Below are 521274 nucleotides of genomic sequence, written 5' to 3'. Positions count from 1 at the left end.
GGAGACCTCACTCACAGTAATGGCAACAGGTGAAAGGCACGTCTCACTTTGGGGCAGATAAGAGAAGAGAATTGTGCAGGGAAACTCCCCTTTATAAAACCATCAGATCTCATGAGACTTATTCACTATCATGAGAACAGCACAGGAAAGACATGCCCCCATGATTCAATTACCACCCACTGGGTTACTCCAACAACACATGAGAATCATGGGAGCTACAAGATGAGATTTGAATGGAGGCACATAGCCAAACCATATCATTCTGCCCCTGGACCCTCCCAAATCTCATGTCTTCCCATTTCAAAACCAATCATGCCTTCCCAATAGTCCCCCAAAGTCTTAACTCATTTCAGCATTAACTCAAAGTCTACAGTCAAAAGTCTCATCTAAGACATGACAAGTCCCTTCTACCTATGAGCCTGTAAAATCCAAAGCAAGTTAATTACTTCCTAGATACAATGGGGGTACAGGAATTGGGTAAATACAGCCATCCTGAATGGGAGAAATTGGCCAAAGTGGAGGGGCCACAGGCTCCATGCAAGTGTAAAATCTAGCAGGTCAGTCAAATCTTAAAGCTCCAAAATGATCTCTTTTGAATCCATGTCTCATATGTGGGTCTCACTGATGCAAGAGGTGGGTTCCCATGGTCTTGGTCAGCTCCGCCCCTGTGGCTTTGCAGGGTACAGTCTCCTTCCCGGTGCTCTTATGGGCTGGTGTTTAGTGTCTGTGGCTTTTCCAGGCACAGGGTGCAAGCTGTCAGTGGATCTGTCATTCTGGGGCCAGGAGGACAGTGGCCCTCTTCTCACAGCTACACTAGGCAGTGCCCCAGTAGATACTCTGTGTGGGGACTTCCACCCCACATTTTCTTTCTGTACTGCCCTAGCAGAGGTTCTCCATGACGATCTCATCTCCATCTGAGACGACCTCAGCCTGGATTTCATTGTCCATATCATTATCAGCATTTTGTGCAAAGCCATTCAACCAGTCTCTAGGAAGTTCCAAACTTTCCCACATATTCCTGTCTTCTTCTGAGCCCTCCAAACTGTTCTAACCTCAGCCTGTTACCCAGTTCCAAAGTTGCTTTCACATTTTCAGGTATATTTTCAGCAGCACCCCACTCTACTGGTACCAATTTACAGTATTGGTACAGCAAACTTCTGCCTGGGCATCCAGGTGTTTCCATACATCTTCTGAAATCTGGGCAGAGGTTCCCAAATCTCGGTTCTTGATTTCTATGCACTTGCAGGCTTAACACGACCTGGAAGTTGCCAAGGCTTGAGGCTTGCAGCCTCTGAAAACACAGCCCGAGCTCTATTTTGGCCCCTTTCATTACAGCTGGAGCAGCTGGAATGTAGGGCACCAAGTCCCTAGGCTGCACACAGCAATGGGGACCATGGGCCTGGCACACAAAACCACTTTTTCCTCCTCAGCCTCTGGGTCTGTGATGGAAGGGGCTGCTACAACTGACATGCCCTGGAGACATTTTCCCTATTGTCTTGGTGATTAACATTCAGTTCTTCATTATTTATGCAAATTTCTGCAGCTGGGTTAAATTTCTCACTAAGGCACTAAGAATGATAAGAATGATAAGACATTAGTTTGATAACAGCTTCTATTAGAGCAATATGAATTCTGCTAAAATTGAAGCAAGAAGAAAACATTAAATTTATATTGAAACTTGGATGGAAGTTTATGGGTACAATGCCACAAATAAATAATCAGTTTACAAATTGATGATTCCTTTTAAGAAGGGACAACACAGTGTTGAAGGTGAAGCCCACAGCAGTAGGTCAACCATATCAATTTGCAAGGAAAAATTCATCTTATTCATGCCCTGATTGAAGAGGACCAACAATTAACAGCACAAACAGTAGCCAACATCATAGACATATAAATTGGTTCAGCTTACATGATTCTAACTAACACATTAAAGTTGAGCAAACATTCCACTAGGTGAGTGTCAAAACTCTTGCACCCAAGTCGGCAGCAGACAAAAGCAGAGTTTTCATTAGAAAATTTAAACAAGTGAGATAAATATCCTGAAGCATTTCTTTGAAGAATTGTAACAGAAGAAGAAACATGGATTTATCAGTATAATCCTGAAGACAAAGCACAATCAAAACAATGGCTACCAAGAGGTGAAAGTTGTTCAATCAAAGCAAAAGTGGGCCAGTCAAAAGCAAAGGCCATAGCAACAGTTTTTTGGGATGCTCAAGGCATTTTGCTTGTTGACTTTCTGAAGGGCTAAAGGACAACAATGTGTACATATTATGAGAAAACCAAAGCTTTAGAAGAAAACTGCCTAGAAAAGTTTTACCAGAGCGTCCTTCTCCATCATGACAGTGTTCCTGCTCATTCCTCTCATCAAACAAGGGCAATTTTATTGATTGTAAATCATTTGCATCCACCTTAAAGCTGTGATTTGGCTCCTTCTAGCTTCTTTTTGTTTCCTAATCTTAAAAAAATATTTAAAGGCACCCCTGTTTATTCAGTTAATAAGGTAAAAAAGATTGCCTTATCAAGGTTAAATTCCTAGAAAAAATTGCAGTTTTTTAAAGGATAGACTAACTGGCTGATATTATTTTTTACAAAAGTGTCTTGACCTTGATGGAGCATGTGTTGAGAAGTAAAGTTTATATTTTTAATTTTCATCTTTTAATTCCATTTTTTTTCACAAATTTTTGAAGTCCCCCTAGATATCCCCTTTTACTCACTTAGATAGTCTATGATTGGACTTATCTATGTATCAATTTATTTTGCATTGCTCTTGAACTTCTATCCTCATTAAGTTGCTCTTGAAAGTGGAATAAACATATATAAAAAATAGGTTACTCATGATAATCATATGTATTTACAAAACATTCCATTTAATTTTTCTCTTAAAAGCATTCTCAACACTTTCCACATATTTATCATTCTTAAAATTATAGTAATCAAGTGTTTGTTTATATATTTAATAACTGATACCAAAGCTTTTGTATTGACATTCTTAATTGAATTTTAGTCTAACAAATGAAGATCCCAAATGACACTATTAATAGAAATATGATTAGTCCTTGTATAAATTAGAGTATAGGCTAAGAAGCTGCTACCAAAAAAGCTACAAACACTGTAGCTTACATAAGAAAAAAGGCTATTTCTTTTCCATTTAACAGCTTTGGGTAGACAAATTCTGTTTTAGTTGACTGAGCTATCCAGGGACCCAAGCTTGAATGGAATGGAGGCTCTACCTTTTTTGCCATACACATGGCTTCCTACACAGTGAAAAAAGTAGCTGCTCCAGTTTCAGGCTTTGCATTGTTGAAGGAAGGACACCAGCACTATGACCACTTTCCAAAAGCAGATTGTAGTTTTATAGCCAGGTAGGCAAGCCATGATCATACTGCAGTATCAGTCTTCATAGCAGTCACTTGATTTTTGCCTGTATCCCCACCTGCATCCCCAGCTCATTTATGTAGCCTCCTCATTTGCCACTTCCTCACTAATATCACATTCTAGCTACGAGGAGCAAATTATAATTCACAAATGTGCCCTATAATGCCTGTAATTTTCCTGTTTTTCCATGATGTTTTATATACCTCTAATTTCCTTTATTAGCTTCATTAACTACTTCTTAGTCTGAAATATACACATCTCTGTGCCTTGTTCACAATATATTATATATCCCAATGATATTGTAAGCACCTCATAGGCAGCTACCATGAGTTACAGTCCCGGTTATGCTATTTCTGAGATGTGTGACAGCAAGCAAGCTATTTAAACTTTCCATGCCTCAGTTTCCTCATGTAAAAGTGACCTAATTTTTGCTTCCTCAAGGGGTTTAGCTAGAGACTGAAATAATCTAGGCAAAGCTCTTAGAATACTTTCAGAAATAACATAAATATTAACTATTAATTATTAACTAATGGTCAACAAATATTGACTATTAGTAATTCTTACTATGCCTTTATAAGCCCAAAATGTCTAGGTCCACCATATGATTGAAAAGCATTTGATTACATTTGAAAATCCCCAACCAATATAGAGGTGCTTTAGAAATTCACAAAGGACACAATGTTGGTAATGTGACTGATGCCATACTTGAAAGAACTAGAAAGCAAAGTGATTGTGATGGTCTGAAAGGAGGGGATAAACTAGGACAAGGACAATATATTATTATTATTTTTTAAATTTTTTAAACTTTTAAGTTCAGGCGTACATGTGCAGGTTTGTTATATAAGTAAACTTGTTTCATGGGGGGTTGTTACACAGATTATTTCATCACCCAAGTATTAAGTCTAGTACCTATGAGGTATTTTTCCTGATCCTCTCCCTCCTCCCACCCTGTACCCTATGATAAGTCCCAGTGTGTGTTATTCCCCTCCATGTATGCATGTGTTCTCATCATTTAGCTTCTACTTATAAGTGAGAATATGTAGTGCTTAGTTTTCTGTTACTGTGTTAATTTGCTAAGGATAATGTCCTCCAGCTCCATTCATGTCCCTGGAAAGGATGTGATCTCATTTTTATTTTTTATGGCTGCATAGTATTCCATGGTATATATATATATATATATATATATATATATATATATATATATATATATATATATATGGCATATTTTCTTTATCCAGTCAATTGATAGGCATTTGGGTTGATTCATGTCTTTGCTATTGTACATAATGCTGCAATGAACATACATGTGCATATGTCTTTATAATAGAGCAATTTATATTTTTTGTAATGTATACCCCCAGTAATGGCATTTCTGGGTCAAATGGTATTTCTGTTTATATGTCTCTGAGGAAATGCCACACTCTCTTCCACAATGGCTAAACTAATTTATACTCCCACCAACAGCGTATAAGTAAGTGTTCTTTTTCTCCATTACGTTATCAGCATCTGTTATTTTTTGACTTTTTAACAATAGCCATTCTGACTGCTATGAGATGATATCTCATTGTGGTTTTGATTAGCATTTCTCTACTGATTAGTGATATTGAGCTTTTTGCCATATGATGGTTGACCACATGTATTTCTTCTTTCGAAAACTGTCTGTTCATGTCCTTTGCAAATGTTTTAACGAAGTTACTTGTTTTTTTCTTGTTCATTTGTTTAAGTTATTTATAGATGCTGCATATTAGATCTTCATTAGATGCATAGTTCCCAAAACTGTCTCCCATTCTGTAGGTTGTCTGCTCACTCTGTTAATAGTTTCCTTTGTTGTGCAGAAGTGCTTTAGATCCCATTTGTCAAGTTTTGCTTTTGTTGCAACTGTTTTTGGTGTCTTTGTCATAAAATCTTTGCCCATTCCTGTGTCCTAAATGGTATTGCCTAGGTCGTCTTCCAGGGTTTTTATTGTTTGGGGTTTTACATTTAAGTCTTTAATCCATCTTGTGTTGGCTTTTGAATATGGTGTAAGGAAGAAGTCCAGTTTCAGTCTTCTGCATATGGCTAGCTAGTTATCCCAGCACCATTTATTGAATAGGGAATCCTTTCCCCATTGCTTGTTTTTGGCAGATTTGCTAAGTATCAGATAGTTGTAGATGTGTGGCCTTATTTCTGGGATCTTCTATTCCGTTCCGTTGGTCTATATGACTGCTTTTGTACCTGTACAATGCTGTTTTGGTTACTGTAGTCTTGTAGTATAGTTTGAAGTCAGATAGCGTGACACATCCAGCTTTGTTCTTTTTGCTTAGTATTGCCTTGGCTATTTGGGCTCTTTTTGGTTCCATATGAGTTTTAAAATAGTGTTTTTCTAGTTTTGTGAAGAAATTTAATAATAGTTTCATAGAAATAGCATTAAATCTATAAATTGCTTTGGGCAGTATGCCATTTTAATGGTATTAATTCTACCTATTCATGAGCGTAGAATGTTTTTTCCATTTGTTTGTGTCATCTCTGATTTCTTTGAGCAGTGTTTTGTGGTTCTCCTCATAGAGATCTTTCTCTCTAGTTAACTGTATTCCTAGGTATTTTATTCTTTTTGTGGCAGTTGTGAATAGGATTACATTTCTGATTTGGTTTCGGCTTGACTTTTGTTGATGTATAGAAATGCTAGTGATTTTTGCACACTGATTTTGTATCCTGAGACTTTGCTGAAGTTGTTTATCAGCTTAAGAAGCTTTGGGGCTGAAACTATGGATCAGATATGGACAGATATAGGATTATGTCATCTGTAAACAGGGATAGTTTTACTTCCTCTCTTCCTATTTGGATGCCCTTTCTTTCTTTCTCTTGCCAAATTGCTCTGGCCAGAACTTCCAAGAATAGGATTGGTGAGAGAAGGCATTCGTGTTTTGTGCTGATGTTCAAGGGGAATGCTTCCAGCTTCAGGACAATACATTTTAGCCCTTTTTATTCATCAAGAATGTTTTCATATCAAGTCCCAGGGATGCAACTTGTGGGCAAAAAAAGGAAAGAGAATATGTGGGGAAGAGGGAGAGAAAGAGAGAGGAAAGGAAAGAGAAAGAAAGGAAGGAAGGAGAAAGGAAGATAGGAAGGAAGGGAAAAAAGAGGAAGGGAAGCAGAGAAAGGAAGAAGGGAAGGAAGGAGGGAAAGAAAGGAGGGCAGAAAGCAAGGAAGGAGGGAAAGGAGGAGGGAAGAAACCAAGGATGGAGAGAAGGAGAAGGGGAGGGATGGAGGGAAGAAGAAAAGAAGGAAAGAAGAAAGGAAACAAAGAAGGAATTGGTTTATGGGACCATCCCCAGATTTCCAGCATGGCTAGATACAGGTTCTAATGGAACATTGCCTTTGCATCCATCACTTTACCTTGCTATGTACCTTCTGGGTCGAGTTTGTTCCTACAGTCTCATTTAAGCTTCAAACTTGTATGATTTTTACAATTACCAATGTCAGTGGAAAGAAAATGCTTCCTTTTGAGAGTTTCAACAGTATTTCTAGCTCTGGGTCTCTCTGTCATGGGCTTTCTTCATGAGCCCATCCCTGAATCAATTACTGTGTCTGAATCAATCCTTGTGAATTATCTCTGAATTAATCACTGAGTACAATAATTTGGCAAGGGCGGACATGCTGAATTAGAAATTGTACAACATAATTAAAACTCCATAACATAATTTTCAAAAGAAATAAGATCCAATTGCATGCATATATCGTATTTTTACTGTCATTACTATCATTACCCAGTTATGTTGTTTTAAATTTTCAGTTACGTTGTTAACAAAATTGCATAGGAAGCATTTTTTTTTAAATGGTGTAGCTTTTCACTTAAGCCTGTATCCCTAAAAGCTAGAATGTTAATCAAAGAATAGAAACACTTTTGTCGGTCTTAATATTTATGGTTTGTGACCTATTCCTTTGTTCATTTATTACCAGTAAAGTTTTTCTCACTTGTAATGTTCTTTTAAAAATGTTAAACATTGTTCTGCGATATGTGTTGCACCGTATTTTCTCTATTTTGTCATTTGCTTTTCAATTTTGCTTATGGTGGTTTTCTTGTAAAAAATGTTAAAAATTTTACATAGTCAAATTTATTAGTTTTTTTCTTTAGTACTTGCCTCTTGTATTATGCTTAGAAAGGCCATTTTCATGAAAAGATATTCACAATAATTGATCTGTGTTTTTTCCCAATATGTTTATGGCTTCATTTAGTGTTTGCCTTTTTGATAATCTGGGATTCTTGTGAGAGAAAAGAACAATTATGCCAGCATAATTATCGTCATTCTTTCTCCGTCAATTCAAAATGTCAGCTTTAGTGCTTGTATGCACACATATGCACATGCATATGTACACACATGCATGCATACACACACACGTACAGTGGCTTCCCCATTCTCCTACTGCTTCTGAGGTTATCTTTAATTAGACATAGTGATGCAGCTGAATATTATATCCTTCCCAAACCAATGAAGTATTTGAAGGAAATGTTTTGCTTTCTTTTCCTCTTATATTTGCAATCTCCACGTTAAATATTCTGTAACTTTTGTCCATAACATTTTTGTTACTCAGTAATTTAATCATACAAATTGCTGTTTTGATTCCATAAATCTCAAAAAGGAAATAAATCTTCAGCAAAGTCCTTATATTTGCCACAGCTTTATTTTCATACATTTTTCTGTGTTCTGCATCTGCACTGTGGACTGTGACTTTTAGAAATGTAAAAAGTCTTGTCACGTGTAATACTTATTTTTCTTACTGATAGAGTTACTTTGAGTTTTGCATGTTCACCATTCCTTCATGTTTAACTAATTTCTGCAGTTGACTTTACCTTTTTTTGTTTTAAAAGCTTCGTTGTGATATAATTAACAGGCATTAACTGTCACATATATAAAGGTGATAATTTTTTAAATCTTACCACATGTATACACTTATGAAACCATCAGCACAACCAAGATAAAGACCTTTTAATCACCCCTGCCAAATTTTAAATGTTTTGAAAACAACATGAATGAATATATATATGTGTATATATATGTGAATATATGTGTATATATATGTGAATATATATGTGTATATATATGTGAATATATATGTGTATATATATGTGAATATATATATGTATATTTTCTTCTCAGTCTGGAAGAGTTTTGGTTTCTGAGAGTCTTTGACACTTGTTAAAGAAGTTTAACCCATTCACTTTTTTCTCATAACAATATAACATATTTTACATTGCATTTCCATCTGTATGCTTTTATCTCCATTTTTAATTTTTGTAGGTACATGGTAGGTATATATATTTGTGAGGTATATGAAATATTTTGATATAGGCATACAGTATGTAATAATCATATCAGGGTAAATGGAATATCCATCACCTCAAACATTTATCCTTACTTTGTGTTACAAACAATCCAGTTAAACTTTTAGTTATTTTAAAATGTACAATAAATTATTGTTGACTGTCGTCATGCTGCTTTGCTATCAGATACTAGATTTTATTCATTCTATCATTATATTCCTGTACCAATTAATCATTCCAACTCCTCTCCCCACCATTACCCTTCCCAGCCTTTGGTAACCATCATTCTACTCTGTATCTCCATGAGTTCAGTTGTTTTAATTTTTGGCTTTCACAAATAAGTGAGAACATGCAAAATTTGTCTTTCTGTGCCTGGCTTATTTCACTTAGTAACTTACAGTTCCATCTATGTTGTAAATGACAGGATCTCATTCTTTTTAATGGCTGAATAGTACTCCATTGTATATATGTGCCATGTTTACTATGAAGCTGCTAAAGGAAAACATTAGGAAAACCCATAGGATGTTAGACTGCACAAAGATTTCTTGAGTGACACACCACAAGCACAGGTACATACCTACTAGAGGGATTGCTGGATAATATGGTAGTTCTATTTTTAAGTTTTGAGGAACTTCCAAACTGATCTCCATAGTGGTTGTACTGATTTACATTCCCATGAACATTGTACAAGAGTTCCCTTTTCTCCACATCCCACAAGCATTTGCTATTGGCTATCTTTTGGATAAAAACCATCTTAACTGGGGCAAGATGATATTTTATTGTAGTTTTGATTTGCATTTATCTGACAATCCATGATGTTAAGCACCTTTTCATATACCTGTTTGCAATTTGGATTTCTTCTTTTGATAAATGTCTGTTAAGATCTTTTGCCCATCTTTTAATCAGATTATTAGATTTTTTTTTTACAGAGTTATTTCAGCTCCTTCTATATTCTGGTTATTAATCCCTTGACAGAAGGATTGTTTGCAAATATGTTCTCCCATTCTGTGGGTCATCTCTTCACTTTGTTGATTGTTCCCTTTGCTGTACAGAAGCTTTTTAACTTAATGTGATCCCATTTGTCCATTTTTGCTTTGGTTTCCTGTGCTTATGGGGCATTACTTAAGAAATCTTTGCCCAGTCCAGTGTCCAAGGGAGTTTTCCCAAAGTTTTCCTTTAGTAGATTTATATTTTGAGATCTTAAAGGCTTTAATCTATTTTGATTTGATTTTTGTATATGGTGAGAGATAAAGATTTAGTTTTATTCTCTGGCATATTAATATCCAATTTTCCCAGCACCATTGACTAAAGAGACTGTCCTTTCCCCAATGTGTGTTTTGGCACCTTTGTCAAAAATGAATTCACCGTAGATGTATAGATTTATTTCTAGGTCCTGTATTCTGTTCCACTGATCTATGTTTCTGTTTTTATGCCAGTACCATGCTGTTTTGGTTAGTATAACTCTATAGTATAATTTGAAGTCAGGTAATATGATGCTTCCAGTTTTGTTCTTTTTGCTCAGGATAACTGTGACTATTCTGGATCTCTTATGGTTCCACATAAAATTTTAGGGTTGCCCTTTCTATTTCTTTGAAGAATGTCATTGATATTTTATTAGGAATTTCATTGAATCTGTAGATTGCTTTGGGAAGTATAGACATTTTAATAATATTGATTCACCTAAATTTTTAAAAATGTTAAAAAGAATAGACAGAAGTTTATCTTTAGGGTCCCTACTTTAGATTGTCAACTCCCTTAATATGATTCCAAATCTCCTTAATTGTAAAGATTTTTAATTAATAATTGGTCATATTGTTCTCAAGAACCGATTGAGGAACAGTGTAACATACTTTGCTTATGTTTGAATATATTATATATCCACCTTTCCTTAGTATGTAAGACTAAAAGGTTTCAAAAGGAAAATGATGGTAGTCTGGATATTATTGGTGAATTCATGCTGGTTTCTAGTGATCACATTTTTACTTACCTCCCAAACATCTCCTTAGAAATTAACTGTAGCTTTTGACCCTGATCGACATTAGGCTCACCCTTCTGGAGTGTTCACAATTAATTTATCTTCTTTTAGGAAAATATACCCAATTGCTTATATTAAATTTTACATGAAAAAAAGGAACTTTAATTATGATCTGTAAAATGTAAATAATATCAGCCTCATATATTTTAGATATTCTTTGAAAGCTGGATTTTGGAACATGAAAGCTGAAATACAATTATGTCTTCAGCACATATTGTATATTGTAGAAATATATCCAAGTTCAACAAAGATTTTAAGCTAAATCTACAATTTTTAATATTTTGTGGATGTAGACTTACTTCATTTTATCAGAATTTTGTGTTAGTAATTTTTGCTTTTTATAATCTAGAATTGCTTAATTTTAATGACAAAATTTGAAGTGTGATTAATAGCGCTCATGGAAAATTGTTTGAAGGATGTACTTTCTATTTTTTTTCAATTTTCAAATATATCTTTTTTAGTCTATGGCACCATTAGGATGCTATGTACTTGAAAATTATAGGCTTTCAATAGCGCTTACATTGCATTGTGCTCTTACATTATGGATATTATAAAGAAAAGACTTACATGATTGTTTATCACACTTATTGTTGCAATTTGGTAATAATATTGTCCCTTACCAATGCATTCTCCCTCAATTCACACCAACAGGAAAATATGAGCTTTGTTGGGAAATGTTTCTTTTGTAAAGTCTTACAAACACTGCAGAATCTTATAGCTAGTCTTGAATATTTATTAACAATATACATGGCTTTATGTCACAAACTTTGTGCGGAAAATGATGCTTTAATTGATCTAAATTGTTTATTTTCATTTTCTTTTTTTTTTTTTTTTGAGACAAAGTCTCACTCCATCGCCCAGGCTGGAGTGCAGTGGTGCAATCTCGGCTCACTGCAACCTCCGCCTCCCAGGTTCAAGCAATTCTCCTGCCTCAGCCTCCCGAGTAGCTGGGACTACAGACGCATGCCACCACGCTCAGCTAATATTCATATTTTTTAATAGAGACAGGGTTTCCTTATGTTGGCCAGGCTGGTCTCAAACTCCTGACCCTGTGATCCACCTGCCTTGGCCTCCCAAAGTGCAGGGTTTACAGGCGTGAGCCACCACACCCGGTTATTCTCATTTTTATTTTGACTCAATTTCTGTAATCATTCCTTTTTTAAATCCTATTTTACTTAGTCGATCTACCTCAAATTATTGAAGTAGAGAAGAAATGGATGGATAGATAAATAGATACATACATAGAATTATTTTTGTTAGCTTCTAAGACCACTTAGTAAAGTCTCCATGTATACAGAAAAAGCCAAGTGAAGATACAAGCACCTACATACAGGTCCATAGCTTGGAAAGGGGAAATAAAATGAAAGGACAAAGAAAGAAGCTCTAGGATTTAGGCATCAAGTTGAAGGTCTGTATAATGGGCATATCTTGAATAAAATGTAAAAACCAATTACCACAGCTTTGTAGCATATTCATGTATTGACATGGTGTCAGTACAAGAATTGTGAAATTGTATTTGATGTAGCCATTTATTTTATTTTATTTCCATAGGCATGCCACTCTCAAATAAGGAGATGACTAAGTGGAATTAATAGCAGGTAGAATTTCCAATACGCCTCAAATCTGATTCTTTAACACTTCTCTGTTTCTGTTTTAATAATGATAGCTATCAGACTGTTTTGTTACTCAAGAGCTTCCCGATTTGTTTGTTTGTTAACATTTCAAATGCCCTGCTCAAGGTAAACCTGCTAAATAAGCTAAACCTGAACACCATCTGGGTCTTAGATATGGATCCTCAATCAAATGACTGTCACTTAATTATTGTACTGCTTGAACAAATTAGTGTCTCGAAAGGAATATGTGAAAATGACACAGTTTCCTTTAACTGTTTTATTTTCTCTTTTCTGTTATTTCTCAGTTTTAATTGTTGGATGTTACAAAGATGCATTTTGACAGATTATACTCTCACTACATTAAGTTTATTGTATTTTTGTAAAGACACATTTGGAAATAATGGAACTAAGTCTCCTAATTATGGAAAAAAATAGATTTTTAAAATATCAATTAATTTTAACTATTTTTGTAAAGCTTCATATCATATTAGCTGCTTGGAAATAAAGATAGTGATCAGTTCTTTGGGCAGTTTGGTTTTACTGTAACAAGTCTTTCTCCCTCACATTGTGGAAGACACTAAACCCTCTAGTGTATGCTAACGTGTGTTTTGTTAGCCCTGGATGCCCGCAAGAGTCATTATATTCAGTAACTGAAGTCTCACACACCCTTGCTCCTATTTACCTCACATGTACCACAGATGGAGTAAATGGGCCTGCAATTCCTTGGGGTTTTAAAAAATTCACTGTTGTAGTTTAGAAATTGTGGCTGCACCATTGACTTTCTCCTATAACAGCCTGGTTCAGTGTGGCATCCTAGATGTAAAGCCTGAATAGATTAAACTCATAGCTTTGCTTAAAATCTCTTTATGGACTGTTAATCACCAAAGCAGAGAATATAATGGATTGCAAATATTTACTAGGCTTGCACTTCTATATACAGCTGTGCCTAGATAATTTAATCAAGGTTTGCAAGGCAATTTATCCCGAAGAGATTGGGAATTCTGAATTTAAATAAGGAAAAATAAAACAGAAAAGTATTTTGCATTACAGTGGTTTTGATTCTTGGCCATTAAATAAAAGGGTTTCCATTTATGACATAACAGGTGAAAACAATAAAAACAGACTTAATGTTATCCATTAACCACATACAATTGCATGCTTAGATTTAAAGAAAAAGTACATGTCTACATAAATGTGCATGGAAACTTTTTCCATGTGAAAGCAGAAAATTGACAATTCTATTCCGAGGAAAGAAAAGTAGAATAAAATGAATACAAATCTTATGGAAATTAATGTCATAGTTTCGTTGATGATATTTTACTTGGCTGATGAACGAAGTATTCATTTCAAATGCACATAACATGTACCATATTAAACTAATAAAAACTAGTCTCACAGATAAGCTCCTTCTTCCCAAATGTATATTGTTTTATTTAATATTTTTAAATGGCCTGATGAGAATCTTTATAAGAAGATATTTAGGCAACTGATATTGCGCTGATTTGTATTTTAACAAGTTTGCTTCTTTATTCAGTCATTATCTGTTTTGAAAACACATAGCCTCAAACACAAACTAGCTGTGAAAGTGAATCCTGCAGGAAAACCCTGATCAGGAAACAAAAGGCACTAACAATAAGTCACATGTAAAAACATTTACTGGTGGTGATGATTAAAATTAGTTCTGTAGGGAGAAGATTATTTTCATGAAAACTCATTAAGATAAAATCAGTGTTTGGAAAACAGTTGTTAGAATAAACTCTAATCCCTTTACAAAGGCAAAGAAACTTTGTACTTGGAAAGAAAAAAATCCATGTGACTTTTATGATGAAAAGCTAAATGGTTGGAAACTAGACAGTGTCAATGTAAGTTCAAATATTAAGGGAAAATAAATTTAAAAGCATACAAACTGCTATAGCAGCCTTATGAGACATAGGCTAAATATTTAATGACTATTTCTCTATCTGTAGAGGGACCTAGGCACCAAGTCAAAGGTCCATATAATGGGCATATCTTGAATAAAATGTAAAAACCAATTACCATGACTTTGTAGCACATACAGCAATAAATGTGCCAAATCGATAAGAAAAATTCAGGTTAATTTGAGCTAATTATCTGTTCTTACATTCTAGCCATTTATTTAAAGTATACTGCAGAGGAATAGAGGCATAATAGCTATTTTACAAAGGTTCTTCACATGGAAAGGAAAAAGAGACTGTGTAATTTTGGCCCAGGGACACTCTGTTAAGGCTGTAAGCAATGAGATAATCATGGGAGCAGTGAAGCTTTTATGTCACTTATTTCATGTGCCAGCGTGTGGTGTAGTAAACCCATGGGATCACTGGTGTTGCCTACAAAATGAAGCCCCCAGGACATTTTTGGGGACGGTTGGGAAACTATACGAGGGGCTATTGGATGCTTCGTTAATATTCCTATACATTCATACCAAGCTTAATTTTATCACCTATAAATTTACTTGCCCTACCTACCTACCTAAATTGCAGTAGTACATGCAAGTAAATTATATGCACTACTGTTTAGAATAAACATGGAATTAAAAAATAAATAGATATAAACTCAAAGCAGTTTAAAACCAGAATTTATTTTAAAGGTTAGTCTATGAAAAAAATGAGTAAAGCCTCAAAATGTGAACAAACAAATAAACACTTGGGGAAGGGTAGAATATTTTCAAATACTGTATGATGTGAGTGAAACCATTTTTAGATTGTATAAATTTATTTCCATGACCTTGTAAAGCAATCTTTATTCTAACATGATATTACTGTTTCAACCATGAATCCTAAATTCTTTTGGAGAATCACAATTGCACATATTATCTTGCATTTGTCTGTGTTTTCATTAGAGTCCTCAGATCGTGTGTCCAATTATTCAGCTGGGAATGTATGTTAGCATAGATATTGGTAAGGAAACTAAACTTATATTTTTGTTTGCCCTCTGATCATTGCTTTAATTCCAAAGTTTTAATGCCGATCTGACTTATCCATATATATTTAAATAGGGTAAAGACTATTTAAGATGGGTATTTGGAACATTGTAACTTTTTTGTTAGCAGTTTTAACTGCACTTAACATTGCCTCTGCTAAATTAATATTAAACTTTTTAAATAGGAATAAGTGGGAAAAACTACATTTTAACACCGAAATAATTAAGAACCGTGTCAAATCTTTCCTTCTTCTATTTAAGCTCATGAGAACTTTGTGTGTGTCTGTGTGAGTGTGTGTGTGTGTGTGTGTGTGTAGTCTATTGATTGCCTTTGAATTAAATCCTGTGTTAGTTTGTAATGCTGAGTAGACTGTTAAAAAAGGAACTAAAATAATCTTGACTAAGTATAGTCAGGGGTACAATCATTGGTATTCAGTTACACTGCATTTTTATTCTCAAGAATAAGAAAAAGGACAAAATCTTAAAGAGCATTAGATAATATGAACATTACCTTTCAACTATCAGTGACTGTAGGGAGTATTGCTAGATAGAATATAGATAAAAATACCACTGACTTGCATTCCTGTGAGCTTTTCTGAGGATTAATGGGAAGTCATATTGATGAGGCATTGGAAAATAAACATATCAAATAAAGACAATGAAAGACAGTTGGCTTTCTTGCTGGACTGCACAACTGGTAGCTAGGATTCTTTTTCAATGAGTAAATGAGAGAAAAAAAGAAAAATCTTTACCTATAAAAAAAAAGATGGCCAGCCACAGTGACTCATGCCTGTAATCCCAGCACTTTGGGAGGCCAAGGCCGGTAGATCACCTGAGGTCAGGAGTTTGAGACCAGCCTGGCCAACATAGGTGAAACCCCATCTCTACTAAAAATACAAAAATTAGCTGGGCATGGTGGCGGGCACCTGTAATCTCAGCTACTCAGGAGGCTGAGGCAGAAGAATTGTTGGAACCCGGGAGGCAGAGGTTGCAGTGAGCCGAGATTGCACCATTGCACTCCAGCCCCAGCAACAACAGTGAGACTTTGTACAAAAAAAAAAAAAAAAAAAAAAAAAAAAAGATATGTCAGGTTTGAAGGGAACCACCCTAAAAGGGTAGGATGGTTAGGATAATGTTCTAGAGGCTAAAGAGGAATGACTTTTTGTTGGATCCAGGCTCAACAAACAAAACCAAAACCACTGGAGTGTCTTTTCTGGTATAATTTATGATATTTGGGTATGGATTGGTGATATGGTTTGGCCATGTCCCCACACAAATCTTATCTTGAATTGTAGCTCCCATAAGCCGCACATTTTGTGGCAGGGACCTGATGGGAGGTAATTGAGTCATAAAGGCGGTTTTTCCCATGCTGTTCTAGTGATAGTGAATAAGTCTTACAAGATCTGGTGGTTTTATAAAGGGGAGTTCCCCTGCACACACTGTCTTGCGTGCCATCATGTAAGATGTCTTTTGCTCTTCCTTCACCTTCTGCCATGATTGCAAGGCCTTCCCAGCCATGCGGAAATGTGAGTCCATTAAACCTTTTTCCTCTACAAATTACCCAGTCTCAAGTATGCCTTTATTAGCAGCATGAAAATAAAGTAATACAATTGAGTAATTAGATTATATCAGAGAATTATTATTTCCTAAAATGTGAAATGTTATCCGTAGAAGAATATCTTTATTTGTGGGTGTTGAATGCTTTAAGTATTCAGGGATGAAGTGCCTGCACCTTACTGTAAAATAATCCAACAAGAATAAAAAAAACAAATATATATATTGAGAGAAATGAGCAGACATGGTAAAATGTTAAAAATTATTGAATTGATTCTAGGTGGTGATTATATAAATGATCATTGTAATTTGTTCAACTTTTCTGTGTAATTAAAGTTTTTATGATAAAAAATGGAATGAAATCTATAGACTTTGCAGAGGGGCACAGAAGCCAACTGAAAGTGGTCTCAATGGCCAAAGCTAGAAAAATTTGAGAAGCAAAATAAAGAAAGTAATATTGATTATAATCCAAAGTATAAAATAAATATCATGAAGTTATTTGTATTTACATTGATATAAATAAATGTTTGGATAATTGAATAACTAGGGGGGTACAAATAATCCATTCAGAAGAATTACAAATATTGTATGCAGATAGTCTGCCCCCAAGGAGGGAGGCATAACTCCCCACTTTTTAGGTAGGAGCCGTACATAGTGACCTCCTTCCAAAGGGTATAGTATGCAAGGGGGAAAAATAAAGAGCAAGTTTTCCAAGGAACCTGATAAACACTGCTTTAGACAGGTGACCAAGGTCAAATCAACAATTATAAATCATGTTGATGACATGTACCCTTGATATTATGTAGTAAAAATGGCCCTTGACCTCTGTGGTCTTCCTGCCAAGAAATCATAACCACACTGTTATCATGAGAGAAACATCAGACAAGTTCCTGTGGTGGGGCAGCCTAAAAAATACCTGAACAGCAATCCTCAAAACTGTGAAGACCATCAAAAACAAAAACTGAGAAACTGCCACAGCCAAGAGAAGTATAAGGAGATATGAACCCAAAATGTAAATGTGGTATGCCAAATAGAGAAAAACCACACTGGACCAGAAGAAGTACATTAGGGAAAAACTAAGGAAATCTGAAAAAATTAGGAACTTTCATTAATAATATATTAATATTGGTTCATTAATTATAACATATGTACCATACTGTATTAGTCTTTTCTCACACTACTATAAAGAACTACCTGAGACTGGGTAATTTAGGAAGAAAAGAGGTTTAACTGACTCACAGTTCTGCAGGCTTAAAAGGAAGCACGACTGGGAGGCCTCAGAAAACTGACAATCATAGTGAAAGCTGAAGGAGAAGCAAAGACCTTCTTCACATGGTGGTAGGAGAGAAAGAGAGCAAGGAAGAAGTGCCACACACTTCTAAACCATCAGCTCTCATGAGAACAGCATAGGGGAAATCAGTCCCATAATCCAGTCACCTCCCATGAGGCCTCTCCTTTAACACACGGGGATTACAATTCGACATGAGATTTGCCTGGGGCCACAAATCCAAATCATATCATTCTGCCCCTGACCCCTCCCAAATCTCACGTCCTTCTCACATTTTACAACACAATCATGCCTTCCTAGCAGTCCCTCAAAGTTTTAATTCATTCCAGCATTAACACAAATGTCCAAGCCCAAAGTCTCATCTGAGACAAGGCTATTCCCTTCCACCTATAAACCTGTGAAATCAAAAACAAGTTAGTTACTTCAAAGATGCAATGGGGGTACAGGCTTTGGTAAATACTCCCATTCCAAAAGGGAGAAATTGGCCAAAACAAATGGGCTACAGGTCCTATGGAAGTACAAAAGCCAGCAGGGAAGTCATTAAAACTTAAAGCTCAAAAATAACCTTCTTTAATTCCATGTGTCACATCCGGGGCTTGCTGATGCAAGGACTGGGCTTCCAGGGCCGTGGGCAGCTCTGCCTTTGTGACTCTCCAGGGTACAGCCCACACAGCTGGTTTTGTAAGTTGGCATTGAGTTCCTGTGGTTTCTCCAGATGCATAGTGCAAGCTGTCAAAGGATCTACCATTCTGGGGTCTGGAGGATGGTGGCCCTCTTCTCACAGTTCCACTAGGAAGTGCCCCAGTGGGGACTCTGTGTAGGGATCCAACCACACATTCCCTTTCTTACGGGCCTAGTTGATGTTCTCCCTGAGGGCTCTGGCCCTGCAGCAGACTTCTGCCTGGAAATCCAGGCATTTTCGTACGTCCTCTGAAATCTGGGCAGAAGTTATCAAACTTCAGCTATTGCCTTCTACACACAAGCAGACCCAACACCACATGGAAGCTGCCAAGGTAATATGGTTTGGCTCTGTGTCCTCACCCAAATCTCATCTTGAATTGTACTGCCATAATTCCCACAGGTTTTGGGAGGGACCCAGTGGGAGATAATTGAATCATGGAGGCTGGTCTTTCCTGAGCTGTTCTTGTGGTAGTGAATAAGTCTCAGGAGATCTGATGGTTCTACAAGGGGAAGTTTCCCTGCACAAACTCTCTTTTTGCCTGCCACCATCCTGGTAAAATGTGACTTGTTCCTCCTTGCCTCCTGACATGATTGTGAGGCCTCCCCAGCCACATGGAACTGTAGTCCATTAAACCTCTTTCTTTTGTAAATTGTCCAATGTAGGGTATGTCTTTTTCAGCAGCATGAAAATGGACAAATTCACAGGCTTGGGGATGCACCCCCTAAAGCAAAAACTGGAGCTGTACCTTGTTCTATCTTAGCCATGGCTGGAGCTGAGGCAGCTGGGATGCAAGGCACCATGTCCTGAGGCTGCACAGAGCAGCAGCCCCCTGGGCCTGGCCCAGGAAACCATTTTTCCCTGTTAGACCTCTGGGCTTGTGATGGGAGGGACTGCTGTGAATGTCTCTGAAATGCCCTGGAGACACTTTCCCCATTGCCTTGGCTGTTGACATTTGGCTCCTCTTTATTTACCCACATTTCTGCAGCAGGCTTGAATTTTTCCCCAGAAAACGGGTTCTTCTTTTCTACCAGATGACCAGACTACAAATTTTCCAAACTTTTATTCTCTGCTTTCCTTTTAAATATAAGTTCCAGTTTCAGACCACCTCTTTGTTTTTACATGTGAGCGTAAACTTTTAGAAACAGGTCACATCTTGAATGCTTTGCTGCTAAGAAATTTTTCCCACCAGATACCCTATATCATCTCTCTCAACTTCAAAGTTCCACAGATCCCTAGAGGGGGGAAATGCTGCCAGTTTCTTTGCTAAAAGCATAGCAAGAGTAACCTTTACTCCAGATCCTCATCTCTGAGACCACCTCAGCTTGGACTTCATTGTCTAGATCACTAATCAGCATTTTGGTCAAAGCCATTCAACAAGTCTCTAGGAAGTTCCAAACTTTCCCACATCTTTCTATCTTCTGGGCCCCCAAAATCTCTCAGAAGTTTCAAACTCTTCCACATTTTACTCTCTTCTTCTGAGTCCTCTGAACTCTTCCAGGCTCTGCTTATTACCCACTTTCAAGTAACTTCCACATTTTTGGGTATCTTTATAGCAGTACCCCACTTCTGGTACCAATTTTCTGTATTAGTCCATTCTCACACTGCTATAAAGAGCTACCTGGGACTAAATAATTTATGAAGGAAAGAATTTTAATGGACTCACAGTTCTGCTGGCTTAACAGGAAGCATGACTGGAAAGCCTCTGGAAAATTACAATCATGGCAGAAGGCAAAAGGGAAGAAAGGACCTTCTTCATATGGTGGCAGGAGAGAGAGACAGAGCAAGCAAGGAAGTGCCACATACTTTGAAACCATTAGGTCTCATGAGAACTCATTCACTACCATGAGGACAACATGGGGGAAATTTGCCCCCATGATTCAATCACCTCCCACCAGTCCCCTCCTTTAACATGTGGGTATTACAATTTCACATGAGATTTGGCTAGGACCACAAATCCAAACCATATCACATGCTAATGTAAGATGTTAATATTAGGGAAAAATGGGTGTGGAATATATAAGAATGCTCTGTATTTTCTACTCAGTTTTTCTGCAAATCTAAAAACTGTTCTAGAAAATATAGTCTAAAAATGTACAGACATTAAACCAGTGGTTCATTTGTAGGAATTTACCTTAAATTTACATGAATGTACATAGAAATGTTGATTTCAAAAGACTGGATACAAAATAAATAACTAAAATAAGATAGTAATTTAATAGATTATAGTGCAATTTTATTGTGCAGTAATCAAAAAGTAAGTTATAGGTTAATATTAAAACAAAATAGAAGTACATGAGCTATTGTAGTGGGGAAAAAGGATTACCACATTTGTATAGTATAATTCCAATTATCATACAAGATATCATTTTTTTAAATGATGGCTTGACAAAGAACACACTTTTTTTTTTTTTTTTTTTTTTGAAATGGAGTCTCACTCTGTCATCCAGGCTGGAGTAGAGTGGCATGACCTTGGCTCATTGCAACCTCTGCCTCCCGGGTTCAAGCAATTCTCATGCCTCAGCCTCCTGAGTAGCTGGGATTACAGGTGTGCACCACCACACCTGTCTAATTTTATTGTATTTTTAGTAGAGACAGGGTTTCACCATGTTGGCCAGGCTGGTCTTGAACTCCTGACATCAAGTGATCCACCTACCTTGGCCTCCCAATGTGCTGGGGATTACATACAGATGTGAGCCACTGTGCCTGGCCAGAAGTGATATTATTTTCTCCTGGTTTGTGCTCTCACATAATCTTGATCCTGGAGCATCAATTTGTATGTGGCTGGTATTACTTTTTTTTTTTTTTTTTTTAGATGGAGTCTCGCTTTGTTGCCAGGCTGGAGTGCTGTGGCATGATCTCAGCTCATTGCAAACTCCTCTTCCTGGGTTCAAGTGATTCTCCTGCCTCAGCCTCCCGAGTAGGTGGGACTACAGGCACCTGCCACCATGCCCAGCTAATTTTTGTATTTTTAGTAGAGACGGGGTTTCACCATGTTGGCCAGGATGTTCTCAATCTCTTGACCTCATGATCTGCCCACCTCAGCCTCCTAAAGTGCTGGGATTACAGACGTGAACCAGTGCGCCCGGCCTACATTTTCTTTATTTGATGTGGATGACTGGTGTATTAGTCCATTCTCATGCTGCTATGAAGAAATGTCTGAGACTTGGTAATTTATAAAGGAAATTGACTCACAGTTCTACATGGCTGGAGAGGCCTTGGGAAACTCACAATCATGGAGGAAGAGGACGCAGACATGTCCTTCTTCACATAGTGGTAGGAAAGAGAAGAAGTGCCAAGAAAAAGGTGGAAAAACTTCTTCCCAAACCATCAGATCTTGTGAGAACTCATTCACTATCATGAGAAAAGCATGAGGGTAACCACCCCATGATTCAATTACCTCCCACCGGGTCCCTCCCATGGCATGTGGGGATAATGAGAACTACTCTTTAAGATGAGATTTTGGTGGGTACACAGTCAAACCTTATCATTCTGCCCCTAGACCCTCCCACATCTCATGTCCTCACATTTCAAAACCAGCCATGCCCTTTCAGCAGTCCCCCAAAGTCTTAATTCATTCCAGTATTAACCCAGAAGTCTGAGTTCAAAGTCTTATCTGAGACAAACCAAGTCCTTTCTGCCTATGAACCTGTAATATCAAAAGCAAGTTAGTTACTTTCTACATACAATGGGGGTACAGGCATCAGGTAAATACACCTGTTCCAAATGGGAGAAATTGGCCAAAATAAAGGGACTACAGGCTCTATGCAAGTCTGAAATTTAATAGGATATTCACTAAACCTTACAATTTCAAAATGATCTCCTTTGACTCCATTTCTCATATCCAAGTCAAGCGGATGCAGGAGGTGGCCTCCCATGGCCTTGGAAAGCTCTGCCTCTGTGGCTTTGCAGGGTATAGCCCCCTGTCACCACTACTTTCATGGTTGGTGCTGGCATTGAGTGTCTGTGGCTTTTCCAGGTGCATGGTGCAAGCTGTTGGTGGATCTACCATTCTGTGGTCTGGAGGATGGTGGCCTTCTTCTCACAGCTCCACTAGGCAGTGCCCCAGTGGGGACTCTGTGTGGGGGCTCTGACCCTACGTTTTCCTTCTGCATTGCCCTAGCAGAGGCCATGAGGTCTCCACCCCTGCAACAAACATCTTCCCGGGCATTCAGGTGTTTCCATACATCTTCTGAATTCTAGGCAAACGTTCCCAACCCTCAATTCTTATCTTCTGTGTACCCATGCCAACACCACATGGAAGCTCCAAGGCTGGGGCTTGCACCTTCTGAAGCAACAGCCTGAGCTGTACCTTTGTGACATGACTCCTTTGTGACATGACTGGCATGGCTGGGACACAGTCTTGAGGCTGCACACAGCAGGGGTGTCTTGGACCACATCTAGGAAGTCATTTTTCCCTCCTAGGCCTCCGGGCCTGTGATGGGAGGAACTGCCTTGAAGGTCTCTGACACACCTTGGAGACATTTTCCCCATTGTCTTGGTGATAAACATTTTGCTACTTGTTATTTATGCAAATTTCTACAGCCAGCTTGAGTTTCTCCCCAGAAAATGGGATTTTCTTTTCTATCACATTGGTAGGCTACAAATCAAATTTTCCAAACTTTTATGCTCTGCTTCCTTTTGAACACTTTGCCACTTAGAAATTTCTTCTTCCAGGTACCCTAAATCATCTCTCTCAACTTCAAAGTTCCACAGATGTCTAGGGCAGGGGGAAAATGCTGCCAGTTTCTTTACTAAAGCATAGCAAGAGTGACCTTTACTCCAGTTCCTCATCTTTGTCTCAGACCGATTTGGCCTGGACTTTGTTGTTCATATCACTATTAGCATTTTCGTCAAAACCATTCAACAAGTCTTTAGGAAGTTCCAAAGTTTCCCACATCTTCCTGTATACTGAGCCCTCCAAATCTCTAGGAAATTCTAAACTTTCCCACATTTTCCTGTGTTCTTCTCAGTCCTCCAAAGTGTTCTATCCTCTGCCTGTTACCCAGTTCCAAAATCACTTCCACATTTTTGGGTATCCCTATAACAGTATCCCACTTGACCAGTATCAATTTATTGTGTTCTCACACTGCTATGAAGAAATACCTGAGACTGGGTAATTTATAAAGGAAAGAGGTTTAATTGACTCACAGTTCTGCAGGGCTAGGGAGGCCTCAGGAAACTTACAATCATGGTGGAAGGGGAAACAAACACATCCTTCTTCACATGGTGGCAGGAAGGAGAAGAAGTGCTGAGCAAAAGACAGAAAAGCCCTTAATAAAACCATCAGATCTGATGAGAACTCACTCACTATCATGCGAACAGCATGGAGGTAGCTGACCCCATGATTCAATGACTTCCCACTGGGTCCCTCCCACAATATTTGGGGATTATGGGGATTACAATTCAAGATGAGATTTGGATGGGGACACAGGCAAACCATATCAGCTGGCAAGAATGTTAACTTTTTTTGAAGTACATTGTTATATTTTGCAAAAATTTAAAAATAAATTTGGATTTTAATTGTGGTGTGTCATGATTTGTATTTCAAGTAATATTGTTTAAAATAATTGTGTTTCAATTTAATTTAAGCCACTTTTGATACACCAACAAGTACAATTCAGATTTCTATAATCAATCAACAATTCCAGATTTAGTAATTAGCATGTGTAGAGTCATTGAAAATCATTTTTGTTAATGATCTTCAAATTGCTGCTAAGTGTTCACTTTATTTGAAGGCTAACTCATCATTAAAGACCAATACAAATAAAATGTTTCTCTGTGCTGTCAGTAAAAATCCAAACTAATATTAAATATTTACAATAGTTTCTCTAATATTTTGAGTGTATTTTTAGATTATTTGAATCTAGAAAGATGTGTTTTCAGGTAATAGAGATAAATTATTTTGCTTTTCCTTAATTAATTTGTAACCAGAGGTATAAACTCTTTCAAATATATTTACACACACACGCACATAAAAATTAGCAATTACTCTCTACCTAAATGTCTAGTATAATAATGTTAAATTTTACCATATTTTTTAAAAACTTAAAAATATTCCACAGGTACACTTAAAAATGTTTATTTTCTAGCCCCCTGCATTCAGAAATATAAAAATAACTTGAGGTTGATGTGTATCATGCCTGCCCAATGTTTAATTATTTTTGTAAGTATGTATGTAACTTTACATACCATTAATCAAGTAAATACTTTTGTGGTTTTTTTATTTTTTATTTTTTTTTATTATTATTATACTTTAAGTTTTAGGGTACATGTGCACAATGTGCAGGTTAGTTACATATGTATACATGTGCCATGCTGGTGTGCTGCACCCATTAACTCGTCATTTAGCATTAGGTATATCTCCTAATGCTATCCCTCCCCCGTCCCCCCACCCCACAACAGTCCCCAGAGTGTGATGTTCCCCTTCCTGATGTAAGTTGAATAATTCTGTTTATTTGTGACTTCATCCGATATTATGTATTTGAGATGTAATCATGTTTGTCAACCTAGTTTAAATTAATTTAGGTATATTAATATGTAAATATAGCATCATATTTTTATCCCTACTCCTTTAGATGAACAGAAAATGCATGGTCTCATTTAATCTGGAAATATAATTAATACCGTTATTTTCTGAGGTAGTACTGAATGCATACTAGAGATAAGAAAACTGAGGCTTAAACCACTTAAGTAATTGGCCAACATTCCAGCTAGTGAGTGTTGAAGCGAAGATACTAACCATGTAGTGACACCAGATAACAAACACTTAATGACTAATTGCAATGTCTTTCTTTGCTGAGAGTTTAGTAAATGAGGTTTGATAATATTGAAGTAATGGGCATTGCTAGTTTATGGATTTCAGAGGAGTAAAGAGAGAGAGAATTGACAGATATAACAGAGCAGTATGAGGAAAGCAAAGTAGAAGGCAATCAAAAATAAATTACAAATGCCATAACAAACTGAATTCTTTTCCTTATCCACAGTGTTTATTTCCTGATTGTTGACTTGTCAGTTGAACACTCAACATGAATTTCTAAATTCAACTCACTTCAGCAAATACCCAGAGTACTTATTATGTGTCTCCTGGGAGCCGTGATACAGAATAATAAAAAGAACTCCCACTTTCTGAATTCACAGTTTAGCTGTGGAAACAGATAACTAAAATTAAACAGTTCAGAAGCTAGACAGAGCATGACCCATTTATATGGTGTTATGGGTCATATAACTCAGTCTAAAGATTAGGAAAGGACTCCGAAAGCTTCTAAAGAAGAAAAATTAATATGGATTGTATAGGATAAGTAGAGATAAGCTAGATTACAAAGGTGGTAAGGATGTTTCCAGAAAGAGAAGGTATCATCAGCAAAGACAAGCAGGTGGTCTGAGATTAAGCATAGCACTTGGAGGAACACAGTGTCTTAAGTGCAGGGTTATGAGTGAGTGGGAGAGGTGGGAAATGGTGCTCTTGCAGTCAATGAGGATAACATGTGGAAGGTTTTAGACACCCTATGAAAATGTTGAGATATTTTTCTGAACATAAAAGAGAACGATGAGACATGGTTTACCTGAGATCAGATGTTTGTCTTAAAAATATGGTTTTAGGCCGGGCGCGGTGGTTCACACCTGTAATCCCAGCACTTTGGGAGGCCAAGGCAAGCGGATCACGAAGTCAGGAAATCCAGACCATCCTGGCTAACAGGGTGAAACCCCGTCTCTACTAAAGATACAAAAAATTAGCCGGGCGTGGTGGCGGGTGCCTGTAGTCCCAGCTACTCAGGAGGCAGAGGCAGGAGAATGGCATGAACACGGGAGGCGGAGCTTCCAGTGAGCCGAGATCACAACACTGCACTCCAGCCTGGGCGACAGAGAGAGACTCCGTCTCAAAAAATAAATAAAATCAATCAATCAATGAATCAATAAAATGGATTTAATAGAAGCATGCACCACTATTGCAGAGAAGTGTTCTAAAGGCAAAAAGACCATTTCTGTGGTTAGTGGGCCCAAAGCCAAGTTAATGGAAGTTGACTTGGGTAAGAAAGGGCAAACGTTGAGAAATAGAGTATTGGGAGTTCCTATCCTAACTTACTGCACAGGGGAAATATAAACATAAACTTCTTGGAAATGCAATTGTTTCTAATTCCAGAGTCTTTCGTTTTAGTGTCTATACTGAGTACCAAAGATATATAGCCAGTTGCTCATTTATGTTATTCTCTCACATCTTATTTATACATGACCAAAATGGAATGTATATTCTTTCTCTCCAAACTGTTCTTTCTCCTGTATCACCTATCTTTGATGACATAGAGGGAAGTGAGTGTGATTGATATTCAGTAGTAGAAGTCATACCATTTTAAGAATAGATATCAAGTACCTGTAGTGTCTTATATACTGAATGAAACTTGGCTTTATTTAAATTGTTTTCATGTAGATATGATATTGACAGAAATATTAGTAGAAATGGAGATAAGAACGTTGAGGTGGGAGCAGATATACAATTTATTTCTCCTACCTAAAGGTTGGTATCTATAAATACTACAAACAATCATTAGTATAATGTAGACATTTACTGACTTGTCTTGATAATGACAAAAAGGTTTCTGTGAAAATGTGGCTTAGAGATAGATCTCAATGCAATAGTTTCTTTCTAAAATGATTTTTCAAAGCTCATTACCTAATTTAATAAAAGCTGTTCTGTAAAGATATATCAATAATTAAAAAACCTAGTTCTCATTTCAAACTTTAACTTTACATCGGACACATCAATAAAAATATATTTGACATGGACTAATGTGATTCTTTCTTTTCTTCCAAGGACTCTTTTTGTCTGTTCCTTATAAAATATATGTTACTAGTTAATTACTACTTAAGATTCTTTCTCTTTGGTGGGGAGAAAGCCTTTTATAATATATTCGTCTTTTGCTAATAAACCTATTTCATAGTTTAAAATATGAAAGTATACTTTAAAAGTGAAAGGGAACCATGGATAGGATAAATGGTGTGAGGGTTAAAATGGACGATGGAGGGATGTTTTTATTAGATTAGAAATATTATATCTTACAACTGAAAATGCAAATTATGCTGTGCCATAATGTTCCTTTCAAGCACATAAGATAAAATTTGCATATCTAAATTGGATCAGACTGAATAGGTTTCCCTGGTCTCTCTTCCCTGAACAGCAATCAGCCTCAAAAAGACTGTAGGCAATCCCAATAGTGAGTTTTTAAAGCCCATATTCAAGAATCTTCATGTATGTGTGAGTATATGTGTGTAGGTTTACATATATGCATGTATAGATACATAGGCATAAACTTACTTATATCTGATTTAATTCCTTAGAGACTGATAAAATTTTCTATGTTCTTTTCATAATTATTTTCCATACACGTTTTTCATTTTCCTAGATCTTTCAAAATATTCTTTCTATCTAGTGTCCACATTGCTGGTTGATTTTTCAGAGTGTCATAAACATTTGAAACTTTGAGTTTCAAATTATCTTTATGTATTAGTGAGATACGCTCTCTCTTTCATTCACCTTTAAGAAAATATCTGAAATATTTAATAAGGAAGAATAAATTATATTTTACTCAGATACCTGTTATTCAAAAGTATCCTACATATTATTTTTTAAGTTCAAATTTTTATTCAAAATATTTATAATTTTAGTCTCTTTATTCATGCAATTAAAATATGCAAATAATCCACAATGGAATGTACTTAAATTTTTACATATGTACTTAAAATTTACATATATAGTTGGTTTATTTAAATTATTTTCAATGAAATAAAAATTATAGTTTCAAGAACTTGAATCTTGTTATGATTGATTACCTTTAAATTTCTGAAAATTTAGATAAATGGATATAATATGGAAGGTTTTAGATGTATTGGATAATCACATTATTATCACATTATTATCTGCGCTTAAATAAGCGTTCCAAATCAAACCACCTGACTCTAGATGCTTTTAATAAAAATCAGCACTAGATAATTGTGAGAATAAAAATAAGTCCAAGGTTTTAATAAGCCAATAGTAGTCTCATGCCATTGAGTATTTTAAAAAAATGGAAATGTTTCTATTTTCTTATAAAAGATGTGCATCTATTATATTTATATACGGAAGACTATATGTTTCATTCAAATATCATAGAATTATTCCTATGATGTTCATGCCTGATTATTCATAGATAAAGCGTCCAGTTGGTAGAAAATCCATTTAGTAAATTTCTCATTTTTATTTCAATTTGTCTTTTGTCAAATTTATTATTTATAATTTTATTGGTATTTTTATTTAAAATATCACTGATTAAGAGTGGATAGGGTATAAATATATTTCATTTTAAATAGTCTTGTTTTAATATACAAAGGGTAAGTTAATAAAAATTATTCCTTAAAATAATGTTTTGGTTTCCAGTAAAGCAATAATTTTATAATTTTAAAAAATCTTTCAGAAAATAAAAACATGAAATGCAAGAATAGAGTAACAGAACTATTGTTCTTGTTTAGGACGTAATTGAAACTGGACAAAACTGAATATTTTATTTCTCAATTGCCCTCACCAATGTTTTTGTACCATAGCTTCTGTCATTTTTGGTTTTGCAGTAGTTCCCACTACTACCTATGTATCCTCAAGTCTCCTAGCTTTAGTTTCTACTTATACCTCTCTTCCATGTAATGAAAGGACTTTATAGGAGTCTTTGTATAAACAAATGGGTCAATACTTGAAGATATTAATCCTTTAAAAGGAAAATATTCTAGACAAATGGAACTTTAACATCATATTTTATAGTTTTATATTCCACCTAAGGGCAATAATAATCTTGGCCGGGACATATTTGTTGTATATTATTAATAACAAAGATATATAATTTATATAGATAGATTAGTTTTTAGATAGATACATATTCATATTTATATATTGCCTAATTATATAGCATATACTACTTAATTTTATATAAAATAAGCATATGTGATTTTAAAGATACATATGTATTTATATGTTTTCACATTTGTAAGTATATTGATATACATTAAGTTGTTTCAGATTATTTAATTCACATATTAACTTTTAACTGGACTGTAGCTTTTTGGGCACATGGAGTTCTCAAATTTTTCCACTTTCTTCAGCTCAGTTCTAAGTAATAAACGAATGGTCAATACTGCTGATTCATTGATTTTTTTGAAGAACTATGTAGGAACAAAATGAAATTGACAAAATTTAAAATCTTATGAAATCAACTCTTGCTGGAGTAAAATTTTGTAAATAATTTGGAAAATAATTTGGCAATATCTGATAAAGATGTGCATGCTCATGACTACCTAGTAGTACCATATAGAAGTATTTAATAGAGAGAAATTATTGCATGTGTGCACAGGAAGTGTTTACAAAGATGTTAAAGTCAGGGTTGTTTTTAATAGCAAAATACTGGAATGAATCCAAACGGCTTGCCAAAAAATGCGTTAAGTAACATGTGTCGTGTTTATTCAGTAGGTTTTAAAGTGAATAAACATTATTTGTTATCTATGTTAACACTGCCATGTCTTAAAATGTGACCTTGAGTGAAAAAGCAAGCTATCAAATTACGTATATACTCTGACATAATTTATATTAATTTGAAAACCCCGAAATACTTCATATCACTGAGAGGTACTCACGTCTGTATGTAAAAATATAACATATGGATTGGAAATTGTAGTACTTAGGGTGCAGAAGCGTACCCTTAGACAAGGCTTTAAGTGCAGGTGGTTTATTTAGGAGGTGGTTTTAAGAAACAACAGTAGGGGAATAGGGAAATAAAAAGAAAAAGGGAAAAAGCCAATAAAGCATGTGTTACCAAGTGTATCACAATGATGAGCAACTAGAATAAGTACTATGTTGCTGGAGAACTCTGGAAGACTGTGTGAAACACATGCTTTTGAGATCTCACTTAAGGGACCAGAGGCACTAGCTTTGATCGGTCACTAGTTAAGAGCTGCTGTGGGTGAGGGAGAGTGACTTATTGCTTGAGATTTTGGTGTTGCACATGGAGTTGGTGGACTGTAGTGGTTGAAGAGACCCAGGCAAAGAGACACGGGTGCTGGCAGCTGTGAGTCAGAGCTGTGGTCAGTGGGGATATGGGAAGACCATAATACCTACTAAATTAATGATTGCACTTGCTGCTAGGGGCTAGTAGATGGGAAAGGAATGAAACTAGGCAGGCCTGCAAAACAAATTCAAGTTATAGATTTTCTTTAATTTTTACTTAATAAAAATATTTGATGTAAATATGACAAAATCTTAATGATTTTCAATTCTTGTAGCAGGTGCATAGGTGTTTATGATGGCACTTAAAAAACACTTTACTGGCCAGGCACGGTGGCTCACGCCTGTAATCCCAGCTCTTTGGGAGGCCGAGGTGGGTGGATCACGAGGTCAGGAGACTGAGACTATCCTAGTTAACATGGTGAAACCCCGTCTCTACTAAAAATACAAAAAAATAGCTGGGCGTGGTGGTGCACGCCTGTAGTCCCAGCTACTCGGGAGGCTGAGGCAGGACGATCTCTTGAACCCAGGAGGCAGAGGTTGCAGTGAGCCCAGATCACGCCACTGGACTCCAGCCTGGGCGACACAGTGAGACTCCATCTCAAAAACAACAACAACAACAACAACAACAACAACAACAACAACAAACACTTTCCTAAATTTCAAAAAAAAATTTTTTTAGAAGTGGAATAAGCACTGGTCTGGCACTGCTGGGCTTTTTATTATTTGGCATGCACTGAAAGGCTGAGAGTCGAGATACAGATTTTGAGCTCCTGGAGATAAGATATCATGCCATTTTGTTTACTAGGAAACTTACAGAGAATTTTGGTGGAAGTTTATAAAATGAATGAATAAATTATGGATTCTAGTTGACAAGGCCATTTCTGGATAGATATTCTAGACCAGCTATGAGTCACACTTTTTGGCTTTAGCTACCATCAGTGTAATTGTGTCTAATTTCTCTAATGCACTTTGGTATTGACTGGGTGGGAAATTTACTGTTCATTCTTAATTGACCTTAATATCTAATACTGGCATTTAAAAAGGTAAGGTTTTGGATGATCACAGTCATCCTCCAGTACATGTGAATGACAAAGTTGCAGAAAATTTAGGAGGTCAGCTATTGAAGAGTCTTGATAGGTGTTGTGAAAGCTGATTATGCCAACTGGAGTCATTCATGTCATGCCCAGCTGAAATGGAGTCAGAAGGCAATGGTGAAGGGCAACCAGTTCCTATTCCAAGAACTCTTTTTGCAATTCAATTGAAAATCCTAACTACAACTTAAATGTTACATTTTACCTAGTAACTGCTGCCACTCACCAATCAAAATGGATCAGGTCCTGCATGACTCTGTAGGTGAAATTTTTCTGCTGAAACTTTTTTTCAAACAAATTGCATAACTTTCCTCTTTAACCCCATAAAGTCTCAGCCTTTCTCTTTGTTCTTTGGATACATGTAAGGGCTACCCTGACTTGTGTCCCCCGAATTGCAATTCTAATTCCCACATATTATTCCCAAAGAAACACTTTACTTGGAGGTTTGTCTTTGTTTTTATTTAAGGTTGACAGCGTTTAGAGAGAGAACAGTACATCTGTAAAGATAAGGTTTTCTTTCATTTATTACTCTGAGAAAATCATCTTAAATGTGATTGTAAAGACTATAATCTCAATACTTGTACAGAATTGCTAAACAACAATATGGATATGTGTCTTCATCACCTTTATTTTTACTATTACAAAGGTAACGGTGCTGCCACACATTCCCTCTGAATATTAGGAAACACACTGGGATATGTATGAGCCATTGGGCAAATGCATTCCGAAGCATAACCAGGAAATGTCCCAGCAAACTGTCAAACAACTTTAAAGTAACTCTTAGGCAAAATCCTGCTGCAGACAAACCAGTTCATGCTGTTTCATGTATCACGAACTGAATTTTATCAACCTTACAGATAGATAATCTTCCATTTACCAAAAACGAAAACAATATTTTGTGAGTAATAAAATATGGGGTTCCTTTGTTCTTTTGAAGGGAATAAGAGCCAATAACACCAAAGTGAAAAGATAGAAAATACTAATACTTAAAATTATGTAGATAACTATACTTCACAGAAAATACTGTTTGAACTAAAAACAAGAAATGTTGGTTAAATGTTGTTTTCTCTTCTTTATGTAATTATAATGTGAAGAATTGTAGCTATTCTTTTTTTAGAATAGAAATAGCTTTGTGATAACAGCAACAGGAGTAATTTTAGACTTGTAAAAATGTGCATTTCAAGATACTGTCCAAAAATTAAGTATGGCAAAATAAAATTTCAAAAATCTGCAGATCATATAGCACTTTTTGTCATATACAATTTGCAGGTCTAAAACTTCATTCGTTGATTTGTTTAGATCCTAGACAACAAGACACTCTTGCAAAAGTAAAGGACAAAATACCAACCCCAGTCTTACTACTCATCGACTTTTGTTTTAAGCGGCATGTAATGGCAGCGTGTTTAAGATTCTGCTTCTGAAATGTGATGTCTCAATATCAACATTCTCCAATTGCCTGTTGTGTGAGCTTTACCTGATTAATAACCGTGAGGAATTCTGAAGCAAACATCGCAGTGTTTATCATGTACTCCTTTGCCTCAGTCTTTTAGTGTGGAAATAATGATCAGGGATGATTTATGTTTGTCACCCGATAAGTGCTTACTTCATTTCTCCCCATTTTTGGTATATTTGCAGCACATGATTTAAAGCTATCAAAGCACTAGAAAGTATAAACAGAAAATCTCTACGATGTAGATACTCAGACTTCATAATTTTCTTGTGTGTACTTACATGGGTTATAAGTGGGAGTACCTATTATACAGTGTGGAGTATATCTCATACAGTTTTAGAGCCTAATAACACCCATTCCTCAAAGAAGAAATTTTGAAGAGAAGACAGTCTTGGCTGCTATGATTCAACAACAAACAACAGATAAAGAGTCACAGAATCTTGTCAAATGAAAAGCTAAATTGTTTTTTAGGAGTTTATTGAGAAGAAATTTTATGAACCCTCAGTAAAATTTTCCATCAAAAATGAGTTCAATATTCAAAACATTTATTATTTTCCTTTAAGAAGAAAACAATGTCTATCAAAATTGATGCCTGCCTGTGTTTTAAGTCTAATAATTTTTATTCTCTCTCTCTTTTTAGACATCTTCTTTTCATCAATTCTTTATCATTTTGAGAGCTTTTGAGGACTTTTGTACTTGATAAAACTGTTAACAGTTTCTTGGATTTAAAGGACTACTTAGTAAAGTGCCAATTAGAAATTACAGGTTTTGTTTTTGTTTTTGTGTATTTGTTTGTTTGTTTTTTAAGCTTCAGCTTACTTCTACTTTGGAGAAGTTTTCTTTTTTCTCAACTTTAATAAAACTCTTGTGTAATTTTTAATTTCAATTGCCAAACTCCTAAGTTTCGAGTGTTATTTCATGTGTTCTGATTCTTCGTTTTTATAGCATCCTTGTTTCTGTTTCCTGATTTCATTTTTTTCTGAGCATATTATTGATATTTTTTCTTTCATTATTTTATCTGATCCCTTCATTTTTTAAAAACATGTGTATGTATATGTCTTGGCATCTGTCTTTAGTTTTAGAGGCTTTTCAACGAATTATGTATTGAGATTTGAGAAGGAAGTACTAAAAATCAAATTGGATACTCAATAAGCATAGGTAAATGTTGTTCGTTGAAAATCTATCTGTTCTTTTCTTTGGGGCTGGTGGGATTCCTCAATCAAGTATTGTGGAGTTTTCCTCTTGAAAAATATATCCCCTGCTTCCAGCATTCTGAGAGCTATATGAAAGGAAAGAATAGAGGGTTTCTAATTCAGTATGCAACTATCCATTCTGTCTACCCATTTCAGAAGAGTTCCTCACCTCCACACTCAGCTTTGTGTGGTGTCTCCGTATCTCCCTGCCTTAACTTCTGAGAGTAACTTCAAGTTTCCTACAGAGGGGAGGAAGAGTAGTAGTAATCCGTTTCTGACTTTTTAAACTATAAAGAGAGTTCTGAAAATATGAAACATTTTCTATACATAGCATAGCAAGTTCAATGCATGTCTAACAAGTCAATATTCTAAATTACATTATTCGAATAAACATACAAGTAAACTTTAATTCAATGGTCAAAGACTGAGGGTATTGTTTTCCTTATCCCATGTTATGTTTATTATTTGTATGAGTGGACCTCATTTCACTAATTGTTTTGCAGAAATTATCACAAGACTTTTTAAAATGAAGACTCCTTTTCTAATTTGGGGAGTTTTTTTCTAACTTTTCTAAATGTGATTACTTCTTCTGCTCCAGTTATTTGTGTTTTCTCCTCTGGAATGCCGATTATACCTACTTTGGCTCCATACCATCTAGCTCCCATCTTTATCATCACTTTGGTCACTGAATTTCAGTTAGGACCTTTCTCATAGCATTTTCCATATGATTCTTTCATTTGTCCTCTGGACCACACATTTTGTTTGTGCATTGTTAATTCTACTTACTGTTCCAATATGAATTTTTAATTATGCTATTATTTAATTTTAGAGTTTTTTTCGTTTTTAAATAGCTTTATTTCCCCATCATACAAATGGTATTTGCCTATTTGAGGACAAAATTCAAATATCATTTCAGGACAAAAAATTAAAAAGAAATGTCTTTTATATCTTGCATATTAAATATTCAGGAGAAACCTCTGAAGGATTTGACAGAATTAAGGCTATATTGCCCTTTTAGTCTTGATGACAACTGTCAACCTGAAAAAAAGTTTCTACCTTGCTAGGATTTCATGTATAGAGTGTGAGATGCAGACTTCTCAATAGCATTGTGTATAGTAGCATGTGGCTACTCCTGAAACTGGGGGATAATAGCGGGGCTAACCATTTATGCAAGAGATGGAATAAGATAAGTTACTGTAGAATCTGAGAATGGTGCTTCTTCACCAGGAGGATTGCTGGACAGACAAACATGTAGGTACTCTGTTAGATATTATTCAACATATTAATTTGGGCTAATATAATACATTAAAAATTGGCTACTCATTACTATTTTAAATGTTATTTTTTAAAAGTTATGATTAAGATTAAACATTTTTTCATGTCTCTTGGCCAATCATATATCATTTTCAGTGAATTGCCTATCCATAAACTTTTACTTTCTAATAATATTTTTTAAATTTTTGTCTTAATATATTATAGGTTTTATATGTTAACAATTAAGGAAAGTATAGCAAAAGCATTTTCCAATTTTTTGTCATATGATATTATTTTTGGTGAGTTATCTTATTAACTATATGGGACAAATAATTATGAAGAAACCATCTGCCTTCTTCATGGCTTCTGAATATTTGACTTTCTTAGACAGGCTTTTTCACCCCAGATTTGTAAACATATTCTCCCACATTTTATTTTGATATTTTTACAATTTCATTTTTTTTCACAATTGTCTCTTTGATGCATCTGTAATTTTTATTAAATTGTGAGGAGAAATTCATTGTTCTTGTTTTGCAATGGATCACAATTTGTCCAAAACATTCCCTGTTTTCTTTATTTTTTCTTTACTAATTTGAAATGCCCCTATTTTCATGTTCTCAACTTTTCCATAAACTTTGGTTTGTTTCAAGACTTCTGTTCAATAACTTGTCTACAGCTCCACAGCTTTACATAGCTCCAGTTGTGCCATTATCATGTTGTAACTGAAATGGTGTTTACCAAGTAGATTTAGATTCCTTCTTTATCACATTGACTGTTTTCACAAGTCTATATTTCCATAGAAATGTTAGAGTCCATTTGTTTGGTTTAGAAATATCCTTCTGTGTATTTTACTACCACTTAATAACAAGGATTAATGTAAAAAAATTTATGTATATAAAATGGATTAATGAACATATGAAATAATTTAGAGAAAATGAGCTGTTTACATTTAAATAGGTAAATATTTTATTTAGTTATCTCCCTTTGGAGAATTCAAAAATTTTATATAGGTCTTATATACACTTATTAATTCCTAAGTATGTTTAGCCTGTCTCATTTATCAATTATAAATGGAAATTCTAACCTATTATTCTTAATTTTCAGAAAAGTGGTTGATTTCTGTTTTAAACATGATATTTTCTGAATTTTTAAATTTGCATACAATATTTTTCTATTGATATCTTTGAGTTTCATAGATATGTGATGTTGTAATTTTCAATTAGCAGTTATTTTTACTCCCTTTTCTAATATTTATCCATCTTATTTCTTTCTCTTGTCTAACTACATGTACTCGTACTAATAGAATAATGTTAAATTTCATGGCAATAGTGGCATTTCTGTCTTGTTCAATAATTTAGTAAGAATACATTTGAATGTTTTATATAAGAAAAATATAACTACTTTGACGTGATCATGATAGGAATCATGACTCTTATCATTTATAAAAATATTGATCTATTCTTATTTTAATTTTTTTCATAAGAAATGTTATCAAATTTATTTTTAGTGTGTTATGATAGTTACAAAGTATCTTCTTTTCCCGTGAATATGGGAAAATATATAGTATAAATCCTAATATCTAGCCATCCTTGCATTCTGGGCGTGATTCTAAATAATATTATTGTTTATTCTATTTCTCTATTATATATCTGAATTAGCCAATATTTTATGTCAAAATTTTGCATTAATATTTACTAGTGAAATTAACTTGCGATTTTATTTTGTGGTTATATTTCAGTTATTATTGTATATCTTAGTATTGTGCTAGCTTCAATGAGACAAGATAAACCGCTACAACTTCAAATCACATTTTAATAACTCTATATGTGAATTATTAAATTTTAAATAAACTTATCAAAGAAGAAAAATAATATGCATTATCTAAAGACTTCGAACAGAGTACAACATTAAAAAACAATTAAATAGCACAGTTCTTATAAAACTGAATAAAACATTCTCATTAAAAATGATGGCATTTGGGGACATGGCAGGCCAACACCATTTTTTCAGAGACCTTGTTGATGCCAGGCTTGGGAAAATTAAAGGCAAGATGACTTTGGCAAACATCGACATAGCTCTTTGCTATCCCCTCCCCCTCCTCATCCAGCATCACATCAGGATGTTCTCCTCAGTCAGGATGATTTGTCTGTATTGCTTTATTTAAAACAAATTTATTTCCATGAGTCAAGCATAATGTGTTGGGACAGTATGCTTCATAAAGTTGTATGTTGATTTGTTTAATTTCAAATAGTAGAGAGATAGGCTACTTCACTAATATATAAAAAATAATGAGTTTGGTGATATTTATTATTTTATAGAGGATAAAATGATACTTATATCTTGCTATGCTTTATCCTTTCACTGGTGCACAATGAGATTAATCTTCTGTCACTACATATAAAAAAAGGCAATTCCTCTTTTATTGTCACTTAACTGCTTCTGCACAAAAGCCATCATCCTTTTATAAGAAACCTCAATAATTTGTCACTGGTATCACCAATTCTAAGCTAGTTATTAAACTATTTCAATACCATGATATTCTTAGTAATTGCTGTCGTTTCCTAATTATATTCTCTTAAAAGGGTTTGATCCACTATGAACTTTTCAAATAAAAGTGTTGCTAAGGCAACTAAATGTGATTTGCAACAAAAATGAACTCTCACTGCAACAGGATATTTCAATGAACACTTCCTTTTTTTTAAACCTCCTTTGAATTCAAATTTGCTAAAGGAAATAAATACACCTTTGAACCTAATAGAACCAACACAGGCAGTAATGGGATTTCATTAAAAAGGAAAAAATCTACAATGTTAAAGTTGAATACTTGACAAACAAAAAGGAAAGAGGGTTTACTTGAAAGGTACTAGTAGGAGAAAATGAGTTCTATGTCTCTACCTCACTGTGAAATATCAATTAATATTTTAAATAGTACAAAGTATAACATCTTGAACCTAATCTAAGTTATTTACTGAGCAAAATAATTTAGACACCTCCCTGGATACTCAGGGGTGTAAAGAACACACATAATTAGATAAATACTTATTATAAAAAGTTGAGTAAAATTAAGCAATGTTCTTTGACAAACTATTTTACTCTTTGAATTTCATACTCTTTGAATTCAACTCTGTTTTTGTTAAGTTCTCTTTTATTGTTTTTTCAGTAATCTTCAGGTAATTTTCATTACTTTCATTACATTTGCTAACTGGGCTGGCATCTAGATTAACCAAGTGCAGCTTAGTAGAGCTCCTATTCTACAAGGTGAGTTTACATTTCAAAATTGTGCTCAGAGTTGACAATTCTGAAGATAAAACTCACATTCCAAAAAGTGCTAAACATCTTGATGACTTAAATAGTCTCCACGTGAGAATAATTTCTTAGGTCTTTAAAGCATTCCTCATGTCACAAGCAAATAATAGGATAACATAAATCTGTTAACATACAGGGTTAAAATTGGTGTTATAGAATGAAACAATTTGATGATTATGGTTCCATCATCTGTTTTCCAGTAATGCCGTAGATTTAAATACAGACTACAAGTTTAAACCTTTTAAACTTTGTGTTTACCTAATTATTCCAGAGACTTTATTTATTTATTTATTTATTTATTTATTTATTTATTTATGAGACTGAGTCTCACTCTGTTGCCCAGGCTGGAGTGCAGTGGTGCAATCTGGGCTCACTGCAAGCTCCGTCTCTCGGGTTCACACTTTTCTCCTGCCTCAGCCTCCTGAGTAGCTGGGACTACAGGCACCCGCCACCATGCCCGGCTAATTTTTTGTATTTTCAGTAGAGATGGGGTTTCACCGTGTCCAGAGACATTTTAGAGGAATAATTTATCTATAGCATCAGGGTCAAAGCAGTTGAGGGAATCCTGCAGGGAAGTAGATTTGTCAAACCACTGGTATCCGGAATGGTAAGAGGCTAAATGGGTCTGTGTAATTCAGCGAAGATGACAACTTAAGTTTCCTGCAGCCTTGTAGAGATATGAAAGTTAAGAGTCTAATTTCAGAGCAGTATGCACTCATGACCTTTTTGTTGCACAGTGAACTCTGATTAACGCTTTCACCCAAGGTACTAAAATAATCATTAACTCAATCAGAATCTTAACTAAAATATAGACAATTGAATGAACTTCTTAATGCAGATTTTCCTGGTGTTAAAGATCAGCCTCCTAATTGGAAGAAATTATAATAGTTTCTCTGTTGTTGCTATTACCAAATGACTTCAATACAATTTGATTTGTGGGATTTAATTACCATATTCGTATTATCTCACTAAAAGAAGTATAGAAAAATCTGCTAATTAGTTTTCTAATAAATGTTCTTCTATTAGACTAACAAAAGATCTTCAAAAGTTCAGGATGTTTTGGGCAGGAAGGATAGACCACTATCATTCTGGTAGCCAAAGCCAACAATTACATTATTTTGCCCAAATTATGATTAGAAACAAATATTTGATAAATTATCCACATAAATACATATTTTAATGGAAACCGACAAATTAAATTAATCAATTAAAATAAGTAAGTCTTCCATCCCTAGATTTCAAAAATAACATTCTTTGTGATAATCTCTGGGTCACTATCGTTATTAGAGAATTAAGATTACAAAAATGTTAATTAAACACAAAGTAACCACTATACCCGAAGACCTGAGATAACTTGGGTATTCTGTGATTATCTTTGTTGAAACACAGACTTGGTGTTTTGCAAAGAAATCATTTGTTCTGCCTTAGTGAAGCTAATTATTCTCAGCATGCAACCACTGTTTCAAATTGCAAAAGGCACATCAGCCTTTGCTGTATGTTGCAGGAATTAAAACCCAATCAAATGAGATAATGAAGTGCATACAAAGAATATGATCTCACTTTCGCAATGCAATAAAAGTGAAAGCGATTTAAATAAATGTTGCAAAAAATCATAATTTACACAGAGAAAACATGCTGTAAAGCAAATGTTTACTATTTAAGTACTTACTGCTTAGAGGTAAGCATTAGGTTTATTTATTATGTGGTTAAGATACTTCATTTTAATGACTGAAGAATATGGTGCTAACAGTCCAATATGAAGATTAATATAAAGCAGGTTTTTAAAAAAATTCATGGTAAACTAAGGAATTAGACTATATTATGTCAGGGATAAACATATACACTTAACAGGAATTTCGTGAGAATATATTAAGTAAATGGTTAAAATGAACCAGCATCGGTACTCTTCTGTACTTGTATAATCTAAAAGAATGAAATACATCAGTGCTCTTACTCATTACAAAAGTTCTTTGCTAATGTCTGCCACAACTTATCATCCATTTAAAAAATCTCTACTTACTTTTTTTTCTGTGAAACATGTTTTGTTTTACCTAAGGAGAAATAATCCATTAGTAGCCCCCATGATTGCATAAGCTGGTGAAATATAATTGGATCTGGTTCTATGTTCCATTTTACTGAAGATAAATTTCTTGTAATTTAAACCCATTGAGTTAATATTTTTTTATTGTTTGCTTTCGGTTTTTGTTTTCTTCCATACTAGCCATTATCAGTGATGCTTCCTATTATCTACACACCAATACCATCTTTCAAGTTACATGGGGTGAAATTAAGATGGATTATAGGTTTTGTCTTTTGCTTGTTATGGAAGAAACCGTAGCAAGCTTCCCTTTCAGCTGCCAAAAATATACAGTCATCTCAGCAGCCCAGAATGTGAAAACAGCAGGATTCAAACATCAGCAATGACAACACAGAGAGCATGAAGTTTCTGCTCATTACACACTGTGGGGGCTGCCTATCTGGAGGAGTTTACTCTGCAAAGTATTGATCGAGGATAATGCTCACTGTTAGTTTATTTACATATCAATGTGATATCCTGGGTATTAATACATTAGTGGGCTTTTCTCTTGATTCTGTCTTCTTTCTTCATATTACATTTTATCTTTGTTTACAAATGTCAGTCATATATATCGCATTGTCCTAGAGTGGAAGAATATGTTTGGCTAGCATGTAATGTTTTCAAGCTCAGTGTCATGCATTCATGAAGGCTCAGTGAATGATGCATGTTATATAAAAGTCCCTCTGTCTGCAGAATTTGACACAGTGTTTGGCACATAATAGATACTGTAAAAGTGTTTTCCATTGGTTGAATAAATGAGCACATTTTCACTGAAGGCTTGATAGGAGAGACATAATAAGGATCATATAAGAACTATGATAAAATAAATGGATATTATAAACTTTTCCACAACCATTGGGTCAGAACTCAGTAAACACTGGGAAGAGCTCAGATCTAGATTTTTAAAATGCACAATTTTGATGGTGTTACTCTTAAGTTAGTGTTAGATTCCTATTTTTAATTTGGACTAAAAATTTAACAATTTTAGAACATTCAGACAGTTGCAAGATGTGGTTTCTCTCACTTTTCCCTTAGAAACACACGTGTTTATAAGGAATTTTGACAGCAGTCTCAACTCATTTACATTGAGCACTCACAACGATTTGGAAGTGAAACACGTTATGGTTTAAATAGTACTGCCTGCCAACAGTTTTGAAGAACTGCTTTTATTCACATCCCTACTTAGCTGCTTATGTTCATCTCTTCTTAGTTGAGTCAAGTAAACTTAGATGGTGAGCTATTGTTCAGCCAACTTGGCGTCTTTTAACCCGACATTCAACTTAGAAAGAAAAGAGTTGTTTTAAATACCTTTTACCCCTTTTTTATCAACTTCTGAAATCTATTGCAACATGTTCTGTGCCTTATTAGCAAATGAAAGAAAAACTATTTTCTTTGTAAATTGCAAAACAGTATATTGTCATGTGCCAAGACAAGTTTGCATCTGTATCTCAAGGGGAAAAACTTTTGGAAGTGGCAGATCTACCAGCAGCAATTAATTAGAAAGCTTTTCATGTTATTTTCAGTAACAGTCATGTATTAGCAGCTTGAGAAAATTGCTAGCAATGGGTGCTGTCAACATAGGATTAGCACAATGGATGGAGTTAATTTACTAACATTTGCTTTTCTTCTCAAATTTTCATATCTTTATCTTATAATGAGGTTGGTTTTCATTGCCAAATGGTGAAGTCAGCGTAAATACAGATTTTTAATTGAATTATGAAGCATAGAGTGTGAGCTGTAAGCATATCTTAGTCCACAAGAGTGAATACATCTTATACTTGTAAATGATAAGATATAGTGCACAGCTGGTCTCTGTTCACCACCCCATATGCAGAAATATAAGGAAGGCCAGTCTCTTAAAAGGCAAAGAAGAATCAATTTAAAATATTAGTAGCAAGCCTGCCAAAATTATTTGTCAATTTTTCTAGAATAAATATAACTTTTATAAATTAAATTATATGCCAAAGGAAAGCTTTACTTTTTTAGTTCATTTATGGGTAATTATATATGCCAAGATGCATTACTCTCCTAGGAAATTGTTGTCCTTGAATTCATCATATTTATCATGTCTGGAATAATGGGGCACAGTTGTTTCTCTTCCTTTCTGATTAGTAAATAGAAAACCAGTTCTTTTAAAATTTTAGGCATGTGAATTGTTGATTCAAATTATTTTCCTCTTTTCACAAGTATTTGTCTTTTACCTATTGTGGACTTTGTACTCCTTTAAGCAAATTTAAATTCGGCAAATATTATGTTTATTATTTTTTTCAATAAAGACGTTATTTACAGAATCACTGATTTTCAGAAGCTGTCCCCAGTTAAGACAACTCTATGTACAGAGAACTCATGGTGTTCCACTACTTCCAAACTCATCATTAACTACATGGAAAAGTTGTTAAACTTGTGTATCTTAATTTTTTTCATTTGTCACATAATAGTATCATTCCCACTTATTTCATCTGATTATTATAGGTTTAACTGATACTTTATGTGTGAAAGTAATGAACACCAGTCAACTAAATGTTAAACATTTTGCTTTTATATTTGATTTTAAAAAATACAAGAAAATAGAAAATAAAACATAAACTCTCAATTAAGTAAGTTGAACATAAGAATTATCTCTGCTTTAGTTCGAAGCCCCAGCTAAACATCAACAGGGGAATTTAAAATGTATGAATGCATAAAGCCAAATAGAACAAGAGAGGCTCTAATACAATAAGTGGTATCAAAAAAGTTTATTTAAACAATTAAAAATCCAATCAAGAGAAAACTGTTTTAAATAACTCAGCAAAATGGAGGAAGTTGAGACCATAAATGCCTCAAAGAGTATAGCAAAAATATTCACCCAGAAGACCTAAATTCAGAGGCATTTTATACTCTGAAGGTGAGGTATAAAGCAAGGCTATCAAGCTGCACAATCCAAGGAAAGCTATTCATTTTGTGAATAATAGCTAAGGGCTTATGAAGTTAAGTGTGATAACCTTTTATTCAAACCTGAGTCTGAATATAGAGTTTTAAAAGGGTAATGCAACATGAAACTTCAGTTTACCTCTTTCATTAAGGGCACATATTTTCCCCTTTCTATGATCTGATTGCTCTAGCCTCCCTCCATTATGAATTTGCTTTCTTATTTGATTGGAGTTGAGCCCTAATAAAGGTCCATCATTATTGACTAAATTCCTGCTAGCTCTCTGGATAATTAAATCCAATTTTTATATTCAGTGATTTCTAATCCACTTTTGTCTACCTAAAGGCCTAACAATTTGACTTGAAAACATGACGAGGGTTAGGCCTGGCGTGGTGGCTCACGCCTGTAATCCCAGCACTTTGGGAGGCCGAGATGGGCAGAACAAAAGGTCAGGAGTTGGAGACCAGCCTGGCCAATATGGTGAAACCCTGTCTCTAGTAAAAATACAAAACTTAGCTGAGCGTGGTGGCGGGCGCCTATAGTCCCAGCTACTCGGGAGGCTGAGGCAGGAGAATTGCTTGAACCCAGGAGGCGGAGGTTGCAGTGAGCCAAGATTGCACCACTGCACTCCAGCCTGGGCAATGGAGCGAGACTCTGTGTCCAAAAAAAAAGAAAAAAAAAAAGATAAAACATGTGGGGGGTTGTGATATTATGATATTCAGGTAAGCAGACAAAAACAGACAAAACCCCAAAACCCCATAAGCCTCTTAGGTGACACAATTACCTGAATATAGAAATTTATGGAAGAGTTAATGCTAATGTTTTATCAAATCCATTTTATTTTCTTCATAATAGGTATATAAGGAGATAAGTTTACCAATTTCCTTTGTAATTAGATTGGGGCCATATAATATCATTTTGCCAAAGGTCTATATAGAAAGATAATATAAACATCTGATATAGCTCTCTTGCCCTATTCTTCTTTTCAGTGGCAACCACATAGACCACATTTTGAGATATGAAGCCAAAAGGTGAAAGTAGCCGTGACTCCTTGGAGGGTAGAACAGATGACTAAGTAAATTTGAACATATATCAATAGAAAATATTTAATCGGATGAATTTAGAGGAGAAAAAAGATAAAATGAGCCTCAATGATGTGTGAGTCAACATCAAGCATTTCAACAAGCAGGTCATGGAAGTCCCAAAAATAGAAAAGAGAGAAGGGGGCAGGAAAAAACATATTTTAACAAATAGTGTTCAAAAATCTCACAAATTTGATGAGAAATATGAATGTAATCACTTAAACATAAAAAAAACCCAGAGTAGAATAGATTCCCATCACCTAGAATAAGAAAATAGCATAAGGCATCAAGGGAAAAATGACTCATCAAGTGCAAGGCAACCACATTAATATAAATAGCTAACTTATGATCAGGAACAGTAGATGTCAGAAGACAGTGGAAGCTCATACTCAAAATACTTAAAGACAAAAAAGTTGTCAACCAAGAAATATTTATCTAACAAGACAATCCTTCAAAAATGACGAGGAAATAAAGAAATTGCCAGATAAGCAATGTCTGAGAAAATTCATTCCCAGCAGACCTACTTATATGAAATACTAAATGGAAACCTATAGGTCTGGAAGGAAGTGAAACCAGACAGTAACTCTACCCACAGAAATAAATATAGAGCATCAGAAATGGTATGTTTAGTACACATAAAATATTTTATAAATTTATATTTTCTCTTAACATCTCTAAAAGATATAAGATTTTATGCAGCAATATTTATAACACTTTTTTGTTAAGGTTATAACATACAGATCACATTACAGAGAGGAGGAAAAGGAGTGATAGTGGGCAATAATTCTCTATCTTATAGGAATAAGTTAATAATATTCTGAAATGGCTGTGAAAGGATGACGTAGATACTGTAGTCCATAGAGTAACCATTAAGAAGTTCATGGCTATTTAAATATAATTAAATTTTTTTATTTCCAAAGGGTAAAAATGGTATGCTAAAAAGTACAAAATAAGGTATAAAAGAGGAAAAGAGGAACAAAACAGTTAAGATATGTAAATAGATATTCATAGCAGCACTATTCATAATAACCAAACAGTAGAAACAACCCAAATGCACATCAACTGACAAATGGATAAAGAAAATTTGGTTTACCCATACAATAAAATATTAGTCAGCCTTAAAAAGCAATGCAGTGCTGATTTTTGTTACACTATTAATGAACCTTAAAAACTTACGCTACATGAAAGAAGCCATTCACAAAGGCCACATATTATATAATTCAATCTATATAAAATGTCCAGGTAAATCCGCAGAGATAGAAATTGGATTAACGATTGTTGCAGTCTGGGGCAAAGGGAGAATGGGAGTAACTGATAATAAGTTTGGAATTTCTTTTTGTTTCAATGGAAAAGTACTAAAATTATACGATGGTGATGATTATGCAACTCTGTGAATAAGACAGTAAATTGTATATCCTAAACAAAATTATATCTAAGTCAACCTGTTATTTAAAAATTATATAAAACAAATAGAGAGTAAAGAACAAAATGATAGATGTACGTCTAACCATATAAATAATCACATTAAATGTGAACGAACTATGGGGAAGGTGGGATCCTCCAACAATTGTGTTTCCACAAAAACATCAATTTGAAACACTATCCATAAATGAAAATACCTCCACAAGTGCAAAAAAATACAGGGGAAGGGTTACAACACCTGGATGAAGCATAGAAATAAGAAAAGACATATTGCAGAGGTTAGGAAGGATAGTTTTACATTACTTACAGTACCCCTTCACAACCCCAGGCAGCATTGTGTAGAGAGAAGCATTGTCCACTTTGGAGAGAGGAAAATGAGCCCAGGACTTTGCCTTGGACCACAATACCTGAGCCACCAGAATAAAGCTTAGCATTTGGCAGGCTCCCATGGTTCCAGACTCCAGGCCAATACCTGCAAACTGAGTTTCCACATCCACCCCAACACCAGATAAGACCCCACAGCCCCAGACTTCAGGCCTGCACAGAGAACTTTATCTCCAGTTTGCATCACTGCTGAACTGACTTCAGCTACCCCTGGTTTCACATGTCTCACAGTGTCAGAACTCCCCAGTGGCTCCAGGCTCTGGGCCTGCCTCAGCAACTTGCCAGTTCCAGTGGGCATGGGCTTCAGACCAATTCCAAGGGATAAAAGCTTAGGCCCACATGGATCCAGGCTCCAGATCTGCCTACCTGCTGGCCTAGGCACCAGTCCAGCTAGCCCTGACTCCAGCAAGAAGCCTTTTCATGGGCCACATCACACAATCTGACTAGACTCTATGAATGAGCTGTTGAAGGGCTTTTCTGGACAAAGCCAGTCTGCAAAAGCTGGAATATGTACCTACTTCTTCAAATGATCAGACACCAACAACTGACCACAAAGACCAAGAACAATCAGAGAAACATGACATCACCAAAGGGACAAACCAGTGGCTGACCTTAAGGAAATGGAGATCTATGAACTGCCTGACAGAAATTCAAAATAACTGTTTTAAGTAACCTCAGTGAAATTCAAGAGAATACAGAGAAACAATTCAATGAAATGAAAAATTAAATAAATGGCCAGAATGATAAATTCAGCAGAAAGATTGAAATAATAATTTTTAAAAATATAAATTCTGGCTAAAAATTATAATGAATAAAATTAAAAGTGCCATAGAAAGCATCAACAGCAAAACTGTTGAAACAGAAGAAAGAACCTATACACTGAAAGACAGTCTATTTGAAAATGTACAGTCAGAGGTGAAAAAAGAAAAAAGAAATGAAGAAAGCCTATGGGATTTTTGAGACAATATCAAATAATAACCTTATTAATCTGTGTTGTTCAAGAGAGAGAAGGTAAAAATCCAGGGGTAGAAAGCATATTTAAAGAAACAAAGGCAGAAAATCTTTAAACCTAGAGAAACTTACAAATATCCAGATACAAGAATGTGGTACAGGAAGGTCAAAGGTCTCCTATCAGGTTAAATATAAACAGGACGACTCCCAAAACATATTATAATCAAACTGTCAAAAATCAAAGATAAAGCATCCTGAAAGCTGCAAAAGAAAAGAAAAAAAAAACTTATATCAGAGTTTCAGTATAACTAGCAAGAGATTTATAAGCAGATAGCTTATAGGCCAGGAGGAAGTGGGATAATATATTGAAAGTATTAAGGAAAAAACTGCTAATCAAGAATACTGTGATTAGAAAATTTATCTTCAGATGTGAAGTATAGGTATATAATTCAACAGACAAACCAAAGCTGAGGGAGTTCATCACAGCCAGACTTGTCCTATAAGAAATGCCAAAGAGAGTTATATAAGTGAAAGAACAGAACACTAATGAGTAACATGAAAACATCTAAAAGTACAAAATTTTCTGGTAAAATACATAGTCAAATTCAGAATACTCTGATATTGTAACAGTTGTGTGTAAATCATTTATATCTTTAGTACGACAGTTAAAAGACAAAAGTATTAGAAAGTAGTAATAGTATCAATAAATTTTAGGACATATGCATTTTAAAAATACATAAATTATAGGTCGGGTGCGGTAGCTCACACCTGTAATCCCAGCACTTTGGGAGGCTGAAGCTGGCAGATCATGAAGTCAAGAGATGGAGACTATTCTGGCCAACATAGTGAAAACCTGTCTCTACTAAAAATACAAAAATTAGCTGGGCACGGTGACACTTGCCTGTAGACCCAACTACTTGGGAGGCTGAGGCAGGAGAATCGCTTGAACCCGGGAGGTGGAGGTTGCAGTGAGCTGAGATTGTGCCACTGCATTCCAGCCTGGTGACAGACCGAGACTCCGTCTCAAAAATAAATATATATATATATATATACACACACACACACACACACACACACGTATAAACATATGTATATACATAGAAAGCGTATATACATATATAAATTGTGACAGTTTTAAAAAATCAAAATTGGGGGTAGATTAAAAGTATACTTTTTTGTTTGGTTTGGTTTGGTTTGCAATCAAAGTTGTTCTCAGCTTGAAAAACTTTTTTGTAAGCCTGGTAGTTACCAGAAACCAACAATTTATAGTAGATGCACTAAAAATAAAAAGTAAGGCATCAAGGAATATCACTAATGAAAATAATTTAACCATAATGGGAGACAGCAAGAGATGAGGAAGGGAATTAATGATCTATGAAACACCTAGAAAACAATTTTGGCAGTAGTAAGTTCTTACCTATCAAAAATTACCTTGAATGTAAATCGATTAAACTTTCCAATCAAAGGGCATAGAATGTTTGAGTGCGTAATATAACAAATCCCAACTATATGCGTCTTAAGGATACACATATGTTGAGTAAAGAGATGGAAAAGATATTTCTTGCAAATAAAAACAAAAAAAGAGCAGGAGTAACTATACCTGTATCAGATAAAATAGATGTTAAGTCAAAACTGTAAAAAGAAACAAAGAGAAAATGAAGGTTATTATATAATGATAAAAACCTCAGTTCAGCAAGAGGATATAATAATTGTAAATATATATGCACTCAACATTGGAGCACCTAAATATGTAAATCAAATATTAATATAGCCGAGAGAGACTACAATAAAATTAAAGTAGGGGCCTTCAGCACCCCACTTTCAGCAATGGACACATTATCCAGACAGAAAATCAATAAGAAAACACTGGACTTAAACTATACTCTAGCCTGAATGGACCTAACAGACATAAACAAAACATTCCACCCAGTAGCTGTAGAATACATAGTCTTCTCAAGTGCACATGGAGTACTCTCCCAAGACAGATCATGTTATGCCAGAAAATGAGTCTTAACAAACTTAAGAAGATTTAAATAATATCAAGTGTCTTTTCTGACTACAATGGAATAAAGAGAAAACAATAATATAAAGAACGTTTAAAATTTTTAAATACATGGAAATTAAACAACACATTCCTGAACAATTGAGTCAATGAAGACATTAGAAGGGAAATTAAAGAAACTTGAGACAAATGAAAATGGAAATGGAACATACTAAATCTCATAGGATTTGGCAAAAGTAGTCCTAAGAGGGAAGTTTATAGTTGAGTATAATGTTAGCTATGGGTTTGTCATATATATAACATATATGTGTTTATTTCATTGAGATATGTTCCTTCTATACCTAATTTGTTGACAGTTTTTATCATGACAAGATGTTGATTTTATCAAATGCTGTTTTCTATATCTTTTTAGGTGATAATATATTTTTGACCTTCATCTTGTTGAGGTGATATATCGCTTTATTGATTTATACATATTGAGCCATCCTTTCATCTCTGAGATAAAACCCACTTGATTGTGGTATATTATTTTTGATATGTGGTTGGAATTAGCTTGCTATTATTTTGTCAAGAATATTTGAATCTCTGTTTATTAGCAATATTGGCCTGTAGTTTTCTTTCATTGTTGTGTCATTGTCTAGTTTGGGTATTAAGATAATGCTATACTCATAGAATGAGTTAGGAAGAATGTTTTCATCTTCAATTTTTTGAAAGAGTTTGGCAAGAATACCACTAGTAAAAAATGTTTAACAATATTTCTGCTACCTAGTGCCAGGGTCTTTTGATTCCTTACGTTCCATCTGGGATGAGGTTCTTCCTCATTGTAAGTCCTGCAGTGAGCAATCCATTCCCCAAACTCTGAAAGGTTCTGAAACAGAATACTGTATTTTTTCACCTGATGTTAAAATCAAGGGGTCCAATCATTTGCAGCAGATTTTATTTTCAAACAGGTTTTTTAATGAATAAAATGGAGAAACAATGAGATTAATTTTATGTAAAACAATCTGAAATTTAAAATCTGCTCGTCCCTCATACGTAAATTTACAAACCACCAAAACAACCAAACAACCAACAAACCAACAACAAAACAGTGTCTATTAAGAAAAAAAAAAAAAAGGAAAGAAATGGGAAAGAAAAGAGAGAAGAAATACTAAAGCCGGAATTTGAAAAAACAAAAAAGTAAAATATATAGCTACTTGTAAAGATAAAAGATGAAAATTTCTGTCTTTTAATAAAGGCATACCTCAGAGTTATAGAGAAATCGGTTTCAGACTATTGAAATAAAGCAAATACAATAAAGCAAGTTATGCTAATATTTTGGTTTCCGAAGGCATATAAAAGTTATTGTTAAACTATACTATAGTCTATTCAGTATGCAATAGCATTATGTCTAAAAATGTACATAATTTTAAAATACTTTATTGCTAAAAAATGCCTATGATCATCTGAGCCTTCAGCAAATTGTAGTCTTCTTGCTGGTAGCAGGTGTTGCCTTGATGTCAATGGCTGCTAACTAATCAGGGTGGTAGTTGCTGAAGGTTAAGGTGGTTATGGCAATTTCTTAAATAAGACAGCAATGAAGTTTGCTGCATTGATGGTCTCTTCCTTTCATGAAAGCTTTCTGTGTAATATGTGATGCTGTTTGATAGCATTTTAACCACAGTAGAACTGCTTTCAAAATTGGAGTCAATCATCTCAAATCCTGCCATTGCTTTATTAACTAAATTTATGTAACATTCTAAATCCTTTGTTGTCATTTCAACGCTCTTCATAGTATCTTCACCTGAAGTAAATTCCATTTCAAGAAACTACTTTATTTGCTCATTCCTAAGAAGCAACTCCTCATGTGTTCATATTTTATCGGGAGACTGAAACAATTGAATCACATCTTTAGACTCCACTTTCAATTCTAGTGTTCTTGCTTTTTTAACTGCATCTGTATTGACTTCCTCCAGAGAAGTCTTGAACCCCTAGAAGTCATTCATGAGGGTTGAAATCAACTTCTTTCAAACCTGTTAATATTTGTATTTTGACTTCTTCCCATAAAACATCAATGCTCTTAAAGGTATCTAGAATGGTGAACCCTTTCTAGAAAGTTTTCAAGTGAGTTTGCCCAGATCCATTAGACGAATTATAATGTAAGGAAGCTTAAACCTTACAAAATATATTCCTTAAATAATGACTTGAAAGTCAAAATTACTCCTTGAACCACGGGCTGCAGAGTTGATGTTGTATTATCAGGTATGAAAATATTAATATCCTGTATATCTCCATTAGAGATCTTATTTTCTGATCAGTAGATCTCAACAATGGGCTTAAAATATTCAGTAAACCATGCTCTAAAGAGATGGGCAGTTATTCACCTTTATTGTTACCTTTATAGAGCACAGGCAGAGTAGATTTAGTACATTCTGGAGGGCCCTAGGATTTTCAGAATGGTAAGTAAGCATTGGCTTCAACTTAAAATCACCAGCTGAATTAGACCCTAACAAGAGAGTCAACCTGTCCTTTGAAATTTTAAAGCCAAGCATTGACTTCTCCTCTCTAGCTATTAAAATTTTAGATGGCATATTCCTCTAATAGAAGGCTTTTTTCATTTATGTTGAAAATTGATTGTTTAATGTAGGTACTTTCATCTGTTTATGTTGAAAATTGTTTAATGTGGCTACTTTCATCAGTGATCTTAGCTACATCTTCTGAGTAGCTTGCTACAGCTGCTTCACCTTGCAATTTTGTTGTGAACATGGCTTCTTTCCTTAAACCTTATGAAACAGTCTCTGCCAGCTTCACACTTTTCTGCAGCTTCCTCATGTCATTTGGTCTTTACAGGTTTAAATAGAATTGGGGCCTTTCTCTGGATTAGGCTTTGGTTTAAAGGAATGTTGTGGCTGATTTGATCTTCTATCTAGATCACTAAAGCTTTCTCCATATCAGCAATAAGGCTGTTTTGCTTCCTTTCATATGTGTATTTGCTAAAGTAGTACTTTTAATTTTCTTCAAGAACTTTCCTTTGCATTCACAACTTGGCTAACTGGTGCAAGAGGCCTAGCTTTTGGCCTATCTTGGCTTTTGATATGCCTTCCCTAATAAGCTTAATAATTTTAGGCTTTTGATTGAAAATGAGAGACTTGTAATTCTTCTTTTCACTTGAACGCTTAAAAGCCATTGTAGGGTTATTAATTAGCCTAATTTCAATATTCATATGTCTCAGGGAAAAGGGAGGCCCAACGAGAGAGAGATAGGGAAACAGCCTGTTGGTGGAGAAGTCAGAATACACAACAACATTCATTAATTTAGTTTGCTATTTTATATGGGCACAGTATGTGGTGCCCCAAAATAATTACAACAGTAACATCAAAGATCACAGATCACAGATCACCATAACAGATAGAATAATAGTGACAACATTTGAAAAATTATGAAAATTACCAAAATGTGATAGAGACATGAAGTGAGCACTTCATGTGGGAAAAATTATGTTGATAGACTTGCTCAATGCCAAGTTGTCACAAGCCTTAAATTTGTTAAACAAACAAACAAACAAAAATATGTGTAAAGCACAGTAAAATGAGGTGTACCTATAAACTTGGTGGGTGGGTGTCAAGGGAAGGGGAGGATAGAAAGAAGCCCAAAATAAATTTTGTCTCATCCAAATCTTGGTCAAGTGTGACACCTAGAGGTTGCACAAATAGAATTCCTTTGGGTATTTTTTATTTTTTAGGATGCAAAATGCATTTATGTGGAGAATTATTTTTAAGTTTTTATTTCAAAATGGACATCTTTAGATATTTCCATATGTAATACTATCAATAAATAACTATATTTCTTCACTTTTTTATAATTATAAAACTGTTGATGTTAAAAGTTGTTTCCCTTTCCATCAAGGAACTGAATATTTCATAATTGTTTTAAAATATTGATACTAATGACTAAAAGTCATTGTCATGAGTCTCATGAGTTGTAATATATATTTATATGTTTATGTTCTAATAAAAGAGAAAACAGATGTGTATAGGTATGTTCACATCCTTACCTCTGGAGTTTAGAAATGATAGCAAAATTAATAGAGGCAGAATAAAGACACCTATCACATGAGAGGTGATAAGTTTAGAATTTTTTCATTTCTAAATATTAAAAAAATATGCTTTGCATTTGTCATTCATTGGTTTGGAGAACTTTTATCGCACTGGCTCATTAATATTTGAACAGTTCTCCATGAAAAATGACGAACGATTTACTTCATGGCAGGCTGTACAGATGGTCAATTTAATCTGCATCCTTGAGACTTCTCATGACTAAATTTTGACATCATGTCATTAAACATTTGTGTATTATTATTTATGTCATATTCTAGGAAACAAATATTGCTATGTCTTGCTATCTCTTGCCATCTATCAGTTTTATTGATAGGATTTATCTACCTAGACACTATACCTTTCACAAAGGAACACATATCAGGATATATACATCACTTTTGTCTCCTCAGAGACCCATACATTTTTGTCCTCAAGTGCAATAATGACATTGTTATGAACAAATGTGTGGCAGGTGTGGAGACAAATGTTTATATGACTTGGATTCTCTAACCTTGTTCAGAGATATCTTTGCTGATGATTGTGTGTGTTTGTGTATGTGCATGTGTGTGTGTGACTCCTAGGCCTTGTGTACGTTGAAATTGAAAGAAGGAAACCAAATGTTGGCTATTTTGAAACAGTACTGCAGAACATATCACCATAATTGTGTATTGTAAATGGCAGCAAATTGGAACCTAGAAATTGACCCCGTATAATGCTTGAATTTGTAGCTATGATGTTTACACTCTTGACAAGTTGAGTTATTATTATACCACCATGGGTAAATATAAAGGTCAGAATCTTAAAATTTCTTTTGACAATAAGCTATTAAGTATAGTGTCGGATGGCTTTTTGAAGGGCTAGGTAAATGACCTTGCACATTAACTTAATTCCTCAGACTCTCTGTCCTCTGTTATATAATGAATTCCCACTTGGTGAATTGATTGGCGCTTCCCACGAATGCGTAGAATGGCTGCTGTTAGCAGAGTATGTCCAGTTTGAAATACTTCCTGTGCCAGAGTTAGAGGATTTCAAGGTTTAGGGCACTAACAGTAGCTGAGAAATACAAGCAGAAAGGATGGGAAAATGATTCCTTGTGGAGTGGACATGGAAATTTTCCTGAAACGACAGAACCCAGGAAGCAATAGCAGGTCCCATTTCCTTCTGTGGTGTAACTGTCAAAAGAAGTGATCCTTCAGGGAACCATACATTAGTTAAGATCAGGCTTCCTTTTTATTCCTTATCAACCTATAATCTTTTGATTGTTGCCTGTTTTTCACGAGTGAAGAAATAGTAAGCCACACTAGCTTATCTCTCCTAATCACAGACTCACAGCGCTCGGGCTCTCTGAGCTTTTAATTCCTTCTTAGAGGCCTAACAGAGCGGAAAGTAAACAAAGACCAAATTTGCAACCTTCAACGTAGCTAATTTCCTCTGATGTCAGAATACTTAAACAGGCAGGACCTGGGAATTATTTGATCAAACCCGCTTTTAATCTAATGCATGCAGAGGGGCTGTGTCTGGAAGGCTTTGCAAAATGACAAGGGTCCCAAGGGAGCCTTATGGAAGGTTTCCTCTTTCAGAAAGAGTAGCTTCCTCATCTTAAACTCTAGGGTAGCTATGTTGGAGTAAATTCATAAAAAGTAGTTTTCCTGCTTTTAAAATTTTATTTTATTTGGCTGAAAATTGCTGATGGGATAGTAGTTTTCTTTGGCTTTCCGTTTGCTGAATTTTTAATGGTTAAATGCCTACTATTTTAGCTTTACTGTGAAATGAATTAATAATAAAATATATTATTATTAGCTAAAGGGAGAAGGAGAAAGGGGAAAGCATTATCCGACTTCACACACATTCTTCTATTACTACTGGTAGAAGAAAGTGAAAACACAAAGGACAAAAGATGCAAACACATGTGGTTCCTTATTTAGATTGCGACAGGCATTTTGCTACAGTAAGAGTTAAGAAAAATCGGTGTCAGGGAAATTTTAAATGAAGAATTTACTAATTCCAAGATATCCAGACAGCATTACTGACTCAGTTTGACTCACAACTATCTGAATACTTAGAAGTAGCATATTTTTGAGGGAAAGAAGTAGATGAAGGGACAGAACTCTATACCTGAAATATAATTTTAATTTTAAGGGTTTTTTTTTTGTACAATTGTATTTATGTAATTAGGTAGCATTGCAAATACTCATTAACACTAATTCAGTTTTAAAGGCTATTAAAAGACAATTTAATTTGTCACAGAGCATCAATATTGCTCATATTTTTATTGATAATAGATTAAGTTAAAAACAACATTTAAAGAAGGGTTTAAGTGCATTTTGACAAGTCAACATTTCTGCTCTCGTGTTTTCACACCTGATCTCAAATACTGCTCCCCACACAAAGTAATTCAGAAGCCATGGCTTAAAAATAGATAATAAACACTGATGCTTTGTGTAAATACGTACTAAGAATAGCATGCCACTAGATCTAGCATTTGACTCCTTGGATGACAGTGAATATCAATGCCTGTTATTTGTCATTCTGAAATCTGCCGGGTGATGATTCTTTTTATTGGTGCATCCTTCCAAACATATTTCATCGCACCATGTGCACCGGAGTTCTTTAGGCGGGTATGTCGGAGGTGGGTGTCGCCTGGCTGGCCCCTCTCCCCTTTGCTCGCCCCCTTTCTCGCCCTCGCGCTCTCGCCTCCCTCTGCCTCCAGCCCCCTCTGCTCCTTTGGGCTCACGCCCCCCTCCTCCCCCTCCAGCTGGCGGGGGCTGCGCTGCCTCCCAGACCTAGCAGACCTGCTCAGTCAGCTGGGGCCCCCTGAGGACAGTTGCCTCCGGAGCCGCCGGGACCTGCCATTCTGCGAGGAATGGCAGCGGCAGCAGCATCCCCGCCAGAGGCGGCGGCGGCGGCGGCAGCGGCCACGGCCACCACCGCGGACGCTATTGTTCCCTGGTGTTAGACGCGCTCTCCCTCCTTCTCATCTGAAGCGAACAATAGCAGGAAAGAGCTTTGCTTTCTGTACTCTTTGAAAAGACGTTCCAAGAGCGGAGAAAAATTCCCTGCCGAGCGTGCTACGGCTCTGGACCCTGGAGTGGCTGCAGGCGGCATGGGGCTGCAAGCCAGGCGCTGGGCGTCCGGGAGCCGGGGCGCTGCGGGGCCGCGCCGGGGCGTCCTGCAGCTGCTGCCGCTGCCGCTGCCGCTGCCGCTGCTCCTGCTGCTGCTGCTACGCCCGGGCGCCGGCAGGGCTGCGGCGCAGGGCGAGGCGGAGGCGCCCACCCTCTATCTGTGGAAGACTGGTAAGTGGGACGGAGTTACCCTTTCCCCATCTTCACATCTGGGGCCACATTAAGGAGCTGGTGGGCTTCTGTAGGGACCCCGGTGCTTTTGGATGGCTTGGTTATGCTGGTATCCTAAGGTAAAAAGTATGATTTCTTAGGAAGCAAATAGGTCATGTCCGATGCAATTAGGAAAGAAAAGCATAACAACTAAGAGGCAACAGTGAGTAGCTGGAATATTTCTCTCGCAGCTCTGTAATGAGGGCAACGCGCACTTCCATGATGAAGTGCATTATTTTTAACCCCTGGATTTTCATTCTACTAGGAGTTTCTCAAACAGATTTCTAGCAAAGAACAAGCAAAGAGTTTAGTCTCAGTCTTTATTCTTTAGGCAAAGCAATATGCTCACTGTCATGACATTTGTGGATATAGAGTTGAATTTGTTAACTTTAGCTTTGTGATATGTGGGACACCTCAGAAACAAGCCAAGTGAGGGCGGTTCCAACAATTAAAGGCAAATGGGGCTCCAGTGAGCCTTCAGGGAAAGACTGAAAACTCAATTATTAACTAGCGAGTCGGAGGATTTTTAAAGTGTACAACTTTTAGGATGTCTGGGTTCAAACTTTCTCTTCCTTCCTTGAGAATTGTTTTGCTTTGTTTTTCAACCACCCAACAAAAGCAGCTACTAACTGCCCATCATTACCCATTGGCAAAATGCTTGGAGTTTCTGGCGGGGGCCGTGACAGGCAGGAAAACAATACGGAGTGAGGAATTACCAACCCCTTTTCTGCGGGTTCGCTTTCTCTCTGCATTAAAAAAACATTGAGAATTCCTTAGGGGACCTGAAACTTCACATGTTCATAGGAATAAAATGGGAAAAGATTATTCCTGTTGCTTAGAGCTAGGGGGTAATTTAAGAATAACTTGGTCATGCCAAACATTAAGAGAATGTTGTAGTTGAAAGGGAAAGTATGTATTCGTCATGGGGTTGCAAACAGGTTTCAGGGAGTGAGTGTCTTTTCCTGCTTCAGCCCATCTCTGCACCACTACTGAAGAGACAGCTCAGTCTACTCTACAATTGCATCACTATCGATATCTGGAATTTTTAAAGAAGTTGCAGCTATCCAGAAATTTAGTGAGGAGATTAAACAGAAATTTATTTAAAGTCAAAGTACACAATTTGTCTTAGAAGATTACATGAAACATATACACATTTTAAAAAGCAAGATTATTCTTGCTAACACCTTAAGTTTGAAGATCAGTTGAGTAATGAATTCAAATGAAATAAAATTAATTTACTTCAATTTGAAACGAAGATTTGAAGATCTCTAATTTAGCGTAAGCTAGGGTTTTACTTGTTAAAAGCACATTCATAATGACAAACATTAATCAAATTATAATTTACCATTAAATGGTATCATATGGATGCTTGGGGAGAGCTTCTTAGGTAAGTCAGTGTAGGATGAAATAGTAGTTGCCTAGTTGAAATTTATACTAGCAAAGTAACAAGAGCCAAGCAATAATTCAGATGGAAAAGAGCCCAGCCAACATTCACTGTACAGCATCTGAGGTGTCAATATATGTCATCATAAATGTCATGGTAGGAACACAAGCCAATAAACAGTTTAAAATAGTGGGAAGCTCTCAGAAACAATGATATGGAGACCTTGATTCCAGTGCCAGTCCTAGCTCTTGCTAGCTGTAGGAATTTTGGCAGTTCACTTAAATTTTGACCCTTAGTTTTCTCAACTGCATGTAAATGTGATGACACCTTCTTCTGCCTATCTGCAGTGTGTGAAAATCACATGAGTTATGAGAAAGTGATTGGTAAACTTCAAAGCTGTATGCAAATGTAAGCTAGTGTGATGAGGATGTTAAAGATATTTCTTGACTGGTGATCCTTGGTTTGGTAAAAAAAAAAAATAGTTCATTCAATTGGAAAGCAAAATAATGACTTCTTTATTTTTTTTTTTTTACCAAAGGGAAAGGAGACTTTAATATATCTGTAAAGGAGTTGAACGTAGTTCTCAAAAGAACTAGAGAATATTTAAAGAAAAAAGATATACCATAAATGAAAATTTAGAAGTTACAGAATCACTATGTGTGTATCACTTGATGAAAATAAAGAGGCAAGAAGGGAATTGGAAGAGAAAAGAGGTGACATACTCCAAAATATCTGTTCCAATGGGGTAAGCTTGGTCTTGGTACAGAGGATTATAGAGAATCATATTAATGGTGAGATTATTGAATTAAAATGATGTAGTGAAAGTTGTTACACTGGATGAAGATCTGGGACAGGAACTCAAACTGTGTATGTTACTAACATGCTGTAGAACTTTGGTAAAGTCATTAATGACTTTGGTTCTTGGCTTCCTATTTTGTAATACTCATTAAATAGATAAAATGATATCTAAGGGCCTTTTTAACCCCTAAAGGGCTTCATATATATGAATGCATATGTCAGATACATATATTATAAATACACACATAAATACATATATACAACAAATAAGGGTATATAAAGTTGACCCTTGAACAATGCACAGATTAGGGGTCCTGACCTACATGCACAGTGGAAAATTTATGTATAACTTTTGACTTCCCCAAAACTTAACTACTAATAGCCAACTATTGATCAGAAGCCTTACAGATAACATGAACAGTCAATTAATACATATTTTATATATGTATTATATACTATATTGTTACAATAAAGTAAGCTAGAGACAAGGAAATGACATTTGGAAAATCACGAGGAAGAGACAATATATTTACTATTCATTAAATGGAACTGGATCATCATAAAGGTCTTTATCTTCATCGTCTTCACATTGAATAGGCTGAGGAGGAAGAGGAAGATAGATAAGGGGTTGGTTTTGTTGTTTGAGCAGTGGCAGAGGTGGAAGAAAATGCATGTAAGTTGAACTGCCCAAATCAAATCATGTTGTTCAAGAGCCAACTGTACACATGTGTGTATACATATAATATATACATGAATAATACTTATTACTTATACATTATATGTAATGTTAAATATCTATCTATCTATCTATCTATGTGCTTTATTAAGTCAACTCACAACAAAGAGTTTTTGAGGAGCTAAAATATGTAACCACTGTGGTAAAAGCTGAATGGGATACTGCCATCCCTGCCATTGAGAAGCTCACAATTAACTTTTTTAAAAAAATTCTTATTCAACTGATTACAGGCTTTAGGAGATACTCACAATTAAACAACACTATAAGTACACAATTACAACATGGCATACCATACACATGAACAGAACATTATAAGAACAAAGAAGTTATTTGGCTGATAAAGGAGGTGTGAAGGGTCGCAAAGATAATTTAATATATGATCTGGGTCTTGAAGGATGAGGTGGATTTTGACTGAGGAAGGAGTAGAAGGCCATTCTAAGCAGAGAGAAGGAAAAAAATAAAAGTGAAAAGGCACAGCAGCTTTCCTAGATCTTGAAAGTCCCAGTAGTACACAGCACCTCAAGCCCAGGATGTGGGATAGCAATGAAAAGATTTCATGCCAATCCAGTGAGTTAGGACCAGATTATCAATAAACTTTCAAACAATGGTAAGATATTGGACTTTAACTTATAAGTAGGTGGTAGCCACTGTAAACTTTGAGCAGAAGAGTGATATTTTGTTTGTCTAGAATGAAGAGAGATGAGTTTAGAAGCTGGAAGGCCAGTGACGTGAGTCGTTGACTGAGAGGCAAAGGGAAACAGAACTCCGACAATAGAAGTTATAGTGAAGAGTGAGTAGAAGAGGGCTTGAGGTCACACTGAAGCAATGTTAGCTTAGATTTAGGGTGCAGAAGACACAGTGCCTTCCAGGGAAAGTAGGAAAATGCCATCAAGGTTTTCATCATGCCTGTAGTCAGTAAAGGAGGTACAGGGTATGAAAAAAGGAAGAACAGATTGCTTAGTGTTGTGAAGAAGAATATCAATTTAATTCAGATATACTGAGCTTGAGGTAGCAATGACATATTTAGACCAATATATCTCATGGGAAAATTAGTGAATGGGTGACTCAGTTTAGGAGAAGGAGTTAGGCTGAAGATGTAAGCATGGAACTCAATAAATGTATATTTCAAGCCATGGGAGTGGGAGGGATCATTAAAGCAAAGAAAATATTGAAAAGAAGAGCCAGGATATTTCACAGAGAATATTGGGATATAAAGGGCCACAGTGGGAGAAGACCTAGAGAAACAGTCTAAGAAAGTATGGCCAGAAAAGGTACAAGGCAAATGACAAGATACACTAGATGAAGACGGTATTTTATAAAGGAGATTGTGGCAAAAAGTATTTTAAAAGTTTAGAAAGGCTAGGAAAGGAATTCTAAAATATTTTAGAAAATATCAAGTATGAGGACTTGGTAAGATAATTCACAGTGTTTTGGGAAACGACATTTTAGGTATAGAGGTAGAGATATAAACTTGATTGAATAAAAAACAACATGGTAGAAAAGATACAGTATCAATAAAGTTGAATAACTAAGTGGTATGTAAGTCTCTCTACTACAATGTTGTTGTTTTATGAGGAGGAAAAGCCCAGAATTTCAGATATTAAAAATTATTTATTAAAATATAAAAGTCTGTTGGGCATGGTGGCTCATACCTGTAATCCCACAGCTTTTTAGAGGTCAAGGTGGAAGGATTGCTTGAACCTAGGAGTTCAAGTTTACAGTCAACCATGACTACACCATTGTACTCCAGCCTGGGCGACAGAGCAAGATCCTGTCTCTAAAAATTAATTAAATAAATAAAATATAAAAGTTAAAATTTTCAGCACTTTTGTATCACAGTCATTTCAAAGTTAACTTATCTTTGTGTGAATAATTGGGAAGCATTTCATACACACAAGAGGCATAGCATTTATATTACTGAAAGATGAATAACTAATGTTACTAATAAGTGTTAATGGCATTTGCATTTTTTTTTTTTTTTTTTTTTGAGACAGAGGCTCACTCTTTTTGCCCAGGCTGGAGTACAGTGGCATGATCTTGGCTCACTGCAATCATTGCCTCCTGGATTCAAGCGATTCTCCTGCATCAGCCTCCTGAGTAGCTAGGGTTACAGGTGCCCGCCACCATACCCGGCTAATTTTTGTATTTTAAGCACAGACTGGGTTTCACCATGTTGGGCAGGCTGGTCTCAAACTCCTGACCTCAGGTGATCCACCCACCTTGGCCTCCCAAAGTTCTGGGATTACAGGGACATTTGCACTTTTTATTATTCTAGCATATGAGATTGTTTCTATAATAATTATTGTTAGTTATATTCACTTGGCAATTCCAAATTAAGAGTGTCAATGAATTGAGCAAAACGCGACTGACTTAGCATTAATCAGACAAAAAATGTTGAATACATAAACTTTTATCAACTTCTGTCATAGATATATTTTCAAAAATATCTTAATGAAGTAATTGAATTTATTTTTATAATGATGAAATTACACTGAATCCAAGAAACATGTACATAATAGCCATTATTTAGAATTGAGGTGATAGAGTATTTACAGGTATGCATTTTCTCTCAAGGAGAATACTCACATTAAACACTTTTGAACTGGATTCATCTAATGCAGGACATTACTATTACTGACAGTCAGTGTGTCCTTTACATAGTAATTGCATTAAAATTATGCCTTTGTTCTTCAACTTTAATAAAAACAATGTTATCTTTTTTTACTTTTGTGTACTTATGCTAATAGTACTTATTACTCTGCATATAAAATATTCTCCAATGTATATGCAAATATATCTATTTTAATTCTACCAATCTTTAAGTAACAAAGGAGAGAGGGATATCATTCCAGGTAGTCATAAAATGAGGTGGCATTATCCCAATACAAGTGTTTTAAACTTCAATTGTTCTTACAATTTACTTTTATTCAGAATGTCACACTGTTTTCTCACTTCAAGAATGAGAAGGATGGAATAGGGTAGACAGAGCATGAGCGTCAGCGTTAATCAATCTGGGGCATCATGGATGGAAAATACTCTATTCATGTTTCCTAAAAAGTTATTTTATCTCCCTGAATCTTTTTCTTTCATCTCCAATATGGATTAATGGGATGCATTCTATAGGGGTTTTCTGAGGTTTAAATGTGGTAATGCATGTAACGTACTAGGAGAGTGCCTGACACATATTAAAAGTTCAGTAAATGATAGTTTTTATTATTGCTATTGTTCTGTCAGATGGTACAAAAACTATTTAAGTTTATGACCTGGAGCAAGCCCAATAATGTGCATTAGCCTTCTCTTAAGCATCTTTTCTTTTCCAGTAAATGCACTAGAAAATACGAATTGATACAGTTAACCAGACTAGTAGATACTCCAAGTTATAAGGGAGACACCATTATAGAATGGAAAGAACACGGACTTTGAGATCAGACAAACCACTGTTTACATCTTACCTCTACCTGACTGGCTAAGTTAGATCAATTCTCTGGCTCTGTTTTTCACCTTAGAACAATGACAGAAGTTCTGATGTAAGAAGGCATTTATGAAGTTTTTCAACAGGTAATAAATAGAAAGTACGTACTACCGTGACCTAAATGCTGCAGACATTCAAAAACTGTTAGTTCTCTTACCATTCTTTACCAGTTATTCCCCTAAAAATGACATAAGTTGCAGAAATTTTACTGGTCTAACATACTTATTTGTTTTCTCCAACTAAAGGACAGCATGAAAGACAAAAAAAAATATATAGAAAAATTATTGTATTATAGACATATTTTTTATTAGTTTGGCACTTATGTGTAGACAGCACTTACCAAAGACTATAAAAATGTTTTGAGCACCAAATTTAGGGTTAATTATGTAAATAGAACTTTTTATACTTCATTTTATTATTGTATCTCAGGGTATTTCTCAAAAATTTGATATTTTACATTCTTGAAATTAACATTGTCACCTATCAATTCTCAATTAAATGCTGTCACTGGATAGTTGCTTGTATTTTATACATTGCTTTGTTTTTACTTGGTAAGTGATCATTTAAATACATTTTAAAAACCACTGCAGTTTGTGTCTTGTCTTTTTTTCTTTTGTAATTTATATAGCACCATCAGTGCTCAGAATTCATTAAAACTATATTGGTTGGTTGGATCAAAAAGTCAAATTCTCAGGGAATTGTATGAGGCTTTAACTGTTTCAGTGAAACTGGAGTAACTTAGGTCACTCCTTCTGAAAATTATACACAACTATCTGGTTTGTAAAATGATGGCAGCCCTCAATCATAGCTGAGATTAAGAGTACAATAGGATGGCACGTAATCTAGATTTTCTTCTGCCCATTATTACTGTATAGAGGACAGGCCTGATGGTGGGAGGAAGAGATTCTGAGTAGGTTATTGGTGAAGTGCGATTGTAGTTTGGGTCCTTTTAGGAGGAATACAAGTTTCTTGACCTCTGATATGAGTTAGAATGAGAATACTGGATAGTGGAGTTTCTTTGTGAAGAGAGTATTGGAAGTCCCTCAGTGTAGTGAATATATAGGACAGGATCCCTTAGAATTAATGTAAAGGCACATTAGACTGGCCCTTAATGAAGGAGGCACTGAGCATGTGGCACTTGAGAAAATATATCTTTCCTAATACAAGAGACAGTGCAGACTGTGAAGTAGAGGTGCCAGTGAGTCATAAGGTAGATATCTTTTCTAATTTTTTTCATCAGAACTTTACACTGATAGTTTAAAATGCATTCAAGTGATGACAGCATTAAATGTTGTCACAGTAGAATTGTTTCTGTTTTGTGCATTGTTCCATTTTTACTTCATAGGTGATCATTTGAATTATTTTTAAAAAACACTACTGTTTATATCTTGTCTGTCTTTCTTGGTGTACGTCGCACAGTTAGTTCTCAGAATTCATTTGTTACTTAGATCAAAAAATGAAATACCCAGGTGGTTTCCATGCATGTAGTTCCTATGTACCCAAACAGTAAAAAAGCTTATATTAATGGGAAGTGATAAAACAATTAAAAGCATTCATATATACCAATAATGATCTAGCTGAGAAAGAAATCAAGAAAATAATCCAATTTACAATAGCGGCAAAAATAAAATACTTATAAATGAATTTAACTAAAGACATGTATAATCTCTTCAAGGAAAACTACAAAACACTGATGAAAGAAATTGTCAATGACACAAACAAATGGAAAAACATCCCATGCTCATGAATGAGAAGAATTAATATTGTTACAATGACCGTTCTGCCCAAAGAAATCTACAGATTCAATGCAATCTCTATCAAAATACCAATGCCATGTTTCACAGAATTAGAAAAAAGAATCCTAAAATTCATATGGAGCCATAAAAAAGAACCCAAATAGCCAGAGCAATCCTAAGCAAAAAGAACAAACCTGGAGAGATCACATTACCCAATTTCAAATTATATTATGAGGCTATAGTAACCAAAACAGCATAGTACTAGTATAAAAATAGATGCATAGATCAATGGAATAGAATGGATTACCCAGAAATAAGGTCACATATTTTAAACCAACTGATCTTTGACAAAGCCAACAAGAACATATGTTGGAGAAAGAACTCTCCTTTCAATAAATGGTGCTGGGAAAATTGAACTTCCATATGCAGAAGAATGAAACTAGACCCCTATCTCTCATTACATACAAAAATCTACCCAAGAGGGATTAACATCTTAAGCATAAGACCCCTAACTATAAGAATACTAGAAGAAAACCTATGGAAAACTCTTCTGGACATTGGTCTGAGCAATCAGTTTATGACTGAGACCTCAAAGTCACAGGTAACAAAAACTAAAGTAGACAAATGAAACTTGATTAAACTGAAGACCTTCTGCACACCAAAAGAAATAATCAACAGAGTGAACAGACAACCTGCAGAATGGGAGAAAATATTTGCTAACTATTCATCCATCAGGAGACTAATATCTAGAGTATACTAGATATTGTAATATACTGTTTATGAGAATATATTGGAAGAACTTGAATAACTCAGTTTTTAAAAATCCCACTAAAAAGTGGGCAATGGACATGAATAGACATTTTTAAAAGAAGACATAGAAATGATTAACAGGTATATGGAAAAGTGCTCAATATCCACTACATGATTGGTGGGAATGTAAATTATTACAACCTCTATGGAAAACACTATGGAAATTTCTCAAAGAGCTAAAAATAGAACTGCCATTCAATCCATCAATCCAACTGCTGGGTATCTACCCAAAGGAAAAAAAAGTCAATATATCAAAAGACACCTATACTCATCTTAATCATAGTACTATTCACAATAGCAAAGATGTGGAATCAACCTAAGTGTCCATCAACAGAAGAATGGACAATGAAAATGTGTGGTGTATATGTATACAATATAATACTATTCAGCCATAAAAAGAATAAAATTATGTGTTTGGCAGCAATGTGGATAGAACTAGAGGTCTTTAACTTAAGTGAAACCAGCTAGGCACAGAAAGTCAAATATCACATATTCTGATTCATAAGTGGTGGTAAAAAATTTGTACACATAGATGTAGAGAATGGAATGATAGACAAAGGAGATTTGGGAAGGTTAGGAGGGGAGAGGAGGATGGATGATGAGAAATTACCTAATGGGTGCAATGTGCGTTAGTTGGATTTTGGATATCCTAGAAGTCCTAACTTGATCACTATGCAACCTATGCATGTAACAAAATTGCGCATGTACCCTATAAATTTGTACAAATAATAGCATATTGGGAAAGGGTGAGGGAAACTAGGTAATACTTGGAGCAATGATACCAAAAAGTAACCTATCTATTGTTTCTGATGCATAATTGGACCTAGCCAAAAAGATGCCATTGCATCCTCCAGAAAAGCTGTTGAGCTAGTTGTTATTTTACAGTTTAGTATGTGAAATCATAACCTTTGGGGTATTGTTTTCTATTATGCCCATATTATTATATCAAAGTTATGCTATGGGAAAAGAAATGAAATAAGGGCAGATGGAGAAAAAGCACAAATGTGTTCCCTTATATGAACAATAATTTTCAAATGTCACATGCAGTAGGGTAATTTTGTAGGAGGTTCCAAGTCACAGGGGACGTCAGAGAGAGATGGTCCACATAGAAGGAGTCACATTAGTAGATTCAGGAAAAGCTATGCAAGACTGATAAAACTTGGGGAAAAAGTGAGATATTTTAAGAGAGAAAAACAGCACAGAGAAAACAGAAATCAAGCAAATTATCTGCATTCTTTTAAAATTATTATTTTTTTTCTTTTGAGGTGAACACTTCAAAGTTTATTTACATGTTCTGTTTTCTCTTTTAAGAATCCAAGTTTCCCAAATTAAATGTTTCTAATATTACTATATATGCCTAAAAAAATAAAAGAAAAAAAAAGGGCTTTTAAAATCAGGGCAAGGGAGAAGAGATAAAAAGTCATCAAATTAGTCCTCTTAGCTCCAAATGAAATGAAATTAAGAACAAAACTGTTGGTTTCCAATAGGAGTTTCGTTCCATTTTCCAGCACATACAGTCAGCTCAGTCTCAGCGTAGACCCTCAGAACTGTTAGCCCAACATATAGTGACCATTGTTCACCATGTTAAAGAGCATCACTTTGGGTCCTCAGGAATGACATTACATAAACACTTTACTAAATACCTAAATAGAGGAACTGAGCAAGAGGCAGCCAAAAACAAGTTACAGGACAATAGACATTTCCCGCAGTACTTTCATAAAACATGGTTTGGCTCGTGATGAAATGAAAAGTCCCAGAAAACCTGGCTACAAGGCTGAGGGAAAATACAGAGATGATCCTGTTGATCTCCGCCTTGATATTGAACGTCATAAAAAACATAAGGAGAGAGATCTTCAGCGAGGTAAATCTAGAGAATCAGTGAATTCCCGAGACTCCAGCCACTCGAGGGAAAGGTCAGCTGAGAAAACAGAAAACTTATAAAGGATCAAAGAAGCAGAAGAAGCACCGGAGAGCGAGAGGCACGTCCAGATCCTCCTCCTCTTCCTCCCGGTCATCTCACTCCTACAAAGCAGAAGAGTACACTGAAGAGACAGAGAAAAGAGAGGAGAGCTCCACGGGCTTTGAGACATCGAGACTGGGGACTAAAGTCTTTGTGGGTCCAAGTGAAAGAGGAGGTGGCAGAGCGCTCGAGGAAACTTTCAATTTCAAGCCAGAGGAAGAGGCCAGGACAGAGGCAACTACTCTGGGAACAATAACAAGAGTAACAATGATTTTCAAAAAAGAAACCGGTAAGAGGAGTGGGACCTAGATTACACACCCAAAAGCAAGAAGTATTACTTGCATGATGACCTCCGGGTCAGGGCCGGTTCATGTTCTGGAAATCAAGCACCAGCCCCAAGTGGGCCCATGACAAGTTCAGTGGGGAGGAATGGGAGATTGAAGACGACAAGAGTGGGACAGAGAACAGAGAAGAGAAGGACAATTTACAGCCCACAACCGAGTAGGGTCCACTCTTTACGGAATTCCTTGCCCAGGGGAGAGAGGTGCTGGAAAGATGGCTGGCGAGGAGCTAAACAGAGGAACCTCAAGAAGATTCTGAAAAATCCTACCCCCACCCCTCACCAGCCATGCAGATTGTACTACCGCGGGAGGCATCCCTGGCGCTGCCTTCCACTGGACAGAGGAGGCTGGCGGTGGAGCCCGGGGGTCAGGCCCAGCTCTTGAGCGGAACACAACGCATTGGGCTTTAGCTGTTTTTCTCATCTGTTACTGGTGTGTGGGGTGGGGGCAGGGGTAGGGTGGGAGAGCGATGCTTGGATTAAAATGATTTTATTTTTAATAGACTTTTTGGTGCAGTGTTAGACTTACAGAAAGTTAAGCAGAAAGTACAGAGTTGCCTTATGTTCCCATTCTCCCACTATTTTCTTCTACTATCAGAATCTTGCGCTAGTGTGGTACATTTGTTACGATTGATGAACCAATATTACTACATTATTATTAACCAACGTCCATGGTTTACATTAGGATTCACTCTTTGGATTGCACATTCTAAGGATTTTTAACAGATATGTAGAGATATTTATCCACCATTACCATATTATATAGAATAGGTTTACTACCCGGAAAATTCCCTGTGCTCCTTCTATTTCTCCCTTCCTCCTCCCAAATCCCTAGCAAAGACATATCTTTTTACTGTCTCCATATTTGTGCTTTTTGGAGAACGTTATATAGTTGGAATCATACCGTATGTAGCCTTTTCAGTTGGGCATCTTTCACTAGCAGTAAGTGTTTAAGTTTTCTACATGCCTTTTCGTGGCTTGACAGCTCATTTCTTTTGAGCGCTGAACAATATTCCATCCTTTGGCTATACTACAGTTTGTTTATTCACTTACCTATTTAAAGGCATCTTGGTTGCTTCCAAGTTTGGGCAGTTATGAATATTCATGTGCATATTTTTGTGTGGATGTAAGTTTTTAGTTCATTTGCGTAAATACCAAGGAGCATGCTGCTGGATCATATGGCAAGAATATATTTAGCTTTATAAGAAACTGCCAAACTGCCTTCCAAAGTGGCTGTTCCATTTTGCATTTCCACCAGCAGTGAATGAGAGTTCCTATTTCTCCACTCCTCACCAACTTTTGGTGCTTTTAGTATTTTTTATTTTAGCCATTCTAATGGATGCATATCTTGTTTCAATTTGCAGTTCCCTACTAACATGATGTTTCATCTGCTTGTCATCTTTTCATTTGCTTGTCATCTGCAGATATTCTTTGGTGATAGATCTGCATTCTTTTAATTGTAGGAGTAATAGTAGCAAGAGTAGGTAGCCAACTCTTAGCTGGCGGAGTTCAAAGTCTCAGTCCAGAGTGTGCTGCACATATTCCACTTTTTATTGTTCTGGTAGAATGACACATACTGAAGATAATTGTTCAATAATGAAAAAAAACCACATGGGAATTAAGTAAGGAATAAATGTAGATGGTCCTACACTTTGTTCCCTCTTGAGAGGAGTATCCTGGGCGTGATGAATGATATCCCAAAGTAGAAGGAAATAGGCAAATATAATAAAGATTAAGTTAAGCCTGCAAGCTGGTGAGATTTTCAAGTGTAATACATACCTCCTGTATCCCTAGCGGACTCTGGTATGGTTAATAAATCATGTAGCTGCATATCTACTTTTCCTTGCTTTGCACTGAGGAAGCCATTGTCTGGGAAAAAGTGGGAGATGCAACATTTTTCTGAACTTCTGGGAAACAGTGAAGGTCCACTGTGCTGAAGCCCTAGTAAGTTGACCTGGAAACCAAGCTGTTAAGTCAGCCTGCTACTTAGGTTGCTCCCATGACCTTCCCGTTGACACACATTGTTGAGCGCCCTCAGGAAGGAGACAGGTAAACAATGACCCAGAAGTGGATAGTTGGTGTGCGTAAGAATAGAAATATAGTACACTATTAACAGCCTAACGTAGAACAATACTGCTTGATGGAAAATTAAATTTCCCAAGCAAATGTATTGGACACAGACATTGATTATGTAGCTAAAATAGTTTAACTTATGGTATGTGGCCAATACAGGGCTTTCTAATTGTTCTGTGTAGTCTGTAGAAAATGTTTTCCCTTGGGCTATTATAGCGCTAGCAAATAACAGGACATTCTGAGTATTGTAGATGGATGTGTTTGTAGGTATGTTCTCTATTGCACCAGAGAAGAAGTGGTATCAGAACACAAATGGTGACTATTTGATTTGCACTATTTAAAAGTCATTTTTATTTTCTCTACAAAAATCAGAGTGTGACTATAAACGTTACAGAGGTCCACTGTATTCAGGGATTTCCAGATTAGTTGCAAAGAATTGAATGCATAGCTTGGAATGAAAGAAGCACCTAATCAATAACTAGTTAAATAAATATATGTTTGTGTGCATTTGCCTGTGTGTGTGTGTAGTCAGTAAAAAGATGTTTAAGAACAGACTTCTGAGCCAGAAGTGCATGAATTTTGACCTAATTTTGTTATTTATTAGGAATATGATTTCTAATCTCTGTCTTTTATTTTGTAGCTATACCATGTGATATGATATTAGTAACTACCTCTACAGATTATTTAAAGATAGCTTGAGATAAATCTACAGTGTACTTAGATGGTGCCTGGCACAAGTAACTGCTCAGTAAATGTTATCCCTTACTTGGCTATAATCCTAGTGTGAACTGCTCACTGGTACAGAATTTGTCTCCTGAATCTATCTGTGTCCTTTCCTTTTTTACTTTGATTCCTCTTCCTCCTTGGATCTGCATATGAATGTCAAGCTTCTCTGCATCTGACATTGCTCTGTTCTCTACCTCTGGTCAGAGTCAACAGTGTAATTACAAAGCTCAGCCTTACTGTAAGGTTGTTCAAAGTATGGTTTTTAAATGCAGAGACATTCTGCCCCAGTGTTTTGTTTTTACTTGTGATTGTGCATATCTTAGCCATGCAGGCAATGCTGGAGGTTGGAGTCTCTAAGTGGGACTGTGGGTTCCAAAGTTCCTTTGCTTGTAAAACCCGAGATTATTCTTGGCAAGACTTTCCTGCTCGGTGATGCTGTGAATGAAAGGATGTTGGAAGTATACGATGAGTGATCAGACTTCCTTTCTTAAACTCCTCTCCTGAAATGCATTATGTGTGTGTGTGTGATATATGAATATCCTACTTTCACATGTCAATATACGTGGTTCAAAATCTTCTGAAGGAAATGAAAATGTTGTCTACCAGCTTGAAAGAGAGACAGCTATTCAACTATTTCATGTCCATTACAACCCATTTATTTGTACATTCTTTAAAATTTGTGTAGCACTTGTAAACTTCTGACAGAATCACAATAATAATTTGATGCACCATTATAAGCATAATCACACATGTATACATGTCTGCATATCTAGATGCATGCATATATATACAGGCACATGCAAATAATGCAATCATATATGGCTTAATTATCACACAGGACTTCATAATTTTACCTGATATTAAGAAAATTATACCTCCTAAAATATGGTTTTATGTGGTATTTATAGTAGTGACTTTTAAAAATGTGTGCAATTATACACTTTTTTCACTAAAATATTATACAAAATTTATATTAAGATTTTATTTTACAAAGTTTTGTGCCAAGCTTATGTTCCTCAATAACCCACTCATAAAAGCTATTATAAAAGTCCTTGCATTACTTTCCACTAAGTTATCGCTTTTTATTTTAAGACCCTTTTTATGTCTAACCATCTTCCTGTGTTTGCCACTCTGGTGCCTGTACAATGTTTTCAAACTGCAATGCTTGCACAAATTTCCAAGAAGTACTTTTCTAGTAGCATCTACCTGCCAGCATATCCATGAACACTATTTCTCTAAAACATTACTTGTGAATAGTTTCCATTGATTATGACATCATTGAGGCAGGAATGGTAACAGACCCAGATGGAATAATGTGGATTACATGTATCTGTATAAAAACATACATTGCATTGCATAACGATTTTAGGGGACTCCATTCACAGTCTGAATTAAGTGACCTTTTATTCCCCAGTTTGTGTTAATCAAATTCAACTGAGGAAAATTGGCAGGCACTTAGTACCTATTTTATGGCAAGGTCTGTGTGTCAGGTGCAGGGGAACAAACATGAATAGCATGGAGTTCTCTATCCTGTGTAAATAAACTATTTGAGGCTAGTGAACTTATTACAAAAATAGAAACATATATGGATGTAAAATGGAGGAGGGAGTAATTCTCTTGCAAAATGAGACAGGGAAGGAAAACTTTCATAAGACACAAGTTTGAAAGATAAGCAGTTTACACAATGGAGAAAGGCTATAGAGAGACAGAATTCCAGGCAGAGAAGGAACAGTTGTGAAGAAATTAAATGGCATGTTTCCAGGGATAGAAAGAAGTTTGGAGTAACAAAAAGTAGGAAATAATTTGGGGTGGGAAGAAGGGTGGGTATGAGTTTGGAGAAGAAGGGAATGGATGGATGACACAGTCTTTTCATAATAATAAGTTTATTTGCTGTTTTCTGATTCATAGAATCTAGGAGATCAAGTCATTTGGGTTTATAAAATATTGCCAGGAATGAAAGAATATATTTGTAAATGTTAAGTCAGATGTGAATATATGAGTTTTATATGATTGTTCATCTAAATGAACTATTATAATTCTCCTTGCAAACTTTCCAAGAGAAATGCTATCTTAGGTAGTGCTAATTAAATGCAGTAACTTCAATAGCGTAGCATCCTTTCAGGTTTATTAATAAGAATGATGTAATATTTTATTTTTTCCTCTGCAGTTTTGACTAAAGTAATATTAAAATAAGTAAAGCTTAAATATATGTACATATATTTATATGTACAGGTATAGAACTCATCCCTGATGAGTTCCGTGAAAGGGAATACAAATGAGGGGAGTAGATGAGGCATGATATAAAGGCTGGCTATACTGATCTCTTCTCTGCTGTGGACTACCTGGTTAAGAGAAGTAATACCACTCCCTTACCCTGCTGCAGGTCCATCACTTGCAATCAGAGACAAGGTTCAACTAAAAACAAAAAAATCTCATAAAGGACAATACCGTTGGCTGACTGCAACATCTAGTGGGCCAAAATTGGACTATGGGGCATTGATTGACAACCTTTGCCTTTGACAATCATATCAGGTCTTCAAAAATATGAAGCTTAAAAATGGAGGGTAGAAAAGATTTTTAAAAGATTCTTTTTTTTTTTGAGTTTTAGGGAATGGCTACATGAAAGTATATGTAACAACAAATTCAAATTAAAGTGTCTGAGCAACCATGTTTCCAGCCAACATCAACATTTCTCTATGCACTGTGCTTCATTTGTTCCCATTAGTTCATGGGCCCTGTGGAGAGAGGAGTAATCAGGATTAAGGCATCTGCTGCTCATGAGCTGGCACAGATAATCACAGAAATGCAGCAAAGATCAGAAGATCCAATCACTCTTATCAAACAGCTTCTTTTGAGAGTTTGCTGTGGTGACTACATACCTCTAATGGGAGAGTCATCAAAATGGATTTGGATTTATGAAATCAAATAATTCATAAGGAGAGCTTTGACTGCTGCTAAGATACATTTCTCTCCCTGTCTCTTACTGCAATATTTAATGTAATTTCTTTAGTTCTCTTGGCTCATTGTATAAGAGAACTGGTTTTGAACTGCTTCAGCTGTGCAAGTTCCACAAGAAGAGAATAAATACTATGAAGCAGACAAGGTGGTCCTTCAACCTTGGTTGATCAAGCACTGCAGAATCATGAAAGTCATGATTTCCCAAATCATGATGAAAGTTTTCAGAGCTTTCAAGATCATTCTTCTTGAGGTAATTTTCTACCCTGATAGCATCGTCTAAAAGCTAAATTATTTTGAGTATTTTATGAAAAATGTGGAAATTAGAGTGAAAATTACTTTTGTGCCATGTTATTATAAATGAGATGAATCTCCTTTGTTTGTCACGTGCTGAATACTTGGGATTGCCATCACAGAGCCATTCTTTTAACAGCTTTATTTGATAGAATGCACGTAGCATGCAATCACCCATTTAAAGCATACAATTCAATGGCTTTTAGCATATCCACAGACTTGTGCATCCATTACCACAATCAATTCAAGAACATTTTCATTACCCCAAGAAGAAATCCTGCATCCCTGAGCCATCAGCCCAGGTCCCGGGCAAATACCAATCTACTTTTTCTCTATTCGCCTAGTCTGGACCTTTCATATGAATGGCATCATAACTTGCGTGATCTTTTGTGACTAGCACCTTTTATTTCGCATCATGTTTTCAAAGTCCATCCATGTTTTACATGTATTAGAATTCCACTGGATAAATACACTGCCTTTGTTTATTCCTCAGCTGATAGACATTTGGGTTGTTCCTACCTTTTGGCTATTATGAATCATGCTACTATGAACATTGATGTACAAGTTTTAGTGTGGATATGTATTTTCATTTCTTGAATATATACTTAGGAGTTACATTGCTGGATCTTATGGTAACTGTATTTTTAATTGCTTGAGAAACTGCCAAACTGAGCCTTATTATTATTATTATTATTATTATTATTATTATTATTATTATTTTGAGATGGAGTCTTGCTCTGTCGCCCAGGCTAGAGTGCGGTGGTGCTATCTCGGCTCACTGCAACCTCTGCCTCCTGGGTTCAAGTGATTCCCCTGCCTCAGCTTCCCAAGTAGCTGGGACTACAGGCGTGTGCCACCATGCCCAGTTAATTTTTTGTAATTTTAGTAGAGACAGCGTTTCACCATGTTGGCCAGGATGGTCTGGATCTCCTGACCTCGTGATCCGCCTGCCTTGGCCTCAGAAAGTGCTGAGATTACAGGTGTGAGTCACCACTCCCAGTTGAGCCATGTTTTTTAAACCCAGCACAGCATAATACATACTATGTTTTTTGTGAATTTCGGTTATGATATAATTGTCATTTAAAAACATGTAATTAGAAGATAAGTAATTAAAAATATAGGAAAGTGTTTTAGGGGACCTAATTCATAAGAATAAAAGTGCATTTAGGAAGAAAATCTGCTGAAATAATCATGAACACACTTAGTAGGATGCCAACAAGTTTTTAATCTGATCGCATAGTGAAGTCTTCAATAAAGAAAAAAATAAAGTAGTTGGGATGGCAGAGCTCTCATGACTTATCACTTGTATTTTAAAGTTGCAGAGAAATCTAAATTATACCAATAAAAACTTTCAATGCTAACCTGTTTTGGAAGTTGCCTACATCGTTTTCACAGCTTAGTGGATGGAATAACAATACTTCCTTGTATTCTTATGGTACTCTATAATTCCCCAAGCACTCATGCATACATGTTCTTTTACTAAATTCTCACGATTTCTTCATTAATAATAAATTCTCCTTTCATGAAAGAATAAACTCAGGTACCTGAAGTTAAGTGATTTAACCCAAACCACACTCTTAGTTTAAAACCAGCAGCCAGGACATATATCGTGGTGTCTGTTGATGTTATGATATACCTAAAAATGAAATTTTCTATAAAGTCCTTTAAAGTATGCTTCAATATTTTGATTGAAGAAGCCAAGGTCAGGGAAAATACTCTCCAGTTATGTGAAGAATAAGTCTCCAAGACTTAAATTAGCATTATATGGTATAAATAATAGGTGATAACTGAAGTTTGCATTTAATATTTTCACACAAGCACAGGGAGATAGAGTAAATGATTACAGACGTGTTTTGAAAAATATTTTGTCTATGTGATATGTTGACTGATCACTTTACCATGTTCTTGAGATTTTACCATTTTCTCTTACAGTTTCCTTCACTTTTGTGACGTAAATGATAACGTATTTTATCTAAACAATCCGTTGCCCTATAATTAAATATAAGTATATTCCCATATTGTTTCATGATGCAATGTATCTTATTTAAAAGCATAAAGTGCTGCTTCAAGCTATAACTAAATATTCAGTTTCAGTATATTTACATTTTAAAATTCATTTTGTAAAGGGTTATATAGATTTTTACTGTGAATTTTCTTGAAAGTAAATAACGCAGGAGTTTAAATTGAACACCACACAACAAAACTTTCTAAATCTTCTTCATCTGTGTGTCTCCCAAAAAACCTGACAGGGGCACTCTCTCTCCCTCTCCCCATATCTCTCTCTCTGTCTCCCACACACACACACACACACACACACACACACACACAATTTTCTTTTCTTCTCCTTTATAGTCTCAGATTTCTCTCACTGTCTCTACAAATGTCTCTCATTATGCTCAGTGGTTCTTTTCTCTCCCACCTCCCTTGTCTGACCACCTGTGTTGTGTTTTGATACAATATTGCAGTATACTTTTAATTTCAGGAAAGCTTTTTCAAGTATATAAACTGATGTAATTTCATGAATAGGCATATTATCAACAATAGAAAATGCTGACTTTCACTGTGTCCTTTAAAGGGAGAATTGCATTCCAGCTGTAGTTTTCCTTTTCTTTTCTTCCCAGAAAGAATCCAAGTGAAAACCTGCAAGCATCATTATATTTGTCCACAGGCAGCTAAGCTGATATATTTAGTGTGCACTGCTGTATGGGATACAGCTGTGAAATGAGCTAAAATTTATTATTGCAGGTAAAAGAACTAGTATAAATATATTCAAATGAAATCCTTTGCAAGCATTACAGTAAATAGGCTTTGGAAACGTTCTCATTCTGTCTCGTGTACTTTAAAAATGACTTTTCTGAAGATACTACATATCTTAGGGCATATGATGAAGGAGATGAAAATTAGGACTGTCAGTATTCAGGGATTTATACAGTAGGTTTCTTTTACCACTAGTGCAATAGGATTTTTAACTTGAATTCATATATATGTTTGGTTCTTCCTAAATCTCGGGCCAATGTAAAAAAGTCTCTTGAGGAGGAAGAAAACTAGCTACTCCTAAATGCATCATGAGCACGCAAAGCATTTTACTCCTTAAGTATAAAAATAGCAATTTTAACCCAGAGGAAAACTTGAAATATTCTTTCTTTGTTGAAGGTCTTTACATAACTTGTGTACAGTGCATGGCATTGTTTCGTGTGTGTGTGTGTGCTTGATAATTCTGTCGGTTAATGTGCATAGGAAATTTGTTTTCTTAATCAAAGTCTGGTTAATGGACAAAAGAGACATTACACACAAATCACCAAGTTTTAAAATATTGTAAACTAATAAAATATCCTTAACATTAACATCATATGCCACATAATTTAATCTGCAGCTTATTGTGTTGCAGAAATGTCTTCAGAAGTTTGAAGTTCAGCATCTTCATTTTGAATAAAAATGTATTGCTGTAACAGAACAATGAGGAAATTCTGGGAAAAAATTTTAGTTGGCAGAAGGCTGAATTAAACCTGATTTGAGGAGTCTTTAGTCTTCCTAATTTAATTGTGTGCTTTTAAGGGATATTTAAATGTTTCAAAATTTTTCTGAATGGTTTTCTACATTTGAAAATGTATGGAGACTCTTACCATTCTACTCACATCCACATTTCTGAAAGTTGAAATTAAACCACCCTAGGGCTGAGCTAATATCATCAATAATTTTGCCTACATGTCCATGTGTATGGTGTTTCTCCTATTATTTGTTACATCATATTAAGGCATCTGGAATGGAAAGTTAAATCTGAGGTGAAGACAAAGTGTTGGCTATTTCTTCTTTCTAGCAAAGTTATTCTCCCCATTTCCACATTTTGATCTATTACAAATATAACAGTAACAGCAGCATTGGGGTGGTGCCCTCTAAGCCCCTTTATTTACTGCACAAACATTTTACTGAACTTTAGCTATGGGGAAGTATAGACATGTATGAGCTCATAATCTTTCAAGGAGATGTAGACATAGCAATTGTAATCAGTGTAATCGGGGCTATCAGTGAAGGGGAGTGACCAGCTTATCTGAGCTGGAGATGGGCAAGGAAGGGCCAAGAAAAGCCTGATATTTACATTTGTACTGGCCTCCAAAGGATGTGCAAAACTCTGAGAGGTGAGAGATGAAGGGACATCACATGGCGAAGGCACAGAGACAGCTATCTGAAAGGTTTACACTCTGAATAGCTCGCTCTCTACCCATGAAACCGTAGGACAGCTCCCTGCTGGTGCTCTCAACAACATCAGGGATTCTTATCAGTTTTACCTCTTGTTCTTTCTAAATCTGCCAGCTGTATGCTAAGAGCTAGTTTCTACCTGGTCTTGATTTCCTTGATCAGTCTCTTATAATGTCTCCATAGGATTGTCTGCTTGAGTTCCAAATGTTGATTTGTTCCTATCCCATACTTTTTCATGTCCCTCAGTTTCATGCCATTTGACCAAATGGTTAGTTTGTTTAACTTTCTTATACAGCCCATTGTTCTAGAACCACTACCTTCAACTTGAGCCCCAAAATATAGAATAAAATCAAATATTAGATACAATTCTCAGCTCTATTTATCTTGAGCCACGTATGACACCATTTATGCTTTGGTACATATAAGACTCAACTGTGGGCCTTAGCAGGAAAACCAATGAACATTTGTATGTAAGAAATATGTTGTTAGTATATACGTTAGGCCTAGAAATTAAGCAAGTAAGCTAGTTCCAAAATTACTTAAAATAATTCCTTTGAGTTTAGAAAGTGCTTTAGCTCTGGCTTGCCTAAGATACAATAATGCTTACTGAAATATTTACCATAGTTAATTCTTATTGCTCCTCTTCACAAAAAAAATAAAATTTCATACATTCCAAAGCCTGTGACCATAAGGCTATGAAAATCTTCCTGCAATAAGTGAACTATGCTTTTGTATACACTCATGGGAAACCACACAAAAAAAGAAAGGTCCTTGTGAGGAGTAAAATGTAATATCATCTTTGAAGTGCCTGATAGATAAGCAACAGACAGCCACAACTATAATAGTAGAAGATTACAGAATCCAAAAATTACTCTCCTGTCAAGAATCAGTTCAAATACCACTTGCTCTATGAAGCTCTTGTGATCCTCCTCCCTGACTTATGTCAGCACTTTAACAACAATACTCTATTTTCATTTTCACCTGTGCATTCAGTGTGTGCCTCCACCAAATTACTGGTAATGATTTTGGGTACTTTATTGTTTAAGTATCTCTCTTACCCTTATCATTTAAATGTGGACTTCTTGAGGCAAAAGCTGTCTTAGTCATCTTTGTTAACTCAACATGTATTATATACTAGGTATCAGTACATGGTTGATGAATGAATAAATTACTTAAACTTAATTTAGCTTAAATAATTTTATATCATGTTTTTCACTTCATAATACTCATGATGATTTTCTTATTTTACAAAATATTCCCAGAAATTTTGATATATTTTAATGGTATGTATTTCTACTATATGTATGGTTTAAGTATTTAATATTCATTTAATACTGGCTATTTAGGTCATTACCTTTTTTATTATGAAATTATACTGTAAATGATATTCTTGTAGGTATATATTTTTTGCCCATCTCTGAGTTATTCCTTATGGTGCATTCCTTAAAATTCAGTCCTTTAGTTAAAAGGATGAATGAATATTTTTAAGATTCTTGATACAGATTGTCAAATTATTATAGTTTATACATGTACTAGTAAAGAATAAAGACCCTAGTTTACATGACCAAACCGGGCATAACAGTTTTAAAACCTTTGCTAACACAACAAATCTCAAGCCATCTATCTCAGTATTATTAATTTTTAAAAAGTATCTTTTAAATATGATAGAAAACCTATATTTTTTCATTTTGGTATATAGTTGTGCCTTAATTCATTTTGTGCTGCTATAACAGAATACCCAATACTGGGTAATTTATAAAGAACAGACAATTTATTTCTCACAATTCTGGAGGCTGGGAAGTCAAAGACCAAGGTGTTGGCAGGTTCGTTTGTCTGGTGAGGGCTGCACTCTCTGAAGGTGAGGGATGCTGTGTCCTCACACGGTGGAAGGTGAAAGGACAAGAAAGAGCAGACCTCTCTGTGGACCTCTTTTATGAGGGCCTTAATCCCATTCACCAGGGAGAAGTCCTCATGAGCCTAATCACCTCTTAAAGGCCCCACATTTTAATATTGTCACATTGGCAACAACTTAATTTTGGAAGGGACACATTCAAACCATAGCAGTGTGTGTGTGTGTGTGTGGTCTCTTTCTAAACTGCCCTGCAGAAGTTGGCACCCTGGCGTAATCAGAACAGCTTAGGATGGAGGAGACTTTCACAGAGTTGTGTATGGAAAAATGTATAGATGGGTGGTGCAGTGAGAGGCCCTCTGGGGTACTTGGGACCAGGAAACAATGGGGAGCATAGAAGACAGGTACGGGAGTGAGTTTCAGTATTGCTCTGACAGTGTTTTGTTTGTTGGGTGTCATTTATTTTGGTATTACTTAATTTAGAATTATTGGTTCTTACTGAGGTCTGAGAAAATAGTCTTAGAAAGTTAGCTTTTCAGGAGACCAACATTTTTGGCAAAAACAAGTGAATTTAAGCTAATGTATTTTAGTTGTAGCAAAATATTATTGATTTAAAACTTAGGTCAGGTGATCTTTTACAGAGTATATGAGGCTAAGCTTTAGGTGTTATAAATCTTTTCATGAAAAATAAAAAGTATACTGCATTAATTTCAGCCATTAATTAGTGCTATTAATAATTCAAGTCACTTCTAAAATGATTTATTCAAAATAAGTTTGGGACTTGGGTAGACTAAAAATTACATTATTTAATGTTATTCTAATTTGGTTTACTGTTATGTAAATCTTCAAATGAAAAAGTTGATAAAATCAATAATTTGTTTTATAATTTTACTTTATTTTATATATTCTTTCCATATCATCTGTAAGAAAGCAGGGTTTTACTTGATTAATACTACAAAAATAATTATAGTCCCTCTTAATACCCCAAATAAGTAGTATATTTGGGAATACTTTCCTTTCTCAAACACTTACTTCAGGGTGTTATTGCTACCAGTAGCTAACAGCCAGTTTGAAATATTGACGCAAATAAATTTCCACCTTGATCATTTGCACACCCAGTCCCTCACAGGTTTTAGTACTAGGTTTGTATCATGTGATCCCTATGGCATCTACCCATATGGCTGCCCCCAATTACCACGTGCAGTGGAGAAGGGCTAAGGAATACACAGATTCTACACAACTTCCTTAGGAAATGCACTGTTTGTTTAAAACACTTCAGAGTAAAAAAGTACTTAGTAGTGATCACTTGGGTCCATGTCATAATGTCAACACCAAATATTAAATAAGACAAGTGAGAGAGAAAGAAGAAGAAAGAGATATATATATATATATTTAGAGAGAGAGAGATTGATTTCAGTCTACAAAAGTAAAAATGCTGCCTTCAGTATTTTGTGCAAATGAGAAATTATACTTGAGGTCTGAGGTTAGCAGTGGAGAGAAAGACCTAAAGATCTAAGATGAGGAACTTAGAAGGCCTAAAAGGCACACTTTAGCAGCAGAGGGGAATGCTTGGGGCTAGCACTTGCTTATTCTTAACTGTGTACTGGGCACCTTTCCTCCAGCTTTGGCTCACTACCCAGTGTCCATGAACCTTTTCTACCTGCTTTCCCTCAGGTTCTGAACAATGCTCTGTTTTTCTGAAATTACCAGTAACAAGTGGATCATCTAAGAACTGCTGGACAAAACATTGATCTATTTTAATAAAGGATATTTTTCATTCAAGTTTCATTTAGAAACATCCCTTAGCTCAGGCAGTGTAAATGTGTAGATGTCACCTGCAGCATTGCCTGAAATACTCCTGCCTTTTTATTTATCTAAAAATATATATTGTATCCCCACAACCACTTTTAAGCTCTGTAGACTAAAGCTGAAGTCCCTGCTTATAACCCTTAATGTATTTCCTTTTTACCATCTTTTTGGGAAGCTGAACTCTATAGTCCAAGGTCTAAAAGTTCTTTATTTTGTACATTGAAATCAATTTAGGGAGTTATCTTTATTTAAATATTTTTATTCTTCCTGAAAATAAAGAAAATGTGTATGTGGAATTTAATTGCATAAATTGAGGTTTGAGCACAATGAAAAATCAATGTTTTAAAAACATGGAGTGGAGCTGCAGTTCCTGACCTGCATGGTGCTTGTTAACCCTCAGAGGAAGACTTACGTGAATTATTCAGCTGATCATAGGGTGTTAAGTAGATTCTAATTTGTTTACAAAAATTAAATGTGCTTTAGCAACCAAAGAGAAAACCTGAAAAGATAAGCATTGTAGGTCAAAAAACTGTGACAATTAGAACTACTTTTGTTAATGAAGGTCAAAATAAAAATAAAGAATCTGTCACTGAATAGTTTTCCCTTTTGTACTTGCAAACATCTGAGATCCTTTAGTAAGGCAAGTATAATTTACAATATCCTTTTCTCAAAACAAGTTATCCATTAGTTACAGTCAAAACACGTGAAATATTGAGACATATATATGTATATAAAATAACTGAGCCATATTTTAAAAATATTTTGGCATTTTAAATGTTGAATGTAAGTAACTATAAAAACACTTCTGAATAGAAATGTTGTGGTTTTTGATGTTTAAAAAATGTTTAAAATTGCATGTATTTGTAAATTTGTCTTAAAGTTGAAATCACGTATTTCTTTTACATTAAAAGATACTAGTTGACATTTTAAAACCATATAATGATATGTGAATGAATAAAAATTATCAATAAATCCCTTCATCTGTGCAATATATAAGGAAATTATATTCTTTTAAGAAGCTTTAGAGAAGTGTGAAAGAATGTTACAGAAGAATTATTCTCTATTTTTCTCTGTTATTCTTTATTTTAAAGAGCAATTAGAATATTATTCATAATATAGAGACCACTAAAATCTGTGTAGATTTTTGTGTATATGAGTTTTTGTCTGAGAACATTACATTAACAAGATATAGAATTACAGCCACAACTAAAATATCAAGTAGATATACTTTTATTGGGTAAACAATAATTAATGTATAATGTTTCTATTAGTATTTTGACAGCCATGGGATTGGTCAGTAGGATACAGAAAAGAGATAGTCCCATTTCCTTCAACTCTCCTTTGGAATGAGAAGAAGTATAAATATATTATTGCAGTGGGAACATGAATGCTTCAAGAAGGCTTCAGTAGTAAACAAGAGGAGGAAGTTTGGATGTATGGACCAAAAGCTGGGTACTCAGGGACACAGTAGAGGCTCAGGCAGGTGGATATATGGTGACAACTCTAGACATAATGACTACAATATCGGCCCTAGATTAATTGTAAGCTTCCATAGGGCACCAATGCAAGGTTTCAGCTCTTTACCAAATTCTCAGAATTGGTAGAAAATATGAGGGTTCATGAATGATGAACGAGGAAAAATATCCATTACCAGGATGAATGCTGATGCTTTATAGAGATCCTCTATTACTTTTCCAACATACCAGTTAAATGGTCTTAGAACCAAGCGGGGCTAGGCCTGCACATGGGGACCGAGAGGCCGCAGATGTGAGGACTGAACAGTACCAAGCAACTCATTAAGCAAACAATGGAAGTGTTTAAAATTCAGTCACAATATTTAAAGCATTAAAGGTGGCATAAGCCTGGTTTACATTTCCTTTGAGGAAGAGAGAAATGTAATGCCTTAATCATTAGCTAGGAATAGAAAGTCACATGATTTCATAAGAATATGATTTATCAGCCATAAACAGGTTGGTCAATGTAACCCATGCAGATTGGAACACTGTATATAGCACTTTGTGTATCACTTTTAACAAATCTCCAAAAACATTTCAAGCAACTGAAATTTCAGTTATGTTGAATTGAAATTTAGGTTATTTTTTAACGTCTATTTGTATCAAGAAGTGTGTTCTTTTTGTTGTTGTTTATAGAAAACTGATAACTTCGAAACTCATCACAAATCTAGAAAATGCAAATCATGTGTTTTCTGGAAAATAGGAAATAAATTCACTATCTTTCTCTTAATACTTAGCATTACATATTTTAATCAGAGAACTCACAGTAAGAGAACTCTAATTACTAATGTAATGCTATGTCTAAAGATTTTACTTAAAAGGAAGGAATACATAAACATTTATTTTAAATCCTCATTTTATCAATTGGAATAAAAATGAGTGATAATGACAAAAAATTCTATTAATGATAGGTAGTCTTTAATGGCAAGGCAAAAGATATGTTGTAAAAATCACTAAATCTAAAATTCATTTAGATTTCTGAAATATAAAATATAAACCAAAATAATTTTAATAACATCCATTACTTCTAATTGCCTCCTGGACAACATAATTTAATTATCTTATGATAATTCAAAATACAAATACATACAAAACTGTATTTGTCATCTTTCAGTACATAACTAGATTAATTAATCTAATATATTGTAATGTATACTGTGTGATGTGTGATAGAGCACTGGTTTTTATCCTTGGCTACGCATTAGATTTACTGAGGAAGTTCTAGAAAGTACTGATATCCAGACCCCACCTCACCTAGAACAATTAGATTGTCTTGGAATGGACCTGACATTGATATATTTTTCTAAAAGCTCATCAGGTGATTCTACAATATAGCGGCAGTTGAGAAACAATACATAGAATTAAAGATTCCGCTGTTACCATAGTTTATGTTAACAGGGATTCTTATCTAGCATAGCCAAGTAGGAAATAAGGAGCCTCAATAGCATCTATTTATCCGTCACCATAAATGAGTATATCTGTGCCCAAAGCAAAATGCTGATATTTAAGCAGACATAATCTAGTATTTCTTTCTCCTTTTCTCCTCTCTCTCAATCTCATAGCTCTTACTCTTCCTTGATGTCTAACTCTCCTTCTACTAATTGTGGAGAGTCTTTTAGCTTCATTTCTACCCTAAAACCCATTTATGCCAAAATGGAGAAAATAAGCATAAATTTTGAAGCAGAACTTATGGGATTTCCACTTTTGGGTCTATTACTTGATACATCACATGTGACTTTGCTTACATTGTTAATTTTTCTAAGCCTCACTTTTCTCCACTATAAAATATTGATCAAAAGTCCTAATGTAAAATATAGAGACAATTAAAGATAAAATACTCAGCCTGTCTGGTCACCCAAACAAAACAGGCATTTATAGTAACCCCAAGGCCCATGAACATGCTGCTGCCTGTTGAAAAAGTCCCACCTTCACCCTCTTAACTCCTCTTCTTCCTTTAGATTTCTCAGGAAAACATTTACTGTCCTCTCCCTACCAAATTATCTTATTACATATGCCCTTGGCTCCATCCACCTCTCCTTTTCTAGATTTATCACAGATGTTATTTAATATATGTATGATCACAGATGTTATTTAATATATGTATGGTTATTTGACTAGTATCTATATTCTTTCCAAGAGTCTAAGATCTCTAAAGGAAGAAATGTTATGTCTAGATTTTCTCATTATTGTTTTTTGATAACATAGCACGGAACTTCACACATTTTAGGATGCAGATACTAGTTAAATCTGCATGGATGGATTGAAGGATGGAAGACTGAATATATATTAGTGGAAATATTTAACAAACATTTAGTAAGTGTTAATGTTATACATCAAGGAATTTAAAACATATAGACACAGAATTTTATAAATTAGTTACTTCCATATCCTCACTTTAATCATAAAAATGTTAACTAACTTGCTTAAAAACACACAGATTAGAAAGAGCAGAACCAGAATATATAACTTATTTTCTGGCCCACTCTTAACTCAACCTCTGTCTCTCTATCCTTCTCTGTTATTTATTCTGATTATTTTTAAATCTAAATGAGCTGATTCCCCAGGATCCAGAGACCTTTCTTACCATGTCCCTCCTTGGCTTCCCTACAGTTTAGTGATCACACATTCAAAATCTCAGGTCTGCAGTCTCAAGGCCTTCAACACACAGATGTTGTTTCTCAAACTTTTGTCTGCATCAGAATCACATGAGAAAATAATAAAAATGCATATCTCCTTTCCTTACACCAAAAGATTTTAATTAAATAGTATAGTAGGGTGGGCCAGGTATATGCATGTATATGAAATTCACAATGATAATGCAGGGGTCAAACCTACATCTATGCTGGAGGAATTTAAACCCTAGGAACCTTGATTTGGAAAGGAGATGGATTTTGAATGATTTCCTAAGTATGGAGCAAGGGAATAATTAAGTTGAAAATTTCTCATACTCTAAAACCAGGAAATTTCAGCCTTGAGAAAATTGTCAGCCTTGTGACGGAAGTTTTGTGGTTAGAAATTGTTACATCCTACACAATAGGCAGAAAAGCTGTCAATATAAATAACCTTTAACATCATATTGAAATACTTACTCTGAAATGAAATATATTCACATTGTAAAAAATAATAGTAAAATAATTTATGTCAACTGATTTAATGTTATTCCTGATAACTATGCAGTGTGAGAATATGCCTAAATGTTCTTAAATATGTGTTACTTTAATTTTGTGGTAAGCTTTGCCTGACTGGAACAGTACATAGAGTTTTAAAATGTATTACTCTTCAACAAATTAGAAAAACATGATTACGACATACAGATTTTTTGTCATTGTTTTTGTTGTTGTTTGGCTTTACTTTCAAGCTACTCATTTTCCACATCTAAACAAAATGTATTCTTTTTTTTCCAGTTCTTTTGGAAAACCTTTTATAAATTTGAAGTTATATGTGTTAATATTTTATATGCTAATTTAAAATTTTAACTTAATAATATAGACTACAGCACTATAGAATCCACGATATTTTGAGGGGTTCTGGAACTTTTGAACTCATATGCACCAGGGTTAAAATTTTGTTTCTGGCACTTTCTAACGTTGTTACCTTGGACAAGTTTCTTAGGCCCTCTATGCTTCAATTCACTTATCCATACTTCGCACATGCTTTGTCAGCATTAGATTAAGTAATGTATGTAAAAGACTTACTTTGGTCCTTAGAAAAGAGTAGTTCTCAGTTAACAAAAAAAGGAAGAAAGACAGAGAGAGAGAAAGACAGGAAGAAAGGAAGGAAGGAAGGAAATTATGAGGCAGTATAAACACCTAGTATTACATCCAGCAACATAACTTCTTTTTATTTTTTAGCTTTATTGTGTTATAACTAATATGCAAATGGCACACATTTAATACATACATCTTGTTTTCATTAAAAAAAAATTTTTTTTGAAATGGGGTCTCCTTGTTGCCGAGGCTGGTCTTGAATTCCTGGGCCCAAGAGATCCTCCCACCTCAGCCTCCCAAAGTGCTAGGATTACAGGCGTGAGCCATCACATCTGGCCAATACATATGTCTTAATGAGTTTGGACATATATGTTTACCCTTGATACCATCACTTTGACCAAGATGCAAAATATATTCAGCACCTCCAGAAATTTCTTTGTGTTCTTTGTGTGTGTGTGTATGTGTGTGTTGTAAGAACACTTAACATGAGATCTATCCTCTTTTATTAACGTGCACAACACTGCATTGTTAACTATAGGTACTATGTTGTAGAGAAGAGCTCTAGGACTTACTCATCTTGCATAATAGAAACTTTATACTCATCGAAAAACAATTCTCCATTTCCCTCTCCCCTCAGCCCCTGGCAACCAAAATTCTATTCTCTGCTTCTATGAATTTGACTACTTTAGATACCTTGTATAAATGGAATCATACAGTAAATGCCCTCTGAGGCTGGCTTATTTCACTTAGCATAATGTCCAATATGTACATCCATGTTATTACAAATACGATATTTTTTTTCTTTTTTGAGATGGGGTTTCGTTCTTGTTGCCCAGGCTAGAGTGCAACAGCACAATCCTGGCTGGCTGCAACCTCTGCCTCCCGAGTTCAACCGATTCTCCTGCCTCAGCCTCCCGAATAGCTGGGATTACAGGCGCCCATCACCACACCCGGCTAATTTTTGTATTTTTAGTGGAGACAGGGTTTCACCATGTTGGCCAGTCTGGTCTCAAACTCCTGACCTCAGGCGATCTTCTCACCTCGGCCTCCAAAAGTGCTGGGATTACAGGTGTGAGCCACCGCGCCTGGCTCAAATAGGATGTTTTTAAAGACTGAATAGTGTTTCGTTATGTTTCACAACCCAAATGTCCATGGACAGCAGCGTAACTTTTTGAACTGTTGTAGGACAAGGGGCTTCTCTAGACTCCTGCAGTCTTCCCTCTAGGCTGGTCTCAAGTGCTCGACTCCTCTCCTCCTGGATTTCTGCACCTTCTTCCTGTGATCTCAGTGCACATAGTGAAGCCAGCGCCTTACACTCTCCTGGTTCAGTTAACCACCTTTTAAGGGTTTTCCTATCTCAAAGAAAGAACAGAAGAGCCTTGTTCTATGTTATTTTTAAATGTGTGCGCTACAGTAGCAAAATCTACAATTTGGTTGCTAATTAATAGTGTAATCTTGAGCTTCAATAATCAAAACAAGTGAACTGGATTTTTCTGTCTAATCACATGCAGACCTAAACTCTCTCATTCTGTAATGTCTTCTCATATAACAAAATTCTTCCTATATTGTGCCAATTTGATCTAGCTTTGTGTAGCTTTGTGTATGATAATCATTAAGCAAAAAACAAATTGTGTCAATATGCATAGGAACTATTAGTATGAGAGAAAAAACCCAAAATATGCTTATTTCTTTTGCTGTCAATAAACAATACAGTTGACTGCTTTAGGATGACACTGAGGAATGTGATCTAAGGAATAAGTGAATTTATACCATAGGCATATTTATTTAAGAAGATTGATGAAAACTCTGAGAATAAAAAAATTACTTTCTAATAAGATACATTTTTATTCTTGTTATACATGATTTAATAGGTTTATTAAATGAGCATTAATATTTTACTAATGTGGTTTTGAAGTAATATGATTTAGAATGTGATGTAGTCTAAAAATCATTATAAATCAAAATCCTTATGATTTACATATTAAGTCATTACAAATAAAAAGAACATCAGTGCTAAAGAAGTTTCTCCACTGGAAGATAAAGCACTTATTTGTGCCAATCCGTATGCTTTTACTAAGTATTCTTGCAGCTAAAACAGTGATTCTTTCTTGGTGATTTTAATCATAAAAGTTGGTAAGGCCGGGCGCGGTGGCTCATGCCTCTAATCCCAGCACTTTGAGAGGCCAAGGCGGGTGGATCATGAGGTCAAGAGATCGAGACCATCCTGGCCAACATGGTGAAACCCCATCTCTACCAAAAATACAAAAATTATCTGGGTGTGGTGGTGTGAGCCTGTAGTCCCAGCTAATCAGGAGTCTGAAGCGGGAGAATCACTTGAACCCGGGAGGCAGAGGTTGTAGTGAGCCAAGATTGGGCCACTGAACTCCAGCCTGGTGACAGAGTGAGACTCTGTCTCAAAAAAAAAAAGAGTTGTTCAACTAAATTCTCAACTTTAAACCAAAATACATATACTAAATAGATAAATAGGCAGGAAAAAATGATTTTTAAATTACTTGCTAAAATGTTTAGTAGCCCACCTTTATAGAGTACTGTTTTCTAAAAAATATGAATGTATCTAATATATCTGCATGGTGTCATTTTTGATTTGCAAAAATAAATAATTTAAAAAGATCATCTGAATCATCAGTTAGATACCAACTTTACCAATTAACAGCATAAAAGTATGTTCACATTTTTCAGTTCTAATCTCATGTGTGTTAAAAGTATTTCATTAAAAAATGACAATATTGTTCAAATCACCTAAATAATAGTGACACAGGTGTCCTCAATTTGTGAGCATTCTTCAGACACATGTTTTGTACAATTTTTATTTGCATATTTCTTTCTCTTTTTTTTTTTGTTTTTTCTTTTTTTGTTTTGTTTTTTGGAGATAGCGTCTCACTCTGTCGCCCAGGCTAGAGTGCGATGATGTAATCTCAGCTCACTGCAACCTACGCTCCCCATGTTCAAGCAATTCTCCTGCCTCAGCCTCCCGAGTATCTAGGATTACAGACATGTACCACCATGCCTGGGTATTTTTTTGTATTTTTAGTGGAGATGGGGTTTCACCATGTTGGCCAGGCTGGTCTTGAACTCTTGACCTCAAGTGATCCTCCCACCTCGGCCTCCCAAATTGCGTATTTATTTCTATCAAAAGTTAATAAGTACCAGATAAATGTATGATAGTAGTAAGAAGATAAAATTAGTGCTAATAATCATGCTGTCTTCTGTCTTAATGGAACAAAGATGGTTAGGTGAATCCTATACAACTTGCAATCCTACTGTGCATTAATTCTGATCAGTGCCTTTGCCCTGCCTTGACTTTCTATCTTCATGTTGCTCACAATGTCTATATTTCAGATTTTTTAAAGTGAAATTCGAGATGGCTGAGAAATTTTCTCTGACAAGTTATTTAAAATATTATTAATCTCTTAAGCGATATCCTAAATTAAATGCAACTAGATGACTCTGTATTAATTAAGTCAAACATTAAATAAGACTAAAATAGTTATTTTCCAAGGCCATTAATGGGAGTGATGTCTGGCTGAGAATGATGTCAGATTTTTATTTAGAAATTAATTTAGCATGCTAATGAGTATGAAATTCCACAAGCATCTCTTATTAGAAAATGAAAATCAAGACTGGGCACAGTGGCACAAGCCTGTAATCCCAATACTTTAGGAGGCCGAGGTGGGAGGATTGCTTAAGGCCAGAAGTTTGAGACCATCCTGGACAACATAGTGAGGTTCTGTCTCTACAAGAATATTAAAAAAATTAGTCAGACATGGTGATGTGCATCTGTAGTCCCAGTTACTCAGGAGGCTGAGGTGGGAGGATTACTTAAACCTAGGAGGTCAAGGCTACAGTGAGCCAAGATTGTGCCACTGCACTCCAGCGTGGGTTACAGAACACGACCCTGTCTGAAAAAAAAAAAAAAAAAAAAAAGAGAGAGGCAGAAAGAAAGCAAAGAAGGCAGGAAGGAAAGAAGGAAAGAGGGAGGGAGGGAAGGAAAGAAAATTAAAATTAAGAAAGCAAAATGAGTAATGTGGAAATTAGATTGTCATAAATAACACATGGCTTAAATGTGTTATCCATAATTAACAACAGCATTATGAAATATGATACCAGATAAATTTGAAAGCAAACTTTTGTATTTCTGTTAGAGGACAGAAGGTAAGAAAATAAACATAAAATACATATTTGGGGGATATACACATATATATTTCACTAGTCAATGAATTGTTTTGATTGGCATAAAGTTTCAAATATGAGAATTCCCAGGATGTCTGGGGAGTTTAACCATAGTGTTTCCCCAAATAATGTTATCTATTAGTTGTCTGCTTTTAGGGATTTTTCAGACATTCAAGTCAAATCAGAAATGAAAAAAAATTACCTGCCACACATTAAAATTGTTATTCACATTTAAATACTTTAGCGGAAATTCCACAGTGCTATTTTAGTATACACTTTAAACCTTATTACAGATATAATGATTGTACAAGACCTAACATAGGATAGTAAATGACTAACATAGTATAGAAAAATGACTGTACAAAACCTAACATAGTATAAAAAACATTAACATTAATGAGAAAGTTTGATAAGTACCTGGGTGTAAGATAAATATACAAATTAATAGTTGTTATTTTGAAGTAACTGTGTAAACATAGAAAAGAAAAATTACTTTTCCCATTATCTATAAAATAACAATAGTAATAAACGTGAAATACTTAGAGATAATCTTACAAGAGAAAAGGAAGACCTAAATGAAAAAAAAACACACATTTTATTGAAAACATCAAACAAAGACTGCATAAAGTAAATAGCAAAATATGCTGTATTCTGGATGGAAATTTTAATATTAGAAAAATAAAAATTCTTTTCAAATTAATATGAAAGTGTGATGAAATTGCAATTACAATAGCAATGGATTTCTGTCGAGAGCTGTACAAAATTATTTTGAAGTTTATGTGCGGAGTACATACAAAAGAAATGCCAGTATCCTTTTTTTTTCAAAGTGGATGGACATTTCTTACCAGATATTAAAATTTAATGGATATGATTTTAGGTAAAACAGTAAATTTTGTCACAAGAATAGAAATATAGAAATATATATCAGTAGAAAGGGTCTAGAATTATATACAAATATATATTAAAGCAATATACACATGAAACTCATATGATTCAAAGCCTAGAACACACGAGACGATGAAGATTAATCAATGCTTCCTAAGTGTCTACATCGTTACACTTTTGTAGTATAGATCATTACTGATCCAAATATATATATATATATATATATATATATATATATATATATATATGGCTAATTTAATTTCAAAGAAGTACCAAAAATACATGTTTTAGCACAGTTACAGGAAACAGCTTAAGCATAATTGGGAGCATTACAATTTATAATGATTAAAACTTCATTTTAAAATAATTGATTTGTTGACTTTATATATAATATTGAAGTTGATGAATTTTTGCTTAGTTGTTTGCTGACTCCTCGCTTGGATCTTCCTTGATCCCATATTTTTGCTCCTGTCTTTTCCCAAATATCACATTTCCCAGGGCCTCTTCCTCCAGCAGCTCATTGAACACTCACCTCTTATTTTCAGTTTTTTTGCTTTCTATCATTTTCAGGAAGCAGAAGCGTAAGGGAGCAGAGAACCCTCTGACATATGTATATTTATTTGTAAATTTTATATGCAAGTTATTCTGTAATAGAATATATGTTTGAATTATAAGTAAATATCTTTATTTCAATCATACATTGTAAAACATAAAACTAGGGACTAATACAACATAATGAATGCGACCTACAAATTGTACTAGATTTTGAAGTTTGTTTTCGTCATGTCATTCCCGGGAAAGTGACTAAAGGCCATCTGTTATTTGTAAAACATCAATTTAATTGTGTGATTTCCTACAAATAGGATACCATCATCTTTTGACACTATCCTATCATAAATCATAAATGGCTTGCTGATACCAGTAGGGGTAGAGCTCGGGGTTATAAGAATATTACTGTAACTCTTTATATTTTAATATTATTTTTTCTCTCTAAAATGACAAGAATTATGTGCATGCTTGTGTGTGTATGTGTGCACACATGTTTGTATATGTGTACAAATGTATGTTTTTAATTTTGGGATGCTAATTTCACTTAGAATGCTGTAATTTTTTGAAACAGAAAGATCTCTCTCAAATCTTTTATAAAACTCGGTTAAAGACAAACAAAAACCCCTGTGACGTTCTGTTAAAATATAATATATTTAAAAAACAACTCACCTGTAAGTCCTCTAACTTTTAGATAGAATACCATGCAGCCTATGTTATGCATACTTCAAATTGTTCTAGAGGACAAAAACTCCAAAAGCCAATGATAGTATTTATAAAGTATATAATTTATTTCATTGTTCTGCATACTTAGAAAAATGAAATCCTGTTTCTATTCCATCTGTGTGTTTTTGTCCCTAAATATAGCTCAGTTGGAAAAAAGTGAACTTCTCATGCACAGTGCTCTGACATAAAGAATTTGCTTCTATTTCAAAGAAGGCAAACATGGCACATATGCTTTTGTAGGATAGTAGAGTGGGTGGGAGGGCTGCTGAAAAATGCCTCACTGGCAAAAAGACTTATTTTTCAAGTGACTTTATGAAGATGAGCCCCTCATTATTGATTCTTAGGTCTTAGGCGATGATATTAAAGCTTACTGGAAAATTAAGCAAGCTTAAATACTGGTACAGACCCCTTAGCAATACCGCTTTCTGCTTCACGCTGTGGATTAGTAAGAGATTGACCTGAATTAAATCCTTATATCATGTTGCCTGATACAAAAGAGGCAGGGGGGAGAGAAGGAAGTCGATGTGTAGAAAAGAAGAGATTTTTCATTTGCCTTTACATCTGGTCTGAAAGACATCACTAATGATCATTAATTCCTGAGCAGAAGTTAGATACGGATATAATTCTAGGCCAAGAGGATGCTATTCAGTTGGACTCAATATGAAATTCTCAATTAAATTATGCAAGGAAACACTGTCAGAGCTTTGAAGTGCTGACTCAAATTTTTCAGGTTCTGAGTAAAATTATTTTTTATGCAACTTTGTAGTATATCCTTTAGTGTTATATTGAAGACAAAAAGAGTGGTAGGAGGTATAACATGTATTTTCACCTCACAGACTTCTCTTATCTCCTGCCCTGTATGTTTACTTATTATAATGGAAATTACATATGTTAGAATATAATTAAGTAAAGGAATATAGAACTTAAGAAAATCTTTAATCATCTGAAAATTCCTGTTTCTTCCAATTATCTTTCACTTTTCCTCATTATTTCACATTCGTTTTTGAAAATGGGATCTAAAATTCATTTTTTCCCTAGTTTCCAAAACTTTAGATCATTTGACACTCAATTATTTGATTACCCGATTGAAAATACATATGTATATTGTTAGTTTTGATTTCTGTTTTTTACTTGTGTTTCCTTAAAAATTCAAAAAAAGAAAGAAATCAGAAATAAAACACCCACATTGGAAGTCCAAAGCAACATGCCAACATTAAGCATAAATCTTTTTGTTCTATTTCGTTTGGTAAATTTTTAAGTAGTTGAAATTTAACATACAAAATTTTTATATTTGGGGATTCTTAATTGAAAAATATAGTATACCATTTCCACATGACTTTTAAAAAGTATCTTCTTATTTCATGACTACATAATATTCCCTTTATAATTATTCTTGTACTTTTTGCCATATGTTTCTTCATTTTTTTCATTTTAAAACAATATATCTTCTTTGACTTTTTTCATTTTAACCTATTTTCTAAGATTGTATTTCTAAAACTAAAAACATTATAGTGCATTTTCTTCCCATGATTTTCAGATTCTTCAGTTTTTGCTTATTTATTTTTAAGGTCTAAATGTTATTTCTAAGAAAATTATTCTGATTTCTTTCTCAGAGGCAGAAATGTTTTCAAGTTCACTCTCTAGTTCCTGTATGTTGTAGCTTTCCTTTATATTTTTCTATTACCTACTAGAAGAATTATTTGCAGATTTTCTTCTGTGGCTGAAGATTCGGCCATTGTTATGTTTTGTTGTTTTGTTTAAAAAGTAGACAATAAGTCTATCATTAAAATTTCGGCATCTTGAAATACTTCTTACCCCATCTTTATTTTTTTACCCCTTTTAATTGTCTTTTCATCTCATTTTTTTCAGCTTAATTTCTCCTTCTAGTTGTCCCTTTCTGTTCATAGAGACCATCTAATTCCTATATTCATTTGAAAGATATCAAACAGTTTTATATAACTTTTTCTGTTTCCCATCATAACTTATTAAACATATAACAATATTTTAATTTATCCACAGGTATAATGCTTTGAAGTCATAATGCTATGGGATATTGCAAGAATTGTAAAGCTACAACTCACAGGGCAAACCTCACCCATCACCTGTTTGTGCAAATGAAATTTTACTGACACATAACTTCATCCATTTCTTTATGTATTATGTATGGCTCCTTCTGTGCTGCAATGGAAAGTTGAATAACTGAAACAGAGATTGTATGGATCAAAAAGCCTAAACTATTTACAGAAAATATTTAATGGCCTATGGTATAGTGGACATATATATATATTTAAATTTTTATTTGTTTCGTTTGCTTTGGATTGCCTATCCATTTTTTCTCTGTAAGAGCTTCCAGTACCCTTTACTGGAATTACATCTTCATCATTTGATTCAGTTAGAAGACATTACATTCACTCTGCAGGCTGAACAAATGATCAGAGCTAGGCTATTCAAATGTGCTCCTGGAATTTGTATTTGCGTAGATTGCCCTGTGTGGTGGAGCTGTGATTAGATTGTCCCCACTATAAGGCTTGGTGCAAGATATATTGGGGGAGGAAAGTTGGTAATAAACTCAGGAAGATAGAGCTTGGCGTTAGGAGTCAGATGATTAAGGACTCATGTACCATGAAAAGCAGTTTGCAACGGGCAGCCATCAAGGACTTTTCAGCAGGAAAATGACATTTAGATTTATGCTTTAGGCAGACAGATCACTTTGCTGACTGTGAAAAAGCTCTTTGTAGAATTGAAAAGCTCTTCTATTACCAGCAGACTGATCAGTTATGATTCAAAATAGTCAAGCCAGAAAGGGCAAGCGACCTCAGTAATGCAATAATGATGGAGAGATGAAAGAGTGATATTTAGAGAATAAATATAATGACGAGTAAGAGGAGAGCGTGAAATGGAGGGAGAGGAAGAGACAGTTCCAAGGATTCTGGTCTGGATGACTGCATTCATAGTGGGAAATATACAGAGAATAACTAGTAGAAAATCATAGTTCACAGTTTAGGCATATTGAATTGAAAGTGTCTTTAGCGCTTCTTGGTGAAATTATGGAATGAATAGATCACCAGAAAGCAAGAATCAAATTAGTAAAAAAGCCCCTGTGGATAGCCCCCAAAAATTTCTAAAGCAAATGGTAGGCAAGAAAGAGGCGGCAGCAAAAAAGAACAGGATGATGAATCCAAAGAAAGGAAATGGAGCAACGCACCGTTACTGTATACACACTCATTTCATGCAGTTCCTCTGTGACTTTAGCAGGTAGGAAATATTTTTTATTTTCTTCTATGAAAGAAGAAATGGCCGTTGGGACCAAAATTTAACATTTAAAGAACTACACTAGATAGGTTATGCTCTCTTTTCGTCTAAGGAAATTCTTACAAGGAAGTCCACAGAAAATACCAAGGTTGTTATAATTTATTAAGGAATTTCCTCTACAAAACTTTTCTTCCTATCAGCAAGATAAGGCCTCACCATGTAATACACTTTACAGAAAACTTCAAATATGATGATCAACTAAACTTTGGGAAACTACAACTTTCCTTCAACCCTCAACAAAGGATAAATATATTTGATCTTACTGCTTATGCTCCAGAAATTTTCCAGAAAAAGAAGGTAATGGGGTAGGGAGGATAACATTTATCAGTATGAGAGGAAAGCAGTCCAGTAAAATTTCCATACCCATAATAGGAGATAGCAAATGCCAATTGCCAAGTAAATTGGATGAAGGGCTTTTGGTAATAATCAGAGAACTCACTCAGAGCAAGCAGCTGAAATGTGTTGTCTTCAGGATTTTAGACTGTAATCTCAAATTACGTTTATGTATTGACTATCCTGTGTCCTAGCAGGCCAATTAAGTACATATTATTAAAGTTGTCAAATGTCTTCTCCACAGAAATTGAAGTTTTAAATGTAGTTTTCCTTTATACTTGCTCTTGTTAAGTTACAGTGGATAAGAACATTATACAAGGCTTGACTTCCAACCTTTCTCACTATGTTTTTTATTCTTCACAATACCATGAATATGATTGCAGATTACAGTAGAATATAGAGGGATCTCTATAACGGATTTTGTTCTTTAAAGAATAATGAAGGGACTTAGAGATGTAAGTAGTCAACCAAGTGAAAAAATGTTTATTTTAAATTTTATTTTTTGTATAAAAATTAGAGAATTAAGAAAAATAACCTGTTGCCTCACTATCTTATCAGAATTGTCTGCCAGTCTTTGTACATCTTTGATTTTTATAAACTTGTAATTATATTTATGTGTGGCATTTACATAGATGTACCTATATATGGATAACTGAGTCTAAAAATTTCTCAAATAAAATCATTTCATAAAAAACTTTTCTAGACTGCTAAACACATCATGTGTTTACCAATATTAGGCTGATGTTCTTCAGCAAAAAATTTAAGAAACATTTTTAAATAGAAAAACATCTCATCTTTTTAACGTAGTTTTCAATTTCTTCATGCAAAAATGCACTTTTATCTCTCATTAAGAAGATCTTACTTTATAGACATGAATCCTTCCTGTTGTGCTAAAACATTTAATGAACCAACATATAAAAATTTAAAGAGCTTGCATATGAAACCATTCTATTGTAAAGTAAGGAACTGGTTGCTTTTTTCTGAAGCCACAGCAAATCTCTCTACAATTGCTCATATTCATTTTGCACAAATGTTGCAAAATAGAGTATATTGGTTTACAACTCACTCTTTTAAATAGAGCATATATTTATTTTATTTTCTCTACCTTATTGGTAGAGAAATGTAGAAAGCTAAATATTCTCTACCTTATTTTCTGAACAATATAGCATTAGCTGAGCTACTTAATTTGATTTTCAACACTTTCAGCTTCAATAATGTGTGCTTTTAACTCTGATTTTTGAAATTAATACTTAATTTGTTCTTTTTTAACCTCAAAAAGTATGTCTTTTTATCTCCACAACATTTAATTTTCAAATAAATATTGAAATAAATATATCAATGCAGTGCAAATATTTTACTGTGAATTTTTATAACTTTTTGGTACCTGATTCTAAACAAGTACACAAAATTACTTTCTCCAGAAGACAGTTAGAACACAAAATTGGAGACACGGAAGTCCATATCATATAAATCCTGCCTACAAGGAGCTTACAGGATACTTAGGAAGAAGTGCACCCAAAGGAGTTATTATGCATCCAGTGCCAAAAGGAAAGTACAGATGCATGATGATTTAAAGGAGCATCAAGAGAGCCTCTAAAACAAAAAAGGTATTTTTTTGAGTTGGTTTGTAAAAGGCAATGAAGTTGTCCAATGGATGTAAAGTTTCAGTTATGCAAGATGAGTAAGTTCTATAGATCTGCTATATAACATGTCTATAGTTAACAATATAGTACTGTGTACTTAAAAATGTATTAAGACAGTAGATCTCATGTTGAGTGTTCTTACCAGAAAAGAAAAAAAAAAAGACAAATAAATGGGCAAAAACATATTCAACCTTATTCATAATCAAATAAGTGTACTTCTAAAGTAAAAAAGACATGTTGCCAGCTTATAAAAGAGGACGAGTGTCATTTTCTCTAGCCTGGCTGACTGCAGTGACCTCCTGGCTGGTTTTCCTTCTTCCATTCTTGCCCTCTGCACAGCAGTCAGTATGATCATGCCACGCCCTTTCTTAAAATATTCTGATGGCTTTCATTTCTCCTCAGAATAAAAGCATAATAAAAGCATAACAGTTACCAGCAACGGCCTACATGACAGGTTGATTGCCCATCTTTCTGATCTAATTTCTTGACTCTGTTCCCATTTCTCAGCAAAGTTCCAGGCACACTGGCCTTCATGTTGTTCAATGACACCACTTTGCAATTCCTTCTGCTTGGAAGACCATGACTTTGGATCTTTGGGGGACTGGGTATATTTGGTAATTTAGCTTAGTGTTCCAATGTTATCTGTTCAGAGATGTCTTCCCTGACCATCCAATCTAATTGCCTTCTTATCCAGAATTCCTGTCAATCACTTCACTTGGTTTAGTATTCCCTCATTACATTTGTTCCTGTTTGACACCCACTTGTTTATGTAACTGCTTGTTTCCTGTCTGATTTCCCTCACTAGAATATAATAATAATAACAGCTACATTTATTGATTACCTATTCCTTTCTGGTACTGAGTCTGTACTTAGTGCTGACTATAGCCATGTATTAATTCATTTAAACCTCAGAAAAACACTGAATGTTTGATTATATTATTGTCCCCATTTTACAGATAATAAAATCGAGTCACAGATTTAAAAACCCAAGTGAGTAGTAAAAATGAAATTTGAATAAAAGCAGTCTGATCCAGAGCCTGTGAGTTTATCCACAACTCTATGCTACACTCCGAAGCGTCTCTACATTGAATGACTTTGTTGATGTATAGAAAAGGGCATGTCTCACTGTCTGCATTTAAATAACTGTTTAAAATTTTAAAAGATACTCTCGGTCCTGAATAACATATATGGGCATAAGCAGTTTGTGTAGCAGCTGAAAGGAAGACATTTTCAAGATAGTGAATAATAACAAGAGGCTCTCAGGAAACAAAATGGGCATGAGGATTGGGGGGAAATGCTCAGAGAATACCTCAGAAATATAAACCTGGGAGGATATATTTGGGCAAGACTATAGAAGAACATATACGAGCTAAGATTAGACAGTGGCAAAACAGTCAAAGTATTAATATTTAAGTGGGAGAGTAACTATCAAATTTCTACTTTAAGAATAATGTGGCAGAAGCATCAAGAAAGAACTGTGGAAGGAAGATACTAAAAATGACTGCATCATTACTGCTGTGATACAGGCAAGAGATATTAATGACACAAATATGGTGGGTTCATAGAAATGGTTGGGAAGGATTAGATGCAAAAGATCAGTTACAGGGTGAATGGGTACTTGTAGGATGGTGGTGTCATTAAGAGGAAGAAGGAAAACACACAAAAAAGACCAACCTTGTAGCCAAGATGGTGAGTTGGGTTTTGGATATGTGAACTTTGCAGACTGTAGAACATTCAGTTGGAATTCCAGCAGGCATTGGTAACATGGAACTAATGCCTGAGAGTGGTCAGGTTTGGAGAAATTGGTGAGCCATTTCTAGGGCAGTGAGAATTGGAGTTAAGGGTATTAACTTTTAGTTAATTTAGTTTTGTAAGAAAGTGTCCATCTATCTTCCAGAGTGCCTGTACCGTATTGCATTCCCACCAGCAAAGGAAAATTCCCCTTGTTTTACGTCCTTACCAGCTTTAGATGTTGTCATGGTTTTGAATTCTAGTTATTCTAAACAGTGTCCAGTGGTATCTCATTGTTCTAATTTGCAGTTCCCTAGTGACATAGGATGTGAAACATCTTTCATATGCTTATTTGCCATCTGTATATTTTCTTTGGTGTAGCGGCTGTTTAGGTCTTTCGCCTATTTCTAATATTGTTGTTTGTTTTCTTATTGTTGAGCTTTAAGAGTTCTTTGTATATTTTGGATAACAGTCATTTATCAGTTGTATCTTTTGAAAATTTTCTCCCAATGCGTGGCTTGTCTTCTCATTCTTTTAGCAGTGTCTTCCCAGAGAATAAATTTTAATTTTAATGAAATCCAGTTTATCAATTATTTCTTTTTTGGATTGTGCCTTTGGTGTTACATCTAAAAAAAATTCTATATCCAAAGTCATTTAGATTTTCTCCCATGTTATTTTCTAGAGTTTTATAGTTTTGCATTTTATGCTTAGGTCTTGTGGTCCATTTTGAGTTAATTTTTGTGAAGAATGTCAGATCTGTGTCTAGATTATATATTTTTTTGCGGTGAAAGTCCAGTTGTTCCAACATGATTTGTTGAAATTGCCTTTTCTCTATTATATTGCTCACTTTGATTTCAAAAGGATCCATTAAACAATTCAATCTGAGTGTTGCTCTCAGGAAGTATAAGTCAGTTCAATGTTACCTTTTTATTTTTTTATGAAACTAGAAATCCAGAAAGCTAACATTTTCTTAATGCTTAAATGTTGGTAACTAATTTAAAATTTATATGAACTCTTTAGAGCCAAGCACTCATGTCACTAAAATGCCTAAGGGCCACCAGTTTGTGACTACTGCTCTGTGTGAATGGTTGGTGAAGAAATAGAGACAGCAAGCATGTATAATTTGTTTGATGTTTTAATTTTTGTCAGTTCGGTGTAGGGGAAGAGAGAGACCAAAGAAAAGACTTTACTAGCATTACATTGGTTTTTCTTTTTTTTTTTTTTTTTTTTTATTATTATACTCTAAGTTTTAGGGTACATGTGCACACATTGGTTTTTCAAGTAACAAAACCCATACTACAGTAGTTTTTGTTTGCTAGTTTTCAAATGGTTTGTTTTTAAATGGTGGTTTATTATTCCGTTAAGAAGTTAGAGCGAGGCATCTAGGAAGTTCTGTGGCTAAAATATATATATCAAAGTCTCAAGTGCTTTTTCTAATATCTTTTCTGTATATCAAAGTCTCTAATGCTTTCATACCTTTTGTAGCATTACACCTTTCTCTTAAGGTAACAACTTACTGTTGCAAGACAGTGCTGCTCCACCAGGCTTAACCACATTCCAGGCAGAAAATGTGGAAGTGGTGGAGACAAGTTATTTCTCCTGGCAAGCTCTCCTGTTTGTTTAATGACAGAATCTCTCCGCAGGGGTTTCTAGCAATGTTACAGTGGTCACAACCATGTAGGATGGCTATTTCTGACTCCAAGGGAGAATGTACAGTTGAGTTATTGGCTTGCTAGTCTTTATTGTGGAGGAAGGTAAGGAAGAAGGGGTTAGTGATGGTTTTCGTATAGTAGGTCCAGTGTCTGCCACAGTGCTGGGAGAGCAGTTACTATAAAGAATTAACCAAACTATTAGAGACTGGGATGAAGGATCTGTTGGAGAAAGAGCAATTGAAGATTTAAAATAAAAGGGAATGATTCATAAAACAAATTATTATTTTATAAGAGAAGGGAGGAAGAAATGGGTTAATTATGCAGAGATATTCCATAACGGATAAACCAGTTTAAAGAAAATCATTTCAGATTGAAATAGGAAATGAGATCTATAGGGGGAGCAAAGAAATATCTTAAAAATTTAGTGAAAGATGAATTAAAGATTACAAATTAACCCTAAGAGCACATTTGATGTTTTAAAGAATTAGCCTATTATTTTATTCTTTAAGTCTTAGCAAACTGATAGCAACAGCATGTGAAGCTCGATTGAGGGTAGGATATTTTCAATGTTTGTAACTGTAAAAGCAGATGTGGTATAAAAGTGAATACAATACATGTGAATGAATTCAGGGAGTTTATTAGAACATTATTTTAATACTCTATCATGGATTTCTTGAATATGGAGGAAAGAAAAGCATACAAGGGCACATAGTATACTAAGAGTACAGGAGATATTTAAGGGACAGGATTAACAATAAGGATTAACAGCAGGCAAAAAATGGGAAAAAGCAGATGAACTGAAATATTTCACACACTGTAAAACACCACATATTATGAGAAACCTCCCTTTACAAAATGGAAATGCTGAATACAAGGTAGTTCAACATGAAAAGTAGGATTGAGTTCACAAAAATGGAAAGGAAATTTGAAGGATCAACAGTAAAATAGGGCAGGGTTCATCTGAAGTCCAGTTACTCAGGAGGCTGAGGTGGGGGGTTCACTTGAGGCCAGGAGTCCCAGGCTGTAGTGTATAATGAATGCGCCTATGAATAATAGCACTGCACTCCAACTTGGGCAATATAGCAAAACCTCGTCTCTGAAAAAATGAGTTAATTAATTAATTAAATAACTAAATTAAAAAGACCTGAAAGTCAGTCATTTACTCTACAGTGAAGCTAAGACTGGCTGGGTGTGTTTAGAAATTTAGTAATCAGGGTCTTGAACTTTTGCAGGAATCCAAGGACAGGAAACAATGCTATGGGACTGGGAGAGGTAGGCAGCAGGAATTAAGACCTCCTGCATAAAGTTCAGACATTTGAAAGCTATGCCCTTGTGTAATGATGAGTAGTATAATCATAGGCCTCCATCTCAGATGCTTTAAGTGCAAGGTTTACTACCTATCTAAGGTGATAAATTAATTTACAGTTGTCCCACACTGGTAGATCCCTTAGGGTACTTGGCAAAAGCAAACACAAAACACACACCCGGAATTTATGGCATTTTGATAGTCTTAACATTTGCTCACTCTAAAATTGCAACAATATATATTCAAAAATTTCCCATGACTAAGATGCAAGTGGAACTACAACCAGCATTATTCGAGTTCCAGGACCTCTATGCATAAAATTATTGGCTCCAAGCTGTAGAATAAGTATATTTAAAATATTAAGAAATTAAATATGAGAACAGAAAACATACTACTCAAGAAGACCAAGTACATTTGAAAGGAAAATAAATAAACCTAGAAAAAATAGTAATAATTCAAATTATGAATCCAATGGGTAAATTAATAGCAGATGAAAGGTGAATGGAGAATTAGTTAACTGGAAGAAGACGAAGAAATTAAGTTTAATGCAGCAAAAAGAGACACTTGGAAATTATGAAAGAAGAGACATTGAGGATTAAAATGACAGACTAACGTATATCTAATTGGGATTTCAGATGGCAATATTTGAAAAAAAAATTAGTTGGGAATTTTCAAAAATGCAAAATTTTTCATCAGTTTCAAAAATTGATGAAAGACATGCATCCCAAAATTCAGGAAGCATAAAAAAATGCCAAGCAGAATAAAAAGGATGTATATATATATACACACACACACATACATATATATGTGTATATATATGTATACACACACGTATATATATGCATAAACATACATATATATGGTTTTCTGGAAGAAATCACAAGCAGTATTAATAGCTTATAGAGAAATTAAGGAGACACCCTAGTTTCAAAGGAGGATATGTTTACTTTTATTTTGTAACTTTCTGTGCGATGTGAACTTGCTAACTCTAATATTATAGTCAAAAGGAATTTTTAAAAACTTTTTACATTTAAAAAACTAATAAGTATAGTAAAAAATTAACAGGTAATAAGTGAGCCTATGTATTGGTAATTAATGAAGTGACAAAAGGGGATTTTCTTTTGTATTATTAATTTCATTTGTCTTCTTGTAAAAGACAATTTTGATATGGAGAGACAAATATTTCCTCTTTGCAACTAAAAAGAGTATATTAATTAAGAAGGCAGTATTTCCTTCCTATTTCTAGACTATTGTGTATTTTTGGACTATTTAGGGAGTATTGTTTCTATAAATTATAACGTAACAAATATTGTCAGTGCTTCATCTATATCCCCTCTAGCTCACTAACTAGTTGATTGCCAATTGCCCAAATCTATATTTACCTGAGTGCCTTTTCTGGCCACTGAAGAAGGTTTTGCCTGCCTATGCATGAGGCCAAAATTGTCATAGAATTAATGTTACTGCCAACAGTTGTTAAACAGTGGCCAGTGAAGTTTGATCTATAAAATTATACTTCAACTCCCTTGCTCCTTAATGGGATGACCAAATGGTATACATATGGTTCTGATTTACTGTGGTTAGACTTAAGATTTTTTGACTTTACAATGGTGAGAGAGTGATACACGTTCAGCAGGCACCATACTTTGAGTATCTACACAACCATTCTGTTTTTCACTTTCAGTAAATTATATGAGATATGCAACACTTTATTATAGAATAGGTTTCTGTTAGATGATTTTGCCCACCAGTAGGCTAATGTAAGTGTTCTGAGCATGTATAGGTTAGCTACGCTATGATTTTTGGCAGGTCAGGTGTATTAAATGCATTTTCCACTTGTGATATTTGTAACTTAAGATGGGTCTATTGAGACATAACCCCAGTGTAAGTAGAAGGGCATCTGTATTCCATAGTGGTTATCAATGTTATTGCTGATGGGATTAAGCTTCTATTGCTTTGAGTATGCCTCTCCTTCTGTGTCTTATTCCCCCACCTTTCTACCAATGTTTTCTTCACCAGAAAATATGGTTCGCACACTCAAATCATTGTAGCAGAGTCTGCTTCTTCAGGATTACTCACCAAAACAAACAAACAAAAAACACAGTTTGTATTTTCATAATTAAGATTCAAGTAAAACAGACAGTCAACAATGATTCAAGTAAAATAGAAAATGTATATACTTTCAGCAAATGCTATAACAAAGTATTCCAAAATAATTTGAAAAATTGCAAAGTCCCTAATGCTAAAAAAAAATTCATTTAACTTTCTATAGCCAACGGTGCCACAGTGAAATGCATTTCACAGCAAAATATCTTTAAGAAGTAGGAGAGAGTAACCAATGTAATTGGTTTTATTTTATAATTATATTCTGCTTTTAAGGTAATATTAAAACAGTTTCTGGCCTCAATTTATTTAAGACCTTTGGTTAATTTCGGTGATGATCACTGTTCACTGAACTTTGAAAGATACCATGAAACAGAGGCTTTGGATTACAATTTCTGTCATTCCTAGGGCTAAAAGATTACTTTTCTTCCTTCCTAAATAATTTGCAATTCATTTCGGTAAATACTAGAATTACTGAGAAAGAATGGCTGCTTTTTCTGTGTGTGTGTCATGTGTGTATGTGTATGTGTGTGTTAATTAAAAGCTTTCTTTATCTTTTGCAATAACGACATCATAGGCCCATCTCGAAAAATATTATTTCCCATTGATTCCTAACATTAGGCTGATCATTTGTGACAATCTGTCAGATTATTATAACTATGGCAGATGGCCTCAGACTTTTTAATCAGAAAATCCAAACTGAAGGTTCTGGATTTTCTTTATATTCCATTCTTAGGTATGAAGTGCTGCAGAACAGATGGGAACATACCTACTTGTTGAATAAATACGGTTTTAGTTTCTTTTTTAAAAAAATTACATTACAACTTTATACCCATAATAGTGGTTTTTAACCAAAGGTGACTGTATCTTCCCAGGGCACATTTGTTAATGTCTGCAAACATTTTCTATTATTATGACTTAGGGGGAGGGGTACAATTAGATCTGGAGAATAGAGGCTAAGGATGCTGCTAAGCATCCTACAACACAGAGGAAAGACTCCTGAAATAAAGAATTATCTGACTCAAAATGTATCGACTGTGGGTCAGGAAACCCTGGTCTACATATTAGAAAAAAAATGCACTTTTTTCTTTTAAAGTTATTAAAATATTCAGATATACTTTTTGCAGGAAACTTTTGAAGCCAGAAATCTTTAACAACTATTTTTCAAAATAGGAGAAATTAGGTCGTTATCAATATAAAGCCAAATACTAAATTATCTTTGTTTACTTTTAGTTCTCAAACAGATGTTCTACGAACATACAAGCAAGAAAGATATGTGACTTGGCAGATCTTTCTAATTTAGGACCAACCCAGGTTTTGATAATATCTACTTTATTTGTAGCAAACACATGAACCATGTATGAATAAAATAGACTTCTGGGGACAAGTTATTAAATAGGATTTTTACATCGAAGTAGGGGTTTCAGAATAACTTTTCCTTCCCTTTCTTTTCGTCTTCTTTTTTGTTTGCTTGTTTGTTTGTTTTTGAGACAGGGTCTTGTTCTGCCACCCAGGCAAGAGTACAGTGGTGCTATTTGCAGCCTGAAACTCCTGGGCTCAAGCCATCCTCTTGGCTCAGCCTCTCAGGTAACTGGGACTATGGGCACACGCCACCATGCCTGGCTAATTTTTGAAAAAAAAAAAAAATGTGCAGAGACAGGGTCTGACTTTGTTGCCCAGGTCTTGAACACCCGGCTTGTACACCCGGCTTCAAGCAATCCCACCCAGCCTTCCAAAGTGTTGAGATTACAGGCATGAGCCACTGCACCTGGCCTCCCTTTATCTCCTGACTTTGTGAAGTGTTTTGCACAGCATATACTTCTATTGGCTCATACCCAGCATGTAACTTTTGATCCTCTGTGATATTTCATTGCTTCATAATTCTCCCTATAAATTTTTTTTTTTTTTTTTTTTTTTTTTTTTTTTTTTTTTTTTGAGACGGAGTCTCGCTCTGTCGCCCAGGCCGGACTGCGGACTGCAGTGGCGCAATCTCGGCTCACTGCAAGCTCCGCTTCCCGGGTTCACGCCATTCTCCTGCCTCAGCCTCCCGAGTAGCTGGGACTACAGGCGCCCGCCACCGCGCCCGGCTAATTTTTTGTATTTTTAGTAGAGACGGGGTTTCACCTTGCTCCCTATAAAATTAAAGCTCTCATTGTATTGGTTATCCATTGCTGTCTAAAAAAACATACTCTAAACTCAGTGGCTTAAAACAATAAACATTTATTTTTTCACATTGTTTCTGTGGGTCAGGAATATGGGAAATGGTTTCCCTGGGTGATTCTGGCTCACAGTTTTTCACGAGGATGCAGTCAAGAGCCTAGATGGGGCTATAGTCATCTGAAGGATTGACTGGAGCTAGAGAATTCATTTCCATGTGGCTCACTCACATGCTTAGCATGTTAGAGCTGGCTGTCGGCTGAAGACCTTAATTTATTGTCACATGGATCTCTGTATAGGGCTGCTTGAGTAAACTCAAAATGTCACAGCTGGCGTCTACCACAGATAGTGATCAAAGAGAGAGAAAGGCAAAAGCAAGACTAGAGCTTATGATCTTGCCACGAAAGTCATGCATTTTCATTTCTGCAGTATTCTATTGGTTATATAGGTCAGCCTTATTCAGTGTGGGAAGAAACTATATGAAGACAGTGTTATAGACTAAATATACCATCATAATGTGATGGTATTAAAAGGTGGGCCCATTGGGAGGAAATCAGATCATGAGATGGAGCCCTCATGAATACGATTAGTTTTCTTACAAGAAGAGACATGGTAACTGGATTTCTGTCTCTGTTCTCTGCCATGTGAGGATACAATGAAAAGATATACATCTGTAAACCAGGAAGCAGGCCCTCACCAGACATCAGATCTGCAGTCTCCTTGATCTTGAACTTCCCCAGACCCAGACTATGAAAAACAAGTGTTGGCTGTTTAAGTCACTCAATCGATGGCAATTTGTTATAGCAGCCTTAATTTAGACAGACACAGAAACCCAAAGACGTGCATTGTTGAGGGCATTTGTGATTCTGGTTCCCACACTCATATTCTGATAGACTTGATGAAATATTTTACTACAATTAGCCAACATTTGTACTTCCTTCTATATATCACAGAATACATTCATAAATTATTTAGTTGTGTTTTGTAATACTTCTTCAACCCAATGACTGATGACTTGAAAAGGAAAGATACTAGAAGTAGAGAAATCAATGAGGAAATTAATACAATGATGCATTCAGAGGAGGATGAGGACTAGGCCTATGAAAACAAAAATAGACATTGAGTGGTGGGTGAAGAATAAGGAAACTTAACATTGAATAAATACACTTTGGATGTAAGTTAGAAATATTAACTGGAGGTGATTCCAAGGATTTTTGCCTCTGCTCAAAGAAAGAACATGCCCTTGAGTAAGACAGCAAAACATATGGGTGAAGAATATTTTTAAATAATGAATCTAGTTTTTATCCTATGACCTTGATATGTCAGACAAAGAGATTTGGATAAAAATATCCAGAAAGGAGTTGGAAACTTGGATGTGTAATAAGGGAAAGGGCACCTAATTAGAGACCTTGTTTGGGAATTAACTTCTAATACCGACCATTAAGGTGAATGAAAGGAAGAGTGAGGGAGAGAAATAGGAGAGAGAAAGATGAGATAATATTAACATTGAACAAAGTGGACTTTTCTGAAAGGTGGATGAACTACTTCCTGGTGGCACATTATAGAATTGATGAAGTAAATACTCTTTTCTAATTAAAAGAGCTTGATATATTGAAAATGACATTACATTAGGTGTCAAAGCTATCTCTGGTACTAGCTAGCAGACTGATCTTTGGCATATCATTTAATTTCACTTATTCTAATTTTTCAAACCCATTAGAGACTTAACCTAGGAAATCACCACAGAACTTCTAGGTGAAAAAGTTAATGATACCAATTATGTTTATATTTTTGTATGTGAATATTACTATTTTCATTCATAGGATTGATATAAGAATAAAATAAGATAAAGTATGTAAAAGTGCTTTATAAATTGCTCTTAATTTAGAGTCTGCACAGTGTTGAAAATTAATAAGGATGTTATACATTTATTTGTGCATAGATTTATAGAAACATTGGTATATTTCTCAGAATATATTGTCAATGTGACAATTTCTATTCACATGAGAATATGAACTTCATATTCATATGATTCAGTTAATATGAGAATAGTTTCTGAAAATTATAGTCTTCATTTATTTTCTTTTAATTGTCCTAAGTTGAACTGTGATCTCTGAATGTAAATATTAATCTTAATACTTCTAAAAGTGTTTTATTTGTTTATAAGAAATAATTATATTTCTAAGCTGACGAATTTCTAAAAGAAATTTATTCTTCTCTTCTTCCTCGACTCTGCCATCTACCATTCTTAGCTTCCATTTAGTTTGATTTCAAAAACTAGAGACTAAATACATAGAGCTTTATTTCTGTTGGCACTATTAACCCAGTACAATTCATTAAAAATATATATGAAAATATGGATAACCACTAAAGAAGCATAATGACTTGGTTAATCATAACTAAGCTTTATATGGCGAGAAACAATTAATGGCTTTGTTTTTGAAGAAAGTGTTAAATTGTGTGAGAAGGAAGTTTTTTATCATTTTTTTATCATTTAGAAATAGGAATCCACTTAGTGAAATATGTCTTCCAAAGCCCAACATAGAACCTGACACCCCAAATCTGTTCATGTTTCTAGTACATAGGAAAGGGCTTTCTTTTTTTTTTTTTTTTTTTTTTGAGACGGAGTCTCGCTCTGTCGCCCAGGCTGGAGTGCAGTGGCGGGATCTCGGCTCACTGCAAGCTCCGCCTCCCGGGTTCACGCCATTCTCCTGCCTCAGCCTCCCAAGTAGCTGGGACTACAGGCGCCCGCCACTACGCCCGGCTAATTTTTTTTTTTTTTGTATTTTTAGTAGAGACGGGGTTTCACCGTTTTAGCCGGGATGGTCTCGATCTCTTGACCTCGTGATCCGCCCGCCTCGGCCTCCCAAAGTGCTGGGATTACAGGCGTGAGCCACCGCTCCCGGCCAGGGCTTTCTTTCTGTAGAAGCAGGTACAGTTTTGCCTGCCTCCATGGTGTGATACATTCAGGGTTATAATTTAAACAATCATCAGGTTCAAAAGTGAGCCAAAGCATTTATTTCATCCCTGTTAAATATTAATTTAATATGGAGTTGCTGAATCTGATTTCTCCAACGCCTTCCTCTCATCCATTGCTATAAGTCATAGGGAATTCTAGAATTAGACTATCTTAGACAAACAATAGGAATTCAGAAGTCACAGAAATAGGTAAAATGTAGGAATAATCTCCTTTCCCTACTCTGGGACCCCAGTAAGGGAGATGATATGTCCACATGGGTAGAGACTCTGAATTATATTAAAATGCATTTGTTGTAGATGCTGGTCTATAATTGATTCAGGGCTGCCAGTTAAAGAGTGTGTGTGTGTGTGTGTGTGTGTGTGTGTGTGTGTGTGTGTGTGTACTTAATTTACATCTGAAACATAGTTTTTTTTACACTATTATGGCAAAATCATGGCCTTTCCTGTCAGTTTATTGGGTCTGTTGGCTCTAGCATTTTCTGTGTTGTTTAATATGTGAGCATTATCTCTTTATTGAATTTTGGTCTCCTTGTGAAAAAAGTAGTTAATCTCTTGAAAATGTTGTCAAATGGCACCAAATGTCCCCTTATGCCGGTGGAGACAAATATGAGTTCACATCCTGTAAAGGAAATGGGCTTTTTAGAAATTGAGCTGAGCAATTTATATACTTTTTGCATTTTTCGCTCGCACATTATCTCTGGTCATTTGCTGTCTTGCAAAATAAACATCACTTTGTTCTTGAAAATGATAAATTATATCTTTTAATGCTTTTATGACAACTGAGACTATACACAGAACAAACGAGTAAATGAACAAACGTACAATGGTTACAGTTGATGTTAAATCAACTGCAAAATCTACAGCAATGTTTCAAAAGCTAATAGCAGTTTCCACTGATGGCTGAAATGCCTTAAATTTATACTAGGCCTGACGAGAAAGAATCACTAATAACTAGTGTATCATAATTTTAATTACCTATAGAATGCCTTCAAACTCTTCAATGTTAGGTTTTTCATATAAAAACTATTTTACTAGTTGTCAAGATGCGTCTTTAGCTCCCAGAATACTTCCATGTTTTATCAGTTTATCCAGTAGATATGATGTCTATATTTTCAGAAGCTTAATTTTTGCAAATTTCATAATTCTGGTATAAAGAATTAATGACAAAATTCAAGTTTTATAAAACACAGCAAACATCAAAATAGAAGAATCCCCAAAGACAAACCTTATACAGTGCTTCAAGCACCATAATATGAATAAAGTCATAAAATAGAAAATGAAACCTTTATAATGGACCACCCTCTCTATTAGCAAATAAGGTTGTGAATAGAGACTAGATAATAAGGGTAGGGCTTTTTTTATTTGCTTTTTCTCTCTAGAGAATTCTGAGAAATTATAAAGCCTTCAACATTTTCCTTGCAGGCATTGTAGTCACAGCAGCTTTATGTGCTCCATTACTGGGACTGATTTCATATGCAGATGCAGTCTCTGGGGCAAAATTTCTTATGTGAGATAAGAATAGCTACTTCTACAAATTTGTTCACCGCCCTGCAGGAGAAAATGAAACATATGTCCTAACTTTCATGTTTCAGATCTTTGGTGATCTGGAAAGAGGCATTTCCCCTCCAAAAGGGGCTATCCAGGAAATCATTTTTAGTTTGCTTCATTGAAAGTGCATCTCCCTTGGGCCAATCAGGGCTTCAGAAACATCTGCTTCGACATCAGAAGAGGTCCACAAAGGAAACCTACTCTGCTATTAACTTACGTTTTAAAAGAATATCAAATCTCATTTATTTTACTTACAAAATGTATCTTTATAATTATAATAGTGAGGGCATTTTCATGAACATTTAGAAAATAGGTACTTCATTATTTAAATGTTCACAGTTAGTAATTAATTTATGGAATATTTAGTTTGATTTCTTTTTGAATTTTTAAAATTACAGTAAAATATTCATAACACTAAATGTACTACTTTAACCATTTTTTATTGTACAATTCTGTGGCATTAGGTACATTAACATTGTTGTGCAACACCATCCATCTTCAGAGATTTTCACCTTGCAAAACTGAAACTGTACCAGTTAAACAATAATTTCCCATCCCTTCATCACCTCAGTCCCTGGCAACCATCATTCTAGTTTTTGTCTCTAGTAATTTGACTATTCTAGGTACTTCATATAAGTGAAATCATGCAGTCAGCATTTATCCTTTTGGTGGATGATTTATTTCACTTAGCATAATGTCCATGTTGTAGCACGCATCACAATTTCCTTACTTTTAAGGCTGAATAATTTTTCATTGTATGTACATACCACGTTTTGTTTATCCATATTTATTCATCAATGAACACATGGGGTGCTTCCACTTTTGGACTATTGTGAATAATGTTGCTATGAACGCGGGTGTACAAATAGCTCAGACTGCCTTCAATTATTTTGGGTTTATACCCAAAGATGGAATTGCTGGGTAATATGGTAATTATATGTTTAATGGGTTTGAGGAAACACCATACTGTTGTTCATAGAGGCTGCTCCATTTTACCTTCCCACCAGTAAAGCACAAGGGTTCCAATTTCCTCACATCCTTATTAACACTTGTTATTTTCTGTGCCGTTTTTTAAAGCCATCAAACTGAGGGTGTTGATTTCTTTTTTCTTTTTACTACAAATTATAGTGCAGTAAATAATCTTTTACTTAAATTTTATCTCTTTAGGTTTTTGTTTTTTGTTTGTTTTGTTTTTTGTTTGCTTTTGAGACAAATCTCACTCTGTCACCCAGGCTGGAGTGCAATGGCTCACTGCAACCCCTGCCTCCTGGGTTCAAGAGATTATCGTGCCTCAGCCTCCCGAGTAGCTGGAATTACAGGCACATGCCACCACGCACAGCTAATTTTTGTATTTTCAGTAGAGACAAGGTTTCGCCATGTTGGCCAGGCTGGTCTCGAACTCCCGTCCTCAGGTGATTTGTCCACCTCGTCCTCCCAAAGTGCCGGGATTACAGGTGTGAGCCATAGCACCTGGCCTTATGTCTTTAGTTTCTTAGGCTACATATTCAGATAGAAATATACTAGCATAAAGGCAAAGCTAATTGTATGATTTTTATTTTTTAACAACTTTATTGAGTTATAATTGACATACAAAAACTGCACACGCATAATATATACAAATTGATAGTTTGAACATAGGCATACATGTGCTTGATTGTTATACCAAGACTACAATTAAGGTAATAAAAATATCCATTACCTCCAAAACTTTTCTTGTGTCAGAGTGTGTGTGTGTGTGTGTGTGTGTGTGTGTGTGTGTGTAAGAATGCTTAACATGAGACCTAACCCCTTAACATATTTTTAAGTGCACAATATCACATTGTTAACTATGGGCAGTATGTTGTACAGCACATCTCTAGAACTGATTTATCTTGCCTAACTTAAGCTTTATACCAGCTCCCCATTTATTCCTTCCCCCAGCTCCTGGCAACCATCATCCTATTGCCTGCTGCTATTAGTTTGACTATTGTTAATACCTTATATAAATGGAATCATACAGTTTTTGTCTTTCGGAAACTGGACTGTTTCATTTAGCCTAAGGTTTTCCAGGTTCATCTATGTTGTTACAAATGTTAGAATTTCCTTATTTTCTTAAGGCTGAATAATAAGTCTTGGCATATTATTTTACAAAGTTATCACTCTAATTTATACTCCTACTAGCATTGTGAAAAAGCCACTATCACCAAATGCTGCCAATATTGATTATTACTGTTTGGGTAATTCTACTGTTGAAGAACTATGCTATTTTAATTTCCCGATTATTATTAGGTAAACTTGGGTTATTTATAACTTCTGGCCATTTATCTGTGTCTGTGTGTGTATTTCTGTAAATTGTCTCTTCATGCCATTTGTTCATTGTTTTCTGTGGGTTAGATTGTTTTTTCTTATTGTTAATAACAGGCTTTTTATTAATCACCTTATGTGCAATTTTTTATTTTTAATTTTTAAAATGAGTTTACCATGTAGAAATTCCCAATTACCCTGATTTGACTAATCACTCTCCTAATCACTCTCCACATTGTAAGCTTGTATCAAAAAAAATGTACCCCACAAATATGTATTATTATGAATCCATAATAATTAAACATTTTTTAAAAAAGAAATTCAAAGTCTTATGTATTCAAATATGTTTGATGTTTTCCCTTTGGGTCATTTCTCACTGTCCACCATAATTATTAATGTTTGTCCTAATTGTATTATTCTTTTTTTCTTTTTTGAGATGGAGTCTCGCTCTTATTGCTCAGGCTGGAGTTTGCAATGGCTCGATTTCAGCTCACCCCAATCTCTGCCTCCCGGGTTCAAGCAATTCTCCTGCCTCAGCCTCCCGAGTAGCTGGGGTCACAGGCATGACCACCATGCCTGGCTAATTTCGTATTTTAGTAGAGACAGGGTTTCTCCATTTTGATCAGGCTGGTCACGAACTCCCGACCTAGATGATCTGCCCGCCTCGGCCTCCCAAAGTGCTGAGATTACAGGCGTGAGCCACTGTGCCCAGCCACTTCTGTTATTCTTTAGGTATTGACTTTACATTTAACTACTAAATTGATGTGTAAAATTCCATAAATATGCATTTTTTGTTAGCATAGTCTATAAGGAAGCATCTTTCAGTGTTAAAAATATTCATCCTTTCTTTGCAAGCAAACATATGATGGGGCCTTTATTATATACCAAATTCTTAGGTACACAGAGGTTTCTTAGGCTCTTCATTCTATTTCATTAATATTATTGTTGATTTCTGTATGACTATCAGTGTTAATCACTGTAGTTTCTTTTCTTCTAGTATTTTTTAAAAACACATTTTGTCACCATTGCTGCCCACGTTTGAAATTATCTTGACTGTTGTTGGATTTTATTTATCAAAATGAACTTTTTTTGTCATCTTTTATTTTAGATTGAGGGGTTGCATGTACAGGTTTGGTACATAGGTAAGTTGCATGTCACCGGAATTGGTTTAGAAATGATTTCATCACCCTGGTAGTGAGCAGAGTACACTATAGGTAATTTTTTGACTCACCCTCCTTCTACCCTCCCCCTGGCAAGTAGGCCCTAGTATCTATTATTCCCATGTTTGTGTCCATGTATACTCAACATTTAGCTCCCATTTTTAAGTAAGAATGCACAGAATGTGGTTTTCCATTTCTGCATTAATTGCTTAGGATAATGGCCTCCAGCTGCATCCATGTAAAGGACATGATTTCTTTTTTTATGGGTACATAGTATTTCATGGTGTATATGTACCACATTTTCTTTATCCAAGCCAGTGTTGATGGGCATCTAGATTGATTCCATGTCTTTGTTATTGTGAATAGTGCTGTGATGAACATATGGGTGCATGTGTCTTTTTAGAAGAATGATTTATATTCCTTTGCATATATACCCAGTAATGGGATTCTTGGGTCAAATGGTAGTTCTGTTTTAAGTTCTTTGAGAGATCTCCATGCTGCTTTCCACAGTGGCTGAACTAATTTACATTCTCACCACCAGCATTCCCTTTCCTCCAGATCCCCATTGCCAGCATCTGTTTTGTTTTGTTTTTTTTTGTTTTAACTTTTTAATAATAATAATTCTGACTGGTGTGAGATAGTATCTCATTGTGGTTTGAATTTGCATTTCTCTAACGATTAGAGTATTAGTCTGTTCTCACATTGCTTAAAGAAATACTGAAGACTGGGTAATTTATAAAGAAAAGAGGTTTAGTTGGCTCACAGTTCTGCAGGCTGTACAAGAAGCGTGAATGCTGGCACCTGCTTCACTTCTGAGAGGCCTCAGCAAACTTTCAACCATGGCGGAAGGTGAAAGGAGAGCACACACATCACACGGCCAGAGTAGGAGCAAGAGAGAGACAGAAAAGGTGCAACACACTTTTAAACAACCAGATCTGAGAATTCACTCACCGTCACAAGAACAGCAGCAAGGAGATGGTGCTAAACCATTCATGAAAGATCTACCGCCATGATCCAATCACCTCCCACTAGGCCCCAACTCCAGCATTGGAGATTCCAATTCCACGTGAGATTTGGGTGAGGAGATAGATCCAAACCTTATCAATTAGCGATGTTGAGTATTTTTTCGTATGCTTTTTGGCCACATGTATGACTTCTTTTGAGAAAGATGAACTTTACAATTACTATTTACTCCAGGAAAAAAAAAAACCTGGTATGTATATATTGAAATTGCATAAAGTAATTTAGCAATAGCTGATATCTTTCTTATATCAAACTTCCAAATCTCATAACTTAGAGATTGTTATCTGATGGTTACCACTTCATTTCTCAATGTTTTAAAATTACATATTTTGCATTGGCTTTATTTATTTTCTATTTATTTAATTATAAATGTATACCTAGTGTTCACATGTCAAACTTTTCTCTCTGTATTTATAACATCAATGGCTTCATATTCAACTGTTTTTATATTTTTCTAATAAGTGTTAAAGATTATTGATCGTTGTGATCACTTATTCATCTTTATTATTAGATGTGCCTACATGATAGTTAGTATTCAATATTTACCAAGTTAAAAAATTCCAATGTAAATTTTTTATAATTGAGGAGAAATTGTTATAAACATATCTATGGGATTCTTTATTATAAATCATAAACATATTTTATATTAATTATGATGAAAAATCTCTTAATAGTCAATGTTTCTATATATATTTTTCTAAGTTGAAAAATTGATCTATGAGAAAAAAATTTTTAAAGAAAGAATGTATGAGATACTTTTATGATGAAATTATCTTTTTCTAGTCTTCTATGTATCAAAAAATTCATGAATATTAAAATTTTATATATTTATTAGGCAAATTTATTGTATATTAATGGATTTCTTCATTTCACATATAACTATTATTTTTGATTTTTTAAAAAGTAAAATACATTGAAAAGATTTCTCTTTTTACTTACCATAAATACTTCTACGTAGCCAAAAAATCTTGATATATTTCAGTATAGTCAGTAGATTTGGAGTTAAAGAATGTGATTCCACAAATATTGACCTTACTTTAGCATTAATTTTTTTGCATAGTTTTCTCAAAGTAATGGAAGTTTAGAACAAATAATTTAAATCACACAATCTAGAATTGGTTGTGAATCCTACCGAAGATTCAATTTTCATGCTATGTGTAGTCCTTGAAGTAGAAGAGAGATTTCAAAGAAGTTGTGGGTAATGATAAAGCTCAAAAGTTAGACTGAAACAATCATTTGTCAGTTTCCAGTTGATAACATTAGCCCTTTGCCTCAGAAACACTGGTAAATGTGGCTTCACTGTCAGAATTAACCTTGCTCTTTAAACTATACTCTTGACTTTAGATAAACAGAAAATAAATTCTGTAATTTCATGTACTAAATGGTTTCATTAAGATCACATTTTGAGCAAACCTAGGATTAAACCAGATTATGGCAATTGCAATTAAAATATAATTCTTGAAATTTTATTATTTTCTATTAGCAAACTAAATATTTGGTTTGGCTTCTGAGTGCAACATTATTTAAACTCTACTTAAAATTATGATTTAACTATGATTCTTTTATTTATTAAATAGATCTTTAAATATAATAGAGGGTGATTCAACTAAGAATTGAAAACAAAATAGTTTTATTAAAAAATGTATGATGAAAAGTTGGTTATTTTTTCAAGTTTTTATGCTCTGGTTACATAAAGATCACAGAATTAAGTGTCAATGCAATAGGTAAAATAATGAACATGTGGAATAGTGGTATGAATCACCACTATTCAAAGCCAGCTTCTAACATTTGTCTTTGACAAATGCCATAGTGACAAGAAAGTGAAATTTAAGATTAGAATAATATAAATTATATGTCAGTTTTCAAAAATGTTGCTTATTTACGTTATTTAATTTTCAAGATACTTGAAATTAATCACTGCTATAGATATTGCAAGTAATCATACAGATACTTTTAGATTAAAGTTAAGAAGAGGACTCACTGAAATATTTCTTATTTAGAATTTAACTGCCACAAATAAAACTGAAAATGCAAACGTTTACTGAAAATAAACTGGATATAAATAAATAGAAGGAAAAGCTTCAGGTAGTACTTCTAGATAGTAGGAACTATTAGCCAACATTAATAAATCAGGTGAGACAAAATTACATGGGGAAAAGTGAATGTCTGGGTGTGAATACCAGAGATATTTCTAGATAAACATAATCAGAATTTTGCTTAGAAAAGTGTTTCCCTAAGGACCCTTTCTTGAGACACAGCTTCTTGAAAAAAAAGATAAATATCTAGTTAAACTCATTTATCATCACAAGTTATTATGAAATGGCAGCCCACTGGTGACCTTACAGACTCACTGCCTTAAGTCCCAGCCAAGGGATCAACACAATTGATGATTTAATAATTAACTATTCTTTGGTTACAAATATCTTTGCAATTAATTTTCCAGAGTAGGCTGCTCTACAGGTGATTGCTTTCAAATCCATTAAATGGGCCAGGCGCAGTGGCTCATGCCTGTAATCCCAGCACTTTGGGAGGCCGAGGCAGGCAGATCACCTGAGGTCAGGAGTTTGAGACCGGCCTGGCTAACATAGTGAAACCCCATCTCTACAAAAATACCAAAAAAAAAAAAAAATATATATATATATATATATATATATATATATTGCCAGGAATTATGGCAGGTGCCTGTAATCGCAGCTACTCAGGAGGCTGAGGCAGGAGAATCACTTGAATCCAGGAGGCAGAGGTTGCAGTGAGCCGAGATCGCACCATTGCACTCCAGCCTGGGCAACAGAATGAGAGTCCATCTCAAAAAAATCAAAACAAAAATAAAACAAAACAAAACAAAACCATTAAATGGATTATGATAGGCTATGTGTTTGAAAGCATAAAGGAGTGGCATGCTTGGGATGCTGAGGTTGATTATATTCTAGAAAATTTGTTTGTAAGTCAACTGATTGAAATAAAAGTACTTTTAAATTTAAATATCATATTCTTAGATAAGGCTTCAAAAACAATGCATTTTATATAACAAATTAACAACGTAGAATAAATTGTCCTTAATGATATCTTTTCTTATCAAACTAAGGTATAAAATATTACACATGGGAAGTCTGCCGACACCTTTTTAATGAAACTGTGAACTCACTGTCCTTAGTTCAAGAGGTCTATCCCTGAGTTCACAATCACATGGACTAGAGTTGGAGATCACTTTTGACCATACCCATCGCTAATTACCTAAATACGCCAGTAGTACTTAGAAAGGGGAAGGTGAAAAACCTGTAAAGAGGCTTTCAGTCTCATGACTTTCAACCTCAAGATTCCTATCTCTGTCGACTCCTAGACAGTCTAAATGACTCCATGTTGCCACAAAGATTGCATGCCAATTGTTATATATATCCTATGGTGTCAAGCCAGTTTGTGATTGCCTCTATGATGTTAGCTCTTGAAACACGGAGAACTTATTAGGTGGTTTTGCCTTATGACAAACATATGATTCCGTTTGCCAATATATCCTGATATATTGTTGGACAACTAGCATTTATAATGGCCCAAGGTCTTTTGCAAATGAGTTTAGAAGGAAAATAACAACCTCAATATTAACATAAGAACCATCATTTGATTAGGATACTGAATAGTCCTGCCAAGTATGGTCTTCTTATTTAAACTCAGGTTACATGTTTCTTGCACATTACTTATCAGATATTTCACACACATCTCACTGGTTTACATTTATTCTAAATCCTTTTATTGTAAATGATCACTCCTAGATTACAGGATATTTAAAGAATAGCTAATATATTTATTTTGATCCCTTTTCAGCTCCTCATTCATATTGTTAAAGTAAGAAAATGTCTATGATGTCTTAAAGTCATCTCTCCTTCTAAGTCCTTATTCCTTGAATGTTCTCCCTGACTGATACTCTTTTATGCTGAGCTGTTTCCTTGTTGGAGCTTCTGTTGTCCTCAACCCATTGTTTTCTACAACAAAACTGCACTCAGATCTTTCATTTTCTGGCTACAAGGAGAGGTGTTCTTTATTCATTCAACTTTCAACAAGAATTAATTAAGGACCAATTATATGCCAGCAACTCTTCTAGGTTTTTCTGTGAACAGAAAACCCAAAGATCTATTCCTGTTGGAACTTACTTTGGGGTGATACTGATAATAAAATGAAAATACTATATAATAAAATATACAATAATTTTGAAAGTTATATTAAAAATCATGTGGAAAGTTAACATGTGTTGTAGCAGGGTTACAGTTTTAAACAAGGTGGTTAAAGTAGATTTCGTTAATGTGTATTTAAGTAAAGAATTAATACATCTAGACTAATTAATGTTCCTGGCTAAGGGAACAGGCAGTGCAGACACATGCTTGGTATGTTTGAGAAACAGTAAAAAAGCTGATGTGACTGGAGGAAAGTAACCACAAGGGAAGAATTGCACACACAGTGGTTAGAGACGTTATGAAGAACCAGATAATGTAGGTCATCATAATGACTGGCTTTGGTTGCGAATAAAATGGGATTCTGGTACAAGGTTTGGGGCAGAGGAATAATATGTTCTGATATTTTTAAATTGAATTTTCTGAAACCCCAAAAAACAATGAATGTACAGTGTACCCCTGTTTACTTCTCCTTATGTTCATGAACTATTGATTTCTTCCCACAATTGCTGTTTATACACAGAAACATACATGCACATGCATGTACACACACCCACACACTTTCCCAAATCATTAAAAGAAGTTTTCTGTAAATATCATGGCACTCCTCCTTAACCATTTCAATTTGCATTTTCTAGAAACAAAGACCTTCTCTTACTCTGCCACATCATCATTACCATACCTAAGACAATAAACATTAATGCAGTGGCAGTTTTGAAATTTCCCCCATTTTCAAATTTCCCAGATTTTCTTCAAAATGTCCTTTTTAGCTTTGTGGTTGTTCTTTAATCCTGTGTAAACCAAACCCCACTCGTTGCATTGGCTAAACTGTTTCTCCCTGTTCTCCACCAATCTGAGTCCTCTGCCTGCCTCTGTTCTCAATGGCATTTAATCTTGAATTCAGGTCAATTGTACTGTAGATCACTCCTTATTCTGGATTTGAGTGATAGCCTCCTGATTATTATATTCAGTTCATAATATCAGAATATATTTTGCTTGTTTCATATATTTATTGCTTGGCTAGGCAGAAAAGTCAAACATATTTACCAAGTCCACATGACATTCACTTGTTTAATCTCTATAAGGATAAACGTTTGAACCAATAGAGTTATTTCTGAAAGTCATCTTTAGTTTAAGTGATAGATGAGAATATTGGTTCAATACCCTGTGAGTTTGTCGTGGAGAGTTGTGTCTTATTTACCTACTTCATTTATCCCATAGGGAAGGCAGTTGATTTCTACATTTTGCAAAATTCTAGTTAGATGTATTATTGATAAAATTGCTGTTCAGATCTGATGACAATTTAATATAGAACAAAACTAGATTGAGTGACCTTTGCTGCAACTGATGCTGGCCTTTCTTCTTGTTAAGTGACTGGTCAATTTATCTAACTTATAGGAAATATTGTGATTGCTAAATGGACTGTCATAGTTAAAGATATACACCATTCATCTTGAAAAGGTTCACCAGGCAATAATAATGAGAGAAGGTCAAGGGGCATGAGACTTCAAACAGCTTTTAAAATTCACTGCCCTTCCACACATATGTAGTTGTATTTTTTTCACTTTTAGCTATTTACTTAGAGTCCACTGTCACTGAATTGACACTGTGTACACTCAAAGGTGAGAATATGTTTTGCCAAATAATTATAAAGTCAAACTGTTTAGATTTGTGTACAGGATAAAAAATAATTTTTGTATATTCTTTGAGATGGGAATTCAGACTCAGATAATTATTTTTATGCTAAGTTGCTCAGGTTCTGACCTATTTTTAAGGAAAATTGGATTTATTTTCTGATAGTGCTGTACATGTTCAGGGTATGTACAGGCTGCAATGGACAGAACTAGAGGGCCATAACCAGTTTGGAAAGAAGATGGAATACCACTACTGTATACTTACATGAAACTACTCAAGGGAACCAGCTTGTTTCCCAGGAAATCCAAGCAGGGGAAATGCATAGTAATCTCACTTAGTGACAGAATGTGTGACTAAAATGAATGAAGAAAATGTAATTCAAAAATAAAATTTAAGTTGGCGATAGTCAAAGTTTTTTCTCTACAAATTATTATACAAACCATATATATTTTAACTATTCATATTTATTTGAACTAGTCTAAGCAACTTCCAAGGAAGGAAACATTTGTTGCTTTTGACCTGTACAATTTGTTATTCTTCATAGGCACCTGGTAACCTATCGTACTGGTAAGAAATGCTATTCAGCTGGATATCACCTAGTATATCTCATTAACACATGCCAAAGCTGGACAAGTCTTTTCTAGATTTTTGTAATTTTAAAGCATATTCATAATTCTATGAGAAAGTATCCTAAGATAGCAAACTTAAATATTCGCATCACAAGTTCATGTATGTATGAGCAACAGCATGATGAAATAAAGTTTATTTTTCTCCTTTATAGTGAACTTTTAAATAAGTCCCTGAACTACTTTCTGTGAATGAACCTATATTTTTCTATACCTTATTTACACATTTTCCAGTATCAGTTTCTCTCAAAAATGAATTTTCATTTTTGGTAGATTTTTTGAATTATCACTTTTAATAAAAAGATTTATACATTTCTTATGCCACATATTTTTAAGTATTTAATCAGTGTCTACTATATCTTCCTTATCTCTCAGGTTTGTCATTAAGAGTTTCTATACTGTTACAGATTTTAAACCATTTCTACTTACATTAGAGTTTGACAGATTAGCCTCTTAAAATCCATATCCTAATTTTTCATAGTTTTTCCTTATAATTTAATGAATTATAAAATTCACTTCAATTTTAAAATATTGTTTTATTCAAATTACTGTATTTTCCAAGGGCTGAAATTGAATAAATTGACTTATTGAAGTCTTCCAAGTAATATAATCCTAATATAATCCATTAGTTTACTAAATTGGCTCATTCCATAATTACTAAAAATTATGATAAAACCAGAATTTAGGTTTTAAAAATATTTTAAATTATTGATCTGATTATGCTTTCATGAGAAACTAAGGTAATTGTAGTTTCATTCTCATCCCTTTACTTTTTTTTTTTTTTTTTTTGAGACGGAGTCTCGTTCTTTCACCCAGGCCGGACTGCAGTGGCGCTATCTCGGCTCCGCCTCCTGGGTTCACATTATTCTCCTGCCTCAGCCTCCCGAGTAGCTGGGACAACAGGCGCCTGCCACCACGCCTGGCTAATTTTTTGTATTTTTGGTAGAGACGGGGTTTCACCGTGTTAGCCAGGATGGTCTCGATCTCCTGACCTCGTGATCCACCCGCCTCGGCCTCCCAAAGTGCTGGGATCACAGGCATGAGCCACCATGCCCGGTCTTTACTTTTAAATTTATCTATTTTTATACTATAGACTATTTGTAAATACCATTAATTTAATTTCAGTTGGTATTTTATGACAGCTGTGTTGTCAAGCACTGACCCTGTCAAGTTCGTACTCTTTCTACCTTAGTGTGAGTCATTTAATTTAAGGTAGGATTGAATAATTGGGCTATATAAAATTTGGTTTCTTAGAACAATACATTGGTAATTATGAAGATTTGCAGGATTTATTTACATTCTTTTTCTGATTTTTGATTGGAAGAAAGGAAAAACAGAGAAAGGATGATGCAACTTAATAATATAATGGATAGCTGATCAAACAGTTTGAGTTCTTTTAAGAGTTTTACAAAATATTACTTACTTATCCCCATTTAATACTAATCATAGTCTTACTTTAACTACTCCACAGAGGAATTTTAGATTATAGCTCCAACTAATATGTTTTTATATAACATATCACCTTTAAATCCTGAGGAAATGAGCAATAAATAAGAGCTTTGAGAAAAGCTAGAGCAGGAATCTAAATATCATTTTCCTAGAAAGGCAGGAACCGTATTTAATAACCAGCTACAAATATTGCTATAATCATTAAGGGAAATGACATTCAAAGAATGAGTTATTGTGATTAAAAAAACTAACCTAATTTCTTACTGTTTAAGTTATAAACACTAAGAAGTCTTATTAATTCATCTACTTCATTTTTTGAGTTGATTGTTTTAAGGCATTATGCTAAGATTTAGGTATATGTAAAATACATATACACAGATATATCTATATGTATTTATGTGTATGTGTATATAGATGTGTATATATGTGTACATGGATATATATGCATATACATTTAGATATACATGCACAGATAAAACAATGTAAAACTATTTTGATGTATGTAAACACAATGAAGAGAGCATCTAACTTAGTTCAGTCAAGATATGGACAGCAAAGTATTACCCTGAGAAGTGATATTTTAGCTAAGACCTGAAAATTGAAAAGAGTTGGTAAGGTAGATGAGGACAGAGATGACAGAAGGCATCCCAGGTGGAGGAAGCAGCATTTGAATATGTCAGGCTGCAGGATGATTTGGTTACCAGTGGGATGGAAGTACAGTTTATATTAAGGGAATACTTGGAAAAGAAGAAAGAAAAACAATTTGGAATGGCCTTTAGTGCTATGGCAAAGTGTGGGGGGTTGTTAGCTTTTGTCTTTTTCTGGTCAGTGATAGGGACCCAATAAAGAATTTTAAGCAATGAAATGACTTTTTAGTTTATACGTTAGAAATACAATTATGTTTGCTTAGGATTGTTTGGCTATTGGGGCTCTTTTATTGGTTCCATATGAATTTTACAATTTTTTTAATTCTGTGAAAAATGACATAGGTAACGTGAAAGTAACTGTGTTGAATCTGTAGATTTCTTTGGTCAATATGGTCATTATAATGATGTTGATTGTCTAATTCATGAGAATGGAATGTTTTTCCGTTTGTTTGTGTCATCTATAATTTTTTTCATGAATATTTTGTAGTTTGTAGAGATCTTTCACCTTCATATGGGACTTAAATAAATTAAAGAGTTTCTGCACAGCAAAAGAAACAATCAACAGAGTAAGCAGACAACTTCCAGAATGGGAGAAAATATTTGCAAACTATGTATCTAACAAAGGATTAATATCCAGAACTTATAAGGAACTTAAACAAATCAACAAGAATAAAACAAATAACCTGATTTATTGAAAAGTGGGCAAAGGACACGAACAGACATTTCTCAGAAGAAGACACCTGAGCGGCCAGCAAACATATAAAAATGCTCCATATCACTAATCAGCAGATAAATGCAAATTAAAGCCATAAGATACCATCTCATACCAGTCAGAATGGCTGTTACTAAAGTCAAAAATAATAAATCATAGCTAGGATGAATAAGAAAGGAACCGCCTAGACATTGCTGGTGGAAATGTAAATTAATTCAACACCTATGAAAATCAGTATGGGGGTGTCTCAAATAACTAACAATATCATTACCATTCAACCTAGCAATCCCACTAATGGATACCTGCCCAAAGAAACCATTTTATCAAAAAGACACATGTACTTGTATGTTTATCACAGCACTATTTACAATCCTAAGTTAGGGAACCTAAGTGTCTATGAACAGTAGCTTGGATAAAAAAATGTGGTAGGTATACACCATGGAATACTATGCAGCGATAAAAAGCATGGAATTATGGCCTTTGCAGCAACATGATTGAAACTGGAGGCCATCATCCAAAGTGAATTAATGCAGAAAAAGAAAATAAAATTCTACATGTTCTCAGTTATAAGTGGTATACAGTTGGTACAGATGAACATAAAGATGGAAATAATAGACAGTGAGTACTCCAAAAGGGGGGAAGGAGGGAGGCAGGCAAGTGTTGAAGAGACTACTTATTGGGTACTATGTCCACTATTTGGGTGATAGGTTCTCTAGGAGCCCAAACCCCAGCATCACCCAACATACTCATGTAACAAACCTGCACGTGTACCCCCAAATCTAAAATAAAACCTTAAAGAAAGAAAGAAAGGAATGCAATTCTGATATCAAAATAGCAGTTTAAAAGAGAGTTTGTGACAAGATTAAAGGGTTGTTAGAAATTGACATTTGCAAGTCACTTGGAAGGTATTTGCAACCATAGATGGTAAATGATAAGAAGTACTACAAACTGTCATTCACATGTTAACACAGCCTCCTCTTGAAAACACTATACATGTAGATATATACACACACAATGTATGCATTACATATATATACATTGTATGTATGTATAATATACACATATACATACATATAATGAAATGATGCCCTTTATGAAAAAAGATATGCATGATGAAAACATCTTTATGAAATAAAGCTCTAAGAAAGTATGTTACTGTATAAGTGATTCTATTTGCAAAGATGTTATATATTGACCAGAATTTTGGTGGTGGATGACATGATATGTATTTCAACCTTCAGTTAACAGATGTTGGATTTCCCTTTCCCACAGAAGAAGTATTGATTTTTATATCTGTTTAACCACTAATGAATATGTGTTAATGAAAACCCAGGGCAAATTCTGTATTTCAAAATGAATTTGCTTTTTTAAAAATTGAATATAAAGATCTAAAAAGATGTTTGATGTAATCAAAGTTGTCTTCAAGTTTTAGAAACAGCAGTTAATCTTCGGGCTGTTCTAAAAATTTTTTGTTTGTTTTACATATTTATACTTTTGGGTTTGACATATTTATAGCTTATCAGCATCTTAGCAATATGTTTGTATTCGATTTATAAAAATTATAATTATATATAAATATATAAATTATAATTTATAATTTATAAATATTATAGCCAGTAATTTTTATTTGTGTTTTAAAATATGTAACATTAGTAGATAATTATTATGCCCTGTGGTATGATAATGGATTTTTAAAATGTTCTTAAAAGCAAATTTTAAGATTTTATTTTTATTTTCTATCATAACAAATTTAAACCTCACAAATTATTTTCAGTTAAAAGTAATTATTTTGATTATATGGTTTTAAACTGGTTGTTTGCTGATATTATTAACATAGTATGTGCTAAAGCCTCTGGTACAACATGAAAGCTGTAATAAAATTTACTGTAAACCATCCATGAAGGGCACTTTTACAGATGTTGTGATTATGTGAGCCTAGAGGCTATATTGCTGTAATTGGCATCCTGTGAGGCTGGTGTTCTGCAATTGTTCCTGGAAGCTCAGCGAACAAGAAGATTGGATTTCACAACGTTTACATTTGTTGGCTGTTACTTTGCGTTCACATAATGAGGAACATTCACATAATGAGGAACATTCACATAATGAGGAACAGCCATTCTTACTTGCCATACTGTTCTTTATAATCAAATGCAAAAATACATCCTATTTCTTTTTTTTGCCCACTACAGATTTGTTTTCTTTAATATTTTTGAAGCACTATCTATTAAACGTTACTGAATGTTCTTTCTTACAACAAACATTATATTTATTCTTGCCTCAGTGCAAATGTACTTAACTTTACTTGTATCCATCTAAATCTCCCAAATATCATTCCATTAATTTTTGAATCTTCCAGTTTGGAAGTTCATTTTATTACAATTCTTTCAGTGGATACAATGGGCATTTTATTGGAAATATTTATCAGAACAAATCCTAAGGTGTCTATCATCATCTTTCTCTTCTTTCCCAATAAGTACCTTGAGATGCTTTAAATCTAACCACCCCTCCCAACTTGTGTAATATTGCTTCTCATATTTTGTTTGTGTATATTTGTATCACTTAATATTAGATATTCTTATCAATTCCTTATACAGTCAATGGTGACTTAGATCCACTCACATATATGTACTGTTTCTCCAAACTTCTTTAGGTCACTAACTTCTCTATGCAACATAGTCTTTAGGAGTTCTATTAATGAGAATATGCAGTTTGTAAACTATCTCAATTTGTTGATATTTGAAATGTCTTTAGTTCACTATTGTTATGAAAGACTGCTTTGCCCAGCATAAAATTCTAGGTTGACAGATATTTTTCTCATAGCATTTTGAGAAACTTTAATAAATTTCTTGTATCTGGCATTCTGCTCTCTAGGTGTGATTAGGTAATCGTGTGTGTGTATATGTGTATGTGTATACACCTCTCTAGAAATTCGCTTGGCTTTCTGAATATGAGAACTGATATCTTTCATGAATTCTGAAAAATTTAGTTATTATTTCTTCTATTGCCTTCCCTTATTCTTTCTATATTCTCTGCACAGAACACTGATTAGATATGTTAGATCTTCTCACTCTTTCTGTCCTTGTCACATATTCATATGTCTGTGTGCCACACTGTGAATGATTTCTACAGATTAATATCTTTCAACTTATTATCTCTTCTCCTGTATCTCATCTGCTGTTTAATATTCTCAATGAATTTCTAAACAACCATACCTTTTAGTTGTGATCATTTCATTGGTTCTTTTTCAAATTACATGGTCATTTTTGCCTCTTCCTTTAGCATACTTTCACTACATATTGATATTCTTTTAAACAAATAAATCTTCTTAGGCTATATTTATTGTTGTATAATTCTGCTGTTTTTGCCCGCTTCAACTGTAATGTGTTTTTTTTACTGACTTTCACTCATGGTTGCTCCTTTCCTGTTGAATTCGTGTTTCTTGGAACATTAGCTATTGGAATTCTTTGACGTCTTTTGGCTTATTTTCTCCAGAGATAATTTGTGTTTACTTTCTCCAGGTCCCTGGATCCTTACCAGAAGGGGCAATTTAAAGCTAATTTTTTTACTTAAGTTTTTTTTGACCAGGCTTAGCAAACTACAGCCTGCAGAACAATTTCAGCCTGCTGCCTGCTTTCATGAATAAAGTTTTACTGGCACACAGCTACATATATGTTTTGTCCTTGGCTGCTTTCCCATTACAATGGCAGAATTGAGTGGTTGCAACAGAGGCCATGTGGCTCACAGAGCCTAAAATATTTACTATCCGGTCATCTACAGAAAAACTTTGATAACCACTAGTTTAAGCCATATCATCCATTCCTTTAAAGATAGGATTGTGGCTTTGAACTCTCATAGGATACTTTTTGCTTATTCCCTTCCAAATAGAAACAATGATAAGACAGAAAATTATCTTTGCCCTCTGTCTGTAGTTACGGATACATTCACGTTGTGGGAGTCCTGGCATCCTATAGAAGTCCTTAATTTTACTCCCCATTTTGAGCTGCTTTGGGGTTTTGTCATATGTTCAGTACACTCGTAACTTTTACAGCCAAACCCTGCACCAGCCAAGATGAACAAAAATATACCTCTGGCAAATGCAGATTTCAGCATTTACTTTTCTCACTGCATTCATGCTTTCTTATTTTTTTCTGCATCTGAGTTCCTCTGATATCAGCTCGGCCATGCATTAAGAAAATAAACATGTTATATTTTATCTAGCATTTAAAGGTTTTCTACGCTAAGAGGATTTCTCTAGACATCAGTTCCACCATATTACCAAATATAGAGCATAACCTATTTTAGGGATTATCTCAAACTACACTTCTTCCCTCAAGATAGTGTAGTTTAAGTCTACTGGTTTTGAATTCAGCCTGCTGCAAACAGTTCAGTTTCCACCATTTTCTCTATATGTGACTTTTCGTTTTTACTCAATCACTATTAGGTTCCTATTTCCCCAATTAAAGATAATGCACTTATTTATTAGGGGCTTTGTGATGATTAAAGTGAAACATTATATATATATATATATATATATATATATGAATGCATATGTATATATAATGTTAGCACAGTGCTCAAAAACAGTAAGTGGTCAATAAAAAATTTTATAATCATTATTATTATTATTACTAAATTGGCCTATTCCATTTTTAATTAAGCCTATGTTCCAGTCATTTATTCTAGAATCTGAACATTAGTAATTAACACTTGACTAGCCTTTGAGGGTAAGAGAATAATTATCAAATATTCATGTATTACAGACACTTTATAAAAGCCCATTAAAGATATTTACTCTAAATCATAAGTCATGTTACAATGGACAAAGGGAATACAAATATAACATTCTGGAGAATCAAAAAACAGAACTTATAATCTGTCAGTTACTTTTCTTAAATACCTCTAATATCAATCAACTTACTCATTTTGGGGAGTTTTATATGGTAGTTATTTAGAGGATTAAATATGAGTTAGTATTACTTAAATAATGAGTAAGTATCCAGAAGATCTGAATTTAAGTCCCAGGATTTACAGGGCTAGATCTGTAACTTGGGTGAGGCAGTTCCTCACTGCTTCTCTTTTTTTCATTGATAAGATGAGATCAGTAATACTTCCTTTCTTATTGTGTTGTGAAAGTATACAAAGGTATTCTGAAAGTATGTAGCATTGCTAAATGCCTTAACATTTGTTGTTATTGGTGTTTTGGAAAAGCTGAGCGTCATGCATCCATATCATAGATCTCATTCTGGTTACAGTCATTAAATATGTGCCAACCAATATGGTTAAACATGAAAATAGATCTGATAAATACCAAGTTTTGTCTAAATAGTATTTCCAAACTCTAATTACAATGCTGTTCTACCATTGTGCTTTTAGTATCTTTTCAGTACTTTTGTGAAACAGTAACCTTCACGTTTGCAGTGGCTTTATATTTAAAAATACATATATAGAGATCAATAAATGTTTACTAAGCACACACTAGATGTAAAACATTATGCCAGAAGTTAAAAAGAATATCTATTTAATTAGACACACTATGGCCTTAAGAAACTTATGTGCTCTGCTTGCACACCAGAGATGAATAAAATCTAAACTCACTTGATGCCAGAATTCAGCATGCAATAACTAAAGAACATGTTATTTCCTTAAAAATAATCTCAAAACCCTAGAAACAACTTCAGGCTAAAAATGTCCTCTTTAAAACAAAATGCTGTTTTGATTTAATTTCTCACTTGCTGTTGCCTACTGTACTTCTTTGATTATTGCCTTTCCTTTCTGTATTTTCAACTCTGTAGTTCTGGAGGCTGCTTTTCTCCAGTATATAAATATTCTCAGCTTACTGCAGAGCTTAATAAACCGATAGAAACAAGCAAATCCATGCAACCTACTTGCCCTATCTAATCACATCTCTCTCCTTTTTCTTTATGATCAGGTTTACTAAATGAACATTTTTTTTTTCTTGTCCTGTGATTTGCTTTCTGTCCCCGTGATTTTACTAAAGCCTTTCTTGTTCAGGTCACTGAGGACCTGTTAATTACCAAACAAGTGCATTAGACACTTCTCAGAAAAAAGTGTATTAGACACTTCTCAGAGAATTTCTCTCCCCACTTCTCCAAGATATTTCAGTTACTCCCCAAGTATTTCCCACATTCTTTCTCTCCTCCTCTTCTCCACTCTCACCACCTTAGACTTGGACTACTGCTTATCACGCCTGACTTTTCTATACACATCCAGTCTTGACCCTAGAAGTCACCTTCCAAAATGTTTGGTCATCTTTGTATGCACAACATTTATTACCTCGTTGCTCTCCTCAAAATGTTTAAATTAATAGATTTATGAGTAATTAAGAAGATGGGATTTCCAGGCTTTTAGTAACATAATAGATGTGGAAGGGACAGAAAGAGAAAGTATAAAAGGACCCAGGATGAATAACCTGGTACATTCTGCAAATAAAGAAACTGGAATATAGTGACATTTAAAAGCAGATGCAATGATAATGTTGCTATGAGATAAGTGTCTTTTATTATCATTAAGTAGATTTTTAGCTGAAACTTAGAAATATAAGTGCACATGAAAATTGTGTTTTCAAAGTGGCAATCTTTTCAGAACTACTTTTAGAATGTATACGGCGTATTTTTCCTTGCCTTTCTCTAAAAGTTGTTATTGACACAAAATTACACATTAATTCCTTTTGGCTTTATTTTAAATTATTTAAGTGAATACATCTAGATCTGTTTCTAAGCAGTATTTCTTTGAAATTTAAACTTATCAAAAGTTATGTCTAACTTCATACTAAAACAAGCAAAATGAACAACCCTTCCCCTGGTCTGCTCTGAGCCAGTGACTGTGCACAGCAGGAACACTAGAGCCAAGACTTTCTGCTCAACATGAGGTACTTCCAGCTGGCATTTTTGGTCCAAAGACTTCCCATCATCTTGACAGAGACTTCCTCGACCTGTGCTGCCATCCGAGGCTCTTTCTACCCGATCTTTCCTTCCCTATCTCTATCATAGGTGACAGAGCTGCCTCAGGGTCTGAAGGCCTTCCCTGACTTTCCAAGCCTTCCCTTTTGGCTTTCATAAGCATTTCTCCCCATTTACTATCTTGTAGTGTCCAATCATGGAGGACTTTAACTAGGACAACTTCAGAATGGGGTTCTTGGATTTAGGATTTTTGCCTATGACCAAATAGTTTGCATATTCATGCTTTTAATTGGTATTGTAATAATATAGGTATTTGCTATTTTGAGAAATAATTTTGTCAGGATTTGTAGGAAATGTCTTCCTATCATATACCATGTCCCTAAATGAGGGTTTCTCAATTTTGGCACTGTTGAAATTTTTGACTAGATAATTCTTTGTTTTGGAGGGCCATCTTATGCACTGTGTGACTTTCAGAAGCAGCCCTCAATCCTCCGCCCCCTAGAGACCAGTAGCACTGCCCTCCTGTCTCCAGAAGTTGCCAAGTGGCTTCTCAGAGGCAAAGTGACCCCTGGTTAAGAACTACTGATCATGTATATAATTTGTGTTGTTAGTGTCTGCGTATTGTCAATATATAGTTCTATTATTATATTCTTACGCCTAAGGAATAAACTTTTTTTTACTCAACATAAACTATATAATACAGTTAGAGAACCACTGATCATGTATATAATTTGTGTTGTTGGTGTCAGTGTCTGCGTATTGTCAATATATAGTTCTATTATTATATTCTTATGCCTAAGGAATAAAACATTTTTTACTCAACATAAACTATATAATACATTTAGAAAACATCAAAGATGGCAAAAAAGGAACTACATTGTATGTTGAAATCAACCATGTCCTAGGAAATACATTATATGGCCATTACAATTGAAATAGAAAGTTTTTTAAAAGATTGCACTTGTACAGATTTTGAAGAATAACAAGAATTTGTTTAAATAGAAAAACTGTGAGGCAGGAATAATTGCATGACCTAAATCATAAAAGCAGAAATAAAAGTACATTAAGAAAAGCGCTTTCCAAGGGGACCATCTTGACAAGAAGCAGAAGAAAGATTCATGCTAAAAGTGGTCAGGTAGTAAACATGTAATTTCTTCAATTATAATATTTTCTAAGGCTTAAAAGGATGTATTTTCTCTGCTTCCTTCCCTTTAATCTACCAATTACTAAGTCCCATGTATGGCTCCACAATGTCACTTCAGTGAATTTTCCTCTCCATTGTGGTGCAGGCTGTTAAACCCAAGAACTTTGTACAATCATAACATCCTCTTACCTCGAGTTCTCACTTCCGTTACTCTCTATTTTTATCATTTCAGTCTCTTTATTGATATTCTCTATTTTTCAGAGACAACATTTTCATACTTTTACTTCTTTAGACATGGTTTCTTTGATTTCTTTGAATATATTTGTAATAGATTATTTAAAATATTTTTCTAGTAAATCTGAAATAGGGGCTTCCTGGGAGATGGTTTCTATTGAATGCTTTTTTCCTTATATTAAGGCCAAACTTTCTAGTTTCTTTATGTATCTTCTAAGTATTTTTGTTAAAAATAGACATTTAATATAAAGTGGCCGTTCTGGAAATTAGATTTTGTCCTTTCCATAGTGTGTCTGTTTGTTGTTGTTGCTGTTGTTTTTGTTGAGTTTCTATGCCTCTGTTTTGTGGTATTCATAAGTGAATTCTGTAAAATCTGGATCTAATTCTTTTTAAATTACTGACGATAATTCTTTTTCTTAATATTGGTAATTTATGTTTCTCTCTGTCTCTCTCTCTCTCTCTGTCTCTCTCTCTCTCTCCATTGCATTGTTTGTGCTAGGAATTTAGCAAGTGCATTAATCTTTTCCAAATAGCAACTTTCTTAAGTGTTTTTCATATGTATGGTCTCAGGTCTTAGGGCAGGCCAGCCAGACTGGGAACTGGGCCCAGATTAACAGTAGTGACAGTGACAGCTGTAGCAGAAACAATGGTAGGGGCAGTAGTTACAGCCACTGCAGAGAGAGAGAGAGAGAGAGAGAGAGAGAGAGAAAGGGCTGCATATATAAGCAGTGTTGGGACCCATAGTGGGAAGACAGTTTGACTTTCCACCCCCTAAGTTTAAGCTATAGCAAATTTTAACACTGTGGCCTGAGTGCTGGGAGAGGCTGTCAGGTAGCAAGCTTTGTTATAAGTTATTAAAAAATAATAGTGTACAAGTAGACATTGCAATAATGCATACCAGCGAGTTATTACAATTTGACTTCAGAATCTCTAGTTTTGAAAACTACAACACTGCAAAACATATATCTACAAGTTTAGAAATGCAAATTAATTTTAAAGATCATCACATTCAGTGGAAAACAATAATTTTCATATAAGCTTCAAACAAACAAATTGATTAAAGAGACAATTTTAAAATTAATTTTTTCTGTAATTGAAGATGCAGTGATATATAAATAGATATTTTGAATTATACACATGCTATAAAGCCATGTTTGGTTTCTTATATAACCTCCATAGTTACAGGAGCCTTCAGAGGAAACATTAAAATTTTATTTTATAAACTAACACTTTAATTAAATTCAGATTTACACAAAATTGAACTATGTAAAGAGTTAAATATTTTTAGAAATGATTGATTGATTGATTGATTGATTGATTGACTGAGACAGGGTCTCTCACTCTTGTTGGCCAGGCTGGAATGCAGTGGTGTGATCATGGATCACTGCAGCCTTGACCTCTCGGCCTCAAGCAATCCTCTCAACTCAGCCTCTTGAGTAGCTGGGACTACAGGCATATGCCACCACACCTGGCTAATAGAATTTTTTTAATTTATTTTTTGGAGAGCTGATGTATCATTATATTGCCCACTGTGGTCTTGAATTTGTGGGCTCAAGCAGTCCTCCCACCTTGGCCTCACAAAGTGTTGGGATTAAAGGTGTGAGCCACTGAGATGGGTCTTTAGAAACTTCTAAACGTTGAATCATTAGCCCTAGAGGTACTAAAATTTATGTTATAAAATAATCAAAATTGATCTTAATATCACACTCTATAAAATAATCTTATCTCTAGTAACAGTTGCATCAGTGGATTCTTCCCTAAATGAACAATTATCAAAAATTATGTACTAAAAATGATCTTGCATTGCCCAAAAAGGACTGATATTGCTTTCAGTTTAATTGGAATGAAGAAGTAGAAAAGTATAAATTGTAGAAAAATGAGAAGAAAAATGTGGGGGTGCACAGGAACATATTCAAGCTTATGTACAAGGCATTTGATGTCGAGGCATGGAAAAATACTGAGGCACTGTGTGCATGTTGTTTGTGCATGAGACTGAAACTCCTCGACCCTGAAAACAGGGCAAGGAACGGAATGTGTGATAAGGAGCCTTGAAAACAGCCTCCTGAGAATGTGGTCTGAGTGCTTTTATATGTAGTAAACAAGGCCATAGGTGCCTCATGATCTGACCAGAAATCGCCAGCTGGTGGATGTCTCTTGTTTGTCTGAATTGTAGTTTAAACAAGCTCTCTCAATAAATATTTGATGGACAGATCTTGGGGCAACACTCTCTCAGAGGAGCTGCTCCCCACCCTGCTCATCTGAAATTGTTTGAGTACTTCATTCTCAGCGTTCGCTGCAGCTATAAGCTGCAAGTGGTTACCCTGACATGATTGCCTTAAAATTATGTGTGGAGTAAGTAAACTCATCAGTCTTTGGGGAGTGTCAGTAAGGGACAGTCCCGACCCATTTCAGGAGGATGGGACCGATTCATATAATACCAGGGGTTGGGTTATCCTGGGTCAGAAATTGACCAAAGAGCAGAAAGTTTTTTTTTTTAAACGGTGCAACAATTACTTAAGGCTATCCAGTGTACCGTAAAGTCTAAAACTTTGCATAAGCTTACATTTTTAATTTGACAGGAATGCCCTTGTTTCTCTGATCAAGATTAGACTAGGAGTTATGGGATCAGGTGGGTCACTGCCTGCAAAGAAGATTTGAGCAGGGTCATTTTACTAATGTTACCATTTTGACCACCTGGACTCTGGTACACTCTGCGTTGTACTCTCTTTATATGCCAGATCATGGTGAGTCAGAGCGCCCATTTTCTTCACCTGAAGGTAATTCAGAAAATTTAAAGGGGAAGAGAATGCAGGAACCAGAACAACAGGGAGGGGCTCCTCCCCCCACTTCATTCCATTCAGTAGGGCATAAAGAAGACACTTTTTCTAGTGTTGATGAGGACAGAGTGCAGCCTTTTCCTCCCCTAATAGAAAAGCCATTGCCCTCTTTTCCTCCCCTAATAGAAAAGCCATTGCCCTCTTTTCCTCCACCCTTAAGAAGACCTGCATCTGTTGGACCAACAGACAACTATCCGGCTTACGGCCAGGGGAGCCCCTGCAGCTGCACAGAACCAGTTTCTTATGTATCTGGCGGTAATTGGGAAAGCTTCTGAGAAAGTAAGAAAGACATGGGTGTTGGGGTGGCTGGTATTTCTTGTTCTTTGCCAGGTGGACTCAGCTCAAGAACATGTTTATTGGAGTCATGTTCTGAATCCCCCTGTTTTTAATGTGATTATGTGGTGGGATGCAGACCCGCCTTTGTCATCTAATGATACTTCTTGGACAGGAGGTAGATGGATGCCCTTGTCTTACCCCTTAACTGAAATTTAGGATAGATTAAACTCAGTGACTCTTTGACTCTATTGTCTAGTAATCCCCTGACTTGTTTTTCCACAATTACTCACAATAAGTGTATTACTGTCATTCCTCAGGAGTATCTTTACTATCAGCCCAAAAGGGATGCTAAGCTTGCAAATTTGTCCTTTATTTCTGCCGTTAGACTAGTCTTACTGAGGTCTCTAATGAAGTTGTACAAGTGCCGGATCTTCCTATATGCTGTCTGAGTAGAGACTGGCCATATAAGTTTGAGGCCATCCAGTAGTCCCCGTGCAGACAACCTGCGCCACGTCAGGGGCCTCTGTTTGATAATGGCACCTTACTTGATTGGGGTCCCCATGGTAATCTCGTGTCTGCAAATCAGACTATTGGGTTTGGCAGTCCCTCCAATATTGCCATCACTTGGTCAGAATATGAGCTTTCAGGACCAATGTTACAATTAAAAAAGGGAACAAGCTTTAAGCCCTGCTCATACCTGAATTTGGAGACTAGGACTTCCTTTTTTCGAACGAATTCTTTCACATGATGATTACACTAATAGCAGTGACAACTATACCCTCTGCTTGCACAATAATGTTACTGATACCGTCCTGATTTGTACTACGCACCCCTATATACTTCTGTTTGGGCAAGGTGTTCCTAACATACAGCAGAATCAATCTTTTATAGTATTAATAATAATTAGTAATTAATAATCCTTTTATAGTCTCTTCCAGTCGTTGGTATGCTACATGCTTGTCTCATCGAAATATTATACAGTTAAATATAACCTATGTCATAATCTTAAAATGGCATACAGAATTGTGGCTCCCTGTAAATTTTACCAGGAACTGGGAAGGGATTCCACCCTGCAGTTATTTAGAAAAGCACTGTCTCATACTCAAAAAAAAAAAAAAAAATTCTGGCCACTTTAATTGCCTTTTTAGTCTCAGCTATTATTATATTAACAACTGCCACTACTACAGCTATCTGTTTGACAGAATCTGTTCATACAGCCTCAGTGGTGAACCACATGCTATGCAATGTAACCCATGAATTTCAAGAACAAGTAAACATTGATAAGAGTATTTTGTCTCACCTAGAGGCCCTTGAAGCGCCGTTGAATGGCTAGGAGATCAACCACAGGCATTCATTACTCATCAAAATTTACATTGTGATTGGCAATATAATTCTATCTGTGTTACACCTTTGCCATATGATAGCTCCCGGTATGCTTGGAAGAGAGTGAAAGCATACCTACAAGGGACTTATCACGACCACCTATCTTCTCAAGTTTCCACTCTTGAGTGCAAGTTAAAGAAACAACATGAAGAATGGTCACAGTAATTATAAACAAATACCCTTCAGCAATTACAAGAAGACTTTTAATTGTTAAACCCAAATACTTGGTTGTCTGAGTCAAACATACACATTTGGGTGATGGCCGCTATACTTATTCTTTTTTATATCTGTTTGCTAGACATCTACAAATAGCTCTGTGCTGCCACCCAACACATTTATGACTAGGGAAGAATGATAGAAGCTTACCTTGCATTAGATAACCAACATGCTCTAAGAATTAAGGGGGAGATATGTGGGGGGTGCACAGCAATATATTCAAGCTTATGTACAAGGCATTTGAGGTTGGGGCATGGAAAAATACTGAGGCACTGTGTGCATGTTGTTTGTACATAAGACTGAAACTCCTTGACCCTGAAAACAGGGCAAGGAGCAGAATGTGTGATAAGGAGCACTGAAAACAGCCTCAGGAGAATGTGATCTAAGTGCTTTTAGATTAATAAGCAAGGCCATATGGGCCATATGTGCCTCATGACCGGACCACAAATCGCCACCTGGTGGATGTCTCTTGTTTGTTTGAATTGTAGTTTAAACAAGCTCTCTCAATAATATTTGGTGGACGGATCTTGGGGTGACACTCTCTCAGAGGAGCTGCTCCCCTCCCCGCTCAGCTGGAATTGTCTGTATACTTCATTCCCGGTGTTCGCTGCAGCTATAAACTGCAAAAAATCTTATGATCAATAAATATATCACATTAACAAAGTATTATGATTTATTTTACTATAACAACGTGCGACTCCAAAGAGACTTTTTAAAATAATTTATAAGTTTGTATTGTTATTCGTATATCACTATTGCCCTATTTCATTTTATAAGAAAATATTTTTAAAAGTAAAAGATTTATATTTTAGTACCTTTAATAGCACGTCTTGGTTTCTGAAAAAGAAGTCCTGTGAATTATGAGGTTGACTCTGATGATAGTTTGTACATAGTTTGGAAGTTTATAGCTTTAATAATCTTGTACACCATTTATGTGACTTTTCATGATGTCTCTTGACTTTGTTCTGAGGGTATTTTAGGGGAAGGGTGAATAAGGTTTAAATTACCGAAATATTGAGAATATATACATGTATCTTTAAAATATTCCATTATTTAAATACTAACAATTTTTGTGACAAATACTTTTTAGACTGCTTTAATACTTTTCCCTAAGAAGAGTTTTCAAGAACAAACTTTGATAATCGGGGAATGGTTTTATCTCCAATCGCCTACTAATTATTTTCATGAGTAAGTTTGAGTCACCTTCTTTATTTACAACAAACCTCATCTCACTCTCCTGTTACCCAAGCTTTGCCCAAAGAGAAACCTGTTTGTTACTATTCAAATTTAATCATGTCAGTAACTCCATCATTTTTGCCTTCTGAAACAATTTTCCAAATGACCCACCCATCTCCATTCCTGTTGTGATACTCAGGCCCTCACACATTCTCTCCTGCAGTTGCATTGTATCTGGCCTCTTTGTCTTGACACTGTGCTGGGCTGCTCTTTAAAAATACAAGAAATATTATATAACTTCCCTATTTAGAATTCCTTAGTCTTTAGGTTAAAGTAGAAATTCATCAACGTGGCATAAACACTTTCTCTTCCTCACTGCTCTCTTCTCCTGCCTTCTTATCAGCAACCTGCATACACATTCTGTCATGCAAAAATTGTTTCCATTTCCCTGAAAGTGGCCTATTATGTTAATATCATTGTGCCTTTTTATACACTTTGATCTCTGCCAAGAATCTCTACTTGTCCATTGTCCTTTCGGTAAATGTACTCCTTAAGGCTCAAAGTAAATATTACTTCCTCTGAGACTTTATCCATGGCCTTCCAAAGAAATTAAACTCTCCAGGTTTTGAGCCACACAAACACCCCTTTTCCATCCCTACAGCAGCACATATGCACTGTCAATTTATTGTTGATTCAGCCATATGTCTTTCTATCCATGCTAGATAGTCATTTTTTTACAGGTAGAGACTGTCTTTTCTATATCCATTTATAAGCATCCAACACAGAGCTTGACGTGTACTGTACTAGACATAAAAGTTATGGTATAAAAGAATAAATGAATAAAACATTAGAAACTAAATTAAGAAAACTAAATTACATTCCAATAACAAGTATAATTAGTACCAACTTTAAAATTTGATTGAATTTTTCTGTATTTTGGTATTCTCAAATTCACTTTATTTTCAATTTAAACTCACTCAACGGAGAGGAATTTTAATTCGTAGAATTGTAAGTAAACTCACCTAGGCTTAGAGAAGCAGGCCAAGTGCACCTCTTTGTTCTCATCCATAGGGCTACTTCACAGGGCATCTTTGAAGGAAGAACCATGAATAAAAGTGATTGTAAGAAATGCTAAAGATACAAAGCATTATAAAAATATTTAACAGGTTTAATGTGACTTTCTCATTACAAATAATCATGTCTCCTAATAGTATTTAAATTCTCACTTTTAAGTGCAACCTCTTTTCATTAAAATATGAAAGCTAGTAATTTCCAAAGGTGAAAATACATGTCTTTTCTATTATAGAAAGCTAAAGAGGTCGGTAATTGATGAGACTATCAAAATAACTTTTATTCCATATTACTTTGTAATGTGGATATGCTCACATGTGAGTGAATGATATCCACTTCAGGGTAAAAGTCATGGGATAGTGGTTCTATTGTCAATATTATCTTTCAAAAAATGAGAGAAAGGACCAATCTTCCTTATAGAAGATTTAAAATAATCTTTTAGATACTCCTCCCCCTCCAGGAGGTACAGTTTAACGCACCCTCTAGAGTATAAACTGTATTTAATGACTCACTTCCAAATAAGGGAGTATGGAAAGAGGAAATAATAACTTTATAGTGGAATATCCTGGCAAATATTACCTCTACCAGATGATTAAGGTTAAGATCACTAGTAGTGTCATGTTAATCTAATATACTCTGTATATGGTGATGAGAAGACCACTCCATCTCTGGGGTACCTGTTCACAAAACCAGTAACCACAGGTTAATCATGAGAAAACATTAGACAAACCCAAATTGAGGAAAACTCTATGAAATATGTGACCAGTACTCCTCAAAACATGTCGAGGTCATGAAAAACAAGGAAAGTCTGAGAAACTGTCACAGTTTTTAGATTATCCTAAAGAAATATGACAACAAAATGCATTGGGGGATTCTGGATTAGATCCTGGAACAGAAAAAGGACATCAGTGGAAAAACTGGTGAAATCCAAATAAAATCTGGAATTCAGTTAATAGTAATATACCAGTGTTGGTTTCTTAGTTTTGCCAATTTCTTAGTTTTGCTAAAATGTTAACTTTAGGAAAAACGGTGTGAGGGCTATATGGGAACTCTGTATACAATCTTGGCAACTTTTCTGTAATTATTCCAAAATAAATGTTTAAATACAAAATATCAGGGCAAATGCAACAATTAAAAATTCCAAGAGAATATAGTCTTCAATTAATTAAAAGGTTGATTAAACCTGGTATCCAAACAAATGGAAGAACATTCCATGCTCATGGGTAGGAAGAATCAATATCATAAAAATGGCCATACTGCCCAAGGTAATTTATAGATTCAATGCCATCCCCATCAAGCTACCAATGACTTTCTTCACAGAATTGAAAAAAACTACTTTAAAGTTCATATGGAACCAAAAAAGAGCCTGCATTGCCAAGTCAATCCTAAGCCAAAAGAACAAAGCTGGAGGCATCATGCTGCCTGACTTCAAACTATACTAGAAGGCTACAGTAACCAAAACAGCATGGTACTGGTACCAAAACAGAGATATAGACCAATGGAACAGAACAGAGCCCTCAGAAATAATGCCACATATCTACAACTATCTGATCTTTGACAAACCTGAGAAAAACAAGCAATGGGGAAAGGATTCCCTATTTAATAAATGGTGCTGGGAAAACTGGCTGGCCATATGTAGAAAGCTGAAACTGGATCCCTTCCTTACACCTTGTACAAAAATTAATTCAAGATGGATTAAAGACTTAAATTTTAGACCTAAAACCATAAAAACCCTAGAAGAAAACCTAGGCAATACCATTCAGGAAATAGGCATGGGCAAGGACTTCATTTCTAAAACACAAAAAGCAAGGGCAACAAAAGCCAAAATTGACAAATGGGATATAAATAAACTAAAGAGCTTCTGCACAGCAAAAGAAAGTATCATCAGAGTGAACAAGCAACCTACAAAATGGGAAAAAAATTTTTGCAATCTACTCATCTGACTAAGGGCTAATATCCAGAATCCACAATGAACTCAAACAAATTTACAAGAAAAAAACAAACAACCCCATCAAAAAGTGGGCGAAGGACATGAACAGACATTTCTCAGAAGAAGACATTTATGCAGCCAAAAGACACATGAAAAAATGTTCATCATCACTGGCCATCAGAGAAATGCAAATCAAAACCACAATGAGATACCATCTCACACCAGTTAGAGTGGCGATTATTAAAAAGTCAGGAAACAACAGGTGCTGGAGAGGATGTGGAGAAATAGGAACACTTTTACACTGTTGGTGGGACTGTAAACTAGTTCAACCATTGTGGAAGTCAGTGTGGCGATTCCTCAGGGATCTAGAACTAGAAATACCATTTGACCCAGCCATCCCATTACTGGGTATATACCCAAAGGATTATAAAACATGCTGCTATAAAGACACATGCACATGTGTGCTTATTGTGGCACTACTCACAACAGCAAAGACTTGGAACCAAGCCAAATGTCCAAAAAATGATAGACTGGATTAAGAAAATGTGGCACATATACACCATGGAATACTATGCAGCCATAAAAAAGGATGAGTTCATGTCCTTTGTAGGGACATGGATGAAGCTGGAAACCATCATTCTCAGCAAACTATCACAAGGACCAAAACCAAACACCGCATGTTCTCACTCATAGGTGGGAATTGAACAATGAGAACACATGGACACAGGAATGGGAACATCACACACTGGGGCCTGTTGTGGGGTGGGGGGAGGGGGGAAGGATAGCATTAGGAGATATACCTAATGTTAAATGATGAGTTAATAGGTGCAGCACACCAACATGGCACATGTATACATATGTAACAAACCTGCACATTGTGCACATGTACCCTAAAACTTAACGTATAATAAAAAATAAAAAAATAAAAATAAAAAATAATAAAAAAACCTGGTATCATAAAAATTGATACAAGCACATGATAATCTACTTATTTTAAGTGAAAACAAATAAATCTGTTATTTCATCTTTTAATATAATGGTAAAGCTTTCTCTTGAAGTTTATTGCCACCACCCGATTTGGTACATCAGTCAGTATGTATCTCAGGAGAAATGTAGGGTTTGATTTTAATCCAACAAGTCAATGACATGAAGGTCAAAAAAGAGATCTCCTTCTAGACTGTCATTAGCAGAACAGTTTTGCATTGAAAACATTTACATGCAGGTATCCAACATGGTATGAAAAATCATAAAAGGCCTGTAGATTCATTTTGGGTTCCTTAAAAATCAGGGCATCTCTAGAAGGAAATAACATAAGAACCACGAAATTGCTATATGGCATCAGAAGACTGTCAGTCTAGTCTGTATTAAGTGTCTAACCACTGGTCTATATTTGAAGTGATGTTATTGGGAAGAACGTGGTAAGTGCTAATTAAAAGTTAGCAATATGCGCAAAGCCCACTTAATGTTCAAGTACATTGCTATGATTCATTACTTGGATCCAAAACTTTTTAAAAAGTCAAGACTCCTGTAATTCTTTATGAACAGCTGGAATATCACACAGAATAGGCAAAAGGGGCTTTCTTGATAATTTTCCTAAGTGCCTTTCAGACATTGATTTATCACCATAGCATAGAATTGGACAGACCTCTATTTACTAACACAACTTAGAGTATTGTCCTGGAGTTAATAAGTATGTGTTCACATCACTTTCCTCCACTCAGTCCCCATGTGACCTGGTGATAATTTGCCTCTAAAATGAAATGATAATATTTCCAAGAAGGATATATTAAAATGTACTAAGAAGGATATATTAAAATGAAGTAACTGAAAAGAAAATCTGAAACCAGAATGCGTAGTATTAGACTACAAAAAAGAGGGGAATATTTTTTCTTAATTATCAGATATTCTTCAAAGAAACATTGCTATCCATTGGCCTTATCCAAAAATTGATGGGATACCTAAGAAAAACATGTAAATTTGATGTCTCAGGTCAAGGTGAATATTCTCAGTGGACGATAAATTTATTTTCAATTGCTATACATTTCAGTTTTAAGACATAAGAAAACCCAGTACTGGTAAATGAGGTTTGATGTTACATTCTAAGGACCTCAACTATTTATTATTGAGCTGCCTTGTAAAGATAACAAAAGTCAATAACGCATTGCTAAGTATCTCATCTATTAGGGCCATAAAATAATTGTATGTGTTCGTAAATGTTAATGAGAAAGAATAGGTAAACAAATGTCACTGACTATAAATTAGAGTTTAGAAAGCCAATAATAAGTAGTATAGCATTTTAAATTATAAGATTCCTTAATCTTTATCCACTGAATGAACCTTGATGTAGTAGCAGATTTCTTCAATAAGGGAGAGGAGCCAGGGCTCTTGATGGCAGTGGTACACTTCTAACATTGATGGTAATATCATTGAATAATTATATTAGAAAGTAGCAGTTTGTATTGTAAACCTCAATGAACAGAACCATAATGCCACAAAAGACAGCCATTAATTAAGTATGAATTACTGTATTTTAAAGCACTGGCAGTGGAAAGGGAAATGCCACCTTTGAATGAATGGCTTCCTCTGTCTGATCTGACCTCCTCCCATTTAGAGATGTGAAGGTGATAAATCACTGAGTGCAGCAACAGCAGGGATCCTTATTAATAGCAACCTCCCAGTCTCTTGGCAATCACTGCAAGTGCAAGTGACATGCACAAAGGTTTTCCTTCTTAGCTGAAAGGACGTGAATTTTTTATGAGAATTTCTTAGAAATGGATATAGCATTTCTGAGTCATGCATCTGAGCACTTCATCAATTAGACAACATAAAGGTTCTTGGAACATGCTATTTCACCACATCCAGCTGTTATCATAATGATTTAGATTGAGGATTTTACATCTAGTAGCTATATTCTTAAAACAACAAAAAATCACTTTATTGTCAAGTTATTGTCCTCTAAATGGAAAGAAAATTGAGGCAATAGGCAAAGGGCGTATTTTTTGTTGTTGTTGTTTGTTTTTACTAATTGAATACTTGAAAGGGGAATTAAATTTTAAATGACTAGACAAAACCTGAATTTAATGATTTTCCTTTCTCTCACCCTAATTGTCACAATCAAAGACTGTTGAATATGATCATATATTTTTCCATTTATATCTGTTCTTATACTGCCTCTGAATATGACAACTTCCACTGAAAATCACAACCAGATGATAAGCAAGAAGTAGTAAGATTCAGCTTTGATTTTACAACACTTCTTTAGAATTCCTAAAATGAAAAGTTAAAGACTTTGCTTCAAGGAATAAAAGGAGTGTGAATTTAGGAAGCCTTTGTTTCAGTCCTAAATTAAGCCTTGTGTAACCTTGGACAAGTCAATTATCCTTGAGGATCAGTACCCACATCTATATAATAAAAGTGACCATGTCAGCACTACCTAATGTGAGGATGTTTTGTGAGGACCATATGAAACAGTGTATATACATGAGCTTTGGAAGCAGTTAAATGGTATACAAACTTAAGGTAGTTTTATAAATACTATTGCCTATGAAAGAGCAAAATTATGGATACAAATAGTTTGTGGATAATATGGGAATTTATTAACTATATTCTTTGTTTAGGTCATCAACATAGTTATTCAAAAATTGACTTATCTTACTTTATACTTTTCCCCTCCTAAAGTTTTAACCTTATAATTTAAAAATATTTATTACTTCTGATTTCTTTCAACCAAGGAGTGCTCACAGTTATAAATCTAATGAAAACAATGCTTAAGTTTCACTTGTCTAATATTCCCTGATATTTCATCTATTATAAAAATAATGCAACATTAGAGAATTTGACTAAAAAACCACTCGTGAGTTTATTTCCAACACTTATTTTTTCAGTGCATATATAGCATATATATTCCCACAAAATTAACCATAAATTATGTCTTAATACTTGACCAATGGAAGAAAGGGCAGAGTGCAGGAAGGATAATGAATAAATATGCACTTGGAATTTGGCATGGCATGAATCTTTTAGATTAAGAGAAATGTTTTCCCCTTTGGATCTCTTAAACGGAGTAAATTTCCTGCCAGAGGTTATTGAAAACAGTTTTTTCCTGAGTCAAAACCACAAAGCAAAGTACTCTAATATAGTGAAAACATTTTTTACCTTCGGGAGGAAAAGCTATGACATGTTTAAACACCTGGCAGAGTACCTAGGATACAATGTGTAATTATTAGTGTATTAGTGTAATTATTAAGAGTTCCCCCTTACACTTTTCCAGTTTGGACAATTAATTATATCATCGATTAACAGGTACCTAGCAAAATATTGGCATTCTCTTCAGTGTCTCAGTTTGAAAAATAATTTATATGATCACCATTTAATACATAAAAGACCTTTTCTTCTACCGAGGTGTATTTTTCACATAAACAGCGTTATGTAATTCACATGTTCAGTAATTCAGCAAATACTGCAAATATTTATGTAGTGCTTACTATGTTCCAGGACTAATATGCTATGGAACAAGACAAGTAAATTTCCAGAAGTGATGTAGTTTGTGTTCTAGGGAGAGAAGCAGATGCTGAAGGAAACAAATGCACACACAATATACTTTCTGGTACTGACATATTATAGCATAATCTAAAGACAGGTAATGGAAAATAAAATGTTTGGGAGAAGGTATATAAACACTGAACAGGGAGAGCATTTCTCAAAAGGTGACTTTTGAGAAAAGACCAGAATGACCCAAGGGAGGCATGCTAAGATTTAAGTATGTTAGGTCAGGCTATATCCAGGAAGGGGAACACCTGTGTCCAGCTGCTGAGGGGGAAAAGAAGCTCAGCATGTTTGGGAAACAGCAAAAAGACCACCACAGCTGGAGAATATTAAGCAAAAAGGAGATGTAGCTGAAGAATCTGGTGTCAAGGTAGAGATCCGAATTGTGTTACAGATGTAAGGGAGCTATTGGAGATTGACACAATCTTCATTTAGCTTCCACAATGATCACTGTGCAATGTAGATAGAGGAGTGCAGGGAGGTGTATACAATTTCTCTCATGTACCTCGTCAGATATGCTCAGCTGTCCCCGTCTCTGGGATCATTGACCACTCATTTTGTCCCGGCCATCATGGCTTCCAAATTAATGTGGGTATAGCCCAGCATTGCCTTCCTCTTGCCTGTGCCTTATGACTGTCCTAGGACTACCTTGAAGCCACTGAGGAGTGAGACGTGTGGGATCTTACTAGTGTCCCTGTAAGCATAATCTGGAGTTGTAGGAGAGTTATGTGTCCAAGTTGAATCTTTGATCATTAGAAGGGAGCCAGTGAATAAAAGTTTCTTCCTCCCTCATGACAGACTGTCAGGAGATGGTGGAGTTCTTGTGGTCTCTTAAAATGTCACCTTAGAAGAATAAGCAATCCATTGTTTTGATACCAAGCTAGCACGTTAACACACCCTCTTATTAGCTCTTCCACCTTCTCTGCCTCACCTACCTTTTCCCTTATTCCTGCATCCTTGGCATTGCACTTCTGATACAAGAGAAGCACATAAGCTTTGGTCCTACCTCTGCTTTCTGGGGAAAGCAGGGTACGACAGGTGTAAGAAGAAAAGTAGAAACACCAGTTAGGAAGTTGACCAGGCAAGAGATGATGATGAGGCTGGGTGCTGTGGTTCATGCCTATCTATAATCTCATCACTTTGGGGGCCAGGGTGAGAGGATTGCTTGAGACCAGGAGTTCAAGACAAGCCTGGGAACATAGTGAGACCCTCTTTCTATAAAAAAAAATACAAATTTAAAAAAAAATTTTAAAGAAAGAGATGATGATGTTTTAGAATGTAATGGCTGATAGTGAATGGTACTCATCTGGCTATCAATAATTAATTTAAATATATTCTTTCTCCATTTCCACTTTCTTCATCCCTATATTACATGCATATTTTAGCCTGTAAGACAGAAATGCTCTCATAAATAGTTTTCTTTATTTTAGTCTATTCCCACTTTTTAAAATACTTATAAGTGTTATTCCATGCATAGAAGTGTTTAAGGACCTTCAAGTTAACACTGTCTTAAATTTTAATTCCATTGTCTATATTTCAAGGCTCTTATTCACTGGCCTTATTAAAGCTATCTAAATTTATGTCATGTTTCTTAAAACATTATAATTTCCTTGCTTCTTAAAGTATGTTCTTATCCCTAGGATTTCACTTTTCCTTATGCTATTACTTTCTCCATAGTCAAATTATGTATGTCTTTCAAGGTTTGTTTTCTTCATGAAGAGTATAACATTTGTTACTTGGGCCACCGAATAAAAATAATTACACTAATGAGGCCAACACTGATCTACATGCTTCACATTTATGATTCCTCTAAACGTCACTATGATGCATCCATTAGTATTGTATTAGTTTCCCATGCTGCTGTAACAAATTAACATGAATTTAGTGGCTTAAAAGAACCCAAATGTGGTATCTTACAGCTTTGGAGGTCAGAAGTCTGAAGTGGGTCTCACTGTGTAACAATCAAGGTAATGGCAGGACTTTGGTTACTCTTAAAGCTCTGGAGGAAAAGACATTTTCTTACCTTTTCTAGCATCCAGAGGCCACCTACATACCTTGTTTAGTGGCCTTTTCTTCCATCTTCAAGGCCAGTGGCATAGCATCTTCAAATCTCCCTGTCTGACCTCTTCTGCCCCTTCCAGTTTAAATGAACTTTGTGATCACAGATCATAGGGATTGCGGGGAGGAGACATTATTCTGCCTACCACAAGTTTCACCAGTTTAGAGCGAGGACTCTGAGGCACAAAGAATTTAAGAAACTTAACTTTAAGCTAGTAAGTGGAGAATTCCAAAACTTAACATGGTTAACAACTACATCATACTGCCACTTCAAAAGAAGAGTAAAGTATTGCTAGCACTATCTTACCTATATTCTTTTGATTCATATTGGGTTAACCAGTGTTTGCTGAGATGCTATTGTGTTACATATATCGTAAAATAATACTCTAAGAACTATTATGAATAAAAGTTGAGCCTCCAAAATCAGAAAACACTGAAATCTGAAACGCTTGAAGAAACAAAACTTATTGAGCACCAACATTATGCTCAAAGGAAATACTGACTGGAGCATTTTAGATTTTGGATTTTCAGATTTGGGATGCTCAATCAATATAGTGCCAATATTCCAAAATCCAAAATCTGAAACACTTCTTATCCCAAGCATTTTGTATAAGGGATGCTCAGTCTGTGTAATGATTAAGTGAACATAGATCTAGCACTCAATAAACTTAGATTCCAACAGAAAAGATAAACCATATCAAATTAAACTATTAGATAGATAGATATAGATATATAAATACCATAAATGAAATACATTAAGTGATGTAAGCATCTAGAATAATGAGAGAGTCATGCAGTTTACCATTTTCCCAACTCCACTGAGGTTCCTTGATGAGTCATGGCTTATATTTATTTGTTCATTTATGACTAAATAGTGATACTCACTGATCATACTGGCTGCCCTAATTAGTACAATATTTTTGAAAATTATCATTTTCTACTCTATAGAACTTGAATTGTTTGGAGTCACCCTCTGCTCTTAGATCTGTGGGTATCTTTTGAAATATCTTTCATTTTTAAACTTGTTTTAATTTATACATAGAAAATGATGAAACTATAATATATAGCCCCAAAATTTCTAGAACTTGCTCATTGGAGAATATGACAAATATGACACAAAGTTATGGCCTATGAAAGTTTGGATCCCTGTCCTTAGTTTATGACTTGTTTGCTACTGTTTCAGGTTTCCCTGAGCACCTGAACATAAAATGGCACCTTTGCACAGAGTTTCTGTAAAATATCTACTGATTCCAGGAACTGCGTGAGTGTAGTAAATTTAGTTCTAGGACGGGGCACAGGCATGGCATCAGAATGGTCTTGCATAGTCCTCTGTCTTCTTCCTTACTCCATCCATTCTGCCTGGTGACCTTTCACACATCAAGCCTGGCTAAGAGCCTCACCGTGCCCTATGCTGATGTTAAGCCCAAAAGAAGTGTCACCAGTTTCATCCCTCACCACCACCACACATAAAACAGCTTCTGTCTTCAGAAGCAGCCAGTTCTCTCAGTCTGATCTGACCTTCCCAGTCCTCTTGTATTCAGGTGTATAAAATGTTCTCCTCCTTATGTCAGCAAAATGAAATAAATACTAAAGTGCTGTATTCATTTGTTCTCATGCTGCTAATAATGACATACCCAAGACTGAGTAATTTATAAGGGAAAGGAGTTTAATTGACTCACAGTTTCACATGGTTGGGGAGGCCTCAGGAAACTTACAATCATGGCAGAAGGGAAAGCAAACATGTCCTTCTTCACGTGGCAGCAGAAGAGAGAAGAATGAGAGCCCAGAGAAGGAGGAAGTCTTTTATAAAAAATCATATCTCGTGAGAATTTACTCATTTTCACAAGAATAGGATGGGGGAAACTGCCCCCATGATTCAATTATCTCCCACCAGATCCTTCCTATGACAGGTGGGGATTGTGGGAACTGCAATTTAAGATGAGATTTGGGTGGGGCCATGGTCAAACCATATCAAGTACTTTCAAAGAGTCAGTTTTTCACTTTCTTTGAAAGCCAGAATGTGTTTTTCTTCATCATTTGGGACTTCTAAGTTTTCCACTTATATACAGGAGGATACAAGGGTATGCTTAGCCCTTTATTTTACATTTCAACATAAATGATGGTTTTCCTTATGATTTGGGTACAGAAAAGATAAAAACATTATTCAGAACTTTCTTATTATAGCCTTACAATAGCTTTAAATAGTCCTATAAATAAAAGCCTAATTGAGTTCTATATTTAACATGTTTACCTGTCTTGAAAATATTATTTATTTTACACACACACACACACACACACACACACACAGAGTCTGCTGTGTCACCCAGGCTGGAGTGCAGTGGCACCACCATGGCTCACTGTAGCCTCAAACTCCTGATCTCAAGTGATCCACCTGCCTCAGCCTCCTGAGTAGCTGGGACTACCATGTGTGAGTCACCATGCCTGGCCATCAAATATATTAAATATTACTAAATAGAAAATATTTGCTCTTACTCCTATCATGTGGACCTAGTTTATTTTTATAGCTAATTATTATTTTTCGAAATATCATAGATACTTCTATAAATTTAGCCAAATAAGCTTTATTTTCTCTCTCTACATATGCATCTTTAGAAAAATATTCACTTAATATCTATAAACACTGTATTTTGTGGTTCTTTGCCTTGATATTAATATGAAAATCTAGTATACATTAGGAATATTAGAAATGCATTGTTGAACTTTTAGAACTATGTAAGTATTTAATATGTGGGTATCTAAAACAACATATTTAAATATGTTTAATATAACACTAGAAGTAAATACACTGCCATTTAAGTACAGTACATCCAGTAGTATTGATTTCATTTTTCTGGTCATATATTTTTCACATAATGAAGAATATTTTCATGTGTATGTCAATTTTCCATGTCTACTAAGTATGTCAATTTATATTATAATAAAGCATTCCTCATAATGTTTTCCCATAAATCAAACTTGCCATTATCTACCCAATTATGAATGCTAACAATTTTAGCATTATATTAGACTGTTTCAACTTTTGTTTCTTACACATTTAGATGAAACAGAAAGTAGTTTTGAGGCTCTAGTTCATAAAACTTGTGCTTGAGAGGATACCACAAGTTGTGTATATTTTATCCAAAATATTTATCACCAGAAATGTTTTGAATTTCAGATTTTTTCAGATTTTGAAATACATATACATAATGAGATTTCTTGGGGAATAGTATCAAGTCTAAACATAAAAATTATTTATGTTTCATATACACCTTACACACATAGCCTGAAGGTAATTTTATGCAAGATTTCAAATAATTTTGTGCATGAAGCAAAGTTTGTTTAAGTGCTTATGTATGGAATTTTCTACTTGTGGCATCATGTTGGCACTCAAAAAGTTTTCTATTTCGGAGCATTTCAGATTTTGGATTTTTTGTATTAGGGATGCTCAACCTGTAATTATATTGTTCCCTCCTCTCTTTAATATACGGGTAAAATGTTATATTACTATAACACCATAGAACACCAAAAATACCACCAACTAATATATTCTTAAGTGCCAAATAAGTGACAAAGTGTTGTGACTATAGAAGAGAAGAAAAATCCTGCCCAGGATGATTTGGTGACACTCCAAGAGTACTAAGAATTTGAGCTGGAACTATATGTGATATAATCAACTAGAAGTTAGAAGGCATTTCAGAAACGGAATTTGAACATGTAAGAAGACTTATTTGAAGAAGCAGAGGGTTCTTACAGAAAAATGTTACAACTTATATAGGTGGGCAAGTCCCATAAGTACAGTCTTCAGTAAAAATAATATAATCAAATCTGGTCCTCTAAGCAATAAATTCGTTGACCAAAATAAAATCCTAAAAAATGACTATAAAATCATCTGGAAAATGCATTGTTGAAAAAATGGGTTTATTCAATTACTTTCTCCCTTTTTCTGAGCTTTCATACTTTTCAGGAAATATGGTGAAGCACTGTGTTATGCCTTGTATGAAATGAAAAGTTGAAATCCCTGAATATGGGGAAAAAAATTTTCTTTAGGATGTTTACATTCTGAATAAGAAAATAATGTTTATACAAATAATAGTAGCAAAATAAGGTCATTAACAATGTTCTAAGACAGAAAACAAAAGAATACTACAGGTGTTTGAGAGAGCGAGATACGACATGTCAGGTTGGAAAATAGCAAAGAATTAATTATGGAGGTGCTAATTTTATTGGATAGTTAAAAATTATCAAGAAAACGTAAGGCAGATATTTTGGAGGAGTGATATGGAAAAAGATTGACCACGTATGTGAGACATTGGTTCTTATTTTTCTGGAGTGTAGAGGATGAAAAGCCTTTAAATTAAATAGTTTGAATTGAGGTTATGGACATATTTAATTTTGTACCAGTAATTTGCACTTTATTTTTAAGGTAATAGAGATCCAGGAAATTTTTGTTCCAATGATTAGAGGTTGTGCAACGGGAATAATTCACCTGCCTGTGGTGTGTGCATGGTTTGGGGCGAGGCAAAATTTTAAGTTAGAGGCCATTAAAAGAGAGCAACAATTAAGTAATGTTTTAACTACAGAAATAACACTAGAAAGAAAGCTATTTTCTCAAAACATTTTATAGTTGAATTTCCTTGGATTTGGGGGCTAATTGGACATGACATCTAATCAACAGGAAGGGGTTGAAGAGATGACTCAAGGGAGTCTCCAAGGGAGAGATCCTAGAAAGAGGTTAGAAGGGAAGACAAAGAATAGAGCCCCTAGAAATATGCCTTTAAGAAGGTGAAAAGGAAAAGGGTCTGTGAAGGGAAATATAACAAAAGAAGGAAGGTAATATAGTAGCCAGACATAGGAGTGTAGAGGGAGAGAAGGTTGCAATCCATAGTGTCATTAACAATGTATAAATTTTTTCTAAATATGAACTGAAAAATATCTTTGTATATCAACTAGATCATGAGCAGTGTTACTATGAGAAGAAACCACACTGCTTGAGATGTTTGTGACCTTAATTTCGGCCTTCTATGGAGCTATCTATTCTTAATTGTTCTTATTCAGATCCCACATTTTTGTCAACATTGTGGAGCTCTCAGCACTGATTTAGTAAAGGACCCAATGCTTCAGATCTTCACTTCCTGCCTTCTGTGTAGACGCTGCCTCTTGTCTACCACAGGGTGCATTTTTCTACACAGTCACAGTCATTATATCAGCCAGATCAATCCCATTGCCACTTTTCTCTACCTCAAAACACCTAAATGGAAGATATAAAGGATCAGATAAAGTTATCCAAAACTCTTGAAATTCCATTATTTTTGAACCCATATATCTTATCTTTTTTCACACACCTTATGCATAGATATTTTCTGGATTTTTAACATTAAATGTCATTTAAGAACCCCCAACATCAACATAATGATGTATTGACCACTGTATATAAATCAAGATGTAATTTCTATCAAATGAAAATTCATGGGGATAACAACAGGGCTGTTACTGACATAATATAAAGTGGAATAGCTTACACTTACAGTCCATGAGTATGTAAGACTCATTCCTGTCATTCAGTTGCTTCAATAGGAAACACCAATTCACTGATTGATTTTTATTACAGGACAGGACCCAGCAGAGGAAAGAAATCACTGTATTGTTGAAAACATGAGATGGGGTTGACTTGTTAGTTGGTGACTAAATAATAGAAATATCTCCAGAGGCTGTCAATATATTCTCATACTAGTATGTTAGTTACATTTCCTGGTAACATTACCAAATACTGCTTAGATATTTATGTTCCATAAACTATGTTTATGAAAAGTTTATTATGGTATATGGCAGTTCAATGCTAATAAGTGGTACAGGGTCATCCCAATGCACATATTTCTTTGAAATTGCATTGTTTGAAAGCATTTTTAAAAGAATCTGTATGAGGAATACAGGTTACAAACTTTGAAAATGAATCATCTAAAGAAATAAGCTTTCAGCCATGGTTCATATGCCCTAACCTCTATTTGATAATCTTACAAAGGCTGCTGCCACAACCCTTACATCTACTTTCAAAGCTGTAAAGATAATTAACTCTGGATAAGATAGAGTTGAAAACAAATTTGCTATTGTGGTGGTGGTGGTGGAAGTGGTGGTTTTATAAATAATTGAAAACTCTTCACTGTATATGTAAATGTTTTATTTTGTGTTTTATACATAAACTATATAATACCGGCACAGTGTAAAATACAATTCATTCTAAAACGTGCTGGAATATTTTGAAAGTAAAAGGACACTGATATACAAGCTTGGAAGAGTAATCCCTTTGGGGTTAAGCCTATGAATAAGAATTATTTTCATGTTTAACATGATTTCACTCACTTTGCACTATGCGTCCGGCAGTATGCCACATGGCTGACTGAACTTGGTTTTCATCATTGTATTTTACATTTCTGAATTGCAGTTCATCTATTTACATTTTAAGATTAGGCATTTTCATACTTGAAGTAATGCATGGTAAATTTTTCAAAATCTCACTCCAGTAGGATAACCAAAGGGTGTTGTGTGGATCTTCTATTAAAATAAAAATACGTGTTCATTTTTCAAAAGAACAAACATGTACTCATGCATCTGATGCTCAATAAACAGCATTATCTCTTTTTTCAGCTAATATTATATCTACACAGTAAGGAACTTTTTTAGAGAAACATTTTTTTAAATCCTTAAGTAATAAGTAGCATTGTTCTTAATATATACATAAATGTGTGAATATTCATTTATTAATTTTGCTAAAATGCCTGGAACACATAGCAACATGTCATAAACACTAGTGTACTAAGGATTCTGATGCTAAAATAAGCTGGACTTGGGGTTCTGTAATTTTGATAACAATTAAAATCAGCAGATATACAATGATTTTAAATAACGTTTCTAAAGCAGAGGGATGGAATGCCATGTCTCATAATTCTTCTTTTATCAACAAGATTTCTCTGTTCCCACAAACACAAATTAGATTCTTTTGCAAAGGCTGTGTGAGATTTAGTCTATACCTTGATTTCCTCCATCATTTCAACTACAGTATGTTTCTGATTTATAGGTGCATTGATTGCTGCCTGGCTTATTGCTTGCATTATTTATTTAGATCAGGCAATTAGAACCTATTCAAACTCCACACATGATATAAAATACACTGCAGGATAAAACAGTAAAAAATTGTCTTGAGATATTGGAAATAAGATCAATTTTTGAACTCAAGCAATTGACGTTAACAATCTACCATAAATATGTAACTTCTATTAGTAACTCTGAGACATTATGGAAGTAGTTAAAGCCCTTAATTTTATGACTTATAAATAAGCATATCTATTATATTTACTTGACAAATCTCTTCCAAGTTAATAAGACCTTATTAAGAAGAATCTATTTTCTGTCAACAGCATGGTAGGTACTTTTGGGAATGCACAATAATCAGGGGAGTTACCTACATTCAAGGAAGTTGAAACCTCATAGAGAAAAAGCTTATGATTATGAAAGTTAAGAAAATAAAGAGTAAAATAATCAATGTCTGTAATAGGGCAACAGTAAAATATGACACTATATAGCATAAGGAAATAAGGGATTTACTGTCAAATTATCAATATAGGGAATAAATACTATAGGATTTAAGGAAAGGAAATAAGTTCAGTATATTGAAAAGAGACAAAATTAAATATAAACTGTCTTAAAGGAAATAAACAATTTATATATGCAGAGAGGCCAAGAAAAAACATTTTTTAAGGATGAAATAGAGCAAACTGCAAAATAAGACTATGTATGGTATATGTTGAGGAAGCTGCAGTAGAGTAGCTAACTGAAATTGAAAGTTGTCATAGCGGACAGAAAGAGATATGAATAAAAAGGTCAACTGCCATCACCTTGTTGAGGACAAATTGGTGGGTTACAAGATAAATCTGAGGAACAATCAGTGGATTAAGTGAATCTCAGGAGACAGAAAAGAAAATATAAAGGGGATATTCAACAGAAAATAGTGCTCAAAAATGGGTGACTCCTAGAAGGCTGCCGGTGATGAATAGAGCATTGATTCAATGATAAAAGAACTGAACATGAGTTATGGCTGCCAATCAGTATACAGGTGGATAACTATTTACTTAGCTAAAATGTTTGGGTGAAGAGAGTAAGATGCAGAAGAAAACAGTTCGTATTCATATTTTCAACCAAAGATAAAGCAATGAGAAAATAAAAACATAATGATAGTCAAACACTAATTTTAGAATATTTGTATCACAATTAAATTTATTATAATACATTACGTAAATAACGCTTTAACTGTATTTTAAAACATGAACTTTTATAAGACAATAATATAAATATAAATTAAAAAGAAAAAAGGAAGATTGTGAAGTTCAGAGTGCATTCAGTATTCCCCAGGAACTCCATTTATTTTTCTTTGCTTTATAGAAGAGAAATACAAAAATGTAAATTACAAGAATATTACTCGATTTTGTTAATCATTAATTTAAATATCAATTATGATTTCTAAAAATATGCTTCATTTTTAAATTTTAATTCTGATTAAACATTTTGTAATACAATATTTCAAAGTTCTGGTTCTGAGTTCAGTTAAATTTTGGTGCAAGCTGTCTTGTGTGCAAAATAATTTCACAACAAAACAGGTAAATCTAAATGGAAAAAGTTTCTCATTCTCCATTCTTGTTAAATCGTTACAGTCATTTCAGATTCACTCACCAATTGTAGAAAGTGATGTTGTTGATGTTGAAAATTTCAGCATTTCCTAAGCTAGTTATGTTTTATCTTTGCTAAGGTCAATCAGTTATTTGGCAAAAGGACTGGAAGACTTTTTTTTCTGAACTTTAAGCAAATGCATCTAAAACCTACTAAACTTTATCTAAAATATTTTTAAACAAGTGAAAAAATTTTGTTTCCAAACATAAGTGTACATGGTATCCATGGGTACTTCAGTTGCTTAAAAATATTGCCTTGGAAAAACAGATTAACTGTGTTTCCAGTATTTCCGTATCACCTGCTAAGTAACATTCTATTAGAAGGCCATGAATGGATTTCTTTCCTTATAAAAGGCAACAGTTCAATCTTTAGATCTTTAAATCTGCTACCTTTAAATCTGCTTCTTTTAAGTTATTTACATGAGAAAACCAACAAAACAACCTGTAGTATAAATGATGCTTGTGTTCACTGCCACTATTATTACAGAGTATAATTAAGAATTTAGTATAGATCGTGTTTTTTGTTTGCTTGCTTGTTTATTTTTAAATATTTCTAAAATAGCCTGTAGCAGTTGGGGCCTTTCTTGCTTCAGTTTCTCTCCTGCATTTATTGTCCAGGAATACAATGAGTGAATGTTATTTGCGGTGCTGTGTATCGGTAACCTTACTCCAGAATCTACTTCATCAGTGGCTACACTAACAGTAATTTTTTCACCACAAAACACCACTTTTGTTAAGTGTCATACACGATTAAGGACATAACTTCCTCCACACATCTTTTTACTAGCTCAAATGATGTTTTTCATAAGCTAAAACAATATAAATGTTTGTTTTTGCATCCCACAATGAACAACCTTCCCAAATTATATAATTTGATATGCTGGTTCTTCTGTCTCTTCAGCAACGTTGTCTGTGTAACTTCCTCCACATAAAGTTTACTCACAAATCTATTTAAGTTTTTATGATAGTGTTGTCTAGATATCATTTCAGTCATTTTTTTTGACCAGGGCAGAAGAAATGTTTCTTTAATGATATGGTTTCATCTTTTATTTATTTCATTTTTAAGGTAGAAATTAGAAAATATACTTCAAAATATTATTTACTTTAGGAAATTTCTGTAAAGTGATAAGTGATGGTTTATTATGCTGTTTAATATTATTAGAAAAGTGGAAGCAATTGGTCTTTACTAATAAAATTTTTAGTTTTAAACTGTCTTGCTCACTGAGAAGCCTGAAACTATTAGAAAATAAACACATTACATGTTACTAATATTTAGTATACAAGTTGATACTGGCAGCCTCTCTCAGTCTACTTGGTATATATAATATTTTCAGGGAATATTAGGATTTGATCAATGCAAACCTCAAAGTACAAAATGCATTTATATAGTAATAGTTGATGCAAATCATAATTCAAATAATATTCTCTAATTTAATTTTTTATCAATTTCTCATTAGCTATGGCTAGATTGTCATTGTCTTCTACCCCATAATATGGCATAAAGAGAGTTTTTACCAGGAAAAAATGAATCAGCTTTGTCAGTTTCTTGTTCATTTGAGTTTGCACACTTTGTGCAGCCTTCAATTCATGTTTTCTATATACTTTTCAAGTCATATATTTGTTTGGGAAAAATTGGCTTGTGCCACTCTAGATTATATACTCCTGCCTTCTCTTTATCAATGTATAGGAAAACTCCAATACATTAAACTCCAGTATATGAAAAGGTTGAGCATGGCTTTGCATTGGTTAATCTTGACCTGCCTACAGAATAGTATATATACCAAATGAACTGAGTGAGATTTCCACTATCAATTGTTGCACTAAAAATTAATACTGCTTAATGTAGTTCTTATTTTCTAGATAAAAATATATGAGCAAAAATTGATGTGCACATGAAACAGCTGGAAAACATTTTGCAGATTCTGATGCAACAGGCCTAGGTTAAAACTTGAGAGCTTGCATTTTACAAGCTACCAGATGATTCTGAGACTGCTGGTCCCTTGACCATACTTGGAGTAACAAGTTCTTACAACACTTCAGAACTTCTTACAAACACCTTAGGAAGCTTGCTTTCAGTTTGAAGACAGCTGTAGACATGGAGTGTCATTTAAAAGTTTTCTAAAAGACAAAATAAACATCAAGTTTATTTTAAGGACCAAAGAATGAGATACCGATAACTAAGCTCTTACAGTAATGAGGTAAAGAGGGTTAGACTGTTAATGGAAATAAAAAGCAATGGGTGTATCCTCAGAGAAATATTAATCTTATTATGAATAAACAATTCGTATTGATACGGGAATACCTATAATTATTGTTTTGAGATGTTTCTCTGTCATTTATTTAAAATATTAGAAATATCAAATGTACTTTTAAGTATATTTTCTTGAACAATTTTATGTTTTTCACTTTCTTGAAACAGGAAACTCTTATATAGTATTTCACATCTACTCATTGTCCAAAGTTGGTAAGAGTTTTTATCAATTATTTTAACATTTTGGGCCCCAAATGAATTTTGAGAAAGAGTAGTAAATGAATGTCTATCTTATAATAAGTATTTCTATAGGTGATTTATTTATTAACTTATTCCCCACTGGATCATTGTTTTGAACTCTTCCTTCTCCTATTATGAGTGTTATCATTTTGTGATTTCAAACTCTTTGTAGGGTAAAAGGGATCAAGAAGGGGGATTGCTGTTATTAGAATGAAAAGTAAAATGGCCTAGAAAAGAACAAGAGAGCAAACAAGAGGAGGAAAGGCATAGAGATGCTGGGAAAGGAATGAATGAGAGGTTTAAGAGAGTCAAAATTGAATACCTGGTGATACTGGCAAGAATCTCAAAGGCCCAACATTTGCAAATATGTATGCCCTGCCTGCTTCATTCCTGGTAAAATAAGAATATTCTTCTCCGTGACAGCCTACATTTTCACTGGAAAGACAATACTTATAATGTAAAATAATATCAGCACCAGGGGTGTAAGATTAAATGCAAAAGTAATTTGGATGCCTGTGAAGTGAGCCTGGGAACTCTTGCTGCCTGTTCGTGGTGCATGTATCACGTCGCTCTTGTCAGAGCTCCAGCAGCCTTGCCTAGAGCTGTGTGCCAAACCTCTGGTTTTCATTACGAGAGAGACTGGGCCAGGACCTGAGGAATTATTCTTAGATGACTGAAAGGGTAATCTAGAAAACATGAGACCCACTAGGGATGCGGTATTTATGTTTTATGATTCCCAAGTCAGTGCTATTTTCTTCAGACTACTGAAGACGATGTAAGTGGGAAACAGTTAATTTCAGCACTACTCATACCCTGCTCAGGATTCACATGGTATTTGCAGATAAAACAGCCAATGTGGAAAAAATGTCGGCCCAAATTGCATTTCTCCTTGATTCAGGTATTCCACGGGGGAGTCACAATCCATTTAGAATATCAGCACAATCATTGTCCACCTCAATCAAGTTAATGCAAAAGGGGAAAGGGAACCATTAGGGTGCAAAAAAAATCAATTCTGGGCATCTGTCTGCATGCAGACCTCAGGCCAAAACAGACTGAGTACCAAAAAGTGGGCAAAAGGGAAATCCCGGATTTCATTGTGCAATTTTTTGATGGTGCTCATGTTAGCTGACTAATGAACCTTTCATTATGAATCAGTGTGTTTTACAGCTGCACCTAATCATTGTTTCTGCGACTTAAAATGATGATGTGTGGTAGAAGGTGTAGATGAGGTGAGGCGTGATGGATTGTCATTGTCAAATTATTAATAGAAAGGTTCATTTTCTATTAGAAATATAAAGTAAAATATTTTATTCAGAGCTCCCTTTTCAACTCTGGTTCCAGCTGCCAAAATCGACTGTATCATTCAGTGCTGCATAACTTTGCCAAAATGTGTAGGATATTTGGCAGTGCATACATCAAACTCCTTTTAAATTTAGCTTTTATGGAAACTATTTTACATCATCTTGTTTCTCTATAAAGCAAAAGTAAATTATTTTTTAAATAGTTAAAATGTGATAAAACTGTTTGATAACACAATGAAAGAACAATTCAAATTAGTGAGCTTTGTTTCTTGTAATATTAATTCATAAGATTCATTTTCCAAGTTATTTTCAATATATTTGTAATAGAGGCATACTGTAAAATTTTATGTTGCAACAATATTAGTTATTATTATCCCAATTTTATAGATTAAAAACAGATCCACTGAGAATAAATAATTCCCTTTAGGAGTCCCAGTAAAGAAACACTGAATCTACAGTTTGGTTCAGGGAAAGCTAGAGATCTGCACCCACATTTACACAACTGCGTATGTTTAAATCAATACAATATATACAAGCATCTCTATTTCATGGCCATGTATAAACATGGAAGATACCATTAACATCTTAACATATACCAATATAAGTCTATTTAAAATACATGACAGTTTATTTTAAAAACTAATTAACCAAATAAAGATCCATCATAAAAGTTGCAAATCATTTTCTGTTTTTATATGGTCCTATTGACATTTCGCTTTTTCATCTGGATCTACGTTAATGGCAAATTACTTTATAGCGTGAGAAAGCAGTGAATCTTAGCAGATTCACTACCATTCAAAGCCAAACAAGATAGGTATGTCTTTTATAACCCTAACAACAAAAAGATTCCAGAAAACTATTTCTGAAAATGTGTGGTACGGGTCTTCACCATAGGAACTGTGATCAAAGCATAAGCAAGCTCAGTCACAATGTAAGTTTCTACTAAAGACATCTCAAATCAGAGTATAAAAGTACATCCCATTTATCCTATTTCATTCCATGTTAAACAAATGGTATCAGGCATCCCTGAGAATTAAAGAGTAGGATTTACTTTTAATTAATTGTTTTGGTTGTTAAAACTTCAGCATTTTGTTATAAAAGAGCAGAGAAATGCTATTAAAACTCAAATGTAAATGTATATTATTTTTTGAATGAATCTTATTTAGCTGTGTTTGAGTAGGATTTTAACTTTTACAGACAAATGAAGAGTTACGTGGATCTTCTCTTCTATTTCTTTGCTCTTAATTTTGAGGCACTGCTTAAGTCTTGCATCAGAGTTATCCATAAGAATTAAAAAAACGAAGAAGAAGAAGAAGAAGAAGAAGAGATGAGGTTAGTTCCCTGGTTTGATTTGGGAGAAACTCCTCAGCAGCATTTACTTTTGATTACCACACTCAGCCTCCACAGCAGGCATTTCATCCATGGCTTTAAGCTGTTACATCTACTTATACATATGTTTCTCCTTGAATTTATGCACTGATTTGTGTATTCTGGTATATGTAATGGTGGTTTTCAAAGAAAATGGCAATTTTTCTTAAATCTAAAAATGACTTTTTCCATTTTAAAATGATTTTCTTAAATGTCTGCAATAAGTTCAAAACTGTTTTTTTGTCTTCCCAGTATCAAAGTATCAAAATTTAGATACTTCGATAATACATTGTTTAGGTAAAATACATTTTGTAGGTGTGGGGGTATGTGTGCGTGTATATACACACAGATATTCACATATTATTTTCTTTTCATTAAATTTTTGCCTAGGTCTTGATCCACAGTAACATTCTGTATGACTGATTATAAGCAATAAAATCAGTACAGAGCTCTCTGCTGTCAATACTGCAGAGTCAGAACAAAGGGGAATTACTTAGAAGTGTTTAATAAAGGGATATGTCTAACATTGATGCAACATATGCCAAAATGGAGCTACCCTGGCTTGGCTGCAGGAAGACTTTGCACTACATTGAATCCTATACTAGAAATTGATATAGTTTAGCTCCAGAACTATATTCAATCTAACTTTCTGACTCATGTCACATCTCATTAAGTAGCAGCTACATTCTTTTATGTACTTAGGCAAAAAATATTGATGACATTCTTGATCTCTCTTACTCCAATATCCCACATATATTCTTTTAACATATCATAAGAGCTCAATTTTTGAAATGTATCCCCAATCACACAACTAATCACCATCTTCACTCCTATTATTTTTATTTAAGTTCTTGCCTGCGTTGTTGCAATTGCCTTTTAACGGACTTCCTTGATTCCATCCTTACTGCTTTTGGGTCTATTCTCAATTCAGCATCTAGAGTGCATGAAACCATCCAGTAGCTTCCCACTTCATTCAGAGTAAGATCCAACATCCTTCCAATGTCTGTTAATGTCTATATGGTCTGGCCCAGTTACTTACTATCTGAATTTATTTTCTACCAATCTTCTTGCTCATTCTGCTTTGGCCCTACTGACCCTGTTATGATAGAAACACAATACTTACGGTTGTTTTTCAGAACCTTTGAACTTGCTATTTCCTCTATTGAAATGCTCTTCCCTGATGTAGATAAGTGGCTAGCCTCCTGATCTCCTAAATATATTCAAGCAAAGGAGAACCAACTGGACATAGCTCCAAGTAAAATTGCAAAAACAATCAACTAACCAACAAATACATAATATGAACATTTTGAATTTGCCTGGTATATCTGCTTGTTTTTCTTAGTACTTATTACTATTTAACATACTATTTAATTTATTTATGCATCCAGTTTATTTTTTTATTTTTTTTATTATACTTTAAGTTTTAGGGTACATGTGCACAGTGTGCAGGTTTGTTACATATGTATACATGTGCCATATTTGTGTGCTGCACTCATTAACTCGTCATTTAACATTAGGTATACCACCTAATGCTATCCCTCCCCCCTCCCCCTACCCCACAACAGGCCCCAGTGTGTGATGTTCCCCTTCCTGTGTCAATGTGTTCTCATTGTTCAATTCCCACCTATGATTGAGGACATGCGGTGTTTGGTTTTTGTCCTTGCGATAGTTTGCTGAGAATGATGGTTTCCAGCTTCATCCATGTCCCTACAAAGGGCATGAACTCATCATTTTTTATGGCTGCATAGTATTCCATGGTGTATATGTGCCACATTTCTTAATCCAGTCTGTCATTGTTGGACATTTGGATTGGTTCCATGTCTTTGCTACTGTGAATAGTGCCGCAATAAACATACGTGTGCATGTGTCTTTATAGCAGCATGATTTATAATCCTTTGGGTATATACCCAGTAATGGGATGGCTGGGTCAAATGGTATTTCTAGTTCTAGATCCCTGAGGAATCGCCACACTGACTTCCACAATGGTTGAATTAGTTTACAGTCCCACCAGCAGTGTAAAAGTGTTCCTATTTCTCCACATCCTCTCCAGCACGTGTTGTTTCCTGACTTTTTAATGATCGCCATTCTAACTGGTGTGAGATGGTATCTCATTGTGGTTTTGATTTGCATTTCTCTGATGGCCAGTGATGATGAGCATTTTTTCATGTGTCTTTTGGCTGCATAAATGTCTTCTCTTGAGAAGTTTCTGTTCATATCCTTCGCCCACTTGTTGAGCTTAGAGGCTAGGGTTTTTACAAATAATTTGGTGGGCAGGAGGCTAGGGAATGGATGCTGCTGATCAGTTGTGGATAAAATCACAGTGGTTTGGAAAATGGTCTTCATGTGCTAAGTCAGCCTCTGGGTGGGGGCCACAGGACCAGTTGAGTCATGAGTCATGTGTTCAGGCAGAGTCACTTGGTTGCCAGAATGCAAAAGTCTAAGAAACATCTCAAAAGACCAATTTTATGTTCCACAATACTGATGTTATCCATAGGAGCAATTGGAAAAGTAACAAATCGTGTGACATCTGGCACAGTAAATGATTATAGAAAGGCAAACTGCACCTACATCTTAGCAGTATTCACCCCCTTCCCATAATCCTAATCTTGTAGACTTTCATTAGTCTTACAAAGGGGACTTCAGTTCCTGAGCAAGGAGGGGCTTAATTTTAGAGAGGGACCGTTTTCATTCTTGCTTTAAAGTTAACCTATAAACTAAATTCCTCCTATGGTTAGCTAGGCCTATGCCCAGGTATTAACAAGGACAGCCAGACTGTGAGGCTAGAAACAACATGGTGTCAGCCATGCTAGAGTCCTCTTGTTATTATAATTTTGCAAAGGTGGTTTCACAATGAGTGAAAAGTTGAGTAGAAACTAACCAGACCAAGAGGATGAGAATGTTTTGAAGCAAGGGAAAGAGCGTATTAAAGGAATTGGGAAGGGGTGCATAAAATATAAGAAGAGTTCAATATATTTGGAACATAGAGAGCAAGAGGAAGATTCCAAATGAAGTTGTAGAGATATAAGTGGGGCTGGATTTTGGAAGGCCTGGAATACTATATGAATTTTAGATCTTACCTAAAATCATTGGGAAATCATTGCAGTGTTTAAAATACAAATGTAAAAATCAGTTTTCCAGTTTTGAAATATCACTATGGCAACAATTAAAGAGAGGCAAGGATGAATGAATTAAAGGGGAGAAATACTAGGTGTAAGAAAGAGTTAGCAGCTTCTATCAGTAGTAATCCAGATGAGAGGCATCAGTGGCTGCTTTAGGTTAGTGTATTAGTCCGTTCTCACATTGCTATAAAGAACTACCTGAGACTAGGTAACTTATGAAGAAAAGAGGTTTTATTGACTCACAGTTCCGTAGGCTGTATAGGAAACATGGTTGGGGAGGCCTCAGGAAACTTACAGTCATGGCAGAAGGCAAAGGGGCAGCAGGCATGTCTTACATGGCTAGAGAAGGAGGAAAGAGACCAAAAGTGGAGATGCTACACACCTTTAAACAGCTAGATTTCATGAGAACTCACTCACTGTCATAAGATTAGCAAGGGGAAAATATGTTCCCATGATCCAATCACCTTCCACCAGCCACCTCCTCCAACATTGGGGATTACAATTTGACAGGAAATTTGAGTGGAGACACAAATTAAAACCATATCAGGTAGTGTAGTGGGAATGCAGGGCCATGACCCAATTCAGGATTCCTTAGGACTAGATTACTAGGATAAAATAAGTTTAATTTTGTGCTTGTCAATTACAAGTAGAAAGTGGAGTTTTCTAACAGTTTAATATATTAATCAAATCAAATTAGAGATTAAATCAGAAACCTGAGAGGCATATGTGTAATTAATAAACAAATGCACCGTAATCAAAGGCACAAGATTATATGAAATCACTCAAGTGGAGAGTATACAGAGCAAAAATAGAAGAGGACTAAACAGAGCCCTAAAGAATACCATCAGTTAAGGGGTGGGTAGAGTAGAAGGAACCAGCAAAGGGCAGAGAGAAGGAGCAGTCCGAGTGGTAAAAGTCAAAACTATGAAAATCTGAAACACAAGGGAAAATGATGTTTAGAGGAGAGACAGTTGTGAAGATGTCTAACACTGCTGAACATTCAAGCAAATAAGGCCTGAGAAGGATCCACTTTGCTTATTAATGTAGATGTCTATAGTAGCCATGGTGCAAGCAGTTTCAGGAGAGTGATGGAGATAAGAACCAGTTGATGGTAGGTTCCTTATAGATAGAGGAAAAAGAAAATGAAAAAAGCAACTTTGGAAGAGTTAAACTGCAAGGAATCTGTTAGGGCAAAACTGAAACACAACATGCAATTAGGGAGAGTATTGCTTGTTTTGTTTTGCTTCATTAAGAGGAGAGAATCTTCAGTATATTTAAAGGCTGATGGAAAGGAGCCAGTAGAAAGAGATTAAGCATGGGGGAATGGTGATCATCAATAAATTCATATTCCTGAGAAAACAGAGATGGAATCCAGCATACTGGGGGCAAGTTCATTCCCATATGGAATGTACATTGTAGAAAGTAGGTGTGACAATGAAAAGTTGAGAGATTCCCATCTGATGGGTTCTATTTACTTTTTGTGTTGTGAGATGAAGCTAGATACTGAGGATAAAGTTCAGGAGGTGGAATGATTTGTGGAAATGGTTTGACAGTTTTCTGGTAGAGAATGGCTGTGTGAGCTGAGTAAGAAGACAAAATAGGATTTCTAGGGGCAGTGGTGAAAGATCTATGGACGTTCAAAATGTATTTATATCGTACCCCTGTCAATGTGTTGGAATGTGTTCTTAAACAGCACTAAGCCATGCTTATTTGCAGTCATGCCATGCAGGTGTGACAAAAGGAGGGCTGAGCAAGGAAGTTTAGTTCTGAGATAAACCAATACTTATCTTTGAGCATGAAATCTAATCTCATTCAGGACAGATAATACAGAGTTATAGTTAAGGAGAAAGTAGAACGGTTCATCCTTTCATTCAATAAATATTTATTGAGCAACTATTATTTTTTAGGTTTATGTATAGGGTTCAGGGCTATTTTAGTAGACTTAACAGATATGGCCTCTTCCCCATTGATCTATAAGGCCCTGTTAATATGGAAGAACTAGTGCATTGGAAATCACCGAGTGAGATTTCTAGAAGAATAGAGTTTTGAAGTTAAAGATTTTATTATGTGAAATGTGGAGTAGACCTGGTTTGTGGCCACAGTTCTAATGACTGGAGTGGAGTTGAGGAGGAGAAAAATAACTCATTGAGGGGATCACTGGGCATGATGCAGAAGCAAAAGGACCGAGCGATCCATGTGTTGCATGTGGACATGGAAGTACCTTAGATAATGACAGGATATCAGTGAAAAAAGTAAGTAAGTTTTGCAAATTGTCAATTAATGAGAGTGAGTATAATTATGAAATTGAAAAAATGATCACAAACAAAATCCAAATATAATGAGCTTCAAAGGAGTTTATGAAAGTGAGTAGAAAAGTAATGACCTACAGACAATATAGAAAATCTATCAGAACAATGAAGGCTGATGTCTCCAGATACTGAGTCTCATTTAGTATAGGAGAAAGAAGTCACCTGAGAGAACTCCAAGGGCGTAGGGTGGGAGGAAACAGAGACCATATGAGACAGTCTAGTTTTAGTTAAGGTGGGAAGATAGAAGGAACCCAGAGAAGAGAATAAAGAAGTAGAGAAATTTGCTAATCTATGTTTTAAATAGGTAATCAAAAGGCTTACCTTTTCTGGGGGATGAAAAATGAGACACTTGGCCTTCTGTGGACTTAAGAAAAACACACATGAGCGCATACACACACACACACGATATTGCTTATAGAGAAAATACATAGTCCTGCTCTTCTTTTTTCAATGGCAGCTATAAAATTTCTCAATTTGTATAAAGTAATAAATCTGTCTGATGCTTTTTTTTATTTCCTTTTTGTTTTTCATAATTGTCCCTATTTCAACAGTATCCATAATATGTTTAAAACATGTTGGGAAAGAAAAATACTGTAATAAAATTCAAAGTTCTGCATGCCCAAACTTTTTGTCTTATTTGGACAAAATCATGACCAAATGTGCCACTAGGACTATATTGTTTTGTTTTTTAAAAACATGTTTTAGAGCTCTATAAGTTCCACTTTAAAGGGACTGTGGATTTTATAATTATGTCTTATCAATTAATAATTTGGTCAGTTTCTTATACTAAAAAAATTGTGCTCAGTAGAGGAATTCTATATCAGGACCTATGGATTAAAGCAATTTAGTCAGAGATTGATGATTTAAAGGAAAATAATGTAGATAATTATGACAATTGTACACTGTTTAATGGTAGACACTAGCTTGAATGCACTACCTGCTAGTTCCATGGAATGCAACTTTTAAATGATTTGTAAAAACTATAGAATGTACCAGTATTCAAGCTGCAAATATTTTAATAGGGCAATAATGTGGCCTGTGACACATCTGATAATATGTGTCACATTATCAGATTTAACACAGAAATGAAATAACCATAGATCAAACTTTATGTATATGTATCTATGTAGACAGGTTAGGCAATTTGGGTGGGGGAACAAAATTTAAATGTACTCAAATTTGTTTAGAGCTTCCCTTTATTAAATAAATGTCCTCAGATCGCATACAAATTGTGCTGCAGAAACAAGAGGTTTTTAGTTCTTTCATAAATTTTGCATTTGCTATACTATATATCAAATAAAGTTAACTTGTTCTCAAGAGAGGATGCAGCATGCTCTCTACAAACTGGTGTTTAGGGTCTGGTCCAGAGAAATTACATTTCCTCTTATGCAAATTACTTCCATAATGATTGCATATATATTTGTGATAATCTTTGTGCATAGAGATTAGTTTTGAGAAGGGTCATTCACTTGAATTTCAGGGGATGAAATTTTGAATTTTGGAAATCGTAGACTAAACAAAGATCCTAGAATGGATTATCTAGAAGGTACTCTGAAAGCCCTTTACAAAAAATATCATAGAAACCATATCCCCATGAGATATATCTTGGATCATTGATATGAAAGTGTTAGTTAAAGACATGGAAGTTTAGAGCAGGGAAAGGACCAAAAAATAATACTTCATATCTACTTCTTAGTTTGGAACCAAGCAAGAGACAAGAATCAAACAGGTAGGTGTAGAAGCAGTTGTTTTATGGATGAAGGGTAGAACAGGCAAAATGGGCTCCCTCATACTTTGCTGTGGAATTAGACAGATATATTCTCCTAGTAGTGGATAGAAGTCTCCACAGAGGCAGGCCAGATGTCACAGGACAGATCAGAATCCTCCATCTTGCTGAAAGGTTGGTTCCAATAAAGAAAAAGAAAAAGGGCCTTTCTGGCACTGTGCCACTCCTTGTCTTAAATTTACTCCTTTCCCCATGGAAAGCAGAAAATGGAGGGTGAGGTGGTGGTAGGAGTGGTGAGGAGAGGTAGGAATGCACTTATAATGGAAGTCCCACCATGTAGAAATAGAAGGATAGAGAAACAAAATGTGCTGTAACAGGAGCAGAGGAAGTTCCTCAAGAAAAGGAAAAGCACAGATCACTTAAGGGAGAATCCCAGTGCATGTGGTTATTCAAAGGACGGGCTAGAGTCTAGCCTCTGCGAGGAGGCCGTCTTTCACACACCCACCTCTGCCTGAGACTATCACCTTTATTGCTTTCATAGCGTTCCTGCAATCAGACCTTTGAATCAGTCAAGTGTGGATCTCAGTACATAAAGTCAATTAGCACTATATTTGCAAACGATCAGTGTTAATAAAAAATGTTAGCTTTCTCTCTTATCACATTACTACGAAAAAGAATTAGCAAATGGAACTCTTGGGGAAGTGAGCTGTTTTCAGAAGGAAGAGATTTGAGGAGTTTATGATAGGAATAATAGAATGTAAGGTGAGAAAGGTGGTTCTATTTCATAAAGGGTATTCGTTACCACTCAGGGTATTTTTGTGCTTTTGTTTTCTGGGTTCTGTGTTTTTGTAATTGTCTTATGTTTGTATTACATACGCTTTTTCTGTTTTTCTTAGTAGTAGTAGTATAAAAGCAATGTAATAAGATTTTTTCTTCAGAAAGACAAATAGGACAGCCATATACATAAGGCATTGGAGTAAGGAAGAAATAGAGGAACAGGAACCAGTATAGAGAATGCCATAGGCAAGCAGTGGTGATATAGATGAATGGCAATAAGAAGAATTGAATAACATGAGGCATATAAAGATTTAAAAAAACCCCTACTGTATAGTCTATTGGATTGTCTGATTATTTCACTGAAGAATTTAGTGAGAAAAGTTTTCCAGGGTCAGAGCTGAGTTCCAAGTTACCAAAGCCTAGAACCAAGAACAATAAAGTAGGAACAATAAAGTAGGGAAGCAGGAATCTGTGGCTTAAAGGAATGTGGATGTCTGCCAGGACCACAGAGCAGGGTTGGGCAGGATGCCCATGACATTCTGTGTGTTCCCATCATTGTCCTTGAATCCCTACATTGTAATTTCCTGTTTACCTATTAATCTCTACTTCATTATTATCACCTGCTATGTGCTCACCAGATATGAATTAGACATGGCACCTGGGGACTAGAACAGTCACAGGGGCATTCAAGATGGGTGGAGAGAGTTGGAGGAAGAATATTCCAGGCAGAAGGAATGCCATGTGCAAATCCTTGTGTGTGGAAGCATGTGACATATTGTAAGACAGCAAGAATTTTAGGGAAAAAATGGAAAAGGCAGGAGGTATGGCTAGAAAGAAGGGTAAGTAGTATTGATGTTAACTTAGTGTTCTAATTGAGAGGTCTGTCAGGAATGTTCCTCTCTGCTCTCTCACTGACATCGTTATCAAGTCCTGATGGGTTCTCCTCTTTCTAGAATCTTAGTATTTCAATTTAGATCACTCTAAGGTATATGGGTTTCTCCCAGATTTTTATTTCGTACCTTAATGAAAATGTTGCTGTCTTTCTATGGTTGCAGAACAAAGAGAAATTTGATTTGCCTTTTGATATTTACAAACTGGCTTTCATGTAATAAAGCGTCCATCATTTACTGTTTTTCATCCCTCTGGAAAGTTCAGGGATGAGGATTAAGGAGGGAAAATAGACCCTTGTGGTTTTTTATTTCCAGTGAAATAAGGATGGGGGTCTGGGCTTCTGCAGAAATATTAAATCCAAATATCTCTAATTCAAATAACGCTGTAGCTTAGGTAAGCAGCAAAAGTTAGACATTTTTTAAGCAAAAATAGAATTCCATTTTAAACAAGAATCTATACAAAATATATAATTCTCAAATCAAAATTCTATTGCTTTGAGAGACAGAAAGAAGGAAAGAAAAAATCTTAACAGCAGGTTGTGTGTATATGAGTTATGTTTCATATATATCTATTTCTAACTAGTTTAAACACTTGTTAGCAGTTAATTAAGTTGAGTAAAACCATTTAGAAAGAGAGGCATTAAAATTATTTTTAGGCATTCTTCATTTTTTTCCTGCATATTTTAGAATTGCTATTGTACTATTTAATTTACAAATACTAAGTTTTGGAGTATCCTTGTAGAATAGTCTTCCATGTATAAACTTGGAATCTCCATTTCCAAGGAGATCTTTGAATCTTCATTCCCTCGCAAATGAAACTTCATTGTAATGTAATAATGTGTTTCTCAGCTTTCAGAGGAAAACAATATGATTTTTCTACATGGAATTTAATTGGTAAACTTCAGTATAATTATCCACTTCTTTCACACCTAGTTATTCTTTCTGTTTGTTTGTTTCTTGAACAATGAGTATGTTCAATTCCTGATCCAACTTTTACTGACCTGGAAGAGTTGTTATTCAACACAAATAACCCTTCGCTATAAAGAAGGAGAGAACCATGGAAGCCACTTCGCCAAATATGTACAGCCCAGTGTGAGAGAAAATAAATGTTTGTTCTCCTGTGCCTTCTTTTTTATTTGATTATTCCTGGATTTACTCAGCTAACCTTGACATGCCTTTTCCAATGGCCACACTGAACAATCTATTGTGGTTTGCAATCTTGGAATTCCTTAAATTTGGTAGAAAAGAGCTAAATGGGAAGAGAAACATCAATAGAGAGAATAAGGAGAAAGAGTATTTTGTGTATGCTGTGTTTTCTGGAAAATTTAGTCAAATGCTTCTATTAACTGAAAATATTCCCATAGTTTGACTATAATTTTGGAAAACTGCTTTTTTTCTTAGGGTACTTTTTAATTAAGAAGATGCTTTCTGTGTTTCCTTAAGAAAACAAGGGTGAGAAAGGTGGCTAATTCTAACACTACTAGCTGTGTTCTAATAGATGAAGAGTCAGAATCATTTATTCACTTATGAAATCATGCATTATTTTACACTAACTCAATCAAAATATTATTACAAGAGCTCCTGAGAAATGTCTCAGTAGCTCAATCTATACAAAATGGAAAGTAAAAATACGTGTGTCATAGGGTTAAGGTAAAGATTAATTGACAAAATACATATGATTCATAATGACTGTTGCCTGGCACAGAGCACACACTTTAAAATTTAAAACACAGAGCATAAAATTTAAAAATACACATGTCATAGGGTTAATGTGAGGACTGATTGATAAAATACATATAATTCACTATGAACATTGCCTAGCACATAGCACATACTTTTAAACACTTTTATAATTAATTTATTATACTATTATTTTATTAACACATTTAGAGGTTTAAATGCTGCAAGATTATTACATCACTTACTACAAGTGCCTTGAAAACATCGTTTTCCTGCAAACATTTTTTGACTGTGACCTTCATTAACAAATAGTTTTAAAATTGTGACCCAATGTACAGACACATATTTAACTTAAATTTTCAACAAATAAAAGCATTATTGTATATGACGCACTCTGATGTTTTTTCCTTTCTTTACCTTTCTATTCTAATATATTTGCTGTTATTTTTAAAGAACTGTCTTTGATTGACCTATTGCTTATTATCACCTATTGCTTATTATCACCAATTGAAAAAAGACTGTATTACCAGTATTCTATTTAATAAAATATAAGTCATTTTAAGACTTCAGCACCCACTGATAGGAATTGCAGTTTAAGTGACAAGAGAACATCTAGCTCTGTGTGCCTGTTTATTTACAGAAGTTTGCCAGAAGACTGAGACACAATGGGCTCTACAATCCAACTGTCATGATCATCTGGCTTCTTTAATAAAGATTGAGGTCCACTCCTTTCCTTAATCCTAAACAAAAGTTAGGATTCCACAGGCATCAGGTACATATACAATTGCTTCCTGATATACGCAATAAAGTTCGGACTTTTACTCTGAATAGGACATTTCCTTGTATTCTGTGTATACCTACTTATGCCTCCATGAGTAATCTGCTGAAAGGGCAAGACGACAGTAAATTTAGTTCTCATTCTCAGAGCATGCATGAGCAGGGAGTCTTATTTATGACAGACAGATTAGGAGTCAATTTATCTTTTTTAACTGATAGTTACTAATGTAACATGGCATATCCTAGCCAAGCTAAGAAAACCACTGGGAGAAGAAAAGATCATAAACATAAACCTTGTAAAGTGAAATTAGCTTTTATTTGTCTTTTTAACCTATTTATTCATTACTTCTAGTCCTTATCTTTTTTGAGGAATGGGAGGGAAACACAAAATGCCACAGAAGTTGAGCTTTGCATCTCTTTATCTGGCTGCTAACTGGTTTGGCAGCAATGTGCTATGCAGAACTGTGCTAATTAATGAGCCATGGCTTTGGAACTATAGATCAAGGCATCCTGTGTTTGGAAGAGTTGAGAAAATTATCTGTCCACTCAATCACTCTTTGCATATGCATGGTCACATGAAGATGCAAAATTCATCAGAGTCATGTAGAGATGTGGTACCATGGAAGTAAAAAAGACGGAGAAATTTGATGCTTATTCCTAGGCTTAGAATGTTTAATTGGAAGATACTTAAGTTCATCTAGAATCTAGTATTATTTTCTGCTCTGGGAATGAATTATACCCTTTTCTTTGACTTACATTTTAAGAAAACTTGTCAGAAAATTGATGATTTCTACATGGAGAACAGAACAGTTTCATTACTAAAATAACATATAATAGGCCACATATGTAATTTATCAACTGTTACTTGAAGGTGAGATTTGATGTTAGGATTAAGTAGAAAACACTTCTAAGTAAATAAATGTAGAATCTAAGGTTGAGGCAACAAATCTGAGATTCTGCTTACATCAAGTTCATTTGGGTCAAGCATACCTAAGATGGTCAATAGCTGGCCTCATGAGAAATGAAACTTATTACTGATATTATTGATATTTGGTGGAAAATATTTAAAGTCTAGTGCCAAGGTTAGTGACAGTGTTTGTCCTGTATCAAAATGTCGACCTTTTCCAGAGGTAAATGTTTTCAGTAAAGATTAGGTGACTTCTGTGTAATCTGTAAACTCCAAAGCAAAATGGCAGTTTCTGTGATAAGAGAGGAAAAGTTACATGTTCCTTTCCCTGCCATATGATTACATATTTATTCCTTCAAGCCTAAACTCAAACCAATGGTGAATAATCTCTACCTATAGTACTCGACTGTGGAATGTAATATGAGTGTTTATTACACAGGATCAGCCCATCACCCAGAAAAGTAGGGTATAGTCAGTGGACCTGTAATTTTGCATCATGCTGTCATCATTTTCTTTGGGTAAATTTATGGTTTGTACTAGCCCAAGTAATCAGCTGGAGGATAACTTGGAAACATATACCATAGACAGAAGTCTAGTTTTTTCCTATTCATATTTGCATAGTCTCTTTCCTGAGGGCTTCTTTTGAACATTTCTTTTCACTTGATGACTTCTTAGCTGGGAGGAAGGTTTCAGCTGAGTGTTTTTGTTTCTTTTTGTTCTGTACCACCTAGAGGACGATACCCATAGGCTATTTCTGGTGACAAAATGGAGAAATCCAAATAGGAGAAATCTGAATTAAATAAGTGATCCCCTAAAACATGCTTGTGAGGCTTTTATTTATATGGATGCAAAGATGGTAAGTAACCAGTCCTTATCTCAACTGTGATGTTTACAGACTAACTGGCCTTTGGCCATACTTCTCTTGTGCAGCATGGTTACCCATAGATGAAACTGAAGTACAACTGAGGTGTGTGTTTTCTATGAAGTTACATACTTCTGCCAGTTCTCACTGGGAAGTAACCAGTTGAAATTTTTCCCCTAGAGAAAACATTGCCATGCTTAGTACCTAAATTGTACCAAGTGTTATAGGTTCACCTTCATCATCTCATGTAATCCCTATAACAATTTTATCTGATAGCTGATGCCAGTTTCCTGATGAGGAAATTGAGGATGTTAAATACATAAAATTGCAAGTGTGGATTTATACATAAAGAAAAATAAATGTAGGAATAGAGAAATTTAATTCGTCAGCAGATCAATATCAGATTAAGGTTAAAACAGCATTTCAGAAACTTAACTTGGGGGATAGGAATGCCATGTTAACTTGGGGGCATTGACACAACAAATAATCGGCAGAGCCTAGATTTTAACTTGGGCCTCTGTGACCCCAAGAAAGGACATTTCCTGCTCTCCAACAAGCTCCTTCATTCCTAGCACATGGAATATATAATAAAGGACAAAACCTATGACTTGAAATGACTCTGGCACAAAAGTATCAGTTCCTTGCCTGTGTGTTTAACTAAATGTATAAAGCACATTTTCATTTCTGATTAATTTATATTACTTCAACTTTCCCAGTACTTTTTAGTGGTCCTTGGAAAATAAAAGAAGACACTATCAGGAATATCCCTAAGCTATATCTACAAAGGACATAATATGCATTTTCCTTCTTTGCTCACTCAAAACTATTTAATAGACACATTATTTAATAGATGCACCTTAAAATCATTTAATGCATATATTTTGTTGGCTCTCTTCAGACCTTTTATTGTATATATTATTTTATCAAATAGGGTAGCAAATACAATTATCATTTGAAAAGCAAGCAGGAGTAATTAGATCCTGGAACTTACTCAAATTCAACTCTATATTATCCTCTTCTTACATTTTGATGTAAGCTGCTGCTGATCTAAAGTACATGATAGTCTGTAAATAGGGGCATGTAACAAACAGAATGTTAAAAATTCAAAAATTTTTTTGGTTTCTTGGATAAAATAATAAAGAACTTCTCTTCCTCAGAGCATTTTGCAAACTTCAATCAATCATGCTTTCCCGAGAAGTAGGTCAGCATGCAGAGTCCCTCTGCATTAGAACTCAAGAAGTGCTTGTTAATTCTGCATGCAAGAATCCAGCAGGGGATATATACCCTGGCTTTTATGGCTACTCTCAAATAATTCTGGCCTCTACTTCCTTGGGACTTTCAGGTTACAAATTTTGCAGCATGTTTTTGCAAAGGAAGATTTATATTATCTCTTGCTACATTTTATTTCTGAGACTTAGCTTTGATGAGTGGATTGAACAAAATCAGAGTTATTGGGAATCTAACTCAGGTTGCCCAAGGGGTCTGAAACAAATGTGAGTTACAGGAAGTACATGTGTTTAGAGAAGTCACTGAGCAATAGCTCTAATTTTCTTTTCTTTTTTTTTTTCTTGTAAAGTGTGTTTAATTTATCCTTGATGCACTGATTCTCAACGCTTTTTCCCTGGCCCACAAGCACCAGTACCATTTAAGAACTTGTTAAAAATGCAGATTCTTAGGCTTCACCCTATACTTACTGAAACCACTGCTTTAATGCATATAACAGAATCCTCATTTTTTAAAAAAAAATAGCATTTATTCTATCATGTGTGTTTCCAATAAAATCAGATTGTAAAAATCAGTATTAAAAATTCACAAGATTCTTGAGATAATGACATTAAAGAAGTAGGTAGTAGCCATACATTTGATCCAACCTTTTAAGAGTTAGCAGTCAGCAAGTCTGCATACATGAAGTTGTGTGCAAGCAGGAATGCATGTTTGCACTGATCCCATTTGGAAGCCAGATTACTTTCTGCTTTTGTCTCAAATGGAAAGATAGCAGGCTTTAACTGGCAGGAATTTCTACATTTCTTGACAAACAAACTTGCTGTATTCTCTGTGGCTTCCTAGTCATGATTTACCTTCTAAATATAAGTATTTATTTTTCTGTTGATAAAGAGACCATTTTCTCTAATTAATTTTCAAGCACTGGCTTCTTCTAGGTGTTTCATATGCCATAATCAAAGTTAAGTTAAACGACTACATATGTGTCTGTTAAGGCCTTACTGTATTTTTTAAAATAGTGTATCAGGTATTGACTGAACTATACACCAAAAGAGACAGCAGTTGGAGATGGGTAGAGAAGGGATTCCTGGTTCCTTCCATTATCTCCATGAGTTATGGCCACAGAAGCAAACCTGATTCATAAGTGATTCAACTCACCATAACTCATTTACCAGGCCAAATTATGAGACTGGTAAGTTAGAAAGCATAGCAGCCCTGACACTCAGTGGTGTGTAAATCATGCCAGTAGATTTTTATTATCTCAGGCTGATCTGAGTATAGTAGGGTATTTCTTGGTATAAATTCATGTGCTTAAGAGAATTAATCACTTAAGGGATATCCATTGGGTACCTACTAGTTAGAAGGCACTATGGGGAATATCAAGATAAATGTTGTATTGAATGTATGCAGCATGAGCAGAGAGCTCACAACAAAGCCAGACCCTAAATATTCAGAAAAAACTGTTAAGAAACTCGATAGCCTTGTCTTGTTCATAGCTTAGCTCAGATTATACTAGTGATTTACATAAGAGCAGGATTATATTTTATTCACTTTTATTTTTTCAGTTTCCAGTGAGTCATGTTTCAAAATAAATCAAGGTTATTCAATGTCTTCCCTTTTCTAAATTTTCCTTATAATTATTTTCTAAACCACTCCTGTGGCATTGACCGTATAGTGCTATAATGTGTATTATATTTCCTATGTTGATATGCCTTATTTGCCCATGTACAGTGTCTAAACATTTGGTAGTCACATTAAATTTTACTCTTTACATCTAAATTCTTTAAGGACTTAATATTGGTCTATAATAACTATTTGATAATAATTGTGAAAATAGCATACTAGAATTTGGCATATTGGATCATAATACAAGAAATGAGACATAGCAGAGCATTATCAGCTGAATGGTCCAAAACTTTTGAATTAAGAGAAGGCAGACACCCTTGAGCTAGAGTGAGTGGAGAAAATAATGTCATAGCAATTCAGAGCTAGGATGGAATTTAAAGATAATCTACTCAAAAATTTACATGTTACAGCAGAGAAAACCTAATTCCTGAAAGATTAAGTGATTTATTTTCAAGGTCATACAATTTTATGTTGACTTGTACTTTGTTCTCTCAAGTTGCTAATTTTCTATTCATTTTATTAGAAGTTCTTTGTGCAGAGATGTTGTTCTTTTGGCAAATATATTAAAAAGCAAGCAATAAATAATTATGCTTTCTACTCATTGATGGTTATTTTGTTTTACAAACATATGGAAACTTTCTCAAACCTTTGAAAAGCATGAACAAAATCCATTTTATATTTTTTAAAAACTAATTATATTTTTAAATACCTATAATTATAAAGTTGTTACTGATTTATGACAAGTAATTCTACATGAATTAAAGGAATAATTATAAAAGTTTAACATTATTAAAATATAAACCTTCTCTCTACATTTTATCTGCAATACATAAAATATTTGCTTAGCTAGCTTTAACTCTAGGCTTTAAGCTGGGTATTTTGAAGATTAATAACGCATGAGTAGGGAGAGAAGCCAGGATGCTCTTCAGGTTAGAGAAGTTGAGTGCAAAAGACTATTAAGGGACAAAATTGCAAGGAATATTTGGTTTGACATGTTAGTGTTCCTCAGCTGACTCATTGGCATATTTTGTAAGGTTTAAGAAATGGACAGCAAAGAGATAAGAGATGCATATTCAAACTTTTGACAGTGTGTTAAACAATCAAAAAAAAAGAAAGTAGAAAAGATAGAGATCCTTGAATAAAATTGTTTGTTTGTATAAGCTTCTTTCACTTTCCAGAGTTATTTTGGCTCAAGCTGAATGAATTTCAAAGGAATATCACATAAGCATTGAAGGATGCAGATATGGAAACGAGAGTGTACTGCACACTGCTGAAGGCTTTAGAACACATTCCTTTGGGTCTTGAAGCTGCTGGTTTGGATGTGCATTTTATGTTAATTAAAAATAAAAATAAGTTTTCTCTCCTGTCTGGGGAGGATCTTAGACTCTCTGATGGTTTTGCCTGCCAGGCACACACATCCAAGGTTTTGCAGAGATTATAATGATAGAATGTATTGATTTTAGCTAACAAATGGCAAAACAAAAGTCAGCTGGGGCTCCCCTTAACAATAAATGCTCAGGGTTTTCCATGATTCCTAAATCCAACAGAGTTATATATACAGGTTCAGCAAGCAACCAACACACTTGGCATACTAGGCAGGATGCCATGGTAAACAGAAGATCTGTAAAAAATTAATAGCTCCATAACTGAGAGGCAGCAATCAAACCAGAAGGGCAAAAATATCTTGCAAAGACGAATACTATGATTACCTTCCCACTGTGACTGCTGTGATTTACAGCTACTTGGGATTAAATTTAAAGAAAAGCAATGGAAGGAATAAGAGATATCACTGGTATTATGGCTAAAGAAGAGAATTCAGAGGCCTACTTGAAAGTGGTTGCTTTGCACTCAGGGAGAGAAAGGAATATCTCATTTTCTAAATTCAATATGAGCCCTTAGTTTAATGGTGAAATCATTTTGGAAACTCATTCCTTTTTATATTTAAGCCAGTTGAATATTTTGTGGAAAAAGTTTTCTCTAGACTACTCCTTAGTTTACCTCTTCAGTTCATGTTTTTAAAAAGAAAGAAGGAAAAATTACATCAGTGATAATACAAATAACAAGCTGAAAAACCCTGAATCAGAGCTGAGTGGATTGTTTGGTATCTGCAGAGTTCAGATAATGACAAGAAGATGACTAATGACTCATTTGCCGATAAGTCATTCATTCTTTAGACTCTGATAAATGTACTTTAATGATTTTCTGTTAAGCATGGGCTTAACCTTTGAAAGTGATTAGAACACATTTCCTCTATTTTCTATTAGTTCAACTGGTTTGTGGATATACCATGATTTAAGAAGCAAATGTGTTCTTGCTAGGCAGTTGATAATTTCTAAAAAAAAAAAAAAAAAAAAAAAAAGCACCTTGTTAAAATTTTTAGTCAATTTTACAAACTAAGTGGTGGCAAATTATATAAAGAGTAATCTAGACTAACAGATTATAAGTATAGATGTTACTAAAGACCACAAACACACGTGTCTTGCCTTAATAGACTAGCCTTGTGAACAAAAGTAGATTGTGTAGCTGCCAAACCATAAATGATATTTTTGAAAATGAACACTTATTTTTCTTTACTTTCTGAGTTTCTTAAGACTCATCATGTTTTTTTGCCACTTGCAAATTCAATGTGTATTTCCTTGACATAGTCATTTGCATGTGAATGAAAATAGTACTTAGTTTTATAAATGTGTAGTGTGCACTCACAGACAAGACCACAGCACTTGGGTTGACATGGGACAATACACATGTGCTCTAGCTGTATCAATAAGAGATATGTGTACAAACTACAAAATGGTGCCTTTGTAGCAGCACATATTAATGTAAGTATGATGTCTGACATTACAACATTGAGATATTCTCTACATGGAATAGCAAACTTTCTGGAATAAATTTTCAAGTGTAAAATTATTGTAATTCTGAAACATTTTATAAGAACCAGACGAATGTGGCTTCACAGTATATTAGCAAAAGTATAATCCAAATCATTTGTGTAGCATAGAGACTATAACAGAAATGCTATTATTTATAATTATATGAATTTATTATTGTTATAACATATTATATGCTCACTGATTTTATTCAAACAACCTACATTAAGGGCTAACTGGAAGCCTTCTTTGTGATAGGTGTTGAGACACTGAATAACATCAATATTGGAACAATATGGAAAATAGAATTTTTGAAACATGAAAGATTTTGGCAATCTCTAATACACCTATGAGCTAATTTACCAACATTGATTTGCAATGGGTTGTGATACTCTAAAAACATTTTCCCCTGCTAAAGAATCGTTTGCCCACTAAACCAAGTTAGGTGAAGTATAGCTAAAATATAGTACAAATTTTATTGTAACACCTAAAAACTGCTCTTTGGTAAAAATAATCCTACTTCCCTCCACCTCCAACTTGAGAACTCCCCTGTCCTTTTGTGTGGCAGGTGTGAAATGTGGTATAGGCTGCAATAGGCTGACAGAAAGGAGAGTGAAGAGCAAATAGAAGACACAGAGAAATATGATTCCTAGAATCACTCTGACACCCAATGAAAGTGGCTATTACTGAGTCAACTTCCAGAAGTAGAAGATGCAACTAGGCCTTGCTTATTTAAATGGGATAATGCATTTACATCAAATTATTGCAATTTATAATAGGCATGTTTTGAGTTTTGTATATTATATTTCCTTACCTAGGTAACTTACTCTTGCTTTTAAGTTATTTAACTGTTTCTGGGACTCTCTTTAAGCAAATACAATTATAATGAGGCTTTTTATTAAATTTAGTGCATTACATCTTGAGGTTTAAAGGTCAAATTCCTGATATTTGAAACAATGTTCTCAAATTGTTAGTTTAACAATGACAGATACTTTCAATTATATGCCATAATCCAACAGCACTTTTATTCTTCCTCTCTCTATATAAGTAATTGATCACTTACTAATATCAGTGATAGTATTTGGAGTATATATTTTTAAAAGACACTTAGTTCTGACGTGTCAACTGATGATTATCATTTCAAATATGGTGCAGCCATTAAACATGGATTAGATGAAGCAACCACTGATGGTACACTTATTTTTGGAGACCTAGTTTAAATGATGTATGTTAAATTATTTGATTTTTTATGGTGCCACATCATACGATTCTCAAACCACCACACAACTTGGCAAATTATGCCCTAAAATGTCTCAGAAGCTAGAGAGGAATAGTTTCTTAACTTTTTCTTGTCACAATCCATAAATAGACTGTAAGCTATGGGCAGTTTTGGGGGAGAAGAAGTAAATCTATACATTCACATGGAATTCGTGGACCCCAGGTTAGCCTCAGGTTACGAACTTCACTCTAGTGAATAAGATGAATAAGATCAATAGAAATATTCTCCAAAGGTCCCTTGGCAAAAATGCTCCTTTATGAAACACTTCTATAGCTACTGCCCAGCACTGAACATATTCACACAGACTCCAAAGAGTCTCTGGCTCTTTCCTGCTTCTTCTCCTTGCCCACCAGAGGAATTCAATAGGAGAGATACTGTTTTAAGATGGTATTCCACCTGTATCCCTTTTCCCCATAGGGTTATGTCACTTAAATTATACCTTCTACATGACTCAGGAAGAAAACATTATAATTCCATCAAAGTAAGAAATATTTCAGTATATATACCAAAGTATATTATTATCTATTATGTTTTAATAGTATTTTAAATCTTTTTCATCTCCCTATTCAATATGAAAATGCTGATGATTTTGGATTTCAGGCAGCCTTGTAATAGGAGTAATGGTGTACTGTGATTCATTGCTTGTAGTTTTGCTTTAAAGTTTGATTGAAATTTCAAATAACTTGTTGTAGGTAGAAACTATCTTTTTCCCACTTGTATTAAAGAGCTCTAATGAGAACTTTCGATGCTTTGTTCCTTTCAATTAAATACTTACTCTGTGTATAGCATTAGTATAAAGATTGGTGTATGCTTCAAAGATACCACTAATTAAGTGATAATCTAATGTATTCTGAAACCTATTTTGTTTTCAACTCAAGTCTGTGTCTGTTGCCAATTATACCCCAATTAATTCCAGTTTCAGTGTGAGAAATTCTTTTTCCTTCTTCACTGTACTAGATAGAGGGGATGTCTTTAACTGAAGCTTCTCTGATCTTCTAGCTTTGCTCCTCTTTCAAAAATGATAAGCTATATGAAGCATGTTAATTTGCTCAGTGAATTTCAATAGGTTCTATTGTCCATCCAAGTCTATTTGATCAGCGCATTAGAAATATATAATGGGTTTATGTTAAATCAAAAGAAAAGAGAAGGTCAAAGTACAGTCAGACACCACATTGTACATTTTAATTTTAATATTCTCTCAACAAAAATGTATAAAATGCCAGCTACATTAAGATATTGTGCCAGGCATTACACTACTGTATAGCAGTAGATTTTGTAAAAGTTTAAGAAATGCAAATATCTTAAGATAAAGACAAATATTAATTCCAGAAGAATAGCAATTTCTGAATTGTGATTAATGAGAGAGGAAATACAATGACAAAGCTATGACATTGGATCTATACTGACTCAAGTTTGAATTCTGATGCTGCCACTTATTGGGTAGGATCTGAAATAAAATCTCTGATCCTCAGATTCCCAAACTGCAAAGAAGAAATAATAAATAACAAGCACAGTTTGTGTGTGTGTGTTCATTTTAGGCCATTTTTGATACTTTGCAGATGTGTTCCTACGTCTGTTATTAGGCAAATTAAGACAGTTTGGGAAAAAAAATATTTTCTAGCCTCTTCAACACCAGAGTTTGAACGCTGCCAGGAAGTTTGAATGGTTGTGTGCAACAACACACGTGCTGGCTCACTCGAGAAGGCTGAAACTGAAGCAAGAGCCATTTAGAGAACTTGACCTTGCCTAGAGAAAATGACTAGCTGAGTGTGTATTTTCTCAAAGAAGAGCCACTTAGCTTTGAGCATGTTGCCTCAGAGAGTTGTTTAAAAGAGTTTCTTCTTCAGAGAGTTTCCAGAAGACTGAGCAAAGACATGATTATAAGTTTCTGTCTTAGAAAGCTAAAATAATTATACCAAGCTAGTCTAGCACAAGAAGCAGGAAGAAGTCTGAGGAAGTAAGTGATGTCAGTAACCATAATATTACTACTAATAATCATAGTTAATATCTATTGAATACTTAGCAGGAGTCAGGTAGTGTTCTAAATACATACAATACTTTGATACTCACAAAGATAGGTACTCATATTATCCTCATTTAAGGATGAAAGAACTGACACACAAATAATTATTTAATTTGCTCAGGTAGAATTCTAAAATGACTCCCCAAGATTCCCAGCTCTCATTCAACCAAACAGTAATGTAGCTGCTGCTGTGAGCGGACTTTTGTAGAAACAATTAAAACTGCAATTCAATTGACCTAAGACCTTAAGATTATCCAGATCGGCCTGCCCAGAAACATCATATGAGCTCTTTAAAGCAAGAAACTTTTCTCAGGCTGGTGGCAGAAAAGGATATCAGAAATTTAAACCATGAGAAGGATTTCAGGTGTTATTCCTGGCTTGACATGGAGGAAATCACTGGAAAAGACCAGAGGGTTACCCCCTACTGACAAACAGCAAGAATACAGAAACCACAGTCATGCTGTAACAAGGACCTTGATGCTGTCGACAATTTGAATGAGCTTGGTCGTGGATTTTTCGCCAGACCTTTCAGACAACTACTCAATCCAACCAGTGCTTTGATTTCAACCCTGTGACACCCTGAGCAGAGAGAACCCAGCCACATCATACCAGACTCTGGTTTTAGAAGTATGAACTAATAAATGGGTGCTGTTTTAACCCTTTTTTCTGGTGATCTGTTAAACAGCAATAGAAAACTAAATACAGTCATACGCTTTCTGAGTGCACATGCTCCTAACTGCTAAGCTCTATGGAAGTAGAAGATAGACTAAGACACCGGAAACAGACCTCACACCCATGAAATACACTGGGACTGTGGTCAGAGTTGAGGCCTGGCAACAAGGTACACCCAATTGCTTGACATGAGACATCATCTACAGGGGAAAAAGTGTGCTCAGGCATATTCCTGTCCTAGGAAAGAGGGGAGGAAAGAGAGTTAGAGAGGTAGAGAGACTGATTGAGAAGCTGGATTTTGTGATAGCCCATTTTTCATCACATGAGGCAACTTTAGGGAAGGTTTACAGTCATTTGAGAAGTAGATTTAAAAATATATAAACATGTCAGCTAGGGCTTTGTAACTTAAAATGTGGCTCAAGGATCAACATCTACATCTCCTGGGCAGTTGTTAGAAATGCTAAATGTCAGTTTCTGTCCTAGACCTTATAAATTAGAATCTGCATTTTAACAAGACCCCAGGTTATTTATTTGAACACTAAATTTTGAAAAGCACTAAGCTAGAAAAAAAACACAGTTTTTGCATAACGATCAGTTTCCAAGCAGAATGTAGCTAAGGCAAAAAGATCTCAGAATTTTAAATATGTTTATTTATTTTCTATTTTTGAATATTCTTTTAATAAATTATAGTGAAGTATATGGCTTAGAAAAGGTACACAAAAATTCAAGGATGGCACAAGTGGATTGCAGAACTAAGAAGGAAAATCATATTTACAAAGAGCTTCAGTCTTCAAATGGTTTTCACATCGTTAAAGAAAGATCTACATATTGGAAATATGTGTGTTGTTTCAAATGAATTGTATATAAAATGAATTGTATATAAAAGCTCTGATAATGGATTTACTATATGCTGCATAGTCTGATCTGCCTTGGTGTGCAACATCCCTCATAAAACACACACACACACACTTGTGTTTTTTACTTGTTTGAATATTGTGCACATCTTGAAAGATGCATCTAGAGCTCTAAAAAAATTATATTACATGTTGAAATTTTAAAGCAAATCTCAGTATTTTAAATCATGAAAACTTATTTTTAAAAGTAGTCGGAATTACAAATAGCATTTTCTTTTAAACTAGTATACAAAGAAGGAGGATAGTTTTTGTTTTCTTGTAAAATAAAATTAATAAAATTAAATATCTCATTGCTTTAAAGAGGACTTCCCAAATTACCTATTCAAAGATATACATTTAAATACAGATAGTTCTTTAAAATTAACAATTTTTTTTGCCTTATGAAGCTGGAATTACATGGAGATGAAATTTATTATTTTTTATTGGGCTGTGGAGCGGTCATGAATACAGGAATAACTTATTAGATAGATAAGGCAATAAGAGCAAGAGCAATAAATTCCCGAACTCAACAATCCTGACATATGATTTTAATTAAGATCAAAACAAATTGTTACAATTTTTAGACATGATTGTGAGAGATGATTTAGTTCTTCATCTACTTTCAGAAGGGACTATATGTAAATGAACAAAACATGAAAACACTCCAACTACAATTTTATCCATAATTTTCAATGAAGATTTTACATGTAAAGATCCTGTCATTTTGTTATATATTAAGTATTTTTTTCACTGGAGTCAATATATTTATTAATTGTTCATATGAGTTAATAATTTTTGCATTAGACTTGAATATCTTTTTTCTTATTAAGTGGATATTTTTAGGAGGGAAAAATAGAATTACGTAAATGTCAACAACTTTTCAAAAGTTATAACCTTTCAAGTATCATATGGTGGGATGTATTTGAGATGAGTGCCCTTAACTACGTTATTGTACTATTATTGTAGAGTAAAAGTGTACATTATTTAGTTAATTTTCCTCCTTTTATCCCCTGAGTTGGAAGCCTGCTAGGAATTTATCTAACAAGAGGTATCTATTTAACCTGATCTTCAGCCATAAAAGTCCACCTGCAGATAAAGTCCCGTAGCTTTAGCATGTTGTATGCTTTGTCGTTTTTAGAGAGTAATTACTTTATGAAAATAGTAAATCTTTAATAATTACAAACAATGAAAATAAATATAACTGTATATACAATTTTAAACTAATACTATTACCAAATAACTTTAAGGATATTCTTCTTACACACTATTCTGATTCTGACTCTGCTTTTAAGTAAGTGAAAAGATTTCATTTTAGATTTCGTCCAGGGTAAGACAAGACGTACTGGGACAGAGAAACCATCTATGTGTACACTTTCAGTTCCTTGCCCTGACATTTCCATCCATGCAAATTATAGTCGCTTTATAGCACACTCTACTTACATGAGATTCAATAAGTCGGATATGTGATAGCTGTCACACTTCAGTTATGTAGGTGGAAAGCCGAAGATTTCACCCTGGAGAAGTGCTGCTATTAAATAGCAAAATTGGCATGTTCTATAATTGTGTGAGTTTGAAGACAACTTAAAAAATGTATATGCAACATTTATTTATTTATTTAGGACACATTTTCATCACCATAATTAACTTTCAGGGTAACTCGTGCTCAATTTTAAAGAATGATTTCTGCATTATGCTTGTTTTACTTATGATTTATGTTATATTTTGAGTGTATAGAACTAAGCATTTAGTTGTCATAAAATCAGAAAACCCCAAACAAACTGATAAGAAAATTAATAATCAATGCTAATAAATAGCTGGATACCCTGAAAGATACAAAGCTTAAATTAGTACTTTTTACTACAAAGGCATTTTCTAGTAAGATTTTCCTAGTTTTATGAAGGAGAAGAGATAAAAAGTGTCATATAAATTGGAGCAATTCTAGGACAATAGGGTCTTAAATTTTACTTTAAAATACATTTATATACTTCATTTTCTCTTCTTTGTGGCCCTGGGTCATAGTTTTTTTAAAAATGAAGAAAAGACACTGCTTTTCAAAGAATGAGTCTGTAGTATTTAAATTGAAGCTGAAATTCCGTGCCTCAAGGTCAACATCTAACTAAACTGAACATAGAAGTCACACTATCTTATTTGTATGAGGGTGGTTCATTTATTTCCTTACAAAAAAAGTGCTGTATTTGGACTATTCTGGCTCTTAATTAGTTATCGGCCTCTTGGCAATGTTAAAGTACCTTGGCATTGTGAATGCAAAAAAAAAAAAAAAAATCAGTGACATTTCAAGGCACCTACATGCAAATATGCTTATATTTTAAATCATTTTTATAAAGAATAAGAAATAAAGTTATGCTACACAGCTGATCCAAAACCTGATCTGATTCTCCACTTCTACGTAACTATTTAAAATGATGAGAACTGTTAGTTTCTATAATTAACATCGCTCTCCTTTCACATTACCATTTCTGAAATCAGCAAATTCCCTAATCTCTGTACTTCCTTTCAATGTTGGATGATTTCCAATTTGAAGTGTTGTTTTTAACCTAAGTAGAATCAGCCCAGAACAGCTCTGTGATACTTTGAGGAATAAAGGTGTCTTTGGAGAGAGAACTTCAAGTGCAAATTAACTTGAAATAATTTAACCTGAGTGTGGAATAATTTGCAGTCTTTCTTCTGTGCAGCTGTGGGAATTGCTTCTGTAGGCCCAGTTGGGGAAGTTGCCTGGCTACTTGCAATTTTGTCACATCTGTCAGCTGTAGCTAAATGGCAAATATAGTAAGAGGTAACATTACATAGATTTGGGACATTCCCTAGAGGGTCTTGTCTCCTTGCAGCAGTGAATAAATTATATGAAAGCTGAAATGAAATACCGTATTGTATTTGCCAACTCATGCAATTTGAAAGAATGAAAAAAAAAACTTCACTGCTTAGATTCACTATTTAAATTCTCCACAACCAACAAGCTCCTATCTACCACGATCATATTTTCTGATCCAAAAATCAGACCTGTGTTATCTGTGGCAGGTTGTATTCTTTTCTGATCTGTAAATTTTTATGAAACTATTTTACAAAGAAATAATCGTATCATATTTAGATACATACATACATTCAACAAATTGCCATTTTGGAAGTAATGAAATTGTACAGAATCAGACATGCCAGCAGATCCACAATATTAAGCGTCAGAGTCTATAGAAGGCTAATATAATGATTATAATTATACAGTAAAAACAGTCAACAGCTTCCAGATCAACTGGGGCATTCGTATGACTAACATATAGTTGAAGAACCAAGTATCAGTCACTTGAGCAGTTTATTAAAAGACGGCAATGTACAGTGCCTATTTAATTTAATTTGTATTTAATTGGTATTGTTTTTAATGGAGGAAATTTGTTCAGTTTCTAGGAAGGTGCCTAAGGATGGAAACTGCGTGACATTCAGTATGGACAGGTTCTTCTTATTGGACAGGTTCTTGCATTTTCTGCACGTAGATCTTTAACTAGGTAGGAGGTTAATAATAACACTTGCTTCTCTCATCATGAAGAGTTTTTCTGAGGATAAATGAGAAGACATTTGAAAACAATTTATAAACTATAAAATATCAATGATTATTATTATCTTTTGGAGTCTAATAAACAGCTCAAGAACAAGAATTCTAGATGCCTCCTGCTTGGGTCTTGATATAAAATGTTTATCAATATAATCTCTCATATTTGTCTTGATACTCATTCAAGAAATATTTACTCCATATTAAATATCATACAAAATACTATGTAGCACATAAAATTGTGTATGTAAGTCATCAGTAGCATGAGGAAGTTTTTAGTTGTAAAATATGAAACCACATAAAAGCATGAAAAATTATTACAGAGTTAAAAATAAATAAGAATTGTTTTGTGAAGACGTCTGGGCATGAGTTAAGCCTTACAGAGTTAATGGGTAGTTGACAGTCTGAGTAAAGTGGAGAGGTTATTCCAGGTATGGAAAATGTAATGCAATGAGGTTTTGGAGGATTTTAGGCCAAAGACAGGTTGGCCAATGGCAAATAATCAATTAAATTTAAACATGGGAAAACATTAAGTTATATATTAAAACAATGAGAATTATAATATTTACTTGGAGCTCATATGTTGAAAGAACCATAAATCTTACATTAGGGAAAGTCATCAAAATCGTTATTAAATTCAAGGAGATAGCAATCAATTTGGCCTGGCCAAATTCAAAGATATTGAATCCATTGCCACTATTTAAAGGTTTGATATTCTCCACAGAATTCCTATTTCCAGTCTTCTTGAGCTTCTAATTGAAACTATAATAGTGGATCCATATTCTCTCATGGCCATAATCAGTTAGAACTGAACTCATGTTTCATTATAGATATGTTCTTTCTATATTACATTACTACTTACTCTATTCAGTCATTTATGCTGCATGCCTATAAGTATACGGGTTTGAAAACCCTGCCCTGTAAGATACAGGAACACCCTGGTTTGACATCCATAAATTAAAAATTTACTTTCCCAGGTAGCCCCATCATGTTTTAAAACATGTTTTATGTCCCTTGTAAGTTGTATTTCTAGGTATTTTATTCTCTCTGTAGCAACTGTGAATGGGAGTTCACTCATGATTTGGCGGGGCCTGTCGGGGGGAGGGGGATAGGCGAGGGAGAGCATTATGACAAATACCTAATCCATGCAGGGCTTAAAACCTAGATGATGGGTTGAGAGGTGCAGCAAACCACCATGGCACATGTATACCTATGCAACAAACCTGCACTTTCTGCACATGTATCCCAGAACTTAAAGTAAAATAAAACAAACAAACAAAAATTTTAAGAGTTCTTTATAATGAATTAGAATTGACTTCCTTATATCTTCCAGCTATATTTTTGTCCTAAATATGCTTAATGAAGTCACACAAGAAGTGTGCTATTTTTTTCTATAGTAAACCTTTAAAACCACATATTATCCATTGGCAATTTTACTCTCATTTATGGGTTTAATTTCCAACCATGTTGCCAATCCATTATTTCCCATTGCCTGCAGAACATTCATAGAGCTTTGCCCTACACAGTAATCCCAATACAATGTGTCTATTTTGTGACTAGACTCAACATCCTCCTCACCAAACCAGGTTTTACTGTGTTTCTTAGCCTAGAATCTCACCTCAGCATTCCCCAAATAACTCAGTGTAGAAATCTAGAAGTCTTCCTAAACTCCTCATATTATATCACAATCTTTACACATTTAGCAAATACCAAAACTACACTTAAACTCATTTCAGTCCTTCATTATCATTTACCATGGGCCACTGCAATAGCCTCCTATCTCCCTAGGCCACCCTAAGTCACGTCCGCTTCAATCTTTTATTTATATTGCTTCCAGTGGTTTTCTCTAAAATGTGGATTTCTTCATGTTACCTCACCAAATTGAAAAATGTCATTGGTTTATCACCATATTCAAGATGAAGCCCAAACTATTTAGCTTGTCTTTCAGAATCTGTTTCCACCTACTTTTCAGTATCACTTACCACAATGTCCTAACCTACTATCTTTGGACCAATTACTCCGTTTAGTTTTCCATATTATCTGTCAATAAATTACTCTCCCTTCATCTTTTCTCATTTGACAGTTTAATTTCCTCAGGTCCTATAATATGAGTTCAGTTCATACTTCATTGGTCAGGCCATTCTGTTTCACCCCAATCAAGACAGATTAGATACTCAATTTTGTCTTTTCACAGCACCTTATTGCATAAAACTGACACTATATGGAAGTCAATATTTGCTTGTTTTTCTTTCTCAATACTAAGTAGGCTATTGAGGATCCAGATTATATCTTGATAATTTTTTGAAGCCTAGGATCTGGCATAGAGAGTGATGCATGTTTGGTGCTCATTAAATGAAAATTGGATAAATGAATCAATAACCAGTTTTAGGTTAAACACTCTCAGGTTTTAATACATTCTAGACTCTCGATATCCTAACTATTCTTGGTATACTATGTTTTTGCCAATACTGTCCTTTAGTTAAAGTGTATTATGGTCAGCAAGAGATGAACAGGAGACATAATTCTGTGATGAAAGATCTATGAAACTTAAAGTCAGATATAGCTGGTTTAATATCTCATTTCATTCAAATGTTACCTATGAGATTATGAGAAATTTACTCACTTTACTGGGTCTTGGTTTTCTCATTGTAAAACATGAAGAATAATATCTGGCTGCAGGATTATTGCTGAGATTAAATGAGACAGTCTAGGTAAGAATTCTGCCATGTAGCAAGTTAATATTCAATTCTTTACCTCAGGCTTCTATTCTAGACTCATCACATCATTACAATATGAAAGAGATATGCTACGTTTATGTGGAATTGTCTTCCAAATTATATTTTGAACTCCTGCTCTCTTGATAGACATATAAATGAATTTATATTTGTAGGAGATGGAGTATAATATGCTATTACATTTAGGTTAAAAATGTTGGAATAGGAAGCATATTGCATATTTTAATTCAAGTATCATGGCTATATTCAGAATTACATTGTTCATCCAAGAGGTGAACCAGAAACCCAGCTGTCTTTTCTGATTGCTATGAATTGTATTTAACAAACCTTGTGAGCAGTGTAATGAACAATCCTTCAAAATTATAAAGGCTTCACCACTACCTTATATTGATTTGGTGAGATCACAGTCAGCTACTCTCTCTGCAAGGTAGCATCACTTGTTTAAGCACTTTCATTGGTATTCTAACCTGTGTCTGAATAATCTTGGTCATCTGTTTAAGTTGGAAACTCTACAATGGAGATAGAATAGCACTTGGATTTTAGTGGCTGACATGTAACAGGAATAAAAATGAATGGTACTATATCTGAATCATGTTCATTTCCCATAGGAAGTGGTGGTCCCGCAGGCCCAACTGTGGCTTCTGGTGGCCTGGGAAAAACATACAGTTGGGCTACTTTTCACCCTTGCTTCTAATGTATGGAGGCAAACACCAATTATTTGAAATGACATTCCAAAGGAATAACATTGTAAAAAAGTCCAAAATGAAATCACTGATAAACTGGAGTCAAGCTTAGAAGATAGCCAAGAGATGCAACAAAATGAGACTCTGGGAAACAGAAGGTAATAGCAAGTAGTTAAGAGTGACCAAACTCCTTTACTACCTTCATTCATACTTTTATATAGCTGCACATTTTTAAATCTCAAACTGAAAACTTTTCTGACTACCGTTAGAAACCTAATTATTGAGTTGTTGGGAAAAATAGACCAGGAAACAAAATCATTCCTGTGAGTTTTATGAAATAAATTGCTACAAAAATATTTATTGAATTGTCATGGAATAAGTAAAATAGAGATATCCTAATTAGTTGTAAGTATCATATATTATAAAACCTTATTAAAATATTTATGTAATGATAATCATGCTCTAGATCATCGGAACAGCTACCATATGTCATGGTACATGCACCTGCTGCATGCCAGGTCCTGTGCACAAATATTTTCTCATTTGTTCCAGCAGTGACACTATGATTATTGCTAACCTTGATTTCTAGATGAGGAAAACAGAGACTAAAGCTAGTCAGTGGCAAAGGAAGAATCCTAACCTAGAATTATCTGACACGAAGCCCACTACTTTTCTATTATAGTAACAAAACATGATGGTGTCTACTTACGGTTAACCCTAACTTTACTATTCTGACTGGATACCTCAACAACTAACCTAAAACAAAGACTAGATGTTAATCTCACCTCTACCATTTTCTGGCTGATGAACTGAGTAAGTCAGTTAAACTTCCTGAGCTTTATTTTAAATTACAATTTGTAGACAGCGTATGTTATTACTAGTTTTACTACATTATAAGAATTAATCTAGTTACTAATAGATGTATTCTGTGAAGTATAAAATGATATACTTGGTTTTAGAGTACCTTAGATGTGTAAATTTACTAGATTATAATATTCACATATATTGAAGATGACAACATTTCACAGTAATGTGTATGTCCTTTGTTAGAAATGTTTCTTACATGGTAAATTTAAATATACATCTATATAATCAAAATGCAATTCTACTATTTTTTTCCTACTTTAAATTCTCTTTAAGGTGTTTCCTGAAAAGTTTAGGGACAAGTTTATATTCTTGAAAAGTTCATTCATTTCATTCATTTAAGTTTAAGCAGAGGTCAATAACTCTGAGGAATATATTTGTTATTTCAACAGTGTATTCTAAAACAAACAAACAAACAAAAAAACCTTATAGCATGAGATACCCTTTAGTTGCAAGATACAAGTTAGTATCCAGATAAGTGACTTAAATGAAGGCTTAAGGGCCATCTGTGAAGCCATAGACTTGATCATAGAATCTTCTCCTGAAGAATTTCAGCTATTTGGCTTAAATTATTGTTTAAATTATAATTATTATTTTTAGTAAGGTTTTAGACATCTCACAGGACCCTTTACACAGGTCAGTGTTTATATGTAGAATTTTATATTGAAAAATTAATTCCAGAGTTTATAGTTAGCATTAGGAAATCTTGTTGTCTTTTAAACTAATTCACAGCAATTATATTTAAACTAATTTGCAAAGACTACTTGAGGTTACTTGGTGGAAGATTTAGGAAGAAAATAACTGTGAAGGTACAAGCTGAACTCGAGTCCTAACTTCTTCACACCAGAGTAGCTTTGTTCTTATTTGTTGTGTACAATTTGTTGTGTACATTACGCATCTGCCTCATATTTTATTTTAGTTCTCTTTTATTTTTTAAAATTCGGTTGTTAAGACCAAAACAACAGTATTTTAAAATCACCAGCCTGAAATAAAGCTGTCCTATTTTTCAGTGGGAAATGATAGAGAATTGCTCTTGAAGTAATGCACCCTTCCTTTAACTGTAGAGACTGAGGTATCTATTTTATTTACATAAATGATTAGCTTCTTATTTAATGAATCAGAACACTGTAAATGCATGCTTCCATAGGAAGTACGTGAAGCCATTCTGTTAGGACTGTAATTATGCCCAATCCAAATACCTGAATGTTTTCAGGCTGCAAATTTTGTAGACAATATTTCTACTCCCACCTTCTGTATTACTCTCACAGATTTTGGTTGTCATTCTGGACCACTTGTATTGAGCTGGAACCTTTGGATCCATCTCACCCTACACAAGCAGCCTCTCTTACACTAACATGGTGTTTGGCTTGACACTTGTGGCTTTATAACTCACACAGTCTTTATGATTGGAGTTTGTTAATATAGAATTTCCTTTTGTATCTCTGCTTACTAACAGATAGGATGTGATTTTTAAATGTTATTTTTGAATTATTATTTGGTATCTGAATGTTATATATTATTTCCTGAGAATGGTATTTCCTATAATTTATGATATGCCTATCATATCTCCTATGATAGGAGAAACATAAATTTTTCTATTTCAATATCATTTTTATACCAAAAGTTTTACTCATATATGGAGTTTAATAGCTACTAAAGTTGTCTTAATAATTCAATGTAATTAAATAATATGACTGAATAAACATATTTACTCATCCAAAATACAGTACTAACTCTGAATTTTACATAGAATATTATAGATAGAAAATCATAACATTGTAGATGTTATTATGTATAGATATAGATGTTATGGATTATATATAGATATTATAAGATAGAGAATTATAATTTTTGTGTATGACTCTTGTAAAAGGAATTATAGAATATAAAATTTGGAAGAATTTCCAAGGCAAGTATTACCTGATTGGAAGGTAGCCCTCTTTTTTCCAAGTTAACCTCTACTCCCACTTTCTATTAGTTTATACTCTTATTTCATCAAGAAGTCTCCACTAACACCCTGAACCAGGTTAAATATCTCTATTGTACTCTGTTTTGATATCATATACTACTCTTTGATAATACCTATTACAATTGCAACTTGCATGGTAATACCTATTACCATGCACTTTCTTATGAACATTTGAATAATGTCCCTAGTTGACTGTGAGTTCTAGAATGACAAGAGAATCTTTTTGTTCATCATTGTATCCTTAGTATCCTAACACTAGACTTACCAAGTTCAAGAAATAAATGGTTAATAAATTTTAAAAATGCATGAATGTGAGTTATTTCCCTCATTTGGAGTTACCTTAAGACCATGTTTTAAAGGATACAAAAACCTAACATATTATGGACATTTTCATTCTTATGTAAATCATGTTCCTTACTATATTTCTTCCAAAAATATGATGAAAATGTCAGCTGCCTTTTTTAAAAACAGTGAGCAATTGCTTTAAAATTCTGTGACTATACCACCTCAACATTTTTCTTTGAATTTACCATTAACACCTATGTACTTTGGTGAACATTTTAACATTTAGAAAATATCACTTCGAAGAAAACTAAAAATTGTTGAAGGAAGCATGATCCAAATATCCTACCACTTGAACACAATCATATTATTAGCATAAATAAATGTTTAATTTTAGTCTATATAAAAAGATTCTTGTACAGAAATTGACTCAGTTTTCTCAAGGAGGAAATTCGAGAAAGTATGGGTTGTTTTGAGAGTGGCATAATTGCCTTTATGGTGCTAATCTCCCCGCCAAAGGGCTCAAGGTGAATTGAGATAGCTTCCCTGGAGCAAGAGTCCTCCACAAAGCAAGTCTGTCTCAAGCTTACACCTTCCAAAATACCGAGACAACTTTCTTCACTAGAAGAGCTGAGGAGGAAAACACACACAGCAGCCTCAGCACAGGTTTCAAGACAGGAGATAAAATACCAGAGAACCAGTGGAATAAATTGTCACTACCATTCAGACTTAGGTTTCAGGAAATAGAGCTTGAGAAAAAGAGAGATAACTGAGCAGACTTTGTCAAATTGAGAACCTACTTTATGCCTTAATCCTAATTTATACTTATATTAATGTTTGTGTTATACTTCCCCTGTAATATCAATCTACCATACAAATTTAATTTTGAGAAAAACACTTCGAAAATACATGACTACCTGACACCCTCTTGAACCAAGGTGAATATGTCCTTTGCTTCTGTATATTTACCAAGTCTGGTTACTTTTTGGATCCTGAAAAGTCAGGTAGAAAGATATATAGTAGTCTGTTACAATAGACAAACAATTTATCCTTTAAATCAATGGATAAAAATATACTTAGCAGAGGAATTTGAAGTGTTGTTTTCTCCATTCTAAGATTGTATGGTCATATTGAGTACTTAGGTTCACATTTGCTATTTAATATGAATTCTTTGTTGGAAGCTAAAGTTTCATAATATCCTCCTTGAAATAAAATGAAAATTATAATTTGGCAGCCTTGTAGTAACAACTAAAGATTTGAATTTAATGTGGGCAGATACAAATCTCTGGAGCCTGGCTTGGCAGAAATGCTTTGTGGTCTTTGTCCAAACTTGCCTTTTTTTTTTTTTTTTTAACTAATTCCAAATGGGTGAGAATTTTCTTAATTGGAGTAGGCACCATACATAAAAAGCTATATTCACCCCATTTACTATGGATAGCTAAAGATCTGAACTCTTATATTTTTTGAAATCATAGGTTAACTTTCTTGCCTGAAGGAGAATTGCACCTGGGAATGGCATTTCCATTTTCTAAAGAAATATGACCAAAGAAGTAGGACGAAAATGGCCCCTGACATTAACCTGTGGCTCTCAAGGGGATAACATCATTTACTTGGTTTGATAAAAGAAAAAAACGTGGGCTTCTTTTCAATTGACAAAAAAGGAAAAGTGAGGAGTATGGACTCTTTCTTTCAAACAGCTTCTCAAAACCTTTCCTCTGTAGAATATGACAAGGCCAAGGTCACAGAAGTGGTTTCTACTCTCTGTACTGTCAGTTGTTCAAAGTCAAAATTCTGTTCCAGTAAAAATTACTTCTCTATTTCAATCAAATTAGAGGAAATGACAGTTAAGAAAAAAGCATTTTATTGCACACTGTGATGTCTAAGGCAGTCAATGAACCGGCAAGTGCTTTGACCTTACATAATAGTTGCCATTTTAGCAGCTTTAACCAATTTGGTCATAATTGCTGGGCAGATGCTTTTTCAAATAAAGAATTCCGTGGCTCAGACTCTAAGACTTTTATGACTTAGGTCTATCCTGTCTAAAGCTTACATTGTCATTGTCAAATCTTAAATATTTTTTCTATATTGTACAGAAATTCTTATCCATATTTTAATCCTAAACAAAGGAAAACTTGCAAATGTTTTTTTCCCATTTGAGAAAACAAATAGGGAAGAGAAACAGAAACTTTTTTTTCTATTTTTCTTTGCATTCTATCTGTACGAATCCCAATGAAGTCTATTTTTATTATATACTTCTTTATAGCTTAAACTTTTAAATTTTACTTACTTTACTACAAATCCCAAATGGTTACTCTGTGAATTAACTGAGATAATGCAAGATGAGTGCAGAGTAGTGAACTTGATGAAATGCAGCCCAACAATTTCCTTGTTTCCTTCCTCCTCCATTACCTCTCATTTCGGATCTGCCTAACTACACCTCTTGTTACTCTCTCCTTGCTCCACGCACCTGTACACACACTTCCTTCTCCTATTCAGAACATTTGCTCATGTTACCTCTTTATCTGAAATCTTCTCTTCTTGTTCCCTACAAAGCTGCTGGCTGTTCATTTCAGTCTCTATTTAAATCTCTCTCTCAGAAAGGTCACTCTGTGTATTCTGTAAGGGAAGTCTCGCTTCTTTTCTAAGACAACATCCTTTTGTTCCCCCATGGCATCATCTCATTTTGAATGTGTGGATGAATGATTATATGCACTCTTGGTGTTCTCTCCATTAGGCTATAAGCGATTGAGTTTTAATCCAGGCTCCTCTTTACAATATCTGAGGAGCTTTAAAATAGTATTGATTGTTGGGCCCCATTAGCTAGAAATTCCCAGTAACTGGTCTTGGGTGACGCCCAGGCATTAGTACTGTTTAGAATGTGGCACATATATACACCATGGAATACTATGCAGCCATAAAAAATGATGAGTTGATGTCCTTTGTAGGGACGTGGTTGAAGCGGGAAACCGTCATTCTCAGCAAACTATCACAAGGACAAAAAACCACCGCATGTTCTCACTCATAGGTGGGAATTGAACAATGAGAACACATGGACACAGGAAGGGGAACATCACACACCGGGGGCCTGTTGTGGGGTGGGGGAGGGGGGAGGGATAGCATTTGGAGATATACCTAATGTTAAATGAGGAGTTACAGGGTGCAGCACACCAACATGGCACATGTATACATATGTAACTAACATGCACATTGTGCACATGTACCCTAAAACAAAGCATAATAAAATAAATAAATAAATAAAATTCGCCTTAAAAAAATAAAATTAAATTAAAAAAAAAAGAAACACCCCAGATGATTTTAACTGACAGCAGAGTTGAGAAGCTCTCCCGCTGAGCTACATAATGGTTCTAGTTGGCTTCATTAGCCACTGTGTGTAATCAGTGACTGGCACATAGCCTGGCCTGCATGACCAACTATAGGATATGAATATTTGACACTGGCATTCTAGTTTTCTTTGTTTGTCAAAATACTTCTTGGAGATGACAGAAGTATTCTCAAGTAACAACACTAAAAGTTGAAATGAAAAGAGTGCTTTCAAGCCTAATAACTCTTCTGAATTTAATAATAAAATATTATCCTGATTTCCCTTCCCAGTGATAAAAGCAAGATGTTTTTCTTCAGTCTTCTACTGAGAAGAATGTTTTGATATTTTAAGGTTGTCTGAGCTCATATTCACAGAAGCCGTGTGTGACAATAAGCCACGTGTGAGTGTGTGTGTGTGTCAGTTTCATTTTTCTTACCTATCAGGATCAACCCATAGATGACTAATGACATAAACCAGTATCTCTATCATAGGACAGTCATTCTGACTTGTTACAACTAAAATGAATGATTTTAAATTGAACATATAAATTTCTTCTTCTTAGTGATTAGCGAAATACATTTTATTTATTTACTATTTTATTTTAGTGCACATTTTTATTTCTCAAGACTGGTGATTCTGTCATATACAAGGGCCAGAACCAAGGTGAGGCAAGTAAGGCATTCATCTCAGTGCAAATGTAATTGGGGTCACCAAAAACTCAGTAGTCAAAGCTATAATGTTTGATGGAATATTTTTAGAAATCAAAATTAATGTAAAAAATTATGAATAAAATATCAAAATTTCTTTCTCCCACATATTATTTTTTTATTCATTGAGAGGTATTTGGGTTTGTTTATTTTCCCCAATTTTCATGTTAGATTCAGAGGGTACATGTGCAGGTTTGTTACCTGGATATATTGTATAATGCTGAAGTTTTGGTTATGAATGATGCTGTCACCAAGGTACTAAACGTGGTACCCAATTGTAACATTTCCAACCCTTTCCCCCATCTAGTGGTCTTCAGTTTTTATTGTTGCCATCTTTATGTCTATAAGTACCCAATGTTTAGCTCCCACTTATAAATGAGAACATGCAGTATTTTGTTTTCTGTTCCTGCACTGATTTGCTTAGGATTATGGCCTCCAGCTGCATTCATGTTGCTGCAAAGAAGATGATTCACTCTTTTTATGACTGTGTAGTATGCCACAGTGTGTATATACCAGATTTTCTTCATGCATTCCACCATTGGTGGACACCTAGGTTGATTTCATGTCTTTACTACTGTGAATTGTGCTGTTATTAACATGCAAGTGCACGTGTCTTAAAGACCATTGGCAGGTTGAGCCATATGAAAGTCTGAAGCAAAAAGTCAGATATGTACCCTATGTACATGTTGTTATGTATCTTTTCATGAGCAATCTTCTCCAGAACATTATAGTTGGTGAAAAGAATGCTAAATAGCATTATTTTATGTTAAAATTTTTAATAGCTCCTTTTATTAAAATTTTAGATTCGGGGTACATGTGTGGGTTTATTACAGGGGTATATTATGTGGTGCAGGAGGTTTGGGATTCTATTGATCTTATCACCCAAATAGTGAATATAGTACCTAACAGTTAGTTTTTCAGCCCTTAACCCTTACTCTTTCTCCCCACCTTTGGGAATCCCCAGTGTCTATTGTTCCCATCTTTATGTCTAAATGTACCCAATGTTTAGCTCCCACTTTTATAAATAAGAACATATGGTATTTGGGTTTCTGTTTCTGTGTTAGTTTGCTAACACTGAAAAGGACATGATTCCGCTTTTATGGTTGTATAGTATTCCATGGTGTATATGTACATTTTCTTTATCCAGTCCACCATTAATGGGCACCAAGTTTGGTTCCATGTATTTGCTATTGTGAATACTTATGTGATAAACTTGCAATAAACAAGTGTCTTTTTGGAAGAACAATTTATTTTCCTTTGTGTAATACTCAGTAATGGGACTGCTGGGTCAAATGGTAATTCTATTTTTAGTTCTTTGAGAAATCTTCAAATTGCTTTGCACAGGGGCTAATTTAATTTACATTACCACCCACAGTGTATGCATTCCCTTTTCTCTATAACCTCATCAACATCAGTTATTCTGACTTTCTAATAATAGCCATCCTGACTGGTATGAGATGGTATATCATTGTGGTTTTGATTTGCATCTCTCTGTTGATTAGTGATGATGAGCTCTTTTTCATATGTTTGTTGGCTGCTTGTGTATCTTCTTTTAGGAAGTGTCCATTTATGGCTTTTGCCTACTTTATAATAGAGTTATTTATTTCCTCTTGATTTGTTTAAGTTCCTTGCAGACTCTGGATATTAGGCCTTTGTCAGATGCATAGTTTGCAATTATTGTCACTCTTTCTGTATGTTGTCTGTTTTCTCTGTTGACAGTTTTTTTGCTGTGCAAAAGCTCCTTAGTTTAAGTAGGTCTCAATTGTAAATTTGTGTTTTTGCTGCATTTCCTTTTGAGGACTTAGTCATAAATTTTTTACCTAGGCCAAATTCCAGAAGAGTACTTCCTAGTTTTTTTTTGTAGGATTTTTATAGTTTGAGGTCTTACATTTGAGTCTTTAATCCATCTTAAATTAATTTTTGTATATGATGAGAGGTATAGGTCAAGTTTCATTCTGCTGCATATAGTTAGCCAGTTTTTCTAGCAACATTTATTAAATAGAGTGTTCTTTCCCCATTATTTACTTTTGCTGACTTTGTCAAGAATCTGTTAGTTGGAGGTGTGCAAATTTATTTCTGTGTCCTCTATTCTGTTCCAATGATCTATGTGTTTGCTTTTCTACCAGTACCATGCAGTTTTGGTTACTTATAGCCTTGCAGTGTAATTTGAAGTTAAGTAATGTTATGCCTCCAGCTTTGTTCATTTTCTTTAGGATTGCTTTGGTTGTTTTGGCTTTTTTATGGTTTCATAGGAATTTTAGAATAGCTTTTCTAAGTCTGGGAAGAATGGCATTGATAATTTGATAGGAATTGCTTAGAATCTGTAGATTGCTTTGAACAGTATAGATATTTTAACAATATTGATTCTTCCAATCCATGAGCATAGAATGTTTTTCCATTTATGTCATCTATTTGTTTCAGCCGTGTTTGGTAGTCCCCCTTGTAGAGATCTTTCACCTGCTTGGTTACATGTATTTTTAGATATTTTTTGTATGGACTAATGTAAATGGGATTGCATTCTTGATTTGGTTTCCAGCTTGAACATTATTGGTGTATAGAAATGTTACTAATTTTGTACATTGATTTTGTATCCTGAAACTTTACTGCAGCCATTTATCAAATCTAGGAGCCTTACAGTGGAATCTTTAGGGCTTTCTAATTATAGAATCATATTGTCTGCAAAGAGAGATGATTCTACTTCCTTTTTTTTTTTCTATTTCAATGTCTTTTTTTTTTTCATGCCTCATTGCTCTGGCTAGGATTTCTAGTACAACATTGAATAGCAGTCATGAGAACAAACATCCTTGTCTTGTTCGATTTCTTATGAGGAATGCTTCCAACTTTTGCCTGTTCAGTATGGTATTTGCTGTGAGTTTGTCACGGATGGGACTTATTATTTTGAGATATATTTCTTTGGTGCCTGGTTTGTTGAGGATTTTTAACATGAAGGGAGGTTGGGTTTTATTGAATTTATTTTCTGTGTCTTTTGAGATTATCATGGAGTTTTTTTGTTTTTAACTCTGTTTATGTAGTGAATCACATTTATCAATTTGTGTGTATTGGATCATCCTTGCATCCCAAGAATAAACCCACTTGATTGTGCTGGATATTTTTTGTTGTTGTGTTGCCAGATTCAGTTTGCTAATATTTTGTAGAGGATATTTGCATCTATGTTGATCAGGAATATTGGCCTGTAGTTTTTTGTTGTTGTTGTTGTTATTGTGTCTTTGCTAGATTTTATTATCAGGATGATATCGATTTGTACAATGAGTTACAGAGGAATTCCTCCTCCTCAATTTTTTGGAATCATTTCAGTAGGATTGATACTGGCTCTTGTTTGTACATCTGGTAGAATTTGCCTATGAATTCATCTGGTACAGGGCTTTTTTGGGTTGGTAGTTTTTTTATCACTCATTCAATTTCGTAACTCATTATTGGCCTACTCAGGGTTCCTATTTCTTCCTTGTTAAATTTTGGGAGGCTGTTTGTATCCAGGAATTTATTCATTTCTTCTAGATTTTCTAGCTTGTATGCATAGACATGTTCATAGTAGAATCTGAGGATCTTTTTTGTTTCTTTGGGATTGGTTGTAATGTCATTTTTGTCATTTCTGATTGTATTTATTTGTATCTTCTTTTTCTCTTTTGTTAATGTGTTAACATTCTATCGATCTTGTTTATCTTTTCAGAAAAATAACTTTTCGTTTCACTGATTTTTGTATAGATTTTTTGGTCTCAATGTTATTTAGTTCTGCTCTGATTGTAGTTATTTCTTTTCTGCTAGCTTTGGGTTTAGTTTGTTCTTGTTTTTTAGTTCCTTTAGGTATGACATTAGATTGTTAATTTGTGATTAATTATGTTTCATTGTTCACCTAAAAGTCATTTAGGAGCAAGTTGTTTCGTTTCCATGTATTTGTGTGGTTTTTAAGAGCTCCTGATGATATTGATTTCTATTCTTATTCCACTGTCTTCCAAGAATATGCTTGGCATGATTTTGATTTTTTTTTTTTTTTTTGAGATGGAGTCTCACTCTGTCACTCAGGCTGAAGTGCAGTAGCATGATCTCGGCTCACTGCAAATTCCGTCCCCTGGGTTCAAGTGATTCTCCTGCCTCAGCCTCCTAGTAGCTGGGATTATGGACACCTGCCACCGTGCCAACTAATATTTGTATTTTTAGTAGAGATGGGATTTCACTATCTTGGCCAGGCTGGCCTTCAACTCCTGACCTCATGATCCAGCAGCCTCGGTGATTTTTTTTTTATTTGTTGAGACTTGCTTTGTGACCAAACGTGATCAATCATAGAATATGTTCTATGTGCAGATGAGAAAAATGTATATTCTGTGGTTGTGAGTGGAGTATTCTGTAGATGTCTATTAGATCAAGTTGGTCAAGTGTCAAATTTAAGACCAGGATATCTTGGTTAGTTTTATACCTTGATGATATGTCTAATGCTGTCAATAGGATGTTGAAGTCCCCCAGTATTACTGTGTGAATGTCTATGTCTATTCTTAGGTTTAGTGGTAATCATTTTATAAAATTGAATGTGCTAATGTTGTGTTTCTATATACTTAAGATAATTAAATCCTTTTATCATTATGTAATGTCTTTCTTTGTTTTGTTATTATTGTTGTTTGTTTGCTTTTTATTGTTGCTGGTTTAAGACTGTTTTATCTGATACAGGAATAGTGACCTCTGCTCTTTTTTGTTTTCAGTTTCCGTGGTAGATCTTTCTCCATCCCTTTACTTTGAGCCTATGGGCATCATTACATTTGAGATAGATCTCTTAAAGATAGCAGAAGGTTAACTTTTTAAAAATACAATTTGCCATTCTACGTCTTCTAAGTAGAGCATTGAGGCTGTTTACATTCATGGTTAATATTGATATTAAAGGTGTTAGTTTTGTCGTGGTGTTATTAGCCAGTTTCTTTGTACTCTTGATTATGTAATTTCTTTATAGGATCTGTGGGATATGTACTTACATGTACTTTTGTGGCAGCAAGTATGATTCTTTTGTTTCCATGTTTAGAACTCCCTTAAGCATCTCTTATAGGGTTGGTCTGATGGTAACAAACTCCCTTAGTGATTGCTTATTGAGAAAAGACTTTATTTCTCCATATTTATGATGCTTACTTTGGTGGGTTATGAAATTCTTTGTTGGAATTTCTTTTTTTAAGACTGCTAAAAATAGGCCCTAGTTGCTTCTGGCTTGTAAGGTTTGTGCTGAGAAGTCTGCTGTTGTTCTGATGTGATGCCCTTTATAGGTAATATGAACCCTTTCTCTAGCTGCCTTTCAGGTTTTTTTTTTCATTTGAAATTGGAAATTCTGCTCACTATGTGTCTTGGAGATGGTTGTCTTGCTTAGTATCTCACAGGACTTTGGATTTCTTGTACTCGCATGTCAACATTTCTAGTGAGGTTGGGAAATTTTTCATGCATTATATCCTGAACGATGTTTCCTAAACTGTATACTTTCTCTTCTTCTCCCTTGGGAATGTCAGTGAGTCGTAGGTTTGTTCTCTTTGCATCATCCCATAGTTCTCAGAAAATTTTGTCTTCTTAAAAAAAAATTATTTTGTCTTCATTTTTCTCTGAATAGGATGATTCATAGGACTGATCTTCAGGCTCTGAAATTCTTTCTTCTACTTGGCTTAATTTATTATTGGGGCTTCCAGCTGTATTCTGAAAGCTCCACAGTAAATTTTTCACTTCCGTAAGTTCTGTTTGGTTCTTTCTTTTTTGTTCTTTTTTATTATACTTTAAGTTCTGGGATACATATGCAGAATGTGCAGGTTTGTTACGTAGGTATACATTGCCCATGCCTATGTCCTGAATGGTATTGCCTAGAATGTACATGGTGGTTTGCTGCACCCATCAACCCATCAGCTACATTAGGTATTTCTCCTAATGCTATCCCTCCACTTGCTCCCCACCCCCTGACTGACCCCAGTGTGTGATGTTCCCCTCCCAGTGCCCATATGTTCTCATTGTTCAACTCCCACTTATAAGTGAGAAGATGCAGCGTTTGGGTTTCTGTTCCCGTGTTAGTTTGCTGAGAATGATGGTTTCCAGCTTCATCCATGTCCCTGCAAAGGACATGAACTCATTCTTTTTTATGGCTGCATATTATTCTATGGTGTATATGTGCCACATTTTCTTTATGCAGTCTATCATTCATGGGCATTTGGGTTCGTTCCAAGTCTTTGTTGTTGTGAAAAGTGCTGCAATAAACATATGTGTGCATGTGTCTTTACAGTAGAATAATATATAATTCTTTAGGTATACACTCGGTGATGGGATTGCTGGGTCAAATGGTATTTCTGGTTCTAGATCCTTGAGGAATCGCCACACTGTCTTCCCCAATGGTTGAGCTAATTTACACACCCACTGACACTGTAAAAGCATTCTTATTTCTCCACATCCTCTCCAGCATCTGTTATTTCCTGAATTTTGAATGATCGCTATTCTAACTGCTGTGAGATGGTATCTCATTGTGATTTTGATTTGCATTTCTCTAATGACCAGTGATGATGAGCTTGTTGTCATATGTTTGTTGGCCACATAAATATCTTCTTTTGAGAAGTGTCTGTTCATATCATTTGCTCACTTTTTGATGGGGTTGTTTGTTTTTTCTTGTAAATTTGTTTAAGTTGCTTGTAGATTCTGGAAATTAGCCCTTTGTCAGATGGATACATTGCAAAAATTTTCTCCCATTCTGTAGGTTGCCTGTTCACTCTGATGATAGTTTCTTTTTCTGTGCAGAAGCTCTTTAGTTTAATTAGATCCCATTTGTCAATTTTGGCTTTTGTTGCCATTGCTTTTGGTGTTTTAGTCATGAAGTTTTTGCCCATGCCTATGTACTGAATGGTATTGCCTAGGTTTTCTTCTAGGGATTTTATGGTTTTAAGTCTTATGTTGAAGTCCTTAATCCATCTTGAGTTAATTTTTGTATAAGGTGTAAGGAAGGGGTCCACTTTCAGTTTTCTGCATATGGCTAGCCAGTTTTCCCAACACCATTTATTAAATAGGGAATCCTTTCCCCATTACTTTTTTTTTTTTTGTCAGTTTTGTCAAAGATCAGATGGTTGTAGATGTGTGATGTTATTTCTGAGGCCTCTGTTACGTTCCATTGGTCTATATATCTGTTTTGGTACCAGTACCATGCTGTTTTGGTTACTGTAGCCTTGTAGTATAGTTTGAAGTCAGGTAGTATGATCCCTCCAGCTTTCTTCTTTTTGCTTCTGATTGTCTTGGCTTTGCAAGCTCTTTTTTGGTTCCATATGAAATTTAAAGTAGTTTTTTCCAATTCTATGAAGAAAGGCAGTGGTAACTTGATCAGGATAGCATTAAATCTATAAATTCCTTTGGGCAGTATGGCCATTTTCACAATATTGATTCTTCCTATCCATGAGCATGGAATGCTTTTCCATTTGTTTGTGTCCTCTCTTATTTCCTTGACCAGTGCTTTGTAGTTCTCCTTGAAGAGGTCCTTCACATCCCTTGTAAGTTGTATTCCTAGGTATTTTATTCTCTTTGTAGCAATTGTGAATGGGAGTTTGCTTATGATTTGGCTCTCTGTCTATTATTAGTGTATAGGGCTGTTTGTGATTTATGCATATTGATTTTGTATCCTGAGACTTTGCTGAAGTTGCTTATCAGCTTAAAAAGATTTTAGGCTGAGACAATGGGGTTTTCTAAATATCCAATCAAGTCATCTGAAAACAGAGATAATTTGACTTCCGATTTTCCTATTTGAATGCTTTTTATTTCTTTCCCTTGCCTGGCTGCCCTGGCCAGAATTATCAATAATATGTTGAATAGGAGTGGTGAGTGAGGGCATCCTTGTCTTGTGCTGGTTTTCAAAGGGAATGCTTCTAGCTTTTGCTCATTCAGTATGATACTGGCTGTGGGTTTGTCATAAATAGCTCTTATTATTTTGAGATATGTTACATCAACACCTTGTTTATTGAGTGTTTTTAGCATGAAGCGGTGTTGAATTTTATCAAAGGCCTTTTCTGCATCTGTTAAGATAATCATGTGGTTTTTGTCATTGGTTCTGTTTATGTGATGGATTACATTTATTGATTTGCATATGTTGAACCAGCCTTGCATCCCAGGGATGAAGCTGACTTGAAAGTGGTGGATAAGCTTTTTAATGTGCTTCTGGATTTGGTTTGCCAGAATTTTATCGAGGAGTTTTGCACTGATGTTCATTAGGGATATTGGCCTGAAATTTTCTTTTCCTGTTATGACTCTGCCAGGTTTTGGTATCAGGATGATGCTGGCCTCATAAAATGAGTTAGTGGGGAGTCCCTCTTTTACTATTGTTTGGAATAGTTTCAGGAGGAATGGTACCAGCTCCTCTTTGTACCTCTGGTAGAATTCGGCTGTGAATCTGTCTTGTCCTAGGCATTTTTTTGGTTGGTAGGCTATTAATTACTACACCCATTTCAGAACTTGTTACTGGTCTATTCAAGGATTCAACTTCTTCCTGGTTTAGTCTTGGGAGGGTGTATGTGTCTAAGAATTTATCCATGTCTTCTAGATTTTCTAATTCATTTGCATAGAGGTGTTAATAGTATTCTCTGATGGTAGTTTGTATTTCTGTGGGATCAGTGGTGATATCCCCTTTATCATTTTTTATTGGGTCTATTTGATTCTTCTCTCTTTTCTTCTTTATTTCTCAGGCTAGCGGTCTATCTATTTTGTTAATCTTTTCAAAAAAACCAGCTCCTGTATTCACTGATTTTTTTGAAGGGTTTTTTGTGTCTCTATCTCCTTCAGTTCTGCTCTGATCTTAGTTATTTCTTGTCTTCTGCTACCTTTTGGATTTGTTTGCTCTTGATTCTCTAGTTCTTTTAATTGTGATGTTAGCGTGTCAATTTTACATCTTTCCTGCTTTCTCCTATGGGCATTTAGTGCTATAAATTTTCCTCTAGACACCGCTTTAGCTGTGTCCCAGATATTCTGGTATGTTATGCCCTTGTTCTCATTGGTTTCAAAGAACATATTTATTTCTGCCTTAATTTTGTTATTTACCCAGTAGTCATTCAGGAGCAGGTTGTTCAGTTTCCATGTAGTTTTGCGTTTTTGAGTGAGTTTCTTACCCTGAGTTCTAATTTGATTGCACTGTGGTCTGAGAGACTGTTTGTTATGATTTCCATTCTTTTGCATTTGCTGAGGAGTGTTTTACTTCCAATTATGTGGTTGATTTTAGAATAAGTGCTATGTGGTGCCAAGAAGAATGTATATTCTGTCAATTTGGGGTGGAGAGTTTTGTAGACGTCTATTAGGTCTGCTTGGTCCAGAGCTGAGTTCAACTCCTGGATATCCTTGTTAATTTTCTGTCCCGTTGATCTGTCTAATACTGACAGTGTGGTGTTAAAGTCTCCCACTATTATTGTGTGGCAGCCTAAGCCTTCTTGTTGCATTGATCCCTTTACCATTATGTAATGCCCTTTGTCTTTTTTGATCTTTGTTGGTTTAAAGTCTTTTTTATCAGAGACTAGGATTGCAACCCCTGCTTTTTTTTTTTTTTTTTTTTTTTTTTTTTGCTTTCCATTTGCTTGGTCAATCTTCTTCCATCCCTTTATTTTGAGCCTATGTGTGTCTTTGCATGTAAGATGGGTCTCCTGAATACAGCACACTGATGGGTCTTGACTCTTTACCCAATTTGCCTGTCATTTAGTCCATTTAGTCTGTTTACATTTAAGGTTAATATTGTTATGTGTGAATTTGATTCTGTCATTATGATGTTAGCTGGTTAGTTTGCCCATTAGTTGATGCAGTTTCTTCATAGTTTTGATGGTCTTTACATTTTTGTATGTTTTTGCAGTGGCTGGTACCAGTTTTTCCTTTCCATATTTCGTGTTTCCTTCAGGAGCCCTTGTAAGGCAGGCCTGGTCATGACAAAATCCCTCAGCATTTTCTTGTCTGTAATAGATTTTATTTCTCCTTCACTCATGAAGCTTAGTTTGGCTGGATATAAAATTCTGAGTTGAAAATTCTTTTCTTTAAAAATGTTGAATGTTAGCCTCCACTCTCTTCTAGCTTGTAGGATTTCTGCAGAGAGATCCAATGTTAGTCTGATGGGCTTCCTTTTGTGGGTAACCCAACGTTTTTCTCTCACTGCCCTTAACATTTTTTCTTTCATTTCAACCTTGGTGAATCTGACGATTATGTCTTGGGGTTGTTTTTCTCGAGGAGTATCTTTGTGGTGTTCTCTGTATTTCCTGAATTTGAATGTTGGCCTGTCTTGCTAGGTTGAAGAAATTCTCCTGTATAATACACTGCAGTGTGTTTTCCAACTTGGTTCCATTCTCCCCGTCACTTTCAAGTACACCAATCAAACTTAGGTTTGGTCTTTTCACATAGTCCAACATTTCTTGGAGGCTTTGTTTGTTCCTTTTCATTCTTTTCTCTCTAATCTTGTCTTCATGCTTTATTTCATTAAGTCCATCTTCTATCTCTGATATCCTTTCTTCCACTTGATTGAATCAGCTATTGATACTTCTGTGTGCTCCATGAAGTTCTCGTGCTATGTTTTTCATCTCTCTTAGGTCATTTATGTTCTTCTCTAAACTGGTTATTCCAGTTAGCGATTCCTCTCATCTTTTATCAAGGTTCTTAGCCTCCTTGCATTGGGGTTAGAAATTGCTCCTTTAGTTCAGAGGAGTTTGTTATAACACACCTTCTGAAGCCTAATTCTGTCTATTAGTCAAACTCATTTGCCATCCAGTTTTGTTCTCTTGCTGGTGAGGAATTGTGATCCTTTGGAGGAGAAGAGGCATTCTTGTTGTTGGCATTTTCAGCCTTTTTGTGCTGGTTTTTCCTCATCTTCATGGATTTATCTACCTTTGGTTTCTGCTGTTGGTGACCTTCAGATGGAGTTTTTGCTATGTTGTCCTTTTTTAGATGTTGATGCTATTGCTTTCTGTTTGTCAGTTTTCTTTCTAACAGTCAGGCCCCTCTTCTGCAGGTCTGCTGGAGTTTGCTGGAGGTCCACTCCAGACCCTGTTTTCCTGGTTATCACCAGCAGAGGCTACAGAACAGCAAAGATTGCTGCTTGCTCCTTCTTTTGGAAGCTTCGTCCTAGAGGGGCACCTGCCAGATTCCAGCCAGGGCTCTCTTGTATGAGGTGTCTGTCAACCCCTGTTGGGAGATGTCTCCCCATCAGGAGGCTCATGGGTCAGGAACCCACTTAAGGAGTTAGTCTATCCCTTAGCAGAGCTCCAGCGCTGTGCTGGGAGATCCATTTTCTCTTCAGAGCTGGCAGGCAGGAACGTTTAAGTCAGCTGAAGCTGCACCCACAGCCGCCCCTTACCTCAGTTGCTCTGTCCCAGGGAGATGGGAGTTTTATCTATAAGCCCCTTACTGGGGTTGCTGCCTTCCTTTCAGAGATGCCCTGCCCAGAGAGAAGGATTCTAGAGAGGCAGTCTGGCTACCATGGCTTTGCAGCGCTGAGGTGGGCTCTGCCCAGTGTGAACTTCCTGGCTGCTTTTTTTACACTGTGAGAGGAAAACTTTCTACTCAAGCTTCAGTAATGGTGGATGCCCCTTCCCCCACCAAGCTGGAGCATCCCAGGTCAGCTTCAGACTGCTGTGCTGGCAGCAATAATTTCAAGCCAGTGGATCTTAGCTTGCTGGGCTCCATGGCGGTGGGATCCACTAAGCAAGACTGCTTGGCTTCCTGGCTTCAGCCCTCTTTCCAGGGGAGTGAACCGTTCTGTCTCGCTAGCATTCCAGGTGCCACTGGGGTATGAAAAACTCCTGCAACTAGCTCAGTGTCTGCCCAAATGGCCCCCCAGTTTTGTGCTTGAAACCTAGGGCCCTTGTGGTATAGGCATCCAAGGGAAACCGCTGGTCTGTGGGTTGTGAAGACCATGGTAAAAGCATAGTATCTGTGCCGAATAGCACTGTCCCTCACAGCAGGGTCCCACATGGCTTCCCTTGGCTAGGGGAGGGAGTTCCCTGACCCCTTGCACTTCCTGGGTGAGGCAACACCCCACCTGCTTCTGCTTGCCCTCCATGGGCTGCACCCACTTTCTAACCAGTCCCAATAAAATGAATTGAGTGCCTTAGTTGGAAATGCAGAAATCACCCACCTTCCGTGTTGGTCTCTCTGGGAGCAGCAGACTGGAGCTGTTCCTATTCGGCCATCTTGTCTAGGAATCTGGTTCTTTCTTAACATAGCTATGTCATCTTTCAAATTGTGGATGGGTTTTATGGCTTCATTGGATTAGGTTTCAACTTTCTCTTGGATCTCACTGAGTTTCCTCGTTATTCATATTCTCAATTCTGTGTCTGTTATTTCAGACATTTCAATCTGGTTAGAATCCATTGCTAGGGTTCTAGTGCAATCCTTTGGAGGTGATTAAACACTCTGGATTTTTGTATAGCTGGATTTCTTGCACTGATTCCTTCTCACCTGAGAGAGCTAATGCTTCTTGCTTTTTGATTTTTTATTCTTGTCTCCCTTGTGAGTATGATTATGGCGTATGTTGTGTATAATCAATTGGCTTTGTGTCTTTGTGTCTTCAGAGGGCCAAGGCTCTGTACAGGTTCCTTTGTTGCAGATGGGCTCCTTTGGGGAGTTTCACAGTTCGTGCTTTTTGCAGCAATGTTTTTGTTATGTGGTGTAATTCAGGATGAATTCTACTAGGTGGCACTTAAAACTAAGAGCCAGCAGATAGACACTGCTGTGTTCACCCTCTGAGGCTACAGAGAAGGGTGAAAAGTGCCCTCCCCAAGCTTATGCTCATCTTCAGCCAGGGTGGAGTGTCTGGAGAACTGCGAGAAGTGGCCACTTCCACTGCAGCTTACTTACCCCAACTAGAAGAGCTGCTGCCTAACCATGACATTGCACTGGGTAGGGGAGGCAGGGCGTGAGAGATGACCCCCTTTCTAAATCCATTTCCAGGCTTTGGTGGTGCCTACTTCAGTGACTAGAGCTGTACCCAGGCTTCCTTTGTCCCAAGGGGGGATTTAGTGGGCCTTGCTCTACCCTACCTTAGGGCCTCACTCTCCCCTACCTCAGGGTTAGAACACCAGGGAACCTGCAACTCCTGAGTGACCTGCCAGTGTCTTGTGCTTGTAGAGTCGGTGTGTGTTGGGTATGTCTGCAGGTGGTCTGGTGATTCAGTGGCTCAGAGTTCGAAGATCCCTGGACAGGGCAGTGGCCACGTGTACGCAACCAGTATGACTTCTCCAGCCTGGGCTTTTCAGCCTAGCAGGTATCCATGGAGGCTGCTCAGCTCATGCTCCCCTGACCTGGTGCATCTCTTTCCAATATCCACCCTGCAGCAGGCCTGACTGGCTAGGCTTTTCCCAAGCCTGCACTCAGATTGCTGAGCTATTCCAGATGTTCCAAGGGTGGGACTCCTGGAGGAGAAGCCTTGACTATCAAGCCATGCCCTTCCCAGTCCAGTTTTGTGAAGGAAGGAGCATCCTGCTCCCATGCCAGCGTAAGAAACTGCACTGCACTGTGTTCTGTGTGGGGCAGTGGAGGCTGTGCTGTGGGCATCTTCTTGCAGGAGTGGCCAGGCAGGCAGTCTTAGGAGGGGCCATGAAGTAAGTGGGCATGTGGATCAGATGCACCTTGGTCCCATGGCAATGGTGATGGGGCCTTGGTGATGGGCACAAGAACATGTCCAGTCCCTGCAATTTCCAAGCCTGGCAGACAGCAGGTGCTGCAACCACTCTGTGCAAGATGGAGAGCCTTGGGAGATGGGTGCCTATGGGTTGTGTTTTGCTATAGTTGCACAGCACAGGGAAGTCTCTGGAGTCCATGAGGGTTCAAACTACACCTCTGCTTGTTCTCCAGTTGTCTCTCCCTGCCAATCTAAATGTCCATAGGGTGATGGGAACTCCTGTAGCTAGGATATCAGGTGTCCACAACAGCAATATGGTGTTCTGGAGTTCTTTTACTCACCTCTTCCTTACGTCCAATCTGGGTGCAGGGGCCAGTCCAGGTGCTCAGTGACTCCAGGCAGGCTGCCATGCTTCCTCCCTCTTCAAGCATAGTGTCTGTGTCACCTAACTATTAATCCTCTGTGTTTTCTCTCAAATGATCTGTTTGAATTGCAAAGGTTTTCTCAATATTTTGGTGCCTCTCTGTGGAAGAGGCATCCTCCAGCTGCTTCTAGTTGGCCATCTTGCCCCCAGAAACCTTATGTTAAATATTTAATTTGTCACAAAACAGAATTTAATCATAATTTTACTTCAGCTGAAACTAATTAAAATTATTTCAGACTGTCTCTTAATCAGGAGAAATTGTCAAACGTGTCTGTTTTCTCAATTCAAAATGAGAGAAGCATGGAAATAGATTTTGAAAAAAAGATTGATGAATTTGCTTCTGTAAAAGCTAGAGTTCACATATTTCCTTATGCCTCCAGTTCCAGCCTGGCTCCATAAAGCACCGTGAGGTATATAAGAACTTTTTTTATTAAATGATTCAAATGCTCCCAAAAAGTGAGTGTGTGATACTATGAAATCAAATTAAAATTCTAGGCAAAAGTTAAAAGTAACATCAAGATGATTGTATTATATTGATAATAAAGATGTGACATTTATGTGCTTTTAAATGTCACACAATATACTACCAACATAAATATGCAAAACATGTTTAAAATGAAAGAATAATAGAATGAGTAATAATTATAAGATTAACATCTTTATATTAGTGTATGATAGAACATAATCCACTGAGATAGTTTTAAATATAGAGTGAAAGGTATAATTTAATGGCTAGATATCAAATTAGACAATTTTTTAATGCAGTAAATTTTAAATAGCAGCAATTATACAAACTATTCTCTGATAGCAAATAATAAAAACAAATAATATATCAACCAAAAAGTAAAATGAGAAATTACATCCTGAGTCAGCAACAACAACAAAAAATCTTATAAGGAGGTTAATGCTTCTCTGTTAGAATATCTGAAAGAATGGAGTAAGAGTAGTAATTATCTAATTAGAAATGCCCACAGCCAGAAAATGAGCACAGCTTCAAAGTTGTGATGTCAACTATGCCAGAAGTTTTGGAATATTTTATCAACTATAACAAGAGTTAAGTTTATAAAAGTTAACATTTAAATTATCCCAAGTTGTACTGAATGCCATTCTCATAATAGTTAACAATGTTTTATTTTAAAAAGTGAGAGAAATGAAGAATGAAGCTAAGAGAACAAAAAGAGAAGGAAATAAATGTTCTTTCTTAATATTACTTATCAGAATATAAATGCATTATTTATTATAAACTCACCTATTCCCTTTGGAAATCTGCTAATTAGACAACCACAGAATGAAAAAATGTGAATTGCTGTGGAAAATTTTAAGCATCCTAGTTTGGATTACATGTTTCCATTTGTAAGAGGAAATGTATATATTGTGTTTCATTGCCCTAGAAAGATTTCATGATAACCAGAAATACATTCTTAATTGAAACTTCTGTATATGCTTTTAATACATTATATTTTATATTTTTTAGCTATCTACCTATAAATAAAGCTAACATCTCAAATTAGAAAACAAAAACAACAACAAAGATTATTTTATGTAACCGTCTTTTAAAGGGGTATAAAACTCTAAATGGACTTCACGACAATTCAGCAAACTGCAAATTACAATAAATAATAAATGAACACAAGGCCAGATGAACAGAATGTTTCTCAGCAAGAGGAATGTCTTACATATTTCAAAATACACATGCCTATAAAATCATTTAACTGCTATGCCTACCATTTAAATAATGAGGTGTTTGATTATTACTAATAAGCAGTTTATAGTTCTGAATTGTGCCTGGGACTGAAAAATAAACTGTTTTATCCCAGGAGTTGGTAATGTTTTAAAAAATAAAGCCACACAGAGCCAGAGGCACAACCAGAAGCTATCAAAGGAGCTGGCCATTAGGTTTCCATCTCACTTTGAAGATTGATTTCACTAGTGCTAGGAGCATCAGAAAAGCAGCTAAAAGCATTTTCTACTTTCCATTTCCACTGTTTACCCTTGAAGGTCTATTAATGTTCTCTTGTAGCCTTCAGGTATTCCATGGACATGGCAGCAGAGCTCTTCATTATCTACTATTAGCCTCCAGAACTGCTCACAATAAAACTTCTCATCAAACTTGGAAATATTACCAAACTTGTGAAATCTTATGGAAAATAGTATTCTTTAGAGAAGTCAAGGAGACTCACCATTTAAGACCAGTTGCTGTGCTGGTTGCTGATCTGTCAAGAAAATGTAAGCATTTAGCCAAAGGTGTTAGCTTAACATCGTATCAGTAAAGAGGCAGAAATATTTGGGGATAATTTCAGTATTGAACCCTGTTTTTTTATTAGATTAATTTACTCTGAAAGCATCCTCAAAAAAATGGGGTGAAAGATCTTTGAATAGATTTATAATAGAGACTTTGAAATATGTGCTTGTGCAGAATAAGTTAATACCATCTACAGTGCTGTGATCCTAATGGATCACTTTATTAAAGCATCAGAATTCTGGAAATGTGCTCATTAGCCATCATGTCTTTGGTAAAAGTCTGTTTGTTTCCAGCAGGGCTAAGTTAATACAGTAGCAGACAGAGTGAAATATCAACTTATTATTACTTGTCAACATTGGGTTGTATTCGTTTTTCAGATTATTTAGCTGGCTAGGTGAGCCCTAAGGCAAACTCTTGAATACAAATATTCTACTGCTTTATGTATATGAAAATTCAGAACTCGGGCTCCAACCAGATTGTGTGATGCCAAATGCCTGGATCATTCTTCCATTACACAGCCTCAGGCCCTTAAACCTTTGGCCTTTGCCTGGACATAGAAGATTCCTCTGTGGTAATGGATCTCCATTGACTACACCACAGAACCTAAAGGTTAAACTCCTTAGCCCAGCCTTCCAGGCTCTCCAGAATCTGGTGTAAAACTAGGTTTCCAATCTTATATCCCACTCTCCATACCCTCCATGATAGCCAAATTGAACTATTCAGCCATATGTTGACACAAAGATCTGCTTTTTGCCTGTCTTTGTGCTGTTTGCTTTGTTTAGGGTCCTTTCTTCTGAATTTTTTTGCACGCCTGTTAAATGTTACACATTGCAACTTATATTGTTTTTATTTGTAGCACACACATATTTACAAGCACAAGCTTGCACATAAACACACACACACACACACACATGAATGCAACAGTACTTAAACTTGAAAACTTTGGGAGAGTTGTTATTAGGGATGAAAATTGTTCACATGGCTTCAGTGAGGCAACAAAGCTCTGGAAGTCCAAGATGAAACTCCATCTCAAGAGTTTGTACTCTTAGATGAAGGATTATATATGTAGGCTGGGAGCATGTCTTTTTCCTAATTTCTGTGGAATTATATTGATAAGAAATAAATTTAGAAATATTGCATCTTTGAAGCAAGATCATTGGATTCTAGTTATGACTCATTTATGTAAATTATTAATTTATTAATAATTTATATTCATATAATCTCCAGATATAACTTTTTAAAGCAAAAATTTGATGTTTTTAAAAACCAGTAAAAAATTTTAAATTACAAGGAAACCATAACCAAAAAATAGAGTGGTCTGAATTTTCTCTAATTCCCCAAACAATGTTGGTCATTCCTTTATTGGAATTCTCTTCACACTTTATGCACTCTTAAATAACAGCAATCTTCACCCTGCAGAGTATCTGGAACAGCTCTTACACCCATCAGTTGGTGAATTACTTAAAAAAACAAGCCAAGCATCTTATTCTTTGTTTCTCTAGCACATGGTGTAATACAAGAAAGAAAAATATATATATTAAATTAATGATTTAAATATTGATGTCCGAAAAAAAGTATTTTTAAATACAGTATGTCTCTTTAACACTAAGAAACATTTCCTGTTGGGAGTGGCTAGAGATAAAGATCTTTTTCTCTCCTCTAGTGAGGTAAGTTTTCTGTGATATTACCTGCAGAAATAATGATTTCCATTATAAATGAATGAATTCATATTTTTATTCTGCTCTTTCACATTCCTTGTGGGGCATTTCTATAGCAGAGACCCTCTACATATATAATGGTATGTGGGTTAGGGAAATAGAAATACTAAGTAATAAATAGTTTGAACTGAGAAACTGACTCTGTAGGCAAAAATGCTGAGAGCCATACCATGTAATAGCCAACAGCACACTCGACTAGAAACACTATTCCAGTCTGCTGTTTTGAAACTGATAGTCTTGTGTTAATTAGGTACAGAATTCAGTAGAGTGTGGAAAGACTACATATCTACACCCTATATATAGTAACCAGTAGCGCCCAGCCTCATTCTTTGGCTTTAAAGGAATCAGTTGTTCTTAATGAAATAACTTCACAGCTTTCAGGACAGAAGGCTGGATTACATGAGATTTATTCTGTGCTCCCGCCGTTCCTTATTCATACTTCTGTTTTAGGACTTACATTTACTGTCACCAAAAAATTATGAGTCTCTCTAGGGCAGACCCATTTACCCCTAGTTGTGTCTTATACATGTTCACTCTTTGTTTGTTTGATTCATTTATTTTTGTTTAATTGTGCTGATTTATTGTGGAGCTTAAAAAAACATACTGCTTCCCTTTCTTTCTTCTCTTTCTTTCTTTCTGTCTTTCTTTTTTTCTTTCTTTCTCTCTCTCTCTCTCTTTCTTTCTGTCTTTCTTTTTTTCTTTCTTTCTCTCTCTCTCTCTTTCTTTCTTTTCTTTCTTTCTTTTTTTGAGATGGAGTTTCACTCTTGTTGCCCAGGGCAGAGTGCAATGGCACGATCTTGGCTCACTGCAACCTCCGCCTCCCGGTTTCCAGTGATTGTCCTGCCTCAGTCTCCCGAGAAGCTGGGATTACAGGCTTCTGCCACTAGACCAGGCTAATTTTTTGTATTTTTACTAGAGACAGGGTTTCATCACGTTGGCCAGGAAGGTCTCGGCCTCAGGTGATCCACCCTTGTAGGCCTCCCAATTACAGCTGTTAGCCACCATGCCCGGCCTTCCATTTCTTTTGAGGAAAAAAATAATAGATTTCACATCCAGAGTAAAAAGAGCACTCCACTAGGCTTAAAAGACAGGTACTTCCTGGCACAGTTTGTTATCAAGACTCATAGCCTAATCTTGGAAATACCACTTCAGCTTTCTGGTTCCTGTGTACACAAAATGATGCATTGAGTTCAATGGTCTCTAAAGCCTCTTCTTATTCTAAAAGAGTACACTTTGCTGTTACATTAACGTTAATATGCATGTTGTTTTATGCTAATACATATGCTTTCATGGCTTGAGAACTTTTTTCCAAATCCTTTGAATAAAGCAGATGAGCAATTCCTTTCAGATTTTTTTCAAGATTCCTTTATACAGCTTTGTTAAAAATAAATTTACAGGGGATTCTGAAAGAATCATGATAATCATACGTAACTCTCAATTTCATACATTTATATATAGATGCATTACTTATTTGTCTAGCCATTAACATGTATCGGCATTTTAACAGTGGGCCCAAAAAGAACCTCTCCTTCATCAGAAGTCTATTTTTGTAATGTGGTCATAGTCTATAAGCACTGCAATTGCTTTACAGAGCACAGATGTTTTTCTTCTTTCCACCTTGCCCTACTTTTTAATAGTAATTTAATATGTATTATAATCACCAGTATTTCAAGGCTAAATTTTTGCTAGAAAAGAGTATGTAATAAAAAATGACTATGAAATAAATGGGGAGTTTATAAAAGATAAAGTACAAACGCTCGTGTTGTAGGTTGAGGCAATACTGATTTCACAAGAAAATCTAAAAGAATTGTGAACAGACGAGAAGTGGTATGGTTGTAAACAATGGAATGGAAAACCAAATATCACATGTTCTCACTTATAAGTGGGAGCTAAGCTATGACGATACAAAGGCTTAAGGGTAAGGTAATGGACTTTGAGGACTCTGGGGGAAGCTTGGGTGAGGGGTGAGGGCTAAAAGACTATATATTGGGTATAGTGTACACTGCTCAGGTGAGGGGGGCATTAAATGTCAGAAATCATCACCACTAACGAACTTATCCATGTAATCAAAAACCACCTGTACCCCCAAAACTATTGAAATAAAAAAATTTGTGAACAAAGCTAAGGATGTTTTAAGTTCAGTGAATAAACCTAAACAAATTAATATCTGTTTTTTTAAAAAAACTAAAGAGTGCTATTCAGATTCCACTGGATAACTGTATACATTTTAGTTTTTTTGACTTATTTTAATATGCTTGCATTAAATCAGAAAAATATTTTTAAATGCAGCAATTGGTAATAAAATTTCAAATGCTTTAATGTCTCCTTTAGCTAAATTATGATCTGATTACTGCTCTAAAATGGAATATCAGCCTCCACGTTTAAAAAAGTCTTTATATGCTTTTAGATATGTTTTATAACATGTATAAATATATTTTAAATAAAATTTATACTATATATTAGCATAATTTCTTAAGGAATCAAAAAACAGTTTCATCATCACTGAAGCAGTATACTGTATATTATACAATCAAGATAATTATAATTTATTATTCTGATAAATTCACAGTACAATTTTATTAAATTAAATGTTGGTGGTCTCCAATACCCATCACTGTATTAGGCAGTAAAACAAAAATAAACAAGCATAAGTTAACAACAAGTTAAATTATAATACAGGTGGAGCATCCCTAATCCAAAATGCTCCAAAATCCAAAACATTTTGAGTGCTATAATGCCACAAGTGGAAAATTCCACATCTAACACCTTTGCTTTCTGATGGTTCAATGACCACAAATGTAATTTTATGCACAAAATTATTCAAAATGTTGTTTAAAATTACCTTCAGTCTATATGTATAAGGTGTATATGAAACATTAATGTATTTCATGTTTAGACATGGGTTCTACCACCAAGATATCTCACTATACATATGCAAATTTGCCAAAATCCAACAATATCTGAAGTTCAAAACACCTCCGGCTCCAAGCATTTTATATAAGGAATACTCAATCTCTAATATTAATATCTGACACTTGAACACCTACAGGCACTGCCCATGACAATTTATAAATATATTCTATTTTAATTTATTTCTTACAAAATTTTGAGATACAAACAATTAATTGGGAATCAGTGTAGTAAAATTACCTGTCACCGTTATCCAGCTAATTAGAGGAGAGTTTACCTTAAAGAGACTAAAGCCCCTCATTTCCACAGACACCTTCTAAAGCCCTGAGCAGGGGAGGACTCTGTAGTGCATACATTACTATATGTTGTCTTTTTAAAAACTTGTAATTTGTGTCTATTTTTTATCATTCTATATGCAAATTCATTCTTGTTCCATATTTTGTATTAGTAACTTTACGTTCTTTTTTCTGAGGGGGCCCCCAAATTGTACAAGCTTTTGGTCCCACACAACCTGGATCTGTTTTTGCAGCTAAAAGGTGACTGAGCCAGACTCCAATCTTTGTCCAAGACCGTGCTTTTATCCACTGTGCCTCACAGTTTTAGAGAGCTCACGCTAGTAAAGGGTATTTTATGTGTAAACAACTAAAGATTACAAAAGGAGATAAGTGTTCCAAACCCCTTATTTCACAATATTGTGGAAGGGTAGTAATTGTCACACTATAGAAACCTTCTTTGAAAATGGATGAGAACAGCTTTTGAGTGTGGAATGTATGTGGCAGGCAGATGGAGTGAGGTTCAATTAAGGACACAATAAAAACCCAAGTCACATTTGCCTTATTTTCCTCTGGGGTTTTAGGTCTCAACCTTACCACTTATTAGTTCTACTCGTACCATATTTATTGAATTTATATGCCTGAAAAGCTGTTCTACAGCTGGCAGGGTCTGAAAATTATTGGCAATTAACATTAATGGGCAGGAACATTTTCAGTGGAAATTAAAAAATCCTTTGGCGTCATAGCATAATAACTAGATCAGAGAGTTGGCTCTTCCAACATTCACATTTTCTCCTTGGAAATATGCTTTGTCCCATGATCTTATTTAAGTAGAAAGAACCGATAATTTTTTTCTTTCTTTATTTGGATGTAAACATGCCTATGCCATCAAGAAGCAGCCAAGTAAACCCTGCTTGACATCACAGACAAAGCCTTTGATGCTGTGTTACCTGTGGAATTGGTATCGATATCTCCTGTATTGTGAAATTCTATAACAAGTAACAGGCCAGTCAATTTAATACCTAAGCCACCCTTTCCCTTTTCTTTGATTTGCATCCATCTTATTAGAAAGCGACACCATCTTATTGATTCCATTCAACCTTTGAAAGAGAAGATAAGGAAAAACAAAAATGTGACAGAGATAAGAGGCTCTCAAGGTTATCCATGGATGGTGTTTAAAGGAAAGGATTGTCTGGGGTCTCAGTAAATGGTGTTAAGGGACAGCATTCAGAGGTTAGAAAAAGCATCTTAAGCTTACCATCATGTACTTGAGAATCTGTTCTGCTACTCTTTTCTTGGTAGTTATTTAAGTGCTTTGGAAAGTATGTATCTGTCATCTTTTATGTTCCTATGTGCAAAGCTGATTACAATGATATTATGGTTGATGGCCATATACAAGCTTGCATCAGTTTCAATGGCTATTTGCTGCTCTTTACTGACTGACTAAAATGTCAAGTGGGATTTCTTATCTCTAGAATTTTCTCTTTTAGTAATAATGTTACTAAGCATGTGATGTATTTATTCTAATACACACAACATCCCTATGAGGTATGTTCTCTTTTCTTCTTCATAAAAGTAAGGAAATTGGTGCTTATGGGAGATAAGTAAGCAAACCAAAGAAGTATAGTAAGTAAAACACAAACCCAAATCTATCTAGTACCAAGTCTACTCCCAGCCATCTGTTATTCGCACTGCTGTAGATTTTATTTTGCTGTAAGCAGGGACAACATACATATGTTTTGAGGTACTTCAAGAACTCTATTTATTCTTCTAACACATAATTTCTTGGTCTTCCTGAAATGTTTTCTATTAGAAAAACTTATTGAATCCTTCGTAAAAGGATGTGGGTGGCAGGGACTGAGGAATATCAATATAATAAAAAGAGTAGATAAAAAGGCAAAGAAGGGGAGATTCAGATTCTAGACTTAATGTTACTCAGAAGTAAAAGATCCCAGCAAGTTGGAGCACTTCTATTTTCACTCTAACATGCTATATCTTTTAAATAAATTTATCCTTATTTATTATTTTAAATTAAGGGAAAAATATCAAAATTGAAAATAAAATTAAAATCCAGTATCTTACAAGGCCAAAAAATTTACCATTAGCACTTTTCAAAATGTCATTCCAGTTATGTTTTTGACCAACAAAATTGAGATTCTTGTATATATAGTCTTATATCCTGTACTTTTACCCAACAATATATGTTGAGTAGTTCTTATTTTATTACATCAATTGACTTTTTAAACATTAAAACCAACCTTGCATTCTTTGAGAAAGCTCCGGTTGGTTGTGATATTTTATCCTTTTGATGTATTGTATTGGCTTTATGACTGCATTAAAAAAAATTTGCATCCATGTTTGTCAGAGAGACTGGCCTCTAATTTTCCTCTCCTTGTAATATGTCTTCTCAGATATTGGGACAAGGTTATTTCTGACTCTACAACATAAGCTCATAAAGATTCCCTTTTCCTCTATGTTCTGGAATATTTTTGAAGTTAAATTATCATGATGGGCTTCTTTTGTTTTTGTTTTTGTTTTCTGCTTTTTTCACCCTTTGGATGTTTGGATGAATTAACCAATTAAGTTATCAGGGCCAAACATTTTCCTTGCAGACATGTTTTCATTATAGATTGAATAGACGGAGGAACATTAAAGTTTTCTACATCTCCTAATGTCATTTTTGATAAGTCATATTTGTCTAGGAATTTATTTCATTTATTTTTCAAACTTATGTGGCATAAGATTTGTCATAATACCCTCTTATTTTTTTATGTCTGAAGAATAAATTAAAGAAGAATCTCCTTTTTTGTTTCTAATATTAGTCATTTATATTAGTAGTTATCAATTAGATTTATGAATATCAGTCTTTTAAAATAGTAACTTTGTTGTATATTTGATTTCCATTTCATTAATTAAGTTTTTACTCTTAGTATTTCTCTCTTTCTATTTTCTTTGGCTTCATTTTATTATTCTCTTCTAATTTCTTTATATGAATACTTAGATTGTAGTTTGTAGTTTTTACAGCCTTCTTTCTTACTTATAACTTAAGCATTTAAATGATAAGTTTTCTTATTCTAGCTTTATGTCACAAATTTTAATGTGGCACATTTTTATTTTCATATGCCATAAATATTTTTATATCAGTTGTGACTCCTTCTTTGATCCATGTGTGTTTAGATGTGTGCTGTTAATTTTAGTCACTCAAAACATTTCCACTTGTCTCTTTGTTATTGATTTATAGCTTGATTCCAATGTGGTCAGAGATTATACTCTTTCTAATTTCAATCCTTTGAGGTTTATTGAGATTTACTTTAAAGCCAGCAGATGACCAATCTTGGTCAATGTTTTATGCGCATTCAAAAGAAATGGTATTCGTTATGCAGTACTGAATGCAGTTTTGTATTTATATGTGTGTGTGTATGCCAATTATGTTATTTTGTTAATCATGTTGTTCTAATCTTCTAAATTGCTACTGATATTTCTTTACTTCTATTAGTTAATGAAAGAGGTCTTACAGTATCTTGTCATAATTACTGTATACCTCTCTGTATTTCTCCTAAATCTGTCCATTTTAAAATACGTTTGAGATCAGATGTTATTAGGCACATACAAATTTAGAAGTGATTCATCCTTCTGGTGAACTGATACTTTTATCAATTTTATTAAAACTTACCAATCTGTATTAAATGTCTGTCTTTAATGCTTTTTTCTTAAAATATACTTTGATATTAATATATCTGCACAAGCTTCTTTATTCTTATAAGCAATATATAGATTTAGGTTTTGGTTTTATATCCAGTCTGATCACCTTTATCTGACCACCTGGGATATTCATTCAACTTACATTTGATGTAAATTCATGTGTTTTGGTTTCAATATACATGTTATTATTTATTTTTTATTTTTTCCAACTCTTCTATGTATCTTTTTCTCTCCTTTCTTTCTCTGATTATTTTTATTAGCCACTATTTCTCATGTAATAGCTAATCCTTTGGTTATTCTTTCAATGATTTGTGTTTAGCTTTCCTTCTTACAGTCAACTCAAAATTAATAATTCTATCACATCCTAGAAAATGCAAGGACCTTAAAACTCTGCCTCTGTTTATCTTGTCTTCCATTGATAACACTCGTAGTGTTGTGTGTTTTAATTCTATACACATTTAAACCTCATGAGTCATACTATCATTGCTTTATGCATTCAATATTCACTGGGATTTACCTGTTCAGTTTTTATTTCTTTCTGAATACCATCTTCTTGGACATTTTTCTCTCTTTTTTCTTCTTAATTCAATTGTATCTTAAAGATTTTTACCATGTCCTATATGTTCTTTTTTTCAATCTTTGTATCATTCTGTATATTTTTGAATTGGATTTTCTCCTATTCCTCCAATTCTTTTGGTGCTTAACCTATTTGTTAAGTTTTTAATTCAGTTACAGTGTTTTACACTTTTTTTGCTTTTTTTTGCATAAAAACTGATTTTGCATTTTTCTATTTTTAAAATCAATTACTCTTCTCTGCTTAAATTCTCCATCATGTTTACCATTTTTCTGGAAAACAATAGTCACAGTTGTTTTAAAGTACAGATCTGATAGCTGCTGATATCTAGCTGTCCTATATCTTTGTATTCTTAGCAATTTTGCCTGAATTTGAGCCATTTTGATAAATAAAAGTGAGTTGTGTATAATTTATATAATCTTCCAGATAAAATTTATATTTGTGTTTGGTGTTTAGCTAGGTTAGAGAGAGATCACCTTAACCTAATCTGAAATTCAACTGATTATAAGCTGAATTTTAGTCTTTATTAAAGATGATTTCTTTATCCACAGGTATAGCCTTTTGAAACCTATAACTGATAGCCTGGGTTACTTACCATGGTTACTTCTTCCTGAAACAATTACATCATATTTCCTTTTAAGGTCCATTCTCCTGCTAAAAGTTTTGTTCACCTTCTTCACTTCTTGGCCATAGTTTAATAATTGGGAAATACCTCCAGGGTAAAAGTTGAGACAAATCACTATCCTGCACTTCATTTTTGTCCGAGATCTTGGCTCTTCGAGTCCTTGCTGCATTAATATGTCTCTGTTGTTTTAAAATAGATTTTTAAACATTTCTCCAGCTTTTCTAATTGTTCTCCTTGGGACGTTTGGTCTCATACAAGCTAGTATGCCACAGTTAGAAGTAAAAGACTTCTTTGTTTTAAAAACACATTTGCTCATATTCTAATGTCTTCTGGTTATGACAAGTTTGCATTTTTATATTTACCTACTTAATCCATATGTAATTTTTTGTGGTATATGGGACCAGGTAGAGACTTAACTTCTTTCAAACAAAAATTAATCAGGAATTTCAGTATTGTTATTTAATTTCTATTCAGTTTCATTTCATTGTTAATGTAATGTATCACTTTTATCATATATACATTTGTATGTGTTTCTGTATATTTTATTATGTTCTTCTCTTGAACTGTTTTTCTATTTTTTCTTGGGTGTTACACTTCTATTTCACATGACATCAAAATATGGCATAACATAAAATCATGTAAGGCCCTATATTATTACTTTGTTTGTAATGTTTATCTTAGATATTCCAGAATTGTTTTATAACATTTTTATTTAATTTATATCAACCTGAATTTTCTGCAAGTCTTTGCTTTGTTATTGCATAAGAACTTTTGTATTCCTTACTTAACCTAATTTTCCAAATAGGTGGAATGCTGCAAAAGGGCAGTAACCATATCTCTTTTGAACATCAGAGAATATCCAGTGCTTAGCACAGTACTTGACATAGTTGTTACTCTCTATCTGTTGAAAGCAGAAATGAGTTTGTAAATTTTTCTAGGAGAAATTGGCTTTCTTGCTATATTAATTCTTTACATCTAGAAGCATATGTGTTTCCATTCATCTTGACATAAATATCTTTTTTATAAATCTGTGTACATTAATTATCTGTGCTTCTTAAATTTTTAATACACATGTAAATTACCTTGGAGGTCTGTAAGAAATATAGATTCTTAATCATTAGGTCTGAGGTCAGGCCTGAGATTCTGCATTTTTAATACATTCCTGAGCATTGCCAATGTCCTGGTTACTGGATCATACTTTGAATAGAAGGGTCTAGATTCTTAGACAGAACATCTAGCAAAATTTGTATTATAATTGAATTAAGGTAGTGTGCTCATTGGAAGAGATTTCACCTCACTAATGTATTAACAGTGACACATTTTTCTAATTAAGCAGCTGGACATTTTATTCATTTAACTCATTCATTAACAGTATTTATGGAATACCAATTAATATGTGATCTGTACTATCCTAATCACTGGAAATAGAAAAATAACAAGAATGTACCCACCTTCAAGGCACTAGTAATCTAATTAATAAGAGACAGATAATTGCAACACACTAAGTGCTACAATAAAATAATATCTATTATTATAAATAATAATAGGGAAGAGATCTATCTGAGAGAAAATGGTATAGAAGGCAATTGTGCCAAAACACAATATCAAGAGAGAATGAAATACAATATAAGTTTACAGAGTGAAGTACAGGTCAGAACGTCGTAGAATTTATAGGTCATGCTAACAAGATTTCCTTAAACCTAAGAGCAATGAGAGGGCATCAGAGTTCTAAGCAAGAAAGTGACATGAACAAATTTGCATGTTGAAAAGATTTCTCTGACCGCTCGGTGCAGAGAACAGATGAGAAGTGGACAAAAGTGAATAGGTGATTTGCAATTTTAGAAGTCTAGATGTGAATATAGTTTGCTCCAGTGCCTTTTAGCACATTCATAAACTACTGTAACCAAATGTGTAACTGGGATCTAAGCCACTCATGGCCAAGCATTTACATAATAAGGAAATCAGTGACAAATGAGTAATAACTGGAAGAGTTGGAGATTAATTAAAGATAGGAGTGTCTGTGTGTGTGTTTAAGTGAGTTCAAAACCTAAAATGTGTCATGTATTTTTCTTTCAGAAATACCTCTAAAAGTGCAGTTTGAGTCAAAGAAATATACCCACAGTTGATAATTCCCTCCTTTCTTTTCACTCATCCTTTTAGGCATACACTATATTTATTCTGAGTTCTGCTCTGAATCTTAAGATACAGTACATCTTACATGTGCTCATTTTCTTTTCAAGAGAAACAAAACTTATATTCCAGAAGCTACAGATATGCCAGAGACAAAGGAATTCCCACACTAGTAGCCTCTGCTTTAGAATTCCTTATGTCATGAAAACCGCAAGAAATCGAATAACGTAAGACTGGAATTTTTAGGGTATAAAATCCTGAAACTCTGCTTATCTACAGTTAAATATTCAGCCTTTGGAAATATAAGTAAAGAGTCCCCTAGGAGACTGAGATTTCTTGCGATAGCTGTAAATTTCAAATCTTAGGGGCAGTGTTTATCACATGGAGAAAACAGGATGCTTTAGGAGGATAGAACCTATGAAAATGTAACACACCCTCAGAGAGACATTGTGACACTGAAGAAAATGCCATTGAAATAATAAGTCAACCATTAACACCATCTGAGTGAAAAAAAAGGCCTATCTGGAGGAAATAATTTGTATTCCATCACTTCTTGCAGTCATCTTTGCAAGTGTATTAGCAAGTGACAAACACATCTAAAATAAAATACACGTGATAGACACATCCTTCTGATGACAATGTCTGGAAAAAGAAAATAAACCAGTAGGAAAATCATGTTAAAGTTTGCTGTTATGTCTTCATTTTCAACAATAATAAGTGACTCTCTCTTAAAAAGAAATAGTCACACATTATATTTGAATTGCCTAATGCCTTTCAGCAGCTGCTTCAGTTTTGAATTAGTTTTCAGGCACAAATTTCTTTAACCTATGTGTTCATTTTTCTCACTAATTAGCCCGGTGATGGATGCATTTTTTATGTTCGCCTCACTGACTGCTGGTCCCTTGTTGAAGCTAGCAGGGTGGCATACCATCTAGTACTTGACTTTCATTGCTGTCACTTTCTGAGTGTTCTATAACCTTGACCTCCATAGCTCAGGTACTCTATTTCCTAGCCTCTTGATAACTCACACAGGAATGTAAAAATATTATTTTTAATTCAGAATCTTTTCCTTTGAGTACTTCTAGAAACAGCTACCTTCTGCTCATTCTTGCAGTTCACCAAGAATTTATTAAGGAGCAATACCAATTATATCTTAAATATGCTTTAAAAAGTGCTTTCATAACTATATTTACTGTCAGTCTAGCACTATAGTGGGAACTACAAAAGGAACGTGACAAAGTTCTTATCTGTGAATGGTTTAAACTCGTAGAGAAATAGATTTGCATATGTTAAATACTTGGTGAACAATAGAGGATACAATATAACTATGTGTCAAAACATTTGGGACAGATAATGTGAGAAATCCTCTTGAACCTACATAACTTAAGAGTGTAGGTGAGCACAATTAAAGCAGGTTATTGAAGGAGAGCAGGATATACCTATAGTTAGGCATTGAAGAGTATATTAGTCAAGGATTTACCCATAGTAATGGTTCCACACCTTCTACAACCTGATTCCAGGGTCCCTGTTTCTTTCCCATGTCTATGCTCCACTGCCTATTTACACAGCCCGTACTTGCTGTTTTTGTTTATATCCTTCCCTATTCCTGGAATTCTCTACCTTCACAATTGTACCTAAACAACCTCAAGTCCCATGATTTGCATTCCTACCTATCCAACTCAAATCTCATGATTTCCACCAACTTGTGAGTTCTACTAAGGATTTAATGTCTTCTTTATGTTCTCAGTGTACTTATTTTCCCCCATTCTGACTGGAATCACAAAGCTCACACTGCTATGTATACATATTCAATATTAATAGGATACATGGCAAAGAGCTATAATTTAAAGCACATTTTTAAGGCTACATTGCTAAGGCATACATCATATGTCTGCTTGTCCTCACTCTTCAAGATCATGACTGTAGGACACAATGTAAAATTTAATACATGGCAGTCTTAACAATTGAGTAACATGGAATTTACTTCAGAATTTGCTGTGAACAATCAAAGTTAATCTTTTTCTCTTCATCATACTTTTTAAAAAAGGAAAATAACAAATGTTTGTCCTTTGTTTTTCTATATTAAAAACAATTTGATTTTTCTTACAATAACATACATGAAAGAAAATTCCTCTACAAACCCACCTTCCGACTTCAGGTATTTCTCAACTCAGAAAGGTAATGAGTAAATGAAGAGAGAAGTAATTCTGACTGATTTGCTGGATGGGCAATGATATGTTGATGTTTAAAATTCTAGACACACATAATATTTTTTAAATCAAATGGAATGGAATGGTTAAGTTAACCAGATATTGTTATGAATGAGCCGTAGGTACTAATTCTTTTTATTTAAAGCCTGGTTTTTAAAAACACACATGATCTAAACTAATGCCTAGAGTCAAGGTGTATTTATCCAAAAGATAATCATTAAAAATAAATTCCGGTAGAGAACGAGATCTAGATAATCCAACTGCAAGCTTTCTCTATCCCTCTGGTGTGTCCTAGTTAGCCTGGAGACCATCTGTGAACTGTGAGCCCCTATGACCGTTGTACCTTAGCAGACAATGAGCATTTGGTAGTGAATGCCCACAACATTTTTAGCACTGGAACTGATTCCTGTAAAAATAATTTAATTTGTTGTGAGTGCAATTTTGATTTAAATAATTTTCATTTGTTTCCAAGAGAGTGCTGAATGATGCAGATCAATATGTAAAGCATTTGTCATGCATTCACTCTTAATTCCTTAATAACATTGCACACAACACCTTGTCTAAGCATAAAAACATATAATGGGCATTTATCTTCAAATGCAACCTAAATGCTGTCAATTTTGAACTGTAAAATGGAATATTATAGCCTCCTGAGGGGAAAACTTTGTGGGTGTGATAACTGAATACGTGACACCTCAAGAACCTGTATCAGTGAAGGCTGCTGATTAAGAAATCGGGAAGAATTCAGAGGTGAAATGAAGATCTAGTTCCTCAAGTCAGCCTCTGGATAGGATTTGTTGAAGGAATAAGTACTCAGGCACAGGGTTTTCAATATGTGATTTTGTCCTTAGGCAGCTGAGTTGCCCAAGCAATTATGCAAACAATGACCATGGCAAGTAAATTTACTACACAGCACAGTGTAAATCAAGGAATTGTGAACCTCAATAGAATGTGTGTGAGATGACTTAGCAGAGTATTTAGAGATATTTGGAGTGAGACTTACCATATTGAAATGGATATGAGGTCATTTGTCTTTTTTATTTCAAAAAGAATAAAAGATATATGGAGGTGGTCAGGTATTTTATGTATTTACTGTTTGTCTACTCTGTTTTATTTTCTTTACTAGTTTTCAAATTGTTCTATGACATTATTGTAAAATCTAGCAGTGCCCCAGAAAAGCTACATGTCTAATGTTAAGACAAGAGTCTTATTAGGAAGAAGGAACAAAAACAAGAGTATTTAGTTTGGAGGTTTTTAGGAGTTGAAAAGCTGTTAGGAATGGGGTTAGATTAGAATTCTTAGAGAAGAAGATTTTATAGGCATATGAGAAAGAAACCTCTAGTAGGTGTAGCTGTCCAACAACAGAGTCAGCAACTTTGCTAAACAATGAGCTCTGTCACCAGAAGTGTTCCAGCCTGAAAAAACATCTTTCAGTGATACACAGAAAGACTGTGTTACAGCATACTTGTGGATCCTAACAAATCACAGATTCTAAAATAAATAATATTTTTTATCATAATTTACTTAATTATTTATGGAACCCAGAAGCACTTTGATAATTTACAAAAACAGTTTAAGAAATACAATCCCACTGTGAGCTATTCATCTGAATTATAGGCTCCTAATGTTGAATGAGAGACTGCTAAGCTGAGAAGTCAGGACACCAGGGTTCTGACCCTGGCTTAGATAATGACTGTATTACCTGTATTTAACTTCTGATGGTTGGAAGATCTTGGCTATAAAACGTTGCACTATTCATCATCAAGACATCCTTCAGGTTTAAATTTTACAATTTCCTTCAATATGCAACTGTCAGCTTTCATATTCCTTATCGAACATTTGCCTTAGTTTATTCTCTATTATATTCTTGGAACCAACTACTCAGTAAACCATGTGTATTAATGCCAGAGTTCGATTTCAGTAGATATATGTTATATTTTAAAATGCATCCTTACTGTGATTTTTCAATCAAGCGAAAGACATGTATTATTCATCTGCATGTGTCTTCAAAAAGACTAATGATGTGTCTTGAAATACAGATTGGCCACATAAACCAATACTAATATATTTTTTAAGTTATGGCTATTTAATACTTGTGGAATTTGTCAGCTTACACATAGTTCCCACACATAGAAATTTAATATCGAAGGAGAAATTTATATCCATACACAAACAAGTATGTATAGAAACAAAACTAAGAAAATGGATGTTAATTACTGACTCCCTAATTTTGAATAAGATCTATTGCTTCAGGCTAAAAGAAGATTTTTCTAGTTAGAGATAAAATGTCGTGTCCACAGTTATTAAAGAACAACTAACACAATTATATGCATCTTCAACACTGCTTTATTGGGTGACATTCCTTTGAAGTTAAGACTGATTATCTGATTTTATTAATAGCACATCCTTTCATCAGAATTAGAAATACTCAACATTGATCAAATCTAGTTATGGCATTGTATTTTAAACTTAATGTAGGACTTTTAAAAATATTTGCCATAGTTTCTAAGCTAAAATTGTTGTGTGAAAAACACTGATCAAAGAATCTAATTCTTAAGAAACTTGGAAGTGTATAGATTATATTTAATTATCAAGGTCCCAGAAACTATACAATCCTCAACCCTAGAATTCAGATTATAAATTATCAGAGATTCTTCTTTTAGAAAAAAATATCTCTCAACTTTGAGTTCCTACACAGAATACTTGGATTGTGCTTCTTCTTCTCCTCAATGTTCAGTGATTTAGTAAGAACATAGAAGACAATCTAACTATAATATTATATATTTGTGAATATTTTTACTCAATAATAATCAATAAACTATTAATTCAAGTGAATGCAGAAAAGAAAATCAATTTCATTGTATTTTTATAGTAACATTATGAGAAGCAAACAGTAAGGTAAATGCATTGAGAATGTTTGATACTTATTTTAGTGCACATGACTACGATGGGTTTTCTTGGCAAAATACTGGTATAAACTAGACTTCAGCCAATTCCTGCTATTGTGCTTGTTGAAGAGGTTACTTTTCTCATTGTGTGTACAAAACTGATTGCTGGCTGGCCTACTCAAAAGCATAACTGAAGCTAGGTGCAATGACACATGCCTGTAGTTCCAGCTACTCAGGAGACTGAGGCAGGATTGATTGAGCTTAAGACATCCAGGATGTAACGTGCTATGATTGCACCTGTGAATACTCACTGCACTACAGCCTGGGCAACATAGCAAGACTCTGTCTCTGGGGAAAACACACACACACACACACACACACACACACACACACACACACACACACATATCTGGGAGTGGATCTCGGTGTTCCTCTCTGGGCTTGGAAGCTTTAGAAGAGTGTTTCTTAGAGGAAATGGTTATGAGCAAATTGGCTTGGGGACAAAACCCTGAAGTCAAACAACTTGAGCTAGAAAATCTCCCTCTACTGCTAAATAGTTGTGTGACATGGGTACTATTTATGTGTTCATAATAAGCAGGGCCTCTTAAATTCTCAAATTTTGAATCAGCAAAATAATAAAAAATAAAATAACTAAACAAAAATACAATAACTATAAAAATAGTCAGTAAAATAACTATTGAAATAATGGTAGTTAAAACCTGTATGGCAGGGTTGTTGAAAGATGCAGATGGTGAGAAATTTGCAAAAACAATACAGTGTCTTCTATAGAATAAGTAAACAATAAATGCCATATAAATCTCTTGCTTATAGTAAGTAAGTTGAGAAGATGTTACTAAAAAATTAAGCTATTCCTCAATTCGCTTTTTTTGGAAATTAAACATTTGCATTCAGATTGTTAACTGATCACCTACTGATTATTTTTCCTAGAATCCTATAGCTTTGAGTTCATGTTTAACCTAACAAAATTCAGTTGACTTTTATCAATTATAGGAATAATCAATCTAAGTTCTAATAAACATTTCCAAGTCAGTAATGATGCAAATTATTACCCTAAACCATAAATTCAGTTTCTTTAGACACATGGAGTTTGCCTCACCCTCAGATGATGCATTTTGGAAGCAAAACCATTTTTATTTTAAAAGTATATTTATAATTTCAACTTAATAAAAAGTTTTACATAATATGGTATATTTGTTATCATAAATGAACCAATTTTGATACATTAAAGAATAAATATGTAGAAGTATATTTACAGACATATACATACCAATTCGCATGTTGGAAATTTAGTTTCAGGTGCCTGAATTACTCTTCTAATCCTTTATAATGATGATGGCACTTAGTAGGACAGAAATTATTATGGAAATTACAATATACATGGCAATGCATAATTAATGCCATTGCATTAAGGCAGGCTTTACAGTGTCTACAGTGTCTTGTAAATAAGTCATGCGTTTTAGTGTTCTAAGTGTATCACAGTAGTCTTTTCAAAAACCAAATTTATTCTTATCCTAAATAATTATTTGTAGTAATGCCAGTCCTGCTCCCGTGCCAGAAAGGAAACAATTGACATTTTTTCCTCTCTTTTTTTTTCTTCAGCCTGATTAATTGCTGTACAACTTTAGGATAAAGATTTACTTTGGCCCTGGTTTACTGGTGTGGTTTATGATATGCATGGGGAATACTAAAATTTAATATGTATCTATAAATAATTTTGATAAAAAAGGAAACGTAACAGCCATGGACACATTTGTTAACCAGAGTATGGGCAAAAATGTCCTAAAGAATTAAGGAATAAAATATGCTTCTAGATGTGTAATAAAATCATTCTAGAAATCAACACATTAACTTCACTTCATTTTATGTTCCATTCTGAGAAGATGGTTTCTACAATTTATTATTTATTGGCTAAAACTATATTGCAGTTCTTGAGGTATACAATTGATAATATAATGTCATCAGATGATGAACTTAGAATATATTATTTCTAGTAACAACCACCAATTTAATATACTAGCCACTAAAACTAAGATGATAATGGGCATTTCTGAGCTATTATTTCCTTTTTTCAGTGTTTAATAAAACAAAGAAAAGCTACCAGATCTATAATTGGCCCTTTACTTTTTGCTTGACTGTCTCAAATAAATTGCCTTTAGGTCTAAGGGGTTTAAAAGTTCCCCAAGGCTTTGAACTTGGCATTAACTCCTTAGAACCTTGAGGTAATGTTGCTATATATAGAAGTATTCTCTAAGTTTCAGAATATTATATACATGACTAAAAAAGGGTGGGCTATAGTTCATTGTAGTGCTAGATAGATAGATAGATAGATAGATAGATAGATAGATAGTTGATAGATAGATAGATAATAGATGGATACAGTGGTAGAGAAAACATAAAATTTACTATTTTGACCATTTCTAAGTGAAAAATTCAGTGGCACTAAATGCATTCACATTGTTGTGCCACCATCACCACTATCCATTTCTAGAATTCTTTATTTTCTGAAACTGGAACTCTGCACTCATCAACCAATACTTTCCCATATCCTTCTTCACCTATCCCCTCATAACCACCACTCTATCTTCTGTCTCTATGAATTTGACCATTCTAGGTATTTCATATAAATGGGATCATACAGTATTTGTCCTTTTGTGTCTTGCTTACGTCACTTAGCATAATCTTTCCAGGCTCATCCGTGTTGTAGCATCAGAGTTTCGTTTTAAGGCTAAATAATATCCCATTGTATGTATATCACATTTTTGTCTATTATTATTAGACATTTGGATTGTTTCCACTTTTGGTAGTGTTTGCTTATCTTAACACATGTCAATTTTGCTTGCCTATCACAGCACCTAGCACATTGTAGGCCCTCACTATCTTTTGAGTAAGTTAATGTGATAAAAATGCAGACATCTTTAGCCTTTTGCAGTTTTGTCCCTAACATTTATTAGTTCATAGAAAAACAAATGCCTTTCAGAAGAAAGCATTTTTAGAAAAAAACAAAACAAAACAAAACAAAACAAAACAAATACATCTACCACAAGCTCATTGTGTGATGCTACTTCTGTGCTATTTTGCATCCTCTTGGCTCCACCTCTGCCTTCGCTCACTCTTGTGGCTTCCAGTTTTGCACAGGTTTCACCAGATTCACACAGATGCAAACTGACTGCCACTTACCACAGGCCGAGCAACCTACTTTTCCAGGGCTTCTCTGACATGGTAGTGCAAGACACCTGCAGAAACCCACTCAGCACTCACTTGTGCACAACTTGAAGTTGTGAGGGAATTAATGTTAATGATCCTGTGCTCGTTATGGATCAATGGGTAATAGAAGCAAGTGGATAGTGTTTTGCTCTCTCATCTGCTGGGTGGAAATATAGTAGCTTCCTGTTTATAGTTACTAAGACTCTCATTTTTTGGTATCTTGGGATGCATTGTAGATGGGGAATGAAACACATTGTATTGTGCTCTAGCATAACATCTTTGGAAGAATTCCAGAAATTATTGTTGCATCAAAGATTCAGAAGATGCAGGAGACGTTGTCCACATTATATTCCTGTTCAACCAACTTGTATTTTCCCTGAAAAAAAGTAGAACAAAACTGGATGAGTCATGGAAGATGACAGCAAGCTATTATAAACTTAACCATATGTTGGCCCCAATTGCAACTATTATGAATGAGTTGTATCTAAACTAGAAGAAATCAACACAGCCTTTGACACTTGATATGCAGATACTAATCTAGCAAATACGCTTTTTTCCTCAATTCTCATTGGTAAGAAATATCAAAAGCTGTTTGCTTTTAATAGCGAATATACAGCAGTACACATTTACTCCCTCACCCCAGGGCCAAATTAACACTTCTGCCGTTTGTCAAAATATAGTTGGCAGAGATCTTGATTGTCTTGACATTCCTCAGAACATGACCCTGGTCCACTATATGAATGATATATTATACTAGTTGGATTTGGTGACTAGAAAGTGGCAAGTATTAGAGATACCCTGATAAGAAAGGTGGCACCCTTAACAGTCTGTGTGGAAATCTTAGCTAGATCACCCAGTTAATTGGATATAATTTCGACTTCCACATTATTATAGGTGACAGTATTGCTCAACTTCCTGCTGTGTTATAACAAAAGTCCCCATTCCTCAAGTTTCCAATAACATCCTCCTCACTTATTTTAAGTCTTTACTGGCAGTCACTTTTAGGGCCTTCAGTCTGCTTCAAGCAGCCTCTCAAAGTACCTTTGGCTTTTACCAACACACTCATCATCGTCCTTCCAGCTGCTGGCCCCTGCACACTTTCAATATGCCATTCCCATGTTTTAGATTTTTGGGTATGGCAACATACCTATTCCAGCCACCATAATCTGTATCAGTTATCTATTGCTGCATAAAATATTACCTCAAAATTTAGCAGCTTATAACCAATAAATATTCATTATCCCATAGTTGCTTTGCATCAGAAATTCAGGTACAGTTTAGCCAGGTGGTTCTGACTCAGGGTCTATCATGAGTTTATGGTCAAAATATTGGCCAGACCTGCAGTCCTCTTAAGAATTAACTGGTGCCAAAAGATCTGCTTCCAAGAAGATCATGGGTCACTCACATGGTTGCTGGCAGGAGGTCTCATTTCCTTTTCAAAACACTGCTTGAGTATTTCCATGACATCATAGATGGCTTCCCCCAGACTGAATGAACCAAGAGAGGGCAAGTCAGAAGCCACATATCTTTCATAATCTAAACTTGTAAGTTATACACAAATATTTTGGCAATATCTCAGTGGTTACACAGGTCATCTCCATGCAATATCAGAGAGCACTATAAAAAGGCATGAACAGCAGAAAGCAGGGACCATTGGAATCATCTTGGAGACTGGCTACATACCACAGCCTCTCTGCATCCTGACAGCATCATACACGGCACTTGGAAATATTGCCACAGTCTATTTATTGGTTGAAGCAAGCTGCTCAGTCACTGAGATCATAGTGGCCCAGAAGATTTGATGTCATAAGATATATTTCAGATAGATAAAATGGCTATGAGGAGTCTCTGGCTACCCCTAATAGAAAAGTGGCAGCACAGACACTTAGGATTTGGGAGTAAGGCCATACTTTTTGCAAAAGAGAATTACTCACATCTAGGAGAAGAAAAGAAAAGCATGATACACACACACACACACACACACACACACACGCCACAAAATAGATCCTGACAAGCTATTGGGTCCTAGTAGATATTGCATGTTGGACACTAACTTTTTGGCTGGAGTTGTCTATTCTAAGCTAGATATAATGAAGCCCACCAAATAAAGTATTTGGTAAGACATAGCTAAAATCCAATGTACAACAGAAACGGAGCATTGGGGATCAGGCCCACACAGAACAACAACAAAAAAAGTAAATTACATAAACACATTGCCCAGACTCCCATGGCACCTACTTCTTTTACAGAGAGGACCTTCCCTTGACTCATGGCTCATAAGGGATTTCTTAATACCAGCTAAAAAAATAAAAACTTCAGGCTTAATAGGCTTAGCATAATATTTTGGCGCTACTTGCAAATGGACAGCTGCAACACAGCAGCCCCACTTGTTATGGCTCTAAAGGATAATGGTGGAGGGGAATCCTCCCACGGGACAGAGCTGTGAGCTTATATTTAGTTTTTCACTGTTTACCAAGGGACAAGTAGCCTAAAATACAGACTTACATGGACCTCTAAGCAATGGCAAATGGCTTATCTAGTTGATTAGAAATACAGAAGTCTAGATAAATTGCATATGAGTGTTCAATGAAAGTGGATCCAAAGGGCAGATCTTTGTGGACTGTGTTAATGCCCATCAGGCAGCATCTGCATTAGAGGCAGAATTGAGTATCTAGGTAGGGAAGAAATTTTGACCTGTGGATATCAGCTAACCTCTTGCTTCAGATTGGCCATTGTATCAGGGATGGGTGCTATGTATGGACGCAGTAGTTAGTATAAGCTTCTTCTCACCGAGGCTGGTCAAACTACTACAATTGCTAAGGACCAACCTGTAAGAAGCAGTCAGCCAATATCACACACTTCCTAACACAAATAGAACAGCAATTCATTCTTAGCAAAATTGACACTTACCTGCATATGCATTTGTCTTCTATGGCTACAGTGCCTTCTCCAGCATCATAATCAGAGGACTTGCAGATGCCTGGTTTCTTGGTCTTGTATTTTATGTATGAATAATATTGCTTTATTCAAAAGAATATATCTTATAGTAAAGGGACATGACAAGCAGCAATGACAATGAAATCCACTGGACTTTCTACATACTCATTACCCAAAAGCAGCTCTTCTAATTTGAGTAGTAGTATTGCCTATTAGAGGCTTAAGTCGAAAAATAACAGATTGCATGATTGGAGAAATGTTTTCCAGGATGAGCCAAGCCAGTAAGCAAAATATGGTGCTGTGCCATAAGAGCCAAGACATACGGGTTAAAACTCTCAGGCGAAGTAGGATTGGCCCTCTCTCCATCGTTCCCCTGAGTCACTTCAGGAATTTGTGCTGTCCATACCTACAATCTTAAACTCTGCTGAATTGGAGGATGTAGTTCTAGAGGGAAAAACCTATACTTGCAGACATTGAACTAGCCATAATATTGAGGGAGAGAGTCTGTGATTCATTGGATTTAATGGTAGAATGGTAGAATAAGAAAATCTTAGTGGTGCAAGGGATAAATTATATCAGGAACCGCCTATGTGCTACTTCAAGCAATTTTATGCAGTGAGGAACAGGAGTCAAAGAAGAAATGTTTAATCATTCTATTCTCTGGACTGACATTTCTGAGACGCATTTCATAAATCTCCTCAGAAGGTCCCACAAAGTCATAACCAGGCACCTATAGCAGTGGACAATTTTATTACATATGCTTGCACTGGCTTTCCCTTGATTTCTCCTTCTCTTATTCTTTTGTGCCTTAGCCCTGCTCCATGGAATTACTTCTAAAATAAACTATTGCATATAAACCTTTGTCTCAAGTTCTACTTTTGGGGTAATCCAGGACAACATAGCATGCTTTTAAATTTATTAAGATGTCACTTACTATTTTTTATCAAAGTTCCCTGAGATAGAGTGAAAATTGTGATAGGACTCCTTTACCTCCAATATCTTGTTTATTTGACTCCCTTAGCATCAAGTCGGACTGTTGAATATGTATTCTCCAAAGGTAGCTCACTTTTGGACAATTGTAATGGAAGATCGGTAGCCTGAAATGGGTAAAAAGTTTTGTCCATTTCACATTTTTGAGTGAAATGTTATGCAGTTCTTAGTGCTATTCTTTGACACCAATTTTAAGACAACCTATTTTAAACACTCACAAACATATGCATTTACTAGATTTGCTAGTTGCTACCTTCAATCCATTCTCTAAAGCAGCCTCTGAAGACTTGTCATGTCTTCAAATCCATTGAGATTATATGTTTGTTATGATCAACAATTTCTATTCTTATTTCATAAATACTCTGCTGCCAATCACATTTATACTGAAATCCTATATAACTCTCAAGTTTGCTTTCTGTTTTTTGGTTGTAGTAATTATTTGGGAAGTGGGGTAAGGAGGAAGTTTATGTTGTTTTGTAGATTGGCAGTGCAACTGTTCAAATAGATCTTTTTAAAATTTTAATAGATATTGAGGCTATTAGTACCACATTTTGTTATTTTGAAATCAAGATTCTAACACTCTCAAATTCTTCTGAGTTTATGAGCTTGAAAGGGAAACATTGATTTAGGAATCTGTTAACTTGAAGAAGAATTTTCTCTAAGAAATTGTTTTTGCATCCCCTTATTTGCATGAGACTTTACTCAAAAATTGGGAACTTTTCATTATAGCACCATAAACTCTCTAACTGAATTGCTCAAATACAGTTTATATAACTACTTTTTTGGGGGTGTTTAACTGCATCCAAAGAAACCACAGAAATATTTGAGTGGTTGATGGCTTTATATTTTCTTCAGATTTACAGAGATTGAACTACTGGACAGAGTAACAAAATTAATCTTGTTTATTTTTTATATCTACTGCTTGATGTAAAGATCAAATGAGATCATATAGGTGAAAACACACTGTACTATATAAATATGAAATAAAACATAGCAATAAAATACAATATAGCAATGTAATCTAGGGATGTGGTATTTAATACACCTCTTATTGACATGTTTTGAGGCTGTTTGAAAGGTACCTTTAAATCATAAGTATGTGCATTCCTGGTAAAATTGTCTAACTGTGTAGAAAAAATAGTCAGAAGTTTGCCTTATAACAAACTTGTAATAAACTTCTGATGCATTTAACGTATTTAAATAAAATAAATCTATAAGAAGATTAAACTTTTAATACATGTGTACTTATTAATCTCTGTATTTAAAAATATATTTCAGCCTTAAAACTCAATGAAAGAAATATACTATTGTGTTAGTGAAAGTCTGCATATCAAAAACAGAAAATATACACAAAATAACACAAAACACTGATGGGAAATACATTTTAATGGTCAGAGAAAATGTTAGTATCTCAAATAAATATATTGAGAAAAAACATCCATGAGAATGCTGGAAAATATAGAAACCAATTAAATAAATAATTTACAGGAGAGGAAATTATTATGTTAAAAGTCATATGAAATGAAGATTTAACTAAAATAACAGTGGATTTGGGCATATTCATCAAATTAACAAAAGAAAATATTATAATAACCAATGCTGATCAAGGTGTAGTGATAGAATGTAGATTTCTACATGTTTCTTTGAAAAATCAGTTGGGCAACATGTATTTTAAAACCTTAAAATTGTCAAATGCTTTGACTCAGGCTTTCACTTTAGTGGAATGTAACCTAAGGAAGTTGTCACTGATACATGAAGACTTTAAAATACTGTCACATGAAAATGTGAATCTTTTTGTGTAAAAGAAAGGCAATTCACAACTTTATCACAAACATTCCTCATACTATTGGTACTTAGCTTATGGGTCAGGTAGTGTTATGAGAGGATATCGTATTTTTAAAATGAGGAAACCAGAACGCAAAGAGGTTAAGTAATTCTAAAGGAATATTTAGTATAATAGATCCTAAAAATAGATTATTGTGTTTAGCATTGTAAAATCAGCTATACTAGTCACTGATTCCTCATTCATTTTCTCATCAGATTTAAACAGCCTGTTCTAATTTTGTACATGTAATTTGACATTCTTATATAATTTCTTATTAAAGTTTAATTACTCATTGAAGGTGAAAGCTCAGCTTGACATCTACAGTGATCTCTCCTTATCCACCAAACTGATTTGTCATTTGAGAGTTATGTTTTAAATTAAAATTAAATTAAAACTCAAGTCAAAGAAGCTACCAACTCTCCTCTTATTTTTCCTTTGAAAGAAATTTAAATCTAGTTTAGATGAAAAACATTCAAAATTTATTTTTGTATATTCAAAAATCTATACAAAGGGATCTACCAGGCAGAGCATATATTTATAATTAAATCAATTCAATTAGTATAATTTTGAATGGGACAGTATTCTAGGCATTCAGATACCAGTCTATGGGACTATTTTAAGACAGACATTTAAGATCACATGTTTGCTTCTACCTATGGCAATAAAATCCTTTGAAATGACCAAACGAGTATAAAATAAGCAAAAAGATGTTTCGATGCTGAAAAACAGGGAAGGATATTGTGAATTCTTCATAAGCTTTGATGTATTTCTGGAAACCACAATACACAAAAGAATGAAGGTAAAGGAATTAAGGTTTTTTTTTTTTTTTAGTCAAAGGATGAACCCTCCAAGAAAATAAGCACACAGGATTTCTCCAATAGGAGCTCAGACTTGGAGGAACAGCAATCTGCAAATATTAGAGGCTGAGAGAAATGTGCTCAGGAATTGCTGGTGGAAGGCCAAACTGGTACATTTTGGTGGGCACTTTTGCAATACTACATGTATCAAAAGCTTGAAAGTGTGCAAAAGCCTTTCACCAAATTATCTGACTGATGTATAGCAATGGAGGTTCATTATAGCATTCTTTATAATATTGGAAATAATCAGGAAAGACCTAAACATCCAGCGATAGAACATCAGTTAGAAAAATCATGGTGAATCGATAGAACAAAGCACTACGCAAACATAGTATAGATCTAAATGTGAAAATATGAAGAACAAAGGAGATTAAATAACAGTATAGAAGGTTCAATCTGTGTGTGTGTGTGTGTGTGCGCGCGTGCGTGTGGTGTATCTGTTGAAATGGAATTATAGCACATTATGAAGTAAAAAAGCAAATTATAGAACAATTAATTGGTAGCACAATCCAAAATTTCGTTTTAAATAAATTTATATTTTAATTGCCTAGTAGAAGGACAGCAAAATACGATGACTAGGATTAGTTATCTTTAGTTTATGGAATTTATAAGGAATTTTTCTTTCCTATTATTTGACAGTAATTTCTAATCTTTTTACAGAGATTTGGTTGGGTAAAAACAAATAGAAATTTTGTTTTAATTTTGTTAATTGAAAATTTTAAAATAAGATGTTCTGTAGCATTCAAGAGACAGAATTTAGTATATTACTAAGCTGTTTATGTACTCCTTGATCTTAGTAAAGTAGGACATGCTGTTCCATAACCAAATCCAGAAGGGGAAAACACACTATCTCATGTGAAGGATGCAAACATATTTAGTCAAACAAGAAACTGGCTCATTTGAGAGTTTTATAGCAAACAAGCACAAAAAGTAGTTCTCATAATTTCTCATGCTCCTTTTATGGTGTTTATCTTTTATAAGGCTCTTTGGAACAGTTGCTGGCCACCTGTCAATAATGTGGCCTTTTATAGACTCAACCTTTTATTGTTCTCATGCCCTTGACATATAAAAAGTAGTCTTAGAGAAGTCAATGTTGAATATGGTGGGGAAAGAGTAATTTTAAATTTAGACGGCTGTCTTTTGTAGACTGAAATAAAGAGACAGTTTTGAACGATATCAAGAGGATAGGCACATTATAAAATCCTCTTTAGCAGGAATAAAAATAAATTCATTATTTTATCAACATTTTGTTAAAGTTAGTGCAGAATTATACTTAAAGCACTAGCCTAAGGAAAACTAAGCCAAGTAGCATTCATTTAAAGTTTTTATTGCAATTTTGCATAATTTTACATTGATTCCAAGTGAAAATATTTGTATTGTGAGTCTATCAATTACACACAAGTTTTGGGCATATAAAACAGTTGCTTTAATTTCCTTTTAGTGAAATAAGACATCCAGTGTTTCTTTCTGGATTTACATAAAATCTGTCAAGCTAAGTGTTCTGCACATGTTTATTGACCCACATTGTAGAAGTGCTTTGTATGATACTGAGTAAACACCATCCTACAAATCTGTATGCAGGAATACATTTTCATTCACAGGGGGATATTATCCATAGCCTTAAATGGAAAGCTGCCTGTCCTTTATTTTGCTCAATCAGATTCCAAATTCCTTCTAAATAATAATGAACAAAACAATAAAAGAAGCAATTTTTGAACCAATGATAATTCTTACTGTTCTTTTCAAAAACCAAACACCACTCCACCAGATTTTCTGCTACCCCTACCTCCCACTCTTAGTAATGTAGGATGCAGAGCTGAATTTTAACATTTACACAGAAACATTTGCTGCACACTGTCACATTGTAATTGGTAGAGGATTTCATATTTTCCTTGATAGAGTTTGCATATTGTGTTTTCAAATTGTACTTTAAAACATTTGCACCCCTTGAAACATGGTAGTTAATTGGGTTAACAATTCTCAGTTTTCAAGAGGATTTTTAGATGTGGTCCCTTTTCTATTGAATGTGGTCCTTTTTCTATTCAATTTGGTCTCTTTTCAATGTGTACTTGTGTCAAGACTGCTTGGAGGGAAGAAGTAGACAGCCCTTCATCGTGTGTACTGTGGGGAAGATCTGATCTTTCAAAGGGTTGGTTAATTGGACACACATGCGATACCCAAGGTGCAATGAAAAGATAAGGGCAGTTAAAGCCTACAAGGTGGACGATGGGTTTATTTATTTTATTATATTATATTTTATTTTATTTTATTTTAGGTTCAATCATGACTATACTTCCACCTCTGCTTTCACTGGTGCCTTCATGCATTTTATTGTTTTCCTTTAGCCTCAGTAGATCTTTTTATATATCTCCATGAAGTTTTCTCAGGATATGTTATCTGCTGGTTCTCAATGTAAATATACTTGGAATAAGATAAATCCCACAATGTTATCTGTGAGTAGCTGGTTAATAAAAATCTGTGGGAATATTATTGAAATGGGAATTGGAATATATTTATATTTATAACATATGCTTTTCTTAGTTATCTAAGCAAACTTTAGAAACTCTTGTGCCTTATCTATATATAATAGTATTCTTGAATTCAATCTCTTTATTCCCGCTGGCACTGACATCAAAAATATAATGCCTGGGATATTAAGATCTATAAACTAACTTCTCTCCTTTCTAAACAAAATTATTGAAGCAATTTATCCAAAAGTAAGCCATTGAAATTAAAAGGCATGTTCAAACCATGGAATGTAACAGGTTATTCCATTAAATTAGCAGAACTGCAAAGCTTTTACAAATATAATTAGCTAATTAAGCATATGTAAAAGGTATACACACACACGTATGTGATGTTCCTGGTATTCAATGAGGAACATCAAAGTAAGAACTATCTTACTTATATAATGAATTCTGAATTTGAAATAACACTTGTCAATATTTCTATATGTCAAATGGTAATTTTAAATTAAGTGATCAAAAAACTATTTTCACTGACTAACCACCCTCTGTAGTGGGATCAACATTGTGAAAAATCAATAAAGAACTAGGTGATTAGAAATGTTCTTGGTTGAGAAAATTTAGTTTCTCAAAACTAAAGAATGAAGATATACTCCTCAACCCCTTTAGGGAGTGCATTTTTATTTTTTATAAAGTGGGAAAAGAACATTTGATTCATGGTGTTATAAATAAGATGCCAGTATTATTAAACTTTTATATGGGCTGTTTTCTTTTATTTCTTAAGGCATTTGTACATCTTGAGTAGAAATAAAATATTATATTTTTATATGTAGCTGAAAATCATTGCAGAAATATATGCTTTTAACTAGCTCTGAAGACAAGAGAATATTCTAGTAAGAAATACTATAGTTGACACCCGTGATCATCTGAAATCTGCCTCCAAGACAATGCTAATTTCAGAAAAACATCGTGCATATTTAGTTATCCAAAATATATGTAATATTACTACAACAGATAACATGGAGAAATTAGAGGTTCTCAAGGTTACACTGCGGTTCTGATTGTAATTAAATATAGATTTGTATTTTTAAGTTATGTCACTAGTATCTGCTTGTGTTTTCAATAACTAGATAAAAATCAAAAATCTCTAGATAATCAATGATATACTGCAATGGCTTAAAGGAAAAGCACATTTTGTCTTTATCCACAATTAATTATGCAAATGGCATCTGTTGAATCATAAATTGATTGGAAGTATTTTCTTGATTTGGTTTCTGATTTTATTCATTCATTCAATAAATATTACTGAACTTGTTCTATGTGTACTGTCTAAAACTGTTGCAGGCGGCAGACAAGGGCCTGTCCTCAAGGGGCTATAGAGTCAGTCTAATGTGATAAACAGATATTAAATATTTGAAAAAATTACTGATTCTACTAACCGAAAGTGTGACTAACATTTAAACATTACGTGAGAAACATATATGGTACTCTGGAAGTGTGTAAAAAGGGAGCTCTCCATAATTTGATGTCAGTAAATGATGAATCATTTTCAAAGCAACCATCTTCTACTTTTATTTTAGAATGAACTTAGAAGTAAGCCAAGATTTTTTGCTAAAATTTGGTTTGTAAGAGTTTGATATCTTCACCAGTCCTTATCTTGTCTAAGGTAATTTTCAGACTTAAGAGTTGACTAGTGTAGCATAGTTCTGTTTCATAGTTGTTTTAGGGAAAAAAAGTTATTTTCAGTATGCGTGTTTTCCTTAGCAATAACATATAGACTTGAAGTCAATTCACATTTTGTGTACTCAGATTTCTATAATAAAACATTAATTTGTGTTAATTAGTAAATCACATCTATTTTATTTTATTTATTATTATTATTTTTTTTGAGACGGAGTCTCAATCTGTTGCCCAGGCTGGAGTGCAGTGGTGCCATCTCGGCTCACTGCAACCTCCACCTCCTGGGTTCACACCATTCTCCTGCCTCAGCCTCCCGAGTAGCTAGGACTACAGCGCCCGCCACCACGCTTGGCTAATTTTTTGTATTTTTAGTACAGACAGGGTTTCACTGTGTTAGTCAGGATGGTCTCGATCTCCTGACCTTGTGATCCGCCCGCCTCGGCCTCCCAAAGTGCTGGGATTACAGGCATGAGCCACAGCGCCCGGCCCAATCACAACTATTAATAATAGTGCTGCCTACCTAAAAATGTACAGTTATGTTTTTTAAGTGACACCCTTATAAGTTTGCTATAAAAAATCATTTGTTTACACTCTGAGGATAAAAGACTAGTAGCCTCAATCTGATTAGTCAGTCTAATTTCATAATTAATTTTAAAAACTGGAAAAAAATAATATATCAGGAAGTTCAACTAAATTACATCTGGGATTTAGAGTCTGATTTAGTATAAGACACTTATATTTTCAAATTCAGACTTAATGGCATATAGTTTACTCTTAATTTGAGAGTCTGATATAAATATGTCTTTATATGTTGTGTTCAGATGGAAAATAAGGACCACTGTTTTGTTCAAGCACAGTGGGGATGGGGAATAAATGCCAAGGATGTGTGGAATTAATTAGAAAATTTTATACATATTACTGGGTTCTCATTTTGAGAAGTTTCCTAGGTTCTGTGGTTCCCAAAGTGAGTATTTAGAAAAATCTTTAAGAAAGTATCACCAGATTTGTGAATATATATTTTTTCTTTGGCAAGTTAAAAATAAGATTAAAATATTATTAGGTGGATTGCATTTTGACAGATGCAACAAACCCACTGGCTTTCTCCCATAAAGTTTCAACATTCATACTTCAAGGAGACTGTTTCCCAGTCTCCTTGAGTATTTTATATCCCTTATAAGAATGTTACATCACTAATAAGCATGAGCATTTTACATCCCTTATAATTTTGTACATGCAAACTTCATAAAGGAATGATACGGGTATGCCAACTATGCAATATTTACTTTCATGCAATAATGATTAGTTAGCACAATATTTACAGCAAGTCTCTATTCTATTTACAACTCCATAATGCCATTTGTAAGGAAATTCTCAACAAACTTTAAACATCTTTCTCATTAAGCAAAATTAAATGTTTAGATTAAATATGATAGGCACATTCTTTATATTTCTTTATTCATATACTAGCAATTGTTATGTACAGAAGAAACTAACTGAGGCTAAAGCTCTAATGTCCAAGAGAAATCATACAACTAAAAGTTGGAACTGGAATCTAAAATCCAGAATGGTTTTGTTATTCATTAAATATTTGAACTCAGCAAATCACTTTCCCTTCTTGTTTCCTGTTTTTCTCATCCGTAGAGCGAATCCATTGACCTACTTTAGCAGGTTTCAAATTTCCACAGTAGAAACCTCTTGCAGACATAATCTTATGCATAATCCCCATGTGAATAAAACTAATAATACAAATAGAGTTTTTCTTATAAAAGCATCAATCAGGGAGGACGACAGTAGTGTAAGGGTGTGAGGGGCACTAGAGCCCACCCCACATGTTGGCCCTCACCTTCCCACACAACAGATGGAAAATGGCTTTAAGGCACATCAAACAATTTCTCAAATTCATGGAATACTTTTTGAAAATCATGTACTTACATGAACTTTAAGTTTCTTTATGATTCCAAAATAATACAATTCTCAATTTCGTAAATTGGGATCTGTCTATTAAAGTACTGAAAATCATATCATCTACCTTAGAAAAAAATAATATATGTGAATATAAAGTTTATTCTAAGAAGGATTTCACAGAAAAAAACCCATATTTCATATTAAAGCCACTGATTTAAGTATCACATCAAACAGCTCTGTAATACCAAATAGTTCATGTTTAAGAAATGAATAAATAAATAAGACCCCAAATAACCTCTCAATGATTAGAAAATTGCAAAAGTCTTTTAGTTACATTTAAATTCCCTTACCCAGCTCTATACTTCACTTGGGAAATGGGGGGGAAATTTGGTAAATTTAAAGGCAGAATGTGTGTAAATGAAGATTTTTGCTTCTTAGTTTTGATAACCAGAGAGTGAACACTTTAAGCTCTAGTGGCACACATGATATACAACTATTAGACCCTTGCAGTCATAGTCTATGAAAATAAAATATGTTGAAGAAGAGAGCAAGTTCCACAAAATAGTTAACTGTCCAGGAAGAGAAATGCCTGCAGGAGAAGTTCTTCACACGGGGCCATTTTCTTTGCCAGTTACTGAAATGGATTTGATGATTGTGAGGCCGGAGTAATGAGTTTTCACTGTGACTAATTTCTGATGTCCTTTATCAGCAAGGATTTCTAACTACCTAAAACAAAGGAAATGAACAAAACCAAACTTTTCGTAATCCCTAAAGGACCCAAAGTGAAATTGTCCCAGAAGTTACCTTATATAGACTCTGTGACACAGTTCCCCTTTTGCAAAAATACTTAGCGAGGATCATTACTTTCCAACAGTCGTGTCCAGAGACCTACTTTGTAACACCGCAGGGAAGTTAATGTACTAGGTCTTGAAAGGTCTTTCTGGAATGTGCAGTAACTTGTAGTTTTCTTCTAGTAGCACTGCTAATTTTTGTGTTATAATTTTTGTAGGTCCATGGGGCCGATGTATGGGAGATGAATGTGGTCCCGGAGGCATCCAAACGAGGGCTGTGTGGTGTGCTCATGTGGAGGGATGGACTACACTGCATACTAACTGTAAGCAGGCCGAGAGACCCAATAACCAGCAGAATTGTTTCAAAGTTTGCGATTGGCACAAAGAGTTGTACGACTGGAGACTGGGACCTTGGAATCAGTGTCAGCCCGTGATTTCAAAAAGCCTAGAGAAACCTCTTGAGTGCATTAAGGGGGAAGAAGGTATTCAGGTGAGGGAGATAGCGTGCATCCAGAAAGACAAAGACATTCCTGCGGAGGATATCATCTGTGAGTACTTTGAGCCCAAGCCTCTCCTGGAGCAGGCTTGCCTCATTCCTTGCCAGCAAGATTGCATCGTGTCTGAATTTTCTGCCTGGTCCGAATGCTCCAAGACCTGCGGCAGCGGGCTCCAGCACCGGACGCGTCATGTGGTGGCGCCCCCGCAGTTCGGAGGCTCTGGCTGTCCAAACCTGACGGAGTTCCAGGTGTGCCAATCCAGTCCATGCGAGGCCGAGGAGCTCAGGTACAGCCTGCATGTGGGGCCCTGGAGCACCTGCTCAATGCCCCACTCCCGACAAGTAAGACAAGCAAGGAGACGCGGGAAGAATAAAGAACGGGAAAAGGACCGCAGCAAAGGAGTAAAGGATCCAGAAGCCCGCGAGCTTATTAAGAAAAAGAGAAACAGAAACAGGCAGAACAGACAAGAGAACAAATATTGGGACATCCAGATTGGATATCAGACCAGAGAGGTTATGTGCATTAACAAGACGGGGAAAGCTGCTGATTTAAGGTAACATTTTAATTACTGTTAACTACACAGGCTTGTCTGTCAAGAATCATGAGTACCTAAGATATCCGGTACTATCTAATAACTTCTGGATTACGTAGGGGCACAACCTAGGATGAGCTACCCCCAAATTTAAGGCTTCTGAGCTTGTGTGAGTTTCTCGGTGTTGTTTCTATTGTGTCCACATTTAGGCCCTGTATTACTTGAGTTATTTTGATTTTCCTTTCAAAGTCTGGAGCATGAGCAATTCTTCATGAAAAGATACTGCTTCTTCTCTATGTGTAGACAGTGTCGTTTCCCTATAATAGAAAAAAAAATTGCTTAGGGGCTGAAATATTGGGATTTTAAATTCAGATACTTATTTTAGTGAGCTAATAGAAAAAGGCATAGTTGTAATCTCTCCAAGACAGCATTTTCAGAATTACCCTATAAACAAAATCTGCTCTAAACAACAACCCAGGGAGCTATACCTAAGAATAATTTTCTTGCACATTGTATATAATGGAATAACTCCCTCCAGAGAAGGAAACAGCAACCAGCCAAAAATAAGGTAAGTAGAGGGTATTGAATCATGAGTAGCCTCATTCAGGAAACATGTAACTAATTAGCTTCATTTTCTAGACAGAAATTATTTAACAAATTATCTTTGGGTACATAATGACTATATTATGAAAAACTATCTCATGTATGATTTACTTATTGTGAAAATAATTTTCATTGAGGATTATCTGAAAGACATGATGTTCTCTGGGTATTTTGAATTTTGCTCTTGGATAAACCAGACCATCTGGGAGTGGCTTATCTGGATATTTGCATAATTGCTTTTTCAGAAATATTTATGCAGTTATGATTTGGATTGAACTGAAAAAAATATAGTAACATCAGTAAGAATTGTATATCAGATTTACTGTAGAAATGATATTGAAAGTGTCATCAACTCTATCACACAGTCTATTCTCTTGATTAAAAAACATATAAGACAAATTTCCCTGAAGTTTCGACCTCTGCGCTTCTGGTGAACAGCTGGATTGTTTTTCTTATGGCCTCTGGAAATCTTGTAACAGACCACATTTGCATGTTAACTTCTTCTGTTAAGAACCTAAATAGGACTGTGTGGCATGCATGTTGTTTATTAACATATCTTTAGCTTTATTTAGCTTTATTTTTTTTCTCACCTGATTTTTTTTTCAATCTATTCTTGTCTACTGATTTTGCTATGCATAGATTTTGAAATCTGGTTTAAAGTGTTTTTGGAAAAGGATATAGTTTAATTAGATAAACAAAAATTGATTGGTCTGTCTAAGACAATAACTTTCTCTCATCATAGAGTTCTGGTTACTGTTTTTTGGAATTTTTGCTACTCTCTCCCCTCTTTGTATTGACACGATTGCATTTTATTTCAGCTGTACGGTAATTTGCCCTTTTTCCATTCTAGTTCTGGTCCTGTGGCCTTGAATGAAGGCTGTTGTTCTGCCTTCATTCTCCAGGTTTCCTACAACTCCTTAAATGTGTGTGTGTGTATGTGTGTGTGTGTGTGTGTACCTCTGATTCTGTATCATGTATATTTTCAACTCAATTCCTATTTTGTTCTTTTCTGACTATCCTTATTCTGGTGATTTTCTTATCTCTTTTCCTGAAGTATATTACAGTTATATTAGTTACTTGGCTGACATCAAATAATTGAATGAGTCTCCAAGACAAGTTGAGTTGTTTCCTGCTATCACTGGGTTAGCATGCTGTAGACATTTAATTTAACGTTGACTACTCAATTAAAAGTGTAATTAGGTTAGTAGCTACCATTGCATAGAGCCTAATATTCTCATCCAGTTGTTTGAATTAAACAAACATATTTAAAACTGCAGAGTTTATTTGTCAGGAACTTGTATCCCATTAGAAATAGCATATATAACTTCCAATAAATTGATAGTTGCATATATTTTCTGACTTATTACAGTATAGGTTAAACTTTATGTTAAATATATTGGCTGTGAATATTTCTATTATATATGAATTATCATGTGTGATCAAGAAAGTCCTAGAGAAGAAGAGATAAAAATCAGATATTTTGACCTACGTTTTGCTCAGATATTATACCATGATATCAGTGAAGCCAATAAAGTGAAGAGTGAATCAATGACATCACCAAAGCACAGGGCCACAAATCAAGAACTTAGTGATCAAATTTAAAATGTTTTAGCTTCTATTAAATCCAGAAACAATTTTACCATGTAGGAGAATAAAAATAATTTAATATGGCTAAAAATTACATTATAGTAACTGCATAAGTTTAACTAAATAAAACCAAGAATCTGGGGAGGCAGATCATAGACAAAAATAATTTTAGAATTACTGCTCAAATGTTTAAGTTAACAATGATGGATCTGCCCTGCTTTCCACTTTCCAATAGACCAAAATCAATAAGAATGAAAAACACAAATGAAACTCTATTCTGACAGCAGGAAACGGTTACAGTCCCAAACCACAGTTGATACAGAAATTTGGCTAATGTGGTAAAATTAGACACAACTTAGGGAGGACACTTAGAAGGGCATTATGTGTTACAGCTTTCATGAACACTCAGAATCTCTAAGAGTAGCCTGAACTTTCTGAGGGGACAAGCCAATGACACTTCCTTAGCATGACATGGTCTGTGTCAATGAAAAGGGCTGCTGAAGCATACTTGAGTTCTGCTTGAAATCAGAATAGCATAATAGGCAGGAAGCCCACTATGCTATTATTGCCAACAAAAGACTATCAGTTTGACAGACTGAGGGATTAAAGTTTTGACAACTAGTGGAAGAGAATTCTAAATCACTACACATACACTAGGACACAGGAAGCTTCCCTGTAAACCAGTGACTTCCAGCCAGGCTGGGTGAAATCTTAGCAGGACCAAGAGATGGTATGAAAGTATACCAGGTGTTTCTCCAAGAAACCAAAGATGTTAAAGGAAATATGGTTTTCTGAATCCAAAACAGAAAGAATTTAAAAACAGAATGAGTTTAAAAGTGATCTGTTAGAGCTCAAAAAAGAAATGGAGGAGATTTATAAAATAAGAACAGAAATGCAATTCACATTAGAAGCAATAAAAAATGGAAAAATATTTGGTGGTGAAAAGAGTCAATGACATAGAGAACAGTTTGAGAACATCAAATAAACTAATTTTTAAAAGAGATAATGGATATGCAAACAAAGGACATTACTATATGAAACGCTGATGTTCCTGAAGATAGAACCAGAAAAATTAAAACAGAAAACACAACAAAATACAAGGATAAGACTTTCCTGAAATTAAAAGAAGACCTTGATTCACACATCGAAATTGTACAAGACTAATATTCTGCAAGAAGAAGTTGAAATAATGACCTAATGGGAGAACTAATATAGATCAACTTTTATGGAGAGAGATAGGTGAAGAGACATCAGACTGAAAGCTGGGACGGTGCTCAACTGTGAAACATTAGAAGCATTCTCTTTAAAGTAAAAAATAAGACAGGACAGCAGATTATCTGTAATGATAAGACCTTTTCATTCTAAGTACCAGTCAATGTACCTGAAAAGAGAAGGAAATGAAAATTAGAAAGCAAGTGGTAAAAATAAGACCTTTTCCCTCAGATGTTACGATAATTCTGGAATACTCCAGCTAATCAATTGAAAATATAAACAATAAAAAAATCAATAAGGTTGATGTACACAAATATAATATCCAAAAATCAATATATTCCCTAGATGCTTAAAAAATTAAATATTATAATGGGGAAAAAGATTAAAATATCTCATTTGCAAAAGGAAAACTTAAAACAAATATGTAAATATGCTTAACTATAAAAGTTCTGCACTTAACACTAGACTTGGAAAAATAGAAAAGGATGTAGTTGTGCTTGTCTAGAATATTTAGTAAATATACCAACTGTACATTGTTACTGTGAAATTTATAAGGGAAAAATAGATGTATTAGACAGGAAAATACTGAAAAATAAAGAGAGAGGAAAGGCTAACTTCACAAGATAATTAAGTGCATTATACTCTATGGTAATAACGATAACAAGTAATATAATAAATTATATTTATACAAACAGATTAGGCACAGCCACTCATCATTTACAGAAATTTTATATCAATGTAAGGAACTGTTTACCAATTAAGTTCCCAGATCCCAGCCAAGGGCAAACCCTCCAAGCAGGCCTTTTTAAGGATAGAAGTCTCAGCCTGCAGTACTAACTCTTATGAGTGTTAAATAAAATTTACAGGAGGCCATTGGTCAGGATTGAGCCTCCTCCTCCTGCACCAGGCCCAACAGACCAAACCAAAATGGTGTTGCTTATCTAAAAGTTCCAGTCACCAAACTGAAAATAAGTTCTTTATCTGCCTTCTGAGAAATCAGGGGAGAGAGAGGTAATAGCCAAATCCCCAAACAGGCCAATCCTAGCAGACACGATAAGGATTTTTTGTTTGTTTTTGTGTTTGTTTTTTTTTCTGCTGTAACCTTTACAGAAAAGTAACTTTGAAATGACCAATCCACGTTTTGTTTTCTGTTTTGCTTTCCTCAGCCCTTTACTATCTATAAAATCAACCTCCTCTGCTCAGCTCATGGGAATATTTATTCCAACTTGTGGAATGAAGTGTTGCCAAATTCCAGAATTGCAGATAAAACCTATTAACATATTTAAATTTGTTATGATTTTTTTCGTTTGACATAGACAAAATCATGCAGTTATTACCACATAAGGTATGTGATTTGGAATTAAACATGAGGAAGTAAAGGCAATTTTACTCCACTCCCCTGCCTTGAAATCACCCAGTAACCCCAATCAAGGAAATAATCTACAGTTTAAAAACAAAAAAAGGAAAATGGAAAACTGAAAAAACGAAGTGTCTATATGATAAATCTGTGCCTCAGAGACGGAGGAAGCTAGAACCTGAAGCATGAAAGAGACTCCTCTAAAGCACCCAGTGGCACAATCCATAAAGGTTTATCCAAGGCTCTTCTTATTGGATTATCCCAATCTGGTGGGGGGAAGGGCAAGACACAGGGAATCTGGGGAAGGTCCCTTAAGAGCCAGTTCCCCACCCCAGAATCACAGAAGTGTAGCTGTTGGGGAAATTAAGCAGAAATGTTATTTTCTGGTCTTCTGGCTGAGGTAAGCTGTCAAAGGTAGAATGGAGGAGGAGTAGGGAGAGGAGGCAGCCATCTCCAGACTGCAACAAGCATAGCCTGTGATTGCCATTGCATCCTCACCTCTGGAATGCTCTACCTGATGCAGCTCACCTTCTCCTCAAATGAAGAACCAAATCTGCGTATTGAAGAGCAAGGAACAAGGATGAAATCTGCTCTAAGTAATACTAGAAACATTTAATGGATGTAGTGCCTACTTTTGAAAATATCTTCCATTTGAACCTATCTCGTTTTGTCGAATTGTCTGACAAGGGCAATTAATGGTAATTATAATTCCAGGAGAAGCATTTCCAAAAAGTGTGGGAAATTCAGCCCAGTGAATTCCTGAGGGAATAAGACAGATTTAGGATTTTAAACAGATTTCTGTTGGCTAAGCCAAGAAAAGTAGAACTATCCAGCTTCTAGATAACTCCATAAAGCAGATACTTCAGGCACAAATACATGGGATAAACATAACTGGGTAAAACATGAAGGGGTGAATATTATAATAACCTCTAGAAATATTAACATCTTGGAGTATTTTTATCTCATTTCTGTTACCAAATTCATTTTTCATTTTAAGTCTTTATATAAATTCAGCCTTAGCATTTCAGAGAGTAATGAATAATACTTCTTAAAGTGGATTTCTGATTTTTGTTTTCCAGGCCCAGACTTTCTGGCATCCCCTCTCATCTTCAAATTTAAAACTGTTGAGCAGAAAATTGTATTTTTTCTCAACACAGCTTATCTCTTTTTGCCTGGTTCTTATTTTACCTTAGAATACTAGTTGTTAATTACTCCAAACTTCTGTTTTAGGATTGCTTTCCAGAATGGTGATATCAAACTTGAATATAAAGCATTTGCTTTATAACAGTTGTGAAGCTGGCTGAATCAACAAGAATGGAATTTCAGTAATGGATAATTGGGATAAATAAATAATAAATAAGAATAGTAAACCTATGCATTCATGGCTACAGAGTATTGAACAAGTCATTTACACTTTCTGGGACCCAGCTTTCTCATCTGTAAACCATACGTGTTCTGGGATAGGCAATGATGAGGTAGAGAGGGAGAGAGCCTAAAAATAAATCTCTAAAAGCCTTTCAACTTTTGTGATTCTAATGAACCCCAAACAAACACCATACCTAAAATTGCAGACATAAAATCCTATATATCTTTCTTGGCAGAGAGTTAATTAATTTTCAACATGGCCTACAGATCAGTTCATACTGAAACATCAGGGTGAATTTCTATGCAGTGCCTATAGACTAAGGCAGCTCTCCGCAGTCTTGGGAGTAACTGCAAGGTTATCACTCAGTTGATGAGCTATATGGTTCCTGAGGGCCCATCCCCACGCTACGACTTTGTGAATCAGTAAAATTGCAAATCTAATCCTAACCTTACCAAAGAGAAAGGAGAAAATTGCCCACTATTTAAAGTAACACTCCTTTTAGGTTGTTCAGAATCCATTTATAAAATTACTACTTCTAAATAGCAGGCTTTTAGATCTTAAAACTTTCTGTTATATCCAAAGCGTCGAGTTGCCCGCCAGATACTCATCATCACGTCTCGCAAGCTTGCCTCGGCTGCCTGTTGGCCACACCTGACTAAACAGAGTCAGTATGCCCATATTCTTTGGTAGATGGTAGATGGCTAAAAAGGACATTTTAGTTTTCTCAAAATGTCGAGCTGACCAGGCAGTATATTATGTTTGACCTTAGAGGTCCACTATCACCTCTTCCCCATCCTGCTCGTGTGTCTGGATGCTGACCTCTGAGCAGTGTATTCATAGGCTTCTGAGCCTTCTTTCTCATTGGATTCTACCAATGGGAGAAAGCAGCAGTATATCAGATGGTGGGAAGAGAGACTATTCCTGTCTGTTCCTGGCTGAATTTCTCTAGCAAAGGCTCCTGCCTGTATCCAGCAGTCCTCTCCCCAGCTCTAGGTCTACCTCAGATTCTAGTAAAATCCTTTCCCTTGATTCCTTTATCGCCATAGGGTAATAATCTTCCTATAGTTAATAGCTGCAAGATGCTATACCACTCCTCGATGCCTACAATTTTGTTAATAATCCTTTTACGAACTTTTCTGAATTAACCCCTGTGAGTTTACATTGTTTTCTGCTGGCCCTGATTGAGAAATAATAGCTATGTTAAAGTACGGTGTCAGAACCAGAGAACTGCTTCTATGTCATTGTTAGTTTACTCATTAACTAATTAATTCACTATGCATTTATTTACTTATTTACCTTTTCATTCAACAAAACTAAAGGCATCAAGACATTCTGGGCACTAGAATATTCAGACAAAAAGACAAAACAAAGATCATAATCTCAAGGATCTACATTTTATTATAGAAATAATGTCACAAAAGAAACAATAAAATATTAGAGGTGCTATGTTTTGTCTACAGAGAGAGAGAGAGAAAGTGCGTGCAGATAACAACAGAGATAATGAGTTCTTCCTGGAAGGAGGTTGGCAGGATCAAGAATGGCCTCCTAGAGAAAATGCTGCTAGCGTTAAGGATTAGAAGGCATGCACCAGGTCTAGGATGGAGATGGCCAAAGAATATGGGAACAAAAAGAGCAAAGGCACTGAGAATTGCAGCAGTAATTGTTCCGTGTGGAAAAATACTGTTTCTGTAGGTTGTTTCACCTCTGGAGGTTAGATTACAAAGGGAAGAGGAACTAGCCTAGAAGAGAAATGGAGAAAACCTATAAAGGTCTTGGAAACCTATAAAGATCTTGGAGGTCAAGTTTAAATGTTTAGACTTTATATCCTGCAGGTCTAAACATTTCCACATTTATTAGTAACAGGGTTTTTAACACGCCCCAATGTATGTTTATTTATTTATAAGTTATATACATTTGCTATTATAAAAGTATATTGCATACATTTTAAAATCACAATAATTAAAACTTTAACATAAATAAATAAGGAAATAATATTTTGCCAATCACTATGGCTTTATGTTATCTTTAGCTAGGATTGTAAGGCAAATTATTCATGAGGAGGTGCATTATTAATGATAGTGATTTTAGCTTATTTTATATACAGTATTTTATTTTTTATATAAAAAATAAACTATCTTTTTCCAATCAGTTAAAGGGGAGCGCATACATTTTCTTACTCCTACCAAAGGTATTTATATTTATTTCAAAATGATAGAGCAACTAGGCAGTCAGAACATATTCTTCACTAAACCAGCACTGAGACCCAAGACAGCTGGTCTGACCAAAATTATAATTCAAAAATAACTTGACTTCTATTTTGTTAAATTCCCATTGAACATCCCTCATTAACTATGACATCTTTATCTTCAAACTTATGCTTCAGTTTATGTACATCTCCCATTCTGATCTGTTCACCTGTTATTATCAAAATTTGTTTCTATTTACTTCTGCTCTTTTCCTCAACTTAATTTCATTCCTTAAAAAAGTACTTTGCATTTATATTATGTCAGGTCCAAGATTTCATGAAAAATTGTTAAATATTGAAGGTTTTCTCAGGAAATGTGTGTTATATTATGAAAGGCTATATACCAACACATATATATTTATATGTATACATTTTGTATGTATATATTTATATGTAGGTATATTATGTAAGGCTATATACCAACACATATATATTTATATGTATGAATTTATAATCTATGTAATAACAATAGGTGAATGACTAGACAAACTTTCTTTTTTTAAGTAAATATGATTTTTATTTAATTTTTTTTATTTTACTTTAAGTTCTGGGTTACATGTGCAGAGCATGCAGGTTTGTTACACAGGTTTACATGTGCCATGGTGGTTTGCTGCACCTATCAACCCATCTAAGAAAGATGCAACGTTAACCTTAATCGCTTACATTAGGCTAAGACAATGCCTAGAACATAATCAGCTCCCAGTAAATGTTTGTTACAGTATTAAAATTTAAGAAAATCTTTTAGTTTTAAAACCTGAGTCTTTTAGTAACTAACAGGAATTCAACTGAAGCCAATGAGAAAATGGAACCTTCTAAGGTCATGACAAAAAATAACCAGAACATGTAAAAGAATATCCTCAAAAGATATGTTTTATTCAATTAAGATAATATACATTTATACTGATTCCATTTAGGATACAACATTGAGAATATTATTTCAATATTATTGTTCCTGGTTAACACTAAATAATTGCTGTTGTTATATTTTCTTTATAAATGAGAAAATATACCATTATTAATATCATAAATGTATTCCAATAGTCTCTGAGAATTTTTAAATTTAGTGTCATCTTTTGTCCATTTATAAGTGTCCTTACTTATATCAGTCACTCCTGTTTTTATATCTTCAAGCCACAAAGCTCATCACTATCAATTAGTTGGTGTCAGTGATGGCAAATTAAGGGCTAAAATTGTCAATGTCTACCTGTAAACTTCTAACAAATTCAAAAATATTAAAGTGACCACCAGGGTCACTTCTTACATCCCAGCGTATGATTATCTCATCATGGACAGGATGTCTTCACCTCTCCTTTTACTTTTCAGGAGTATTTTTAAAATCACATTATTGGGGTATGCTTGATATATGAAAAGTTGTACATATTAAAGGCATACAACTCAAGGAATTTGGGAATATGACCTTGATGAAAATGATCAAGGTCATAAACATATTCATCACCTGCAAAGATTTCTTTCTGCTCCTTTTATTATTATTGCATAATTACTATTATTTTTATTATTTTGTGTTGTAAGAACACCTAACATAAGACCTACCGTCTTAGGAAAATTGAGGTAGACAATGCACTGTTGGTTATTTTTGTTTTAAGTGAGGAAAATTAAATAAAAAGAGGGTCCTAGGTAGTATTTTAAACCTTTGATGGATTTGGGGAAGGGACTAAACTTAAGTCAGATAATATATGTCACTGCCTAATCATCCTCCACATGAACTTGAAATAAGGTTTATATCACTTTCATCACTTTTCCTGGGAGTTTTAGTAATATCTCCCATTTAGTTGTTCTATTTAGCTCTCTTGCTTGAGACATTGTGAGAGCAAGTTTCCTATGGGAGCCTTGCTGCTGATCGGGGCAGTGACCTTGCATTTCCTTGGCAGCAACTGTGATCTTACCCATTGTTTTCATTTATTTGCTGGAATTCTACTGGCTTGATGTGGGTAGTATTGAGTTTCGCTCTGACTCAAACAAGAATAGTTTTAAATAGGAGGAAATACTTTCAAAAGAAAATACAAATTCCCATAAAAGAGGGAATTTAATAAATCATTAATGCATTGTTTGTTTGTATAACCTAATTAAGAATATGCTCACTCTTTTAGAGTCTGCTAACACATTATATTAGTAATTCCATGTGTTTTATCTTATTTTCTTCTTTTTAGGCCTCTACTCACACTTTCACCTTGCTATGTTCTTTATTTTTTTTAAAATCTCATATCATTGTATTATAAAGGGATTATCTAGCTTTTTCCCAAAAGTTTCATTGAGAGATGCTTTCTTCTCTACTTAGTACAAATATGTGGTCACTGATATTAGATAAAAGATGTGATGATGAAAAATTTGTTTGAGTAGTATTTACCAGTATAGTAATTGAATTGTAAGTGGACAAAATACTGCTGTGCTTAATACAAGAAGCCATTGTACAGTAAACATCTTGGAATATTGACACAAGCACTTACAATGTAACATACTGGAATAAATGAAGCAAGTTTTTGAAAAATAAAAATTAATTATGACTAAGGTTGAGACTATGCAACAATAACAACAACAAAATCATTTTAAGATTTCAAAAGACTACATATAACAGATCACAAACTAACCTACATAAATATGAATATACATATATTCCCATTAACAGATGGGTAAGAATGGAGACAGATACTGAAACAGAGATGTACATCCTAACTCTGGAATAATAAATATGAATTTCTCAGAAATTATTTTCAGTGGTATAAAATTGGAATACATTTGAATTTTATACAATATACGATATACTGATACATTTTGGTTTGTAAAATGGTGTTCAAATGCTTTTATCAAAAATATACTTCTCTGGCATTCTAATCTATCAAGGATCCCATATAATAAAATTAAATACAAAATAGGTGAAGGAGAACATAGTAGTCACTACCTAGTTCCAATTCTGTATAAAGCCTTATCCCTAACTTTGATGTCTTTAATTCTGTTTAGGAAAGACAAGAGAAAAACAAATAAATAAAATTACTTTAAATTACTGTAATTCTGGGTTGGCCCAGAGATTTTGTATCTTTTATGGGTTGCATAATGTAGAGTTCATACTTGGTAAAAAATAAATCATTGATGAAAGGATAAATCTTACATAAAAACAACTAAAGTTTTTGAGAGAAGGACTGTACCTATATTTATTAAGGTAATTTGATAAGGCAGTAGAATTTGACCAGTTCCTCCCCAGAAATGTATAGAACTTACCTAAGTAGGGTATGGTGGAAAGACTGAGCATTCCAAGTCAAACCTCATTTTTAAAAAATCTGAGAAGTCGAATGAGCAGGTTATCTGTAAGGGGCAGTCAAGATGCTGGTATGACTTGAATTAAAGGAGCAGGTGGCAAAAGAGCAGTAAATAACTTTTGAAAAGAAGCCTAATGACCTTGATGGTAAGGCAGAAAAATCTGGCCTTTTCTTCAGTAAACTGAGGCAAAATTATGTTCATAAACAGGAATGATATGCAGAATGGATTGGAGGGGTCAAATTCTAGAGTTTGGACAGCCACAAGTAAGGTCGTGGTTATAATCCAAGAATGGGGTGAGGAAGCCCTGGATCAAAGTAGCAGCAATGGAGGCATTGAGACCACATAGACAATACAGGATCAACTCAAGTGGAAATTCAATATTGGCAGTTTTCATTTAAAAGTTTGATTGTATCTTCTGATGTCTGCCTATAACCAGCCTCCAACCTTTGGAGTTCTGATAGATAAATAAATGGCAAAATGCTGGGATGATTTGGATAGTGCTGGCAAATACTAGAAACAGAAGGAAAAGAAGTTGCCTGCCCTATTTTGTTTCTATGTTATTTCATCTTTCTCAAATAATATGTATCAAATAATTGGTCATTTTATTTGGAGTCCCACGTCCTCAATAGACGAAAGTCAGGGAAACTCTGAGATGATTTCAGGTGGCCAGAACACTAAAGCTGATCCCAGGCTCTGTTTGTTCTAACCTTTCATGATACTAACAACTGAGGTTCTCTTCTATTCCTTGTTCAACCTAGACACATGTTTTCACTGTTTATCCTTGTATGTGCTAGCCAAACTCTACATGTTCTAGGTTTGACCCTGCCGAAGAGGGAGAGATGAGTGAGAAAGGATATTTTTAAATAATCACTTCGCTCTACTCACCCCCACCCCCACATTTACTTACTTTCTCTAATCCTGAACTGCAATAGAAGAGGAAGTCAGCCATGGGGTGTGGCATAGCATTCTTTTCTTTTATAATAGATGATGAATCAGGAAGTCTGCCCTGAGAGTGTGGCATGGCAATTTTTTCTTTTAGATGATGAATAAGGAAGGAGGACTTCTAATCAAGGAATAATATGGATTAGTGGGGGTGGGAACAGGGTAAGACGCAAGAGATGCTACTGAGACACAAAATTTAATGAGGCACTCACCCCCAGGGTCATGCAAGTGCGTTCTTAAATTTTGTTCCTAGGTACTTCCTTGCTTTTCCTAGTTCCGCCCTAAGTGGGAAGAGGAGTGAGCTGACTCATGGACTGAGGAATCTCATGTTCTCTCCCTGCAAAGACTTCCTCATCTGTTTCTGTATATTTATTCAGCAAATATTTAGTGATCATCTATCAGGTGCTTAATTTTTCTTTCCTGAGTCCTAATAGCACTGACCTGGATGATAGCTACCTTCTAATTTAGATAGTCCATGAATGTAGCAATATTTTAGGCAAGTATAAAGCACTGAAGGATAAATTTTGACCAGGTTACAAAATCATGAATTACTTTTTCTTTGAGTGTAAACATCTCCCCTTGTGGGAAAATATTTAAGCCTTCAACTCTCTGCCTTTATTTTCTCCCACAACTATGAAGATATCTCTAAAGCCTTTCTAAGGGATACCTATGTTATAACATTTTGGAGATTTTATTTAGCCAAAACTTAACTTGGCTCTTACTTTGTTCCTCTATGCTTACTGGTTATTTAAAAAAATAATTCATATAATCTATTCATGACATTAATACATGGCCCTTCACTATGTTATTTTAGAAATTAATATTGAGTGGGACAATTTTAGATATTCAGCCAGGTTGATAAGAGAGAATAAGGCAAGTGAAACCCTGGTGGTCCTGTTTAAGATAGAGCTTTTAGGTAGTCTGGAGAGGTAGTGTACCTATCTGCCGGGAGCTTAGAAACTAAGTCATATTTGACACTAGAAGAATCGTTTTACACAACTGATATGACATAACACCAGCATCAGATTCAGATGGCCTGGATTAAAGTCAGAACTTTACAACTTATTTCTTAATTTTAAAGTAGGTATAAAATCCCTGCTTTACCTATGTGTCAGGATTATTGTAAAGATACAAAAAAATCATGAATGTAAAATTGCCATGTAATTTGATAATGGCTGAGGAAAACATGAATTTTATTAATAATAATAAATAATGGCCTTAAAATAATTAGATGGTAAAGATAATTGAAAACAAAAGAGAAAACAAAGTTCTTACCTTCTTAAGTTTTTTAAATCTCTTTCAAAAAAGATGGGGTTATATTGAATAATGAGGAAAAATCTATATGTGATGTATGTACAATTTGGAAAATTAAAATAAACACCATTTTTAGGTATATGTACCTTTAAAATGTTAAGACAAGACCAATATTAAAAAGATAAATGTTTACTTTGTAAATATATACATTTTACTTTAATATGTCTTTCCATTAACATTACAAAATCTTTTCCTACTCACACTAGCCAGAAAAACTGCTTTAAATTCTGGAAGCATCCAAATATCACTAATATGACGTTATCTTTAATACATCCTACTAAGCACAAAATAAGACTGTCCTTATGTAGAAGCCATGTCATTATGACAAACATATTTGAAAATTAGTTTTGTATGATTTGTGACATTCAACAAATCTGATACAAATCTGCAACAGCCAGGCCATTGAGTATTTTGATCTTCAAATAAATCATGGAGCTTTCCTTGGAGAAAAAATTACTGCATCACTGGTTTCCATTACAAAACAATTTATGAATGCAGAATTTTATAATTATTTTTATCCTTAATTATTAATAATTTATATCCTAACTAGTAAGACACGGAATTCAAAATTACAGTAGATAGGAAGATTCTTTATGCTTTTCTTTCTTTAAGTGCCAAGGATTTATGTCTATTTGTGTCTACAGGAACTCTATGACAAAGACTAAACTCTGTGACTTAGTTCAGAATAATGTGAGGTTTTCTATATAATAAAAAAGATAAATCAGAGAAAAAAAGTAAGGTAAACCAAATCTGCAATTTAAAATAAAATATGAAAATGAGGATTGTGTTGGAAATTCTGGAGAAATAGTTATTAAAGGGATGTCATCGTAAACTCATATAAAGTTTATATCTTGCCAGAAAGAAAGCAAAAGGTAGAAAGTAACTGAAAGAAATTAAAATCAATAGAAACTAGTTTAAACTGATGATATGTCGTGACTGGGATACAGTGTCATGATTTGGAAACGCAGTATTGAGTGAAACGTATAATGGATTATGTCATGTAAGGTTAATTTTGACAACTGTAAATCAGACTAGGAAACACTGTGAAATCGTCATGAATGATGCATGTTCTCTGCTGTGTCATCTTAATTTTAGACTTGCAAATTTGATTTCTGAAACTGCATTTGAACAACCAAAGCAATGTGTTGTGAAACAGATCAATTTGAAAAGAAAACATTGCCTAATGTGAGTTGTGAGGTTTCTTGGTAAAAGTGCACTGGTGACATATCTATGCAAAGTTTCATTTTACCTCCCATTTCATTATGAGGCTGGTAGTCTAGAGCCGAGGGAGCCAGAGGAACACGTGAAGCTGAGAATAAATTGGGAGTGAGGGCAGTTGTCCTATATTGTTGCTATGGATAGAGCTGAATAGTCCATAGTGAGCTTTTATTGTCTATCGGGGACATTTACTGAGAGTGCCTGATGGAAAAGTACAGATTGAATGAAAACAGGCTAGTTCTACCCTGTTGGGGGCAAATGAAGTGCTTCGGTTGTGCTAGATTAATTTGATTGTGATAATAAGCATGTGTTTTTTCATATCATTCATGTGTAGGATTTTGTTAACTAGACCATGAACTACTTGAAAGTGTCTTTCTGATTCCCCTACCCTTTCCTCCTCTGTCTCTGTTGAGAGGACTGTGAGGAGCTGCTCAGCCATTGGAGGTTACCAAAGGATGAGAAGGGTGTTGTCATTCAATATCCAGAAAATACAGCCTGTGAAACCATACCCATTGTTCTGCATTGGTCTTCTCTATTATAAATGATCATGTTGATAATGTCTTTTTTTAAAGTTGGAATTTCAGTTATGTCTTTATACTTGTAATCCCCTCACAGGCTTTGTATTTATTATTTCATTAGTGAAAAATGAATGATACTTCTTCTACATGTAATTAAATTTATCTACAAAAGTAACTGCAATGCCACAGGTGTATCAGTAATTTTTAAAGTGTTTGTGAAATTTTTCTAGAAATGTTTTTAAATGCAAGATAGATTTAAAGAAAATACTTTAGACTTACAAAAAATGCTTTAAAAATATTAAGAGACAAATTTACTTCAATGAAAGAAAATAATTGTTGAACATTCAAGGAAATTACAATTTAGGGCATTTGTAGAGGAGGAAAGATGTGAAGTAAGAATAAAATTATTAATTACTTAACTAGTTTTATTGAGACAGTTCATCACATTATTGATCACGTTTGTCAACCCCATGGTTTATCATTGCCAACTTATTCTTTTTATCTGAGAGAAGTAGACTAGATGCTAAGGAAATTCTAGACCAAACTAGAGCCTTCTTCTATGTTAAAGATGAACAGCACCTTATAGAGACATGTTTTATCAGGAATTTTTAAGAAAGGACAATAAAATAATTATAAAATTGACATATTATTCTAGAGAGGCATCAGAGTTAAATACCAATTATAAAGATAAAATTATAAATATTTAAACTGATTTAGATAGCAGGAATACTTGATATTTATATTTCTTTCTACCTTTCTTCATATTGTCTATCATTTTAAAAGTATGTAAATTGGGCGGGTTGCAGTGGTTTATGCCTGTAATCCCAGCACTTTGGGAGGCTGAGGCAGTAGAATCGCTTGACACCAAGAGTTGAAGACGAGCCTGGACAAGATACTGAGGCCTCTATCTCTACAGAAAATAATAATAAAATTTAAAAAATTAGTTGGGCATAGGAGCACATGCCTGTAGTCCTAGCTACTCCAGAGGCTTTGGCAGGAGGATTTCTTGAGCCTGGGGTTTGGAGGCTGCAGTGAACTATGATTCCACCGCAGGAGTCCAGCCTGGGGAACAGAGCAGGATGCAGTCTCTTAAAGCAAAAAAAAAAAAAAAAAGTACAGTAAGAAAAGAAATTACTGTTTATTCATGTGGCTATTTTAATGTAAAAGTTTAGATAAAATACATAAATCATATCAAGATTTATCTTGGAAACCTAGTTGTTCATGCTTAGATAAAGACAAAGATCATAGTTAAATCACATCTGGGCATTTCTTGTAGTCATTGATATACAAAATCACATTAACATTTATATCTGAAAGCTTTGAAAATCCAGTGTATTTTAGTAACAAATGTAACCAGTTTCTTTATATTTCTTATTTGCTGATAATTCTTTATCTTTGTGTCCTCTAGGTTAGATATAAATATTGCCTAATATAATGATGTTTAAAAAAGTTTTTAAACATTGCGTACTCTTTATACACAATGGAAATAGACTTTTTTAATTATTTAAATTTTATGTATTACTATCTTTATTATCTTTGGATTGAGAACGATTCATTAAAATATAAAGAAAAAATAAAAGCCACCTAAAATCTTACCACTCTGAACCCTATTAACATTTAGGTGATTATGCATTACATTATATATCTAAATTCATATGTGTGCATAAATTGGATTGTATATTAATACTAAATTTATTCTTCTCCTTCTTTTTTTTTTTTCTTTTTGAGTCAGAGTCTCGCTCTGTCTCCCAGGCTCCTGTGCAGTGTTGGCGCGATCTCTGCTCACTGCAAGCTCCGCCTCCCGGGTTCACGCCATTCTGCTGCCTCAGCGTCCCAAGTAGCTGGGACTACAGGCGCCCGGCTAATTTTTTTGTATTTTTAGTAGAGACGGGGTTTCACCTGTGTTAGCCAGTGTCTTGGTCTCCTGACCTCGTGATCCGCCCGCCTCGGCCTCCCAAGATGCTGGGATTGCAGTCATGAGCCACCGCGCCCCGCCCTATTCTTCTCCTTCTTACATCATATTAAAACATCAAGCACATCCTCATTCCCCAATGGAGTGTAAGTTATGTTAATAAGGTGTATTCATATCAACCTACACATACTGATTTTACACATACACACAATTTATCTTGCTCATTTTTAGAAAATGATTTCTATTATATAAAATATACATCTTACGTGTATATACAATATGTGTGTATACAATATGCATGTGTATACAATATACATCTGCATCTTATTTTTGACTAAATAAAACCCTGTAGAAACCCCTCCAAGTTATACAGAATAGCTCTAATCCATTCTTCTTAAATTCTTTATTGTTGGACATTAATTTTATTTCTGTTTTATGATTACCATGATCAAGCCCACAATAAATAGCCACATATAAGTGTCCATATGAATTGGCATTTTAATTTCTGTAGGACATATTCCTAGGTGTGGGAATTACTGGGTCAAATTTATTTTTAAAAGATATTTCTAGATGCTTTCACAAAAGGTGGTAACACTTGACATTTTCTTTTTTTTATTGTTATACTTTAAGTTCTAGGGTACATGTGCAAAACGTGCAGGTTTGTTACATATGTATACATGTGCCATGTTGGTGTGCTGCACCCATTAACTTGTCATTTACATTAGGTATATATCCTAGTGCTATCCCTCCCTCCTCTCCCTACCCCACGACAGGCCCCAGTGTGTGTTGTTCCCCTTCCTGTGTCCAAGTGTTCTCATTGTTCAATTCCCGCCTATAGTCCTTGTGATAGATTGCTCAGAATGATGGTTTCCAGCTTCATCCATGTCCCTACAAAGACATTAACATCTAATATTAACATCTAATAAAAGGTAAATCTAACGTAACAACAAAGGAATAGATGATTGTTGATAACCTGTGTAAGTAGAATGCTAGAGTGTGAAGTATTAGTGTTATTTGCCAACAATAAAATATTAGAAATATATTTATCTATCCTAGGTCTCCGTTAGCATTCATGTAATATAGTTAAAATTTCTGTACTTCCAATAAGAATTTGTAGGTAATTTACAACAATAAAGCTGAATGAATGAAAGAGTGAATGAATGAATCATACATACATACATACAAATATACGTGCAATTAGTAAGATGAGAGGAAGGAAGATATATGAAGTTTTAGGAGCACTTTTGCAAGAGGGCTATAGTAATTGAAAACAAAAGTTAGATTGATATACCTGAGCAGCAAATAGAAAATATGAAAGATGATTTGTCTTTAAAATGTGTATGCATGTGTGTATGTTATGCATGTATTGTACTTTTCCTGTCAGTTTCTGATGAATGTTGAGAACATAAGCTTATATAATAGTTCCGGTAAAACAATTCAAGAGGGGCCAAAGTACTATGGACCAACCAAATAAAATGTTACTTTTGGTTTGAGGAAGTCTTAGTTCCTAGACTATTATGCTCAGATATATTTGTGTATACAACTTACAGCTATTTTGCAATGCACAAATATAGCATCACTGTGATATGTTTTTAAATATTGCTTATACTCTTTATTCACAAGTTTTCTTCTGTTTATCCTTGAATAATAAGATGATAATTACATTTTTAAAATAAAAACATTTAAATGAATGATTCTGTACACAATAAAATCAAAAACTTGTGAGGATTAACAGCCTCACAGTTACGATTTAGTAATTTTCCCTGCTCTTTTTGCTATTTATCACTTTTTTTCTGAGTAGAATAAGGGGAAAAGCTACAGGATGTGCCCTTTCAAGAAAAACAATTAAAGCAACAAAAGAGCTAGACTTCTCAAAAGTCACTGGGTTATGGTAAAAGAAGACACTGGGGAGAGCTAAGGAAGGGCTGGGCAACGTGAGAACAGGAGAACACAAGGAACCAAGAAGAAAGGGAACTACTTCCTGGCACTTAAGTGAGTAAGAGAAAACTAGCAATTTAGTCAGTGCTGCTAGGAAGCAGATTTTCAATTTTAGCTATGCTTTTATATATTAAATTATTCTTGGACTGTGTAAAGCAATACACTGCAAAAAATTTCTTTCTGCCACTCTAAATAGTTTTGGATCAAAATTGTCAGACCTTATTGCTGTTACAGGATATGTACTTTAATCTGTTATTGGTGTTCAAACCTGTGTCCTCTTAACTTGATTTTGTTGTATGTCCAACACAGGAAGAGGTCAAAGATGAAGTCAGCACCACAGTCTGAATGAAATTTTAGGTGCATTTTGTGATAATGGGTCTTCCTCCTGGAAGCAGAGAGATTGAGAACCATAACAACTTTATGAAGAAAGGAGTAGCAAATGAGTCAAATATCACAGAGACATTAATAATGTTGAAAATTTGCCTACACTGGTATAGAGGTGTATATAAAAATTAAGGGATTAGAAAATATTATCTATTTAAAACTTTAGTATATAACAAAGGAAATATCACAAACCAGTAAATAAAGGAAAAATTATTCAATAAATAGCACTATGACATTAGTAATATATAAAAATTTGGTGACATAATTGTTTTTAAAAATTACTTTAGAATCTTACTCTGTACACAGTAAAACAAAATGAATACCAGTGAGATATTTTTTAAATGTTACATAATGGAAGAAAATAGAAGACATAAATAAATATTATCTAAATCTGAGTGTGTTTCCTTCATTAAAACAAGACAATAGAGGAAATTAAAGAAGGCAAAATCATATAATGTCAGATAAAATACACAGTGTGAGACCAGGAAAATCTGGATTAAATCAATGTTCCTCCACTTATTTCAGACAGATGACATTGACTACAATTGCACATTGTCATTGGAAATTGGCAATTAAAAGAAAAGGTTGTGCTCTTGTACTATAGAAGGGATTGAGCAAAAAAGCTGACCACCACTTATAAATAATATAAAATGAGTACACTATATATCCAAATATATAGTGTAGAATTTAGCCAAAGCAGTAATTATAGACATAGGTGAATTCATTAGAAAACTAGTATATTGGTTAGTTTTCTTAGCTGCAAGCAATAGAATGCACAACAGCTAGTTTAAAGTAGGAAGGGGTTTATTACTGAGGATAGGCAGAGTGCAGAATTCCTGGGGGAGTCAAGGAAACAAGTGTGGATGCCACTTAGCCAGAAGAAATACAACTGGGATAATTGCCCAGCTCCACGAGGAGACAGCTCCAGCAGAGGTCATATGCCTCTGCTCACCACTGACTGTTCAATATCTTTAGAACCAGAAGCTGCACTCTATCTGGTGAAGAATAGCCATGTACCTCTGTGGCTGCTTGTCTTCAAGTCAGGGTGATCATGTCCCTTGGTTGCATACAGTTGTGTTTACATCCCTTCCAAGATGCACGCAGTTGCATACACCTTATGAAGCTTAGGCCACATGTGGAACTCAAGCTGCAAGGGAGCCAGAGATATGTAGTCTGCATCTTTCCAGCCTGTGATTCATAAGAAGACATGCTCCAAGGAGATTGAAATAGAATGGAATTAGACAGTCTATGAAATTTGCCATAATCAGTTCCCTCCTTTGGATATTCGATGTTTATAAAACATTGGTTCCAATCCAATATTTCAAATATCAATAACATCATCAACATATTATTGAAATTTCACTTTCTTTTTTACAAAGGAAAATATATTCACCTTCTCCCCAAAGTCTCATTAGTCACTGCACTTCATCTCTTCTTGATGTTTATTTTTTCTCTAACTTGGCTATAATCCAAAATTTATCTTAATGTGCATTATGTTATTCACCACCAACATACTCTATATAAATTATAATAGGAAATAGTGAGTAAAAAATAATGTAATTAATAAAAAAAAATACTAGAACAAGACAAGCTAGCACAGTCCCAATTTCTGTCATTGATAACAAGGCTATAGTTGTGATAAAACATAATTCTTTCTGTGTGTATTCAATTTTTCTTTAGCTTTCAGCTAGAATATCCAGCTATTCAGTATTCTTTATCTTGGGAAGTGACCCCAAACTTTAATGCTCTTGATTTGAGCTTGTAGATCCGCCTTCCTAACACCAGCTACAGCAGTACTGGGAGACACATACATTCTGGATCAGCCACTCAATTTGCCTGTGATGATCACCACCAATCACCACATCCAAATAAGTAATCACCACATCCAAATAAGTAAATCTCCCCTTTTTGTTGCCATTTGATGTAGAGGCACAAAGAACCACAGACAGCTTGTTGGCTGCCTCAGCTTTCAAGTTACGGGAAGTATTGTCTCCTAGTGGAAGCGCTCACCATTTATGAACTAAAATCTCTAAGGCAGGATGTCCAGAGTTATAGTTAAAGGGCAACCAAGAATTTTCCAGTGGATTATTAGGTGTAACTCCCTATCCTACCCTTTGATTCCTGGAAATATATCTTCTGGCTCTGAGAAGAATAATACCATATATTTGCTGATGGTTCAGTTAAAACATCCCAACTTCACTAATTATTTCCCAGTTGGCACCTTAACTGAAAATTCTTTTGACCATTTTATCTTTCCACAGGGTCAGTTACTCCTGGATGATGGGTTATGTGTTAAGACCAGAGAATTCCATTATGGTCATCGTATTGCTTTTGTTCATTTGCAAATAAGTTCTCTATTCAGAAGCAATAGGACATCATGACTGAGAAAAGGCCTTGAATAAGGGTGGCACTGACAGAAGCATGGGAGACATAATAGGCAAATCCATAAGCAAAATAATTGTTAATTCAGGGGAGATCAAACTACTACCCCTTCTAGGACAAAAGAGTTCAGTGCTCAATTTACTGCTGATCGTAGAATTGTTCACCCAGAGTGTGGCGCTGTGCCAGAGTTTAGGGTTATCCTTCACTGCTGATGGGAAAAACACTTGAAGTGATTGTATCCAGTTAACTTTGGTAAAAAGAAGTGTATATTTTGGGGCCCATACAAATCTTCATTCTTACTAGTCTGACTACTTTTTCCATGAACGAACACTGAAATGACTGTAGAAAGAAACTGACTGACGTTCATAGGAGTGAGAGGTATATTTCAGAAATAAAGGAAAGATATGACTCTGCACAACAACCTGAAAGCCCCATATGTTATTATCACATGACTATGAGTTCCACTGAGCCGTAACAGCCAGGTTCAGAGCTGCTGGTATTAAACCCTAAATGAGCTGAAACTACTTTGTATGTTTTGCTCTGAGATTCACCCAGGGCTGCCAATTAGTTTACTTTGTAAGTGGATCAAATCAAAACACTTAAATGTTGTGTATGCTTCTCTAAAATCCAGAGAGTTCCATCAAATGTTTTGTCTCTTTCTTAGTGTTAGGAAAAGCAAGGTATTGCAATTTGTCTTTTACTTTGAATGTAATAAGTCCAAGATTGTGGGATACCCAGAAACCTCAATGTGGTGGGAATCCCCTGAATTTTTATTATATCTATTTCCCACCTCTAACACTCAAATATTTTACCAAAGATTCTAGGGAACTTACTACTTTCTGGTTTTGAGATTTTATTGACATAATGACATCTATATAGATGTCCTATGGGATAATGACATAAACAAAATCCCTGTAGATGAAACTGTGACAAAGAGAGTTGATGTAGCCCAAAGGTAAGATAGTGAAACGGTCCTGCCCTCCTTACCACATGAAAGCAAAGAGGAAATACAAAAGGTCAACAGGTTTATAATAAGATATTCATCCTCACTAATAATCAGAGAAATGCAAAGTAAGGCAACTAAGAGTTAACCACTTATCATCCTTCCAGTTTTAAAAATATATCTATAAAAGTTTGATAGCATTAGGTTTTGGTTAGGATATGATGAAATGAGACTCATACACTGCTTATCAGAATATAAATTACGATTGTCATGTTGGAAGATGATCTGGTAATACTGTTAAAATATACTATATTAAAATGTCTGACTCAATAACATCGCTTCTGATACTTTCTCAGTAATTTGTATACATGAATTTAAACAAATATTAATGTCTAAGAATGTTTACTTTTGAAGATTTGCAATGTGTCTCAAGGAAACACATATATATTCACAAGTAAGTATCTGGTCACATGTGTGACAGATTTTGACTGTCATACCTACTTCAAGAATATAAAAAGGAGGCAAAACACTGAGAAAGGATGTGTGACATGACTTCTTTGACGAGAACTGTTTCTGCATTCTTTATTTGTACCTAATGAGGAGACTTTCCATGAGACCTCTTCATCTCCTGAGTTCTGGGAACCTAGAGAGTGAGAGCTGGGATGATTACTTTGGTGGTGGTGGTGTCAGTCGAGCTTGCTGTGCCCTGGGATGCCTGCAGCATGGGCCCTACACTGTCACGGTCAGTCATGACTGTCAGAATCAGTTAGGCCGTGCTATGGAGAGGGAGAACAGCATGGGGTCATCATGGGTGCGATTCAGTAGAACCTTTGGAGGGACACGGAATCCCAGAAGCCAGAATCTGGACTCTTTTCCTTATGTAATTCAGGATATAATAGTTTGGAGTTGGGGGCAATGTCATGAAGGGCTCAAGCCTTCTCAGAGAGCTCCATATGGCAGCAATTAGAAAGCTAGAGGGCCAGTAGCAGCAATTCTATGAGTTTGGACTATTACTTGATATTTCTGGGTCTCAGTTACCATATCTTTCAGGGGAGCAGGAAAGATAGACAGATAGATAGATAGATAGATAGATAGATAGATAGATAGATAGATAGACAGATGATAGTGTGTGTGTGTGTGTGTGTGTGTGTGTGTGTGTGTGTGTGTGTTTTATGGTACTTTATGGCTAGTTGTAGCAATGCATTCTGGATTAACCTACAACCTTCAAAACACTCCTGTGTTTTCATATATTACTTAGTTTTATAAAAAGTTTAAAGCCTAGTAAATTATAATATTATTAAATTTATAAATTTAAAATATGAATGCATGAGTATAAGTACAGTATTCATAGTAGCTTTTCTGGACAAATAATGATGTTTAATGCCTAACAAACCATTAAATCAATGATGATAGGTATTATTAATATTAACAAAATTGACCATTAATATTTATTACTTTGTAAACATTTAATATAATTATTTTCACAAGTAATATACTAGATCTCTTGCCTTAGTACACAATTATCCATTAATATTAGAATTAGTACACTCTGAAGAATAGCCTTATTAAGCAGTTATCATAAAATATGTAGCTGATTTAATAATGATTTAAAAATACATTGTAATAGATCTTCCCTTCCCAAAATGAAAATCCATATATGTAAAAGTGTCATCTGCATATACTTAATACATTGCTTCCCTCTTCTAAAATAATTGGATTCATTTATTTTATTGCACATTAAATATTGATTAAGTTAGATCTTCTCTAACACTTGAGATATATAAAAGAAAACTGTATTTTAACTTAAAAAAAATTTCCAGATTATCATAGTATTGACAAATATGTAAAATAGAGGTTGAAGCAAGGTCCCTTAACATCTGTGGTTATTTCCCATTTATACTTTAATTTATAACTTGAACTCATGCTTGTCTTATAGCGTGTCAAACAGGCATTTAAATAGAGAATCTGGCTGTTCTTTGTGTTAATATCCCTTCGGCATCCTCTTCCTTGTAAATTCAACAAAAGAGATTTCTACCATTAAAGAGAAATAGCTTTCAGTTTGTGAAGTACACATCTTGGAACATAGTGAAAAGTGTAATGAGATAAAAATATAGCCAACAATGGGCACTTTTCCATTAAGTTGAACAAATATTCTAGCAGAAATTCCATATAGTTGTAATGAGTTTTCATTTTTCCTATTTGTTGCAATTTATCTAAAGATGTTGGTTTTTTAAGACCTATTTCTGAGTTTCTTTGTTTCTTCCTTGAGCCTTTGAAGCCTTTGAGAATACATTATAGAATAGTAAATAGAATTATCTTCTTTTAAATGATTTAGCATTCCCATTTCTCTGAGTGCAGAAAGAACTGGGCAAATTGTGTTCATCCTACATTCTACATATTTCAAGCATTTATTAAGGAGTTATTGAGTAGTGGGTAGGATCTTTTAAAATACTAGTTCTCAGGAACTCTATCTCATCAACTGTAAGCTGCTTCTCTCGTTTTATTACACATAAAATACTCTTTACTAACTTTACCTACAACATTGGTATTTTCTTCCTGTTTGGTTATCTACATCATGCTTATCAAATGAATGTACATTGTATCTTTCTTGCCCAGTATTGAGGCAAAATAAACAAGTGAATAAGTAAGACAAAGCTCCAATTTGGGGGAGTGAAAGTCTGATAGGGGACTAAATAGCATTACACATGCAAAAATTACAGAGGAACAAGAGTCAGTATATAATCAAGTGTCGTTTTCTATGTCAGGGGAAATAACAGTTTTAGGTTCACAGTTTTAGGTGGCTTCCAGAGAGGAAAGTTACTACTAAAAAAGTTATTAATATCTTAAAATATTTATATTTTCTTATCTCAATCTTGCTATCATCTTCATATCAAACATTTGTAGGCATTAACCATTTTCGAGTTGTTTTTATGTTAGTTGTTTTATGTCACATAATTTTCACAACCATGTTATAAAATGGAAAATGGAAATGCTTCTCTCCCTAATTTAGAGATGTAGAGATGGTCAGTGATTTTCTCAAGATCATTTAACAAAGGACAGATATGCAGGTCTTTTTACTCTCTCCAGGCCAATTGTTTCTTTTTCTTCCAGTGATTAAAAAAAATGATTTTAGCAGCATAACATTTGATTCAATAAAACTGAATATTAATAACCCCACACACACCAATATGTTTTTAAACAGATTGAATAAGCTTCTCTGCATGATCTGTGATGAGTATCTAGGAGTACTGCTTACTAAAGTCCCTTCCACCTCCCTGCCTGTGGTCACAATACAGGATCCTAATGAATATTCACCTAAACCCTGCTTCAGTTCTTCCGTATCTCATTTCTTTTTAGGCAGCTCTTCTTATGTTGGGCAACAATAATATTTAGGAATTCTTTCATGTGAAGCAGAATTGCCCCCAGTTCTATCTGAAATAAACCAGTTCACTACTCTTTGTCAGCCTCAGTAATCCTCTGTTCCCATGGAACAGCTCTGCCTCTTGTCAAACAGATTACTGTTAAAGTGGGTCCTCCCAGTTCTGGGTGTCTCATTTGCTAATTCAAATTTAATGTTTTAGATTTTCTTTTATTACATTGTGTCCCATGAAGGTTTCATGGGCCGGGGCAGGCTTTTTAAAGATTTATATAGTGAAAGGGAAAGGGAGGGATCCAGGAGCTGTAAAGATAATGATGTTCTCAGCATGCCATGTTTTATTCTTTGTGAGAAGCTGGGGAAGCTGTAAAGAACCCTGAAATTCAGAAGGAAGGGCTCCCACTGGGTGAAGTTGACTCTGAGCCAGACAGTGTAGGTTCTTGAGCAGGATTAATATAAATTTGTCAGAAACTTCATTCTGGCAGAGCAATGTGAGATGGGATATTCAAGGGCAAATTAGAGAACAACGGCAGTTTATCCTCATAAACCTGTGATGACACATAGAATACTTGGTTTGGAGCTATAAAATTGGAAATGGAGATCACCAGATGATTTGAAAATGTTCTGTATAGGGATTTGTAAGAACTTGTTGCAAATTACATACAGGAGAATTGACAGTGAAGAATCGGGAGAAATAGGAAACATGTGCAGCAAGACATTTTGAGGGGAAGATGGCGAATTCTGTTTGGGAACCATTATATTGGATTTAAAATAAAAATAGGAATCACTTCTGTAGTTATTTTAGTGGAAGTCATGGTTGTGGATGTTCATCTAAGGGAATGAAAGTTTAGAAAAAAAGAGGAGACCAGAGAAATAGCCTGGAATTTGAATAACAGGAGCAGGAAAGAATGGCATTATTTTATGATAACTGCATTGCTTTTTCTTATATTTTTACGAATTATAAATTACATTTTATGATTAGGTTCTATATGAATTTTTACAGAGTAATCACTGGGACCTCCAGGTTGTCCAAGCAATGGGGAATGGTCAGGTCAGGTGAACGTTAATGTAACCCAATGTTCTAGTCAACAGGAGTGCTTGGCAAGAGGTTCTTGCCTTTAACCTCTATCCTTTAATTGCAGATATGTTAGTGTTAGTTTCTCTCTCCCTCTCATTTTTCACAGGAGTATGTAACAGTTAATCAATTTTTAAATTGGTACTTGGTAATTCTCCTTTTAAGTTATTGATATCTAAAACATCTTTTGGTTACCTTTCCTAATCTTCTTGTTTAAGTTTTAAAAACAGGCCTCTTAACAGGCAAAAATTCCATAATGCTAAAAAATAGCTTTGATGAAACAAATTAGGAAAATCAATCATGCCACTTAGCATCATTTTTGAAGTGTGGTAGGTAGTATTTACTCAGTCTCATAAACCCACCTAGAGTTTTCACTTGAGGTGGGCTTGGGTTTGTGTCCTGAATTTTCACCATGGTTCACTGCCTGGAACAGCATGGGTGATAAGTAAGCAGCTGCATGCAAGCATTCACTGTGTGAAAGGATAGAAAATCTATGTACTGGCTCTTTCAGGGAGGCCTCATTACCGTAGCAGTTTATCCCATTACTAAATATGTGCCATGCTGATATCCTCACATTCAGCTGCTGACCAGCAACATGGCCCTCAGCTTTCATAGGGAGCATATGATCACTCCAGCTGGCAGGTGACACCGTTTGGCAATGTTCCCCAGCAGCTCAACAAAAGATTTTCAAATATCAAAGCAAGGGAAAAGACCTCTGTTTTTACAAGGAAAATGGCTTTAACATGAGTGCATTTTGCCTCCAACAGAATTATTGCTTCTAACTTGCTGAATTCCATGAAGGAATGGGCACACTTAGAGAGTAAAATTCATTCAGGGAATTTGTAAAACACTCATTTGAATTGATAAATGAATAAATAAATAAATAATTATAAGAAATTTAATTTTGTATTCAAGAAAGAAGTGTGACTTGAACATAGTTAAAGGTGGAAAAGTCTTTTTTTTTTAAAGGTTCAATCTGAAAACACAAGACAATCAGAACTGAGGTTAAGTTATAAAAACTTAAAATGTTGAACAATTTTATTGAAGAAAGGGGCATTACTGATCTTTTAGTAAAATATCATTTCACCATATGGAAAAACTGTGGGACAGAATGATCACTATCTACTCAGGGTCATGTAATTCAAGGGCGGCAGTTTAGGAATATCTTAAATCTCTTGACTATGAGCACAGCAGTCATCGTCCTCTGTCTTGCTATAAGTAACGGTCTCAGAAACACTGAGAAATCCTCCTACCCCATTCATTAGTATTGAAAAAGCAAACAATAGATTTGTCGGAAAACATATATATTTCCTACTAGCGTTATATTCTAGTACTAAATCTGAGTATAATTTTAAATATAATCTTTTTACATGAAAGCATAAGAGTTGGGACTACAGACCTGTCAATCGGCTGATGGCTGTCTTAGCATATGTGAAAAATGCATCTACCTTGAAAAGCTTCTCATTTCCTTTTTCTTTTATATATATATTTTTTTATTATTATACTTTAAGTTCTAGGGTACATGTGCACAACATGCAGGTTTGTTACATATGTCAAAAGAGTTACAGTAACAGTTTGCATGTGGTTTAAGTCCCATTACTCTTATATTTTGAAGGCCAGTATTTGAACAGCCATTTTCATTCTTGGGACAAATTATCTAATTAAATAAATCTGTGGCCATGCTGTCATTACAAAGTATACAAGCCTACAAATATATTTTGCTTTACACAAAATGAATATTTTACTCTACTCTGAACACTAAATTGTTTGTTCACATTACAAATATTGGGGAAATTTGTTAATATTGTCAAGTGATGTCAGGTAATATCATTAATATAAAAAAGTATTATTAAATTTATTTGTATCTTTACAGGAAGAAAACATTTTTGTAACTCAATAAGAATATTATAAGTGCTTATTAGAGACATTCTACAGAGGCTAAAAATGAAATATTGCTATGGCTTTTGTTTACAGATAATATATTCTTAAGTGCTAAAATGCTTTATATTTATGAAAAGTCATACAAGCTTATCACAGTACAATAAGCCTCATAAAGGGGCTAGGAATTGAACTGGGTTTAGGAGGGTCCCATTCATAGGTTGCGCTCATCAATCATCCAACTCCACCAGTGCAGAGCTTCTGAAGCTATCTGGGGCAAAGGGTCACATTTTTGGTTGCTTGTTTTCATTTGATTTCCTACTCTTCCAGTGACATGGTCTTACTGTGCATGTCTATTATGTAGCTCATGCCACATGCCACTCAAAGTAGAATTCAACAGTAACAAAACTGGCCTATACCCTGTTCATCGAGTTGAGTCCACTGATCATGCACATGGATGCCACAGCAATTTCAAATTGCTGTAAAATTGCCTCAGTATTTATTCTGAATTCCTGTGCTTAGCTCATTGCACACCCCAACAAACAGTTGCCTTCATTCATGGATCACATTTTGACTAGCACTGCACTAGTGGGACTTCCTGAACTACAAAGGCAGGAAACTAAAATTGATATTTCCCAAAGTTGCTTGCAGCCAGGTGCCTGGATGTGATTTAGATTCCAACAATTACATGTTCTGGAGCTGGGCTTAGATTCTGAACTGAGGTCAGTAGGGAGAGGCAGAGTACCCATTTCATGGGGCAGTGTGTGCCAGCAGCAACATAGCTTCCTGTAGCCACAGAAAATAGCTTTATGAAAAAGCTTTAGAGAAACAGCAGTGCAATTCTGAGGGCTGGAAGTTGCTCTGGAAACTTGGCTTAGGGCTTTTTCCTCCAGCCTATCCAATTATTGGTAAACTGCCTAATATGTGGTAATAAATTCTATCTGTGTGATATACTGAATTTCTGTTGTCTGTTACAAGTAGGGCTACATTGATGAAGATTAAGTGTAAATGTTAGCTGGCTTATATTTTTTGAGTGCTTGAGTGTTTTTCAAACTTTATTGTGCATGTGGATCTTCTGGGAATGTTGTTAAAATCAGATTCTGATTTGTAGCATGGAGCGGGGGTCTGACAAGGTCCCAGTTAGTGCTGATGGTGTTGGTCCACAGCCCCAGCTCTGATTAGCAAAACTTTAGATTAGACTAAGCCAGTAGGAACAACTTCCACTCCAGTGCCCTAGACTGCAGATGTTAAACTTCAGCAAAATGATGAGAAATTATTGGGCTCATTTTCATGACTTTCCCTGGATTAGAAGCAGTGGACCTATGGTGACATCCAAAATGCAACCATCATTTGTTTTTTTCCATATTAGGAAGAAAAGTTTAAAAAATGTTTTTTCATATATCTGTGTCTATATCTATAGATAGATACATATATACATATATACATGTACATATAGAGAGAGGAGGGATAAAGGAGAGAGTTTAAATATGTCAATTCTAAGTAAAGCATTTTCAAACATGATTTACAGGTGACAGTTCAGGTTATGCCACTACAGTGAAGACATACAACCTACCCATTTTCAAAATGAAAGAAATGAACATTACAGTCCTCATGGTCCCACCGAGGTCCACTTTAAGGCCATGTGTGTATGATGCAGCAGTAACATGAGTCCCAGTGTGTGAGCGCTCATCTACTCCTGTGGCCTTGGCTTTGAACTCTGATATGCTTGTGATTTCTAAGAAGCATATATGCCATCCTGAGCTTTCAAATAAATTCCAGCCTTTACTTCTGCATCTGTCTGCTCAACATTTCTGCCTACTGGATATATGCTGGATATATCCACATCAAGTCAAGAAATTAATGTTAAACTCATTTATAAACTGCCAGAAATTTGCTTCTCATTCTGTGTTCTGCATTTCAGAGAACTGCATTGTCATTCGCAAGATTGCCAAAGTTAGAAACATCTGAATAGTTTGAATTCCAGGCCTGCTAATTTCTAGCTGTATGACTTGGAGAAAACATTTAAATTTCATTTCCTTGTCTGTAAAAATAAATCATATCTCATTAAATCTGGGAAAAAAAGAAACATTTTTTAAAAATTGTGATGTTAAAGAAAGCTTTAATTATTAAAAATATGTTTTTTTAAAGTGATGCATTTAGAGAATAGTTCCTGGCAGTAACTATTAAAAACAAATACATGGATAGATAGAGTGGACCTCTGCTTTACAAAGCAGTTTTGAGGATTATCTGAGATATTCTAGGTAAAACTCAACACGGTACCCGGTTCTTTGTAGACATTCAATGATGGATTGCCTGTATTCATCATAATACCTCACTCAGTTTGAGTGCTTCGTAAGCAAGACCTTGGGAAAACTCTTTAACCTCCTTGTACTCAGTTTCTTCATCAGTACTAAGTTGCAATAATAATAATACCTACTTCATGAAATTGTTCTGAAGTCTCAGATTAATAATTCAATACATTTTATATACATAAACATTAGAACAGTGTCTGGCACATAGTAAGCACTAATATATGTTTATTGTAAATACTAATGTTATCATCATCTTGAGAATCTTTTTTTTTTGGCATTTTTTTTTTATTATACTTTAAGTTTTAGGGTACATGTGCACATTGTGCAGATTAGTTACATATGTATACATGCGCCATGCTGGTGCACTGCACCCACTAACTCGTCATCTAGCATTAGGTATATCTCCCAATGCTATCCTTCCCCCCTCCCCCCACCCCACCACAGTCCCCAGAGTGTGATATTCCCCTTCCTGTGTCCATGTGATCTCGTTGTTCAATTCCCACCTATGAGTGAGAATATGCGGTGTTTGGTTTTTTGTTCTTGCGATAGTTTACTGAGAATGATGATTTCCAATTTCATCCATGTCCCTACAAAGGACATGAACTCATCCTTTTTTATGGCTGCATAGTATTCCATGGTGTATATGTGCCACATTTTCTTAATCCAGTCTATCATTGTTGGACATTTGGGTTGGTTCCAAGTCTTTGCTATCGTGAATAATGCCGCAATAAACATACGTGTGCATGTGTCTTTATAGCAGCAAGATTTATAGTCCTTTGGGTATATACCCAGTAATGGGATGGCTGGGTCAAATGGTATTTCCAGTTCTAGATCCCTGAGGAATCGCCACACTGACTTCCACAATGGTTGAACTAGTTTACAGTCCCACCAACAGTGTAAAAGTGTGCCTATTTCTCTACATCCTCTCCAGCACCTGTTGGTTCCTGACTTTTTAATGATTGCCATTCTAACTGGTGTGAGATGGTATCTCATTGTGGTTTTGATTTGCATTTCTCTGATGGCCAGTGATGATGAGCATTTTTTCATGTGTTTTTTGGCTGCATAAATGTCTTCTTTTGAGAAGTGTCTGTTCATGTCCTTCGCCCACTTTTTCATGAGGTTGTTTGTTTTTTTCTTGTAAATTTGTTTGAGTTCATTGTAGATTCTGGATATTAGCCCTTTGTCAGATGAGTAGGTTGCGAAAATTTTCTCCCATTTTGTAGGTTGCCTGTTCACTCTGATGGTAGTTTCTTTTGCTGTGCAGAAGCTCTTTAGTTTAATTAGATCCCATTTGTCAATTTTGTCTTTTGTTGCCATTGCTTTTGGTGTTTTAGACATGAAGTCCTTGCCCATGCCTATGTCCTGAATGGTGATGCCTAGGTTTTCTTCTAGAGTTTTTATGGTTTTAGGTCTAACGTTTAAGTCTTTAATCCATCAACGTTAGACCTAAAACCATAAAAACCTGAGAATCTTCTTATCTTCAATCTTGTATTGTAATAATTCATTTTCCCACCTCACCACCAGAATCTACGTAAAATACAAATATCATCTTCTTTTTGTGCCACATGTTTCAATGGCATTATCACCCACAGGAGGTCTTATTCTAGACTTACATAACAGCCTGGAATCAGACCGAGGCCTTCAATTTCCATTCTTATTTTCACTGCTCACCCAAAACTGTCTAAATTGAGACCAAGGAAAAATCCATTTTCTCCCATCCACCAATAAGCGAACAAAAAAAGGCTATTTATCTGATATTTCCATTAATTACCTTCATCTCAACATGACAAATTCTAATACGTAATTTGAAATTCACCATAGTAACCTACTACTTTATGTAACTTTCTGTACCTCCCCTAGCAAAATTACATGCTTCCAACTTAATTGCTGTAATCTTATCTTTGTACTTCTGAAGCCCAGTATTAAGTAGAGTTACTTAATACACATTTGTTGAAAGGTTTGGGGTATTGAAAAATTATAAAAAGATAAACTACATATATACACATACACACACACATATATGCACACACATACATGTATATTATATATGTAAACTATATAATCATATAATATCATATTTTTCTTTATGCAATTAATTTCTCATATTTAATACCTGTGTTGAAAATTGTTAACATTTATTAGAAAAATATATCTGGTTTGTCTTTTCCATAATTCCTAAGTTCTCCTTTGGGCAAGCAGCACATTTGCAAAGTGCATAGATAGTACAAATCCTGTGTCTTTGAGACAGTGATACCAGTTGATCACAATATATCAGTAACTTTGGCATTGGCTAAAAAAGCAGTTGCTCTAACAAACAGATTTATAGCCAGTTTAAACTGTGAGAAGTGAGGTTAAGAAAATGGGCCTTGCTTTTAGGAAATCCAAGTTTGAATTCCAGTCAACTGCTTACTCTGTGTGAACTTTGCCAAGTTTTCTAACCTCTTGAAGGCTGCTATTCTATGGAATGGGACTAATAGTGATCTCCAGATAAGAAGATTATTGAGAGTATTAAACAAGGTAATGTGAGTAGTTTTACATTTTGGGTTCTACCAAACATTCAAATTCTTAAGATTCAGACGTCTACCATAAGTCACACCGTCATCAGTCTGCTTAGAAGGACACAGAACAGGAACTGGAATTTGTCGTTATTGTAGTATCACACATTGCTCGTCTGGTTGAAATTCTCCTAGATGTCCATGCAGCACAGTTCAGATGCAAGATGAGTTGCATATCAGGTAGGTCCAGGAGCTCTCCTGGCTTAAAAGCTTTATTTCCCACAAGAGCTGCATCTCTTGAAGTGATCCTACAGTCATAGCCTCCAAGGTTGCCACAAGAGACAAGCTCTGTTCTAAGAGTTGCCACATGCAGAGAAGCCCAAAGCTGCGACTGCTTACCAGGTGTTCACAGTGTCCCCAGTGCAGGTGCAATTTATCTCAGGAGATATTTTATCATAAACAATATAATCTAGTAACAAGTTGTCATTCTTCTTTTATCAGGTTACCAGAGTAACTAACTAGAGGCAGTCAACCAATAGTCATAGTCTCTACAAAAAGCTGAGATTGTTAATCCTTTCTCTGCACATACAATATGAGCTTAATAAGTATGAAAAAGAGGATAATGTATACATATGAATACGAAAAAAATATTAGGAAGAATAAGAAATGTATCTAAAGGAAGTGAAATATGTAGAGTTTTGTAAGAGAGGAATTACAGAAGATGTCAGTCATTATTTTGCATGACTTTCATTGATAAACTCATAAGTATAAAAGTGAAATCTTCCTCATCAAAGAGAAAGTCTTGCTTCATGGTTAGCATCAATACATGACACTGAGTAGCAATGGGATTTTGGTCCTCTCTGTTGTAGGGAAAACAGAGCTGACTCACAGAGCCCTTTTACCACCACTCTCAGATGATCTTCTTCCCAGACCCCTCAACTCAGACAAATTGACTGTGATGCTTTGAGCTGTAATTGTCTCCTGGAAATGCAATTTTCATACATATGCCAGTAGGATTAAGAAGATTGAACATGAGTTGTTGCATTAAAATGGACCAGCATCTCTATGGTTGATTACCACAGTTAAATATAGCAACTGAATGATGAGGCAGAAGAATCAGTGCATTTTCCCATTGGACCAGATGGCTCTTCATGGCGAGAGCTCCCTGTGTCTTGTAAATATACACTATTGATTATTGAGAATGCGCAAGAGTTAAACTACAAATCAACACAAGTCCATCCAATTTCACGAAAACTCTTCAAAGTATATGTACCACCAATTGATGACGTCCATACCATCATCTTCATCTTCATATGTAGGCATTATAATTTAGAATCCACCATCCCTTTAATTAAAGTACAAGTAGATAGATAAAAGTTTGAACATAAATACTGATAAAATAAATATTAAAGGTATATTTAGTGGATATCTCTACAGTTTTTAGGTAAATAGATGTATATTATTAATACTTATGTTATATTTAATTAGGAAACCCACATGTATCCTACGTGTCAAAGTTTGAATAGAAAAGTGGATGTACTTGAATAAGCATACATTATAATTATAATTGCCTGTAAAGTTTCAAGTGATATTAAAAAGAATGTTTAGGCACATATTAATTTTTTTTCTATTCTAAACAATATGGTGTTAAGTTATTATATTAGTCAAGATTCTCTAGAGGGACAGAACTAATAGGCCATATATATGAGTTTATTATTAACTCACACAATCACAAGATCCCACAATAGGCCATCTGCAAGCTGAGGAGCTAGGAGAGCCAGTCCGAGTCCCAAAACTGAAAAACTTGGAGTCTGATGTTCGAGGGTAGGAAGCATCCATCACAGGAGAAAGATGTAGGCTGAGAGGTTAGGCCACTCTAGTCTTTTCATGTTTTTCTGACTGCTTTATATTCTAGACTCACTGGCAGCTGATTAGATGGTGCCCACCGAGATGAAAGGTGTTTCTGCCTTTCCCAGCCCATTGACTCAAATGTTAATCTCCTTTGGCAACACCCTCACAGACACACCCAGCATCAATACTTTGCATCCTTCCATCCAATCAAGTTGACACTCGGTATTAACCATCACAGATCCACCCCTTGTCAACTTGAACCCATACACATCTCCGGAGATGATACATAATCTTAAAATAAAGACAATAGTAAGGTCATAATTATGCCTAACATAATACAACTATCCTTCGTACAACCAGAAATGCACCAATCCCCAAACCAAATACTATTACATAAAGTTAACAATACTTAAATACTGATATGAAGTCAGTAAATCTTATGTCACATGATAAAGGGAAAAGGAAATAAAATGAAGACATTTTCTTAGTACAAGTGTATACATAAACAAACATGTTTTTAACAAAAGAAGGAGGAAATACTGATGACAATTACGGTCTTCTTTTCTGCAGCTGGCCACGTGGTCGTAGCTGGTATTGATGACTACCTTCTTCTGCTACTCATTCTGTATTCCCTTTGCCTTCAGCAAGCACCTCAGCAGTCTGTGGTATTTTTCCTGGTGGAGTGACCCAAACTTTCATTTCTGAAGAGTCTGGGCCAGTTGTAGTCCTGCCTGGATTTGGCTGTTGTAGTTTCCCATTGACCTTAATCACAGGGCATGGTAATACTAAGAGACGCCCTAATTGATCTCCTGTATTCCATGCATACTTTTCCTTATCCTATCCACTTTCCTTCCTATTGACCTTAATCACAGGGCGTGACAATACTAAGGGACGCCCTAATGGATCTCCTGTATTCCATGCATACTTTTCCTTACCTCTGTTATGGAGTAGTAAACTGATTTCATCTTGTTAGTCTGGGTCAATCACCCCAGCCAACACTGTAACTCCCTTCTTAGCCTGTTGAGTTAAAGGTAGAAGGAGCCCAAAGTGTCCAGGTAGCAACCTTAACTTCCAGTTTAATGGAATCATTGTTGTGTCTCCTGGTGGCAGCATTCCTGTCTCTGGAACTAAGACCTCTAGGTCAACAGAACGTAATGTTGCAGGAACAGGAAGCAAAAATTTTGCTAGTGGATCACTAGGGATGATGGTGAGTGGAGCCACTTCTACATCCAACCCTTGATGCCTGGACCCATGAATTCTGGCTATGGGAGAAAGAGTACCATATATTGCATGCTGATTCAGAGCATTCACGGCCGTCTGGAGAACTTTGCCCCAGCCCTGCAAACTATTGTTACCTTGTTTACGTTGTAATTGTGACTTCAAAAGGCCATTCCCCCATAAGTGCTGGCAAATTGGGCACTTAGCAGTGGCCATAGCCAGGTCAGCCTTGGTGAGTGGAAGTCCATGTTGCTGAGCCCATCCATAACCTCCATCTGTGCCACTATGGCCCCTTTGTTCGTGGGCCCACTGGGCGATGACAGGGGTGGCTGGGGAAAGAGGCTGAATGGTGTCCACAGAACAGGTCATCCTATCCACTTGATTATTAAAATCCTCCTCTGCTGAGGTCACCCATTGGTGAGCACTCACATGGAATACAAATATCTTCACAGTTGTTGACCACTCAGAGAGTTTCATCCATACACCTCTTCCCCAAATTTCTTTGTCACCAATTTTCCAGTCATGCTTCTTCCAAGTCCCTGACCATCCAGCCAAACCATTGGCTACAGCCAATGAATCAGTATGTAATCACACATCAGGCCATTTCTCCTCCCATGCAAAGTGCACCACTAGGTGCACTGCTCGAAGTTCTGCTCACTGGTAAGATTTCCCTTCACTGCTGTCCTTGAGGGGTGTCCTAGAAAGGGGCTTAGTGCTGCAGCTGTCCACGTTCAGGTGGCGCCTGCATACCGTGCAGAACCATCTTTGAACCAGACCCTAGTCTTCTCTTCCTCTGTCAACTGATCATAGGGAACTCCCCATGAGGCCATCGGTACAGGCTGGGGAAGAGAAGGCAGGGTGGCAGGAGTGGAGACCATGGGCATTTGAGCCACTTCCTCATGTAGCTTACTTGTGCCTTCAGGACCTGTTCTAGCCTGATCACATTTATACCACGTCCATTTGATGATGGAATGCTGCTGTGCATGATCCACTTTATGGCTAGATGGGTCAGAAAGCACCCAGTACATGATAGGCAGTTCAGGTCACATGGAGACTTGATGACGTATAATCAAACGTTCAATTTCCACCAAAGCCCAGTAACAGGCCAAGAGCTGTCTCTCAAAAGGAGAGTAGTTATCTGCAGAAGATGGCAGGGCCTTGTTCCAAAATCCTAGAGGCCTCTGATGTGATTCACCTATGGGGGCCTGCCAAAGGCTCCAAACAGCATGCCTATCTGCCACTGACACCTCAATCACCATTGGATATGGGGGGTCGTATGGCCTAAGTGGCAGAGCAGCTTGCACAGCAGCCTGGACCCATTGCAGAGCCTTCTCCTGTTCTGGACCCCACTCAAAACTGGCAGTATTTCAGGTCACTCGGTATATGGGCCAGACTAACACACCAGTTGAGGAATGTGTTCCCTCCAAAATCCAAATAAGCCCACTAGCCATTGTGCCTCTTTCTTGGTTGTAGGAGGAGCCAAATGCAGCAACTTATCCTTCACCTTAGAAGGAATATCTTGACAGGCCCCACACCACTGGACCCCTAGAAATTTTACTGAGGTAGAAGGTCCCTGAATTTTAGTCGGATTTATTTCCCATCCTCTAGCATGCAAATGTCTCATCAATAAGTCTAGTGTGTTTGCTACTTCTAGAACTAGATCTCACTGGATCTAATCAGCATAATGTCATCAATGTAATGGACCAGTGTGATACTTTGTGGAAGTGAAAAGCAATCAAGGTCTTTCTGAATAAGATGATGACACAAAGCTGGAGAGTTGATATACCCCTGAGGTAGGACAGTAAAGGTATACTGCTGGCCTTGCCAGCTGAAGGCAAATTGCTTCTGATGGGCCTTATGGACAGGAATGGAGAAAAGGCACTTGCCATGTCAATGGCTGCATACCAGGTGTCAGGAGATGTGTTAATTTGCTTAAGCAATGAAGCCACATCTGGTATAGCAGCTGCAATTGGAGTTGCCACTTGATTAATCTGACGATAATCCACTGTCATTCTCCAAGATCCATCTGTCTTCTGCACAGGCCAAATGGGAGAGTCGAACAGGGATGTGGTAGGAATCACCACCCCTGCGTCTTTCAGGTCCTTGATGGTGGCACTAATCTCCTCAATCCCTCCAGCTATGCGATATTGTTTTTGATTTAATATTTTTCTAGGTAGAGGCAGCTCTAATGGCTTCCGTTTGGCCTTTCCCACCATAATAGCCCTCACCCTACCAGTCAGGGAGCCAATGTGGGGGTTCTGTCCGCTGCTAAGTATGTCTATGCCAATTATGCATTCTGGCCCTGGGGAAACGACCACAGGATGAATCCCGGGAACCACTGGACCCACTGTAAGTTGGACCTGAGCTAAAACTCCATTAGTTACCTGACCTCAATATGCACCTACTTTAACTGGAGGACCACAGTGATGTTTTGGGTCCCCTGGAATCAATGTCAGCTCCGAGCCAGTGTCCAGTAATCCCCAAATTGTCTGATCATTTCCCTTTCCCAATGCACAGTTACCCAGGTAAAAGGCCAGAGGTTTCCTTGGGGAAGGATGGAAGAAAGATTAACAGCATAAATTGTCCATAATGTAGTGGTGTTCTTCCCCAAGGGGACCCAGCCTCCCTTTCATTCAAGAGGTTCTGGGTCTGTAAACTGGCTCAAGCCTGGAAATTGATTGAGGGGCCATGATTCTCTGTTTTTATAATTCAAATGTCTTTTGTCCATTTGACCTAGAAGTTTTCTGCCTATATAAATTAAGTAGGAATACGGTAGGCTTCCTATCAATTTCACTTCTAGGAACACTATGATTAATTAACCAATGCCAGAGCTCTACATGAGTCAGACTATTCTGATTGCTGCTTTGCCTCTGCTGTCCATTACGATAGCTATGCCCGCCTTGCCTTTGATGGTTGAGTGCCGCCACTTGGCCCTTGCCACCTCAGGATCCAATTATTCTCATTGTATTTAAGTTTTGTAGTTGAGTGACTTTGGTTTCCACTGTTAGATCTGACATACAGAGAAGAGCAATTACTGGACTTTTCAAAGATGCAGGTGCTGCCCTCACAAATCTATTTTGCAAGGCATTGGTCAAGGGTATGTATTCTGGACCTCCTAGCTGGGATGAGTAGGTATAAAGTGACTAATCCACTTCACCATCCCAATCTCCCTAAGCCTTTGGATCCCTTCCTCTACATTAAACCAGGGGAGATCAGGCATTTCCAGCTCGCTCACAATGGGCCATCTTTTATCCATATTTTAGCTAACCAAGCAAATAAACCATTAGAACCTTTTTTTAACTCCCCAAGCTGGAACATTAAATGCAGAATCCCTACTTAGTGGGCCCAAATCAATAAATTCAGCCTGACCCGACTCTATCTTCCTTCCACCATTACCCCACACTCTTAATATCCATTCCCATGCCTGTTCTGCAGATTTCTGTTTATATTAATTAGAGAATTCAAGCAGTTCTCAAGTGTAGCACACCTCCTCATGGGTCACACTGTCAACCCCACCTCTAGGGGCCTGCCAGGACTTTAGTCTAGTTGTAGGTCTAGAAGCAAACAGGGGTGTTGGGGGTGGCTCCTGAGGAGAATCAACATTATCTTGCCTGGCAACTGCCTCAGGGGAGGCCATCACTGTTGCCTCAGGCAGTGCAGGGTTTATCTCCTCAGACAAAGGTGGAAAGGCTGATGGCAGCATGGGTTGGGGAGTGGATGTTGTCACTACTGGGGATGGGGAAGCTTTTTCTTCTGGCAAAAAAGATTCATCAGAGTTTACAAACTCAGTGTCCCCAGCTTCATCAGGGTCCCCCCACACGTCTGCATTCCAAGTTGCAGGGTCCCATTCTTTTCCAATCAATGCCCTCACTTTAACAGTAGACACCTGGTGAGGCTGTGCATGCATCTTTCCTTGCAGATGACCCACTCACATGATAAGAGCTTGTGTCTGTTTTTCCACAATTTCGGCTCCTTCTCAACAGAAGATAAGTCTTTCACTCAGGACAATTTATCTAGCAGATTTGAGGCTCAGTATCTGCTTATGAAGCTAGGAGTTAGAATCCCTGAGTTTATCATTTTCTTTCATCACTTTTCCATTGAACTTAGGAGCAATGGACTAGCTTCATTATGTTTCTTGGTTCTCCATATATGGTCAAAGGTGTTATATATAGAGTCTCTAAACTCCTTGCCTTCACAAGCAATGAATCAGGAGCGTCAAATGCATTTATTTTGCATAACTCCCTAAACAGTTCACACCAAGGACTATGAGTGTTCTCCATACTATTAGAAGTAGAGTCCTTAGCATTTTGGGGTCTAATATTAAGCAGCCAACTCCAGAAATCCCAAAACCAATGAAAGAATTCCATCCTTAATATTCTGCTCCTGTAGAACCACTCCTGGTACCAAAATCTGTCTTAGTCAGGGTTCTCTAGAGGGACAGAACTGATAGGATAGATATATGTATAAAGTGTAGTTATTAAGTATTATCTCACATGATCACAAGGTCCCACAATAGGCCATCTGCAAGCTGAGGAGCAAGGAGAGCCAGTATGAGTTCCACAACTGAAGAACTTGGAGTCTGATGTTCGAGGGCAGGAAGCATCTAGCACGGGAGAAAGATGTAGGTTGAGAGGTTAGGCCAGTCTACTCTTTTCATGTTTTTCTGATTGCTTTATATTCTAGCCGCATTGGCAGCTGATTAGATGGTGTCCACTCAGATTAAGGGTGGGTCTGCCTTTCCCAGCCAGTGACTCAAATGTTAATCTCCTTTGGCAACACCCTCACAGACATGCCCAGGACCAATACTTTGCATGCTTCAATCCAATCAATTTGACACTCAGTATTAACCATCACACTTACGCAGGCATATTTACTTGATTCCCTAAACAGAATGGAAATTAGCATATGTTAACAGTTCTTGGTTTCTCATTTTCTAAGTTAAAACAAGTCTGGAATGAGTAAAATGAACAGTATGGTAAACTTAGCTTTAGCTAATTTTACTTAATTCTCTTTATTTTCTATTTCCTATGAATGGTTTAACAACTCTTAGAAAACAGAAGAATATGCAAATGTTAGCTTTGAGTCTAACTGCTTTTCCACATCATAAATGTTGATGTATTTTCGATGAAACTGGAATCACACCTCCAAGTAGAAATAAAAATGCCCAAGCTGATTCACTCTTGAGCGTAGAAGACAAAGTTCATAACTGCCTGTGAGTCTGTAATGAGAATATCAATGCTCTTTTACAGCTTTTGCCAGCAAGAGAAGCTTCCAATGACCTTCCAGTCCTGTGTGATCACCAAAGAGTGCCAGGTTTCCGAGTGGTCAGAGTGGAGCCCCTGCTCAAAAACATGCCATGACATGGTGTCCCCTGCAGGCACTCGTGTAAGGACACGAACCATCAGGCAGTTTCCCATTGGCAGTGAAAAGGAGTGTCCAGAATTTGAAGAAAAAGAACCCTGTTTGTCTCAAGGAGATGGAGTTGTCCCCTGTGCCACGTGAGTAAATAAAGAAGGGTATAGCGTCTGCCGAAACTACATTTGCTCAGCTATTTGATTTTGACTGAACAGTACTCTAAGCAACAGTAATTTTTACACATAAAAAATATCTTTACAAACAGTATCCTTAAAAAAAACTTTTTTTACAGAATAAAAGTGTCCTGACAAACTAAATCTCCATGAAATTTTTAGCACCAATTCTATGTTTATGTATTTTCTATAATAGGAGTTGCCAAAATTTTTCTGTAAAGGGGTAGATAGTTAAAACATTAAGCTTTGCAGGCCATACGTGTCTCTATTGCAATGACTCAACACTGCTGTTGGAGCTAGAGGTAATATGTAAACAACTGAGCGTGGCTGTGTTCCAATACAATTTTATTTATATAAAAAAAAAGGTGGCAGGTTGATATGATCTTGGGCCACAGTTTGTCAACCTCCATTCCACAAGGTAAAATAAACTTTCCAAATATAGATTATCGTTAACTATTAAAATTCAGTACTTTGTATAACAAATCCTATTCACTAGAGTAAAATACTACATCAAAATAATGATACTTTAAGTTCCATGAGGACAAAGATTGTGCTTACTAATATGGGGAAAAGGGTTGGGTTTTTTGCTTGTTTGCTTTTTGTTTAATTGCTAGCATATATCACAATACCTGGTACAAAATATGTGTTCAATAAATATTCATTGAATTCAGATTAAATAAGACTCATTCTGAAACATTTGGCAGTATGACAGTATTAAAATATAATTTCCAAGTTATCATTGTGAATTATTTTGGTAATAGCAATATTTCAGCTTAATCTGTATATAGGATATTTATAAAGCAACTTATATTAGTTTTTCAATAGAGATGTGTGAACTTCATTGAGAGCATCTCTGGATTATTCCAAACATTTAAAGAACATGCATATAGCTAGATCTTTATGAACCAGTGGGGAGGCAAATTACTACTACTACTATTCCTATAACAACAACAAAAAAAATAGTAATGTTTTATACCAGATATATAATTCTGCAGCACTTTGGACTCATCCATTGTGTTCTAATGTGAAAAGTGACTGAAACCTCCACAGAGAATTTCCTCCCCAATGTCTCTGCCTATCCCACTGATTGTTCTGGTTCCTCCCCACATAATAGGCTCAAGGAAGTTGCCAGGATTTCCTGTATTTTCTCTCCTATGAGTTTCCTCTATTTTTGTTGCAAGCTAAGTGCTTTATTCTTTTTCTTCTCAGATATTCAAACACAATTAACAAAATAAACATATATCCTTGAGTATCTTTCTCCATGCCCTTTTTGGGGGGAAGCATTTTTCATAGAATGTGTAACCAATCTAAATTATTGACAGGCTATTCCTCTCATTGGACTTTTTGGCGTGACCTAAATCAGAACTTCAATTTATTTAGAACAATTATTGCAGCTCCCTTAACAAATGATCTATTTGGTTTTGCTTCCTTCCCCTTCAATCCCCAAACCAGGCATCAATTATTCGTGTTTCTATAATTGACCTGAGTGCTGCACTTCCTTTATAAATTAATGTCAGGTGTTGTTTCTTCATGACCCAGTCCCACAATTCGTTAAGCAACAAATCCCCACTTATAAAATTTAAAAACAGGCATGAAGTTCATCTTTACTGTCACAAAACCTTACCACTGACAGAGTGAAGCATCTAGATTAGACATCTGAGGGCCGTTTAACCTTCTGCCTGATTCAGATGAATATTTGCACATCCATTTGCACCTATGTTGGCTGTTCATCTGATTACTAAGGAAGCATCTTCGTTAAAGTGACACAAAGTGCTACATGAGTCATGTTCTTTGTGCTTTTAGAACATCCATTTTCCTTGAGGTGGAGAAATGCCATCACTTCCTGTCTTCGGTGGCATCGAGAAATATTTCCCTAGCTATCTCCTTCAATCACGTGTTGGACTGACAATCCCCTGACATTTTTCTCACATCATAATCTTGATTGGAGCTTTAATTGAGCATCATAGATCTTCTTTCCTGTGCTCCACTGATGAGAAGTGCCAGCTCTTTGCATCATGCATCCGCACTCATTAGGAATGCTCAGTGCTACCAAAAAAAAAAAAAAAATCTTATTCTTGACAATAAAGAGAAAACTCTGATTTATTGTCTTATAATTTTTAACCCTAATATACAAGCATAATCTTGCTACACTGTGCAGTTTTCATTTATTTTGTAAAAGGCAAAGCAAATGTTTTGGTTCATCATCACTCAGAATGTTTCCCATTTTCATATTCAATCCACCTTTGTTTATAGGCAACAAGAAAGGGCAAGCCTGGGTTCAGCTTAATTGAACATAAAATTTCATGTTTTCAGCATTGTGCTCCCTTTTCATAAAATATTTATAAGTAACTTCCAGTAATTGCAATTGAAACAGGATCACCCTAAATTTAACCCCTCGTTAAATGGAGCACTGCAGAGCATAAAGGAGTTGAAACCAAATATGCACCATAGATGTAGTCTACGATGGATTCTCTAGGAAAATGATTTTGAGACTAATTTTCGTTAAAACAAAGTATGACAGGAGTAGAGAAACACGTCATTCAATAATTATGGTTGCTGCTGGTGGTGTTGTCTTTATTTAGGTATGGCTGGAGAACTACAGAGTGGACTGAGTGCCGTGTGGACCCTTTGCTCAGTCAGCAGGACAAGAGGCGCGGCAACCAGACGGCCCTCTGTGGAGGGGGCATCCAGACCCGAGAGGTGTACTGCGTGCAGGCCAACGAAAACCTCCTCTCACAATTAAGTACCCACAAGAACAAAGAAGGTAACCTTTGCTTTCTTCTCAAGGATTCACTTATGAAGACTGACTGAGCATGTGATTGCTCTGAAGGGATATATACACAGCCATCCAGGTTATGAGGGCTGCATTTCTGTTCACATTGTGGTTGGTATTCACTATGGTAAACAGTAATCCACATTATGGTTGTGAAAATATTTAACACAATTCCATCTTTGGTCAGTTCTGGTTTACTGACAAGTTTCTTTAAAATTTTGACTTAAAGGCCTTCTTGACTCAACCTCTTCATCAAAGTTTAGCAGGAATAATGTAAAAACTAGACGAAAATTTATCTGTAAATATACACATATCATGCAAATATATATTCTAAATTCCAAAATTATATAAGAAGTAAAACCTGCTTGTCAAAAGAAATCTTATTTGGATAAAATGTGGTTAAAAATAAGTTAATTATGATATTGAATAAAATTGTCAATTTCAATTTAAATAAGTACAGAATAGAAACTACAGTAAAAGAAAACTTTAACCCAAAGGCATTTTTTAAAACTCTTCAGTTGTTTGGCAGATAAATCTTTTTTTAATTAAATCTGTTTCAGGACCAGATATAGGAAGTGTACAAAAGAATAAGTGAATACAAAATGGCCCAAGCTAAAACTATATATTTTAGATATTAATATGACTCTAAAATTATCATAATTATTTGATTAAGTGTATATTGAATTAGTACATCTTAAGTTCACACACAAATATGAACATCTTTAAGCAGTACTGTAAGCAGTCTTTATCCTCCTTCTGTCTGAGGAATAGCAGGACTTCTTTCACTGACCCATTGAACGTATATTAACATATACAATTTGTTTAAGAGAGTGAGGATAGAAATACCAATACAGATTGCATGTCATGGAAGTCCTCAAAGTCATCAGGAGAGCATGTAGACAAACCAGTAATTAAAATGCAATATGCCATGCCATACAACCAAGTTTCAGAATGAGCGTAAGGGAGTAGTAGAAATAGAGCCCTTTATGGAGGGAGTGGCACTTGAGCTCAATGACGACAGAGACACTACTTGCAGGGAAGCATGGCAAGAGTGCAAGAGGGAGTTCATTTCAGGCAAGGGAACAATGTGTATGAATGCACAATGCTAAAGAAAAGCAAAAACCAAGGGTAAATCTCACCAGTAAAGATGGGCGTGTTGTATTTGGCAGGTTGTAGAGACGGGAGGGGAGGAAAGGAGATGAGAGGAAAGGATTGGATTTCCTAGAAAATACCTTGGTAGAAAAAGAACAAGGATAAAGGCCCTATTTGATACCACCAGATGAAATACCAAAAAAGGAGAATATTTTGGGAAGGAATATGAGCAAAAAGGATCAGAAAATAAGGTAAAGAACCAAGAGAAATGAATGTTTTTAAAACCAAAGAAGAGATGGCTTCTCTGCCCCTCCCAAAAAGGACTGACACCAGTGACCAGTAATTCATGGAAGAAAAAAACTGAAGTTTTGCAGTTGCAACTTTCAAAATTTAATTGTTCTGTATCCACTAACTTTACACAGCATGTCAACTCATTTAGGAGTCTAGCCTAGGGATACATTTTACTACTAATGTATCTTGAGGTTATAAGGAAGTAACATAAAACATGTAATGTTAGGACATTAATATTTTCTTGGCCACTTTAATGGCTGCATTTTAACACTCTTAAGTAGATTTATTATAGCAGTCTTTCCAGGGTAGTATAATTTCATTGCTAGAGGTAGATCAGATTTTAGTTTTGGAATGTCAATTATGTCCTGTAGGTTATTGCTTTCCAAAGATCCTTCAGAATTCTGAATTGCAACTGGGTATTTTTTTTAAAGCATTTTCTTTTAGAGCTCCCCCCAACCACTGCTAAATCACTGCAGACACCAAAAACAGTCACAGAAAAAGAAGGAATATTGCAAGAATATCATTATTAAGATGTAGTTGTTAGACTAAAGCAAATGCCAAAGCAAAGGTCAATAGATATGGAGGTAACTAATTCACCTAAAATTAATATTTATCATGTAAATATGTAACATGAATAATTTAGGAGTGTGTGTCCTTTCATATCAAATACCAAGAATACTAACGAACTTCTTAAAGTCTTTGCAAAAACAGTTAATTCTCCCTAAAAATGTAGCATTTATTCCACCAAATTTAGACTATGTTAGTTTCTCCCCGGGAGCACTTAACATTTCCCAATAGGAAACATACTCAGTATACCAGCATCCCAGGGGTGACATGCGAAGTCTATAAATATGTGTGAATGGAGAACAATTAGGCTGTGGGCTTGAAGATTATTCACACTCGATGTTCAGTCATGTTCATATGAAAGAATGTAAAGCTTATCTTATAAAAGAGAGAAATCCCTCAAAACAACTCCCCCAGCTAATAAGAAGACACTCATTTCAAGAATCCATGACTGTGTAACCATGAACAACCTGTACTATGAACAACTCAGTTTTACTTAAAGAACTATCTACACTGTTCTCTTTGCAGTTTCACACCATGTGTTCTCTAGATGACTTGTTTTCACATATAACCAAGGTGTGAAAAAGACCCTAACACAAAACAAAATACTTTAACTCAAAAATAAAGTGTATTAGTACAAAAAAATACTGAAAGCAAGTGATATGAAATTTATGTAAACTTCCTTTATTAACTTGGTGCATTGTGTTACACAGGGGAATGATACTGACTACCTTAGCATAAAGGCAGGAAGCATTAATAACTTTTTTACTCATTGGTATATTCTGTACTACTAAGTGACACACACCATAAGGGACAGAAAAATTCTTATCCTCGGAGTTAATACATTTAATTTCCAAAATAATAAAATGTATCTTATTAAAGTACTCACAAGGTCTTTAGTAAAATATTCACAATTTAGTATGCTATTTGTGTCAGTAGAATTATATCATCAGAACATATCCTAAGTTGGAGATAGCACCTGTAAAGAGTAGGAAGAAATATATCTCATCAATATTGGAGAGTGTCTATATTTTATTATTGCACTGCTCTTAGCTGTAGGTAACCCTCCCAATCCTGACAACTATTCCCCCACAATATTCAGGTGAGCAGAATTTCTACTATATCATTTCCGTAGAAGAAAGGCTTGACAAGTTCCCTACTGACAGTGTCAGTAGTAAAACCCTTGACAGTTTTTGTTCAGCCAGCTGATATGTGAAGAATGTCCAGCTTATGCTGGCGTGAAATCTACCCTTATCAGAATATGACAGGAAGAGGCCTTGCCTGTGGGGAGGTTATCTGTATGAGTCCTAGAAAGTTGATGAACATCTTGCTGATCATTGGATGCATGGAAGTAAATTGATTTTTTTAGAGTTCAAAGTAAAATGAAAGTAGATTTTACCTACAGTAACTCAAGAAATTCTTCCATTTAGTACAGATTGAACATGTTTTTAAGTGAGGGAAGCTGAAAGTATTGGTTATAAGACAACATTAAGTTTACAGTGACTTATAGGAAACTGAAGAGCATTTCTCTGTAGAAAACATATTAAAAATCCACACTAAAATCTGGATATTGTCTGTGGGATTGAGGGTTATTAAGAAAGACAGCCTAGATAATAAGCCTGTATGATGACATAGAATGAGATATAGCAACAGAAAGGATTGGAGGATCAATGGGAAGATAGGCGGAGGGATGGATGATTGAACTGTGAATGGATAGACGGAAAGGTAAGTAAAAAACTCGCATTTCCTCATGCTCAACAAAGAAATAAGAAAATAAAATAGTCACACCATTGCTAAATGGAAAGTAAATTATTTATCACTATATTTTGTCTACGGTTTCCACACATAAACCCACTTTAGAAAAAGCTTTTTGGAAAAAGAGAAAAGAAAAGAAAGGCTATGCATTACGGTGCTATTTTCCTGTTATTTTAGAAAGTAAATATCAGAGTGTGTTGAAGTCTTGTGCTGTGTCTTTCCTGTTCCTCACTTTTGAAATAAAAGGTAGGTAAGAATATTTTACATGATAGTTCCACCTGAAGTGTGTATAAGGGAACCATGTGTCGCTGATACCTAAGAGAGTCTCCATAGATTCTCAGATGCAATCCTTAAGTCGTTTAGGAAAGGGAGTGGTTTATTTTTACTTTCTATTTTGCTAAAAATATATCAAACCTGTCCCATGAAGAAAAATGATTTCATGTTTTTTGACTTTCTATAACACCATTATGTAGATGTAAATCACAGGAAAACAAGATTTTTAAATTTACTGACTTCTAAAACTTTCACTAGTATACTATAATTATACAAACAGGCATATAAAGTTTGGCTATGAACACTTTTTGAGAATAATATAAGTATAAACACTCCATAATTTATTGTATTTCTAAGCATACCACTTTCTGCTCATCTTAATATGGTAAATGAAAAAGGACTAGAACCCATGATGGCTACAGCTTGGAAACACAATGCACTGTAAATACAGTGGGATGTAAAAAGCACTGGAAAATAATACGGCAGGTCCTCAAATAATGCTGTTTTGTCCATGAACATTTTGTCATAACATTGACGCGAAAAAAAAAATTGATTCCCAGCTGAGGAATGTGGAGTCTGCATGTTCCTCCCATGTCTGCATGGGTTTTCTCTGGGTATTTTGGTTTGCTCACATGCCTCAGAGATGTTCACATCAGGTGAATTGGCATGTCTACGGAGTCCCTGTCTGAGTGAGTGTGGGTGTGTGTGTGAGTGCACCCTGAGATGGGATGGTGTGTTGTCCAGCCACAGTTCCCACCTTGCTCCCTAAACTGACGGAATAGGCTCTGGCCACCCACGACCCCAGACTGGAATAATTAGGTAATGAATGATCTTACTTGTTTTTAATCTTTCTTAAGTGTATGTAAGCTTAGATTTATTTCAGTGTTTAATATTAAAAGTGTTTTGGTCTTTATTTAGAAGTTTAGTGATGTTTTTGTGACCAGACGTATGCGGTGGGAACTTAACTCTCTTGTTTATATCAATTAGCCTATGGAGAAATGAGTTCTCTTTTAACGATCATTAGTCAAGGCTTCCAAGAACCTATTGGTGACGTTAAATGAGGACTTACTGTATATAATAATTAAAACATAGGAATCCCCAAAGGAATCAGAGCCTCCTTGTTAGCCAGTCCTCTGTATATCTTGTGGGAGAGAACAGCTTTTACCCTATGAAATTACTCTGTGATCACTGGACTACAAAATGGAAAGTGAGATGTCAAGAGGTTCAGCTGTTGGGGTAAAAGGTAATAAAAACTCATGCTGGGAATTAGATTAAGGTAGTTAGTTGTCTACCCAGAGGTAATGTAAGAGTTTTTATTGGAGAAACAGCTTACTGATGAGACTTCAGGAAGTATTCAACCAAAAAGGCAAAGAAACATATCATGAGGCAGCTCAGAAGTCAGATAAACATGAGTACTGTGCTTTGTACCTTTGACTTGGTAGGTTTTTAATAAACATTTGCTGTTTGATATATTTACTGTTCCCTTTATAAAATGGTACAATCTCTTTTAATTTGTCTGAAAATTATCTCTTGAATATTTCAAATATCCACCCCCACTTCCTTAAATTCTGTTTCACAAAGAGGCTATATTCGCACTCACACTGCCTTTTATCTCTGAATATAGAACTGTTTACACCTCTGAATTTGAATAGAGGACACATGATCTAGTCCTTAAATCAAATGACATGAGTCAAGATTCACACACCTTGTTTTCAGTTTGGACACTAATTTAAGGGAACAGTTTTTATTTCTTTTATCTTTTCTAAATATAGTATATACTTTAAAAGTCTTTTAACTTCTCATCTTAAGGCTATTTTCAATAGAACCCCAGATAGGAATCAGGAAACCTGGTTTTCATTTCTGCTTGGCATGTATTCTTAGGCACATTACTTAACTTTATTTGCCTGAAGATAACTATTTATAAATTACTCTTCTGTTCCCATTCAAGCTATGTGACAGACTAGCTTACACGAAAAAACAGCCTTTATATAACACCTAGTCAAGATTCACACACTTGGAATATATTGTTTGGGGAAAAAGGTAGAAACATTAAACACTCTTATATTTTATTAACTCATTATGCATGTTAAAAATTTAAGAGTAATTATGAAGTAAAAATACATATTTTTGTTTAATAACTACTAATATATTTGTATAATTATGTATTATACAGTAATATAATCAATTATTAATAATTGCATATATATTTTTTCCAATGTTGTTTTAAATGATCTTAAGGGCAGAACTGAGGTCTTGACTAACTAAATGATTCCCCAGAACAAACCAGCAAGGCTGAGCTGCTGATGCTTTCTGTGGTTGCCCTTGGGTGGGGATGGTACAGGAAAAGTGTTACACATTTTGGGAACCTAGGAGGAGTGAAGCCAATAAGGAGCATGACACAGAAACTTTAGCCAGAGAAAGAGAATACAGGCAAAAATACTGCATTACTTCATTAATCTCAAAGGATAATCAAGTAAGTAGAGAAACTCAACTTACCTGTAGAGGGAGATGACAATTAAATAGGTCAGCCTCAGTCTTAACTTAGGAGAAAAATAAGACTCACTAAGAATTCCAATTATGGGTCTGTATTCATATTGGTTTTAGTTTCAAACTTATGCTTACTTCCATGAGTCCAAAAACTGCAAAGCTGAGAAATTAATATAAGAAATTATATCATTCCACTGGTACTACTAGAATGCCTGAAATAAACAAATGCAAAAACTCTCTAGATAAAAATACCTTAACCTAAGGCACAGGATTTACCCCTGTAAACTGCACCATCCAAAATTATGAATTATGCAAGGAAAAATAATCCATCATAAACAGGATTTAAAATGCCTAACAAGCAGTAAGATTAGACTCCCAAGATTGAAAATACTGTATTAGAAATAGCAGATAGAGGCCAGGCATGGTGACTCTTGCCTGTAATCCCACCACTTTGTGAGGCTGAGGCGGGTGGATAACTTGAGTCTGGGAGTTCGAGACCAGACTGTGCAACATGGTGAAACTGTCTCTACCAAAAAAATATAAAAACTGCCAGGCGTGATGGCATGCACCTGTAGTCCCATCTACATGGGAGGCTGAGGTAAGAGGATCTCTTGAGCCCAGGAGGTGGAGATTGCAGTTAGCCAAGATTGTGCCACTGCACTCCAGCCTCGGTGGCAGAGAAAGACCCTGTCTCAAAACAAACAAAAAATCACATAGAGACCATAAAATGCTAAAAACTTATTAAAGATTTAAAGGAAAAACTTTACAAGATTAAAAATAATGAGTCAGATTTAAAAAGACCAATTTTTTAAAATAGTAGTTTTAGAACTGAAAAACACATTCACTGGAAATAAATAAATGGGTAGTTTGGACAGATTGAACTAAAGAGTTATTAGCAAACTGAAGACAAAAAAAATAAGGAAATAATTGAATATTTAACACTGAGAATAGAAGTTGACAATAAAAATGAGGATAATAGTCATGCAGAGTTGACAAGAAGGTTCAGAATATAAGAATCAAAAGCAAGGGAGAGAAAATGCTCCAGAAGTGGTAAAAAAAAACACAGATATACAGAATTAGGAAAAACAAGAATTTTCAAGCAGGATAATAAAATACCCACACTAGGGACAATGTAGTGAAATTTCAGCTCAACAACTACAAAGATATGTTGAAAGGAATAGAGACAAGAAAAACATTATTTACAAAGGAATTAGCAAATTAATAGTGAAATTTTCAGCAGCTACAGAAAAGCAAAACAACACTAATTATATATTCAGAGTTCTGAGAGGAAAGTAACTGGCAACGTAGAATTATTTACCCAGCTACCTAACTTTCAAAAGTATGGGCAAAATTTAGACAAAGGTGAAAGGGATTGCCTTCAATAAACTCTCACTGAAAGATTGCCAAAGGATATTTAAGAAGAAGGAAATCAAACCAAGAAAGATTGATTAAAGATGAGAAAAGAATTTGGTAAACCCATGGATAGTCTAATTAAGCAGAGATATGTATGAAGCAATACTAATATTATAATGTGCATTTAGTTGATGAACAAAAATAATATAGGATAGGAAACAATAAGGAGAGTATTGCTTAGGAAAAAGGTGGAAATATTGAACACCCTTCTATTTTACTAACATTATGCATGTTAAACATTTAAGCATAATTATTAAGTAATAATACATATTTTGGTTTTAATAACTATTAATATATTATTGTATACTTATGTATTATTATACACTAATATAATCAAGTATTAATAATTAAGTAATGTGCATATATATTGTTCCAATCCAATAGAAAAAATGAAAGAGGCTGGATAAAATTTAATCAATTTAATAGAAGTACTAAATAAGAAAAAAATACCGATTTTTTTACACGGACTATCTAATACCAAATAAAGACTAGAATTGGAGCTTTAAAATGTCAGAGTAAAAGATTATTACAGAAAATTATTTTGTTCTAACTATAAACTGCATCTGAGAGACAAATCAGCTGTATTACAAATGTTTACAGTGACCAAACTAAGAGTGTGGACTATTGAGTCCAAACAGTCACCACCGCTGGAAAATATGTAAGCAGACTAACAGATCACACTGTGTATTAATATTTTCTAGTCAATAATGCCAACTTTATATACAAAGCATGGTAAAAATCATATTTTTTCAAGGAAATAACAATATTAGTTTGCCATATATGTGTACAGTGTGTCAAAACTATTCAGGAGAGTAAGAGGTTGGATCAATTAAATGGCATTTGATAGAACATTTTCTTAGATAATAAAAAAAAATGCCCAGAATTTTCTCCAATATTTTTAGAGTGAAGGATGATCTTTACAAATGTAAAATTCAGAAGCAATCATGTTACCAAATTGATATTGTTCAATGAAGCATGAAAGCAATTGCCAACTTCTAAAATTGAAGGATAGAAACATGTGAAAATTCATGAGTATTTCAAACCTATCTCTCTTTTTATCATTCTAGTTTTTCCCAGTTTGCTAATGGAAAAGACAAAAATGACATTGGCAAAGAAATTATTACCCAGACAGGATTATAAAATTCATGGTGTATATTGGTGTCTGGTACAAAGTCATGGATGATGTACTAATAAAGTATATGAGTCATATTAAGCTAATAATAAAATATTGGATAATAATCTTGTGACACAGGAATATTTTAATAGACTACAAACAATAGAATATCTCTAACAATATGAAGAATAATGAGTACGTATAAATACCCAGTTAAGTCCCAAATGCCCACTATTAAAAAGTAGTAATAACAATGATGATAATGATAATAACAATATTAATTACATTTATTAAGACATTATATTAATTATTTGGTTGCTTCAAAGATTAAATGTGTATGTTGGGAACACACACTTGCAAGGATTTAATATTAAACTCATTCTATGTTCATTCTCCCAAGTGTTATTTTTCTGACCATCAATTACAGTAGAGGAAGGATTGCAAATTTAGGTATCTCACTTATTATTCTTTCATTCACTCAACAAATACTTATTGAACAATTATTAGGTTACACCACTGATTTAGATGTTGAAGATATAATTTTTTATGTTTTTATTTTATTTTAATTTGTATTTTAAGTTCAGGGATACAAGTGCAGGTTCATTTACATAGGTAAGCTTGTGTCATGGGGGTTTGTTGTACAGATTGTTTCATCACCCAGATATTAAGCCTAGTATCCATTAGTTAGTTATTTTTCCTGATCCTCTCCCTCCTTCCACCCTCCATCTTCCAAAACACCCCAGTGCGTGTTGTTCCCCTCTATGTGTCCATGTGTTCTCATCATTTAGCTTCCACCTATAAGTAAGAACATGCAGTATTTGGTTTTCTGTTCCTGTCTTAGTTTGCTAAGGATAATGGTCTCCAGCTCCATCCATGTCCCTGCAAAGGATATGATTTCATTCTTTTAATGGCTGCATAGTATTTTCTGGTGATTTTTTAAAAAAGTATACTTGATACTTGTCATCAGGAAGTTTATAGCCTGATAAAAGCCTTGAAGTTATAGCTTTGTGTACTTGGAGTTTAGACTGACCCTTCACAAGGCTGACATAGGGTGACTTGTATGGATCTGTCAGTTTGGGGCTGTCTAATCCCTGAGAGTGCACTACACCATGGTCCGTCCTTAATAACGAACCTGTACCCTTATTCCTCAGGTGAATTTTTTTTCTCTAAAGCATATATCCTCAAAATATAGTTTAAGAATCACCTGCATGCTTTAAGAAAATGCAGACATTCCTAGATATTACCCACTGGGGCTGTAATTCTGTAGGTCCTGAATGAGGCAGGAATCTGTTTTTTATAAGGATTGTCATTGATTATAATCAAGAGTTGATTTTACCATGCAGCTAATGAGAGTCTTTTGGGACCCAAAGCTTATGCGATTTAGAGAACCCTAAATGTTATTTTAAAAAAAACAGCCAGATTTCAAAATTCCAAATTCAAAATCACTCACTAACATCTCTGCCAGGGCCTTAGAAGGGCCCAAACCTTAAGCTTCATGGGCTTCTCAATAAATCTACCCCTAATTCTAACATAGATTTTTGTCCTCTATTACAGCCAGTGAGAATGACTACTTTAAGATGAGAAACAGAAACACATGCATTGTTTCTTGAAAAGCCTTGTTTTCCCCATAGTTCTAGAGGTACGACTGGGAAGAATGGAATGACTAGAAAAAGTCACTATATATTTTCCAAAGTGAACTGGACCTTTCAGTAATGATATTAGTCTTTTCTACATTCTTTGACCCCCCAGTTTTAGATCCCTGAGCTCTAAATCTTTAGAAACTCACAATACTTTGCTAGTATTTAAGCTGGGAAATTAGGGAAGGATAGATACTGTTTCATCTTACTTCATACCTGTAACCTGAGATGGAAAGAAGACATAGCAGTTAATACAGACCTTCCATTAATGAAAGAAAGATGGTGGATAAAATGTCATCTAACCTGACACTATCAAGGGACTATAGTATCCGTGCTTTTTGTAACCCTTAAGCACTTATTTCATCGAGTTCGTTGTAGATGAATGATAGCGCCAGGAGGAATTTTGAAATGAGCACTCAGGGATGTGCACTGGTGAATGAGTAGCATTTTTTCAGAGGCACACTCCTGCTATCTAAAGATGTAAAAGAAATGGTTTGTGGCTAGGGCTGGTTGTTCCCTGCCTTGCTGATGATTGCTCAATAGGGAGTAGCTACTCTCTCCAGTGTTAACAGAGGAGTGCAAACTACATTGTAGAACTCATTAATATTTATTCCTTCTAAAAGCAATGGGCAATAAAAAGGGAAATAAACCAAGGAGAATAGCAATGGGAAAAGAAAACTGTAACAACAGATTCATCTTGGAAAGGTCTCATCATTTATTGCACACAAAAATATGCTCAAAATACAAGGATACAGCTCATATTCTAAGTTTGAAATCCACTAAAATTGCCTCTTATTGGGGAAATTAATTTAAGAAAAAAATGCACATTGAATGCAATTCAAGAACTCAAAGTAGTAATCTATATTCTTGTAATTATATGCACTGGTTGTACCTCTTCACAATTTTACATTTTCTGTATTTGACAAAGTTACATGTCCTCAGTGTCGGAAGCTGTTTTGTATTTGTGGATGCACAAGAACTCTCTCTAAGCTAAGCATCACCTATCCATTGAAGCAAAACCAGTGCTATTTCAGTTCCTTTTCTTTTGCTTTTCCTCTATTTTCTGCCTTGTAATGCCTTCAACCATTGTCCCAATTATCCAAATATCTCCTCTTTTAAAGAATATTTTTCAAATTACAAGACCTTAATCATCTTCCTTTATCCAAAGCCTGTATAGCCCTTTTCTGCTATATTTCTTGATTTGCCATTTGATTTCATATGATTATATTCTATTCATGCCAACTTCCCAAGATTTTAAGCTTCTGAGAGAGGGCATAGTGTTTTATCCTTCCCTAAACTTCTTTAGTACAACCTATCATTCTTAGCAGAGGTCTGGGTACATTTACCAATTGTATTCTTTGGAAATATCTTTTAAAAAGACAGAGAAATGCCTTCAGTCAGAGGATGTTGACTTCCTGGACATTTAATTTATAAGGTTTCATTTTGAATTAACCTATCTTTTGCACTAATTCATTCTATATCTCTTATGCTTTTCTTTCCTTTTTAAAGGCTTAATGAGATGACATATGTAACATATGTAAATCATTTCCTAGCATAAGGCCTTGCATTTATTATATGCCAAATGAATATTAATTGCTTTTGTTTACGTGTTTACTTTTCTGGTTGAATTGAGAAAAGGGAATTTTTTAAATAACAGTTTCGCTCCAAATCCTTAGCATGCAATAAAGGCTAATTGTATACTAGCTTGCTAGTTGAGAAACATAATGGAGAGCAAATAATACTGTCTCTTTACAGTATGTGTTAAAATCCTGCCATGGGCTAACATTATATACAAAATTGTCCCTTTCTTGGGAAAAAAATAGACCTTTTCTAAAGCTTTCATTGTATTATTTTAGAATAAGAATAAATACAGTTAATTTTACTTCTATAGTTATGGTAGTCAGAATAATTACAGCTTCCTTTCCTTTGTGATTCAGAAGCCTTGCGAATTTTAAGTAGTAGTCCATTGCTGAAGAATTCTGACAAAGATGCTTGTAGTAACCCTCGGATTGTTAGGTTACTCTAAAACAGCACTTTCACCATTGCTCAAACTTGGAATGCCACGCTGTTCCATCTGCCCCTTATATCCCACAGGATTTCTGGGGATCTAAAATGCCCAGATAGGGAGCTTTATGCCTGGGAAAACTTAGCCCTTGTTGTTAAAATAATAATTATAGCAACTAGATACATAAAAACATAGGGTTTAGAGGCCAGCCATGGTGGCTCACACCTGTAACCCCAGGCCTTTGGGAGGCTGAGGCGGGCAGATCACTTGAAGCCAGGAGTTCAAGATCAGTCTGGTCAACATGGCGAAAATCCATCTCTACTAAAAATACAAAAATTAGCTGGGTGTGGTGGCACATGCCTGTAGTCCCAGATACTCAGGAGACTGAGGCACAAGAATTGCTTGAACCTGGGAGGCAGAGGTTGCAATGAGCCAAGATCACACCACTGCACTCCAGCCTGGGTGACAGAGCAGACTCTGTCTCAAAAAAATAAAAAGTAAATAAAATAGAGTTTAGAAAACACTTCTATTGTTTTATATGTGCTCAGCTAGATCTGTTTAGAAAGTCTTGGATCAATTAAGTTTCTAGTTCATTAAGAATCCCAGAAGTACTGTGAAAATACAGTTATGTTTTTAACTAGGAAAGCTATTGACTTATTTATCAAAGCCTTCTACAAATCTATAACAAGGGGGTAAGAAAAGTCCCCAACATATTGCGGTAGATAGTGTTTTCCCATTAATACATAACTAACCTGATAATTAGAGAATAATTTTCTCAGACATACTGAAACAGTCAGTGGCAAAACATGGACTCAATGCCTTGTTTTTGACTCTAAAGTGTAAACTCATTGCAAGCATACTCGCTTCCCCTATGCATTTGCTTCAGAATAAATGCCCTGGGTATAATAGCTGTCTACAAGTTTATCAAAATCATCAGAAGTGCATCCTATTAGCTGATAATGTTTCTGTTGCAAAAATAAACAAAAATGGCCTAGAAATCTACTTCTTATAAAAGAAAATTGAAGGGAAAAGTATAATGTAAGCCCTTTATAGGAGCCAACGCAATTAAGTTCATTCTGTGACATGATTCTATAAGGTCAATATGGAGTCTTGTTCACAGTTATTTGAACCAGCATTATGTTGAACCATATGATATTGCTATTTTTGTAGGTCAAGATCTGTCAATTAGTGGCAATTTCATACAGTTTAACTGAAAAGGTACCTTTGATGTATTATATCAAGTCACCTGGTATGAATTACTGTCTATCCCACACTTGACATTATCAGAATCAAATCCAGACCGGCTAGCTATGAATCGCAGTGACTCTTTCCATGTGAACAATATGCATTCGTGCTGTGTGCAGTGTCCTCTAGATAGGGCAATGATTGTCTTCTGTAAAAATATGTAGATTTCCCCATAGTAGATATTCTTTATGGGAAAATAACTCAAATTGATGGCTTCAGAGTGACTGGAATTCATCAAGCATTGTTTATGCGCAGTTAGAAAAGAAATTGCTTGCATTCAATGATGTGATTTTGAATATTATGTCCCACTTTATTGTCTATAAATACCGACAATAAAGGGAGATAAAGTAATTTTAAGAATAAATGGATGAGGAGTGTGGGGCAAAGGAAAAATGCTAGTAGAAAGAGGATATCAAACCAATAATGAATATAACAAGGATGATGCACAAAATGTGTATCATAAGATTCTGTGAATTTCTTGAAGTAGGCCACAACTTCTGGCTCTAAGCTTGTAATAGCCAATGTAGAAAGGAACACTGCATTAACCGTGAAATTTGCAGTGCCCATTAGGCAACAGAAACCAGTTGTAAATGAGAAGCACCATGATTTCTGGTTCTAGAGCCAGAAAGAAAATTCACCAGTGGGCCTTCATAAAAAAGACACTGTAACTGTGTTGAATTACAACTTATTAACATCTTTACAATAAACACCATAATGAATTTTATAAGGAAGCTTTTTCTTTAAGCAATTTTCTTATACATAGGCCACTAGTAGAAATATCAAAGTGTAATTCAGTAAAGGGTAATAAGTGGCGGTTGATATGATATGGTACAGATTTATAGGTCTCACTAAGCTGGATAACCCAAGGATAGACTTCGAAATGGATGTACTAAATGAATGGAGGTACAGCTATTCCCTCAGGCAATCCTCCTCTGAGCTTTGATAGAGGCAGAGAGTTCCGTTATATCCCCTGACACAAGTATCTGGAGTACAGCTCTTCTGCTTACTGCTTAGGTGCAGTTCAATGCAGAGACACAATTTCCAACCATCATTGCGGTGAGGATAGGATAAGCATCCTCAAATGGAAATTGAAAGGCTTGACAGGACATAATCTTGAATAAAATATTATCCCACTTCTACAGGGGATCCAGGCCTAACTAGATGCAGGGCAAAGAAAAAGTTTATCTAGGCACTGATAAAGGAAAATCAAAAGTCCTTAAATCTGTTTGCTGGCTTGTAACCCATAGCAAAAATCTGAAGCAGATGTAAGAAAGACCCAGTGTTAACAATAACGCCATCTCTTTAAAAAAGCAATTTTGCTTTCTAGTATTTCCTTCAAGAAAAAAATAATTACCAAGTTTCTGTCTATAGATCAAAATGCGTTAATTTGAAGTAGTAATAATAATGATGCAGAGGATGACGAGGATGATAGATGATTACTATATGTGAGACACTATTCTAAGTGTTTTACATTTATTTACTTATGAGACCCTCACTATAATCCTATGAGGTAAGCACTATTATTATATAATATGGACGTACAAAGAGCTTAAATAATTTTCTTAAGGAATATAGCTAGTAAACGTCATAATCAGGATTGTGAATCAGTCTGGCTCCAGAACCAGTGATCTTAACCACTGTGCTATACAGTATAGGGTTACTACTTGTAAGCCAGTTTTATGCTAGAGAAAAGCTATCTCACCTCTAAACGATTATTGGTTTTAGAAAATGTGCCTCTCTTTTAAATAGTGATTCAGTCTTATAGCTAATGGTCTATTAAGGTTACTCATATTTAATGACAATAAAACTGCACTTCACATGTATGATAATGTTTTTGTTGGCCGGGCGCGGTGGCTCACGCCTGTAATCCCAGCACTTTGGGAGGCCGAGGTGGGCGGATCACGAGGTCAGGAGATCGAGACCATCCTGGCTAACATGGTGAAATCCCATCTCTACTAAAAAAAAAAAAAAAATTAGCCGGGCGTGGTGGTGGGCGCCTGTAGTCCCAGCTACTCGGGAGGCTGAGGCGGCAGAATGGCGTGAACCCGGGAGGTGGAGCTTGCAGTGAGCCGAGATCGTGCCACTGCACTCCAGCCTGGGCGACAGAGCGAAACTCTGTCTCAAAAAAAAAAAAAAAAGTTTTTGTTTCCCTTTTCTATGACAGGAAGGTATCCATACATTTATTCATTGAACCAATGTTTACTGAGTGTCTTCTATGTCTTAGGCATTATTCTAAATGCTGAAAATAGAGAAATGAACAGCACAAACACTATTCCTGCTGTCACAAAGTTTACACTTTAATGGAAGGAGAAAAATTATATACCAAAAAATAAATAAGAAAATATCAAAGAGCAATAAGCACTATGCAGAGAATTAAAACAGGGTTATGTGAAAGAGAATAACTGGGTAATAATGTTATTTAGATCACCAGGTTTTGTTTGGATTCCGAGATTTATATATCTAGCCCAAAATTTTCCCCTGAGAAACAAATTTGCATTGATCTTTCTACGTGACGTCTCTAATCATAACACTCAGGTATGCTTGTTTTTCCTTCATATGCTCTTAAAATGACAAAATACATGTTTTTATAACATCAGAGTACACGTGTCTGAATAGTAGGAGCTCCATGATCTTGAATTGATTGAATAGATGTGTTCATATAAATTTCCTAAAACTACTTAGGGGAAAGATATTAACAGAATAGGTGACACATAATGTGTTCAGTAAATGTTTATTGAATAAGTAAATAAACTGACTCAGTAATAAACCCAAGCGTCAATAAATACGATTACAGACTAATCTGTACTCTTGCAAAATGCCTTTCTCTGATAGCCAGAGAGATGAAAGACCTAAAACTTGTATATTTAGGAATATATCACAAAGCCTAGGAAGTAAATAATTAAAATAATCAGAAAGCAAACATATTGTTAGGCTTCTGCTTCTATCCATAAGAGAATAAATGGAACCCTGCCATAAGAACAACTATAAAATTTAACAAATTATATAAAGCAGCTGTTTTTAGTCATTGGCCAACAAGCCAGAAGACCGTGATTACAGTTGTGAACTGAGCTTCAAAATTGCCTCCATCTGCTACTGGGAGCTCTTTCTTGCCACAGAGGGAGGTGAAGACAAGAATAGTGTCAGGTGTAGCTGAGCAAAGGAGTCAGAAATCTAAGTGCTGGGCTAGGAATTGGCTGGAAATTTTAGGACAAGGTACAGAGAAGGGGAATCTACACTGGAGGGAAAGGACAGAGTCCAAGAGTCTCAGTGTGGATACACCATGAATCCTTGGCCAGAGTTTGGCTGAATACATGTGGGGTGATACCCTGGAGTCTAGCAGAGGTCCTGTGGTGTGAGTTTGAGAACTGAAAGGTGATAGTATAGGTAGCACAGTGCTGAGTGATGCTGAGCTCCAGCCCTGTGAGAGTGAAGAATACTTGTTGAGCACCTCAGGTCTCAGAAAGACTATGGTCCCAGAAGGTCCACACTGTCACAGTGCAGTTCAAACTTAAAAAGAGCTAGCTCTAATGCAAATAAAATCAAACCTGAAAAGATCAGTAGGATCTGCCAATAATTAAACTGTTTGACAGAACAAAACTTAACACCTTATAAAGGAAGATGACATAATCGAGGTTCTCTACAATATACTGTTCACAAAGTTCAAAATATAATAAAAAGTTACTACACATGAAAAAAGGAGAAGAAAAAGACCCATTATTGACGGAGGGAAAAAGGCAGTCAGAAGAAACGTATCATGAGATGGCCTAGATATAAGAATCAGCAGACGAGGACTTTAATCCCAGCACTCTGGGAGGCTGAGGCAGGAGGATCACTTGAGCCCAGGAATTTGAGACCAGCCTGAGCAAAATAATGAGACCCGCCTCCAAAAAAAAAAATTAATTTGCTGGGCATGGTGGCTGGTGCCTGTAGTCCCAGGTATTCAGGAGGCTGAGGTGGGAGGATCACTGAGCCTAGGAGGTTGAGGCTTCAGTGAGCTATGATTGCGCCACTGCACTGCAGCCTGGGCAGCAAGTGAGACCCTGTCCCCCCAAAAAGAAACTACTAAACATATGTTCAAAGACATAAAGGAAAAGAGTGTCTTGGGGAGTGAACATATGCGAGTATGAAGAGAAAAACAGACATTATAAGGATGTGGAAATTCAAGAATGTACAAACTCTGCAATAAAAACTCACTGAGTGGGCTTAATAATTGAGGATTGCAAAAGGAAGGCTAAGTGATATTGAAGACAAGTCAATAGAAATTATTGGATCTGAGTAGAATAAAGCATTGTTGATCTTGAGGACAAATCAATAGAAATAGATCTAAAGAGAGAAGATTGGAGGGAAAACAAAGTAAACACAAGGTGGGACTCATGCCTGTAATCCCAACACTTTGGGAGGCCAAGGTGGGGACACTGCTTGAGCCCAGGAGTTTGATACCAGCCTGGGCAACATAGTGAGATGCCATTTCTATTAAAAGTAAAAGTGAACAGAGATTCAGTGATTAATGGAATAGTGTCATGGTGTCTAATAAATGTATTAATGATATTCCAGAGAAAGAAGGGAATGATCTGACAGAAAACATATTTGAAGAAATAATGGCCAAAAAAAAAATCTCAAATTCAGTTAAAAAAACATCAACTTAAAGATCCACAAAGCTCAGCAAACCACCAGCAGAATAAATACAAAGAGGACAACAGCAAAAATACCCTATACTCAAATTTCTGAAAGATAAAGAGAAAATTTTAAAGCAGCCAGAGGAAAAAAAAAAGATACAATACATACATGTGAATAAAGATAACGAACGAGGGTTGAAATCTCAGACAATGAAGTCTGCAAGACAATGAAATAGTGTTTGCTGAGAAAAACTGAACGACTACATTTGGTGAAAATAGTCTTCAAAAGTGAGCATGACAAACGGACATCTTCAGAGAAATGGTAACTGAGAGAAGTGGTTACTGAGCAGTTGTGAACATAGACTATGGAGATAGATTACCTGAGCCATGTGATCTTGGACAGGTTACTTAACTTCTTTAGAAAAATGGTAATAATAGAATTTTTAAAAATTTAAAATAGTCCATATACTGCACTTAGAACAAGGCCAGGCACATACTAAGCTCTCAACAAATCTGATCTAAAATATAAGGCACGGCCAATGATTTAGCAAGAAGTATGAGATGAAATTCAGCAGTAGCTCAACAGGGGAAAACATGCCCACAATTACAGCTTAGAACTTGGGGAATGAGTAAGTAAATGAGAACATCATGTTCCTCAGAATAACATCGTAATTTCCTTTCAGAAAATAAATCAAGGATCTGTGGAACCTCCACCATCTCCTCAGTTCCAGAGAGCCTCATATAGTGGAACCAAAACTTATGGTCTGGAAGAGAAATCAGCTTCCCTTCTCATATTTGTGCCTTCCCATATCTGTTTGGTGCCAGCTAATGTAATACCAGTCCTGACCAACTGATGTGTCCTCCCAACTAAAATGCAGCTGAGCCCATTGAAAACCATTCTCCTAACTAGAGAAAGGAGCAAGAAAATCACAGCCAAGAAGGTCCAGCCAAGAAGTGCTGGGAGTCCTCTGAGGACTTCATCAAGAATGGAGACAGAAATAACCCCAAAATAAGAATACAAGAATTAAATGGAATACATATGATACCACATACCTTGTTTTGGATCTACCTCTAAATATCCTCTCAAGAGTTCTTTTCACATTTCATGCCAACTGGTCCCCCATCAAGGGGAAAATAGAGGCTTAAATCCCTCTCCACCCCTACCCACTGCTGTCTCCCTACAGTCTCTCCTGGCTGGGTAGCAATGCTGACATTTTTTCCTGCATGTTCAATGGTTCTTTGTGTCCAATTAAAAGGATTTTAAAACAGGTAGTTCTTTATGTAAACTTTGAATGATGTAAAATATTAAAAAGCAAGGCCATTTTTATTATTGACACATAATAATTGAGTGTATTTATGTGGTACTGTGATGTTTTGATACATGCATACAATGTATAATGATCAAAACAGGGTATTTAGGATATTTGTCATCTCAGACATTTATCATTTCTTTGTGTTGGGAACGTTTCAAATCTTCTCTTCCAGCTATTTTGAAATATACCATCAATTATTAACTAAAGTCACCCAACTGTGCTATTGAAAACTTGAACTTACTCCTGTGTATTTGCCCCATTAACCATCCTCTTCTCATCCCCCTCTTTCCACTACCCTTCTCTGTCTCTGGTAACTATCATTCTACTTTCTACCTCCATGAGATCAACTCTTTTTAGCTCCCACCATATGAGTGAGAACATGTGTTATTTGTCCTTCTGTGCCTGGCTTATTTCACTTAACATAATGACCTCCAGTTTCTTTTTTCTTTTCTTTTCTTTTCTTTCTTTTTTTCTTTTTTCAAGATCTTGCTCTGCCACCTAGGCTGGAGTGTGGTGGCAGGGTCACAGCTCACTGTAGCCTCAACCTCCTGGGTGAAGCAATCCTCCCAACTCAGTCTCCTGAGTAGCTGGGACTACAGGCATACACTACCATGCCTAGTTAATTTTTGTACTTTTTGTAGAGAGGGGGTTTTGCCATGTTTCCCAGGCTGGTCTCCAACTCCTAGGCTCAAGTGATCTACCCACCTCAGCCTCCCAAAGTGCTGGGATTACAATGTGAGTCACTGTGCCCAGCCTAGTTTCATCCATGTAGCTGCAAATGACATAATTTCATTTCTTTGTATGGATGAATAGTATACCATTGTGTACATGTACCAAATATTATTTATCCATTCATTTGTTGATGGACACCTAGGTTAATTCCAAATCTTGGCTATAAATAGTGAATAGTGCTGCCATAAACATGGGGATGCAGGTATCCCTTTGATACACTGATTTTCTTTCCTTCAGATAGATGCTCAATAGTAGGATTGCTAGATTGTATGGTAGTTGTTTGTAATTTTTTGAGAAACCACAACACTGTTGTCCAAAGTCACTAATTTACATTCCTACCAACAGGGAACTCTTGTTCACTTTTCTCTTCATTCTTATCAGCATTTCTTATGTTTTCTCAATTTAATAGTAGCCATTCTAACTGGATGAGATGATCTCTCATTGTGATTTTGATTTGCGTTACCCTGATGAGTAGTGATGTCAAGCATTTTTTTCATGTATCTGTTGGCCATTTGTATGTATTCTTTTAAGAAATGTCTATTCAGACCCTTTGCCCACTTTTTAATGGAATTATTATTATTATTATTGCAGTTGAGTTCCTTGTATATTCTAGACGTTAGTGCCTTGTTGGATGAATAGTTTGCAAATATTTTCTCCCATATCAGAGGTTGTCTCTTCACTCTGTTGATTATTTCCCTTACTGTGCAGAAACATTTTATTCTAATGTCCCATTAGTTTTTGTTTCTGTTACCTGTGCTTTTGAAGTCTTAACCATAAAATCTTTGCCTAGACCAATGTCCTGAAGCATTTGCTTGCTTTCTTCTAGTCATTTTATAGTTTCAGGTCTTATGTTTAAGTTCTTAATTCATTTTGTGTTGATTTTTGTGTGTGGTGAGAGATAGGAGTGTAGGGTTTGTTTTTTTTTTTGTAGCTATTGTAAACGGGATTGCTTTCTTGATTTCTTTTTCAATAAGTACATTTTGATGTATAGAAAAGCCATCAATTTTTGTATATTAATTTTGTATCTTGCAACTTTACTGAAATTTTATTTTTATCAGTTCTAAGAGTTTTATTGGTGGAAACTTCAGGCTTTTCTATATATACAATCATGCCATCTGAAAAGAGGGACAGTTTGACTTCCTCTTTCCCAATACGGATACCTTTTATTTTTCCCCTTGCCTGATTGGTCTGGCTATTTCCAATATTCTATGGAATAAGAATGGTGACAGTAGTCATCTTTACCTTGTTCCAGATTTTGGTTTTTTTTTTTTTTTTTTTTTTTTTTTTTTGAGACGGAGTTTCACTCTGTCACTCAGGTTGGAGTGCAGTGGCGTGATCTCGGCTCACTGCAAGCTCTGCCTCCCAGGTTCACGCCATTCTCCTGCCTCAGCTTCCCAAATAGCTGGGACTACAGGCACCTGCCACCACACCTGGCCAATTTTTTGTATTTTTAGTAGAGACGGGGTTTCACCATGTTAGCCAGGATGGTCTCGATCTCCTGACCTCGTGATCCGCCTGCCTCGGCCTCCAGAGTCTTGTTCCAGTTTTTAAGGAAAAGAAACTCATTCCATTTTAAGTGATATTTGAAAATACTCAGTGACACTACAGAGATATGCAGAAGGTCAGCAGAGTGAAGAACTCCCCATCCCACATACGTTGCTGTGGGTTCTCTCATTGTTTCTGTCCAGAGGAGAAAACAATCTGAAATGTCTGAGAACAGTGAACTTAATAATAATACAACAGATAAGGACTAAAGTTGTTGAATTGCAAATAAAGTTTTAACGAAAAGTAATTAGGTAATTAGTATGATACTTAAAATACTATTTAAATTCACGAAAGAATAACGATAGGAAAATAACAAGATTTTGAGTGACTATAGTAGATTAGAAGTCAACAAAAACATAAATGTAAAAAGCATAGTGCTGAGATTAGAGTTCAAATAGGTGAGATAAAATGTAAGGACTCATTAATAGTAATTACCAAAAAAATTAGGTGAGATAGTTTAAAATCTATAAGGAGAACATTTTTTAAGTAAAGGAAGAGCTTAAAGATTTGAGGGAGAGAAAAGGAAAAGAAGAGAACGAGACTGGGAGACGTGGAGTGAGCTAGGGTCAAAATATGCAAAACTGGTCTGACTTGTGGTGAATCCCAAGTTGAGGTAACAGGGTCCATATACAGCTGTGGTTTGCAATCTTATCTCTTCACTGGAATTACCCAAGGAGCTCTTAAATATCCTGCAGCTCAGGCCTTACCTGAAAACAGTTACCCTAAATCAGATGTCAGGGTGAGAAATCCAGCTATCGGTAGTTTTAAACCCTCTCCAGGTGATTCCAGTTATGGCCCAGGGTGAGAATTATTGCTCTATTTGGAATGAACATCAAGAATGCAGAAAGCAATAAAATTTCTTCCTGGAGTAAGTGGAATGATATGGTTAGGCTTCGTGTCCCCACCTAAATCTCATCTTGAACTGTAATCCCCCTAATCTCCATATATGAAGGAAGAAACCAGGTGGAGGTAATTGAATCATGACGGCGGTTTTTTTCTGTGCTGTTCTCGTGACAGTGAGTGAGTTCTCACGAGATTTGATGGTTTTATAAGGGGCTCTTCCCCCTTTACTCTGCACTTGTCTTTTCTGCTGCCTTGAGGGGGAAGTGTCTTGCTTCCTCTTCACCTTCCACCATGATTTTTAAGTTTCCAGAGGCCTCCACAGCCATGCTGAACTGTGAGTCAATTAAACCTCTTCCTTTATAAATTACCCAGTCTCGGGCAGTACTTTATAGCAGTATGAAAAAGGAATAATACATGGGATATTGGGCCCTAAAGGATTATTAGCTTTTACTTAGTAAGTTAGGACTGGAGGGAGATACTTAAAAACAAACCTAGAGCTGGTCCTTAGAGATAAACAGGAACAACAACTTTAGGAAACTTTGTTGGTCAGTCCCCCCCCCACTCTCCCACAGCTGGATCCACTTTGCCTGAGATGCGGTTTTATCAGCTCACAAAAGAGTTAAGATGATCACTAATATCAAACATTTAGAAGGATTTCCTAGCAAGATTTGAGATTTTCAATGACAAATATTTTTGAATTTCTGGTGTCACTCTTCTAAGCAGTTTTATTTAAAAGAATATAGGCAGTGTAAACTTGAGAAAAGTATTCCAACTCAGCTTATATGTTGGCACAAGTAAAAACGGGGACATAGACTTTCTGAAATATCCAGGAATATATCACGAGTAGAGAAAATAAAATACCATTGAAAAAATTATTCTGCATATTCTTATGGTCAAAGACAATAATAGCAAGCAATTGTTTATCAGAGTGCATGCAGCTCTGTTCTGGAATGTACATGGCATCTCTAATAGGTATGCATGTAGTACCATGGTACTTTGGAGCACCTTGTGGTTAACTTTTGCTGTACTCCTTCATAGCTGTGTTCCTCAAAGGGTGATCTAAACATTACTGCATCAGATTCACATAAAGTACGTGTTAAAAATCCATATCCCTAGTTTATATTTCTGGATTTCAACCCAAATGTAGTGAATCGGAATTTCTGAGAATAGAACCCAGGAATCTGCTTCCTTAAAACATCCCTTTCTGTCTCTCCTACCTCTCTCCCCAAACCCCAGTAATGGAGACATGTACTGAAAACTGAAAAATTACTGTTCTAAGGTTGAGCATAGGTCATGAAAATTATGATTATGCATCACAGACTGGGACACCAGTGACTTTGCCACATTCCAGAAAGCTGCATAATGATATTTTTCTGTGGGCAATGTTGACACTCAGCAACATTTGACCTTTCGTATTTGTTTTTAAGAAACACATGCAGTAGTTTAAGTAATCCCAGAAGCCTTACTGCTATTTTTTTAAGGAGCCTTGTCATAGATATCATGTGTCTTGCGATGAGTGGGGTGAATATTAGCAGCCTTCATGCTTAGCCTAATAAAAGGAGAACCCAGAAGTACTGAAAACTCCATTTTTTAAATGTCAAACCCAGCAGTTTAATTCAGACCTGCCAATTCAGTTGGCAACTGCAGGAACAGGTGGATTCGTTGTAGGTGGAGTGAAGCAAGGCAGGAATGGAGGTACAAGGAGGAGGAATTGGGGTGATTGCTGTCACTTGCAATTTTGTATGTAGCAAAGGACTCTGATCAACTAAAAAGCAGTGTGAGAAAATAGACTTATCATGGTCTAGGGGTTCTAGAACAAGAGGAAACGATGTGATGACAACCAAGAGCCAGATATTGCTTGCTTAGACCAAAATCTTTGGAGCCATACTTGATTCTTCTCTCTCTAACCCCCACAACCATTTCCTTAGAAAATTTTCCTGACTCTGCTTTCAATATTTATCTGACCCCTTCACTTCCACTATCATCTTCCAGTCCAAGCCACTGTTTCTTGCCTGTATTATTGGAATAGTCTCCTAACAGGTAACCTTGTGTTCCTTGCCCTGCACAATCAATTCTTCGCATGACAACAGAGCATCATTTTAAATCTGAAGTCTGGCTGTCACTCTTGTGTTTAAGCGACAGTCTGTGGATTTTTTTGTGATAAATAATTATATTTGGAGTTGCTCAGCAAATGTGTGGAGCTGTTTGCAGAACTTTTTTGATTAGATACTCAAATTCTTCTTCAGTACTTACTTTGAAACAAGGATTATGATTTCACAAATTCTAAATGCTACAGTTTTGTTATTATATTTTGGATAACATACATATTCCAGACTGCTTATTTTAATTTACAGTATCAGTTAATGCTGTTTTTGTTGTTAGGGACATCGTGAGAATTTGAGTCAATAACGGTATGCTGGAAGAGTTCAGTATGAGTTCTATGTACACTATTCTACAACATGTCCTATTTAGAAAAAATGGAAAGACAGACTCTCCATATTTGCAGTGTTGCAACAGATGGTACATCCCCATAGTAGAAGAGTCATATCCCCAACAAGCTGTTGATACAATTTGTGAAATTTAAATTCTAACAATGATGAAATTGTTAGAAAAATGTATATTTTGAACAATCCCACTATTTTTAAGTGTTCTTATCTTACACGAAACAAGGTCAGTGAGAGAAATTATCTGACATATGTTTATTTCTATAAATAATTTAAAAATAGCACAGTTGTATTTTATTTGAGTCATGACATGAGGAGTGATTTTCTAGGAAATATGGCATCGTGGGCATAGACATATGGACCTTTCTCTATAATTCCCTAAAATGGCCAGTGAATATACAAATAGGGAAAACCCTATACCTGTCCTTGAAATCAGGAGACAGCCCATCTAGACTCTAGACCCTGGGAGGAGTTTCTGTCTGCTAAGATGGTATTTATATAAGACTGGAGGAACAGACACCAAGGCAAAGCAGCAACCCCTGTGAGACTGAGTAATATTTGTAAGAGAATTAGGAAGGGACCCTGGCAAGGCTCACTGGCATCCTAGCTTGGAAGAGTGAAGACTGAAGGCAAGGGCAGTCAGGACCCATCGCTCAAATATCCTCCTAACTTGCTGACACGCAGCATTCAGGCAGCAGACCAGCTGCAAGGTGGGCTCAGTCCTTTATGTAGAGGAGAAGGCTTTCTTGGAGATCTGTCCCTATCTGTTACAACACTGTTAGTGTCCACGTGATAACTCCCTCCTCACCAGCAGTGTTTTCGACACCCATAATTGGGAAGTTAAAACTAGAATATAAAGCTGAGGAGAAAAGAAAAAGGAATGCTCTTCAGGTTTCAGTCTGGACCTAAAACGTCCTTTTTTCAAATATTTGGAAAGAACCTTATCTAAATTTATATAATGTATACAGTGTATCTTTCACTCGATTGTAAACCAAAATAGACCAAGCCTAGACCTTCTCTAACTCCAAAAGAATAAACAGAAAAGTCAACAGGTTTATGTAAAAATGTTCTAATTCCAAAGACAGTGACCGCTCCAATGAACAGCTTAGCTCTGAAATAGTCTAGTGTAAGAAAAAACACTTTTTAAAAATATGATTTGTGACCTCACCACAATTCAAGAGATTATCCAAGCAGCAAGCATGAACACGTGCAAAGAGGATGCGATCTATGATCAAGCAGGATGGCCAGGGATGAAAATAATGGCTATCAATTCATGAACTGCACAGAGTAGTTGATTGGATACTGAAGATATTGATTATGATATAGAAAATGAACTCAAGTACAATTCATGTATGCTTCCTAAATTATATAATGTCTTGGTTTAAAAGAACAAAAGACTAATCAAAAACCATAACTCAGTGGCTGGGCATCGTGGCTCATGCCTCTTGTCCCAGCACTTTGGAAGGCTGAGGAGGGCGGATCACCTGAGGTCAAGAGTTTGAAACCAGCCTGGCCAACATGGTGAAACCCTGTCTCTACTAAAAAAATACAAAAATCAGCCAGACATGGTGGTGTGTACCTGTAATCCCAGCTACTCAGGAGGATGAGGCAGGAGAATCTCTTGAACCCAAGAGGCGGAGGTTGCAGTGAGCTGAGATCACGCCACTGCACTCCAACCTGGGAAACAGAGGGACACTCCGTCTCAAAAATAAAAAATAAAATAAACTTAATAATGAGTTATCGTAGCTAAAAAGGACTGGCAGGGAGCTTTGAAGCGCATTAAATACCAAAAGATAATTCTCAAGCATTATTTTAAATATGGCTCAAAATTGATTGAGGAATAAATGTATGAGCTTTGAAAACAATGTGTTATAAATTTTTTTTAAGTATGATGGGGTTTATGTCACCATTATATTAACCAGGCTGAGAAAGACAAGAGGAAATAAACTTCTATGATTCAAGTTTAGTACAGGAACATCTCCAAAAAGCTTTGAGCAATCACTGGTAACATTGAATTTGATTAATTTTCAGGATAAAAGCTTTCTTTATTTGCTTGACGCCAATTACTGCGTGAATTTTTAGTGACTCTAGCTAAGGTCTAAGTAAGCTTTGAGCAAATCATCCATAGAACCTTCTTGAAATTAAAACTGCTTTGGTAAAATATACCTGAAATTACTACCACACACTTGTAGTAACTCAGAAGGACAAAACAGTAAAAACAAAACATCAAAAACGCACCACTAGTGCCAATGGCACCAAAACACCCTTTGGCATGTAATGCCTAACATAATGGCAGGGAGTTGCAAAGAGTAAGCACTTAATATTTATTTTAACTTACTGAAAAAAATTTAAAAAAAATAAAAAGGGAACAGAAAGCCATTTGTAACTAATTTTATTTGTCGGTCTTTGGAATCTCTTGTTATCAAGCATCCTTATATTTAGTAATAAAGTTTTGTCAGTTCCTATACAGAAATGAAGGTTTAAATCCAAGAGAATTTCCTTGTATTTGTGAATTAGCAATCAAATAAGTTCGTTTAAGGAAATAAAATGCTAATTTAAGAAAAAGGTAGATTTACAGGGATGACAATGGAAAAAAAAATACGTATCAGGAGGTTTTGAGTGCCTGAAATGCTCAGCTGTTTTGCTAAATGGATGAATGAATTATTAAATTTATTGCATTTTTCTCAACCTTTGAGCACCAGTATATCTTTTGAATGAATACAGAAAATGTATATCATTATTCAAATTAGTCTGAAGTAGACTGTGTGAGATCTCTGATTCAAAATAGTCTGAGAATTCAAAGATATATTTTTATGATTTAGAAAAATTTTAAAAATGTACATTTGTACATTTGAGAGCCTTAGAACAAAAATGATTTAGCTTTGAAAGATTAGATATTTAAAATGGATGAGAATATAAATTGCTTTTTAAGTAAAATACTGGGGATTCATTTTCAGATGAATATCTCTACCAGATTCTGCACTGGTCCACATAAAATAACCAAATAGTCTGTTTTGAAAACTTATATCATTCTAGTCAAACTATTCCCTGTACTAGACTTCCAGGAGTTGGGTGGGAACTGGGGGAAGAACATGTCTTCTACTAACTGCCATATTAAAGTGTAGCATAGTGGGTAAGTCAGCTTTGAACTGTTGCTAATTAACTGTGTGACCTTGGGAAAATTACTTAATCTTTTTGAGCATCAGTTTCTTATTTATTTTATTTTATTTTTTGACACAGAGTTGCTCTGTTGCCCAAGCTGGAATGCAGTGCTGTGACCTCCCTCACTGCAACCTCTGCCTCCCAGGTTCAAGCAATTCTTGTGCCTCAGCCTCCCAAGTGTGCCACCATGCCCGGCTAATTTTTGTATTTTTAGTAGAGTTGGGGTTTTGCCATTTGGCCAGGCTGGCCTTGAACTCCTAGCCTCAAGTAATCCACCCGCCTTGGCCTCACAAGTTGTTGGGATTACAGGTCTGAGCCAACACACCTGGCCTCAGTTTCTTAATTCTTAAATGTGGATTACAGTTGTGCCTACTTCATGAGATTTCTGTGAGGACTAAAATAATTTCTTTAGTAAATGCCATGTAAGTGCTTACTGTTATCAGTATAAGTGCAGAATATCCCATTTTAATAATAATTTAATTAGACAGGTAGTTATTGGTATCTAGCAGAAGGAAAATTTAGTTTCCATTTCTCACTGCGGCACAGAAGTCAGAATAATTTTCATTGATAGACCACTAGGTTTGATATGTGATTATCTTGATAGCCTCAATCATATTATGTTACTACATGACATTATATTAACAACCCTCATTAAATGTATTTTTAATTATGACCTATATTAAATAAATATGCATATGTGTGTGCCTGTGTATTTAGCTAGACATATATTATTGAAACCCTGTCATGTACCCTTCCAAGATTACATGGAGTAGTAATTAGAGGTACATACACACTGAAGACTATGGAGCCAGACTGCTTGGATGTGAATCTGAAATCTATACTTTCTCAGCTATGTAATTGAGGGCAACTTCATACTCGGTTGCCCTATATGGGGATAACTGGAATACCTACCTCATGGGTTTTATAAGAATTAAATAACTTAGTATCTGTTAAGTACTTGGAACAGTGTGACATTTCCTGGCATGTAGCAAACACCATCATCCATTTGTTATTAAATAAATTACATCTCCATTCACAAGTGGAAACCCTCTTCTAAACTTTTGTTTGTAATTCCTTGTTTTTCTTTATATATTTGACTTGTCAATGCTTTTCAGCCACAAACCACCAGGAACACACCCGTAGTTGAGCAAGTTGGGTTTGTTACTCAGTGGAGCTGGGGAGAATGCAACCATGGGCATCTCAGTAAGGATATCAGAAATGACATTATAAATAATGTGTTAGATTATTTTTAAGGAGTTTCAATAAATGGGCTTTGCATGGGTTGCATGCTATAAGGGAGCAAGAATAATTCTACGACTGGGTATCTAAATAAACCTTATCTGGAAGGCGAAAAAACTGGAAGGAGACTAAAGCTATAATTGGTAAAGAAGCAGAACTCATTTATATTAGCTGGTAGAAGGAAAGATTTGATATTTCAGGGCTCTCACAGTGACCTTGTTTTTGCTTAGACAAATTTTATAGTCTTATTTTTTGTCTCACTCCATCATAGTCACAGAATATGTGATGTGCTGCCCTATGAAGTTGTTCATGTTAAACAGGAACCATGTCATAGGTGTGAGTGCCAGGCCAGCCCCTAAAAGCATCAGGCCTAGCTGAAAGTGTCAGGCCAGGTCCCTGATATTCATGACTGCTTTCCTCTTTCTCAGACTTATGCATTTATCCCAAAACCTTATGATACTGCATTTTCAAAAAAATAAAATAAAGCTTTATATGAATGGTATCATTAAAAAATATATTCTTCGGCTTGCTTTTTCACTTTCTGATGACATGTATGTGGATTTTATATTGGTGATTATGCTCTAGCTTATTTCCACCTCTGTATAGTTTTGACATAACGTTATTCAATACCTCTTCTCTTTTAATTGGACATGAGTTGTTTCTAGATACTTGCTATTATAAACAATACTATTATACAATAACCATTCTTATAAATATCTCTCAGATAAATGTCTGATAGTTTTCCATGGGATATACCTAGAAGTATGCACATCTTTTCAATCATACTAGAATATTCCAAATTATTTTACATTTTGATCAAAACAACTTAAATTCCCACCAGCAGTGTCTGTTTTAGCTGCTTTATGTCTTCTCCAGCACTTAGTGTTATCAAACTTTAAAATGTTTTGACAAACTAGTGGATGTGCCATTTTAGTTTTTAGTTTCCTATTCAGTTGATAATGTGACCGTTAGTGGTTAATTTTAGCCTTTTGCAATCAATTCTTCCATCTTTTTTTATTCTCTTTCTTCTACTTTCTTCACTTCTCCTTTCTTGCCTTTCTTAAAATTTATTGCAACAGTTTTGTTATTACACTACTTCCCATGTTTCACAAGTCATACATCCTTATCCTATACATATATGGATTTATATATATATATATGGATTTATATATATGTATATGTATGGATTACCTTAAAATTTTAAGGTGGAGTTGCAAATGAATATAGTTTGTAATTAATGTATTTACCTTCCTAAGAATATTTTACTCTTATAACCCTCCACCAACTTACATAGTCTTCTATTTTAGGTCTTCTATCTTGCAATTATTTATAACTGTGTGTATTAGTTTTCTACTGCCTCCATAACAAATTTCCACTAACTTCACACCTTATCATACAGTTCTGTAAGTCAGAGGTCTGGCATGCATCTCTCCAAGCTAAAATCAAGGAGCTGACAGGGTTCCATTTCTTTCTGGAGGCTCTAGGGGAGGAGCTGTGTGCTTGCTCATTCAGAGTGTTGGCAGAATTCAGTTCCTTCGAGTTCAAAGACTGAGATCTTCATCTCCTTCCTGATTGTGAGCTGGAGACTGTTCCCAGCTTCTAGGAATCACCCACATCCCTTGGCTCCTGGCCTCTTTCCCCAAAGCCAGCAATGGCATATCAAGTACCTTTTATGCTTGGATATCTCTCCACTCCTTTTTCTTCCATCTCATCTTTCTAACGCACTCGAGAAGCTTCTCTCCTTTTAAGTAATAATGTAAGTAGATTGGGTCCACCTGGATATTCTAGGTTACTTTCCCCATCTCAAGTTTTAAACCTTTAATCACATCTGTGGAGTCCCTTTTGCTAAGTAAGATAACACATTCACAGGTTCCAAGGATTAAGGCATAGAACTTTTGAGTGACCATTCTGCCTTTCACACTTTTCCAATTATTATTTTACAATCAATGCTTAATTTTACTCCTATTTGATATTTTCTCTGACCACTATTCTCTCTGAAATTTTAGACCCTAGTTTTGTGATCACTTTCTTTTTTATGAGACATAAGTTCTTTAGAAATTTCTTTAATTATGGTCTAGTATAGTAATACTTTCATTTTCTGTCTGAAAATGGTTTCCTTTGCCCCTAATAATTAAAGATCCCTGGATATGCAATTCTAGGTTTCCCAGTAGCCCATTAAAACAGAAAGTTCTGTGACTTGGGATTAGTAGTTCACCAGGAGAGAGGCCAGATTTAGGACTGTGGTACTATAGTAGATCGGATTTATGTTGTAGATTTTGGGGATCCTCTGAGGATTTTTCTTATTATCCCAGTTGTATAATAAAAGGCTTTATTTTTAAAATAAGACACAGACTTTTACTTTCAAAAAGATAAAGGAGATGTACTTTTTCCTGTAGTTGCCACTAAATTAAAAAATATTCCCTGGAAGTTGTATAGAAAACAAACCATAAAAAGACTTTGAAAGTTGGAGAGAAGAAGGCAGATAAGCTAGATATGTCAAGGCCCAAAATGACAAGGTGATTAGTTCCCTTGGTTTTCTTTTTGCCTCCCACATCTCAAGGTTGGAGCTAAAGAAGCCAACAACACGGAAACATCAGTGGACACAGATTTGTAAAAACCCTAACAAATTCCTGCTCTTTCTAGCCAAAGGACAAATAAAAGACCAACTTAGCAAGACACAAAATTTTAGACAATAACCACTCTACCCAGCCAAAAACACACAAAAATAACATGGCCATACCCTCACCCATATCAGCAAAGTCGTGATGGGAACCTCAGTTTTCACCCTTGTGATACTGTAATGAGTCGCTCAACACTCCCACTAGGTGGTGTTAGAGAAGGCCAAGTAGGGAACTGACACTTCCATCACTGCTAGTTGCTATCTGGTAAAGCACTCCCCACCCCCACAATGTTAGTGAAGACAATTAGGCAACCAGTACACACAGCCACATAAAAGTAACTAGAAGTTCCTCTTTGTTATCAATGGAGGTTAAATAAGAAACCTGGACTTCTGCCTTCACCTTGCAGTAACAATGTGGCATACATACACCCTTTTGCCATTCTGGAGCAGGGTCATAAAAAGCCAGTTAGAAAGAAGAAAAGGATTTTAAAAGATCTAGAGTCTTGTGACATGAGGCAAAAATGTCTGGGTTTCAATCAAAGTCACTCCTTATGCCAAGAACCAGGGAGTTACCAGATTCAACGAAAAAAATAAATAAATAGCAGCCAACACTGAGATGATGAAGATGTTAGAATTATCCAACAAGATATAAGGAAGCCATGATGAAAATCTTTCAACAGTTATGAGCATGTTTGAAACAAATAGAAATCTTCAGCAAATTAATTGAAGATGTAAAAAAGAACCAAGTAGAAACTGCAGATCTGAAAAATGCAATAACAGATATAAAAACTCTGTATACGGGTCTAACAGCATAATGGAGGGGAGAGAGGAAAGAATCAAAGAACTAAAATACAGAATAATCAAAATTACCTAATCCGAACAACACAGAAAAAAATATGAGGGAAGAAAACTAAAAGTATTTCAGAGACCTGTGGGACTGTAACAAAAGATCTAACATTCATGTCATTGGAATTCCAGAAGAAGAGGAGAAAGAGGGCAGAGCTTAAAAGAAAAAAAATGTATTCAGAGAAATAATGGCTGAACACTTCTCATATGTTGTAAGAAGCATAAACCTACAGATTCAAGAAGCTGGATGAATTCCAAATAAGTTAAACCTGAAGAAATACATGCCAAGACATATTATAATAAAAATCTGAAAACGAAAGATAAAAGTATTTGAAAGCATCCAGAGAAAATTGATAACCTTACTACAAGAAAAAGAAATTTGAGTGACAGTGAACCAGAAACCATATAGGTCAGAATAAAGTACTACCATATTTTTCAAGTGCTAGAGGAAAAGAACTGTCAACTTGCAATTCAATACTCAGAGAAAATATCTTTCAAGAATGAAGGAAAAATAATGACATTCTTAATGAAGGAAAACTAAGAGAAGTTGTTACCAGTAGACTTACCCTAAAAGAATAGCTAAAGAAAGTTCACTAAATAAAAACGAAAGATTAAAGGAAGAAACCTTGGAATATCAGGAAAGGAGAAAGAGCGGGTAAACAAAGTATAGCTAAATACAATAGGCTTTTCTTCACTTGAGTTTTCTAAATTATATTTGACAGTTGAAACAAAAATTATAACACTGCTACCTGATATGATTCTAAAAATACGTAGACGATATATTTAAAACAATTTATTACAAATGAGGGAGGGTAAGATTTCTATACTTTAGTTGAACTAGCAAAATGAAAATATCAGTAGGCTGTGATAAGATATATATATATAGTATATCTTGTATATATATGTACATATATACACATATACACATACACACCCATATATATGACATATATATGTAATGTAATATCTACAGCAAACACTAAAAGAGCTATAGAAGGACATGCACTCAAAAACACTGTAGATAAATCAAAATGGTATTCTAAAATGTGTTAACTCACAGGAAGACAGGGAAAATGAAACAGAAATGAATAAATAAAAATAAATAGAAGACTTAGTCCATAACATATAAATAACTACATTAAATGTAAATAGTCTAAGTATACTAATTAAAACACAGATTGGTAGAGCAGATTTAAGAAGCAGGACCCAACTATTCACATTCTACAAGAAACTCACTTCAAATATAATGTTATATGCAGGTTTAAAGTAAAATAATGAGAAACTGTGTGTCATGAAAATGTTATTCAATGGAAGCAGGAGTGGCTATGATAACATCGAATAAATTAGGCATCAAAGCAAAGAAAATTACCAGAGACAGAGAAAGATATTATATAATTATATAATGACAAAAGAGTCAATCCACCAAGAAGGCAAAGGAATTCTATGTGTTTGTGCCAAACAACAGACTGCAAAATATATGAACAAAAACTGATAGAACTGAAAGGAGAAATAGACAAAACTGTAATTGACAAATAGATAATTGTAGTTGGAAATGACAATACCTTACTCCCAACACTTCATAGAATAATTAGGACGAAAATCAGCAAAAATACGGAAGAACTCAGTACCATCAACCAATAAAATCTAAAAGGGATTATTATAATTACTCCATCCAACAACAGCAGAATTCACCTTCTTTCAAGTGAAACATATACCAAAATAGACCATGTCATCATCCATAAAACATAGTTCAACAAATGTAAAATAATTTATAGAGTGTTCTCTGAGCACAATGGAATCAAATTAGAATTCAATCAAAAAAGATAGGAGTAAAATCTCCAAACACTTGGAAAACAACACACTTCTAAACAATCAATGTGTGAAAGAGGAATTCTCAAGGAAAATCAAAATACTGGATGAAAAGAAAATATATCAAAATCTGTGAGGCATAGCTAAAGCAGTGCTGAGATAGACATTTGTAACACCAAATGCTTACATTGGAAAAGAGGATAAGACACAAATCAATAATCAAAGCTCCCATCTAGAGAACCAAGAAAAATGGGAGTGAAATGAGTTGAAAGCAAGAAGGAAAGAAGTAAATAATAAACATAAGAACAGAAATCAATGAAATTGAAAATAAAAAATAGAGAAAAACCAATAAAACAAACAGCTGGTTCATTCAATAGATCATTAAACCTCTAGCAAGGGTGATAAAAGAAAAAAGAAAAAACACAAATCACCAACACCAGGAATGAAATAGGGAAATGTCACTACACACTTTACAGACATCAAAAGGATAGCCATGGAATACCTCAGACAACCTGATACACATAAATTTGACAACTTAGACTACATGGGAAGAATAAAAAAATCAAAATAAATTGCAACCTACCACAACTCATCTAATATGAAATAGAGCATTTCTACACAGAAAAAAAGAGGCAACAAAGGCACTGACAGTTCACCAAAAAGAAAAATACAGACCAAAATGCCTCATACATAGACAAAAATCCCTAACAGATATTAGCAAGTAGAATTCAGCAATATATAAAAATAATTAAAATATAAGACCAAATGCAGTTTATTCAAGGATGCAAGCCTACTCCAATATTAAAAAGTTAGTCAATGTAATTCACCAATTTAACAGACTAAAAACATAATCAATACAGCAAAAGCTATTTAACAAAATTTAGCATCCATTCATAATAAACTCTCAGAAAAAAATAGGAATAGAGAAGAACATCCTCATCTTAATAACACCTAGGAAAACCTATAGCTAACATTATACTTAATGGTAAAAGACTGAATGCTTGTTCCCTAACACTGGAACAAATGGTCTACTGGCAATCCTTGGTGTTCCTTGGCTTGTAGCTGCATCATTCCAAACTCTGTCTTCGTTAAGCATGGTACTTCTCTGTATGCCTTCACATGGCCTTCTCATAAGGACACCACCCATTGGATTTAGGGCTCACCTTAATCCGGTAAGACCTCATCAACTAATTACGTTTGCAAAGGCCTTATTTCTGAATAAGGATATATTCTGAGATTCTGGTAGACATTAAGTTTGCAGGAACACTATACAACCAAAGTACATTGATTGTAATAATATCAATATTCTGGCTGTAATATTGTACTATGTTTATACAATCTTGCCTATGGGAGAAACTGGATAAAGTATATGTAGAAGCTGTCAAATTACAATTTCATATCAATCTACAATTACCTCAAAACATTTAATTTAAAAATTATAGATATAATTTATAAGATATATAAACTATCTTTAGAGGTTATATAGTATGTGTATCTTCAGAATACTTCATTGGCCATCTTGATAGAAAAAGAAGTGTTGAGATTATTTTTATTTTTTTCCATTTGTAGAGCTTAAACATTCAAAACACAAGAATATTTCGGAACCATAAACATTCAAAACAAGAATATTTCAGAACCACAGAAATGCATCAGCCTCATTTTTTAAATTTGTTTTGGAAACTTCAGAAAGTTTAGACATTCTTTTGTGACCTTGTGAAGCATGGAATATACATTCATTTGAATCCTCTTTAAATTAAGAACAATAAAATTTCTCCATTATTCTGAGAAATCAAAAAGAAGTCTTCTTAAAGTTTAATATGTATTTCTCTGGAGTTTGTATTGGCTGAAGAACCATTTCTTAAATAGTAAATTATACAAGAGTAAGAACTGGGCCATTCTAGAAAATAGAAATCTCAGTATAAACTGAAATCCAGTAATTTTTCCTAGGTCTGTCCTTTACTTCATTCACTGAATTACACTGATTCCAAATAACTCTTGGGCAATTGCAGAAATGTAATCGTCTTACAGTTTTTGAGGAACTCAGGTAAGATCTGTGATTTACAATTAATATGTACTCTATTTCAAGAAAACCTATAATGAAAATCACCAAAGGAATAGAATTATACATAGCAGGTATTCTTCCCTGTTTCCTTGATTAATGAAAAAAAGCTTATGTATACATAGGGACAACTGTTAAGTAGAAATCATTCTTTGACAATTATGTCAGTGTTGATTTGGTGCGCTTAGCAGCTGAGCAAACCTCAAGAAGGCTTTGTTTCAGCAATACTGAAGCAGCTATGTTGTCTGGGGTATATACCCTGGGATTTGTCTCGTGCCAGGAAAATTTAGGACACAGACACAAATGCAGAGTTTTGGAGTGGAGATTCAATAGGCAGAAGAGAAGAGAAAGAGAAACATCTCCCTCTCTAGAGAGAGAGAAGGGTGTCTGAGCAGAAAAGACCCGAGGGAGGGGGATGTGCTGGATTTTATAGTCAGGTTTGAGGAGGCGGTGTCTGATTTACATAGGACTCACAGATTGGTTTGATTAGGTATGATGTTTACATAGCTTATGGGAAGGCTGGCTGCTCAGCCCTAATCTTATTATGCAAATGAACTCTCCTGTTGATCGGTACCATCTTGTCTGTTCCTTACTGTACACGTATGTGGCTCATAAAGACAAGGGAAGGTGGGGTTGCCATTTTAAACATGATTGGCACAACTACCAGCTTCTATGACTGCAGCTCAATTTTACAGGCTGTTCTTTGTTAAAAAGGAAAATGATGTGGGGCTGCTTTTCATTAAAATGGAAACCTTACCAAGGACTTCTGTACCCTCACTATCTGCCTAAGTAATTTTTTCTTAACTCCTGTATCAATACTTCCTTGAGCCTTTATTTATCACATTTCCCTTTTTGTAGCTCAAAATTTTGTGGCTGATTATTCTATTTAATTTATTGAAAATACACCAAAAGCTAAAATAAAACTTATTTTTTAAAAAACGGCCACGAAGTAAAAGCACAATGTTTTAACCTGTTTCCTTTTTTTACTTGTTTAAATTAGGGGTTGGGAGTGTGTGTGTATTTTTTTTCTAACTTTTAAGTTCAGGGATATATGTACAGGTTTGTTACATGGGTAAATGGGGAGTCATGGGGGTTAGTGTATAGATTTCATCACCCAGGTAATGAGCATAGTACTCAATAGGTCGTTTTTCAATCCTCAATCCTCACCCTCTTCCCACCTTACACCCTCAGGTAGGCCCTGATGTCTGTTTTTCCCTACTTTGTGTTCATGTTTATCAGCTTCCACTTGTAAGTGAGAACATGCAGTATTTGGTTTTCTGTTCCTGCAGTAATTTGAATAAGGATAATGGCCTCCAGGTCCATCCATGTTGCTGCAAAGGACATGATTTCTTTCTTTTTTTGTACCACATTTTCTTTATCCAGTTCACTGTTGATGGGCATCTAGGTTGATTCCATGTTTTTGCTGTTTTGAATAGTTCTGTGATGAACATATGCATGCATATGTCTTTATGGTAAACTGATGTATTTTCCTTTGGGTATATACCCAGTAGTAGGATGGCTGGGTCAAATGGTAGTTGTTTTAAGTTCTTTGAGAAATCTCCAGAATGCTTTCCACAGTGGCTGAACTAATTTACATTCCCACTGGCAGTGTATAAGTGTTCTCTTTTCTTAGAAACCTTGCCAGCTTCTGTTATTTTTTGACTTTTTAATAGTAGCCATTCTGACTGGTGTGAGATGGTTATCTCATGGTTTTGATTTGATTGTCTCTGATGAATAGTGATGTTGAGCAATTTTTCATATGTTTGTTGGCCATGTGTATGTCTTCTTTTGAAAAATGTCTATTCATGTATTATAGTTTGCCCATTCTTTAATGGGGTTGTTTATTTTTTGTTAATTTGTTTAAGTTCCTTATAGATTCAGGATATTAGACCTTTGTCAGATGCATACTTTGCAATATTTTCTCTCACTTTGTAAGTTATCTGTTTACTCAGTGGATAGTTTCTTTTGCTGTGCAGAAGTAGCTCTTTAGTTTAATTAGGTCTCATTTGTCAATTTTTCTTTTTGTGGCAAATGATTTTGGGGTCTTCGTCATGAAATCTTTGCTGGGGCCTATGTCCAGAATGGTATTTCCTAGGTTTTCTTCTAGAGTTTTATAGTATTAGATTTTACATTTAAGTCTTTACTCCATCTTGAGTTGATTTTCATATATGGTGAAAGGAAGGGGTAGAGTTTCAATTTTCAGCATATGACTAGCCAGTTATCCTAGGATAACTTATTGAATCAGGAGTCCTTTCCGTATTGGTTTTTGTTGACCTTTTTGAAGATCAGATGGCTATAAGTGTGTGACTTTGTTTCTGGAATCACTAATCTGTTCCATTGATTTATGTGTCTGTTTTTGAATCAGTACCGTGCTGTTTTGGTTACTACAGCCTTGTAGTACAGTTTGAAGTGGGGAGTGTGATGCCTCTGGCTTTGTTCTTTTTGCTTAGGGTTGCTTTGGCTATTCAGGCTACTTTTCAGTTCCATATTAATTTCAGAAGAGTTATTCTAATTCTGTGAAAAATGTCATTGGTGGTTTGATAGGAATAGAACTGGATCTGTAAATTGTTTTGGGCAGAATGGCCACTTCAATAATATTACTTCTTCCTATCTGAATTAGTTCATTTTCACATTGATATAAAGAACTACTTGGGACTGGGTAATTTTTAAAGAAATGAGGTTTAATAGACTCACAGTTCCACATCGCTGGGAAGGCCTCAAGAAACTTACAATCATGGCAGAAGGCAAAGGAGAAGCAAGCACCTTCTTCACAAGATGGCAGGAAAGAGAGAGCAAAGGGAAAAGTGTCACTTCGAAACCACCAGATATTGTGAGAACTCACTATCATGAGAATAGCATGGGGGAAGTGCCCCCATGATCCACTCGCCTCCTGCCAGGTCCCTCCCTTGACATGTGGGATTACAATTTGAGATGAGATTTGGGTGGGGACACAGAAAAAAACCATGTCACTATTCAAGAGCATAGAATGTTTTTCCATTTATTTGTGTCACTTCTGGTTTCTTTGAGCAGTGTTTTGTAACTCTCATTCTAGAGATCTTTCACTCCCTGGTTAGCTGTGTTCCTAGGTATTTTATTCTCTTGGTGGCTATTGTGAATGGGATTGCATTCCTGATTTGGCTTTCATCTTGGATGTTATTGGTGTATGGATATTCTGCTGAATTTCATACATTGATTTTGTATCCTGATAGTTTGCTGAAGTGTCTTATCAGGTCTGGGAGCCTTTGGGCAGAGATTACGGGGTTTTCTAGGTATAAAAGCATATCATCTGTGAAGAGAGATAGTTTTACCTTATCTCTTCCTATTTGGATGCCTTTTATTTCTTTCTCTTGCCTGATTTCACTGGCTAGAACTTCCAGTACTATTTTGAATAGGAGTGGTGAGAGTGGGCATTCATTTGTTTGTTTTAAGTTCTGGGGTACATGTGTAGGATGTGCAGGTTCATTACATAGGCAAATGTGTGCCATGGTGATTTGCTGCACCTGTCAACCCATCACCTAGGTATCAAGCCCAACATATATTAGATATTTTTCCTGATGCTCCCCCCAACCACACTCCCCCAACAGGCCCTAGTGTATGTTGTTCCCCTCCCTGTGTCCTCATTGTTCAGCTTCTACTTATAAGTGAAAACATGAAGTAATTGGTTTTCTTTTCCTGTGTTAGTTTGCTGAGAATAATGGCTTCCAGCTCCATCCATGTCCCTTCAAAGACATGATCTCATTCCTTTTAATGGCTACATAGTATTCCATAATGTATACGTATGAGATTTTCTTTATCCAGTCTATCATTGATGGGCATTTGGGTTGATTCCATGTCTTTGCTATTGTGAATAGTGCTGCAATGAACATGAGCATGCATATATCTTTATAATAGGATGATTTATATTCATCTGGGTATATACCCAGTAAAGGGATTGTTGGGTCAAATGGTATTTCTAGTTCTAAATCTCTGAGGAATCACCACACTGTCTTCCACAATGGCTGAACTAATTTACTTTTCACAAACAGTGAAATGTAATTTGTGTAATTTACATTACACAAACAGTGTAAAAGCATTCCTATTTCTCCACAACCTTGCCAGCATGTATTGTTTCTTGACTTTTTAGTAATAGCCATTCTGACTGACATGAGATGATATCTCATTGTGGTTTTAATTTGCGTTTCTCTAATGATCAGTGATGTTAAACTTTTGTTATGTTTGTTGGCTGCATGAGTGTCTTCTTTTGAGAAGTGTCTTTTCATGCCCTTTCCCACTTTTTAATGGGGTTTTTTTTCTTTTAAATTTAAGTTCCTTGTAGATTCTGGATATTAGACCTTTGTCAGATGGATAGATTGCAAAACTTTTCTCCTATTGTGTAGGTTGTCTGTTCACTCAAGTGGGTATTCTTGTCTTGTTCCAGTTCTCAAGGTGAATACTTACAGCTTTTGTCCATTTGGTATAATATTGGTTGTGTGTTTGTCATAGATGGCTTTTTTTTTTAGGTATTTTCCTCTGACACATAGTTTGTTGATGGTTTTTAACATGAAGTGATGCTGAGTCAAAAGACTTTTCTGCGTCTATTGAGATAATCATGTGATTTTTGTTTTTAGTTGTTTATATGATGAATCATATTTATTTGTGTATATTGAACCAACCTTTTGTCCCAGGAATAAAGCCAACTTGATTGTGGTGGTTCAGCTTTCTGATGTGTTACTGGATTTGGTTAGCTTGTAATTTTTGAGGATTTTTGCATCTATGTTCATCAGGGATATTGGCCTAAAGTTTTCTTTTTTGTTGTTGTGTCTCTGCCAGGTTTTGGTATCGGAATGATGCTAGCCTCATAGAATGAGTTAAGGAGGGTTTCTTTCTTAATTTTTTGGAATAGTTTTAGTAGGATCAGTACTAGCTCTTCTTTATATATATATGGTAGAATTCAACTGTGAGTCTGTCTACTCCAAGCCCTTTTGTGGTTGGTAAGGGTTTTTTATTACTGTTTCAACTTTAGAACTTGTTATGTGTCTGTTCAGGGTTTCAGTTTTTTCCTGGTTCAATTTTTGGAGGTTGTATATTTTTAGGAATTTATCCATTTCTTATAAGTTTTCTAGGTTGTGTGCATAGAGGTATCATAATAGTCTCTGAGGGTATTTTGTATTTCTGTGGGGTCACTGGTTATGTCACCTTTGTCATTTCTTACTGTGTTTAATAGGATCTTCTCTCTTTTTTCTTTATTAGTCTAGCTAGCAATCTATCAATCTTATTTATTCTGTCAAGCCAGCTTTTAGTTTGGTCATTGTTTTGCTTGTGGGTTTTTATTACACTGTTTTGGAAAGCACAGCTTTGTTTTTGGTTATTTCTTGTCTACTGCTGGCTTTGGTGTCACTTTCCTCTTGTTTTTCTAGTTCCTCTAAGTGTGATTTCATGTTGTTAATTTGAGAATTTTCTAATTTTTTGATGTGAGCATTTAGTATTGTAAACTTTCTTAACACTGCTTTAGCTGTGTCCCAGAAAGTCTGGTATGTTGTATGTTTGTTTTCATTAATTTCAAAGAATTTCTTTATTTGTGCCTAAATCTCATTGATTACCCAAAAGTCATTCAGAAGAAGGTTGCTTTAATTTCCATGTAATTGTATGCTTTTGAGAGATCATCTTAGTATTAACTTCTGTATTTATTGTGCTGTGGTCTGAGAGGGTGGTTGATATGATTTGGTTTTTTATTTTTATTTTTTTGAATTTGTTAAGAATTGCTTTATGTTCAAGCATATGGTCAATTTTAGAGTATGTGCTGTGCACAGATGAGAAGAATGTATATTCTGTTGTTGTTAGATGGAATGTTCTGTGGAGGTCTGCTAGTTTCATTTGATCAAGCGTGAAGTTTAGGTCCCAGATATCTGTTAGTTTTCTCCATCCTTTTACTTTGAGCCTATGAGCGTCATTGCATGTGATATGGTCTCTTAAGATAGCGTACAGTTGGGTTTTGTTTCTTTATCCAACTTATCACTCTGTGCCTTTTAAGTGGAGTGTTTAGCCTATTTATATTCAAGGTTAATATTGATATGTGAAGATTTTATTCTGTCATTATATTGGCTAGTTGTTGTCTAGATTTGTTTTTGTAGTTGCTTTATAGTGTCAATAATCTGTGTACTTAAGTGTGTTTTTGTGGTGGTCAGTAACAGTCTTTCATTTCCATGTTTAGCACTCCCTTAAGGACCTCTTGTAAGGCAGGTCTGGTGGTAATGAATTTCCTTACTCCCTTTCAGAGATGCCAGTGAGTCATAGGTTTAGTCTCTTCACATAATCCCATATTTCACATAATTCCTTATTTCACTTTTTTAATTTGTTTACATTATTTTTGTCTGTCTGATTTGATTTGAAGAACCACTCTTCAAGCTCTGAAATTTCTTCATTAGCTTGGTCTATTCTGCTGTTAATACTTTCAATTGTGTTATGAAATTCTTATAGTGAGTTTTTCAGATCTATTAGATCAGTTTGTTTTTTTTCTTAAAAAAGCTATTTCATCTTTTTACTGGATTCCTTAGATTTCTTGGATCGGGTTTCAACTTTCTCCTGAATCTCAGTGATCTTCATTGCCATCCAGACTCTGAATTCCATCTCTGTCATTTTAGCCTTTTCAGCCTGGTTTAAAACCAGTGCTGGGGAACTAGTGCAGTCATTTGAATGTAATAAGGCACTGTGGCTTTTTAAGTTCTCACAGTTCTTGTGCTGGTTTTTCTCTCATCTGTATGGGCTGATGTTCCTTAAATCTTTGAAACTGCTGTCTGTTGAATGTGGCTTATTGCTTTTATATTCTTTGATGTCCTTGAGGGTTTGACAGTGTTATAAATTGGGTTCAGTCAACTGGCTTCATTTCCGGGTGATTTCAGGTGGCCCAGGCTCAGCTCAGTACACTGGGGACCTGGGACCAGGCCTATGGCTTTGTTCTCTGGCCCCTCAAGGTTAAGCACCTGCTGTACTGCAAGGGCTGAGGTGTTCCTAGTCAGCTAGCAGCAACACTCTGATGGAGGGTGCTGGCAAAAGCACTACATTGGGGTGGTGACAATGGGGTCCACACTTGGGCATGCATGCCATCAACTACAGGGCAGCAGTGTGGCAGGGTCCACGTGTGTGTGTGTGTGTGTGTGTGTGTGAGCGCGCGCCCACACCAGCAACAACAGAGCAGCAACAGGGTGGTGGGCCCTGGCACAATGGTTGGGGAAGGCTGCAGGCAGGAGCATGCTGGGGAGGGTCCATCTGCAGAAGCTCTCTAATGGTGGTACCTACCAATGAAGGAGCTACAGTAGCAGCTGCTGGAAAGCACCCTCATTGGGCATCTGAGATTGTACTGCAAGTGTACAAGGCCAGGCAGTTACCCTGGGACGGGCTGGAAGATAGGGGGTGCTGAGATCAGACTGGGCTTGTGCCATGGGGAAGAAAGCTATGCTCTGTTCATGTCCTACAGTCAACAAAGGCCAAAGCCATCTTGAAGAGTGTGGTGAGCCTTGGGAGAAGGACATCTTTGGCCATGCTCTTCTGCAGCTATTTCTGTGCCAAACGCTCTGGATTCTGCACATATTAGAGACCTGCCCCTGATAACTCTCCAATAAGCTCTCTCTGCAAACTCAAATGTCTGTTGAGGAGTGGGTTCCCCTGCAGCTAGGATTCTGGGGTCCATGGCAAGAGTGGGCCATTCCATGCCTGTTTAATTCACCCCTTTCCCAGGAGCCCCTCAGGGCCAGGAATGGATCTTGATGCTCAGTAGCCCAGTGCAGAGTTCCCAGCTTCCTCTTCTTTTAGCCCAGGTTCTATGTTCTCCCTCTGTCCACCTTCAATGCCATCCTTCTGAAGATCTGCTTGGAGGGTGCAGGTCTTCTTAATGGTCTGGTCACTTGGTGGGAGAAGCTCTTCCTGTCAGCCATCTTGCTTAACCTGTTTTCTTAATAAAACAATGTTTGCTTCCTAAAGTTTTCAACTTTATATATAAAATAAATTCAGACTCTAATAAGATTCCTCACAATTTCATACCCAGTAAATTTTATTTTATATAAATTATTATTTCAAAAACAATATAGTAGCACCAAGATTTAAAATGACTTTTCATCAATTGAAGGAAAAAATGGAGATTTTAAGGTCTTCTACCCAAAACCTCTCATTTTAAATTAGATACTCCGAAAGTTTCCATAAGTAAAAATCATTACTTATGTTAATTTGCAGCTAATTTGCTACATAGTATAGACTCTTCTGCCTATACATGTCTTTAAAAGAATCCATTTTTATATGAAATGTGTATCATTGGTGTCAAGTTTTTTATATTCAGAGAGTGAAGCTTTTAATTTCTATATTTTATGTCATTAGTGTGCTGAACACTTCTGCTCCTGGAAAGCAATGAAATTAATCATTTTTGGCTTCGGCTGCTGTTGTGATGCACATAAACAGCAATCCTGTTGAACTCGAGTGAGAATGCTCACTGTGCTCATACTAAGCCAATTAGTGCCCAGTTATTTATTTTCACTGTAGTGGCGAGTGTGGGAGTGGTGGGGGTGGGGAGGCGGGGGAGATGTGGAGAGAGAGATAAGCACTACTAGTAGAGAAAAGCAGACATAAAATTGGCAGAATATTTTTCAGAACAAAAACTGTGGTAGTAAGAGGAATCAATGTCATAGGCTTTAGATAGCATTTATGACTGTGTGCTCGTGTGTGTGAAAACTTATAGGATGTAAAAGTGCTTACAATTTGTCTTCAAGTTTAAATTACAAACAGACATAGTACTTTCATTTAAAAGTTAGGAAAATGTAGTTTAAATTTTTTTAATTTCTCTGTGAGCTTCTGCATGCAATCCTATGCAATTGGAATTTGATAGTCCTTTCACACAGGAGAATGAGAAATAGCTAAGCATCCATTATTTAAGTCATTTTTTCTGCAAGTGTGGGCTCACCCAATCATGAGAGTGATAAAGGAACTGGAACTAGCTATTATTCAGGAAATGTGTGACCAAGAAAATGACTTTTTTTTTTTCCGACTGTGTCTCGCTCTGTTGCCAGGCTGGAGTGCAGTGGCATGATTTCAGCTCCCTGCAACCTCTGCCTCCCAGGTTCAAGTGATTCTCTTGCCTCAGCCTCCCAAGTAGCTGGGACTACAGGTGTGCACCACCACGCCCAGCTAATTTTTGTATTTTTAGTAGAGACGGGGTTTCACCATGCTGGCCTGGATGGTCTCTAGCTCTTGACCTCGTGATCTGCCCACCTCGTCCTCCCAAAATGCTGGGATTACAGGCATGAACCACCGTGCCTGGCCATGTATTAGATTTTTTTTTAAAACAAAAGCAAATATGGCATCAGGAGATAGACAGACAGATATTATATAGATAGATAGACAGATATTATACAGCTAAACTTGATTCTCTTCCTCTGTCCATATAGTTTTACATATCTTCATCACTTAGTCATTTTTAGTTAGTTCTATGTCCAGAACTATGGATATATATTGACCTTAACTGTCAAGTATATACAAAAGAGCCAAACTGCAGGCATAAAAAAAACAAAAAAACAAGGACAAGCAACATTTATCCACAGTTTATTGGTCAAATTATGAACAAATGTAGATAATTATAAATTAGCATCCTTAGTGATTACTAGATTTGTGTCACATATGCAGATAATGTGTTATTATTTAGACATTTTGGAAATAATTCAGTGAGCACTGTAGCTGGGGGGTACAGAGAGTAGCCCCCATTTGAGATCCTTCTTCATCTCACCTGCTACCTCTCAATCCCGGTGAACCAAAAGAGATGGGAGAGTTCTCCACCAGGAACTACTCAGTGGACATTTTTTTCATATATGTTGAAGCTATAGTCCCCCTCCTATTTTTGTTCAGTCCTCTGAAGTTTTCTTTTACTTTCTTAGAATATTGCTATAGAATTTTAGATCTAACCTTAAGGAATATTTTGCAGACTAGGAAAGTTATATTCAGCATTATTAATTGCATGACCAATTAATGGTAAAACTGGTAATCAAACAATTTGCAAGACATCTCCAGTTTCCTTTGACTACACTTTATTGCCTCTTTTATTTCCATTCGTTCTCTTTTTATTCTCAGGATGTGGCTGAGAAGCATTGGAATAATGTCTTGGTAGCACTTCTTTAAGGATTTTCCTTTTCCATACACACAGAAAAATCATATTGTTGGCCATATATGTTCCTTTTGTTCATTTTTTAATATGTGTCTGTATTTTTCTCTAGCCTCAAAGCCAATGGACTTAAAATTATGCACTGGACCTATCCCTAATACTACACAGCTGTGCCACATTCCTTGTCCAACTGAATGTGAAGTTTCACCTTGGTCAGCTTGGGGACCTTGTACTTATGAAAACTGTAATGATCAGCAAGGGAAAAAAGGTAGGTAACGTGACCATGACATGCCTTTTATACCCACCAATTGTATCAAATCATGAATTATTTTTAAAATGCTCTTCTGTGTTCCTTGTTTGTGGTATTTTCCAGAATGGCTAAAGACTATTAATTTCAAAAGATGAATTAACCTTCTCCAGTGATAGTACCAGAAGATTAAAACAGAAGAACATAGGCATAAATGCTTGTTAATTTAGACAACATGATGGAGAGGATCTGAGACAGTTTAGTGCAATGGTTAGGATGAGCTGTGGGGTCAGGCCTGGATTGGAAAATCTACTGTGTCCCTTACTGTTTAGATAAGTTAACTAACATATCTAAACCTTTGTCCCCTTATCTGTAAAAGGGATGTAACAATATCTGCCATCCAGATTGTCTCTAAGCAGTCAATCAGATAAACATAAAGCACTTAGTTCAGTGCCTGACCCATACCTAGTGCCCAATAATAAGGCTGCTTATTACTTTGAAGAAAAAAATGTAAAAACTGTATTACTTTCATATGCAAATGATAGAGGAATAGAATAAATGCAATGGTTTTCTTATGGTAGACGTGGTGAGCTAATTTTCACATGATCTCATGATTGAAAACATTTTTCAATTTTGTTTCAAAGACCAGTCTTCTAGTGATTCTAGTATGTTTACATAGCAATAAACAGACTTGTTAATTTTGTTACACACTCTCATGAAGGGCAGCATTTAGGTGCTATTAAAGCACAAAGCAGGACTTTGAATATTTCACACTGGAGCCCACATGGCTTATGTTCCTAATTCAAATTTCCAGAGGGTCTAAAATCAACTGAACCTCAAAGAGATTGTTTCTCTGGAACCATCCAACTTCTTAGAGGTTCATTTTCCAAATTTAATCATGTGACATTGCTGAAGATTTAAGAATAATAGCACTTTTGTCTGGTCATCGGTATTTCTAAATAGCTTGAAATTTCACTCCTTCTTTGAATATTCTATAGCTACAGACTTTCCAAGTTGACCAAAATTTATCTCTCTCTCTGTTCCCACCCTACTCCTCTACGCCCTACAAGGGAGATGGGTACTATATGACATTTCTAGCCTTACCTTTGCAGTAGTAAGCTAAAACCAAAGGTTCTCATTTTTTTTCATTCCATTCGTTAATCCACTCACTCATTTAATGGATGGTTCATGACCTCACATTAGCTACAGTTTGGGGATACACCAGTGACTCAAAACAGAAATGACTTCTACCTCCACTCTTATCCAACTTTTACTCTGAGGTTTTATTCAACTTTCTGAAATACTAAACCTTTGATAGTAACAATAGATTTTTCCTTCCCCCATAATTCAGGCTTCAAACTGAGGAAGCGGCGCATTACCAATGAGCCCACTGGAGGCTCTGGGGTAACCGGAAACTGCCCTCACTTACTGGAAGCCATTCCCTGTGAAGAGCCTGCCTGTTATGACTGGAAAGCAGTGAGACTGGGAAACTGCGAGCCAGATAACGGAAAGGAGTGTGGTCCAGGCACGCAAGTTCAAGAGGTTGTGTGCATCAACAGTGATGGTAAGACAGACGTATCTATTATGTTTTTATGGATGTCCAACCCTGCATATATGTTTTTACTTTCTGTTAAAATCCTGTGTCTTCTCGCATTATAACTGATTCTGTTTACAAACGTAGAAATAGCTGCTTCTCTCTCCCTCCCTCTCTTTCCCTGTCTCTTTCTCTTTTGTTCTAATGAAATGGTGGCAGTGGGAAGGATCCATGAATAGTAACAAAATAATGTTAAATGTGAAAACAGAACAGATCATATAACATAAGAATTGAATTATCATTAGGGCAATAATTGCCAAATTTAACAATAACAAGTAAAGGTAACTTTTTTAAGTGACTTTTTTAAAAAAGTCTATAGCTCCAGTGTTATAGAAAATGAAATGTAAACAAAAAAGGGTTGTAAGCATTGTTTGATTTGACTCTAAAAGTATTTTCCTTTAACCTCCCTGATATCGTGTCTTAGTGTTATCATTTAATTTCCAGGCTCCCAATCCACGAGGCCTACCACAGCCTAGAGTTCCTGAACCGACCTTTTGCTCTCTAGGGCTCCACTATTTAGGAATGTCCTAGAGCCACTGGATAGTGGCTTTCCGCAAGATTCTTTTCCCCAACCTCAGGAATTACCTTGGACTTTTACAACTAATATTTGTTTGATAAAATATACTGTCTTGATGTTAGCTCTGATATAAGATTTTTACCTTCCTTCCAAAGAGTACTGCTACTGTTTTGGGGAGAACTCCTTACCTCTAAGTCATCCCTGAGTCACACTTGAAAACCACAAGACTCCCCCAGACATACTTTAAAACCTCTGGACAAGATCATCTCTAAGGTTGCTCTATCTCTTGAATCCTATGACTCTGCACATCAGAGAAGCATGAGTGCTAAACCCCAGGGTCCAACAGTTGACAGTTTATGCTGTTTACAGCATGTGCAGAAACACCCTGGTGCCCCCTTGGGGGTACTGGAACATCTGGTAACCGTCATAATTCTTTCCATCCTATTTTCTTCCAGTAAGCAGAATTGTTTCCTCCTGTGACTCAGTCACTGTTCAGTCGTAAAGAAAGACACTCTCTGGTGTGGGAGACTGACAGACACTGCTATTACTGAGAAATTAGCCTTTTGTCTTTGTCCAGGGTCTAATATAGTCATGCGAGACAGTATTAGGTAAAATCTGAACCAGTGCTTGAGTTTGAAATGGGAAGAAGGAGATCATTGCTCCAGATCTTTTATGATGAATTTTATATATTCTGCTTTTTTGCTACGATAAGCATAATCTGCTGTGATATGTCCTCTGTTTAGCTCTTACTTATTCTATAATAAAGAGAGGAAAAAAAGGAGGAAGTAACACTCAGAGATTGGCAAGAAAGCAAAAGAAGCATGTTCTGTTTCTCTTTTACTCACACTTTAAATCCTAGTTTGGATTACACAATACTGTTACCTTCTGAATTGCTGTAAAAACAGTCAGGGTCGTATTGAATTCCCTCAGTAATAGTACTTGATCGTTTTTCTCAGTTCAAATAATTTTGCTTGTCCTTCCATAGTCCTATAGAGGAATTAGGGTCTCAGGTATTGTGAAAAGTATTTTTGAGTGAAACAAAACGCTAAAAAGTTAACTTTGCATGGCACTTCTGCCTCAGTGTTATGCAATGAAAAAATCAGATTTAGTCCACTTAGTACAATGATCTTCCTGGTATTTGTGCTAATGGAATATATTTTATATAGACTAAAGGAGCCAGCTATTTAAAAAATATCAGTGGCTTATTTTCATTTTGTTAAGTGAAACTTATTTTGCAACACAAGTAATTACCTCCTAGCTTGTCTTGTGAAAAAACACTAAAAAACAAGCAGAGGTATGACTTAGATGTGTGTAGTTGTACTGGCAATGTATGTTATAACCTAAAAAGCAAATTGATAACTCACAATACAAATGAGCTGGTTTTACTTTGTGTACATCACAAACGGAATGAATTTTAAAAAGGTAAGTATGCAACTGCTATTAAATTTGTTATTGTCCTTTACAGGACATCTTTTCCACCATTAAATTTTATTTCCTGACATTAATTAGTTGTAGTACAACTTAATACATTAGCTGTTTCAGCTACATGGATGTATAAAATCAAGAAAATTATTTTTTTATTATGAATCCTAGAACTCACTCAAATTTGTATATAAACTGAGACATAATTGGGCTGATAGAATGAAAGAAAAAGCTGGAGACTTGTAACTACTGCTCCCATATTATCATGTGGTCACCTGGTAAGTGTTTAGCAGCTGCACCAAATGTTGTTTTGTAATTAAATTGGGCCCAGGGAATTAAAGTTGATTAGTTGTAGACTCTACCTCTAGGCCTGGGCTGCAGCTATACATTTTGTTTTATAATTAAGTTAAAGCTCGACTAGGGGCATGAAGCATTAGAGCCTGTGAACTGAAGAAATAATAAAAAGACTTTTTTGCTCCCACATTCCTCACAGATTTCACAACTTTGTTAATGACCTCAAAACACTTAAAATCTATTTGTTTTCTGAAATATTCTTTGTCCAGACTCCCAGTGATCATTAAGATTTGCTGCTGCTGTTCATTTTTCCATTTCCCTTCTAAGGAGGAGGCTTGGGGAGGGTTGTAAGAGACCCCAGGAGGAGTTTTGCATAGCTTCTCTGTCAGAGAAGAAAACAGAGGGATGTAAGAGAGTCGCAAGACAAAAGAGAGCACAAAAGACGATTAGACTCTCCAAAAAGAGATAAACATTTCACTGTAATAGAACAAATATTGCTCATTACTTCATGATCATCGGATACACAATTCCAGGTCTCTGAACACAAACGCAGGAACCTACTCCAAAGATCTGTGGTCTGGGGAATGACCCAAAACCCGCCCTATTTTAATTTTTCTGATATTTGAATATGTTTCATTTAAAGGTGTAAATCTGGCAAAGCAAGTGTATTTTGTTTCCTAAATTGGCTTGTTAGAGGCTGAACAAACCAGGCTATTGGACCGGAGCAAGGGGAAAAAAGTATTATTCCTTACTTGAGAGTGTAAATCAAATATTGTTTCCATATTTCCTTCTCCTCTGCCAAAAAAAATGATGCTGTCTATATTTCCTTATCATGTGTGCTATTTCAGATATCGAATATTGACACTTTTCCATGTGACTTTCGAAAAAAAAGTCAGTTATGTTATTTTTTTGTTTGTTTTTGCATTATTTTTTAAAGCAGTACACCTCAGTGGTTTCAAATGCCTGAACTTCTATGCTATCTTCCTTTTCTTTTCCCCACATTAGCAAAGTTAACCAATGACATGGGCATAGGCAACTCACTTTCCTCCTTGACCCAGATTGTTAAGAAACCCAAACATACTTTTATGGAAGTAAATCATTGCAACTCAGCATTACCCAGCTATTAATGTTACAGTATAAGAGTAATGAAGGTCACCGGCTAGGGCCATCCTTGTGTATTGTGCCATTCTTGAATGGGAGTAACTCTGCTATCCAAAGACTCTCAGCACCATGTCAAACCGGCTGGCTTCTAGTAATGCTGAAGAAGGCCTATGTCTAAGCACATGTGGAGATGAGCACTGAGGTAAGCCCTAAAAGCAAGTTTTTCTGCCTCTTTTGGGAACATTTCTACATATCATCAAAAGTATCAAAAGAACTGGCTTTGAAAACACCTGGGGGAAGTTGACTGTGTTCGGCTATTTGTGCATTGCTTATAAAGAAATACCTGAGGCTGAGTAATTTATGCAAGAGGAAAAGAGGTTTAATTGGCTCGCAGTCCTGCAGGCTGTACAGGAAGCATGGCGCTGTACAGGAAGCATGGCACTGTTAGGTGTTCAGCCTCTGGTAAGGCCTCAGGAAGCTTTTACTCATGGTGGAAGGCTAAGTGGGAGCAGGCATCTCACATGACAGAGTGGAGCAACAGAGGGAGAGAAGAGAGAGATGCCACACATTTTTGAACAACCAGATCTCATGAGAACTCACTCACTATCATAAGGCCAGCACCAAGGAGATAGTGCTAAAGCGTTCATAAGAAATCTACCCCTGTGATCCAATCACGTCCCACCAGACGCCACCTCCAACAGTGGGGATTACATTTCAATATAAGATTTAGTGGGGACACATATCCAAACTATATCATTGACTTTAGTATCCAGGGCACTGGCTTGCCATGTGACTGCTTAATCTTTCTCAACTTTTTACCACCAATTTCTTCCTTCTGTAATAAGATATGTTTCCGCCTATAAGATGAGGAAGGGGAAAACTTGAGTACTATTTCTTTCCCAAGTAGTTCTTGTCATACTTCTTTGTTTCCATGTAGTTAGCACTAGGAGGAATATGGGGGCATATCATTTCAGTATCTTCAGGAAAATGTAAGAATTTTGAAAATTTATACCACTGGAGAATAGGACTCATTGTGGAAAGAGATAGGGAAAGATAATGCCCTATTTTAAGTCTTATAGTACAATTTGTATGCAATATATAAACTGTATGAATACTGAATTTTTTTTCAGACATATATTATTAAAAAGTAACAGTGTGAAGGGGGACAGAGGTAAGTGGGACAATCGGTAGAAGATTGGGAGCAAAGCAAGCATGCCAGGAATAGAAAAAGAGAAGTTATAGAACTCATAGTTGAGACTAATATTTTGACTGATTCAGAATATTCATAGATTGTTCCAGAAGCATAGGCCAGGTCAAGGATGAAGATGCATCGAGCTTATTAAGGATGTGCTCCCAGAAGAAACCAGTAAGAAAAGGGGGAATGAATAAGCAAAATACAGAAAAGAGAAAGGGTCTTGAGCTCCTAAAACCATTCCCAGGTTTAGTGATTCACTAGGAGGATTCACCATACAGTTGTACCTATAACCATGACTTATTAAAACAATAGTATGCAAAACAAAATCAGCAAAAGGAAAGTGTACTTGAGGCAAATTCCAGAGAAAAGAAGATGAGTCCCAGAAACTTCCAATTCTCCATATTGGCCAGAAAAACCTAGTGTCAAAGGGCAATCAGCCTAAAGTCAGGGATGAGGCTGAAGCTGCAGAATCTGAAAGATGGGTGCAGAGATCCAGTGAAAGGGATCACATGGGATCCAAACTGGCCAGCAACACTACCCATTACAAAACGAAATCCAATTATGTGGTAAGGAATATAAATGTTGTATAAACTAAAAGGAACCAAAGACCCGATTAAACAGTGTCTTCTGGGCCCACGAGAATATGCAGTTTTCCAGTCCGCTGCCACTTAGGAGGTTCCTGGATTCCCAATGAAATTGAAATAATTCTATTTGAATTTTAATGCAGAAAGGAGCTTCAGAAGGCTGGAAAACCTGAAGACTCCCAAGTAGCAGACATTAAGATTGTTTAATATTGGAAAATGTTAGAATATCTTTTCAATAACTTAAAATGGAAGAGCACATTTATAAATATTTTTGTGCCTTTCTATCAGGGGAGTACCTTTTGTGCCATATTTTATCATTTATTAATGATAAACAAGGACATTGTAATGTACAAGGGAGAGTGGTAGACAAAAAGTTAAAATATATTTATAGAATGGAAACTCACCTAAATAAGATTTGCTTCTGAAACCTTGGTGAGAACCTTGAGTTCAGATCAATTCAAATATCTATGGAACTAGATGAGAGCACAACTTCAAATGCATGATCATTCTTTGGAACTGGAATCTACTTCTTAACACAAATTACAAGGCCATTATGTAGAAAAAACTTCTTTTAAATGCAAGAATCCATCCTATAACTGAATCGTTTTTCCATAATTTAAGCAATAAGTCAACAAAGTTTCCTTCCTGTAGAATGTTATGTCTTCTAATGTGTTTGAAATATAATTAGGTTGGATATTATGTTAAATCTAAGGTCTCTCACTTACAATTAGGATCGTCTAAAACTATTGGTAGGAGTTTGTTTCCTGTAATTGGGTTGAGACTCTTTATTCAATTTGTTGTAAAGATAAAAGTCATTATAACCTTTTAGAAAATTTCAAGCAATATGTTTTCCTTCAGTGTTGGTGTGTAGTAATCACCATTTTATTTTGGACTATAAAAACTTGGCATCAGATACTCTGATTTGTCTGCTATCTGTTAGTATATGTGTCTGTGTATGTATTACAATACACTTGGATATCTTAGTAAAAAATACTTTTTTAGAAAAAACCGTCAGAGTTGAACCAATGTTCTTTGTTCTTTTGAATGGCAATGTTGTAGCAAAGAGTAGGATTTTCTATATAATTTTATGTATTTTATTTTTTAAAGTAGGGTAGATTCAGCAGAGACATCAGATAAAAATTGAGTAAATAATTATTTACCACTTAGTGATACAAATTCCCCACTGAATGTTAGCTACAACTTCAAATGGCAAATATAAAATAGCCATTTACTTTGTCATAGGTGGTGGGTACCTTAACACAACACAGAGCAACCAATTTTCTCTTTATTTCCTTTTAGAGATGTGGTCTCACTGTGTTGCCCAAGTTGGTCTTGAATTCCTGGGTGCCAGCAATCCTCCTGCCTTAGCATCCCAAGTAGCTGGGGCAACAGTCACATGACACTGTGCCTGGCCAAAGCCAGTATGGACATTGGACAGAAAGCATAACTTTCAGTTAAATTAGGCAGGAGTTTAGTTATTAAACCCAACAGATGCATTCCTCACATTAGTGAGCCTCTTGCTTGCTTCTTTGATTCCCTTTATATCCACCTTCTCTGTAAAATATTGTCTTCCCATGACTTCATTGATTCTGTATTCCCTATTCTCTTTCCACCTCTCAGACCATATATCATTTAACTATTGCTAGGTAACAAACCACCTCAAAACTTAGTGGCTGCAATCATGAGAATGCAGAAGTGCTTGCTAAGGTTTCACCTGAGCTCTCTTGTGGAAGTTTGACTATGGCTGAAAGGTCCAAGTGTCCTCCCTCACATATCTGGCATTGGTGCTGTCAGCTGGGGTACATTGGTACCCCATTGGTACATGGACTCTCATCCTCCAATAAGCTAGATCAGCTTCTTTTTATATGGTGGCTTTTGGCATAACTTCAAGAGGACCAAGCAAAAGCTGAAAGTCCTCTTGAACTCACACAATATCACTTCGTCCACATTCTGCTAGTCAAAGCAAGTCACAAGTGACAATCCAGATTTAATGAGTAGGAAAATAGACTTTGCCTTTTGATGGAATATATTGCAAAGAATTATGGCAAATAATTTACTATGGTCTACTCTCTGGTTACAATTATTTTCAATCCTCTCACATGCAAAATATACACCCTCCCCATCCAAGACCACAAAAATTCTCATGCAATTATATTATCAGGCTTAAAGTTTACTATCTCATGATTTGCATCTGTTTCAAATATGAATGTAGCTACTCTTGAATCAGAGGTCTGTGAATGAAAAGAACAAGGTATCTTCCACTAATTCCCTTCAAATATACAACATACAATATTGTGAAAGAGAGTGGAAAAGCACTCTCCCATTCAAAAATGAGAAAAACAGGAAGCATTCAGCCATTTCTGCCCTATAACAGTTTTTTAAATCACTTTAAGTCCCAAGATACAAGTGCAGAACCTGTAGGTTTGTTACATAAGTATACATGTGCCATGGTGGTTTGCTGCACTTGTCAACCTGTCACCTAGGTTTTAAGTCCTGCATGGATTAGCTGTTTGTGCTGATGCTCTCCCTGCTCCCCACACCCGACAGGCCCTGGTGTGTATTGTTTCCTATGTCCCTGTGTTCTCATTGTTCACCTCCCACTTATGAGTGAGAACTTGTGGTATTTGGTTTTATCTTCCTGTGTTTATTTGCCAAGGATGATAGCTTCCAGCTTCATCCATGTCCCTGCAAACAACATGATCTCACTCCTTTTTATGGCTGCAGTATCCCATGGTGTATGTGTCCCACATTTTCTTTATCCAATCTATCTTTGATGGACATTTGGGTTGGTTCCATGTCTTTGCTATTGTAAATAGTGCTGCAATAAATATATGTATCCAGCTGCTCACCATAAAACAGGAACAGAGTAAGTTCCTTGATTAGGCTCTACTTTTGTTCTCTGGGAATCGTTTCCTAGTCCACTGTTTTCTTGATTCTTTCATTCTGAGCTCTTGAATTTTCCCCTAAAATATCTTTCCTTTTCCATAAGAAATGGCTTATATTTGTAGCCGAGGAACTTTCTCAGTTGGCCTCTGGACCACAGAAATTAGGCCAGAGGACATTTTTTTCACTCTGAACTGTCTGAATTTCTCCAAGTCTAAATTGGCAAAGTTTTATCAATGCAACACCCTTAAAACGTTTTGAGTTTTCTATATATCTCATTGGATATCACTTTATGCCCCAAAAGCCATATCCATCACTGTTTTTCACACAACCTTCTTTTTATTTTGGGCTACATGTGAGTCTGCTGTGGGAGATGCTTCTAAGATTCTTAAAAGCCCTGTCTAGCTGAGAGGGTCTTCTGTGAATCACGTAAGTCTTTCTCTGGTGTTATCAAAGAATTATTAGCTATATCCCAGATTAATTTTTACCTTAGGTCACTTCTTACTTTTTCCCAGAGAAGTAAGGATGAGAAATAGTTTTATTTTTTCATTTTATAACAGCTCTTGTGGCATCTTCTAAATTCCAATTGCACATTGAATTATTTCTTCTCTATTTCTCTTCCAATAGCATATCATTCTCAGAAGAAAAAGAAAACATTAAATGGACATTTTTAACATTTTTCCTGGGAATTTCTTGAAATACTTACATTTTCTATCTTGCAAGTTTCCACAAGAAACAGTTTTGCCAATTTTTTCATCACTGCATGATGTAATATGTACATTATGGAACTAATTTTTCACTAACAATCTTCTTACCTACTTTTGCCGATCTAGATTCAATGGGTAGGAAAATAGACTCTGCCTCTTGATGGGAGAATTATGGCAAATGATTTAATTTATTATTTAATATCTGTCTCTATCCTTCACTAACAGTCTTCTTGCCTGCTTTTCAGCCTTTACCAATCCCAAGTCTCAAAGCCAATTCTACTTGTTTTAGATTTCTTAAAGCAGCATCTCATTGCTACATATTAAATTCTATACCAGCTACGTATACTACATAACAAATTACCCCAAACTTAATTTTTTGTGTTTGTTTCATTTTTTCACAATTCTTTGGGTTGGGTGGGTAGTTTCTGTGTTGGCTTTGCCTGGTCTCACTGATGCAGCTGTATTTAGCTGAAGAGCTGGCATGGGTGGAATGGCCTAAGTTGGCCCCACTGATGTCAATGAAGGTGCCTCATTTTATCTCCAGGTGTCCTCTCATGTTCCAGTAGACTAGACTGGCATCTTTTCTAGGTGGTCTCAAGATAATGTTCTAGGAGAGAAAAACAGCTGAATGGTCACTTATTGCCTAGGTTCTGAACTCTTGTAAGACCACTTCTGCCACATTCTATGGGTCAAAGCAAGTCTCAAATCTAACAAGGCTCAAGGAATAGTGGAATAGACTATACCTTTTGATGAGAGGTACTTGCCAGAATTTGTGGACATACTGAATCTGGCACATGCTACTTCCTCTGTTTCCTATATGCTATATTCTTTCTCTGATCCTTTCTTAAAAGTTAATATTTCATTTCAACGCTCTGCTATAGAGCTATACCCGGAAGTGCCAGCCAAACCCTACTGACATTTTAACCTCACTGTGTACCAAAGTCAAACTCATCATCTTTTCTCCAAAGTCAGTTTCTCTTCCAATTTTTCCAACCTAGTTCACAACACTACAATTTATTCAATCCTCAATCCTGCTGATGGAGTGACATCTGTGAAGAGACACAAAGGAGATGAGAAAGTAAGCCCTATGCGAATTTGAGAAGAGAACATTTAGGGCAGAAGGAACATTAAATGCAAGACCCAGAGGTAGAAAATGCTTGGACTATTTGAGGAACAACAACATGGCCAGTGTGGTTGGAGTAGAATGAGTTAGGGAGAGGTTATTAGGTGATGAATTTAAAGAGGCTGCAGAGGCTTGAGATCATTCAGGGGCTTTGGCTTTTATTCTGACTAAGATGGGAATCTATTGAAGGGTTTGAAACAAATGACCAGAACCGACATGTTTTTAAAGAATCACTGATGTTGCTTTGTTGAGAACGAACTTTAGGGGAGCAGAGAAGCAGCAGTGAGGAGACTATAGCTTCAGCTATAATTCCAATGAGAGATGACAGTGTGGCTTAGATAAGGGTTGCAACAGTGGAGGGGACAGTGCTAATTTAAAAGAATTACACTAGTTGAGGAAAACTAGAGCAGCAAGTGGAGATGTTGGAATCCTTGAATCAGGTTTTCCTTATACTGGTATTATTTTCTTTATACTAGTGTTATGGTATTATCCACCATAAATCCTCTCTTGATCACATCATTCAGCTGCTTGAAATCTTGTTTGTTTGTTTTTGTGACAGAGTCTTGGTCTGTCACCCAGGCTGGAGTGCAGTGGCACGATCTCAGCTCACTGCAACCTCCACCTCCGAGTTTCAAGCAATTCTCCTGCCTCAGCCTCCCAAGTAGTTGGGATTACAGACACCCGCGACCATGCATGGCTAATTTTTGTATTTTTAGTAGAGACCAGGCTTCACTGTATTGACCAGGCTGGTCTCAAACTCCTGACCTCAAGTGATCTGCCCACCTCGGCCTCCCAAAGAGTTGGGATTTACAGGCATGAGCCACCATGCCTGGGCAGAAGTTTTTTACTGGCTTCCTTTTGCCTTCTGCGTGAAGTCCATTTGGGAATTGCAGAATGTCCTCCACCATCTGTCTTGTCCGTTTTACCAGTTGGCTTTTCTACCCCTCCCTTCATTACACCATTGTACATTTTATGGAATTTGGAATATAATCATTTACAGTTTACTATTCCCCACTATTCCTTCTATATGGTTGCTTACTATGGGGTAGGTATCATGTCGTAATTATTTTTGTGTGACTGTTTCCTAGCACTGTGTTCCACTTAACAGATTGTCAATAAATCTCTGAACCATAACTAATTCCTTTCTTTTATCCCTAAACATCACATATTTTCAAGAAATGACTCTTAATTTCTCCTCAAGTAAACTTTTATTATTGCCCTCACTGCAAATTCAAACTTTGCCTACCAGATGTCGAATAAAGCATGACACCAAATTGCACACCCTATTAACATCTCAGTATGCCTTCAAATTCCATTACACTCAAGTCCCAGTACAGTGGAGCAAAATAGCTCCTGTATTTTCATAGGAAGAAAAAAATAAATGTACAGAAAAACTTGAAATTTGAAGGATTCCTCTCACAGCATTTTATCATTAAACCATGTTTTATTGAGCTTTAACTTTCTGGAGACCGGTCATTGCAGCACTGACTCTAGGTTCACATGCTAACTTTGCCACTTTATTTGGCAAGTTCCTTAAATCCACAGTGACTACGTTTCCTTTTCTGTGAAATGAGACCTGTTTATAATGCTGTTTTGTAGTGCAAATGAGTTAATATATGCTAAATGCTAGGAATTGTTCCTAGTGTGTTCTATTTAAGTGTTTGTTGTTACTTTTATTCCTCTAAGGTGGGTTCAATAGAGAGAAAGTTAGCTGAGCATAGAGACTGCCTTGTTTTTAATTTGGTTACAGATAAGAATTTTATTGCTTACTGTATTAGTGTATCCTCACATTGTTATAAAGATACTATCTGAGACTGGCTAATTTATAAAGGAAAGAGGTTTAATTGGCTCACATAGTTCTACATGGCTGAAGAGGCCTCACTCAGAAAACTTACAATCATGGTGGAAGGCAAAGGGCAAGCAAGGCATGCCTTATATGGCAGCGAGAGAGAGAGAGAGCAAAGGGGGAACTGCCAAACACTTTTAAAACCATCAGCTCTTGTCAAAACTCCCTCACTATCACAAGAGCAGCATGGGGGAAACCATCCCCATGATGTAAATACCTCCCACCTGGTCCCTGCCTGGTGGGGTTTACAATTCAGATTACAATTCAAGATGAGATTTGGGTCGGGACACACGCAAACCATATCACTTACCAATAACTTGATTACATGATTTGCAGCCTAGCTCATTTATTTTCATAACACACTCATCAGATAAGTGACCTCATTTTCAAAGCACATATACATGGCCTTAAATAAATGTCTATTGTATTCACTAACAGAAAATAAATATATAATAAAATTCTATAATAAAAAAATTATTTCACCTGTTTTACAGAGAAACATATCTCTGAGTTGACATTGAGCTAATATCTTTTGAATAGAACAAGATTATGTGAGTTTGACCAAACTTATAAAAAGTATTGTAGCAATGTTACTAATTTTAGAGTAGATTAGAAATGCACGTTTTTTATTTGTATAACATAAGAACTATACTGAATGTGTCACTAGAATCGTACTTTTCTGTTTTTAGAAGACAACAAGCTACTGACTGTGGGCAGAAATTGGACTTGACTTATGTATGATCAGGGAATATTGCTGTAGAAAGGCAATTAAATATAATTAAGAAAGCTGTAGTAATCTTTAAACTTTAAGACCGCTGGTACTTAGCCTTGTGTTAAGTCGAAGCTGAGGAAAATATATCTTCAAAAAAAAAGTCACCAGGAACCCACATTAGGAAGTAAAAAAAGAGATGCTGTTTACCTTTGATTCTCAATATGAGATTTCTTATCTCAGGAGCACCTATGGTTGAAACAGGGAACATGCTATAGCTTGCTACAAGATTAATACAGTGCATTTTCTTGACTTTCTTGACTTCCAGTTTTGCTAGTAGGCTAAAAAGGGGTAAGGAATTTAAGTAAATTAGCTCATTAAAATGTTAGAATTGTTGATCTTATATTGAAATTGCTGAATTGATATAAAATTATAGAAGATTAATATACATTGTGCTGCTTGCCTCCTCAACATTGTTTCATTCTCTTCTATCATAAACCGCCCTGATTTTTCTTTGAGGAAAAGAAATCCCCTAAATTATTGAGGCTTGCTGGGATGGATCTTACCTCCCAGTCGAGGCAAGCAGTATATCCCATCTACTTGGCTGTAATAATCGCTTTAAGGATGAACATGTGACCCAGTACAAGCTAACAGAGAGAATATATCCAAGAGCTTGTACAGAAATAATTAAAAGAGACATTGGAGCTCTTTGCAGTCACTATATAAATTTGATAATATGAAAGGCAGAGAGCAGAGAAGATATTCATTGGTATTACTTGAGCCTTTAGAGCTATCCTCACATGAAGCCACGTGTTGTTTTCTACATTTTATTTTATTTTAGAGAATGGGTCTCACTCTGTCACCCAGGCTGGAGTGCAATGGCATGACCATAGCTCACTGCAGCCCTCAAACTCCTGGGCTCAAATGATCCTCCTGCCTCAGCCTTCCAAGTAGCTGGGACAACAGGTGTGCACCACTAGGCCCAGCTAGTTGTTTTAATTTAAGTTTTTATTTTTTTGTAGGGACAAAGTCTTACTCTATGGCCCGAGATGGTCTCTAACTCCTGGGATCAACCAATCCTCCCACTTGGCCTCCTACAGTGCTGGAATTAGAGGCATGAGCCACCATGCCGAGCCTGAAGCTATGTTTAATTCTTACCTAAAGCCATTATTTAAACCAGTAAAGTCTCTTCATTGTTTTTATCCCAAAAGAGGTCTAAGTGATATAGAAAGAGAGGAGAGGGAAAGTTCCTGCTTTGAATAAGTGGCTACTAGGCTTAGACTCACAGATGTATCCAAAATTTACCCCTAACCAACTATTTATTCTACATTTTTCTTTAGAATATGTCAATGAAAACATTTGCAAAACCCCTAGATTATACTAAAGGAAGGATCTAACGTGGCTTTTCAAAACAAGTTAATTGTCTATGGAAGATTTCTTGATAGAGTGCAAAGTAAAATCTAGTTGGAAGAGGATTCTTCTAGAACTGGTTTCATCTTTGTAGAGCATGTGATGTTAGATAAGAAAACATCAACTGTCCTTACAAAAGCAGAGTTAGCCCAACAGAGAGACAGTGGAGTGGGAGTGGCTAAAGTGCCTCAACATATATATATATATATTTTGGCCAATTTTGTTTCAAGATTCCTTTTTTTTTATTTTTCCTGATTCTCATCTCCCTTTGGACAGAACACTGAATTGCTAGAAATCATAGCTGCTGAGATCATGATAGAAATGACATGTTGTCACAAAATATTTGGCTTATATTTTCATTAAGATTCCAAAATGTTAACTTTGATTCAGAACTATATACAATAATTTTAAATAAGAAATCTATATGGAGAGCCTTCTGGATATTTAGTCTTGACTTCTCTAGGATACACAACCCAGGAAATGGCTATGGTATGCATTCCATTAGAGAGCTAGAACACTGGAGAAAAATTCTGACCTTAGAAACAACATTTAAACATTATCAACAAACTGGTTTAATCATTGGTTAGACTTCTCAGTCTGCTGCCTAGGCTCATTCATTCTTTCATTTCACATTTATTGTGCTTGCTGTATAAGGTGAGTGCAATAGAGAGAAAGTTAGCTGAGCACAGAAATTTCATTTTTTTTAATTTGGTTACAGATAAGAATTTTATTGCTTACTATATTAGTCCATCCTCACACTGCTGTAAAGATACTATCTGAGACTGGCTCATAGTTCCACATACCTGAAGAGGCCTCACTCAGAAAATTTACAATCATGGTGGAAGGCAAAGGGGAAGCAAGGCATGTCTTACATGGCAGCAGGAGAAAGAGAGGGGAAAGGGGGAACTGCCAAACACTTTTAAAACCATCAGCTCTCATCAGAACTGCTGTATACTAGGCATTACATGCTATGTTACTGGCATTATATGCACATTTATTGTGCTTGGTATGTCACAGGCACATGGTTATGCCTGCTATGTTGCAGGCATTACACCTGCATTAATAATAGCAGCCCCTGCCCATTAAGTATGCACTATTTAGTTGGAGATGGGAAAATATGTAATCAAATGATTCTAATATAGTGCAACAAGGACTAGAGACATGCTCAATGTGCCAAGGGGCACAGTGGATAGAGTATACTCTCTGCCTCATAGGATCACTGAAGTTTTTAAAAAGGAGATGACTCATGTTAACTCAAGGAGTAAATAAAAATTAAGAAGGTCAGTATATTTTAGGTTAAAAGCATGATTATGCAAAGCACAGAAGTATAGAAGAACTTGGGATATTTGGGAAGCTGCAAATAGTTGGGCATGTTACTGAACAGTTCGTGTTTGAAAAGCTGGAGGAGATGAATCTTTGTGGATAAAACCAGATCATGAGAGAATTGGTAAGCCAGGTTCAAGAGACTGTTTCACACAATTCAAATTGAAAATATTCTGGTAGGGAAATGGTATAATCAGATCCTTTAACGTAGAACTCCAACCACAGCTGTAAGGAAGGGAAGTTGAGACACACTCTTGCTCTCTTTCTTTAGACTAAACCATGAACTCTGGCTATAAAACAAATTTGGTCTAGGAATATTCCAGATAACTTTCTTGCAGTGAAATCTGTTTTCACCCAGTGCTGCTGATGTTCTCTTGCTTTCCAGTCACACGTTACATTTAGAATGTGGACATGTATATCCATATGTTTTAGAGTCTTTGTTTTATGTGAAAGACCTTTTATGGGTTTATATACTAATGAAAATAACTGTTCCAAATGAGTATAATCTAGCAAATAAATAAGAATAGAAGTCATATTGTACACTTTTTCTTTATGTTGTAGCATCTCTGAAATGTAGAATCATGTAGGTAAGAATATCTTTTATAATTATTGGGAAAATTTATACCCAAGCATTATACATATACACTTCTGACAACTACAGAAAGGTAAAAACAATTGATATATCATAATAGTATTTGGAAAAGCTGTAACTTTTAAATATATTTTATGTGCCAGAAATAGTTGTATAGTTGTATTACTATAGTTGAATAGTATAGTTGTATTACTTCCATTACTTGTAAGTAGTAAGTTGTTTAAGCTTCATGTTTTGGAAATTGATCTATGGCTTTATTGACAGTGATGAATTACTAATTGTTCTTACCTTCTTAATTTAAAAAACTGATCTTCATTTATTTTCAATTTGACATGAAGAACATTATGGTATTTATATATTCTATGGTATTTTTAATATGTTCATTTATAATATTTCTTGGCAGGGTGAATTTAAATAACTTCAGTGCTCTTTGGATGAACTGTACTCAGGCATGATCTATTGATTGCAGTTAGGGGAAAATGACAAACAGAAGTTGCATCTGAGTCATAAAGCAAGGCTTCACCTTTGTTCTCAGTGTAATATCTTCTTATTCTAATTTGATAAAAGCATTTAAAAATGGATTTGCTGATGGCTTAAAATGTAGCTTTGGTCAATAGAAAGGTTAATATTAAATGTGAAAAACATGATAATGTGTATGAAGAACGTGCCTTTCATCCACAGAAAGTGAAAGTGTTTATCTCCTGCTAAAATTAAGAAAGGCAAGGCAGGTTCCCTGCTGTTTCTTTTGAAAATGATCCCATAATTATATAGCCAAATTCAGGAAAAAGAACAAAAAGCCTTTCTTTTTTTGAACTCTTCCTTTACAAAATAGTGTTTCATGTTGATTTGGAGTATACATTAACCATATATCCTGAATTAAGTGTGTGTTGATTTCTTTCCACTTTTACCCTTCCTCAGAGAAGAGAATGGCAGAAATTCTTTTGATGCAGAATGGTTCCCATTATTCTGGTTTGACTGTCCATGTGTATAAGAGGAGGAAAATCAAGTTCTGGGACTATTCAAAGCACCCTGGAAAGCTCAGACCCTGTGGAGCTCTGTTTCCGGCTGGCTAGCCACATATAAAGACTGTAAACATTTTCACAGCTAAATGACCTCTCTACCTACCTTAAATGTTCATCGGTCTTTTAAAGTCGAACCATCCAAAAAATATTATTCATCCGAAGGGAATTAGTTTCAACTTAAAGGTTCGTTGAAATACACCCAAGTGTTATTCTGAATGAATGGGGGTTTATGCTTTTTCTAAAAACTGTACATGTCTTAAACCTGCTCCAGCTGAAGCAGTCAAAAAGATACCAAGCTCTGTTGTACTAGCAATAGACAACATGACAGAGCCCAGAAGCCCCATTGCCATTCTGGGAAGTTGTGCGCCAAGATTGTCATACATCTAGAATGTATGCCAATACTAAGGGCACCCTGGACCTGTCCAATACACTGGCATTCAAGCCTTCATTTAGGGCTGGATTCTGAGTACCACCACAGAGCCAGGGTACAATTCATGTAAGAAGAAATACAGGTGGTTACTAAACATATAAGAACATTGCAATAAAGAAATACAAATTGATGGGACAATATATCTTTTTCCACATCTGCATACTAAAATAAATAAAAAGAACCTAAAAGCACCCAGTGTTTTGAAATAGAAACTTTTACATAGAAAAGTAGAAACTATGAAATGTTGTTTAATCACATATGTTATAAACCTCAAATATAATAATCTATACCATGTCTAGTAATTTATTCTAAGGAACCATATCCCAAATGTGGATTCTTATTTAAAAAAATTGTGTACAATATGTACTAAAGGCAGAAGAATGAAATAACTTAAAAATAAGACCTGAAAGAATGACAAGCGGAGAACAATAAAAATGTCTTTGTATAGTTAAAATCTATTATTCTAGTAATTACTACGTACAACAGACCAGTATATTCTGGTTTTTTTAATCTTCCTGTCAATTATTCCTGTGAATTCTTCTGTTCTTTCACCAGGTCCAGACAACTTTTCTATTGTTTGATCATTTACTTTACTATTTAGTAAAGCCATTCTTCCTTCTCTATTATTAACTTTCAAAAATTCATTGATTAATAGTTTTTCCTAGCTGCAGACTCCTGTTTTTTGTAATTTTTTGTCAGGGATTATGGAAATTTTAAATACATTTAGGAAAATTAACAACTTTAATCACACATAATCTCTCCATCCAGAGTTCGGTGTACCCCCACCTCCATTATTTGTCAAGTTTTTCTTAATTTTTCTTAGTGGTGATGTGAAAATTTTGTCAGATGGAACAAAGAAATTCTCAAAGAAATGGGGTTGTATGATTTTTGCCATTACTTGTATTTCTAGTGCCTGTGTCTCTCATTTAGTAATCATTTCTCAAAAAGCAAAAGTCTTCATATTACTATAAAGACTTTTTATTTTTAGAGATCAAGAATCAGGAAGCCAGATTTTTATTTATGACTCTGCTGTTGAATCGTTTTTATATAATGCTTTGAACGTTTTGAATTCTTTATTCACCAAAGTACAAAAGCAATATAGAACTGAAAATTATGTGTTATGTTTCATTAGGTCTTCAGAAAGTATTTTTATATTGAAATATGTGTGACTAATACAACGCCATTTTCTGTAACTTTGTAGTGTGGACATACTTGAGATAGTTCATCTGAGTTTGTTTACCATAATAATCATTTTGGTTCCTTTGGATTCAAATTCTACAGACACTTATAAAATGTCTAAAGAGACCTGGTACAGATTATTTTGAAAGGGACTACAAAAGTATAACGAAAGAAAAATATCATATGTACCTGTTGATTTTTATTAAATGTGTGCTATGAATTGATATTTTTATTTTCCATGTACTTTCGTATTATAGTGGAAACAAAAGAAACATTGCCACAATAAATATTTTCCCATAACAAAAGTGAAAGCAATGGGCTGATAGGAATTTTAAAAGAGCTATTATATCACTATTTCCACGGCCTTGATATAATCTACTTCTTATTTTCAATAATTAGCATTAAACTGATTCTTATTTTACCTTTTATAATTAGTGATACAAAATTCTCTAATAAGAATAAAATTACTCTTTAGCTGTCAACCACAGATTTTATGTCAGATTGTCTAATACGGTAGCAACCGAAAATAAAAAGCAGTCAAATGAAAAGATAAAACCCATAGAAAAATAAGCAAAGTACTTAAAAACAGTATGTTTGTGTTGAATCTCATTTATAAACATGAAAGTATGTGAAAGATAACTTGTGGAAATCAATGCAATGAAATATTTACCCAAAGAACATTTTAAGTTATATTGATTTCCACTATTTCCTAATTAGGTGAAAGTTACCTACTTCAATTGCATGTTTGCCCATGGCCTTGGGGAAACATGTACTTGTTACAGGGAAATGGGGGAAGCAGGCTCTGACTCTTAGGCTTCTAAGTAGGAATTCTGTCCAAGGAATAAGAAGAGAAAGGAATATGTTATTACGAATGCCCTCACTCCGGCAAACAGCTCTGCTCTTTACCACTCACTTTCAGTTTCCCTCACACAGTCATGAATGATGCTATCAAAATTTTTATCAGGTCCTAATTCTACTTTTCCTAATTTTGGTCACAGCTTGCCTGGATTTAGGACATAAAGAGCTTAGAAACTCTTAATTTTAATATTAGAAATGTAGCTCAATCCTATATCAGGAACAGTTTATAAAACCCTTTTAGATAATAATGATCAGTTATAATTTATTTTCATAGAAAAACATATTCTAAGATGCTCTATACAATTGTTTTTACACTGAATTGTTTTACTGAATGGTGCCTGTATTGAAGGCACTATCAGAAAGGGTACATTGAAGTTGAGGTAACTTCAAAAGGTAGTGAATACCTGCTATTTGGCAGTCCTCTTTTCTGCCTGCCCCTAGTCCGCCATTTGAAGGAAACGTCATACAATGAATGCATCCTCGTGGTGGGGTCGGGGGAGGGGGGAGGGATAGCATTGGGAGATATACCTAATGCTAGATGACACGTTAGTGGGTGCAGCGCACCAGCATGGCACATGTATACATATGTAACTGACACGTTAGTGGGTGCAGCGCACCAGCATGGCACATGTATACATATGTAACTAACCTGCACAATGTGCACATGTACCCTAAAACTTAGAGTATAATAAAAAAATAAATAAATAAATAAATAAAATAAAAAAATAAAAAAGAATGTGGCCCTGTCTCAGTGCCCTAAGCTTGTGACTTCAGTGTCTCTAGAGAGTTCTATATTAGAAATCACAGTGGCCAATTAGCAATTTTTCTTTAAAATTAGTGGTCACAAAGTTCTTTGTAAATATACAGCTAAATGAATGTAGTTGGGCATGTTTAACTCTTAAAAGTTCTAAGAGAATGAAAGGTAACCTAGATGACATTTTGTAATCAGAAGGAAGTACTTCTAATGGAGCAACTAGGTTAAGGACTGTTCTGTATTTGTCTTAGTATGTATGTATTCATATATATATGTCTGTGTGAATATGTTCAGAAATATGAAATGTCTGTGTAGTACATTTATGATCACTATGTTCCTTAAATCAGGCTGATTGGTGATGTTTTTAAAATTCTTCAATAAAAGCACATACATTTTAAATGATTACATTTTGAAGAGCAATATTTGTGCATTTTTTGAATAGCACAGTCAGCGTTCTGATTTCCTATAAGACCTTTCAGTATATTTGTAGACTGGTGGTCTGCATATTGATCCCTCTTGTTGCCATGGCTAAAATTGATTTCACCACCTCTGAGACCTTTGCCTGTCATCAAACTTACTTTTTCTCTTATGCCAAAATGACATTTGATTGGATTATCCAACAGAAGAAGGCTTCTGTGGTTGAGCACAATCAATATGCTTGTCTTCACTGATTTTATAGACCTTACAGTGACTACCTTCATAAATGAAAGCTGGAGTGATTTAAATTCTAGTCAAATTATACCAAGACTTGAAGATGTTTTACAATTGTAAACTCTTTTGTCAACTTAATATTCAGCAAGCCTGTTTCTAAAAATATTATGTACTCATAAGTAAATATGACATCAATCAACATTTTCAAGCACTTGATATTTGCATGATACTGTGGCATATGCAAAGATATATACATGATTCTTAGTCTAAAGGGTTTTATATCCTGGTGGCATGTGTACAGTATATGCATAAGAGATAATTGTCAAGAAAAAGGTATATAATTAATTTTAAATAAGTCATACTATCAAAACTTATAGAAGTAATAGCTTCTATTTATTTAAGCCAATATTATGTGTCAGGCTTGTTATGCTATGTTCAGCTATGATGTCGATCATACCTAATTTTTGTAACAGCCCTCCAAAGGATTTATAATTAACTCCATTTTGCAGACAAAGAACTAGCATCATGAGATTAAGAAACTTAGATTGTGCAGCTTGCAAACAGTTTAAAACTCACCTCTATTTGACTCAAATGCCTGCAGTTTCTCCAAGCACCATATTACATCTCAGTAGTTGTTACAGATTTTCAAAAGTTAGAGATTGTTTCCAGCTGTGATGATCAGGAAGCTTTGACAGAGAGGGTGCAGATTAATTCGGTTTCTCAGGATACAAAGGGTTCTAATAAGTTGAGAGAAGGAAGACAAGGTTCTAATTTGGAAAGGAAAGACACAAGTTGGTGTGTAAAGACAAAGAGAAGAGGAGCACATGCATTCTGAAAAATTGAATATACTGGTATGTCTAGAGCAGAAGGGCCATCTGAAAGTAGTTTGAAAATAAATTTGAAGAGCCAATAGCTTAAGAGTATAGAAGGATTTGCATGCTTTCTGATGGTTTAGAATCTGCTCTTGAATAGACTAGATTTACTTGAAAGCTTTTTGGGGAAAAGTACAATATTATCAACAACTATATCAAGAACACTATTAAAATCGGTATTAGTCTGTCAGAAGTGCAGGATAATCGAATGTTTGAACGATATTTTTCCAAAGAGACATCCTAAGTCAATAAATACATTAAGCATTCTCATCCTTATTTTAACTGAGAAATGCCAGTTAAAACCAAAATGATACACCTCTACACACCAAAATGGCTAAAAGTGTAAAAAGCTAAACAATTCCAAGAGTTAGCGAGGATGTGGAGCAAGAGAACTTTCCAGACCTGCTGGAGTGAAAGTGACAGTGTGCCAGTACCTAGCGAAGTGAACATAGTTCTGACCAATGGCTTAGGAATCCTGCCGCTGAACATATACGAAGAGAAATGTGTGTGTAAGTGCATTAAATACATGTAAAGGAAGCTAAAAATTTATTCACATGAATTTCAAAACTAGACAAAGCTAAACAACTGAGTTAAAAGTCAAAATAGTGGTTGCCTGTAGGAAGAAGAGAAGGGGAAATAGAAGGGTTGTGATGGCGCGGGGCAGTTCAGGGCTGCTGGCAGTGCTCTCTTTTGTGATCTGCAAAGCGATTACCCAGGTGTTTGCTTTGTGATAATAACTGAATGGTACATTTTTTTAGAACATTACTGTCTATAACTTTTACTTCAATAAAGATATTATATATAAACCAAAAAATTAAAAACAGGAAAAAAGTCATTTATCTAGAAAATGGAAATAAGTGATTCAAATTCAGATATGCCGAACTCCAAAGCCCATAAGTTATTTATCCTCATTCAGGAGAACAGATGCAAATAATGAATTCTTGGTTCATATTCAAATTTGGTAAACAAATATGTCAGGTAGTCTATATTAATAAATAGTGAAAATGAAAGTATCAATAAAGGTCCATGAATGAAATATGTTTCTATATGATCCTCTGTTCTTAACTCTGATTTCATTTATAGTCCATGCCATAACATTTGATAATTTATTATTTCACATGTGTTCATTTTGTCCAGTGGACTTGATTGTACATTTCTGGAAACCACTAGCCATATTTAATTGGTTTTTAATTTTCCAGAGCACCAAGTTAAAGCACATAGCACATGCATAGCAAATACTTTTTGGGTGATACAATTTCAGGGAAAAGAAATCTATGTGTGCGTGCCTGTGTGTGCGTGTGTGTGTGTGTGTGTGTGTTTCTATTTTATTTCCAGCTACAGGGATGATCTGTTGTACTTTTTCAGGAAAAGAATTCTTGTCTTACCTCGTTTACTACATGTATCCACTGCACCTAGAACAATGCCAGCATGTAATGAATGAAGCCTGGCACTTACCAAAGCATTCATTCATATATGCCCCAGTTTTGCTTTTCTACAAACTTAGAGTACACTCTCCTACCCTTCTCTCTACTGAAATTCTACCCATTCCTTTAAAGCCAAATTGAACAGTCTTCTCCACAGTCTCTCACGCTTCCTAGTCCCAATCAAAAGCTTTCCCCTTGCATATCAGAAGCAATTTCTTTGTATTCCTATTGTAGCATCTCTGGTGCTTTCCTCTTGTTATACTTAATTGTGTACATGCCTGTGTCTCCAATTTAAACTGTAAGATAGTACATAATGTGGGGAAAGCAAGGGGTTAACAAACAAGCACTAACATTTTTTAAATACCTACTATGCCCTAGACTCTAAGCAGGGGGTTGTCTCAGCTCTCAGAAGTTAAATAAGGTGGGCAGGGTCAACCATCCAGCAAGCAGTCAAGCTCTCTTTGTATCCAGGTCCTTCTGTCTCTGCAGGCAGTTCCCTTTTCATCTCTCCATGCTATCTCCTGAGCAGACAATGTGTCTGTCTTACCTATCTGTGGCACTCACAACTCCTTGCCCAGTGTTCTCCACATGGGTGGTCCGGAAAGATTTGTAAATTTGAATACTCTGTTGGTTCTTCAGTTATAAATGTTAAATTTTTCTCAAAGGCACCTGATTCTAGATGGGAAGAATGCAAATTAGCATATAGAGATAATATGTCTGTCAGTTTTCATAAGGGATCAGAAAAATAAACCTACTATAAAATTATCTTCTATGTATCTCATTGCATGCAGCTTTAAAATATGCTTTCTATAAAGACTTCTATTAAGTTGTGTTAAAAATGGTGTAGTTGTCTACCAACTGCTCAGATCAAGAGAAGAAACTAAAAAAGACTTGAGGTAAAATGGCAATCAAAAGCTGATGTCAAAATATTATGATATGCTGGGCTTTTCTTCTTTTATCTGATTCTCTTGTGCTTATTTTTTACTTCATAGCCTTACTTTGTTATACTTAGTGTATCTATTTTTAATGATATTCCCTGTTTCAGGAGGGCAAACCTTTTTTTTTTAACTCTTTAAAAATGTAGTTTTGTGATTTTTTAAAAATAATGATATGGGGGCCGGGCATGGTGGCTCACGCCTGTAATCCCAGCACTTTGGGAGGCCGAGGTGGGCGGATCACGAGGTCAGGAGTTCAAGACCAGCCTGGCCAACATAGTGAAACCCCGTCTCTACTAAAAATACAAAAATTTAGCTGGGCATGGTGGTGGGCACCTGTAATCCCAACTACTCTGGAGGCTGAGGCAGGAGAATGGCATGAACCCGGGAGGTGGAGGATGCAGTGAGCCAAGATTGTGCCACTGAACTCTAGCCCAGGCAAAGGTGAGAGACTTGATCTCTAAAATAAAATAAAATAATGATATGGAAGTATTTATATGTTCTCTTGCTTAAACAATTGGACCTATGAATGTGACAGATGGCAATGCGTATTACATATACAATTATTTTGATAGGAAAAATACTATTATTTTCTCTTTTATTTCATTGCATCATGTAAAGGCTCTGTCTACATGACCATGACTGCAATTCTGGTAGGCGATGGCAATATAGTGATGTATATGTCCTTTTCTTACCAAAAATACTAATGGCATTACATGACAATTGGTGCCATATCCCTGAATTCAAGCTCATTATTTAATACACCTGGTGCCTCCTATGAAATTATTAAATATATCCTTATTTTCAAATAACATTTTATATTTAATCCTTTAAAATGCAATTTAAATTCAGCTTTTCTGTAAAGGATAGTTTTATGGAGATTTATATTGTTAGCAAATAGCAAATTTTTTCTTAAAGAGAAAGCTTTACAGATAAGAATTTAAAGCCAAAATGTTATTGACAGAATTTCACACTGAAGATGGATGTTGGCATTGACTGCTGTACAAACAAGGTCATCTCTGCACACAGGCAAGGTCAATGGGCTTTTGGAAGCTTCCTTTTATAGGAAGATGGGGATGAGGCACTATAATATAGCCATGAAGTACACTTCAGTAATTTTTCTTCTGGCAGAGCTAGCTGATCAGTAGTAGGTCATCTAGAATCGTGAATGAGTTCTCACCAAATCATTCCTCGGGTACACGGACATTAGCTTAATCAATAACCATACTTATCTTGTATTCTGCCTTGTTTCAAAAATGGGTCAATGCATTAGTTTAAAATTTCTGATTTTGTAAGTGCATTTTAAGTATTTATGTATGTATTTTATGAGGGCAATTTAGCTTTTGGGTTTGAACCTATTTGCAGTAAGTTCAGTAAATTAACTACATAAGTATTATACTTTATTACAGGTTTTATTTATTACAGCCAGAATACAACTTAAAATAAAGATGCACACAAATAATAGCTCCTAGAAATCTCAAATTTAGAAAGGAAAACGGAAAAATCACTTTTAAAAATGATCACAACCAAAAGTTCTCATATTTATATAGTTTAAACATGTTTCATTCACTATTTATTCATTCACAGTATACTTTAAATCATGATTGATAGTGCTACTTGAAATATTTTGACAGGCTTTTAACTGAGTTTGGGCAGTCACAGTTATGAAGTCACAACTCACTTAGCCAAAGCAGTACTCCTTGTTTCTTCTCAGTAACTTGTGAGCTTATATCCCTGGATAGTAAGATACAACCAAGATATTATGTATGTAAATCATTGCCATAGATGTACTAAAAAGACTACTAAAATATGAAATGTGAAGTCTAGGTCTTGTTCTGCCACTTACTATAAAACATGGGCTGTCTTTTCTCCCCATCACAAGCTTGGTTTATTTATCTCTAAAAATATATATATAAAAGATCTCTGTAGCTTTAATTTTCTATGACAATAGCTGTGTGTTTGGTAATAAATCTAGCTAGATGCAATGAGTTATTTTCATAATCAGTAGATGATGAGTTAAATTTTTATATTATATAAATAGATCATAATTAATTGTTGATATTGTGCTTATTTATGGCACTATGGATTATTAAATTATCTGCCTTGTGCATTTACAGAGTCTTCTTTCAGCCAAAAGGTAGGTTTGCTGTCTGAAGTCAAGTTGAACATTGTCAAAAGCCAGAGTTAAATAACAAGTAGAAAAGTGGGATAAATTCACCATCATCATCTCTTACAGTTGTTCCATAGCAAACTTGTTGAAGCTGTGAATATTCAGTTAAAGTATCACAGACCTAGCAAGTAACATTAATATTCTGAGAGGCTAATAAAGGTTGATACAGAGTCTAATGAATAAATTTTATTGTTTGAACAGGAACTAAAATCATAGTGAAATGTTTCCATTTTTAGATGAAAGCATGTATTTTAATTGTTTTTGATAGGATGGGCTCAGATGTGATTTCCCATTAGTTACATGTAAAATTTATTTCTAAAGTTAATATTTGCATAAAATCATTTATCACTTATGCCACTCAAAGCAAAAGAAGACGGATTCAAATGAGTATAAATTTGAAACAACAAGTGATCTTCTGAACAGAAAGATCCATCTTCTTAGGTTAGAAATGGAGTAACAGAAGGCACTGTCACTGAAGGTGGAGCACCCCTACAAATATTAGTGGTTCTTAGTTTTGGAGCTTTCGTGCAGTCATAGTAAAATGTTTCTATGTTCTTCCAAAGAATAGAGTAATAATCTTGAAAGGAGAAAGCAAGTACAGTCATTTATTTTTAATTAAGCAACTAATAAAGTAAGCACACGTAGTATTGTTTAATATTACTGAATAATTATACTGCTAACCTGTTGAAAAATTTTGTGAAATATTTGATGCATGTTAAAGATTGCATGCAATATTATATATCATAAATCTTAAAGACAAAAAACACTTATTTAAAATGTTATCCAATTAAATAAATAGAAAATATATAGAAATTTACTCATAAAATTGAAACTCCTAGACCCCTCATGATCTCCTCCTTCTCTTTTCTCCTCAAGCCCTCTCCAGAGTGAATCTCTAAATGAATTTTGTGTTTATCATGATGGCTTTGACACATATATACGTGTGTCTAAACATATCATGTTTACTTGTTTTGGAACTTTATATACAAAATACTCATTTATTCAACAAATATTAACTGACTGGCTACTCTGTGCCAGGCACTGTTTTAGATGTAGAGGGTATAACAGGATTTAAATAATGTATCTGTCTTCATGGACCTTACATTGTAGAAGAGAAATAGGCAATAAATGAGTAAACAAGTAAAATATAATGTGTCAAAACAATGATAAGTGTTATGAAGAAAAATAACACAGGCTGAAAGAGATGGGAGTGTATTATTTTATTTTGAGTGGTCAAGGAGAGCCTCTCGGAGGTGGAATATTTAAGCAGGGACAGAAGAAAAGGAGTGAATAACTCTTAAAGGCAACTGTGGGGATTGAATGCCAAATGGAGGCAAGAACCAGTGCAAAGACATTGAGGTGGTGCACACGTAGCATGTTTGAGAAATGGCAGGAGGCAGGATGTCTGGGGCCAAGAGGGTATGTGTACATTTGTGTGTGTGTGTGTGCACCTATGCGTGTGTGCTTGTGTGTAGGGAAAGTGTAAGGGGGGAGGGGGATGAAGGGGAGTAAAAATGTATCAGGTTGTCATATCCTAATAGCCTTATAAACTATAATCAACACATCAAATTGTTTTTTAAATTAAGGTGAAATTTATGTAACATAAAAGTAACCATTTTAAAGTGCACAATACAGTGGCATTTAGTATATCCATAATGTTGTGCAACCACTACATTGATCTAGTTCCAAAATATTTTCATCACCTCAAGAGAAAACATTCTATTTCACTGTCTATTTCCCTGTCCTCTCATCCCATGGCAACCACTGCTCTGTTTCCTATTTTTTATGGATTTACCAGTTCTGGGTATTTCTATAAATAGAATGATATAATATGTGACCTGTTGTGTCTGGCTTCTTTAAGTTACCATAACGTTTTCAAGGTCCATCCATATGATGGCATGTACAAGTCAGTACTTCATTCCTTTTTATGGTTGAATCATATTTTGTGTTCCTCACTTTGTTTATTCATTCATTTGTTGATGGACATTTGGGATGTTTCCATTTGACTAATTTGTTTTTTGGTTTTTTTTATTCTTGAAAAGTTTGCTATTTTTTATTTTTTATTATTTTATTCTATTTTTCCATAAGTGATTGGGATACAGGTGGTGTTTGGTTACATGAGTAAGTTTTTTAGTGGAGATTTGTGAGATCCTGCTGCAACCATCACCCGAGCAGTATATGCTGCACCACATTTGTTGTCTTTTATCCCTGGCACCCCTCCCACTCTTCCCCCCAAGTCCCCAAAGTCCATTGTATCATTCTTATGGCTTTGCATCCTCATAGCTCAGCTCCCACCTATTAGTGAGAATACACAACATTTGGTTTTCCATGCCTGAGTTACTTCACTCAGAATAATAGTCTCCAATCTCATCCAGGTCATGGCAAATGCTGTTAATTCATTCTTTTTATGGCTGAGTAGTATTTTACATATATATATATATATATCATAGTTTCTTTTTTATTATACTTTAAGTTCTAGGGTATATGTGCACAATGTGCAGATTCGTTACGTATGTATACATGTGCCATGTTGGTATGTTGCACCCCTTAACTCGTCATTTACATTAGGTATATCTCCTAATGCTATCCCTCCCCCCTCCCCCCGCCCCATGACAGGCCTGGGTGTGTGATGTTCCCCACCCTGTGACCAAGTGTTCTCATTGTTCAGTTCCCACCTATGAGTGAGAACATGTGGTGTTTGGTTTTCTGTCCTTGTGAAACTTTGCTCAGAGGTTTCCAGCTTCATCCATGTCCCTAAAAAGGACGTGAACTCATCTTTTTTTATGGCTGCATAGTATTCTGTGGTGTATATGTGCCACAGTTTCTTAATCCAGTCTATTATTGATGAACATTTGGGTTGGTTCCAAGTCTGCTCTTGTGAATAGTGCCAAAATAAAAATATGTGTGCATGTGTCTTTATAGCAGCATGATTTATAATCCTTTGGGTATATACTCAGTAATGGAATGGCTGGGTCAAATGGTATTTCTAGTTCTAGATCCTTGAGGAATCGCCACACTGACTTCCACAATGGTTGAACTACTTTACATTCCCACCAACAGTGTAAAATTGTTCCTATTTCCCCACATCCTCTCCAGCACCTGTTGCTTCCTGACTTTTTAATGATCACCATTCTAACTTGTGTGAGGTGGTATCTCATTGTGGTTTTGATTTTCATTTCTCTGATGGCCAGTGATGATGAGCATTTTTTTCTGTGTCTTTTGGCTACATAAATGTCTTCTTTTGAGAAGTGTCTGTTCATATCCCTCGCCTACTTTTTGATGGGGTTGTTTGATTTTTTCTTCTAAATTTGTTCAAGTTCTTTGTAGATTCTGGATATTAGCCCTTTGTCAGATGAGTAGATGGTAAAAATTTTCTCCCATTCTGTAGGTTGCCTGTTCACTCTGATAATAATTGCTTTTGCTGTGCAGAAGCTCTTTAGTTTAATTAGATCCCATTTGTCAATTTTGGCTTTTGTTGCCATTGCTTTTGGTGTTTTAGTCATGAAGTCCTTGCCCATGCCTATGTCCTGAATGGTATTGCCTAGGTTTTCTTCTAGGGTTTTTATGGTTTTAGGTCTAACATTTAAGTTTTTAATCCATCTTGAATTAATTTTTGTATAAGGTTTAAGGAAGGGATCCAGTTTCAGCTTTCTACATATGGCTAGCCAGTTTTCCCAGCACCATTTATTAAATAGGGAATCCTTTCCCCATTGCTTGTTTTTCTCAGGTTTGTCAAAGATCAGATAGTTGTAGATGTGTGGTATTATTTCTGAGGGCTCTGTTCTGTTCCATTGGTCTATATCTCTGTTTTGGTACCAGTACCATGCTGTTTTGGTTACTGTAGCCTTGTGGTATAGTTTGAAGTCAGGTAGCGTGATGCCTCCAGCTTTGTTCTTTTGGCTTATGATTGACTTAGCAATGCGGGCTGTTTTTTGGTTCCATATGAACTTTAAAGTAGTTTTTCCCAATTCTGTGAAGAAAGTCATTGGTAGTTTGATGGGGATGGCATTGAATCTATAAATTACTTTGGGCAATATGGCCATTTTCACAATATGGATTCTTCCTATCCATGAGCATGGAATGTTCTTCCATTTGTTTGTGTCCTCTTTTATTTCGTTGAGCAGTGGTTTGTAGTTCTCCTTGAAGAGGTCCTTCACATCCCTTGTAAGTTGGATTCCTAGGTATTTTATTCTCTTTGAAGCAATTGTGAATGGGAGTCCACTGATGATTTGGCTCTCTGCTTGTCTGTTATTGGCGTATAGGAATGCTTGTGATTTTTGCACATTGATTTTGTATCCTGAGACTTTGCTGAAGTTGCTTATCAACTTAAGGAGATTTTGGGCTGAGACGATGGGGTTTTCTAAATATACAATCATGTCATCTGCAAACAGGGACAATTGACTTCCTCTTTTCCTAATTGAATACCCTTTATTTGTTGCTCCTGCCTGATTGCCCTGGCCAGAACTTCCAACACTGTGTTGAACAGGAGAGGTGAGAGAGGGCATCCCTGTCTTGTGCCAGTTTTCAAAGGGAATGCTTCCAGTTTTTGCCCATTCATTTATGACAGACCCATATTGGCTGTGGGTCTGTCATAAATAGCTCTTATTATTTTGAGATACGTTCCATCAATACCTAGTTTGTTGAGAGTTTTTAGCATGAAGGGCTGTTGAATTTTGTCGAAGGCCTTTTTTGCATCTATTGAGATAATCATGTGGTTTTTGTCTTTAGTTCCTTTTATATGATGGATTACATTTATTGATTCGTGTATGTTGAACCAGCCTTGCATCCCAGGGATGAAGCCAACTTGATTGTGGTGGATAAGCTTTTTGATGTGCTGCTGGATTCGGTTTGCCAGTATTTTATTGAGGATTTTTTCATCGATGTTCCTCAGTGATATTGGTCTAAAATTCTCTTTTGTTGCTGTGTGTCTGCCAGGCTTTGGTATCAGGATGATGCTGGTCTCATAAAATGAGTTAGGGAGGATTCCCTGTTTTTCTGTTGATTGGAATAGTTTCAGAAGGAATAGTACCAGCTCCTCTTTGTACATCTGGTAGAATTCGGCTGTGAATCCGTCTGGTCCAGGACTTTTTTTGGTTGGTAGGCTATTAATTATTGCCTCAACTTCAGAGCCTGTTGTTGGTCTATTCAGGGATTCAGCTTCTTCCTGGTTTAGTCTTGGGAGGGTGTTTGTGTCCAGGAATTTAAAACAGTTTCTTTATCCAGTCGTTGACTGATCGGCATTTGGGTTGGTTCCACTATTTTGCAATTGTGAATTGTGCTGCTGTAAACATGCATGTGCAAGTATCTTTTTCAAATAATGACTTCTTTTCCTCTGGGTAGATACCCAGTAGTGGGATTGTATGTATTTATGGGTATGGTGTGATATTTTGGTACACGTATACATTATGTAATGATCAAATCAGAGTAATTAGCATAGCCATTACCTCCAACACTTTTCATTTATTTGTGGTGAGAACAGTAATGCTGATTATCTTCCAATGTTCAGATTCTTAATATGTCATTTAACTTATTTTTGATTCTTCAGATGTTATTTTTTTTTTTTTTTGAGACGGACTCTGGCTCTGTCGCCCAGGCTGGAGTGCAGTGGCCTGATCTCGGCTCACTGCAAGCTCCGCCTCCCGGGTTCATGCCATTCTCCTGCCTCAGCCTCCCGAGTAGCTGGGACTACAGGCACCCGCCACTGCGCCCGGCTAATTTTTTTTGTATTTTTAATAGAGACGGGGTTTCACCGTGGTCTCGATCTCCTGACCTCGTGATCCACCCGCCTCGGCCTCCCAAAGTGCTGGGATTACAGACATGAGCCACCGCGCCCGGCCTTATCTTTTAATTTTAAAATTTGTAACTGCACTGTTAACATGGATCATCTGTAAATTGTAAATATTAATTTACATACATAGAAAAAGCAGCATTGAAAAGTTATTTGGGTTCAATACATTTCTAACCTTTGAAATCAGATTGTATGGTAGCTAAATCTGGAACAATTTTGTTGGATGAGAATGTGTAAAGGAAATGTCTAATTTTTGACTTTATATTATATAAGTCAGTTATTGTGTCTTGAAATGATTGCAGTTCATCACTGCTCTAGTACTTGCCAATTGCTATGCATGCCGTAAACCAAAACATGTCCATATCAAAGCCCCAAAGAAAACTGTTTTGTTCCCAGTGGAATATAGAAAGCTAAAAACATTAAACTTTAAAGTTAAATTTAAAAGTTAATATTTAAAGATTTAAAAATTATATGTAAAGTGTATATTTTTAAAGTTTTATTTTGTGGTAAGAATACTTAACATGATGAGATATACCCTCATATTTTTAAGCATATAATACATTATTCTTGGCTGTTGGTATAGTGTTATATAGAAGATCTCTAGAGTTTATTAATCTGGCTTCACTGAACAATTTGTTGGTAAGTCTTCATTTCCCTCTCCTACAGCCCCTGGCAACTACCATTCTACTCTTTGATTCTATGAATTTAACTATTTTATATATCTCATATAAGTGGAATCGTGCAGTATTCATATTGCTGTGACTGGCTTATTTCACTTAGCATAATGTCTTCAAGATTAATCCATGTTATTGCATATTGCAGAATTTCCTGCTTTTTTAAGGCTGAATGTTATTCCACTATGAGTATATACCACATTTTCTTTATCCATTCATAAATAGACACTTAGGTTGTTACCACATGTTGACAATTGTGAATAATGCTTCAATGAACATGGTAGTGCTAATATCTCTTTGACATCCTGATTTCTGCTTTTTGGGATAATTACCCAGAAATGGGGTTACAGCATCATGTAGTAGTTGTATTTTTAATTTTCTGGTGAACCGCCATATCATTTCTCAGAGCAGCTACACCATTTTGTATTCTCATCAATAATGTACAAGGATTCTAATTTCTTCATATTCTCACCAAGAGTTGTCTTTTTTTTTCACCTTTTGTTTTTGCTTTGCCTTTGCCTTTGATCATAGCTGTTCTGACAGGTATGAAGTGGTATCTCATTGTGGTTTTATATGCATTTACCTGATGATTAGTGACACTGAACATTTTTTCAAATACTTGTTGGCTCGCTGTATTTCTTCTTTGAAGAAATGTCTATCTAGTCCTTAATCTACTTTGTAATGCAGTTATTCTTTTTGGTTCTTTGTCTCCACCCAAATCTCCTCTTGAATTGTAATCCAAATTGTAATCTCCAGGGGTCCAGGGAGGGACCTGGTGGGAGGTGATTGGATCATGAGGGTGGTTTACCCCATTCAGTTCTCATGACAGTGAGTGAATCCTCACAAGATCTGATGGTTTTATAAATGGCAGTTTTTCCTGCTCTCTCTCTCTCTCCTGCCACCATGTAACACATGCCTTGCTTACACTTTACCTTCTGCCATGATTTTAAGTTTCCTGAGGCCTCCCTTGCCATGCAGAACTGTGAGTCAATTAAACCTCTTTCCTTTGTAAATTAGCCAGTCTCAGGTAGTACCTTTACAGCAGTGTGAGCACAGATTAATACATAAGAGTTCCTTATATTTTACATGTTAAGCTTTTATCAGATGTATGGTTTTAAAATATTTTTCCCATCCATAAGTTGTGAATAATACATTAAAGCCTTACAATAAAAACCAAATATTTCTTCCACTGTATATATAAACAGAAAACATGAATACTTTCAGAATATTTACTCATTATAAAAATATGCCAAATTAGTATTATTAGCAGTATTATCTATTTGTATGTAACAACTCCAGCAGTTAAAAATTAAAAAAAAAAAAACACACATTATTTCATGGAAGAGTCAGTGAACTTGTAGAGCAATAAAAATCATACCTGGATTAAATAATCCTAAATAAGGATAATATTTTTGTTACTTATTTCATACACAAGTCAGTATAAACACTTGAAGAATAAAGCAGAATCATGAATTTATGGATTCAGCATAGTATTCGGGCATACAAATTTCCCAAATTGCCATTTTAGATATTGTTATAACAATATATAAAGTCACTAAAGCACTTTCTTTTGAGTTATCTTTGTATTGGTGAGAATTGCAGTGATATCTACATAATATAAGGCTTTATATTAGAAATTTAACATGAACTCACCCCAGAAAAAAATTTAAGTTGAAAAATTAAAATGTAGAGTGAGTATCCCTAATACAATGCAGTCTTTGACTTGTTCTTCATATTACTTTCGAGCTCTTCTAAATTGCTCTTTAGAAATCCTGGCTTGCTTCAAGGTCCATAGTACCTCACTGTGACTGCTTAATGTCTTTAGGTATCATGCTCACTTATTTACTCAGAAAACATTTAATAAGAATGTTCTGTGTGTCAGGAACTTTTAAAAATCACTAGGCCTACAGCAATGAGAGATGAACAGACAGTACCCCTGACCTGGTAGAACTTACATTGTAGGGAGAAGAGACAGAAAATAAACACACAAAAAGATACAGTTCATGATCAACATATCAAAATTGTGAAAAGTATTGGGGAAAAAAACAAAGGGGTACGGTGATGGAGAGTGACAGGTGGGTCATGCAAAGACTCTCTAGGAAGATAGAAGTTAAATGGATACTTGATATCAGGGAGCAGGCTGAACATCAGAATTCCCAGAATAAGCAAATATCAGAGAGGAAAGTGTTAGAACTGGAGGGGAGAACAGAGACAGTAGAATGCTTAAAGTGTTCCAGGAACATTGAAAGGCCAGTAAAGCTGAAATGGAATAAGGGAGAATGAGAAGAGTAGAGGGAGCCAAGAAGCAGATCATACAGGGCCTTTTAGAAGTTGGGAAATAATTCCATGTTAATGGAAAGCCACTGGAAGGTTTCCACAGAGAATGTTGTGATCTGAACTATGTTTTAAAAGGCTTATTCTGACTGCTGAGTGGAGAACATACTGTGAGAGAGCAAACATAGAAGGCAGAATCTGGAAAGTGACCACATCAGTCATGGAACCATCAGGATGTAAATGAATGTAGTACTAATAATGGCCACAGAAAGCAAGTTAAGTTCTTATAATTAGTGGTGAAATGCATTCTCTTTGGTGAAGAAAATATGTAATTAACAGAAAAACTTTAAAAATCAAAACATCAGGCCCAGCGCGGCTCACTCCTGAAATCCCAGCATTTTAGGAGGTTGAGGCAGGTGGATTACAAGGTCAGGAGATCGAAACCATCATGGCTAACACAGCGAAACCCCATCTCTGCTAAAAATACAAAAAATTAGCCAGGCGTGGTGTCACATGCCTGTGGTCCCAGCTACTGGGGAGGGCCCCCTTTTGAAGTTAAATTATCTGCATGTACTGAGGATGCTGCTTCATTCCTGCTTCAGGGACTGTGCCACCTCTGGACAATCTCTTTACCTCTTTTTGTCTATCTTGTTCTCATAAAATTGTATTTAATTTGCTTCAGAAGTGCTTTCAAAAACAGGTGCTCTTTGCAAAGCACTCTTAGATTCCCCATCCCGCAAGTCCAGATTCTTCTCATGTCAAGTCACTACGAGAAGAAGAAACTAGATAATGAGCCCCATAGTTATATAAATCTCAAGCCACAGTGCTTGTCCTAGTAATATGGTAACTGCACAGATGGCAGTCGTTTGGCATGCTTCATATCCCAGTTATTCTGAATCCTAACCTCACTTCTCAGCATGTAAAATTTGCCATAACCCTATTGACTGAACACCCAATGTTGTATGCATTCTTATTTTTCATTCTAATGGAAAGGATTATTCTTCCTGAACCCATCCAAGCCTTTTATTATGTGAATTCTTTAGTGTATTTTAATTGTTTGCCTTAAGTTATATTCAAAATGCCTCCTTTTAATTTAGATGTTTCTATCTTTGGCAGGGTTTCTATTCCCAATTCAAGTATGAGAATTACTTTGCCTTCTTTCTTTTGTCTTCTGTTCAAATCTTTTAAATTAAAAAAAAAAAAAACTTTACACTGGTAGTGTTAGTTTTCGGAAACCTAAGGTGTAGCTGAGGGTTCTTTTAAGTACTGAAATCATCAGTATTTTAAGTTGAAAAGGAAAAGGAAATTAGACTCTCATATCAAATATTTGAAATGGATATTTGAAGTTAGTAGCCCTTGTAAAACATTTTGAGAGAAGAATTTGGACGATTAATGAAATTAGCTACAAAACTTAAACTATTATTTTCTTTTATCAAAGAATTTTAGTCTTCTAGTATTTAGAATATCCAGATTTTCCTTTCAAAACATAATTTAGTTTTTTCATCCTCTAAAGCTTCATGAATTCAAGACTTTTTCTAAGCAATGATATTTTTATTTAAATCTGCTTAACTTCCTACCGAACCAAATGAGAATATGATGGCTGAAGTTAAGTTTGACAATCAGGAGTTCTGAAACATGCCTGCATCTCTAACTAGTTGCCTTATGCCTACAACAAAGATATTACATACCTTAGCAGTTATTATTTTTATTAAAGTGTTTTGGATTGTTTACCTTAAATATATTTCCAAATCTCCTTTTAATTTTGCCAGTTTAATAATACATACAACTAAAATTTACAAATAAATGCAATAAAAAAAAAGGAGTTAGTTGTCCTTTCTTTTTAAACCATCCAGAAGAAAATGGTTCATGCAAATGTATCAGGCAAATGGATGGTGGAATTGATTTACTGAGTTGAATCTCAAATTTTGCTAAATGATTATCACAATCATGAAAAATTTGGCCCAAGATGAATGTTTAACTCTCAAACATATTCAATTTTGTTACAATATATGTAGATTATTATCTTACCTGCCACATCCTGGACTACTTCATATAGATAGCTCCAGGGAAAACCCCACTTTGTAGGCCAGATTATATCTAGGGTGTGTTTGTGTCATTTTTTAAAAAAGGAATAATAGCGGACAGTTATTCTTTTTAAAATTTTTTTTATTTTAGGTTTGGGCCTACATGTGATGATTTGTTATATAGACAAACATGTCACAGACTTTTGTTGTACACATTATTAGGTTGGTGCAAAAGTATAATATTACATTACCCAGGTATTAAGCTCAGTACCCCATAGTTAACTTTTCTGCTCCTCTCCTTCCTCCCACCCTTCCCATCAAGTGGACGCCAGTGTCTCTTATTTCCTTCTTTGTTTTCATAAGTTCTCATAATTTAGCTCCCACTTATAGGTGAAAGCATGTGGTATTTGATTTTCTGTTCCTGCATTAGCTTTCTGAGGATGATATCCTCCAGCTCCATCCGTGTTCCCACAAGAGACATGATCTCGTTCTTTTTTATGGCTGCATAATATTCCATGGTATATATGTATCACATTTTCTTTATCCAGTCTGTCATTGATGGGAATTTATGTTGATTCCATGGCTTTGCTATTGTGAAAAGTGCTGCAGTGAACATTTGCATGCATGTATCTCTGTGGCAGAATGCTTTATATCCCTCAGTGTGTATACTCAGTAATGGGATTGCTGGACCAAATGGTACTTCTGCTTTTAGCTCTTTGAGGAACCACCATACTGTTTTCCACAATGGTTGAACTAATTTACGCTTCTACCAACAATGTATAAGCATTTCCTTTTCTCTGCAACCTTGCCAGCATCTGTTATTTTTTAACTTTTTAATAATAGTCATTCTGACTGGTGTAAGATGGTACCTCGCTGTGGCTTTGATTTGCATTTCTCTAATGATCAGTGATATTGAGCTTTTTTGCATATGCTTGTTGGACACATGTATGTCTTCTTTTGAGAAGTGTCTGTTCATGTCCTTTGCCCACTTTTTAATGGAGTCGTTTGTTTTTCTTGTGTAAATTTGTTTAAGTTCGTTATAGATGCTGGATTTTAGATCTTTGTCAGATGCATAGTTTGCAAATACTTTCTCCTATTCTGTAGGTTTTTTGTTTACTCTGCTGATAGTTTATTTTTCTTTGCAGAAGCTCTTAAGTTTAATTAGATCCCATTTGTCAATGTTTGCTTTTGTTGTGAAAATTGACATCATTGTCATGAAATCTTTGCCCATTCCTGTGTCTAAGATGGTATTGCCTAGGTTGTCTTCCAGGGTTTTTATAGTTTTGGGTTTTACATTTAAGTCTTTATCCATGTTGAGTTGATTTTTGTATATGGCATAAGAAAGGGGTCCAGCTTCAATCTTCTGCATATGGCTAGCCAGTTATTGCAGCACCATTTATTGAACAGGAAGTCTTTTCCCCATTGCTTGTTTTTGTCAGCCTTGTCAAAGATCAGATGGTCGTAGATGTGCAACCTTATTTCTGGGCTCTCTATTCTGTTCCATTGGTCTATGTGCCTGTTTTGGAATCAGTACCATGCTGTTTTGGTCACTGAAGCCTTGTAGTATAGTTTGAAGAGGGGAATGTGATGCCCTCAGCTTTCTTCTTTTTGCTTATGATCTCCTTGGCTATTTGGACTCTCTTTTGGTTTCATATAAATTTTAAAATAATTTTTTCTAGAAGAATGAAGAATGTCAAGAATGTTATTGATGGATTGATAGGAATAACATTGAATCTGTAAATTGCTTTGGGCAGTATAGCCATTTTAATGATACTGATTCTTTCTATCCATCAGCATGGCATGTTTTTCCATTTGTTTGTGTCTTCCCTGATTTCATTGAGCAGTGTTTTGTAATTATTTTAGAGATCTTCCACCATTCTAGTTGGCTGTATTCCTAGGTATTTTGTGTGTGTGTGGCAATTGTGAATGGGATTCCCTTTCTGATTTGGTTCTCAGTTTGGTTGTTGATGGTGTATAGGAATGCTGGTGATTTTTGTACATTGGTTTTGTACCTAGATTATTGAGAGTTTTTAAGATGAAGGGATGTTGAATTTTATCAAAAGACTTTTCTGAATCTATTGAGATAATCGTGGGTTTTTTTCTTTAGTTCTGTTTATATGATGAATCACATTTATTGATTTGCATATGTTGAACCAGTCTTGTATCCTGGGGATGAAGCCTACTTGATAATGGTGATTTAGTTTTTGACGTGCTGCTGGATTTGGTTTGCAAGTATTTTGCTAAGGTTAGTTGCATCGATGTTCATCAAGGATATTGGCCTGAAGTTTTTGTTGTTGTTGTGTCTCTGCCATGTTTGGGTGTCAAGATGATGCTGGCCTCATAGAATGAGTTAGGGAGAAGTCCCTCCTCCTAATCCTTTTGGAAGAGTTTCTGTAGGAATGATACCAGCTCTTTATACATCTGGTAGAATTCACCTATGAATCTTTTAGGTCCTCCTGGGCTTTTTTGTTGTTGTTTTTAGTAGGTTCTTTATTACTGATTTAATTTCAGAGCTCATTATTGGTCTTTTCAAGGAATCAATTTTTTTCCTGGTTCAGTTTTGGGAGGGTGTGTATGTCCAGGAGTTTATCCATCTCTTCTAGGTTTTAGAGTTTGTGTGCATAGGGTTGTTTGCAGTCATTTCTGATGGTCATACTTATATTTCTGTGGGATCAGTGGTAACATTCCCTTCATCATTTCTAATTGGGTTTATTTGGCTTTTCTCTCTTCTATTAGTCTAGATAGTGGCTAAACTATTTTATTACTTTTTTCAAAAAAACAAACTGCTGGATTCATTGACCTTTTGAATGTTTTTTTGTGTCTTAATTTCCTCCAGTTCAGCTCTGATTTTTTGTTATTTCTCATCTTCTCCTAGCTTTAGGGTTTATTTGCTATTGCTTCTCTAATTCTTTCAGTTGTAAAGTTACATTGCTAATTTAAGTTCTTCCTAACTTTTTGATGTGGGCATTTTAGTGCTATGAATTTTCCTCTTAACACTGCCTTAGCTATTTCCCAGAGATTCTGGCATGTTGTATCTTTGTTCTCATTATTTTCAAATAACTTCTTGATTTATGCCTTAATTTCAGTATTTACCCAAAAGCCATTCAGGAGCATGTTGTTTAATTTCTATGTAATTGTCTGGGTTTCAGCAATTTTCATTGTGTTGATTTCTATTTTTATTGTGCTGTGGTCCAAGAGTATGTTTGGTGTGATTTTGGTTCCTTTACATTTGTTGAGGACTGTTTTATGTCCAATTATGTGGTCAATTTTAGAGTATGTGCCATGTGGCAATGAGAAGAATGTATATTCTGTTGCTTTTGGGTGGAGATTTCTGTATAGTCTATCAGGTCCATTTGGTCCAATGCTGAGTTTAGGTCCTGAATATCTTTATTGATATTCTGCCTCAATGATCTGTCTAATACTGTCAGTGGAGTGTTGAAGTCTCCCACTATTATTGTGTGGGGAGTCTATGTCTCTTTGTAGGTCTCTAGGAACTTGCTTTATGAATCTGGGTGTTCCTGTGTTGAGTGCATATATATTTAGGATAGCTAAGTCTTCTCATTGAATTGAAACCTTTACCATTATATAATGCCCTTCCTTGTCTTTTTTTTTTATCTTTGTTGGTTTGAAATCTGTTTTGTCTGAAATTAGGATTGCAACTCCTTTTTTTCTTTTTTTTTTTCTTTCTTTTTTTGAGACAGAGTTTCACTCTGTCACCCAGGCTGGAGTGCAGTGGTGCGATCTCAGCTCAGTGCAACTTTGCCTCCCAGATTCAAGCAATTCTCTGCCTCAGCCTCCCAAGTAGCTGGGATTACAGGCACCCACCACCACGCCTGGCTAATTTGTTGTATTTTTAGTAGAGATGGGTTTTCACCATCTTGGCCAGGCTGATCTTGAACCTACCTCGTGATCCACCCGCCTTGGCCCCCTAAAGTGCTGGGATTACAGATGTGAGCCACTGCACCCGGCCCCTTCTTTTTTTCTTTTTTCCATTTGCTTGGTAGATTTTTTTCCATCCCTTTATTTTGAGCCTACAAGTGTCATTATATCTGAAATGGGCCTCTTGAAGACAGCATACCTTTGGGTCTTGCTTTTTTATCCAGCTTGCCACTCTGTGCCTTGTAAGTGGGGTTATTTAGCCCATTTACATTCAAGGTTAGTATTAATATGTATGGATTTGACCCTATCATTGTGCTGTTAGCTGGTTATTGTGTTGGCTTGTTTGTGTGGTTGCTTTATAGTAACCCTGGTCTGTGTGTTTAAGTGTGTTTTTGTATTAGCTGGTAGTGGTCTTTCCTGTCTATATTTAGTGCTCCTTTCAAGATCTCTTGTGTGGTAATGAAGTCCCTCAACATTTGCTTATCTGAAAAGCATCTTATTTCTCTTTCACTTAGGAAGCTTAGTTTGGCTAGATTTGAAAGTGTTAGTTGAAGATTTTTTTTTCTTTTCTTTAAGAATGTTGAATATAGGCCCCCAATCTCTTCTGGCTTATAGAGTTTCAGCTGAGAGGTCCATTCTTAGCCTGACTGAGATTCCTTTGTAGGTGACCTTCTCTTACTCTTTAGCTGCCTTTAACATTCTTTCATTTCAACCTTGGAAAATCTGATGATTATGTATCTAGGGGATGGATGATCTTCTTGTGAAGAATCTTGCAGGAGTTCTCTTAATTTCCTGAATTTGACTGTTGGCCTCTCTAGCAAGGTTGGGGAAATTTTCATTGACAATATCCTGAAATATATTTTCCAAGTTGTTTGTTTTCTCCCCCTCCCTTTCAGGAATGCCACTGATTCATAGATTTGGCCTCTTCACATAATCCCATACTTCGCAGATGTTTTGATTATCCCTTTTTAATAGTTGTTCTTTATTTTTGTCTGACTGTCTTATTTCACAGAACCAGTCTTCAAGTTCTGAGATTCTTTTCTCAGCTTGTTTTATTCTGCTGTTAATACTTGTGATTGCATTGTGACATTCTTGTGTTATTCAGCTCTGTCTGACCCATTAGATTCTTTTTTGTACTGGCTATGCTGTCCTTCAGCTCCTGTATTGCTTTACTGTGATTCTCATTTTCCTTGGATTGGGGTTTGCCATCCTCCTGAATCTCAGTATCTTTGTTCCTATCCGTATTATGAATTCTATTTCTGTCATTTCAGCCAGTTGAGTCTGGTTAAGAACAACTTGGCACTCCTAGGCTGCCCACTGAAGCTCTAGGGAAATCTTGGTGTTTATATTTCTTCTTCAGCTTAGGGGCAACAGAGGAAGACATCTTATTAGTGGTTGTGGTCAAGTCATTTGCTTGACTCCTGAGAGTCAGAGAGATGCATGTCAACTCAGTGCAGTCAGCAGGTCATGCCCAGTGTAGTCAGCCCAAGATGGAAGGTTTGTGCTGAGGGCCCAAGCCAGGAGTTCCCTGTCTGGTGACAAGCCATGAAGGGTGTGTGGATCCCACAGGAGTTGGACTGACCGCCTCTCCTTGGGTCAACTGCAGCTTGTTGGAGGTGTGGATAAGGCCCTTAGGGTCTTTGCTCCTTCATTAGTCTGAGGATGGCAAGGGCTGTTCCACTACAGAGGCAGTGGCAGAGAGGCTTTCATTTGCCCCTGGAGGCTCTGTCAAAGGAGTTGCTGAGTTGGTACTGGCTTGATAACTCCAGTGCAAGGTGGCTGAAGATCCAGGCTTGGAGGACCTGCCCAGTGAGGAGATATGAGAACGGGAACCCATGTAACAGTCTGGCCACTTTTCCATAGGGCTGCTGCTGTATGCTTGGGGCCTGCTTCAGTCCCTAGTCACCTCGGATTTTCTGGAACCTGGAGGTATCACCAGTGAAGACTGTGAAACAGCAAAGATGGCATCCTCTCTCTCCCTCTAGGAGCTTTGTCCCAGGGAAGTAGGGACATTTTTGCCACCCAAAGGCATCTGCATGAAGTGGCTGGAGACCCTAGTTGGGAGGTCCTGTCCAGTGAGGAGGAATAGGATGAGGACCTGCTTTAAAAAGCAGTCTGGGCATGTTTTGATAAAGCAGCTGTGCTGTGCTGGGGGTCCAGTCCACTTCAGCCCCCGGTCACTTCAGATAGCCAAAGGCTGGAACAGCTAAGTCACCAACAGCAAAGATGGTGGCCCACCCTTCCCTCTGGGAGTGCAGTCCCAGGGGGAATTCAGATCTCTGTCAACTGGAGAGCTCAAGCAGGAGAGGCTGGAGGTCCCAGTTGGGAGGTTCCACCCAGTGAGGAGGAAGAGGATTGAGCTCCTGTTTAAAGCAGCAGTCTGGCCACATTTTGGTAGCACAGCTATACTGTGCTGGTGGATCCCTTTCACATCTCCAAAGCCTAAAGGCTAGAATGGCCAAGGCACCCAAACAGCAAAGATGGCAGCCCGCCCCTCTCTCTGAGAGCTCCTTCTTAGGGATTCCAAGCCAGTGGGTCTTATCATATGAGGTGCCATGAAAGTGGGGTCTGTGGGCTGTTATGGATCAGCCCCATGGCTTCAGCCTCTTATCTAGGGGTATGTACAGGAGTCTAAGCTCCCACTTTGATGGAGCTGCAGCTACTTTTGCCAGAAGGCCCAAGTATCTAAGGCTCCAGGGTCTTCACACATGCCTGAGCGGCTGCTCTGCCAAGACTCCACATAGCTATATTGGACTGAAGACTGAAGGTGGAGTGGGTTCTCAAAGAGATCTCCTAACCCAAGGGTTGCAAAGATCTGTGGGGGAAGCATGGTTTCCCGGGATCGCTTATTCACTCATCACTTCCCTGGGCAGGGGATGGTCCCCTGGCTCCATGTTGCTCCCAGGTGAGCCATTGTCTTGTCTTGTTTTTCTTCCCTCTCTGTGAGTCAGGTTGTTTCCTTGATTAATCCCAATGCAAGTACCTGGAAGTTTCAGTGCAAGGTGTTATATTTACTTGCCCTTCTGTTCCTCTCCCTGAGAGCCACAGCTCTTAGCATACTAGCTGCTTCTAGTCGGCTATCTTGGCTACTAGTCAACAGTTATTCTTAAGATAAACATTTTCCAAGTGGAAAGTTCTATTATGTATTAAAGATTATTGAGAGTACATTATACTCCAAAAAATGTATTTACCAAAAAAATGACCAGTGTTTTCCATATCTTTGAAACAACATTGGATTGGTAATTGGCTTTGTTTGAACTACTTTCTCAGGAGTTACCTTATTCCTAATGTCCCCTAAAGAAATGCAATGAGGTACATTTTTATCAATACCATTAGTTTTATATTTGACAGATGCACCAAAATATCTGGCCTATCTCAACAAACATATGTCTATTATCTTATTGATTGATATGTTTTGGCTGTGTCCTCAACCAAATCTCATTTTAAATTGTAGTTCCCATAATCCCCACACATTGTGAAAGGGACCTGCTGAGAGGTAATTGAATCATGGGGGCAGTTTCCCTCATCCTATTCTCATTATAGTGAGTAAGTTCTCATATGATCTGATGGTTTTATAAGGTCTTCCCCCTTTACTCAGCTCTCATTCTTCTGCTTCCTGCCACCATGTGAAGAAGGATGTGTTTGCTTCCCCTTCCACCATGATTGTAAGTTTCCTTAGGCCTCCCCAGCCATTCTGAACTGTAAGTGAATTAAACCTCTTTCCTTTATAAATTACCCCATCTCGGGTATCTCCTTATAGTAATGTGACAATGGACTAATACATTGATTTACGTTGGATAGCTTAATTTCTGGACTCATGACATCTATATTGTCTGCTCTAATAAAGTCTCACAACTTTTTAGCCTCAGTGTCTTTATTTACCTAGATTCAATGATTGTTGACTTTGGTTCTACCCTTGGTTGGCTAAATGTTTTCATTTGTTTATTTTGTTTCAAGAACATTTCATTGTATGTTTTGCATGTTTGAGTGAAATTTGCCACTTTTATATTTCATCTGTATAGTTTCCTTACTTGTAGAAGTGAGATAATATCTCCTGCTTCTAAAAATTAGTGTAAGCAGCTTACGTAGCCACAGGCTCCTGGCCCTTGGAAGAAGTGTAATTTATTTGTGTTCCTTAGTGCATTAGATAGTTGAGCACAATGCTGTGGAGGAATATCTATCATCTCTGTAACGATAATTTGGCCTCATACATGAAAAAAATTACGGATGTCTCAGCCCTAAACCCCAGGTCATATGGTCACTGAATCTCCAACTCCATCATCAACTTGTGTAACCTTGGGCAAGTGTTTTCCATACTATGGGCCTCATTTCCTAATCCTTAAACTGGATCACCTCTCGCATATTTTCTTGCCACATACAATAGTGTATTATTGAAAAATCACAAGAGAAGACAAATAAATTAAGCTAGTCTCTCACACTAAGAGGGGACAGCATAGTATAAAGTTGGGGACATTAATCAACTTCCATGGTTTTATTTCTCTGTAATATGGGTATAATAATCATGTCTACTTCATAGAGTTGTTGGAAAATTATATCCGCTAAATCCTGTAAAACACTTAATGCCTGGCACATAACATTGCACAATAAAAGTCAGCAATTATTAGTTCCATGTTATAATTTTATGTTCATGACTTTCAGATTAGAATTCAGGAACATTATAGTCACATATAAGCATAGCATTTCTGCATACTTCTGATTCTGTAGAATATATCACTTTAAAAATTCATGATACCAGAAGACTAGCTGACAAGATTCTCCCATTTGGGTCTCTATTAGTATTCTTTCCATTGACTTCCCAGTAACTTAACTTGTCTAAAAATCTTAACTCTCCAAATCCCCTGTTATTTCGATTCTGTGTATTTCATCTCATCCATTTTCCCCCGGCTTTGTAAGTCCATCCAAACTCAAGCAAAGTAGCTTATTATTCTTACCCTCAGGGTAAAGACTTCAAAAGTCTCAGCACATTATCTATGAAACTCATTCTGCCTGCATCTTCTCTCCTTGTTTGATCACATAGGCAGCCTCTATTCCATCTTTAATATGTGCACATAAGCCAAACCCTTTTTAAGATTTTTCTAGTTCAATAGTGGTTTTGATTTTGTAATGGCTTCTAGAGAGCAGTATCTTGGCATACGATGCTAGAAGATACAGTTTTGCAATAGAAAATCTTCAAATTGATTTTATGTTATCTTCTTTGAAACTGTTCACCAACTACTACAGAATTGGGAGGTAAAGGTGTCAGTTTGTAAGTGAATGTGGTAATGATTTCCTTAGTATCCTAGCTGATCTTTGGCAAAAGCATTCACGTATAAGTGCTGTTTATTTCTCTTCTTTCTTTATTTGCTTATCCATCATATTTTTAACATTTTTCTCATAAGCACCTACGGCCAAGGGTCTTCTAAAGTTTACCTACTTACTGCATTTGTTCTGAGCCACATATTATAAAAATATGATATAAAACAGCACATACATACAGGATGTTACGTATTTTTAAATAAAGGTTAATTTATAAATCAGATGAAATTTAATCTCAATGAGCAATGATTTGTAAGCTAGACTTTTTAAACTTTTCTAGTGAATATAATGTTTCTGGCAATTTAGCAAGCTACAAGTTTGAAAAAAGAAATGCATCAAAGGTCAAGTTGCCCATAAAAGCATTACTGAAATGTCAAAAACAATTACACTGCACAGAAGAATAAACCCCCAAAGATATTAAACATCCATTTATGAAAAGTCTTCTTCATACTGCAGTTTCATCTCCCAAACTCATACATTTGATTATTTCCAAATTTTAATATGCTACATAGAATTAATATATTTTAAGCATAGATTATCTCTGAAAGAAAAAGAAAACTATATTTTAGAAAATGCTGTATTATAAAGGTTTAGGTAAAACATAAGCTTATTTATTTTACCAGCTTTTATGAAGTGCCCATAAGAATGCTCGTGCCTGGAAGTTATCATATGATGTAGAGAACATAGACTTTGGAGTCTGGGAATATGGACTAGAAATCCTGCCTTTGTCACTAAATAGCTGGTAACTTCGGGCAAGGAGAAAAGAATTCTTTTTGATTCTGTATTTCAAATGCCATAAAATGTGATTTTACTTCCCACTTGAATTGCCATATTATCATGCTTGAACACAGTAGCTATTCATAAGTATTATTTTCTTTCCTTTCATCCCTGGATGTAATAATCAGTGTATAACTAATAGATTTTTAAACAGTAAAGCAACATTGTAAAAGAATGTTAGATTATTTTACCTGGAACTTTAGTCATAGGCTGATTTAGATTGGGGAGAGGTTTGAGTCTCTAGTTCAATCCTGTCATTTGGGGATTTTTGTGGTCCTTGTTTTGTTTTGAAATTATAATAAAAACAGTGGGAATTAAGAGTGGAGGACTTATAAAGAAATGGTTGATTAAACCCAGAGGTTTTATTTATAGTATTTAACAAAGTATTTAGTGACAAAGGCACAGGCACTGACCAATCAGAAGAGAGGCCATGACCAGTTGGTTTTGTTTTTAAAACTCAATATGTCTTTATCCATGCAGACCAGCCCACATCAACTGACTATTTGTGCCACATTGGCATCAGAAAATTGTATATAATATCTGTAGCCTAATGTAATTATGTTTCAATTTTAGAGACTATTTTCTTCCTTCTATAGGAGCAAAATTCCCACTAACGTTTATCTGTACCTGCTTTTAGATTTTAGGTAAAATTATACTAAGGTGTATTGGTATAAATCTGTGTGTATGTGTGTGTGTGTTTCTTCAGAGCAGTAATTGTATTTTATTGAATCATAATTAAATGGTCCTCCTAACACTCGTCAAAATACCTTATAAACTAGATGATATTACCCCCAAAGGTTTCTATTAGGCAACCACTACCATAAAACTTCATTACCTTCTCTGTTCATAGATGACCATGAAACAAAAAAGAGTCCAGTCTGGTTTACTTATGGCTCTTTAAAATACTTAAATAATTGCTTCAACTCAGAGCATGAGATGAACAACAAAAAAGAACTCTTTGAAACAAATTAAAATGGTACAATGGGCCAATATTGTTTACCTTCAATTAAATAACTATATGTAAATTCAAGTTACAAATATGACTAGGAGAATTTGGTTTGAACCATCAACTCTTTCTTCTTACATATTGGATTTTAAACAGGAATGAGCAGACATAGTAGTTCCCACATACTAATGCATCAGAAGCATTAGGGACCTTTAAAAATGAATAACCCTAATATCTTCCCCTGTCCATCCAATTGAGTAGTTCTCTGATGGAACTGAAGATAGGATTTTTAGAAACTTCCCATCAGGTTTGAAACGTGTGAGCTAGACTCATTCTTCTATCTTTTTCAAGATCTTTGTTCTCGTTGTTCTTTAATTTCAACGTATGTTGACTGGTTCCAGAGTTCCATCTTGGCCCATCCCAAACTCACCAACTTTTTATCAGGTCAGATATGAACATTTTATAGAACTCTCTGCCTTGTTTTCTGCAAATATTCATTAACCATGATTTGATTTGGTTTGATTAATAGACACTTTCTTTGTCAATCAACAAGCTAATGATGCTTTCTGTATCAGCTATATACGTTTTATTACAAATTCTTACAAATGTTAATAACGCTGAGACAGCCCTGAGCAACTTTTCATAAATGCTAACTGTTGATGAAATGGGCTGGGAGTTCCTAATACATGTGTGGTTCCCAAGGTGGAAGAGAACCACTTCTGACCAACTTATAGAGCACTTCCTCCATTGCTGAAATTTCATTCTCCCTAGGATTCTTTTCCTGTGATCTCCTAGCAGACAACTATGAAGATTAAAGGGTCAGACTGTGATTTACTCAGCTGCAGGCCTTAGGCTAGTCTTTACGGTTCAAAGTTTTTGTGTTTTTACATGGGGTTCATAGAGGATAGAGTGGGAAGTTTTGGAAAAGTTTAATGGTGATGATTAATTCTTTGGATTAGATTCTGCTTCAAAGCCTTCCCACATAGACCAGTCTCCTACATTTATATTGCTCTTCCTCATTTCCAAGCACTTAGCTTCAGTTCTCTCCAAATATTGTTCAGATTTCACTGCCTTAGAAATGTTTTCCTTTATGAACTGTGCCATCTCTAGTCACTTCATCAATCCACAATCTCCATCAGTGGGTCAAAATTTTACACTGTGTTTACTGGTGCTTGTTTTCGTGTGATAAATATAGAATGTGTAAGTCATTTGGTCTTACTCATCCTGGCAAGATTCCAAAGTCAAATATAGTTATATTTAAGCTATTTCATAATTTCCCCATTACCCAGTAGACTTGTTTGCACACTGTGATCTTGTAATAACTGTCTGTGGAATATGTGGTATAACTATACTTTCTTTTTATTTTTATGAATCTGAAAGAAATCCCAAGCAGTAGGAGTACAGAAAGAGAGGCAGTAATCATTGTTTTAAGCAAGAAAATTTACAAATTGAAGTTGGTTTTTAGCCTAGTCCTTAAGAGTTGATAAAGGCACAGAGTCATCCTCTTCCAGTCCATGGGGTCTTTTGCACCTTTTCTGGTTGCAAATAGAGGATAGAAAATGGACTTGCTAGACAAGGTGTGTCAAGTGGGGGCAGATGGCGGAATGTCTCTAAAACACAACAGACGTGAATGCATGCTTGATCAGGAGAACCACAGAGAATCATTAGAGGGTGTAATGTAGTCACAGCAGTGTGGCTGGCAAGCTATTTGGCTGATAATTTGCAGGACAGATTGGAAGTGTGAAGACCCCTCAGAGAAAAAAGTGTGAGATAACCAAGACTTAAGAATAGAAAGAAAGAAAGAAAAAGCCACTCAAAGGGCTCACCCAAAAAGAGCGTTGCAAGGCTCCACGAGGGACTAACTTGAGATTAGAACTCATAAGCTTCCTTAGTGTGATGGAGGGCAAAGCTGGAGAGATCAACACAGGAGCTGTATTTCATCCCAGAGTAAACGGAATTCTGTTGAAGCACTTGATGTGGAACCATCTATTTATGTAAGCTCTTAAATTAATTAAGCCAATAAATTCTGATGAATGTGACTATTTGGGTGATTGTATTGATTAACTCTTCAAATGACTATGATATATAATTTATCTTATTTAGTAGCATAATTCCTCTCATTAAGTACTGTAATATAGCTCAGTGTAACTGTATCATAGCACTTCCAGAAAACATTTGTTTTTCTTCCTGCTAGAAGATGCCTGAGAAGATTTGATGACCAAATGTAGCTGTGTATAGCTGTTTAAATTACAGTTTTGAAAAGTTCATGTTAATTACGTAGTCCAGAGAGAAAGGGGACTAAAGGAACTTTATAGAATGCCATGTGTCTTAGTACTCCTACTGATCACTGTGAGCTAAATATTGTGTAGTACAACTTTCAGTCCAAATTTTTAATTGAAGCCCAAAGATACTTAGAACCCAACTCTAAATAATTTATAAAATATGGACTATAAAATTTAACAATCAAAAATTACGTAAGTTAGCTTTTCCTAGGATTTCTGGATTTCCTCGCAACCTTAGCACTTTAACAAAAGGAAAAATGCAAAATTACTGAATGATGAAGATCATACTCTGAGTCTAGTACAATGTATATACCTGTAACTTTCCACAAGTCCACACATAAGCAAAATTCGGAAAAAATGATTAAGTACATCAAATCAAGTGAATTGGAACACAGTGGGGTTTAGAATGGAGCAGATCCATTTCTGTAGTAGTATGGGAGGGATGGTCAACTCCTCCACAGATGAGTGATGAAAATAGCCTCATGCTGCTGTCATATTGAACAAACTTTATGTGCCAATAAAAATTTTTCTCAGTTAATATGAATGGGAATACCATAAGTACTATTATTAGCTTCCATTAAGATTAAGTAAGTTTTAGAATAGTTAAATTATCTGCTCAAGGGCACATTAGTGGTAAGTGGGAAGCCAGAATTTGAACTAGTTACTAAAAAACTAAATGTGGAGCACATGAAAATTAACATTTTAGGTCATTTCAAGCTTAAAAACAACTGAGAGGAATGAAATCACAAGAAAGAACTATTCAAGAATGAAGATATAAAATGAATAACTGGGGAAAAAAGGAATAAAACATTTTTCACACCTTTATTCAAAATACATGTGCATTTGATTATACCCATACTGTACACTCAGAGAACATGCACATGTACCATGATAGTTGGCATTAAACAGGAGCAGAAGTCATGAGTCTCATGTCAAAGCTTACAGAGTACACACATACCCTTTTTGTCTGTCTAACCTCAAGTGAAATCCTTAACCAGAGTTATTAGGAAGGGAAGTCATAGATGTTTTAATAAAATTTGTTTGCCTAATGCCCTGCTTACTAAGTGGGCAACTTATATCATGGGTGGGTTAAATTCAATGAAATAAGAAAATGCAAAGTTATGATTGGATTTAGCCCTAAATTTTCATCATGTATTTAAAGGTCATGTTATTTACTGCACTTTGTTAAAATGGGTTCTATCTCCGGAATGAAGTCAAATGTGATATTATTGATTACAACAAAGCCTGGGCTGGAAAGTGGGTGCTATCAGAAGAAGGAAGACAGCCTTTTACCCCAGCATCACCTATTCATTTTGCTAGGGTCATGAAGGAAAAATATGAACATAAATATATGAACAGAAACTTGAGATTTTAAAAAGTGACAGGGAAGAGAGCATAGTGGAAACATAGGCAAACTTATTGTGAATAAAAAGGGTTTTGAAAATGAAATCCCTGAAAATAATTGTATCATACTGTGAAGACTCCCAGGTTTCTTAAAGATATTTAAAAATCAATAGGTAAATATATATGTGGGGGAAAAAAGAGAAACCTAAAGATAATATATCATTATAAATTGAATATCAAGGGTTTGTTAAAGTTGTACCAGACAAAGCTAAACTAGCAAAGAAAAGTGTATTTGAGATTATTAAAACAGGAGAAGATTGAACTCAACTCTTGCAGTAATATTTTTAAATACTGGAGTGACCTAGTGGAAAAAGTGCTAGAGGACGTTAGGGGGTGGGGTGAACAGTGGGATATGCCAAGCACATTGGGTTATTCCTGAGTTTGCAAATGCTTTTCTCTATGATTAGTCCATCTGTGTTTGCCAATTAATGCCTATAGAAGTTAGGTACCTGCCCTCCTACAGAGACTGGGAGCTCAGAGCACTATTTCCCTCAATGTTAAAATTTCAAAGACCCAGTTCCTATTTCCTTGAGAAAGATAATTCCTGGTTTGCAAAACTGGCAAGAGGCTGGGAGAAGATTTACATACATTACAAAGGGGCAGAGAAAGAATTACAATTGCAAGTTTCCTAAAATAAGTCCTTTAAGAAAAAAGAGGTCAGGGGCCTATAGCCAGGAAGAAATCTGCCTAATGCTTAATCAAGCTGAAGTGAATTTCAAGGCCTTCTTGGTTAGGTTCTAGTAAGCCAACAATTAGAAATGTATAAACACCAGTGCTTTTTTCTTTTGCAGAAAAGCAATATAGGTTCTGGCATTTTAGGTTCACTTTTTCCCCTCATCCAACAAATATTTACTGTGAAACTCTAAAATAACAGTGACTACACCAAGGACTAAAAGATACTGAATAAGACAAACTCTCTGGCCAGAAGGTTCTCATAGGCTAATGGAAGTAAAGGTGAGTGAACAGGGAATGAGAAAAAGTTTTAAAAGTGACATGTCTGCAATGCTATGGGAGCAGACAGGGCAGAGCACAACTCCATCTGGGGCATTTGAGAAAGTCAAATAATGTTCACAGAGGAAGAAAACCGAGTCCTAAAGGAAGACAGCGAGAGATGGGGACACCAGGCATGAAGAACAGTGTTTGCAAAATGGCAGAGGAGTGAAAAAGCAGCATGTCAGTTCATGGAAAAATGAAAGCTTTCTGTGGATAGAATGTAGAGAAAACGTGAGGCAATGACAGAAGATTTCTATTTTCTTTGTTCTAGTGAGGAAGTTGGTTTTCAGCTAATATATATTGGAGAGACTATAGTATTCAGACTTAGATTTTAGAAACAGACCCTTGGGATACAAGGGAAATGAGATACAACAGAATCCCAGGGGAAAGTGTGCAAAGATTTGGAAGAGAAAATGGATTCGAGATTTGTAAAATCAGGCTCACTACCTGGATATGGTAGCAAAAATAATGCAGGGATTAAAATTGACTTGGAAACTTTCTATTTAAAATGAAGCAATATGTAGCTTCATTTTGAGAAGGGGAGTGAAGAATGAGGCATAAGTCTCAGTTCATGGGTCTTCTTCAGTAAGCTGAGGGTGATTCTGGACCTACATACCTTATGGTTGTTAGAGAGTTCAGATAAGATGGTTATATGAAAATGTTTTCTAGAAAGGTCCATGCAAATATGAGACTCCATTTTTTCCCTCTTTAATTCTTTTGTAAACTTTTATTGGTTATCAATAAATAAATATATAAAGACTATCACTCTCAAAAGTCAATGTGAATTTTTAAGATAATTTCTGAAGAACACAAAACATATCAAAAACTCAGTAATAATTATCGGAGTTACTCCGGATTTTGTATAGATCTGGCAAGAGAAATCTAATCTCAAAATTACAATCCTGGGATCTCTCTAAATAATGTGCTTTTTAATCTTGGCTCTGTGTCTGGTCCCTCTCTGCTTCAATTTCTCCTTTCTGCTTACAATTCCATTATGTTGTGAGTTGCAATTTTACAGGGGAGGTGCTTTGCACATAGCACTGTTGTGACTGTTAAAATCAACCATAAAAGTTGCACATTTCTATGATTTAAAAAAAAATCAGGATAACTCAAGAGGCGTTTAGAGAATAGGCAGAACATTGACATAGTTTTGCTGTGTCCCCACCCAAATCTCACCTTGAATTGTAATAATCCCCACGTGTCAAGGGTGGGGCCAGGTGGAGATAATTAAATAATGGTGTCGGTCTCCCCCATGATGTTCTCATGGTAGTGAATAATTCTCATGAGATCTGGTAGTTTTTTTCAATGGGAGTTCCCCTGCACAAGCTCTCTTGCCTGCCACCATGTAAGGCATGCCTTTCCTTCTTCTCTGTCTTCTACCATGATTGTGAGGCCTTTCCAGCCATGTGGAACTGTAAGTCCATTAAACCTCTTTTTCTTTATAAATTACCCAGTCTTGGGTATATCTTGATTAGCAGCATGAAAATGGACTAATACAAATATGTGTATATTTTGCATTAAAATACAATTGATTGTATGTTTAATGTATTAATTTTTGCATTCTTGCTCAATTGCTAAACCAAAGAAACATTGAAACTATAAAAACCTTGATAAACCATGGTTTATCTTTTATGTTTTATTTAGGCTCTAACACGATAAATGCAATAAACTTTCAGTATATACTTTTACCAAGGAAAAAGACTATCCACTGATCTCAGTTCTCATTTTGTGTTTCTATGGTAGTCTTCATGAATTTTTATAGTAATTATCTTGAGCAGATGTTTTAGTCTCTTATCCTGATAATAAGAGATACAGTCGAATAAAAAGGAATAGTTTAGGAGAGCTCATGAGAGTGTGGTGGCATTCATGAAAATAGACCAAACAAGGGAACGTTTAGGGGTGACTTTAAAATGTCAAAATACATGTTTAAGTTTATTAGAATAGTGGATTATGAAAACATTTTCTTAAAATTACATTTTTGAAGAAAGATAAATGGAGGAATACAAATATAAACATTTAAATCTCATTTTGAGTTTACAAAAATAAACCAAAGCATTTTCATTTTATATCTCAACCTCTTTCGTAGGGTATTCCAAATAAGTTTAAATAGTATATGCTTCAGTTAAGGCCTCAAAGTAAGGTGTAAATTGTAAAATGTAGACAATGGTTCATTTAGTCTGTTTTATAAATGTTCTGTATTTTGGCAGGTTTGTTTATAATGCCTAGACCTTTGTGGGTGAGAAAAACAAAGTTATATAAATGCAAAGCAATCCTTTGAAACCATTTATGTTTGTAAATGTATGCCAAAAAAGATAGTATATTTAATATGAATACACGAAGAGAAGCATAAGGAGGATTCTAAATGTTTGTGACATCACAGTCAAAATCTAGCTAAGAAATTGTCCTCAGAGAGACTAAAGAAGAAAAACAAGTTGCGTTGGTTCATACCTACACCAGTGATAGAACTACACAAATCACAGTAGTGATAATCAGATGTGTCTGTCCAGATTTAATGGGATGCACACTTGGATAATCAAAGTCTCAAATAGTTCTATAGTGGGGACATCTGGTGGATGAATATGTCCTAACTGTGGGGCTGCTGATATGAAAAAGTGGAATTCCCATAGTGCTAGGCAGCAAAACTTCCATTTCTCCAAATAGAGGAGTATAAATTAACCTGATATTTAGATATGTGCGTGTTTAATGTACTCCTATATATACTCTGAAGTAATGTTATGCAAAACAGTTCTTATCCAATCAAAATAAAGTGTATCAATCCAAAACAAAATTTAATGTGAGGAAGAGGGATGAAATTATTTTCTGCTACTCTTGTAAGACCTTAAGAGTAGAGTAAGTTCTTATAAGTAAGATTCAATTAACCTTATAAGTAAGATAAAATTAATAGCCTCAAAAAGTGGCTGGAATTGACAAGTTATGAAGTTGCCTGTAATAGCCATTGACCCAACTTTTTATTTGATTTTATTTGCCTATGGTTTCCCAGATGACTTATGCCTGGAATGCTGAAGATTTAGCTTAAAAAGAAGACAGCTCCTAAGGGTTCCAATTAGCTGAGTTGATTAAAGCATTCATTGAAAGCAAAATCAAAAATTTAATTATTCCATATTCTCATAGATCAGTTGCTGTTTGTTCAATGGCTATGAGCCAAAACATGTCCCACTGGACTCATCAACAATGCATGTCTTTGTATTTGAAGCACTGTGTGGCTGGCAACATGCATCACTGTGTTGACAAACAACTTGAGAGTGCCTGTTTCTTGACTTCTTTGGAGGCAAAGCCTTATCTATTATTTACTGCCTTGGCATCCTCAGTTCTCCACCAAGAAGAACCCCAATCTAGTTCAAAAGCAGATTGGGGTATTGGTGAAAACTCATTTCAATTCTCTGTTCCTTTAGTCAAACTTTTGCTATTTGAGAAAGATAACTTAACCTTTTTGAGTCTCAATTTCTTTTAAAGTAAAAAATAGATAGTAATACTGATGTCAAAAGGTTATTGTGAGAATTAGCTGAGGTGATGTATACAACATTCATACATTCTTAGCATAGTGCCTGACAGAAGATGGGCATTCAGCAACTATTCATTGAATAAATGTTTTCAGCCATGGATACTCTGTGTGAAGAGAAGTATAAGGAGAATCTCCACAGAGAAGCAAATGCTATTAGGTATGAAGTCCAGATGAATTTGTTTTACATACCTGCCTGTCAAGAGACAATCTGGTTCTAATCAAACCAGAAGACAATAAATGGAGAAAAATTCTAGAGCATTGTTTCTTAGATTTGATATGCATAGAAATTACCTGGGGATCTTTTAAGAATGAAGGTTGAGTCTGGGTGCGGTGGCTCATGCCTGTAATCCCAGCACTTTGGGAGGCTGAGGCAGGCAGATCATGAGGTCAGGAGTTCGAGACCAGCCTGGCCAGTATGGTGAAACCCCTTCTCTGCTAAAAATACAAAAATGAGCCGGGCATGGTGGTGCATGCCTGTAGTCCCAGCTACATGGGAGGCTGAGGCAGGAGAATCGCTTGACCCTGGGAGGTGGAGGTTGCAGTAAGCCAAGATCTCACCACTGCGTTGCAGCCTGGGCAACAGAGTGAGACTCCGTCTCCACAAAAAAAAAAAAAAAAAAAAAAAAAAAAAAATTAAGGTTGTGATTCAGTGGGTTGAGTCTGAGAGGCTGCATTTCCAGCAAACTCCAGGGGATGCATGTGCTGCTATCCACTAAATACACTTTCGGGAGGCCCTAGAGCACTCGAATGCATGACAAGAAATACTGTGCTTAGATCTCTATTTGTCTAGACCAACATTCTATTTCCTAGCACAACTTAAAATTTATGTATTTATTTAACAAAAAATGATTTAGTGCTTCCTACGTGTCGGGCACTATTCTAGGTTCTAAGTATGAAGTAGCAACCAAGACAGATACGGATAACACCCTCATTTAGTCTAGTGATAGTCAGACAATAAACATATTAACCAATTAATTAAAATAGTTTCTAGTGGTGATTAAAAGTATAATGAAAATAAACTGAAGTGACTGGGAGAGTGTGTATGGTCAATGAAATCTCCTCTAGGAAGGAGAAAATTGAACTGAAACCTGAATGTTGAAAAACAGGATTCTGTGTAAGACCTGAAATTTTCATACAAAGTGAAGAGAAAGTGCAAAACTGCTGAGACAACAATGGGCTTCGTTTGCAGGAGGAAAGGGAAAAAAGTCATTATGGCCAGAACATAAAGCTTCAACCTAAATGTGAGACAGTGATCAGAACAGTAAAAAGGGACAAGATCATACCTGGAAGGGTTGGGGATGGTACAGAAATCATTCTAAAACCATCAGGGAAATCTCAGATGTTGGATCTTAGATGGGTCTTAATAGCTCCACAGAGGATTAAGGGTGGTAGAAGGAGTGATCCTACAGGAAAGTACACCTGGCCAAGCAGAACAAGATGATTGAAAAAGAGCTAAAATAAGATATGGGACACAAACTGGGCGGATGGGGGGCAGGGGGAGTGCGGAAAAAAGCATAACTTAGAAGAAAGGTCAAAATTGCACATTTCTTTGGTTTACATGACAACAAACAAAAATGCATTACTTACGCTAGGCAAGCTAATCTAATGGCACCCTTGTAGCAAAGTCTGCATTGCCACAGAATAAATATTTTTCTGAATAGAAAAGATTAGGTAACTATTAGAGGATAAATAAAAATATGACGTTTGTTAGCTATAGACTTTAGCCCCAAACTTTTCTTGCTTTCCACAGAATATTGGAAACAAAAGTGAGAGAAGGTAGATGGTACAATAAAAGACAGCAGTGAAGAAAATAAGATATAAGAGAGCACCCCTTGCACTAAGAAAAAGCCTAGTAGAAAAAAGAGTCATCATTATTATGTCAAGTGTAAAATATTAAATGCCTTATACAATAATGATTTTCATACTCTACCTATGTACCTATATATCTACTATCTGTTTAGTACATTTTTTTAATTGGGATACATGCCAAAACCCAACACCAATAAAAACAAAATTTGAGAGCTCCCACAGATTAGAGTAGCTAAATAAGAATGAATAATAAAATATTTACTCAATTGCAATTTTAATGAGCCTTCTTTACTTACTAGTGAGTAAGTCTAATGATTTAAGGCCTTGCAATGTAATGGCTATTAACACGTAGGTGCATTCCAATTGACTTCTGATTTTTGTCTCATGATTAAAGGCTCTGCAAGCTAGTAGCTATTAACATATTAGAGCATTTGCAATTTACTCTGATTTTCTGTCTTGTTTTTAAAGCATATGAATAAAGGAGTGTACATTAAAATGATGCTCCTAACTCCCCAAGTGAGAAACAGCTTGGACTATTTTGTTCAGTAGCCTCTGTAAGGAATGGCAAGGTGAGTCACCCTTTCTCACCTGAATGCCTAATGCGAGGCACACACTTTTTATATATTCACCCAGAATTATGATTATATTCTGTGCCAAAATAGCAGGTTAATTTTTGTTTGATTGTGTATGATTTCATTCTGTTCTGTTCCCTTGACCTCGTTAACCACCTATATTAATCAACTAAACCATAGAGTTCAGACTTTTTCTCCTACCCTGTTTTGGTTATTCTGTTGGTTGTTTTTGGCATTTATTAACAGCAACAATGTTTTGTTTCTCATTGGCCTTTTATATATCTCATTTCACGCATTCAGCAAATATTAAATAAGTGTCCATTTTTGGGCCAATCTCTAGAGTGTCAAGGGCAAAATGAGGGAGTGAAGTGAGATGAGGCTAGGAAGAGAAACACAGCGAGGTCATTTGAGGTCGAGGTCTTGTAAACTTGAAAAATCTGCCCTTTATCTTAAGAGCAACAGGGAACTAATGAAAAATATTAAGCACTGGAGTGACATCACATTACTTCTGCCATTTGTTTGTTTTCTATTGTTTCCCTCCCTCTCCAACTGGGATCACCTTAAGCAGTGACTTTATAATGTTATCCCATCATTTACATTTCCTGTCTATTTCCAACTAACAAACAATTTTTTACGAAAGAAGAAGGTTGCCAATTGTATGAAAATAACTACTCTGAGAGACACAAGAGAGTTTGTAAATAGACACCTATTAGTTGGTTCATGAAAACATATGATAGATGCTATGGATAGAGTCATTATTTGTAAATCATAGCTCATCTCCAAAAAAGAAAGAGGGGACATGCTTTGTTGATGCTCCTTATTACAACTTAAGAGTACAAGTATAAAAATTAGTACTTAATGGGCAGGTGTCTGTGGCATAAGAATCGTCTCAGCAATGTGCTTGATATACCCTGATAATGAAAGAAGCCTCATTTAGGGTCATGAGTGTATATGTGTGTATATATGCTTGTTCCTGGTGTTCTATTAACATCTGGCTATAGTAGGCAATCCCTCTTTTGGCTACGTTTTTTTAAGTAAGAGCAAAAGAAAGATAATGTAACTTATCTGGGTGCCCATCTGGTTTAAATTGCTCATTTTACATTAATTTAACAATAATAGCTGTTGGTGGTCATGTTTTCCCCAGGAGAAGAAGTTGACAGACAGCTGTGCAGAGATGCCATCTTCCCCATCCCTGTGGCCTGTGATGCCCCATGCCCGAAAGACTGTGTGCTCAGCACATGGTCTACGTGGTCCTCCTGCTCACACACCTGCTCAGGGAAAACGACAGAAGGGAAACAGATACGAGCACGATCCATTCTGGCCTATGCGGGTGAAGAAGGTGAGTCGCCAGCTTCAGACGCCATCTAGGTTCGTTTCAAAAGTTAGTGTGCATCTTTTTTGTGTAGCCTGGAAAAGATGATATTCTATGAAAGTCAACAACCAGAAATTCAGCCATCCAAGATTTAATATCTGTTGATGTGTTGAGCAATTTGATTCTGTCCCCCAAAATTAATCTTGAAAATGGATCTCTAACAAAGGAGAAAGACTTTTTAAAAGTGAACTCATTTTGCTTTTTCCCACCCTTCCAGTCATTAGAGTTCTTTGTAAACCAAAGTGTTAGGCCTTTAAGAAGGTCTGAAAATGGCTCCCAAAATTTCAGATGTTTCATTGTTTTTTTCTGAATTTCAGAAGTCAGTTTTATCTTTTGAAAATCATATTCTACCTTCTCATAAATAAGTATATATATCCAATCATAAAGTTTATTTAAAATCACAAGAATAGCTACTGTTCGACCAAAAATTGCAATTTTCAGTTTCTTTGAGTTTCTTGAACATAGGCTCCGAGGTCCAGAAATCTCATATGTAAATTTTGTTCATTTTTAAAATATGTTGCTCCTAAATCTCTTCACCCTATAGGGTGAATAAAGCATGTTTGTCACATATTCAGACCTCACTTGCAAGCTTTATTGCCAAGAAATACAAGGCTCTTGGTAATTGTCTCTCAAGATGATATCCAAATGCTAATTTGGCTTCTGTGTGACTGGGTAATATAATGTCATACTTAATCTTGTCTTTCTGAAAAATAACACAAGAGTGAGAAAAGCATAAAAGTAAATCAAGTTTGTTCATATTAAGGCATGTTCTTTCTCAAGAATATAAGTGTATGTTATTTAAACATTATCAAGCTAAATGACTCTTTGTTCACATTTAGCACTGATAAATAATTATTTCTATTTGTAATAAGCATAACATTTTATGTTTTCCCCAAATTATCGATTTGGGGGGAGTTTTGTGTTGCCTATACTTTTTCTATTTTTCTGTTCATGAAGTATTTTAGTGATAGAAACATAGTGTTCCTAGTCAAATTTGCTATCTGTGTGTGTAACAACTGTGCACACCTATAATTACCTTGGCCTTTGCACATGAGTGTTACATGCGTAAAACATTTTACACACAGAAAAGCCAACCTGTGTGAAATTTTAGAATTTTCTTTATAGTGTTCAAAAACTTTTTCCTACCACCTTAATATATATTTAACTCTTTGCTCCAAAAAAAAAGTGTATCTATTGAAAAATACAACCTTTTACAAAGAAAATTATATTTCTTGTGTTGTCAAACAATGACTCTAACCTCGTGAAGATTGTATGAAGGCTTTAAACTCTATCAGCTCAGATTTTGCCTTGGGCTTCATTAAAATTAGATCTGTGGTCACCCTGCTTCCTGTAAATTCATTATACTCTGCAGACACTTGCTGTGTGACTACTAATGAATGACTTTTCACCCCACCCCGAGTCACATGGCAAGGATTTTGCCATGCTTGCAGAACTCACCAGATCATTATTCCTGTAGACATGATGCTTCACACGGAAAGGTCATGAAATGTTTTAAAGGCAGAAATTTGTGATTGCTCTTTGATATGTATCATCCACTGAGTTTGAAAGGGTAGGGCTTCAATAATTTTTAATTAAGTTTAGTGGTTGCATTATAAGCAAGTCATGCTGGAAAGTTATAGATGTTTATATAGTAAATCATAAGGGCATTAATTCAAAACAATATAGTTCTGTTTTAATTGACGTGTAATAATTGTATATATAGGGTGCAGTGTGATGTATCAATATATGGATAAATTGTGTAATAATCAAATCAAGATAATTAGCATATCTATCACCTCAGACATTTATCATTTCTTTTAGCAAGGGCATAGAGAATCCTCTCTTCCAGCTATTTTGAAATATATAATACATTATTGTAAAACATGGAAGCCATAAAAGAAACTCTGTCAATGCTATTTGTCTCTGCTGCTATTTACCTCTGTTAATAACATTTATAAAAGCTGGTATAATTATGTGAAATTTATACTTCAAAGCCTATTTAGTACCTATTAGTGGACACTGAAACATGTTTTATGAGAAATTTGTACTTCAAAGCCTACTTAGTACCTATTATTTGTTGGACACTGAAACACATTTTCTCTTACTCAAAATAAATCTTTCCTAATTCTGAACTATTTTTAATGATTTAGGAACAGCATCTGCAGGAAGTTTTAAAATGTGTTTCTCTGCCACTTAGATAATCCTTTGTAATTCTACACAAAAGTCAGTCTTTCCATTATTCTTCAAGAATTAGTGCTTTGTGTCATAAATGTTCTTAAATTTCTGTGGATCAGACACTGATTGTGATAACTTTAAAGGAAAGTGCCACATTTGAGAAATGATATATGAAGTGTTTAAACAAGAAATTATATGATTTTCTAGGGAAATAACATACAGGACAAGTCCATGCGAAAAGTAGATCTGGATTTATGAAATAAATGCTCCAACCTATACTTTCACTTATCTTAATCAGAATGCCACCATTAAACAATACTGAAGGCTGGATAACTCCTTGTAATTAATAAGGATAGACTAGGTTGTGCTTCAGTAATGGACAGCCCAGACATTCAGGAGCTTAAAGAACAAAGCTTTATTTACTTCTTCCTCATGGAAATTTAGCTACAGTTTTGGGTAACTCTACAGGGCAATTTGTCCTTCATGAAATGTCACAATATTGCATCACCATATGAAGACCTGGTTCCACAATCTTCATGTGCCAGAGGAAGAAAATACTTGGAGAATCTATCTGTCGATTTTAAGCATCAGCAAGTAAATTCTCCCATCTAAGAGTGATTTATGTCATTTCTCACGTTTCATTGTTAATGTAAGTTGTATAACTATGCCTAACTTCAAGGCGAATGAGGGAAATATAATCCTATTGTGTGCTAAAATGAGAGGAGTATTGACTAGTACTCTTACCCCTGATTTACTCAGTGTTCTTATTGTGTATCAGTGTGTATATATGTATGTATGTATCTATCTATCGATGGCCCCAATCCAGTAGATAAAACAGGGCTCCTAACATTGTGAAAATGTTAGGATTAATTATTTTTGTTCCTCTTAAATGAATGACAGAATGATAGAATGGCACTTTCTCTTCCTCATACTGCACTTCTTTTCTTTCTTTTCCTTTTGCTTTTCCTTTTGCTTTTCCTTTTCCTTTCTTTCACTTCCTTTTATTGCTAGGCTCTTTTTCTCCTTTCCTGAACAATTCTATCCAAAAAGCCATTTGGTAAAGCCAAGCAGCTGGGCATCTGTGCCAGCAGATAGGAGGTCTGTTGGTGATCTAGAGTGGGTTGTCAGAGCCCAACTGGGTGAGGAGCAACCAAAGTGGGAAAAGAGGTGGCCTGGCATGCATTTTCAGAGCCAGTGAGCAGGGTGAAGGACAGGGGGCACATGGGTTGTATGAGAGGATAGAAGAGTGACTCTACACTGGATGTCAGAGCATAGCTGGGTCAAGAGAGAATTCCAGCATCAAGGTGGCCAGCCCAGTATGGGGTGTCACAGCCAGACACAGTTGAGGAGTGTTTCTGTCATGTGGGTGGCCTCATGTAGGATGTCAGATCATGAGCAGAGTAATGAAGATATCTTGTGGGTATAGCAATGGAGATAACAATGGGTAATGGAGTGTGAAGTGAGAGGGAATTGACAAAATAAGTACATGTATTTAACATAGTGAGAGTTGGTTTTTTTATTGCTGGAGAAGAGAGTTGCAAATATGTTAGGAAAGAAAACTAGTACACTCTGTGGTACAGCATTGGAATTGGATGTTATTAATTTATTTGAATTCATGGTGTTCAATTTGTAAAGATAAATATAGAATAAACATCAATGTAAGTGTGCAAATATAAATATGTACATATTATATACATATAGACATATATTAGCCTCATTCACTGAAAAGACCTGAGAGCAGCAAGACCTCAACAGAAGTAAGTAGCTGCAGCAGTCAGATCTTGGTTTCTAATACTATTGTCTAACAAAAGGAACAAGGGAAACTTTGAGAAATGGCTGATTCCACAGCTGCAATAGAAGAAGTACAAGATGGGCCAGGAGGATCTTGTGGTAGAAAGTAAAGAGAATTGTCAAAAGGCCACAGAAGCCAACTTGAATGTTCTCCCACTGACCACATTTGCAAACAATTTTAATGACAAAATAATAATACCAACAGACCATTAAATAGGAAACCATGGATCCACATATTATATAAATAAATAAAGGAATAAATTCAATCTCATTAAAAGCATTGTAGTTATATAGTCTCAAATATTTCCCTAATAGAGAAGTCTGACAGACACCCCCTTAATCTGGTGACCAAAGTTAGCATTATCAATAATGAAGCAAACCAAAATCTTGTGTCCTCAGTATGATATAATGAGAATACGATATCATTTCTGTAATAACTCTATCAAAGATGCATATATAGAATCTAGTCATGAGGAAACATCAGATAAACTCTAATTGGAAGACATTGTACAAAATAATCTTTAATCTTCCAAAGTGTCTAAGCCATGAAAATGAAGAAACAATTGAAAAACTGTTCAAGATTTAAGGAGACTAACAAAGTGTGACATCTAAATGTAATGCTTGATTCTGAACTAAATCATCTTGCTGTAAAGGACATTTTGGGACAGTTGGCAAACTTGAATGCAGTCTGAGGATTCAATGGTCATAACTTATCTGTTTATATTCTGATTTTTGGATTTTGAATATTTAATTGCTTATGTATAGGAGAATGCTCTTGATCATAGGAAGTACACACTAACATAGTTAGGGTGATGGACATCGTTTCATCTTTTTCCAAGTGGTCCAGGAAAAGAAAAGTATTTATATCATACTTTTAATTTCACTGTAATTTTGAAATTAGTTCAGAATTAAACATGAAAATGAATTTGTATATAATCGCTTTCTACACTATCTTTTTTTTTTTTTTTTTCTCTGAGACGGAGTCTCTCTCTGTTGACCAGGCTGGAGTGCAGTGGCCCGATCTTGGCTCACTGCAACCTCCACCTCCCAGGCTCAAGCGATTCTCCTGCCTCAGCCTCCTGAATAGCTGGGATTACAGGAGCACCACCATGCCTGACTAATTTTTTGTATTTTAGTAGAGACAAGGTTTCACCGTGCTGCCCAGGGTGGTCCCAAACTCCTGAGCTCAGGCAATCTGCCCACCTTGGCCCCCTAAAGTGCTGGAAGTACAGGCACGAGCCACTGTACCTGGTGCTTTCTACACAATCTTGAGTAACATTATATAATCTATTATCAATACACAAAAATTGTCATAAAATTGCTAATTATTGAAATGTCATTTGGAAACCAAATCACAAGTACTGGCAACTGGTGATAGTTAATGTACTGGAGAAGGTAAAATTAGTTCTTTACACTTAAAAAAATGGTGTGTGTGTGTGTGTGTGTGTGTGTGTGTGTGTGTGTGTGTGTATCTTCCAGAGGCTTGACTTCTGGTTAAATAAAAGTGATTCACTTTTTAATATTCTTGCCTTAACGTATAAATATTGTATAAACTGTAGGAATTGTCTCAAAAAATATTTTAAAGTTATGTTAGGAAATTCTAAAGGGAGGCAACATTTTAATACTTAAGCCTGGCATATTTTTAATATAAATAGTTGAATTTGAACAAAAAGTTAAAAATTAATGTTAGACTTTTAGCTTTACCAATTTTTTGAACCTGTATTGTAGATCCTAACAAGTTTCATTTAAAAAGGAAAAGGTTATTTTTTAAATGGTTCCCACTGGGTATACAATTTGTTAACTCTCATGATATAGTTAATTATTCTTACAGAGCAAAAAAAAAAAAAAAAAAAGGAAAGTATTTATTTTTGTTAAGTTCAATATGACCTGATAGAACTTCATCAACCAAATATTAATGTCTTTGCACCTGTCTTATACAAGCAGAGAATAGATGCAGATGGAAATAAATTATGTCATTTTTTTCTCAAATAATTATCTTCAGAAGTCATATTTTACAATGCAAAACATTGAGAAGAATATTTTTATTTAACTTGTTCAATTTTTACAGCTAAATGATTTTAATTATAGTAACCAGGTAGTACCCATATTCCCTAGAAAAATTTGAAGAATGCAGGATTCATTACATGTATGCATATATATGTTATATATATGTTATATATGTTATATATATGTTATATACATATATGTTATATATACATATATGTTATATATATACTTATAACCCTGATTTCTAAGTAAATACCATCACTTCCCCATTCTCCCACTATTGACCTTGAAAAGAGAGTTCTGCTTCAATCTGTCACTACTTGACCACCACACAGGACTTACGCAGGCTTCACGGTGGACAGTCTTCTGCCTGTTTCTGCAAAGAAAAACCGGGAGGTGGGGCTGTGCTGCCGCAGAATCTCCTGAAGTACCCCACAGCTAATGCTGTTCCAATTCGGTACCCCCAAAGCATATCCTTGCCAATGCACTTTTCACCCAGCAGTGGTCTGCTGTCAAAGGAATTCAGGCTACAATAGCAGGAAACGTTAGAAGCACCTTAAAAGTATAATTTATAGTATTATGATAATAGTACTCTTCACACTAATAGCTTCTTTATAACATAAGCCCAGTCTACTTTCTTATTCTTGTTGCCAATTACTTTCTGATGTGAACTCTACACTCCAATTGACTATGTCAATATTGTTAATTGCCAAGGTCACACCTGCCTGCATGCCTTTGCTTCTGTTTATTTATTTTTCTACTTAGATACTATTCTCTTTTCCTTCTGTCCCTTCCCAGAATTCTGCTTATTGAAATCCTACTCCTTCAAAATTTTTCTCAGTGCCTCTTTCAATCTGAGGCATTCTTCAGACTCCAAAAAGTAGTGAAATTGTACTCCTTGAATCCCAGTTATACTAAATACCGCACAATATAATTATTTCATTCTATCTAGAATTATACTCATTTGTATCCTTATCTCCCCTACTACTTTTCCCTACTACATTATGAGATCCTTGAGTGTAGCAGAAACTATTTTTAACCCCTGTAGGTATCCCTTGAAGCATCTCACATAAATATTGCGTGTATTTATGAACTTGATGTGGGGAAGAAAAGTCACTTTTTATTTCTAAGCCATGTTAATTCCAAAGAACAGAGTATGGTAAGGTTCCTGTTGGCACCGTATCTAATTTGCTATCATTGTCCATGTTTTTAGGTGGAATTCGCTGTCCAAATAGCAGTGCTTTGCAAGAAGTACGAAGCTGTAATGAGCATCCTTGCACAGTGTACCACTGGCAAACTGGTCCCTGGGGCCAGTGCATTGAGGACACCTCAGTATCGTCCTTCAACACAACTACGACTTGGAATGGGGAGGCCTCCTGCTCTGTCGGCATGCAGACAAGAAAAGTCATCTGTGTGCGAGTCAATGTGGGCCAAGTGGGACCCAAAAAGTAAGAGCTTTAGAATGACAACAGTAAATCGTGTAGCCACCTGTGCAGAGGATTGGCTCAGGCTTCACTGGCTTCATGAAATGGAACATTTTGATGCTTGTCATACCTGTCCTCAAGAGCAAGATTTGTTTGTTTTGAAAGTCAGCCACTGATAAAGCTATAACAGCTTTGAGTTTTATACTGGGGAACCATAAATTCTGTAGAAATCTTTCTATCTGGTGCCTACTCTCTGTTTTATAGTAGCACTTTCTGCTTTTATTAAGCTAGTGAGGCAATGAAAGAAGTGCTTGCCGTAAGCCTGGCTGATCAATAATGACAGTGTACTAGGTCCTGGCAGTGTAGGTCATCCATGACCTCCTATATACCCGTAGGCTACGGAGGCTGCCCAATCTAGTTTAATTGGGTAGAAGCCTTGTATGATCTGCCTTTCATTTCCCCTAGAAAACACTATATCAAAAATACCGAAGCATACTTACTGCGTCTTTCAATGGTTAGAGTAAAAACCATTTACTTCCAAGAGAGAGCCTTGGGATAGGATGAGTGTTATTATAAGTAGAAAAACTATCATTTTCTCAGGGTGCTTTTGAGTACTATAATAACAGGGCAAACACTTTGCTGGAGGGGAGAACAAAGAACCAGAGAGTCGACATATTATATGTGCCTTGTGAGAAGTATAAACAAAAATAATGGCATAACTGAGCTAATCACTTCATAGAGAAAATTAATAAATCTACTCTAAAAAATTGAGGGGAAAAAGCTTTATTTTTCAAAACTTAACATACTTTTTAAAAATTCAAATCACCTTAGCCATGTAAGATATGAAATGATAAATGAGTCGATTTTTGCATGGGTTTAAAAGTGGCCTCATATTTACTAAATACTCAGCCAAGTGGTTAAATATTGTGTGTAATCTTCAGCGTGCTACCTAACTTACTCTGGCCAACAGTTTTTGCAGTCTGTTGAAAGGATTTAATGAAACATATAATAGTAATCTAAGCACTCAATAAATGTTAGAAATTGGTCTTTTTCTTAAGAATTTCAGCTACTCCTTAGTGTTCCAAGAAAATGAAAATAATGTCTCTGATGCATGAAAAACTCCAGGGAAACAAATATGAATCCCATTATGAGATGTTTGTGTCTGGCCAGGGTTCCAGACATTAGGGATATTTTGCCCCACAATTTATTTTTTTATATTGCTTGAAATTAGGAAACACAGAAGACATGCCAGTGAGATTTGAATAAATTGAAAGACTATTTCACATGTTTAATAGGTAACCTCAAACCAATATTTTAATAGAAATTTTGCTAAAGCTGTGATGAATCTAACTCAGGAAATTAATGTACAGTGTATTAAAATTCAAAAGTGGTAACAGCAAGAGCAGATGTCCCAAGTCCTGGAGGATTCTGACTCTTGCTGGATCAAGAACAAAGGTAGAAATATTCACTACGCAGGCACAGGACCAACCTGTTGTGGCGCAGGATGAGGGTTATTGTGCTGAGCTTCTACCAGTGAGCTCATTCTGTTCCTGTCCCACGGTTAATCACCTTTCAAATGTTGCTGTTTTGACATTTTCCTCACTTACATAAGCTACAAAATATTTTTCCTGAGTAATGGATGTACATATGTACACGCCTATATGTGAAAGAGCCTGCTGGATTAACAGCATTAAATCAGTGGGAAGGGTATCCTGAAGCCCCATGTGATACTACCACAATAATTCATTAAAAATTTGCTTCACCCTTGCAGCCTTCATTCAATGACTTATGTGCATCTATAGACTTGTTAAATCAAATGGATGTACTTTACCTCTCAAATTCTAGAAAATCAAGCAAATACTGTGAATTCAAAAGAAAATATTATTGCCTTTCTCCCTACATGCTAGGTTAAATTCAGTGAATTCTTTCTAATACTAGGTATATGAACCAAAAAATGCAAATTGAAAATTTGTTTTAAACTTCTCTTAATAAAACAGATTACTGTGCAATGGTAAAATCAATGTTATTGATCTTATCTGTCCTCCCGGTAACAAACTTCAGTTCCTATCACATCTGTTTAATTTGACCTTGAATAAGATTTGGGGGGAAATCAATTTCTTGATTTAAACCACAAACACTAAATACAAACAGTACAAAGGATAAAAGAAGCCTGCTGACTGAACCAATTGCCTTGCCAAAGGAAGTCCAAATTCATTTTATTGGATGTAATTTAGGCTGTATAATTTATCTTTGTGTGTTCATTTAACAACTTTGTTGTTTGTAATTTTGTTCTCCACAGTCAGCCAAGTATCTTGCTGTGACTATTTCTCAACTAAAACAGAATATTTGGAGGTTGTCAATGATAACATTGTAAATTTCATTGATTTATTCAGGGCTAATATCTGAGGAGCATGCAACTGAGTAATGCTCTCTCATTGTTAAAGTTATAAAATTGCCTTATTGAACAAAAGTGCTGACAATAATAATTACTGACCAATAATTTCATAGTTCCAAAAGAATTAACTGAATTATATGTGGAGTTTTGCCATATAATGTTTCCTGGTTAAGAATGCAGGTTAAATTGTAATTCTACTGATTTATAATCTAACATGTAATAATAAATTTGCTTCTATGATTCAAATCTAAATTTATTTGTTGTCCGTGACTTTGAATAGTCATAGAAATTAGGGAAATTCCAGCGCAAGATAAATCAAAAAGATTATTTTTGAAATGTTGAATCCTTAAATATTTTAAAATCCACTTCCAAATAAACACTGGGGTTTTAAAGTAAGAGAGGAGAGCATTGATCTATATAATTGAATAAAGCATAGTATCTATGTATGAAGAAGAAAATTTACATAAATACTTATAATACAAGATATGTCAAAAATGAAGTATCAGCAAAATACTATAAAGAAATTATGGGAAATAGATTAATGATGTTGACTTTTTTCACTCGTAGTTCACTTCTGAAAACCTGATTAACTTACTTGACAAAAGACAAACTTGAGCTACAAAATATTTGAATTCTCTTATATAGAGTATTTTAAAATCCTATTTCCCACTGATCTGCCAATTTATTTTAGCAAGAACTATACTAGTTGTTTAGATTATTTTTTCATTGCCTGTTAGCTTACATGGCAGGGATTTATATGACTTCAAAAGAGAATTGCTTAGGAATCAGAATAAGTTATTTGTTACTTTTAATTATATGAATGATATTATTATATTTTACTTTTCTAAGCTACATCTTTTTCTAGTGTTAAGGCTCATTATCAGCATTTGACCTCTAGCAATAGTAGCATCAGATTGTAAAAATGCAGAGAAGAATTGGGAAATTTAAAAATTATTACTTCTCAGCCTTTTGGCTAAGCTCAAGTGTAAAAAATTATATACTAAGTATATTTTGAATAAGACAGTATATTTAAAACCTATACATCAGCTTCCTATTATCTCTTAAGAAGTGAAAGCTTATATGAAGTTAGACATTTCAGTGTTCTTCATCCTTATCTTTCTGTTGTGTTCCCAATAAATAATATATTTTTGCTGTTATTTTGAAAATAGTAGTTAATTTTACTATAATTTATGTCAAAAATACAGTATTTTAGTTTTCTTTACTGATTTACTATCTTTATTTATCTTCACTGTTTTTGTTTCAAAAAAGATATTGTAGTTTATAAAAACATAAAAAAGATTAAATCCCATCATTTAAAACTAGGGACTAATGGAAAAGAAAACACAAATAGATGCACTAAATAAAAGCAGGAATAAAGCAAAAACTGCTTATCAGATTGATTTATACAGTTTTATTATCTTAATTATTATTAAATATGTAGTTTTTAATACAGTATTGTGTTTTGAGCATGTACTGTGTAAAGAACATACTCCACTATAAATTTATTTTATACAATACATATTTTGTAAAAATAAATTGTAGAATAACCTGGAAACTTATAATAGGCAAAAGGCCTAGTCATACAAATATGTATCATAGAATTAGATCCTTAAATTAATAATTTAAATTTTCACAAAATTTTTCTTAAAACATATTAGAATATAAATACTTATTAATGGAGAGATTATAAGAGGATAAGGTATAAGTGTTATATTTGTTTCTAAATAGCATTATTGGTATTAGTAAATCTGCACATCTTTCCTTGAGAGGCTTTATTGAGGTCCGGTTTGAAACAATCAATTTAGTTGTATAGTTCTTGCCTGTAGCAGAAAGAAAGACTCCTGGAAGTTAAATAATACAGATGAGTGACTTGTTTTGCAATTTTACCAGTGAAAATTCTAGAGAAATTAAATTATCTGATTTTCTGCTTTACTATTGAAGCCTAATAATTCCCCTTTGCCTTTCTAGATGTCCTGAAAGCCTTCGACCTGAAACTGTAAGGCCTTGTCTGCTTCCTTGTAAGAAGGACTGTATTGTGACCCCATATAGTGACTGGACATCATGCCCCTCTTCGTGTAAAGAAGGTATGGTCTGCAGAGTTAGGAAGGCTGTTCACCTAGAAAACCTCCTCGGTAGACTTCTGAGGTCTTCTGGCCTAGCAATGTTTGTGAGTTTTGCACAGGGCTATGTAAACCTGATTTGACATGCATGCCATAAAATGTTAGTTTCCCTCTAGGAAATAACATAGCTTTAGAATACCAGACAAGTGAGGTTTATGCCAAAACCTGGCTTGAAATTTTATGATATAGATTAAAGTGAAGGATTCTAAATCTTATTGTATTAATAGTGTTTACTTTCACATTAGTTCTGAAGGAATATATCGTGGTATATGTATTTCAAAATGATATACAGTGCTTTTATCAGTACACATGGCTTTCATCCTACTTAATGGCAAAAAATAACATGGGACCAGATTTGCTACAGATTCAATTATGCAGCCCCAAGAATAGGAATAAAAGAAAGAGAAAAATGGCCAAATTGTTTCTCTGCCAGCATGTAATGTGTCATGAGGAATTTATGAATATTTATTCCCAGTTTGGCTTAGTTTTGCTTTTATTACTTACAGACAAAGACTCGTTAGTATCAAGCCAAATACTTTGATAATTCTTTCTTCACCCTCTAGGTCAGGGTCTTTTCTCATTGCTGATGAGAAAGGTATCAACATCCTCCAGGTGACTTATGCAATAACTGAGCAAATTTTCCTGCAGTGTTACAAATGACGCTGTCTCCTATTTCTTATCTTACTCAACAAATACAGATAATTTTTTCTAAATTTCCTGTATGCTTTTATTTTTTTCATGTTTCTTAACACTTACTAGAGAGATTCAATTAAGAGTCAACTTCTAGCTTAACAAACTATTTTAAGTTGTCAAAATTTAATCAAATCCTTTAGGTATTATACATTTAATAATGGATACTTTTACTGTGTTACTATATTTTTATATAGTTGAAACATGATTTTCCTTTTGATGGTTTTCTATTTAATACCCTTGAAATATCCAATAAAATTAAACCACACTTAGAAGTGATAGAAAATTATTATTATTCTTTATTTTATTTTATTTTTAAGATAGAGTCTCTCACTCTGTCATCCAGGCTGGAGTACAGTGGCTCAATTTCGGCCCATTGCAACCTCAGCCTCCTGGGTTCAAGCAATTCTTGTGCCTCAGCCTCCCAAGTCACTGAGACTATAGGCACATGCCACCACACCTGGCTAATTTTTGTATTTTTAGTAGAGATGGGTTTGTGCCATTTTGGCCAGGCTGGTCTAGAACTCCTGGCCTCAAGTGATCCACCCATCTCAGCCTCCCAAAGTGCTGAGATTACAGGCACGAGCCACTGCAAAATATTTTTATTTAGGAGTCTTTTAAGACATTTAAATAGCTTTTGGCAAATTAAAAGGAGTTATAAGCATTAACTTTTATAAACATGTTAATGGCATGAACTTGCTATGCAGTGTCATTGCCTGACATTTTAATCCAGATTTTCCTCTCTTATTCCTTTTTTTTTTTTTAAGCTGAATAACACCGGTCACAGTTGGCAGTAGAATTGTACTTTCTTATAGATTAATATTTTACCTATGATGGCACTTATAGGTGGTAATTGTTGGTTATTAATTAATTCAATTAAAAAGCATTAATTACATAGAATTAATACACTTACAAATTTTGTTCTTGATGCCTTTATACTTGATCTTTTCTGTTTATATGGAATATGTTCATTTACTAATAATTCCAAGCATGTGCAGTTACATTTATAAGCAAATTGTTAATAGTCTAAAACAAATTTTAAGTGAAAATTTTGAAAGTGGAAAGACTTTGCCTTTCCCTTATTTTGGATATTTTCTTGTATTGTGTAAATTACTCTTTTAAAAAAGTTGATTTGATCTAAAGTATTTCAAGGAAGTAAAGTTTAAAAAAGAACAGAAAATATTTTATTAAATTGATTCCAGAGTAGTCACTAATAAAAGTGAAGAATCAGAATTTTTCTCATTTCTTTAGACCTTTATTTGAAAATAATTTTGGATATTGGAATGTATCCAGGAATTAGGAACCATTTTAATAGCCTATAAATTTTTTCTTAAGTTCTTGAAAACACATTTGTGATTTTGTTACGTATTATATACATCTGGAAAGGAAAGAAAAAATAGAGGTTTTTTAGGAGTAAAAAACCATACTTGAAAAGAAAATAACATGATTTTTAAATTTGTGATTTTTACAGTATGAAGAAACTGATTTGCTCTTTGCTGTTTGATCATTTATAAAATAAAAAATCTAAAACACTGTGATAACTCACATAAAGCACTTTTAAAAACTTCTTAGCAGATAGATGAGAATGAATAGATTGTGAATGCTACATAGGTCTTAATTGAGTCAGTACTTATTTGTGTATATATGTATAAATACTTATTTAATTACTTATTTATTGATTTTTGTATATAACTAGCACACTAATGGTCATATAGAGAAATCACAGTCCCAGACATCAAGGAAGCTTTTAATTGCATTTAACATATAGAACTCTTCTGCACAGCCCAGATAATGTAAGACTTACATGGTTCAATAACAAAATTTAATGGTAAAACACAAAGAGCTCTAAGGAAGGGAATGGAATAATCATGTCAGAGCAAATATATTAAGAAAAATCATACTGAAAAGGAGGTACAAGAGATCTTCTTGAAAGATGAACCACATGAAAGAATTGCAAGTGAGGATTGGAGACATCAGGAAAGCCTTAAATGACTGTGAGAAAGATGTGATTTTGGAACGACCAGCCCACTGGAGCCCAAGATGTGAAGGAAACTTTCCCAGAAGAGACTGAAGATGAGAGATCATGTGTTCCAGTGGGCGCAGCGGTAGAAGGGCTAGAGGATGTAAAGGAATGAAAAACTGAATCGTGTTATGCGGGTAGATAGTGCTGTGGGTCCGGGTGATGATGAATGACCTGGAGCTGGGGAGGGCTCATTTCTTGTGGTGAGTGGCAGGCATGTGAGGCATAATGGGTTTAGTTGGGTTGGTCTCTTGGGGGAAGGTAGGAAACCTCTGTAAGTAAAAATGCATGGTACCACTAGGATACTATTCTCTCCTGGTGTTCCTGAGATGGTGGTGGCAAGAGAGTGCAAAAATGCCAACTCGGGAATCGGCTCTCTTAGAAGCAAGAGGCTCTCTAAGCGGCAGAGCAGTGTTTCCCTGAACACAGGTCATGTCATCCGGAGCAAGGAATGAGTGCTGACTGTTTTATTTGGCAGCTCATGTTGTTTCTCCTAGAACAAAAGGTTTTCAGAAACCCTAAACCTAGGCACTCCGATTTTTAAAAAATCACCTCAGTTGGGTATTTGAGGAAATAAAAATTTTTTAAAGACTGGAGAGTGATAGAAGGGTCATTGTTGGATAACAGTGCCAAGATGCTTTGTGCTCTAGAAGCAGTTTTTTCTGTTTTGCCTGTAGACTGCTGTAACTGAGAATAAGGAGACAATGGTGTTACAGAAAGCTAGCCTTTTGTTGTGAAGAAAATAAAGTAAATGGCATGAGGTTAGTTTTTTTCATTATTTCATAAGAAATGGAAATAACCCAAGTATCATTTTGAAATTACACCAATTTACACACACCATTTAAAAATGCTAAGCAAAGTTGAATGTTCAAAGAGAGGTAATAGCAACAGAAAATTAATTCAAAGTTGGGGTGGTTCTTTTTACTTAATTCTGCGAGTAAAGTCTAAATTTTACAAAGATGTTGGGCTTATTAAAGTGCAGGACTATCCTTCTTTTTAAAATCACTTTAAGGAAGTCAAATACACAATACTATTGCACAAAATAAAACAGAATAGTAGGATTCCAGGAAGAACTAAAAGAGTTGTTTGAAATGTTATTCAGCCTTCTTCTAAAATACCCCTTGAAAAATCAATGCTGATAAAGATCAGTATTAAGTGGAGTGTAGTTTAATCCTGAGACCAGTGCACTTGCTAACGTGTTTTTCAAATTTTTGTAAATTTTGACAGAGGGCATTTTAAAAAATAGAAATACCTTATGCACATAAATTATTTGTACCTCTAATTTTAAAAAATCAATACTTTTGATCAAATAATATATTTGGTTGCTCAAATTCTGTTTGCTCCTTTTTTTTCTCACTGCATTTATTGTGTTGAGAAATAGAAGGAATATTGCAGAGGCTTCTTCCTCATGTCCTAAATCACTAGAGCACTAGAATTACCACCAAAGATCTGAATACTACCTTTACATTTTGCTTCTTGGATGAGACATTTCCCTTTCAATTTCCTATTACTGTACTGCTTCAACCTGCAATCCATCCCATATCCAGTTTAATGAATCAGTTTTGCCTGCCTTTTAAATCCTTTTCATCAAGTAATTTCTCGGTGAAATTTATTTTGAATGTCTTAAGATATCTGAAAAAATGCTATAACTGTGTGAGAGATTACATATCTTCTGAATCTGTGTACCCCATCATCACATGATTATTTGCTAGATGTACGATCTGTTTTTTCCATTCCTATCCTGGATAGGCATTTTTAAGCACAAACGTCACAGGCAGGTGCCCTTATTTTTCGCGTACTTGTTATTTCCAATGAAAACAAAGTGATAGCTTATTTTTATTAATCCTTAATGCACAGCATTGGTACCTGTGCGCTTACCACTATAAAGGAATAAGTGGAAAGAAATAGAAGGTGCTAACTAATAATCCAGTTGAGAAGATGTGAAATAAATGTGTTTGTGCGTTCAGCAAATATTTATTAAGCACTTACTATATGTGACTCTTGTCTTAGGTATAAAACACACAGATGAATAGAAACACTACAAATATATCAACCGCATATAATAAAATGAGCATAAATACAAGCAGGGGATGATGAAAGGTATAAAATTCCCAGTTTGCCAGCTCAAGTTATTAATGATGAAACTTTCATTTTTTGTTTTTAATGTGTGCTGTATAGCTTCCTTTTTTTCTGCTCTCTGATCTGAGGACTGTATAACCTGGCAAAGCTCTACAGCGCTGTAACTTTGAGTACACAAGCAATTTCTTAACTGCAATATGAGAAGAAACAGACCTGCCAATGGGTAAAAACATAGATGTCATTGACACTTCCTGTGTAACCCCATTAAACGTCTTCTCTGGGTGTCATATCTTTGAAGAGTTCCACTTGAATCAGGTCACAATCTCTATCCTGTAGGCTGTACCAGGTTAAGGAATTTGAACTTTTCATAAGAATAAATGGATTGCCACTCTGGAATCCATTAAGGACGTGAAGAGAGTCATCATAGTCTTATATATCTAGTACTAATTTGTGGAGTTTGTGATGAGAAGGCATTAGGAGAATGTTTCAGAAATGTATTCTAAGTGACATTTTTTCTTTCAAATCAACAAACAAAATAGAATTGAAACATTAATGTTTGGTAGCTGCTTCCTCAAGTAGAACAGCCCTGGCTATGCACCAGGTGCCATCTAGGTAGTTAATAAGTAGGAGCTTTAGTCTATGAGGTGCCACTAATGCTGAACTCATTGTCTCCACCAGCCCCCAAATCCCCTGGTCTTAATCCTGTGTCTGTCCTCTATCTGCAGATTGGAGAGTAATTGCCTCTAAGAATTTTGACCAACTGGGAAACAAAAACCCATTTGAGCCCTTTACGTCTTACCTCCCCATTAAAAAACAAAACAGAAACCTCCCTGCTTCCCCCAATGTTAAACAAATGTGAGTCTAATTAGTTTGTATACTTTAAAAAAAAAAGATTATGGACAGTTCATACACATAAAACAAAAGAAAAAAATAGAAATTGTAAAAGAAGGGCAAATCCAGGTAGTGAATAGGAAGGGGGTAGAAGGAAGAGGGAGAGAAAAATTATGCTAGAAAATCAAAGCTGTGGCAAGCTCCTTCAACTGAGAAGAAAATTAGCTCTGAGATTCTGGTGACCAAAGCAAAAAATAGAAGTACAATGGATTCTTTACAGATTGTCAAGGGAGACAGAATTTTCCCTAGCTCTGAATTATTAAAGGAATTTATCACCTGGGCCTTAAAATACAGGTCATTTTGACAATATAATAGATGGAGACTGCATTAGCAATTTATTAAAAGTCCTGTTGACATTTCTTAGATCTTCCCTAGATAAATTATATTTAACATGTAAAAGTTGCAGCTGGCATTCAAACTACTGCTACAATTAAAAGTCCATGACAATATTTTCAAATACTTTAATTCTCTGCTGCCCAATACTTCTAGCCCCCAATTCCCTACTCCATTACCTGTAGTATCCCGCTTATTCATTAAAATAGTTATGCCATCATTAATAGTACAGACGACACCCCACAACGGGAATAATAATTCTAAAAAGTTACATGTAAGCCCAGAATCTTACATTGGGATAGGTCATACAAGGTCGTGTATTACAGTAGATTTCAAACCAGGCCCTTCATCCCAAATACCTGGCAAGATTTTTAAATATCCTATTCCCAAACCCAGCTTCCAGATTCTGATTTAGTAGTCCTGGGTATAGGCCCAGAAATTTGTTGTTGTTGTTGTTAAAGAGATTCTCCTATGAAGTCAGCCATTTACTGATCCATTCTCCCATCCAATACAGAAATCCTCTCTAAACATGGCAGTGAGTCAGTTGCCCAGACCGTGTTGAAGAATATCTTTGACTGAATGAGAAAGGATATTCCATTATGGCAATGTTCTAATCATCAAATCATACTTTCTCCACCACCACAGTATCTTTTAAAAAGGTTTCATTTGATTTCTGATTAAACATTAATTGTTAGGAGCTGCTAATCCTTTAAAATATTTCTGTTCCTGTAGTCTATGTATGAAATATTTGAAGATCTTGCAAAATAATGAAAATGCATCAGGAGGATTCTATTAACATAATTCTTTAGAGAATTATTTTGTAAGTAAAACCCTGTGCCATGCAGCTATTCATCGTTAAAGTGTACGTAATCTTAATTGAAATATATTTTATTAAAGTTGGCAAGTTTTATACGCTACATGATCTGTATACTAAAAGATTTTTGAATCCTTACATCAGTCATACTGTCAAGTTGATGTCTTTATTGAAAGTGTATCTTAATTTTTTCCATTTTTAACATACTTTAGAGTTACTTATTTATAGTAATTATTGCTATTTTGACTGCTTCTCTAAAAAGTCTGTGTCTGCCTCTAAGAAACCACTTTCATTTTACTACTTAGATCCCTAATGTTTAGAATGTGACCTGAATTGAAGGTCTTAGACTGTCTAACATGAATAATAAATGACCGGAATAATTTACAAGTTATGCATTTCAAATTAAATGAATAACAAAGAAATAAAATTTCACATTATAGCACTGAATATATTCTCCTAAAGAAGATTCATTACATGTGTATGAGTCCCATGTGATAAACAGGGCTAGGCAAAATAGCATGACAATGAATTTAAGGTAGAGGAAAATAAATTAATTAGATCTGTCATATTCCTCAAGGGAAAGAATTATACAAAAGAGCAATTACTTTGTGACTGCACCTTAGGAAGGCTAACTGCCTACAGAACTGTTTTCTCCATTCTTCACATTTTCTCTATTTTTAAATATGAATTGATTGGGTTTTTGATATAAATGGTCTTTGGGAGAATTTAGTGAATGTTTAGACCAGGTGAAGCCTCTCAGGGATGTCAAAGCACATGTAGCTGGAGGCAATGTAATTTCTTCACACAGACTGGTATTTAGAGATTATCTCATCAGTGTAAAGTACAGAGGTTAAAAAACTGCTTCATTGCAGGGGACTCCAGTATCAGGAAGCAGTCTAGGCATCGGGTCATCATTCAGCTGCCAGCCAACGGGGGCCGAGACTGCACAGATCCCCTCTATGAAGAGAAGGCCTGTGAGGCACCTCAAGCGTGCCAAAGCTACAGGTAGGGTTAGAGAAATGCATCGTGAGGGAGGAGCTGAACAAATACGTCAACTCCACATCCTTTCCTAGGATAAGGAAAGGAAGTCAACACTGTTCCTTCCACAGGCTCAATGGAGTTGGGATGTTTATGGCTGTAGCTGCCATTCTTGTCTCTTCAGCAGAGCTGCTGTGCTACTGAAATGATGTACAAGAAGGCAAATATTTGTGTAAACTTCCAAGGTGACGTGTTAGCTCCAGTAGTTTGGGGAAATGTCTTATGTTGATATAACATACAAGAAATGCTGAAAAGTGATTAATAATTATGAAACATGTATACTTTAGGAAGAAATTCTTTTTCACTTAGAAGACTAGCCTAAGCATTACTCCCCTGCTCCAAAGAGCACCTGTTTGTAATCATAAATGCTCACATTCTGGCTCAGGAAATGACATCTGTATCTCAATGATGCTGGTAAGATGGCTGTTCTGTTCATTTGTGATCACCTCAAATAAAATTGTAGTTATCGAAGCTATATATCATCTTGATAATTTGTTAGAGAAATTTTACCTCCTTATGATTAAGACAGAAATTATCTAATAGAAATCTGACGTATACATTTGCAGTCCTGACAGCAAATGAAGTATTATGGCATCAATTAATGAAAAATGTAATCACAAAATAAATATTTAAGATGACATTGTCAAATTTGGCATCTTAATATATCAATCTTTAATTCTGAGATGACAAATACTATAATTGTATACTTACACCATGCACATTGACAACTACTGGTTCAAACTTATTTATTTTTGGAATTTGTTTTTGTAAAGCATATTATACTTACAGTTGCTGAGATACTCCTACAATGCTAACCAAAAGAGCACTATACAAAAGACTCATGACTTGAATACAGTTTCATAACTTGAATAAAATAAATATACATTATTTAAATGGCATGCATCACTTCTGGGGCCATCTGGTGCATTTGTTGGCAGTCCTAATCATTAAAAAGTCTAAATGTTCTCTGTAGAGTCCTATAGAACTTGACAATGATGTACTCTTGTCTTCACTGCCAGAGAAAGTACTTTTATATTTAATGTTACTTCTTCTAAAGCCTAGATGGAGATCTAAATTAAATTTAGATAGAACTGAGCATTGCTAAATAACTGTGTTTGCAGTGGTCAAAGTCATGTTTCCATGCTGCTGTGTCTCTGTGATTTGCTGGCATTTTTGCTTCTTCCCCACTGGGCTTCTGTTCCTGTCTTGTAGGTGGAAGACTCACAAATGGCGCAGATGCCAATTAGTCCCTTGGAGCGTGCAACAAGACAGCCCTGGAGCACAGGAAGGCTGTGGGCCTGGGCGACAGGCAAGAGGTGGGAGGCCCCATTCCACAGTTCATTTCTCCAGCATCGCTAGTTTAACTACTGTTTTGATGCATTTGCCACTTGGACACCATGCTTAGCAAACAGAGCAAAGCAGATATAAATCTGCTATGAGCCATTCCACAAAACATCAGGACATAGAAACATGTCTTTTTAAATTGTTCCCATTGTTCTTTGGCATTAGCTCATAATTCTTGAATTTTTCTCTCATTTATGTCTGAAAGAAAGTCAGGCCAAGCTTTCACTTATGACATAAATGGTACACTGAAGCTTTTTTGTTTGTTTGTTTGTTTGTTTGTTTTTAGATTACGGTATCCACAGCATTTTGCTTGCCACCGTAATAAGCAATAAGATTCTTACCTCCTTGCCTATATGCATTATATATGTGCATACATACAATGTAATAGAATTAGTTAACTTTTTCAGAAGTTCTCAGAATGACATCTCTTTCATTTTCATGGCTATCCACAATTCTGTTCATATTTAGTACTGATTTTTAAATGGCAGACTTATTTACTTAATTACAATCTGCACCACTAAATAACGTGGAATCTTGCAGAAATGGGTAATGAGAATGTTCAACTTTGCCATAATTATTTACTAGATATTATAGGGAATATAGAAACTCAAGATTTGGAATATGTTGTTTCTTCCAGACATAGCAAATTCAGTCTTTAAAGAGCACATGATTATTTTTACTCATATTGACTTATAGCATACAGCTCCTGCTGCGTATTTAAAATGTAGCATAATACATAATTGAATATGCGAGCAACTTTAATTTATAAAAAACGTATTTTGCTCTCCCATGTGTAGTTACGTATTTCATGTTGACACAAAAATTTGAAGATGTAGAGCAGAATTCCAGTTTTTGCTGATTTGATCTGGGACTTCATTTTCTGTACAGTGAAAAAAAACTGCCTTTTTAAGAAAAAAATGCTTCTGTTTTGTAAAAAAAAAAAAAAAAAAAAAAAAAAAAAAAAAAAATCCCCTGTTTTTATAATCTTCCTTTTAGAAGTCTTCTTCTGGAACATAAAACTTAGTTTCCAAATAATCTTAAATTGCTAGTTGCAGTAGTTTTTAGGATTTTATTTTATTTGCATAATTCTCATTATGTATCTCCCACCATCAACTTTGGGTAAAACATAACTGTGACTCCCTTTACAGTTATAGAGACTTAAGTATATAGAACTGAAAGTCGTTCTCCTCCATTTCAAATCATTCTTTAAGAAATTGAGTGATATGAGATCTTCTTGTCATGCCCTGCTAACTCCTTCTTGAATCAGGCATTGATTTGCATATATTTTGGGTTCTATATAGAGGTTATAATGAAAATGAGCATGAGTTTGGGAATCAGGAAACATAAGTTTTAGTCTCCATTCTTTTACTAATACAGTGTGTCTTACTCATCCCTTCACCTTCTGGACCTCAATTTATTTAGATTAAAAAAAAAGAGGGGTTTGGACCAAATGATATTTTAGGATTATTCAAATTTTCATAATAGATGCACAAACAATACCCAGAGATCAAAATGTGAAATAAAATTAGGTAAAGCAGATGAAAACCATATCTTTATAAAACACCACTGGAGGAAATACAAGATCAGTAGAAGCAGCACAAGTGTGAAAACAGCCTCAGTTCCAAACAATGACGTATAAGCTGCACAACCTTGGATGATTCATTTCCTCCCTTTAAGGCTAAGAACACAAAAGCCTTAGAGTAGTTGGCACATGCTGTCTTCATTAAACGTTAATTTCTTCCCTCTTCCTGTTTGTTCATAACCCAAGTGAATGTATGCATATGGGCCTTTTGGGTTTTGACACACAATCTGTACAAAAACTATTCTGTCTGTGATTACCAGCAACCTTTGCATTTCCAAATCGGAAAACTGTTCGTTCTTCATCCTGGGTGGCCACCTTGTAGTAGTGAATACTTGTTACCCACTCCCTCTGTGATAAAAGGGTCTTTAGCATCTTCAGTGTGCGACTTTCTCCTATCTTTCTGATTGTTCCATTTTTGATTTCCTATTACTGGTGTCTCTTTCTCTGCCTGTACTTACATAGTGCTTCCTAATCTTGGCATATTTGTCAAACAACTTGCTGTACCTCAGCAATCTTATCCATTTTCAGGATATCTGGGAAGTGAAAGTTGCATTATAACAAGTGATATATTCATAAATATATTTAGAACAATCCCTTTAACTTCCATATGAAGACAGTCTTTTTCTTTGTTTCCTGAGTAGATGAAAGACTGCTTTTTCGTACAGCTTATATTTCTATAGAAACATGAAGTGGAGAATCTTAAGAATGTAGAAGTATCTTTTACTAATTGCAAGAAGACAAAATTTTCTTCCTTTGATGGTCGTGGCTGTTTTCAGAACTCCATATTATTTACTCGCCAAGTTCTTGCTATTTTCATCTTTATCCTTACTTATATGGTCAGAGACTTAAATAAAAAAATGAACTTGTGCTATTTTTATGACAAAAATAATTATATAGTAAACATTAAATCAATCAACAAAGACTATAGAGAAGCTGCTCTCTGTCCCCCCTAGCACATCAGAATTTCTCATTTCAATTACTCATTCCACTGTTTTTGCATTTGGAAGACTGTAGAAAAAGCTATAAATGTTAGGAAAGAATGAAGATCTTTAAACCAGAGAGCTTATATTTTTTAGGAAAATTAGATCACTGTTAATGTCACCTAACAAGAATTAAAGACTGAAACTTATCAATTGCAAAGCCAATCATTTGAAGCTGAAGAGCTGAGGAAAGACTTAAAGTACGGGTTGGGACTTGACTTGTACCATAATATTAGAAGAAGTAGAGAGGATAAAAGAATACAAGATAAGATCAATTCTATAAGCTAAGTGTTTGAGGTAAGAAAAACAAAAACATTAAATGTGTTCACAGAAAAGTGGGTGGATTGAGCTCTGAAGATGTGATCTGGAGCCTGGGGTGATTTTGTGGAAGGCTATAAATGTCAAGATCAGTATTTTAGACCTTGTTCGATAAGTGGTATGAGCAAGGACCTGATGAAAGCAGTGTTTTATCTGTCAGCGTGTACAGAATAAATTAGAAAGATAAGACACATGGGCCTGAATGCCAGCTAGTATGCTGCTGTAGCAGTGCAAGGTTGAAGTCATAGAAACAACAGTAATATGAAATAGGCAAAAATAAATAAATTGTGGACATACGATAGAGGGAAATATTTTGGGGACTTAGTAGCAGACAATAGAAGAGAGATAAAAATAAAAGAGTCAAAGTTGATCATATGACTCTTTAACTCTAACATTTTTAATTTAAGAATAGTTATATTGGTGAAAATTCTAGGTCTAAAAGTAGAGCTAATTTTGGAAAGTATATTTTATACAGTTTATATTTGAGGCCATGGCAGGGTTAGCCAAGTGGAAATATTCAGGTATGCACTTGAAATGTAGAAATGTAGCTGTAGAGATAGCATAAGATGGCAGATGGAAATTTGGGTAACATTTCCATAGAGTGAATTGCTGAAGTTATAAAAAAGCTAAGAACTCTAAAATGCAACTTTTATTATATATATGAATAAAAGCGATTATACCTTATCATTAATAGATTTCTTTTTTCTCTAACAAGTTTGCACTTGTAGATTCTTTAAGCATTTCTTTTAAAGAATTTAACTTAAATGTTATTAACTTTAAATTATTGTGTCCTTGTACTCCCACTTGAATAATATCATGTAACTAAGATATGAGATAGCTAACTTTACCATTGTATGATTCTAGAGATAGAAATGTTTACTTCATGACTTTTATCAATCTATATGTCCATACCAGGAGTCAGTAAACTATATGGCCTGTGAGCTAAATCCAGTCCGCAGCCTGTTTTTTTGTAATTAGTTTTATCAGAACACAGCCACAGCCATTTTTTTACATATTGCCTATGGCTGCTTTCATGATACAAGGCACAATTGAGTAGTTAGGACAGACCCATATGGCCTACAAAGCCAAAAATAATTACCATGTAGTCTTTTACAGAAAAAAATTGCTGACCCTTGATCTAAACCCAAAAGCCATGTAACCAATGATGTAGTCAGAACTTCTAATAATACTGAATAGTCATTACCCAATAGGATCAGAAAATCCCTGGAATTTATCTTGTCAGTTGGGAAGATGTATACAAATTCAATTCAGCAATAAAAGAACTATTTTATAGTTATGAAAGTAGTAGATTTTAAAGACTGGGACAATAGTAAAATATCTGCCTTTAAGGATGAAATTGCAGCATTCTTTTTGGGGGAGGTTAGGAATAAAATGTTGACTCTAAGAACTTTAGTAGTAAAAATTAAAATTAAAAAGGGGCTAAAGGTGAAACCAGAAAATACATGGGCTATGGAAGACAAGAGAGAAAAACATTCCAGCCTTCAAAATTCCCTTGTCTAGAACATGATAAATTATACTCAAAAGCTGGACATTCAGAGTTAATTTACTAAGTACACATAGAAAAGAGAGAATGTGTGTGTCTCATATAATATGTGCCATTCAGCCCAACACTTAAAAGGTCACCTATTATGATTCAGTTCTTCTCCAACGTCTGGACCCTTCCATATTGATAGAAAAATGTAACACAAATTCCTTCTTATCACCTTACTAGCCATGCCTCCTAGGCCTGCACCTACTTTTAACCACCTGTTAACAATAAAATAAAGTGGCCTTTATAGACATACTTTCATTTTTACTCTTAATACTATTAATAGCATAATTTTTCAAATTGGAGGAACTATCTGTGATGACATATTTCAAAAGATTTGGGAAGCAATTGTGTTCCCAGAGCCTCTTTAAAAATTGTAAACTGTTTACTTATGATCTCAGCACTGACATTCGCTCTAAAGCAAATTTGTGAGAATCATCCTTATTCAGAAATGAGTTAAAGCAACACAGGAATAAGAATATAGGTAGAGTCTCTTCTAATCAAGTAAATGCAGTCTTGATAAAATCTATATTTTATATATGTCAAAACTATATGAAAAGTTTTTCTGATCTATTATATTAGAACACAAAGTACTTTAAAAGAAAATTTATATATTCCTGAAAGTTTGAAAAGCACATAGGAATTTTTTATTTATGACCCAATTCCTTTACATTTAAAAGGAAAAGTGGCATAATGCTGAAGCAGAATTTTATATCAATTATCCCCAGAATCACCAGTAATTTTTGCCCAATCTTCTCTAAATTGAATTAGCTACTCTGCTACATAAAATGGGTATTTTCTTTAAGTTCATCAAGTGTTTCTGTAGAAACATTAGAAATCTTTTCTAAAACAAATGCTTAAAATGTTGTGTTGATAGTTTTATCAGGATTCTTGGGCTTCTATAACAAAACACTATAGATCAAGTAGCTTAAACAAAAATTTATTTCTCACAGTTCTGGTGCATGTGAAGGTCAAGGTGCCAGCCAATTTGGTTCTTGACGAAGACCTATTTCCTGACTTGCAGACAGTCATCTTCTCACTGTGCTGTTACATGGCAGAGAAAAAACAAGGCAGAGAGAGAAAGCAAGGGGAGTGAGAGAGAGAGAGACAGAGAGAGAAAGTGCACTCAGGTCTCATCTGAGAAGGGCATTAATCCCGTCATAGGAACCTCACACTCATGACCTCACCTTCAAATACCACCATCACATTGGTGATTTCAACATGTGGATCTGAGGGAGATACAACTCAGTATATAGCAATAGTGCAGGATCCGAACTTTTAAATAAAATTCCTATCATCTTAGTGTACAGAGCTATATGTTTGTTAATATTATGCTCTTTCAGAAAGCTGTGAAAACAGGTAACTCAAATTTCTAAAAACCAATCCAAACTTTCTGAATATAATTCAATATAATACATTCTCTCATAAATATTTATTGAATGCATGCTACATATTTCACATTGCCTTCATGGTACTAGGCCCAGCCTCTTGAGATATTAAAAATGTATAACAAATAGATTCAGTTAACTTAGTATGGTAGAAAATATACTATAGGTATACATGACTTGGGTTACAAGTCATAATAATACAGTAGTAGTGTATATACACAATAATCACTGAAGAATTGAAAAAAAAAAAAGAGATAACCACTGATACGGCATAGTGAAAGAGACACAGCATTTAAATATAGGATGACTCAAGCAAAAAGGCAAGAAGTAAAATCTTTATGTTTAGGAACAGCTCATTGACCAGTTTGCCTAGGGTTCCTGTGAGTGAGTTAGAGGCAAGGGGCAAGGATAGTTTTGTTTTTCTTTTTCTCATTAAAAAAATGAGAAGTAGTGAAGGATTTTTACAAGGCTTTGGGTATTGAGAATGTTATATTCCAGGAAATTTTGTATAATGGCATAAGAAGTAAAAAGAGAGAGGAAAAAGAGAAATTTTTAAAGAAGACATTGACACGATTTGGCAACTTTAAAATTTGAATCATTCTTAAATCTCATATGGAAATTTTAGAGGATCTTTGAAATAGGCATCTTCCCTATAAAATTGTCAATAAAAGAGAAATGCAAATAACATGAAGTATGGCCATATTTCATTTTAACTTTGAAGTGAATAGACAGCTTATATTTTCTTCATACTATTCAAGTCACTAGTGTATAAACTTTGAATAGAACTGTAACCTCCACTGTCTTTTCTCTCTGTTCATATTTATACAGTTCAGATGGTATTTAGAAGGCTGAATTATTGGTCAGTGGCTATGTAATTGAAACCTAGCCATAATAACTATGGATAGAATTGCCATTAAATTTGCATTAGAAATATATGACCATAATGTCAATTTTGGATGCTTTGTTTATTCTTTTCTTTACAACTGCCCTAAGAAGCAATGTCAATAACTACTTCTTCAATGTGTATCATTCCAGTGTTTATTACTTTGTGACATGTTTCTACGAAGAGTAGAATTTTTAAAAGTTGCAAAGATTCAAGGTAGACATATCACATAAATGATGGTAAATTTTCTCTTGCTCAATCTTCATGTTGATAATCATGCCAAGTGTACTTGCTGTAGATTAGATGGAACTAGAGTTAATATTTTCTAGGGTCTACCCCGTCTAGCCTAATCTAATAGCCCCTCTGTTTTCTTGCCTGCCAAGGAACATCTGTTGTAATGTCACTGGTCACTAAAATCTGACATCAGTCTCTTTAGATGGAAGCCAACATAATTTGGATGCATTCTTGAATCTAGACCACAAAAAAGAAAAATACTTCAATAATATACCTTGCATAGGAGAGGTCCTCCTGGCCCTAGGAGTCCTCACCCTGTGTCACTTATTGGTTTAAAAAGATTACAAAAGGAGAGTCCTTAAAAAAAAAAAAAGGTAAAAGAAAAATTCTAATTCTCCCCTATTAAACTTAAATCTAAATGTGGAATGTGCAATACAATAATTTAACTATATTTTATGCTCTTATTTTTTGTGAACAAATATGCTTAAGTTACATGGTTTAATCTATGTTGATGGGCCTTGCTTCACCCTTTGCTGAAAACTCTGACCCACTTTGCTCTTTTTTTAAAGGTTACATTTTAGAGGCATTATTGAGGTTAGGCTCATAATATCTGGGCCAATTTATCCTGGCAGGGCACATTATCTGTTAATTGTCAAAAGAGAGTTCTTCAATAGAAAGAAAAAGAAGTGGAAAAAGAACTAGGTAGGAAAAAGAGAAGGAGCTTGCTTTAAGGAAATTTTATACAGACGTAATTTTTAATCTCTTTTTTGGCTGATATATTTATTAGTTATTACCCAGGTTTTATACTCTGCAGTTATATATACCATTATTTAAAACTTCTAGAATTATTTATATTTTAAAATGTTTAACTTCCTATGAATATTAGCATCCTCGTTAATTTGGGGTTTTGGGTTTCGTTTTATATCTCTCTGGGAGATCTGTCATAAAATGCTTATTAACATTTGCCATTTTTTAAATAGTAGCTCATAAAATAAGCTTGGCACCGTGCTGGGTCTGTGATTGTTCTTGGATGCTCCATGTGTTCTGATGCAGTTAACCCTTCCCAGATCCCAACTGGGGATCTTAGCCAACCTCAGTCTCAGCTACTCCACTGGGAACTGATTATTATTTCCTAGTAAGTTCTCATCCTAGTATTCTCACATATATTATAAGCATCAGTGAGACTGGGGATCATTGGTAACTATTTAGGATCAATCAAAAATGAAGGTACATTTCTTTCCATTGTGCCAGGGCTACACTCAACAAATTGTAGTTAGGAACTATAATTTGGCAAACTTGCCAGTGAAAATCTCTTTTACACAGAGAAAGACCAGGATCATTATATCTACCTAGTAAACAACTGGAGCCCTCTTGGATTATTTATAGGTTTGATCTTATTTCTAAGCACAATTAGGTCTCTTGGTAACTAGCTCACACTCACATTAAGCTTTTTCTTCTTCATTTCTACATGATTCATTCTCGCTATTGCCATTTTTTTCATAAAACCATAGGAGAAAATCACTCATCTAATTACTTAATGAGCTGATCATCTTCTGTCTCTAATGCTACCCAGACACTAGTGTAGTGGTATAAACCATGTTAATATTGTTCAGTTTAATAATAAGGTCACAGAGCTCTTTGACCATTTGCTACATATAATCCAACAGCTTTCACTGCACTAAGGCATTGATCCTATTCTGTTTCCTGTAATGAACTTCTATGTGCCCATTTTGGATCAGGCAATTTATTTCATTCTGATTATTCAAACAAAATGAGTGCATGGCCTTACACGCTGAAGGGTAATTCACTGAGCAATAGAACACCTTCTTCTTGTGAAACCTGAATAATAAGGAAATTTCATTCCTCTTCAAAAATGAAGATGAGCAATTACACTCAGAATTCCATTTGATCTGCTTCAGAGCTGCATCAGTAGCCTTCCATTTACACATCCATGTATGCATAACACAGATATCCATGTCCTCTTAGCTCAGCCAGTGTTATCTATTCCCTTTTAGTCCATGAACCTTTATTATTTTTCTCTTTAAAACATAGCTTGAAACTCAATTTACGTGAAAACATTCTAGAATTAACTTTACTTATTCAACTTACTAATCTTTTTAATTTAAACTTATGGGAAGTTTCAAAGATACACAAAAGTAGAGGGACTAATATAATGAGTACTAGCAATGTAGTCATCATTTACTCAGCTTCAGCAGTTTTTAACATGTTGCTATTCTTGGTCGTCTGTCCACACACTTAAAAAGAATTTTGCTGGAGTATTTTAAAGCAACTTCCAAGTAAGATATATATCATCCATAAATACTTGAGCATTTTTAACATAACAATAGCATTATAATTAGCAATTCTTTCAAACTATCTAATACTTTTATCTAATAATTTTTCTCCATTGTCTCAAAAATGTTTATGCATAGTTTGTTCAAACTGAGGTTCCAAAAGGTCTCCACGTTGCATTTGGTTCGTGTATTTCTTAGGTCACTTTTAATCTGACAACAGTTATAGCTCCCTTTTTCATAGCATGTATTTGTTGAAGAAACTTCTCTTATTTATCTTTACAGCATTTTCCCAATATTGATGGGCTAAGCTTGTTTAAGTTGATTCATATGTAACCCACAAATCAGTCATATTGATTCTTCCCGTGCTTTCAGTCTGCCAGGAGCAGCCTGTCCTATATCACTTAAATAAAAATTGCTGTGCTTTATATAAATACAATAAATAAATGAAGTAAATGGATATAATTAACAGAGTTAAATATGGAATTTTACTTTAAAATAATCATCTTGATTTTTGCGGATCTCACTGAGAAGCTTTCATGGTGAATTATCTGTAGGGTAACATGACTTTTTCCCATCTTGCTAACAATGCTTCAGCTCAAAGGAGAACTTGTGTCATCATTAGATATGACATATACATGCTTCACCTGTAAATACAGATACAAATTTTCTGGGTATATGTAGTTTTCTGGTGTGCTAAGAAACTGTGCTCTTAGTATGATCCATCTTTTCTACTATTCAAATCACCCTGTTTTCAGTGTTTCAGAAATGATTTTTAAGATCCATAAAGTTGAGAGACCAGATGGTTTCCTTTCCAAACATTTATATTTTCCTCGCCCTAGTATCAGGAAGTTCATTTCAGATTGTATTTCTGTGTTTGAATTGTGTTTCCTCTAAGTCAGAATACAAACAAGTTGAGATGTAGGATAAATTTTCAGTATATTGTACAGATTGTGCTGTTGCTGCTTGTTTGGATAACATTGTATGAGTAATTTATTCCAAAAGTACACTGTCTAAAACCTCAGATAAGAGGTGTAAAGTGCAGAGTGAGAATAGCTATGGGAATTTTACACAATTTTTTTTTCTTTTCAACTAGCTAGAGTACTTAAGATTTTATGTAGTGCAGGTATATGGGGAAAAGGGATTCCAGTTTATGTGAATAGTATAGATCTGCACAAAATAAATTGTTTCTGGAATTGTATTGGTAGTAGTGTTATTTTATTTTGTTTTTCTTTTTGGTGTCACATAACAGGATAATGGTTGGAGCAATTCTGAAACAAAATTTGTAAGAAAGACCCTTAAGAGAGAACCTAAGTCAGTTTCATCTAATTTCTCAAAAGATTTATATTGAAGTCTGTTTCAAAGAGCTAAATGGAATGAGTAGGTAAAAGTAGTCTCATTTCAAATAACCCAAATTTAGTTTGGTAATTTTTAATTTTCTTTTAGTTACAAACAGTGAAACCCTCTTCACAGCTTACGATTCTCATATGATCAGATGTCTTATTTTCCAAATATATCATTCTTGAGGCTCTTGCATGTCCTGATTAGTAAAAAGTTTAATATCTTTCTCTTTATCAATTTTTTTAGCATCCTTGGGGCAACTTTGTCCATGAACCATCGGCACTTACTAAGTTTAGAGTGTCTGAAAGGGTCAATCCTGCTTCCAAATGGCAGGTGTAGAAAGAACTTCAAAATCATAGCAGCTCGTTTATAGCCTGCATCTCGAGGATTTCTCCTACACTGTGTTACAGATGATGTTCTTCTAAACTATATGGATGTTCTTTTTTATCTATTCCCTGTACAAATTTCTATCATGCCCTTCCTTTGAACTCCAAGCTTAGAGCTCTTTCAGTTCATACAATGTTCAGCCATTGTTTCCCAAAGCTTGGCATGGTACCAGGCTGATTAGGTACCAAAGGATTTTCTGTCTTAGCCATATGTGTTTGCCAGAACCCTTCCTGTACCTTGAATACTCAAGCTGGTGGGTCTCAAACTTGAATCTGCGTAAGGATCACCTGAGCATCTTGAAAAAAATGCATATTCCTGACCCCATAGCAGGTATCTCATTATCTGGATTGGTCCAGATTATGGAACTCTTTTTGGGTCCAGGGATCTTCATGTTTAATAGCATTCTAGGTGTTTCTGATGCAGGTGAAAATATATTACCTACTAGAGCAGTAGTTCTCATATAGCTTGGATAATTAAATCATCAGAAAGCTTAAAAAGTATCCTAAATCCCAGGACCCCAACCTCAACCAGGGAAATCAGAGCATTAGAGTTTAGTAAGGGCATAGGTATTTTCCAAAGGTTATCCAGGGGATTATAATCTGCAGCCAGACATGAGAACCACCATCTTAGACTGCTATGATTAAACAGAGTACCAGATGTGTCCTCCCTCAAGGGGGTAGATTCTCTTTGAGACACTTAATGTTTTTTATTTGTTTCTGTCATCTAACCTTCATCAAGGCCAACACTGTTCACCCTACCAGGATTTTCATATTTTTAAAAATTTAGGGGCCCCTGTTCTTTTCTTACAAACTGGCCCTTCCAAAGTCAAGTCATGTGTACTAAATGAAAAGCACATCTAAAGCTAAGAAATAGGGAAGTGCATCCACAATTGAACAATTTAGAAGGGCCTTTTATGTTAGGCCTGAAGCAGTTGCATTAAGTTGTGTTCAACTACACAGAGAAAATCTTGCCTTGCTAAAATTGCTAGTTATGTCCATTTACACACTCTATTACAAAGCCCTGCACTCCTAGGCAATAGGTTTTAGTACACAGATCCAGACGGTGTTGTCTAACCTGAGGCCCTCTATGCCCTCACTGTAATTTAAGGTCAAAAACGTCAGGCTCCTTCACCTCGATTTCATGGTGATGGAATCCTGAACAGGGCAGAGATCAGCGGCAGTTTCAGCCTAGACCATAAACCTGAAAAAGCCAAGTAAATCAATCTGAATGAGGCCATTTAAGATAATTCAGTGAAGCCAACTTTAGGACCAAGGTTTAATGTTTCATCTGCTTCCTCAATAAGTGAGTTGTTTTTAAAACCAATGGAAAGGAAATGGCATAGGGAGAAAGTGGGCTTTAAACATGCTTGCTCTTTTTCTTTAAGACTTGTTACCATAAAACACTCATATGTATATGTTCAATAGGTAAAAATATTATTTCTCATTTTAAGTCAGCAGAACAATATCATAGGCGAAATAATTTTTATGAATTTAAACTTTGATTTTTTAAATTTATATGTAATTTTAGAACTACAAATTTTAACATAATAAATGAAGATTATTGAAAATTTTTAAGTGCCAGGTTGATGTTTGTGCATGTGAAGAACTTGTAGAAAGAGGAGATGGAGGACTTTGACATTGCTTATCCATTAATGATTCCAACCCTTCCTAATAAACTTGAAATGTAATACAGTGAACATACTTCCCATGCCAATGCAGTTTCAAGATAAGTTCTATAAGCACACCTTCCTGACCCCAAACTCCAACCTACCAACCAGCTTTCTGCCACTAAAACACTTCTATAAAGGAATTCTAGGGTGTCCAATGATATAAAACAATATTAGATATACCTAGTATCTTCCAGTCCCTCTCCAAACACCCTATGCTCAACATAAGCTATTATCAGAACCCACGTATGGTTTGTCTTACATTCTTACAAATTTATTTCTAAATATACCCTACATGTGACATGAATTGAAACCCTGAATACATATAATTAAAACTGGTAAATGCTAAGTATGCATATGTGTCCACTTTTCTGTGCCACAAAAATCACTCAGGGTTGTGTGTTATTTTTAAAAATAACCAATTTAATGGCTACTGGGATTATTAGAAACACTCCTATAAGATTTCTACTGTAAGTAAGGAACTACAAGAGGCTTTCTCTGACTGCTTAACCAAATGTTAGGTTAGCTTCTAAATTATAGAGTAATTAGACGTTTGAATTTGTTATAACAGCTTTATGCTTTTCTTTTAGCCATTACTTGTCGCAAGCAAGATGGAGGACAGGCTGGAATCCATGAGTGCCTACAGTATGCAGGCCCTGTGCCAGCCCTTACCCAGGCCTGCCAGATCCCCTGCCAGGATGACTGTCAATTGACCAGCTGGTCCAAGTTTTCTTCATGCAATGGAGACTGTGGTGCAGTTAGGACCAGAAAGCGCACTCTTGTTGGTAAGAATAATTGGGATGCCAAAGCCAGTACACGTCAAAGTAGAGGAACATAATACAAGTCAGACTGAGAGAATTCTGACAGTGTATTTGAAAAATAATATGCCAATGGATTTAGATGTATATTTTAAATTTAGCTGGCAGTGATAAAAGCATTATGTACTTTTAGTAAAAAGAAAAGGAAGGCTTGAAAATTGAACTCTGACTCCCTATATAATATGCAGTGGATTATTTTCTGGTGTAGACATAATCTTTTAGTGGACTGCCTGCAGACTGTAAAGTGCTTGGAGCAAAGTTTTTGGGGAACAAGAGAAAAAGTTGCTACTTTGTTAACCCATTCTCACTGTCAGAGCCTCAGATTATCCTTTCTCACCTAGAAGGGGGAATATAGCATTAATTCTGTATCTGAAAATTGTATTTTAAACCATAGTAATGACTAACAGCATGAATATAATGAGCAGGATTAGGATCCATCACTCTGAACTAAAGCTTGGTGCATTTGAAATATTGCCAATGGCAAAAGCAACCTAAAAATATTGGTGCTAGTAGAGTACTCAGAATTTAAGTTAAAAAATGAACCACCTATGTAATGAAGACTGTCGAAACTATATAACACAGCCTATGAAGGTGAGAGATAAATATATACTTATCTGTAGTATAATTAAAAAGTATGTGAAAAATAGTGTTCTGAAAAAATAATACAAATTTTACTATGCAAAGCACCCAATACCAACAGGAGCCTATGTAGAAAACACTGTGGAATGAGAAAATAGCATTGATTTATAGGCTACTGTTAAATATGGTTAAAAATGAAGAAAAAGAAATTAGGAAAGCAGAAAATTTAGGGATGTGTGAAATTAATGATGGTATTTTCCAACTTAAATTGCCTGATTGTTTCTCTTCCACAGGAAAAAGTAAAAAGAAGGAAAAATGTAAAAATTCCCATTTGTATCCCCTGATTGAGACTCAGTATTGTCCTTGTGACAAATATAATGCACAACCTGTGGGGAACTGGTCAGACTGTATTTTACCAGAGGGAAAAGTGGAAGTGTTGCTGGGAATGAAAGTACAAGGAGACATCAAGGAATGCGGACAAGGATATCGTTACCAAGCAATGGCATGCTACGATCAAAATGGCAGGCTTGTGGAAACATCTAGATGTAACAGCCATGGTAATTCAATCTTCATTGTTACATATTTGCTATCTTCGGGAGTGTGGAGGGAAAATGCACACGCATCATAGTGGAATGGAAGTGAAGGTTTACAGACGTATATTCTAAATTAAACTCTGAAGCACCACACTATACATATATCATTTATATGTAACAGGACATTCAATGGCATTGCCTCATTGTCCAGAAGTTGGCAACTTAAGTCCCAAAGATAATGACAGGAAGCCTGATGGGGCCCAAATCTTGCAAAGGGTAGGCAAAACTGGTGCCAGAACGGTCCCCCAGAGCTTATCAAGAGCCTGTACATTAAACACACCCAATAATCCCTAACAAGTCTGTGCACAGGAAGGGAGTAAGGAGGAAATAAGATTTGAATCAGTTTGAGATTTAAACAGACTTTTAACACCTAAACTGGCAAGATTTGCAATATGCACAAAATGTCATTAAGCAGCAGAGAAGATGGCAACTAGTAACTGGTGAAAACTCAAACGTTTATTCTCTATTGAATTTAGATTGACACACACACACACACACACACACATAAAACAAACGAACAAACAAAAAGAAAAATGTGCATACTCCTAGGAAACTGTGCCCACTTTTATTTTCTAAACCAAAAAAGAAAGGAAAAACGCAGCAATTATAATTGTGTTGCCAAAAGATTGTGAATGGTGCCATCTTTGACCAGAATATATTCAATCTTAATATAGGCAGTATTAAGCAATTTTCTCTGGTCTTCTTTTATTTTAATACATCTGTCTTTTTATAATGGAATGAAAGAAGTTTACAGTGGGGCAGCCTGAAACATAGATACCACATACTTGCAACACCAGATGATGATCTCTTACTTACTTGATAGAAGTGGCCAAGAAAGGATGAGTTAAATTGCTAGAAGCATGATACATGGCAGTTATCCTCCAACCTTGCTGAAATATTAATATATCCTGCTATTGGAATGGTGCTGCTCCAGTTTTATTATATGGTTCAGAAAACAATGCTAATAAAAACCATCTCATATTTATAAACTATCAAAGTGTATGGTGACATATTTATTGAAATCTCTTAAACATCTCACTACAAAGAAGTTTCATTTAATATATATATACATATATATAGTTTCATTCTATATATACATATATAGTTTCATTATATATATACAGCATTTTATATATATATAAAATAGTTATATATAATGATAGTTTTATATATATAGTTTAATTATATATATAGTTTAATTATATATATAGTTTATACACACACACACACACACACACACAGAGCAGACAACTGTGCCCCCTCTCTTTTTTTTTGTTATACTTTAAGTTCTGGGATACATGTACAGAAAGTGCAGGTTTGCAACATAGGTATACACGTACCATGGTGGTTTGCTGCACCCATCAACCCGTCATCTACATTAGGTATTTCTCCTGATGCTATCCCTCCACTGCCCCCCATCCCCTGACAGACCCCGGTGTGTGATGTTCCCCTCCCTGTGCCCATGTGTTCTTATTGTTCAACTTTCACTTTTGAGTGAGAACATGCAGAGTTTGGTTTTCTGTTCTTGTGTTAGTTTGCTGGGCATGACGGTTTCCAGCTTCATCCATTTTATGATGTATATGTGCCACATTTTCTTTATCCAGTATATCATTGATGAGCATTTGGGTTGGTTCCGAGTCTTTGCTATTGTGAACAGTGCCACAGTAAACATACGTGTGCATGTGTCTTTATAGTAGAATGATTTATAATCCTTCGGGTATATACCCAGTAATGGGATTGCTGGGTCAAATGGTATTTCTGGTTCTAGATCCTTGAGGAATCGCCACACTGTCTTCCACAATGGTTGAACTAATTTACACTCCCACCAACATTGTAAAAGTGTTCCTCTTTCTCCACATCCTCGCCAGCATCTGTTGTTTCCTGACTTTTTAATGATCACCATTCTAACTGGTGTGAGGTGGTATCTCACTGTGGTTTTGATTTGCATTTCTCTAATGACCAGTGATGATGAGCTTTTTTTCATATGTTTGTTAGCCACATAAATGTCGTCTTTTGAGAACTGCCTGTTCATATCCTTTGCCCACTTTTGGATGGGGTTTTTTCTTGTAAATTTGTTTAAGTTCTTCACACAAAGAAGTTTCTAAAACTCTTGTCCTTTTGTTGTTACCTTATCACATAGATTCTATTGTATTGAAGTCTAGTGATATGCAAAGAAATGATAAATGTTTGAGGTGATGGGTCATCTCAGTTATCCTGATTTGATCATTACAGGAGTATGTATGTACTCTGTAATATCACAGGTACCCCATAAATATGTATAATATTACCATTTTAACTATCTTTAAGTGTGTTCAGTAGTGTTAAGTACATTCACGTTGTTGGGCAATCAATCTCCAGATCCTTTTTATTAAAAAATAAATTTTATTGTGTATATTTAAGGTAAAAACAAAAAAAAAGTCTAATGATGTGAACTCCAAAGACTCCATAATATTGAAGCTCTGCATATAAGTATGTTTCAGGTTAATATACATGCATTGCTGAGTTGAAGATTATTACATGCCTTGAGAACAATAACTATAAAAGTAAAGGGAACTTAATATTTATAATCCATGTACTTTGAGAAACATCTCAAAGAGTAATTGAATATTTTATTCTCTATATGAAATAACATAAGTGTTATAAATTAGATACCAAGAAAAATATAAATTCTCTTTCTACTTTGAGGTGATAATGTAGAAAACCATAATTAGCCATTAAAATATAAAATTGAAGATCACTTAAAAGATGTGTTTATTTTGGAATGCAGCACATAAGTGTTTGCTCACATTTTAGCTTGTTATGCATACTGAATCACTAAAATAATTGTTTAACATTACCTGTGAGCTTCCAGAATAACATTTATATTTTCTCACTCTTGCCTTGATTTGTTAATTAGATGCATGAGAGCATCAGCAAGCCACTTCAGTCAATCTTATATTTAGAAACATCTTTTAAAATATTCTGTGACTCACAGAAATGTTTGATCACTTCAAAAAAGTAAAAGAACAAAAATAATTGAAATTGGCCAAAGGCAGTATACATTTTTTATTTTAGTATTGTCAACTCACAGCATGAAGAATGCAGTACTGTATTCTAGAGAAAGGCACTTACAGAAAAATGATGAATCCATGATGACATTGACTTCGTGGGGATTCCGAAAGGATCTCAGAAAGATCCTTAATGAAGTGAATGGTTCTAGTTTAGTTCTTCTGCATGTCCTGCATCATTCCTTTCTCAATCTGGTATCTGACGGAATGTCCAATTGATATTTTAGTGTTTACTAACATAATTACTCAAAGTAAAGTCTTGAGAAATTGAGTCTCCAATGCCTGATTTCTTTGGGAATTCCTGCTTTCCTTAAATATGTTCTGCAAATTCTGGTGTTTGTGGAATGTTATGACTTTGCCACTCTATCCCAGTCATCCCCTAATTATAATCTCTATGACAACTTCTTTCTTTCAGCCAAATCAGCTTTCTAGATGGATGGTTATTAAGTGGCTCTGGAGAAAAAAGTATCTTCCAGCTTTCAATTTAAAGACAAAATTGATCCCCGTGTGTGCAGTGCAATGACAATAATCCCCTATTCAATAGTGTCCTTGGGGTATTTCTGTTTAATCATTGTTGTCTATCTGTGGATCATATTACCAGTTATTATATTCATAAACCAGTTTGACTTTTACCAGCTTAATTATATTATTTTAGACTGTTTCCCACTAGGTCACTTTTTTTTAAGTTTCTTAAACTTGAGGCAGAATTCTGTTATTTTTGAACTTGTGTGTAATAATAGGCTCTGTGCTGAAAAGTGATATAACTGCATTGCCAAAATCAGATATTATAGTATTCTTTGGGAGCCACATAAAAGTTCATCCATCCTGATGCATGGTATTAAATATAGTCACTGCACAAATGATATATAAACACACTTATGGCATATCTGCAGTAAAAACATAATACAAATTTTGTATATTTACTCTTGGTATGAAATATTGGAAGGTGTCACTATAGCAACAATTTTTTAGCAGTTTTTTATGCTTTTTTTTAAAATTATACTTTAAGTTCTGGGAAACATGTGCAGAACCTGCAGGTTTGTTACATAGGTATACATACGCCATGGTGGTTTGCTGCACCCATCAACCTATTGTCTACATTAGGTATTTCTCCTAATGCTATCCCTCCCCTAGCCCCCGACCCCTGCCGACAGGCCCCAGTGTGTGATGTTCCCCTCCCTTCTGTCCATGTGTTCTCATTGTTCAACTCCCACTTATGAGTGAGTACATGCAGTGTTTGGCTTTCTGTTTCTGTGTTAGTTTGCTGAGGATGATGCTTTCATCAACCAATATCATCTTAGAGGAATCTTGTGATGAATAAAAAATGTGTAATATGATTTTTGAGTGATTTAAAATTGTTGCTATCCTCTCAAGGAAATAAGAGAGGGTAGCAACAACTTGATGATTAATTTATTAGAAATGTATTGAGAGCCTAACCACACAGTACTAGGTACTTCTCAAGTTAATCATCTTCAAAATGTTACAAAACAAAGGGCAGAATATCTGGAACTTTTTTATTATATCATTTAATCTTCATATTTTAAACAATCTTAGAGGTAGCCCAGCTTATGCAAGGTACATGTATACAAGATTTCTATTTAAATGGAAAGGATAGAATGGTATTGTGCCACCCCTCAGCTTGATCCAGTGCTCCCAAATCCCTTTATCCGGCTTTACATTTTACATTTCTAAAGGGTGTATCATCTTATAACATACCATATAATTTACTTACTTATTATGTTTCTTGTTTATTCTTTATCTCCCATTCAAGAATAGAGATTGATGAGGATATCTTAGACTATTTTATTCACTGATGTATCCTAAGTACCTAGAACAGTAGTAGGTGTTCCACAAAATTTGTAGAATAAATGGATGAATAAAAAGCTGGAGAGAATGATTTTTTTCCAGATAAAGAGTTACAACCTACTGGCGTTGCAGTGGTTTCTATACTTTGGGGTGACTGTGGCAATTTCTTAAAATAAGACAGTAATGAATTTTGCTGCATCCATTGACTTTTTCATTCACTAAAGAGTTCTCTGTTGCATGCAATGTTGTTTGATAGCATTTTACCCACTGTGGAACTTCTTTCAAAACTGGAGTATATCCTCTCAAACCCTACTACTGCTTTGTCAACTACATTTATGTAATATTCTAAATTCTTTGTTGTCATTTCAACAATTGTCACTGCATCTTCACCCGGAGCAGATTCCATCTTAAGAAACACTTTCTTTGCTCACCCATGAGAAGCAATTCCTCATCTCTTCAAGTGTTATCATGAGATTGCAGCAATCCAGTCACATCTTCAGACTCCTCTTCTAATTCTAGTTCTCTTGCTGTTTCTACCACATCTGCAATTACTTTCTCCACTGAAGTCTTGAACCCCCTCAAAGTCATCCATGAGAACCAACTTCATTCAAACTCCTGTTAAGGTAGATATTATGACCTCCTTCCATGAATCATGAATGTTCTTAATGGCATCTAGGTTGGTGAATCCTTTCCAGAGGTTTTCAATATACTTTGCCTGGATCCATTGGAGGAATAACTATGGCAAGTATAGTCTTACAAAATGCATTTCTTAAATAATAAGACTTGTAAGTCAGAATTACTCTTTGGCCCATGTGCTGCAGAATAGATATTGTGTTAGCAGGCAGGCAAACAACATTCATCTCCTTGTACATCTCCATCAGAGCTCTTAGATGACTACATGCGTTGTCAATAAGAACTAATATTTTGAAATAAATCTTTTTTTCTGAGCAGTAGGTCTCAGCAGTGGGCTTAAAATATTCAGTAAACCATGCTATAAACAGATGCAGTATCATCCAGGCTTTGTTGTTTCATTATTGAGCACAAGCAGAGTAGATTTAGCTTGATTCTTAAGGGCTCTAGTATTTTCAGAATGGTAAATGGGCATTGGCTTCAACTTAAAGTCACCAACTGCATTAACCCCTAACAAAAGAGTCAATCTGTCCCTTGAAATTTTGAAGCCAGCCATTGACTTTTCCTCTCTAGCTATGAAAGTCCCAGATGTTGTTTTCTTCCAACAGAAGGCTGTTTCATCTACATTGAAAAATCTGTTGCTTAATGTAGTCATCTTAATCTATTACCTTAACTAGATATTTGAGATAACTTGCTGCAGCTTCTATATCAGCACTTGCTGCTTTACTTTGCACTTTTATGTTATAGACAGCTTCTTTCCTTAAATCCAAACCAACCTCTGCTAGCTTGCAACGTTTTTTATGTAGCTTCCTCACCTTGCTCAGCCTGCATAGAGCTGAAGATAGGATCTTGCTCAATTAGGCTTTGGTTTAAGGGAATGTTCTGACTGGTTTGGTATTCTTTCTAGACCGCTAAAACTTTGTGCACATCAGCAATAACACTCTAGTACTTTCTTATTATTTGTGTGTTCACAGGAGTACTACTTTCAATTTCCTTCAAGAAGTTTTTCTTTGCATTCACAACTTGGCACCCCCAAACAATTACAATAGTAACAGCAAAGATCACTGATTACAGATCATAACAGATATAATAATAATGAAAAAGTTTGAAATATTGCAAGAATTACCAAAATGTGACACGGAGACACAAAGTGAACACATGCTGTTGGAAAAAATGGCACCGATAGATTTGCTCAATGCAAGATTGTCATAAACCTTCAATTTGTAAAAAATGCACGATCTGCAAAGCAAAATAAAGCAAAGCCCAATAAAATAAGGTATACCTGTAAAACATTCTAATATACTTACATTGTTTCTTTATCAAGTTTTATTACTCTGTGTAATGCATTGGGTATTAAGTCTTAATGGAAAATTGGTGCTGAACACTATTAAAAAATCAAAGCCCAATTCAGATTTGTCCTTTGAAAATAGTCATATTTTTGCTGAAGGAATTCCATATTAATTGAACTTTAATGAAAAAAATGATTCCACATTTTACAGCTCAATAGTTTTTATTATTTTACTCTAAGACTTTTTGTGCTTGAAGAAAAAAATTATTAAAATTGCAAAGAGAACATAAATGAATATATCAGCCAAAATATTAAAATATATCTGTCAAAGTATTGAGGAAGAAAAAAGTCTTTTTCAGTTCATCTAGAGAAATAAGAGGGTTCTAGGTTTATTTACTACCGGATTGTCAAACAAAATACAATATTATGTTTAAGTGCCGGGCACACTTTTCTTTGTGCTCTAAGAATCATGATCCAATGGCTCTAAAATTACCAGGCCTTGGTACTGCCATGTGGACATCATACTGGCATTCAGAAAGCTAACATACAGTTTTTGTAGGCCACTTTAATTATGTTCATTTGTCTTCCAATTGTAGTAACAATTAAATAGTTCAGAATAGTTTGTCTAATGCCTTATTAATATAATATCTCTTTAACATTAATTTTTAAATATAGTGATTTGTATTGACTTTTCCATGTTTTCTCTCTTTGCCTAGTATGCTTGTGAATGATATTACAGAGGACTTTCTGGACATTAATGAGTAGCTTAAGCAATTGCTTTTTTGCAAGCATCTGTAGGATTCAAAGTGTGCTTTGCTAGCACCCAAAGTTTCTCTTTAAAAATTTGCTTTCATACCAGTTTGCACTATAGCACTAATTATTAAAATAAAAAGAAGGCTCTACAAATATTACAAATGAGGAAAAACCTTTTAATAGAATATCTTTACATTATAAATATGTGTGTGGAGTATTTATATCCTTGTGTGGAAACATTTAACATTATTGCCTAATAGCCTAAGCAGTCTACTGCTTATTCCACCAGCCTCTCACAGTTCTGACACAGATGATTCCAAAGCAGGTGTCATGTTTCAATGACCATTACTAGCTACTGCAAAGAAGTAACTGTAAATATGAAACACTGTTTTGTATCACTCAGGGCTCCAGTACACATGTCTCAGCTGTGGGATTCTTTTCTACTAACATTTGTAGGAACAGGAAAGAATCATCAAAAAAAAAACCTGGAAAAGGAATACATCGTGGATGAACTTTAAAAATTATAATACCCAATTTACAAATAGACTTTAAGAGTTTGTGCTTTTAAGTTGTAATATGGAACTCAAGATAAAACTGATAAATATAATCATGAATATGGGTAGAGAATAACCCACCTGACCACTCAACCATAAAGTAACTGAAATGTATTACTTTTTGTAATAGGATTCTACCAAAGATTATATAGGTTCATTATTAGAGGTTAATTAGAAACAAAATTGAATGAGAAATTGTTCCTTATCATAGTGGATACTCGTATTTGAGGAAGAACATGTTTAATTAAACCAGGCAGAAAAAGCAATAAATAGAGTCTTGTAAACAAGCTGAAATGGAGTCCTAATTTCTCCAAAGAGCTTTTCCATTTGGTAGAATTTATTTAATGTCTAATGCATTTCAGATTTTCAGTGTCTCATTTGATAGCATAGGTAGAGCGAGTATTGCTTTTGCAGTTATCATTCACAACTGGAATCTTTTTTTCCTTTCAAATGTAAAAGAGAGGCAGGGGATGAGGGACAGACTTTTCCTGAGGTAACTAGTTGCAAGTTTAAAGAGCCAAGGAAAGAAGGAAAGAGCATCTAAGGATACTTGGGCACAAAGAGAAAGCAATTGCCTAGGGTCGAATTTAAATAAGGTGTGGAGATCAGCACTAAGCTCACACAGGCTCCCTGAGGGAGCACAGAGGAGGTGATGAGGGAGAGAAGGGCTGGAGATTTTCCTGCAGCTGCCATTCATGTCTGGTGTGATGGAAGAGCATCTGCCATTGTCATTTAGTTCATGTTCCGACACCTCAACTCATCTACTACTTCATATCATGGTTTTCAAACTGGGTTTCCCAGAGCCCCTCAGGCCAGGCTGTCAAACATAGCCTCCAATAGATCCTGTGTCCTTATTTGGCTTTCCTTCAGTTTTTTAGGAATAAAGTGTTCTATTGCTTAAAATAAATTTAACTGCCAAGAACAATTCATTATTTGCAACAACCAAAAAAGAAAAATTAGAATTTTGCCTTTATCAGCAATTTCTGCCACTATAGGAAATTTTAGGTCATCTGGATATAAAACAAAATTGACTCTCCTTTGATCTTTTAAATAGACATTTTATAAAACAGGAAATTTATCCAAATAACACTTTCCCCTCCCTTTGTTGAAATTAATTTATTGCTAGTTTATCCATGTTTGACTTTTGACCTGTAAAATATAAAATAATGTAGGAAGAAGAAACTATCTTAAGCTTTTGGCATTTTTGTTTGGTTGCTTGGTTTTGCATTTTCTTCTATATCTGGAAATGGAAATTAAAAAAAAAAAACCTACTTTAAAAAATCTTAAATTCCGAATGTTTCAAAACATGAATTCAATTTTAAAGCATTCCAATTATAATCTATTTAGATCTATTTCTCTAGTCCAGTGAAATGCTATGTGAAAAAGTCAGTCAGTAATTATGGGAATGCAGTATCTGAGTCATTCTCTCAGAGAGTCATAGTTTGTATTACCCAAAAGGGAAAAGTCCAGGGTAAATAGACCTGTATAACCTAGTTTCATGCAGCAGTTTTTCAATTTACCACAGACTGCTTTTTGTTAAAATTATGTTTAATACTTATTAGAATCCAGTAAACTAGTGTTTAAAGATCATCCTTTGCAAATACTTTCATGGCAATATTAGATTTTAATTGATTGAAAGAACAGTGCATTGCACTGGATCAAGTTAAAAATAAATCATTTTAATAAGCTTCAAAATTAATACATCTTCCATTACTTCATCTTCACAATTTGAACACTCCATCAAATATGTTTGTATTCCTGACAAAGCCCTATTACTAATGTGAGGTTTTTAAACTCTGCATCTGATTTTCAACATCATGTTAGTTAAAATTATAAATGTTAAATATGAGGAGAAAGTCAATAAATGCCTTAGTATGTGTAATGATTCCCAAGGTTTGTTATTATGGTTGAATAAGTAAAATATAAACACAGGTTCTTACATATATAAGTTTATTTTCTTTTTTAACAAAATATATATTTGAAAGTGCAATATAATTCTGACACTAACTACCTGGAGTTAGGCCAAACTTCACAGGTTAAGGGCCCAGTACTCCACAAGACTCCTCTCACTTCAGATATCAGCTGCAAATTTGGGAGTCTCCAAGCCAACCTTACTTCTCACAAGCTGGCTGCAAATTTCTGACTTCCCAGTACTGCCCCAGGCTCAGTAATTCACTAGAACAGCTGACAGAACTTGGAAAAGCAATATATTTACCACTGCAGTTTTATAATAGCAAAAGGATACAAATCAGAACCAGCTCGAAAGGACAGGTAGCTGAGGTGAGGGGGCATCTGAAACATGAGGCATCCATAATCTCTTTAGTGGAGGCAGGAGGCATCTTTCTCTTAGCACACTGATGTGCATTTCCAAACAGAAAGCTCACCTGAGCTTTGGTATCCAGAGTTTTTATTCAGGTTTCATTATATAGGCATGACTGAAGAATCATTGGCCATGTGGTTAAATGCAATCTCTCTCGTCTTAAAGGTGGTCAGATAACATGTAGCTCAAAGCTCCAACTCTCTAATCAGATGATTGGTCTCTCCGGTGTGACCAGCCCCTTCCTGAGATATCCTTACAGCATAAAATCATAAGTAGTCTGAGGAGCCCACCATGAATAACATAGATAGTTCTATCACTAGTGAAATTTCAGGGCCGAGAGACCTACCTGGCCAAGGGCCAGGCAAATTCTTTATTATACAAGAGAAGCCTTTAGAGTTTGCTGTAAGAAACGCCCTTGGTAATGAACTTGTACATAGATATCACTCAATGAATCTGAAAAAGCGTGGTCATTGAGTAAATTCCCAGTATTAAAATAACAATAACAAAACCTCACAGCCATTCATACTGATATTGAAATTTTCTGTGAAAATTTATAAATACTTAGCAGATATGAATACATATGCTTTCAAATGTATATAAAATGAATAAATATAATTAAAATAATATTGTATTATACTTCTATAAATTTGCCTGGGTACTTTACTATGATAATTAATTGCCTAATATTGATTTATAACTTTTCATCCATCAAATATACAACGGGTAGAACATTGGAATATAGGAGTTTGGATATATATACATAGTAATTTGGTTGCCCCAGGTATCAGATCACCAGTTTTTAATATATAATTGCTCAAGAATATTGTCCGTTTGGAAAGTTTTTGCAAAATGATTTTTTTTTTCAACTTTTTCCAGCCTGTGAGGACCACAATAGATAAAAGTCTAGCTACATTTTCTCATTCCCAGTTGCAATCAAGTGAATATAATACACAATTAAGTAGAAGAGATTTTTTGAGGTTGCTTTTGAAATTAATCCAGATGTTTCAGAGAGAATGCCAGAGTTACTCATTCACACAGCTATAAATCAGAAGCAACCAGTATTTTCTATGTGCTTTCAAAATGAATTCTTTGATCCATCAACAGTATTCCTTTCAGCAGCACAATTTAGTAATTGTGAAAGTTGTTGAAATCTACTTTATCTCCACATTCATAATTCAAATGAATGAGTGATTGTGTGTATCTCAAAGGCAATATGTCCTCCAGTTGCCACTTTAAGCCTGCTAGTCTTTTGTATTTATTTCAACCTGAAAGCAGCAGTCAAAAATATAATCAGAAGTCTGGAGTTTAATTTTTCCAAGCGTCAAATTCTGTGTTGAACTGCTGAAAGTTTTAATATCCTAATTGTGAAGTCATTTATTTTATCCTAGCATCCTCAGAAACCATACATTGCTATAAGATGCCAGCAGTTTATTTAGCCTTAAAACATTCTAAATGTTTTTCTTTCTTTCCATCCCCCATGATTGTTTGGTGTTAATTGCCCTAAAAAATGATCTGAGCAGAGAAGGCAGGGGAATGCTTTTCTAGCAGTTCACTAGTAGCATTAAGGATTTTAATGGTGCTAGATAAACATGACAGGCAATTAGTGAATGTTGTCAGACATTGGAAAATAAAATTGATATGCTAGGCAATATACGCTTTTGCAGTTTTATCTTTATCTCAGTTTCTAATTTGCATCTATCTTTTAACAGTTTAATAGGCTGCATTTTATTTGAGAGATGTTTTCTGGAATATGCTATTGGAAAATCGGACATAAAAGTTTTGTATCTCCTTCCTTAATAACACAACGTGAATCAGTCTGAAGTCATACATGTTAAATCTTACTAAAACCATAATATTTCAATCAAAAACAATTTTCCATTTATCTGTTACTCTGTGGGGTAGTGACATGTAAGGCCACCAGGTGATTCTATTTTCAGTTATAATTACTGAGCTAAAAAAGCCTAGAGGTTTACTTTTGAGAGACATTTTGCAGTTTATCAAGGTGGGAAAATGCAATTCTTATAAAAATATTTCCTTTGAAATAACTTATTACCTTTGAAATACTAGTGCTCTTTTGCCAAAGCCATTGATAATATTTGGAAATGATTTGGATGGTTCTTAATTCATTGTAGTCTTACAAATATTATTAAATGATTTGGTCATAATGCCATTGATTTGGAAATGACTTTAGATACTTTTAAAGTTTGATTGTATTTATTAAACTATAACTTATTTAAAGAAAATAAGTGATTACTGGCCCTAAAATAAGAAGAGTTATTTTTTGGGCATCTCATACTATTTTAGGTCAATTAATTTACTGCCTCAGCTGTAGGAAAAAAGGCATTTGAAGTATATTTCAACTCAGAATCATGAAGGGGCTTATTTCTCCACCCCAAAGCATAATTAAAGTCAAAATGTAAGATTTAAGTAGATCACTGCAATCTATTTTAAAATTTCAGTAACACTACTGTGAAATATTCCTTTAGTTCTTTGTTGGACTTTCCTCTGGATCATTATCGATACTCCAAAAGTCATCTTGAATATATGAGAAGTACATTAGAAACTTAGCAGTGGCATCTTCTTTCTGTCTTCTATGTCTCACAACAAACAAAATCCCAACTCTGCCACATCTGCCCTCCAGAAGATTATCTGGGACTAATGCCCACTTTCAGAACTTTTCATTGTATCCTAATCTTCATGCCAAATTTGTGATCCCATTTTTTAAAATTTATTTTATACTTCATTTACAATGGATAATATAATATACATACCATCCAATTTATCCATTTGTCTCCTAGGAGTACACCAAACAGAAATACATACATATGTCCATCAAAAGACACATTCTAGAATATTCATAGCAGCACTGTTAATAATGGCCCCATATTGAAAACTACCTAAATGCCCACCACCAATAGAATGAATAAACAAGTCATAGTATATTCACACAATAGAATGCTACACATCAACCAGAATAAACAATATTCAGCAATATGCACCAACGTAGATAAAACGCATATCACAATGTAGAGTGAAAAGGCTAGCACAAATGGATATAAACTATATGATTCGATTTACATGAAATTTTTAAAAAGTAAAACTATTCTACACAGTGAGTAGTCAGGATAGTTGTTGCTCTTGTAAGAAGGGGCAGTGGCTGCAAGGGAATACGGAGGAGAGTTCTGGACTATTGATTTCAGGGGTGTGTTCAGTGAAATTTACGTCTATGGAAAATGCACTTTTGCATATGAAGACTACAATACGAAGTTTAAAACAAATATCTTTGACAAATGTATAGGAGATACTACATAAAAAGATATGCCAGAAATCTATTTATCTTCCATTTTTTTTGGTTCTGTCTGTATCTTATAGTAGCACTTCCTAACTTAAGACCTACACAATCACACACACAAATGATTAAAAGTAAAGCTTGTGAAACCTGAGTAAGTGCTATGGATTGTATTAATGTCAATAACTTGAGGGTGGTAGAAGCTTATGTTTTTAACATGTGTCTCAGATAATTTATGATTAGGCAAGGCTAGGAAATACTGTATAGTAAATTAGTATTTTAACACTTTCAATACAGGACAGTTTGGGCACAATCTTATAGATTAAATTTGCCATTTTGGTTTAAAGGTGGTCTGACTTTCCTTTAATTAAAGAAATTAATGTTGGTAGGTTCTTTTTAAAATCCACCTACAATAAAAAGAATAAAATACTTAGGAATAAATATAACAAAATAAGTTCAAGACCTGTACACTGAAAACTACAAAACATCATTGAAAGAAATTAAAGATCTATATAAATGGAAATGAATTCCATGTGTCTGAATTAAGACGGCAGTGCTTCCAAGTTGATCAACAAATTTGACACAATTCCTATCAAAATCCTAGCTGCAATTTTTTGCAGAAATTGACAGTCTAATTCTAAAATGCATATAGAAGTTTGACTCAAAATAGCCAAACCTATCTTTAAAAGGAAAAACGAAATAGGAAGACTCACACTTCTGGATTTCAATACTTGCTTCAAAGTTACAGTAGTCAAGACTATGTGGTACTATCATGAAACTAGACATGGAGATAAATGGAATAGAATTTACAGTTCAAAAATAAATCGTTACACTGTGGTCAACTGATTTTCAACAAGGGTGCCACAACAATTAGGAAAGAACAGGTTTTTTCAACAACTGAAGACAGGATAACTCAATAACCACATGCAAAAGAATGAAGTTGGACCCCTACCTTTTATCATAAACAAAAATTCACTCAAAATGAAACATACACCTAAATATAAGAGCTAAAACTATTAAATTCTCTTGAGAAAACAACTATAAACCTAGATGACCTTGACTTTGGTAGTGGATTCCTAGATATAATACCAAAGCACTAACAACCAAGGAAAAAAGATAAACTGGACTTCATTGACATTTAAAACTTTTGTTCTTCAAACAACACCAAAATTTTAGAGACAATAACAAGTTTGACAAGAATTCATAGAAATTGGAACATGCGTGCATATCTGGTGGAGTATAAAGTGCTGCAGTCATTTTGGAAAACAGTTTGACACTTCCTGAAAAAGCTAAGTGAGTTACCACATAACTGAGCAATTTCACTGTAATGTATATATTCAAGGGAATTGAAAATGTATGCCCACACAGAAGCTTGTAAACAAATGTTCATAGCAGCATTATTCATGATAGACAAAAAGTGAAAACTCAAATGTCCATTAACTGATGAGTGGATAAACAATGTGAAATGTCCATACAATGAAATATTATTCAATCATAGAAAGGACTGAAGAACTGATACATGCTATAACATAAATGAACCTTGAAAACATTATACTAAGTGAAAGAAGCCAAGCCAGGCATGGTGGTTCACACCTGTAATCCCAATATTTTGGGAGGCCAAGGATCACTTGAGGCCAGAAGTTCCAGACCAACCTGAGCAACACCGTAACACCTCATCTCTATAAAATATATATATATATGAAAATTCGCCTGGCATGGTGGTGGGCACCCTTAGTCCCAGCTCAGCTACTTAAGAGGCTGAGGTAGGAGGATCTCTTGAGTGCAGGAGGTCAAGGCTGCAGTGAGCTATGATGACACCACTGCACTCCAGCCTGGGTGACAGAGTGAGACATCTCTAAAACAAAAAAGAAATAAGATCACATAATGTTTTACTTCATTTATATGAAATGTCTAGATTAGGCAAATTCATAGAGATAGAAAGTAGATTCATGGTTGTCAGGGGATGAGGAAGGGGAAAGTAGGAAGTGGCTGCCAGTAACCATAGGGTTTATTTTTGGAGTAAAACAAATGTTCTAAAATTAGATGGTGATGATGGTTGCACAACGCAGCAAACATACTGAAAACCAAAACATGGGGTTATTTTTATGGAATATGAATTATATCTCCATAAATTTTTAAAAATCTACCTAGAGTTGCCTAGTATCAATTGTTTACATTATAATCATTGTCAAAATCGAATCTCTGCTGTTGAGATAAAATGGCAAGGCAGAGTGTTTTCTTGTACCAAGAACACCTTCTCTCCACATTCAGACTATTATAGAGGACAACCGTGCGTTTCATTCTTGACTAGAGGAATTTTGCTGTTTTCACATGTTTGCCTTGAGAATAATAGTGTTTAATTGATATTGTGAAATGGCAAGTTTGTAGTTAAGAAGTATTGAAAGAAAATACTCCCATTTCCCAAAACAAATCTGTGCACTATTAATCGAATTGGTTGGATGATTTGATGGAATGAGTACTGGATTAGACCTCAGAAAACTTTTCCCTGTCTCTTACTGTGTAACCTTGGACTCAGTCAGTCATCGCTCTGCATTTGTTTTCTTACCTGCCTGTTAGAATGTCAATACTTGCACAATTCATACATAAGATTTTCAAGAGAATCAAATGGATATAAGATGTGAAGATGCTCTGAAAGTGACAGCATGTAAAACATGAGACATTACTTAACATCCTGCATTTTTCTTCAGACTTGATTTTCAAAGAAGGAGAAACGCAAGATGCTAAGTTAAATGGTTCCTTTTGGGTATTGAGTGAAAGGGACTGGGATTTCTTAAGAAAGAACGTTGCATGGACTCAGAACCCTGAACTTGTGTGACATTAACAGATAGGGTTTTATAGAAAACTGTTATAATTTTTTAATGTATCATTCTGTCAGCATGAGAATGATATGGCAGCAGACAGGTTATTGTCAATTAAACACGAGCTGTCAGTCAGAAATGTTGAAATATGGTGAGCATGAATCCTAAGCAGATCACATGGCAGCTGCTCAACTGTTATTTTAACAGAGTCACTGTATGTATGTGACATTTCCCTGCAGAATTTAATTCAAGTCCCTTACAACAGAGACACCTCTGCATTTGCATGCTGCTGTCAAGTCAGTCTTGGACCTTCTAAATGACCTAGAATAGTGGGTGGTAATGGGAGAGTGACAGGTGGAGGAGATGATTCTTGTCTCATTTTCCTCTACTCAGGTTACATTGAGGAGGCCTGCATCATCCCCTGCCCCTCAGACTGCAAGCTCAGTGAGTGGTCCAACTGGTCGCGCTGCAGCAAGTCCTGTGGGAGTGGTGTGAAGGTTCGTTCTAAATGGCTGCGTGAAAAACCATATAATGGAGGAAGGCCTTGCCCCAAACTGGACCATGTCAACCAGGTATTTTCTATCATTGACAGTGTTAAGATATTGTTGAGATTCACAATGATCTGATTTTTTCTCCAAAATGGAGAAGAGGAAATAATAGCTATTGAATAAAAAATTGACCCATTTTTACCATTAGAATGCCTGAATAAATACATACATGTTATTAAAATTTCAAATTAGACATATCTGTATTCTCTGGAGATTCCATACCTTGCAAGTATATATGAATATGTATGTAATTCAATGGGGAGAAAAATGACACCTATCTTTGAAATAATGTCAAGGTATTTAATCTGTCATAAGATTGTATCTAACATGTAGGCTGAGATTATCTCATTCTTATAGTTTCCCCAAACTGTCAGAAAAGACATCTCAATTACCAAATGCTTAAATTAAAATCAAAGAAATAATATGGGTTTTGGTCTAAAATTAGGAAAAATATATACTGTTTATTTAAATGTGTTTGATATAAAACAAACTGAGAAAAAGAAATACAAAGATGGCCTCAAAATCACTGTAAGTATGCTATCAATTTAGTCATTGACCATTTTCAATTTTATTTGGAACTCTGACTTTTGATGCATTCTTTCTTACCTGCTGTTAATAGTTGTCGTTCTGTTCTATTAGAGATAAAAAGAAAAAGCCTAATGGAGGAATTGTGACTGATTTAAATGGAATGTAACATAATCAGACAATTATTACCATGTTTGGCCTATAAGTGAATTAGCAAAGAATAATTTCATTTATTATGTGTGGGTGTTAAGTTGTGTATTTGAATTTAAATCACAATCAAATGAATCAAGTCCTTAAATATGTAGAATTGTTTCATACATACATAGACTCATTTTAATCTCTAAACACACTGCTTACCTGTATACATACTTTCCTTCCCAGATTAACATAACTTTGTTCATAATAAAAGTACATTGTAGAGAAAACAGAAAGAACCTTGGAATTAAGTAAATTAAGATGAAGATCGTGAAGAATTAAATTCTATAAAAAGTACTCTAAAGAGTCTTGATTGTTCCCCAAGTGAAGTTGCTGATTTTATCTTTATGTGCAATGGAGGGTAAATAACACACTCCCTTGCTGCCATCTACTGGTAGTTTAGCTTCCATGTCACAGAGCATTTTGCATTTCTAAGATGCTAAGGAAATTTCCAAAGAAAATTCAGTTCAGCAACTATAATTATATAACTGCAAAACAGAAAAACTGAACTAAAATGTTTATAATACAAAAGAATATTTCTCTACAAATTTTGAAACCTTGAATTTTCAGTAGCAAATTTAAATAAATTATATATGACTCCCAATCCTAATAAAGAGAAATTCTACACATACTCATACCTATTTCACTTTAGCGTGTATGTGTACACCCAGTCAGATATGCAATTAAAATCTGTGTTTTCCTCAGATTTTCCTTAAGTGAATTTCCAAAGGTTCAAAACCTCAGGCCAAGTTGTCTTTGCTATTCCTAGTGTTTGGCCTAAACCATTTGTCACTTTCCAACTCTAATATATTCTGATGCAGTTTGATAAGGGTATTGTGACTTGGTATCGGTTGACTGAAGGCTTACTGAGACATTAACAACTGAAAAATCAAAGCTAAAACAAATAATAAATTTTTGAACATTTGAGCCTAAATGTTCTGCATAAAAATAGAAACTTCTATGAATTTGTGTATTAAGAAATTTAGGGAAAATAAAAATGTAAAGTTTTGTGTTAATGTTGAAAATTGTAAATCACATAGGTGTTTACTACAATTATATGTTCCTCAGTAAAATAATCAGAAGCATTGGCTTGAAAACAGTCTCTGAGTTTCTATTTTTCTAGCTGAGGAAGGAAGTACTCAAATCCTCATTTTCTACAAAACAGATGAACTGATTAAGGTAAATCAACGGATAGATCAATCTATAAATATACTGATAGACAACAGTACATTGACAAGTTGGATCACAAGTTATTTGCATCATATATCAATTTCCCATGCTATGTATTGTGAGGTCAACTCCATTTTCTAAGATTTCTCCATCCTGCCCATCTAATTTTCTCATTGGCTCTGCTATTTACAATACCCATTTGTGTATCTTACTTTTTAACATTAATAAGTAGTTGTGTATTATCTCCTGAGACCTAAGAAAAATGTTCTAATATTTTACCAAAAAAGTAGGTTTTTACATGTAAGTAATAATACTTGAAACTTACCATGTGTTCTTCTCATAGCATACTGACATTTTCACCTACCTTATTTCTCTCCCTTTTCATCATTCCTGTTGAACACCACTCCAGGCACAGGTAAGAACTCTTAAACCTCATGCTTTTTGATAGAATCCTTCTTTTCTTAAATTTCCTGATTTCTGAGAATACATTTCTCTTCTTGCTTTGTCTTTTATGTTTTACAGGGAGAAAATGTCATATTTTCCATTAAAGAATTTTTTTCTATAACTGTTTTATTTTTCTTTTCTATCATAGTTACCTGTGTTCCTACATTTCATATCCCTCATTGTAATATCAAGGACTGAGGTGAACAAGAGTTGGGGAGAACAAGTTTCACTTCGCTAATCTCGACAGGCAGTGACACCCATTATTAATGGTCTTGTGCTTTTCAGAGGGAGAAGGAAAAAGTGCAAGTGGACTGAAAATGGGTGGGTTGGAGATTGTTCTGAACTGATGGGTATTCACTTCAGTACAGGAGTTTAAAATAAAAGCCATCAAAGGATTAAGAAGAAGAGCATTTCTCCTTCAGTTTTTCTTTTCACTGCAAGTTGTAGGGTAATGTTTTATCCTGTGCTATTTAGTTCTATTTTTAATACAGCAACTAAATGTGAATATAATCACTTATGGCAATAATTGCAGAATTTGACTCCAACAGTGCATTTTTTTTTTAATGTTTTTTTTTTTTATTATACTCTAAGTTTTAGGGTACATGTGCACATTGTGCAGGTTAGTTACATATGTATACATGTGCCATGCTGGTGCGCTGCACCCACTAACGTGTCATCTAGCATTTTTTTATTCCTCTTTGAGACAGGTCCACTTTATTCATTTTACTTAGGTTTTTAGTTCACTAAAATTGGCACAAAAGAATGGCTGCAAAGGGCTATTTAAATCTATCTTTTCTAGAATTCATTACATAAAAAGCTATAGTTTCTCTCTTCCCTTTCTCTCTCTCTTGCTCTCTGTCTCTGTCTCTCAGTGTGTGTGTGTGTGTGTGTGTGTGTGTGTGTGTAAAATAAGGGATAGAGTTGGACTATCACAGATTAGAAAAATACTTTCAAAGAATTTTATTTAATGCTTGAGTCAGCTTGGTTGCAATGGATTAAGTGCCATTTATTTCCTTTATTTAGTCATTCTTCTCATTGAAAAAAGAACATAATTGGTTCATTGTACTAAAAAAAAACCTGAAACCAAGCATACCACCCCAAATGTGGGACTGAAAGGCTTTATGGACCCTGGAGCAGAGACAATTTGCCTTGTTTCATGTGGCCCTCACTGCTTGGGCTTGTACACCAATATCAGACTTTGCTTCCAAGCCTTAAATGATTGAGGATTAGTTTTAAGATGGCTTTATTTCATATTGTTTATCTTTTTAATTTAGTTTCCCATATGATACACACCAAAAATCTAAATTCTCATCATTATTTATAGTTATCTGGAAAATAGGCCAAATTATATTTATTTGGAAAACAGCTATGTTTTATACTTATTTGATTCATCAATCCTCATCCTTCATTCAATCATTCTGCAAATCCCTATTGAGTACCTAACATGTGAGCACCCTGGGCTAGTATTGAAGTCACACAAAACTGTAAATGACACAGATGGTCCAGAAAGTTACAATACGGTGTGTTAAGGGTCAGCATAGGAAAATATGTAACCTATCTAATGTGATCCAGTGGATCAGATTTACACCTGCAATGTAATAGCAGAGCAACAGAGTACAATATGGTTAGCCCTATCCTCTACTGCTAGAACTCTTGAGTTCTCTCTATTGCAATGTTAGAATAATAAGCAGTAAAGGAGGGGAGTGAAAGTAGCTTCACAGTGAAATGATTGCTGTTATGGTGTGGAAGTCTTCCTCCTCACTCTTACCAGATTCCCTGAGATTGCTGAGAACCATGTGTGTTTCAGGTGTATGAGGTTGTCCCATGCCACAGTGACTGCAACCAGTACCTATGGGTCACAGAGCCCTGGAGCATCTGCAAGGTGACCTTTGTGAATATGCGGGAGAACTGTGGAGAGGGCGTGCAAACCCGAAAAGTGAGGTAAGACAAAGCCTAATTATACAGAAAAGCAAGACACAAAACTATCTCCCAATTGCACATGTGCCAACATGACTGTTCACTCCTCCCCAGTCTTCTGGATAAAATTGTCTGCAGTTTTGCTTTTAGGGAATCTGTGCTCATAGAAAACTCTAAGAGAATCTGCTTCAAGCAGCAGTTTATTATATTCTGGCCTTCTGATTTAGGAAGCATCACTTCAAATACTCTTAAAGAGAAGGAACAGCATATTCAATCTGAACTAATGCAGATTTTCAACCCCAATAACTTTTTTGCTTCAAGGCCAAATATATTTCCAAGTTCCTTTCTAAAATAATCTGTTTTAAACTCTTGCTCTTTTGTATCAAACTGGCTAACTGAATACTATCCTGTTGTCCAGGGAGCTTTCTCTGAAGCCCCCAGCTGGTTCCTGCGTGTCACTTGTTCTTCTGTAGCTACACTGTCCCATAGGATAGCCACTAGCCACACTAACTCAATTTAAATTAAAAAAAATTAAGTTTAAATTAAATTAAAAATGCATCTCCCCAGTCACACTAGCCATGCTTCAGTGCTCCATAGCCACATGTGGCTGGCAGCTATCTGTTGGAGAGCGCAGACATACAGTATTTTTTGTAATGGCAGAAAGTTCCATTGGACAGGGTTGTTCTATTACACTCCATATACCCCTCACTGTGTTGAAAAGACCCCTCTTCATGTCTATCCCCTTAATAAAACTTTATAAAATTTCTTAAAACAGAGACCCCACATATTCATAGGAATTCCCTACTGCCTAACACTAGATTGATACTCGTTAAATTTTCCATACAGTATCTATCACATGATCCTTAAGGGCTCTAGAACTCTATGAAACAAATGCACGAGGTTTTATCACCTCCATTTTGTAGATTAGATTCCCAAGTGCTAAATAATGTACCAAGAATACCCATCTAGTAAAGTGGCAGCCTTGGAATTCAAACCCAAGTCTCCCATCACTCTTTTTAAATACACTGGTTTCTTTTAACCCTTCTCAGTGGCACCCAGGAAAGACAAATATAAAAACATCCAACCACTTTGGGAGGCCGAGGCGGGTGGATCACGAGGTCAGGAGATTGAGACCATCCTGGCTAACACGGTGAAACCCCATCTCTACTAAAAAATACAAAAAATTAGCTGGGCGTGGCGGCGGGCACCTGTAGTCCCAGCTACTCGGGAGGCTGAGGCAGGAGAATGGCGTGAACCCGGGAGGCGGAGCTTGCAGTGAGCCGAGATCGCGCCACTGCACTCCAGCCTGGGGGACAGAGCGAGACTCCATCTCAAAAAAAAAAAAAAAATCCAGCACTCGGCAACCCATGTTATGAAGAAGTTCATTCTTACCCATAACCCAACCTTTCATGCATTTAAGATTGGTGTTTTAATCTACTTCAGTAGGAAAGCAGAACAAGTTAATATTTGTTTTACCGTATAAAACCTTTGCATATGGACCTATATATAATTTTATGTCTAATAAAAAGTTTTATATTTCTTTTTTCAAAAGCCCATCTGAACTCTCAATTTGTTTTTTCTCTGAGGACCTTAATATAGGTGGACTGGGAATGGGGAAGAGGTAGAGAGGTAATAAGTAGATAGGGACACAGAAAAAGAGATTCTGTTTTCCACTATTCTCCTTTCAAATTATTTTTTTTCTTCAAAATAAAAAATATTACCTTAAGAATTTGATCAGGTTGGTTGTTTCATTAGTAAAAAAAATTATAGGCCGGGCACAGTGGTTCATACCTGTAATCCCAGCACTTTGGGAGGCCGAGGAAGGCAGATCACAACGTCAAGAAATCAAGACCATCCTGGCCAACATGGTGAAACCCTGTCTCTACTAAAAATACAAAAATTAGCTGCACATGGTGGCATGCACCTGTAGTCCCAGCTACTCAGGAGGCTGAGGCAGGAGAACTGCTTGAACCCAGGAGGTAGAGGTTGCAGTGAGCCGAGACGGTGCTACTGCCCTCCAGCCTGGCCACATAGCGAGACTCCATCTCAAACCACTGGGTTGTTTTTTCAGCTTTCCCTTCAACTATCTGTGTACATGTTACTTTTTTTTTTTTTTTTTTTGCTTTGTAAATAGATAGTCTTAACATTTCCAAACACATTCTAAACAAAGTAACTTTTCAGATCAATTTATTTTTTCAGTAAACAACTTCAATGCAAATAGAGAAGAGAGGTCAGTATTGATTGCGATCTCTAATCATGTAATGATGTTTCTGTTTGTTACTGATTGAGTAGTACACTTCCCTTAAATTATCCTCTGCTAATGAAGGTCAAAATGTCCTGCTTGAATGCAAGTGTTGGGTAACATTTCAGGATAGATGGGTCTATAAAAGAGGAGGTTTAAATTTATTCAATTACACTCTTCCTCTTTAAGGATGATATGGCCTATCAAGGAGTGGTGGTAGAAGTGGTTTACCTTGGTAGGGAAGGATATTTTTTTCACTGACTTTTTCTAGAATTGCCAGCACACAGTAATAATAAAAAACAGACAGACTTAGTTATTGTTGCTTTTTAAATCTATGCAGAAAATACACTGTCTTATTACCACACCTGTGATGGGCTTCTGACTCAACCCTTTGTCTACAACTTGGTTCTACACCGTGTATCTCTAATATAGTTCAGTTTTCTCAAAGTATAATTCTTGCTCCTTAGAAAGGAGAAAGGCCAAGAATTTGGAGAAAACAAAGGAATTTAAAGTGCCTTCCTTTGGGCTTAAGACTTGATCCAAATATTCTGTATTCTAGGGTGATTATAAAAATTTTTAATATAAAATAACAAAAATAAAGCCTGTAAGTATAAATGCCACAACAGGGACATTTTAACAATTGTGGCACATTTAAGCAATGGAATTCAGATGTAGACATTAAAATATATCTTAGAAAAATAGTTAATGACAGGAAGATGTTCATAATATATTGTAGATTTTTAAAATGGTACAAATAGGTAAAGTTTGCTTCCATTTTGTAAAATGAAAAGATACATTTAAAGTAATAGTCCATTAATAAATATAGTCTGTTATGAGTGGTTATCTCTGATGAAATTGTGGAAATTTTTATTTCTTCTGATTTTCTTAAAATGAGTATATTACTTGTAAAACAAAAAAATAAAAGGAAGAGAGATGTATTAATCTTTTCTCATAGTGCTATACAGAACTTCCTGAGACTAATTTATAAAGAAAAGAGGTTTAATTTGACTCACAGTTCCACAGGCAGTACAGGAGAGACATGGCTCGGGAGCCTTCAGGAAACTTACAATCATGACAAAAGGGTGAAGCAGAAGCAAGCATATCTTCACATGGCAGCAGGAGAGAGAAAGAGCGAAGGGGGAAGTGCCACACACTTTACAACAACCAGATCTCATGAGAACTCACTCACTATCATGAGAACAGCAAGGGGAAAATCTGCCCTATGATCCAATCACCTCCTACCAGGTCCCTCCCCCAACATGAGATTTGGGTGGGGACATAGAGCCAAACCATATCATTCCACCCTGGCACTTCCCAAATCTCATGTATTTCTCATATTTCAAAATACAACCATACCTTCCCAACAGTCTCCCAAAGCCTTAACTCATTCTAGCATTAACTCTAAAGTTCAAATCCAAAATCTCATTTGAGACAAGGCAAGTCCCCTCTGCCTGTGAACCTGTAAAATCTAAAGCAAGTTAGTTACTTCCAAGATACAATTCTCCCATTCCAAATGGGAGATATTCGCCAAAACAAAGTGGCTACAGGCCCCATGCAAGTCCAAAACCCAGCAGTTCAGTCATTAAATTTTAAAGCTTCAAAATAATCTCCTTTGACTCTGTGTCTCACATCCAGGACACAATGACACAGGGGTGGGTTCCCAAGGCCTTGGGCAGCTCGACCCCTGTGGCTCTGCAGGGTACAGCCCCCAAGGCTGCTTTCATGAGCTGGCATTGAGTGTCTATAGCTTTTCCAGGTGCACAGTGCAAGCTGTCAGTGGATCTGTCATTCTGGGGTCTGGAGAACTGTGGCCCTACTTCCACAGCTCCACTAGACAGTGCCCCAGTGGGGACTCTGTGTGGGGGGGCCCAACCCCACATTTCTGCTTCACACTGCCCTAGTACTGAAAGCTCCACCCCTGCAACAGACTTCTGCCAGGACATCCAGGCATTTCCATACATCCTCTGAAATCCGGGTGGAGGCTCCCAAGCCTGAACTCTTACCTTTTGTGCACCCACAGGCCCAACACCATGTGGAAGCCACAAGGGTTTGGGACTTGCACCCTCTAATGCAATAGCCTGAGCTGTACCTTGGCCCCTTTTAACCATGGCTGGAGCTGGAGAGACTGGGTTGCAAGGTGCCATGTCCTGAGGCTGCACAGAGCAGTGGAGCCATGAGCCTGGCCCACAAAACCAAATTTCCCTCCTAGGCCTCTGGGCTTGTGATGGGAGTGGCTGTCATGAAGTTGTCTGAAATGTCTTGGAGGCATTTTCCCCATGTCTTGGCTACTAACATTTGGCTCCTCTTTACTTATGCAAATTCCTGCATCTGGCTTGAATTCCTTCCCAGAAAATGGGTTTTTCTTTTCTACCACGTGGTGGGGCTGCAAATTTTCTAAACTTTTATGCTCTTCTTACTTTTTAAATATAAGTTCCAGTTTGGGGTCATTTACTTGTTTATCCAAATAAGCTAGGCTTTTAGAAGCAGGCAGGCCACATCTTGAATGTTTTGCTGCTTAGAAATTTCTTCCACCAAATACCCTAAGTCATCTCTCTCAAGTTCAAAGTTCCACAAATCTCTAGAGCAGGGGCACAATGCCACCCATCTCTTTGCTAAAGTATAGCAAAAGTGGGCTTTACTCCACTTCCCAATAAGCTCATCATCTCCATCTGAGAACACCTCAGCCTGGATTTCACCATCCATATTTCTATCAGCATTTTTGTCACAACTATTCAACAAGTCTTTAGGAAGTTCCAAACGTTCCGTCATCTTCCTGTCTTCTTCTGATCCCTCCAAACTGTTCCAACCTCTGCCCATTACCCAGTTCCTTAGCTGCTTCCACTTTTTCAGGTAACTTTATAGCAATGCTACACTTCTTTTGTACCAATTTTCTGTATTAGTCTGTTTTCACACTGCTATAAAGAACTACCTGAGATGGGGTAATTTATAAAGAAAGAGGTTTAATCAGCTCATGGTTCTGTGGATTGTATAGGCTTCTCTTTCTGGGGAGGCATGAGGAGACTTACAATCATGGCATAAGGGTGAAGAGGAAGCAAGCACATTTTCACATGGTGGCAAGAGAGAGAAAAAGCAAAGGGGGAAGTGCCGCACACTTTTAAACCATTGTATCTCATGAGAACTCACTATCATGAACAGCAAGGGGAACATCTGCCCCCATGATCCAGTGACCTCCCACCAGGCCCCTCCTGCAACACTGAGAATTCCAATTCAGCATGAGATTTGGGTGGGGACACACAGCCAAATCATATCAAGAGAAATCTTTGAAAATAAAGATTTATGGACATAACTGCTTAATAGAGTGTTGGATATCTGTTCTTAACTCTGGTCAATAGGTAATTCTACAAGTTAATCCTTGCATATAGTGACACCACCTACTCAAATGTAATATATTCTTAGGAGCAAATGCAACTTTTGAGCACTGAAATGTCCTGTCTGCAACATGTCTCTAAGCTGCTGTCACCATAACATTTTTTTAATGATATTGAAGGTAGAAATTTTTCCTGGGAAACTCAGATTCTCCCAAAAATATTCACAATTTGATTTATTTTTTTCAACAAGGAAATCATATCAATATCTACTTTGCATATTTTTGTGATTGCTTTTTATGTATGTATCCAGTATACAAAAAAAAAATGCACAGGTAGGTATTTGTTTGGGTATTTTTTTCAGGCTACAGGCTCATTAAGACATGACCAACAACACAGTTTTCCAGTGTTTGAATGTATCCCACAGGGAAAGGACATTCCTAAGTTCAGCAGCACTGCATAGCAAGGTGACTCTGCAGAGGAGATTTGTGAATGTCCCTGCTGATTGTAAATCCCTGATAAAAGTTGGGATTCCAGGTATCACTGGCAATATAATTCAAGTGATATTTTAAAACATGACACTAGGTTTGAGAGACTTGAGAGTTCAAGCCTTCCTTTTCAACTCCTGAAATGCAGTTCTGTTCCTAAATCCATTAAGTTGGCTGACCTTTTCCAAGTTACACATGAGAGATAAAGGTTTTCTCTCCTGCTATAATACTTAAGTGCCCAGAGAGATTATTTACTATGGTAAAAGTGAAGTCTGATAGTAGCCATGTTAATTAGACTCCCAAAAGATGAATAAGGAGCCCTTCATGACTGCTTACAGGAGAATAAAATGGAACACAAACTAACAATTTTTTCAAGTCAAGTAGTAGGAAAATCCAAATAACCATATTTAGAGAACCTATGCGATACCAATTATAATTGTCTTTTCACTTCTCACTTTCTTTTAAGATTCACAGCAGAAGGGAGGCTAAAATTACTTTTAAAATGACAAAATGAATCGATAAATGCCTCTAGTTGTTTTCAAAAACACTCAATGAAATCTCCCACTTAGAGATTTCAGTGTGCCTGGTCTCTCATCACATATAAATCAACTAACTCTACCTTCTCTATGAAATCCATCATTTTCTTGAGAAGAATAAATGCATTATATGCCAAATTGTAAGCCCTCTACGAAGCTCTTTGGACAGTTCCTCATTAGTTTCTCCCTCATATGTGTATAAATGACCCTCTTCTTTCAGAGGAAGCTTGCATAACATGCAGAGTTTACATATACACAGTGGCTCTTATAGTCAAAGACTCATGAATGCAAACACATTTTTGAATCATGCAGAAGCACTACAGATATTTAGGAGAGGCAAAGATCCTTTTAAGTCTTCATTTGTGGAGAATTTTATTAGATAACAAAGCTTCCTACTCCCCACCCCCATAACGATGTCTTAAGGAGAACCATCTGTCCTGTGGGTTGGTCATTCTAATTGTCCTGTTTTCTTTACTTCTAGAATGTATGTATATTTTCTAGAATATGTTTATGTTCTTTTCTAGATGCATGCAGAATACAGCAGATGGCCCTTCTGAACATGTAGAGGATTACCTCTGTGACCCAGAAGAGATGCCCCTGGGCTCTAGAGTGTGCAAATTACCATGCCCTGAGGACTGTGTGATATCTGAATGGGGTCCATGGACCCAATGTGTTTTGGTGAGATGATTAACCTTTTTATTAATGTAGAGTTTATTTAATTATTTGCCACTGAAGCTTTAAAGACATTATTTTTTGAATATAATAACTTCAATGTAAAATCTGTTTGTTTGCCATATTTAGCAAAGCAAGGTGTGTCTTCTCTGCCACATCATTCTATGACTGTGCTATTTAAAGTCTGTAATGTTTCCTCTCACACTAGAACAGCTCCACCTCTTGCAAGCTTTACTAACCCATCATCCTAATCCAGCACAAAAGGCCTTCAGTTTGCCTTATAAATACACAGCATGTTAAAAACTGCAGTGGTGATAATGATTCCCTCCAGGTAAAAGGGAAAATGAATGAAGTAAAGGTACTTTAATGGTGTCAGGTTATTCTCATCCATTGCTTTTTGCCCAGTACCTTTTATTTAAATGGTAGGAATAATCTCTCACACAGTGGGAATACAGCAGCAGGGGTATTAACATTAAAAAGCAAAAGATACTGGGTAAGAAACTAAGTAGAAGAAGAAAGCTGTGCACCAATGAATCTCTCTTTACACACTGACTCTGTGTCTCTTTGGGCCTGGAAAGCCAGCTGAGAGTTTCAAATCACACAAAGCTTCTATATTTCAACAGCCAGTAGGGGCTCATCCACGAGACTCTGGGAAGAGAGTCATTTGAAACAGAACTGGCTGCTTATGTAAGACATTTGGCTTACCCATGGGCACCTTTGTAAAACTGTGCATTTCAAAAACAGCATCAAAAGCATGAGAAAAATAACTAATATGGAATTATTTTGTTGAAATACAATATAAAACCATTTCAAAGAGGATTTTATGGTGCATATTTTCCAAGGAGAAATTGATATTCCATTTCAGTGTTAAACATACTGATTAGCAGACAACTGATACAGCAGGAATAAAACAAAGATGGCAGTTGATTGGAATGCAAGTTACACTGTAATAAAGAATCAGCTGTTTCACAAGGATATACAATTGATTTTCTGTTCTAATTTCAAAGGATCAGATTTGAAGTTACATCAAATAATTGGGCTATATGCTACACTGTCTGTGTTTATAACAGTGAGATTTTTTGTCAGATATCATATTATGAAGAGATTCCATTTTTATAAAAATAGGAAATATTGAACCCAGGCCCCTTCTTAAACTTATTAATAGGGATTTTAATAAAAGGAACCACTAAACTGGAACTTTGTCCAGTAGGTTTCTATATTAAATGATCAAGGATAATCATCTTAGAAGAATTATTGAGGCTCTATTATTTATAAAAGAGAGTTGGTGAAGCATCTTTTGTGTTTCTGAGAGTTTGCCAATAGGAATGTTTGGATAGGAATAAAATTCAATGAGGTGAATAAACTGTGCTTCCTGGGCTTTATATTTCTTTAAAGAAAAACCTCAGAAAAATTAAATTTAACAGTTTAATTGATCAAAGAACCATTCAAGAATCGGGCAGCCTCGCAAACCAGAACAGGTTCAGAGAGACTCCAGCACTGCCACGTGGTTGGAAAAGATTTTTGGGCAGGAGAAGATAAGTGTCATACAGAAAATGATGTACAGAAGTGAGGTTCAGAAACAGCTAGATTGGTTACACCTTGACTTTTGTGACAAACAAAATGAGTAACTAAGGCAAAAGTCCCAATCAATCGAAGTTTAATAAGCCAGCTTTAGGACACATCTGGGAAAAAGCAAGGAGGTTTTCTGAAGAGGTGTTCAGGAGGTTTTATGTTTATACTTTCCCTTAAATGGGGGAAGGCACTTAGGAAGAGAGACAGGCATTAAGGCAAATAGTTATATTCCTGTGAGACTTTAGTTAGTACCCCGTAATCTACATTTTACATAAGGTAAGGTGAATGTTCGAAGAGAAAAAGGTAATAGAGGAAAAATCAATTATGCAGGCATCTCTCGGTAGGTGGAAGAATGACTGATCTCCTCTTGTTTTTGTTCTGAACCTGGGAAAATAAGCTTGTGATTGATAGCATCAGTGTGGAATCAGACTTTAGTTTTGGGAGTTAGACTTAGGCTGTAGACCTAAAGTTACAATTGGTATAATTGGTATGTCCTTGTTTGTGGGAGGCCATGAAAGAATTTACCTATGAATCTTCTATGGGAGCAAGTTATTCATGATGCCCGAGGCCGTTTATCTTTCCTTGGGAATCTGGCACAATGCTAGCAATAGCTATTCATTTGGAAGAGAATGTTGCAAGACGGCCTCCAAGCTTACGCTTCCCTTTTGCATAGGGAGTATGAGATCCTGAGATTTTTTTAAAAACTTTCCTTTACATTTGTCATATTTGAACATGATTTGAACAATTGGCCACATTTGAAACTCAGTGATTGCACAAGAGTAGGTTACAGTCTTTTTACACATCCAAAGAGGGTATAGTTCACTGTGTGTGAAGAAACCTTTAGGATGAACTTGAATGTAAGGAGGCAGCGTTAGCCTAAATTTAATTTGACATGTTTTACCTTTAACTCACATTGTTTCTTCACTCAGGCCTTCATTAAACAGATACCAACTAAGCTTTTACTGTCTATCAGTAACGGTGTTAGGTAGGGAGAATATACAGCTATCTAAAACATAAGTCCTCTCCTAGTGCACTGCAGAAACGAACAAGACCTTTATATAATACACATTATGTCAAAACAGATAGTGTTATTCCAGTGTGACCAAAGTGCAACGGAAGCAGGGGAGGAGGAAGCAATTATTTTAGGCCTTAAAAAGTCCATGGAGGCTTGTTCCTGGTTTCTTACTGTTCTTAGAAACCAACTGTTTTCAGAAGACTGTACCAGTAGATGAATGGCAAGCCAGTCTTTTTAGATGTTGTCAACTGAAGAATGACAAGGTTCATAAATTTAGAAAGGAGAGCTTTACATCTCATAAAGGGTTGCAGCCTGCAGGGTGGCCATCCTGACAGGCTGGGAATCATAGCTGCCAGCCAGAAGCCAGAAATAGACACTTCTAGGGAATGGAAAGGGAACAGTAACTAATTTGTGTTGAGCAGGGTGGCCAAATATACATATTTAATAAGCTATATGAGGAGTCATGAATATTTATAAAAAACAAAGAGTATGCATGTGCAATTGAGCTTTATGCCCCCTCGTGTCCCACGTACCAAAAATGGTGGCATTAGCATGATCCAAGGGTGGGATTTTCAGTGCTCTAATGTCAAAAGGTGAAACAGAGGTCACAGAAACCCTTACTGTACATCCTCCATGGACTACCCAGAACCACTCCTTGGTCAGTGGTTTCTTATTAGGAAGAAATGCTGGTTGGTTGTTTTGTTGCAACCATAAAAGGGAGAGGCAGTGTCAGGCTGTAACCACCCATGGGGTTCTTCCTGCCTGCTGCACAAATAAAGACCAGGGTATTGCAGTAAAGAAAGAGTTTAATAGACATAAGGCCAGCCATGCCACATGGAAGATGGAGTTAGTACTCAAATCAATATTGTCTAAGGCTCCTAGGTAGGGGTTTTTCAAAGGCAGTTTGGGGGAAGGGGTGGGACTGCCAGGGAATGGGTGCTTGCTGCTGATTGGTTGGGGCAGAGATGAAATCACAGGGGTCAAAGCTGTCCTCCTGCAGGCTGAATTCTTCTGAGGGGCGCACAGGAACTGGGTTGGCAGGTCCAGGTAGAGCCCTGGGTGTTAGACATGCAAAAAAATGGAAAAGATATCTCAAAGGCCAATCTACTATAGTGGTGTCATCTGCAGGAGTAGCTAGCAATCATTTATGTCTACACCTTAGCAGAATTCAGGTTCCTCTCCTCTCCCAGCCTGATGGCCTTTCATTAGCTTTACAAAGGCACTTGGGTTTGGGGAAAAGCCTGTTATTTAAACTATAAAGTAAATGTTTCTTGAAGTTAGCTCACCCCGAAAACCCAGGAATAACTAAGAGAAAAGCGAGATGAAGGTGGGTTAGATCAGATCTCTTTTACTGCCATAATTTTCTTACTGTTATAATTTTTGCAAAGGCAGTTTCAAGACAATTGGTTGATCAGGTGCAGAGTGAGTTTTTCCAAAGGGCTTGTTTCTGTATAACCCTTACGGAAGAACGCCTAAAGGCCGAGAACTCAGTTTTCAAGGTTTCTCTGTGGTCCCTATGGCCAAGAGGGGGTCCATTTGGTCAGTTGCAGGTCTTAGAACTTTATTTTTTTTTCTCAATTCTAAATTAAGAATTAAAATTAGGATTTAGAATTAGAATTGTTTATATGCATGTATATGTGTGCATCAGGAAAAGGAAAGTCACTAACACCTAGTCATTTAAAGTTATTCTTAAAATGTCTTTTAAGGCCCAAAAGACTATACGTAATCCACAAACATATAATTATATATATAATAATACACATATAACTTTATATATATAATAGCATAATAATTAATATGACCACCATATGTGTGGCTGTGTATAGGTGTGAGGTGATGTGTGTATTAACATTTGACACATGGCATCTTATAGCTAGATGGTACATCAAAATCTCATTCAACACCTTCATTTTATACATTGAACAACTGAGGCATAATGAGGTTGACTGACTTTTCTGAGTTAGCCAGTGGCCCAAATGTTCTAACTCCTGCTCCAGTGCTGTCTCTAATATACCAGTTGTGTAGCTGAGTATTCACCTTTCTGAGAATTTGTACTGTTCTTTTTAAGCCTTGCAATCAAAGCAGTTTCCGGCAAAGGTCAGCTGATCCCATCAGACAACCAGCTGATGAAGGAAGATCTTGCCCTAATGCTGTTGAGAAAGAACCCTGTAACCTGAACAAAAACTGCTACCACTATGATTATAATGTAACAGGTACATGGATCATCATCTGATCACGGAGTTAAGTCCAAATCCTGTGTCTGTCAGCTCTGAAGCATTCCTGTCAGTATAGTTCATCTCTACCTGTGTGCCTTTTGGATATGCTGCTTACTTTCCCAGAAATAATTACATATTAAATGACAGAAATACTTATCTGGGTTTTTTTTTTAGTAAACACTAAGATAGAGGAAATAAAAATGTCAACAGACATTAGCCCTTAAAGTAGGTTGTGAATATACTAAGTGTTCCTACATAAGACAACCTCTCACTTCGGGAAGGTGAATCTAAAATATTTTTGGCACAGGTATCAGATTTATTCAAAAATGTCTTTCTTTTTCAGAAGATGCTTAATTGCTAAAACATACTGGGGCAACAATTCATGAGGTGTGGGCAGTTTATAAACATGATTAGTCAGCAATCTTAAACTTGCCAAAGATTATAAATCAATGCTATAAAAGGTGCAGGTAAAAATTGATGAGTATTTTCAGAAAAACAGATTTATTATAAGTTGCATTTTTCCCCTAAAACTCATTTAATACCATCAAGGTGCATACTCTAGGAAAGAAAATCTTTTATTGGTTTATATGAATTGGGGCAACACGAAAGCTTACTTTGGAATTTTTCCCAAGTAATTTTCACTCTGCAACAAACTCAAGAAACTGTACAATGACACATAACAGTCATATTGGCTTTGTTTCTTTTGGTTTTTCTCTTCAGTTTCCTTTGATGATACAAAAAAAAAAAATCACAGTTATCTGGGATGTGCTATGTTACCCAGGGAAAGAGGTGTCTTTTATGTCTTCTTACGAAAGACATAAGAGAATGAATAAATATGGCCAAAGTGATTTTTATCACTTTAATAAACGTATGCATTTTCTTGCATTCTAAATATGGATAAGAAATAAAATGTATGTTTTATCTGAATATAACTACACAGTTAAAGTACCGTCTGTCACAATTATGATTATTTGGCTAAAAGTAATGCTAAGATTTTAAATTATATTTTTATTGGGAAAGAAAGTTTTTAAGTGACATTGATCTGTAAGCCAAAGCCATTTTCACAGTGTCACCAAACGGCTAGCTATCAAGATTTTCAAGTAGACATCTGCCTTTAAGAATAATCCCTGTAGCTATGTGCAACCCCAGCAATTCCATTTGACTCCTGATACGTTCAAAGCTGGGACCCATATGCTCTGCATGGGGGATGATTGATTATGGGGCTTAGGAAGCAGTTGTGAATTAAATATGGGATTCAGGTCATCAGAGTTTCATTTGAAATCTGTTTCTTACTTAGCCTTCTGTTCTGATGGGCTTCCCTTTTTTTCAGACTGGAGTACATGTCAGCTGAGTGAGAAGGCAGTTTGTGGAAATGGAATAAAAACAAGGATGTTGGATTGTGTTCGAAGTGATGGCAAGTCAGTTGACCTGAAATATTGTGAAGCGGTAGGTGGATGCTGTGTTATATCTTCGCGAGTAAATTCTTCCCTAATAATTTCAATTCATGCTGAGCCAAGTGACCCGTGCTCCATGCAGCTCATTGCCAGCAGATGTTTTTCTGCACTGTTCACAGGCTAAGTATGTTCTTGAAAAGACACAATGTCCAACACTACTGATTCCTACATATAATTTCCTGTATTTTCTTCTGCTTGGAGCCCAAAGGTATGCTAATTAGCCTATTCTGAAAGAAATGCTTGGGGAACAATACGTAAGGTGAATAAAAGCAATAAATTTTAATCAGACTACTTATCATCTTTGTAATGTGATGTGAATTTTGTGTAGTGCCTGGGACACCTGCCAAGGTCCATCATTTATTCTCTTTGTTGCTAAACATTGATCACATGTGGTTTCATAGCAGATTTTGATATTAGGATCTAATACCCAGCTGTGACCATCTAAGTACTCAGGTCTGATTAAGTGAAAGCCTGAAATTCAAACAGAGGAATGAAGTCAGCCATTACTATCTTCTAGGTACAGAGAATTGTAACTGGTATTATCTAATTGATTAAAGTAATGTCACACCTAGATGTGAGCGTCTGAAATGTGAAGAAACGTATTTGTCCTTTCTTAGTTTTTATGAAGCTACACTTTATGTTGTAATAATTTTATCTAATTTCCATACCAAAAACATGACAAATGTTGACTCTCCATGCATCTGAGGTCCACTGGGTCAAATACCAACCAAGATAAGTAGGAGCCTCAATAGATCTGGAATAGAGTAGAAGTGGTTTGTAACCTCATTAGAGTTTAGTATACACAGACACCATGTGTCTTCTGTCTACACATCCTGGGGTTATTATAGCCCACAGTAAATTGTTCCTATACCTAGGGGAAAACTCTACACAGAAATATTTTAATTCATTTGATATGTTTATCATGTGGACCTAACTTAACTTTCTTACATCTCCGTTCATGAGAGCAGAGCACCCACATGTGTTGAAAACACAAATTTGTTTAGTTAATAAATGCCTCCTGCAATAACCTTGTAACGTTACCTAATGTATTCATTATTTAAACTTGAATAATTAGAAATTTCACACTTGAATCATTTTAGTTTCATAACCAATAACATTGAAGCAATATAACCATTATGAGAATAATGTCAGTATTGAGCCGAGTAGGGTGGCTCAAGCCTCTAATCCCAGCACTTTGGGAGGCTCAGTCGGGCGGATCACCTGAGGTCGGGGGTTCAGGACCAGCCTGACCAACATGGAGAAACCCCATCTCTACTAAAAATACAAAATTAGCCGGGCGTGGTGGCACATGCCTGTAATCCCAGCTACTCAGGAGGCTAAGGCAGGAGAATCGCTTGAACCCAGGAGGCAGAGGATGCCATGAGTCAAGATCACACCACTGCACTCCAGCCTGGGCAACAAGAGCAAAACTCCATCTCAAAAAAAAAAGAACATCAGTATTAATGAAGATAATGGTCATATACTGGCTGGAGAGCTTGCTGTGATCTACTTCTGGTTGATTAGTATGTCCTTTTTTCTGCACACATAAATGTACTCCTTGGTCGGAATGAAATATAAAATAAATGAGAGCTTTGCGAAAGCTGAAACCTAAGCATACATGACCAATTTTAAACCATTTCATATGATTAAAGGACAAAGCTGGAAACCGAATTCTTGATTTCTTACATCGAATATGAGTAAAAACCTGGGAAATAACTAATTTTAATTATATGGGAGCCTAGATGACTTTAAGCTTACATGCAAATACTACAATATTTGAATGTTGCATGGCAATTAGGGACTCCTAGTTTTAACATTCTAGCAAACACTGTCTTCAAGGACTTAAAATTCGACTGTGCAACCCTGCATTCAGTGCCACATCAGTAGGTAACACTGGCTGCTTCCCTAACAGCCACAAAGAAAGATGGCATTGTTATCTAACAAAGAGGAAAATTAGAGTTAAACCTAACTAGCATTTATGTAGTATTATTTTTATCTTCAGTGTTTTTCAGACATTTACTCATTGGATACCTAGTAATTGGTTTTTTCTTTCCTATTTCTTAGATTTTTGAATAGATTTCTTTTTAATTTATTTACACACACATTTAGGTAAATGAGAGAGCAAATTAAAAGAGAGATATGATCAATGTAAGGAAAAAAGTAGTACAGGACTAAAATGTGTAAGTGGTGGATATGTAAGTCAGTAATAATTGAATCCTGTGATTCAAACTGTCCCCATGAAACTATTATTTACCTTAAATGTAACACTTATTTTTATCATATCACCTCAAGATTCCTATCTCCAACCTCCCATGACTTTTAAGTGGCTTTATGAGGCTTCGATTGAGTGATATGGTAAAAGTTTTCATACCAAATACTCAGCTCTGTCAAGTATTACTGGTGTAGAATATAATGGGAGTGCCTGCAGAGAGATGTATTACACAAAGCTTTGATCTGATCCTCTCTCAGTGGATAACTTAGAGCTAAGAGCTATACTTGAAACACAACGTAATGTTTCAAAATAAATTTTTGCCATTATCTGCTGTATAAATTAGAAAATATAAACTTCTCTTTCATGCAGAAATAAAAAAGGTCTTGGAAATTCCAAGAATTACTAGTTTTAAAAACTTATATTCTCCTAACAAGCTCTTACATTTTCCTATTTCTTTTTCTTTCTTTTCATTTTTTTTTTTTTATTTTGGAGACAGAGTCTTGCTCTATTGCCCAGCCTGGAGTGCAGTGGTGCCATCTCAGCTCACTGCAACCTCCACGTCCTGGGTTCAAGCAATTCTCCTGCCTCAGCCTCCCAAGTAGCTGGGACTACAGTCATGCACCACCAATCCCAGCTAATTTTTATATTTTTTTTAGTAGAGGTGAGGTTTCGCAATGTTGGCCATCATGCTTTCAGGTGATCCGCCCACCTCGGTCTCCCAAAGTGCTGGGATTACAGGCATGAGCCACCGCACCCGGCCAACATTTTCCTATTTCAATACTACTTTGTACCATAGAGATTTTAAATGTTGGAATATACAGTAGAAGAATTTGAAACCTCATCTTATATTTTTAAAGCAGAATATTTAAGTAATGGAACCCAAATGCCAATAAAATGGCACAACATTATTATCTGATGAGAAGGTTTGACACCAACATAACTGAATTATACCACAGTTAAGTTTTAGAAGTGAAAATCTTTGTTTTAAAAAATGCACATAAAATATTCATAATCAAAAAAAAACTTTGGTGACCCATATTTCTTTTTTTAAAAGATAGCTGATACTTTATATTATTTCAATACATGATATCATTAGTTTTGAGTATGAATTTATGTTTAGAACCTTTTCCTTTTGCTTTTCAGTTTAAGATATGTAAAAATAAATAATATCCCTAAGATACAGTTGTAGATCAAAATATTGATGATACTAGTTTTTACCTAATGGAAAGTATTTATGCTTATATTTACTTGTTCCTCATTTAGGGAAATTCAACCAATTTGGAGGTTAAATCTACTTTTCTACATTGCTTATTGAAAACACTTAAACAATACATAAGTATAGATTCAATGGGCCCCTTCTTTCATCCTGTGCCCCTAACTTCCACTCTCCTAGGTCAAACCACTTTATACTTTCAATAGTTTGGATGTTTGTCCTCCAGGTAACATTTTATTCTCTTATGTGGCTTGCTTTTTCTCCCTCCTTCTCTTCTTTCTTGTCACCTCATTCTCTGGCTCCCTCCCCCAATTTACAATATACATCCTGATCTACCTCTGTTCTTCCAGCTTGGCTTGGAGAAGAACTGGCAGATGAACACGTCCTGCATGGTGGAATGCCCTGTGAACTGTCAGCTTTCTGATTGGTCTCCTTGGTCAGAATGTTCTCAAACATGTGGCCTCACAGGTTTGTTTGTACCATAACTTATATTAGGCTACTGGTCAAGGAATATGAAATAAAATATCCCTCTTGCTTTAACCCATATCAAATAATCTTCAGAAAGGTTGGATTGGTTGTCTTTCTTTGCAAAACATCTAAGCCTTACTTGTTCCTGGATTGCCTCAGGAGATATCACTGTGATGCCTTCTCCCAATGAGATATATGCTTGCAAAACCATAACATATATTAAAGGTGCATCACTTTGTATCTCTTCAAGGAAAAATGATCCGAAGACGAACAGTGACCCAGCCCTTTCAAGGTGATGGAAGACCATGCCCTTCCCTGATGGACCAGTCCAAACCCTGCCCAGTGAAGCCTTGTTATCGGTGGCAATATGGCCAGTGGTCTCCATGCCAAGTGCAGGTATCAAATCTCAAGAAGTTGTCAGGAAGTGTGTACTCTATCTGCAGAGACTTCATCTGCAGAAAAACATAAAAATAATGTGTTAGAAATATGTTTCAGAGCTCACAGATGACAAGCTTCTTAAAATTTGTATGTACTTGCCATTTTATAACCATTTAATTAGTTTTGATAACAAAAACTCCATGCCCTATATTTTTAAAATCATTTGGAGACTGATTCATTTTAATGAAAATTTATTTTCCTGTCTTTAGCTAGGAAACAAATTGTTCAATGTATGCTTTATTGCTAGTGCCCTATAGGGCTTCTTCCCTAGGGTTTCAAATCCTTCTCTAAATGTTCATAAATCAAAGTCAGTGGTGCAGAGATAACTAAGTGATGAGCTCTCTAATGAAGTATTTCTCTTTTTCTAATTAGTTATTTCTTCCTCCATTCCAGGAGGCCCAGTGTGGAGAAGGGACCAGAACAAGGAACATTTCTTGTGTAGTAAGTGATGGGTCAGCTGATGATTTCAGCAAAGTGGTGGATGAGGAATTCTGTGCTGACATTGAACTCATTATAGATGGTAATAAAAATATGGTTCTGGAGGAATCCTGCAGCCAGCCTTGCCCAGGTAACAACGGCAAAGGAGAATTCATATTCTGATTATTTTTTCCTAGGACAAGGGCCGTGAAGGGGTTGCATATAAAGTATAAGTTACAGGATGTCAACAGTCTTCTTATTCAGTAATATCTATGCCAACAGCTCAACACTATGCCTGTGGGGAACGGGACGCTGTCTCATTACTGCCAGGTAGGGTTGAAGTCCAGGTCTCCCATGTGGCCTCTCAACACCCTCTGGAGTTTTAACATCTGCAGGAGATGGTATTTAAGGCCTTAAGCCCATGCTCCACAGAAAAGTTATGAAATAAAAGATGAGAAAATAAGGACAAAACATAACCTATTCGGGATTTCCAGAAGAGAGAAAGAGAGGCCAATGTTTAAATACATAATGGCTAAAAACAGATTAAGTCCTCATAATAACAGCTTACCCTGGGTCCAGGGTAGAATGAACAACAAACTCATACCTAGATAAATGTAGTCAAAACATAAAATATAGAAAAATAATTAGTAAAGTCTTCAGTAAGAAAATAACAGATTATCTACAACTGGAAGACAAAATAGCAGTATGGAGGAAACTATTGAAAGATATTATTCAGATTCAGTGTTAGACACAATGAGTGCATGCAGTAAAAGTAGAAAGAAAATTTTGTTTATCAAATAGTATGGAAAAAATGGCAGACAGTGATAAGCTAATATTTATGAATTTGGGCTTGATGCAGAGAATTGTAGAGGAAATTTAATGTCAAAATATGCCAGAAAACCCATCCTTGAACAAGGTATAGATAGGGGCAACAATTTATTAGTGGACTGGAAATGAACAGATTGAAAATGAATTACCTGTATTTTATCCCCAAGTGGAAAATTTGTATTCTCCCAATTTGCTTATAATTATGATTTAAAGATTGCATCTCTTTCACAATATTTTCTTTTGAATGTGACCTCAAAATATTAAAAATTAAGGATTTGGCAAAAATAATGGGGCATAAAACACATTTTCTATATAAAAGGATGTGATTTAAGAAAATTTTAAAAGTGGATAACATATATCAACAAAAATTTGTAAATGGGATTGAGTCCCTAAAACCTGGAAAAACTGACATGGGCTAGCTATTTATTCACTCATCGAGTTACTTATTCCTTCGTAAAAAAAAAAAAAAATCATTTGAGATGATAAAAATGGTAGGGTATAGTTTAAGATGAACTGAATGAAATTGAACAGTAAATAAAATAACCCTGATAGGGGTTATTTTGAGGACAAGCCCCCTAGACTCTGAAAATATCCAACTATTGTATTGATCTTTGCACACATGGATATTTTCATCTACTTCAGGTCAAGAACTAAACTATTTTTAAAAACCAAAAATCTGAATAGCAGCTCCTTCTCAATGAGTGTAAAGGTTCAGCTATGCAAGGTGAATAAGTTCTAGAGATCCGTTCTAAGACATAGTGCCTGTAGTTAACAATACTGTATTGTATACCTAAAAATGTGTTAAGTGGGTAGATCTCATGTTAAATGGTCTTATCACAATAAAAAATAAAATAGAATAAAATAAAATTTAAAAATAAAGTAAAAGAAAAGAAAATCTGACTTTCTAAAGCCAGGCAAAGTGTTGCTGCCAACAACCTTTTGCTGAGCCAGCAATTCCCCTTTCACTTCCTGCTGCTGAAACTAGTCTGATATCATTTAAGATCTCACACACAATTCAATAAAATCATTTTGCTTCACTGCAGACCCAGCCTAAGGCTGTGGCAGCAGGTGACAGCTCCAGGCAGGGCCAAGGACTGAACCTTTGGACCTTGATGTACTGAATGGCCATAGAGGCAACAAAAAGTGACCCTTGGCTAAAAGTTGTAAGGCCTACTTTTCCAAAACCAAATCTCCAGCACCAGTAATAGGATTGTTGTGACATTCACACCATTGAGCAGAACGGGCATCCTTGTCAGACTGTGGTATATGCCTTACTATGGACACTCCTCACATGATTTCATTATACTTTCTGCAGCACACACACTCACTCATTTGACTGTTACTTATCAAATGTAATTACAGGTCAAGCCCTGGACTTGAGGCCAGAGATACAGTGCAGACCAAGAGACCCTGTCCTTGTACAGCTTACTTTCTAATGGAAAGAACAATTGCTAATCTAATAGTGACAATAATATATAATATATAAGATTATAACCTGTGGTAAATGATGTGAAGGAAAATTACAGGATCCCATGATAACATAGAGCAAACACATTGTTTTAATTAAAGTAATTGCAAATCTAGGAGGCTGCTCTTCTCTTCTAAATTACAATCTATTCATTTCAGTTCCTCTCTTGCTAGTTTTCTCTAATGATGGGTTTTGAAAGCTGGCAGTATGTGAACTAATAAGCTTTAAAGAGTAGAATACTAAATTAGGAAATACATCTCATGTGTTTAATTGTCATATCTTTGGCAGGCATCGGGTAATTTTATTGTTATTACAATGGTTTACATGGTCAAAATAGAAAAGTGTGTTTAGGACAAGGGAGTATCTCACTCTCATTTGCTGTTATTAAATCTTTGAAGCCTGACATGTATTACTTAGGGGCGAAAATTACATAACTCACAGACTATCATTAAAAGATTTATTACATTTTGTTGCAAAATAAATGATGCTAAATGTGAATTGCCACAAAGATAAAGCCTACTGGTGAAAAGGTATGTTTTCTTTCCATGTAATTTTCAATCACTGAGGTGAAATTTTATTACATTCATATTGACAGGAATTTTTTTAACTTTAGCAGTTTTCCTACATAATTAAAAACTGAGTAACTCCAAAGTGACATTTCCTAGGAAATAAAAGCGTTTCTAAAACTTTCTCAGACTATTTAGAAATTCTTTCTAGTTTCTTTTTCCTTTGCATTTCCAAAATTTACTAGAACTTTCTGTACTTCAGGAGTACCAATTACATTCTTTAATAAAGGCCTACAAAAATCACTCCATTTTGCTATTACGTATATATATGTTAGTCAATAATTCATGTCTTACCAGGACTTCTTAGGCATGACACAAGAAGTTTTTCCATTAATCAGATCTCCAGGCAACTTTCTGCTAATACCAGTCACCTTCAGCATAATATAAGGCAATATGAATTATTCATATGACCTGGCTATAATAAATAAGTGATAAGAAACCCTTGTGAATTTGTGTCTATCATAATTGACTGTGTACTCTGAAGAGTATCACTAAGCAGTCACTCTGAAGAATGGATGGGTTAATGGAAAGGGTGTATTTCATAAAATCTTTTCTGTTCTTAAAATGGCTAAAGATTTTGGAAGCATGGATGCACTATGGCCCAGCAATTGCACTCCTAGGTACATACCCAACAGAAATGCATATATAAGTTCATCAAAAGACTTGTACTGAAATGTTTACAATAACATGATGGGAAAAATTTACAACTCCCCACATGCCCATCAGTAGTAGAATGGATATCTAAATTATGATATATTCACACAATGGAAAGTTGTACGAATGAAGAAATTAGAACTTCATAAATGTATGATGGATTTCACAAACATAAATGAGAGAAAGAAGCCAGACACCAAAAAGTACATATGGTATGATTTCATATATCACACAAGGGAGGGTTTTGAGATCCTGGGAATGTTCTGTTCCTTGATTTGGGTGTTGATCACATGGTTATATAATCAGATTATCGAAATTCAGCTATCATCTGTGCATCTATGATATGTGATCATTTTACATGTTTGTTATCCTTCAATAAATCAATATTTTAAAGAGAAGTTGATTGAGGATGTAGATCAGAGGAAATAGTGAGCATTATTTCCAGTACTGCAACTGCTCAGTTGTCTCTCTCACCTCCACTCATCTGGGAAGAAATAGGAATGAAAACATAAAACCAGCTCTGTCGGCCTTGGATTTCAAACTTTTCAAAATTGTGAATACCTAGAAGACTAATTCTGTTTATATTTAGGCTTTCTTTGAGTGTAACTCATGTGTAATAAACCACTTTACTATGATAATGACAAGAATGATAGTAGGTTTTGATCAAATATTTGTTGTATCCTAAGAAGAGATGAATTACGGTGGATGAGCTCCTGTCAGCCACAATTTACCTTTGATATCATTAAGCAACACATAGACCAGTAATAGCCATACGGAAAATAACAATACATATACAAAGTTATACAATTACAAATTTACAAATATTAAATGCTTATTTAAATCTTATAAATATTATGTGTGCCTGGGATACCAGAAACATTGCCTACTGGGGTTGGAATTAAAATGATTATCGGGCTGGCTTTTCTCTGTGGATATGGGTGTAAATTACAAATATGTGTTTTACAGGTGACTGTTATTTGAAGGACTGGTCTTCCTGGAGCCTGTGTCAGCTGACCTGTGTGAATGGTGAGGATCTAGGCTTTGGTGGAATACAGGTCAGATCCAGACCGGTGATTATACAAGAACTAGAGAATCAGCATCTGTGCCCAGAGCAGATGTTAGAAACAAAATCATGTTATGGTGAGTGCTACCGTTCATATACTCTATCTTAAGCAAAAGCATAAGATTAAAAAAAAAATAGTCTGTTAAAAATAAACAAAGTTGGCCACGTGCGGTGGCTCACGCCTGTAATCCCAACGCTTTGGGAGGCCTAGGTGGGCGGATCACCTGAGGCCAGGAGTTGTGAGACCAGCCTGGCCAACATGGCCAAACCCAAACTCTACCAAAAAAAAAATTATGCATGGTGTCAGGCTCCTGTAATCCAAGCTACTCAGGAGGCTGAGGCAGGAGAATCACTTGATCCCGGGAGGCCAGAGACTGCAGTGAGCCGAGATTGCACCACTGCACTCCAGCCTGGGCAACAAGAGTGAAATTCCATCTCAAAAATAAATAAATAAATAATTTAAAAATTTACTCAGATGTCACTTGAGGCTGAGGACTAAAGTAAGGGGAAGATTCTGAATTCTAAAGATTGGAAAGATGGAACATCCTGCCACCCTTCATAAATAAGGTGTGAGTTTTGCAAAAATGTTTCCCGGTTTTATGAGCTCAAGAAGGCTGAGATAATTAGGAGCACATTATTTGTACGCTTATAACAATTATGATCAGGTAGGAGTCTAACAATCTTCAATTTATTTAAATCAAATGACACAATTAAATAAAAATTACAAATCCACAGCAAAGTGTGAGATTTTACTATATTTTTTCAAATGGATAAATCAAATTATTGGTAAAAATTGATTTTAATCTGAATTTTACTTAGAATATATATAAACATCTATGTTTATATGTCTGTGTGAACGTATACACACATAGAATCATTCACTCAATGTAAGCAATACATCTTCAAGAATCACAGCATTAAATGTCGTGGTTTGGGAAACAACACCCGAAGACTCGAAAACAAAAGAATTGCTATTTGGTAGAGGGTGTGGGGCTCAACAAACAACCCTTAATGCTGCTGATGTTCTGAAATAAGTAATATGACATAGTAGCAAGTAGGAGACAAAATATCACCTTTCTTACTGAAAAGTAGGAGACAAAAGCTTAAAGTGTTGGAAAAGAATACTTGCAGTAAAAACCAAATGGGCTAGATGACTTAGCCCAAGAATTAGATGGAATTACCTGCTCTGTCAATTTGATCTTCCTAAATTTATCAACTAGGTAAAACACTCCATATGCCAGCATAGGATAAGTAAAGAGTAAAGAAAGGTCAAAAGTTACAATAAATAAAATAATTCCCAAGGCAAGAAAGAAAAGTATTCACTCCAAAATGACAAGGAAATAAAATTAGGAATCAATAGAACAATGACAAAAGAGATCTCCACACGCACACCTTAGAGAGTAAAATCATACCTCTAAAGCATTATCCAGCAAATGTTATATGGGATGCAGCAAAGAAGTACCTAGAGGAGATCTTGAAGCTTTAAACGCTTCTACAGAAGGGAGAAAAGTTAAAAATGAACTAAGCATTCAACTGAATAAATTCTTTTTTAATTTTTTTAATTATACTTTAAGTTCTAAGGTACATGTGCACAACATGCAGGTTTGTTACATATGTATACATGTGCCATGTTGGTGTGCTGCACCCATTAACTCGTCATTTACATTAGGTATATCTTCTAATGCTATCCCTCCCCCCTCCCCCGACCCCATAACAGGCCGCAGTGTGTGATGTTCCCCTTCCTGTGTCCAAGTGTTTTCATTGTTCAATTCCCACCTATGAGTGAGAACATGCGGTGTTTGGTTTTTCGTCCTTGCCATAGTTTGCTCAGAATGATGGTTTCCAGCTTCATCCATGTCCCTACAAAGGATATGAACTCATCCTTTTTTATGGCTGCATAGTATTCCATGGTGTATATGTGCCACATTTTCTTAATCCAGTCTATCATTGATGGACATTTGGGTTGGTCCCAAGTCTTTGCTATTGTGAATAGTGCCGCAATAAACGTATGTGTGCATGTGTCTTTATAGCAGCATGATTTATAGTCCTTTGGGCGTATACCCAGTAATGGGATGGCTGGGTCAAATGGTATTTCTAGTTCCAGATCCTTGAGGAATCGCCACACTGTCTTCCACGATAGCTGAACTAGTTTACAGTCCCACCAACAGTGTAAAAGTGTTCCTATTTCTCCAGATCCTCTCCAGCACCTGTTGTTTCCTGACTTTTTAATGATCGCCATTCTAACTGGTGTGAGATGGTATCTCATTGTGGTTTTGATTTGCATTTCTCTGATGGCCAGTGATGATGAGCATTTTTTCATGCGTCTCAACTGAATAAATTTTTAAGAAAAGCAAAAAGGAAATGGAATGCAACCAACATGGATGAGTATAAATTCAGTGAGACAGAAAATAATCAACAAAACCAATAGATTGTTTTTAGAGCAAACTGACAAAATAGACCAGCTCATGGCAAATTCAGTGAAGAGGAAAAAAAAAGCAAAGTTGTCATTACCATAAATAAAATAAAGTTTAGAAAAATAGAATATAATTCGGTGAATAGCTTTTTCTAACAGAAGTAAAAATGTCAAGATAATTTAGAAGGTTATATTTTATCAAGAGTAATGAAAAACCTACACCATAGATTATATAACTATTTTCAAACCTATGAAATACATACTCACATATGCACACAAACTAAAATTTAAATGGCTTTAATTATGAGTTTTCCCAAAATTTAAAGAAACAGACAACTCCTTGTTGAGATTTGATCAGGCTGGTGGGAAAAATACCAGTTATGATAGCCACAAAACCCTTTTGGAAGGCCTGAGGGTTTTCACATGACTTTGGTAATAGACCTGGTAGAAGGCGGCCTAGTCCCATTACCTTTAGTTAAATAGATTAGAGTAGTAAACAACGGGATGTGAGGAAGTTATCTAGTTAGCTTGTTTACCCACGTGGTCTCAAGATGAGCCTTTGATACATGCTTTTTACTCTTTAAGTCCACAATGTCAATTACCGTCTAATGGCATTGACTCAAGCTTTTGTTAACTAATAAATGTGAGTCTCCCTCACTGATCAGGGCTGGCTGCAGTGACAAACCTCTCTGGTGTGTAGATGGTCAGACACTCAGCAGGACTGGCAAAAGATAATATCTGTGTGTCAGTGTACGTTTTATTCATCCATCGCTGGGGTCAGGGTCTGCAGACAGACCCCCGTAGCTAATGCCCTCTTGTGAGGAGCAATACTTCAACTCCTACTTACGTGAAATCTTTTTTTTTATAAGAACATATTCTTTTCTTAATATGAATTACATTTAGTTTCTTTTTTTAATTATACTTTAAGTTCTGGGGTACATGTGCAGAACGTGCAGGTTTGTTACACAGGTATACACATGCCATGGTGATTTGCTGCACCCATCAATCCATCATCTACTTCATCTACTTTACGTATTTCTCCTAATGCTATCCCTCCCCTAGCCCCTACCCCTCGACAGGCCCCAGTGTGTGATGTTCCCCTCCCTGTGTCCATGTATTCTCATTGTTCAACTCCCAATTATGAATGAGAACGTGCAGTGTTTGGTTTTCTGTTTCTGTGTTAGTTTGCTGAGAATGATAGTTTCCAGGTTCATCCATGTCCCTGCAAAGGACATGAACTCATCCTTTTTTATGGCTGCATACTATTCCATGGTGTATACGTGCCACATTTTCTTCATCCAGTCTATCATTGATGAGCATTTGGGTTGGTTCCAAGTCTTCGCTATTGTGAACAGTGCTGCAATAAATATAAATGTGCATGTGTCTTTATAATAGAATGATTTATAATCCTTTGTGTATATACCCAGTAATGGGATTGCTGGGTCCAATGAATCACCATTGGAATCACCATGCTGTGTTCCACAATGGTTGAACTAATTTACAGTCCCACCAACAGTGTAAAAGCATTCCTGTTTCTCCACATCCTCTCTAGCATCCATTGTTTCCTGACTTTTAAATGATCACTATTCTAATTGGTGTGAGATGGTATCTCATTGTGGTTTTGATTTGCATTTCTCTAATGACCAGTGTTGATGAGCTTTTTTTCATGTTTGTTGGCTGCATAATGTCTTCTTTTCAGAAGTGTCTGTTCATATTCTTCGCCCACTTTTTCATGGGGTTGTTGTTTTCTTGTAAATTTGTTTAAGTTCTTTGTAGATTCTGGATATTAGCCTCTTGTCAGATGGATAGATTGCAAAATTTTTCTCCCAATCAGCAGGTTGCCTGTTCACTCTGATGATAGTTTCTTTTGCTGTGCAGAAGCTCTTTAATTAGATCCCGTTTGTCAATTTTGGCTTTTGTGGCCATTGCTTTTGGTGTTTTAGTCATGAAGTCTTTGCCCATGCCTATGTCCTGAATAGTATTGCCTAGGTTTTCTTCTACGGTTTTTACGGTTTTAGGTCTTGGGTTTACGTCTTTAATCCATCTTGAGTGAATTTCTGTATAAGGTGTAAGGAAGGGGTCCGGTTTCAGTTTTCTGCATATGGCTAGCCAGTTTTCCCGACACCATTTATTAAATAGGGAATCCTTTTCCCATTGCTTTTCTTAGGCTTGTCAAAGATCAGATGGTTGTAGATGTGTGTTATTATTTCTGAGGCCTCGGTTGTGTTCCATTGGTTTTTATATCTGTTTTGCTACCAGTACCGTGCTGTTTTGGTTACTGTAGCCCTGTGGCTGTGGGTTTGACATAAATAGCTCTTATTATTTTGAGATATGTTCCATCAATACCTAGTTTATTGAGAGTTTTTAGCATGAAGGGGTGTTGAATTTTGTCAAAGGCCTCTTCTGCATCTATTGAGATAATCATGTGGTTTTTGTCATTGGTTCTATTTATGTGATGGATTACGTTTATTGATTCACATATGTTGAACCCGCCTTGCATCCCAGGGATGAAGCCGACTTGATCATGGTGGATAAGCTTTTTGATGTGCTGCTGGATTCGATGTGCCAGTATGTGATTGTGGATTTTCACATCAATGTTCATCAGGGATATTGGCCTGAAATTTGTTTCTCTTTATTGTGTATCTGCCAGGTTTTGGTATCGGGATGATGGTGGCCTCATAAAATGAGTTAGGGAGGAGTCCCTCTTTTTATATTGTGTGGAGTAGTTTCAGAAAGAATGGTACCAGCTCCTCTTTGTACCTCTGGTAGAATGTGGCTGTGGATCTGTCTGTTCCTGGGCTTTTTGTGGTTGGTAGGCTACTAATTACTGCCTCAATTTTAGAACTTGTTATTGGTCTCTTCAGGGATTCAGCTTCCTCCTGGTTTAGTCATGGGAGGGAGTATGTTTCCAGGAATTTCTCTCTTCTAAATTTTCTAGCTTATTTGTGTAGAGGTGTTTATAGTATGCTCTGATAGTGGTTTGTATTTCTGTGGGATCGGTGATGATATCCCCTTTATCATTTTTTATTGAATCTATTTGATTCTTCTCTCTTTTCTTCTTTCTTAGTCTGGCTAGCCATATATCTAAATTGTTGATCTTTTCAAAAAAACAGCTCCTTGATTGATTTTTTTAAGGGTGTTTCATGTCTCTATCACCTTCAGCTCTGCTCTTAGTTATTTCTTGAGTTCTGCTAGCTTTTGAATTTACTCTTGCTTCTCTAGTTCTTTTAATTGTGATGTTAAGGTGTTGATTTTAGATCTTTCCTGCTTTCTCCTGTGAGCATTTAGTGCTATAAATTTCCCTCTAAACACAGTTTTAGCTGTGTGCCAGAGATTCTGGTATGTTGTGTCTTTGAACTCATTGGTTTCAAATAACTTACTTACTTATTTCTGCTTTAGTTTTGTTATTTACCCAGTAGTCATTCAGGAGCAGGTTGTTCAGTTTCCATGTAGTTGAGCGGTTTTGAGTGGGTTTCTTAATCCTGACTTCTAATTTGATTGTACTGTGTCTGAGAGACTGTTTGTTATGATTTCTGTTCTTTTGGATTTTCTAAGGAGTGTTTGTTTTACCTCCAACTATGTGGTCAATTTTAGAAAAAATGCAATGTGGTGCTGAGAAGAGTGTATATTCTGGGCCGGGCACGGTGGCTCATGCCTGTAATCCCAGCACTTTGGGAGGCCGAGGCGGGCGGATTACAAGGTCGGTAGTTTGAGAACAGCCTGGCCAATATGGTGAAACCCCATCTCTACTAAAAATACAATAATCAGCTGGACATGGTGGCGGGTGCCTGTAGTCCCAGCTACTCGGGAGGCTGAGGCAGGAGAATCACTTTAACCTGGGAGGTGGAGGTTGCAGTGAGCTGAGATAGTGCCACTGCACTACAGCCTGGGTGACAGAGCAAGATTCTGTCTCAAAAAAGAAAAAAAAAAAAAAAAGAATGCATATTCTGTTGATTTGGGGTGGAGAGTTTTGTAGAAGTCTATTAGGTCTCCTTGGTCCACAGCTTAGTTCAAGTCCTGAATATCCTTATTAATTATCTGTCTCATTGATTTGCCTAATATTGACAATGGGGTGTTAAAGTCTCCCACTATTATTGTGTGGGAGTCTAACTCTCTTTGTAGGTCTCTAAGGGCTTGCTTTATGAATCTGGGTGCTCCTGCATTGGGTGCATCTATATTTGGGATAGTTAGCTGTTCTTGTTACATTGATCCCTTTACCATATGTAATGCTCTTCTTTGTCTCTTTTGATCTTTGTTGGTTTAAAGTCTGTTTTATCAGAGACTAGGATTGTAACCCCTGCTTTTTTTTTTTTTGCTTTCCATTTGCTTGGTAAATATTCCTCCATCCCTTTATTTTAAGCCTATGTGTGTCTTTGCACGTGAGATGGGTCACCTGAATATAGCCCACCAATGGGTCTTGACTTGTTATTCAATTTGCCAGTCTGTGTCTTTTAATTGGGGCATTTAGCCCATTTACATTTAAGGTTAATATTGTTATATGTGAATTTGATCCTGTCATTGTGATCCTAGCTGGTTATTTTGACCATTAGTTGATGCAGTTTCTTCATAGTGTCGATAGTCTTTACAATTTGGTATGTGTTTGTGCTGGGTCTGTCCCACAGACCCTGGCCGACCGATGAATGAAATGAGTACTCGGCCACAGGTATGCAGTGTAAGAGCAGCTAGGCGTCTGCCTGGCTATAGCTGCCAAAGTGCAGCCCCGAGAAGCTGGAGCTGCATGCTTTTATTCAGTGTAGGCGTGATTCCAAAAGCCTGGAGCAAACACAATCTGTGGGTAACTAACATTTATTGTTCCCCTTTCAAGGAACATCACGTGTGCGGGTGATCAAAGATCGGTTCTTGGTCAACACAAGTAAACAAGCCTGTTTAAGATAAATTCCCCTACACTCCCTTGTACCTACTCCTTGCCCTCTGCCTCAGGGTCAGAGAACAGCTGCCTTTGGCTATTCTCCCGCAAAGCCAGGCAGAGCCTTCGCACCTTTCCGAAGGCCTGCTCCTTTCCCTATAGTTTCTCCCACCACTCTGACTGATCTACATGTTTGCAGTGGCTGGTACCAGTTTTTTCTTTCAATATTGAGTGTGCCCTTTAGGAGCTCTTGCAGGCCTGCTGGTGACAAAATCTCTCAGCACTTGCTTGTCTGTAAAGAATTTTATTTCTCCTTTGCTTATGAAGCTTAGTTTGGCTGGATGTGAAATTGTGGATTGAAAATTCTTTAAGAATGTTGAATATTGGATCCCAATCTCTTCTGGCTCGTAGGATTTCTGCAGAGGGATCCACTGTTAGTCTGATGGGCTTCCCTTTGTGGGTAACCTGACCTTTCTATCTGGCTGCCCTTAACATTTTTTTCGTTCATTTCAACCTTTGTGAATCGGATGATTATGTGTCTTGGGGTTGCTCTTCTCAAGGAGTATCTTTGTGGTGTTCTCTGTATTTCCTGAATTTGAATGTTGGCCTGTCTTGCTAGGTTGGGGAAGTTCTCCTGGATAATATCCTGAAGAGTGTTTTCCAACTTGGTTCCATTCTCCCCATCACTTTCAGGTACAACAATCAAAGGCAGATTTAGTCTTTTCACATAGTCCCATATTTCTTGGAGGCTTTGTTTGTTCCTTTTTATTCTTTTCTCTCTAATCTTGTCTTCTCACTTTATTTCATTAAGTTGATCTTCAATCTCTGATATTGTTTCTTCTGCTTTATCGATTTGGCTATTGATACTTGTGTATGCTTCACGAAATTTTTGAGCTGTGTTTTTCAGCTCCATCAGGTCATTTATGCTGTTATCTAAACTGGTTATTCTTGTTAGCAATTCATCTAACTTTTTTCAAGGTTCTTAGCTTCCCTGCATTCTGTTTGTTAGAACGTGTTCCTTTAGCTCAGAGGAGTTTGTTATTACTCACCTTCTGAAGGCTACTTCTGTCCATTTGTCAAAATGATTCTTCATCCAGTTTTGTTCCCCTGCTGGCGAAGAGTTGTGATACTTTGGAGGAGAGGAAGCATTTGGGTTTTTGGATTTTCAGACTTTTTGTGCTGGTTTTTCCTCGTCTTCATGGATTTATCTACCTTTGATGTTGGTTACCTTCAGTTCGGGGTCTCTGAGTGGACATCCTTTTTTATTGATGTTAATGCTATTCCTTTCTTCTTCTAACAGTCAGGACCCTCTGCTGCAGGTCTGCTGGAGGTCCACTCCAGACCCTGTTTGCCTGGATATCACCAACGGAGGCTGCAGAACAGCGAAGATTGCTGCCAGTTACTTCCTCTGAAAACTTCATCCCAGAGGGGCACCTGCCAGATGCCAGCCAGAGCTCTCCTGTATGAGGCATCTGTCAACCCCTGCTGAGAGGTATCTCCCAGTCAAAGACACAGGGGTCAGGGACCCACTTCGGGAGAGAGTATGACCCTTAGCAGAGGTCAAACACTGTGCTGGGAGATCTACTGCTCTCTTCAGAGCCATCAGGCAGGGATGTTTAATTCTGCTGAAGCTGCACCCACAGCTGCCCCTTCCCCCAGGTGCTCTATCCTATCCCAGGGAGATGGGAGTTTGATCTATAAGCCCCTGACTGGGGCTGCTGCCTTTCTTTCAGAGATGCCCTGCTCAGGGAGAAGGAATCTAGAGAGGCAGTCTGGCTACAAGGGCTTTGCAGAGCTGTGGTGGGCTCTGCCCAGTTCAAACTTCCCAGCAGCTTTGTTTACACTGTGAGGAGAAAACTGCCTACTCCAGTCTCAATAATGGTATACACCCCTCCTCCCACCAAGCTTGAGAGTCACAGGTCATCTTCAGACTGCTGTGCTGGCAGTGAGAATGTCAAGCCAGTGGATCTTAGCTTGCTGAGCTCTGTGGGGGTGGGATCCACTGAGTTAGTCCACTCAGCTCCCTGGCTTCAGCCCCCTTTCCAGGGGAGTGAATAGTTCGGTCCTGCTGGTGCTCCAGGCCCCACTTGGGTATGAAAAAAAAACTCTTGCAACTAGCTCAGTGTCTGCCCAAACAGCCACCCAGTTTTGTGCTTGAAACCCAAGGCCCTGGTGGTGTAGGCACCCGAGGGAATCTCCTGGTCTAGTGGGTTGCAAAGACCATGAGAAAAGCATAGTATCTGGGCCGGAATGCACCATTCCTCATGGCTTCCCTTGGCTAGGGGAGAGAGTTCCCCAACCCCTCGCACTTCCCAGGTGAGGCAACACCCCACCCTGCTTCAGCTCACCCTCCATGGGCTGCACTTACTGTCCAGCCAGTCCCAATGAGATGAGCCAGGTACCTCAGTTGGAAATGCAGAAATCACCCACCTTCTGCATCAATCTCACTGGAAGCTGCAGGCTGGCACTGTTCCTATTTGGCCATCTTGGATCCAGGATCTCCCTATGTGAAATCTTAAAAAAAGAAGTTGAGATTCTGGGCAAGATGGCCAAATAGGAACAGCTCCGGTCTGCAGATCCCAGCGAGATCAATGCAGAAGATGGGTGATTTCTACATTTCCAATTGAGGTACCCAATTCATTTCATTGGGACTCGTTGGACAGTGGGTGCAGCCCACGGAGGGCAAGCTGAAGCAAAGTGGGGCATTGCCTCACCTGGGGAGCGCAAGGGGTCAGGGATTCCCTGCCCTAGCCAAGGGAAGCTGTGAAAGACTGTGAACGGTGTACTCCAGCCCAGATACATCGCAGTCTTTGCAACCCGCAGACCAAGAGATTCCCTCTGGTGCCTCCGCCACCAGGGCCCTGGGTTTCAACCACAAAACTGGGTGGCAATTTGGGAAGACACCTAGCTAGCTGCAGGAGCTTTTTTTCATACCCCAATGGCACCTGGAATGCCAGCAGGACAGAACCATTCACTGCCAGGACAGAACCATTCACTGCCCTGGAAAGGGGGCTGAGGCCAGGGGGCCAAGTGGTCTGGCTGGGCAGGTGCCACACTCACAGAACCCAGCAAGCTAAGATCCACTGGCTTGAAATTCTCGCTGCCAGCACAGCAGTCTGAGGTTGACCTGAGATGCTCGAGCTGGGGAGGGGCGTCTGCCATTACTGAGGCTTGAGTAGGCTGTTTTACCTTCACAGTGTAAATAAAGTCACCAGGAAGTTCAAACTGGGCAGAGCCCACAACAGCTCAGCAAGTCTGCTGTGGCCAGACCGCCTTTCTAGATTCCTCCTCTCTGGGCAGGGCATTTGTGAAAAAAAAGGCAGGAGCCCCAGTCAGGGGCTAATAGATAAAACTCCTATCTATCTCCCTGGGACAGAGCACCTGGGGCAAGGGGCACTGTGAGTGCAGCTTAGGCAGACTTAAACATCCCTGCCTGATGGCTCTGAAGAGAGCAGCAGATCTCCCAGCACAGCATTTGATCTCTGCTAAGGAACAGACTGACTCCTCAAGTGGGTCCCGACCCCACGTCTCCTGACTGGGAGACACCTCCCAGTAGGGGACAAAAGACACTTCATAAAGGAGAGCTCTGGCTGGCATCTGGCAGGTGCCCCTCTGGGATGAAGTTTTCAGAGGAAGGAACAGGCAGCAATCTTTGCTGTTCTGTAGCCTCTGCTGGTGATATCCAGGCAAATAGGGTCTGGAGTGGACCTCCAGAAAACTCCAGCAGACCTGCAGCAGAGGGTTCTGATTGTTAGAAGAAAAATTAACAAACAGAAAGGAATAGCATTAACATCAATAAGAAAGGACGTCCACTCAGAGACCCCATCCGAAGGTCACCAAAATCAAACACCAATGGTAGATAAATCCACGAAGATGGGGAGAAACTAGCTCGAAAGGGCTGAAAATTTCAAAAACCAGAATGCCTCTTCCCCTCCAAAGGATCACACCTCCTCACCAGCAAGGGAACAAAACTGGACAGAGAATAAGTTTGACGAATTGACAGAAGGTGGGTAATAACGAACTCCTCTGAGCTAAAAGAGCATGTTCTAACCAAATGCAAGGAAGCTAAGAACCTTGAAAAAAGGTCAGAAGAATTGCTAACATGAATAACCAGTTTAGATAACAACATAAATGACCTGATGGAGCTGAAAAACACAGCTCAAAAATTTCGTGAAGCATACACAAGTATCAATAGCCAAATCAATAAAGCAGAAGAAACAATATCAGAGATTGAAGATCAACTTAATGAAATAAAGTGAGAAGACAAGATTAGAGAGAAAAGAATAAAAAGGAACAAACAAAGCCTCCAAGAAATATGGGACTATGTGAAAAGACTAAATCTGCCTTTGATTGTTGTACCTGAAAGTGATGGGGAGAATGGAAAACACTCTTCAGGATATTATCCAGGAGAACTTCCCCAACCTAGCAAGACAGGCCAACATTCAAATTCAGGAAATACAGAGAACACCACAAAGATACTCCTTGAGAAGAGCAACCCCAAGACACATAATCATCAGATTCACAAAGGTTGAAATGAACGAAAAAATGTTAAGGGCAGCCAGATAGAAAGGTCAGGTTACCCACAAAGGGAAGCCCATCAGACTAACAGTGGATCCCTCTGCAGAAACCCTGCAAGCCAGAAGAGAGTGGGGGCCCATATTCGACATTCTTAAAGAAAAGAATTTTCAAGCCAGAATTTCATATCCAGCCAAACTAAGCTTCATAAGTGAAAGAGAAATAAAATTCTTTACAGACAAGCAAATGCTGAGAGATTTTGTCACCACCAGGCCTGCCTTACCAGAGCTCCTGAAGGAAGCACTGAACATGGAAAAGAACAACTGGTACCACAAACGTAACAAATTGTAAAGGCCATCAACACTATGAAGAAACTGCATCAACTAACAGGCACAATAACCAGCTAGCATCACAATGACAGGATCATATTCATACATAACAATATTAACCTTAAATGTAAATGGGCTAAATGCCCCCAGTTAAAAGACACAGACTGGCAAATTGGATAAAGAGTCAAGACCTATCAGTGTGCTGTGTTCAGGAGACCCATCTCACGTGCAAAGACACACATAGGCTCAAAATAAAGGGATGGAGGGATATTTACCAAGCAAATAGCAAAAAAAAAAAAAAAAAAAAAAAAAAAAAAAAAAAAAAAGCAGGAGTTGCAATTCTAGTCTCTGATAAAACAGACTTTAAACCAACAAAGATCAAAAGAGACGAAGAAGGGCATTAAATATGGTAAAGGGATCAATGTAACAAGAACAGCTAACTGTCTTAAATATAGATGCACCCAATGCAGGAGCGCCCGGATTCATAAAGCAAGTTCTTAGAGACCTACAAAGAGACTTAGACTCCCACACAATTTAACACACCACTGCCAATAATAGACTGATCAACATGACAGAAAATTAACAAGGATATTCAGGACTTGACTTGAACTCAGCTCTGGAACAAGCAGACCTAATAGACTTCTACAGAACTCTCCACCCCAAATCAACAGAATATACATTCTTCTCAGCACCACATCACACTTATTCTAATAGTGACCACATAATTGGAAGTAAAACACTCCTCAGCAAATGCAAAAGAACAGAAATCATAAACAGTCTCTGAGATCACAGTGCAATCCAATTAGAACTCAGGATTAAGAAACTCACTCAAAACTGCACAACTACATGGAAACTGAACAACCTGCTCCTGAATGACTTACTGGGTAAATATTCTCTGAAAGCAATGAGAACACAGACTCAAAGTACCAGAGGGAAGTTTATAGCACTAAATGCACACAATAGAAAGCAGGAATGATCTAAAATTTACACTCTAACATCACAATTAAAAGTGCTAGAGAAGTAAGAGCAAACAAATTCAAAAGCTAGCAGAACTGAAGGAAATAGAGACACAAAAAACTCTTCTAAAAAATCAATGAATCCATTACCTGGTTTTTTGAAAAGATCAACAAAATAGATACACTGCTAGCCAGACGAAGAAAGAAGAAAAGAGAGAACAATCAAATAGATGCAATAAAAAATGATAAAGGGGATGTCACCAGTGATCCCACGGAAATTCAAACTACCATCTGAGAATACTATAAACACCTCTATACAAATAAAATAGGAAATCTAGAAGAAATGGATAAATTCCTGGACACATACATCCTCCAAAGTCTAAACCAGGAAGAAGTCGAATCCCTGAATAGACGACAAGTTCTAAAATTGAGGCACTAATTAATAGCCTACCAACCACAAAAAGTCCAGGACCAGATGGATTCACAGTCAAATTCTACCAGAGGTACGAAGAGAAGCTGGTACCATTCCTTCTGAAACGATTCCAATCAATAGAAAAAGAGGGAATCCTCCCTACCTCATTTTATGAGGCCATCATCATCCTGATACCAAGACACAACAAAAAAAAAAAGAAAATTTCAGGCCAATATCCCTGATGAACATTGGTGCGAAAATCCTCAACAAAATACTGGCAAACTGAATCCAGTAGCACATCAAAAAGCTTATCTACCACAATCAAGTCGGCTTCATCCCTGGGATGCAAGGCTGGTTCAACATACGTACATCAATAAACATAATCCATCACATAAACAGAATCAATGACAAAAACCACATGATTAGATGCAGAAAAGGCCTTTGTCAAAATTCAACACCCATTCATGCTAAAAATTCTCAATAATCTAGGTATTGATGAAACATATCTCAAAATAATAAGAGCTATTTATGACAAACCCACAGCCAATACCATACTGAATGGGCAATAACTGGAAGAATTCCCTTTGAAAACTGGCACAAGACAAGGATGCCCTCTCTTACGACTCCTATTCAACATAGTATGGGAAGTTCTGGCCAGGGCGTTCAGGCAAGAGAAAGAAATAAAGGGTATTCAAATAGTAAAAGAGGAAGTCAAGTTGTCTCTGTTTGCAGATGACATGATTGTATATTTAGAAAACCCCATCATATCAGCCCAAAATCTCCTTAAGCTGATAAGCAACTTCAGCAAAGTCTCAGGATACAAAATCAATGTGCAAAAATCACAAGCATTCCTATAAACCAATAACAGAAAAACAGCCAAATTATGAGTGTACTTCCATTCACAATTGCTACAAAGAGAATAAAATACCTAGGAATACAACCTACGAGGGATGTGAAGGACCTCTTCAAGGAGAACTACAAACCACTGCTCAAGGAAATCAGAGAGGACACAAATAAATGGAAAAACATCCCATGATCATGGATAGGAAGAATCAATATTGTGAAAATGGCCATACTGCCCAAAGTAATTTACAGATTCAGTGCTATCCCCATCAAGTTACCATTGACTTTCTTCACAGAATTAGAAAAAAACTACTTTAAGTTTCATCTGGAACAAAAAAAGAGCCCGCATAGCCAAGACAATCCTAAGCAAAAAGAACAAAGCTGGAGGCATCATGCTACCTGACTTCAAACCATACTACAAGGCTACAGTAACCAAAACAGCATGGTACTGGTACCAAAACAGATATATAGACCAATGGAACACAATAGAGGCCTCAGAAATAACACCACACATCTACAACCATCTGACCTTTGACAAACCTGACAAAAACAATCAATGGGGAAAGGATTCCCTATTTAATAAATGGTGTCGGGAAAACTGGCTAGCCATATGCAGAAAACTGAAACTGGACCCCTTCCTTACACCTTATACAGAAATTCACTCAAGATGGATTAAAGACGTAAACCCAAGACCTAAAACCGTAAAAACCGTAGAAGAAAACCTAGGCAATACTATTCAGGACATAGGCATGGGCAAAGACTTCATGACTAAAACACCAAAAGCAATGGGCACAAAAGCCAAAATTGACAAATGGGATCTAATTAAACTAAAGAACTTCTGCACAGCAAAAGAAACTATCATCAGAGTGAACAGGCAACCTGCCGATTGGGAGAAAAATTTTGCAATCTATCCATCTGACAAAGGGCTAATATCCAGAATCTACAAAGAACTTAAACAAATTTGCAAGAAAAAAACAATGCCATCAAAAAGTGAGCAAAGAATATGAATGAGCACTTCTCAAAAGAAGACATTATGCAGCCAACAAACATGAAGAAAAGCTCATCATCACTGGTCATTAGAGAAACACAAATCAAAACCACAATGAGATACCATCTCACACCAGTTAGAATGGTGATCATTTAAAAGTCAGGATACAATGGATGCTAGAGAGGATATGGAGAAACAGGAACGCTTTTACACTGTTGGTGGAAGTATCAATTAGTTCAACCATTGTGGAAGATAGTGTGGTGGTTCCTCAAGGATCTAGAACCAGGAACACCATTGGCCTCAGCAATCCCATTACTGGGTATATACATAAAGGATTATGAACCATTCTATTATAAAGACACATGCACACATATGTTTATTGCAGCACTGTTCACAATAGCAAAGACTTGGAACCAACCCGAATGCCCATCAATGATAGACTAGGTAAAGAAAATGTGGCACATATACACCATGGAATATTATACATCCATAAAAAAGGATGAGTTCATGTCCTTTGCAGGGACATGGATGAAGCTAGAAACCATCATTCTTAGCAAACTGTCACAAGAACAGAAAACCAAACACCACACATGTTCTCATAAGTGGGAGTTGAACAACGAGAACATATGGACACAGGGAATGGAACATCACACACCGGTTCCTGTGAGGGGGTGGAGGTAAGGGGGAGGGATAGCACTAGGAGAAATACCTAATGTAGATGACAGGTTGATGGGTGCAGCAAACCACCATGTCACGTGTATACCTATGTAACAAACCCCCAGTTACTATGAGAGTATAACCTTGGCAGTAAAACCAGTTAAAAATAAAGTTACTTATGAAAGTAGATGTCAAAATCATAAAAATAAAATATTAGCTAACCAAATTAATATTTAATAATATGACTATAATTGTTGAAATACAAAGATAACCAAATAATTGTTGAAATACAAAGATAACCAAATATTAATAAAATCTCTTAATGTAATTTATCACATTAACAGAAATAAAGATATAATTTTTTATACACATTAAAAGGTATTTCTAAAATTCAGTTCACTTTCACAATAAAAACTTGTAGACCAAACTTGAACTAGAAGAGAATCTTTTTACTTAATAAATAAGGTCTATCAAAATTTACACAAACATCATAATACATGGGGAAACATTAGAGGCAGGCTCTTGGAATCAATAACAGAACAAGGATACCACTGTTGCCACTTATTTTCAACCTAGTGAAGGAGGTTCCAGCCAAGTGTCATCAGAAGTTTAAGAATTGAAAATGAAAAAATAAAATTATCATTCTCATAGTATATGAATTTCACATTTTAGACAATCAAGATAATTTATAGACGACTGTTTGGAAGTAAGAAAATTCAGAAACATTGTACAATTTAAAAACCAATACACAAAATAAATAGTCTTTTTTTTTTTTTTAACCAGCAAAACTGTTATAAAATTGAATTGGAAAAAGCTGCATTGACAATAAAACTAAAACTATAAAAAATAAATGCAACCAAAATCATCTAAGATAGGTATGAAAAATTATAAAATCTTATTGGAAGATATGAAACTAAAACGTTGGTGAAAATGTTTATGAATAAAAAGCCCCAATATTATAACATGTAAATTTTATACAGATTTACCTATAAAATCTATGCAATTTGAACAGGTTGTTAATGTAATCTGAGAAATTGATCCTAAAATTAAGTCAGAGGAGTTAAAGGCCAAGAAGATCCCAGAATGTTTTTAAGAAGGAAAAGTGGGAGACTAATTCAAGGGACTTACATGGCTTTATATCAAGACTTACTCTAAAGCATCAATAGTTAAAAAGGGTAATTGATCAACAATTAAGCCATTAGACTAAAAGAATAGAAAAGAGAATCTCCACGACAAATTCTTATGTAGGTAAGTAAGTGGCAGAGGGAAAGTCAGTGGGAGAATGAGTGGATGAATAATATTGCCAAAATGTGTTATCCATATCAAGTTTTAAAAAATATCTTTAGCTTACATCACATACAAAACTATATTTTCAATAAATTATAGACCTAAAGATGAAGAACAAACTGTAAATACTAAATATAAGAGGATATTTTCATGAACTCAAGGTAGAGAAGGATTTCCTAAATATGACACCAAAAGCACAAACAAAAATGAAAAAATTTTAAATTTCTTTAAATTAAAATTTAAAACTTCTACACAGTAGAAGGTTACAGGACAAGCCACAAACTTGAAAAATATACTTATGAAGCCAATTAATTTCAAAGGATTCATGTCTAGAATAGCAAATCTAGAACTTTTTGATCCAAAACAAGTTAATAGTCTTAAAATTGTTGAGGACCTGAAAGAACTGTTCTTTTCTGACATGTATAATTTTAAAAATAGAAAACTTATAATATTTATTAATTTATTTAAAATGATCAAAAAACAAAATTGTATGTTACTATAAATAACAAATTTCCTGCAAAATAAGTTCACCATAACAAATGGAAAATAACTTTAATGACGAGAGTGGTCTTGTTTGGATTTTTGCAAATCTCTGTGAAGTCTAACTTAAGACAGCTGGATTCTCTTATCTGCTTCTGCATTCATCTTATTGCAATCTTATTTTAGTTTATGTATGTAAAGAAAATCCAACCTTACACAGATTGTAGTTGCAAAGAGGAAATCCTCACTCACACTCTGAAAGAATGTCAGTGTCTCCCAGGGTCTCTGAACCGCACTTTAAGAATCACTGTTCCAGAATGAAGAATTTCTACAATTCAATGAGAAAAAATATAGAAGGCCAAATGTTTAAATAAGCAGCTTGCATACCAGGAGATCCAAATGTCCTGAAACATTTTTGTTACTGTTCAATAACTTTAGTAATCAAGGAACTTTAATTTAAAATGACAAGATAACTTTCCATACCCAAAAGACTAACCAAAAAAAATTAAAATCTGGCAATTATAAATTTTCATGAGTGTTTAGAGCAATGGCAGTCTTTATGCACTACTGATGGATTTGTAAATTGTCACCTTTTGCAGGAAAAAAATGGGCAATATTTAATAAAGTTTCAGCTAGCCATACAGTGATACCAAGAAATTTCCCTTCTAGATATGTAATTTAAAGAAGCACCAGGCCATTTGCACACAGTTGACCTTCAGAGCATTGTTTGAATAACAAAATTAAAAATAATCTAATAGAAAAATAGCTAAATAAACTGTGTTATGTAGTACAATGGAATTCTATGTAGCCGTTAAAATAAACTGACTGTACTACATTTTTTAAAATCACTTAGAAGTATTTCACCTGTAACATTGACTAAGTTTCAGAATGCTACACAGAATAGGATACATTTTTAAAATTTATGACTGTATGAAAGTAATACCATATATCATTTCTGTATATAGTAATTATGTGTGTGTGCGTGTGTGTATAGTGAAAAAATTAAAAGCATGGCAAAGAAAGTCATACATCTTCAGAATAGTATGTATTGCTGGACAGACAGGGAGGGTGATCAGAACAGAAAAGAATATAATTATATATCTCATGTTTTATTCATCAACAAGCTAATGAAAACTGAGGCAAATATGGATAAATAATATTTGTTAAAATTGCATGATGGGAGATATATATATATATATAACTATATATATATACAGTTATTCTCTATACCTGGCTGCATATTTATTTCATAATATTTTTTAAAAATTAAATTAAAAACCTAGGTTCCCACCAGGTAGTGTGACAGCAGACATGGAAAATTAGTTGGGATTGAGGTATATAGCTGCAATTTTAAACATATGCATGGCAACTTCAGGACAATAAATTGACATTTGAATCATCAGAGATGAGCTTATTACTTTTCAGTAATATGTTATTAATACTCTATCCCCATGATTGTCCTTCTGGGTAACAGAATGCTTCTGCTAATGTTTATTATTTCCCTGCAGATGGACAGTGCTATGAATATAAATGGATGGCCAGTGCTTGGAAGGGCTCTTCCCGAACAGTGTGGTGTCAAAGGTCAGATGGTATAAATGTAACAGGTAAACCTCCAGTTTCTCTTTGTCCTTTGAAAATCTTCCTGTAACACACATGTGATTGGTTGAAGAAAATAATTAAGGAAACAAAGTTACTCTTTCAGTATTCAAAGCCTGTTTGGGATTCAGGATGCCTAAGCTGTATATACCCATCTGGTGACCAATGACAAATTATTTTATTTTATAGGTGGTTCAAATTATCTCTCACCTAGCCTTTTTAGGTATTGCTGCTGAAACTTAATTAAAATACTATCTAATTCTAATAAATAATTGTTATAAATAATTTTCAGATCTTTTCTAGAAATTTTATATATGAGTAACTTACTATATGTTTAAAAATCAATTTTTTTGACTTTCTGCTTCTGTGCCTTGAAGGCAATATAAATGCAGACCAAAAATACCAGCAAGGGAATATGATTATACAAATCCAAATACCTTGCTTAAATTCAGAAGTCTATGATTTAGAGATTTTTAAATTAATTAATAGGGAAGACCTACTGGTAAATTTCAAACCCAGACCATCTGAGCAGCTGACCTACTGTGCCTGCATCCCCAAATTATTATATATCCAAAGAAGAAATCCAAAGGAAGAACTTTATTTGATTGTACTTCGACCAACATATACCTCCAAAGAACTACTCTAGTGTGGAATTACTAAAAGCCTATCTGAAGCCTGTAAGCGTGAGGGATCCTAAGGACCCCTTGAAGGAGGAAGAGACTTTGGCTCAAGATAGGTAGTGAACCACCAAGCAAATTTCCTAGAAAGAAATACAAGTCAGAACCAGAACCTTAATTTCAGGCACATGGACCCAGAAATCTAAGCCTTTCCATAAGCAATTTCTTTTTATAAATCTAACTTATAGGAATTGCCATAGCATAGCAACAGCAGGAGTCTTGACAGTTAACTGCTCAGGCAGACCTGCTTACTTGCTGCTGTTTTGACCCTGCTGCGGGGGAAAAAACAGTGTGCATTTGGATGCCTCTGAGTGATGTTTGTTTAGAAATTTAACTTTAATATATACAGTAAGAAACAGGAGCAAGGATCAATATGGTTTTTGAAAACTATCCATCTTTATATTGAATTTTAAATTACCTGGATTTATTGAAACCCAATTACTTATTTCCTCCATATGGGAGCTGGATCAGGATGTCAATTTTTTTCTTGTGAAGATATGATTTTATACATGAGAAAGCTCTCTCAAGAAACCCTTAATAATAACAACTCCCTGTGGTCACATACGGAACAAAGAAAAGACATCTAGTAGAAACCCTTTGCTCTCTCACTGTATTATTTTTTGGGAGAAAAATCTGCTCCATCTACCCCACTCTAAGAGGTATGGAGTGAGAAGAGTCCTGAGAGGGATAGACAGGCTTTCTGAATGAGGAGGTGTTACAGAAGTCATCCATTGAGCTCAGAGATTGGAAACGAATGTCTCCATTCTTTTTTAAACTATTCAAAGAAAATTTAACAGCTTCTCTAGATGATCCTGTAAGTTTGCAGTTTTTTTTCAATAATGGATGCAAATAATATTTACCTGACTTTTCTTCTACATATTCAAAACTCTTTTTCCACTGCAATTGGGGCTATTCCCCCAATGCAAAGGTAAGTCGAATTTTAAAAGACTTACCTATAAAATCATATTTTTAATTTCTTTTCAATTCAGCAAAGTGTACAATGGATTATTTCTAATGCTATTCAGTACCAAAAGGCCAATGTGTAAATGATTTGTGTTAAGCTCTATATGCATTCTTCTTTCATCTTTTAGGAGAGATGAGATTCTTTATGACAAATAGACAAGCATGTAAAGTATATTACCTATCTTGATCAATTGCTTTAATTTATGAATTGTCCTTGTAAGAAACTCAAAATACTGCTTTGTGTGTGTGTGTTTAATAATAACTTCAGTGTGGCCAATTAACTGCGATTGCCTTGCAATGACTAACTGCTTTTCTGTGACAATTTTTCTATGAGTATTTTGTGATTATAATATTGAGAGAAACACAGACAATTAGCAATAGGCGCCTGTGATTAAATTCCAGAGAATCATCAGTTCCATAAATAAAGAAAAAATTTTGTTTTGCTAAAATTCTGTTAAACTGAACAAGTATAGTTTGAAAATAGGAGCTTCCTTCACGTCACCAATGTTTTTTATGACATCTATTTCCATCTTAAAACCTCACTTGAGACAAATTAGGCACAGTTGGTACTACACTTGAAAATAAACGAGATAAACAGCTGTAATATCAAGTTAAAACCATAGTGCAAAACAAATGATTTCGTAGATACATTTGTTTTCTTCTCTATATCCAAAAAACACCATGAATTAGCAGAAATTGTGACTTTTCTGAAAAAGAAATATGCATTATTTAAAGAAAACATTTATTTAACATAAAGAGCTGAAGAGTTATTTCAAAGTACGTGAAAACTATTGTTTTGAATCTCCAAGAAAGAATTTTAACTTGAAATGAAATCAGCTTTTCAATTGCTGGACTTGGATTCATGTGCTCCTGACAGAAAAAGCTTGTGTGCAATTAGTATTTTCAAAATAGCAGCTATAAAATCATTCTTTCAACAAATGCTTGTTGAATACCTGCTGAGTACCAGGCACTGAGCTAGCTCCCCTGGGTAAAAAGGGCCTGGAGTCACTACATAAGGTGGTCAAGGTTAACCAAATATTTCACAGTCAACCACTGACAGAAAAATTCCTGGGATTCCCAAGGTGGTTCAAGATTCAAAGACAAGTCACTAACCACAGTGTATTTTCATCATAGCAAAATATATTATTTGTCAAAACATGATTTTCTGTTCCGCAGGGGGCTGCTTGGTGATGAGCCAGCCTGATGCCGACAGGTCTTGTAACCCACCGTGTAGTCAACCCCACTCGTACTGTAGCGAGGTATGTGAAAATTCATCAGGGCAGACAAGCCAGCTCCATCATGTGTCACCCCACTGTCTCTTATGCAGTTTATCTTCCTCCAAAGAAAGCATGTCTTGAGGCATAAAAATCCCATTTTAGACATCTCCTTTTATCAATCTAAAAAGTCCTGACTTCACTTGCTTTCACCTTTAGAATACATTTTCATATAATGCCAAAAGTATGTTTCTTTGTAGTTAAAAATAATAGAGGAATTATGTATAGTAATTCCCAAAACAAACCTTGTTTAAAGCCTTCTCTTCAAGTCAGGTCTGTTAGACTTCCAAAGATTCCTTGCATGGCTAGTATAAATCTTCTTGTTCTCCTGCAGACAAAAACATGCCATTGTGAAGAAGGGTACACTGAAGTCATGTCTTCTAACAGCACCCTTGAGCAATGCACACTTATCCCCGTGGTGGTATTACCCACCATGGAGGACAAAAGAGGAGATGTGAAAACCAGTCGGGCTGTACATCCAACCCAACCCTCCAGTAACCCAGCAGGACGGGGAAGGACCTGGTTTCTACAGCCATTTGGGCCAGGTGAACTGACTAGACTAGTGTTGAAAGAGAAACCTTTAGTTCTTTTAGGCAATGCCAAAGGATTAAAAAAGTGAGCAAAGCATTTTTATATGAGCTATTGATTATTTTATCTACATGCATTTATTCTGATAGTGCCATCTATTCTTCAATTTTTTACTATCATTATGGAAAATAACTCATGTTTGAAGTTCAGAGAAATGAAATTACATTCTTCTGAGAAAAAATTTTGGATCAATATAATTCAATTCAATTCCAGTCCAAAAATTACAAGTATAATTAATTTCAAATTGAACAAAGTTAGAAACATGAATTTTAAAAAATGTGTTGTCATTCAGAACTAGGATAAAGGAGACTATAAAGACATTCCAGAATTTTTCATTTGATCATAGGAACAGTAATAGTTTGACCCTTAAATAAAAACATCACTAATGCAGTTCTGTGCCAGGGCACACGTGGTAGCTAGACCAGTTTCTATTAGCCCTAAAAGTCAGCATACTCAAATACTTGGAATCTGTACTAGTGCCAGATAAACAGGGAGACAATGGAGCCTTCCCTTCTGGATAGGATGATCCAAATTTGTTTTCACATTCACAGACAGCTCTTAATGTATCTGGTAATAAATGCAAAGCCAATACAGGCAAATGCTTGAATACCTCATGATATGCTATTCTCTACTCTGCACACTTTCCCTCCTCAGTTGGATTTCATCATATGCTCATCCCTAGAACTAACCTGGTGCTTGAAAATGTGCTACATGGATTATAAAGCAGCTAATATGCCACTTTTTCTCACAACCTGGAAGAACTACTAGTCTATGAAGTAATCTCCAGGCAGAGCCAGGCATAGTCTACTTTAAAATGCCATTAGAAACATGAGAAAAGATGGAAGGAATCTGCATAGCTAGCACATCTCCATTTCTATGCATTAAGTCTGAATACTTTCCCTTATTGGAGAATAAATATTGGATTTTTAAGATATTTTAAGTGTTTGGGTGATTTGCTTTTAATCACATTATTCCTGCTTTAATTGGCTTATTTAGCTGATAGTATGATTTATTTTGCAAAGCTGACTTATCTGTGTAAGCATGGGAAACTCTTCCCTCAGTGTTTAAGACAATGGACTAGCAGACAACCAGTAGCAATTTTGACCTTCACTAAGAATTGAAGCAGATCTCCTCAGATCAAAACCAGTCCTTTTGAAAAAAAAAAGAATATTATTGTCATTATTTTAAATTTTATATATAGTTTCCCCAAAGTTAAAATTTTAAAATATTTAAAAGGTGCATGTTCTGAAAACTTAGATATTCTTTGATTTTGAAAAACCCCAAAAAACATTTGTTGAAGAAACTCTCAACAGAGATCCTCAATCGTGGAACAGCTCTTTTGATTCTAAACTGAGCTCAAATTTAAAAAATGAAAGCTTTAGGATTAGAAAGAAAGGATATTTAGAATATTAATTGAGTTTATTCCCAGCAAATGAACCTCTAACTTGATCTAACTCCGGGCAAAAAAATTCCACAGTACCAATTTCCATTTGATGCCTTTCAAATATTGAATAAACCAGAGTCTGTGTGAGGTCAATTTTGCCCAATCTATAATTTTAACACTAAGATCAAATATTTAATTGCAACAGAAAATATATGTTGATGTGAGGATCAAATTAAATTAGCCAATATCATTAATAACATCTTGTGCTTGAAGTTTATTCGGAGCATAGAACTGAGGAGTTCAAAGATGAGACCAGAAACCCAAATTACAAAAGTTCCTGTTATGTCTGATTCCATATAATAGAAAAGGTAGAAAAAAAATTATTTATAGATCCTTTTATATGTTAACCAAACCAGTTGTTTTTGAAAATGACATTGTCAGCCAATTTTAAAACACATTGTAAGTGCAGACTAGATAAAAGATTATTAATTCCATAAAATCTTAAATATATTCACTTTCATTTTACCTGGAATAAAAATGACAAAGTTTTTGTTTAAATACCTATATGCATTAACTCGAGTTTGTAGAAACTTTCTTAAAATTGCATTTTTCATCTTTTCTTCTCATTGCAATTCTCAAAATACACTGAAAATCAGAAGAGAATGTTTATATAGCATTACACATGTATTGAGTTTGAAGTAAAATTGAGATGAAAGGCAGCTGAAGTTTAGCCAAAGAAACTTGAAATCTGAAGTCAAACATTTATAATTTTTCAGTTCAGTTTTCCTTGATAGCTTATCTTTAATGAAGCAGAATCTAACTCATAATAGCAGCTTTGCATTAATCATTAACTGTGCTGAAGCAATAATTCTTTTCGGGTTTTGAAAGAAATTGGTCATATATGACTGATCATTGGTCATAGTTAAAGACTGCCTCATGTATACCAGACTAATGTAAATTAATAACTAATATCCATTCTTCTTAGATGGGAGACTAAAGACCTGGGTTTACGGTGTAGCAGCTGGGGCATTTGTGTTACTCATCTTTATTGTCTCCATGATTTATCTAGCTTGGTGAGTGTTTAAATAATTAAAAATCCAAAGAGATACTTAATCGTAACACAGAAACAGCAAACTAATGTCTCAAATAAGTACTCTACATTTATCTGGTGTTCACATGAATTTCTAAATAAACATGGCTTTAGTCCTAGATGGGCTAAAAGCTACCAAATCTGAGCCATTTCGTTTCTAAAGATGAGCAAGAGCTTGCTGCAGGTCATCTTCTCGAGTATGTTCTCTTGCATACTTTCAAGAAAATATTGCTTTGTACTCAATATGGTGAACTGTAGATTTTTATATTGAATTACTAATGGAGGAAGATATTACAGTAATACCTAATCATATTCAAGTATCTTCTAAAACATGTATAATTTATAAATTATGCATTATTTATAAAGGTTTCTGGCCAAATGAAAATGACCCTACTATGATTTTATTTCTGTTGTTAATACTAAAAGAATCCCACTTGGATAATTTATCTTTTGTAGGGTAGTGAAACACTTGAAGTTTACTTAGAGTTTATTCAAAGCATAAAACTGAAATTCAAGATCAGAAAATCAAATTCTAAGGTAGATAGACTTTAGGCAACGCAGGCAACGAGGCAATTTCAGTTTATCAATTTGCTTTTACTTTTTTTTCGCTTAAAGCAATCAAATTTACAATTAGAAACTGATTTTCTTTCTCCTAATTCCGAATTTTTTTACAGCAAAAAGCCAAAGAAACCCCAAAGAAGGCAAAACAACCGACTGAAACCTTTAACCTTAGCCTATGATGGAGATGCCGACATGTAACATATAACTTTTCCTGGCAACAACCAGTTTCGGCTTTCTGACTTCATAGATGTCCAGAGGCCACAACAAATGTATCCAAACTGTGTGGATTAAAATATATTTTAATTTTTAAAAATGGCATCATAAAGACAAGAGTGAAAATCATACTGCCACTGGAGATATTTAAGACAGTACCACTTATATACAGACCATCAACCGTGAGAATTATAGGAGATTTAGCTGAATACATGCTGCATTCTGAAAGTTTTATGTCATCTTTTCTGAAATCTACCGACTGAAAAACCACTTTCATCTCTAAAAAATAATGGTGGAATTGGCCAGTTAGGATGCCTGATACAAGACCGTCTGCAGTGTTAATCCATAAAACTTCCTAGCATGAAGAGTTTCTACCAAGATCTCCACAATACTATGGTCAAATTAACATGTGTACTCAGTTGAATGACACACATTATGTCAGATTATGTACTTGCTAATAAGCAATTTTAACAATGCATAACAAATAAACTCTAAGCTAAGCAGAAAATCCACTGAATAAATTCAGCATCTTGGTGGTCGATGGTAGATTTTATTGACCTGCATTTCAGAGACAAAGCCTCTTTTTTAAGACTTCTTGTCTCTCTCCAAAGTAAGAATGCTGGACAAGTACTAGTGTCTTAGAAGAACGAGTCCTCAAGTTCAGTATTTTATAGTGGTAATTGTCTGGAAAACTAATTTACTTGTGTTAATACAATACGTTTCTACTTTCCCTGATTTTCAAACTGGTTGCCTGCATCTTTTTTGCTATATGGAAGGCACATTTTTGCACTATATTAGTGCAGCACGATAGGCGCTTAACCAGTATTGCCATAGAAACTGCCTCTTTTCATGTGGGATGAAGACATCTGTGCCAAGAGTGGCATGAAGACATTTGCAAGTTCTTGTATCCTGAAGAGAGTAAAGTTCAGTTTGGATGGCAGCAAGATGAAATCAGCTATTACACCTGCTGTACACACACTTCCTCATCACTGCAGCCATTGTGAAATTGACAACATGGCGGTAATTTAAGTGTTGAAGTCCCTAACCCCTTAACCCTCTAAAAGGTGGATTCCTCTAGTTGGTTTGTAATTGTTCTTTGAAGGCTGTTTATGACTAGATTTTTATATTTGTTATCTTTGTTAAGAAAAAAAAAGAAAAAGGAACTGGATGTCTTTTTAATTTTGAGCAGATGGAGAAAATAAATAATGTATCAATGACCTTTGTAACTAAAGGAAATCAAAATTATATGTTGATTTTTCTTTCTCTCTGATTTCCCAGTTTCAGATTGAATGTCTGTCTTGCAGGCAGTTATTTCAAAATCCATAGTCTTTTGCCTTTCTCACTGGCAAAATTTGAAGCAATCTCTCTCTTCAATGTATGATTTCAAAACTAAAATTTTAAAAGAGAAGAATAAATATCTTATCCAAGACTTCATTGCATATCTAGAGCAAGAGTGGCAAACTTTTTCTGTAAAGGACTATATAGAAAATATTTTCCACAAGGTCTATGTTGCAACTTCTCAACTTTGCCATTCTGCTAATGCAATCTTAGTAAATAAAAGAATGAACATAACTGTTTTCCTATATAACTTCCCTTACAAAAACAGCCAGTAGGCCACCTTTGCAGGTCATATTTTGCTGACCCCTGGTCTGGATGTTTTTTAATGCTAGCTCTCCATGGTGTCATCTTTCGTTTTCATTCATTTTTCAAAGGTGAGAATTTACAGTCATTACATTTCCCACTGTATCAGAAGTAGCTGTATTTTCTACAGATGTAGCCCTGGGAATGGCACAGTGGAACAATATTTAACTAACTCAGCAGACTTCTTGCAAATGAAAAGAAAACTCAAAAGGTGCCATTAAAAAGCAATACCATTTTCAGGCAACATTATTGCAACAACCTTTGTGAGAGAGGACACTAGCTTTTCAGGATATTTGAAAAATAATATAACTAACATGCTATTTTATCTTAAACAGCTGTGTTCCTGTAAAAGTGTTTTGGATTAGAAGGTATTTTTACCTTCATACTGGAGTATGAACTCCCCCTGCTGTTCATTAGAGTATTTGCAAAGATTACAAAAGACATCAGGTTAGGATGTCATTGTCCCCAAAATGAAAATATTTGTATGTATTTCAATAAGAACTAAATGCAGTAAGCGCTAATTCCTCATTCAATATTCACTATATTAGGAAATGTAAATCATTTCAAAGAGAACAGGTAGTCAGGAAGATGAAAATTTTACTTTAAAGCAAGGATTTAAACAAAGAAAACCATAAAAACAAAGTCCATTTTATCTGTTTTATTAAAGAGGAAGAAAAAATAATATTGTTACTTTAAAACTGTGATTGTCAATATATATAATCAGGGGTCTTCCAGATAATCCTAAAGTTGATCTCTTTGAATAAAATAAACTCCATTTGTCCAAAATAGTTAAGAAAGACTCTATTGTGGTTACTTGAAAAATTCAGCTAACCCTCTTATGAAATGTGTGCAACACCTATTAATTTTGAAATGTGGGATAGAATACCTACTAAAGCTATATTTAAGGTATTGTAAAATGTCATTAATTCAGAAAAGATTAGTATCATCCTACCTATAAGAATTAAATTAGCAAATCAAAATTATAGAATGTTATGAAAAATACATTTTATTCATAAATTAATTAGATTTTACAGCATATATGCATGCATATATATATATACACACACACACACACACACCCATATATATGAGAGAGAGGAAATTAGGTTCAACATGACCTAATATTAGAGAACATATTGGAAGGTCACTGTTTGTTAGGATAAATAAATACTGGATAACCTCGTTAGAAAGGTGGAAAGAGGAGAACGTAGCAATCTGGCTATTTTGGACAAAGGGAAGGTTATTATATTCATGTTTATAACATGAAAATGGCCTTATTTTTGTTTCTGACATGAGACAATAATGAGTTAAATATTTTATTGGAATTTCATCAAAACCTTATTTTTACTGTTCCTTCTAAAAATTTGGGAGGGGAATATAGTAGTAACTTCTCTATTGACACTTTTACCTCACCGAGGGGGTAAAAGATGTAGAACTGCTGTTCCCTAGAATGAAGGTCTGTTGTTTGGTTTTTAAAAAAAGAAGAGCAGAAAAAGTTTGACACAGTATTATATGATTTTGCTGGACTATTTCACTAGAAACCACGTAGAATAGGACTAACTGATCTCTTTTGAAAGGGGCTGATTTGCTTATTCATCAATAACTAATCCAATATGTGGACAGTAATCTTAATTTCAAAGCCTTTTTTGAGGATACTACGGTGTAGCTTAAGTGAATTTAAAAAGAGTGCATAAAAGCTTGTTTTTAATTACTTATAACAAAGCACAAATTACTTCTAACAAGGCAAATATTTATTGACATATAAGACATTCTGCTAGGCATTGTAAAAAAAAAAAAAAAAGTAATGGCTTTTGTATACATAGGTACTTAAGACAGACATCCAAAAGAAGGAAAAAATGCTTAATGAGTGAAGATAGCACTGAAACATGTTGACTTTTACTCTAGGTTTGTTTTTAGATGGGGTTAGTATTTTCCCCTACGTAATGTACATGTCTTTAGGCCACAGTATTAGGAGTTTGATTTTTCCCTGCCCCACCCTCAGGTAGGTGGCAGTGGTCATTGTAGCTTAATCAGACCCCTGTTAAGTTCCTGGGCATTTCAAGGTAAATTCACGTCTTCCTTCTCACAGAAATTGAATAGACCTCTCACACACTTATTTACCTCCCCCAACAACCTGTATCCTTGGCCCTTTCTGATTTTCTCTGCTTGGTCTCTTTCTACTCTTGACAGCTATTCTTACCTACTTCCCACTAAACATGCCCAATTTTTTAATTAAAAAAAAAAGAATTCCTATATTTCCTTCCCTATTAGAATCAAAGTGTCACTCACTCAGAGTGTGAACATCCTGATTTACACCAAATCCACTGGTCAAAGAAATGAATAAAGGGAAAAGGAAAAATGTGGAAGGCATGCAGGAAAAAAAAAAAAAAAAAAGCCCTTTTCTGTAAAAATGTCCATGCCTACACTTGCTTTAGACCATCCCATATCCTCCTGCCTCCATCTCGAGTCTTTGTTCACATTCCACACCACAAGACAGTGAGGGAGGACTGTACTTTTCAGTACCATACAGAAGGGAGAGCCTGTTCTAAAGCTGACGTGGGTCTCAATAGTACATGAGAAGCACAATTCCCAAATGATCTGGGATCTCCTGTTTATAAATATATTACCAAATTCAAGTGTGGGTTCTTCTTCTATTTCCACTGTAAGATTGAGGGTGTTGAAAAAACAGTAGTCCTTGAGCAAATCTGTGAGGAATCTTGTCAGAATGTGATCTTTCCTGGGACTAGTTTAGTTGTGAGAACTACATCTGCTTGTTCTGGGAATAAGGGTCTCCCCAGGTCCTGCCCTCAGGTGGCCCTGGCTGCAGGACAGGATTTCAGGTATCAGAAACTGGTGTGTGAGCCAAGCAAATAGTTATCCATTTATAAAAAGGATGGTTTGCAGTGTGTTATAATAATTTTATATCTAGCAGGGACAATGAAAAATGGTTATGTCTACATTATTAAATGAATGAAACTAATGCTAAACAGTTAATTTTGCATTTTTATTTTTCTGTGTTTCTACCAAGTCAGATCTTAAAAATGGGCAGTATATGAAGAGCTTTAGTTTGTGGGAGTCATGTTTTCAGTGATCAAAAATCTCTATATTATTTAGAATATAATTGTCAGTCTTGTTGTGTTTTGTAGATTTATTGTTTTTAAGCCATAGTTTCTAGATTACCTACTTTTAACCCTCAAGTAAACTTTTCCCTATTTTTCAGAAATCTGTTTGTGTTTATTTTTAGAAAGTAAACATTTAGATTCCTTTTCTGGTACTTTTTTTCTCCATTTCTATCACACAGATTTGAAGAGATCAGTATCTATCATTGTAAAATATAACTTTATTAAAATTTGCAATCTGTCTTTCTATAAATTATTATTCCCTAAATGTGTATTTTATGTTAATTTAACTACCTGAATATTTATTTTGTTTAAATAAGGAGGCAGCTGTCTAAGAATTTTTGTTAATATTACTTTGTAAATTGCGTAATGTAATTTATTTTACATTATGTACATTTCCTTTTTAACGCACAAAATGTCTATGTACAATTAACTACAGATTTGCAAATAATGTCACTAAGCTTTATTCAGTCAATACAGATGGCATGTGAAGATGTAATATGCTTTTTTACATTTTCATATGGGTTATTTGTAAATAACTATATTGCTGACAAACATAAATACGGAAATCATTTTCATTCTAATCATGTGTATCTGTGTTTTGATTTGCACCAATTGCTTCTTAAATATGGATTAAAATTTTTTTCCAGTGAATACCTAAATCCTTTTACCTACTGTATTGCCCTTTCCTGGGTTGTATAACAACTCCAATTTAGAAAGTTCAAGAAATGCAAACTTTTACTTTGAAAGTTGGCTGAGGCCACCAGGTGAATCATGGACAAGGGACCTCCTGGTTTCCAGTCAATTCAAAAATGGCAGCAGCAGAGGATGGGGAAACTCTCTACAACAGAGTACAGCTTTTCCCACCCAATCAGTCATAAGGCACATCCCTCACTGTCTCTTGTCCCTGTGTCTACCCACAAAAAACCAAACCTAAAAGTCAAAGCAGAAACTTATGCCTTAACAAATTCAGGAAGGGACACACAACTTAAGACAAGTTACTTCCGGGGTAGTTTGCAGTTAAAACATTTTCTGAAATAGCTATTTGCTAAAATGTAAGTAAGTAGGGAACCATTTAAGCCCTCAATCTGTGAACCACTCAGAACATGTAGCTAGCCTACATGCTTGATGAAAAAATGGTAATTTCCAGTCTTTTTCTTTTCTGTATTACTCATTACAAGTGAAACTAGGTGAAAAAAATTTTCAATGTATCACACAGATTTTTTTCTAGAAATCTGGACTTTCATAGTCAAATAGCTAACTTCATTTATTATTTTGCAATTCCAATTTATGCCCTACAAACAAAAATATGAATATTACTGGTCTACATTTTATTTTTGCTACTTCTGTGTCCCTAGTGATTCTTTCATTAAAGTCTGTATATATTCCACAACACACTTCAATTTATACCTCCCATCAGTGTCAGTTACTCTGAAAAGATATTGTACATACACAAAAATGCATAAATGTAGTCAGGGTTTCTGGTATTGCAGTACTTTTATGTGACTTCCCCTCCCCCTTTCATCTTCTTCCATAGCATCTCCCAGCCAAGTTAACTCAAGTTAACAATCTGATATGTATCCTGTCATATTTTTCTCCCTGATCATATGACATTATAAATATGATAGTGGGGAGTGAGATGGAACAGAGAGAGTGAGAGAGAGAGGAAGAGAGAAATGGGTGAATTTAGTAGATACAATTAGGAAACAGCTTCATTTTTTTTTTCCTATTACTGTTTTCAAACATTATCAAATGTCCTTCATCCTGTCTTTGGTAACACCTAAGGCAAATCCCATAGCTTTTTGATAACAATAAGAGTTATCAAAGTATCAGAGTTATCAAAGTTCCAATCCAGGCTAATCAAAACATCAATCCCTCTCATTGCTTTCATCTCCTTGACTAGTAGCAAATTTGAGCAGCTTTTCATCTTTTCATATACGTCTGGATATTTGGACTTGACCTTCTATAGCATATAATTTTCAAATGGCAATTCTGATGATGCCAATATGTTGTTAATTTTAGGCCATCAACTAATTTTTATTTTATTATTTTTTGAGACAGTCTCATTCTGTTGCCCAGGCTGGAATACAGTCGTGCAATCTCGGCTCACTGCAACTCTGCCTCCCGGGTCCAAGCGATTCTCCTGCCTCACCCTCCCAAGTAGCTGGGACTATAGGCATGTGCCACCACGCCTGGCTAATATTTTGTATTTTTAGTAGAGAGGAGGTTTCACTGGTGTTAGCCAGGATATTCTCCATCTCCTGACCTCATGATCTGCCCACCTTGGCCAGGCATGACCCACTTCACCTGGCCCTAAATTTTAACGTTTTTTGTAAAGAAGGAAAAATAAATTTTGGGATTCTATTTCCCCACAATCTTTTTTGTTGTCATCTCAGGCAGAGGTTCCCCCACCATGTGGCCACCTCACTGTCCCCCTGCCTGTTGTGAGGCTGGATATTCTCTCTCTATCCTAGCTAGCCCCTATGCATGCTCATTCCCACTCATGCTCACCCTTGAGCACAGTGTTACTGGAAGTGATGAAGCTGGAGCCCAACCTTCTATTAAGCTATACATTCTCTTCAGAGCTTTGACATTTTTTCCTACCTCTACCTAGAAACTTCCCCTTGATATAGGCATGGCTGCTCCCCGACTTCATGCAGGTCTCTGCTCAAATGGCCCCCCTCTGAGACGCCTTCCTTGACTATCCCATCACTCTCTATTCTCCTACCCTTCTTTTGTTTTCTTCATGGCACCTGACATTACATATCTTCCTGTCGTTTGTTTTTTTCTCTCTCCCACACAATGAGAGAGGCCAGGTCTTTGTTTTGTTCCTCGCATGGAATAATATCCAACACATAGTAAGAATTATGATTTCTTTTTGGGTGAATAAATTAACAAAAGAATTAGTGAAGTACAAGTTTTATGACTAAAGAGTAGATAATAATAAATAGTGGATTAATTATGAAGAGGCCACTAGAGTTAAAAAACCAACTAACTCATCCATAGCTTAAAGCTGTCAGTACTCTACTCTCATAAATATATCTTATATTCATTTCACTTGCCAGATATATGTTACTCTAAACACTTAGAATGCACAATGCTGACAAGAACAGAACAGTAACAGAGCAGTTGAAGAAAGAAAAACAGTAACTGAGACTGGCATCATAGAGGAGTGATACTAAATAGCTAAGGATACTCCAGTAAGATGTGGGCTATGGGATTTACAAAACTATATTGAA

At 35.5% G+C, this 521274-nt stretch overlaps 1 protein-coding gene, 1 long non-coding RNA gene and 1 pseudogene across 7 annotated transcripts, besides 8 other annotated features; 2 read left to right on the top strand and 1 right to left on the bottom strand.

Annotated features, from left to right (window-relative positions):
• Positions 56179-56718: an enhancer, noted in NCBI's record as "H3K27ac-H3K4me1 hESC enhancer chr7:11871962-11872501 (GRCh37/hg19 assembly coordinates)". NCBI's record gives its function as "activates a minimal SCP1, AML or CMV promoter by ChIP-STARR-seq in naive H9 embryonic stem cells {active_cell/tissue: H9 hESC(naive)}" and the evidence as "EXISTENCE:reporter gene assay evidence [ECO:0000049][PMID:30033119]".
• Positions 56719-57259: an enhancer, noted in NCBI's record as "H3K27ac-H3K4me1 hESC enhancer chr7:11871421-11871961 (GRCh37/hg19 assembly coordinates)". NCBI's record gives its function as "activates a minimal SCP1, AML or CMV promoter by ChIP-STARR-seq in naive H9 embryonic stem cells {active_cell/tissue: H9 hESC(naive)}" and the evidence as "EXISTENCE:reporter gene assay evidence [ECO:0000049][PMID:30033119]".
• On the top strand, positions 56856-518689 carry THSD7A (thrombospondin type 1 domain containing 7A). 6 transcript variants are annotated; one of them, XM_047420039.1, is made up of 29 exons: positions 56856-57297; positions 164000-164134; positions 252093-252924; positions 295552-295800; positions 298413-298594; positions 345937-346092; positions 347423-347635; positions 407072-407266; positions 414486-414720; positions 419060-419175; positions 426911-427043; positions 428289-428392; positions 441630-441824; positions 442730-442993; positions 459929-460107; positions 462383-462388; positions 464225-464358; positions 471451-471604; positions 476254-476398; positions 477732-477847; positions 481631-481748; positions 481999-482144; positions 482580-482754; positions 487086-487259; positions 506438-506533; positions 509342-509424; positions 509774-509984; positions 512397-512484; positions 513176-518689. In XM_047420039.1, exons 3-29 carry the CDS (start codon positions 252110-252112, stop codon positions 513258-513260), a joined length of 4767 nt encoding a protein of 1588 aa, XP_047275995.1. In that variant the 5' UTR covers positions 56856-57297; positions 164000-164134; positions 252093-252109; the 3' UTR covers positions 513261-518689. The 6 variants fall into 6 exon arrangements, with proteins under 6 accessions (XP_047275995.1, NP_056019.1, XP_006715722.1 ...); XM_047420040.1 differs by lacking the exon at positions 56856-57297 and adding an exon at positions 137652-137917; NM_015204.3 differs by lacking the exon at positions 164000-164134.
• Positions 58817-59111: a silencer, noted in NCBI's record as "tiled region #6026; HepG2 Repressive non-DNase unmatched - State 24:Quies". NCBI's record gives its function as "represses a minimal TATA promoter and a strong SV40 promoter by Sharpr-MPRA in HepG2 cells {active_cell/tissue: HepG2}" and the evidence as "EXISTENCE:reporter gene assay evidence [ECO:0000049][PMID:27701403]".
• On the top strand, positions 67755-68934 carry THRAP3P3 (THRAP3 pseudogene 3; annotated as a pseudogene).
• Positions 297498-305161, bottom strand: LOC105375151 (uncharacterized). The gene is made up of 3 exons (XR_001744904.2): positions 305075-305161; positions 301440-301529; positions 297498-297876 (listed from the first exon to the last, which is right to left on the bottom strand). It is a non-coding gene; the product is annotated as an uncharacterized LOC105375151 (long non-coding RNA).
• Positions 331176-331275: a silencer, noted in NCBI's record as "silent region_17976". NCBI's record gives its function as "represses an Ori minimal core promoter by ATAC-STARR-seq in GM12878 lymphoblastoid cells {active_cell/tissue: GM12878}" and the evidence as "EXISTENCE:reporter gene assay evidence [ECO:0000049][PMID:35858748]".
• Positions 389974-390474: an enhancer, noted in NCBI's record as "H3K27ac hESC enhancer chr7:11538207-11538707 (GRCh37/hg19 assembly coordinates)". NCBI's record gives its function as "activates a minimal SCP1, AML or CMV promoter by ChIP-STARR-seq in naive H9 embryonic stem cells {active_cell/tissue: H9 hESC(naive)}" and the evidence as "EXISTENCE:reporter gene assay evidence [ECO:0000049][PMID:30033119]".
• Positions 390475-390975: an enhancer, noted in NCBI's record as "H3K27ac hESC enhancer chr7:11537706-11538206 (GRCh37/hg19 assembly coordinates)". NCBI's record gives its function as "activates a minimal SCP1, AML or CMV promoter by ChIP-STARR-seq in naive H9 embryonic stem cells {active_cell/tissue: H9 hESC(naive)}" and the evidence as "EXISTENCE:reporter gene assay evidence [ECO:0000049][PMID:30033119]".
• Positions 478900-479107: a silencer, noted in NCBI's record as "fragment chr7:11449574-11449781 (GRCh37/hg19 assembly coordinates)". NCBI's record gives its function as "represses an EF-1alpha promoter that drives an FKBP-Casp9 reporter gene in an ReSE screen in phorbol 12-myristate 13-acetate-treated (for megakaryocytic differentiation) K562 erythroleukemia cells {active_cell/tissue: K562(+PMA)}" and the evidence as "EXISTENCE:reporter gene assay evidence [ECO:0000049][PMID:32094911]".
• Positions 496102-496602: an enhancer, noted in NCBI's record as "H3K27ac hESC enhancer chr7:11432079-11432579 (GRCh37/hg19 assembly coordinates)". NCBI's record gives its function as "activates a minimal SCP1, AML or CMV promoter by ChIP-STARR-seq in naive H9 embryonic stem cells {active_cell/tissue: H9 hESC(naive)}" and the evidence as "EXISTENCE:reporter gene assay evidence [ECO:0000049][PMID:30033119]".

The sequence above is a fragment of the Homo sapiens genome, chromosome 7 (genome assembly GCF_000001405.40).
Source record: "Homo sapiens chromosome 7, GRCh38.p14 Primary Assembly".
NCBI lineage: Eukaryota > Metazoa > Chordata > Mammalia > Primates > Hominidae > Homo > Homo sapiens.
The sequence above is the reverse complement of the archived record's forward strand: the minus strand, read 5'-3'. Positions and strand labels throughout refer to the sequence as shown.

What these genes read in the sequence shown, in the direction of transcription:
- THSD7A (NM_015204.3), top strand. Translation starts at nt 57,108, where the DNA reads ATGGGGCTGCAAGCCAGGCGCTGGGCGTCCGGGAGCCGGGGCGCTGCG. An exon ending in TGTGTGCATCAACAGTGATG is followed by an intron (nt 347,636 to 407,071) that starts GTAAGACAGACG and finishes TGTTTTCCCCAG; the next exon opens with GAGAAGAAGTTGACAGACAG. An exon ending in CCCCTCTTCGTGTAAAGAAG is followed by an intron (nt 419,176 to 426,910) that starts GTATGGTCTGCA and finishes GCTTCATTGCAG; the next exon opens with GGGACTCCAGTATCAGGAAG.